The sequence below is a fragment of the Lissotriton helveticus genome, chromosome 4_1, assembly GCF_964261635.1.
Source record: "Lissotriton helveticus chromosome 4_1, aLisHel1.1, whole genome shotgun sequence".
Lineage (NCBI taxonomy): Eukaryota > Metazoa > Chordata > Amphibia > Caudata > Salamandridae > Lissotriton > Lissotriton helveticus.
The window spans coordinates 1,235,616,671-1,236,193,386 of record NC_136063.1 but is presented as its reverse complement, the minus strand read 5'-3'; positions in this window follow the sequence as shown (position 1 = coordinate 1,236,193,386).

Here is a 576,716-nt window from a genome sequence, read left to right as displayed (position 1 = left end):
TGCATATTGTGTGGTGTTATAGTGTAGGAAGAAAATAAACAAAATGCATGTAATAATTATTGTTATTGTTCATAAATAATTTCTAAATAAAAATGTTATTTTTTTGAAAATATTTTTTTATTTTATTCAATGTCATATTTCTGTGTATTTTTGATATGTATTCAACATTTGAATATGTTTTTTAAAAAATGTGTGTGTGTAACATACAACTTAGAAAAATGCACTAAAGTGCATTTTTCTAAGTTTTCGCTTTTCACCACGAAGTCAGACTTCGCGGTAAATAGCGGCCAAAAATTGTGATTTCGCAATTCTAAAATGGTTCACGAATTGCATTTAAGGAATCTCAAATAGAGATTCCTTAAATGCAATTCCTCGCAATTTAGCGATTTCGCAATTTGCGATTTTTGCATTTGGGATGATGAATCCCAAATGCAAAAATTGCGCTCGCAAAGCGCCAAATTCTCAGAATCTGGCCCTTTGCGAGACGATTTTCCCTTGATGAATCTGGCTATATGACATTATCTGATTCAGGTATAAATCTATCAAACCATCCTAAACCTCTTTACAGACTGGCAGCAGCATGGACGAAGTAGTTCAAGATGTTCAGATGGGATTCAGGGAAGTCAAGTTACCTTTTTCGAGGTATAATGGTTCAATCACCCTCTCTTGCATTTGCTGGTGACTACTCAAATTAAGTAAATTTGGAGTTGATTTATTGATTGTTCTGTAGCCCAACAACCTATGTATTTGGTGGAAGACCAGTGGAGATAATACATGCCTGGCGGGGACCTCTATGATTAAAGTGAATCTACACATATAATGTATGCACTTTTGGCACTGCTCCGTGCATGGTGGGTGGCCATATTTGTGCCACCTGCTCAGCTTCAATTTTTTATTTTTGGAAATAAAACTCCAAAGCTGTGGTCCAGTTTTGAAAGGCACACAGCCAATGTGTATAACATGCAGAAAGTTTTCTTCTTGCATGTGATGGACATTTTTAATTTTCCCTACCTATGCCCACATGCCTCCCTAAGCATGTACGATGGTAAGCCAGTGGCAAATGGGCCATTGCCGCTGACTGATAGCTAAAAGACTCATGACTTTCAAGGAAGCAAATTCGGGGGAGGGGAGAAGTTGTATTTTCATCATGAATCGAGTTCTGTCAAACACTAGGTGACCCCTTGACACTGTTCCAAAATCAGTGCTATTAACATATTTGCCCTGCTGTGTAATTGAGGATACTTTGTCCAGCTTTGATGGTCCAATGGAAATATTTACACTTTCAGGGACAATATACATATTTTCACTTAATAAAATGGACAGGTTTGAATATTTTTTTCTCCTTTCATTTCATAAACATTTGAGTTTCCAGGTCTATTTAATTGAATTATGCCATCCAGTAAATTATGTTACAACAACACATCTCAAAATCCCAACTGAGTTCCTTAAACAAAGTAATATTCTAGTATGCTTTTTGTTGATGATTGTCAATGATTCAACTAGTGTACAAAAACGTAAGTGTCAGGACCCTCGACTAGACAGTGTGGATCAGCAGGTCTGCGCAGTCAACACAAACAGTATCAAGACACATGGATGATCAACAAAACACAACACTGACTTGCCAGTCACACACTCTGCATACTCACAATTGACAAAAACAACAAGTAGGAGTCAGCCAGAACTGCAAGGACACACCAACACACTGCACAGTGCACAACATACAACTCACACATGTGCATACAACCACATGCACAGGGCTAAACAATACAAACAACAGACACTCAACTCCTGGGTAAAACATGTGTGTAGTTGACAATGCAGGGGTGCACACACACATCACCACGCCCGAGAGAGTCACCCCTTCACACTGCACACTTCTTGACCACCCAAGTATACACATTGTAAGTACCCCATGTGACTAGAATGACTGGCCATCACAAGATGACCATACACCTACACTGCTGGGCACTCATAAAGTAAGAATACACATCAGAGTCAGGGAAGAACTGAAGTCACCCCTGTAAAAAATAGAATAAGTGAGACAAGACATAGGCAATATTGAAGTGGCACACAGAGCATGTGGCACACTAAACCATATACAAACAGTAAAAAATGTAATCAGTAAGGACACTGACAAACAGACAACAGAAGCAACTGTCTTTTTTCATATATTGCACAGATAAGCACCAAGAGTAGAGAAGAGCAAGGTACAAAGGGCAGAGCATGTCCATGAGAAGCTGCACAGACAAGGGGAAAACAGCATTGCCAGTGGCCAGTCCAAGGTGCAGGGTATGTACATGAGAAGCTGCACAGGGAATAGTTGAACACAGCAAGCACTCCCTGGAGGCATCAGCAGATGAATGGTATCTGGCAGCAGTCCCTGGAGGCATCAGCAGATGAGGGGTCTCTGGAAGCAGTCCCTGGAGGCAGCAGCACATGCGGGGTCTCTGGCAGCAGTCCCAGGATGCAGCAGCAGTTGGGGAGTCTCAGGCAGCAGGCTTTGAGAAGCTGCACAGGGAATAGTTGAACACAGCAAAGAGCAACAAAGCCAGTCGCCAAACCGAAGTATCCAGGAGAAGCTGCACAGGCAAGAGGAAAACAGCAAGGCCAGTGGCCAGTCCAAGGTGCAGAGCATGTCCATGAGAAGCTGAACAGGCAAGGGGAAAACAGCAAGGCCAGTGGCCAGTCCAAGGTGCAGAGTATGTCCATGAGAAGCTGCACAGGCAAGGGGCAAACAGCCATGCCAGTGCCCAGTCCAAGGTGCAGAGTATGTACATGAGAAGCTGCACAGGGAATAGTTAAACACAGCAAAGAGCAACAATGCCAGTGGCCAAAATGAAGTGCAAAGCATGTCCATGAGATGCTGCACAGCCAAGGGGCAAACTTCAAGGCCAGTGGCCAGTCCAAGGTGCAGAGCATGTCCATGAAAAACTGCACAGGCAAGGGGAAAACATCAAGGCCAGTCCAAGGTGCAGAGTATGTACATGAGAAGCTGCACAGGGAATAGTTGAACACAGCAAGCAGTCCCTGGAGGCATCAGCAGATGAGGGGTCTCTGGAAGCAGTCCCCGGAGACAGCAGCAGATGACGGGTCTCTGGCAGCAGTCCCTGGAGGCAGCAGCAGATGAGGGGTCTCTGGCAGCAGTCCCTGGAGGCAGCAGCAGATGAGGGGTCTCAGGTAGCAGGCTCTGGGAGCTGTGGAAATGTGAGGCTCCCTCCCACACATATATAGCCCCCTGGGGTGGTTTCTGTGGTGCTAAGCTGCTGCAATTGGTGTTCCAGGTCAGCCTTTTTCAAATACATCCAATGACCGGCTCCGCGGTGGTGGAGAACGCCTACCGCGTTTTTCAAATTTGCATCATGCTACCGCGATTAAGGTTCCCATTGGCTGTAAGGGCATGGTCCATGGTGGTGACACACCGCAGGGGCCAGGCGGGCGCTACCGTTGTGGTGCATCTTTCAATTGCATCCAATGACCGGATCTGCGGTGGCGGAGCACGCCCACCGCGATTTTCAAAATTGCATCATGCTACCGCGATTAAGGTTTCCATTGGCTGTAAGGGCATGGTCCATGGTGGTGACATACTGCAGGGGACAGGCGGGCGCTACCACGGTGGTGCATCTTTCAATTGCATTCAATGACCGGCTCTGCAGTGGCGGAGCACGCCTACCGCTATTATTTTCAAAATTGCATCATGCTACCGCGATTAAGGTTTCCATTGGCTGTAAGGGCATGGTCCATGGTGGTGACATACTGCAGGGGACAGGCGGGCGCTACCACGGTGGTGCATCTTTCAATTGCATTCAATGACCGGCTCTGCAGTGGCGGAGCACGCCTACCGCTATTATTTTCAAAATTGCATCATGCTTCATACCTGTAGCCAATAGCTATAGTGTCTTGAACAACGTAGATTGACTACCCCTTTCTCTGGTGCCCGACGAAGTGGTCTCCAATCCAGCCAGGAGCGCTATGGAGGAGGGTGTGAGTGATGAGGTGGGGCCTCTCAAGCTGGCTACTAGGAATAAGGTGGATGCTATGATAACATTCCCACCAACCCTAAACACCTGCTACATAGGAGTGGGTAGGGTGGTGGACACTCATACTTGTACTGGATCCGCCTCTAATGTCCTTCTGCCTACTACAATCAGCACCGCTAGAGCTGAGACTTATAGATCCTCAATTGGGTCCTGGAATGTAGCGGGGTTGGGGTCTAAGTTAGATATCTCAGACTGGGGAGAGTTGATGGATAGCTTTGACTTGTGTTTATTCCAAGAAACCTGGCTGCTGGCTGCCCCTGCTAGGGTGGGCTTCTCAACATTCTATTCTCTGGCTGTGCAGGGCCCCAAGGGAAGACCTTCGGGGGGGTTGTGCACCTGGGTTGCCTCACATTTGGGGTGCTCAGCTAAGATAGTAGATTCACACTCTTCGGACATTCTTTGTATTACACTCAAATTTCTTGATGGTTCAATGGTGGTAGTGATCAACATATATTTATGCCCCATACCACACCAGTTGCGTCTATCTACGCTAGAGGCCCTCGAGGAACTCCTTCTTTTATTTCCCCCACCGACTCCAAAAATTATTGAGGGTGATTTTAATTGTCATTTTGAACTGCTTGCCGGGATCCCGTCTGTAACTTCTGATGAGGATTCCACCTGGCATATTCAGGAGTGCACCATATACCCGGGAAAGTGCCTTTCGTCTTTGGCTCTACAGATTAATAAGCTGGCAGTAACTCACTCCCTTAGGGCCTGCAATGGTAGACTCCCTCCCGATGTACCTGGTACATGCACCTATAATAGACCGAGGAAAAGCACAACCATTGATTACATCTTGGTTAATGTGGAATCCTGGGCCCAAATGAGAGCCTTTACTATTATCCCAAGGGTAGATAGTGACCAAAATCTTTTGTCACTTGAATTAATCTGTACACTGGGACACCAAAATGAACCGGGGGTATTAGAGACTCCTACTAATTCGAATCTAGTTACAGCGGCGGGAGGCAGAAGCATAAGGAGGCCGAAGGTCGCGCTAGCCCCAGATAAACTAGCCGAGTTATACCAACACGTTGCATGTTCTTTAGTGGAGGCTCGTGACCTATTGGTCCAGATTCTGACCTGGCCTATTTCCAGGACTTACAGCATATTCATAAGAAGCTCCTCACCACCCTGGCCGATTACTTCTATACCACCGATAATATGCAGCCACGGGTAAAAAACCAGGCCCATTGGTACAACAAAAATTGTAGGGCGGCTAAAACTGCCCTTGTAAAGGAGGTAAAATCCGGATCCATGTTGAGAATTAGAATGGCTAGACAAATCTATAAAAGAATGATTACGGAGGCTAGGTCGGAGTGGGAAGCTCTAAGGTGGGAAAGTATAAAAGTTGCTCTGGACGGTCACGACTTCAGGGCCTTTTGGAATTTAGTTAGATCAGGATCAGCAGAGGGGTCGCCTGCCTTAATTCCTAACTTAAGTGAAGAGGTCTGGCTAGCCCACTTTAAGCCCCTCTACTCCCTCACTGACCCAGGATCCTCAGTAGATCTAACTGTCTCAAAGAGTACATCTGAACAAGTCCCTCTGGATGCAATGGGTCTTTATTGCCCACCCTGTACCTTGCTTGAAATTCAGGCGGCCCTTAAAAGTTTGACACCTGGGAAAGCTCCGGGCCTAGATAGGATCCTCGGAGATCGATACCTGAGTGAACAGAAGGTATGGGCTCCCTATATCTGGCTTTATTTTAATGCCATTCTGCAGTGCATGGAGATCCCGCAAACCATGTTGGGTGCAGAAATCACCCCCATCCACAAAAAGGCTCCTCCTCTCGACCCGGCAAACTACCGCCCCATTAGCCTCATCGACGTCCTCCAAAAATAATTTGCCCGCTTTTTACTATCGAGGTTGCAGAGCTGGATGGATGAACATCACATCTTAACCTCCCTCCAAGCGGCCTTTCGAGCGAAAGTCTCCATCCTCGACCAACTGTTGGTCTACTGGAAGACTGTATCCTTGGGGGCTGGTTGCTTGTATTTGATCTTTGTGGATCTTCAATCCGCATTTGACCTGGTCCAGAGGGACAATCTTTGGGCAATATTACTAGAGATGGGTGCCTCGGTTTATTTGTGTCACCTTTTTAAACACATGCACCAAGGTACCTACGCAAGGGTAAGGTACGGGAGGAATGGGGAGCTTTCGGAACCATTTCCAGTGGAAAAGGGAGTGAGGCAGGGGTGCATGCTGGCTCCCACGCTCTTCTTCCTCTTTCTTAACGGGCTGATTGAACATCTAATGGGAGCGAGGGATCTAGACTCACCTAGTTTAGCAGGTAGCAAGATACCAGCCCTGATGTTCGCTGATGATACCCTTCTGTTATCAAAATCTTCCATGGGTATCTAGCGCACACTGGAGGCGTTCTGCTCCTTTTGTAGATCGAGGAACCTGGAGATTAACCTCTCTAAAACTAAGTTTATGGTTTACAACGCCAAATAATCCAACTGTCCTCACCCCCATTTGGATGGCTCGGTGTTGGAACGGGTATCCACCTTCGACTAATTGGGGGTAACATTAAATGATAGAATGGATTGGGGGTCTCACATGGCTAAGGCAAACCTGAAGTTGGCCCGATCCTGCGGTGGTATCCTAAAGGTGTACAATGAGAGCTCTCTCAAATCATTGGGACCGCCTGTGGAAATTTACAAAGCCCAGGCAAGGGGTGGAGCGCTCTATGGTGCAGACCTTTGGGGTCATGCCTCTGCTACTTCTCTATCCTCTACCGAGAATAATTTTATTAGGCACCTTTTGAGACTCCCCCAGAGCATCCCCCTGAACCCATTACAGCTAGATCTAGGCCTGGCTCCTATACAAGAGATCCCCTCAAACCGTCCCCTGCTGTACTGGAGGCGACTCTGGTCCACCCCGGAGCTTTCAAGCTACAGGGAAGACCTAAGGGACCTTTTGTCCAGAAGGGGGGTGGGAAAAATCCCCTGGTTAAAGTATATTAAACAGCTTTGCCACGCACTTGGTAGGGGAGATGTGTGGTCCTCTCCTGAGGAAACATGTGCCTTGACTACCAAGAGGTCGATGAGTCTTGCACTGAAGCGCTATCGAACGGAACTTACATTTGCGAACCCCTCTTTGGGTAGACCGACTAATACCTTTTTGGATATCAAGGTTATTCCACATTTTGAGAAATTCCTGGACGATATCCAGCCCTCTACTGGCCAAGAAACTTTATGTCCAATTCAGACATGGATCACTGCCACTAAGGGCTGTGACAAACAAGTGGACAAATGCTCCTCATACATCGTGTTCCTGCCATGGGTGTGAGGGTAGTGAAGAGACAGACCTGCACGTTCTGCTCTTCTGCCCCTCGTACTCTAAGACAAGAGCAAAATGGATCATCCAACTCTGCAAGTCCAGGGGCCTCAGGGATTATAGGGAGGTATTTAGAATTTTAAAATATGATACTGCCCCTTCGATTGTGTTTGCGACTGCTAGATTTCTACTGTCTATGTGGTGTACCAGAGGCGCGAAAATTAAAAATGCCAAGCTGCCTCTCCCGTGCTAGCACAAATACTGCAACATAGAAAGCACCTTATAAATAATTTGCTCAGGGACTATCCACCAATTGCTCTATCTTGAATTGCACAGGTCTCTGCTATGTTTGTATCACTGTATCTTTTCAACCATTTTTATATCCATAGGCCGTTCTATGAATGTACCTTATTGTTGTTTAATGACTTGTTTTTATCTCTATTGTCTCTTTATGCGCTTTTATGGTTTTTAACCGATAATAAAGCTTTTTGACTGACTGACTGACTGGCATCATGCTACTGCGATTAAGTTTCCCATTGGCTGTAAGGGCATGGTCCATGGCGGTGAGATATTGCTGGTGCCAGGCGGTAGATACTGGGATTTTGGTGCCATAAATTCACATGAGTCACCACGATTTGAGTGGCGGAGCATGCCAACTACCATTTGGGCATGTCTCTATGGCTATCACTACTGCACTTGTGTTTTGGGGATTGGCGGTGACACACTGCTGCTGCCAGGTGGTAGCTACCGGGATTTGGGTGCCTTACAGTGACATGACTCACCACGATTTGGGTGGAGGAGCATGCCAACCGTCATTTGGGCATGTCTCTATGGCTATCTCAACCGCACTAGTGTTATGGGCACTGGCGGTGACACACCGCTGGTGTCAGGCGGTAGCTACTGGGATTTGGGTGCAATGAGTCACCGCGATTTGGGTGGCGGAGCATGCCAACCACAATTTGGGCATGTCTCTATGGCTATCACTACGGCAATTGTGGTTTGGGGATTGGCGGTGACACACCACTGCTGCCAGGCAGTAGCTACCAGGATTTGGGTGCTATACAGTGACATGAGCCACCGCAATTTGCGTGGTGGAGCATGCCAATCTCCATTTGGGCATGTCTCTATGACTATCACTACCACACTTGTGTTTTGGGGATTGGCAGTGACACACCGCTGCTGCCAGGTGGTAGCTACCGGGATTAGGGTCCAATACAGTGACATGAGTCACCGTGATTAAGGAGGCGAAGCATGCTAACTGCCATTTGAGCATGTCTCTATGGCTATCACTAGCCCACATGGGTTTTGGGATTGGCTGTGACACACCCCTGCTGCCAGGTGGTAGATCCTCGGATTTGCGTGCCATACAGTGACATTAGTCACCACGATTTGCATGGTGGAGCATGCCAACCTCCATTTGGGCATGTCTCTATGGCTATCACTACCGCACTTGTGTTTTAGGCATTGACGGGACACACTGCTGCTGCCAGGCGGTAGCGTCAGTGATTTGGGTGCCATACAGTGACATGGGTGGCCGGCATTTGGGTGGCGGATCACTTTGACAGCACCAATGGACACATCATGCTGTGTCAATGGCCATCTGGCAATCATCAACAGTGCACAGTGACCACATGGTTAATCGGACACCATTGGGAACACAGTGCCAATGTTCCATTTACCCCACTGGTGACTACACATGCCATGTTTGTATATGTGATTTCTTAGATTGGTATGTACTCCCTCACATCTCACTTGTGATATTGATGGGCCTGTACACAGGTCAGTGTTGTAATGGACTCTACAATGTGTACACATGCCAATGTGTTAAAGTGCAGTGAAAATCACAGCAATGTTTGTCTCAATAAATGATGTTCTAATGTGCCTGTCCTCTTATATTTGATCATGCACACACTCGTCATTCATGCTCAGCCTGTGGTCATGGTGTTGTTTAGAAGTGCCAGGTTCAAATGACACCTGAAGGTGTGTCAGGTACCGCAGCTAGGTCTGAGACAGTGTGGTTGCATTGTTACGCATATGCTGGATGATATACTCCCAGGCGTGCCCAAAGTAAATGTGGCCATATCCCTATTTGCATTCACACAGACTGAGGTGGTACTTGCTGTGTGTAAGTTGACAAGTGTGCGATTGGTATAGCTGAAGTTGTCCCTACATGTAAGCTGGTCTGTAACTCAATTTTGATGACAGCTATTGTTTGCCTTGTGTCAGCCAAAATGTGAGATACTGTGCCCATCTCATGATGTATTGCATTGATATGTGTCTACTTTCATCTCAACTAGGAGAAGACCAAATCCGCATCGTCCCTTCACAGTGCTGGCAAACATGGAGGATGAGGAGATCATACCGAAATTCCGTCTGGTTAGAGCCACTCTACAGACCCTTTGTGCTATGTTGGAGCCCCACCTGCAGCCTCCCAAAACATATCCAATAGCTTTCACCCCAACGTTATTTATAATTTATTTATTTCACCCCAGCGTCTAAGTTGATGACGGCTCTTCATTTTTTTGTCACTGGATCATTCCAGCACATTCTGCCCAGCGCAGGTGGGATGTCACAACCTATGTTCAGCTTGGTGCTGTGATGTTCTGTCCGCTACGATGATCTACAAGGACAGATATATCCATTTCCCCAGGGGTCCTGAATTGGCAGCTGTGAAGGGAGAGTTTTATCCCCTCAGACACATCCCCCATGTTGTTGGTGCCATTGATTCCACCCATGTTGGGCTTGTACCACCACAGGCATGAGAGCACATCTACAGGAATCATAAACATTACCACTCCATAAATGTAGAAGTGGTGTGCCAGGCAGATATGATCATCTCGCACGTGTGTGCCAAATTTCCAGGCTCGTCCCATGACTCATACATCCTGCGTAACAGCATTGTACCCCAGCTGATGGTTAATTTGCTTCCCGAGCGTGCATGGATTGTGGGTGAGTATGCCTACTCAAATAGAGTGCTGTGTGTGTGACCTGCTGTCATCTGTCACAGCGACATTGCAATGTTTATCAGTGTTTGTCCCACCTAGGTGACTCTGCATATTCCAACCGTCCTTGGTTGCTGAGCCCACTGCGGAATCAAAGGACGTCCGCTAAAATGATGCCTATTGGAGGACATGTCGTGTGGTAGAGCGTACTTTTGGTCTGCTGAAGTCACGTTTCCGCTGCCTGGACACGACTAGAGGTACACTGATGTACTCGCCCAAAGGAAGGTGTATCAGATTGTAGTGGCATGCTGCATGCTACACAACCTAGCCATTCCCCTGATCCAGGATGATGATGAGCAGCCAAAGCCCCCACCTGCAAACCAACAGGTGTCCAGTGATGAGGACAGTGGAGAGGAGGAAGGTGTTGACCTGCATCAACAGCTCATTACCCGCTACTTCACTTGAAGGTGGGTGACAATGTACAACGTACCCATTGTCTGATGATGTTGCTGTTGTTGTGAAGGTGTATGTGAGATTTCTGACTGCAGCCGGTTTTTGAATCAGTGATGGCTGACAATGTTTCTGGGACAGTTTATTTAGGTACATGTCCAGGATGTGTATGTTGGCATTTGTTGCCAATTGTGATGTGTACATGTAGGATTATCTTGATGCTAGGTGTTGTGTGATGTCTGTGATGCCACACGCAGAGTAGTGACTGTTGTTCTATTGTGCTTCCCTAGGTGCCTTTAACCTCTCCTTGCCTACATATATTCCATACTCCTGGTACATTGTAATCATGGTGAAGACTGTACATTGATATTAAAACATCGATATTATGGTAGGTCGATATTACTTTGTCATTGGGGTGTGTTCTGTGTTTTTGGATGGCATGGCTAGTTTGCTGTATGCACTTTGTTGCCTTGTCGTGTTTTTGTTCTGTCAACCGTCATATTTGTCACGGAGTGTCCACAGCGGTGGCTTTGCTTCAGCTCTTCCGATGCCTCTCCCATTCATCAATGTTTGCGACCGCGGCGGTCAGAAACAGCAGGACGTACCGTGGGACCATTGGGGATATCCTAATTTTCCATGCTGTGTCTCCGCTACCATGGCGGCGGTTGGAATCCGACTGCCTTGGACGGGTGTTGGCCATCTCCGTCCACAATCAGTGTTTTTTGAAAGTTGATCCTAATTTAGCTGCCGGTTTTTCGGTGGTACCGGCAGGCGGTTGTTTTCTGCTTCCATGGCAGTCGGGGTGGTTTTCCAACCGCCATGCTAATAGACCCCTTTGTATCTTTTTTAACATTTGCATCTCTTTTCCATTGCATGCTCAGATTTGATACAAATTTAAACCATTCGCCACATCTCTTGTATGGAAATATTTTCTTTTAAAATGCTGTTGCTTGTGGTGGGTGACGATGAACAGTTAAAACTATGTTAATTAATTATTGTTTTCTTTATCAGTGATATTATTTGCAGGTAAACTTTTCCTTTGACTATTTTGCAAACATTTTATGGAATCTAATATACTATTAGATCCTAGCATGAGCTCTTCCACATTCGGCTAAATAATACTGTTTTTGGATGAGTGTATTCTGTGAATTGAAATTAGGCATGACCAACTCCTAAAACATTGTCACATTTGTTGAATGAATACTGATGCTTGCTCAGGGGTTGTGTCGGCAATTTGGGCAAGTTTGCCTCTTATAATAATAATACTGTTTTTGGATGAGGGTATTCCTGTGAATTGAAATTAGGCATGACCAACTCCTAAAACATTGTCACATTTGTTGAATGAATACTGATGTTTGCTCAGGGGTAGTGTCTGCAATTTGGGCAAGTTTGCCTCTTATGTTTATGAACTGTATACAGTCAGTGAGAGAAACATGCCAAAAATCCTTTTATATTCTAATGAAAACATAGTGGGCCATGTGTAGGTAATCTCTATTTACCGATTGTTAAATACCGAATTTTACCGATTCGGTATTTAAGAATTGGCAAATAGTATACATGTAAAAATTTGGTAACTTTTACCAACTCGGTAATATTCGGTATTACCGAATCGGTATTTACCGATTCGGTAATTCCTATTCATTTCTATGGGCCTGGAGGCCCTTAGGAATGAATGGGGAGCCATTCACTATTACCGAATCGGTAAATATCAAATCGGTAATAGAGGGAACATATTCAAGGGTGGCAGGGTGTCACATTACCACCCTGTTGCACCCCTGAATCATGCATGTGTGCACCTGTGGCACACATACATGCCCTAAGGGCATGTATGTCTGCCACATGGTACTTTTAAAAAAGCACAAAATTGCTTTTTTAAAGGTTTTTGATATTTACCACCAACTTGTAGTTGGTGGTAAATAACGAATCCTTAATTAAAAATGCACTCACTTGAGTGCTCCCTACATAGGATTTAAGGATTAGGTAATTTACTGATTCCTTAAATTACCGAATTGGCAAATTACCGAATCCTTAAATCCAGCCACCTACATTGCAAAAAGCTAAATACCAGTCGGTAACGGCAAATTTACCAATTTTCGTCTGTTACCGACCGTTATTAAGCTACCTACATATGGCCTATTATCTTTCTTGTATATATTTGAAGGCTGATAAATTAAAAATCAAAATTTCTTTCCCCATTCAGACAGACTATTGGTTTATTTCTCTTCTGTAAATATTGGTGATTGTAAAGTTCAATTCCTGTCTGAATGTCTTCCTGCATTTTATTTGTATAAGTATTTACAGGATCAGCTTAAATCTCATCCTCTTTGGGTGCAATAGGCTGGCAAGTAACCTTCCTGACTACAACTTGACTCTGACATAAGTGTTTCCAAGGTCTTCCATTATATTTCTTTTCTTTTAACCCCTGAGAAAAGTTCTACCTTTAGCATCCCCATGCATGTAAAACTACTCAACAGGTCAAACTTGCTGTTTCTGTCCAGAACATATGAATGCCTTTATTCAAATCACTACTTTGGCGAAGTGCAAACTGACCGCATTATGTAATGATTCAGATTTACTAAATGTCTACGGGCCAGATGTAGGAAGGCCTTTACCGGTCGGTAACGGCCAAAAATCCGTATTTTTGGCCATTACCGACCGGGATTTAGCATTCGGGATGTAGGAGACCGAAAATCATCCGAATCGGTAAATTTACCGAATCGGTAAAGTTACCGAATCGGTAAAATACCGAATCGGAAATATTACCGAATCGGTAAATTTACCGAATCGCAAAGGTTTGCAAATCGGTAAATTTACCGAATCGGTAATATTTACCGAATCGGTAAATTACCGAATCGGTAAATAAGAAGTGGTAAAAATGGATATTGAGATCTAGGGAAGCTCTGAAATACCGATTTTGCTTGAAATTTGGTATTTAAGAGTCGGTATTTACCATGGATTGGAATCAGGTGGTAAACAGGTGCAACCTATAAAAATGGACCCAAAATGCAATTCTTCTTGCACAATGGCAGCATTTTATGTGATTGCAAGACGGCTAAGGTTACAGGAGGAAGGGGAGAGGGAATGGCAGAGAGAGGAGCAGGTCTACAGACAGAGGATAACCCTGTTCATGCTCACAGAGGCAGAGATACTTCAGAGGTACAGGTTGGCCCCAGACAGCATCACTGACCTCATCAGGGACCTCCAACCCACTGTTGGAGCACACTAACCCAAGGGCACATGCTATTCCTCCCCATGTGCAGGTGCTGTGCAGCCTACACCTGCTTGCCTCTGGGAGCTACCAGAGTGTGGTTGCTGCGGTAGGTGGGGTGACCCAGAGCAGCCTGTCAAGGTTTTTCCACAAATTCCTTGACGCAATGTTACAGAGGATGGAGCCTTACATATCATTTCCTGCAATCCATGCTGAACTGGTCCAAACAAAATCAGACTTCTACCAGATGGCACGTTTCCCCAATATCATTGGCTGCATTGATGGCATGCACATTCCCATTTGTCCCCCTGCTGCCACAGAATATATCTACAGGAATAGGAAGTCCACCCACACCATCAATGTGCAGGTGATCTGCAATGCAAAGTTCGCCATTACTGACCTTGTGGCAAAATTCCCTGGGAGTACCCATGACTCCTATATATTTCAAAACAGTGGCATCTATGCACGGCTGACTGCAGGTGAATTTGGTGAAGGATACCTCCTAGGTAAGACACAGTGTGCGACCCCTATAACACCTATTGCAGTAAGCAGTACATGTATGCATGTGATTAAATCATACCCATTTTCTTTTAGGAGACAGTGCATATTCCCTCCGCTCCTTCATACTCACCCCCTACCTCAACCCCCCAACACCCAGCCAAAGGAGATATAACCGGGCACACAAGAGCACACGCAATGTTGTTGAGAGAACATTTGGCATCTGGAAAAGCAGGTTCAGATGCTTGCACAAGAGCGGAGGTGCAAGGCAGTTTACCCCCATCACCTGCTGTAAGATCATTGCTGCCTGTGCCATGTTGCACAATCTTGCTGTGAAGAGGGGGACTGAGGTGGAGTTGTCAGACTATGAGGATCATGACGACGACATTGCTGTGCCTGAAACACAACCTGCTGGAGTGTCAACACCAAGTGATGGCAGATACAGATGTGAGGAAATAACACGCAACTATTTCTGAGTAAGTGATGACACTGAAACCTATATTGAAAGCACAAGCTTTTGTTTAATTTAGTATATTTCCAGGTATGTTAAAGAACAAAAGTGCAACAGTAAGCATTTCACAGCAATGCTCACAGTGAGCAAACACACACACACAGGTGTTGAATCCACCCACCATAGTTGTATATTGTCACTAGGCAGGTTTAAATGGCACAAATGTGCAACTTAAACTTTTTGATCTATGATTATAATGTCCAATGGCAGTAGGCCATATTATCAACTGTTTATTTTCGGCCATGCTTTGCACTAGCAGGTTTTTGTGGCTCAACCTGTTCACTGGGCGTTTGGCCTGTAGCCTCACCCTGTCGCCTGCTGCTCCTCCTTGTCTCTACGACATGGGGGCTTGCCGTGCTGCTCCTACTGGTGCTACCTTCAGTGTCCGGCACGTCAATGGCAGCAGTTTGTGCACTTTGGGCATTGAGTAGAGCCTCCAGCGCACCGGTCATTCCGGCTATGCCCCTTGTGAGCTGATTGCTGTTATGAGTCAGGACTTCCTGACTATTCATGCTACGTCTGCATAGCAGGGATGTGGCTGTTGCTAGGCGGTGTATAGATTTCTCAGTTCTCTCTGCACGCTGCTTCTCCCTGCGCCTTGAAGTAATTTCAGAGTCCAGTTTTGTGCACAGTTGCTGCATGGATTGTGACATGTCCTGTATGCCTGTTGCCATGCTCTTGTTCACTTCCACCAGCTCCCTGATGCCCTTGCCAATTTCCTGCATGTTGATGTTGAGGTTTCGCATTTGTCTTTGACAGGCCATGATGCCCTTGCCCTGCATCCTCTGAATCCTGACCATGGATCCCTCCAGGCCTTGGAAGACACTGGACCCCTCCCCACGTGCACCTACACTCCTTCCTTGTATTGTGCGCCGTCTAGTGGTACTTGGTACAGGCTCTGTACTGGGCTGCAGTGTGACAGAGATGGCAGCTTCAGCCAAGTTGTGTGACTCTTCACCCACCATTTCACCAGCAGCTGTCTCCATTTCCAGCAGTGGGGAAACAACATGCCTCCTGCTAGGGTGTGCAGCAGGTGTTTCTACCTCCAAGGATGCTGGCATTTCGGGTGATGAAAGCAATAGTGGGGACTGTGTTGGTATTGGGGAGGCCTGCATTTCTTCACTGACGTCAGGTTCTTGGGAAGGTGCCTGCCCACTCGGAACACCTGTGTCCTGTGATGCACTGGGACCTGGCTCATGACTGTCATCCCTCTCGGGTGCTGTGCCTTCTGCCTCCTGAGACTGCCTTCTGGATGTGTGACCTGTGGACATATGAGCACATATCGGCTAGGTGCAAATGTCTCACAGCCACTACAATTAAACATATGTAATAGCACTTAGTACATGCTGCCTGCCCTTCATTATGTCTGCATTCATGTGTATGACTTGGTGGTTACAGTGCTGTGTGACATGTTCTTTCATTAATTGACTATGTGTACCATGATGCATTGTTACAGTTTGGCACAGACACCCTGGGACTGGGGTAACTTAGCTGCAAGGGGTGAGGGATGGATGAGGGTGTGAGGGGGAATGCTGTGCATGCATCTTACCTTTTTTAGTTGCAGCTTTCGCCGAGCTGTCCACTTCTCCCAGTCCATGGACACTTTCAGGCTCCAGGGTTGTGGCTACCATCTTCTCCAGGTCGGTGAGGGGGTGTGCAGTGTTCTTTCCACCACCTGTTTGGGAGGCCTGTTTGTGGTGGTCAGCCAATTTCTTTTTTGTGAGGCTCCTTAGGTCATAGAACCTCTTTTTTAAATCTTCAGTGACTCTGGTGGTCACTCCCACTGCATTTACTTTCTCCAAGATTTCCAGCCAAATCTTCCTTTTTGCTGATTCTGGCACAGTAAGGGACTGCTTACCAAAAAGTCTGTGGTGAACCTTAACCACCTCCTCAACAAGGACCTGTAGCTCCATGCTGCTGAATTTGAGCTTTCTTTTCCTTTCAGCCTGCTCTGTGTCCTTGCTGCTTGCCATGTTTTAATTTGAAAAGAGCACAAACTCTGTCTGCTGCTGCTCCCAGTCTCTCTGCTCCAACTGCCTCTCCAGAACCTTCTAATTACTTGCAGCTGCCTGTGAAGCCACTTCCTGGTAGGAAGGGGGAGGGTGGTTGCACCTGATTGGCTGTTGTGTTAAGTTTCACTTTTGCTTGCTGTCCGATTCGGTATTTACCAAATCGGTATTTACCGAATCGGTATTTACCGATTCGGTATTTCCAATGCATTCCTATGGGCCAAAAGGCCCATAGGAATGCATTGGGAATACCGATTCGGTAAATACCGATTCGGTAATTTCCGATTGTCCGATACCGAATTTTACCGATTCGGCAAAAAATACCGATTTTTTCCCTACATCTCATTTACCGATTTTTGAATACCGAATCGGTAAAATTCGGTACTTAAGAATCGGTAAAATCAGATTACCTACATCTAGCCCTTAGTCAATTAATTATCCAATGTGATGTTGACATTTTTAAAGTTGTTCCTCATTTCAAGTTCTGCATTTGCATGACGTGACAGTATCTTTTTTATGAGGGCCTCATTTATGAGGACCAACTGGTACTTTTGCTTTGCCCGAACATCAGTTTTTTGACATTCTGATGCCTCAATGTGCCACAGGTATAGTTATAAGCCCACATTATGTGGCTTTTCATTGCCTTATGAATATGTGCCCCTTTCAAGCAGAAACCTACGAGAAAGGGGTGTTCCATGGGTGTTGCTGGGGGTGTTCCCAGCAACATCCATGGCCTCTTGACACTGCCCCAGATTTATGAAAAATTGTAAGTCTGAGGTAGCGCTAAAAATGTACGCCTCCCCAGGGGAGGCGTAAGGGAGCACAATGAATATCTTTATTTCTCCTCGTTTTTCCTCTTCTATGTCTGCTGTATTCTGCAGCACACACATAAAAAGGAAACAGTTCTTGTGGTTGTTTTTGTGCAGGAAGGTTTCCATTTTGCACAAAAATAATCCTCTCCGCAACGCAGGCACCCTTGCACAACGGTGCAAAGGTGCCGGCGTTTGTGCAGGTCAGCTCATTGTGAGCCAGTGCAGGGGGAAAGGACAGGAATGCTCCATATCTAATAGATACTGTGCATTCCTGCCCATTTCTTTTGCCGTAGGGCAGCACAGCAGCAAGGCCTGCTGCACTGCCCCACAGCAAATAACCCATAAATGAGGCCCCAAGTGTTTAGCAGATGCTTAACAGTAGTCTATTGATGAATCCCCTGCCCATATCCCAGGATTGGGCATTTGGAGACTTCTGCTTGATGGGAGTCTGTCTGGCTAGCTTTTGTGATGGGGGGGCTCAGTCCAAGACCTAACACCTCCACCTTTGTGATGCAGGAGCAATCCTCAGCTCATTGGAGACACATTGCACTGAGAGGGAAAGTTCTGTCCAAAACCCCTCCCTCCTCCATCTGAGTCTGCACCACCGTTGTGATGTGAAGCATCACCAGCTTCCAGGAGACGCTCTTTCTGGGAGGTCTCCAGGATGCAGGAGCTCCGGCTCTGTCTGCACCCTTTTGTGATGGGCAACAGACTATGGCCCTATGATCTCTGCTCTTATTGAGGGCCTGGGCATAGGCCAAGAGAAAGCCTGCACTAAAGGCCTCATTAGTAAGGTGGGCACAGCTTTGCTCTCTTTATTGCACTCACCACACAAAGGCAGAGCTTCCTGCTCTTTCTGCACTAGTAAAACGTGGCTGCAACATCACCCATTTATAAAGCATGCCCCACAGACTGATTCCTCTCGTGGGCAATCATATTTTTTCTCTTTCTAAACTTTACAAGCAACAAAGCTAACATTGTCAACAACGGTTCTCATGTAGCAAACTTCAGCAGAAAAAAATGTACATATACAGTTGTAATGTAGTGCATAATAATAGTAACAGATTGGAAATAAATCAGGGTACAATGCATCTTCTAGATACTCTACACAGTGTGTACTAGTCCCACTCCAATACAGTAGATTTGTCTTCAGAAATTCCCCCCTTCACCTAGAAATGTGTTGAACAGTTCCCCCAGTACTTCTAGGTCTGTTTGCAGTTTAGCATCTGTTTGTGTACATCGGTGTAGTTACTTAGCCAAGACCACTCCGACACATCCTGAACCCAAAAATCCACAGTAGGTATGAACAGATCTTCAATTTTTATGAATGAAGTAAAACTGCCCACGGTGGAGAACTGATGATACAGGAAAGCAAAATATTCTTGCTCATAGCAATGTTCAGTCCAGTAAAATTGGCAAACACCATCCCTTGGTTGTCTGCCTTACCTAGCTTATGGCATGTATTTATTTAATTTATTTTTATAATTTTATAGAGCGCGAACCAGACACAAGGTAGGGTATCAGAGCGCTTTACATAAGGCATACGGTGAACTCATTCAAAGGGGAACATAACATACAAAGAAACATAGTCTGCAAGTAACAAGGAGTAGCATCATTGAGAAGACTTGTTCTGAGCAATAAAAGACCATTCAAGTTTGTTTGGGTCTTCATTTCTCATGGCAGCATTGAGAAGAAATGTTCTGAGCAGTAAAATACAATTTAAGTTCATGTAGGTTTTAACTATGCGGAACCCGAGAGTAGAGGTAGTTTGGGGTTTGTTGATCTTGTGTCGTGGTTGTACTGATTTAAGGTAGGAATTTGCTCATCAGGAATAATTTTGCTTCCTTTTTGAAGAGAGGCATAGAGGAGATTTTTCTGATGTGTTGTGGTAGGGAGTTCCAAACTCTTGGCGCTGACCCAGAGAATGCTCTGTTGGAAGTTTTAGACTTTTTGAAATGTGAGGGTATCAGAAGTAGATTGTTAGCGCTCCTTGAATGTCTGTTTCCTCCGGATAGGGTACGTTTTTGGGCTAGGTACTGGGGTGTGTTGTGGTGTAGCGCCTTGTGTGTGATGCAGGCCATTTTTAGGTGGATTTGAGCTTCGTAGGGTAGCCAGTTGAGGCCTTTCCGGTGTGGCGATATGTGGAGAAAATTTCCTAGAACCTGTTATGAGTCTTGCTGCTGCATTGAGACAGGCTTTTAGAGGCGCGAAAGCCCCGCGAGGGTGGTACATCCGTATTCAAGCCTAGAAATAACTAAGGACTGGACTGCAGATTTGAGGTCCGAATTTTCGAGAAATGGTTTCATTTTTCTGAGATAGCTAAGATGGAATCGGGCATTTTTAGCCAATAAGTTGACGTGGTTTTGCATGTTAAGGTTCTTATCCAGAGTGATTCCTAGTGATATGGAGGAGTCCACTACAGTTGGCGTGCAACTCAACGCATTGATAATTTTGAACCATTCCTTTGTCTCAGTGGAGTTCTTGGGGGGCGATTAGGAGAAACTCTGTTTTTTGAGAGTTTAGCTTGAGGAAGTTGGTCGATAACCATTGGACTGTCTTTTTGAGAGCTATATTCATTGACCTTATCTCTTCGATAGAGGAGATCTTGATGTACAGTTGGGCATCGTCTGCATACATGTGGAAGGATATGTTCGCCTGTTGTAGTAGCTCGGTGAGTGGTTCGACGTATAGGTTGAATAGCATGGGAGATAGTGTGGAGCCTTGAGGAACTCCCAGTAGGTTAGGTGAAGAAACCTAAAGATTGTTGTTGATCAAGTATGATTGCGTTCTGTTTTCCAGTAAGGATTTGAACCACTGAAGGACTTTCCCAGATAAACCCATCCTGTATTCTAGTCTTCTTAGTAATTTGTCATGGTTGACCGTATCGAAGGCTGAGGAGAGGTCAAGTAAAACCAGCAGGCAGGTTTTGGTGTGGTCAAGGGCTTGCAGGGCGTCATCTACTATGTGCACGATGGCTGTTTCTGTGCTATGCCCAGGTCTGAAACCCGATTGGTGAATGTTCAATAGATTGAAGTGGAGATGTGTTGGTTCAGTTGTTGCTGAACACATTTTTCCAGGACCTTGGCTAGCATGGGAATGTTGGTTATTGGTCGGAAGTTGTTGGGGTCGGAGTTATCTGCTGTAGGTTTTTAAGGATAGGGGTGACTTGGCCTGTTTTTAAGCAATCTGGGATATGACCTTGTGCTAGTGAGGCATTGATGATATTGGTCCAGAGAGGTGCGACGATATGGAAGAGGTGGGGTAAGCAATTTGAGGGGACAGGGTTGTTGAAGTGGTTGTTAATTTTGATCGTCGCAAGAATATTGGTGATTTCATTGAGATCGTAGAGTTTAAAAGTGGCCCAGTGAGAGTTATTTTTGGGCACCGGTAGCTCATGCAGTGCAGGAATTTTGGCTTGACCGCTCTTTGGGGTGGCTGAGTTGAATGCTGGTACACTAAGTTTGAGTTGAAGGGAGTTAGTTTTAGCTCTGAAAATCGAGGAAAATTTTACACTACTTAACTGAGAATTTCGATGTTAGGAGTGAAGATTTGGCTAATTTGTTAGATTGTTGTTTTGGAATTTCAAAGAGTTTCATTGGTCTATTTTTGGCCCTGTCTAGTTCTGATCTGAAAAAATCTTTTTTTGATTGTAGGATACTTTTATTGTAGGAGTTTCTCGATTTCCGGAGAAGTTTAAGATGATTGGGGGAGGGATGTTGCCTCCATTTCCGCTCGGCTGATCTGAGATTGCGTCTCTCTTCATTTAAGGCTTAGCTGAACCATGGGTTTTTGTCTTCATCCCAAATTCTTTTGAGTTTTGGTGGAACTGCTTGCTCGAAGACTTTGGTCATTGAGGAGTTGTAGTGAGTTGTGAGGTCGTTGACGTCTGACACGTTATTGGGGGGAGTGAGAGCCTTCTCACAGTGAGAGGCTAGGCTGTTCCAATCTATGTTTTTTTTGTCTCTTATCCAATGTTTTTGCTTGCTATGTTGCGTGAAGGTTTTCTTGTAGGTAGATGGAATTTGGAAGGTGATAATGTGATGGTCTGACAAGTCACAAGGCATAACCAAGAGTGAGTCAATAGTATTTTGTTTAGATTTGATCAATCAAGAGTGGCACCCTTTGAGTGAGTCAGCATAGAGATCACTTGGGTCAGGGGATGGTCTGCTAGGAAGGTTTTGAGGGCGTTAACCTGCTTGTCCAGGAGTTATCCCAGTGGAGATTGAAATCACCCAGGTATATGTCTTTGGAGTGAGGGGAAAAGTTTGAGGTAGTAATTTCCACAAGCTGTTCAGTGAATTCAGCATTCGAACCTGGAAGATGGTAAAGTATATGTAGTGTGTGAGAGTGGGTACTTGAAGATTTAACAGAAATACCCAAGTATTCACAAGAGAAAAGGGGTTCCGAGTGAAATTTCGAGATGGTGATGTTGGACCGATGTATGCAGGCTAAGCCTCCGCCTGTCTTGTGGGTTCTGTCTAATCTAATGATGTTGTAGTCAGGGGGGGACTAGAAAATGTAGGCAAGGGGAGGATGATTCATTGAGCCAAGTTTCTGTGAGGATGATTATATCAATTTTCCTGTTGAGGGCAAGGTTGGCGATGTCAGAGGAGTATTTTATGGCTGACCGGCAGTTCAGTAGTAGGCAAGAGAGCGCTTTTGAGGAACTCTTTACAGTTGGTTCAGGGTTCTCAATGTATGCGGTTAATGATTGAAGGTAATTCAGGTTAATTCCTCTAGGTCTTGGATGAGAAGTTCTGCTTGGGTCGCTAGGGACTGGGAGTATAGCATATTCATCTTTATTTGTGGTAGGGCCAACCGTAGTTTCATGAATCAACCGCAATGGATCGTACACCGCTAGCCCCTCCTCCGGATCGCCCCTAAGGATTCTGGTACGTATAGTTCATGAGTGGTATACCTCAGTAGGTACAAGTGAGTACTTGTTGTTGTGAAGATCTCTAGACCCGAGACCTGGCCCGGGTTTCGGGATATCTTCCCTCATTAGTAGAGAACGTATTTGGTGTGGAAAAAAAGGCCGCCAAGCAACCGTCACAGGCCTTGATGCCTAAACGGCACGCAGGTGCGTCATCCAGAAGCTCCTCAGCTTAAAGGCTCAAGGGAGCCCATTTGTAGAATCAACCGCAATGGATCGCACACCGCTAGCCCCTCCTCCGGATCGCCCCTAAGGATTCTGGTACGTATAGTTCATGAGTGGTATACCTCAGTAGGCACAAGTGAGTACTTGTTGTTGTGAAGATCTCTAGACCCGAGACATGGCCCGGGTTTCGGGATATCTTCCCTCATTAGTAGAGAACGTATTTGGCGTGGAAAAGAAGGCCGCCAAGCAACCGTCACAGGCCTTGATGCCTAACCGTCACACAGGTGCGTCATCCAGAAGCTCGTCAGCTTGAAGGCTCAAGGGAGCCCATTTGTAGAATCAACCGCAATGGATCGCACACCGCTAGCCCATCCTCCGGATCATCCCTAAGGATTCTGGTATGTATAGTTCATGAGTGGTATACCTCAGTAGGTACAAGGGAGTACTTGTTGTGAAGATCTCTAGACCCGAGATATGGCCCGGGTTTCTGGATATCTTCCCTCATCAGTAGGGGAACGTATTTGGGGTGGAAAAGAAGGCCGCCAAGCAACCGTCACAGGCCTTGATGCCTAACCGGCACGCAGGTGCGTCATCCAGATGCTCGTCAGCTTAAAGGCTCAAGGGAGCCCATTTGTAGAATCAACTGCAATGGATCGCACACCGCTAGCCCCTCCTCTGGATCGCCCCTAAGGATTCTGGTACGTATAGTTCATGAGTGGTATACCTCAGTAGGTACAAGTGAGTACTTGTTGTTGTGAAGATCTCTAGACCCGAGACATGGCCCGGGTTTTGGGATATCTTCCCTCATCAGTAGAGAACGTATTTGGGGTGGAAAAGAAGGCCTCCAAGCAACCGTCACAGGCCTTGATGCCTAACCGGCACGCAGGTGCGTCATCCAGAAACTCGTCAGCTTAAAGGCTCAAGGGAGCCCATTTGGAGAATCAACCGCAATGGATCGCATATCTTGTTGTTGTGAAGATCTCTAAACCCGAGACATACCAGAATCCTTAAGGGCGATCCGGAGGAGGTGCTAGCGATATGCAATCCATTGCGGTTGATTCTACAAATGGGCTCCCTTGAGCCTTTAAGCTGACGAGCTTCTGGATGACGCACCTGCGTGACGGTTAGGCATCAAGGCCTGTGACGGTTGCTTGGCGGCCTTCTTTTCCACCCCAAATACGTTCTCCACTGATGAGGGAAGATATCCAGAAACCCGGCCCATGTCTCTGGTCTAGAGATCTTCAAAACAACAAATACTCACTTGTACCTACTGAGGTATACCACTCATGAATTATATGTACCAGAATCCTTAGGGGCGATCCGGAGGGCGGGCTAGCGGTGTGCGATCCATTGAGGTTGATTCTACAAATGGGCTCCCTTGAGCCTTTAAGCTGACGAGCTTCTGGATGACGCACCTGCATGCCGGTTAGGCATCAAGGGCTGTAGTAGTGATTGGTTTTCACGGTCCGTTATGTTGTTGGGGAGTCTGCATGTGTGCAAGACTCTATCCGATAGGGGGATCGTTTTTATCCCCTTCTCGTCTGTTGCTAGGGAATTTTGTAGAGAGGGAGTTTTCAGCGAGATGAAGTATGTTTCTGATTTCTAGGATAACGCTTTGTAAATTTTGTACGGTGATGAAAGGCTGTGTTTTGGGAGAATCTTGATAAGGTGGTGGGAGCTGAAGTTGGGTGTTGATAGGGGGGCGTTGTTGTGGTTGTTCTTGCTAGTTCTAGATGAGGGAGTTACTTGCTATGGTGTGTGACGGGCAGGGAGTTGTTGACACTTCTTTCAGCATATGTAGGTAGAGGCAAGGGTCGTAGCTCTTCCGAAGGTGCTGATAGGGTGGAGGGCGAAGTTAGGTTCTGAGGCACCATGGGTGGGTTTACGGACTGGCTTTTTAAAGCACAGAGCTGATGGGAATTGTTAATGCTACTTCCAACAGTCCTAGGTGGGGTAGTTGGTCGTTGATCCTCAGGATGAGCTGAAAGGGTGGAGGGAGAGGTTAGGCCCTGAGGAGCAAATGGTGGGTTGATGGACTGGCTTTTTAAAACACAGAGCTGATGATGATTGGTAATGCTACTTTTAGCAGTTCTGGGTGGGTTAGAGGGTCGTTGATCATCAGGAGATGAAGGGGTGGTAAGAGTGGTTAGGTCCTGAGCCACGCTGAATATGGCGATGGTGTGTGCTTTAAGGGTGAGGAAGTATTTTTCAAATAGTTCTAGGTCCTTGTTAGATGCTTGAATGAGCACAGTGCCATTTTTGTAGGATGTTATGTTCAGTGTAACTCTGAGGTTTTGTGAGGGTGTCGTAGTAATACTAGTTCCGTAGGGGATATTTTTATGTTCCTGGATATTTAATAGCTTGGAAAAGATCAATCACCATTTTGCTATTTTTCTGGAGAAAAAATATGAGGTAATTGAGTATAGTGCCTTTTTTTACATTGAGGGGGGGATCTAGGAACAGGGTGTCAATCAATCAATCAATCAAGCATTTGTATAGCGCGCTACTCACCCGGAGGGTCTCAAGGCGCTTGGGGAGGGGGGGGTCCGCTACTGCTCGAACAGCCAGGTCTTGAGCTGCTTCCTGAAGGTGAGGTATTAAATAGAGTATGCGCTGTTGCCATCCTGTATCATGTTAGGTCCTGCCATGGTGTGAAATTTTCCTTTGTATAGTGGGGGAGAGATTGTAAGACAAACAAAACATTTGAGCGCCACTTTCCAGAAGGTTGTTAGTGGGTGTTAATTCTCTCTCTGTGGGAAGCTGTTACAGGACGGCTGTAGTTTTGGTGGACATTATGATGAGTGGGGAGCTAACTTAGTGGGTGCCGAGCATCTGTCATAAGGCTTGGGGTTATAATACTGATAGAAGTAGAAGGAGTACAGAGATAGATTGTACAGAGAGGGCTGCTGTTTCGTAAGGGTCCATAAAAAGGATTGTAAAAGATTTGTGGTTTGGATGCAATAGCAAGATGATCAGCACTGTGCCAGTTCCCTGTATACAATTGGAAATTGGACAGGCAAATTAGTAATTAGCCCTTCTTTTCTTACTTCATTTCTATTTCTAAGACAATATCTTTGTTTGATTTCTTGTTGCATCGTTTTGCCAATAATACACTTCCTCCCCAAAGATTCAGGAGAGAATTACTAACTGCTTCACAGTTTTTTAAAAATCTTTTCATTAAACAGGTGCCCAACCAACAGTACTGAGACAGACAAGACAGTACACAATAGTGTAAATCATCAGGCCAACAGCACAAAATCTGTACACAGTCAACACGTAATATATTCTAACTTGTCCCAGCAATCCATGGCCAATTCCCGCCAAACATAACCAGGTCACAAGGATGGCACAACTTTAACATCCACAACTCCATGGCCAGTTACATACCACAGTAGCTCTGCCATCCCCCACACCATTAACCATTTTTGAGGGCAACCCCTGGGGACATAAACTATATGCTCTGCTTGCTGACACCAATCATGACCTGCTTCCCAGTCCACTACCCAGGGGGGAGGGGGAGATGGCTCCCCATCTCTGTGCAATATTGTGCTTAGCCACTGCTGAAACCAGGGCCAGCCATATATTGGAATAACGAGCCATGTCTTCTGCCCTGGGATACTAAAGAGGTGTTGTTACAGATCACTGAAATATTATCGACGGTCACATTATCGACTTGCTAAAATATCGTTGATTAATTATCGACTACAAAAATATCGACTTTCTATACTTATTACAACAACTACAAAAATATCGAGTCAAAAATATCGAGTATTTAGAATATCGAGTACTTAAATATCGCCTTAATAAATATCGACTACAAATATATCGTTGTTCATGAAATTACCCCTAACACTACAAAAATATCGACTACTAAAATATAGAGTGCTAAAATATCGTTTCAAAACAAATATCGAGTTATTTTTTGTACCCTTTCATGTCTAAAATACCATATTAATAGTCTATAAAAGTCATTGTTCTATACAAAAAACCTTTTACATATAATACTTGTTACTTTTATAACGTTCCTATTTATCTACATTTACTATACATTCTATTAAATGCGTTATATCATTTGAAAAATAATCTTTACATGTAAATAACATGTTAAATATTTTTTTCCACTTACACATCTATTTTATTTAACAACTAACCTGCTTTAATGCGGAAATCACCACATACCACCATTCTCACATCAACAAACACACCAATTAAATTAAAAAAATTCAAACTAGCCTATACAATCATTTCTTTCATCCTGCAACCAATCAAATCAAAGCACACAAAATACACATACTATAAAAGGGATACATGCATTATAGCATTTGCTGCTGCTAACTCTATAGAAAGAAGATGCCAACACTCTGAAGATTTTGTTCCTGAACAAACATCTTTAAAGATCCAGTTTACTACCTAATTATTCAAGTAAGTTACAATGCATTATTTAGAAATCTAAATTAGTAGTGTACTATTTTACTTATATCTCCTAACTCTTGCACTTATGTAATTTTTATCTCCTCCTACTTTTCTGATAGAAACTACTACAAATAAATTCCTAATACATGCTCCTATTTCTTCACCTAGAAAATCAGATAGTAAGTATATATTAATGCTCTGTTATACACCAACTGCTGGTTTTAAGCACTATTTCACAAAATTCATACTTTATTTTAAAAAAAAATTGACAGATAATCAGCGATTTTCCTATTTCAACACTACAAATGTATAAAACTACACTAATTAAACATGTAAGTATATATGTTTTTGTTAGTAAACACCCAATATTAAAAATGCTATTTTCTAAACAACATATCTTGCATATTACATCTTCCCTACAGATCCAATAAAATCATCCAACATCAACTATACCAAAAGACAAGACTACCCTTGTAAAAAATGTAAGTATACTTCTAATTTGTCTTTTTACTTCCGAAAAAAACGAGAACTATATTCTTAACACCATGTTTTGTATTTTATATTTCCTCTACAGATATTGTGAATACATCATACATCTATTCTACCTACAGCAAACAAAACTACTTATTTAGAAGTTAGTATACTTTTAAGGATTTCCACTTTCCCAACGGTTCCAAATAATTTTTATATTATTTAACATTTATTTATTCTATCTTCTCTACAGATCTGAACTTTACTACCTTGATGTACTCCACCAAATACTACAACTCAACTATTTAAACAAGTAAGTATATGTAATGTTCACATCAAATGTACTACTAAGCAAAATTAAAAAGTGCTTTTTCCTTGGAAAAACGTTTGTTATGTGTAAACATTAACTTAGCATTTCTATATTTTCATACCAACAGTCAATAAAGATATACATACAAGACAATCCTTCAAAATACAGTTCTGCATTTGTGATTACTACTTCTAGTAACTGTAAGTATAAATACAACATTAATTATGTTTGCACCACAAAGTGAAATAGATGTTTTTTGATTTTGTTTCTTTCTACTCTTTCCTAGAACAAGTAAAACAAAATGACAGAAGGTGCAGAATTTGTTATGTCACAGAAAAATAAATTACTGTTATGTTATATGGGTTATGTTTATAATCAGGAAAGATAAAGTGGTAAAAAAGTTTTCTGGAAATGTACAAAATATTACTCAAACAAATGTTATGGAAGGGCTACGACTGAGGAAACTAATGTGTTATTTACCAGGAAACACAATCATCCCCCCAATGTCACAGAAATTGAAATAAGAGATGCTTTAGAAAGTATTAAAACTGCTAGCACACAAAGTGATAAAACCAACAACACAAATCCTTAAAGAGGAACTGTTAAAAGTCCCAGCACATGCTTCAGGTCAACTACCCTCTATTGACTCCCTAAAACGCACAATTGCATACACTAAAAGACGCACTTCCACAACCCCACCCAACCCTACTACTTTTGAGGAAATTATTATTTCACCAGAAATGTCCATCACACACAATAAAGACAAATTTATCCTTTTTGACAATGAAAGCAGTACAAACAGAATCATAATGTTTGCAACTGCAAGTAATTTAAGAAAAATCCAACAGTGTCCCCAATGGATGATGGATGGAACATTTAAACCATGCCCAAAACCTTTTTATCAACTATATTCCATCCACGGGTTATACCATAACTATAACATCCCTTTCATTTACTGCTTGCTACCAAACAAACAGCAAAACACTTACACAGAAATATTAAATGTTCTCAAAAATGAAATGAATAATTATTTTCCAGAAAAAATAATTATTGATTTCGAATTAGCTATGATTAATAGCATTTTGAAAACATTTCCACACACAGCAATCCAGGGGTGCTACTATCATTTCAATCAGAGCATATGGAGACATCTCCAGAAATCAACTTTAAGTATTTTGTACTCAACAGATAGCACCTTTGCCTATCAAATTAAAAAATTGATAGCACTGGCCTACGTTCCTGTTACCGATGTAGCAGAACACTATAATTTATTAATTGACAGCACATATTACAAGAGGAATGAAGATAAACTAACACCATTACTGGACTATTTCGAAGATACTTGGGTGGGAAGGTTGCACAGATCTGGACATCGACGCCAACCCAAATTCCAAATACCTTGGTGGAATGTCTATCTTAGTACTTTAAACCAAGAGGCTAAAACAAACAACAGTGTAGAAGGCTGGCATAATGCTTTCCAAGCTACCACAAGCAGAACAAGGCCCACATTCCATAACCTACTAGATGCTTTGATAAAAGAACAAAGCTATCAAGAACTAAGAATGGAACAATCTGTGACCCAAATTGGTCCAAAACTAAGTAAACAAACTAAACAAATGTTCCGACTACTGCAAAGTCAAGTCACACTATATCCTACAACTAGAGGATTAGAATACCTGTCATTAATAGCTAAAACCCTACTATAAAAATGTCTACAAAATATACTAATGTCTGCTTCCAATAATGCTACATATAAAAATCATAAACATTTGTAAACAATTATAAGTAATAGATATTTGTTTAACAAACTTATCATAATTTTGGACATTATTTCTGAACAAATATGCAATATTTATAATTACATCACACATACACATTACATAAAGATCGACATTTCCCACCCAATAAAAAAAGTTTTTTAAATACTTAAAATTTTTGTAGATGAAAAAGACGTAATGAAGCAAAATACAATCCATACAATCCATTACAATGTAGGACAATTCCAATATGGGAAACCATCAAAAACCCGAAAAATATGTAAAAATAAAATAAACGCTCCAGGAAATCCCGAAAACAGTAATGTGGACACTTTAGTATTTAAAGTGATATACACACAACTTTAAAAAAACGGTCACGCATATCAATGTATCAATCCAATACGAAACCCTCCAAAAACCCGAAAAAAGGTAAAATAAATTAAAATCCGCTCCTGGCAAACACGAAAAATAGGAGATACACGTCAAAATATAACCATAATAAGTCATACATTATTATCTCCGAAAAAAAACACGCATCCTTCCATGTAGTTTTCATGCGAGGAACCGGAACCTGTAAAAAAACATAGATAACGAAACCCACCCACAAATAACCCATAACATATGTAATTACACTCACAATTAACATTAACCATGTAAAAAGACATTTCCCAACACTTAAAATAACACTAGAACTAAAACATACACGACGCATCTATAACGACGACATTACACCTAAACTCTACATAAACAATTCATACATACACACAAAAACACTACACAGTTCGAATATACCCTCAAACATTACCATTGACTTATAAATTGTATGTAAAATTAACCTTACCTCTCTCCACACGAAGCAACTCCCAACCGCGAGCTTCTCCAGTCCTGAATGGAGCGCAATAACCTTACGCGGGAAAAAAGTAGTCCCCTTAACCCAATTTTGAAAAGGTATCATAGAAAACACAATGTTATAGTATAAAAATATAATACATACACATTGTTACTGTAACAAATTAATACACTAGACTCATAATAATTTAAACTGTTGAAAAAATATACATTTCTTTAATATTAATTAATATATAGTAATTAATATATATTAATAATATTTTAAAAAAGTATGTAACACTTGAAATAATAAAAGTAAATATTTTCTTATTGTGTACATTTATAGGAATAACTTTGTGTTTGTTTAGAACTAAACATTATTATTTTTTATGTAATTAATTAATAATAATAAATAATAAAACTTATTTATTGTTATTAATAAAAAATTATAACCATTTACTATATAAATAATGCCCTTAAATAATGTATATGTATTTCTCTGATGTATGTATTTCTGAAAAGAAAAGATAAATGTTTACGTTTATTAATTAATAATAATAAATATATGTGTTATTATTTTTATTAATTATTAAAAAATGTTTTTTAATAATTTCTAAGTATTATAAAAGTATATAATTGCATAAATAATCTTTTACCAATACCAGATATTATTATTAAACATATTATTCTCATTTACAGTTATAAAGTTAACAACATAATATATTCATATGTTTAATTTAAAAACAACATTGTCAGAAATATGTGCCAAAAATTGTCTTAATTTGTATTTCCATAGCTTGAGCAAATATAATAATTGTCATGTTACTTTATAAAAATTTAAATTTAAAAAGTAAATAGTTAATAATATTAATATATAATATTAACATTATTAAATATAAATGAAAGAAACAGAAAAGTAACTGTTATTTTATGTATTTCAATATAAATACTTGTTACTCAAAGTTGATGATAATAAATATTGTTATTGATAGAAAAATGTTGTGAAATAATTTTGTGTGACAAATTACAACATGTACATAAATGATAATGTGTTATTCTGCAAATACTACATTTCCAAAAATGTTCATGTATTTTTTGATTGTGATTGTATTGTAGTACACATTAAAAAAATAAAAAATTGTAATAAAGTTTTGTGAAAACATCCATTTTGCATTATTGTTTAATATAATAACACGCTAATGTACAATTATATGCAAATGTTTTGGACACTGACCAATTAATAATTGCTATTCCTACTCCTGTCAAGCTATTATCAGAGAAGTTGCAGGACACTGACCAATTATTATTTACTATTCCTACTCAAGTGAAACTAATATCTGGAAAGGTGCTGGACACTGACCATGTATAAATTAGAATAGCTACTTTAGTATAATATTATTGTATAAAATATTGTCAAATAATCATATATATTATAATAATATTATGTACATATATTTAGAGTATATTTTTTGCTGAGTAGTACCAAAACTTTGTATTAGCCTAAAAATTAGCAACTTTTAGTCACTAAAATGTTTTCAATATATTTAAATATTTTTATATTTTTGTAGCACACTTTATATACACAAAACTGACCCTGAACACTAAAAATACCCCTTTACCCAAAAACTGAAAACTGTCCCTGAACTCAAACATATACCCCTTTAGCCAAGAACTGAAAACTGACCCTGAGCCCTAAAAATACCCCTTTATCCAATAACTTAAAACTGACCCTGAACTATAAAAAATACCCCTTTATCCAAAAACCCAAAACTGACCCTGAACCCTAAAAATACCCCTTTACCCAAAAACTTAAAACTGACCCTGAACCCGAAAAATAACCCTTTACCCAAGAACAGAAAACTGACCCTGAACCCAAAAAAATACCCCTTTATCCAAAAACCCAAAACTGACCCTGAACCCTAAAAATACCCCTTTATCCAAAAACTGAAAACTGACCCTGAATCCAAATAATACCCCTTTACCCAAGAACTGAAAACTGACCCTGAACCCAAATAATACACCTTTGCCCAAGAACTGAAAACTGACCCTGAACCCAAAAAAACTCCTTAACCCAAGAACTGAAAACTGACCCTGAACCCAAATAATACACCTTTGGCCAAGAACTGAAAACTGACCCTGAACCCAAAAAAACTCCTTAACCCAAGAACTGAAAACTGACCCTGAACCTTAAAAAAAAACCTTTTCCAAAAACTGAAAACTGACCCTGAACCCAAAAAAATACCCCTTTATCCAAAAACCCCAAACTGACCCTGAACCCTAAAAATACCCCTTTATCCAAAAACTGAAAACTGACCCTGAATCCAAATAATACCCCTTTACCCAAGAACTGAAAACTGACCCTGAACCCAAATAATACACCTTTGCCCAAGAACTGAAAACTGACCCTGAACCCAAAAAAACTCCTTAACCCAAGAACTGAAAACTGACCCTGAACCCAAATAATACACCTTTGGCCAAGAACTGAAAACTGACCCTGAACCCAAAAAAACTCCTTAACCCAAGAACTGAAAACTGACCCTGAACCTTAAAAAAAACCCTTTACCCAAAAACTGAAAACTGACCCTGAACCCTATAAATACCCCTTTACCCAAAAACACAAAACTGACCCTGAACCCTACAAATACTCCTTGACCCAAAAATATATATTATTGTTTAATTACCAATTAATTAATAATTAACAATAACAATGAAGTTAATATATGAACACATTAGCTGTAATTAATTTAATGTAATAATTAATAATATATTTTCAAAAATAAATAATTGACAATAAAAAATAAATAAAGAAAAATGTCTCTAAATAATATAATAAACAAAATTATATAAAATAATTAACAAATATTTATTAATAAAAAATATATAAAAAATATATTAAATAATTAATTTAATGATATTAATTATAGATTTAATGAACTAATTAATAATAATTATTTACCAATTAATTAATAATTATAAATCTTTATATACATATATTATTTAATTAATTATTTTAAATTACTCCCCACCCTTATCCCCTATTAACCCAACATCCCGCTCCTAAACATTAATTACAATTTATAACAATACCTAAAATATTTATATAGTAGCACAATACCTGTAAATAATTAAAATAAAAAATTATTATGATTTGTTCCAAATTAATTACGTAACAATAACAAAATATACTATATATAAAAATTAACTCTAAATATTTTAATTAACTTATTAATATTAAATAATTGTCAATTAAATGAAATTTTTTTTTTAAATTATATAAATTAATTAACTAAATTATATTAATTAGTTAATTAATTAACTAATTAATATCAATTAGTTAGCAAATAATTAATAATTTAAAATATGTACAATAATTATAATAATTAATTAACTAATTAATATAAATTAGTACATTTATTAATTAATTAATAATAATTATTTACCAAATAATTAATATTTTAAAATATGTACAATAATTATAATAATTAATTAAATAATTAATATTAATTAGTAAATTTATTAAGTAAGTAATATTAATTATTTACCAATTAATTAATGTTAAAAAAATTTACAAACATATAGTAATTAATTATTTATTTTAAATTACTCCCCACCCTTATCCCCTATTAACCCAACATCCCGCTCTAAACATTAACTACTATTTATATTACTATTACTAAAAAATAACATTTATTACCTTTTTTCTACATATTATCGATATTTTATACTTTGACTATATATCGATATTTTGTCTTGTCGATGTTTTTGAGTCGATATTTTTGTACTCGATATTTTTTTAACATTATTTCATTCGATATTTTTCCCAACAATATTTTTTTTTGAGATATTTTATTATTATCGATATTTTTTACTCGATATTTTATCCATTCGATATTGTGGATTCGATATTATGTCTAGTTACCGTTGTTACACCTCCACCCATCATTCATTCTTATGAAGTTTATAAAGACACTATCAAATGATTAAGCACTGCGTACATTCGAATTACAGGTGCTCAATTCTTTGGGATGTACGGCATTTAAGTATATGTATGTATCTAGATGTGTGTATTTACTTGTGTAAATGTGTATAATGGCTATGGTGTTTGAAATATATATAGCTGTTCTTTGGGTCTACTTAACAATTGATAACTCTATGCAGGAAGTGTTTGTGGGCTACTGCAGAGTTTTCAAAGGGGTTGTGTAATTGGCTTCTAATGGGTCTCAGTTCTGTTTGTCTGTCACAGTATGTACATGTTGTCATGGCTATTTTGTCTACAGGTGCCTCACTGTTGAGGAAAAGATAAGATTAATATAAACAAATAGGTATGAAATGCACAGATGAATTGGCTTCAAATGCAGCACTTAGGGAGCTGGGTTTATGTAAAACAACTTTGAATCTCTCTGTGTGGTCTTCTTTATACATGTAGTCCCTTTCTGTGTGGTTATGTAACTGTGTGTTTGTTGTTTTTACTCCTACTGTAGAACAAAAAATAAGAATTAAAAAACGTTAAATCTTTCAAATGCACTACTCTGCCTCAGACTATACCTCTCTCGGTATATCCTCTACCTCCACTCTCTAACTAATACCTGACCTCATTCTACTGGTATGAACTCCAAAACAACTGCTTCTGTACTCTTTCCTCCTCTATCCCTCCTTGTCTCACCACAAGCCTCATTTTACTATTGTGATCTCCCAAAACAAATCTCTTTAAATTTTGCATTCATAAATCCCTCCTTTGACTCATCCCAAACCTCATTTTACTACTATGATCTCCCAAATAAACACTTTCTACACTCTTACATCTTCTACCCCCCATTATCTTACTCAATCCATCTAACTGACTTGCATGCCCACCACTCAAATTAACTCATATTTCTCAATGCTAATCCACCAATAATCCTTTTGGGTTCCAGAGTAGCGTGCTACGCGCCGAAATGCCCTTTAGCACCTTGTCGGGGAGTATGCACCTGGGGAACACAATTACAATTACAATATTAGTCTATCATTGATGGCAATTTGATACGCCAAACATAAAAAGGAAGAATCAGTACCCCGCCTATTAACGAAGTATGAATAGAGAGCCCAGCTCATTTTCACAAACATCTTAGTGGAGCATGGATGAGGATAAGGCGCAATCACGTGATTCTTTAGCAATTATAGACTTGAGGATGTAGAATAGTAACTTTCTACCAACATTGCAAGTAAATCGTAGGCATGACTAATCCACAACTGATCAATAAATTATTGGACCATTTCTACATGAAGCTGGCCGTATAGTTAGCTGGGTAATTGGGCTTTGCCGTGCCTTTTTAAAGCAGATTTGTTATGTGACTGAAACTCTTTTGCTGGACAGAAACTTATGGTCCAATGGATTTTTGAGTCCCAGTTACACATCAGAATAGACTTGCATTCCAATGTTTAGGTGTCTGTAAGAAGCATGCAGCTGGCTCAATGTCGGAAAATATTACCAGACATTTTTCCCATGGAAGTATGCTCCCACTAATTTTGTGAGTTGCTGTGTGAGTGACGGTTAGGGGTGTAAGTCGGTGTGTTATTGCTTGTTTGTGATGTTAAGTGGGTGTTTGAATAGCTATGTGGGTGTGTGAGCAGCTAAACTAGTGAGTGAGTGGCTGTATGGGTGAGTGACTGGATGTGTAAGTGGTTGTATGGGTTAGTGAGTAACTGTTTGAATGTGTGTTTGGTTAACTGAGTGGGTATAGGAGTGGCTGTATCGCAGAGTGACTATATGAGTGGCTGTATGGGTGAGTGAGTATATATGTGAGTACCTGTATGGATATGTGAATGGGTAAGTAAGTGGTTGTGTGAGCGATTCTGTTGATATGCTGTATGGGTATGTGAGTAGCTATATTGGCGAGTGATTGGGTGCATGAGTGGCTGTATGGAAGAGTGTGTGGCTATGTAAGTGACTTTATGGGTGAGTGAGTGGCAGTGTGAGCAGTGTTATGGGTAAGTAGCTGTGTTTGTGAATGAGTGGGTCGGTGAGTGGTTCTGTGAATGAGTAAGTGGATGTGTGAGTATTTGTCTGGGTGTGGGAGTGTGTGCATGACAAGTTGTGTGGGGGTGTGTGTGGGTGTTTAAGTGGTTCTGTGGATGTCATCAGTGAGGTAATTTGACGTGTCATGAGTGCTGTAATAATCGGGTTGTGGCCGACTGCTGATGGAGTAGGAAGCAGGGACGTGGAGCTCCTGACCAAGCACCACCATTGAGGCCCATCATAGACTGTGCAAATGTGGTTGCAGCTGTGTGGGCTCTTTGAGCCAATGTAGCTTTTTAGAGCACTCTCCCTTTATCTGTAGTGGACTGCATAGCGATCACAAAAATGGTGGCTCTCCCCCATTTACTATATTTTTTTTCACCCTTCCAATTTTTATCCCTTGCATGTTTGTAAAGGAAGAGGACTCCATATTGATTGAGCTCAACTGGAGCACTGGTATATGAAGAGTGGCTATGGCAATATTGCATAGACCCACCAAAGAAGGGGGGTTGGCCATGCCTGATGGGAAGCACACTACTTATAAGCTCAACTCCAATGGTTTACTAGGTGGTTACAAGCTCACTTACTGGTGAAGGGGGGCTCCTGCTGGGACTCCGTCTTTGCATAGTCTGATCTGTATCATTCTGACCCCCAAGCACCCAGTGGTGGGTGGAGCACCGGACTTGCATGTTGTCCGACACTGCTGGCAGCACTGCATACAGCGCACATGCAACTCACACCTGTATGCACCAGACATGCCCTTGCGATGCCTCACAGTACTCAACATGATGGAGCGCTGAGGGGCATAATGGAGTGTCACTGGTATGGCATTGATTGTTTGGGGACCTGTACAGGGATGGAGAACTGTTGTCATTTGTGGATGTCTCATAGTCCTTTGAGATACCTCCAAGTCAGTTCCTGTTGCGTCGTGAAAAAGTTTTGACAATACATGATCACTGGGGTGGTGGTGAGGTGGAACCGTTGCTTCGCCGTAGTAGCCAGGTTGTGTGTACGACGGCAGGTTGAGTACGGGTGGTCACCCTCATGTATCAGGCACTCAGAGTAGGTATTATGTTGCACATAGAAGGTCTACGTTTGAAGTGGGAGGAGGAACTGGCAGTTCTGCTTCTGTAGGAACCGTGGGTGTCTATATTGGCATACACTTATACGGTCTCCCATAAAGCTAGATTTAAGCTCCTAAAGTTTTATTTTCTCCACAGAGCAGATATCACCCCCTGTACAATCATGCTGATATTTGAAACTCAACAGGTGAGATCTCCTAGGTGTCAGTTAAAGGGGTTGAGGTGCTATACATGGTCTGAAACTGCTTGCTGGGTGGCTTACCCTGTCCCAATAAACTTAGAATAATGACTAAATTCATTGATTTAACTATGATCTTTGCCAAAAGGGAGATCACCCTGAAGTGGAAAGCAATAGCAGGTCCTCAGGTAGATAGGTGGAGGAAGGTTTTGATTCAATGGGCGTTGTACGGAAGTGCAGTATTATTCCAGGTGGTCCGGTTGGGGCACAATGTGATTGATAACGCTAGGGATGTGTTTTTTGAATGCCTGATACATTCAGACACTGATTCAACTGAGAACTTCATACTTCCAGAGCAAGGGCAAGAGGACCAAGTACGACCATGTTCTTTAGCAGTGCCTGGGCAAATCTGTTGAGCTCAATATTGTATACTGATATAACAAAATGCTGGGTGTAGTTTTGTTTCTCTGTCATTGGGGGCTAGAGGCAGTGAAAGACTGGGCCTAGAGAAACATAGTTTTCTCAATTTCTCAGTATGCTCTTGCTGGCAGAGGGCTGTTGGTTTTAAAGACCATTGTACATATTGGCTAAGGCACGTTTGTACTGAATATTCAAGTATGTCATTGTGGATGGTTTGAATTATCAATGTGTGTATGATATAAACATCCTGTGAATTCTCCTATCATGGCTCATGACTGTAATGAATTATTAAAAATGTTGTTAAAAATAAATGAGTAATGTCACTGACCATGTCATGAGTGATGTAATATGTGAAGTCACAAGCAGTGCATTGTGGGGGCATATATTATAGTTAGCTAAGGTGACTATAAGTGCTGAAATTCACTGGTTATGTACAAGTGATCTGACACCTAGTACGAGCGTCTGCAGCTAACAGGGCGAGCCAGTTCCCAGAGCAAGGGTAGGACACAGGCAAGTTGCCTCCAGTAGCCTATCACCGGAGCAACGACGTGCCCCGGCTCGCCCGTAGGCCACAGACGCTCGTACTAGGAGTCTACTGATCGCCCCAGTACACATCTACTTGGCCTTCTTACCTTCCTTGTAATTTATTTAATATACTGAATACCAGGTGGTAGTGCACTTCTTCACACATTATCGGTCCTGATGAAGTGCCAATTGACCCATTGGGGGCAAACCAGGTATGAAACATGTTGACCTTTCACACATAATTTGACCCTTGAGGAACATTATCTTCCACACAGGGGCACACACACCGTTTTTAATTAGGCGGGAGCTATCTAGCTTATTAAAATGTGATCACAATAGGACTGCTCCTTACCTATTTAAACTATCTCACTACCTATCCCCCACACCCCCATGCACCTTACGGCCTCTTCTTCAAAAGATCCCCGCTAAAGAGCCCCAGTTTCGGGAGCCTGTCAGGCGTTGCAGCGCCAGCCTGAAGAGGGGCAAAAGCCCAATGATGAAGTATGACACCTCTAGGGGTGTGTGAGGGCATCACAAAGAAAGACCTGTCTTCCCCACATCCCCTTACAGTAATAGCACACACCGTGACAGTTCTTAACATTACCTCGGAGCCTATATGCAGGGCCTCCTAACCCGGCTCTCTGTCCCTCCTTCTTGATTCAACATGTGTGAATATATGTGCATTTTTTAACTTGCCAGTGATGTTAGCAAATTTGTTGCACCGTTATATTTAGGCTTGTCCTGAGAGTCACAACACATTTGTGAATACCACATGTGGAAACATAAATCAATTTTATGATGTATTTTACACATAGGGGATATCTCAAACTCCATGGGATCAGTGTACCCCTACCCTGACCCTTTATGCTCAAGACGAATTCACCTGAACTATTGGTGAAAGGAAAAACAAAGTGCTGTAGCAACTAGAGCCTCCTATGTTAGATAAGGGATCCAAAGTACTGGTAAATACCCCATACGTTTTAGTCTAGAATAGGAGGGCAGAACACTATTGGCTGATAAGAGATGAACCTGAGCCATTGTCCTCGACTTTTCCTCTCATCTTTGTTTTTAGACATACCCGGGCCCTAGCTAATAAAGGGTAAATACTGAGGAACTTCAAAATATTTCTTTAATCTGGATTCTGTCTTGTTCAGTAGTTTTTTTTAAGAACTCCCTCATACTTATAAGTCATCGAGTCGGTTTAGTCCACTCTTGTCATATACTGATCAGAAGGTAACTAACCTCATAAATCCGGATACAGCAGGAGCGATGTCTGATGCTTGTTTCCTACCTCCCCTGATGTGAAACACCTCTTGCGAGAAATCTACACGACTCCAACAAGTGTATCACAGCTGGGGGAAGGGGAAAAAGTGGATAAAAAACCATAAAGTAGATGCAGTGTAAATCAGCAGGTCTGGTTGTAGAAGACGTTAAGAATCAATCCTTCCTACCCAGTAACCCTGCAAACACAAGAGAACAGGTCATGCACACATACACCCTCTACCGTTTTTAGCAATCAAACTATGTGTACAGGAACACTTACTTTTGGACACTGCCGCTGTTGCATATAATATAACTCACAAAAAAAAGAAAAATAAATCAAATATAAAAGAAAAAACACAAAAGTAATTCTACTTCTAGAAGTAGTTCGTAATTACTATAAGGAGAGGTAATGGCCACAATGTCATTCGGTAAAGTACTTATCTGGACCCGATACTTTATCAGGGTCTGCGCGTAACCAGCTCACCCATACTTCAAGCGGTTTGACAGCATAAACTAACGTCTTGGATAATAGTGGCCATATTCCCGACTCCCAAGGAATGCAGTGTTCTCCGTGAACACACGTTCAATTGAGGCAAAACAAGCCTAACTAATCCCGCGCTGCATGCGCGTTTCAAACTAAAGTCCCGTCTCCGTTTTAGTCACAAACAAAAGCCTCCATAGCAATCCGGTCTTCGCGTTTTCCAAATACACGCGTAACCGTTGAAAGTCTCCTGCACCCTGAGGGCTTCAGTCTTCCTGCTCGTAAAAGCTCCAAAATCCAGCGCGGGAAGCGCTACAGCATTAGGTGGAGAAACGACTACAAGAATCAGGATAACCACAAATCACGAGTCCCTCCCGGTGTCCACAATAATCAGGTGACAAGCACCCGTATCAAGAAAGACAGCACTTTTGTACCATACAGAGAGAAAACAGCGTGCGGAATACTGGCCCTATGACTTCTGGGACATGTAGTCCAACAGGCATACATCACACATATAGGGAAGATTGTGACAGAACCCCCTCACTATGACCGACGTCCCGGCGGTCCACCAGGCTTTCCTGGAAACAGTGCGTGGAAACGCTGCAGCAATGCCGGGCAGCGCAGATTGGAACGGGGTTCCCAGGAGCGATCCTCAGGGCCAAACCCTTTCCAATCCACCAGGTACAACACCCTCCCTCTCATACTCTTGGAATCAAGTACAGCCCTCACCTCATACTCCAGCTCACCTTCCACTACAAAGGGGCAAGGTTTCGAAGACAACCTAGCACTAGGATTACAAGGTTTCAATAATGAAACGTGGAACACAGGATGAATGTGCCAGGAAGAAGGAAGAGCGAGTCTCATCGCCACAGGGTTAATAATACTTTGGATAGCATAATGCCCTACAAATTTAGGCTGCGATCTAGTACTTCCCTTGAACTTCAGGTGTTTTGTACTAAGCCACACCTTGTCCCCTATTTGATAGGAAGGCTCTTCTTGTCTCTTTCTGTCAGCATAACGTTTGTCTCTATCTCGGGATTCACTCAGATGTTGCTTAGCTTCCTTTAGGATAGTTCTAAGATGTTCATGGTGACCCTGTATTGTAGGATGGGAGGAAGTGATAGGTTGTGTTATGGGCAACATATTAGGGTGATATCCATTTAGGCAAAAGAAGGGGGAACAACCCAAGGAAGAGTGAGTGGCATTATTGTATGCGAATTCGGCAGTCCATAGTAGCGTACTCCATTCTTCACTATGTTGGATGGTAAAACATCTAAGATATTGTTCCAAGGTTTGGTTCAACCTCTCCGTTTTCCCGTCAGTTTGAGGGTGATAACTCGTAGACAGACGAGCATCGATCTTCATGCTGGTGCAAAGAGCCTTCCAAAACCTAGATGTAAATTGCGTACCCCTGTCAGTAATCAGGATCGAAGGCAGTCCATGTAATCTTACCACATATTTCAGGAATATAGTAGCTAATTCTCCTGAGGTTGGTAATTCACTCAGTGCTACAAAATGCCCCATCTTTGTTAAATGATCGATGACAACAAGAATGGTGGTATGACTTCTAGAGATGGGCATTTCAACGATAAAATCCATAGAAACCGTGTGCCATGGTAAAGGGGGCACAGGGATTGGCTGTAATAACCCTACAGGGGATTTATGGCTGGTTTTGGCTTGAGCACAAACAGAGCACTCAGTGACATATTCCATTGTGTCCTTCTTCATCGACCCCCACCAAAAATAGCTAGACAAATTCTGCAACGTCTTTTGTTGCCCCAGATGGCCCCCTAATGGTGAGTCATGAGTCCACTGTAGTACTAACAGCCGTAAAGGACCCGATGGAATGTAGAGCTGCTTATCATAAAATAACAAATCATCTTTCTTACAGCAATGCGCAGGGTCCTCAGCCAACCATGCCTGTACATCAGTGACGTCGCATTGTTCTTTCACCTCATCCAAGAAGCTTTCAGTTGTTATCACAGCTACGGCATCCCCTCTTTTAATCCTTACCAGGTGGTATGCTCCTCTTAGATCTAATTTAGTGAACACCTTGGCTCCTTTTAACTGATCCAACAACACCGGTATCAAGGGGAGAGGATACCTGTTCTTCTTTGTGACTTTGGTAATCGCTCGGAAGTCAATGCACGCCCTCAAGCCGCCTTCACGCTTCGGAATAAAAAAGCGGCGAAGATGCGGGTGAAGTGGAAGGGCGTATGAACCCGGAGGCCAACATCTTCTGTAAATACGTTTGCAAATATACGTTCTCAGCTTCAGTAAGAGCATATATTCTACTACATGGGATGCTTGCTCCTGGTTCCAATTCAATAATGCAGTCATACGCCCTATGAGGAGGCAGTCTGCTCGCTTCTTGTTCGTTGAATACATCCGCGAATGTAGAATAAATGTCAGGTAAGGAAGAGACTAGGCAGACACTCTTCTCTCTACAACCTGATGTCAATAACACCGCTAGATTGTCCTGTTTATTCTTGGATGGTATGTTACTTTCTTTTGTACAATTCTCAGCACAAAATGTAGAATTCATATCAATGGTCCTCGCTGCCCACTGCACATGTGGGTAGTGCATAGTTAGGCATGGCATGCCTAATATTAATTTGAAATTCGGGGCATCGATAAGATCAAATTGAATATGTTCGAAATGTGTTAATCCCATCTGCATAGGAATAGGGTGAGTGTGATAACACACCGGTCCAGAAGTCAGCTCTGTGCCATCTACTGCCTTTACAGGTTCAGGCCTTAACTTCCGGATACAGGAAATTCCCAATTTGTGAGCATACTTCTGGTCAATAAAATTACCAGTGGCCCCACAATCCAAAAGTGCATGAACCATTTCGACCTTTCCTGTAGACACTTCCAAGGTTACACACACACATTCATGTGAGCCACAGAATTTTGAATGGTGTTGACCAATGCGGGAGAGACCTCACTTTTCTCCAACCTCAAACAAGGAGTCTCCATCAAGTTTGAGGACTTTAGTTTTCCGCCGGCTCTTCCATCCATCCCACCGCAGGCAACTTTTTCCCTTCTGGCTTTTCTTTTTAGGGGAACTTAGTTTTGGTGGTGCAGTTCTTAATAAAATGACCAGCTTTACCACAATACATGCACAGCTTCAGCTGCCTCCTTCTTTGCCTTTCTTCTGTGCTAAGGGGACCACGTATACCACCTACTTGCATCGGTTCTGTGCCATCTGATGAGGTGGTATGTTCGTCTGCCATCGGACGTGGTCTAGTAAACAAAAGTCTAGAATCACCGCGCAGTTTGTCTCCTTTCCTCTCTACTAAACGGTGATCCAACTGGACTGTAAGATCTATAAGTTCATCACAATTGTCAGGCATATGAACAACCTGTGCCAAGACATCTTTTAATTCACTGCGCAGTCCTTGATAGAACAATGAAGTACGTTTCTTCAATGGCCACTCAGTCTCTATAACCAATCGATTGAAATTAGTGATATAGGTTAAAAGGTCTTGTGTTCCTTGTCTCAATGTAATGAGTTCCCTATCTAATGACAACGAATGAGCCTTCCGATCAAAAAGTTTCCTCATCTCTTCACAAAAGTTATCAAAATGCAACAGAACGGGGTTGTTCCTTTCTATCAACGGAAAGGACCAAGTAGCAGCGTTGCCCCCCAAATAGGACATGACAAATGCTGTCTTTGACTGGTCATTTGGAAAGACGGCAGGCTTACACATAAAGTGCAAATTACACTGCCCCAAAAAATGCCAAACATTTTAGGATCCCCATAATACCTTTCGGGAGGAGAAAGAGGTAATTGAAGTGGCTGAATGACCTGGATAGTAGAAGGACTAGCTCCCCCACTCTGAACCTGTGTAGAATGCCTTGCTGCAGGAGGAGAGAGTGTCCAGTTTCTAATATAGGAACACCCTTGTGTTCCTGAAGGACTACACCTAGAAAGACCTGCAACCTCCCGCCTCAAGGTGACCAGTTAGTTACACATTTCAGTGTTTTCCCCTCTAAAGGCGTCTACTTCCATTTGTAGGAATGTTAATGATTCCAACACAGTTTGCAAAACGGTGTTAGTATCCATCGCTCAGGCTGTAATATACCGTGGGCTTGTCACTCTGTCATATACTGATCAGAAGGTAACTAACCTCATAAATCCGGATACAGCAGGAGCGATGTCTGATGCTTGTTTCCTACCTCCCCTGATGTGAAACACCTCTTGCGAGAAATGTACACGACTCCAACAAGTGTATCACAGCCGGGGGAAGGTGAAAAAGTGGATACAAAAACCATAAAGCAGATGCAGTGTAAATCAGCAGGTCTGGTTGTAGAAGACGTTAAGAATCACTCCTTCCTACCCAGGAACCCTGCAAGGACAAGAGAACAGGTCATGCACACACACCCTCTATTGTTTTTAGCAATCAAACTATGTGTACAGGAACACTTACTTTTGGACACTGCCGCTGTTGCATATAATATAAATCACAAAAAATAGAAAAATAAATCAAATATAAAAGAAAAAACACAAAAGTAATTCTACTTCTAGAAGTAGTTCGTAATTACTATAAGCCACAATGTCATTCGGTAAAGTACTTATCTGAACCCGATACTTTATCAGGGTATGCGCATAACCAGCTCACCCATACTTCAAGCAGTTTGGCAGCATAAACTAACGTCTTGGATAATAGTGGCCATATTCCCGACTCCCAAGGAATGCAGTGTTCTCCGTGAACACACGTTCAATTGAGGCAAAACAAGCCTAACAAATCCCGCGCGGCATGCGCGTTTCAAACTAAAGTCCCGTCTCCGTTTTAGGCACAAACAAAAGCCTCCATAGCAATCCGGTCTTCGCGTTTTCCAAATACACGCGCAACCGTCGAAAGTCTCCTGCACCCTGAGGGCTTCAGTCTTCCTGCTCGTAAGAGCTCCAAAATCCAGCACGGCAAGCGCTACAGCATTAGGTGGAGAAACGACTCCAAGAATCAGGATAACCACAAAACACGAGTCCCTCCCGGTGTCCACAATAATCAGGTGACAAGCACCCGTATCAAGGAAGACAGCGCTTTTGTACCATAGAGAGAGAAAACAGCGTGGGGAATACTGGCCCTATGACTTCTGGGACATGTAGTCCAACAGGCATACATCACACATACAGGGCAGATTGTGACAACTCTGGTGGCACTGCCCTACCAGGGTGGGAAGACAATGCCGATGAAGAAGCATGACACTATTAAGTGTGTGAGAATTTCTCTTCCATTAAGGATGGCTTTCCCTTTAAGCTTGGCAGGAGTCCTTTAAATGCTAGATTTTGGACCTGTGACCTGTTCTCTCACCTTGGTAAACAGTTGTTCTGGTCTTTCTCTATTTCTCTTTGCAAGAGACTCTTTTGGTAATCACATTGATACTTCAGGGGAATGTATGGTGGCCTACCTATTTATTTATTTATTTTTAAAGCGCAGTATTCATCCCTAAGGATATCAAGTCGCTAATGACTAAAAGGGCCTGACTGCTGATGAGGTAGGAACGAATGGATGTTAGTCTTTGGGGAACAGATGGGTTTTAGTTTTTTTAGAATAATAGGTAGTTTGTTGTTAGGCGTAGATCCAGGGGGAGTTTGTTCCATTTCCTAGCTGCCAGATATGAGAAGGAGCGCCCTCCTGTCCTCACTTTCTTGATGCATTTGGTACTGGCTAATGCTTGATGGAGAGACCTAAGGCTCCTTGTGGGAACATAGAACTCGATTTTCCCCTGCAGTATTCTAGGGCCGTTTTGATGTAGTACTTTATGTGCATGACTGAGCAGCTTGAATACTGCTCTCTGTCGCATAGGTAGCCAATGCAAGTTTTTCATTCACTTTCATGCTGAGCTTAATCTGCTTTTGTTGCACACCAGCCTGGCTGCAGCGTTTTGCAGCACCTGTAGCTGTGTGAAGAGGAGCTCGTTCATGCCCACGAATGGGGCATTTCCGTAGTCAAGCTGGCTAATGAGCAGGGCCTGCGTGACTGTTCTTCTGCAATCCAGCAGGATCCAAAGGAAGAGTCTAGTCAGCAGTTTCAGGGTTGCAAAGCCCTTTTCACAGAGGGCCCGCATATGGTCCTTCATGGTGTGGTAAATAAATAAATAATACCCTATTTTTGACTAGGCTTATAGCATAACAGATAGCTCAATAAAATAAGAGTCAAGATTCGAGGTAGTAGGAGTTTCTGCAGGTTTATTACAGCATAAGGACAGGATCAGGACAACCTGCATGGGAATAGGACAATAAGGCCCGGCAGCTGCCGGGGCTGGGTCTGGGATGAGCGCGCTAACATTCAATAACAAAACACAGGCATATATACATAGCGCGAACACATAGCATTACATTGCAGTAGGCGTAGCAGTGGGTGGAGCAGAAGGCGTGACGCGTAGCAGTCGCGAAAGATAACAGTAAAAAGAGGTGTAACTGGGCGTATACATAGACATGTGGTGTAAACGTAACAGAATATGTCATGAATGGGCGGAAACATAGGAGGGGGCTACCTAAGGAGCCGGGACCTCTAACCTAATGGTGCGCGAAAACTGGCAATGACGTGTTACTAGGAGAAGCTGGGGGCTACGAACTCTGTGTTAGGAGCAGAGACTAAAGTCTGGAGGGTCGGAGCGACATGTACCTAAACCCTATCTGGTATCTAATGTTTAGGGAACATGTTGATATAAACTAGAAGTCATGAGGGGAGAGGCTAACTTGACTCTAAGACTGGACCATGCATTATTCTACATGTAGTGCGTGATGAAGAATATTAAATGACCATTAAATACAGTATTTCTCTAACATGGAGACGAGAAGGCTAGACAATGACGGAAACTATTGATGCAGTTCAGTAGCTTTAGGAATGCAGAAGAGGAGGACTGAACTGATAACTGGAACTATAACATACTTTTGGCAGACTCAGAGGCAGAGCCAAGCTGCACCGGGCACTGCAAGGCAGGAAGTAAGTGAAGGGTCGAGGATACAGGTGGGGGCTGTATCGCTCCTCAGCGAGGCTTTCAGGAAACAGAAGCTGAATCTGTGGTCCGGGCCCTTTTGAGGCCTGGAAACGAGGACTTTATTATGGAATAACGTGCACACTAAGAAACGTGGCAACATAACTTTACCTAGGCCTGATATTCGTAGTATTCACGAGGACTGGAAACTAACATACTAGAGGTGGACACAACTGGAATTGCGTCTTTAATCGGACATGGGGAATAACATATGCATATTGGTCATGCACACATAACATATGATGGATGAGGCGTAGGGACACAGAACATGGCAAAATTTACTTTTCCACATTCCCTCCTTGTCACTACGTTTCCATCAGGAAACATCAATATTCATGATACCGTCTATCATTTCATACAGTACCATTTGCTCGTCTCGAATTGTCTTGGAACGGGATTTAGAACGGGGCTTGGGACTAGGAATACAAGAGGTAGCACACATGCTGCAAATCGCAGGGCCACATTGTATACAGAGGCAGCAGCTAAATATGATCGCTACTGCTATACCTAGAAAGGACAGGACTTTCCATCCCCAGGCGGAAATTATATTCCAGAACCAACCGGACCATGTCCAGGTGCCTGGATCTTGATGTAACAGATGGGCAATTTTATGGAGTCTGGTTATAGCTGAATAAACAGACGGCGCGTTATTTGGAATGAAAATGCAGCAACTAGATCCGATGACTCTACAGGCCCCGCCCCTATCGGCCAGTATGACGTCAAGGACGAGACGATTTTGCAAAACGACAAATCTCATAGCAGATTGTTCTTCGGTTAAGTTACCTAGAGCAGAGGCAGTCTCATTTACTACGGCTTCAAGGGTTCTTGTTAACCTACGGATCAGTTTACTATTCTGGACAGGTCCTACAAAGAAGAAGAAACCTTTATTGAAATCTGTATACTGTTCTAGAGTAGTTTCAGTATAATCGACAATTGGGGACTCCCTTCTATGTCTAATATGTACTAGATGTGTGTTTCTGTGATAATCAGATGGGGCTAGGAAAACAGGTGGCAGTAGGAAAGCAATGTAACAGGTTCCCTCCCAATCGAGGGGCAAACGAACATATGCAGTTTGACCACAAATAAAATAAGAATGACGTGAAGCTTTGAAAATAGATTTCCCACTGTCACTATACTTGATAACAGTAGTACAATCACTATGTCCTACGTGTACGGAACCATAACTACGGACACATAATTCGCCTTTGACTGGTAGTACTGAAATAGCAGGTAAGTCTGGAGTAGTATCAGACTGAACATTCAGGACCATGAAATTCGACGAATAATTACCTAAATTATATACTTCGTTTTCTAGATCTAAACCTGTTCTGTGGGGGAAACCTTTCTTGTCTGGGAAACATGTACTGTTAAGGAAAGACATATCTGTTAAGGATAACGTTAACGTGGACCATGCTCCACACGAACCATTATGTGAGAATGGATAAGGAAAAAGTGGCAGAACTCCCTTCGGTGTCTGGAAAGGGGGGAGTCGACCACACACCCAACAATTTGTGGCATTGCTGGTCTGGTGTGAGTAATGTAACATACGGATAAATGTGTTGTTGCGCATAGCGAGGCGGTAAGAATATTCGTGAGGAGGCAGATCACTAAACGTGTGCTCTACTGTAGCATTAGTAGACATATTTACATGAGGAACTGGTAAATACAGATAGAACGCATAGCTGGTGCAGGAAATCAAAATGCTGAGAAATAATATGAAACTTAGAAAAACGATACATTGCAGTGAACTTCGACTGACTCTCTCACTATGGGGGTCTATTTTATACATGTCAGAAACAATCTAACCGTTTCACCTAGGGGAGGACTTATACAATCAAACTGACTGACTTATTTTACTAGACCTGAGCTTTAACTTATACTCCTGTTGCGGAGTTTTCTCTAACAAGGGAGGGGTTGTAATAATGTCTTGTGCGGGACAGTCCTTTAAAACAATGTTCTGGCAATCTTTCGAATCCTGGAAATCCTTGGAAATGTTCTTGGAGACTGATTTCAATCCATTGAAAAGTTTTACATGAGAAAGATGGACCCACCCTTTTCTGCCCTCCAACTTGACGGCAGTACGGGTGGTCAAGAGGACCTGACGTGGCTCCTTCCAACGTGGTTCCAGCGGACTTGATCTGTCGAAATTCCGGACCATCACAAGGGAGCCTGGAACGATCTCGTGCGGTGCCACCTCGGTATTGTCTGGAAATGCGGCGGCAACCTGTGAACGACATGAGTTGAGGGCAGACATCAAGGAAGCTAGGTAATCTGTCAGCATATTACATGAAACATCGGTAATACTTCGGGGTCTAGGAGTACCCCACATGTTAGGGGGGCGGCCGAATACGACCTCATACGGGGACAAACCTGATCTGGAATGTGCGACCATGCGCATATAAAACAAAGCGACTGGCAGTGCTACTAGCCAGTCCACACCTTTTTCTTTGCAGACTTTGGCAATACGGATTTTCAGGGTCTGATTATGTCTCTCTACGAGACCGGCTGCTTCAGGATGGCGTACACAATGGAACTTCCACTGGTACCCTAACAAAAGGGAAACGTGCTTCATTAACTCTGAGGAGAATGGCTGACCGTTATCAGAATATACGACTCTAGGGAGTCCATATCTAGGGAAAAATTCACGAACCAACTGCTTGGCAGTGGTCGCGGCTGTGTAATCTGGGACTGGATATGCTTCTGTCCACCTGGACAAAGCGCATACTACTACAAGGACATACTTGAAACCTCGACATCGCTCCATCTGAATGTAATCCATCTGGAGGACCTCAAAAGGGTGGTCAGGGGGCTGGAAACCACCTTGTTCCACCGGGACACTTTTACCTGGATTAAACTGACAACATATCATACAGGTACGGACTTTCTGCTTGGCTGCAGCTCGTAAATGCTTGTTGAACCAAATGTTCTGGATACTGTCTAACATAGCTTTTTCTCCTAAATGTGCTGGACTATGTGCGGTATTGATAATGACTTGAACCATAGAATCGGGGAGAAACCATGTGGCTCTACCCTTCGTTAACCATCCTTGATCTGTCTGGACCCCTCCTTGTTCAGACCATTTCTTGATTTCATCGGGGGTAGCATGTAACTGGATATCTATGACATCTTGTGTAGGGTCCTTAACTGTCATGCATTTAGTCGGATCTGGAGTATGTGTCATGTTAACTGGAATGTCTGGAGTCTGTGCTGTAAGCTTGGCTGTGCGGTCTGCTAGATCATTACCTTGGGAAATAATGTCAGTAATTTTCGTATGTGCTTTGCATTTCATGATAGCAATAGATGTCGGTAAATGTATGGCATCTAACAGGGCTTGAATAAGGAGACCATGCTGAATCTTGGTTCCATGAGAAGTCATGAAACCTCTCTCCTGCCAGAGCACTCCGAAGTCGTGTACAACTCCGAATGCGTAACGTGAATCTGTGTAAACATTAACTTTCAGGTTCTTGGCGTGTATACAGGCTTGTGTCAGAGCGACTAGCTCTGCTGCTTGAGCGGACAGGGTATCAATACGGTGTGTTTCAATAACGTCGGTGTCAGTAGTCACTGCATACGCGGCGACTAGTTCTCCTGTACTAGTTCTCATACATGAACCATCCACATAAAGTGTCAGGTCAGGATCTTGTAACGGAATGTCTGTCAGGTCTTGTCTTGGCTTTGTCGTAATGTTAATTACTTCCACACAGTCATGTGGGTCAGGATTTGAACTAACTGATGGTAACAGTGTAGCAGGATTCAGAACGTTGCAGCGTCTGATTTCTATGTGTGGCTGGAACAGTGTCAATTCATAACCTGTTAAACGTGCAATTGTCAAGTGCTGAGTTTGTGTTCGGTTTAAAAGAACTTCTACTGAATGTGGGACTTGTACTGTCAGGGAATGTCCTAAAACTATGGAATCACTTTGTCTGATAGCTAGTGCTGTGGCTGCAACTGACTTGAGGCACGCAGGCAACGCCTGGGCGACTGGATCTAATGTGCTCGAAAAATAAGCACAGGGCTTGTATTGTCCTGCTTGATCTTGTGTGAGAACAGATAATGCTGTACCTTCGCGTTCAGTAACGAAAAGTGTAAAAGGCTTACTGTAGTTCGGTGTAGCTAGAACTGGAGCTTGACATAGGGCTTTCTTTAACTCATTGAAACTAAGTGTATGGTCAGATGTCCAAGGGAGGACAGTCGCTACGGCTGCCTCCTGTGTCGTTAACTGTATCAGTGGCTTGGCTAGAAATGCATACTGGGGAATCCATTGTCTACAATAAGAAGTAAGGCCGATAAAAGCACGTACCTCCTTCTGGGTTCTGGGCTGGGGAAGACTCGCTATTAACTGGATACGGTCGGGTGTCAACTGCCTACCCCTCTTGGACAGCAAGTGTCCTAAGTATACCACTTGCTGGACACAGAATTGAAGCTTCGAAGGTGACACCTTGTGCCCCATCTCGGCTAGAAAATACAGGACTGTAAGGGATGCTCGCTCGCAGTCACGTTCAGAACGGGCTGTGATCAGGAGATCATCGACATACTGGAGCAGGGCAGTGTCAGTTGGCATGTGAATATTGTCTAGTTGTCTCTTGAGTGCTTGACTGTAAATACTAGGGCTTTCTGTGAAACCTTGAGGAGCGCGTGTAAACATATAGCTCCTTCCATTTAAACAAAATCCGAAAAGAAACTGGCTGTCTGGATGAATAGGGACACTGAAAAATGCATTCTTGAGGTCTATGACAGTGAAAAACATGGCTTCGGAATCAATGGCTGTTAACAGGGAAGAAATATCTGGGACAACTGGGTACTGAGGAATAATACATTTATTAAGCTCTCGTAAATCAATCACTAATCGATATACTGGGGGTGCATTTGGATCAGTACGTTTCATGACTGGAATGATCGGAGAATTACATACATTGGAGTCAGTTTCTACAACTACTCCTTGAGCCATGAGCTCGTCAATAATTTTGGATAAGGCTGCTACAGCCTCAGGTGGCAATCTGTACTGTCTGATTCGGGGTAACACTACACCTGGCTTGAGAGTCACACGATGGGGTGTGATTTGCATGTAACCTACATCAGTTGGACCTTGCGCCCATAAATGCTGCGGAACATTAGACAATCTTGAATCAAAATCTCGTAATACATAGTGACCCTTAAAGTCACGAAGGAACAGACGTATTCCCTCTGGGGAACAGCAAATAACTGCACCTAATTCTTTCAGTGTCTTAATGCCTAATAGATTTTCTGGACATGACTTAGTAAGTAACAGATCAGTAGTGCGGGACAATGGACCTACTTCTAGGGTAACTGGCTTTGATATCTCATTAACTATTGGCTTTCCTGAAAATCCAAGGGAAACATTTCTTGAGCCTGAGAGCGGAGCCCCTGGAACTTCGGCGTGACTAATTGTGGTCCTACTTGCCCCTGTATCAATCAAAAACTTTCTGTCTTTCCCTAATACTTGACTGTGAACATAGGGGCCTTCTTGATCTACAGGTATCTCGATGAGAGGCAAGCCTACCTCCCTCTCTAGGCTGTTTCATGAATATGACTGGTACTCTGGATACTCGGACTGTGCATACTGGTACATCTGTGACGTAACATGCTGTGTTGCAGCTATAGGCTGCGGTGCGGAAACTGTCTGTTGTGCATTCTGTGACTGAGGAATCTGTGAAACTTGTTCTTGTCTAGGCGGACGTGGTCTTTCTTTAGTCTTACCAGTAGCTATGTTGTGTTTCAGAACTGCACACTCGTTTATAAAATGACCTGGCTGTTTACAATAATTGCAGTTCCCTCTAACGGGAGCTGCAGGATGACTGGCTTGATTGGCTTGATTTGGACCCCTCTTCTGACTGTCTTGAGGAACAGATTGTGCAACTAGCACTTTCATTTTCGTGTCTTTCATACGTTTTCTCTCGTGTTCTTGCTCTTCCCTGATTCTATTCTGGTGATACTGGAGCATCTGGAGCATCTGGGACGGGGTATTTGCTTGCCAGGTGCTTTCGACTTTCAAAACTCGGTTTTTAATTTGTGGACTTGAATTCTCGACTAATTTGGTAACGAAAAGGTGAGGGTATGACTCACTACTTGTCTTGAGACCACTGTTGATACTAAAACATTTTTCAAACCTAGAATAAAAATCACTAATATCTTCATCTTGTTTCTGTTTACAGGCTGAGATTGCATCCCAGTCTTCTTTTCTCGTTGTCAATAATCTGGGTAAAACTTGAATCAGTAATTCTGGTAATTCTTTACATTTATCTCCAAGACCGGTACCTGGTACTCGTGCCTTGTCTTCAGCTTCTAGAGCTGCCCAATCGATCTTTTTCTCTCCCACCTCCCATTCCTTTTCTTTTAACTTTTCATACACCCCTGCGGGTAACAGGACCTTTAACATTTTAATGATATCTGGGTAAGTGTATTCTCCCATACGGAGCATGTCTTTTAATTCTCTATGGAACCCTGCTGGATCTTTGTCATGACAGGGAATTAATTTCTTCATTTCAAGAAGTTCCATCTTTGAAATCGGAGTGTATACAAACACTCGTTGCATTACGCCCCCCGCCCCTTGGACTGGGTGGACTTCTCGTAACGGATTCTGTCTGTCTATGTAGAATGGTTTACTTTCTGGGGGTGAAACATGAACAAAATGTGGGTTCAGAAACGTTCTGTATTTGTGACGCTGTTCTAGAATGACACTAATTAAATCGGTACCTAGACCTCTCCATCTATACTGGAGTAACTCGTTCAGGACATCGTGTAACGGACCTGGATCAGAATGTTGACCCTCATACAGAGTAATGAGGTGCTGGATCATATACATACCCACCAGTCGTTGCTCGGCTGGGGGCAGTTTCAGAAACATTTGTGCCACTATTTCGTCTGGAAAAGTGGTAGAATCAGTAATCCATCGGACTGCTGATCGGGCTAGTTCTTGTTCATGCATGGTACTTAATTCACTGTAACCGACTCGTGATTTCAGAATGTGATCGGTAGCTTGAAATACTTGTTCTAGAGAACCTTGTTCTGGTGCTGGATGATGAAAAATAGACTTGTGTTCTAGACGTAAATGGCGATCTGGAAATCTGGATTTTCCTACATACGCTATTCTGGCGGGATTCTCGTTCTCTTCCTCTTCAGGATCAGAGATACTTTCTTTCTCGCTTACTTGTGCTGCTTTACGCTGGTCGTGTAACCTTATTATTTCTTTACGAATTTTCTTGTACATACTCTCCATGGCACTGACGGTCTTGTGCTTACCCTCGGCTATATTATCACTCCACCTTGTCAGGATTCTCATTTCGGCGGGATCTTTAGACGGGTAATCTTGTTCTCTTATTAGACAATTGATCAGGAATTTTAATATCATGAGCTGAATCTCGGCTTTCCTTTGAGACATAATCTCGCCAATACTTTCTGGATCATCCCCTGTACGGATGAAACGATATATTCTGTCTAGATCTTCTTTCATATTCGGTAAGGTGACTAGATACTCGGTCACTCTCCTTACACGTAAGGAATATAAAACCATAGTATATTCGCCTGGAACTGGATCATAGACACATTCGTTAAGGGCTTGCCTGATTTCTGTGACAGACTTATTATTTTTAGGAGTACGCTGTGATGCTTGAGCATGTAATTCGAGTGCTGATAAACGCTTGTGTGGCGGCGGGGTTTGAGGAGTAGCTCCTCCTGCGGCCCCTAAACTGGAGTCATCGACGGACATTCTTCGTGGCGGAGCGGGAAGTTGAAATGGTGGCTGGACCGGGGGTACCGTAACAGGTACTCCGGTGTCTGGAGGAGCGGGAAGTGCCTGATTTACAGGGACTGGCGGAGCAGGAACAGGATTTGCATATTCGGGGACTGTGTCGTCCAAATAGGACGAAATAAAAATATCAGCTGCGGTCCGTTTGTGACGTAGCTTGGTCGGAACTAATGGTGGCGGGAAATTACTGGATGCCTCTGGGGTCGCTTTTGGCAAACCTTCGGCAAGGAGAGGATACATACCCTTAATAAGGGCATGCCTCTGTCTGTCTGACTGTTCGGCTTTGACTTGTTCACCTATCTCGATCAATTCTCTTTCTTGGGCTCGTTCTTGGGATTCTCTACTTAATTCTGACTTTCTGACTTCCTTTTCCGTTCTTCTATGAGCTTCCTTACGCCATAACTCGATGGCATCTTTCTGTGACTGTCTGGCTTTCTTTTTCCATAATGCTTCTTCTACTCGCATGATACATTCGGCATCCCATGTACCCGATACGGGCCATCTATACTTTTCTTCTAACTGTTTGGTATACTCTACCCATAAATCTAGATACAATATGGCGCTTATGCCATGTTTCTGATACATAAAATAACCTGGACTGTCCCTGGGCGGGACAGGAACCGCTTCCTCTAACAGACCCTTTCTAGTTTTTAACTGACGTAACTTGGAAAAGAGCGGCATGACTGAACTGTAATCTGGACACAATACAATACACAATAAAAACACGAAATCACATCGCACTCATACCACAACAGGAAAATACATGAAAAACATTTATAAATAACAGTTCGAACAGAATATTACCTGAAATACTGAGAACAGAAATAGAACAGATTTTCTCGAGAACGGAACAGACTAGAGTTACTGGATGCACTGCTGTAACAGTACGGAACATACCGGTCCCATAAAGGGACACATCAAGACCCGTATCCACCTAGGTGAACACTTCGTTTGTGAGTCTGGGCACCACCAACCCACGGACCAGGAGTCAATTTAGATTGGTCCTGTCTAGATACTACCCCAGCAATGGTACTCACCGGGCAGCACGGAACGGAAGGCCTCGGACTGGACTGGACGACGGACGACGAACTTCGGACTTCAGTTACAGGTGGGCCTCCGGATACCTCGGACCTTGGACTCTCGGCTTGGGCTCTGGTCGGGACTCGCCGCGTTCCTCCACCGTCTCGTTTGGATGCTGGACCGCCTCCTCCGTCTCCTCCGTGGGCCTGAGGGATACTTGGAGCAGAAATATCTGCCAGTGCACGGTATGGTTCCGTCACGACTGCAGAGGGTCAGGGGGTCGGCGTGGCTTCACCGACGCGTGGGGAAAGGGCAAGTCCCTGTTCGGGCGCCATTATGTGGTAAATAAATAAATAATACCCTATTTTTGACTAGGCTTATAGCATAACAGATAGCTCAATAAAATAAGAGTCAAGATTCGAGGTAGTAGGAGTTTCTGCAGGTTTATTACAGCATAAGGACAGGATCAGGACAACCTGCATGGGAATAGGACAATAAGGCCCGGCAGCTGCCGGGGCTGGGTCTGGGATGAGCGCGCTAACATTCAATAACAAAACACAGGCATATATACATAGCGCGAACACATAGCATTACATTGCAGTAGGCGTAGCAGTGGGTGGAGCAGAAGGCGTGACGCGTAGCAGTCGCGAAAGATAACAGTAAAAAGAGGTGTAACTGGGCGTATACATAGACATGTGGTGTAAACGTAACAGAATATGTCATGAATGGGCGGAAACATAGGAGGGGGCTACCTAAGGAGCCGGGACCTCTAACCTAATGGTGCGCGAAAACTGGCAATGACGTGTTACTAGGAGAAGCTGGGGGCTACGAACTCTGTGTTAGGAGCAGAGACTAAAGTCTGGAGGGTCGGAGCGACATGTACCTAAACCCTATCTGGTATCTAATGTTTAGGGAACATGTTGATATAAACTAGAAGTCATGAGGGGAGAGGCTAACTTGACTCTAAGACTGGACCATGCATTATTCTACATGTAGTGCGTGATGAAGAATATTAAATGACCATTAAATACAGTATTTCTCTAACATGGAGACGAGAAGGCTAGACAATGACGGAAACTATTGATGCAGTTCAGTAGCTTTAGGAATGCAGAAGAGGAGGACTGAACTGATAACTGGAACTATAACATACTTTTGGCAGACTCAGAGGCAGAGCCAAGCTGCACCGGGCACTGCAAGGCAGGAAGTAAGTGAAGGGTCGAGGATACAGGTGGGGGCTGTATCGCTCCTCAGCGAGGCTTTCAGGAAACAGAAGCTGAATCTGTGGTCCGGGCCCTTTTGAGGCCTGGAAACGAGGACTTTATTATGGAATAACGTGCACACTAAGAAACGTGGCAACATAACTTTACCTAGGCCTGATATTCGTAGTATTCACGAGGACTGGAAACTAACATACTAGAGGTGGACACAACTGGAATTGCGTCTTTAATCGGACATGGGGAATAACATATGCATATTGGTCATGCACACATAACATATGATGGATGAGGCGTAGGGACACAGAACATGGCAAAATTTACTTTTCCACAATGGAGAGGGCATTATCGATGGTGATGCCCGGGTCTCTTGCGCATTGCTTGGGGGTTGGGGCAGGACCAAGGGTTTGCGGCCACCATGTGGCATCCCAAATTAAATTTGCACCTCCAAAAAGCAGGATTTCTGATTTCCCGGCATTTAATTTCAGAGAGTGCTCGGACATCCATTGTGCCATCTCTGAGAGGCAACTATGCAGTTTCATTTTAGTGACTTCAGGTCTTTCCTCGAGAGCTACCATCAGCTGTGTGCCATCTGCATAGGAGCAGATGCCAATTCAACATTTTTGACTGATTTTCGCCAATGATGATACATAGGCATTGAATCGAGTGGGGCTTAGCAAGGCCCCCTGCGGGACACCACAGCTGATGGTGCTAGGTTTAGATTGGTAGTGACCAAGTTGAACTGTTTGCATTCGATTACTTAAGAACGAACTGAGCCATTCCAAAGCTTTAGGGTGAATTCCCTTTTCGTAGAGGGTATCCAGCAGTTTGATGTGTGAGACCGTGTCGAACGCTGCCGACAGGTCTAGCAGTATCAGGGCTACCGCTCCTCCCTGGTCAGTTCGCGCTCTGATGTTGCCCAGAACCGCCAGCAGGGTGGCGTCTGTGCTGTTTGTGGCCCGTAAACCTGTCTGAGAGGGGTCGAATAAATCGTTGCAAGGTAATTTGATAGTTGTCTATTTACCAACCTCTCCAGCACTTTGGAGAGGTATGGTAATTGAGAGATTGGCCGATAATTTTCAGGGTTGAGCACATGTGTTCCTGCTTTTTTCAATAAAGGGATTACTACAGCCTGTTTCCAGCTGTCTGGAAAGGCGGCCGCCTGAAGTGAGTTATTGAGGAGCTGCGTGACATAGGGGCAAAGGATTGGGGCAATCTGAGTGAAAATGAAATGAGGGAAAGGATCTAAGTGGGAATCAGATTTTACTTCACCCATTGCTTTCAAGACCTCGATCTCAGAGAGGGGAGAAAAATTGCTCATCTCTGATGGTGCTTCTGGATGAAGGGTCCAAAAATTTCGATTAGCTGTATCCGATTTTTCGATCGGGCTGAAGGTGGATTACATTTTACTTATTTTCTCTGATAATAAGTTGCTGATTTTTTCGCAAGCTTCTGTTGAAGGGGGTAATGTTTGGGACATACTGGCTGGTTTGCTAAGTTCTTTGACTATTTTGTAGAGTTCCTTAGCTGAATTGCAGTTTTTGTTAATTCGTTGTGCAAAGTAATTATTTTTAGCATTTCTACCCTCTACCTCTCTGCTATTGCGTTAAAGGTTAAAACAAGTAAAACTGGATAGATGGATAGATAGATAGATAGATAGATAGATAGATAGATAGATAGATAGATAGATAGATAGATAGATAGATAGATAGATAGATAGATAGATAGATAGATAGATAGATAGATAGATAGATAGATAGATAGATAGATAGATAGATAGATAGATAGATAGATAGAGCCATAGATAGATAGATAGATGATACATAGATAGATAGACATGTTCACACAGGAGTTAAAGTTTAGTTATGGTTTTGAGAGCTCAAACCCTGAAGCACCCTGAACTCCGACAGTTATGGAATGGAACACACAATGCAGAACTTAATTCACAACCAGTCATGTTTTTCATTATAAACTGCCTTGACATCAGCAGAGCCCTTTTTTGCATTGGGTTTAAACAGAATCTGGTCTTCCATTTTAGCCAAGAGGACATAGAAATGATGTTCTGGTCTCCTTCTTGAATTACACTTACTGACAGTGTCTTACCAGATATACTGTTATGCAGCAGGTGTGCTTTCAGTCAGGCTCCATCTTTTAGCCAGGCTTTTGAGAACCCTCTCTTTGAGGACATCCATTTTTTTTTCAAAGATTAAAAAAGAAGGGTGACTTTGGAGGCCATCTTAGTTCACCAGTCACATTTGGATGAATTCAGGAGACCTCTAAATGGCAGGATGGATGTGGTTGATGTCTTTACTCTTCTGGATGGCTTTTGGGAGGCTAGCTTTGCATTTCCGCATTTTTTACTTCTGTTCGACACATGCCTGGCTTAATAATATAATATTACTCCGTGCACTGTGGGATTCTATGCAGCTCAGAATGAGTGGAGAAAAGGTTATATTGGTACATGAGAATGATTCGTCATTCAGCAGATCTGTTCTGGGTAAGCCATCACTTTCAAAACAGTGACATTCAGAATTTTATAACTAATACACAAAACTTTACACACAACGGATGGTATATTAAAGATCGGATGCATGCATGGGAATGTCTATATCATGCCTAAAACTGCACTGAGGCGCATGATATTATGGACGCGTATTGGCATGTGCATGTATGTTTTGTGTGAACATGGGGACAATTTTAATTGGTATGTCATTCACATGCATCATTGAAGGGGAAAATGGTGTCTCAGGATGCTATGTCTTGTCTGAGGTATGTTGTGCTTAGCATCATTGACTCTACTCTGCAAGTTCAGGGTGGTTTAATAACCAAACATGTGACTCAGGTTGGAGGCCACAAGGTGATTGCAAACAGGGAGACCTTAGCCTATGTGCACTGGAGAAAGTCGGAGAGGTCAATTGGTCTAGAGTGCAGGATCATCGTGCATGGATATGGCTGCTGCAAGGTACTCTTGTGCAAGGCGCAACAGGCAATCATGATCTTGCGCTGCAATTTTAGGAAAAACATTAGCACCCCCGTGTAATCTAGATAAATGAGACACGACTTAAAGGGACCAAATTTGCACTTTGAAGCATTCGGCCTTTTTGCGTACATTGTTATAAATTCAGGCGCGGTGCGTCCATTGGGGCGTGGGGGCGTAGCCCCCCCACCCGCAGCCGCCCGCAGGAGAAGCCGAGGGAGAACTGACAATGCATGCCAGTCAGCATGACGTCAGACCGCCCACCCCCTTCAGAGTCTGAAGGGGTGGGCGGTCTGGCGTCATGTTGACTGACATGACATGGGGCAGCAGGCAGCAGCACAACACAAGTGCGCATGAGTGGGGACGGATGGCGAATTTTCGCACCGTGCCCACTCATGCGCAGTTGTGTTTTTACTTGTTAGCGCATGCCCATTAGGAGTCCCTTGGTTTCCTAATGGGCAGGCAGCGGGCGAGGAGTAACCGTGCCCTAAGCCACTCCTGGCGCTGCAGCAGCGCCACAGTGACAGGATTGGCTTAGGGGTTGCCACTCCAGTGCTGCTGTTCCTATTCCTGGACGAGGTGCCAACGCGGACCAGGAGCAGAGGCGGTCAGGTAAGTTTTCTGTCAACAGTTTTCTAAATTTTATTCTCCCTCGGCACCTCCCCCCGCGACGGAAATACCCCACCCCCCCACAACCCCCTCCGCGACCTCCCCCCTCCCCGCGCGAGTACTGCGAGCCGTGACTGCCTGTCACAACACGCTCACCTGTATTGTTAATGTTTTCCTATACCGACTCTCAGCCCTCTCTTTTATGGAGGGAGCGTGAGCGGGACCCGTGATCCCTGCTATCTGGAGCACTCTCTGAGAGTGCTCCAATAAAGATAAACGCTTTTAGAGGCCAGGAAGAAAGAAACGTTCTCACAGATCAGAACAGGCAGTCTCCGTGCAGGGTGAGCAGTGTGCCTGTGTGAGTGCAGGGTGAGTGATGTTTGTGTGCGTCCAGGGTGAGTGATGTCTGTGTGAGTGCAGGGTGAGCAGTGTGCCTGTGTGAGTCCAGAGTGAGTGATGTGGATGGGTGAATGCAGGCTTAGTGATGTGTCGGGGAAGGGTGAGTAATGGGTCTATGAGTGCAGGTTGACTGTGCCTATGTGAATGCAGGGAGAGAGATGTATCTGTGCAAGTGCAAAGAGACTTGTCTGGCTACTCCCAGAGATGTATTGGCCAAGCCACCTCTTTCTCAAATGTGCTTGAGAATGCACCATTTGCCCACTCTTTTTTCAAAACCTTCTCGTGGGAGAACCCCCCGAACCCCCCATAGGTGGTTGGGCCTTGCTCGTTTGCCGCAGTGCAGTATTTACGGCTCACCACTTTCAAATGTCACCAGCCGACCCAATATAAATTGCCCACAGTGGTGGTACTACAGATGGAACTCAGGAGATTGACAGAGAGGGTTTATGCAAAAGCACATTTTCAGAGGAATGAAGTATGGATATGTATGTGTTACATAGAGATAAAGCATGCACACACTGCAAAGAGGCATGATGGGTTTTGTGAGATGTATGTTGACACGTGTACGTTCTCTGTGATGTTATTCTCCAAGTGAACGCGTAGGTGTAATGAAGACTCCCATGACAATGTGATGTTTCTTTATTTTCGTGCTCTCATCTCAATTGTCACCTCTCCATCTTACCTTATCGATTATGTTCTCTAACCTGATACAGAACAATGGGATTCTACGAGCAGCAGGTCTGTGACAAAAGTTCACACTGGTAAAAAATAAAAGTAGAAGTAGTTTGATTTTCACTGCTGTAAACAGAAACGGAGTTTTCTTAGATTTAGTGTTAGTCACACAATCGTTTTGTATCATGTTTATGAAGACGTCTTGGTGGTATTAAATTGTAAAAAAAAAAGAAAACAAGCACAACACAGAGGAAAATCGTATTCTTTCTGGTGTCACAGTTATAAGCGTCACCTCTGAATTTTTAAATCAATTTATTAGCATCTTGCTCTGCATTGTGGAAAGCTCTGCATGCTGCTTTCCAATTAGTCCTCTCAGCAGATTTTATCAAAAGAATGACTCCCTGGTATGAAATTACATATAGAAATCTGCAGTGTGGCATCTCCAAAATTAACCTGTAAATCACTAGACTAGGATTTCAAATCTGGTATTAATGTAGGCAACAAAATCACACGTAATGTGTTAGAACTGTTAGATGTATTTTTCAGAAATATCCCTAACTTTTTGCAGAACTCGGGGAAATTAACCAAATTACTCGCAAATAATACATCGATAAAATCATAGATGAATGACATCACTTAGAATTAATGGACTGTCAAACAAAAGATTCATTGAGTAGCTATTTCTTATTTGTATTCTGAGGTTACCATTCACAAAGCCATTTGCAGATGTAAATCTGATTTACACGTGCAAATGGCTCTAGCTACAACTACAAAACTTCAAAAAGCTGTCTCAGCAGTCAAAAATCTGTTTGCCAAGGCACAATTTTACTTTATGATTACATAATACGTATGGAAGTCTCACTCAAGGGGTATGGATGGACATTCTATGAAGTGATTTGCCTGAACGGCTTGTTGACACTTAAAAATATGCGAGTTTTGATTATTCATAAAGTCCTCTCTGACTCCTTTCCATTCCGCAAACGACCGGAAATGTACTTCTTCCAAAAGTTGAAGGGCCTCATTTATGAGGCTGTGCGTCACTTTTACGCCACCGGTGCGTCACTTTTTGTGATGCACCAGCAGCGTAAAAAATATGCCTTGTTGCACCATATTTACAAAGTGACGCATCTAGGTAGATGCGTCACTTTGTAAACCCCTGCGCTACATTATACCTATGCCAGGTATAATGTATGCAAGGGGGGGCGTTCTGACGCAAGAAAGGGTCATAGAAGTGACGCAGCGAAATCTATAAGATTTCACTGCGCCACTTCTAGGACATAAATGCGCCAATTTATTACGGCTGCCTCACAGCAGGCGTAAGACTGACACAGGCACTTTCACATGGGGCTTGCCCCATGTGAAAGGACACATTGCTGGAGTTGCGTCACTTTTGTGACACACTCGAGCAATGCGTCACTTTTGTGCCATACAGATATGTCAGAAATACTGACGTATCTGTAACTCTTTGCTCCATGATGCGTCATACTGTAAATATTGCACATCATTGGTGTCGCAAGGAGGGTGCAGTGAAAAGTGACGCATCGCTGTTTTCACGCAGCGATGCGTCACTTTTCATAAATGAGGCCCCCAGATGTACTTATGTCAGAGGTAAGAGTAAACCCATTTAACATGATGGAAAAAGGAAGGGAACATACTCCAAACTACTTTGGATCTAGCAGAATGGGGAAGTTACTTGAATAATGAAGAAAAAATATAACAAATAGGACTACCATTGCATAAAAGTAATGACATTTCAGCAGGCGTCATTGTATAGCAGCTACCAGTTACAAGGTGGACGGATTGCCCTTCGTAACGAGAGGACTTATTAGGGTCCATTACTTGTGGAAGAGACAAGATTCCTCTGCATTGCATGACGAATATAACGTGGCTTACCGAAGGTATTTACATGACTGACTATTGGGTTTATATTCAACTGCTTTTACTGGAACATTATTTATCGAAACTTTTGCGATTTGAGATAGGAAATTTAACTCAATCACTTGATTCCAAGCCTTGAGATAGCCCAGGAGGGCAAAACGTACATCGGTTGCTGCGGATTTCTATCTATATTGAAATGGAATAAATTAATTAAAGGGACCTGATTCGACAATCATTGTGGAGTTCTTCTAAAGGACACTCATTTGGACTGGTTGAACTACAGATTTTTGATTGTGAATGAAAGAGGCAATCATTAGGTGTGCTTCAGTATTTGTGTAGAGCATGCATAATTATGCCAGCCAACACACATGAGTAGCCAGGAATTCATAAAATCTTTCTCCAAGTACAGTTTTACAGTTTTGTGTAGTTCAGCAAGTCATGAATAGGAAGATAAACATTTTCACCCATAAATCTGCTAGAGAAAATGTATGACTTTCTTTTAAGAACCAGGCCCTGCCAGAATGGGAGGTCACTGTGTCTCCCCATTATACAACTAAAATGTCAAAGAGCATTTATAGGGAACTGTTAGAAATTGGGTTACTGGTTGACTGGCATGTGAGCCCTGGTCAAGCAGCATTCATAATCCTAGTCAGGGTAAGGCACAAGCAAACCGCAAATGAATCTGTGCTCAACCCACTGGTAGCTTGGCATCGAACAATCGGGCTTAACTTAGAGGCAATGTGTAATGTATTTGTTGAATACTTCATACAGTGAAAACACCACACAAAATGATCCCACACCAGGTTAGAAAAACAGAGCATCATTTGATATATAATTGATCAAAACAACAAAACTCCAATCAGTAGAAATGGAGTTATCAATGTTTAAGGAATAAACTGCAATTTAGTGCCTAAAAGCATAAAACGCCAACTGTGGCTATCTGGATGTGCTGGTCAAAGTCAAAAGATCAGGTGGACCATAGTGGAATTCATGTCCGATACAGAGCCAGATTAGTTTCTCTGAAGACTTACCTACTCAAGTTGTGTGTCAAGCGTCCCATTCCCTTTGGAGAGGGTCATGAGAGTAAGGAGAACATCACCGGTGGCAGTCAATGTGGCATGAAGAGCAGGCTCGCCTTCGCTGCCAGGTGGGCTGGAACTTCCTCCTGGCAGTCCTCCAAGGGCTGACGATGCTGCTGTGCAAAGAGACTGGCTTGCAGTGGCTCTCACTGATTTTATGTGTGATCAGAGCTGTTCCGGTGCGAAAGGACTCTTTTGCTATTGCAAAGAACCAAAAAGCCTGACTTTAAGCACTCAAGAGCCACACCAAGGGTCCAGGACCTGAGAGTCACCTCTTGGGGTCAGAAACCCACTAAAGAAAGGTACAGTAGCTAATGGGTAGTCTGTTATGCCCCTGAGGTTAAGATCAGAATGTCAGCAGACAAGCCCTTTGAGTCACTCTGGTGACCTAGGCTCAAAATGGAGTTGCAGGTCCAGTTCCTCCCCAGGCAAGAGGTCAGCAGTCAACAGGTCAGCTGAGCAGGGCAGCAGTTCATTGTAGAGGAGAAATACAACAGAGTGGCAGTCCTTGCAGCAGCACAACAGTCCTTCCTGTTAGAATATCCTCAGGTCCAGAAGTTTACTAAAGTGGTGGTGTCAGAGGTTCTTCCTTTATATACATTTGTGGCTTTGAAGTAGGAAGAAGCTTCTAGAGGCATGCCTTTAAAGTGCATAGATGCCCTGCATTCCCTGCCCTGGCTCCGAACTGACTACAATTGGTTTGCATTCCTTTGTGTGGAGGTAGGACATCGCCTATTCAAGTGTAAGTAGGGTTGTGCCCAGGTCCTCCTTCACATCCTGCTGGTGATATCCCAGCCAGTCACACCTAAACTCCTATTGTATGTGGCTGTCTAAGAGGAATTCACAAAGCCCAACTGCCAACTACAACCAGTCATGTGACCAGAAACAGGCTGCAGGAACTAAATGGCTAAGGCAAGAAAATGCCAACTTTCGAAACGTTCAAGAAACAAACAAGTCTCAGTACTGACTCTGTGTTAACAACAACATTCTTTCAATTTGTGATCACACAACGTAATTACTGTGATCATCCTACAATTTTCACATTGTACATCAGAAATTATCCATTCAAGATATAACTGTCAGTAACAGAGGAGCAACATCTTCGTGTGACAAAGTACAACATCAAACATTATATCTCCCACATAAAAGAGACATCAAAGCATTGAAACTACTATGAATTGATAAACACAACATGAAAACACATGACAGAAAACATTAAATATACCAGTACTGAAATTGAAAGAAACCAAAAAGGGTGCAAAGTGGAATGTCCTTACTGAGCCCCTGCTGAATTGGCTTATAACCTAGGAGTGTTAACTTAACCTTTCATTTAGTTTGAGGCTTAGCACAGGGTAAGTGGCTCAAAGCTAAAGTTGTAATTTACCAAACTGTAATGTATTGGGATGGAAATGTCCTCTTCATAGTAATGGGCGTACATCCCTGGCCTGATTAACCCACAGCACTGATGTCTGGATCTGTAAGGCAGATTTTTGTTGCTATGGGCAAACACAGGATCATGAATGTATGCCATGACATATTCCTGTCTCACAGATTGCAGTCTTGTTGGAGTGGGAGGGGCATCTAAAGTGCTACCCTCATAGTGTTAGAAGGCTACCATCTTCACCAGGAGTTACGCAGCACAAGTGCAGTGGGGACAGCATACTGTGTAATGGTCAGTAGGAGTTTAACAGGTCCTTTCTAACCTGTGTCACGAGAGTGCGGTACGGTAGTGAGTGCAAGCTAGGTGTTTTTATTTATCTTTTGTTTTAATGTTACATATCCCATCATCTATTGACTTTCCCATCCCCCACCCTGCCCCACCCTGACCCCACTGCCGCACTGCTCTTATCTGTGTTGGCGGCTACTGCAGAAACATCTTGCAAACCAGTGCAAAATTTTTATTGGAATTTACTTTCCAGCACAAAAACGAAGTTTGCATTGAAAATCTGCCTGAAAGTAATGCAAAAAACTGCACTTTGTGCTGCTTTGGATTACTTTGTGTCAGGGGGGGCCATTCCATGGGTGATACATGGGCATTCCCATGCAACTACCGATAGTTTTAATGCAAAGCTCTATCCACTAACAATAGTATACAGGGTTTTGTGCATTAACATGGACAAATTATTTTATTTCTCCAAACTTTTCTGACCATGCATGCATGGTGCACTTTACAGCACACACACTTTGGGGCCGATTCCGATTTGGTAAAATCCAGTCGTAATCGCCGTACGGAGCATTTTTCCCATACGATTCGTACAAAGAACCGTACCCGTACGTACGATGTAGTACGATGTGTACTCAATGCAGTTCTCCGTATGAGTCATACAAAAGACCGTACAATTCAAGAAACCGTACGGATCGCACTCGGAACACACAGTACGCGATGTGCGTACGGATCGCAGCAGCCTTTTACGACCCAGCAAGTACGATTGTTGTGGACACCACTCCGTACGACTCTTTTCTTACGGGAGCTGAAAACATCCTGAAAAGCTGATTTTACCTCGTAATGCGTACGGAACGGACCCCCCAGGTACGGTGCATACACCCCATGATTGCAGGGGTACGGTTCGTAGGGTTACAGTTCGTACACCCCATCATTGCAGGGGTACGGTGTCAGGTCCATGTCACGTTCTGTCACCAGGCTCCCTTCAGTTCCGATTTTCAAGGGTCTTGGTAACCCCTTCCATCAGTTTCCAATTTGGGGGTTTATCCAGAGACAGGTTCAAGCTCGCAGTCAGATGGAGGGTTGATTCACACTTCCTGATTGTTCCACTAGGGTGCTAGGTTAGCGTTCTAGTGTTTTCTTTTGGTCCGCCATTTCCCGCTCCTGCACATTCTATGTGGCGCACTTCAACGGTCATTTTTCGGCAGTCAGACATTCCGTATCTGGCTCCTGTCAAGAACTTCGAGTTCAGTCAAGTTACATTCCCTTCTCAGTCTAATTTTATCCCAATTCCTGGTTGGGGCTCATGTGGGGAATAGTTTGGTCACAATTCCGACATTTGTTCAGTTCAGTTTTCCGCCGCAGCTCCGCATTCCTGAGAGTTCCTTGGAGTGCGGTTGGAATTTCAGCAGCTGTTAATCTTCAGCAAACCTTTCCTGTGGGCAAGTAATTTGTCCGCTCCGAGTTCTGTACAAGAGCGGTAAGAAGTTTCTATTATACAATTTGAACAACTCAGAGGCGCAGTCTTGTTCTGTCCAGCGCTATCCATAAGCCCATATTCACAGTTCTGCAGAGACAATTATTCCTAGTTAAAGTCTGCATTCTCCAGTATAATCTCATTCAGTACTTAAGATTCTGCCAAGCCTGCATATGACGAGTTGATTCCCTCGCAAAGGTGTCCAGAGTCTCTTCAGTGATGTAACTGAAGCTCCTAGTTTACAGAGTGCAGCGGGAATCCTTTCTTGTATAATTCAGCAATGCAAGTGTTCAACGCATAGCTACAAGTATATGAGAGTATCAATTATATGCATATGGTTATACTTTTATTTACCACCTCTACGAAAAATCTACCTAAAGACTTGACACTATCTACTTTTTGAGCCCAACAAATCTGCAAGAAAAGACTTTATTTGTAGCAGATTCTTCCACAAGAGAGGGGCAAAATTCCACACAGTAACAGGTATTAAGAGAGGTAGAGCTGAGAGTAGAATTTCCAAGTGTTGCTTGAACTGCAGTAATGTTCTGTTAACTGTTTCAGGTGTCCACCAGCTTCTCAATTCAAGAGGTAGTGAAGAAGACACCAGTGTGACAGTCTCTCTTTGTTTGTTATCCACTTCCCCTTTCCCTTCCATTTCTGGGCTTGGAGAAATCCGGGTGCAGGGGTGTTTGGGAATTTGGAAAATATTCAACATTGAAGTTTTGGTCATTCGCTCCTACGGAATCAAGATAATTCAGGTACTGCTTCTGACAGATTGAAGGGCCTTAACTTACCTTCCGTCTGGGCGAGATGGCTGAAGGCTTTGATGTCAAGGCCTTGGCTTCAGTGTTAGAGGGGTTACAGAAACAGTTGAGTGAAACTAGGGAGGAGGTTAGGAAATCTAATCAGGAAGCTAGTTATTTGCATCAGAGAATAGAAGAGCTTTCTGAGAGTCCACGTCCTAATTTTGGGAGTATTAAGTCACCTGTGTTTGCGCCCTCTTCCTCTTCTTCTTCAGAGTTAACTACACAGGTTGTGCATGCAATGTCCCCAACTATTCCATTGGCCCCCCCGAGAGATTTCAGGGAGATCCCTATAAGGCACAGATTTTTCTTACACAGTGCTCTTTGCATTTCCTTTGCAAGCCCATTTTGTTTAAGGAGGATCTGTCTAAAGTGGCGTTTGTGCTGTCCTAGCTGAGTGGCGATGCAGCAGCGTGGTCGTTACCACTGGTGGCTTGTAATGATCCGGTGTTGTACAAATTTGAAGAGTTCAAGGCAGAATTTTTGCTTATCTTCGACCGAAGAACAGTTTCACAAACTACAGACAATGAGTTATTGGAGTTAAAGCAGGGGAATCGGGATCTGGTGGCGTATTTGGCACAATTTAACAAATTGATCGTAGAAACCAGTTGGCCGGAGTCTAAGAGGGCGGCAATTTTTTACAGAGGCCTAAAGGATGAGTTGAAGGATGGACTGGCTCAGATTCCAAAAAGACCAACTGATGAATCTGAACTTATAGATTTAGTTTTGCAGATAGATCAACGGCAAGTCGAAAGACGTAATGAACGTCGGAAGGATGTTCGAACTCTCCCACCGCGATTTGATCGAGCCAGGCCAGAGTCGGTCAAGAACCAAGAGGGTCAAGGTCATTCCAATGAAGAACCCATGCAGGTGGGAACTATCAGAGGACCTCTTACTAAGGAGGAAAGAAAAAAAAGGCGTCAGGGTAAGCTATGCATGTATTGTGGTCAGTCGGGCCATTTTGTCAAGGAATGTCCGAAGAAACCTAAGACCAGTTCGTGGGTAAAAGACCGGCTCCACCAGTAGACGGAGTTGCACTGGTGGGAGCAAGTGAAGAGACAACTCCAAAACCACAGTTTTTGGCAAATACTTTACAGTCTGCAGCCCCGCATTTGATTTTGTCTAGTAAAAATTTATTCGGAAAAACTCATGTGGAAGAAGTTTCAGTGATGGTTGATTCCGGGGCAACGGGGAATTTTTGTGACATCCAGTTTGCCAAATCTTTAGGAATTCAGTTTGAAAAGAAACTAAGACCAGAACCAGTTCGGGCAGTTGACGGCACCAATTTGTTTTCTGGGCCTATAGCCTTTGATACAGAATTGATAACCATGTGGGGGCCGGGAGAACATCGGAGTTACATTCGATTTAATCTCATAGATGCACCTCAGTTCCAGCTCATTCTTGGATTGCCTTGGCTCACTGAGCATAATCCACAGATCGATTGGTCTAAACGCACTGTGGAAATGAATTCTGATTATTGTCATGAGCATTGCTTTCAGTCTTTTTCGGAGGCCACCAGTTCCACCATGTCATTAAACTTGGCCAATCAAACTCAGATGATTTGTGCTCTGGAAGTTCCTGTAATTCCAGCGGAATATCAAGATCTGAAGGAAGTTTTCAATGAGAAGGAAGCTCAGAAATTGCCACCTCATCGTGAGTATGATTGTCGGATTGAATTAGAGCCGGGAGCTTCTTTGCCGTGCAGTCGAATTTATGCCTTATCGGAACCAGAGAACATCCACTTGAAGGACTACATCGAACAAAATTTAGCCAATGGATTCATTCGACCGCCACAGTCCCCTGTATCATCCCCCCTGTTCTTCATTCCTAAGAAGGATGGAACTTTGAGGGCCTGCATTGATTACCGGGATTTGAACCTAGTCACAAAGAAAAATCATTATCCGCTACCCCTCATTTCTGAACTCCTCAATCAGGTCAAGGATGCGTGTGTGTATACCAAGTTGGATTTACGTGGGGCCTATCATTTGGTCCGCATGGCTGAGGGTGAGGAGTGGAAGACCGCATTCTGAACTAGACTTGGGTTGTTCGAATACCAAGTGATGCCCTTTGGGCTATGCAACGCCCCAGCAGCTTTTCAGCATTTTGTGAACGACGTGCTTCGTGAGTACCTGGACCGATTTGCTGTGGTATACAACGATGATATCCTCATTTTTTCCAACAGTTTGGAGGAGCATGTTTGCCATGTTCGTGCAATTTTGGAGCGGTTGTTGGAGAATCATCTGTTTGTAAAGCTGGAAAAGTGTGTTTTTCATTCCTCAAGTGTGGAGTTTTTGGGTTTCATTCTATCTCCAGAGGGTGTATCCATGGATAATTCTAAGCTTCAGGCTATCAAGGCTTGGCCTGCGCCGAGGTCAGTGAAGGAGATACAGAGCTTTTTGGGATTTGCAAATTTTTATTGGCGCTTTATTCAGAATTTTTCAGAAAAAGTGAGTCCGATTACTCGTCTACTCAAGAAAAATGTGCGATTCATTTGGGAACGTGAATCGGAGGAGGCTTTCCAGCTTTTAAAAGAAGCTTTTGTCACCGCTCCTGTTCTGCAACACCCCGATTTGAAAGAACCATTCTTCATTGAAGCTGATGCCTCCAATTTGGCAACCGGAGGAATTTTGTCTCAACGTAAGAAAGACACGGGTCAACTCCATCCAGTGGCCTATCATTCCCGAAAACTGTCTCCTACAGAGGTTAATTATTCAATTGCAGATAAGGAACTCTTGGCAGTAAAAGAGGCTTTCAAGGTTTGGAGACATTACTTGTTTGGAGCGAGACATGTGATCACAGTCTTCACAGATCATCGGAATTTGCAATTCTTAAAATCAGCCCAAACTCTAACTCCTAGACAATTGTGGTGGTCTCTCTTTTTTGCAGAATATGATTTTGTTTTGACCTATAAGCCTGGATCTGCTAATGGTAAGGCAGATGCTCTTTCTTGTTTGAGTATGGAAGAAGAAATTGATGCCAAGGTGGAGGGTTTTATCATTCCAGAAGAAAAAATTGTGGCCATCACGGTCGAGGATAAGTTTGAGAATCGGATTCGAGAGGAATTCATTAAAACTGAGTTTTCAAATTGGGAAATGGAAGATCCTGATCGACATGTTAAGGATGGTAAACCATTCCTACAAGGAAAGATGTTCGTCCCCAGTGAGAATCTTCAAAAAGAAGTTATTCAGCAGTTTCATGATCATCAGTTGGCTGGTCACAAAGGTGCCAAGAAGACTTTGGAATTAATCAAGAGAACCTTCCTTTGGCCAGGCATGGACACTCAGGTGAGGCAGTACATCGCCACTTGTGAACCTTGTGTTAAGGGCAAGAGTTTGAGACAATCCCCGCAGGGTCTTCTAATGCCCTTACCTGTTGCTCCCTCTCCCTGGCACACTATATTTATGGATTTCATAGTAGATCTGCCCACCAGTCAGGGGTATTCTGTGATTTGGGTGGTGGTGGATCCGTTTTCTAAAATGAGTCATTTCATTCCTTTAAAGACCTTACCTACAGCATCTCAGTTGGCCACTCTGTTTGTGTAACACATTGTCAAATTGCATGGGATTCCTAAGGTAGTTGTTTCAGACCGTGGTCCCCAATTTATTTCCCGATTTTGGAAGTCCTTCCTAACTGGTTTGGGGGTTGACTCTCGCCTGTCCACTAGTTACCATCCTGAGACGGATGGACAGACGGAAAGAGTAAATCAGGATTTAGAACAATATCTCCGGATGTATTTGATGGATCAGGAAGGGGAATGGCCTTCTTTGTTGAGCACAGCTGAGTTTGCTTACAACAATTCAGTCCATTCAGCCACTGTTTTTTCCCCATTCTTTTTGAATTCTGGTCGTCATCCCAATATGTTGGTTGGGAGGGTGGATGTGGAGGTTCCTGCGGCTGAGGAGGTGATTCAAAACTTACAAAGATCCTATCAAATAGCTTCCTCTAATCTCAGTAAGGCTAAGGGGGCTTATAAGTTTCAGGCTGACAAGAAGTGAAGAGTAAGTCCCATTTATGAGCCTGGTGAAAAGGTTTGGATTTCCACTCGACACATGCGGTTGAGGGGAAATCGAAAGTTCCAACCGAGATTTGTGGGACCTTATGCAGTGGTTCGGATGGTGAATCCAGTGAGTGTAAGAGTAGCGCTGCCTAAGTCATTGAAGATCCACCCAACTTTTCATGTCTCTTTGATTAAAAGAAACCCTCCAAATTTCAGACGAGTCCTACCCTCAGTCCCAAATCAAATGCAGAGCTCTGAAGAATTTGAGGTCAAGAGGATTTTGGACTCTAAATGGAGAAGAGGGAAGGTCTTTTATTTAGTGGACTGGAAAGGTTATGGCCCTGAGGAAAGGTCTTGGGAACCCAGTAGCAATGTTCATGCTCCAAGATTGGTCACCGAATTTCATAAGATTCATCCACAGAAGCCTAGGGAGGGGGCTTTGGTGGGGGGTACTGTCAGGTCCATGTCAGGTTCTGTCACCAGGCTCCCTTCAGTTCCGATTTTCAAGGGTCTTGGTAACCCCTTCCATCAGTTTCCAATTTGGGGGTTTATCCAGAGACAGGTTCAAGCTCGCCATCAGATGGAGGGTTGATTCACACTTCCTGATTGGTCCACTAGGGTGCTAGGTTAGCGTTCTAGTGTTTTCTTTTGGTCCGCCATTTCCCGCTCCTGCACATTCTATGTGGCGCACTTCAACGGACATTTTTCGGCAGTCAGACGTTCCGTATCTGGCTCCTGTCAAGAACTTGGAGTTCAGTCAAGTTACATTCCCTTCTCAGTCTAATTTTTCCCAATTCCTGGTTGGGGCTCATGTGGGGAATAGTTTGGTCACAATTCCGACATTTGTTCAGTTCAGTTTTCCGCCGCAGCTCCGCATTTCCGAGAGTTCCGTGGAGTGCGGTTAGAATTTCAGCGGCTGTTAATCTTCAGCAAACCTTTCCTGTGGGCAAGTAATTCGTCCGCTCCGAGTTCTGTACAAGAGCGGTAAGAAGTTTCTATTATACAATTTGAACAACTCAGAGGCGCAGTCTTGTTCTGTCCAGCGCTATCCATAAGCCCATATTCACAGTTCTGCAGAGACAATTATTCCTAGTTAAAGTCTGCATTCTCCAGTATAATCTCATTCAGTACTTAAGATTCTGCCAAGCCTGCATATGACGAGTTGATTCCCTCGCAAAGGTGTCCAGAGTCTCTTCAGTGATGTAACTATAGCTCCTAGTTTACAGAGTGCAGCGGGAATCCTTTCTTGTATATTTCAGCAATGCAAGGAGAGGTGTGGCGCCGCGGCCAGGGCGACTGACCCTGGAATCTGGGGACCACGGTTCGATCCCCGGCTCCGGCAGCAGGTTAGCCCAGCACCATGTGACTCTGGGCAATAGCTCGCTTAATCTTCCCGACGGCCCCCAGCGCCTAGAGACCCTTACGGTTGATTGTGCGCTTTACAAATGTGGACTTTACTTTACTTTACGCATAGCTACAAGTATATGAGAGTATCAATTATATGCATATGGTTATACTTTTATTTACCACCTCTACGAAAAATCTACCTAAAGACTTGACACTATCTACTTTTTGAGCCCAACAAATCTGCAGGAAAAGACTTTATTTGTAGCAGATTCTTCCACAAGAGAGGGGCAAAATTCCACACAGTAACAGGTATTAGGAGAGGTAGAGCTGAGAGTTGAATTTCCAAGTGTTGCTTGAACTGTAGTAATGTTCTGTTAACTGTTTCAGGTGTCCACCAGCTTCTCAATTCAAGAGGTAGTGAAGAAGACACCAGTGTGGCAGTCTCTCTTCGTTTGTTATCCACTTCCCCTTTCCCTTCCATTTCTGGGCTTGGAGAAATCCGGGTGCAGGGGTGTTTGGGAATTTGGAAAATATTCAACATTGAAGTTTTGGTCATTCGCTCCTACGGAATCAAGATCATTCAGGTACTGCTTCTGACATACGGTTCGTACACCCCATGGAATCATACCCCTGCAATGATGGGGTGTATGAACCGTACCCCATGGAACGGTACCCCTGCAATCATGGGGTATACAAATTGTACCCCTATGAACCGTACCTCTGCAATGATGGGGTGTACGAACCGTACCCCTGAAAAGATGGGGTGTACAAACCGTACCCCTATGAACCATACCAAGTGCACGGTGCGTAGGTGATTGTGTGGCTCTCCTTACGAATCGCTCATACCCGACGTTTCCGTACAAATCGCGCTCTCATCCCCGGTCCGGATCGTACTTGTCGGGTCGTACAGCATGTTTACCATTCGTACGGTTCACTGTGAGGGGACTGTGTTGAATGAATTTTCCCTTGCTTTTCATACGGTTCGCAACGATTCTGTTGTATATTTTTCGTACGAATTGTACTATGCGATTCGGACGGAATTATACAATTCATACGGAAAGGGCTACGGATTCGAATCGTCGTACGGATTAGTTTACCGAATCAGAATCGGCCCCAAAGTCGGGGAAAAAAATTACGTTTATCTGAGCACAGCAATTTACCATGAAACCCTATGCTAGACCTGACCAGTTACTTTTGCATCATTGTGAAAAAAGTGTGTGTGTGGTGCTAGGCAGCATAATTGTGTGTAAGCGCTACGGAAGGCATATTACAGCCATTTTTATTTTAGTTAATATAGTGTCATACTGCCCTATGTCTTACACACACAGTGCAGTGCAGCAACTTTGGCTGCTGAACTGCGTTTGGGAGGTTTTATTAAATCTACTCATGAGTTCATCCGTTTCAAGCAAAAACTTGGAATTACCCATGGGTACATTTTTTTTCCACAGAGCATAATAGTAATCTGTCTTGCTTTTTTCTTTATTTTATAAAATTTGCTCCTAATGTGCATGCTGCTCTTTTGCATTTATGTCAGTATGGGCTTATAAACATTTATTGTTAGCCAAATTGGCAAGCTATTTTTTTACTTTACTGCTGTGCTCTACCCTGAGATATTTATAGCACCTGAAACTCTGCTGCCCTGTAAAAGCAAAGGAAGGAGGAACAGGTGTTAATTGAGTTAGTGTTGGGCAAATATATCAGGACCTGCAGCAGGGAAAGAGCAGTCCATTAGCCATGGTAGGAGAGAAAGGAGCCTCGAGGAGTTACGTCTCAGCTGGTACAGTGAATGTTATTGCAATGGTGCTCAAGACTCAGAGTGATTATCTGTTCGACCGTAGAGATTACTGGGCAACACGGCAAATTAAGGCCTATTTGTCAGTGATGGACATGTGGATGCCAGACACAAATGTGTTTTTTGTGATGTGTAACATGAAAATTTGATTAGACCCTGTAATTGTATTCAAGGCCTGTGCTACCAAAATTGAATTGTTCCTCCATAACAGTCTTACATAATGCTTTTCAGAATCAGGATGTGGGTCTATATGACAACCTTTAACTGCCTACTTGTCTATTTATTTAATATGAATGAAATACTGAAAATAGTATATAGATGAATCCCAGAAGGACGCAGGAACATAAACAGCAGAGTGCCATATAGATATATCATGAAGATGATAGTGGTGGAATAGTGCAATAAAGTGACATCACACATCAGAATGTATTCAGAGACTTTTTTCTATGGCGAATATGTGGTTTGCAGGATCAGGAGTTGGGACAAGTTGAGGTTAGTCTCTGTAGACTATCAACTCCACAGGTTGTCCACTGCTATGTTGGGTATTGATGGGTGACAGGAATGAGTAGTGAAAGAAGAGTCTGACCCAAATTCTATTGTGATCCTTATTCCACTGTAGGGATGCCAGTAGTTCAATGGAATTTAGGGTACCAAGGAATCTTGGGTTAGGCAAGCTTGACAGAACAATGGCTCTTGAATTGATGTTTAAGCTAACTCATTGAGAAACAATCCTATTCATGAACATCATGAGCAAGAAAGATATTATTATATAGTCTGACTGAAGCACTATATGGAAAAAAGAGCAATCTGTGAAATAGACGGCAATGGGTGGTTAGTGAAATAATATTCTTGGTGCTCAAGTGGTCCAACTGTAACAGCCACATTACCAATTAAATAGATCTCTTGCGTTGCACAGCAATATTTTTCATTTTTTCACACAGACATAAATAAATAAAAACAATTACTTTGGTATAGTTGACACTGTTTTGACACCCAAATAAAGGAGGGAGTCTTCAGGACCGGGACACTTGAAAAGGCCTCACAATACTTTGAAAAAAGATGTTGCAAGGGACAATGCTCACAAACAACTGCATTTAGATTTAGCCCTCTTTCAATGCGAGCTTCTGATGTTGACATAAAGAATTCTGTGTATTCAGTGATTGAAGTTCCAATACTGCATATGGCCAATCATAGAGACAGTACAATCTGCTTGTTTTCGCGACGTTAGGGAGAAACAGAAGCCCTATTATTTCTCTACTAAAATACGCTGCCAGAAACTACAGCCACATCCAAATGACCAAAAAAACGTTCTCAAAGACAATACTTCTACCAGGATTAAATGGCACCTCTGACTATTTTTCAGTTAATTTGGGTTTTCTATAGTGACATTCATCAGACTGCTCAAAAAATCGCCACATCAAATGTACTCATCAATGATGCAATGTATCACATTTCAATGGACCCTACTGAAGATCACTATGCAGAAATGTTGCCAACCTGAAACTATAGAAAATTGGGCCTTTTAGAAATAGGGAAAAGAACTCCCCTTTAAATTAATTTTGCAGCATTTACATTATTTAAAGTATGTGCAATGGTCTTTATTTGTGCTCCATACAAATGATTTCTTTCAGGCATGGCAAATGATGCCAAACTCATACAGCAATTGATAAACAACATATGAAGTTATATATGGGTATCTGTCAATAATGGGCTGGGGTTCCAGGGACATCAATTAGAAAATAAGGGCCCCATTAGGGTGGCGGGATTGCCCCCGCCAGGCCGGCAGTTGTCACTGCCGGCCCTGCGGGGGCAATCCGCCCGCCATCCCTGTACAAAAGACCCCCGCCATAATATTATGGCTGGTGGGTCCGCGGTGGACGGTATTTCCGTCCGCCTTTTTTCCACCCGGTTGACATGTCGACCGGGCGGAAAGGGTTCTATATGGTGGCGGTGTCTAATAGACACCGCCAGCCATATTAGAATGTGTCTTTACAGATGCCTTTCCATGGAGGCATTGCCGCCATGTTAAGGCTTGCGGAGTCTGCTTGGGGGGCCCGCTGCGGGCCCCCTGGGACTATGGTAACCCCCTGCAGGTCCATGCACAACATGGCAGGCAACGCATGGTGCCTGCCATGTTGTGCATGGAAGTGCATAACATGCCTACCTGGCATTGTGGTGGGCGGTGCTGAGTGCACCGCCCGCCACAATGTTAGGGATGCAGGATGCGCCCGCCGCTGTGGAGGGTGCATCCTAATGGCACATATGGGACCCCCACCCTTATGGCTGGCGGTCCCTTGTTACGACAGGATGGCGGGCGGACAAAGTATGCCTGCCATCCTAATGTGCCCCTAATTGCAGTGAATGAGTTGTCTATAAGGTTGGTTGAAGCCTAAGGTGGGAAACTCCATGCAATTGACAATTTAACATATTAAATTGAATTTTATGTATGTCCCCAAATCCTCTTTCCATTCTCAGATCATCAGCTTATGTAGCTTATGAATAGAGGTGTCACGAAGGAAACACTGCCCAAAAAGGCATCCCCTCTAGTAGGGGTCGATTACGATGGTGGGTGGTCCGCCACCGCCGGGCCGGTGTGGCCTTCCGCTGGCCTGGCGGGTGTAGTTTTGCCAACCAGGGGCGCGAATCTCCGACCGCCATATTAAGATGGGCAGACATAGTCCAATTTCCGTCCGCCGTGGAAAATCCAGTTCCGACAGTAGTTTAGAACCACGACAAAGGCAGACGTAGCCAATAGCGAGAGACCACCAGGCGGAATGACGTGGTGCCAATTACAATGCCTCAAATAGGTCATCGGACTGCAACGGAGAAACCACTGATCAAAACACGGCGGAAGCAACATAGCAGAGCAAAACAGGAATCTCAGAGTGCTCCACGCAGTCGCTACCGCTATGGATCCTGCCCTACTGGCCCTACCGCTGCTGTTCCTGATCCGCCATCAACAAAGACGACGCCGCCGTACACAACGGCGCAGGTAAATTAATGACACACATCCGCAGACAACATCAACACAGAACACCTGACCTGCAAATGTCTTCCTATCCACTCCAGACATCCTGGTGAGCACAGGACCATATTCACCAGTGTCATTGGAAGGCTCCGCTAGTCGTGAACACACTGCTTTGCACCGGTACCATCCATCAACAAAGTAAGCACCGCCATCTTCCCGTCACATCACCGCTGCGGTGAGGACGCGGGAAAACATCCACACAACCAAGTCGGCATGGCCAGTGCCACAAATGCGCAGTGTCAGTGAGGGTGAAAGGATTGAATGGGACCTGGGCTCAAAGTAAATAGCGTGCCCCCATTGGTAGCAGCGGTCATTTCCAGATACAATCACAGGAACTACCATCACAACCCTGCACCACATACAAATGTGTGCCCATCTGACAATCAGGGAAAGTGATGTCTGACAACCAGGTCATAGGTGTAATGTGGCAAACCAACACCTGTATTGACTTGCCACACTGGTGTCCCTGGTGTCAGCCCCCCTTCCTGATAGTGGCAAGGTGAGTGTCAGAGCCCAAAGCCCACCAGCATAGAGGTACCCCTGGTGTCAGCCCCCTTCCCTGATCGTGGCAAGACAAGTGTCAGGGCCCAAAGCCCACCAGCATACAGGTGCCCCTGGTGTCAGCACCCTTCCTGATAGTGGCAAGGTGAGTGTCAAGGCCCAACGCTCACCAGCATACAGGTACCACACATGTGCCCCTGGTGTCAGCCCCCCTCCCTGATAGTGGCAAGGTGAGTGTCAGGGCCCAAAGCCCTCCAGCATACAGGTACAACACATGTGCCCCTGGTGTCAGCCCCCTCCCTGATAGTGGCAAGATGAGTGTCAGGGCCCAAAGCCCACCAGCATACAGGTGGCACTGGTGTCAGCCCCTCTCCCTGATAGTGGCAAGGTGAGTGTCAGGGCCCAAAGCCCACCAGCATACAGTTGCCCCTGGTGTCAGCCCCCTCCCTGATAGTGGCAAGATGAGTGTCAGGGCCCAAAGCCCACCAGCATACAGGTGCCACTGGTGTCAGCCCCTCTCCCTGATAGTGGCAAGGTGAGTGTCAGGGCCCAAATCCCACCAGCATACAGGTACCAAACATGTGCCCTTGGTGTCAGCCCCCCCTCCCTGATAGTGGCAAGGTGAGTGTCAGGGCCCAAAGCCCACCAGCACACAGGTACCCCTAGTGTCAGCCTCCCTCCCTGTTAGTGGCAAGGTGAGTATCAGGGCCCAAAGCCCACCAGCATACAGCCACCAGCATACAGGTACCACACAGGTAATAGTTCTTGAACCACATGACAGGCAGAGTCAACAGTAGTTGTCAATACACCACACAATGCATGTGCAAATTGAGTCAAAATTGTGTGGATCAGACACACAGCAGTAAGCAAAAGCACATACTGACATGTGACCATCACAAGTACATGAATACCAATTGATGTGCCTGATGTGGCAGCAAACTTAGTGGATACAAAACACTGCATTCCCAGTAAGCAGTCTGGCAACAAAAACACAAAACACAATCACACATCTCTGATTGCCCCAGCTTGTGGACACACAATACAAGTCATCACACTACACACATCACAACACACACGGCCAGTCCATTTGTACCTCTTCAAACACACATACAGCAGTGACCACAACCACAGCAGAACAACAAAGCAAATCACAGATGCATACAACTTCACCATAGCAATGTGCTGTAGAAAGACATGCACTGCACATGTGCAACCATGCCTTTAAGCAGGTACCTTACAATGACACCCATATGCATGTTAAAGTGTTGTGAGTGGCACATAGGACCAGTACACCCAGCAGCTACTCACAGCAACACACCACACCATGAAGTGCTGGTGAGGGCCATACATTGTGAAGGCATGGGGTGGACACATGCGACTGAAGTGGTGTACAAATTAGGATTGCACAGATGACGATTGTACATCCAAAAACATACCAACCAGTCATGCACAAAGTGTACACATCAAAACCAGACATAGGGGATGCCATGAATACACACAGCAAACACTGTATCAGCAAATGAAACCAGACAAGTCACAGCAAGGAAGGTGAAAAATCCACCAACATGTCAGTCTGGATGAGTAGGACAGCACAAGTAGCTCACGATTACATCTGACAAAAGAGATTTTCTTTCTGTGTTCTTCCGTTTAAACTAAACCATTTGGCAAATAAAAAAACTCAGTTGTTCTAAACACGACATGGTAAGAGAGTATAAAGTACTGAGATTTCTACAAATTCCTCATTTCTCACAATTTTATTTTTTTGAAAATCAGAATCAGATTTCAATACACAAGTTTAAAAACAAAATAAAAACAGGAAGTATACAATTACACAATTGATCAAATAAATTCTTGGGTAACACAAAAAGAAAGTAACTGATTTTATTTTTAATTTTATTCTTGATTTTACTTTATGAAATTGAACTGATTGTAACGTGATTGATGTATACAATATCTGTCAACTCATAGATTAGCCTATAATTTGTATAGAATAGGAATTCACGTCTAACCTGAGTAATTGTATACTTCCTGTTTTTAATTTGTTTTTAAACTTGTGTATTGAAATCTAATTCTGATTTTCAAAAAAATAAAATTGTGAGAAATGAGGAATTTGTAGAAATCTCAGTACTTTATACTCTCTTACCATGTCATGTTTAGAACAACTGAGTTTTTTTGTTATTTGCCAAATGGTTTAGTTTAAACGGAAGAACACAGAAAGGAAATCTCTTTTGTCAGACTACATATACCCAGTCCTTTCTGGTTTACCTGGGAAACTCTCTTCTTTTTGAAGCTCACGATTACATGACACACATGCCTCAACAACAATACACAACTCACACTTTGCAGTCACACACTCTGCACACTCTCAACTGCCAGGTAAATCATGAATGTGTCCACAAGGAGTGCAAGGAGACACTGCACAACATCAAAATCATACATCTGCAAACAATTAGAGGTCTTTGTCAGGCCAAATAAACAAACGGGCAATGCATACCAGGATCATACATGTATCTATTTTGCACGTTAAGTGCCACATACACATCAACAACACTGACAAGGACAGGCCAAGCACACAGTCTGACTACTCAAGTGCGCACATACAAATATACCCAATGTGAGTATGCAGGCAAACCTACACAAGATAACAAGACACCCACTACTGTTCACACATCCAAACCCATCACATAGATAACACCAACCATGGTCACCATCAATATTACACTGTGTGTACAATACACCTTGGTCGTGGCATAGCCTCCTAACATCACTTGTGTTCAATAGAAGGAATCTCAGGGTGATATGATGAGTGTAAGAGTACATCAACACAAACAAGCATAATTGCACTCCCAAGCCACATAGTTGTTCCTAACTAAAGTGAGTGTTACGTCAGTCAAACCATTACAAACTTAACCTATGAAATATCAATGTGGAAGTGCCATGCAGAGCATGTTGCACATTGAGCCATACACAGCCATAAACTGTTTAGTCCAGCAAGTGCACCAATGAAGTGTACAACAGGATTAACACTTTTTATTGCAAAATAACATGATAGCCATCGTATTGCCAACAAAGGAAATTACATTGTCCAGTCCATAGATCAAACAATGCACATATGTGCATGAGAATGTGCACAGTGAATCTGCCACACAGTGCACTGACATGTGGATTCAAATGCTATGGTGATACCAGAGCTCAGTCCAGGCAAAGCTATGGGAGATATGGGAATGTGGGGAGCATTTGGCATCAGACCTGCCTGTCTTCTGGACTTTGAAGTTTGCAGCATGTCCGGCCCAGTGGTAGGACCTGACCTAGGTGACTGAGGACCAGCAGAGGCAGAGGCAGTAGTGGCTGTGCCATGCAGAGGGCTGAATGGGCCGGGTGGCATGGTGGCACGTGGAGGCGTTCATAAGCTGCCGTGAGACAGGGTGGGTGAGGGAGAATGTGCAGGGCTGACTCTACACTTCTTAGTGATGCGATATTTCAGAAATGTCTTGGGCTGACTGGGAAGTGATGTGGGCACAACAGATACACCCTCTGACAAAGGTGTCATAGGTGCAGGCGTTTGTCCCTGTGGGGAATTGACAGATTTGTTTTTAGCCTTGGTGTTGGCCTGACTTTTGCTCCCCATCCCCTGTAGTCCTGTTGCTCCACGCACATTGCTCTCCTGACTACGCTTCACAGGGGTGTTGGTGGGAGTGGAGGTTTGTGGTGAGGGTGTCTTAGGGACCTGTTGTTGCTTTGCCTTCCCTGGCACCTGCACCACTGCAGGAATGGCGGGGAACAACCTTTACAACGCAACTTTTACAACGCACTACCATTACAACGAAAAATTTACAATGCAAAATCCATTACAACGCATGTATTTACAACGCAGTCATTACAACGCATGACACTACCACGCACACCACTACAACGCATGTCATTACAACTCAGTCATTACAACGCATACCATTACAACACATAACATTACCATCCAACACTTACCCTACTGTTGCACCCCCTGGAGTTAGAATAGTAATTTTTACCCCTACACTATCCAAAATTAACCCTACTGTTGCACCCCCTGGAGTTAGAATAGTAATTTTTACCCCTACACTATCCAACACTTACCTTACATGCAATGTAATGTAATGCGTTGTAATGGTATGCGTTGTAAATGTAGTATGCGTTGTAGTGGAATGCGTTGTAATGGTAGTTTCAAAGAATTCGTTGTAATGGCATGCGTTGCAATGGTGTGCGTTGTAATGGATGTTGCGGTGTAAAAAATGCGTTGCAAAGGTAGGCGTTGTAAAAGTATGCGCTGTAATGTCATACATCCAGGAATGGCAACTGACTTTGTGTCTTTAGCAGGAGTTTTCTGGATGGGAGGGTCCTGTGCTGGTTGTGATGTCTTGGAACTTGAACTAGAGGCCTGCTTCTTTGACTGATGCCCCAGAGTTTCATCTGAAGGGCTTGTTACTTTGTCTCCCTCTCTGCCTGTGTCCAGTTTAGGGGATGGTGTTTGTGATCTGCCACGCTTGGGGTGGTGCTGTTGTGGGCTGCGTCCCACCAACTTGGGGCCTGAGGGGTCTGTTGTGTCTCCAGTCTCCACAGGTACTGCCACTGGCAGGGTGTTTGTTGAAGGTACAGGAGCCGAACTTTGACGCCGGGACAGCTGAATGGCAGCAGTCACGGTTGAGGACAAACCCTGGAGAGTCCTGTGTAGGCCACCCACGTCCGAATGAATATCCTCGATGAATGCCAGAACTTGTCCCAACTTCTTGTCCTTATCCTGGAATGCATTTAGTAGAGCTGTCTGGCCCACACACAACTGCTGCAGGAGGTCTACCGCCTCTACATTGAGGGTAGCAGGGGACACTGGGGCAGAGGCAGCAGTACCTGGGGTGAATTCGACTCTACCTTTGACAGCCCTGCGTGCACAGAATGCACTAGTGTTAGTAGGCGGTATGGTGGGCACTGGCCAATGTGTTGTGGATGTAGATTCTGCATTGTCACTCCCTGTGTCCACCATTGCTCTGGATTCTCCACTGGAGTCATCGGATGTAGATGCTGGGCTTTCTGGGCGCGATTCCTCATGGACACTCTTGTTCCCCTCCGAGGCGCTGGACACCTCCGTGTCTGTGTCCTCATGTGATTCATGCGTGCCAGACACTTCAGCACTGGTGTCCGTCTCATTGCCTCCTGTGCACTCAGTAGATTCTGCAATGGAGAGAGACATAGGTTTAGTACGGTGTAGAGACACAAAGAACGTATGCATGCACAACACCAAAGTACATAATGAAAACACCTTGTTGCACAACACCCTGTGCAGTGTGCGTTTGGAACAACAATGGTAGGTAAAAAGCCTGATGCAAAAATGCATTGTTCGCAGCAAGGTCCCATGTGACGTACAAACAGGCAAATATCCGGGCCGTGCTCCCTATGAACCCAGCATAGACATCCCTGTAGGCAAACCCACGTGCCTGTATGTGATGGAGCGGTACAAAAGGGGGTGGTGATGGACGGAGCATCTGAATCAATCAAACACTCACACCCAGTCAAAAGATCTGGGTTTAATCCATCACCATTCTTTAGCCCACTCTGCCACCCGAGTTCAGACATGGCTATATGCTAATCAGTCTGACCCTGTGCCTCATGGGAACAGTCCAGCCCGAACTGCCAAGCCATGTCTTCCCTGGACCGGAAACAAGCTTCCGAGGACCGGTTTCTGGCATTCCAGCCGTCTTCAGCCCGGCTTGCTTGAATCCAGTGGCAAAGTGAGCAAGGGACTCACGTCTGAGCATACCCTGCCACACTTATGGCGGCCAAAAGCGGTACAAAAGGGGGTGGTGATGGACGGAGCATCTGAATCAATCAAACACTCACACCCAGTCAAAATCTCTGGGTTTAATCCATCACCGTTCTTTAGCCCACTCTGCCATCCAAGTTCAGACATGGCTATATGCAAATCAGTCTGACCCTGTGCTTCATGGGAACAGTCCAGCCCGAACTGCCAAGCCATGTCTTCCCTGGACCGGAAACAAGCTTCCGAGGACCGGTTTCTGGCATTCCAGCGTCTTCAGCAAGGCTTGCTTGAATCCAGTGGCAAAGTGAGCAAGGGACTCACGTCTGAGCATACCCTGCCACACTTATGGCAGCCAAAAGCGTTACAAAAGGGGGTGGTGATGAATGGAGCATCTGAATCAATCAAACACTCACACCCAGTCAAAAGATCTGGGTTTAATCCATCACCGTTGTTTAGCCCACTATGCCTCCCCAGTTCAGACATGGCTATATGCAAATCAGTCTGACCCTGTGCCTCATGGGAACAGTCCAGCCCGAACTGCCAAGCCATGTCTTCCCTGGACCGGAAACAAGCTTCCGAGGACCGGTTTCTGGCATTCCAGACGTCTTCAGCCGGCTTGCTTGAATCCAGTGGCAAAGTGAGCAAGGGACTCACGTCTGAGCATACCCTGCCACACTTATGGCGGCCAAAAGCGGTACAAAAGGGGGTGGTGATGGACGGAGCATCTGATTCAATCACACCCAGTCAGAAGATCTGGGTTTAATCCATCACCGTTCTTTAGCCCACTCTGCCACCCCAGTTCAGACATGGCTATATGCAAATCAGTCTGACCCTGTGCCTTATGGGAACAGTCCAGCCCGAACTGCCAAGCCATGTCTTCCCTGGACCGGAAACAAGCTTCCGAGGACCGGTTTCTGGCATTCCAGCTGTCTTCAGCCCGGCTTGCTTGAATCCAGTGGCAAAGTGAGCAAGGGACTCACGTCTGAGCATACCCTGCCAACTTATGGCAAACAAAGCAAAACCAAAGGAAATGATGGACGGAGCATTGATAATACAAGCACTCACCCCCAGTCAACTGATCTGGGTTTAATCCATCACCAATCTTTAGCCCACTCTGCCACCCCCAGTTCAGACATGGCCATATGCAAATCAGTCTGACCCTGTGCCTCATGGGAACAGTCCAGCCCGAACTGCCAAGCCATGCCTTCCCTGGACCGGAAACAACCTTCCCAGGACCGGTTTCTGGCATTGCAGCCGTCTTCAGCCCGGCTTGCTTGAATCCAGTGGCAAAGTGAGCAAGGGACTCACGTCTGAGCATACCCTGCCACACTTATGGCGGCCAAAAGCGGTACAAAAGGGGGTGGTGATGGACGGAGCATCTGAATCAATCAAACACTCACACCCAGTCAAAAGATCTGGGTTTAATCCATCACCATTCTTTAGCCCACTCTGCCACCCGAGTTCAGACATGGCTATATGCAAATCAGTCTGACCCTGTGCCTCATGGGAACAGTCCAGCCCGAACTGCCAAGCCATGTCTTCCCTGGACCGGAAACAAGCTTCCGAGGACCGGTTTCTGGCATTCCAGCCGTCTTCAGCCCGGCTTGCTTGAATCCAGTGGCAAAGTGAGCAAGGGACTCACGTCTGAGCATACCCTGCCACACTTATGGCGGCCAAAAGCGGTACAAAAGGGGGTGGTGATGGACGGAGCATCTGAATCAATCAAACACTCACACCCAGTCAAAATCTCTGGGTTTAATCCATCACCGTTCTTTAGCCCACTCTGCCATCCAAGTTCAGACATGGCTATATGCAAATCAGTCTGACCCTGTGCTTCATGGGAACAGTCCAGCCCGAACTGCCAAGCCATGTCTTCCCTGGACCGGAAACAAGCTTCCGAGGACCGGTTTCTGGCATTCCAGCGTCTTCAGCAAGGCTTGCTTGAATCCAGTGGCAAAGTGAGCAAGGGACTCACGTCTGAGCATACCCTGCCACACTTATGGCAGCCAAAAGCGTTACAAAAGGGGGTGGTGATGAATGGAGCATCTGAATCAATCAAACACTCACACCCAGTCAAAAGATCTGGGTTTAATCCATCACCGTTGTTTAGCCCACTATGCCTCCCCAGTTCAGACATGGCTATATGCAAATCAGTCTGACCCTGTGCCTCATGGGAACAGTCCAGCCCGAACTGCCAAGCCATGTCTTCCCTGGACCGGAAACAAGCTTCCGAGGACCGGTTTCTGGCATTCCAGACGTCTTCAGCCGGCTTGCTTGAATCCAGTGGCAAAGTGAGCAAGGGACTCACGTCTGAGCATACCCTGCCACACTTATGGCGGCCAAAAGCGGTACAAAAGGGGGTGGTGATGGACGGAGCATCTGATTCAATCACACCCAGTCAGAAGATCTGGGTTTAATCCATCACCGTTCTTTAGCCCACTCTGCCACCCCAGTTCAGACATGGCTATATGCAAATCAGTCTGACCCTGTGCCTTATGGGAACAGTCCAGCCCGAACTGCCAAGCCATGTCTTCCCTGGACCGGAAACAAGCTTCCGAGGACCGGTTTCTGGCATTCCAGCTGTCTTCAGCCCGGCTTGCTTGAATCCAGTGGCAAAGTGAGCAAGGGACTCACGTCTGAGCATACCCTGCCAACTTATGGCAAACAAAGCAAAACCAAAGGAAATGATGGACGGAGCATTGATAATACAAGCACTCACCCCCAGTCAACTGATCTGGGTTTAATCCATCACCAATCTTTAGCCCACTCTGCCACCCCCAGTTCAGACATGGCCATATGCAAATCAGTCTGACCCTGTGCCTCATGGGAACAGTCCAGCCCGAACTGCCATGCCATGCCTTCCCTGGACCGGAAACAATCTTCCCAGGACCGGTTTCTGGCATTGCAGCCGTCTTCAGCCGGTCTTGCTTCAATCCAGTGGCAAAGTGAGCAAGGGACTCACGTCTGAGCATACCCTGCCAACTTATGGCAAACAAAGCAAAACCAAAGGAAATGATGGACGGAGCTTTGACAATACAAGCACTCACCCCCAGTCAACTGATCTGGGTTTAATCCATCACCAATCTTTAGCCCACTCTGCCACCCCAGTTCAGACATGGCCTTATGCAAATCAGTCTGACCCTGTGCCTCATGGGAACAGTCCAGCCCGAACTGCCAAGCCATGCCTTCCCTGGACCGGAAACAACCTTACCAGGACCGGTTTCTGGCATTGCAGCCGTCTTCAGCCGGGCTTGCTTGAATCCAGTGGCAAAGTGAGCAAGGGACTCACGTCTGAGCATACCCTGCCAACTTATGGTGAACAAAGCAAAACCAAAGGAAATGATGGACGGAGCGTTGACAATACAAGCACTCACCCCCAGTCAACTGATCTGGGTTTAATCCATCACCAATCTTTAGCCCACTCTGCCACCCCCAGTTCAGACATGGCCATATGCAAATCAGTCTGACCCTGTGCCTCATGGGAACAGTCCAGCCCGAACTGCCAAGCCATGCCTTCCCTGGTCCGGAAACAACCTTCCCAGGACCGGTTTCTGGCATTGCAGCCGTCTTCAGCCGGGCTTGCTTGAATCCAGTGGCAAAGTGAGCAAGGGACTCACGTCTGAGCATACCCTGCCAACTTATGGTGAACAAAGCAAAACCAAAGGAAATGATGTACGGAGCGTTGACAATACAAGCACTCACCCCCAGTCAATTGATCTGGGTTTAATCCATCACCAATCTTTAGCTCTCTCTGCCACCCCAGTTCAGACATGGCCATATGAAAATCAGTCTGACCCTGTGCCTCATGGGAACAGTCCAGCCCGAACTGCCAAGCCATGCCTTACCTGGACCGGAAACAAGCTTCCCAGGACCGGTTTCTGGCATTGCAGCTCCCCCTCATCACCATGAAGCAAATATACACCTCTGCCAATCTAAAAAAGTAACTGGAGTATTGTCATCCTATCTCATCACCTCTAAGAGACCCAGCCCCTTTCCTACCCAATATATAAAAAACCAGGGGATCGGACACCCTTCTAAACCTCCATTAGTATGTACCTCTTTCTCCCAATATGTAAAAACCCATACCTGGCACCCTGCCACCCTTCCCCACTGCCCTCTGCCGTTGCCTTCCACCCTTCTAGCTATTACCATGTTTGCAAGTGTCCTTTAGAAATCAGAGCTTTGTTACCGAGCAACGTTAAGTGCAACCACAAATCTGCTGCCAGTGCTGGCAGGGAAGGTTTCATGTAGTAATTGGGTTCCATCCATTTAGCTTATCAGGATTTTTTGCAATTGATTACATATTTTTTACTTTTTACCGTGAGTGTCACTAATGGTAAATTCACAGTAATTGGATTAATAACAGCATGTTCTTCTTCTTTTTTAAGCCTATCATTAAATCGTTGTTAGATCTTGTTAGTAAAGTCACACGGTGACCTCTGAACTTACCCCGTATTTTTGTTCACAGAATTTCCCCAGATGAAGGCTATCTTGCCGAAATGCATTGGGATTTCTAAACACGGTTAAATATCATAATGATAATGATGAATGTCATGAATTCAAAGAACCGAGTAAAGTTAACTCGTTCGATTCAACAATAAAATTGAAAACTGAAAGTTGAAACTCTCAAAGACTACATATTCTCATTTTATTGTATATGAAACAAGGAAACCTTAACACAAGGACTTCACACCCAGTGCCGAGGGGACATTCCCCACGGTTTTAGGGGATGCTTCCAATATGACTTTCAGAAAGACTGCATTTCTCTGCATTTACTGCCCTGTGTGCCTGACATCCTGTCTCTAATACACATCTGGGATAGGTGATAGGACTGCTGTGCTGCTTAAATGACTCATCTGCAGGGGCGGCTCCTCCACATGGATACTGGAGCATCACCCCACTGCTTTGTCACAGTGCGAGAAGCAGAAACGTAAAATGGTATTACGTTTCTGCGTCTCACACTGCGAGAAAGTTGGGGCAGGTGGGTGGGCAGGTCAGGGAGGAGTGGCTAGCCCAATGTCTTAGCACTCTTCATTTTCTCCATGTAGGCTGCTGCGCAATCTGCATGGAAAAAAATAGCCTCCCCATTGACGCCTATAAGGACGGCGTCCTAGCCAATCTCAACACTGCCATCCCAGCGTTGTGGTTGGCTTAGGGGAGGAAAGGGAGGCTGCCTGCTTCTGCTTCGTGTGAACACTGAGCAGGAGACGTAAGGCGGAGGCTGGGACAGGAGGTGACAGTACGTTTTTAAAAATGTATTTTCTTTAAATTAAATTACCCCCCCACCCGCACGACCACCCACTCCCCACTCGCAAGCCATGCCGGCAGTGACTGCTCATCTTTGAACTGCAGACTTTGAAGGCCTGCTTTTCTCTTATGTTGTCCTGCTACCTGCTGCTCATTGTTTCTGCTGAAGGAAAGCTGTAATCCAAGTGATGTCCAAGGGCTTGTTGGTTAGCCTCCTGTTGTTTCAGGCTCAGGGAAATCAAAGTCTCTATCTATGCTCGTGTGCCTGGTTCACTGGAAGTGGCCTAGATACTCGCAACATGGATCTGAATAGAGCCCCTCTCTGTGGGGCCGATTCCGATTCGGGTCGGAAGCCCTTCCGACCGAATTGGTACGTGTCGGTTTGATTCCTTTCTGAACGAGCCATTCTGATGGGCTCGGTCTGAAAGGAATCCGACTCGGATTTCCGGATGGCCTACGATGGGCTCATAGAGCCCGTCTGCCATCTGGAAATCCTCCAGTACTCCCCGGTCACCTCTTTATGACCGAGGGAGTACTATGGCAGTTTTTCACTGCGTTTTCGTGCCGGTGTGTCGGCACAAAAAGGCAGTCGGAAACTTTCTCTGGGGGCCCCCAGCAGGGCCCCCATGGGTGTGAGGCTGCCGAATGGCGGCCTGGTTCACCTATGATGCCCCTCCCTTGATCCCGGCACATGGTGGCAGGCACCTTGGGGTGCCGGCCACAGGGTGCAGGGATCAACTGGATGAACCCCTGCATTTCACATTGCAAGCATGCTTTCCGGTCGGCATGCGTGCTTGCATTGTGAACCATACGAATGCGACCGAACAGGGTTTGTCACATTGTACTAGCAGGGCCGTAACCGACCACAGCAGGTCGGCCGGTTACGGCTACTGACCGATGTCGGACGGACTTGAGTTCATCTGACATCAGAATCGGCCCCTGTATGTAAGAGAACCAGCACATTGACCTCATGCAGGAGTAAAATGGTGCATCGCATCTGAACCAACGCTTTGCCTACAGAGATTGATGCATCTGACAGCTTATCACCACTGCTACAGCTTGGTGAGATCGGTGCATTCTCTTGACTGTGTGGCAGAATACAGCACATCACGAGATGCCTTTCGTGTCCAGCACCCATCTTTGGAATTGACACTTCGCCTTCACTGAGTGGAGAAGATTGACGCATCTTGTTGATTACGAACTATAAAAGGTACTATGTTCACCAGGGCCTGCACCGCTCCTGTAGCTATCCTATGCTTTCATGAATTTGGCCCCAATTTTGACTTTGCCCTGGTGAAGCATGACCTAAAATAGCCTTTTAGCAATACTTGCTTCTAAGTGCTTTATTGCAGTTATCCTTTTAAAATTCTATGTTTCAACTTCTATACATTGGATGTTTGTCATTTTGGGCTTGTTTTGTTTATAATATAATAAACTATTTTTATAAACTTGTGTGGAGTCCTTCTGTTGTGTATTCATTGTGTTATTGTGTGTGACTGTGTGCTAGTGCCTCTTTAGATAAGCCTCACTGCTCTGTGCCCAGCTACTAGAGGGTAAGCACAGGCTATCTTTTAGTGTGCATCTAGCTTGGGAAACATAATTTGCAACGCATACCATTACAATGCATACCATTAAAATGTATAGTACCCCTACACTATCCAACACGTACCCTACTGTTGCATCCCCTAGAGTTAGAATAGTCATTTTATCCCTTTAGTATCCAATACTGACGTGAAATGCTATGTAACGGTATGCGTTGTAATGGTGGTATGCGTTGTAAAGGTATAATGCGATGTATTGGAATGCGTTGGAAAGGAAGTTTCTAAAAATGAGATGTAGTGTCATGCGATGTAATGGAGTGCATTGTAAAGGATGTTACGATGTAAAAACTGTGTGGTAAAGGCTTGCATTGTAAATGTATGCGTTGTAACATCATACATCCATCTAGCTTATCCTGACTAGGATTGTGGCTTCTGCTTGGGCAGGGTACATACCTTAGCCAACCGGAAACCCAATTTCTAACACCCCCTGAGGACCAGTTGAGGGAAGAAACAGCTGGGAGAACTTGGATAGCTCCTCTGGGACCTTTATGGAAAGGACCTGGACACAACTGACCTCCCCGGGTAACCATTCAAGAGGCTCTGCTGCCTGGGCAGTATGGCAAGGAGGTTGGTCTGCTGGCTAGTTACAAAGTTGCTGCACAAGATGCCCCCTATTGGCAGGATAGGAGAAATCTGACACAGATAGCCTGAAATGTGCTCCTTTAGCTACCAGAACTACTGGTGATGCTCACAGTGGCTAGGCCTGGTCACCAGGAGCAGAACAAGGCACAAATAAAAAAAATTGGCCCAATGGAACCCAAGATACGACTGATGGACGTTTTGGCCTTTTGACTGTTTGAAGCTTTACACTTTTAAGAAATATACCCGGTTGGCCCATGGCCCGGAGTCAGAGTAGAAAAAACTATTTTTTTTGGAGAAGCTAGCGTGCATGGGACCCCTCCTTTGATTTCAAATTTCCCCTGCGTTTCATGATTTCCCTAAGGGCCAGTACAAATAAAGACTGATTGCCATCTCAGTAGTTACTAGGTTTGAGTGCTCCATCCCCAGGCCCCAATGTGAGGAAAGATAGGGTGAGTGCTGCTGCACTTTTTCCTCATGGCTGTGTGGCATTCCCACTCCACATGGTCATGTGTGCTAGGAGAGGGGAGAGTAATGTAGAATCTGCACCTTGCCCGCATGGAGAAGGCAGGGAGAATGAATTGCTCCTGCACCTGCAACCAATAAATATATATATTTATATACATTAGGTAATAGAACATTAATTTTGACATTTTTTTAAGCCTTTTGTTGTTTTATTTTAAGTACAGTGGTTTGGTTAATGCAAAGTTATATTTATTTGCTTCTCAAATTATAATTGTCAAGGTTGGATTTTTTTTAAAACGATGTTTCTTTTTTTGCAGTTTACTGATTTGCACTGTTGCTGTTTCCTATAATGGGGAACTATATCATTAGAGAGATTTTAAATACAATGTTTGGATTAAGTTTAAAATGTGACTGTTGGTCATATTTAGTTATTAATTTAATGTATGTTTTTTTGTAGTTGGATTTTTTTTTGGAGTGTTATTTTTCTTTTCTACCAGCAGAACCTGGTGGGTTTTCTACAGTCCGAACCTGGTTTTCTTAAAGTGTTGGCAGTTTGGTGAAAATTAGTGGTCATTATGGTGTCCCTTTTATAGTAGGTATTTAACTAGTAAAGTGTTGTTTTATTATTGGTTACTTTGTTTTAAGTTTAATATCATGAGTTGTATATATATAGTTTTTTTCAGAAAACACAGCTTAAAGTATGGATAGCAGAAAAAAATGTCAGTTAAAATGTTATATTTTAAACTCTAAAAACCACCAGCTATAGTTCACCCAAGGAAAGGTAACTCACATCCCACCATGTACAGCGTTATCATCAATGATGTAGATTGAGATGTTATCAGTGTTGGCAACAATTATGTGATAGAACATGTCATGAGTGATGTAATATGTGAAGTTATAATCAGTGAATAGGGAGGGAGCTACTCATAGTTCCTTGAGGTAAAAATAACTGATGCATTTCAGTGGTTTTAGAGATTAAAATGTAACTTTTAACCTGATATTTTCACCTAACTATAACATAATTTTAACCACATTGCACACCTAATTTCCTATGGGTGGCCAACTCCTCATTGCTGGTGAAACCCCAATGGTCCCACTACAAACCATGGACACCCACCCAAAGTTTTGTGTCCAACAGTAAATTTGTGATAATTTCAAAGTCTTTTTGCAGTCCTCCTGTGAATTTCTTCACAGAGTGCCACACGAGTACCATGTGTCATTGGGTCCTAAAAAGGCAACTGCAACATTCCTCATCATGTTGTGGCCAGCCAATCACAGCCCCTGGTTTCACAGGACAGGTCTCGTTCCTGCTGATCTAGCCAATCAGTATGCCTCATTTGCCGTTAAGTACTCAATGTTCCCTCAGTACTCCCTTGGTATTCCCTCTGTAGTACAGCAAGTCTACAGCAACACAAAAGTTTTTTTCCCTACTTTGACTGATTTTCTATGTTTTTTAAAATGTTTCTTTTGGAACAATGGAACTGAGTCCATATGTTTGAAAATGCCGGCCATTAGTTGTAGCCAGCCAATCATAGCCCTCAGAGTGAATCAATGGATCCAGCCTATCAGTATGCTTCATGTACCATTTATTACCTCAGTACTCCCTCTGGAGTACCGCTTCACTAGATATCTATACATTTAACAGCTTAGTTTCTCTAAAATTACTGAAATGATTTACGCCAAATCTCAATAAGCATTGTTTCTTGGTAAATATCTAACTTTCAGCCAAATTTGGTGTGATTCTATTTAGCTGTTTAGGTTGTGATGTTGTCTAAATTTCCTAAAAGAAATTGCATGGGGAAAATGTGTTTAGGGACCAATCACTCATTTTTAGCCACTGCTTGATGAATCACTTGAAAACTTTCCAGGTAGGAGATGAGGTGGCGAAAGCAAATTAGAAAATCAAATACACAAACACACATACAGATATATATAAGGGAATTGAAACATGGTGCTGAAAGACTTCCATACTTTGCATTTAATCTCCGTTGCCCATGAAGAAGTGATTGACACGAAACACGTCGTCAATGCAGACATTTTCTGTGATGCAAAGTTTTTCTCCTCATTGTGCGCTCCATTAAATGAATGTTGGCACTTACCTGACGAGGGGTCTCTCTACAGCAGGCACTTTTCTTTGTGGTTGATTTAAGCAGCATGCCTGAGCCACAGAGAGAACCCCAGTGCTGGATTATGACGCTCTTGGAGCGGCGCCATACGCCACTGTTTGTGAAAGGTCAGGAGCCTGTTTCTTAAAGAAAATCAGAGCCAGTGGGGACTTGAGCTTTTGCACCACCACCCACTGGGGTTTTATTTTTGAGCATATCAGCAAGAAAACGGCAACTCACTGTAGTTGGATAGCGGCACTACCACTACCATCATGCCACAGGGTGGCCACACCCATTGAGGCGGAGTGTGTGAATTGAAAAATGGTGCAGAAAGACTGCCGTACTTTGCATTCAATCTCCATTGCCCATGAAGAAGTGATTGACATGAAACGCGTCAGCAGTGCGGACAACATTTTCTGTGATGCAAGGCTTTTCTCCTCATTGTGCGCTCCATTAAATGAATGTTGGCAATAGACTTACCTGGCGTGGGGTCTCTCTAAAGCAGGCACTTCTCTTTGTGACTGATTTAAGCGGCTTGCCTGAGCCACGGAGAGAATCCCAGCACTGGTTTCCGGCACTCCTGGAGCGCGGCCATACGACGCTGTTCGTGAAGGGTCAGGAGACTGTTTCTTGGAGAAAATCAGAGCCAGTGGGGACTTGAGCTTTTGCACCACCAACCACTGGGGTTTTATTTTTGAGCATACCAGCAAGGAAACAGCAACTCACTGTAGTTAGATTGCGGCACTACCATCATGCCACAGGGTGGCCATGCCCACGGAGGCAGAGTGTCTAAATTGAAAATGGTACCTAAAGACTGCCGTACTTTGCATTCAATCTCCATTGTCATGAAGAAGTGATTGACACGAAAAACGTCGGCAGTGCGGACAACAATTTCTGTGATGCAAAGCTATTCTCCTCATTGTGCGCTCCATTAAATGAATGTTGGCAATAGACTTACTTAGCGTGGGGTCTCTCTACAGCAGGCACTTTTCTTTGTGGTTGATATAGTCCCCTTGAATTCTGAGGGTCCATGTGGGTCAACCAGACCACCAGGTACCTCCAGTAAGCGCCAAGGAGCTGTGTTGCAGAGAGGTGGTCCAAGGCCACGCCCCCTTTTTACACCACTTTGCAACGCAGCTCTGTGCCGATAACTGGAGATAGCTGGTGGGCAAGTTGGCCCCCAGGGACCCTCAGGACTGAAGGGGACTTAATTCCCCAATTTACAATGCACCAGGGGGTGCGTTTGCACAGTGGTGCAGAGAGATGGTGTGGCCTAATGTGCCAAGTGTGCAAGCGCGCCCTGTGGCGCGTTTTAAGTTGGGGGATTAAGTCCTCTTGAATCCGCAGGGTCCCTGGGGGCCAACTAGCTAACCAGGTACCTCCAGTATGCACCAGGGATCTGCGTTGCAGAGAGGTTTTCAGAGGCCAAGCCCCTTTTTACACCTCTCTGCAATGCAGCTCTATGGAGCTTACTGGGGGTACTTGGTGGACTAGTTGGCTCCCAGGGACCATCAGGACTCATGGGGAATTAATCCCCCAACTTAAAACGTGCCAGGTCGCGCATTTGCACAGTGGTGAAGGGAGGGGGCGGGACCTGACATAGCAAGTTTGCCAACACACCCCCTGGCACATTGTAAGTTGGGGGATTAAGTCCCCTTCAATCCTTAGGGTCCCTGGGGGTGAACTAGCCGACGAGGTACCTCCAGTCTGCGCCAGGAAGCTGCTGCAGAGAGGTGTTGAGAGGCCAAGCCCTTTTTTATTCCTCTCTGCAATGCAGCTCTGTGGCACTTACTGGAGGAAGCTGGTGGGCTGGTTGGCCCACAGGAACCCTCAGGACTCAAGGGTACTTAACTCCCAATTTACAATGCGCTAGTGGGTGCGTTTGCAAAGTGGTGCAGGGAGAGTGCGTGGCCTGATGTGACAAGTGTGCAAACGCACCCTGTGGCGCGCTTTAAGTTGGGGGATTAAGTCCCCTTGAATCCTGAGGGTCCCTGGGGGCCAACTAGACCACCAGGTACCTCCAGTAAGTGCCAGGGAGCTACGTTGCAGAGAGGTGGTCCTTTTTACACAACTCTGCAACCCAGCTCTGTGGTGCTTACTGGAGGTAGCTGGTGGGCTAGTTGGCCCCCAGGGACCCTCAGGACTCAAGGGGATTTAATCTCCCAATTTACAACACACCAGGGGGTGCATTTGCGCAGTGGTGAAGGGAAGGGGCATGGCCTGATGTGACAAGTGTGTAAACGCGCCCTATGGAGCGTTTTAAATTGGGGGATTAAGTCCCCTTGAATCCTGAGGGTCCCCGGGGGCCAACTAGCCCACCAGGTACCTACAGTATGCGGCAGTGAGCTGCGTTGCTGTGAGGTGTTCAGAGGCCACGCCCAAAAAGGAGAGAGAAGAGTCTCCTCCCTGCCAATACTGTGCATGTTTCTAAGCCAATCCAGACTGCTGCTCTCCTGTTATAGCAGCGCCTGTATAGTCTGGAGCAGACAGCCTCTATGCTCATTCCTGAGCCCAGGGGCTGCAGCTAGGAGTCACCGCCAGCTCCAGTTAGTGGAGGTGGAGAGACTCAGAGCTGTATCCTATGCGCATGTTGGGCTGGCAGGAGAGAGGCAGCCATCCAATCCGACATGCGCACTTTGTCCCAACTCTGACGGAGTCAGTCTAAGTGTCAGTTATACTGTAAGCCTCAATCCCTTAGGCTCACACTGGCTTCTGCAGGAGTCAGGACCCGCCCTCAGGGATACTGGAAGGGGCCCGGGCCACGGTGGCAGAATTACACTGTCAACTTGACTCACATTTAATTTGAAGGCCGGGGAGCAAAATATAAGTGGGGCGTTAGACCTGGCACCATTGGCGTGGGTCTCCCCTGCATTTTTTGCCTTTGCCTCCACTGTTTTTCCTGTGTGTTGGGCTTCATTTTGCTGGACTAGATGCTTTGGGCACTTTACCACTGCTGTTCAGTGCCAAAGCTCCCTTTGTAAATTACGGTCATGAATTGGTGTTTCCATGATTGGCTATTTGATTTACTTGTCAGTCCCTGGTACAGGGCACTGTGCGTTCCCAGGGCCTGTAAATTAATTGCTGCTAGTGGGCTTGCAGCAGTGATTGCGCCACCCACGGAAGCAGCCTGTAAAATATAAATCTGGCCTACCATTGCAGAGCCTGTGTGCAGTCCGGGACAGCCATGTCGACTTGGCAAGTGCACACACTTGCTAGTGCCTAAACTTTTCCTTTTCTACCTGTTAGTCACCCGTAAGGTAGGCCCAATGTACTCCTGTGGGCAGGGTGCATTGAATGTAAAAAGTAGGACATGCCCTGATGTGTGTGCATGCCCTGAGATTGAAATACTGCCAATTTATTTTTCTCTATTGCAAGGATACCTGTTCCCATAGGACAGCATGGGGAGTTTGTTTATAACATCTTATAAGCATAACTACCCCTGGCAACACGGTATTACAAAAAAGTAATTAGTATGCCTGAACTCAGAATGTTAAAATGCATCTATTGGTGAGGGTGATTTTCACATTGACTAACTATCCAGTGTGCCTCTGCTAGTTTTGTGTATTGCATGTCTGGGTTTTGAATGACAGGGGCTGTAGAGGGGCAGTGGCTTCCGAGGGCTTGATGAATCAGGGCTGAGCTGAATGGACCTGGGCTGCATTTACAGTAGGAGGAGGAGATTTCCTTTCACTTGAATGGGCTTTGTCTACCTTCAACAATGCTGTCTCCACCTCCTGCCAGGTAGCTGCACCAGTGAAGACAGAGCTGGTTTTGGCTGGGTACAGACACTCTCTGACTTCATCGAACAAAGTATTTGTGTGTATAAAAAGAGGGGCCCAGACCCCAGACTTTTAGATCACTTCTGGGAAATCAAGTGGAACCTTTGCCAAGGAGAAGAGTCGGAGAAGCTGACGAGGAATGCTGCCCCTGTGCTGCTTGATGTCTGGGGTTGGCCTGCGGTGGCTACTTGCTGCCAAGGAAAGGAGAAACGGACTTTGCTGCTTGCTTTGTCCCCCTGCTTGAAAAAAAGATCTCCAACGGCTTGAACCAAGCTTGCGCCCTGTTCTAGAGGTCTCAGGAACAGCAAAGACCTCACTGGTCTGACTGTCTCCATCAATGCGCTGCTGCTTGCACCGAATCGTGATGACATCATCCACCGCAATGCTTTGTTTCACAACGCGACCGCGATGTTTGCCCTGCCCGACTTGCACAGACGTGTTGGTCGCAATCAGAAACGTACTGTGTCGGAGTCCATTTCCATCAATGAGCTGCTGCTTGCACCGAGTCCTGTGGATACCACAGTCCATAACTCTTCGCTACATGCTGCAAGGACATCACCGACTCCATCGCTTCTCGACCCGAACCTCAACCGGCTCAGTCAACGCACCCTGATCTGCCAGCACTGAGGCAAGCCTCGTCTCACCCTTCAATGCAAGCCATGGTCTCACCGACTCCTTCAATGAGCCTCTGGCTGCACCGAATCGCGAGGACATCGTCCGCCAAAATACTCTGTTTCACAATACGACCGCGACATTTGCCCTGACCGACTTGCACCGACATGTTGGTCGCAATCAGTATCAAATCGTATTTAGTATTTTATGTGGGATTTTCTTTTCGTATTTGGTTTTGTTGATTTAGATAAAGATGTCTTGTGCCATTTGTAGTGTTTTCACTGTACTACCGTATGTGTTCACAAATGCTTTACACACTGCCTCTAAGATATGCCTGACTGCTCGTGCCAAACTACCAAGTGGGTGAGCAGGGGTTATTTTAGGAATCCATCCACCTTACCCTGACTAGAAGCACAGGTCCCTATTTGGACAAAGGTGCCTACCACTGCCAACTAGAGACCCCCCTTTCTAACATTGGTGGTCAGCAGGGGGTGGATCCTGGGATTGCATCCGTGATTGGTGTACACTACTAGCATAGTGCAGACAATTACTTGACCACATACTTTTGCCGAACTTTTTCCTTAGATAGTTTTTTCTGCAAAGTAAAGAACTGCCAATTTTGTTATCATAACCAAGCCAGCACCCATTGCATCCATTGATATCGAATTTGGGGAAGATAGGGTGGAAACCTACACTGTGTCTCAACTGAGAGCCATCTGCAAGAAATGTAAAGTCTCTATGAAAAGCCTCACCAGGAAATATGAATATCAAAAGACGCTGAGGGCCTAGTTGAAATCCAGAAATGCCAGTAGTCAGTATGTGGACCCTCTTGTGGAGGCAGAGAATGTGGATAAGCAACAAAAGGGGCAATTGAATCTTCCAGGAGTGAGGGTACCTTCCGTGGATGGCAGCAGTGTTTCTCAAAGAGGTCTGGCTGCAGAGGAGTTGGAGGCCAGAGAGAGAGAGAGAAAGGGTGCATGAGAGGGAGCTTGCTAAGCTCAGGCTGGGGAAGAGGGTGACATAGAAAATAAGAAGTTGGAGTTGGAAAAGCAGAAATCGGCCATGGAGAAAAAGAGGATGCTTTTGGAGCATGAGAGAGGTTTGATGGAGTTGGATCTGAAAGCAAGAGCCTAGATATCACTCCACATGGTGGCAGTGCACCATCAGTGACTGGAGAAGGAAAAGTATACATCCCCAAGGAGGTTTTCAAGGATTTCACTAAGCATGAGGACATTGGTCATGGTTCAAGGCCTATAAGGTAGCAATGAGATCCCACAGAGTCCTTGAGAGGGATTAGGGAGCAGGGTTGTGGAGCTGCTTTGTCAGTGAAGGAAGGGAAACCTTGCTAAACGTGCCCACTGAGGATCAGATGTCCTGTGCCTCAATGAAGGATGCTTTGATAGCCAGGTATGGGTTGACCCCAGAGCTGTACAGACATAAGCTTAGGAACTGTAAGAAGCTGGATTCAAGTGCATGGGTGGAGTATATATCCTACTTTTGAGAGCATTGGTTGGTTGCAGGGGTGCACTCTTCAGATAATTGTTTTCCAGAGCTACACCTGCACTTGATTGACAGTAATCTGACTGAACCCAGAAATAGTGCTATGGAGGCAGACTACTCGGTCAGCAACATGGTCCACAAGGGTCATGTGGGAGACTCCACCAAAGGTGGGCTGGGTCACCAGCAGATGAGCGGGGGACAAGGGTAAACAGAAGGAGTTCCAAAAAGGGTCCCAAAGTAATCCCCAAGGGAACCAAGGTAAGAGTGAGAAAAAGCCATGAATCCAGACAGGTAAGCCTGTTCATAGGGGTTCCAACGCATGTTTTAGTTGTGGTTAGGTGGGCCACTTCCAGGGGGGTCCTAGGTGTCCCAACAAGGTCACCACCACACCCACTGGTGCACCGCCCCAGCAAATGGCTAGTGTAGCCTTGGGGGAAGAGTTGTGTGCCCCAGAGGGGTGGGGTCCCAAAGAGATGTCTCTGGTCTCCTTAGGAGACAGTGAGATGGTCCCAAGACCTTATCTACCTGATAACACTGAAAAGGACAGGCAGTGGGTGACCATCAATGGCCATAGTGTGGAGGCGCTGATAGACACTGGAGCCAGTGTGACACCTGTCAGTTGTCGGCTGGTGTCTGAAGATAAGGTGGTCCCCAACGCATTCTTCCCAGTAGTTGCTGCTGACAATTCAGAGTAACTCTGCAAAGTGGCACAGGTTCCCTTTGAGTGTGGGGTTCTCAGGTACCTTGAAAGTAGCTGTGAGGCCAGTCATGCCTGTTGACTGTCTGCTAAGCAATGATTTGGAGAGCTCCCCTTGGGCAAAGGTCGAGCGGAGGTCTCATTTAGAGATGTTGGGTCTGCCTGAGTCGGCGTGTGTAACCAATCATTCAATGGCAGCCGGCAAGGGCATTCAAGAGGACCTGGAGCCTGAAAGAGTGGACCAGGGGCTTGCCAGAAAGAGAAGAGGCAGGGGGCATGGGTAACCAACCCCCAAAGTTCCCATGGTCCTGGAGGAGGCGTACCTGAGGGGGATGACCTGGAGCCTACAGGGGAACAAGTGGTTGAATTGGGGGACCTGCCTGAGCTGACCCATTGGCAGACAGAAGGAGGCCCCTCCATGGAGGAATTCTACCAGGAACAGCAGAACTGCCCTTCTCTTGTTGGTTTGCTGCAACAGGCTGTGAACCAGGCAGCAGGTGATCAGTCTGGATCACATTGCATATACTGGGAGAATGATCTCCTGTATAGCGAGCCTACGGTTGCTGAGCCTGGGTCAGCGGATGTGCTGGTGGTACCCCAGCGCCTCAGAGCCTTCCTACTGGGTCTGGCTTATGATTAGGGCTCCCGGTTTTCCGTTTTTATGGATTTTTACATATAAATACAGACGGAAATCTATATTTCCTTTGTCTGTATTTATATTTTAAAACGGCAAAACACTAGCAAATGTTGCCGCGTTGCATGCAGTTTCCTTCCCACGCCACTGGAAATTCATTTAAATTCCTTCCAATCAGGGTCTTTTACCACCCTCATGTGGACCTATTGACTCAGGGTCTTTCAGTGTCGTTCCCCTGTATGCCTCGGCAGCACCAGGGGATCGTATCCTCCGTCCTTGTGGGTGGGTAATGAACTGGGGGGGGGGGCGGGAATGGGGTCGGACCGACTCGAGAACCATTATTCTGTCCCTGTGGAATGCAGTGCATTTCCCTTAGGTGTTCGACCTTCAGTGATCTCTCTACACTCATGCAAAGCCTCCCTGCTGCTTTAAACGTGCTGGGCTGGCTGCCCCCCTGCTGCGTCGTGAGGGATGAGGGGATTTGTTTTGAGGCTCTCACCAGGAGCGGGGAGTTTCAAAGCACTGGCTGGCTTGCCCTGACGCCTCCAGACAGCCTCGAATCAGATCACAGCATGGGTCCCTAACAGGCTGTAAAGGGCCCATGGGCTGCGGGCCTGTCTGAGGCTGCCCAGCAACTCCCACTGGCAGCAGTACACACTCTGGTGCTGCCCAGTTCCAAGGACCAACCGACTATTCTTCATGCCTCGGGCAAAGTCGAATGCCAGCAGGTCCTGCTGCTCTCCGCGGTTCCAATCTGATACAGACGCCAAGCCTTTGGGAGGGCACCTGGGGCAAGACAAGAACTTTGAAAGGCTTGTCACTCATTTTACTGGACCCTAATTTGCAAGCACTTGGACACTCATTGTAGGTCATGCAAACTTGCCAGGCAAGTGGCAAGAGTGGGAGGAAGTGTAAAGCTCCTCTCCAACCTTTCCCTGTGTAAGTCACCCCCTTTTAGAGGGTGGGTATTGACATTGTGGGGCCTTCGGATCCCAAGACAACTATTGGCAACAAGTTCATCCTGGTCTTAGTGGACCATGCCACCTGTTACCCGGAAGTCATCCCTCTCCGTACTGTGACGGCCCGTGGTGGGTCGTGCATTGATGGGGATTTTCTACTGTGTGGGGTTCCCCAGAGAGATGGTGTCTGACAGTAGTACCAACTTCATATTGAAGTATATGAAGTCCCTTTGGCAGGAGTGTGGTGTAACCTACAAGTTTATCACTACTTACTACCCCCAAGATAATGGGCTGGTTGAGAGATTCAAACGGACCCTGAAGGGCATGATTATGCGTCTTGGTTAGACCATGAGGTGTAAGTGGGATGTCCTCTTGCCATGTACTTTATTTGCTTACAGGGAGGTGCTGCAAAAGTCGTTAGGGTTTAGTCCCCTTGAACTCTTGTATGAGCACCCTGTGAGAGGACCTCTGAGTCTGGTGAAAGAAGGCTAGGATAAAGCTCGCTCCCAGTAAACCTCCCCAGGGTGTATACAGCTACATGCTGGCCTTCAAAAACCAGACTACGTGCTTAAGGGAACTCACTCAGGCGAACTTAGAAGCCAGCCAGGAGGAGATGAAACGTTGTTATGACCAGAATGCCACTCTGATCGAGTTTAAGCCTGGATAGAAAGTTTGGGTCATGGCCCCAGTGGAGCCTTGTGCACCGCACCCCATCCCCAGAGCTGATGAGCTCATAGATGGGTTAGGAGCTGCCCGGTACCTCAGCACATTTGACTTAATGTCTGGGTACTGGCAGATTGCCTTAATAGATTGGGCAAAGGAGAGGTCAGCGTTCTCCACACGGGAGGGGCACTACCAATTCCGGGTGATGCCCTTTGGGTTGAAAAATGCCCCTGCCACCTTACAAAGGTTGGTGAACCAGGTGTTGGCTGGGCTGGAGGATTTCAGTGCCACCTACCTGGATGACATTGCAGTGTTCAGCGCCACTTGGGAGAAACACCTTCACCACCGCTGGGAAGTGTTGAAGGCTCTGCAGAGGTCAGGCCTCATGATCAAGGTGAGTAAGTGCAGATCTGGCAGGGTGTCTGTGGTGTACTTGGGACACCAGATGTGGAGCGGCCAGGTGGCGCCCCTACAGCTCAAGATTGATACCATTCAAGAGTACTGTATGTTGGATTTTTTTTTCTTCGTATTTGGTCTTGTTGGTTTTGGTAAAGATTTACTATTTTTCTAAACTGGTGAGGTGTCCATTTGTAATGTTTTTACTGTATTACTGTATATGGTCACAAATGCTTTATGCACTGCCTCTAAGATAAGCCTGACTGCTCATGCCAAGCTACCAAGGGGGTAATCAGGGGTTATTTTGGGAGTTCAACACCCTTACCCTGACTAGAAGCAAGGGTCCCTATTTGGACAAAGGTACCTAACTCTGCCAACTAGAGACCCCCATTTCTAACATGGGGCAATGACCCAATACCCTAATGGAGGCACTGCCACTGTCTTTATACTCTGTTATTAGTTCAGTGAGCTGGGCTTTAATCTCATTAGTCTGTGGGAGCCTTGTACATTTTGCCAACTTAACCAACCTTTTTTTTGTAGGCACCTGCATTCATCATCAAACCACAAATCTTTATTCTGCTTTTCAAGCATTGCTCTGTTTTCCTTATTATTATTTACATTTATATTAACCTTTACGTATGCTACTACCTGTTTAATTATGTCTATATACCAGCAGACACATTTTACAGGTAACTCCTCTTCACAAAGTTGTATTATACTGTTGTTGAAAATGTTTTAGCAGAGTTAAATGTTTCTCTTTTATCCTTGCTATATGATGCATTGGGTAATCCATTTCAACAGGGAGTGCTTGCTCTCTTTTTTGCTGTGTTCCCATACTTATCAGTAAACGTAAAGAACCATAGTTAATTTCTTCAATTTGTAATAGTTTGAATTGCTCCTCGTATTTAAAAGTCCTGGCATGCAGAAAGGCATATTCAATAGGACAATCCATTTGACACAAGGAAGTTTACCGATCATGTATCCCTTGATATAACAGAGCTTTTTGGGTATTTTGTGGGCCTGATGTTATATGCAGTCAACATTTCTTCCACCAATAAGTCAATCTGACATGGGCCTGATCTATGCTTAATATCCCCAAACAGTACAATCAGATGCTGTGAATACATCAAGCAAAGTCTAAGCAGGCCAGCCTTGAAATCTTTCATTTCAGCATCATAATCAAAGGAACCCCGAATGTAAATAGCTATTTATGACAATAATCGGGGACATTATTCACATTATACAAGTGGATGCCCCAGTCTGAAATCCAATCAACCCTGTACTAATTTCCCAAACCTTTGAGGCCACTTTAGTTGATATAAAAGTTTGAATGCTACCTGAGGAGCGTCCTGAGTAACTTTTAGTGCTCACTGCGGTACTTGCAGGAAACAGTCTGTCTGAGGAGGTTCTACACACTGCCACGTCTCCTGATAACACAATATCATAGAAGAATGAGTTATATGTGTGAAAGTATCTTGTTTCATAAAATTTTGAATATCATGGATTTTCCAGGCAATCATAGTAATTCTATGCATTATCAGCTAGATTCATCAAGCCGAAAACGGCTCGCAAAGGGCCAGATTCTGAGAATCTGGCCCTTTGCGAGTGCAAATTTTGCATTTGGGATTCATCTTCCCAAATGCAAAAATCGCTAATTGCGAAATCGCATATTTTGCGAGGAATTGCATTTAAGGAATCTCTATTTGAGATTCCTTAAATGCAATTCATTAAGCATTTTTAATTTGTGAATTCGCAATTTTTGGCCGCTATTTACCACGAATTGTAACTTCGTGGTAAATAGCGAAAACTTAGAAAAATGCACTTCAGTGCATTTTTCTAAGTTGCATGTTACACACACACATGTCCTTTGGACATGTGTGTGCGCAACACATGTGTACATTTGCTTTTCAGGGGTGCTACAGGGTGTCCTTTGGACACCCCTGCACCCTTGAAATCGCATCCTTGTTTGCGATTAGCAAATTGCTAATCGCAAATAAGGAATAACTCCCCCTTCATTCCTATGGGCCTTTAGGCCCATAGGAATGAATGGGGCCTTTAGGCCCATAGGATTGAATGGGGAGTTATTCCTTATTTGCGATTAGCAATTTGCTAATCGCAAATAAGGAAGCTGTAGGAATCGCAATATTTTTTGCAATTCCTACATGAATCCCGTTTTGCAAGTCCTTAATAGCGATTCCTTATGAATCGCTATCACAGACTCGCAAAACGGGACTTTGATGCATCTAGCTGCTAATCCCTTTCCAAGTCTACATCAATTAAGTCAGCCAAACCCTTCTCAGGTCCAAGATCAAGCAAGTTATAAACAAAAATATTTTGCCCCTCACTTCTGCTACTTTCTTAAGGTAATGTAATCCCCATTATACCTTCCCTTCCATTTGCTATATGTCTAGTACCATGTTATTGATCTTGGTATTGTAGCTCAATTTGATTCTACCATAGACCGGCATGACATTGTAGGAAGGTCTTTCGGGGGCATTCATTACTTTGAAGTTCTACTTGTGATGTACATTTTGTCCTTGATTTAACTATTCTCTTTCTGCTTTTAGTAGGGCATCAAGTAACAGCACAGAGAACAGTAAGATCTGTGTCACCTCTGTCCCTGATTTATTTTGCACAAAGCCCACTTGTTTTATATTATTAGAAGAAATTAAGCAGGGGCTTGGATACTTCGAGAATATCTGAAAGAGCATAGAGCTAGCAAAAGTCATTCAATTTCTTTGCTTTTTATTACTCTTACCTTTTGTGGTCGGGCTCTACAAACACACATAAGTTATTTGCATCCTTGCACCCTCATTTGTGCTTATCTCCTGTGTCATGATTCCCCTAGTGCTTGCTGGAGATTCCATATGTTTTAGCTGATTTTTTGTCACAACCGACAATCTTGCTTTCCCTTGCAAGTTGCTCTCAAAGGGATCTTGGGAGTCACCCCTTTTTTCAGTTTCGTTTCCTCGTATCCCTTCCCTCGAGGGGTTACGAGTTTCTTTACTGATGGTTGACCTACTCCCACGATGCTCTAAATCAACACCTCTTGTCCTTTACCTCACAGGGTCACACTGTTCTTTAATTTTTTTTGCTTTTTTTGTGCTGTTTCCCGAGCAAGGGGTATACTAGATGCCTCATTGCAGTGTGACCCTCTCTGCTTGCATTTTCCTTAAAGTTAACCTTTCTTTATGTTTTGTGGTTTTATACTTTTCCTTACACTTCCTTACCGGTCATTTCTTATTCACTCTTTTCCTCTCAACTCTTTATGCTCTCTTTCCGTGCCTCAACCTCCCTAGGATATTATTCCATATAATGAGTAACTTCCCTGCCTTTTGAATAGCATCGGGAATTTTGATATATAACAGATGGATGTGGTAGGACACAGGGGTTATACAAATGTTTGGGCGCAGGAGTCGTAAGTAGAGGTATAAGGCCTATGCAGGGTAAAACAATCTAGCAAGCCCATTGAGGGCGATATGATTTTCGAATAGATTTTTAGGAGAAAGTTGATGCCAACGAGAAAGATTTTAATTATATAATTGAAAGTATGCAGATACGATATGAAATTTGCAATATGTTGAAATCTTTTTTTATGTTATTGAATGATAAAATTTATTTTTGTATGAAGGTTAATACACGTTCCAAGAAGGTGCCAAAAAAAAACATTTCATTACAAGCAATGTAAACCCATAGTCAATCAACTATGTCAATGAATGCTGCTGCGATGACGTTCTGATTGAGATATAAAATTAAAGCATAACGTAATGCCAGCCGAAATTGTCAAAGGCAGCTAGTGCATAAACGCGACTGAGCATCTTGCAGGGGCAATAAAGATTTGACCTGTCCCTCTCGTGAGTGCTGGAATTTTTGGAAGCTGAGATATTAATATATGGCGACATCAAAATAAATATGTGATTTATAGCACTTACTCTGCGGTCCGTGACCTTGTGTGGCGGGGAGGAATCCTAAAGGCCAACAGAGAACATGATATATATATATATATATTCACTGAAAAAACCATAGGTTATAGACCATATATAGATAGGAATTAGCATTTACAAAACCTTGAAAATTCACTGAAAAAACCATAGGTTATAGACCATATATAGTTAGGAATTAGCATTTACAAAACCTTGAAAATTCACTGAAAAAACCATAGGTTATAGACCATATATCGTTAGGAATTAGCATTTAAAACCCCTTATTTTACTCACACAAAACCATTGAAATTCCATATATAGTTAGTTGCACTAACTATATATCGCGCACCCGCAATCCACTGCTGATCATGTCACATATTACATCATTCATGACATGGTCAGTGACATCACTGATGACATCACTGATGACATCTCAAATGACATCACGGATGACATCACTGATGACAACATCCAGTGGCTGTATGTTTCTGTAAAGTTAAAATGTGTCTTACATATTGAAGAATGAGTGGAAGTATAAGTGTCTGGACAAAGGATTTAGTAGGTGCATGACTGAATGTATGAGTGAGTGATTAAATGTGTCTCACTGAGTGCATGGGTTAGTGACTAAACTGTCTTAATTTGTGCATCATTATGTCTGTTGTTCTGTAAACTGCTGCATGTGTTGATCAGTAGCTATATGATTAACTATATGGGTTACTGATTGATTGTCCAAGTATTTGTATGGGAGACTGAGTGTGTGTGTGGCTGGCTGGGAGGTGTGTGACTCTGTGCAGATCAATGTGTACTTGTATCAATGATTGTATAAGAAGGTAAGTATGTGTTAGTATATGTTTGAAAATGTAAGGTGCTCTATGTTTAACTGTATAGACAAGAAAATGGAAGTGTCATTGATTCTTTACAGGACTGACTAGGTGTGTGAGTAACTCCATGGATGAGTGGCAGAGTGTGAGTGTCTGTATAGGTGTATGAGTGCATATGATAGTGTTGTAAAGATGAGTGATTGTATGTATGAATGATTGTATGGGTGAATGAGTGAATGTGTGTGTAGACGTAGGAATCAGTGAGTGCGTGTGTAGTAACTAGTATTGGTGTGTCAATGGTTTCAAAAATTATACTCTGTATTTAACACTGGGTGAAACAGAGGTTATATTAAAATGTGAGGAGATGCATTGTATTGTCACATGAATAATATCATCAGTGATGTGGTCATTGATGTCAAATGAGATGTCATCAGTGATGTCATCAGTGATGTCATTTGAGATGTCATCAGTGATGTCATCAGTGATGTCACTGACCATGTCATGAATGATGTAATATGTGACATCATCAGCAGTGGATTGCGGGTGCGCGATATATAGTTAGTGCAACTAACTATATATGGAATTTCAATGGTTTTGTGTGAGTAAAATAAGGTTTTTTAAATGCTAATTCTTAACGATATATGGTCTATAACCTATGGTTTTTTCAGTGAATTTTCAAGGTTTTGTAAATGCTAATTCCTAACTATATATGGTCTATAACCTATGGTTTTTTCAGTGAATTTTCAAGGTTTTGTAAATGCTAATTCCTAACTATATATGGTCTATAACCTATGGTTTTTTCAGTGAATTTCAATGGTTTTTTAATAGCAAATATCATAAGCTGTCGAATGTCAAGTACGTGGTAAGTAAAAACATTTTCGTGTTTATGCACACTGATCTGCTTTGAATGCTGCCCCCCCCTCATTTCTATTAGTAGTACTCTCTCTTTGCAGATAGTGAAGGGTAGTTAACGCAGGCCTTTGCCCCCGTTGTAATCCGTCGTGCCTGCTTCTCTCTCCATTTGATTGATTGTTCTCTTTGGTTCATTCTCTATTTACAAACAAGCACAGAGTCGCAATACTCTGTTTAGTCTTTGCAGATAGCGAAAAATCGTGTAAAAAAACAAAAGGAATCGAGCAAAATCAGTAGGCCACTAATTGGATCTCTTTTTGACCTCGCTAAAATAGAAACATTAGGAACAACCTGTTGAAAATAGCAATGTGTATGTACATAAGCGGCGTTCATTTGTGTTCACAGTACCCCTTGTTGATTGTTTGAATCGAGCATTGAATTGTTCGAAGTTGGTTCTCTTAAGGATCTTCTCTGCCTGCAAACGAGGAAGAATAGGAATATTCTCTCTCCCTTTGCAGATAGTGAAGGGTAGGTAACGCAAACCTTTAACACGTCGTGCCTATTTCGTTCCTCATTGATTGATTGTTTGCCCGAACATTGACTGTTTGGGAATTGGTTCTTTTTGGAGGTATTCCCTGTTTGCAAATAAACGTAGGAAAATCTTTGCAAGTAGTGAAAGGGTAGGTAATGCGGACCTTTCTCCCCCGTTGTAATCTGTCATGCCTATCTACTCCCCACTAATTGATGCACCTGTTTCACCCGGACCATTTACTAGAGATAGGTCATCTGGCCCGACCAGAGAGCACCCCTAGTGAAAAGGACATATGCAATAATAACGAAGTGATCACTGTATCCTGTTAACAGAAACTTTAGCATGAAACAACCTGGAAAGAAAGGAATAGGAAAACGAAAATCAGTAGGCCACTAATGAACTTTTTATTAAATAACAAACAAAGAAACGATAACAATACGTAATGATAAAACCTATTATTGTCCTAGAAACAAGAAACGTTAGAAGTAAGCCCGTAATAAGAAACCTGAAAACAGTAAGAGAAACCAAGTGTGACATTGCAACGGCCACAAGGCAACGAGGCTTCATCGCCCCTCACTGCCCCAAAACGTGTCTGTCCCACCGCCTACCACGCCCAAATAACGGCAAACTGGGAAAGATACAAGTCAGCAGACATCCGCCCCATTCTGGAAACTTCCAAAGTGCAACAGGTTTCCGGCTGCGCCCAGCCGGAACCAACACATATAAGGCGGGTCCTGCTGCCAACCGTCGGCCAGGAGATCATCACGTAGGGGGTAGCCGGGGAGAGGCCGAGGCCAGCGGGACCCGGCCAGGGTGATTGACAACACTGGAGAGTTGCAGGGGGGGGAATGTCTATGTCCTCGACCCTCCCCTCTCTCTCCCAGTCCGGCCGCGGTGGCACTTGAGAGTTGCAGGTTGTCCCCCCACTCTCTCTCCCGGTCCGGCCACCAACGGCCGGGGGCTGGGGCCGACAGGATCCGGCTGCAGCCGATGAGCCAAGGAACCCGTTCATGGGGCCAGAGCAAAGGGTGTCCGGCCGCCATCCACCGGAGGTCCGGCCCAAAGACGGACGGGACATTTCTTCTTTCTTTTATAATGGCTGCGACAACACTGGGGGGGGATGTCTTGCACATGCCTCCGACCCCCCCCCTTCTCCTCATCGCCAGGTCCGGCCATAACAAATGTCAAGCGAGACGCCGTGGGGTGCACTGGGTGGGAGAGACGGTGCGAACAGGCCTCTCCCGCCTCCCCAGGTGGAGGCTTCCCAGCTGCACCCTCAGCGCTCCAGGCGCCCGGAAAAGGGTTCTTCCACTGTGGCGATGCTGCAACGTCTCGCCCGGCAGGGTGGAGCCCGTCCGCTCATTTGACCCCGCGATCGCCAGTAGCTACCGAACTCTCAAAATGGCGGTCGACCTGGCAAGAGCGGGCCCAGCATAAAGAAATGGCCCGGTCACTGGTTGACTCCACCACCGTAGTCCTCCACGACCTTGAAGATTCTAGAGGAGCCGCAGGAGTCCCCGACCCCAGCAGACACCCCCGATGGGGAATGACTGTCATGATCGCCCGTGGAGTGACGAAACTGTAGCCGCGGGACGTCGGCGCTCCCATGCTGGCGCCAGCCTCAGTTTGAATGACTAGAATCCTGCAGACCTCAGTTCCGGTGAAAGCACAGTGTGACCCGGTAGGAAAAATTGTTGCACCCCCTCCTCTTTTTGACTGATGGTTCAAACCACCGATCCTTTCCTTTGCCCTTTTAACGGAACTTTGGACTGCCTCCCCCCCCCCCCCGCGGCGCCCCACGCCGTTATTTGCTGGGCGGCAACTTACTAGACATCACCTTCGTGCCATCCAGATTTCAGCGCGTTCTGCTGCCTTGGAACTATTCGCACAACAGACCGCTACTGACAACCCACCCCCCGGGACGCCCCACGCCGGATACCCAAATCAGTGCGGCACCCAGGCAACATCTTCTGAATTTTCATAATTTGAAAGAACTAGTAACATGTCCTCATCAGGAATTTCCTCTTCAATCATCTCATCAGGAATCTCCTCATGAAAAGTCTGCAATGATGATTCTTGTAACTCTATGGTCTCCAAACATTCGATAAATTCGCCATCAAGAGATTGATCAAAAAAATCATTCAAGTCATCTCCTCCTTGTGAGAATATTTCATTATTGGTGCTGTCAATTTCATTAAATGTAGTGGATAATTCAAAAGAAATTGCCACGGTCTCTTCATTGTTTAAATGTTTTTACTGTTTTTGTTTTGTTGTATATATTTATAAGTTATTAAAGTTTTATATTCCTACTACTTTGTTGGAGTGCTATATATTTTTAATGTGACACATAATTGTAAAAACTTTGATGTACAAAGAGTCATCCCTGCAATCTTCCGCTTCAGGCTCGGTCCCCTCCCCAATCACAATACAGGATGGTTTTCAGATAGTAGGAACGCGTGTGGTTTGACGGATCTCATCGGGTGTGGGCCTTGATCTACTATAACTCCTTTGAAGAGGGGTGATTCTTTACAGCTGGGGCCATAAACTACATCTGCAGGGCTAGCTGATAGCCTGGACAATCGGACACAGAGGAAGAGGAGTGTCAGAGGGTGCGGTAGTGAATAGGGCGAAAGGGAGGTGTCGGGCGGGCACAGAGTGTGATTCTCAGGGAAGAGCAGCGCAGATGGGGGGAGGTTTATTGCCGATGCATAAGACAGAGAGCGGGGGTGACCAGTGCCTGGGGAAGATTCTTGCGAGGGTGGGGAGCCATGCTACGGATCAACAGCGTGCAGAGAGTGGGTCTGGTCAAGGCATCTAAAATGGCTGCCGTGCACGACAAAAGTGTGGCATTTCAAAAAAGGCAAGATGGCGCAGACAATGTTTTTCAACACTTCCTCATTTCCTTCGAATCGAACGTTAACAGACGTTGGTGCATATTACCAAAGTTAAGCGATATTTATCGCTAACGATGCTTAGCAACGAATTTTTTACCGCTAAGCATCGTCAGAAATTATCGCAGATAAACCTTGCTATTATCAAGGTTTATCGCAAATGCGATAAAAAACGGCCGCAATGCATGAATATCGCTAAAAAGTCCGCGATATTCATGCATTACCGAGCTAATGCTCTTAGCCATGTTATCCACCTCCCATTGGATAACATGGCTAAGAACTGCTCAGGGCAGGTGTTAGTTTTTGGAGATATTCGCGCTTGGCGCGAATATCTCCAAAAGTTGGTAATAGGAGATAGATATCTTGCATGTTGTAATGCAAGTTATTGTGGTATATGGAACTCATACCATAATCTCTCAGGAAAACAGAAACTGATCCTTTTGGGACCGCCTGAGAAGGCCTAGGGGGTGAGGGGTACTCTACTTTGCCCCCTTTTCACGTTCCAAACTATTTTATTTTACTCTCTTCTGTAATTACACAAAATGGCAGCGATAAGATGCATCAGAGACAGACAGTGAGAGAAAGGAGGCCGGAGATGAAGAAGAGATGTCAAATACACATTGGAGATAATATAGTGGGAGAAGGGAAGTAAATATGAGTAAACTTACCATGTAACATAAAAATGTTGCACTCTATACTATAAGTCTCATTTTATACTACAATCACTTCGCTACAACCTCATAAATTAAAAATAAAAATGAATAATGTCTCAAACAATTTTTGATTTCTAAATATAAATGTATTCTTCTGAATTTTCAAAATTTGAAAGAACTAGTAACATGTCCTCATGAGGAATTTCCTCTTCAATCATCTCATCAGGAATCTCCTCATGAAAAGTCTGCAATGATGATTCTTGTAACTCTATGGTCTCCAAACATTCGATAAATTCGCCATCAAGAGATTGATCAAAAAAATCATTCAAGTCATCTCCTCCTTGTGAGAATACTTCATTATTGGTGCTGTCAATTTCAATAAATGTAGTGGATAATTCAAAAGAAATTGCCACGGTCTCTTCATTGTGAGCCATTTTATTTTGAAATTGCTTGCTGTAAATTGCAGAAAAAAATAATCACTTTCATTTATCATTTTTAGTAATACATAATATAAAACTAACTTTATCAAGTATTTAGTATAACAGAAGGACTGTAAATAAATAACAGAAAACATTTTTCAAATTATCTTAAAGTGTACAACATAGTTCCCCTTACAAATTAACAACTCACCTTTTTAAAAGTAGGAGAAGTGTTAGTACTGTGTAAATCAAACACCAGAAATTGAGCACCAAAAATTCCTCACAAATGTACCTCAGACACTAGTATCACAAAATGGCTGTGGTTTCCTCTCATTTTAGATATATACATAACCAATTAACTTTCATCACACACAAATACAAAACCAAAGTAACATTTTAATTGGTTCTAAATGTCAACACTTTCAAATGTGTTTTCCCCATGCAATTTTCCGTAGGACATTTAGATACGTCTACAGCCTGAATGGCTGAACGGAATTACACCAAACTTGGCAAAATGGTACATCAAACCTAAGAGGTCAGGGAGGATCTACTATGCCCCCTTATGGTCATTTGCCCCTTCGCTTTGGCCTCCTCTTGTCTCTCGATCCTACCGAGAGACAAGATGGCGGCCGCTACGGACTGTTTGGAATGTTTACAGATGCCGGAGAACCAATCAGCTTCGCAAACCTCCGTTACGCGAAGCGGAGCGCTGTTACAGATATATATCTTTTTTTGAACGTTAATTTCTCAAAATCCACTGGAGCACATATATTGAGACCTAGCAAAGGCACATCGGGCTACCAGTCCCTAATATTTTACCAAGTTTCGTGCAAATCCATTCAGCCGTTCGGGCTAAAAGTGAGGCCAACCGCCCTATGGAAAACTCAATGTTAAAAACACGTTTTGGGACCCCCCTTTTTTCTCGGCCCCCCCTTGACGAACCCCCCCCAAATTTTCAAGGGCTGCTCAGAAACAAAATGTGCCATTTTCCTGAAAATTTCAGCCAATTCCGTCCACAAACGCCAAAGTTATTAGACATAGAATTTTCAAAAATCCCATAGAGAAAAAATCCTAACTATATATACCTACTGGCGACCGCCAGTAGGTAATGTGACGATATGGCAAGCACGAAAATAAATATCTAAAACTTGCACTAAATCAGGGTCTTCCTCGTCTTTTTCGTCACGTTGAAGGTGAGCCTCGTAGTATATATATATATATAAATATATATATATTCATAGTTAGGACCTAGTTTCCATAGGAAATCCGCAACATTCTTTTGAGAATAACTTTTCGTGTAATTTTCCCATATTTAGGCCAGCTCCGCACCGCTCCTTCCCTGGAAGTTTCGGGGGGATTCGTCATGCAGGGGCCGAGAAAAAAGGACAGACACGGCTACAGCCCGAACTTCTGATTGGAATTACACCAAACTTTGCAAAATTGTAGGGACTGGTATGCAGAAGTGCCTTTTCTATATTTGGTGAAAATTGCTCCAGAGGTTTTTACAAAAATTAACTTCAAACACACATATATATCTATATGCGCGCTTCGAGCCCTTACCGGTACGCGTAACGGTAAGCGCACCTGGCGCGCCACGGAAGTGCACGAGCGGAAAGCTGATTGGCTCTCGGGTGTCTGTCAACATTCCAAACAGTCCGGAGAGTCCGCCATCTTGTGTCTCGGTAAAATCGAGACACAAGAGGTGACAAAAAAGGGGGTAATGATTAAAAGGGGGCAGGGTAGACACCCCCTGACCCCCTAGGTTTTCTGAGGGGGGCCTAGAAGGACCCTGAAGGGCAAAAAAACTATTTTTTTGTTGACATTTTCACGGGGTAAGCGCTGGGTGCGTTCCCATGTACGCTTCCAGGTACGCGTACCCTGAGCGCACCACAGGGAAAAACTGTGTAAAAAATTAGAGTAAAAAAATAATTTAGAGTGCTTAGAGGTAGGGTAGCTCTGAAAAGAGCTGTTGTGTTATGTGGGTGTTTTTTGTACCTACAAGTAGGTACCGATGCAGAGTCTAAAATTCAAGAGGAAGACTCTATTCCCCTCATCTGTAAAATGTACACGATCTCTCCTATAGATGCCTTGCATGATGTAACGCACGTTGTTGTGGTATATGGAACCCATACCATAGTCTCTGAGGAAAGTAGATCAGATGTATTCACATGTTTCCTTGCTTTCTCAATCTGTGGACAAAATTGGTTGGACCAGTTCCATTTTTGCCTTTGGCATATATTAGAATATACCAAGGCAGTTTTTCGGAAAAAGTGACATCAATTGCCCAAAGGTGTCCTTTAAAAGCATTTCCAGACCTACCCCAGTCAAAGTGCCCAGGTCATTGCCACCACAGTGCACAATTATGAGGTAAGGGAGTGGTAGATGCATAAAGGATTTTACCAATGGTATCAATTGGTGACATCTCAATCCTCTCTGGCCAATCCACATAATATCCACATTTAGTAAATCAAGGTTGTGAATTCCTCTGTTTGCTGCATATCTTTCAGTCCAGTGAACAAAGCTATGACCCACAATCCAGACTTTAGGCATCTTGAAGGTAGATGTGGTTGTATTCAGATGAGTTGTGGAAATGAAATGGCAGTTTGAAAGTAGGAGTTATGAAAAAAAAGTGGTTGAGATTCAGTGCACTTGAAAAAGAAGAAATGATTGGTGGTTTGTTAAAAATCTCCACTGAAAATTAGGGTGCATGCTTCTGTTTTTTGAAAGAAGTAATTCTAATGGTTGAGAAAAAGTCATTGAAAGAAACATTGCATATGATTAGCTAGTATATTGAGAGGTCAAACATCCTTGCTGAGTTCATTTGCAACATAGTATGATGAACTTTTCACCTGTGTGCTGAGATAGGTGGGAGTTACCATGGTAACAGGCTGAATGAGCACTGCGGGGATGGGTGAATATTATGTGAGTTTGAAAGTGTTGAAATGTACAACCAATTAAAATGTTAGTTTGGTTTTGAAATAGTGTGGGAAGAATTTTAATTGGTTAAGTCCAGGGATATGTGTGAAGAATTACAGGGAATCAGGGCCATTTGTGGTTGCAGTGTCTGAGGTGCATTTCAGAGATTCTGCTTAAGAAAATCTGGTGTGTGTGACTGACACTGTTCTAAATCTTCAAAAGCATTTTTAAAGGTGAGTAATGATTCATTTAATATAGATAGAGTGCTGTATGCACTATGGGGAAGATTAAGAAGCATATTGGGCTTCTTTATTCTTGCATTGTGTGTCATGTTTTTTGTAATGCTGGTAAAAAATGTAATGGTGCACATTGGAAATGTATTTTGGAAATGAGTCAGGTGTCTGCCTTGTAATGTAGTGGTAATTTAAATGGGCTATGCTCTGTGTCTAAAACGATTTACTATGCTAAATGTTTTTGGGTAAAATGTATGGCTTTAACTTTTTTGACAAGGATCACACTGAGTGTCTGTGTGAAATAAGAAATGATATTTTCACATTTTTCAATAATGTCACCTGTGTCTGCTCACAGTTTGCATCTCTTAGCTTAAAGGGTACTCTGTGCCTGTGTCTCATCTCACTCTGTGCCTGTGTCTCATCTCACTCTGTACCTGTGTCTCAACTCACTCTGTGCCTGTGTCTCATCTCAGTCTGTGCCTGCCCCAGCTCTCTCTTTGTGTGTGTCATTTCTCTCTTTGGGTGTCTCATCTCACTCTGTGCCTGTGTCTCATGTCACTCTGTGCCAGTGTCTCATCTCACTCTGTGTCTGTGTCTCATGTCACTCTGTACCTGCCCCATCTCTCTCTTTGTGTGTGTCATTTCTCTCTTTGCGTGTGTCTCATCTCACTCTGGTAAATGTTTTCTGGTAAAATGTATGGCTTTAACATTTTTGACGAGGATCACACTGAGTGTCTGTGTGAAATAAGGAATCATATTTTCACATTTTTCAATAATGTCAATAATGTCACCTGTGTCTGCTCACAGTTTTCATCTCTTAGCTTTAAGGGTACTCTGTGCCTGTGTCTCATCTCACTCTGTGCCTGTGTCTCATCTCACTCTGTGCCTGTGTCTCATCTCACTCTGTGCCTGTGTCTCATCTCACTCTGTACCTGCCCCATCTCTCTCTTTGTGTGTGTCATTTCTCACTTTGCCTGTGTCTCATCTCAATCTGGTAAATGCTTTCTGGTAAAATGTATGGCTTTAACATGTTTGACAAGGATCACACTGAGTGTCTGTTTGAAATAAAGAATTATATTTTCATATTTTTCAATAATGTCACCTGTGTTTGCTCACAGTTTGCATCTCTTAGCTTAAAGGGTACTCTGCGCCTGTGTCTCATCTGACTCTGTGCCTGTGTCTCATCTCACTCTGTGCCTGTGTCTCAACTCACTCTGTGCCTGTGTCTCATCTCACTCTGTGCCTGCCCCATCTCTCTCTTTGTGTGTGTCATTTCTCTCTTTGCGTGTCTCATCTCACTCTGTGCCTGTGTCTCATCTCACTCTGTGCCTGTGTCTCATCTCACTCTGCTTGGGAAGACTTACTTCAATTTCTACGAGAGGCAAATGCAAACATTGAAAATATTGAATACAAGACACCGGGAGAACTATGCTCTTTGGATCCAGTTAATGAGTATCAAGCAAGAGGGGCTCCTCACATACATATGCTGCTATGGATCAAAGATGCACCCAAATTTGGAACAGATTCGAATGACTCAGTGATGAGTTTCATTGAACAGTATTCTACATGTGGTGTTCGGAAAAGTACAGAAGAAAACAATTTAAGACATCAAGTTTTACGCTTTCAAACCCATCGTTGTGGAAAATACTGTAGTCGAAAATTCTAATCCAAGGACAAGTTCTACACAAAATGTCGTATTGCATTTCCATGACCAGTAATATCTAAAGGAAGAGTGAACAATTTCATGTCTTCTCTGCGACATACTGTGACAAGAAAATCACCGAAAAATACATACAACTTAAGAAGAAATGAAGAGTCCAAATACATAAATGACTACAACCCAGTCATTTTGTCCATGTGGAATGCTAACATGGATATTCAATATGTTGCTGACAACTCTATTGCTGTGGCTCGATATGTAACGTCTTACATCACAAAATCAGAAAAGACGGAACTGAAGGAAATGTGGTAGGAAATTTCACATGAAAAGAGTATAAGTAAGAAATTGTACAGTTACAGTCTGAAGATGTTGTCGCATCGAGAAATTGGAGCATATGCATGTTCTGATCGGTTATCATCAGCAAGTCTATATGCAAAATCTAGAACAATCATTTGGGCGAGTCTAGATCTTGCTGCAACACGAAACCGAGTTTTGAAATCTGTACAAGAAATTGAGTATTTGACGGAGAAAGAACCAAACAGTACAGATATTTTGAAGACAAACATGTTGGATACATACTATCCAAATAGAAGGAGTCATCTTGAGAACGTTTGTCTCTATGAAGTTCTGCAAACCTATACTTTTAAGAGGAACATCACAGAAGATATCAATAGAGGAGTATATGCTGTAATTGAATGTGAAGGATGTCTGGTGAACCAAAGAAAAGGCCATTTGATTAATCATCGAAAATTGAGTTGCGAATCTCCTGACAAAAGGGAATTTTACTATTTAGCTCTTTTGCAACTCTTTAAGCCATGGCGTACAGAAGAGGAACTTCTTGGAGATTTTCTCAGTTATGAAGATTCCTTCAATGCAACGAAGGATACCCTAGAATGTCCTGTTTTTTCAAATTATCTGCAAATGTTGAACGAGGAAATACAGCAAGAAGCTGCAATTGCAGCAGAGATTGCTAGAGACAGTTCTCAAGACAGTCAGAGTTCTGCTTCATTGAGTCAGGATCCACTAGGAGGACCAATTATCCAAAATGAAGATAGGAGGACCAATTATCCGAAATGAAGCTGCACTGCCATGGATGAAGTGGAAAGAGCCATGGAACAAGCTCAGGAGGATATAGTTAACTTATAAGATTTGGAAAAAGAACTAAACTTTGAGCAGAAACAAATATATGATGAAGTCACAGAACATATTGAGCATGGTTTATGTGATGAGAAAAAAGAGTGCTCATGTACGTCATTGATGCCTGTCTGACTGTACGGAGGTGGAGAAGCAGGAACTGGAAAAAGTTTTCTGATTAAAGCAATTGCAACTTATCTGCAGAAAAGAACGGAGTCATCACTGTCTTGTGTTGTTACCCCTCCAACTGGGTTGGCAGCACATAACATTAAAGGGATTACTTTACATCGTTTATTGATGCTGCCAGTAGAGCATGATAATAAATTACAATACCACAAGCTATCTGGAGAAGCTTGTTGTGAAGTTTCCAGAGTCCTGAAGAAAATGAAACTTCTTATCATTGATGAGGTAAGCATGGTATCAAATGTAATGCTTGCTATTGTGCATTTAAGAATGCAAGATATTCTTAAAACAGAGTATGATGTGTTATTTGGAGGCAAACACATCATTGTTTTTGGAGATCCACTGCAGCTAACTCCAGTGACAGGACAACCAGTGTTTAAAATGCTCACGCATGAAGATACAAGGAAGTGCCTAGGAAGCATTGGAAATGTTAACATATGGTTAAATTTCAAATATGCAGAACTGCTTCAAAATATGCGACAGGCAAAGGATGAAGATTATAAAAATATTCTACAAGATGTAAGAATTGGAAAAGTAAGTGAGCATGGCAAAGAAGCTTTACATGCACGATTAATTTCAAATTTGTTTCCAAACGAAAATATTCTCCCAGAGAATATTTTTAAGAAAATTCCTGAAAACAAATCTGTCATATGCTTGATGCCAACTCTGCAAGAATGTTCAATCTTAAACAACAAAATGTTAAAGTTAGAAAATCAAGAGATGGTGAAACTGGAAGCTATTGATAAAATAGAGTATTAAGGAGCAACTATTATTTTGTCAGAAAAGTTGAAATCAAAATTGGATTCTTTAGAGAAGACAATATCTAAAACTGCTGGTTTGGAAAAGACTCTGTATGCATGTTTAAATTGTCGTATAATTTTACGACGGAATTTACATGTGGAAAGAGGTTTAGTGAATGGAGCAATGGGTCATGTTGTTGATTTTGTGAATTACCGAAATAGAGATGGAATTGAATTTTTAAAAATTAAATTTGATGGAATTGAAGAAGTACAACAAATCAGTCGTTGTTCTGCTCGTTTTTTCCTTGTGAAAGATTTATATGTCCGCCGAAAACAGTTTCCTGTTTCTTTGGCATATGCGGTAACTATTCATAAATCTCAAGGTTTAAGTGTAGATAGTGCTTTGGTGAATATTGGAAGTTCTGTGTTCAAGGAGGGTATGGCATATGTTGCTTTATCTCGAGTCAGAACTTTATCTGGATTGTACTTGATTGATTTTGGTGAGACAAAGATTAATGCAGATCTAAATTGTGTAAAAGAATATAATAGGTTAAGAAGAGAGTATGCTCCAAAATTACCTCAATATCCTCTATTTGAAAAGCGTGTGGTAGGCCGAAAAAGAAGAAATGAGAAAAATTGTAGTGAAGTTGTAGCAAAAAGAAAAAAAGTAGATGAACCAGTAATTGTAAGCAGAAAGGAAAAGGATTCAGTTAAAGATGTTGTTGGATTTCAGTTTGAAAACAGTTCTGGTGTCAACTGCTAGGCTAATGTAGTGGTTAATGTTGGTTTTTTTCTCCAAACTTTACAAGAATAGATTGTTGAAAATCGGGATCAAAGATTTTGTTGTTTGTTGAATTCTGTGTTTGAGAAATGTAGCAGTGATAGAACAAAAATAGAAAGTGTTTCTGAAATTCTAAATGTTTTAGACATATGTTCTGGTCTAAATCAATTTTCACAGAATATTCAGCAAGATTGTCAGGAATTTCTAATGTATATGCTTGTTGTATTGCAAGATGAAGGTATAGATGTAGAAAATCTTTTTGGCCCTCCTTATAAATGGCAGCATAACTGCGACAATTGTTCCTTTTCAAGTACTACTACAATAGACACTGAAAGATTTATATATTTGACTTTACCAGACTGCAAATCAGTTTCTTTTAATAATTTAGTTAGAGAAGCAAATCAAAACATGGTATGTACTCAATGTAAATCTGCAATGCTATCAACATTATTTATACAAAGATATGGACAGTATGTCCTTTTAATGTTCCAATGATGTAGACCTGATGGAACTAAATTGACAACTTTAATTAAAATGTTGTGGCTTCTCAATTATCAATTTCAGGAAGAACCTTTGCAACTGCAGCAATTATTTACCATGATGGTCCTTCGACAACATCAGGACATTACACACAGCCTATTTAAAATGTCGAAAAGGCTGGACTAATTGTAATGATACTCAATTGACTTTTAAACAATGTTTGCCTTCTGACTTACAAAATTCTTACCTAGTGTTCTTCCAACCAAAATTTTAGAAAAGGTAATTGGCCTATGAAGATTGGAGCAGTTAATAAAAGTTAGTTTGCTGTTCAAAATTACTTTGCGAGTGAGAGTGATCAAGATAATAAAAAACTTGTAGTTGCCATAAAGGTAGTGTAAGTGTATCACATAGCGAGTGATATCAGTATTATAGGAAATGTTGATCACAAGTGAGCCACAGATGGAAATATAACTATTATTACATGATGTAAAAGATGTTGGAGCTTTTCTTTCAGAAACTCGGGTAAATGGAAGTTTAACAGTACTATTGAGTAATTTCCAAAGAAAAGGACTTATCATATACTATTTGGCCTTGTGGAAAAGTAAGTGGATCAAAAATTAGTTAAGATATGTTTTTTTCTAAGTTTTACATTATTTATTGAAACGTTGTATGGGTTTTTTAAACACAATCTTTTTGATTGTGTTTTTTTTGCCAGCTGTCATATGATGAGTAGTATTGAACTCACTGTTTTAAGTTAAATTCAATATATTCTGAGAACAGCAAAAGTAAACCATATAACATGTTGTACAAGTTATTTTGTATTTTGTATTATGAAATATATATTATACTCCCCTTGTCTCACGCTCACTCACCTTTTTCCACCCTCTATCACCCCTCTTTACTCACCCTCACTGCCCTTCTCTCACTCTCCTTCACCCCCGTTCCCTTACTTAACTTACCTCACTACCCCTCATTCCCCATTACTTCACTCCCCTTTCCCTCTCTCCCCTCCACCACTTTCCAGCTCTCACTCACTCTACTTCACTCCCCTTCCCCTTCTTTCCTTACTTTGCTCCCTCAGAAATTCCCCTTCCCTCACTCACCTTACTCCACTTCACTCACTCCTTCACTCACCCCCTCTGTCCTCTCACATCCTCACTCCCCTTCCCCCACTCTCTCTCTCTTACCCTCACTACCTCCATCCCCACACTTTGTCACTCCCCCTTCCCTCACACTCACTCCCTTTAACTCACTCACACTCTCTCACTTACATTTCCATGCACCCTCACTCAGTCCCCTTCTCTCACTCTTTCCTTCACTCCCTCTGTCTCCTCACTCCCTCACTCCCCTTGTCTCACGCTCACTTGCCTTTATCCACCCTCTATCACCACTCTTTCCTCAACCTCAGTGCTCCTCTCTTACCCTTCCTCACCCCCGTTCCCTTACTCCACTTTCCTCACTTATCCTCATTCCCCATGATCACTCCCCTTCCCCTCACTCACCTCCCACACTCACCTTCTTTCAGTCCCCCTGCTTCACTTCACTTCCCCTCTCTTCCCTTTCTTCGCTGCCTCACTCATTTTCCTTTCCTCTCTCACCATACTCCACTTCACTCACTCCTTGATAATACGTAAGGAATATAGCTCTTTTTGGAGAATTGGAGGTAGATCTAAAAAGAACTGTTTTTTTCTTCTTTTTTAGTTTTTTTTTTTTACTTTTTTCAGAACAAAAACAAAACTAGGGAATGCCAATCTGCTCAACAGGAGCAAAAAAAAAAGGGGAAAAATTAGTGCCGGGTGGAGCAGCGCTGTTTTCTGCGAACAACAAGTTTGACGCTCTGCTCCCCGTAGCAAATCAGTTCATCGCTGGCCTTGCAGAGAAATTTCAGACCTGCAAAGACCGGCTGCACGTTTGAAACTAGTCTTTCAGGTCTTCCGGAAGGTGCTGCTCCTCCGGTAGAGGTGCTGCCGCCATCTCTTCGGGGATTGCGTACCAGGTCCCTGACACTCTCTCTCGCAAAGTTATTGGGGTGCCTCCTCTCCACATGCCTGATTAAAGTGGCGTTGCCAAAGCTATACTTCTTTGTTGGGTCACCACATGACAAGGTGGTGCTGCAGATTTTGCAGCACACCTTCGCCGCATTCACCTTCTTTTCACCTTCAGGGAAGGTAAAAAATGTCCAAATGAAATGTTCTTTTACTTTGCGCCTCAGGCAAAAACTCTTCTTCTGAGTCACTGGAGGTTGGTTGTCTTCCAGCCATTGTTCTGAAAAAGAAAAGATGCTGCAGATGATCCAAGGAACACCTCTTGCTCTCTCCAAGTTCAAAGTGGTAGTGAGGGAAATGGGTGGGGGCTTTCCATAATTGGAAAAAAAACTGTTATGAACCAATGAAAAGTGTTGTTTTAAGGTCACATGGCTTGACGCGCTTTCGGTACGCGCTCCGGAGCGCTTCCGGGTCGCTTACGCGGCATGTACGGAGGCACTTACGGAGGCGCTTCCGGGGGCGCTTACGCGGCACGTCACAATGATGTTTTACTTGATTTTCGGAAATGTGTTTAGAGTCAAAATACGTTTAAAAAAATTAAAAATACTACTTTTATGAGTATGCAACTGAATGTCTTGCATTATTATTTACTTTAAATACATAATTATATATTTTTTCGCACTCGGGAATAGCGCTCTCACTACGTGTACGGGTGCGTTTATGGGTGCCCGTACCCTGAGCGCTCCAGGGTAAAAAAGATTTTTTTAAAAAGACAAGAAAAATACATTGAAAACTTAATGTTAGAAAAATATACATTATTTAAATAATTTTATAAAAATTATAAAAATTAAAAGCTATAAAAAATAGCTATTAAAAAAACTTAATTCACTTTAAAAACTGTAGGTTACAAACTCGTTATAGTTAGGAATTAGTTTTTAAAAAACATTTGAAATTCGCAGAAAAAAACATAGGTTTAACACTCATAGGTTTAACACTCATTATAGTTAGGAATTAGCATTTAAAAAACCTTTGAAATTCACTGAAAAAACCATAGGGTTCACACCAGTTATAGTTAGCTGAACATTTTACTCATACAAAACCATTAAAATTCCCACGGTATAGTTAGTTGGACTCACTATAACTCGCGCGCCCGCAATCCACTGCTGATGATGTCGCAATGCGACCGGGGCGGAAAAGTGGCGGGCGGTGTTTTGCTTCGCCGTGGTCCCCTCCGCCATTCTAATATGGCGGGGGGGGAATACAGGTAAGGATGGCGGGCGGATTGCCCCGGCCAGGCTGGGGGTGGCTACCGCCAGCCTGGCGGGGGCAATCCGCCCGCCATCCTAATGGACCCCACACTCTCTTATACAATCACTGATACAAGTACACATTGATCCATACAGCCACTCACACAATCACTGGCTCTCATGTATAGTCATTTATATATGCCAACTCTCACATGCACTGTGTTTTAAAATGTATTAATTATTATATTTCTTTCTTTTTATAGTAATTTCCTACATTTGTATTATAAATACTTATATTTATTTTATTTTTAAAGTTACATTTCATATTTTTAATGTAAAAAAAATAACAAAAGTAAATTCAAAAAGAATGCACTGCTAGTGAAACTGCCTGGGTGAATTTGTAAGTGTTTGTTAGGGGAAGATTTAAAACACCCTTGTGCCTCTCTTACACCACCGTTGCATTACTTTTCTGATGAAGCGGTGGTGCAAAAGATGCGCCATGGTATGTGGTATTTAGAATGTGATGTCTCTAGGAGGTGCGTAACATTGTAAATCCCTGTACCAGAAAAAGACATTCCTACATAGGGGGAAGGGGGCATTCCGGCGCAGGAACACCTCCTAAAAGTGGCTAACTGAAATCTACAAGATTTCACTTTGTCACTTTAGTGCTCATGCAGTGTCAAAACCCAGCACTAGCTTGAAGCAGGTGTAACGATTGACACAGCATTCTTAGCATAGGGCCTCCAGACCATTGCTGGAAATGTGTTCCACTTGCAACATAACTCAAACAATGCACCACCTTTACAGCACAGATACATCATATATATGTGTCATTTTTGTCCCATGGTACACCGCATTGTAAATACAGCACATCCATGGTGGTGGTATCACGGAGCACAATAACTAACATATTCCTGGGGATATGCCGATTTTAATATATGTGCCCATTAGTGTTTTAATGTAGTGAATGGATTACTACATACCGATAAATGATTCACTACAAAACTAAAACAACAGTGACAGAGTGGAGCAACTCTATGGATACAGACTGGGAAATTGAAGGCATAAAACACAAGTTTGCAGGAGCATAAAAGACTGCATGTATACTCCATACGAATTTTAAGGAAACAATACCCTCGGACCCACTTTGCATATTGCACATCAATACAAATATTTAAAGAATATATAACTGAATCGATAAGTGCTTCACTTTTAGTACAATGAATACATTAGTAGATAGTTCTCAAACCTTTATTATTTTTAAACAATACATTTATTTTTGTAACATCTCATAATTGAACAGACATTCCAACACAAGTTCATAAGATATGTCATTCAGATCAATTGCCTCGTTAGTAGTTTCTGAATTAATTTGTTCTAAAATTTCAACATAATTTAATACTTCTAGAAATTCTCCATCAAAGATTTCATCTTCGAAATCACACCTCATTTCTGCAGCACTAATTTCCTCTTTTTCACTCTCATTGCCTGTGACAGATACGATTAATTTTTCAATTATACTCAAGATAATATCCGAAATCTCCTCAGTATGAGCCAGTTCTCTTTTCATAATTTTTCCTTTATGTTCTTGCTCCTTCTATAAAAATATAAACAATTAATTTTATCACTTATCATAAGATATAATACAAAACTACAGTTAACACCTATTTTGGCCTAAAAAAATACTATATAAATACTATTATCTAATAACATTCCATTACCACGGTTTTACTCCTTTGCAAAGCTATATAAATATAGTTACTTATAACAATATCCTGTTCTTAGCTTTTCTTAAATTTCGAAATCAGTCACTCCTTATGACTATAGGAAAAGACTCAGGCTATTACACTACAATACACTACTAAAAAATGTAGAATATATTTATTCACCTTACCCATTCCAAAATAATAAATGTGTTTTAGTAAAACGCAAAATATACTATTCATGGTCCAGAATAACACTGTGTACCTGTGTATATTTAGACATCATTATCACACTACTTTTTGAATACTTCATGTCTTTACTCTATCTCTATTCCTCATCTATAACTTAGTCTAACCCTACTAATTACCTACCTCTTCAACTTTCGAACCAGCCTATCCTCTAGTATATATCTGCAACCTTGTAGCATGCGGTTCTTTATTTTTCTCACTGCTTATAACCTATAATTACGTAACATTCATTAACCTAGGCCTCTCAGTTTATTGTCTAATTTTTATATTATTAATTTCCTTGTGTTCCTCTACTAACCTTTCTTTATGCAGTTGCTTGTTACCTATTCTGTCAATCCTTGAATATCTTATGTTTTTCACTAATGTTCCTTCTTAATTCAAGTCTTTCTAGTAGTATTCCTTACTCAATGTGTTCTTTTCCCTTAAAACCTTGCTTAACACGATTTTTATCGTTTCTTGTTTTAAGTTAGAGAAAATATATTGACTGAGTCCATTCAATATTGTCTATAATGTCAGGTAAGTTTACTTAGTCACTAACTTGTCATACAACGTTCTTTAACTCTCACAGAAATATTTCTATTTTCTCTTCAGCAATGTCGAAGGAGCAATTGAAAACGGGTCTGAACTCCGGAAAGTCTTCGGTGAAGTGCGCACTCGTTAGTGAGCGTGCGCCTCACCAAGGATTCCCCACAACTCTGTGGTAAATGACTAGATCGCTACCGCGTCTTTCAGCCACGGCCCGTGGAGGGACTTGCGGTGGGAGAGGCAGGCGAGGCAGGGGAGAGGCAGAGTGAGGGGTGATAAACAATGGAATCTGGATGATTGCAGGTAAGTAACCAATTAAATAATAAAACGAATTTCGGGCCATATTATCAACAAAAGGGGATAGATCGGCAGGAAACTGCCGATAAAGCGGCGATAATGGGCTTGATAATCGGCCCTTGTGAATTCCCATAGCAACCCAGGTTAACACCAGAACCTGAGCTGCTATGGGAATTTACTAGGGCCTATTATCAAGCCCATTATCGCCGCTTTATCAGCAGTTTGCTGCCCATAAAAGCGGCGATAATGTATCGCCTTTTGTTGATAATATGCCCCTTCGTTCCGTGCCCTGCATCGCATTTTGCGATGCAGGGCGCGGTACGAAATTCATTTTATTAATTTAATTGTTTACTTACCTGCAATCATCCAGATTCCGCTGCTTATCACCCCCCACTCTGCCCCTCCCCCGCCACACCTGCCTGCCCCACCGCAACTCCCTCCACTGGCCGCAGCTGACAGTTACTTGTACTTACCTTAAGCATATTAAATAATATAAAAATCATATATTATAAAATTATCACCTGTGGAAGACAGAAAAAAATACAGTTACAATATATATTTTACAACACAAAATCATTTGTAAACCATTTCATTTGCCTTTTTACAAATATATGCTGACAAAATACACAACAAAAAGTCCTTAATGGTTTCACACACTATTCCACACGGCCAAATAGTATGCATCAAATCCTTTGATTGGAAGTTGTTCAATAGTAATCCTGCACGTCCGCCTCCCAGCCTTCTAATCCAAAACCACCGACATCATCTACGGGTCCTCCAGGACTCATCCATCAGTCCGACGCTGTTCAACATCTACATGGCCACCCTCACACAAGTAGCCCACCATCACAACCTCAACATCATCTCCTACATCAACAACACCGAGCTCATCCTCTTCCTCACCAAGAAGCCACATACCACCAAAAGCAACCTCCACGACACAATGATAGACGTCAGCAACTACATAAAGAGCAGCACTGTAAACATAAACTCACACAAGATCAAGGTACTCATCCTCAGACCCACCCCTTCAGCCTCGGACAACTCCTACTACCTGACTACACTGTGAAAAGTACCAACACCTACCAACCATATCCACAATCTAGGATTCAACCTCAACTCCTCCCTCTCCATGTGTAACTAAGTCTACACCGTCTCCTCGTACTGCTATTATACCCTCCACATGCTCCACAACATTTACAAGTGGATCCTACCCAAAAGAAGAAAAACAGTGACACATGCCCTCATCAGCAGCAGACTACACTGACTACACTGTGGCAAAACACTCTACACAGGAATTCCAGCCAAACACCTACAACAACTACAACAAATCCAAAGACCTCCACCTGAGTGATTATGAATGTTCCCTGCTGCAGCCACATCACTCACCACCTGATACACCTACACTGCCTCATTATCAACAAGAGGATCACCTTCAAGCTCCTCACCCTCACTTACAGTACTCTACAACACCAGACTCCAGACTCCAGACTAATCTACCTTAACAGCAGTAATCCTAAAGGGCAAATTTTGATCTTAGAATTTTGCCTTTAAAAATATTAGGTAAGAATTTCGTAACTCTTTGGGCAAACGTTGCTTAAAAACTAATTGACTATCATTACAATGTATCCAAGCTTTCACACATTTTAAATAAGTAATGTAATGTCGAGATGTGGTAGAAGGTCCATCATGAAAAATAATTGCAACAGCTACACAAGTTCTTCCTGATATTGAACATTGACCAGCTACAACATTTTTAATTAAAGTATCCAATTTTCTTCCATCAGCTCTACAACATTACAGCATTAAAATAACATACTGTCCATATCTTTGTATAAGTAATGTTGATGACATTTCTGATTAACATTGGCTACACTCCATGTTTTGACTTGCTCCTCTAATTAGATTGTTAAAAGACACTGATTCACAGTCAGGTAAAGTCAAATATATGAATCTTTCAGTGTCTATGTTAGTGCTACATATAAACAAACAATTTTGACAGTCATGTTGCCATTTATCAGAAAGGCCAAAAAGGTTTTCAACATATATACCTTCATCTTCCAGTACACCAAGCATGAACATTAAAAATTCCTGACAATCTTGCTGAATATTCTGCGTAAATTGAGTAGAACCAGAACATATGTCCAAAACATTTTGAATATCAGAAACACTTTGTATTTTACTTTTATCACTACTACATTTTTCATAAACAGAATTCAACAATGAACGGAATCTTTTGTCCTGATGTTCTACAATTTGCTGTTGCAAGCTTGCAAAGAAAAAAACAACATTGACAACTACATTAGCATAGCATTTGACACCACAACTATTTTCAAACCGATAACCAACATTCTCTTCAACACTTTCCTTTCTCTTTTTGCTTGGAGGCGCAACTTCATCTTGTTTTTTTTCTTTCTCTACAGTTTCACTGCAGATATTCTCAAATCTTCTTCTTCTACATACCAAACGCTTTTCAAATACTGGATATTAACCTAAATTAGGTGCATATTCTCTTCTTAACCTATTATGCTCTTCCACACAATTTGCATCTGCACAAACCTTTGTCTCATCAAAATCAATCAAGTACAATCCAGATAAAGTTCTGACTCGAGACAAAGCAACATATGCCATCCCCTCTTTGAACATGGTACTTCCAATATTCACTAAAGCACTATCTACACTTAAACCTTGAGATTTATGAATGGTCACCGCATATGCCAAAGAAACCGGAAATTGTTTTCTGCAGACATAAAAATCTTTTACAAGCAAAAATTGAGCTGCAGAAAGACTAAGTTGTTCTACCTCAGGAATTTCATCAAATTTGATTTTCAAAATTCAATCCCACCTCTATTTACATAATTAACAAAATCAACAATTTTACCTATTGCTCCATTTACTAAACCTTTTTCCACATTCAAATTACGTCGTAAAATTACCCAACAGTTTACACATGCATATAAATTCTGTGCTAAACCAGCAGTTTTACTTATCAATTTCTCTAAAAAATCCAATTTCCTCTTCAACTTTTCACTCAAAATAATAGTGATTCCTTCATGTTCTATTTTATCAATTGCTTCCAATTTTATAATTTCTTAATTTTCCAACTTTAACATATTCATTGAATATACCACATTCACGCAGTGTTGGCATTAAGCAGATTACAGATTTGTTTTCTGCAATTCTCATGCATATTTTCTCTGGGACAATATTTTAATTTGGAAACAAATTGGAAAGTAATCGTCTCTGTAAAGCTTGTTTGCCATGTTTGCTCATTTTTCCAATTCTTATATCTTGAAGAATAGTTCCATAATCAGCATCATTTGCCTGTCTCATATTTTTAATAACTGAAAATATGACCAAATGTTTACATTTCCAATGCTCCCCAAAGACTTTCTAGTATCTTCATGCACCAGTGTTTTAAACACTGGTTGTCCTTTAACAGGAGTAAGTTGTAGAAGATCTCCAAAAACTATGACGTGTTTTCCTCCGAATAATACGTCATACTCTGTTTTAAGAATTTGCTGCATTATTAAATGCACAAAGGCAAGCATTAAGTTTGATACAATGCTTACCTCATCAATAATGAGAAGTTTCATTTTCCTCAACACTCTTGAAACTTCACAAGAAGCTTCTCCAGATAGCTTGTGGTATTCTAATTTGTTTTCATGCTCTACTGGTAGCATTATTAAACGATGTAAAGTAATTCCTTTAATATTGTGTGCTGCTAATCCAATTGGAGCAGAGACAACACAAGACAAATGCGACTCAGTTGTTTTCTGTATAAAAGTTGTGATTACTTAGCTTTTGCCTGTTCCAGCTTGTCCACTCACGTACATTCAGATAGGTTCAAGTTAAGCGTGGGCGTAAAATCCGTTCCGCTCGCGGATTTTGCGGTTTTTCGGCAAATTCGCAATCCGCGAACTCTTGCGAATTTGCCGAAAATTCGCAAATTTGCGCGAAGCAGATTTTTTTGCTTGGTCGCACTTGCCAAATAGAATACTATACAATTTTGCGGCGCGCAGCGTTCACTTACCATCATTCAGCGTTTGAAGAGTTGTTTTTCTCCATGTTTGCGTGTTCTGCGCCATTTTGGATCTTGCTGCGGGATGCCGCGGGAGTTTGTCGGCCGCGATTACGTCATCGTGGCTTGCCACCTTGCACAGCGAGAGTTTGGCAACGTGAGTACGTCATAAAGGCCCGTGATCACGTATCGCGGGAGTAAACACTTGCGAACACGGAGATGCGGCGGGCAGCGACAATCTCGCAATTGCGAGCTTGCAAAATTTGCAATTTCGCACAAGAAATCCACCAGCAGTCAGCACCTTCTGAAAATGATGATTTTTATCAGAATAACTCCTCAGGTTGACATTTGCCTGCACTTTTTTTTTTTACAAGGAGTCCATTTTGGGGGGGGTGGGTGGAAGGAAGTGCCCCACAGTCTCCAACGTCCTGTTCCTGTCCAGCAGGCTCCTCCCAGTGCTTTCTTCATGTGCTGGTCACTTTGATTTGGATCTTGACCCGGAAGGATTACTTTTTGTGGATGCTGCTGGATATTTGGATTTGAGGCCTTTTTGACTTTCTTTGGATCACTTTTGGATTATAAATTTCACAAGTAAGTTTGTTTGGGGCATTACAGTTGCTGCAACTACAATTTTGGAACTTTTTCAGAACATTAAATAAAATATATTGTGGGTAGCCACAGTATCCAGTAGGACCAGGGTTAGTTATGGGTGCATGATGCACCTGTTTTGTTTAATTTCAACATCATTTAGGGCATGGATGGCATTGGATTGTTGTGATTTTTGTGTGTTTTTTTATTTTTTTGGCTGTTGTTGGGGCCTTTTGCCCAGGGGTACTCACTCAGTGGTGCATGGGCCTAGTCTTTCTGTGGGGTGTCTTGAATGTAAACATCATGGAGGGCATGGATGGCATTGGATTGTGGTGATTTTTGTGTGTTTTTCGATTTTTGGGGGTGTTGATGGGGCATGGCCATGTGGGTGGGGGCCATATTGAGGCCTGGTCCAGGGCCATGTGGTAGGGGTGAAGGGGCCATTTTGAATCCAGGCAGTGTGCTTTGTGCCATAGGCCTGCATCCAATGTGCCTTGCTTTCATCCATTATGCCCAGGGGTACCCAGTGGAGCATGGGCCTAGTCTTTCTGTGTGGTCTCTTTAATGTAAACATCATGGAGGGCATGGATGGCATTGAATTGTGGTTATTTTTGTGTGTTTTTCGATTTTTTGGCTGTTGTTGGGGTTTTTGCCCAGGGCTACTCAGTGGTGCATGGGCCTAGACTTTCTGTGGGGTCTCTTGAATGTAAAGATCATGGAGGGCATGGATGGCATTGGATTGTGGTGACTTTTGTGTGTTTTTCGATTTTTGGGGGTGTTGATGGGGCATGGCCATGTGGGTGGGGGCCATTTTGAGGCCTGGTCCAGGGCCATGTGGTGGGGGTGAAGGGGCTATTTTGAATCCAGGTAGTGTGCTTTGTGCCATAGGCCTGCATCCAATGTGCCTTGCTTTCATCCATTATGCCCAGGGGTACCCAGTGGTGCATGGGCCTAGTCTTTCTGTGTGGTTTCTTTAATGTAAACATCATGGAGGGCATGGATGGCATTGGATTGTGGTGGTTTTTGTGTGTTTTTCGATTTTTTTTGGCTGTTGTTGGGGCCTTTTGCCCAGGGGTACTCACTCAGTGGTGCATGGGCCTAGTCTTTCTGTGGGGTGTCTTGAATGTAAACATCATGGAGGGCATGGATGGCATTGGATTGTGGTGATTTTTGTGTGTTTTTTCGATTTTTGGGGGTGTTGATGGGGCATGGCCATGTGGGTGGGGGCCATTTTGAGGCCTGGTCCAGGGCCATGTGGTGGGAGTGAAGGGGCCATTTTGAATCCAGGCAGTGTGCTTTGTGCCATAGGCCTGCATCCAATGTGCCTTGTTTTCATCCATTATGCCCAGGGGTACCCAGTGGTGCATGGGCATAGTCTTTCCGTGTGGTCTCTTGAATGTAAACATCATGGAGGGCATGGATGGCATTGGATTGTGGTGATTATTGTGTGTTTTTCGATTTTTTCTGCTGTTGTTGGGGCCTTTTGCCCAGGGGTACTCACTCAGTGGTGCATGGGCCTAGTCTTTCTGTGGGGTGTCTTGAATGTAAACATCATGGAGGGCATGGATGGCATTGGATTGTGGTGATTTTTGTGTGTTTTTCGATTTTTGGGGGTGTTGATGGGGCATGGCCATGTGGGTGGGGGCCGTTTTGAGGCCTGGTCCAGGGCCATGTGGTGGGGGTGAAGGGGCCGTTTTGAATACAGGCAGTGTGCTTTGTGCCATAGGCCTGCATCCAATGTGCCTTGCTTTCATCCATTATGCCCAGGGGTACCCAGTGGTGCATGGGCCTAGACTTTCTGTGTGGTCTCTTTAATGTAAACATAATGGAGGGCATGGATGGCATTGGATTGTGGTGATTTTTGTGTGTTTTTCGATTTTTTTGGGCTGTTGTTGGGGCCTTTTGCCCAGGGGTACTCACTCAGTGGTGCATGGGCCTAGTCTTTCTGTGGGGTGTCTTGAATGTAAACATCATGGAGGGCATGGATGGCATTGGATTGTGGTGATTTTTGTGTGTTTTTTGATTTTTTGGCTGTTGTTGGGGTCTTTTGCCCACGGATACTCAGTGGTGCATGGGCCTAGTCTTTTTGTGGGGTCTCTTGAATATAAAGATCCTGGAGGGCATGGATGGCATTGGATTGTGGTGATTTTTGTGTGTTTTTCGATTTTTGGGGGTGTTGATGGGGCATGGACATGTGGGTGGGGGCCATTTTGAGGCCTGGTCCAGGGATCTGTGGTGGGGGTGAAGGGGCCATTTTTAATCCAGGCAGTGTGCTTTGTGCCATAGGCCTGCATCCAATGTGCCTTGTTTTCATCCATTATGCCCAGGGGTACCCAGTGGTGCATGGGCATAGTCTTTCCGTGTGGTCTCTTGAATGTAAACATCATGGAGGGCATGGATGGCATTGGATTGTGGTGATTATTGTGTGTTTTTCGATTTTTTTGGCTGTTGTTGGGGCCTTTTGCCCAGGGGTACTCACTCAGTGGTGCATGGGCCTAGTCTTTCTGTGGGGTGTCTTGAATGTAAACATCATGGAGGGCATGGATGGCATTGGATTGTGGTGATTTTTGTGTGTTTTTCGATTTTTGGGGGTGTTGATGGGGCATGGCCGTGTGGGTGGGGGCCATTTTGAGGCCTGGTCCAGGGCCATGTGGTGGGGGTGAAGGGGCCGTTTTGAATACAGGCAGTGTGCTTTGTGCCATAGGCCTGCATCCAATGTGCCTTGCTTTCATCCATTATGCCCAGGGGTACCCAGTGGTGCATGGGCCTAGACTTTCTGTGTGGTCTCTTTAATGTAAACATAATGGAGGGCATGGATGGCATTGGATTGTGGTGATTTTTGTGTGTTTTTCGATTTTTTTGGGCTGTTGTTGGGGCCTTTTGCCCAGGGGTACTCACTCAGTGGTGCATGGGCCTAGTCTTTCTGTGGGGTGTCTTGAATGTAAACATCATGGAGGGCATGGATGGCATTGGATTGTGGTGATTTTTGTGTGTTTTTCGATTTTTGGGGGTGTTGATGGGGCATGGCCATGTGGGTGGGGGCCATTTTGAGGCCTGGTCCAGGGCCATGCGGTAATGGGGTGAAGGGGCCATTTTGAATCCAGGCAGTGTGCTTTGTGCCATAGGCCTGCATCCAATGTGCCTTGCTTTCATCCATTATGCCCAGGGGTACCCAGTGGAGCATGGGCCTAGCCTTTCTGTGTGGTCTCTTTAATGTAAACATCATGGAGGGCATGGATGGCATTGGATTGTGGTGATTTTTGTGTGTTTTTCGATTTTTGGGGGTGTTGATGGGGCATGGCCATGTGGGTGGGGGCCATTTTGAGGCCTGGTCCAGGGCCATGTGGTAGGGGTGAAGGGGCCATTTTGAATCCAGGCAGTGTGCTTTGTGCCATAGGCCTGCATCCAATGTGCCTTGCTTTCATCTATTATGCCCAGGGGTACTCACTCAGTGGTGCATGGGCCTAGTCTTTCTGTGTGGTCTCTTTAATGTAAACATCATGGAGGGCATGGATGGCAATGGATTGTGATGATTTTTGTGTGTTTTTCGATGTTTTGGGGTGTTGATGGAGCATGGCCATGTGGGTGGGAGCCATTTTGAGGCCTGGTCCAGGCAGGGCCTAGCCACGTGGGTGGGGGTCTAGGGGCAATTTTGAATCCAGGCAGTGTGCTTTGTTGTGTCATAGGCCTGCACCCAGTCTGCCATGCTTTAATCCATTATGCCCAGGGGTACTCTGTCAGTGGTGCATTTTATTGGCCTTTCCATTTTGGGGGGTGGGTATAATAAAAATGCTTACTTGCAAACTATTAATTGAAGCGCTACATATGCAACATTTATAACTGATGTTCCTCTGGCTTCGTTTGCTTTTAGGTGCAGAAAGACGAATCATCAGCCTCATTGTTCCTCATCAGTGCCAGGAAGAAGTCCTGCTGCGGTGTGTGCAGCACAACGTCACGTGTGGCCACAGACAACTCTGCAACTTGTGCAACTGCGGCCTGCTGTTCTGACATCTGAAGAAGATGGCCCCAAAAAAAGTTGCCCGTAGTTCCTCTAGCAAGAAAGTTGCCAGTAAGGAGCAGAAGAAGCAACTGGCGCCACTTACCAAGGAGACTGGTGTGTCGACCGCCACATTTTTTTGCAGAAAAAAAAGTACGCCTGCAGCAGCAGCGGGGTCTGCTGGGGACCAAGCTGGGAGCAGCACCTCTGCTCCATTGGGCTCAGTGCCACCACCACCACGTCAACCTAGGTTCAAGCACTTGAGTGCTGCAGAGGCAGCCAGTATAGTTGTTCAATCACCATCGACCAGTGATGTTGGCTCATCGCAAGAAAGTAGCAGCATCCCTCAATCAACACAGGTTGTTGTAACTCATCTGATGAGTGTTCAACAACCACAGCCGCAACAACAACCACATGTGCAAGTACAAGCTCAAGTACATGTGGAAGGAGAGGCGGCGCAAGGAGAGGAGCAAGCAGAGGTGCATGGAGCGGCACAAGTGCCCACAATAGTAGTAGGGGCACATCAGGAAATCGACATTCAAGCCGAGGTATCACATGAGGAAGCCACTCCTCCTGATGATTCATTGTCTTCCAGATCCCCAGCAAGGAAAAGATCAAGGATGGTGTCTACTTCTTCTTCAAGCCCCCTTCCTTCTGATGATATGGATGAAACTTGGGAACCACCACGGCCGTCTGAGAGTAAGGCACACCATGATCTGACAAAGGTAGCTAAGCGTAAAAGGAAGGTCCCCGAAAGTCTCGGAGTTATGGAGAGTGATGATGACGCTGAACAAGAAGTGGCGTATACTCCTGCTGATGAAGACTCTCACGACGACGACACAGTCATCATAGGCGTCACTCCAGCCTCAGCGGGCATGCAACAAACAGACATTTTTACCCCATCCCGAAATGCTGCTGAGCGTGATGATGGTGACGTGTCTTAGAGCCGCTTTTTGCTTTTAAACAGCAACCAGAACACCTTTAAATAAAAACCGTTTATAGGTAGTTTCTGGTTACCTCTTAAACCTTGCACCTTATCACTTGCACTTATTTACACCACATCACCTGCTCCGCTGCAATTGCGTCGTAGCACACCGGAACGGCATTCGGCTGTTCCGGTGGGGACCCTATGATGAAGCATGGCACCCCAGGTGGTGAGTGAGGGTCCTTCAAAGATATTCTGTATTTTTCTTTCTCTTCTTTTCCTTCCATTTCTGTAGTCTCTACGAATTCAGCCACTCTTTTGTTGTTACGAATTGACGTGTCAATGGGACCACCACCAATGAAGTTAACTAGTACACCACCACCTACAGCTTCCATATTTTCTCGCCAGAAGGGACCTCCATCCACCTCGACCTCCATTTCCTCAATTAGTGGTGCTGTAAGTGCACGACGTACTAAATTTCGGCAACACACATCCTCCAGTTCATCTGGCATTAGCAGCATTCCCAGTATCGCCTCCTCCTCTCCCCACAGACATTTGAAGTCCGCAGTTTGGGACTTCTTTAGTGTTAGCCCAACAAGGGAAAACATAGCCATTTGCACCATTTGTAAGGTTCGAGTTAGTCGTGGTAAGCTTGGTACCAACTATGGTACCGGAGGCCAGACAGGTCATCTTGAGAGACAGCACACTGTCAAATGGCATGCGCACCTAAGGGAGATCAAGGATGCCCAAATTGCAAGTCAACAAATTGTATCCGTTGATGTTTCATCTGCTGATGACGAGGAGAAAGAAGAAGCGTCAAACATTTCTTCAGTTACACCCAGTACCCCTGTCAGCAGCACACCCCCTGCAAGATCTATGAGCCACACTAAGAGTGTGGGAGAGAGTGAGACACCAATGCGAAAAAGTTCATCATCACTGAGCGTAACTGAGTCGCAGAAGTCATCATCATCCAGTAAAATGGTCCAGCCCACCATTAGAAGCATGTTGTTTTCAGAAGCGCCATATGAACGCAACCACCCAATGGCGCGTCTATATAACACTGAGCTGGCTAGAATGCTAGCGCTGGACCTTCTCCCTTTTTCTTTTGTGGAAGGGGTGGGTTTTCTTGAAATGGTGGTACCGCTCTGCCCTAAATGGAAGGTTCCTAGCCGGTTCTATTTTGCCAGAGTTGCGGTTCCGGCACTACATGAAGATGTGCTGGAGGTGATTTGGGCAGCTTTGCAGAAGAGTGCTGTTCACACTATACATCTGACAACAGACATGTGGACCAGTTGCGCAGCCACTGATTACATGTGCATCACTGCACACTGGGTCTCTTTTTCAGGGGTTAAAGCAAAGATAAACGCAGGTGTTGACGAGGAGAAAGTTTATAAAGCTGCTCGGAAACATGCAACAATAGCCATGTTTGCCATGAAGAAAAGTCATACAGGAGAAAACATTTTGCATGAGTTTAACACAAAGGTCTTTGAATGGCTGTCCCCAAGAGAACGCATGATTGGTTATGTTTCCACGGATAATGCCGCCGATGTAGTTAAGGCCATGGATATGGGTAACTATTTTAAAGTGCCGTGTCTGGCGCACTGTATAAACCTGGTTGTTAAAAAATTATTGAGTGAAGAAAGTCCAGTCTCCGAGTTACTGACCACCTGCCGAAGAATGTGCACACATTTCAACCATTCTTTTAAGGCCCGGAAGCAGCTGAGGTGCCTGCAACATGAACGTAAATTGCCAGTGAAAGCACTCATCCAGGAGGTGGCAACACGTTGGAACTCAACCTTCTACATGCTTGAGTGTCTGTATGAGCAGTATGCGGTAGTCGATCAGTATTTCTTTAAACTGGGTACACCTATGATAGACATGAGGATACAGGTGGAGCAATGGGACCTAGTTAAAAGCCTGACAGACATGCTTCGTCCTTTTGAGGTCTTCACGCGTGCAGTCAGCAGGGAGGACTGTAATTTGGGAAAAGCTATCCCATTGTTGAGCATGCTAGAGCACCGACTGAAGGCGGTGTGTTCTAAGTTTGAAAAAGATGGAAAGGAAGAAGCATTTGAGTTGGCGGAGAAGTTATTACACCGCCTACTTGGCGATGATCGTCTTGAAATGATCAACACAGAACAGCATTACATTTGTGCTACTATTCTGGATCCACGGTACAAAAAGGCAGTGGCAGGCAGAGTATTCTTTCCTTTTGATGACGCAGATGTTACAAAGTACAAACATTGGCTAGCTGTGTCAGCCACTCGGTTTGAAAGAGAACGGCAGGAAATTGAAGGAAAAGGCAGTACATCAGCATCAGCAGGCCAACCTCAGTCAAAAAAATCCACTTCTGCATGTGTGGCTGTGGAAGAAGTGAGTGATTTTCCCTCTCAGCCGTTAACGACAACAGTAACCGTATCATCTGCACCAGACACAACAGTAATATTGTGTGAATGAAGAGGATTGGCTAACTCAGCTTGGGTTTGATTCTGAAATGGTCCCAGAAAAAAGTAAGCAAAGTGGAGGAACCCTGGAGAACCTTGAGTCGATGGTGCAGGCCTATCTGAATGACTCAACAGAGGTCCATCTTTCTCATGACCCATTGGCGTATTGGCATGGGAAAACAGTTGTGTTGCCAGAGATCACCAACCTGGCTATAAATTACTTGTCTTGCCCACTCGCAAGCGTGTCTTTTGAACGTGTTTTCAGTGCTGCTGGTGGCATTGTAACTTCCAAAAGGACCCACCTCTCGCCCAAAAATGTGGATAGGTTAACAATGATCAAGATGAATCAGCACCTCATACCACCAGATTACAAAATACGAGAATGCACGCAGGAAGAAGACGAGGAGGACACCAACTTAGATGAGGGAAGTTCTTCTCTGTTAAGTGACCTACTCCCGTCTGAATTCGCAGAGTTTGAGGACGAGCTCTTCTTCCCTGACACCGAGCCCTGAAAATGAGTCAATGAATCACTAACTTTCTTTTTCGTCCTTATTCACTTTTATTCCTGTGTGTCTGTCTTTCTTTGTTTTGCAAAATCTATATAAAAAAAAACTTTAATCACCTAATCACAAAAACAAGCCCATCAGCAGAACTGTCTTCACTTATTTGCTCATTGATTTGAAGGTGCCGCAGTCTGCATTCCTCATGTTCACCAGTTCACAAGAACATGCTCCACTATCCTCCTCCTCCTCCAGACTCCTATTTCCCTCAAAGCAGATGGCTGGATTACGCCCAATTAAGAAAGACTCTGCACTTGTGGGGGTGTTCTACTTCTTTGCGGGTGAGTTGATGGGTCTGGGGCCATTGCTGGGAAGGTCTAATACCGGATAAAAGTGGTTTGGATAAAATACATGGTGAAAAAGTTTTTCACTTTTTATAGTTTTCACTCTCTTTCGTGTTTTTGGGGGCCTGTTTGGGGGAGTTCCTGGTGTTTTTGGGTGGGTTTTGGGGTCTGGGAGCACTGCTGGGTATGGATAGTTTTGATTTCAAGAGGTTTGAAGCAAATCCATGGTGGCACAGGGGAGTTAGGGCCTAGCTGCAGAGCGCGCTTGGAGTGATTTTGGAAATTTGCCTGAAAATTTCTAAGTCCCCATTTTTGTAGTTTTGCTTTTTGGCTGTTTGGGGGTCTTCTACTTCTTTCCGCCTGGGTTGACGGGTCTGGGGCCATGGCTGGGAAGGTCTAATACCGGATAAAAGTGGTTTGGAGAAAATCGGAGCAGAAAAAGATTTTGCGCTTTAGATTACTTGCCTGTCTTTGGGGTGCTGTTTGGCGGGCTTTTAGGTTGTTGTGGGTGGGTTTTGGGGTCTGGGAGCACTGCTGGCACAGTCTAATGTTGATTGCATTTGTTTTTCAGGAAATCCATGGTGGAAAAGGGGAGTTAGGGCCTAGCTGCAGAGCGCATTTTGGACAGAATTGAAGGTAGTAGGCCCATTTTTGCTTTTTGCCTGTTTGGGGGTGTTCTGCTTTTTTGCGGGTGGCTGCAGGGGTCTAGGGACATTGCTGGGAAGGTCTAATACCGGATAAAAGTGGTTTGGAGAAAATCGGAGCAGAAAAAGATTTTGCGCTTTTGATCACTTGCCTGTCTTTAGGGTGCTGTTTGGCGGGCTTTTAGGTTGTTGTGGGTGGGTTTTGGGGTCTGGGAGCACTGCTGGCACAGTGTAATGTTGATTGCATTTGTTTTTCAGGAAATCCATGGTGGAAAAGGGGAGTTAGGGCCTAGCTGCAGAGCGCATTTGGACTGAATTCCAGGTAGGCCCAAAGTTTTTTAAGTGTGGCTTTTTCCTTTTGGCTTGTTGGGGGGTTAAACTTGTTTTCGCCCAGGTTGACAGTTCTGGGGCCATTGCTGGAAAGGTCTAATACCCGAAAGAAAGTGTTTTGGAGACAGTCCCCGGGGAAAAAGTTTTAGCATTTTCTGAGATTTCGCTCACTTTACCGTTTTCGGGGGGCTGTTTGTGGGGGTTCCTGGTGTTTGTGGGGGGGTTTGCGAGTCTTGGAGCAATGCTGGGTATGGATACTTTTGCTTGCTTGCAAGTGGTTTGAATACAATCCATGGTGGGTAAGGGGGGATTTGGGCCTACTTTACTTTGAAAGTATGTTTTGTCACCATTTTCTACTAGGCCTCGTTTTTGGGGATCTGATTGGATAGGTCTTCTACATTTTTGCGACTGGGTCTGGGAGCACTGCTGGGAAGGTCTAATTTTGTTCTAAAACACAGTTTACAGTACACCTAGCTTGAGGGGAAAGATCCGCTAAATTAATTCGCCCATACTTATTTATCCTTCAAAAGGAGACTCAGACAGAGTAAGCACTTTCAAAAATATTTTACTGTCTATTAGGAAACTCAAAGTGTGACTTTTTGCACTACACAGCGTACATACCTTATATTTATTTGTCAGTGGTGTCCTAATATCACTTCCTGTTTTTCCATCAAAAATTACAGGCCGAGTTTCAGCCTGTGCAATGGGAAAAAAAGGATGAAGTCAGGCTTCACATTAGCGAGCCGCAATTCAGCATCCGCCAGGCAGGCAGTGGACAGGGTGTCTTCTGGTCACCAACATTGATGGACGGAGCGTCAGATGGAATGGAGGAGTCCCGCTAATAAGAGGAATGGTTGGATGCATGAAACTTACCAAATTCAACAGGACAACTACAAAAACATATAGATACAGTATCCGTTCTTTTCTAATTATCTTTTAAGTAATGTTATTGCTGTGAACTTCTATGAGTGTGACTCTGCATTTCTTTGATCTCTGCTTCTAAATTCATCCCTACAGCCATTCTATAGGTTTTACTTCTGCTATTTTTTAAACCTAATTTAATGTAAGAAGTGTTTCTCTGAGTGCAGAGATAGGCAAGTGAAAACGCATAATTATTACTGCAGCCCTGTACTGTCGCATTCTTTCATTCACGGTTGTCGAAAGTACTACTTACTTTTCAGTAACCATGCATGCAGTAGTGCATACACTTCCTTTATGTCACTTAAAAGATTTATGGATAGCTTTGTACCCAAAGATTTGTTTATCTTCAATTATTGTTTGCCCATGCTGTGTTTTTTTTTCTTCTCTCAACAAAACTTTCCCAAAAACCCCCATTCCCATCCATTTTCCAAACCCTAACCCTCTTCCCCCGGGCTGTGTGGTTTTGATTGATGTGTGACTAAATGACAGCAATAATTCCAAACACTTGCTGGGGAGGATAAGGTCATAGCAACAGGCTGGTGAAGGAATCCGAGGATATATTCTTACTCAGCTTGACACTGAGTCACTATTGGCAAATGAAAGCAGATTTTCATGTGCGCCATAAACTTGATTGGTCATCAAGAACATCCTCCTCCTAGACGTGGCAAAGCTGCTGTGTCCTTCACCTTCAGTACTATTTCTTGTAGTAGTAGCCAATGTCAAAGAAATTCAATGCAAGTACTTTCAATACTTTACCATTTGTTCGGCTACATTGTGGCACTGTTCTAGTGTACTGTCACCTGCTATATTCTCTATCATACCGTTCTAATGCTTCTGTAAGGACAAACAAGGTTTCATTTTCTTTTTTTTCAGATGCTGCAACTGCCACTGTGCAACACCACAAGTACCACCGCAATGATGACATTTCATCCGCCCAGGATTGCCAACCTTAATCACCATTCTCCATGCAGCCAGCCCTGTGCCTAGCCCTATTTCCAAACACAAATTACAGGTAAGATAAACGTTTGGGGGGAGGTAGTATAATGGAGTATTAGGAGAGACGAGAGACTGATGTCCTAGGACTATTGAATTCACTTACTCTGTGACAGGCACTTAGTTTTGAAAACATTTGGGCAATTACTAGTACTTACACAACTTGAATCAAGATACCACTTAAGTTTCAGGAAAACAAACTTACTGTTAAACCCTCACCCACCAGCCTCAAAAGCAGTAAAAAACACGTATGCTAAGATAAAGTTTAAAGTATATTTATATATCCCTAACATAAATAATCTCCCGCAAGACTCAACCCACACCCCCTCCCAAACCCCAACGAATGTCCGTGAAAACTGAGTCCAAAAAAGTAGAAAACCCAACTCCCAATTCCCACCCCCCAGAAGTCTTTAAAAAAGGGGCAAGGGACAGTCTCCTCCTACTGCTGGCTGCTGTTGACTTTTCGGGCCAGGTCGGCATGCTCCTTGCGGAGGGTCTCGAGCAGGGTTTTGGTGTTGAGGAGCTCCTGCTCGAGGTAGGACACCCTCAGTGAAAGGCGGTGCACGCGTGCCTTGCACCTGCTGTGGGGGGCAGCTGATTTCTTTGCTGCTCGGCGGTGGCGGGTGGCTGCGGTACCCCGGCTCCGTACCGCTGGAGACCTGCTGCGCTGACTTGCTGACCCAGGGAGCGCGGAGGAGGATGCAGGTGTAGCCGTGGATGTTGTTGACGTACTCTGCGTGTCCTCCTCCTCCTGGGCCACCAGCCGCCGATATTCGGCAACAGTGGCCTCCAGCCTCCGTTGCCGGGCCTTTTTACCCAGCTCCTTCCGTGTTGGTTTGGAAGGAGCATCTATATGAAGAAAGAAAGACTTAGTCGGTAACCAATGCTCTTTAAGATTAACACAAAATGATTAAGCAGAAAGTTGTGTCACAGTAGAACTAGCAACTTGCAAGCGCAGTACATAACTATTGTGGCCAGTGTCTATCTAACCTCCCACTTCTTCATCCTTGCTCTAACATTAGTGGGAGTTTAAGGAATCAATTCTACGAGCACTATGGACTCACTCCATTAGAGTCGACTATGACAGTACACCAGTCTTATTCTTCTTCTCTCTTGTTTAGCAAAATTGGTACGTTAACTTCTGCAGCTGGCATAATGCCAGCGCAGTCAACTTGCACCCGAGAAAAACAGATGCCCGCCATGATGAGTGAGACAGACTTGCGTTACTGTACCAGTCCAGTACATGCAGGTGGTGATGCTCTTACTTTTCTATTACGAGTGGCACTGAGAATACTCTGTTACAAGGGCTACTGCTTAAATAATGTAACTTTCACCCTACAGTGCCAATGAATACTAGAAAAGGAAAATGAAGAAGATAAATAATCTGATTATCTATCACTGTACATGGTATGTATTTGCTTACATATGAGATGACTTTAGGTGCTTTCCTTTTTATTGAGTGAACAGTGATACATCCACACATGAATGACCGAGTTCTACTAAACGTATTAACAGAGGTAGGGAGTGGCCAACGTAATAGCCGGATATATGCTGTGCTTGCAATACAAACTACTGCTACTATTCATGGTAGTATTCAGACAAAATTACAACTTCTTTTCCTTGCCTTTTCTACACTGGGATGGACGTGCGGGTGCGGTGTTACATGCTCTTCAAAGTAACACTTAGTTCATCCAGTGACCGTCTACTCTCTCTAGATACACATATGCTATCTAAGAGTCAGATAGTACCATGATCCAGGCATCCATCCATTCAAACTATATGGTAATCATTCTTTTTCATGTCTCTCATCTGGACAAACCTTACGTTTTCTCACGGGAAAACAACCTTTTCATTTTATTTGGGAAACCGCAAGCCATACATCTGTGCTTGAATTGCATTTGAATTTCAACCAAAGCATATATTGCGCACACATACAGTTTCTGTTTCACCCACCCAGGCTGTTCTCCTTCCACCCATCCTTGCTTCATCCTTCACCCAGCCATGCATCATATTCCTTCCCAGTCACCTCGGGCACCAATCAAACACGTATCATTCTTCTTTGTCAGTCATCATTACTTTAACTTGCTCATCCTTCCACACGTACTTACACCCTTCTTTCGCTTTTCGTTCATCCCATCCATCAAGTTATTCTCAGATCTGATTTGGATTCTCGAAAAAAAATTCACCGCTGAGTTGAAGTAAATTTAGAGGAGGCTACTACCTGGTTGATTAAAAACTTTGTTCTAAATGTGAAAGTCTGCTTAACAGTATAGTAACTTAACTGTAGAACATATATAATACACCCGTGCAGAGAGCACACTATGCAGTCTGCAATCTCAATAAGTAAGGAATATAAGAGCTTACCACTGCCCACCACTACCGTGGCAACCCGCACACCAGTTTCGTCCGGCACTTGGACCGCCTCCTCACCTGAACTGTCCTCCTCCACCTCCGTGCTGGGCCCAGCACCAGATGTTCCACCTACAAAGTACATTTAAGAATGTTAGATGTCATAGACATACACCACTCACTAGTATTTTGTCTAGGAATGAAGAAATGTGAATACAAAAACCAATCTAATAATTTGTGACTGTCTACTCTAAATAAAATGTCCCTTTTTCCAGGGAAGGGTGTTGTCTTGCTGCACTTTTTGGCACAACTGATGAATGCTTGCTTTTTAACACGCACCATTTTTCTCATAACAGACAGAAGCTTCACTTCTAAGAACAAATCATCATCACTAGGACGGAGTGACCAACGATTCAGCGCAAAAAAGAAAAATTAAAGTTCAAACCAGGTGAGGGTTTGGCTCGCCCACAATAAATGTGTGAAATCACTAAACACTTTCCCATTTTTAATCAACTGTTTGTTTTATGACAAGCTTGATTTTAATAAATATTTTTACTTTTAATAAAGCTTTAAAACTTAAATAGACTCTGTGGTTTTTGGTCAAGATTGAATGAGCAAAAGGTTTTGCAATTTCCAAGCATGAGTCCGTGCCTCTGACACTTCTGGACTCTGACTCCGTACTCTTGTCCTGCGTTGGATAATCATCATTGGGGATCAATCATCGATGAATTCGGGAGCTAAATGACTCTGCCACACTATCTAGTCAGTAAGGAGATTGGGGGTTCTTCAAAGTCTGATATCACTGAGGTATGTGGAAAGTCTACCTGCGCCTATTATAGTTGATAAACAATGCACTATTTAGTGTCCATAGTTCTGTTTGTGCAGATTTGTCCCTGCAATAGTAGTAGTATGGATTGTCCTATCCAAACCAAAAGTAAATTAGTATCTTATTCTTTCTTGGTGGTCATTCACCTTTTTATTGTTGGTAATTGTCAAAGCATAAACATTTAGAAGACTTGAAAAGACATTATGGACAATCCCAGAGGACTGCACTCAGTGCATAGAGCTATTGCTGACTAGAATGGGAGTTTTGTTTAACACCTTTTGCCAAATGTGCAATCTTAGTTAGCTACACAGACAGACTAATAAGAATAATCTAGTAATACCACAGGGAGTCATAGTAGAGGCAGGATAAGAATTTAGATACAGTCTACAAGAAGATCAAAGACGATTTAGAAAAAATCGAATGAGGAACGCTAGGTAAAAATAGGTATATTAAAATTAAAACTTACCGGGGCCAGCAAAGGAGCCCTCGCCTGACCGATCCTGGCCTTGAACAGCAGCAGCAGCCGATAATCCCTCCTCCTCTGTCCTCTTGCCCCTGGGGGAGCTGATGTACAACATGAAAGAAAGAAAGACCCGAAAACATGGATGATTGTTGTCAACCAAATCAAACATTTCAAAAGAACAATAACAAAATATTTTGGCAAAATAGCAAATAGACAACTATTCCACGGGATATATTGACCTATCTCATGTGGTCTACTACGATATTAGTATTGCTTGATTTGCGGACCGTCGACTTGGAAAGTTATGTAACTCACTAAACAAACTACTAAAAAGATTTGCCTAGGACTGGCAGGCAGCAGTCCGCAGCACGCGAAGTGACAGACAAACTCCATCGTGATTGCAGATCAGCGACAACACTAAAAAGTTTCCTACTACATTAACCAGTCATTAAAATACTCAAACTATCAATCCACCACCACTATTTCTTCTTATTGCCAGGTGTACAAAGGAAGGACTGGACTTGAGTCTGTAGGGGCAGATTTACAAGCCCCTTGCGGCTCTTTTGCTCCATTGTTGCGTGACTTTTGTGACGCAGCGGCAGAACAAAAGAGGCGCCATGGTGCGGCGTATATTAACAACGTGATGCATATGGGAGATGCATCACGTTGTAAAGCCCTGCGCCATCAGGGGGCGTTACGGCGCAAGGGAGGGCTTCCTGCACAGGAACGCATCCTAAAAGTGGCTGAGGGAAATCTATAGGATTTCAATCAGTCACTTTTAGGACAATGATGCGTGACTCAAACCCTGCGCCTGCTTAAAGCAGACGTACGGCTTCACGCAGCATTGGGGAGATAGGGCACCCCAGAGCATTGCTGGAGCTGCGCCATCGTTGCGACGCAACTCCAGCAATGCGCCGCCTTTGCGGCACAGATGCGTATTGCTTCGGTGACGTTTTGGGCCCATGGTGCGCCGCATTGTAAATACGGCGCACCATGGGTGGTGGTGGCGAGGCGCACAATTACTGGCACATCCCTGCTACTTTGCAGGGATGGGCCGGTAATTGAAGATCTGACCCTTAGTGTCTAGCATTACGCAGTTCTTTACACTACACTCATACATAATTTCTCAGGCCAATGAAATGAAGACAAAATTGAAAACAAATAAGCATAGTAGCAACGCTACTGAGAAGGAGAGCAGTGCACCTGAAATGCACAGAAGATTTTGAAATATAATTTACCTACAATGTAATCGGCAGCATTATTGCTCTTGGTAAAAAACAAACATTTGCAATATAATAACACACAGAGCAGGAGAAAACAGAGTAGTGGTGAAATAGCTAGAAGTAGCTACTACTACTCACCAAGCCCTGGGATCTCGATGCCTAGCACGTCGAGCAAGTCACGTTCCCTGTCCAGGAGATCCGTCCAACGGTGGGTGGCCTGGTTGTAGGTGCACCGGACCCGAGAGTGTTGAAACATAGCCCGGCACACCTTCTCCCACCGCTTCCGGCGCTCCCGGATCCCATAGCCGCCAGCGATCTTGCCGCCTGCCATGATGGTCCTGGGGAGGAGGCGCTGGATATAAAACACTAGGCAGCAACCCTACATTCATGCCTATTCCCTGCTGATGAGAGGTAACAACCTCGAAACACGTGTCCAGGGATGGTCAACGCGACAGTGATTTTTGCTCAAGACCCTGGCAGAGGCCCACCCGCTGATGCTTACTTCATGGACCATAATGCTTTGGGGTAACACGTTGGTAGGACAAGCAGTGTGTGACCAATTGGACTTTCTTATAAAACACTAGTGCGGCCACCTCCTCCGCGCTAAAAATCTCCCGGGCTATGACTTGCTCCCCCCTCAAACGCCTTAAACGACCACACGGGTGCCGGGCACGGGGTGCGGGACCCTTCCCCTTCTCAGGCAGCTTGCCGGCTCCCTTTACCATGGTCTGGGCAGAAAGGAAGGTAAATAATAAATAAGAAATAGAATAGGGAAGAAGAAAAGAAAAGAGTTTAAAAAAGTAGTTTAAAATTAACCAAAAGTAGCAGAAAACACAAAAATATAGAGCTAGAAAAATAGAGGGATATATAATAAGTAAAATAGATCAAAAAAAACTTCAAACAAGCAAAGGATGGCAGAGATTGACAGAGCATACAGAAAGCATGCCCAGAACCATAGCAATGAATGCAAAACAAGATGGCCGCGCCCGTTCACGACCGCGTGGGTAAGTTTGCGCGAGATTTTCCCCGCGATCACATGCGAACTTGTACTAGCGAGCCGCACACTTTGCGAGATTACACATAGCGCCCGGAAACGGAAATACTTCACGCAAGCAAGATGGCCGCGCCCATGTACGACCGCTAGGGTAACTTCGCAAACGTTGCGCTACAAGCGGCTTGCGAAAACTCAAAAAATCACGCGAGCTAACACGCCGCAAAAAAAACAAATCGGATATTCGCACGAATTTGCGGCTTCCGAATTCGATCTCGCGCGAATTTGCGCCCCGCGAATCGCGCGAAATTGCAGAAAAACGATTTTTGCAAAACTGAAAGCACTCAGCAGGTGCAAAAGTTAAATCTTATCATTAGTAACCATTCCCTGTAGTGCTTCCTGAGGTGCCCCTTCAGAGTTCAGTTGCTTACTTGCAACTATTCTATTACCCTGCTCTGACCCTCACAGCAGGCTCAGAGAATAGCTACAAGTATGCCACAAAGGTCCTGTTAAAAAAATTACACTGCAACAGAAAGCAATTACAGATAAGGAAGCAGGTGCCAGACTGGAGGTTCAAATTCAGTGACACATTAATCAGCCCCTAATTCATTCATGTCAGTTGAGGCAGGGCAGGTGTGCTAACGAATTTTACAAAACTGAAAGCACTTGGCAGGTGCAAAAGTTCAAGCTCATCATTAATGAGGAAGCACTTACAGCTAAGGAAGCAGGTGCCAGCTCAAATTCAGTGACACATTCATCAGCCCCAAATTAATTCATGTCAGTTGAGGTAGGGCAGGTGGCTTTTCCCCCCATAATCTACAGTGATGAACCAGAGGGTGGCATGGGTGAGCCAGAGGGTGGCAGTGGTGAAACAGAGGGTGACAGTGGTGAAACAGAGGGTGCTGTGATGAACCAGACGTAGAAACAACATGGTCGCGACCGTTGCTACCCGACAAGTAAGTTCGCGTTTGAGAACTGGTAAAAAACCCTTGCGAAATGGCAGAAACACTTGCGAACACATAAAATAGGAATCCGTAAAATTCGCGAGAGTTCGCAGATTTTGCGGATTGCGAATCCGTAAATACGCAATTTCGCGGATTGCGAATTCGCAAAATTCGCCCATGCTTAGTTCAAATGATGAGCGAGAGCACTCTTTCTTCTCATGAAGTAATCCATGATGAATCTGTTCTCTCACTTGCTCATATATTTCTTTCTGCTCAAGATTTAGTTGTTCTTCAGAGTTTCCTAAGTTTGTTACATCGTCTTGAGCTTGATACGTTGCTGTTTCTACCTCTTCCATAGCAGTTGCTGCTTCATTTTGAACAATTGGTTCTCCTAGTGGGTCCTGACTCAACGGAGCAGAACTTTGACTGTCTTGATAACTATCTCTAGCAATCTCAGCTGCAATTGTAGCTTCTTGCTCAATTTCGTCGTTCAACATTTTCACATAATTAGCAAATACAGGACATTCTATAGTATCTTTAGTTGCATTGAAGGAATCTTCATAGATCTCGAAATCTCCAAGTAATTCCAATTCTGAATGCCGTGGCTTGAAAAGTTGCAAAAGAGCTAAATAGTAAAATTCCCTTTTGTCAGGTGTTTCGCAACTCAGTTTACGGCGATTAATCAAATGTCCTTTTCTTTCTTTCACCAGACATCCTTCAGAACCAATCACAGCATATATACCATTATTGATGTTTTCTCTAATATTCCATTTAAAAATATAGTTTTGCAGCACTTCATAGAGCACTTCATAGAGACAAATGTTCTCAAGATGATGAATTCTATTTGGATAATATGTATACAACATATTTGTTTTCACAATATCTGTACTTTCTGGCTCTTTTTCAGCTAAATATTCAATTTCTTGTACAGATTTAAGTACTCGGTTTAGTGTTGCAGCAAGACCTAGACCCACCCAAATGATTCTTCTAGATTTGGAGTAAAGACTTGCAGATGATAAGCGATCCGAGCATTCATACACTCCAATTTCTTGATGAGATAACATCTTCAAACTGTAACTGTATCATGTCTTACTTAGACTCTTCTCATGGGAAATCTCTTCCCACATTTCCTTCAGTTCCGTCTTTTCTGACTTTGTTATGTACTATGTCACATATCGAGCAACCGCAATGGAATTGTCTGCAACATATTGAATATCCATATTAACATTCCACATGGACAAAATAACTGAGTTATAGTCATTTATGAATTTTGATTCTTCATTTCTTCTTAAGTTGTAGGTATTTTTTAGAGACTTTCTTGTGATAGTATGTCGCAAAGATGACATAAAACTGTTCACTCTTCCTTTCGATATTACAGGTCGTGGAAATGCAAAACGGCATTTGGGGGCCGATTCCGATTCGGGAAAAACCATTCCAAATAGCCGTTTGGAGCATTTTTCCCGTACGAATCGTACCCTGCAATGTCCCCCGTACGTACGACGAAGTACGATTCGTACCAGGAGCCGTACTCCGTACGAGTCGTAAAGAGACGTACGACTCTAATCTCTGTACGATTCGCCCTCGGACCCGCTGTACGCGACATCAGAACGGTTTGCGGCAGGTTTTCATGACCCAGCAAGTACGATACGTGTCAGGGACGCACCGTACGACCCTTTTTCTACGGGAGCTGAAAACAGTCGTAAAAGCAGAGTTCACGCCGAAACAGGTACGGAACGCCCCCCCCGGGTATGGTGCGTACCCCCCATGATCGCAGTGGCACAGTGCGTACCCCTGCAATCATGGGGTGTACGTACCATACCCCATGTACGATGGGTGTACGCACCGTACCCCATGTACGCTGTGTGTACGCACCGTACCCCATGTACGATGGGTACACCCATCCTACATGGAGTACGGTGCATACACCCATCGTACATGGGGTACAGTGCGTAAACCCATCGTACATGGGGTACGGTGCGTACACCCATCGTACATGGGGTACGGTGCGTACACCCCATGATCGCAGGGTTATGCACCGCACCCCTGCGATCATGGGGGGTATGGACCATATGGTGTGTATGTGTTTGTGTGTTTGTCCTTACGACTCGCCCTTACCTGATGTGCACCGTACGAATCGCGTCCTCATACCCCGGTCCGGATCGTACTCGCCGGGTCGTACGGCATGTGTACGAGTCGTACGGTTCACAGTTTTAGCCTTGCAATACGTACGGATCGCGACGATTCGGACAGATTCACAGAATACGGATCGTATTACGAGGGCTCCGGATACAAATAGTACAGACGTTTTTTTTCCCGAATCGGAATCGACCCCTTGGTGTAGAATTTGTCCTTAGATTTGTACTTTCGACAACAGTATTTCCCACAACGATGGCTTTGGAATCGTAAGACTTGTTGTCTTAAGTCCTTATCTTGTGTACTGTTGGGTACATCACATGTAGCATATTCTTCGATAAAAGACAACACAGTATCATCTGAGTCTGTTCCAAATTTGGGAGAATCTTTGATCCATAATAGCATATGTATGTGAGGAGCACCTCTCGCTTGATACTCCTTTCTCCAAAAGAAATCCAGAACCTCTCCAAGAGGAGGATTTTTTTTATTGGTGATAAAAGACATCATGGCTTCGAATCTATGATTGAAATCTGCATCCATTAACAGGATCGAAAGAGCACAATTCTCCAGGTGTCTTCTATTCGATATTTAGTATATTTGGATTTGCCTCTCGAAGAAATTGAAGTAAATCATCCCAAGCATATTCAGCGCAGCTTGGAGTAAGGAACTATGTAGGAATTCCTAAGTTCCTTAGCATACATTTGAATTCTCCGTGACGACGGTACCAGTACTCATTAGTACCACCCTGACATGCCATCAGATTAATCAGCTGAGATTACAAAACATTATTTTTCTGCTGTACTTTATCCATAAATTCCTTTGCCGAAATATTTTGCAGATGTACACATGTTTTCAATATATGGTTTACTGCATAAGAAAGTCCAGACAAATCACTCTCAAACAAAAGATGAAACAAATATGGAATACATTGTCGAAATCTTGGATCTTCTGCATATAATCTTGATGTCCGGTATTCAGATGCAGGAATCTGCACAGGTCGTTCATCATATCGTCCTCCTTTTCCTGTAGGAAACAACTGAGGGAAACAACGAGCTTCCAAGCTTTTTTCCCATAGACTAATGGGACTTCCTTTTGCTTTTTCATTTGGAATAACTCTATAGCATTCCCCATCATTTCTTTGGAATGCAATGAATAAACACTGTAATGGTCATAGATTTCTTCAGTTCTGGACACATCCACTTTTTCAATTTGTCCAGATGGCAAGTCACTATCTTCTTGTACAGTTATTTCTTCTTCTCCCACAGACACATTTTTGAAATATTGATTATTATTTACCAGATACAACGTTGCCTTTTTCACTTTCCTAACATCCACTTATTCTTGCTAGATTTTCTTACTCTTAGTAGGAACGCCATTAACAAGAATAACTAGAGGTTCATCCTCTACATTTTCTACACCAATAGTTTCAACATTTTTCTTTAAATCTAGAGGCAAATATACAACTCTTCCCTTTAATCCTCTCTGTAAATCTGAAGTAGGCAATTTTCCTGTCTTAGGCTCCATACGAACAATAGCCTGAAATGGATGCACACCTTGAATAAGAATAGACTCATAGGTATTTAAATCCATTAGTTCAGAAGGAATATTTACCAACTCAAGATTATTATGCACAGCTCTAGCAGGCATTTTGTTCTCATCTAATGTGTTATAACAATATTTTCAAATACGCTGATCAGAACCCAAATCAAAACAATTCTCAACCAACAAATAAGTTGCAAAATCCTTCCACTCATTATCATTTTCCTTTTCACTTTTTAAATACAAATCAACACTCCTGGTCTTATTTTTATAATGAATTAGTCAACAAAAGATACAAGAATAATTTGGCCTTTCACCTGAAATTACCTTAAACTTTATAATTTCATGCTCTAAACTTTCTACACTGCAATGTTCTACATTCTCTTCCACATTTTCTTCTATTAATGTCTCAGTTTCTGCACTGTCTTCCTGAGGACCAAAGTAACTAATCTGAATTTCATCATAAACATTTGTTACATCTGATACAGATCCACGCAAAAGAGCAATGTTCAATTTTTTTAACATTAGTGCTGGACTTTGTGCATAATACAATATTCTCACTCATTTCAGAATGATGTACTGCTAACATCCTGAAATGGTGAAAAACACTTCGACATACTTTTTTAGAAACACAAGCCAGAGAATGACCTTGCAAACCAGTATTTTCTCTCACTCTGCAAGGGTCTAGTCCTTGCAACATCTTAATCTTTTGTTTAACACTTTTCTTAGTATAGGTACTTAAGAAATTGCGTAACAAATGAATAAATTCTTGCCGAACACTGCAAATACTACTACAATTCCAAGTGTACACTGGAGCTTTAGAACATCTCCCTAAAACTTCACCAGCTAACACCTCTTCTACATTTCTAGGAGCAATTTTCTCTTTCTTAATAGGACAAACGTTTCTAACCTCATAAGCACGACCACTAGTGTCAACTGCATGCAACAAATCATTACTCTGAAGATAACTTTCTTCATTAAAAAAGGTTCAGAACTTGAACTATGTTTCCATTCACCCAAAAAAAACTAACAAAAATTACTTCTGTTAAATACTCTTCTCCACTTACTTTTGGCCTTCATTAAATGGATTGGCTTAACTAGTGATCTAATTCTATTGATTACTAAAATAAATAATTTTCTTTTTAATTCCAAAGCTTTCTGAAGTACATTTTCAATTCCTTTCTACTTCTTATAAAATACTGTTTTTGTCTTACATACCTTAATTTATTTAAAGAAATGTGATAGAAATCTATCATAGAACATTTTTTTCCTAATTTTCATAAATTGATTTTTCCTCCTTTTACTATACACAGTTTTCTCTGCACTTGATTTTCCATGATTGTTCTCTTTATTTGTATTTTTCTTTTTAGTTGCTGATATACTAGGAACATTTTTCTGTTTGTGCACAGTACTCTTATTCTTTAATATTTTCCTCAAAAAAGTATTCCTTGTCTTACCAGGACTTTCTTTCTCTTTGTTAACATATTCCTGTTTATGCAAATCTTGTTGATGACTTCTCTTCAAAAACACACGTTTCTTTCGTTGTTTCTGTTTTTCAACCTTAGTAGGCATCATATAATTTTTTCAGTATCGATAAACAGAATCTATAACAAAAAATATATATAACATTACAAAAATAAATATATCAAATACTCTATTATATTACTTACAAGAACAGTGGGAGGATTATGAGGACAAACCTTGGACTATAAAAATAAAAGGACTTACAACAAAAGAAGAAGAAGTATGAAACAAGGGAAAATATAATAAAAAAGAGAGTATACATACAAACTGCAATATAACAGAATAAAGGAAGTATGGATAAACCGTAAAGTATGAAAAGGTAAGGGAGAGTATGAAGAGAAAGATGGAAATATAAGAAAAAAGAGTATAGGAGGAAAAAAAGAGAGTAAGAGGACAGAGGGGACACTATAAGAAGAGAGATTAAGACTCTAAAGAAAAAAAGAAGGAACATGTGAATAAAAACGCAACTATAAGAACAAAAAAGTAATACTAGCAAAGGACACTATGTATAAGGACAGAGAGAACAGTACCAGAAGAAAGCATGAACAAAGTCAGGAAAAGTGGAGCAAAAGGAAAAAAGGGGTAAAGAAGAACAGAGGATACAGTCTGAAGTGAAAAGAAGGAGTATAAACAGATGGAGGATTATAAAGACTGAAAAAATGTATGACGAAAGAGGCAAAAGTATAACAAAACAAACAAATATAAAGAGAGAGGTCAGTATGAAAAGACAGAGAATATGAGGAAAGTGCTGCAGAGTGTATACAGTGAATCAAGGAGCAGTAACAGATGTGAGTAAACAATATGAACAGATTTAATAAGTATAAACAGAGAGGAAAGAAAATGAAAATAGAAAAGAAATATGAAGAAACAGTGGAAAATATGAACACAGACAGAAGGAATATAGGACAAAAGCCAATATAAGAAAAACTCACTAGTAAGAAGACACATTAAGAAGTAAGAGAAGAGAGAGAAGAATATGAAAACGGGGAGCAGTATAACATCAGGGGGTAAAATAAGGAGAGATTGTCACAATAAGAAAAGATGACAATATTAGTAGAGACTGCAAAGTATAAGAAAAGACAGAAGAAATGTGAGAACAGACACACTTCAAGTATTAGAAGAAAAAGAAAAGTATGAGAAAACAATAGGGAATACCTGCAAAGAACAGCAAGAATAAGAAGAAACATAGAATATAACAACAGAAGAGTATATATGAAGAAAGACGAAGGAATGTAAAAAGACACAGAGACAAAAATATAGAGAAAAGACAAATATAAAGGAAGACTGACCGTATAAGCAGAGAGGGAGTACTACAAGAAGACATTAACAACTATGACGACAGTGGTGAATATAAAGACAAAAGACAATATAAACAATAGGACAAACATGCAAAAAACAGGAGCAAGTATGAAAAAATATATATAAAAAGAGAACAGAATATAAGAAAAAGAAGATAGTATAATGAGAGAGGAAAGAGTAAGACAAGAGAGGAGGGAGTATGACAACAGATGTCCATATAATCAAGGCCTGGTGTTAAAAAGATCGCTGTTTCATGGAAAGAAACTTCTGATAAAACGGCGATAATGGTCTTGATAATATGCCCTTGTTAATTCCCATAGAAGCCCATGTTATGGTGTTAACATGGGCTTCTATGGGAATTAACAAGGGCATATTATCAAGACCATTATCGCCGTTTTATCAGAAGTTTCTTTCCATGAAACAGCGATCTTTTTAACACCAGGCCTTGATTATATGATCCAGAGCGTACAAAATATGCAATAAGGAGCGAATATGGAAGCATATTATCAAGCCTGGGTGATACAATTATCGCAACTTTATCGACAGGAAAGAACATCTAACATGAGCTTCCATTGGAATTCCATAGAGCATATTATAAAGCCCATTATCGCAACTTCATCTAGTTTCCTGTCGATAAACTGGCGATAATTTTAATGCCCAGGCTTGATGATATGCCCCATAGGGGCATATTATCAAGAACCGGTGTTAAAATTATCGCCGTTTTATCGGAAGGAAACTACCAATAAAACAGCGATAATGGGCTTGATAATACGCCCTTGGTAATTCCCATAGTAGCCCATGTTCTGGTTTTAACATGCGCTTCTATGGGAATTAACAAGCCCGTATTATCAAACCCATTGTCGCTGTCTTATCAGCAGTCTCCTGCCGATAAAACGACGATAATTTTATCACTGGGCCTTGATAATATGGCCCATAAATCCTTAATGTACACACATGCACAGTGTGATATTACACACAAAAAATCAGACCATGTATGTTACCATTTACTACTAAAAAGCGTTTAACGGACTATACATATTCCATATATATAATTACTACATATCAGTGAACAACACTGACTCATTTTCTAAATGCATATGCATTTTACTACATTATTTCTGCCACTATTACATCAAAAAAACTAACACAATAAAACAAAAAAGACACACAAGGAGCTTCTAAATATGCCCAGACTATATACAGAAGGAGAGAAACGAGAAATAAGACAGAACAGGGAGTATCCAAAAAGAAATGAAATAAGAAGAGAGAGAAGAAAATGAAGAGACAGAAAGAATAAGAGGAGAGCCAAGAAAATATATACACAAAGAACGACAATATAAGTACAGAGTACAATATAAGAAAAAGACAGTAGTACCGAGACAGAGAAAGGAGTAAGAGGAGAGAGAGGGAACTATAAAACAGAGGCTACAAATGATTGAAAAAAGGGACAAATATAGGGGCATATTATCAAGGACCGGTGTTAAAATTATCGCCATTTTATCGGCAGGAAAATGCTGATAAAACGGCAATAATGGGCTTCATCAGCTGCGGCCTGTGGAGGGACTTGCGATGAGGCAGGCAGGCGAGACAGGGAGGGGCAGGGTGGGGCTGATAAACAACAGAATGTGTATGATTGCAGGTAAGTAAACAATTAAATTAATAAAACGAAAGGGCATATTATTAAGGACCGCTGTTAAAATTATCGCTGTTTCATCGGCAGGAAACTGCCAATAAAATGGCGATAATTGGCTTCATAATACACCCTTTTTAATTCCCATAGAAGCCCGTATTCTGGTGAGAACATGCGCTTCTATGGGAATTAACAAGGGCGTATTATCAAGCCCACTATATCACTATAATTTCAACACCGGTCCTTGATAATATGCCCAGAATTTCGGAGCGCGCCCTGCATCGCAAAATGCGATGCAGGGCATGGAATGAAGGGGCATATTATCTACAAAAGACGATACATTATCGCCGCTTTTATCGGCAGGAAACTGACGATAAAGCGGCGATAATGGACTTGATAATAGGCCCTTGTAAATTCCTATAGCAGCCCAAGTTCTGGTGTTAACCTGGGCTGCTATGGGAATTCACAAGGGCATATTATCAAGCCCATTATTGCCGCTTTATCGGCAGTTTCCTGCCGATAAAAGCGGCGATAATATATCGCCTTTTGTTGAAAATATGGCCCTTCATTTTATTAATGTAATTGTTTACTTACCTGCAATCATCCAGATTCCGTTGTTTATCACCCCCACCCTGCCCTTCCCCTGCCCCGCCTTTCCCACCGCAACTCCCTCCACGGGCTGCATCTGGGCTTGATAATGCGCCTGTATTAATTCCCATAGAAGCCCATATTAACCCCAGAAGATGGGTTTCTATGGGAATTAACAAGGGCGTATTATCAAGCCCATTTTCGCCGTTTTATCGGCAGTGTCCTGCCCATAAAAAGTCGATAATTTTAACACCGGTCCTTGATAATACGCCCGTCAGTGCCATATTATTAGTAAAGCGCGATACATTACCGCCGCTTTTATCGGCAGGAAACTACAGCTAAAGCGGCGATAATGGTCTTGATAATATATCCTTGCGAATTCCCATAGAAGCCCAGGTTAACACCATAACCTGAGCTTCTATGGGAATTCACAAGGATATATTATCAAAACCATTATCACCGCTTTATCGCCAGTTTCCTGCCGATAAAACCGGCGATAATGTATCACCCTTTATTGATAATATGGCCCATAATCCGTTAATGTACAGAGATGCACAAACTGATATTAAACAAAAAACATAACAGCATGCATTATAGGGAAACACATTTACTACTATAAAATGTTTAAAAACGGACGACTATAGGGGCATATTATCAAGACAGGTGATAACATTATTGCCACTTTATCGGCAGTTTTCTACCCATAAAGCGGCAATAATATTATCGCCTGTCTTGATATACCCCATAATTCCTTAATGTACAAAGATGCACCGCACACACTCCCATACAACTTATCAACTCACCTTTCAAATTGATTTGTAGATTAAGAAGCATACACTCACACAGTGGCTATTCTTATACAGAATCTCTCTAGTTCCGTGTTTGCAGCAGAACCGTCAAATGGAAAATCTTCCCTCTTATTTTACACATACATACATATAAATAACCAATTAAAATCCTGTACACATTAATTGAAAACAAAACACACATTTCTATTGGTTTAACATTCCAAACCTTTCCAACTGACATAACTTTCCACCCTACCCCCCAACAGATCATGCAAAAGTCAACTGTCAACAGAGGTCAAAAGTTCAGCACTGTATAAAACACTGCTCCTCAACAAATTTAGACTATGCATAAGCACTTACCTATAAGTACCAATAAAGCAAAAAGGTTTCTTTACAAGCAACAAAGATATAAACACATAAACTCCATAAATATCTTTAAAAGATTTATTTTTAATTCATTTTTCTTGCTTACGTACGCTTATGGAACAACTTTCAAAATTCGAACTGTACACGCACAATAAATATACCATAAAAAAAAAAGCATACATCACTAATTTTTTACAATCACCGGACACCCCATCCACCAAGCCTCAAATATAACGTTCAAGACCGTAGGTAGAGCCCCAAATCCACCATGGTACCAGCCGACTCCCTGCATCATTCGGGAGCCGGAATTGCTTTTGGTCAGAGGAACTACCTTACATACTGCTCTCTCAGACGAAAAACAATCTGCTTTCCTACTTCAGAGAACTCTCGCCCAACCATAGCAAACAACAGACTCCCACGAATAGGCACTCTATAAACCTACAAGAGCAGACCCTCGGAGACGGTGCTCCCCAGGGCCATCAAAGGCTCAACAAAGGCCGTCAAAGATTTTGAACTTGGACATCATTGTAAATCCCCCTAAGCAGTCCTACGGGATCACGAAGTCCTATAGAAAATAGCAAACTTTTCCGATCAATCTACACAGTCAATCTACACACACATATACAAATAAATAAAAAATCACATTTATTCCCACATTAAATTGAAAACGAAACACACATTTATATTGCTTGAACTTTTACACCCTTTCCAACTGACAAAACTTTCAACCCTTCCTCCATTCCACAATCTGCCAGTTACCACAGAAACACTTCAGGGAACACCTAACAGCACACAGGTGAAAAGTTCATCATACATTGTTGCAAATGAAAACAGCAAGTATGGTTCACTTGAGAATATACCAGCTTATCTTATGTAACGTTCTTTGCTAACACTTATTCTTAACCAATAAAAATCAGCCTTTTAATACACAGAAACATTCATCTTAGCTTAGAGCAGAATGTTCTCGAACAACTAATGAATCCTTTTCTTTTTTCAAAACTGCATGTTGTCCACCATTTCAGAAAAAATCTCACTTTTCAAACTGCCACTTCCTTTACAGAGACCTTCAGAGTGCATCCAGACCTCTCTTCAAGATGCTTACAGTGTGGATTGTGGTACACAGCTATATTTTCTGGAGTCAAAGGTACGCAGAACGGAAAGGAATTCAGTAAGACCTACGTTAACCAAATGTAGACATTAAATGGATTGGACAGAGAGGGTTAAAGTGGCACCAATCGATTCCATTGATGAAATCCTTTTTGCATCTCCAACACCCTGACCTCATAATTGTGCACTGTGGTGGCAATGACCTAGGCACTTTAACAGGGGTAGGTCTGGAAATGCTTATGAAGGACACCTTTGCACAATTGATGACACTGTTCCCCAAAACTGCCTTTGTATATTCTAATATATGCCAAAGGCAGAAATGGAACTGGTCCAACCACTATTGTGAACGGATTAAAAAATATAGGAAACATGTGAATAAATCTGTTTCTGCCTTTCTCCGAGACTATCGAATGGGGTCCATTTACAACAACAATCTGCGTTATAATATGAATGACATCTATAGTAAGTGTGGGCGAAATTTGCGAATTCGCGGTCCGCGAATTTGCACGAAATCGAATTTGCGATCTGCAAAATTCGTGAATTCGCTGATGTTTTTTTTGGCGTGTTCGTGGGATTTTTTGCGTATTCGCGGGCCGCTTGCAGCGCACCGACCACGATGTTACCCGTGCGGTCGCACATGGGCGTGGCCATCTTGTGTGCATTGCGTATTTCCGTTCCCGGGCGCTTTTGGCAATCTCGCGTTGTGTGCGGCGCACTATTACGAGTTTGCGTTTGTTTATGCGTGCTCGCGGGGGAAATATCGCGCAAACTTACCCACGCGGTCCTCAATGGGCGCTGCCATCTTGTTTTTCATTCATTGCTATGGTTCTGGGCATGCTTTTTCTATCCAGCTTCAATCTTTGCCATCCTTTGTTTGTTTGAAGTTTTTTAAAATCTTTTTTACTTATTATCTATCCCTCTATTTTTCTAGATCTTTATTTTATGTTTTCTTCTACTTTTTGTTACTTTAAAACTACTTTTTTTTACCTCTTCTTTTATTTACTCTTTTCCTATTCTCTTTCCTATTTATTATTTCCTTTCCTGTCCAGGACCATGGCAAAGGGAGCCGGGAAGACAAGGGGAAGGGTCCCGCACCCCGTACCCGCCTCCCATGCGGGCGATTGAGGGGGGAGCAAGTCATAGCCCGGGAGATCTTTAGCGCAGAGGAGGTGGCCGCATTGATTTTTTATGTCCAGCGCCGCCTCCCCAAAACCATCACGGCAGGCGGCAGGATTGCTGGCGGGTACGGGCTCCGGGAGCGTCGGCAGCTGTGGGGGAAGGTGTGCCAGGCCATGTATCGGCAGTCTCGGGACCGGCGCACCTACAGCCAGGCCACGCACCGGTGGTCCAATATCCTGGACCGTGAACACGGCCCACTCGACCTGCTAGGTGTCGAGATCCCTGGGCGTGGTGAGTAGTAGTAGCTATTTAATCACTACTCTGTTTTCTCCTGCTCTATGTTATCAAATTGCAAATGTTTGATTTTTCCGAAGAGCAATAATGCTGACGATTACATTGTAGGTAAATTATGTTTCAAAATCTTCTGCGATTGCATTGCAGGTGCACTGCTCGCCTGCTCAGTGGCGGTGCTACTATGCTTACTTGTTTTCGATTTTGTGCTCATTTCATTGGCCTGAGTGATTATGTATGAGTATACTTTACAGAACTGCGTAATGCTAGACACTGAGGGGCAGATTTACAATTACTGGCGCATCCCTGCAAATTAGCAGGGATGCGCCAGTAATTGTGCGCCACGCCTCCACCACCCATGGTGCGCTGCATTTACAATGTGGCTCACCATGGGGCAAAAACAACACAGATGCATCACGCATCAGTGCTGTAAAGGCGGCGCATTGCTGGAGTTGCGTCGCAAGCATGACGTAGCTCCAGCAAAGCTCTGGGGTGCCCTATCTCCCCAATGCAGCGTCAAGCCATACGTCTGCTTCGAGCAGGCGCAGGGCTTTGACGCAGCATTGGCCTAAAAGTGACTAAGTGAAATCTTGTAGATTTCACTCAGCCACTTTTAGGCGGCGTTCATGCGCAGGAACGCCCTCACTTGCGCCGGAACGCCCCCTGATGGCGCAGGGCTTTACAACGTGATGCATCTCCCAGATGCGTCACGTTGTTAATATACCCTGCACCATGGCGCCTCTTTTGCGCTGCCGCTGCGTCACAAAAGTCACGCAACGACGGAGCAAAAGAGCCGCAAGGGGCTTGTAAATCTGCCCCTAGAGACTCAAGTCCAGTCCTTCCTTTGTACTCCTGCCACTAAGAAGAGATAGTGGTGGTGGATTGATAGTTTGAGTATATTATGACTGGTTAGTTAGTAGGAAACTTTTTAGTGTTCTCACTGGTCTGCAATCACGATGGACTGTGTCTGTCACTTCGCGTGCTGCGGAGTGGTGCCTGCCAGTCCTAGTCGAACCTTTTTGTAGTTGCTTTAAGAGTTACATAACTTTCCAAGTAGACGGTCCGCAAATCCAGCAATACTAATATCCTAGTAGACCACATCAGATAGGTCAATAAATATAGTGCAATTGTTGTCTATTTCCCCGAAATAATTTGTTATTGTTTTTTGAAATGTTTGATTTGGTTGACAACAATCATTCATGTTTGTGTCTTTTTTTCATGTTGTACATCAGCAACAGGGCAAGGGGACACAGGATGAGGTAGCGGCGCCGGCGGAGAAGGGACAAGATAAGGAAAGCCAGGATCGGTCCGGCGAGGGCTCCTCTGCTGGCCTCAGTAAGTTTTCCTGTTAATATTAATAATTATACTTCCCTATCTTTTACAGCACCTATTTTTTCCTAACGTTCCTCATTCGATTTTTTCTAAATTGTCTTTGATCTTCTTATAGACTGTTTCTAAATTATAATCCTGCCTCTACTATGACACCTGTGGTACTACTACATTATTATTAGTCTGTCTGTGTAGCTAACTACGCTTGCACAGTTGGCCAAAGGTGTTAAACAATACTCCCATTCTATTCAGCAATAGCTCTATGCACTGAGTGCAGTCCTCTGGGTTGTCCATAATGACTTTGGAAGTCTTCTAAATGTTTATGCTTTGACACTTCCCAACAATTAAATGTCAATGGCCACCAAGAAAGAATAAGATACAAGTTTACTTTTTGATTGGATAGGAGGACAATCCATACTACTACTGTTGCAGGGACTATTCTGCACAAACAGAACTATGGACACAAAATAGTGCATTGTTTATCAATTATAATAGGCGCAGTTAGACTTTCCACATACCTCAGTCATAACAGAATTTAAACCCTCAATCTCCTTACTGACTAGCTAGTGTGTCAGAGTCATTTAGCTCCCGAATTCATCGATGATTGATCCCCTATGATTATAAAAACCCAGGACATAAGACTACGGAGTCAGAGTACCAACCTCTCAGAGCCACGGACTCATGCTTGCAAATTGCAAACCCTTTCGATCACTCACTCATGACCAAAAACCACAGAGTCTATGTAAGTTTTAAAGCTTTATTAAAAGTAAAAACATTTATTAAAATCAAGTTCATCATACAACATAAACGGTGGATTGAAAATTGAAAAGTGCCTAGTGATTTCACACATTAATTGTGGGCGAGCCCTCACCAGGTTGGAACTTCAAGTCTTCTTTGTGGTGCTGAATCGTTGCTGACTCCGTCCAAGTGATGATGATCTGATCTTGCTCTTGTTCTTAGAAGGCAAGCTTCTCTCTGTTATGAGAAAAATGGTGCATGTTAAAAAGCAAGCATTCATCAGTTGTGCCAAAAAGTGTAGCAAGACATGTTACGGCTAAGCATAACTAAAAAACACCCTTCCCTGAAAAAAGGGCAATTTGTAGTTTAGACTAGAGAGTCAAAAATTATTAAATTTATTTGTGTAGTCGTAGTAACATTTTTTCATTCCTAGACAAAATACTAGAGTACCGACCTCTCAGAGCCACGGACTCATGCTTGCAAATTGCAAACCCTTTCGATCACTCACTCATGACCAAAAACCACAGAGTCTATGTAAGTTTTAAAGCTTTATTAAAAGTAAAAACATTTATTAAAATCAAGTTCATCATACAACATAAACGGTGGATTGAAAATTGAAAAGTGCTTAGTGATTTCACACATTAATTGTGGGCGAGCCCTCACCAGGTTGGAACTTCAAGTCTTCTTTGTGGTGCTGAATCGTTGCTGACTCCGTCCAAGTGATGATGATCTGATCTTGCTCTTGTTCTTAGAAGGCAAGCTTCTCTCTGTTATGAGAAAAATGGTGCATGTTAAAAAGCAAGCATTCATCAGTTGTGCCAAAAAGTGTAGCAAGACATGTTACGGCTAAGCATAACTAAAAAACACCCTTCCCTGAAAAAAGGGCAATTTGTAGTTTAGACTAGAGAGTCACAAATTATTAAATTTGTTTGTGTAGTCGTAGTAAAAATGTTTCATTCCTAGACAAAATACTAGGGAGTGGTGTATATGGCATCTAAGAATCTGAAATGTATTTTCTAGGCGGAACATCGGCGCAGCCATCCACCGGTGCCAGGGCCAGCGCGGAGGTGGGCACTCCTGGGGTGGAGGCGGTGCAACAGCCAGCGGGAACTGCTGTGGGGGATGCCACAGGAGTGGCGGGCAGTGGTAAGGTATTATATTCCTTACTTATTGAGATTGCAGACTGGAGAGTGTGCTCTCTGCATGGGTGTATATGTTGTACAGTACAAGTATACTTTACTGTTAGGAAGACTTACAAATTTAGAAATAAGTTTTTATCAACCAGGTAGTAGCCTCCTCTAAATTGACTTCAACTCAGCTGTGAAAGTTTTATCGAGAAGCCAAGTCAGATCAGAGATGAACTTGATGGATGGGATGAACGAAAAGGGAAAGAAGGGTGTAAGTAAGTGTGGAAGGACGAGCGAGTTAAAAGTAATGGTGATTGGCAAAGAATGATACATGTTTTTGAATGCTGCCCGAGGTGGCTGGGAATATGATGCATGGCCGGTTGAAGGATGAAGCAAGGATGGGTGGAAGGAGAAAGAGAAGAGGACTGCCTGGGTGGGAGAAACAGAAACTGTATGTGTGCGCAATATATCCTTTGGTTCAAATTCAAATGCAAGTCAAGCACGGATACATGGCTTGCGGTTTCCAAAATAAAATGAAAATGTTGTTTCTCCGTGAGAAAAACTAATGTTTGTCCAGTTGAGACATTAAGAAGAATGATTGACATTTACTTTGAAAGGATGGATGCCTGGATCATGGTACTATCTGATTCATAGATAGCATATGTGTATGTAGACAGAGTAGACGGTCACTGGATGAAGTAAGTTTGCTTTGAAGAGCATGAAACACCGTACCCCCACGTCTGTTCCAGTGTAGCAAAGGCAAGGAAAAGAAGTTGTAATTTTTCTGAATACTACCATGAATAGTAGCAGTAGTTTGTATTGCAAGCACAGCATATATCCGGTGATTACGGGGGCCAATCACTACCTCTGTTAATAATTATAGTACAACTCTGTCATTCATGTGTGGCCTATCAGTGTTCACTCAACAAAAAACAAACCACCTAAAGTCATCCCATATGTAAGCAAATATCATGTGAACGGATAGATAATCATATTATTTATCTTCTTCATTTTCCTTTTCTAGTAGTCATTAGCACTGTAGGGTGAAAGTTAAATTAATTAAGCAGTAGCCCTCGTAACAGAGTATTCTCAGTGCCACCCATAATAGAAAAGTAAGAGCTTCACCACCTGCATGTACTGGACTGGTACAGTAACGCAAGTCTGTGTCATCAATGCTTGCGTCTGTTTTTCTCGGGTGCAAGTTGACTGCGCTGGCATTATGCCGGCTTCCAGAAGTTTACGTACCAATTTCGCTAAACAAGAGAGAAGAAGATTAAGACTGGTGTACTGTCATAGTCAACTCTAATGTAGTTAGTCCATATAGTGCTCGTAGAATTGATTCTTGAAACTCCCACTAATGTTAGAGCAGAGGCTGACGAAGTGGGAGGTTAGATAGATACAGGCCACAAATGTTATGTACTGTGCTTGCAAGTTGCTAGTTCTACTGTGACACGACTTTCTGCTGAATTATTTTGTGTTAATCTTGAAGAGCATTGGTTACAGTATGTCTTTCTTTCTTCATATAGATGCTCCTTCCAAACTGACACGGAAGGAGCTGGCTAGACTGGCCCGGCAAAGGGAGCTGGAGGCGATTGTCCCCGAATATCGGCGGCTGGTGGCCCAGGAGGAGGAGGACACGCAGTCCGAGTCCACCACAACTAAGTATGGGGGAAATGTGCGAATTCGCTTTCCGTGAATACGCGCGAAATCGAATTTGCAATCCGCAAAATCCGCAAATTCGTGTGAATTTGCGGATTTTTGGTTTTTTGCATGTTCGCGGGGCTTTTTATGTGTTCGCGGGGCTTTTTGCGTGTTCGCGGGCCACTTGCACGGCGAAGGTACCCATGCGGTCGTGTATGGGCACAGCACCCTCTGGTTCACCACTGCCACCCTCTGGTTCAGCACTGTCACCCTCTGGTTCACCACTGCCACTCTCTGGTTCACCACTGCCACTCTCTGGTTCACCACTGCCACCCTCTGGTTCACCACTGCCACCCTCTGGTTCATCACTGCCACCCTCTGGTTCATCACAACACCCTCTGGTTCACCACTGCCACCCTCTGGTTCACCCCTGCCACCCTCTGGTTCAGCACTGTCACCCTCTGGTTCACCCCTGTCACCCTCTGGTTCAGCACTGTCACCCTCTGGTTCACCACTGCCACCCTCTGGTTCACCACTGCCACTCTCTGGTTCACCACTGCCACCCCCTGGTTCATCACTGCCACCCTCTGGTTCATCACAATACCATCTGGTTCACCCCTGCCACCCTCTGGTCCAGCACTGTCACCCTCTGGTTTACCACTGCCACCCTCTGGTTCACCACTGCCACCCTCTGGTTCATCACTGCCACCCTCTGGTTCATCACAGCACCCTCTGGTTCACCACTGCCACCCTCTGGTTCACCCCTGCCACCCTCTGGTTCAGCACTGTCACCCTCTGGTTCACCACTGCCACCCTCTGGTTCACCACTGCCACTCTCTGGTTCACCACTGCCACCCCCTGGTTCATCACTTCCACCCTCTGGTTCATCACAACACCCTCTGGTTCACCCCTGCCACCCTCTGGTCCAGCACTGTCACCCTCTGGTTTACCACTGCCACCCTCTGGTTCACCACTGCCACTCTTTGGTTCACCACTGCCACCCTCTGGTTAATCACAGCACCCTCTGGTTCAGCAGTGCCACCCTCTGGTTTTGGTTTTTTGCGTGTTCGCGGGGCTTTTTATGTGTTTGCGGGGCTTTTTGCGTGTTCCTCGGCCGCTTACACAGCGAAGTTACCCATGCGGTCGTGTATGGGCACAGCACCCTCTGGTTCACCACTGCCACTCTCTGGTTCACCACTGCCACCCTCTGGTTCATCACTGCCACCCTCTGGTTCATCACAGCACCCTCTGGTTCACAACCGCCACCCTCTGGTTCACCCCTGCCACCTTCTGGTTCACCCCTGCTACCCTCTGGTTCACCACTGCCACTCTATGGTTCACCACTGTCACCCTCTGGTTCATCACAGCACCCTCTGGTTCAGCACTGCCACCCTATGGTTCACCCCTGCCACCCTCTGGTTCACCACTGCCACCCTCTGGTTCACCACTGCCACCCTCTGGTTCACCCCTGCCACCCTCTGGTTCAGCACTCTCACCCTCTGGTTCACCCCTGCCTCCCTCTGGTTCAGCACTGTCACCCTCTGGTTCATCACAGCACCCTCTGGTTCAGCACTGCCACCCGCTGGTTCACCCCTCCCACCCTCTGGTTCATCACTGCCACTTTCTGGTTCAGCACTGCCACCCTCTGGTTCACCACTGCCACCCTCTGGTTCACCACTGCCACTCTCTGTAGATTATGAGGGGAAAGCACACCTGCCCAGCCTCAACTGAGATTGATTAATTTGGGGCTGGTTAATGTGTCACTGAATTTGAGCTTTAAGTCTGGCAACTGCTGGCTGCTTCCTTATCTGTAAGTGCTTCCTGTTACAGTTTAATTTTTTTTACAGGAGCATTGTGCCATACTTGTAACTATTCTCTGACCCTGCTTTGAGGGTCAGGGCAGGGTCAGAGAATAGTTGCAAATAGGCAACTGAACTCTGGAGGGGCCCCTCAGGAAGCACTACAGGGAATGGTTACAAAGAAATAGCTTGAACTTTTTCACCTGCTAAGTGCTTTCAGTTTTGCAAAATTCGTTCCATGTGATTTCGCGGGCATTTTCTGCAATTTCGCGAGATTCGCGGATCGCGGAATTGCTGAAAATCAGCAAATTCCGCGAGCGGAACGAATTTTACGCCCATGCTTAACCACAACATCCACCGTGACTGCTGCATCCTCCTCTGTGCTCCCTGGGTCAGCCAGTCAGTGCAAGCCTCCAGCGGTATGGAGCCGTGGTACCGCAGCCACCCGCCACCGCCAAGCAGCCAAAAAATCAGCTGCCCCCCACAGCAGGTGCAAGGCCCGCATCCACCGCCTAACCCTCAGGGTGTCCAACCTTGAGCAGGAGATGGGGAGAATGAAGAGCCTGCTCAAGAAGATCCTCCGCGGGGAGCAACGGGCCCACCTGACCAAAGAAGGACACCGCCGGTGGCAGTAGAGGAGGAGAGACTGTCCCTTGCCCCTTTTTTAAAGACTTTTGGGGCGGTGGGAATTGGGAGTTGGGGTTTTTCTTGGACTTTGGGGACTTTTTCACAGACATTCTTTGTGGGTAGAGAGGGGAGCGGGTCGGGTCTTGCGGGATAGTTTATTTTTGTTATGGATTTAAATAATTATTTACTTTCAACTTAAACATTGCATACACGTTTTTACTGTTTTGCGGGGGAGGCCAGGGGGGGGGGGTTACTGTTTGTTTGTTTTCCTGAAACTTAACTGGCTGCTTGATTCAAATTGTCAAAGAAATCGCCCAAATATTTACAAAAAGTAAGTGCCACTCACAGAGTTAGGGAATTCAATTGTCCTACTACTTTAGTAGTACTACTGTCAGTCTCTCCTCTCTCCTCCTACTCCATTATTCTTCACCGCAAACACTTATCTTACCTGTGATTCGTGTTTGAGAATAGGCCTAGGGCTAGGCACAGGGCTGGCTGCATGGCAACTGGCGATGAAGGTTGGCAATCCTGGGCGGATGAAATGGTATCGTTGTGGTGGTAGTGGTGGTACACAGTGGCAGTAGCAGCATATGAAAAAAAAAGAAAATAAACCTTGAGTGGCCTGAGCGGATCATTACAACAGTACGATAGATAGCATAGTACACAAGAACAGTGCCATAATTTAGCCTAAAAATTGCTAAAGTTTCAAAAGTATACTAGTTGCGTGGAGTTTGGCTTTGGCTACTATAAGAAATAGTACTGAAGGTGAAGGGCACAGCAGCGTAATAATTCGCCACGTGTAGGAGAAGGATGTTTTCTGTTGCTTTGACCATATCCTCCCCAGCAAGTGTGTGGAATTATCGTTGTAATTCACTCACACCTCAATGAAAACGACACAGCCCGGGGGAAGAGGGTTAGGGTTTGAAACTTGGATGGGAATGGGGTTTGTGGGGAAAGTTTTGTGGAGAGAGGAAAAAAAAACACAGCATGGACAAACAACAAATGAAGATAAACAAATCTTTGGATACAAAGCTATCCATAAATCTTTTAAGGGACATAAAGGAAGTGCATGCACTACTGCATGCATGAAGTTGTTTGCTAAATGGATAGGTTACTGTAAAGTAAGTAGTACTTTCTACAAAGTACTGACTATGAAGAAACAATGTGACAGTACAGGGCTGCAGTAATTACGCAATTTCACTTGCCTATCTGCCCTCAGAGAGAAGAACCACTTAGTACATTAAATTAGTTTAAAAATAGCAAAGAAAAAAGTATACAATGGCTGGAGGGATGAATTGAAGCAGAGAGCAAACAAAAGCACAGAGTCACACTCACAGAAGTTCAGCAATAACATTACTTAAAAGATAAGTAGAAATGAAGATGGATACTGTAACTGTATGTTGTTGTAGTTGTCCTGTTGAATTTGCGAAGTTGCACGCATGCAGCCATTCCTCTTTTTCGCGGTACACCTCCATTCCATCTGATGCTCCGCCGATCAATGTTTGGGACCAGAAGACACCTTGTCCACTGCCTGCCTGGGTGATGCTGAATTGCGGGTCGCTAAGCCTGAGGTCATCCTTTTTGCCATTGCACAGGGTAAAAGCCGGCCTGTAATTGTTGATAGAAAAACAGGAAGTGATATTAAAACACCACAGAGAAAAGAAATATAAGGTACGCTGTGTAGGGCAAAAATAACACTTTCAGTTTCAGAGTCGACAGTATTACAAAACATACAAGCATCATTTCGAAAGTGCGTACTCTGAGTCTCCTTTTCAAGGATAAATAAGTGTGGGCGAAATTTGCGGATCTTTCCCCTCAAGCTAGGTGTAAAGTGTAAACTGCGATTTTAGAACCTTAACACTAACCCTAACCCTAGGCCCTAACCCCTCTTTTTCACCATGGATTTTCTTCAAACCACTTGCGCCCGATATCAGACCTTCCGAGCAATGCCCCCAGACCCGTCAACCCACCCGCAAAAAAGTAGAACACCTCCAAACAGGCCAAAAGCAAAAATGGAAAAACTCACACTTAGAAAATTTAGGGCCTACCTTCAATTCAGTCCAAACGCGCTCTGCAGCTAGGTCCCAACTCCCCTTTCCCACCATGGATTTTCTTCAAACTACTCGCAATCAAAATTAGACTATTCCAGAAGTGCTCCCAGACCACAAAACCCACCCCCAAAAACCTAGAAGCCCCCCAAACAGCTCTCCAAAAACAGGCAAGTGAGCAAAACCGGAAAAACTTTTTCACCATGGATTTCCTCCAAACCACTTGCGCCCGATATTAGACCTTCCCAGCAATGCCCCCAGCCCCGTCAACCCACCAGCAAAAAAGTAGAACACCCCCAAACAGGCCAAAAGCAAAAATGGAAAATGTGACACAGAAAATTTTCGGCCTACCTTCAATTCAGTCGAAAAGCGCTCTGCAGCTAGGCCCTAACGCCCCTTTTCCACCATGGATTTTCTTAAAAACAAATGCAATCAAAATTAGAGTGTGCCAGCAGTGCTCCCAGACCCCAAAACCCACCCCCAAAAACCTAGAAGCCCCCAAAACAGCCCCCTAAAAACAGGCAAGTGAGCAAAAACGGAAAAACGTTTTCACCATGGATTTTCTCCAAACGACTTGCGCCCGATATTAGACCTTCCCAGCAATGCCCCAGACCCGTCAACCCACCCGCAAAAAAGTAGAACACCCCCAATCAGGCAAAAAGCAAAAATGGAAAATGTGACACTTAGAAAATTTTCGGCCTACCTTCAATTCAGTGCAAACGCGCTCTGCAGCTAGGCCCTAACTCCCCTTTCCCAGCATGGATTTTCTTCAAACCACTTGGAATCAAAATTAGACTGTGCCAGCAGTGCTCCCAGACCCCAAAACAGGCAATACATATTCAAAACATGGCAAATTGCCACTATGGATTAGGTAAACTGTAGCCTAATAAAGTGGAAAAGAACTCAAATGTAGTACCTCACCCAACATTAAAAACAGTGCATGGATGACAGCCCAGAAGGATGCCCGGAGTACCGACGGACAGAGCGGTACTCCGTTTCTACCTGCGCTGTAGCCAGGTGAGGTGGGGCGTATATTCCCCACAAATTGGGCGAATTCAGGGGATACCTTTTTTCACTTTTTATTAGTAGTTCACAATACGCAGTAGCATTACTAGAAGGTCCTGATGAAGCAGGAGGAGATCTCGAGACTCCATGTCCACCGCAGAAACATGTCGACCTTTAATCCATCTGAGTAGTTATTTGTATAACACTACCTTGCACTGTTTTTAATGTTGGGTGAGGATAGGATACTATTAAAACATTTTTCCACTTCCACATCCCAATCTTAAACCATTCACTTTTAAGATCAAGCACTGTTACTTTATCGCACTTTTTTGCACTGCTAGTCAGTTTTACCCTCCTTATGCCACACAAATTAAGCTACTACATTTGAGTTCTTTTCCACTTGATTAGGCTACAGTTTACCTAATCCATAGTGGTTGTACATCACTTCCTTCGGGTGAAGGATCCCAAATGATGTAGGGCGGCACAGGTTGGGTATCTGATGGGAATCATTGATTGTCACCACGTATCATTTTCATATGGACTTTGTGACTGTACCCTAGAATTAACACATAATTCCAGATAGTTTACCGTTTTCCTTGACCTACTGATGTCTTTGTTAGTACTATGTAATAGGGGACGATATCACTGTATGGTGAATAAATATTCCCCTCTGACCCTTTTCATTGTTATTTGTGTGTGTCAAGCCTACAAGAAAAAACCTTGTAGACTTAGGTTTTAGGTGCAGGCTATTGTATGCTACACCTAAGCATTAATACATACAGGGGCATATTACCAACGTTAAGCGATATTTATCGCTAACGATGCTTAGCAACAAACTTTTTAACGCTAAGCATCGCCAGAAATTATCGCAGACAAACCTTGCTATTATCAAGGTTTATTGCAAAAGCGATAAAAATTGGCCGCAATGCATGAATATCGCTGAAAAATCAGCGATATTCATGCATTACCGAGCTAATGCTCTTAGCCATGTTATCCACCTTCCATTGGATAACATGGCTAAGAACTGCTCAGGGCAGGTGTTAGCTTTTGGAGATATTCGCGCTTAGCGCGAATATCTCCAAAAGTTGGTAATAGGAGATATCGATGTTAGCGACTGTTTTCAGTCGCTAACATCTTGGCACGCCCACTTTGCATGTCATTAGTGATAAATTTCACTGACATGCAAAGCGGGGCCCAAGATGGTCACTATTTCCTACTAGCTGTCGCTAACTGGTGTTAGCGACAGCTAGGTAATAGGGAGATAATTTTATCTCCGCTTTCTTGGCTTTTAAAGCCAAAAAAGCGGAGATAAACCCCCTTGATAATATGCCCCACAGTTCCTTCAGGAAATAGAGTATGGTAAAAACAGACGGAAACAGAATTTACTAACCTGCCAAGGCTGATCAATTAAAAGATGGCATCATATGAGTCTATATGGTAGAGTGATAAAGACGTTCTTGTGGAATTCCTCTGGGTTTTCATTTTTCAGGTGTCAAGCTGAGCAACTGTGCTACATCGAATCAGAAAAAAGTTTATTTATAAACACAAATCCTTATATGTAATGACACTGAATTAACTCACTCTCTTTCTAATACTCTTTTTTTCCACCTTTCCCCTCTATCCCTCTCTCTGTCACTCTGTCACTCTCTCCCTCTTCCCCCTCACCCACCCACTTGTGTTTAAGGAGTAAATGAAATCTAGTTTTTCGTTATGTGCCACCTTCAATATCTAACTTTAATCTGATCAATTTAGAAAGTTTGGGCTTTTTCAATAACTTATATGCATGAAATTCATATATTATTTTCACGAATGCCCTGTAAACTGTTTTCTCATTATGCATGAATTCTGTTTTGCATATACAGTGCTCTAGTGCCCATGGGGCATGGTTCTCAGTTGATAACATCTGAAAGTAAATAAATATAAGAAGCTGCAGCAATACTGCCTGCAACCTGATTTTAGCTAATACATGTCTGAGTTTCTGTCTGAATTGTCAAGGGCAGAACAGAAAGGCATAAAAACAAGAACACATTCTTTTGTTTTAGCTGATACCGTATTTCTCCATTGTGCAAACATTAACTTCATCCGTGGGCTCGTTGATAAAATCGGTGTTATTAAAACAACTCCTAAGAGAGTTACTCTGTTTTTGAATGCGTCCTTAAGTAAGCATGTTATTCAGGGCCTCATTTACAAGTTCAATGTGCCGCCGGTGTGTCACTTTTTTGGATGCACCAGCGACACATTGTGCCTTCCTATATTTACAAGGCCAAGTAAAGTCACCCTGTATGACTTTTCATGGCTTTGTATTTATGTACCCATTTCAAGCAATACTCTGCGTGAAAGCGGTGTTCCATGGATATTGCTGTGGGTGTTACCATGCAAAATCCCTGGAATCTGACACGTTGTTCCCAGATTTACAAAATGCCACAAACCTGGGAATGCGTCAGAATCGTACGCCTTCACAGGGCAGGTGCAGAAGTAGTAAAACAAGAAGAAATACTTTTGTTTCTCCCTATTGTTTGCTCCTTCTATATGTGCTACATTCTGCAGCACACATAGAAGGATTAAGTTGCCTTTAATGAAGGGACACCTTCCTGCACATTTTATTTATTCATTTATTTTTGTGTTTTATAGAGCGCGAACTTGACCCGTGAGGGTATCATAGCGCTTTGCACGGTATACAGTGGTGAACAAACAACACATTTAAAGTGCAGAAATATACATAGTCAACGAAGGAAGGCAAGGGCCGGGGTGCTGAGAACCTGGGGGAAAAGGGGGATACAGGTGTATGTTTACAATCATAATTAGAGTCAGTGAAAACAAAGATGCCACTATGTTTACAATCATAGTTAGAGTCAGTGAAAACAAAGGTCCTGTATATTTTCGTCGGGGAGAATTGGTAGTCTGTGGAAGAAGCAATAGTTTTAGATTCAGCTGGCAACATGTGGTGGTTGAGGGCCGGCCTTAGACGAGGAATTTACCCATGAGGAAAGATTTGGCCTCCTTTTTGAAACGTATTAGAGAAGGGAATCTTCTGATGGCTGGTGGGAAGGAGTTCCAAATTCTTGGCGCTGCTCCAGTGAACGCCCTATTGTAGTTTTTTTTTTAAAGGAAGGCATGTTGGAGTAAGAGGTTTCCAGCAGACTGGGAGTTCCTGCTTACTCCTGATACCACAAGTTTTTGTTCCAGATAAGCGGGGGAGTATGTGTATAGAGCCTTGTGAGTAATGCAGGCCAGTTTCAACTGGATTCTGGCCTCAAGAGGGAACCAATTCAGCGCTTTCATGTGTGGGGAGATGTGGTCGAATTTCCTGGTGCCTGTGAGTAGTCTGGCGGCCGCGATGAGGCAGGCTTTTAAAGGTGCTAAGAAGATCTTTGGTAATCCTGTGAGGGTGGAACAGCCATATTCCAGTCTAGAGATGACTAGTGCTTGAACTGCCATTTTTAAGTCAGGGGCATCTAAGAAAGTTAAAGCTTCCATAGGTAGCTCAGGTGGAATCTGGCTGCTTTAGCCATCGAGTTAATGTGGTCTCGCATGTACAGGTTACAGTCGAGGATTATGTCCAGGGATTTGCCAGAGTCCACGATGGTTGGCGGGCAGTTCAAGGATGTAATGGCTTTGATCCACATCTGAATCTCAGGATTGGCTTTTGAAGGGGAGATTAGGAGAAATTCAGTTTTCTTAGCGTTAGCGGTAAGTTTGAGTTGGTTATTAGCTAGCCATTGGACAGTCAGTTTTAGGGTCTCATTCAGTGAGAGGATCTCCTCGAGTGATGAGATATTGATATATATGTGGGTATCGTCCGCATACATATGGTAGGAGATGTTGGCGGTACGAAGAACTTCAGTGAGTGGTTCTCAGTAAAGATTAAAGAGGGCGGGGGACAGGGTTGAGCCTTGGGGGACTCCGACAGTGACCGGGGTGGGTGCTGATAGGTTTCCGTTGATGAGGAATCTCTGGGAGCGGTTGTGGAGGAAGGACTTGAACCATTCTAGGACCATGCCATCCAGACCCATCATGACTGGCGCTAGTGAATAGGAATATACATGGACAAAAGCCATAGGTTATTTTCAAATAGGTGAGTGTTTAACATCAGGAGGGTAGAAATAGAGCTCCTCTTGATTCCAAATTGGCATAAAATTTGACAACTATGTTTGGTCACAGATATTCATCCAATTGAAAAGAAGACCCCTGACCGAATAGAACATCAGGATGTCTGATTCTTGAAGATCTGGTAAAAAATTTGTTTATCCCCCCTACCAGTTTTCTGATAAATGTAAATTTAGTGCAAAAATCCAAACCTGATGTTTTTTAATTAAATTTGTAATTGAACCAACAGGCGCAATTATCCTCACCTGCCCCCGTCCTGAAGAAGACCCGCTAGAGACCCACAAATAAGGTGTCCAAGGGTCGAAACTTCGACAGACTCTCACAAAGGACCAGCTAACCATGTCCAACATACCACATCTATTCAATATAGTTTGTTGGTTTTGAGTGTCAGCAAAATAAGAATCGCCCTTTCTAATTCTTTCTCTTCCCTCTAATATTTCCTCACGCACGTGTATATAGATCACTTGTTACCATGTCACTGTGTCACATTTATTTCACACTATGTCACTTCGTTCACTAAATTGAATTGTTGCGCCGTTTTTTGTAAATTTTAATGCATATTCAAAGGTGTCAGTTTATAAGAACAAACAAAACAATGAATGAAAAATAATTCAATAATTAAAATATCGTACTGACCCTTTACAGTGTTTGGTTTTTGCACTTCTATGGTCTAACAGATGCAGCATAATAAGTAGGAATGTTATGCTTACATTTCAGTTAAAGATAAATACATGATTTAAAGTAATTGTGTTCATACCCGACGGAGCCATTGTTGAAACTATTGTTGTATTGCCCAGGTTCTGAGGGATACCGGGTTACCCCATAAGAATTTTTCCTCTCTTGGAGGATTAACAGGCAGGTTTTGCCTTGGTCTAAGACTTGGAGGGCATCATCCACGATGTGGAGCATAGTGGTTTCAGTGCTGTGCCCTGGTCTGAATCTAGATACGAAGGTATCTACAGGTGAAAGTTGTTGATGTGCTGACTTAGTTGCTGTTGTACACACTTCTCCAATACTTTGGCTGATAGCGGGATATTGGAGATAGGTCTCAAATTGTCAGGGGGGGCTGGATCCAGTGATGTTTTTTTTTAAATAGGGAGGATTTTCTGCCTTTCATAGGGTCTGGAATCAAACCCTGCTGGAGAGAGGCATTGATTATTGTAGTCCAGCAAGGTACGATGGAATGGGAAGCGGCAGCAAGGCAGTTGGAAGGTAGTGTGTCGTTAACGTGGTTATTAGGGTTTAAGGTAGAGAGGATTTTGGAGATGGAGTCTTCGTTATAGTATTCAAAGTCAGTCCAGCGGGTTTGGTTTTTAGGTGAGGCTGGAGGGGGTCATGCAGAAAAAGGGGGCAGGACAGGAAGGGATTGAGAGTAGGTGGCGGTACTGAGTTAAATTCCTAATGCTGTGATTTTGTCAGCGAACAAGGGGGAGAATATTAGAGATTTAGGAGATAGTTTTGGTGTATTAGCCAGTTTATTAGATTGGTATTTTACCAGTTCGAAGAGCTTGTGGGGTCTATTCTTGGCATTTGAGGTTACGTAGTTTTCAGCTCCGCTTCGCATACAGCTGCCATTTTGTGCTTAGCCGCCATTTTGTGTTGCCTCACTCAGGCAGCACGGCTAACGCGGTAAAAATGGTCTTTTTGCCTTTTCAGCTGCTCCGTGTTTTGTTCTGTTAAAGAACAACCCTTGTCCTTGTTTACGAAACTGGTGTCAGGGTCTGGCCGAGTCCGCAAAGCCATGTCTAGACTGATTAATCCATGTCTTACTCCACTGTTTGGGTCCCACCATTCTTCTCATCTCTATCTTGAATTTGAATTTGAATTTGAATTTGAATTTCAATTTGAATTTAAAATTATTTATAAAGCGCACTTTCACCAGCGGTTTCATGGCGCTACAGCAGACAAACCTCAAAGGGTGGGAAATGAGAGAGTTAAATTAAATGAGAACAGAAGTAACGAGTGGTCTAGTTAAAAGCTTTGGCAAATAGGTAGGTCTTGAGCTTTGTTTAACTGGCCTTCATCATTCTCTTCGTGTGTTCTCTTGTTACATAGCCCTTCTTTTGAAGCATTCTACACATGTTTTGCCACCTGCAAATTGAATTACGGGCACTAGTGTTGATTAAGCTGAGGAGAGGAGAGCACACGGGGTCTGAAAGGAAGGTGTGTTTTAGACATCCGATAGCTTGTTTTCAAACTATTCCTATTTGTCAGTTTTGTGTGTATTGGGAGTTGTCATTGTAAACTTGTTCTGTATAATAGACTGTGCGCCACGGATTGAAGTGGCAGTCTCTTGAGAACCTACCTGTGTGGTACTTCTTAGATAACTGTACTAGCTGCAGCTAATAAAACTGCTTTTCTACGCCTAACAGAGTGTCTCGTGTCTCTGTCGGTCGAGGCAGGTGAACTCGGAGATCTTAGGCATGCCCTGTGCCGCCTGACCCATAAGGTCAGGTTCTCCAATTGGCACACAACGTGGGGCGACTTCAGCGGTAGTAGTTTTGCCCCAGAGTCGTGAGGAGCTTCGCAAGAAAATTCCGGAGGATTTCTCGAACCACGTGAGCGACCCCTGCATGTCGAAGTGGACCGAAGGTCTTTTGAAGCGCGGCTACTCCTTCCCGACGACTGCTGACGACTGCTGCCCTGACTGTCGCCCTGCCTTGGCCCTTTGGTGATGATTGGTATCCCGAGACGTTACACGGACATCTGTTGTCGTGAGAAAACACTTAGTTAAGTATTTGTGGGTAGCGCCCACTCTTTGTTTTTGTTTTTGTTATTCGATTAGCACGCTAACCGAAGCCAAGGGGTAAGTACGTTTGTGCTGTGACTGTATTGTCTAAAAATCCCTTGACGTTTGTAAGGCAGTCCAGTTCGTTATGAAAATGCCTGGATTTAGTAAATTTAGGAAGTTCTGTTGCTTTGGATGTTCTAGGGATTCCTGGCTAGAAGATTCTTGTCCGATTCCTCCAGTTGGAACTCCCACGTACGAGCTCTACTCTAAACATGGTTTGGGGCCTATTGTTTTTAACGAAACATGGATCCGATATACTAAGAAGGATGGTGTTCTACAGTGGCCACAAAATGGTTCTTTTGAGCCCGATATACTAGACAATTTGGAAACAATTCTATTTAAGAGAAAAGCCCGGCCGGCAATGTTTGACTCTTTCCGCCTTTGGCGTAAGGAAGCCAAACCAAAAGAAATTAAGCAGATGAAGAAAGATAAGAAAGAGCAGAGTATGACGATTTTACAGGCTGCCCAACAGTTTAAAAATTATGAAGCCGATCAGGTGATTGAGGTGTCGGAAAGACAACATCGTATGGCAATAGATAGATGTTATCCTGTGCTACCTACTGCATCAAAGAGTAAGAATCCCGACGAAGATTCTTTTGTGTCCCATCTGCTGACGTTACCTCCACCTTATGTGTTAGGTGCTAACGCACCGCCATTACAACCTGCTGTTAATCCAGCGGTTTTGGTTCCTGCACAATTGCCTATTCCTGTGATTCCAGCTCCACCCCCTTTTCCAGCGAATTTTGTACCCCAATCTTCTATGCCCCAGCCTTCTCCATCTGCCGTTTCTTTTGCTACAGATTCTTCTTCTGTTTTACAGAATACGTTGTCTCCTGTTTTGGTGTCGAATTCTCCTACAGCCCGACAACGTTTAGTCGATACCGTTTCGGGTCTTTTGTCACCTTTTCTTGGACCTCTTTACTTTTCTCCTGCGTCATCTAGGAGACAATCCCGTAGTCAGTTCCCAGATTTAGAAGATCGGACTAAGTTAGATTCCCTTGCTCGTAATTGGATTGTGAGTAGCGTGCAGTATAGTGTACGAGATATTTTAGACACTTTCCTTCAATGGAACGCGCCTACACAGAGATACGTGTTAAATGCTATGTGCAATACTCTGATTAAAGAATGGGGAGATGCGGACTTGGATTCACCTCCTCAGGGATTATTCGAAATACAGGATCAATTTGAATTTGAATAAAGGACTTATCGTGGGTCCTGCTATAGAGTGTGCTATTCAAAAACGTGTTACTTTCCGATTCGCCTTTTTCTCTCTGAATTCTCATTGAGCCTGATCCCTCGGTTCGTCGTATGGAGGGATGCGATCCCACAGGCAGGTAACGTTCCTGGTGTTCCTGCTCATTTCCAGCGTATATGGGTACATGATCCTTGGAAAATATCAGAAGTACTGGCACTTAAACAGTCTTTACCGGACCCTCGTAAGAATCCTGCGGGGTATTACAAAGAATTGTCCCAGACTGTTGACGCTTGTATTATGAATTTGGCAGATATTGATTTACTTATGGGAAATGTAGTCCCACAAGCGACCTGGACCAAGATTCGTAGACAGGATCATGATCAAGCTTTAGGGGGTAATTGGGCTGCTATTACAGCTGCAGATGCAGGACAAATAGGTGGTGCCAAACCTGATGATTTGATTACGGAATTACCTGGAAAAATAATAGATTTGATGAAAACTATGATGCCTGCGGTGCGCGTTAACTGGGATAAGTTAGCCGCGTGTAAGCAAAAGACGGATGAAAGCGTCTCAGATTTCTTTACTCGTTTCGAAGAGACTTTCATCGACCATGGTGGTCAAGACATGAGTACTGAAGGTGGACAACGATTGTTCGTAGATAAATTTGTCTTTAATTTACTTCCAGAATTATTGCATAAATTAAAACAATCAGAGAGTTCGTGGGCCGTTTCTTCCACTGCCCAGATATTGGCTACTGCTCAATATTATGAGAATAGGGATAAGGAAGATAAGGAAAAAGTGGAGAAAAAGACTAAAGAATTAAAAACGAAGGTTCTTCTGCAACAGGCTTATCCCCCTCGTTCTGCTAAACCCCAATTCCAACAGCCCCCACAGTTTCAGAGGTTGTTGCAGAAACCGGTATATTCAACTCCGCGAGTTCCATTGGGTCCTAATCAGTGTGCCTATTGTAAGGAAGAAGGTCATTTTAAGAATGCTTGTCCGGTTTTATTGCAGCGTTATGGTGGACAAATAGCACCACGGGGTCGTGGTGATTCTCGGTCCACATCCAGAGGTAGGGGACGTGGTACGTTGACTCAGGAGCGACGACCCTCTCCCCCTTAAGATTCTACGAATTACTTTGATCAACGGAATTCTCTGTCCACACAATATTACAATGATGATTATTGTCTTGTCAATGAGGATGTTGATTTTCAGACTAGCTAGTACAGCCATAGGCAAATTAAGGGAGTCGTATCAGTTCCAGTGGATCAGGAAGGACCTTATGTTAATGTTATGGCATTAGGTGGTACAGAACCATTCCTTTTGGATACTGGTGCAATGAGAAGTTCCATTATGCATTCCAAACTCCCTGGGGCACCTTTGTCTGGCTTAACAAATGTTTCTGTTGGATTCTCTGGCGCCCCAGTTACTAATCCGGTTTCTTGTCCTTTGCCCATTTCTATTGGTCCGTACGATTTGGAAGCTCCACTTCTTTTAACAAGGGGGTGTGGAGAGAATTTATTGGGTTTGGACTTGTTGAAACGTTTACATGCTACACTGTATTGTTCACCCTCTGGAGTACACCTCCCTTTGGGTGATAAATTGACTACTCCAATGTATGTATCTAAAGATCAGCTACCACTTGAATTGCGTTCACTTCCTGCTACGCTTTGGGCTACGGGTCCGAATGATGTTGGTTTATTGCAAATTCCACCATATGTGATTACCGTTAAGCCCGATGTTAAGATGCCACCTATTCCTCAATATAAAATATCTAATGATGGTGAGAGAGCTTTGTTGGCTATTGTTCATGATTTGGTTCAGAAGGGTGTGGTCGAAGAGACTAGAGGGAATGTTTGCAATAGTCCTGTTTTACCTATTCTTAAACGTACTGATCCCTCTCAGCCTCCTGTGTACCGTTTTGTAATTGATCTCCGAGAGGTCAACAAAATTGCTGTCCCTCAGTTTCCTGTTGTACCAGATATCACTGCTTTGCTCACTATGATTCCTGCTTCAGCGGTCTGGTTCTCGGTTATTGATCTTAAAAATGCTTTCTTTAGTATTCCGATTGTTGAAGAAAGTAGCGATCTCCTTGGCTTCTCTCTCGGAGGCCGAAGCTTCCGGTTCAAGCGCGCACCTCAAGCCTATTGTGAAAGTCCTTCAATATATAGCCAGGCTTTGAAGTCTCAGCTTGACACCTTTTCTCTACCTTCAGGTGCTACTCTTATCCAATATGTGGATGATTTGCTAGTGGCTGCTGATTCGGAAAATGTCAGTAAAACTGCAACTGTGTCACTTTTACAACATTTGTCTGATTTACATCACAAAGTATCATCTTCTAAGTTGCAATATTGTCGACAAGAGGTTACCTATTTAGGTAATCTCTTATCGAAGGAGGGAAGGTGATTGACCCCAGAACGTATTCATGCAATTGCACGAATGCCTGTACCGTCCACACAAAGAGAGGTGCGTGCTTTCTTAGGCATTACCTCTTACTGTAGACAGTGGATTCCAAATTTTTCCCTACTTGCCAAACCCCTGATAGCACTCACACTTAAAGATACGCCCCAGCCTCTTCCTTGGACCGATGAATGTCAAAAGAGTTTTTCTGATTTACGTACTGCTTTGTGTTCTGCTCCAGTGTTGGGTACTCCAAATTACAGTAAACCTTTTACGCTTTAAGTCCATGAAAAGGAAGGTTGCGCATTATTAGTTCTGACACAGAAATTTGGCGACAAACAAAGGCCATGTGCCTATTTTTCGGCTACATTAGATCCAGTAGCTAAGGCATTACCTAGTTGTCTCAGAGCAACAGCAGCAGCGGCGATTTCTATTCGTCAGTCTGCTGGACTAGTGTTAGATCATACTCTTAATGTTATGGTGCCGCATGCAGTAGATACTCTTCTTAACAGGACGAAAACCCAGCACTTAACGAGCGCCCGTTTGTCTGGATATGAGTTGACACTTTTAGCTAGTCATATACATGTAAAAAGATGTAACGTTCTGAATCCAGCAACATTGTTGCCTACTTTTGATGAGGAAAATGTACAAGATCAGCATGATTGTTTTCTTCGCACTAAAGAAGAAACGAAGAGTCGAATAGACCTGAAGGATACACAACTTGTGGATTCGGATGGGATCCTATGGGTAGATGGGTCTTGTTTCAAGCTTCCTAATGGTGACACGACAGCTGCTTATGAAGTAACAACTTTGTACACAGTGTTAGAAGCTGCACGCATTCCGCAGAATTCAGCGCAAGCTGCAGAGTTGATTGCGTTAACAAGAGCATGTGTGTTAGCGAAAGGGAAAAGAGTGACTGTCTATACTGACAGTCAATATGCATTCGGCGTTGCCCATAGTTTTGGTCATTTGTGGAGGGAAAGAGGATTCTTTACTCCCACTGCACTAAAATTCAGCATGGTCAGTTGGTAACTGACCTCCTCGAATCACTTGCTTTGCCCACTCAAATAGCGATTGTGCAGTGCAGTGCACATAGAAAGATTACTGATGATGTAGGGCAATGAAATGCATTTGCCTTTCGAGGGAAACAGCGAGGAATGTTGAATGTTGAAAGTCGCATGTATGTTGCGGGTCCTGCAAGATGGGTCGCAGAAGGTGGTATGTGTGAAGACACAGTAGAAAGCGTGAAAGCGAATCAGAAGGAGGCCACTGAGAAAGAATTGAGTACGTGGAGAGAGAGTACGGGAATGTTGTATACAATGGGATGTTGGACGGAATTGTCCGAGCAGCAACGATGGTTGTTACCAGATGCGTATGTACTGCCTGTAGTTACTATGGCTCATGGACCAGCCCATATTAATGCAAGGGGTATATGCAATTTTAGCTCCAGTATGGCAAAATGAAGGTATTCCAAAATGTGCAGAAAACGAGGTGAAACATTGCATTGTTTGTTTGATGCACAATCCAGGGAAGGGAACTCCTACTCCAGCAGGTCACTTTGCACCCCCTAAGTACCCATTTGAGGTACTACAAATAGATTATATTCATATGGAACGCTTTAACAATCTTAAGTATGTCCAAGTGGTGGTTTGTGCCTTTTCCAGATGGATAGAGGCCTACCCCCTAAAGGACAACACTGCTTTGTCCACTGCGAAAATACTTTTGAAGGAATTTTTCCCGAGGTTTGGTTTGCCACGCTTTGTCTGGAGTGACAATAGAAGTGAATTTGTAGGCCAAATTATGCAGAAGGTGTGTGTGGGTTTAGGAATTAGACAGAAATTCCATGCGGCAAACCATCCTCAGTCAGCGGGTCTGGTTGAGTGCTATAATGGCACTCTCAAACTTAAGTTAGCAAAGATTCAGGCCAGCACAGGCCTTTCGTGGCCTGATGCCTTGCCTTTGGCACTTCTTTCAACTAGAATGACTGTGCATTCTCGTTTGGGGCTTAGCCCATAAGAGATTGTATTTGGACGCCCAGTCAATGTTTGGGGAGTCCCCAGACCCAAAAAGTACTCAGACATTCCGTATCCACTGTTGGTTGACTACTTGCATGATCTCACCACTAAATTACATGTTATTCGTCAACAGGTCCAAAACGCTCTGCCGGAGGCCTCCTCAGATCCTGGACACTCCATCCAACCTGGGGATTGGGTGTGTCTGAAAAACTTCCAGAGGAAAAAGAACTTGGAACCTCGTTGGGGGCCACCGAGACAAGTGTTACTTACAACTCGTACAGCTGTGAAGGTCCTGGGAAAGAAGAACTGGATCCACGGCGTGCATTGCAAACGGGTACCATTGCCTTTACCTTTTGATCAATGGGTCCGAGAAGGTGTTGGTGATAGTGAAAATGAAAAGGTACCCAGATTCGTGCCGTTCAGCAGTGCACGCCTGGAATGGACTAGCTCGGAGAAGGAGGACGATGACGTCTTACAGGAAGCAGTACCTGTCCATCTGAGACTTAATACCACAGATCCTGAACTCTTATTTAAGGACCAAACGACACCTGGAAAGAGACGATATAATTTGAGAAGGAGGTTGCCCAAAGACAATTAACTTTTGGCTTTCCTGATTTGGCTTGAAAAAATAACGTCCTTTTTCTTCTATCCATCAAGTTGCAGGGTCACGGTAGGAGTCTTGAGCTGTGACCTGAATAGTGACTAGGTCAACAGGACTTGCACTGTCATAGGACGGCTAACAATCACAGCCAAGTGATTAAGGAAGATTATCGTGAGCAACGCCTTTAGAGTAATGGATAGTACAGGGAAAGGGAGTAATATTAAAATGATGAAAAGAGCTCATTATAAAAAATTATTATTCAGTCGTTGTGGCGTAGCATTGTGTATTTTAATGTGTTTATGTAGTTTATTAGCCTGCATAGGATGGCTCATACATGTCCTACAGTTGGTACCTGTTCCTACTTCTGCCCCTCTACCTCCCTCTACTACTGTTTCCCCGCATAAATTTTACTCGCTCCCAGACCACGAGCAAATGAGAAGAATGGACTATCTTAACAATTCGTTCATTCAATTGTTACACCAGCATCAATTGATAGTAAATGTTACTGATTGTTGGGTTTGTGGTCTCATACCACATAACACACAGAGAGGAATGCCATATCTAGTTCTCCCATTTTCCTATGAAGGTTCTGCTTGGGCCTACCTGGCTATGTTCTCTAATACATACCAGAATCAACTTCGATATCCTCCTGATGGGTCCTATAATGGTGGAGTAGATTTTAGTCATGGTCCTTTGATAAAGGGTATTGTAACTATGGCAAAGATTGCTGACATTGGCAAGATTCCCAAAGATGAGAAGAGAGCATACGATGGATGGAATATAACTCGTTCTACTCTCAGCCTCATTGACAAGGTTAAGCAAAAGAGTTTTACACCAATTTGGGTCTTACCCCAAAGAGGTCATTTGTGCTTACAAATAAATGGCCAGAATACCAAAACTAAGCAAGAGAAGAGTAATTGCTCCCATACGTATATTTATACTCCCTCTACTCCCGCACCGTTAGTGCCATCTCAGGGTACATATTTTATCTGTCATGACAGAGCTTATACATGGCTTCCCACATATTTCTCGGGAACGTGTTATATAGCTTTTCTCCTTCCCCCTACATATACTGCTCCTGCTGACTATCACAGAAAGAGATTTGTTAGAGGAATTGTGCATTCGGAAGATACAGCAGGACAAGAAGGAGGGGATTTTCTAAAAGGGTTTCTTCCCTTTTGGGGTCCGATGGTTAATAGCAGAAACATCCAACATTTAGTCCGCGTGGTTGATGCCACAATCAATGCAACTTCCGGAGCATTGAAGAATTTCCTGAGTATGGCAAAAGGAGGGTCTGAGGTTACGTAGTTTTCAGCTCTGCTTCGCATACAGCTGCCATTTTGTGCTTAGCCGCCATTTTGTGTTGCCTCACTCAGGCAGCACGGCTAACGCGGTAAAAATTGTATCTTTGCCTTTTCAGCTGCTCCGTGTTTTGTTCTGTTAAAGAACAACCCTTGTCCTTGTTTACGAAACTGGTGTCAGGGTCCGGCCGAGTCCGCAAAGCCATGTCTAGACTGATTAATCCATGTCTTACTCCACTGTTTGGGTCCCACCATTCTTCTCATCTCTATCTTGTTTAACTGGCCTTCAACATTCTCTTTGTGTATTCTCTTGTTACATAGCCCTTCTTTTGAAGCATTCTACACATATTTTGCCACCTGCAAATTGAATTACGGGCACTAGTGTTGATTAACCTGAGGGGAGGAGAGCACACGGGGTCTGAAAGGAAGGTGTGTATTAGACATTCGATAGCTTGTTTTCAAACTATTCCTATTTGTCAGTTTTGTGTGTACGGGGAGTTGTCATTGTAAACTTGTTTTGTATAATAGACTGTGCGCCACGGATAGAAGTGGCAGTCCCTTGAGAACCTACCTGTGTGGTACTTCTTAGATAACTGTACTAGCTGCAGCTAATAAAACTGCTTTTCTACGCCTAACAGAGTGTCTCGTGTCTCTGTCGGTCGAGGCAGGTGAACTCGGAGATCTTAGGCGTGCCCTGCGCCGCCTGACCCGTAAGGTCAGGTTCTCCACATTCCCCAATCCCCGGTCTGATATAGTCTTTTTTGGAATTGAGGATGTGCTTGTTGTAGGCGTTTCTCGCCTGGCGGAGAAGTTTTAGATGCCTAGCAGAGGGGTTTTGTCTCATATTCTTTCCGATTGCCGTAGGGATCTCCACTCCATGTTGAGGGAACCAGTGAACCAAGGGTTTCTGTCTTTGATTTGTGTTCTTTTTAGTTTTAGAGGGGCAAGGTCATCCAGAATGTTTGAAATGGACTAAGAGTAATGATCATTTAGGTCGCTTTCCGTGGTTATGTGTAAAGGAGGGGGAAGGTCAGATTTGCAGCGAGCCTCTAGTTTCATAAGGCCAAGGTTCTTAGTGTCTCTGGTCCAGCGTTTGGGAATCACCGGTTGCGGAGTCTTTGTCTTGCAGGTCCCAGGCAGAATGAAGGAGATGGAGTGGTAGTCAGACTAGTTACTTGGGTCTATGGAGATAAGCCTGACTGAGGATTCCCCTAGATATGTTCCAGTCAAGTATGGTCTCTTTTGAGTGGGTTGGCAGAGAGCAGGCTTGATTCAGGGCTTGGTCAGTTAGGAGGTCTTAGATGGCGTTGACTTAGGGATCTTTAGTGTCATTCCAGTGCAGGTTGAAATCACCCAGGAAAATATCTGTGGCATTGGAAGGAAATCTTGGTTGTTATGATTTCCAAGAGGTGATTAGTGAAAGAATCGTTCAAACCTGGAAGTGGAAAAATTGTGCAAGTTGCAAAGGTGCAATGAGTCGCTGCCGATGGAGAGTACGAGGTATTTGCATGAGTCAGTGGAGTCCGCCGAGAGTCCTGTGACAAGAAAGGAGGATCGGTAGATGCAGGCAATGCTTCTTCCTTTCCTGTTGGAATATCTGTCAAGTCTGGCGATGTTGTAGTTGGGAGGTACTAGTAAGTCCAGGCAAGGGTAAGAGTATTCATTGAGCCATGATTCCGTAAGTATGGCTAGGTCAAGATTTTTATTCAAGATGAGGTCAGCAATATGAGCGGCATGCTTGACTGCTGAACGGCAGTTGATTAAAAGACCAGATAGAGGGGGGTCTGGTGGAGTGTCATGAGTCAGAACGGACAGAGATATATGTGCTAGGTTGCTTTTTACCACACTTCTGTCATATTAACAATCATCCCTGAAAATTGGCACACTTGCTCCACGGGGCAAGGCTGTTTGCTTTGGCACACGGCTGCTGTTTGTGCTCTGTCATGGGGAGATGGACAGGAATGTGCTGTATCATGTAGATACTGGGCATTCCTGTCCTTTTATTTTTTCACACAGCAGTGCAGCAGGAAGACTTTCAACACTGCCATGCGTCAAATGAGTGCCTGAGAGTTGCTGTGTTTTATTTCTGCAAACATAGTGAAAAACAATTGGACTTAAGGATCGGGAAACATGCATTACCCCTACCCCTGTCAAGATGATTTGGGTGATGTGATGCAAGGACACTACATCTTTCATTATCCCAATTTCATTGGTGTGCCTCTGTTCATGAAATTCTCTTTATTTCCCCCAAAAATAAAATATATATATTTGTGGAATTACATAAAAGGATAATGAATTTTCCTGGCCATCAATTCACTGATTTCACTACAAAACACAATGGCACATCTATTTTATGAGTTTGCAACATGGGTGAATATTCAAATTCACTCCTTGTCTAACAGCATCTACATTTGTATGGATGTGACACACCTGGAGGCAGATTTACTAAAAATTATTTAGTGATTCATTGCGTTGTGTTGCATAGTGCGGCTTCAGAAATGAATGCACTGTGTTACACTGTGGGCATATTTACAAGAACTGACACATCTGCATTTATGCTTTAGATTTCTAGCACCTGCTGTTAATGCCCTAACGATGCCCTTGATACTAAGGGGTCCATTAGGATGTCGGGCGGTGGAACCACCGAGCTGCTGGTGGGGCGGAAAAATGCCTTTTTTATGCCCGCGAACAGCAGAACTCAAGTCCGCAATATTAGTATAGTAAAACATAGCTCATTTCCCGTCCGCCACGGAGCGAGGCGCACCACCATCAAAGTGCGCCCGCCACCGCGGCGGTGTGGGCCAATCGAGACTCACCGCCGCCCGGAATGACATCCGCACCGCTCCACAAATTAGGATGGTCCAAACAGGCAGACGCACGGCAGCGGAGACACCGCATAACCAGAGCCGGGGTCAGTCGATAGCGGAGCACTATAGCGGAGACACGGCCATGAACACCATAGACCCAGCCCTCCACATGCATCCGGTCATGTACCTGCTACTGCACTACCATCAACAGGGCCGCCGCGGACAACGCCGCAGGTACGCATATACACCAATACAACACACGGCCCGACACAGGGTCCAAGTCCACCACAGACACCCGGCTGGGGGTCACAACACATCAACGAGGGCACCCCTATATTACCCACCTGCCAAACAAGTCACCCATCTGCATCCGGGTCACACATTGACCGCGAACTAGCAGCAACGTCCCGCTCCCAGTCACGTCACCGCCGCGGTCAACACATGCGCACAATGCAGAAGGCAGGGCCAGTCCAAGGCATGGGCAAGGCTCTGACACCACAGGGACACATCACCCCCAACCACACATCAACACACACCATCAGGTCACAGGCCAGGTGCCCATCCTGAACACCCCCATGCACAGCAACAAGCACAGGTACAAGCAAGCACAATACAAACCATGCACCACACAACAGACAACCACGCAGACAGACACTGCAGGAGTAAAGGACGAGGAACACACTACACCAGTGCCACACACACTCAAGGCTGACAATACTTCCCAGCACATACACACAACCTGGGTGTAACCACAAACAGAACACACACACAGGGTAGCCAGAACAGATACCTGCACAAAACTATACACAAACACCACAGGACATCAGGGAATGCACATCAGGCAATGCCAAGCACACAGACACACAACACTGTATGCACAGCAGGCAGTGTGTGCACAATAAGCACAACAGATACACACAGACATGACTGGCACAACCACAACACACACCACAAAGCAGCACAGCACAAAAACAACAGCACACCCAGGAAGAGAAGCTACACCACAGCCAACACACAGACAACCAAAGCAACAACAACAGTATGCACCACTCTGGGATACAACAGCAAACCCAGCAATACCAGAGCACGGGGCAGCACACACATCTCAAGTGCACAAGGGCAAGCAACACTGATGAATAGCACAAGCACATCACACATAAAACAATGGAGCCATGTCCAGAGTGGAACAGCACACTTGGCCCAAAAACTCCATCACAAGGCACAGTCTCACAAATGAAGAGATGGGGAGGCACATACACATGGAAACAAAGGGGACAGCTGACATCAAAATCAACGGATTTGCATGTCAGTATCAGACATGTGAGGTGTGTCCAATACACAAATAGAGTGAATGCAGACCCACAATGTCTACGCACAAGTGGCACACATAGGGTATGGCATCACACCACACACCATGCCTTACAGGAGGAGAAAATGCACCATGTGCCTGCAGTGCTAGAGAATGTCACACACAATGCCAGTGATGACCAGCAGGGTCACACAGTCCACACAAACACACACAACACACATTGATGATCAAACAAACACAACACTGATGTGCAAGTTACACTCTTTGCACACACATAAGTGACAAATACAACAAGGAGGAGTCACACAGAACTGCATGGACACACCAACACACTGCACAGTGCACAACGGACAACTCACACACAAAAGCATCAAATCATTTACACAGGGCAGGGCAATCAAACCCCAGGCACACAACTCCTGGCTGACCCATGTGTGTCTATCACAATCCAGGCGCACACACACATACACAACAACGACAAAATCATACCCTTCACACTGCACACCTCCTCACTACCCAAGAGCACACATCACATGTATGCCAGGGGACCAGGACTATGGGCCAACACAGGATGTCCATACACATACACAGCTGGGCATGTATACAGGAATAAAACATATCCATCATGACAGTGCGCAGCCAGCATGCTAACCTGTGCACAGCATCACACCCTGTGCTGGCAGTGTACCCCCAACTGACATGGCAACCACGTAGCCAACAACAGAAAACCACTAAAAAAAACAGCATGACAGCTAAAAGAGCCAACACAGGTAACACAAGTATCAGTGTCAGAATGGACTGAAGCCCGTGTCACCCCTGTCTATAAATGTGATGGGGACAAAGAGCTTTGCAATGTCGAAATGATACACAGAGCATGGGGCCCAGTCAACTAAATGCACACACAAAAAGAACTTTAACCAACAAGGACACCGACAAAAGACGCAACAGGAGTAACTGTCTTTATTCACATATTGCACAGATGTGAAAGTATAACAACTGTACACAACATCAAGGTACAAAAAGCAGATCAAAAGTAAGATATCCTGCACAGGCAAAGTACAAACAGGAAGGCCAGTGTCCTTGGCACAGGTGAGAGTACAACACAGCAGAGCAACAGGGTCAGTGTCCAAGGCAGGTGGCCCAGCATGTAAATGAGAGGCTGCACAGGGGAGACTCCAAAACAGCAGAGCAACAGGGTCAGTGTCCATGGCACAGGGGAGACTCCAACACAGCAGAGCAACAGGGTCAGTGTCCATGGCACAGGTGAGAGTACAACACAGCAGAGCAACAGGGTCAGTGTCCATGGAAGGTGGCCCAGCAAGTACATGAGAGGCTGCACAGGGGAGACTCCAACACAGCCGAGCAACAGGGTCAGTGTTCAGGGCAGGGGGCCCAGCAAGTACATGAGAGGCTGCACAGGGGAGACTCCAACACAGCAGAGCAACAGGGTCAGTGTTCATGGCACAGGGGAGACTTCAACACAGCAGAGCAACAGGGCCAGTGGCATGGCACATGTGAGAGTACAACACAGCAGAGCAACAGGGTCAGTGTCCATGGCAGGTGGCCCAGCAAGTACATGAGAGGCTGCACAGTGGAGACTCCAACACAGCAGAGCAACAGGGTCAGTGTCCATGGCAGGTGGCCCAGCAAGTACATGAGAGGCTGCACAGTGGAGACTCCAACACAGCAGAGCAACAGGGTCAGTGTCCATGGCAGGTGGCCCAGCAAGTGAGAGGCTGCACAGGGGAGACTCCAACACAGCAGAGCAACAGGGTCAGTGTCCAGGGCAGGTGGCCCAGCAAGTACATGAGAGGTTGCACATAGGAGACTCCAACACAGCAGAGCAACAGGGTCAGTGTCCATGGCAGGTGGCCCAGCAAGTACATGAGAGGCTGCAATGGGGAGACTCCAAAACAGCAGAGCAACAGGGTCAGTGTCCATGACACAGGGGAGACTCCAACACAGCAGAGCAACAGGGTCAGTGGGCATGGCACAGGTGAGAGCACAACACAGCACAGCAACAGGGTCAGTGTCCATGGCACAGGTGAGAGTACAACACAGCAGAGCAACAGGGTCAGTGGGCATGGCACAGGAGAGAGTACAACACAGCAGAGCAACAGGGTCAGTGTCCTTGGCAGGTGGCCCAGCAAGTACATGAGAGGCTGCACAGGGGAGACTCCAACACAGCAGAGCAACAGGGCCAGTGGGCATGGCAAAGTACAGAGTCGGGACATGAGAAGCTGAACAGGCAAGGCCAGAACAGCAGTGAATGACAAAGCCAGTGGCCAGGGACAAGTGTAGAGTCAAGACATGAGAAGCTGCACAGTGAGTGTGTATGACTGTACCCTTTCATGGTATGAGGGGGACTAACACTCATTTCTGGCTGTCAGGTTGACTTGGAGCGGGCTGTGTTTCGGGCTCAGCAGGAACACCTGACTGGGGAGACAGAGGAACAGGTGATGTAGGGCTATCAGTCGTCTGGCAAGCTGGAGGGCTGTTTGGACCAGGTGGTATAGTAGCACGTGGAGGTGGAGTCATGCAGACCTGGAACACAGTGTGGGTGGGAGAGTTTGGAGGGGTGCCCATCCACTTTTTGGGAATACGGAATGGCTTCCCTGTCTTGCGGTTAATGAGAACAGGTGATGACACAACAGGTACATACACCAACTGGCCCGCATCTGGTTCAGACACTGGCACTCCCTCTGGTGATGTGCTGGATCCTGCAGGGTGCTTTGTCTGGCTACACCTCTGGACCACCTTACCCTGCTTGCCAGGTGTCCCACTTACAGTGCCACCCTTTGCTTGTCTGCTAGGTGTCCCACTTACAGTGCCCTCCTTTGCTTGTCTGCTAGGTGTCCCACTTAGTGTGCCCTCCTTTGCCTCTTTGCCTGGGGTGGCACCTACAGTGCCCTCCTCCACCTGCTTCACTGGGCTTTGAATTGGAGTTGATGTGGTAGGGGTAACTGGGCATGTACCCTTCCTAGGTGTACCCTTGCTATGCAACACCTCCTCAGTGGACACAGACACTGCATGCCTAGCTCTACGTGAAGTTTTAGGGACAGGAGAGTCCTTTGCTGGAGAGGCTTCAGAGGTTTGTGAGGCTGTTGTCTGCCTCACTGCTTTTTCGGCCTTGCTCTTCCCTGAAGGACTCTTGTCTATGCATTCTGGGCTGGCTCTGCTCTTCTAGAGGGATGGTGTCTGTGGGCGGGACCGCTTGGCTTGCGTCTGCTTTGTGCTCCTTGTGCTGTATCGTCTCTGTGATGCATGCGAACCGTGGTCACTGTCCTCTGATGTGACCACTGACTAGGGGGTGGACGAAGACACCTGAACAGAAATGTGAGGTTGTGCCTGTTGAAGTGTGTATGCCCTCCATGTAGGCAACCACCTGGTCCAATTTTTTTGTCATGGTCGCTTAAGGCATTGAGCAGGGCGGTCTGGCCCACACAAAGCTGGCGCAGGAGCTCTACACACTCAGCATTGAGGGCAGCAGGGGGCACAGGTACAGGCTCAGCGGTGCCAGGTGTGAATGTAACACGTCCCCTCTTATGGACATAGGCAGCACCAAAGGAAGTGGATGGGAGGCTGGGCACTGGCCATTGAGTGGAAGATGATGAGGCAGACTCCCGATCCCCTGTGCCTGAAAACATGGATGCATCACCACTCGCATCAGATGATGAAGTACTCTGTGTCTCTGCCACGGATTCCTCCGACATACTCCTGTCCCCTTCAGATGCGCTGGTGAGCTCTGTGTCACTGGCCTCCGGTGCAGCTGTAGTGCAACTCTAACCCTCCACTGGTTTCCGGGTCTGCATCCTCCTTGCACACTGGCGAATCTGCATGTGAGACAGATGCAGGGTTGTATAAATGACATCATCAGGACCAAGCTAATTAAACTATGCATACAGGGGGTGCAAAAATCAACATACTGACCACCACACCCTGCATAAACATTGCAGCAACACACTACATACACTACAACAGTGCCTACAACACTGTCTACCTGCCATGTCTGAGCCAGTTTCAGGCCACACAGCACAACACCTTGCCGGTGGATGAAGTGTACCACACACAACTTCACATGCCAAGAACTATCATGCACCAAAACGCTGTGACATTGAGATGCCTCCAGGGAACCGGATGGGAGAACACACTCACCTATTAGGACATGACAGTCCACAATGCCAAGTAGGCTATACTAATCAACATGTGCTACTCAGGGGCACCTTGTAGTCAGATGTGTGACTCTCAACAATCATGGTGCATGTAAAGTAGGAATACATTGGCTCACCCTCAGATAGTGGACCCTTCTGTTCACCCCCTAATACATTTCCCACACCATCACAATGCAGAATGACCATGTGTATCCCAACACACCTGGCTATGATAAAGCACAGCATAGATGATCAACGTTATCATGAGCTGTTAGGCACAATGCCTGACACTAGCACACATCCCTGCAGCCACTCACATGACACATCACTGCACCACACCGCAAACATTAAATGACTCACCGATGCAACTGGCTCTGTACACATGCATTGGCTCCCAGGCAAAGTCTTCCTCACAAAATACTCACCCATGCCTTGCTGCCTATGCTCCTTCAGACGTGCATCCAACTCCGGATTAGTCACTGCCAAAATGCGGTACTTCATCAAGGTCATCTCGGCCACGTTTCTTGCCAGCCCACCTCGTGTGGCAGTGGATGCGACGTCAGTTAGATACCCCCAGGGCCCGTACCTTGGCAGCAATGGCCCTCCACACGGCCTTACGCTGGTGTACCTTGAGCTGCAGGTATGGGAGAAAAGTAAGGTAAGTTATCAGTTGCACAGTGCCATGTTCCCACATCTATTACTACAGTAGCATTATGCAGAGTCTCGACCTATTGGAATCCCACAAATACCCAAACTGAGGGACACCGCACAAGGGCACTCTGCATGGGCCAAATAGTCATCATAGCATGCAAACATGAGGGCGTACAGGCTACATGCCAAACTCACACACATGCAGGATGACTGCAATGAAAGCCCTCTGTGTGTCACACACATCACCAGTACCATGCATGTATGACCCCCCCCTGCCCAACAGCACACTCAATGATAACTTACCACTACATTGGGGCCACCAAACAGCCTCGGGTACTGTGCCAGCACCTCGTCCACTAGCACCCCCAGCTCCTTGCTTGTAAATGGGATGGCATGGATCTTCTCTGTTCTTGCCATCCCTGTGGACATGTGAGACCTGTGGTTGAAGTGAGTGTTGATGAGTCCCAGGCGGCAGGCACTTCAGGCAGCAGCAGGAGAGGGTCGCAGGCAGCAGGCACTTCAGGCAGCAGCAGGAGAGGATCCCAGGCAGCAGGCACTTCAGGCAGCAGCAGGAGAGGAACCCAGGCAGCAGCAGGAGAGGGTCCCAGGCAGCAGGCTCTGTGAGCAATGGAAATGTTAGGGTCACTCCCACATATTTTTAGCCCGATGGTGCATCTTTGTAACCAATCCAATGACTGGCTCCGCGGTGGTGGAGCACGCCTTCCGCGATTTTCAAACCTGCATCATGCCACCGCAATCATCGCTCCCATTGGCTGTAGGCTATGCCCCATGGCGGTGATGCACCGCCGTGGACAGACGGTAGCAACCGCCATATGTGTGGCGCCGCCTGCCCACCACCAACAACCAAGGCCAATAGCTACCGCACTTGTGGACGGGGTGGTGCTGGCCTCACACCGCCGTGGACAGGCGGTAGTTTCCGCAAATTTGGTCACATGCAATGGGAATTTGAACCTTGAACTCTGCATCAGTACACAGCAGCAACAGGTTTAATGGCACATCATTGTACACACAATTGCATCTCTTGGTATCAGGCATAGGTGGTTGCATGCACTGCTCTGTGTTCCTGCATTGTCACTGATGCATTTGATGGTTGATGATGGCTGACAGTGTTAAGCTGGTCTCAATTATGTGTTACCAAGCACTGTGCTGTGGGACTGTGCTGACCTTGGCAAGGCATGTCTCACTGTATGGAATTGTTCCATACTTGTGCTACCATATAAGCCCATGCACACAAGTTTAACATCTACTGTGAACATTTTGCTCTTGATGTGCGCCAGCTTCACATGATGCATTGTGGTGTGACAGGTGAAGCAGATGTGTGTGAGGCATTCATGGTCATCTCACACACTTTTGTTGATGTTACTGGATGAGGCGTGCACATGTTGAATGTCCAGTTCAGGAACTGTGCTTTTTACATTGATATTCTGTTATGTCTGTGGGACATGTTTTAGGTAAATGGATTGGTGTGTCCACAATTTATACACATGTAACCTTGTGTGTCACGCATCTCACATGGAATTTATAATGTTTTGCGTAACATGATCCACGGTATGTGCTGGGTCAACTTCTTGATGGTTGTCATTGACATGTGTCCATGTACATCACACCTAGGAGGAGGCCAAATCTCATACGCCACGTAACAGTGCTGGGGGACATGGAAGATGTTGCGATAAACTAAAAATTCCACCTCGACAGGGTGAGCCTCAAGACCCTTTGTGACCAGTTGGGGCCCCACCTGCAGCCTCGTCGCCATTACCCAACTGCCTTCATATCCACATACAAGGTGATGACAGCCCTCCACTTTTTTGCTACTGGTTCCTTCCAGGAGACCGTGTCCACCGCTGCAGGGATGTCACAGCCCATGTTCAGCATGGTGCTGAGGGGTGTTCTTGCAGCCATGATGTTATATAAAAATCAATACATACATTTTCCCAGGGAGCTGAATTGCCAGGAGTGAAGGGTAACTTCTATGCCCTTGGGCACATACCACATGTAGTAGGTGCCATCGATTGCACCCATGTAGGTCTGGTGGTGCCACAGGCCACTGAGCATATTTTTAAGAATTGGAAATATTATCATTCTATAAATGTGCAGGTGGTGTGCCTTGCGGACATGACGATTTTGCAGGTGTGTGCAAAATTCTCCGGCTCTGCCCATGATTCCTACGTCATGAGGAACAGCATGGTGCCCCGTATGATGGCTAACCTGCATCCCGATCGTGCTTGCATTGTGGGTAAGTATGACCCCTGATATGGCGTGAGGTGTGTTTGTGACCTGCTGCACTCAGCCTGTGCGACAGTGCAATGTGTGCTTTTATTTCCTAGGTGACTCAGCATATCCCAGTTGACCCTGGCTGCTGAGTCCAGTGCGAAATCTCAGGACCCCGGCTGACGTCAGGGAACAATGAGGCACATGGCAGGACCCGAGGTGTCATTGAGCGGATTTTTGGGCTACTGAAGTCAAGATTCCGCTGCCTTGACCAGACTGGAGGAGCACTGGAATATTCGCCTGGGAAGGTCTGCAAGATCGTAGTGGCATGCTGTATGCTGCACAATTTGGCCATTCACAAGAGGATTCCCTGCTCCTAGATGATGGAGAGGAACCAAGGCCCGCACCTGCCGAAGGACCTGAGTCCAGTGATGAGGACAGTGGAGAGGAGGAAGGAGTTGACATTCGTCAACAGCTCATCAACCGCTACTTCACTTGAAAGTGTGTACAGATGTTCCTCTTGTACATTATCTGTTGGGGTGGTTGTTGTTGTGCAGGGCTATCTGCGGATGGTAGAGACAGGTACACATTCAGTCACCTGTGTGTGGTACATGTGACATTGAGGTTCCATATGGGGGCGTATGCTGGACTCTATTTGTTCACACCTGCAGCCTATTGTCTTGTATGCCAGTAGTCTCTTGTGTATGTTTGTGTAGTGTTCTGTCTGTGATGCCACAATGACACCAGTGACTGTTTTTCTGTTGTGTCTCCCTAGGTGCTTCAGAATAATCCTGCCCTACATACTGGCTATCTTTTGGACACATCATGGACATTGTCAACACTGTAAATATTACACTAAAAACAATACTGCACAAAATCTGGTACGTCAGTATTTTTTGGGGGAAAGTGGACATGTGATTTTTGCGGGAATATTTACATGACATAAACAGCTGGAACTGTGAGGATGGCTACCTACCTGTTAGAAGAGGGTGGACAGCGCAATGGCTGACACATGCTCCAGGGTGGGGGAGGCCTCCATGCTGCTGGAGTGTGAATAAGGGACATGCTGGGAGTTGTAGGGCAGTCCTCCCTCCCCCAAACACGTCTCACAGTGAAGCTGGCTACCTACCTGTTAGGTGAGGGTGGACAGTGCAATGGCCGACATACTCCAGGGTGGGGGAGGCCTCCATGCTGCTGGAGTGTGGGACAGGGGGCATGCTGGGACTAGTGATACTGTCTTCTCACCCCCAAACAATCCTCCAATACAAGATGGCTACCTAACAGTGAGTCTGTTTAATGAACAGTGCAATGGCTGACACATGCTCCAGGGTGGGGGAGGCATCCATGCTGCTGGAGTGTGGGACAGGGGGCATGCTGGGAGTAGTGATACTGTCTTCCCACCCCCAAGCAGTCCTCCAATACAAGATGGCTACCTACCTCTTAGGTGAGGGTGGACAGTGCATGGGCTGACCCATGCTCCAGGGTGGGGGGAGGCCTCCATGCTGCTGGAGTGTGAATAAGGGGCATGCTGGGAGTGGTAGTGCAGGCCTCCCTCCCCCAAACAGGCCTCACAGTGAAGATTGCTGGCTACCTGTTAGGTGAGGGTAAACAGTGCAATGGTGTTTGGTTTGTTGAAGCAAGTACTTATCAGTGTGTTGGTTGGCATTTGTTTGTACTTACCAGCCTCCGTTCCCCCAGATACTCCTGTGAGACTCTCAGGATGCAGTATGGCAAGCACCTTCTCCTCCCATGGTGTGAATGTTTTCTGTGGGATGGGAGGGCCACTGCCAGTCACGTTCGCCAGCTCCCAGTTCTTGCTCCTCTTCTCCTTGACAACCCTCTTGAGATCATGCCACGCTTCATGATCTCCATCTTGGATCGCGGGGTGGTCCCTACTGCATTGACCCTTTGGACTATCCTTTCCCACATTTGTGTCCTTGTGGCTAATGGTGTCTGTTAGACCAAGCTACCAAACAGTTGTGGTTCCACTCTCACTATCTCATTGACCATGACTGTCAACTCACCCTCTGTGAATTTTGGCATTTTCGGTGCTGCCATGGTGGTTGGCGTTTGCAGTGTTTGTGGGTGCAGGTGTGGGTGTTGTGGGTGTGGTGTTGAGGTGTGAGATGTGTTGTGTGCTGGGGAGTTTTTGGTGCTATTGTGATGGTGGTGGTGGTGGTGGTGGTGATGTGTGTGTGTTGTGTTATTTTGCCTCTCCTCTCAGATCTGGTGTATGCCCTTCTCTTCTGTTGCAAGGAATTGTGGTCAGTGAAGTACCTGTATTTATACTCAGCTGTGTGGGTGTGTCCACTTGGGCCTTTGCTGTGAGGTGTATTGTGGGTGTTGTCCTGGGAGTTTTTATTTTTTTTACATTGGTATGTGTTTTATGTATTTGTGGGGCATGGCTTTGATTTGTGCTCAGTTAGGCATCGTTGCAGTGTTTTGGCTTCGTCCACCATGTTTTTCATGTACCATCCGCGGCTGTGGCTATGCTGCAGCTCTTCCGCTGTCTCTCCCATTCACTGCAGTGTGCGACCGCGGCGGTCAGAAACTGCGGTTCGTACAGCGGGACCATCGGGGAAATCCTAATTAGATATGTGGTAAGTTCCCAAAATTGTGTCTTACAATAATAAATCCCATATGCTCACCTAACTTCTTCCAAAATTATCTGGTCTTTGCTTTGCAGGTTATGAAAACACTCACTATCTTCTCCTTTTCGTAAACAAACTGTGTTCAAATAAAAGAGCAATAATTAAAGCTCCATACATGGTATTGTGATGAAAAGAGTATCTATATCGCCATTACCAATGACTTATTATTGTAAGTCACAATTTTGGGAACTTACCAGACATATCTAATGAACCTACTCTATTGAGATCACTTATATTATTCCAACATCGTTTCCCTTCGCTGAACCCAGCATATCTAAGGTTGATAGTTCAAGTGACACATGTATTCATGTTAATTGGGAACTTAAACATAGTGTGATTTGACTATGTTTCTTAAGAGGTATAGCCGTGTGGTGAATAAACACAGAACAAAGTGGATAGTGGACACTAGTTACTTGGGTACCAGTATTGTTGTTGTCTGAGGACAAAATTGTCATTTGATATTGAATTGTAAGTTGTGGATAAGATTATATGTAAAGAATATATACATTGTTTTGTTTGTTTTCAAAATTTACAGCCCTGATGAAGTCCTTCCTATAGGACGAAACACGTCGGCAACTGGCTGTTACAGAAGAGAAAAGGACAAAGAGAAAATTAATCTTGAATATTGTTGTAAAGTTCATTTGTTTGGAAGCAAATTTGGGTCTTTGTATGTTAATTTGTAAGATTAAGTGAAATTAAATAAGAGCTATAAGAAGACTTTAGCACTCCCAGTGTTTCTTTTTGACAAGACTGCAATGTGTTGGCGCTCCCCTTCAAAAAGAATGCAATCCCAATCAACAGTTTCCTACACCAGAAACCTTGAAAATATAGACAACAATTCCTGTAAGGAGGATACAGGTAGCTAAAGATGAGCTGCCAGTAAGGTACTCGAAAAAGGAAGGGAAACTTCACAGAAGACGAGAACCTAATTATAAATTCTGAGGTTACTAAAAATGAGAAATTACTGTTTGTCACTTTAAAAATACCATCATCCAAAAATAAAGTTTTATGTCATGAAATACTGGACAAAGTCAACCCTGCGGCACCCCCAAAATGGACTGTAGTGAAAACTAGGAAAAGATTGCATGGTTTGAAGCAATGCACAAAAGAAATACTGGTCAGGAAGTAAGTTAAGCACATAACCATAATACTAATCTTACTATATATATAATGTTAGGTAATTATTTGCCAGTAAGCAGTCTAGATTTTGCTTTTGTCGCCTATATATCATGTAGTTTCAAGAAATTACAAAGGTCTATGTACATGTCAATATCTTTACCGTACAAAGTAATAAATTAAATTTCAGCCACAGCACGTGCAGGTAAGAGCAGTGGGGCGTTCGTGGCCAGGTGGGTGGTATTTCCACGGACAACAAAGAGGGAAAATTAAATAACTATTCAATTGTCATTCATCGTCAGCTGTCAAAATCCCCCCAACACCCGCCCCACCTCTCCCACACTCTTGCCTGCACGTTCAGTCTAACGCCTTGGATATCAATGTAGGGGTTATCTTAAGACATTGAGCACACTAAACTATTGGTATCACATGTACAAGTATTCCATGTAATGCAGGGCAGTATGGCATGTAGCTGCCTTGTCTACTGTGAAAGGTGGAGAGTAGGATATACAAATATTTACCATAGTAATGTGTAGCCTTTAATATCTGCTACCTCAACGTTACTGTGTACTGGCTACCACTGACACATGCATCATTTCACCATAGTGGAAGTGTGCAAGTGTGATATGCATGATGGTGTGTTAGTCCTGGAAAGGACACCTCTTAGGAAAAAAAGGGAAGATTGCATACATGTACATCCTTTTATGTGTGGAGCTCATTACCCCACCACACATGGGCATAAGTCTGTATGGGTGATAATTTGGATGCTTATCTGGAGCATTGTCATGTTTATAACATTAAACATATATATTAATTCAACATGGGAATGGTATGGTTCACCCGTGCAACTGCTACAAAATTTACATTTGAATTCACAAAGGCAGTAGGTTTGTGTGACATGCTAGTAACAAGCCAAGCAAGGCTAACATGATTTGGCAGTCCTTACTACATCCAAATATGAAAGTTGGAAGGCCTCCATTGGCTTTTCAGATGTTAAGGTGAGACAACCATCTAAATGTAAGTGTGGATATATCAATTAAGCACCATCTACCTTGCAAATAATATGCTGATAAACTTAGGAATTCAATTAGGTACAACTGTAAAAACAGCATGTGTATATTGGGTGGTATAGCAGGCACTCTATAGCTATATAAATGGTGTGAAAAATAAGTAATGTTACTGTACGTGGATAATATATCAGGTGATAATGTAATATCTGAAATAAATGTAAATGTCAGAAACATCAAGTTTACAAATGGTGTAATGCTGACATGTGCATGTCTATTGGTCAAACTCAATGTCGCCATCACTTATAATGGAAGTATTATAGCATCCTAATTATTGAATATATCATACATCTTTTCCAGATTAACTAAATTTTCTTTTACCTTAGGCCTGCCACTAATGTGTCTCCAGACAGGGATGCCTAATTGCCCTCCCCAGATGAAGAAACCTATGATCAAATCCTCTTAACTTTGAACAATTTGCTTCCTGACTTGACAATGGCTCTAGACATACCATTGGCCTGATAGGAACGGGCCCAGGCTTCACCCCATCCAGTGCAGAATCCATCTGCTGGGGAGAAACAGGAAGATCCTCAAGTCCTCATTTACTGAAATGTTTATGGCCTTCAACCGCAGATGATGGATGACATTAGTAGGCTCTCTAAAAGCAGTCAAAAGGTATTCAGCCCTACCAAGGGCATGCCAAGTGCCATTAGAGACACCTACTCTTGGCACCACGAAATTGATGACTCCCTAGCTGATATATCTGATGTGATGAAGGGCAAAAGTCAACAAGATCAGCCCACACACAATTTTAACAAGGTCTCATCGCTTAGCTAGGGTACATCATTCCTCAATCCAGGCCTTCGATCAAGGGATGGAGTCCAAGGTGGAATCCTTTAGTACAACAATGAGTGTCATCTTACAGAGTCAGCAGACCAGGGATTCTCACAAAGCCCTCACTACCCTCACTAATGTCACCTCACACATGTGTCTAACATCTTCACCTGTTTCAGCATTGCCTATATTGGTTACTACATCTTCTCAACACTCATCAACCTCTATACAAGATGAGGAGCATACTAAATCATCTGAGGTAGCAAACATCATATACATTATCAGTGTTCAATCAATTAGACCCATAGGGGTACAGTATGAACAAAGGGTATGGTAAATGTAATGTTACATGTTCACACATGTCCTACAATTTCACATCTGTCTAGAAAATGTAAAAATGTAAAAAAACATTCTGTATAATGAAAATAGCCAAAATACCTGTCACATACAAATGGATTACATTGCAGTCAAACATTGTGTAGTGTGTAAATGTGTGTTGACATAAAATACAAACTTGGTGAAAGACTGCACAGTACAGCATCTCAATATTTAGTATACAAATCGATTACACCTAGGGCTAAATGTATGCCCAAGTCATGCAGTGCAGTGCAGCAGGTCACATTGCTGCACTGCGTGACGTGACAAGGAAACTGCATCAATGCGCTGCATTTAAGTCAATACAGGGCAAGTCAATACAGTGCATTTCTGCCTTTTCCCCTGTGCTGGCACCCTTTTGGCTGCCTAGGGCAAATCAGGCACCCTTGCACTATGGTGCAAGGGTGTATTCATTACAGGCAGGTTTGTGTTTGTGCAGAAAGGGACACTTTCTTCAACAAAAACAATCCCCTGAGGCTTTTACCTCTTTCTATGTGTGCTGCAAAATGCAGCACACATAGAAAGAGTAGAGAATAGAGAATGAGGTCATATAAACATATTTCTCCTTGTTACTCCTTGCATTTATCATATGCCATTTTGTATGACGTAGAGAATTATTCCCAGCTATTCTGCACTGGGCTAATGTGTTTCTTTAGTGATCTGAATAATAATGTGAGTATATCGACTCTGCTTTTGAGCTTCATTGAGATGATATAGGTACCGGTGCTTATGCTGCAATGGTGGTTGGACTATATCCATGCTCTTCACTTCTATATTATGTTTTCGGAGTGTTTGTGACATAGAGGTTGCAGTTAGTAGTGGGATAATTATCAATAATATGTGAAAGAAAAATTAGGACGAAACAAGTGCGATAGATATGACTACTGAGACATAGGATACATTTTTATCCTTATGAAAATATGAAACATGTTAATTTTGTGCACGATTAGTTACTGATTGATCTAGGTAACACAAATATGCAGCACTCCACATTGAATTTTAAATGACTTTACATTTGTCTAACTCCTTCGGATACACCTTTAGAAATGGCTGCCTTGAACCCATGTAGTGGCTTAGATGTGATAGGACAGGCAGAGTCACATGATTGATTCTCTTATGGAAATTGTCTTTTAACCAAGATGCAATTAAATAGATACATGACTTGTTAGTCTGGAATATTGGTTAGGGTCTGTGTTACCCAAGGTATGAAGATAACTTGGGATATAAAACAAGGGAATATAGATACTTTCTCTGCATTAATCTTCTGAACGTAATGAAGCCAATATAGTTACAATTACTATGGTAACTATTGAACCATCAACACACTGCACTTCTATGAGTAACTTAATGTCAGTTTAAGAACTAGGTTCACGTTTCCTCTGTCGTTACAAATAAGTATGATGTGATGGCCGCTATTGATATATGTTTGGGCTGAATCCCTTCAGGATGATAGGGGTCACGTGATTTTTACTGGCTTTCGGAAGTCACTCTGGGATCGATGGGCTATATTTAGACATGACGGAGACAATGTGGATCTGCACGCATACACTGCTGAGAGCGTTTTGGGTGTTGAAGGTATGGGTATACTCTCCCTTTTGACTGAAGGTGACCTATACGGTAAGGAAACTGCTTACGATAATTGTGGCAATATATGGGCATGCTAGTGATTTATTAACTGTGCACAATGGCCGTCTTGGGTGTGTAATGGTAACATTGGTTCCACATGGGGACCAGAAGTGCTGAGGTTAAGGATTTACACTTAGGGTCTCATTACAATGTCAGTAGGTAAGCCTCCGACAGCTCGTCGGAGGCTTACCAACCAACATCGGAGGTTTACATTCCAAGTGCCGAATTTCAATGTACGCAATCGGAAAGTAAACTGGCCCATCAAAGCGACTGGGTACCATGGGTTCAAAGAGCCTGTTGGCCAGTCGGAAACTGTCAATAATCCCTTCAGGATGGCGTTTTTGCCATCTGGATTATGATGTCAGCTTCCGACAGCCTTTCCATGTTGGGCTTTCCGACATGTAAATGCTGTCAGAAAGTGACTTTGGGGGCCCACAGCAGGGCCTCCGGTTGTGGCAATGGGGGGCACCTATGGTGCCCCCTGAAAATCCCTGCACTCTGTGGCAAGCTCCGTGAGGTGCCTGCCCCACCGTGCATAGTTTTCCACAAACTCCCATTTCCCAATAGGAGCTTGTGCTGAGGGTAGTTGCCACCCGCCGCACTAACTCCCATAGAGAAATGGACGTTTGAGACTGCACCATGGGCCCTTATTACGATGTCGGTCAGAAACCTATATGACAGAGTCCATGCTGTGCAGGTACTGGGGTGCATGCACACAGGTGGGTACATCATGTGCCCCCCTGCAAGAAACCCATGGCCCTGAGGCTACAGGGCCATGGTGTAGGAAGTAACATGAAAACTGTAGCTGAGAGGAAACTCATAATGTGTTTGGCTGGACCTCGGCGGTCCCGCCAAACATATTCCAACCTCAAGACCACTGGGCCACCACCAGGGATCTCTGATCCTTGGCAGCTGTGGTGGTGCAATGCCAGTCCGACCAGCCTATTTGTAATACGGTGGTCAGACAGGTATGGGGGTTTCTGGAATGCCACCACCTCACCGCCACAAGTCTGTCGGTCCTCGGGTCGCTAGACTCGTATTCAGGCCCTTAGAGTGGTGTTGTTAGGTGTGCTATATGATATGAACATGGCATTTCTTGATATTGCAAAATCTATTGACTTTTCAATTTGGTAGAGAAACTAGAATTAAAATACGTTGAGGGATGGTAAGACAGGTGAATTGATTTATTTGTGAGGTGACACGGGTGAACACATTTTATTATGATGATTGAAATTTTTAATAACATGATTTATGTGGCTCGAAAAACACATGTTTCAAAAATCGAGAGAGACCCCTTAGTGGCCAGGGGAATAAGGTATTTTTGACAGTAAGGAGAAATCTTCCCGTGGCAAACTAATTCACAGGACACAACCAATAGGGTTGTCGGAGCCACCCAAACTATAACCACTAGATCCTTTTGCTATCTAGTACACTCACACAACATTAATATAGCTCATTGTTTATTTTCATAAAAAAATATTGTCTACAAATACAGTTTTTGTTAAAAACAACTCATTGCGCACCTCCATTAAAATCACATGAACAGTTTCATAAAATACAACTTTAATGCACATATAAATAAAAATAAAAAAAATTCCCATCAATTTATTTTGACATTCATTGGCTGTAACTAGAAGAATTACACAAAAGAAAGAGAAGGAGAGACATACAGAGACATACGTTGTTTGTCATTGAATTATGCACATTTTGAGACCTAACATAAACATAACCAGAACCTGGACTTGTTAAAAAAAAAATTGTCTACAGGCTATGTTTGGTCCCTTGATCGTGCGAAGAAGGCGTTGACGCGTTTCGATGGTCTCTATTGATACTCTACCATCTTTGTCAAGACTAAGTAATGAGCCTCTCCTGTTGTTAGGCACTGGTTGGTTGCCACTGACACAAGACTCCTGCATATAAATATATTTCCATCAGTGTTTTACATAGATTTCATCTTAATGTTATCTACACATCCTACATATAGTAAATGCATTCACACTATTCCTAATATACATGGTAACATTTTCATAATAGTTTTAGCAATATGTAGTCCTTGCGTGGTTATATTGTGTTCATGTTAACATAATATAATTTGGTGGGATTGTAATCTGGTTTTCGTATTTACCTGCACATATTTGGCCTGTCTGTTTAGACCCACACTTAGTAGGTAATTGCATAAGTGTCTTATTTCTCTAGACCTATACCCATACTGTGCATGGTAGAGCAGTTGCACATTAATTCAGTTGGACTAAACACTAGTATCATTTACCTGATCACATAGCACAAGATCCTATTTTCGTAGATTTTCTAAGTACAGAGTGTTCAGACCTTCATATTATTCTGTTCATTCTGAAATATGGATACATATTTTTATTATACTGTATGGTTGTGGGTTAAACAATGTTACTTGTTGCTACCACTATCTATTATATTTACCATCTTGTCGCTGTTCTTTGTCTCCTAGAAGCCACCTTTTTATAATTCTTTCTATCGTGCTTTGTTTCCTAAGGAAAAAACGAATAGGCTCACCCAACATTGTCACCGATATGCTCTACTTGTCTTCTATCATTTTCATACATTATTTGTTATTACCTTCTGTTTTTATATTCTGTGTTTATATATGGTCCTCTTGCAATTCTTCTATTAAGTTTTTGTTAAAAAAAATCCTTTACTAGTTCGAGAGTTGTCTCAGTTGATCTAAAGTCAAAAAAAGAAGAAAGGGGGGAAAACGATCTAAGCATTAGTTTTACACCGGTTAGTCCCTACTCTCTCAGTTTACTGAAGTGCAGTCAAACACGTCTTACCGGGGATCTGCTGTTCTGGACGCCTTTTTTAACGGGTGTGGGTCCTGTTTGTTTGCTAGATCCTTGTCTAAAAAGAGAGAGTACAAAGGATGAATCTAAACTCTTCATGTAAGTTAGTTTGCCTAACTCTATTTTAAGGTATAGTATTTTGGGGAAAGGGGTCCTTACCTATTATCAGCAAAACTCTCGTCTTCCACACCCCTTGCTAAAATCAGCAGTCCTTTGTGTTGTCAGCCGCGTCACGATCGAACAAAAAAGACCGTTCGTGACTGATGTGGCTCTCTTTAAACCTAAGACCATGGTCTATCATTGGCCCTAGTAAATAGTTATCAGGTGGGTTTAGTTAATTCATTTTTGTACCGCATTCGTAATGCATTGGTTTTTATGGCTAATTGGGAGCTCAGATTTCCACCGCAACGCGAGCGTGTTCCAAGCTCTCTTTTGCTCGCGGCCATCTTGCCTCACCAAGCCTCGTTTTGAGAATCAAAAGACGCTACGTTCCGCGCCTATCATAAATGTTGATTAACCCATATTTGCGCAATTTCTATAGTAATGACTATTGGTTAAAGTCCATTTCCCATTGAGAAATCCACATTTTGCTCAGTCAAAATGTTACCTCTAGCTTAGTTTTACTCCGCAGCGCGAGCGAGTTCCAAGCCTCGCTTTCGCTAGCGGCCATCTTGGCTTGCCAAGCCTCGTTTTGGGAATCTGAGGCGCTGTGTTATGCACCTCTCTTTAATGTTAGTTAACCCATTTTTGCGCAGTTTCTTTTATAACGACTATTGGTGAAAGTTCATTGCCCATTTGAAATCCACATCTTACTAAGTACAAGTGTTGCCCAAAACTTGCATTATAAATAGATAATTTTTATGTGGTTATTTCTTGGCATATCTTATGGGAGGTAATCACACTCTTTTTTTGTTTTGATTTCGGTTTGGATCCTATGTCTCAATGTAGTCACATATTAGTTCCTTTTTACTATGGGTTGTTATACTAGCTGATACTATATTGTCTTGTGATCCTTAAATTGCATATGGGATTAAAGACCACTGGATTTTTTGCCTCAATGATTAGATAGGAATTTTAAATATAATTGAGCAAGGACACTTTCTGAGTGTATTATGCACTTCTTAGTGTTTTCCTGTATTACGTTCATTTATCGTTGTTATGCCCATTTCCTACTCATGAAACCATACAGTAATTACACTAGTTCATTTTTATTTTACTGTCTTGCCACTATTTTCATCCAGTCCTCCCTGGAATTAAGCCCCTTATTAATTGTATCAAGGTGAATCATAAACCATTGTTCCCGTGACTTTCTTATTGTTTATAAATGGCCTCCTCTCCTGCTCATGTTCACTTTTTCCAGAATGAACCATGTAAAATCATGGCAGCCATGATTCTTTGTTTTAAAGTGATCTGGTAAGGGGCATTCTCTTTCTGGTTTTTGATCGCTGATCTGTGATCTAACAGTCTGATGCGAAGCTCTCTCCCCGTCTCGCCCACATAGCCGTAGCCACATGGGCAGATCAAAAGGTAGATTACGCTCTTACTCCTGTAGTTATTCAAGCTTTTAGGAGTCAATATTTTTCCATTGAATTGCAGTGTTTTCCCTTCGGCACAGTTAGGGCAGATTGAGCATGACCCACATCTATAGTTCTCTACTGCTTTTCCATTGCCAGTCAGAGTGGTTTGGGATAAACCAGAAGGATTCTTGTATGTATGGACCAGCGTATTTCTAATTGTTTTGTTTCTCCTAAAAGAGAACAGTGGTTTAGGGAGTGGTACTTCTAACTCACTATTTAAGATTTTTCAGTTACGGTTGACAATGTTTTTTATTGTATTACTTGGGCCTGAATACTGACTAACGGACACTAATCTATTCTCAGTTTTATTAGTTTTTTCTTTGTTCATGTCTAAAAGGGCATCTCTGTCATAAAATCTTGCCCGTTTCAAGGATTGTTTTATTAATTTTCTCGGATACCCTCGTTCTTGTAATTTTTTGTCCATGATCTTTGCATGGTGATAAAAGTCATCTAAATTGGTACAGTTGCGCCTTAACCGCAAGAATTCCCCAAAAGGAATGTTATCTTTTTGTGATCGAGGGTGATTACTTTGATATTTTAACAGAGTATTCTTGTCAGTTGGCTTTGTAAAAAGCTCAACCTCCAATATCCCTCTTGATACCTTGAGTTTAATGTCTAAAAATTCAACACTGCTGTTGCTATAATGGGCTGTAAATCTTAAGTTTTTGTCACCTAGATTGAGCCATTCCAGGAAGGAAACTAACTCCTCACTGGCACCGTTCCAGATGAAAATGATATCATCTATGAAACGGTGCCAGTGGATGATGTTTTCAAAATATGGTGCTACTTCATTATAGATATGTTTCTGCTCGAAGTTAGCAACATAGAGGCATGCCAGACTGGGGGCGCAAGTGGCCCCCATGCTGGTCCCCTTAACCTGTTTGTAAAGTTCTTCTTTGAAAAGGAATATGTTGTTTTTTAGGACAAATTCTATACACCCCAGAATGAATTCTTTGTTGCCTCCATTACGATTAACATCCTCCAAAATGGAGGATATCACCCCAATAGTATCATCCTGGGGGATATTCGTATATAAGGCCTCGATATCCAAGGTGACCAAGTTCTGGGTCTCCTTGTCGAAGCTCAACCCCTCAAAAATAGAAATAGTATGGGCCGTATCCTTTAAATATGACCTCTGGGCCTGGACTAATGGACGCAAGAAAAAATCAGCATATTTGCTGAGTGGTTCCAGTAATGACCCAAGGCTGCTTACAATCCGCCGCATTGGCGGATTAACCATGCTTTTGTGAATTTTTGGTAATGCGTAAATTGCTGGGATTATTGGATTTCTATTAAACAAAAATCTATATTCATCTTCGCATATCCAGTCATTTTCCCGGCCACAGTTTAAAAAGGTTGGTACATCTTTCTTCAACTTGTCAATCATATTGAAGGAAACAGGGATATAGTGATCTCTCACATATAGTAAAGACCTCATTCTGTTTTCATAATCTATACTATTGAGGATAACTACCCTGCCCCCCTTGTCGGTGGGTTTGATGGTTATCTGCTCACAATCGTGTAAACCCTTGAGTGCTGTTCTCTGGCTCTGGGGTAAATTATTAGTATTTCCTTTATAGGAGACTAAACTATTCCTAACTTCTATCTCAATAATCCTTTCAAAAAGTTCTACATTTTTTTCAACCTGGTTCAAACTGGGAGTAAAGATTGACTTAGGTTTAAAACCGGTTGTATTGGGAGCAGGTTCATAGTCTCTCTCGGTAAAAAACCTATTCAATCTGACCTTCCTAAAAAAGCTTTTCAAGTCCTTTTCTAGTTCAAATTTGTTTGGTGGAGCACTTGGAGAAAAACTAAATCCGTACTTTAGAACCTCTACTTCCTCTACAGTAAGTATTCTGTCTGAGAGGTTGACAATGGGAAAATCGTTTACCTCCAATACCTCGCATTCCTGTTTTTTAGATAATTCGGTGTCCCCGAATTTGGAGGTGGATGGTTCCTCAGTGGCTCTTCCCGGGAATAGTTCCGGTAGCCCTTCTGCCCCCCTGTAGGGACGACCTCCTAAAAAAGGTTGAGGTTCTTTCTGATACTTTGAGGTGGATCTTCCCATATGCTCATTATTTTGTTCTTCGTCCTCACTTGAACCAGAGGTTTCTGAAAATGTAATTCTCCTGTTACCTCCCCTAGAGTATACTTGTCTTGTCTGTTGGGGCTTTTCCCATCTCTGATCTTTCCTAGTAGTGTAATAATCTTTCTGTAAGAAGGGATACACCAACTCAGCACTAAAATTCCCAATGTCTTTTCTAAGTTTAGTGGATTTTCTATTCGTTAAATAGTCTTGATATCCTTTGATATCTTGTGCTAGCTCCTCCAATTTCTTTTTGGCATCGTCCACTGCCGTATTCTGTCTTAGAGCTGCTTCTGGTTCTTCAATTTGTTGGCGTTCCAGAATTATTACTCCTTGTGCTGTTTCTATAATACGGATTAACCAATCCCTACTGCATCTATTGGCGATATGTGACCATATCTCAAGGAATTTTTTGTTCTCTGTAAACAGCCCTTGCTCATTCCTGATTCGCAGATCTAGCGGTATTACCCCTGCTCTTAAATACCCCATAAGGAATTCTGCATGGAGTTCCGTTCTTATTAACTTCGTCCTTAAGTTTAGGATTTTGGTCAGTTCCTCATGTCCACTTTTATTTACTGCGGAGGTCCCCCCTGATCTTGGGTGTTGGTTTAGTAATTTATTAAATTGATCCTCCGTAAACCCAAAGGTCTTAAAACTATCCATGATAAGTTGCCTTCAATAACCAGTATAAAGATTTTTTTTTAGATGAGACCAGAGAATATAAATATTTCAGAGGTCCTCTATTGAGTAGCTCTCCAGTTCAAAAGAACTGTACTTCAAATGTTTCAAACATCGAGAGAGACCTCTTAGTGGCTAGGGGAATAGGGTACTTTTGACAGTAAGGAGAAATCTTCCCTTGGCAAACTAATTCACAGGACACAACCAATAGGGTTGTCGGAGCCACCCAAACTATAACCACTAGATCCTTTTGCTATCTAGTACACTCACACAACAGTAATATAGCTCATTGTTTATTTTCATAAAAAAATATTGTCTACAAATACAGTTTTTATTAAAAACAACTCATTGCGCGCCCCCATTAAAATCACATGAACAGTTTCATAAAATACAATTTTGATACACATGTAAATTAAAAAAAAATTAAAAAAATGTTCCCATCAATTTATATTGACATTCATTGGCTGTAACTAGAAGAATTACACAAAAGAAAGAGAAGGAGAGACATACAGAGACATACGTTGTTTGTCATTGAATTATGCACGTTTTGAGACCTAACATAAACATAACCAGAACCTGGACTTGTTACATTTTTTTTGTCTACAGGCTAGGTTTGGTCCCTTGATCGTGTGAAGAAGGCATCAACGCGTTTCGATGGTCTCTATTGATACTCTACCATCTTTGTCAAGACTAAGTAATGAGTCTCTCCTGTTGTTAGGCACTGGTTGGTTGCCACTGACACAAGACTCCTGCAGATAAACATATTTCCATCAGTGTTTTACATAGATTTCATCTTAATGTTATCTACACATCCTACATATAGTAAATGCATTCACACTATTCCTAATATACATGGTAACATTTTCATAATAGCTTCAACAATATGTAGTGCTTGCGTGGTTATATTGTGATTAAGTTAACATAATATAATTTGGTGGGATTGTAATCTGGTTTTCGTTATTACCTGCACATATTTGGCCTGTCTGTTTAGACCCACTCTTGTCCCATATTAGTCATTTATCCCTACTTTAGAGGCATATTAAATCACCTCTGGAATTGGTATCTTAGCTTAGTAGATAATTGCATAAGTGTCTTATTTCTCTAGACCTATACCCATACTGTGCATGGTAGAGCAGTTGCACATTAATTCAGTTGGACTAAACACTAGTATCATTTACCTGATCACATAGCACAAGATCTTATTTTTGTAGATTTTCTAAGTACAGAGTGTTCAGACCTTCATATTATTCTGTTCATTCTGAAATATGGATACATATTTTCATTATACTGTACGGTTGTGGGTTAAACGATGTTACTTGTTGCTACCACTATCTATTATATTTACCATCTTGTTGCTGTTCTTTGTCTCCTAGAAGCCACCTTTTTATAATTCTTTCTATCGTGCTTTGTTTCCTAAGGAAAAAACTAATAGGCTTACCCAACATTGTCACCTATATGCTCTACTTGTCTTCTATCATTTTCATACATTATTTGTTATTACCTTCTGTTTTTATATTCTGTGTTAATATATGGTCCACTTGCAATTCTTCTATTAAGTTTTTGTTGAAAAAAAACCTTTACTAGTTTGAGAGTTGTCTCAGTTGATCTAAAGTCAAAAAAAGAAGAAAGGGGGGAAAACGATCTAAGCATTAGTTTTACACCGGTTAGTCCCTACTCTCTCAGTTTACTGAAGTGCAGTCACACACGTCTTACCGGGGATCTGCAGTTCTGGACGCCTTTTTTAACGGGGGTGGGTCCTGTTTGTTTGCTAGATCCTTGTCTAAAAAGAGAGAGTACAAAGGATAGATCTAAACTCTTCATGTAAGTTAGTTTGCCTAACTCTATTTTAAGCTATAGTATTTTGGGGAAAGGGGTCGTTACCTATTATCAGCAAAACTCTCGTCTTTCACACCCCGTGCTAAAATCAGCAGTCCTTCGTGTTGTCAGCCGCGTCACGATCGAACGAAAAAGTCCGTTCGTGACTGATGTGGCTCTATTTAAAACACCTGCATGTATTTGTGGATTTGGAGATTTCCTTTGGATTTGGTTGGTTGATGAGCATATATACACTTTCTGGTGCAGCATGAGACACCAGTTTATACTGTCAGCGTGATATTATGAAGGTACAGTCTCTTGTGTGTATTGCTTTTATTTGGCATACGTGGTCAGTCCTGGAAATGGGTATGTGGTATGAAAAGGACTCACCTGTAGATCATCCCAAACAGGGTCATAATCCTCAGAGTAAAGACCCTGCTGTGAATGCGGGACCTGAAGAAAGGGATCCTCTTCGGACTCTGCCTGGAAGAACAAGAAAGGGGTGAGTATACACACGCAAATCCTTCATTTTTATCACCTCGAAGCAGGAAGTCGTACTTCAGGGGTCAGCTCATGAAAAAGGCTGAGTATGGGCGAAATTTGCAAATTCGCGTTTCGCGAATTCATGTGAAAGCAAATTCGCAGTCCGCGAAATTGCGAATTTGTGCGAACTTGCACATTTTTTTATTTTGCCGTGATCGCAGGGTTTTTTTTCAGTGCGGCTACCGCGAACTTAACCATGCGGTCGTTTTTTTGGGCGCGACCATCTTGTTTGCGGGAGGAAAACAACTCAGCAAACTCAGAATCAAGGTAAGTCAACGCAGCGCGCGCGAGATTGTATTTTTGAAGCGCGAACAAGCAAAAATAATTTCGCAAACTTCCGAATTGCGGATTGTTTGGCAATTTCGCGCGATTCGCGGAACGCGAAATTGCAATAAATCCACAAATTTCACGAGGGGAATGAATTTTAAGCCCATGCTTAGAAAAGGCAACTTGTAATACAGACCGTGGTGTAGCTCCACTGAACCACACTATGGCAGGTGCTACTCCCCATCCATGATCCCAGTGGTCGGTGATCTGCTGGTTGACTTGGCGGTTCAGCCTCGGTCTTCGCAAAGGCAATCTGCCCAACTCCCAAAACTGCAGTGGGACTGCCGAGTTCTGCACAGTCAGAATGCCACTGATGGTGCAGCGGTCTACAGACCACCAAACTTATAATAAGGCCCTAGAGCCATTATCATCAGATTATGCATACTATTCATAGTAGGACAAGTATAAAAGAATCTTACCTTCGATCCCGGCGACGATAGAGTTGATTAGTGTCATGGTCATGTAGTATCAGCAAAAGAAGGACCTGGACAATGGGGTTCAAGATTTCACCAACCCAAAGTAGGAGGTATCCATGCCACAGTTTCGTCAATGGAAAGGCACATTGTGATACGCCCAGCTGTAATCTTGTCTGGACTCCTGCTGACAGCTGCTTCTTCCTATGATGCCATTAAGGCGTGTGGAAATTCCTGGCTGAGTCGTCGGAACTCGGGTAGTATTTTGTCCATGGACCTAGTAACATCCAAATTGAGTATTCCTACAGCCGTGTACTGGGACGGTCAAATTGTCGAAAAAGTTAACAGACCTGCCAAGATCTAAATCAGGCCCTTAATGTTCAACATCTTATCCCAGTATGGCAGACTGGAGAGGGAATAGTAAATGTTACCCCTTTAGTGTCCAACACCTTCCTTAAATTTGTTTAGATTGGAAATAGTAAGTGTCAAGTGATTAGTGTCCGACACCTTCACCAACATGGTTTAGATTGAAGTAGGGACAATACATTGCACCCCTTCAGTGTTCAACATCTTCCTCAAATTGCTTTAGATTGATGTGGGAATAGTAAATGTCATTCCTTTAGTGTTCAATACCCTCACAAAATTGATTTAGATTGGAGGGGGAGTAGTAAATATCCCCCCTTTAGTGTCCATCGCCTTCCCCAATTTGTCTTTGACTGGAATGGGAATAGTAGATGTTAACCCTTTAGTGTCTAACAACTTTTCTAAATTGTTTTACATTGAAGTAGGAATAGTAAATGTTACCTCTTCAGCGTCGAACACATTTCTACATTTTTGTATAATGAAATCATGTCACACATTTCTCAGTTGTTATTAGTTTCCTATTTTTAATTAGTCTATGGTTTTACAAACTGCATCATATGTGCTTCAAGTAAAAAAATAAAAAAATTACATTTTGGAAATTTCAAATGTGTTCAGTAAACATGATTTCATTCTGTGGGTCCTTCTGTTTAGGTATTGCGGTAGCTGAGCCACGGATAACATCAAGATTGTAACCTCTCTCCCTTAAGGCCTGCCAATAACCAGCAAATGCTAAGCAGTGTTTGTGGACTCGAGCCATAATATGACAATTGATAATGTCTGACCTAGAGTGTATGAAAACTGGCATATGAAATTTAAGCTAGGTGGTCAACATATAAAATGTGCACTAGCTGAGTTAATGTTATTCTTGAGAATCTGTAATGCAATGTTTCTTTCTTTCTACAAATCTTTATTTAAGCAATTTTGCTGCAGACTGATATACGAGATGTCCTGATACTGTTGCATTTTTTGATGGGCAGAAAACCAGACCATTCAGGATTGTGTGAGCCCACTTTATCCCTTAAGTAATAAAAAGCATGAACTCATTGACAAAAAAAACCGAATGTGATCATATTTTATACTATTCTGTTTTATTTGTTTTCTTTTTAAGTTCTTGTTTAACCATCCTGTATTATAAACGCTCCCTAAAGAAATTAGGGATCTCGCCTACAGTGGATAAAAAGGCTAAATCTTTGGGTTTCAAATTAGGCTGGTACATGTCTAAAATAACAGCTACTTAAGGGATGTTAAGGGAGCCCATGATCAAATGAAGATGCTAAGGATATTAAAAATGTTTATCCAAAAACAAGATCTCAAAATATTTATATAATCATACGTACTAAATACATTATATTATCGAAATGACCTGGTAACAGTGGGGCATATTACCAACGATTAGCGATATTTATCGCTAACGAGGCTTAGCAACACATTTTTTCACGCTAAGCATCGCCGGAAATTATCGCAGAGATAACTTGCTATTAGCAAGGTTTATCTCAGAAGTGATAAAAATCCTCGCGCAAACTGCCAAATGAGAGATTATTGCTGGAAAACCAACGATAATCTCTCGAAGTTTGGCGTTAGCTTGATGATAGGGGCTCACAAACTTAGCCATGATATCCACCTTCCATAATATATCATGGTTAAGTCAGGAAAATACCAGGTGTAAAAAAAGCAGCGCTAACCGCGGTTAGCACTGCTTTTTAATCACTAACAGGGTTAGCGAAATCCTTGATAACAGGAGAAATGTTGCTTAACAACATTGATCCTATTATTTTTCTCTGGAACACCCCTTTGCATCTCATTAGAGATGCAAGGGGAAGCGTAGAGAAAAAGGGTGCTAACATGCGAATTTGCGTGTAAGCACCCTGTTGCTGATAGGGAGATAATTTTATCTCCGCTCTCTTGGCTTTTAAAGCCAAAAAAGCGGCGATAAATCCCTTGATATTAGGCCCCAGTATTCCTTAATTCAAAATTAGACCCTCTAAAAGCTATTTTCAAGGAATGCCATTAGCCACATAGATACAATCTCCCATGTACTAAAAGATATAAAACAGCTTGAAATGCAATACGCATTTAAACTTGTGTGCATCACTTCCAAAGCAATTCAATTAAACACCCTGAAATCTCTGAGGCCTTGTGTGTGTCTGACTCAAGACAAGAAAGATGTAGTGCATGTCCAAGAATTAAGAAACACAGGAGCCGAAGCAGATTTTCTCTGGAGTGACATCAATCGATTCAAAGGGCACCGTCTTTCAACAGCTTTAAGAGGAAATAAAAACATTGTTATGTAACAAACTGTCTCTGAAGAAGTGGTAGATTTCCGAGTTTACCCTCTTCTAGTTCTGCTTGGAAGGCCACCGCAAACCCCACCTATGCTCTCCTAGGGCCTCTTTAGGAGTTTGGCTGTGGAGGAGCAAGGCAGTTTACCACAGCCCGATCCCGCACCACTAACCAGGGATGCTGCCTGACCACAAGATTATGATACCATTAACAGTCTGGCGGGCGGGCGGTGTGGCAGGCTCTCTGCAGTGCAGTAAAAAGGCTCAATAAGCCTTTAAACCTTCCCCACCATGGGACCACCACAGCGCATTCCAGCTCCGCATCGACAGCAAAGTCCATGCTTTGCTGGACCTGGGGGTGTGCCTGCACACAGGGGCAGCACAATGTGTGCCCCCCTGCATGCACCTGTATGCTTATAGGCCACCCTTTGTTTTCCCACCGCCGGCTTTTACATGGCGGTGCTGACCGCCATGTATGACTGGCTGTCAGGAAAGTCAGAATATGCATGGCGGGGCCTCAGAAGCATATTCTGAGCTCCTGACCACCATGCCTCCACCTGGGTATGCGGTTCCCTGGCTGTTACGGCTGTCAAATGATGATCTGACTGCCAAACGTAGAATACAGCTGTTGGACCACTGGTGCAGCGCTGGCTGGACTGCCACCGCCGCGCCGCACCCCTGTGAGTCTGGTGGTCCATGGACCGCCAAACTCATAGAATGGCCCATAGCCTTAATAAATGATCCCTTGAGTTCCCTTTTTGAAGATGTTATCTATGTTTTATAAAATATAATAATAACAGTTTTCCTCACAAGGGTGATCTCTAATGTGCGCCTTATACCTAGTGCCCCGAGTAGCAATGCAAACACTTGGATTGTATGCTCTAATTGCCCTTTCCTATGTGCACTACCGATGATTGAGATGCTATATGACAGTCATTGCAATCTGTCACAGCTTGTCTGTTCCCACACTGAGGATGCTTCTTTGCCACAAAATATTCCTTATGTCAGTGTCTTGTTGTTAGATGCTGTTAGGAATTGGGTTTCTGGATGGCAGTGGTATGCATCCTGTCCAAGCAGAAACCACAATCCTAGTCAGGGAAAGTGTCAACACACCTGAAATTATCCTGTGCTAACCCTCTGGTAGCTTGGCACAGAGCAGTCAGGCTTAGGCTAAGCGGAATGTGTAAAGGATTTGTGCAACACTTTAAACTGTAACACAGTAAAAACACTACAAAAAAGACTCCACAAAAAGTTAGAAAAAATAGAACTCAATTTCATACATAAAATGATGTCAAAATGACAAATAATTAGAAATCGAGATATGAATTTTTAAAGACCAAAGGTGAAAATAGCCCTTGGAAGCAATAAGCACCTGTTAGAACTGGGGTTCTCTAGTTGGCTGAGGTAGGTACCATAGTCCAAATAGGAACCCTTGCTTCTAGTCAGGTAAAGGAGGGTCACACTCTTAGATAACCCCTGCTCAGCCCCTAGTAGCTTGGCACGAGCAGCCAGGCTTATCTCCAAGGCAATGTGTAAAGTATTTTCAACCACACTCCCAGTAACCCAGTGATAACACCACAAATGGACACCACACTGGTTTTATAAAAATAGAAGTATCGTTATCAAAAGGAATACGATGAGACCAAACAATAGATATCCTACACTATTTCACTTTGCCGGTTATTAGGCCAGCGATCACTTGCAGGTTCTTGCAGTATTAATGATCAGTTCCCGATGATCTAATGCAGTCCTAATGCAATGCTTTGCAATTCGTAATGCAGTAATAAGACAGTCCTCAATGCACATACTAATGCAGTTCGTAACGCAGGAATAATGCAGTTCATAATGCAAGAATAAGATAGTCCTTAATGCAAGAATCAGGCAGTTCATAATGCAAGAATAATGCGATTCGTAATGCAAGAATCAAGCAGTTCGTAATGCAAGAATATTGCGGTTCGTAATGCAAGAATAAGGAAGTTCGTAATGCAAGAATGAGGCAGTTTGTAATGCAAGAATAATGCGGTCCGTAAAGCAATTATCAAGCAGTTTGTAATGCAAAGAATAACGCTATAAGCCAATCTGCACTGTCAACTCGGGCACCACTAGGCCCCAACTGCAGAGACAATGGTCGTAAGCTTAAAGGGGTAGCCCCGGTACTGTTGGGCAGGTATGGGCCGCTCAGGGACTCATCGCAACTAAGGTGGTGCAGCGGGAGAGAGATCGGAACACTCCTGTACTCCTCCTGCACGCCACCGAGGCCACACACACTTGCGGCTCCCGACCGGAGTCCAAGCCATACCTGGGGGGTGCGCTGCCTCTCTCTCTCTCTCCGCTCATCGGACATACTGCTGGGCAGCCCGAAGACGTTGCAGCTCTATTGTTAAGCAACGCTGTAGCCGGAAAGGGTTACGGCACTGCCTTCTCCTTCATTGACGATCTTGGGCAGATTCCTATTGGTGAACAACGATCACGATCCCTTTCACCTTGCAGCTTCCTTAGTTTCAAGAAATCCCTTAGCACGTTGCAGCTAGGTCCGGCGGTGCCAATCCTCACTCACATTCTCGGTTACAATGATAGGGCCACATACAGCAATGCAGCAGGGTGGACTATATTTCATGCTGCAGGGGCAATGCAGTCACGGGGCACCTTGTAAACAGCACCACAAACCACATGGCACGTCAAGAAATCCTTTAGCATATTGAGGTTCGGGATTGCGGCGGTGATCCTTACTCACAGCCTCAGTTACGATGACGGCTTGGGCCACAAACAATAATGCAGCAGCGTGAATGATATTTCATGCTGCGGGGGCACGGCCGTCATGGGGCACCTCATAAACAGTTCAGGCACACTAAACTCCATCTCTCCATCTTATGCCTATGGGAAGATATGCTGGAAACATGGGAAACATGGGACAGAGCATTCCCTATTCTGTCCTATGGGCAAGATGACCTTGCAACAGTGAAAAACAAATTTGGCAGTATTTCACTGTCATGACATAGTACACACCTCAGTACATGTCCTACCTTTCACATACACTGCACCCTGCCCAGGGGGGTATCTTGGGCCTACTATAGTGGTGTCTGAAATGCATAAAAGGGAAGGTACGGCCTAGTATGTCGGTGCACTTCTGTCCTTGGCACACTTTAAAAAGGAAACCAAAATCTTCTTAATGGGCAAATACCTCGTCTGATGACTACATCGCAATCACCGGAGCGACTTGTTTCCACTCTCCACCTTGACATCATTCACTGCTCTGCAAAGGACTCCTAATACGGCACCCCTGGATATCCCACCTAAGAGTTGAGACTGCAGGTCTTCTGTCTTAAGTGTCTTCATATTGCTATCTTTTTATCCTGGTTGTAGCCTGAAATTTAAACTGCTTGCTTTTTGCACAGTGTGTAATGTATCCCCCATCTTACCTTAAACAGTGTGCTTTTCTTGTATAATGTATAATGTATCCCCCAACTTACCCTACTGTTTCCCCTCCCTCCCTAACGCTTTGTGTGCCACCCTCAAACCTGTAAAGCGCTCTGATACCCTCACGGGTCTGGTTTGGGCTCTATAAACCCTTAAAATAAATAAATAAATAAATAAATATGACAACATGGCAGTTAACAAACTGCAAGCAGGCACTGCAGTGGCAGGCCTGAGTTCTTTCTTCAGGGCTACTTGTGTGGGTGGCACAATTAGTGCTGCTGTCCCACTAGTAGCATTTGCATTACCAGCCCTGGCACACATAGTGCACTTTACTAGTAAAGCAAACATACCAATTATGGACAGTCAATTACCATTACACTTTACACAGGGATCACTTGCACTTTGACACTGATCAGCAGTGGCAAAGTGCCCAAAGCATCTAAGCCAGCAAAACAAAATCCATCACAGTATCAAAAATAGAGGAGGTAGAGGCAAAAAGTCAGGGGTAAGCACACCAAGAAATGCCAGGTCTAACAGCACCTATTTGTAATATCTGGTTATGCTGGTCCGGGCAAAATTCAAAAGTTCAGGACAACTGCAATGGAGCATGGCCCGTATACAGGTACCCTGCAAGGCCTGCTGAACAAAAGTACCTTGATCCTGTTCGTAACCTCGAAGATGCAGGGTCAGCTGAGTGATTCTGCAATTGAGGTGATTCATCGATTGAATCCATGCAACAATGGTGGCGCGCAAGTGCTGAAGATGATGTGCCTGTCCCGAGATGCAATGGTTCCAAAGCCCATGCATCAGGTTTATTCACAGAGTCAAGGGAATTTGTCGATCATCTCTCTGAAGTGGGGGTGATACACTGGCTCCAAGTGTGATGCCCCAGTCCTACTCATGCAATGACAGTGATCTATGGATTCAGCTCTCACAACAACAGATGTGTCGGTGCTGTAGCAGAACACCTCAGGCCCATTTCCAAGGACCCTAGGTGTAAGACCAGGGTGAGTGTAAGTCTGTTTTGCCCCAGAGACTTTAGATCAGGAGACTAGCTGGCTAGCCCTTGGAGTCACTCTGGGTTCTGGGAACGAGAGAGAGGCAGGCCCAGTCTTTGTCACCTAGAGAAAGAGGGCAGCAGGTCAGCACAGCAGAAAGCAGTTTTTCCAGCGCAGCAGTCCAGCTGATTGACTGTCCTTCAGCACAGCAGTCCTCCATCTTACAGGGTATTCTGAGGTCCAGAAGTGTAATGAGTTGGTAACGTTAGGGGTCCAGTACTTATACCCAGTATTGCCTTTGAAGTGGAGGTGACTTCAAAGATGTGTTTTTGAAGTGTACAGAGGTCCTTTGTTCCTGCCCTGGCCCCAGACGCCCTGCAGGGGGGGGTGCATACCTTTGTGTGTGAACAGGACATAGCCTTTTTAGGCATAAGTGAGAGACTGTGCCCAGCTCCTCCCTCCCATCCTCACAGGAAGATCCAAAAAGTCACACCTAAGTTCCCTTTGTGTGTGGCTGTCTAGAGGGAATACAGAAAGTCCAGCTATCACCCACCGAAAAGCCGATGAGAGACAGGCTCCATTCACAAAAAGGGCTAAGAGCAGGGAAATGTCAATTTTCTAAAAGTGGTATTTTAAAAGATGCAATGATGAATTCAACTTTACCATTAAGGACCATTTATCATTGCAAATCCATTTTTATAAAACATAAAAGATATACTTCCTCTCAATTAAGAATTACAGCTTATTAAGTGTAATTAGGATTCCCCTATGTTATCCTATGAGAGGGGTAGGCCTCAAAATAGGGAAAAATTAATTTGTAGAACTGGAAACCCACATCAGGAAGAGGTTATTTGCTGTTCTAGAACTCCTGGAATGTGACTTTTTACAGCTGCCTATACCTGCCACCCAGTGGTGTAACACTGGCCCCTAAGCTTCAGGAGGACCCCTCAGCACAGTACTCTGGCCGGAGAGCTACCGATTTAGTCCAGAATCGGCCCCTCTACGTACCCTTGTAGGGTGGCGCACTCAAGTTTCCTCACACCAGTGCCCCCAACTGTGCAGAATTGTACATAGGGCATACAGTTTTATGAGTGGGAGGAACAGCCAAGTGTGCTAAAGCTGTTTTTTTTCTCTGTATTTTCCCTATGAAGAAAGCCATCCTCCTCCTCCACAAAATCAGTGGGTAATCCTTTTTTTTCATCCTGGAAGACGAGTTACTCCAGCCCTTATCCAGAGTAATGCAAAATAAACATTTGATGGACGGAAAGCTGGACAATGCAAGCATTCACCCCCAGTCACAAGGATCTGGGTAAATCCATCATTCTTTTGCACACCACCCCACCCCATGTTTAGACCCAGCCATATGCAAATTAGTCTTGACCCTGTTCCTTGTAGGAACAGTCCAGCCCAAACTGCCAAGCCAGGTGCCCTCTGGACTGGAACAAGCATCTTGGGACTAGTCTCAGAGCATCACCCTTTATCAGCCAGGATAGCTTGAATCCAGTGGTGTAGTGAGCATGGGACCCACTTCTGGGCATACCCTTCCCACTTAGGGCGACATATGCAAAAGAAACAATTGATGGACAGAATGCTGGACAATGCAAGCATTCACCCCCAGTCACAAGGAGCTGGGTTAAATCCATCATTCTTTTGCTCACCACACTGCCCCTATTTAGACCCAGCCATATGTAAATTAGTCTTGACCCTGTTCCTTGTGGGAACAGTCCAGCCCGAACTGCCAAGCCAGGTCCTCCCTGGACCAGAAACAAGCATTCTGGGACTGGTTTTAGGGCTTCACCCTTCATCAGCCAAGTTAGCTTGAATCCAGTGGTGTAGTGAGCACGGGACCCACATCTGGGCATACCCTTCCCACTTAGGGCAACATATGCAAACGAAAAAAAATTGATGGACGGAATCCTGTACAATGCAAGCATTCACACCAAGTAACAAGGTTAAATCCATCATTCTTTTGCTCAGTACAAAGCCACAGTTTAATCCCAGACATATGCAAATCAGTCTTGAACCTCCTCATTGTGGGAACAGTCCAGCCTGAACTGCCAAGCCAGGTCTTCCCTGGACCGGAAACAAAGCATCCAGGGACCAGTTTCATGGCATCACCCTTCATCAGCCAGGCTAGCTTGAATCCAGTGGTGTAGTGAGCACGGGACCCACGTCTGGGCATACCCTTCCCACTTAGGGCAACATATGCAAAAGAAACAATTGATGGACAATGCAAGCATTCACCCCCCAGTCACAAGGATCTGGGTTAAATCCATCATTCTTTTGCTCACCACACCAGCGCTCCGTCCATCATCTCCTTGTGTTTGCTTTGCTCGCCCTAAGTTGGTGGGGTATGCCCAGACGTGGGTGCGTTGCTAGCTTTGCCACTGGATTCAAGCTAGCCTGGCTGATGAGGGATGTTATCCCAGAACCTATCCCAATACGCATGTTTCCGATCCAGGGAAGACATTGCTTGGCAAGTCGGGCTGGACTGTTCCCATGAAGCTTAGGGTCAAGACCAATCTGCATATAACTGTGTCTCAACTGGGGTGGCGAAGTGAGCTATAGTGAGCTAAAGAATGATGATGATTCAACCCAGAACTGTGACTGGGGGTGAGTGTCTGAAAGGTTTCAGCGCTCTGTCCATCATCTCCTTGTGTTTGCTTTGTTCGCCCTAAGTTGGTAGGGTATGCCCAGTTGTGGGTCCCTTGCTCACTTTGCCACTGGATTCAAGCTAGCCGGGATGATGACGGCTGTTAGCCCGAAACTGGTCAAGAAGACATGGATCAGCAGTTTGGGCAGGCCTGTTCCCATGAGGCACATGGTCAAGACTGATTTGCATATAGCTGTGTCTGAACTGGGGTGGTGAAGTGAGCTAATGAATGATGATGGATTCAACTCAGATCTGTGACTGGGGGTGAGTGTCTGAAAAGTTTCAGTGCTCTGTCCATCATCTCCTTGTGTTTGCTTTATTTGCCCTAAATTGGCAGGTAAGACCCAGGCGTGGGTCCCTTGCTCACTTTGCCACTGGATTCAAGCTATCCGGGATGATGAGGACTGTTAGCCCGAAACCGGTTCCAGGATGCTTGTTTCCGGTCCAGGGAAGCCATGGCTTGGAAGTTCGGGCTGAACTGTTCCCATGAGGCACAGGGCCAAGACTGATTTGCATATAGCTGTGTCTGAACTGGGGTGGCGAAGTGAGCATGATGATGCATTCAACCCAAATCTGTGACTGGGGGTGAATGTCTGAAAAGTTTCAGCGATCGACCATCATCTCCTTGTGTTTGTCTTATCGAGAGTAAAGCAGGGGTCATTTCTAGGCTTGAGCAACATATACATTACATTGGCTTTATTAGCCTAATTTTAGCAATTTTGCATTCCACTTGCTTTACTAAATTCCAGAAATTATGCCATGATGCCAGTTCGCGTAATTACATGCCATTCAAAGTAAAAATGTACAGTGAACATGAAATCCCGCAAACGTGAACAACAGAATGCGAGGGCTAGTGTATCGTATAAATGCGTCCTCACATCACGAAATTATTATAATATTTATATGTGTAATTCCATATAAGTATGTTTAATAACCAGAATGCGAATTGTGCACATTTCACAAAGTCGCGGTCGTTTAAATTGTGGTGTTGTGTGTTTAAGACGCAAAATACCTTTACGAATCGGCCCTCTTTCAAGATATAAATAAATCCCATTTGTGTTAGAAGGCATATATATTTGAAAATATTTTGAATGAATTATGCGCTTTTGAGTGTAATGTACTTCTAGGTTCAGAAGGCTATGCCAATCATCTTTTTATTATTATCAAAGGCGAAAAATAGGTGCTAGATAATATTGTGTTGTTGTTTGCGTTGGAGTTCAAGCAGTAGGAGTTTATAGGTATTATTAATTGAGAGAGAGATGTCTTTGAAAATATGTTAGCTTTTGGCTTTATGCATAACTAAGTCTGCCGCCCTTGCCCGGGGCCTCCATCTCCCACATCAGCTTTCTGTTGCGCATTCACAATGCAGCTTGGTGCCTGAGGCCTTCTCCCATAGCTGTCCGCGCTCAACAAGCAGAGAATACTTATTTGGAGGTGCGAAGAGAAGGTACAAAAATAAAACATGCGATGAAACGCACCACAACTCTAGCGCGGTAGACTTTCAGAGCCCTGGCAGGTCGCTGCATTGATGATATAGCCGCGCGACTTTTTTTTTTAATAGATGCCAATTCTCATATGCAAATATGATTGGTGTCCAAAATCAGCAGGTGTACTTGAAAATGCCATATGTTGCTATATAAGTGCTGGCTTGGGCGGCGCCATTAGCATGCTCTGTTTGTACTGGCAAGGTGGAGCAGCCAACGGCAGAGATGCATATGTTGCTCTGTTGAATGGTCCTTTATTTATGCAAAAACCTGGATAGTAATCGCATAGCCCTCCCATGCGTCATGCACATTTAGGTAAACACATTTGCATTTACAAACTGCTGTTTCTTTTGCATGCGGTGCTCATGCAGTTTATGAGTTATGCGGTATATCATTAAACACAATTCTCAACAGGAGACATCATTTTGCCATATTTTACTCAATGTTGATTGTGCATTATTGGGCTGCTGACATGTTCACTAGGTTTTGCTCATTACCTAAAACAAACGATAGCCAGTAGAGCAAGTTATTAAACGGCTTTCTAGTAAATAAAAGTTTTTGCTACGTAACATTTCTCTCGGTGGTGTGTATATGTTTATCTGTATGTAATATGGTTGCTTTATTCAAAAAGAGTAATATGCTGCTTGCTACAAATGTTGGGGCTTTTTGCACCTCTTAAAGTGGTACAGGCGTGACGCAGGGTTCTCCATCTGATTTATGAAGCCAGGCAAAGTTATCCTGCGTGGCTTTGAGGGGCCTCATAAATCTTGAGTAATACAACGCAGCGCGAATCGCTGTGTCATGTTACTCTGCACCCAGGAGCCATTGCAGTGGGATTTCCCACACAACACCCATGGATTTTGATGATGACCCAGGTTTAAAAAATCGTGAAAACCTGTAGAAGCGCCAAATCCATACACCTTCCAAGGTGAAGGGTAAGGAGGAGAAATAAGTTTATTTATCCTTGTTTTTCGTCTTTCTATGTGTGCTGTAATCTGGAGCACACATAGAAAGAGGAAAACACCTCTTAGGATTGTTTTTGTGCAGGAAGGTGCCCCTTCTTGCACAAAAGCAATCCTGCATGCAACGGAGGCACGCTTGTACCATGCCTATATTGGCTCTTGGGTGCCGAAACGTAACCGGTGCAAGGAAAAAGGACAGGAATGCACAATTTTGCTTAAATATGTCCATTCCTGCCCTACACCAAAATCTCTGTAAATTAGGGCCGGTGTGTGTGGTTAAGGGCGGTGACTCAAGAGAGGTAAAGCCTCTCTTTAGCCGTGGGGCCACTCCCCGACCTCAACAATGGTAATAAATAACATATGACTCTCATTTGTATATTAGGGCCCTCATTTAAGGGGATTTGGCGTAGGGCAGCACAGCAAGTCACCTTGATGCATTGCTCTACACCACAGCAAAATGGCAGGAATGTACCATATTTATCAAATACTGTGCAGTCCTATCCTTTCCCCTGCACTGGCGCGGTTTCTGCAGCCTAGTGTCAACACAGGCATGCTTGAACTATGGTATAAGGGTTTCTGTATTGTTGGCAAGATTGAGCAGGAAGGGACACTTACCTGCACAAAAATAATGCTGAGAGGCATCTTCCTCTTTTTATGTGCACCACAGAATGCAGCACAAATAGAAGGAAGAAACAAGAAGAAAGAGAGATATTTCTCCTCTTTACTCCTCACCTCAGGAGGCATAAGATTTTGATGCATTTTTAGGTTCCCAAGTCCTTGAAGATCTGGGAATGCATCAAAACCATGAGCATTGCAGGGGTGTTCCCAATGCCTCCCTCGCACAGAGTAAGGCGATGCAGCGATTTGCGCTGCGTTGCCTTACTCAAAATTTATGAGGCCTCTCAAAGCCACACAAGGTGGCTTTGTATGGCTTCATAATTCTGACTTAGAAGCATGTACTACTTTGTGTGTGCAAACATGATGCAAGGTTCTCATTAATATGCCCCTAAGTTTATAAATAAATATAAATAAAGTTAGTAAACCCAGATTCAAATTTATATTAATAATTGAGATACAATGACACTAAATAGGCTTACATAATATTAGTTGAAGTACTGTCCTCTGTAAAGTCATTGTTCTATGTATTCTGAGAGAGTATCACTGTGTTTATATTTGTGTATTATGGGTTTCGGTTTCATAATAACAGCCCACAAACCACTCTTGGTAGCATAACCATTTTTAGGACTACTAGAACTATACAGTGATGGAAGACCAAATAGTGCAATAAGGTTATCCAAAGTATGTGGCAAGAAAATGCAAATTATATTGCACAATCTCTAGTAATAATAATTTGATACTTTTGAGATAGAAATAACCTTTTTTTAAAAGCTTTTTATTGAGAGAAAATCAGGCCATTGTAAAATCACATGGCGTCTACATTGATCACTGCGTATCGAAACAAATGTCGGCAACACTATGCACATTTCTAATACGTGTTTCATTATAGTTGTTACTGTTGGCATATTGCTTACCCCCTCCTCCCTACCCTCCTCCTCACACGGACATGTCGTCCATTTCCTGCATGGGCGGGTCACAGATATGGCCCCTGAATTTGTTCCATGCTCCCCACACCTTCTCCCATTTCCGGGGGCATCCTCGGTGAGTGTATACCACCCTTTCCGCCATCACAGCCTCGACCATATATTTGCACCAGTCTCTGAGCGTCAGCGACTCCTCGGACCCCCATTTCCTGGCAGCATTACGTTTGGCAAACATCATCCCCAACGTTATCCAATCTTGAGCTGGGCGGGAAAGATCATTCGGCTCCCACAGATTTAGTAGACATCGCCTCGGTTCCGGTACAAGTGACACCTCCACAACCTGTGACATTGTTCTCATTACTTAGACCCAGTAAGCTGCAATTTGGGGGCACTGCCATATGGTGCGAAAAAATGTCCCCTCCTCCCCGCATTCTCTTAAGCAAAACTGATGTGTGGCCCTCCCTATTGTATACAGGGTCACTCTTGTGTAGTATGTACGGTGAAGTATCTTTAACTGCACTAAATGAAGTCTTGATGGTATGGCTACTTCTCGTGGGGACGACGCTGCTGTTTTCCGATCTGCATCGTCGATATCTCCCAAGTCAGTGGACCATTTGTGTCTAAGTGTCAGCATCGGGTCAGGCGGGTTGTTGATTAGCTTGCGATAGGTGAAGGAGGTAGCCTTTTTGGGCATGTGTTGAGTCAGCAGTCTAAGGGGGTGGCCTCTGGTATGTCGGTATCAGGCGTGAGAACCGAATGTAGTGCGTGCCTAATTTGCATGTATCTAAACTTCTCAGTGGGTGCTAGCTCATATTGGATCCTAAGCTTTTCGAACGAAACCATTTCACCCCTCTTCCATAGATCCCCCACCGTGGAAATACCAATCAAATCCCATGCTTGAATCCCTTACTGTTTTAAAGCCGTCCAAGCTGCTGTGCGGACCAGAGTGGTGCCCTCTGGGTGATAACACCCTTGCATTTTAGTCTTCCCTGCGCCGCATACCATATATGGACTGTGTGCACCGTCGGTCCAATGAGAGAGGATGATCTACTTTCATCGTATAGTACGGACATGATTCCTGCTTCTCCCAGCCCCTGTCTGTCCGCCTGGAATGCTGGCTCTGTCTGAGGTGCATGTACCCATTGATTGATTATTTTTAACTGGGCTTCCCAATAGTACAACTGTATATCTGGAAGAGCTATTCCGCCTTCGTACCAGCCCCTTACCAATTTTCCCTGTGCTATGCGCGCTGGTTTGTGTCCCCAGAGCAGACTGGAAACAGCCGCTGCTATCATTTTGAAATATTTTAGTGGCACAACAAAAGGAGTGTTCTCCAAAACATATAAAAATCGGGGGAGCATCATCATTTTAAAAAGGGCTGCCTTGCCCAGCAAGATCAGCGGCAGGCTATGCCAGTGCATCACGTTTTGCCTAAACCGTTCCAGGGGGGGGGCATCAGATTTTTCTGGACAAACTCCTCTGACTTGGGTGTTACATAAATGCCCAATTATTTAAAGGTCTCTTCCATGAATTTTAGTGGGCAATCCACTGGGAGCAGTGGGGATGTGCCCCGCAAGATGAACAAAACCGATTTAGACCAGTTGATAGTAAAGCCTGACACTTGGCCGAAGATTTCATAGATGTTTAAAAGCACCAAAATAGAGCACCTAGGGGAGGTCAGGTATAGTAACACATCATCCGCATATGAGGAGATGCAGACTTCCCAGGTCATTCTCCATTTAAGTCCCCGAATCATTGGGTCCCATCGAATCCATGCCGCCAAGGGCTCCAGCACCAAGGCAAATAATAACGGGGACAGTGGACAGCCTTGGCGTGTGCCACTTGAGAGTGGAAAGTCCCTTGAGATATGTCCGTTAGCCACCACATGTGCCAGGGGAAGCGAGTACAACAATTGCACCAATGCACCGAATTTTGGGCCGAAGACCAGATGTCTGAGGACCGCAAATAAATAAGGCCATTCCACCATGTCGAATGCCATTCGTGCATCGAGGGAAAGGATAACTGTAGGTTCCTGGATGTACGGCATGCATGTCATTACCACATGTATTCTTCTGAGGTTAAGTGCGGTATTCCTGTTAGGCATAAACCCGGACTGATCCAGGTGAATTAAGGTCACGAGGTAGGGGGTTAGGCGTGTTGCAAGAAGCTTGGCTAGCATCTTATTCTCAGCATTAAGTAAGGATATGGGCCGGTATGAGAGCAGTCTTCGGGGGGTTTACCAGGCTGAATCGTTACTATGGTGGCCATTTGTGATCCCGTGGTAGCTCCCCTGCCCTCAAACTTTCAAAAAACATTTTCAGAAGATGCGGGCAGTTATATCAGATGTCCTTTTATAAAGCTCGCTGGGTATACCATTGGGGCCCACCACCTTTCCTGAATGCAGGGAATTGATGGCCGCCTGCAGATCATCAACCGTGGGGTCAGCCTCCAGTAAGAGGGTGCCTCCGCCGATAATGTAGGCATTTTTAAATCCTTGATGTAGGTCTGAGCCTCATCTGTCATCATGTGTGATCATGAGGTATACACTTGCTCAAAATACCCGGCCAGTGTATTTACTATATCCTGCCGAGCGGTCACTGTAGAATCCGACGGAGTACGCAGCTGTGCTATCGCCCTCAGTGCTCTTTCTTTCCTATCCAGCCACTCTAAAAGTTTACCTGCTTTATCCCCTACTTCATATATCTTGTGATGGGTAGCCTGCAGCCGTGCTCTAACCGCTTCACGTTGATGTTCCCTAAATTCGCACTGTTTAAGGCATAAGGCCTGTGATGTCGCTGGGGAGGAATTTTCAGCATGGTGATCAGTAGCCTTGGTGAGGTCGGATTCCATGGTATCCAACTCTTCCTACGCTGCACGCCTATGACCTGTTATTGATGCAATAGCCTGCCCTCGCACTACCGTTTTGTACTCTTAACACAGAATACTGGGGGATTGCACCGATGACACATTCTCTTGGATGTAATGTCTTGTGACTGCAGTGATGTCTTTCCGTATCTTGGGGACATGTAAATATCCAGGGTAGATGGGGCTGATGCGCCATCTTACCTTAGTATGTGTTGTATAGGTCACGCAGATGGGCGAATGGTCATAAATGCCTCAAGGAGGAATCTCAATGTCTGTCAAATTGGTAAGGCTTTCATCGGAGATTAGGAAGTAGTCTATGCAGGAGAGGCTAATATGTACCCCTGACTTGAAAGTGTGGTGCTGTGAGGTGGGGTGTCTATACCTCCATGCGTCTGTGAGGCCCAGGGCGTCTATAAATCCCCCCATGCAGGAACTGCTCGTTAGGTCTACCCTGGGGGGGTATTGGTCCATGGTTCCATCCACCACTATTCACCCCCCATGAGCAGCTCCCCTTCCGGGAGACCCAGTATAAATGCGCTAAGCGCCGGGAAGGCCACAGCCTGGAGGGCTGGGAGAATGTACACCGATATTATGTTAAAGCACCTCCCCTCCCACTGACATACAATGGATTCAAATCGACCCTGGTCATCTGTCCGAGTTTGGTGTATGATCAACGAGAATTGTTTACGCACCAAAATACCCACACCCCTGGAGCCAGACGAGAACTCAGAGTGCACTACCATTTTAAATCCCCAACAATCCATGGCCCTACTTGCTGAGCCCACCAAGTGCGTCTCCTGTAACAGGGCCACTGCTGGCGCTCATCGCCTTAAATATTGCAACACCAGGCCCCTTTTTATCTTATCTCCCAGCCCATGCACATTCCATGTGATCAATGATAATGAAGTTATCGGGGACTTCAGGGGGTCACGGGAACCAAACTCTGAGTGTGTAGCCATTGTTCCCTATGCCATAGGTAGTGTAGTACTTCAAACAATCATCAATGCATTATGCCCAAAAAGCTGTAGCAATTATACATTCTGTTGCTCTCGCCCTTTTGAAAGAAACATCAAACCACAAATCAACTCTCAGCAACTGCGCTTCCATCCCTCCCCCTCCCTGCCTCCCTTCTCAACGGATTCATAACTACCCGCCACCCCAACAAATCACGACCTCTGCCCCCAAGAGCCCCCTCCCCTGAATCCTTATAAACCCATTGCCCCTTCTCAGTTTTTTGTCCGAAAACCAAAAGAACTAGCAGTTGAAAGGGCACAATAGTATCATCATGGTGGGCCACACCACTCTTTTACATTAAAAAATACCTGTTAAGGGGCAGAGTAAAGTATAAATGCTATAGTTGTCTCTGCTGGGAACACCTCAAAAGGCACCATGGATGCAAGTACACTAATGAACTAGTGCAGTGGCAATACCGTGGCACTTCATGCCTGTTTGCCACTCAAAAGTATGCACTATGTCCAAGCTTTGTGTTTATTCTTGCTCCATTGCCATCTGGTGGTCGCCGCGCCGTGCTTCATGATCCCCTGTGCGTCCTGTCCTCCGTGTGGCCTTGTGCCAGCTGTCCAGCTAGTCCTGCACCTCTTTAGGTGTCGAAAAGAACCACGCCTTACCTTCGGCTTGAAATCGCAATTTGGCGAGGAACAGCATAGAGTGCTTAATTTCCCGTTCGTGGAGAGCCTTTTTGACTTCGAGAAATCCTCTGCGTTGTTTCTGGACTGTTGCAGTGTAGTCCGAAAAAATTGTAATAGTGGCATTGTCTATTCGGATCTGAGGAGCTTTACGGGCGGCCTGCAGGATCGCATCCCTGTCTCTGAAATTAAAGATACGGGCTAGAATGGGCCGCAGTGGGGCCCCCGGCTTCAGTCTCCCTCCAGGGACTCGGTGCGCCCTCTCAACGAAGAAGAAATTGGACAATCCCCGTGGATGAAGGTGAGTCCTGATCAAATCCTCCACAAAGAGATCAAGGGCCGGGCCGCCTGTTTTCTCCGGCACGCCAATAAGGCGGATGTTGTTTCGACTCGATCGCCCCTCCTGATCCTCAAGTTTTGCAGCCAGAAGTTTATTATCTGCCTCCAGCTGTTGCACCTGCTTTTTAAGGGTGGATGTGTCAGATGACAGGGCCGCCGTCGTGGTCTCAACCTCCGACACCTTGGTGGACATCTTATTGAAGTCAGCACGGATCAAGGCAAGATCTACTGCAAGAGTCCCAATGCGCAACTCCACCTTATTCAGGGTGGTCATGATATCCTGTGAGGTCACCTCCTGGGTTGCACCCTCACTTGCACCATTTGGAGATGAAGCATCTCTGACTTGCGCGTCTGCCTGCGATTTTGTGTATGCAAATGTATCCAGCTTTGACTGGTTGGCACTCTTTGTGTTCCTGTTGCTCATGGCTGCAAGTCAGGCGTTCCTCCTTTGTGAGCTGGGCTTGCTAGTCACCGCTGCCTGCCTGAGAGCACTTGCTGCTCACGCGGCCTGTCGGGTTTCGCAATGCCCCTCCTCCTCAGTTCTTCCTTCAGCTATCCGGAATGGACCTGCCGCCAAAATTGTGCCACTGCGTTGAGGCAATGAGGCAAAATGGTGCGCCCCCCCACGCCTTCCACCACAGAGGATGCACCACCACTCCGCCATGTGCAGTATCTGTAGAGCGCTAACTCAGTCTGAGTTGCACATGTCCTGGGCCCGGGGCATGAACTTGCAGTGTGAGGGAGAAAGCTGCAAGCTGCACTGCCTCCCAACACCCACCTCCTCCGCAGGATGTGTCTAAAATGGTCGCTTAAAACCAGCCGGTATGTCAACCGGGCGCGCGTTATTCCTGGATTTCAGATGTATAACAGTGTATTGATTTTCACCGGTCTGGTCTTTAATAAAGTCTTTCTTCCTTAACTGCCTTAAATAGTTGAGGTAATTTGCATTTTGTTAAAGAATATCCTCTTGAACATGTGGAGGCTTTTTATGCAGCTTAGGATGAAGTGAAACAAATTCCTTGGCAATGGCAGAGGCAGCCAAGAGTAATACGCTATCTCATCTTCTGATTGCATGCACCAGATCCTTGTCTCCTCCAGTCGCTCTAGGAACTCTTGCCCCGATATTGAATGTACCTTCTTGATGAGGCCACCAGCGCGCCCGCGCGCAGCAGGAAAATGGCGGCCGGAGATACGATCACCGGTGTCCCTGTCCCAGCCACCACAGGGAGTATAAAGCGCCCACGGGTCAGTGCTCAGAGAGTACCCCAGAACCCACCTCATGGTTTCTGGGCAACAGGGACAAGCGCCTCTTCACGTTATGCCTCGGAGGGGGAAGCGCACTGCCAACCGCTCCTTCCGCACCCTCCCGATCCGGGCTGCAGTTCAACGCCGCTGGGCAGCCCCAAACTCGAGGTCCCAGCCGCTGTCACTGCACCAGGCCTCAAAGTGTCCCACGCCGCCTTCGCATGGGGAGAATCATACTTTGGCCAGAGCATGATTGCTAGATACTAGGCACCTTCCACTGCTCTCTCCTTTGTTTGGGGGCAAAAAAGGGTACAGAGAAATGTGCGTATTGACCGGGCTCAATTTAGGGAGCACAGAGCCTCTCTAGGTTGCGTCCATGTTCTTCGGCTGCTAGCCACGCCCCCCAGAAATAACCTTTTTGGTGAAATCTAAAATGTATGTAGTTTTTTTGTGTAAATTTAAAAGCAAGTGCAGTCAAACCAAAATTATGTGGTAAAGACTGCAGCCACAGAATCATATGAATCCACTGGCCCTCGCGGTTGTTCATTATTCTATTAAAAATGTAAGAACGAAAGGTAAACAAAACCTAAATATTCAAATTGTAACCGATGTCAATTGTGAGCTGCACAGGCAAATGAACTAGCTGACTACCTACAAATAGGCATGTAATATAAAAAAATGCATAGCGAGTAGCATGTCTTATGGTCAACAGAATGTTTGGCCATTGTTTTGTTTGTGCATCATTTGTGAGCCAAAATGTTTAAAAATACTCTAATCTGTTTTGCAATAGAGTTTTTTTTCTGTTCGTCCACTGAGGCTTTATGGCCCCTCCTCATTAAAAACTAGAAACAAATATCAAATAAGTAGGGGTTTGCATCCCATAGTGCATGCTCGAGATCAATATTTCCGGGTCAGAAGTCCACAAAACCAATGTGAGGTTCCAAAAGCCTGTGGAAGGTCCAAAACGTTGTAACAAGTTTGCAAGATTTTATTAACCTGAAAAAATCGTTCACAAATCCCTTTGAAAATGAAAAAACAAGGCCATGTGCAACATGTGCTGGCTGACTGCTGCAGCCATACAGATTCAAAAAGAAAACCCAGCGTGTAGGGTTTAGAGACCTAGCCCACAATCTAATGGCTACTGACTCATGTGGTCAGAGAAAGCCTTGTAGAAAGAAAGAAGTTTTTCTTTCTTGAGTCCCCTCACTCACCAGGGTTTCCCCACGGTGACATGCTTCATCATTGGGGCCATCCCAGTCTTCTACGAACTGGGGCGTGCTGCGACTTGCGGAGTTACGCAGGAGCACTTATAGGGAGACTATGTGTATTGCAATTTGTGGGGAAGTGGATGGAAAGTGATTAAAAATACCTTGCTAGTGGGCTCTAACACATTTTATTCTCGCTCCTAGGTTGGTATGTCTAAAAAGGGGGCTGCACTGGAGAACCTAACTATAATGAGTAGGACCACAGTGTGAGATCAACATATTTCGAGCTACCCTAGCTCTTCTTCAGGACCACTTAGGGACCAGCCCTGTGTTTGCCACAGGGATGGTCCCTGTGTGGTCCTGAAGAAGAGCTAGGGGTAGCTCGAAACATGTTGATCTCACACTGTGGTCATACTCATTATAGTTAGGTTCTCCAGTGCAACCCCCTTTTTGGACATACCAACCTAGGAGCGAGAATAACATTTGTTATAGCCCACTAGCAAGGTATTTTTAATCACTTTCCATGCACTCTCCCACAAATTGCACTATTCATAGTCCATCTATAAGTGCTCCTACGTAACTCCGCAAGTCTCAGTACGCCCCAGTTTGTAGAGGACTGGGATGGCCCCGATGATGAAGCATGTCACTGTGGGGAAACCCTGGTGAGTGAGGGGACTCAAGAAAGAAAAACGGCTTTCTTTCTACAAGACTTTCTTTGACCACATGAGTTAGTAGCCATTAGATTTTGGACTAGGTCTCTAAACCCTACACGCTGGGTTTTCTTTTTGAATCTGTATACCAGGTGGATGACCTAGTCTTTATTCCTCCACCTCCCCCCACCTTATGTCTTGCTGCAGCCATACCACAGGGACTGCCTGAATGAAGGCAAACCCAGCAGAAAAGGTTGAAAGGTTGTGCAAAACAGGAGTTGTTGCCCATGATGGGTTAATATTAAATTGAAGATATGCTTAGCTTTGGTTATATTACCCTAATATAGGTTTAAAATACCTAATTCCCTTTGAAGGCAGAACCTGGTTGCAAACAAGGAGGCCTCATCTAGCTAAATCTCCATGCATCCAGAGTCAGGCTAAACCTATGTGCATCCATAGTATCATGGATGCCATCACTATGCTCCATAGAATCCTGTCAATCACCCTTGTGAATATGATCCAACAGTGTTGAGCAGTCCACCAACACTAAAGTTTCCAAGCCATGTCTCAACCCGCACCTGCTCACAACTATCTCCACACCAGATTCAGCCAAGTTGGAGAACCAGAGTCTTTGAAGGACGCAGCTGATTCACAAATGTACCAGCCCACTCCAAAGACCAGAAGTTACTGATCTTCAGACTGGAACTGGTGAAGTTGAGAATAAGAGGAGAGATGGTTGTTTTTCCTGGAAAGACTGTGACTCTGAGCTTGGGACCCTTGAGAATGTGTGATGGACATCGAACAGCACTGATACACCTGAGACTGATACTGTGAACCTGGGCCTGGAACAGCAGCGAACAGTTGGACGATTGCACTGTGGAAAACGGGACATAGCATTTGATGCATGCTCTGCATGTGTGTAATTCAGCCCATGTAGCTTGCAATGTTCAGGTCATATATACCACAATGCAATCCGTGTCCCAATACACCAATAATATCATTGTGTCAAAGCTGTGGTGGATCTTTGTTGGCACAGCTCCTCGTTGACACCATCAGAGGTCCATTTGTGCATGCATCAGCTGAGACTGTCTACCTACAGTGAAGTGGTGATGGTGACTTTCCACAATGAGACGCCATAGAATGAAGTGTTAGAAAATGGATAAACTACAATAGGGTGAAACTCTGAATGTGCCAAAATCAATCTATTTTGTTTTTGCACCTCTGGAATCAAGTGGCTTGGACAGTTAATCTCTGATGATAAGATGCTGTAACTACAGAGGTGATATACTTATTGCTGAATCCTTAACCTGCTAAGGGTATTTCTTCATCTATTTCCTCATCACAAACTTCAAGGAATCCATCATTCTCCGAAGCTGTAGGGAGCACCAAAGTATTACAGAGCACTGCAACTCCAGAAATACATGGCGTCACACTGAAGATGATATATGAAGGAACACACTGTGATTTTCACATGTCAGGACCACTATGCATTTGCTGATTAGCCAGATGTGAAATCACCTCAACACCCAATCACTGTTTTCTGCTCTCTCATAATGACATACAAGCAAAATGATGCAACCTGTGGGATGATGGAATTAGGAGGATAAATCAAGAATTCTTTTCAGCAGGCTGTGTGATGGCACTCAAGATACTGCCTAGGAAAGAATAGGTTTAGATACAGCTGTGTCAAAAGGAATTATTATCTTACCAAGCAAAGTGATATTTCTATATTGTACCTTCATTAACATGAGTTAAAAAGAGTCTTTGTGACTTCATCAAGGCAGATGGTGCTGAACAAATGGATAAATCCTTGAAGGTAAAAAATTAAAACTTCAGAGAGAGTGAAAAGGCTTTGGAGCGCCACACATTGCCAAAAGGCAAAAGGAAAAATACAGCATGCATACAGGAATTCCAATTGCACAGCTAGTCTGTATAGTTGGCAGAAGCAACCTCCAAATGTCCCTGAAATGTGAGAGGGACAGAAGGCAATCCCCAAAAAAGAGGTGGAAATTAGAGCCAGTGTACACCTCTAATCCACAGTGGTATACCACACAACACCCAATGTTGCTAGGTGCAAGTGAGAGTACTGTTGCAGCACAAGAATATGCGCTACTGTAATACCATGGAAATTTGACCTCTTGGACTCTGAAGGACATTCTTTAGAGCCAGCTGCCACAGAACTGTCCTGCATAGATGGAAGGTCAGGAGTAGAATATGGAATGTGGGAGAGCCTTTTCAAACCCAGTAGCTTCCTTAATCCTGACAGTACAAAGATGATATCATACTGGAACTGACATTAGAAGTTAAAGCAGGGAGGGCAGACATTGTAGCCTTTCAAAATGGACTCTCATTGTCCGAGAAATGTCTGGAAGATATAGAGAAACACCTGAACTCTGTTCATGACTGGAGCCAAGACTGGTGTTACTTTCATAAACAATGTATGGGCCTGTACAACAGTTCAAGACCTAACTGCATAACATTCTACTGGATTTCAGAGAAGCTTGAAAAGGATGAAGTAAAGGACTACTCAACGATGTTCATGTCTTAACTTATTAGATTCACTTTTACCATGCCAGTGGAATTTTAAAAAGCACACAGAATTCAGCCAGGGAATGCTCTGACAAATTCATGTTCTTGACCAGCACTCACCTGATTTCTGGGCCATGAGAAGTCAATTTAACTATTCCAAGCCACTCACAAGAACTGACCGTAGACCTTGGAAGGACAAACTGCAAACATATCCTCAGACTTTTCCTCAAAACTAATATTAAGAGGAATGCCTTCTTGGATCTTTGTCCATAACTCCATAAACGTGATATGGTTCCTCAAATGAACAACAATTTGGATTACTATTGACAGAAAATTCAAGCAAATCAATCCAAATTACCTTGACATTTTTTTGAATAGCCTTGAAAACATGGACATGGAAGTTTTCATAGCCACTCAGCAGACAGAGCGAACATCACCTCTTGAGGAATGCAGACAAAGACACAAGACCCCAGAAGACAACAGGTCCTGCAACAGATATTCAGAAATGGAAGGTGAGTAGAGTGTTCTAGAAATCCTAGTAAAAAACTGTGGTAACTCTCATTCTTTCTTGAAACTAAAGGAGCACAAATATTTGACATTCAATCAAATGTTGTGCGATCATGAAAAATGATCACTCCATTCTGGACTCTCTCTTATCCATTGGTATGAACCCTTCACCTTTCTCCCAAACATCTCTCATTACCACCGAGAGTTATTATGAATGATGTAGACACTGCATCTGAACGTGAAACAGTGACAGTGTCAGAGAATAGTCTACCCTTTAATGCATGAAAGCCCCCCAAACCCTTTGAGCTCCTTTTCTCATTGACCAGCAAGACGCCTCTCTACAATTACTCCTTGACCATCGTTCATCCACGCAGGGCAGTTCTTTCGCATCTATTCCCCAGTGACCTTAAAAATACTATAGGGAGATTTTGTTTCCTGCTTCCCTCCATCATGAACTCCCTACACCCTTCCCTCCTCTCCCCCATGCCCACTCCAATGGCATAGTTATCAGAGGTTCTACTTAACATAGACCCTCCCATCTCACACCCCACAGGTACTTTCCACCTCTCACTCATACTTCTAGATGCAGACATAACATATAGTCCATTAGCTTTGCATCATTTGGGTGTTTAGGGTCAACTGGGCAGTCTTTGATCTTGGAGAAGTGATCCATCATTCAATGTTTGAAAGCTAAAACCCCCTGGTATTCTGATGTACGTCAATAATACAAATATTTTATTCACATCCTCAAGTTTGTCTGTTAAACACAATCTGACTTCTCCCTAGCTGAACCTGACATTTTTATCAGTCCATCAATTTCGGTGCTGTATTTTCTCCTCTGAAACCCCCTATCTGAACCTATAATGAATCCAGAGCTTTGAGAATGGGATTTATATCCATGCGCATTATTCTATTTCAGCACTTTATCACATTCGTTACACTATACCTCGTGGCTTCGACTCCACCACTAAACCCTAGGTGCATGCACAGCATTGTGCGGCTCATCACAGAAGCCTCTTGCTCTCAAATTCTTAAAGTTAATTTGAGTGGTCCATTGCTTAAACAAATGCCTTTCTTATCTGTTACCAAAACAAAACAGACATAGTGCTCCTCTTAGAAGAGACACACCTCTCCCTGCAGAAAGCAGAGAAACTGAGATGAGCTTGGGTTGATACAGTCATACGCAGTAGTTTAACAAGATGGGATCCTGAATAGGGCAAGAATAAGTCAAACAACTCCAAAATGTAGAGTAGTTGCATCATTGAAGAAAACACCACTGTTCAGGATACTAATGCCTTGAACTGACCTGGAAGAAAGATATATTTTCATTAAATTGACCATTCTAGCAATTATTCTTTTTAGGAGAGGACTATTCAACCCCTAAAATGCACATCACAGGGCATTCCTATTGGACATGATTAGAGACCCTGCCCTGACCAAGGTTAGTGAGCCCTACAGAAAAAAACAATGCTTCCTCTCATATGCCCCCAGCTCCCGCTCAAGACTACTCTATTTCATGACCTTGCAGCACATGCTCTCCACTGTATCAGAAATAGTCCCTAGCAGAATTATTAATTTCTGTCATGAAATTGGAGACATTTGATGACTCAGTGTTACTTTTGTAATGGAAAGTTATGGGAAAATATCAGCATTTTTCCCATTTGAGCAATACGATGACAACAGGTACAACTTGGGGCCGCAGCATGTGAACGCGAGCAAGATTTGGCATCCCCTGGTGATATTGCTGGTTGCTAGTAAGCCTTTCATGATTCAGGTAGTTATTTTAACATGAAGCACTTTTTTACAATTTTACTTCACATTTTTAACAGGAAATAAGTGCCAAGGAGACTCCAGCATCCTCTTCCTGTCTAGAAGGCTCCTCCCACTGCTTTGACATCCCTTGGTTACTTTGTATTTGGATGGAAAAGATCACTCTATTTGGCTGTAATACCTGCAGCAAATACCATTGTATTTTATGTTTTTCTTCTTAGAAATCAAGTAAGTTAAAAACATTTTGGATATGTTTGTTGTTTGATGGGGGTATCCACCAGCATTTCTTTATCTTAATATTTTTTTTATTTGATTGTGCTGGACTGGAGTTGAGGTAGGGGCATATTTTGATAAACCTTTATTACTTTTTTCTTAGGGAAAAAGTTGCATATATTTGAGAGGGCACGAGGCCTGGGTTTACAGCACTTGCTCTCTATTTTTTTGTGTGTTGTGAATTTTGCCCGCGGTTCACAGCCTGCCAGCACTAGGAATTGGTTGTATTTACAAAAAATACTTTCTGTGCTATATATATTTAAATACATCTATTGATTTATAGATTGCCTTGCAATTAATGCAAAATGTATTTTTTTTGTATTTCACGTTTTTCTGCATAGTGTTTAATTTGGCGTCATTGGGGGAATTTTTCAATTGCCTTGGGATGTTTGTGGGTGCTGAATTTTTAAAGTTGACTTGATTTTTATTTTTGGAATTGGTAGGGTTTTCTACCTTGTTTACCATGCTTCCTTACTTTGCAGGGCAAGTCGCTATTTTTGTGGGGCCAGTGTGCATCTGTATGTGTGTTTGCCATAGGCATCAATGTTGCCTTTGCCTAGTCCTACTTTGTTGTCCATGCATGTGTCGGGGTGGTCATTTAGTGTAACCACTGTGCTTTTGTCATATGCCTCCACGTGTTATTGGTTGTCCAAGCCTTCTTGCTTGGTATTCAGAACAGCCAGGTACATTCAGCTAATTGTCTGAGATTTGTAGAAAGAGATTGTTCTCACTCCTCAATTAATTGCCCACAACTGCACCAGCCTATGTTCTGCCCTCTTGATCCTGAATCACCATAAATCTACAAAATAGACACTAACGTCTTTTGTATTCCAAAGGCCTTGTCTTCTTCTGCATGAAAGCTCCATACCACTCCTGCTTAACGGACTAGTTCAACCCTACACCAAAGATGGACATTTAGAGAAGAAGATTGTTGATGCACTATCTATCTGTTTGGCATTTATATAAAGTACCAATATTATTTTCTAAATAATACAAATATTTAGCACTGTGTGTGTCCTCGCTTAGCTTGTATTTTTTAATCCTTGGTAAGATAACAACTAGATAATTTAGGACTCTGTTGATCAACTATCATCTTCCTTCTGCAACGAATGTGAGGATTTGCTGTTCAATGAATTGATGAATGTTGTATTTGTCTCACCCCTCTCCAACTCCCCCTTCCTATCCTTTCATAAAATCCCTAAACCTCTCTCCCTGGTTGTATGATCTATTGAGATGTGACTTAGGGCCATATGTATCAAGCCGTTTTTGAATCGCAAAGGCCGAAATTCGCAGAATTTCAGCCTTTGCGACTCGCAAACGGCCGTTTTGCATGTTTTGGAATGTATGAAACATTCCCAAAATAAGGAATTGCAAACTTGTGCGATTCCTTATTTTTCCATAGCATTTAGCGAATCGCAAATTTGAGATTCCTTAAATGCTATGTATGTAGCATTTTTGGCTTGCGAATTTTGTTTAAGAATTCGCAAATTACCACCAACTTTTAGTTAATGGTAACTTGCGAATTCTTCCAGAAATGCACAATTTGGCATTTTTAAAGGTGGCATGTGATGCACACACATACCAATAGGGCATGTATGTGCGCCATATGCACACACATGTTATTTTCAGGGGTGCAGCAGGGTGTCTTTGAGACGCCCCTGCACCCTTGCAATAATTCTCAAATTGCGATTAACAAATTGCGAATTCGCAATTTGAGAATTATTTTGCATTCATTCCTATGGGCCTCCTGGCCCATAGGAATGCATTGGAAATTATTCCTTAATTGCGAATTCGCAAAATGCGAATTCGCAAATAAGGAAGCTTAAGGGATCGCAAATAAAAAGCTATTTTTTTCATACATACCATTTTGCAATTCCTAAATAGTGATTCCTTAAAATTCGCTATTTAGGAAATGCTAAATAGTTTGATGATTCATATGGCCCTTAGGACCTGATTTAGATCTTGGCAGATCAGTTCCTGCTACTGCTTTTTCAACTGTCTTCCCGTCTGCCGGCTTAGCTGTCCATCCACCATATTAAGACGTTGGCTGGTCCCTAGACGAAAGACCACCAGTCTCCCGATGACTTCGCCAGAAATACTCCACCGCATCGACAGCGATACAGCGGAAGCGGCTGCCAGCAGAACTCCAGCCCAGATTCCTGTTGTTCCAATTAAGATGTGCCTTTCTGCCATGGCAACTGTGGTGGAAATCCCTCCTACAAGTTGGAAGAATGAAAGGAAATGAGGAAAAACATACAATTTTTCCTGCTTCCATGTCCTTCTTATACCCCATCATCCAGGTCCCTCCTTTGCTGCACCGACTCCACCGCAAAGCCAAATTACTTTGTTGTCTTAGAGATCTATGGTAAGCTAATGGTACAATAGTCCTATGTATTGCGTATTGCCAGTTGGTGTAGACTTGTGTACTTCTGCATTGCTCTTACATGCCACATTTTCATCACATGTTATGCTGTCGCGTAGTTCCTTCTAATCCGTAGGATCTGCACATTTGTTGGAGAACATAAACTTGGTTTTTGGTGTCTAGACTGATTCCAGACACCACCGCAGGATTTTTTGGCCTAAAGACCAGCTCGCTCACAGTGCTACCGTAAGCCCCCCTAACCTTATCAGGGAGTGAAGGCTTTCTGGCAACCACTGAACATGACAACCCTGTCCACTCAGGGATTGTAGAAACAGTACAGAACCTTTCGTTCAATCACTTGTGCTTACTTATTCTCACAGCGGTATACAGAGAATACACAGTGGGTCGTTTTTAATATATTTATTGAACCAAGGTTACTCTTGTATAAAATACATTTTCTGGAATGATTAATAGACAGAAATAGATAAAAGTGATTATGAGCACCAAAAACGTAAATAGTAGATATAATTCTACCATGGTCCTAAAACATTGTATATACACATGCATATCAAACAAGGCTGTAATCAAGAGTACTCCTACCATGCGAACCCTAGCATTGTGTGGGGACAAGAATCGCCACAGAGACGATCCAACCCCATCACCTTATGGGAGAGAATTAAGGACACCGTCTTAGCCATGAACTGACACCCCTCACGAGATGCCAGACCACTGTGTGGTGAAGTATTAGCATGCGGAGCCCTCTGTATCAGCTAAAGTGCTTCCTCTAACAATCTATTGGGATGCTCATCTTTTATGATAGAAAGCAGCCTTGTGATGTGCATATAGATTAGTGATGGTATGGATATGTGGATAGCCCTGTTGCCCCATGGATGAAAATAGAGATAACGTTTGTACATAGTGCGAAAAGAAACCCTGTACATGATGTTCAGGCCATTGTGATAATGTTGTGCAAAGCTAGTGTGTAAACAAGTTAAGTTTCAAAGAAACGAATCCAACATTGTCGTGCACAAAATATGTACAAATGTTTACGACTGAAATGTTATTGTAAGGACACTGTAAGAAATAAGCTGCTTTGCTACATGGGCGTAGCCCAGGAATGTAACACCCACTTCTCATACTAATGGTCGATATATGAAAGCTAGCTAAAAAGACAGCAGAACATTTAAAAATATTAAAAAACATCTAAAAGTGAGCTTCCCTTCAAAATATTCCTTTAAAAGCCTTTAAGTCATTATACTACTTGAAATTCCAAGCACTCAAAAAGCCATGCTGCTGAGAAAAAAAATGAAAAAGCTTTATTTTAGTTCCTTTCATTTTAAAAAACATGCCAACTTGTTCCTACACACTTAAAGCCAATTGTTTATGTGTTCCGAGTAGTAGACGCAACATCACTGTTGCCCACAACTGTAGATGACTTTCCCAGAGGTGCACCTTGTAGCAGGTTTATGAAGCAAAAGTGGTTCCATCCAATTCCCACAGCAGTTGCTGAGGGAGGCATTGTAGGCCATAAGTGTTCCGCAGAGCCACTGTTCACATCACTAAAAGCTGAAGCAACTTAGGGTGGCTCTAAGAATGCATGAAATAGGCTGAGAACAACAATACTCATGAACCTTTATAGGCTCCATCAGTATTTCAATGTCCGGTGGCGCAACCAATTGTGATCCGAGTCATATATCCAGGAAGCATTTGTGGCTGTAAAGCAGACAGCAGAAGACAGGTTGTATGCAGTCAAGTCAGACAGGCCTAAAGGTATAAAAAACAGTGCTCATTCAGTTCTTGAAGCTGAGGTGTGCCAAAGCAGTGTACCATGCACTCAGGGCACACTTGGGTCTAAAATCCTCTTGACAACACCAAACATCTGTTCTCTTAACAGTAATACACAAGAGGTGTAAAACATGGGGAGAGAAAGCTTACTAAAACAGGGAGCTGTAGAAAGATAGAGAAAGAAGAAAATCTGCTGTGGAAACTGGAAATATAGAAAGCATAGGGAAATGCAGGGATAACTAACACTAGGTAGGGAAGGTGGAAAGAAAAATACAGACTCTATAATACATTATAAATGGGAATAGCTAAAAGTAAGAAATAATAATAATCATGACTTATTGGGGCCAGCAGAACCATCTCCTGCAGTGCTGATGGTGGTTGTGGAAGCTGCGGTGTTCGGGACAGTATCAGCCGCTGTTCCCTCTTCCTCTTGGATCCTTAAGAAACAAATAAAGATTAAAAGAACAATGATTAGTGGGTCTTTCTACCAAAAACATTTTAGCATGTAGAGCATTTACTTTCTAAATCAGATAACCTATTCCTAATTTCCTTCTCTGAACTACATTTTGAACTATTCATTCATTCCATCAAATGAACTGTGCTTGTTTGCCTCATATAATCATTGATGAGCCAAGTCAGTCTCCCTTTGCAAAATGCACCTCAGTGAGATTGGGACTGTGTGGGCTACATAAAGCCACAGAGAATGATAACACCCCTGACATACCACTATAGTAACAGTGTCATCCCATAAGTCACCTAAAGTGAGCCCCTGGGCTCACAAGCTCAGAGTGGAACAGAATCCTGGCAATATCATTCACTTGATGTCCACTCCACGCCTACGGTCCTACACCCTCCTTGTTAAGCTGGCACCATGCACCAGTAGTCTGGATACCAGGGCCCAGATTTTAAAGGTTTTGTTTTTCCCCTGTGCCATGCAAAGTGGCACAGGAGCAATACAAACCATTAAGTGATATTTACCAAGCTTGGCAAAGCCACCTGTATGGCCTTTGAGTGGCTTGATAAATCTGGAGTGATGTAACAACAGGCAGAGCAAGTTTCTGCCTTCTGTTACTTTGAGCCAGGAAGGCATTACACATCTGGAGCATGGGTGTTCCCAAGCATCCACCCACGTATTTTGGCACATTCCTAGATTTTCCATCCCTGGGAACATCTGGAAATGCATCAAAATGCTACGTCTTGTCAGTAGAGGTGCAACAAGGAGAAATAATGTATTTCTCCCCATTTTTTCCTCTTTCTGAGCATGCTGCATTCTAATGCAGCACACTTTGAAAGAGGAAATATCCTCTAAGGTTTGTCTTTGTCCAGGAAGGTCTGGAAGGCAGTCCATAAGTAATATAAGGGCACACTCCTATATAATTTATAAATCAATGTGGCTAACCCACCTCGGGCTCTTTGGCCTGGGGAGGAAGGAGCTGGAAAAATGAAACATTCACAGCCATTTTGTGCACATCATTTCCATTCAAAGAATACTGATCTGTGGGCACAGTGCTAGAAGATTGATCAAGTCAGCAGGAGCAGAACGAGGGTAAGAGCCAGGTTGAGATTGGGGCCGGAGACTAATCCCCTCTCCTGCATCCAAGGTTTATTGCTTCTCCGCCAGGTTGTTTTCCTTAGAGATCACCCACACTGTACAAGCTAAGAAAGAGTCTAGGGTGGTGCCTTGGGTTGGCTTGTTAGCAGGGACTTTGTCCCCATAATTTTTAAACTTACCTATAGGTTTCATTTTGGCAACTTCTTACTCAGACAGGCAGTCTCAATCAAGGCTCGACCTACTTTTCCTATTCGTCTGGATTCCTTTTCGGTGTTTGTTAGATCGGACTTCTGTAAAACCACAATGGATAGGAGATGGAAGCTGCTCCAGTGTACTGGCCCTTTAAAAGCTGAAGGTGGACAGGTTTTTCTGCAGGAACCAGGACGCAATTAGTTTACATGGAACAGGAGCCTCAAGAATTTCTGAGCAGATGGCGGCAGGGGACTTCTAAATAACTGGAGCTTACACCTTCCCTTTTTTTTCCCTCTGTGTACATTCTGGTTTTATGAAATGGTGGTCTCCATGTTTCCTGTTTTCAGTCAACAGTGATCTTCTAACTGTTGTATACTTTCTCTTTCCCTTTTTTTTCTTATTCAGTTTAGATGAACGGCTATGTTGCACCCTGTGTGTGATCTTCCTCCAGGGCTGTCTGTTTTCGACAGCAATGAGGGGAGCGATTTCTTTCTGTAGATACGGGGTAGGTGATGGGAGGGTGGGTGGAAGGGTGGGGTGGTGGTAGGGGTGATGGTGCAGGGTAAAAGCAGAGGGGGTATGGAATTGTTATTTCTCGAGTTTGAGGGAGGGATGCTAATCGGTGCTGTTGTTGGAAAATGTATGGGTTATGATGGATTCTTAGCCATAACATGAGGATACTTAAATGTCTATCCTGCAATGTTTCTAGGCTAAATGCTGAACATAAACGCGAAGTGGTACGTGAGGAGCTAAAAATTTATCAACCTCATCTCATATTTTTAACCGAAACTCATCTTGCATATACAGATCGGGCACTGCTTAAACAGTTTGCATATACTATAGTTGTGTGTCATCTCAGGGAGTATCCATTAGGGGTGTTGCTATTTTAGCCAGTAAGACACTTGCATACAAAACTTGTAAAATTTTAGCAGACCCCAGGGGGGATGAGCTATTGCCCAACTTGAGATTTCTGGAATTAAATATGTTTTAGCCACTGTCTATGGACCTATAATACTAATATTAATAATAATAATAATAATAATAATAATAATACTAATACTAATAATAATACTAATAATAATAATAATAATAATAATAATAATAATAATAATAATAATAATAATAATAATCTTTATTTGGCATATAGGAAAATATGATCATAAAAGATGCAATTTCATCAGCATATCAGTGTAAACAGTATTCCTAAAAAGAAAACAATAAGAGAGACATTAAAACAATAAAAGTAATACTCAAGAACCACTAAAAACACATTAAAAGGCTCTCCGAGCCATCATACTTAATACACAGATTAGCAGGAAGTCTTTGGCCTTTATGTTCCCCTAGTGATTCTTAACTTTAGAGCAGATCTTAAAAATTTTTAGACGCAGAATAGTGTAAAAACATCTAAGGACAATTTAAAAAACAGCAGAGCCACACGGGCTTGCTTAAATCCAAGTTTCCTTAAAAGCCCCTTAAGAAACACTCTTCTTGGAATGAATAGTACGGACATAAAAGAACAAAGTATAAGGTATCCTGTGGAGACCTATTGTTGCAGCCAAAGGCCCCTCCTTGTTCTGCATGTACCATAAACCCGGCAGGTACAGCCTATAAATGATGGAACAGATTCAGCCTAAACCGTGTAATTAAAAATCTATCATGTGCACTTGTTATAAGGGTTAAGTACGGTTTCATACCTTGTGTTGACATGGCTAGGAAATGATCTCTACCCATGTTTTTTTTTAATTCCCTTTACTCCCTTTGTGCTGAGACTGAATTAAAAAACAGATCTTTAATAGGTGCATTATCCCATGAGCCCACCTTGTCTGGGTGGAAGAACAAATCTGTTCTGCCTAATATAGTAAAGGTATCCTTTACATATTTCAGCCACTGAATTTTTAACGCATGGTCAAAAGAGAGACAGTCCTGAATTACTTGCCTGTTAAAACCTGTCTCCTCATTGGACCATAAGTTGACCCAGCACAAAAGAGGTTTCACCGCCACCATGTCAGAGATATACTTAGACCCCAACTCCTCATGGTCAATAAATGCAGGGGTACTCTGGAGGACTTTCAACAATTGCCTGAAATTCATAAGCATATAAAACTTGGGAGCTACAGAAGGAATTGTACAATTTTAAAACTGTCACAGGTGACCAGTTGTCTAATCTGTGGGCAAAACTTTCAATTGCTCCTGTGGACCTTGTCAAACCGAGACACTTTCCCTCTAATAGATGTTTAAAGCTCAGTTCTTCATCGAACAAAATACCCAGATATGAGAAGACCGGTACTTTCCCAAGAATGTGTGTGCCTACTGTATACGTTTTTTACTTCTTGCCATTCTTCCCATTTCCATTATATAGAATTTTGATAAGTTGGGGGATAGATCCATCGTATTCATGAACCCTACAAACCAATCTAATACAAGCTGCAGGCCCTTTGGTGTACGAGCAGGGAGAACCACATCATCTGCATAAAGCAGAACGGGGACCGGTCATGAGCCTATCTTCGGGGTATCTGCTTGTAATGCAGTCAGGGTGGAATCAAGGGCATTATTATATAAAGTATAAAAGAATGGAGCTAAAATACAGCCCTGTCTAACTCCATTCAAGCACTTAAAATGATCTGTGGTCTTCCTCTTGGCATGTATCTTACTGCAGCAGACGTATTTGAGTGTACGGCCGTTAGGATGTTAATTAAAGCCGGATCCATCCCAAGTGCTCCCATACGATTCCAAAGTTTGCAATGATTTATTCGATCGAAAACTGCAGTAAGGTCCAGAAAGTCTAGATAGAGTGACCCAGATTTAGCAATTGTATACGCAGTGACAAGTTAAAGATTTAGGCATTGATCTGCCATAGATTTACCCGCACGGAACCCATATTGCACATCGTCATTATTCTGTTGGTCTCTGCCCACTCAGTCAACCTATTGAATACCACCCGGCCCAAGACCTTTGGTGTCACATCAATAAGGGATATTGGGCAATAGCAATGCAGAATATCCCTGTCCCCTTTCATAAATATCGGGACAATGGTGGCCGTGGACCATGAAGATGGCATTTCTGTTGCAACTGCTGCATTTAGCACATGCACTAATATCAGCGCCCATACCACTGGGTTACAACGGAAGAGGTCAGGTGGGATCCCATCAGGTCCCGGGGCTTTATTCCACGCGAGACAATCTATTCCTGATCTCACCTCCTCTAAAGTAAAAGAAATAAAGTCTGTTCTCTGGGCAATAGTCAATATATGGGGTTCATCTTCTCTCAGGGGCTGATTATACTGTCCCTCAAAATGAGCCTGCCATTGCTCTAGTAAAATGTTATGGGTTAGGCTTGGGTTGTTTAAATCTTTAAAACATGGGTTGTTAATAACCCTCCAGAAATGAGTGGAGTCCTTAAGCTTGTAGTATGGCCTAAGGCCTGCTTCAGGACTCACTGTTCACACTAGGGGCACGATATAAGTCTAGAGATGTCGAAAACAAACCTTTTGTCATGTGTAGACCTTCGTGAAGGCTAACTTACAAAAACAGCTATGCAGTGTCGTGTGCAAAAGCAGCAAAAGGTAATATGGCATTTAAACTTCTAATAAGCCATGCTAACATAACATGCGCGCAAAGCAGGCCTTAGGCCATACTACAAGCTCATAGGCCTCTTCTAGCCTTCAATTGCAGTTGGCGCTCCTGCATCCTAACTGCTTGTTTATACAATTTACAGCAGATCCCGACCCGTCCCCCTTCTCGGGGTAATTGTTTGAGGGCCATATTTCCGTCTCTAAGGGCTTGCAAACATTGCCCATCAAACCATCTTGGCGGATATATGACGTTACCACGCGTTCTTTTACCACGCAGACCATTACCACGCATTTTTTACAACGCAGGACCCTTTACCACGAATACCTTTACAACGCAATACACTACAACGCAGGTACTATTACAACGCATACCATTACAACGTAAGTATAGGTAAGTAAATAATATGGTAAAATAATGTAATTATTAATAATATTTTTTTAAATTAATAAATTATTATTTTAATATTTAATATTTTAATTATTTATATTAATATTTATTTATTAATTTTTAAATATATATGTTAAAAATACCCCTGTACCCCAAAACCCAAACCCAGCCCTAAAACCTAAAAATACCCCTGAACCCCAAAACCCAAACCCAGCCCTGAACCCTAAAAATACCCCTGTACCCCAAAACCCAAACCCAACCCTGAAACCTAAAAATACCCCTGTACCCCAAAACCCAAACCCAGCCCTGAACCCTAAAAATACCCCTGTACCCCAAAAACTGAAAACTGACCCTGAACCCTAAAAATACCCCTGTACCCCAAAAACTGAAAACTGACCCTGAACCCTAAAAATACCCCTCTACCTAAAAACTGAAAACTGACCCTGAACCCTAAAAATACCCCGTTACCCAAAAACTGAAAACTGACCCTGAACCCTAAAAATACCCCTGTACCCAAAAACTGAAAAATGACCCTGAACCCTAAAAATACCCATTTACCCAAAACCAAAACCTAAAATATTTTAAATAAAATTATATACTTACCAATACTTACGGTGTAATGGTATGCGTTGTAAAGGTATCTCCGTTGTAAATACCTGCGTTGTAATGGTATGCGTGGTAAAGGGTCCTGCGTTGTAAAAGTTGCGTGGTAAAGGTAGGTCGTGGTTAAAGTTGCGTGGTAAAGGTTGTATACCCATCTTGGCACATCAATACAATGTGAGTGTACAGGTGCTTTTCGTAAGCCATCCACTATGTGCGCAATAGCTGTAAATGTCTGAACTCATTCACGCCCCTGTATTTCTAGATCGAAGTATTTCTGTATCTCCTGCTTGCCTCTTTTAAAAAGGGAGTTATTAAAGGCAACAGTGTCAACCTGCCCCCAGCTCAGCTGCCTGCCTTGGTCAGTTGCAGGAATCGTTCCCCCCGTCAGGCTGCGCGCTACTGGATGGTATTGAGGGGGAAACACGTCACAGGATTGTCATCACTGTATTTAATGTGACAAAAATTAAAAAAGGTTATAAACCTCCTCACAATATGAGAGACAAAGATAACTCGATAAATGAGGCACAGCCTCTACCCTTGTACGTGGGACGATTCAGAAAAGGGGGTGGTGATGAACAGAGTGTCTGAATTAAGCAGACCACTCTTACCCAGTCCAAAGATCAGGGCTTGATCCATCACCGTTATTTATCTCACTGCCCCATCCCAGCTCAGAACCAGGCTATATGCAAATTAGTCTGTCCCTGGCCCAGTGCATCATGGGAACAGGGCAGACCAAAATACCAAGCCAATTCTTCACCAGAAAGGAGACAAGTTACCGGGGACCGGTTTCTGGCATTTCAGCCTCTTCGGCCCGGCTTGCTTGAATCCTGATGGAGCAGTGAGAAAGGGACTCATGTCTGAGTATACCCTGCCACACCTATAGTGGCCAAAAACGATTCAGAAAAGGGGGTGGTGATGAACAGAGTGTCTGAATTAAGCAGACCACTCTTACCCAGTCCAAAGATCAGGGCTTGATCCATCACCGTTATTTATCTCACTGCCCCATCCCAGCTCAGAACCTGGCTATATGCAAATTAGTCTGTCCCTGGCCCAGTGCATCATGGGAACAGGGCAGACCAAACTACCAAGCCAATTCTTCACCAGAGGCACAATTATTTCTGGATGAGGGCCAATCAGGTCCATTGTATGGGTTAGACCGAAGGTATTTAAAAAAACACTCAACTCCCTACCTAACTGAGTGTGTTCCATGTGTGTCCCCTTTTTTAAGGTGCAGGTCAACCAATCACAATTGGTCACCCTCAAATTGGGACACAGGTGGCAATTAAAATCTCCAACTAATATTAAATGTGACTGGACGGGGGGAGGAGCCAAGATGGCGACCGAGATGGCTGCGTAAACGCACGGCTCCGTGAGCCTTCTCACCCCGCGCATATATCCTGGCAACCATCCTAAGCCGCAACGGCATATTTAAGTAGGCGAAGGACAACTTTCACTTACCGTTTGCTCCCGAGGCTTCTACGTGCGGCAGACCCGTTGAAATGTCCCCGACTGTTTTGCGGCCTTCACGGAGCTGGGACCGGGGTCTCGAGTGAGGAGAGCAGCCGGCCGTGACTGCGACAACAGTGGCCACTGGTGATGGTGAGGAGTCGGCCGGTGGAAACCGAAGACCTGATGGCTGATGGTGACGGTGCCAACCCAGCCTAACTAGCAGAGAGCCTTGTGGGTAGTGCGATACAGCAGGGTCGAGGGGAGTGCACGAGACTTGGCCCCCCATTCCAGTGTTGTGTCCGGGCATACTAACGTCTTTTCCCGGAGTTGGCGGGCGGCTCCCAGGGAGCGGCGGAGATTTTGTTTAGCCCTTTGGTGACCCTCCGCTGGGAAACCTGCCTTGACTTTCGGGATCCCCGTGGTGAATCCTGTTCCTCCCTGGTGTGGGGCCCGGTCCCGAGGTGAGGTGGAGAAGGACGAGGCCGGATCAGCTAAGATGGCGGATAGCACCCTCTTACGCACACCTCATCCGGGCAGAGAAGCCGCTGTGCGGGAGAGTCCTGGGGTCTGGCGACACGAGAAAGAGCCCACGTCCAGAGATATACTGGCTGCGTTAACAACCCTGCAAATGACCCTGATCCGGGACGCCCGGGATCTAGGGAGAAGGATGGCCGTCATTGTTGTCCCACCGCTCCACATGGGCATGGTTCGATCTCAAGGAAGTGCCGATGTGCCTGCTTCTGCGTCAGTGATGAATGCTCCAGCTACGCCTACGTTTGTGGAGAAGCCGATAGACCCGGTTCATGATACCGCTTTGGATAGATCTGTTGTATATGTGAGTGACTCGTCGGGGCCCTTATCTGTTCGACGGCTGAAGAAACAACATCGATCTATGGTTTGGGCTGCCCCGGCGGCGTTTCAACGCTTACCGGGTTGTGTGACTCTCTTTTCCTGGCTGGTGAGATTGTGCGCGGACTGGAGGATGTTTCCGGTGTTGATACTGACACAGACGGATTTCCGCCATACATATTCGGCTGGGTTTTGGGGGCTACAGTCCCATGGAGCAACGGCGCTGCCCGGTCCGCCCGGATCGGTTGGACCCTCCACACTGCTCTGTATGCCGATTGATAAATGGACGTATGTTGGTACTATTGATAGAAAAGGCCAGGGGTGAGACCGTCTAGAACATAGTGGAACTCATTGTTGGCTGACGGTGCATAGGGGGACACTCAGCGGGGATGTTATTGTTTGTGCTATTGATGATTATTGTTTACTGTGGCTATTCTGATCCTGCTTTTAGGATGTTTACTGTGCGCGGTGGGTGAGGGGGGGGTCGGGTAGCTAGATCGATGGCCCTTCTCCACATTTTTTCTTCTTTTTCTTTTTTCTCTTTTTCTATATTTCGGGTCTCTCATTTAGGGCAATAGGCACGCTGCTGGGGGGGGTAGGCCGTAGCCTTCTGTAGGGGTGCAGGGTGGGGGGTAGGGGGATGGGGTTTGTTAATCTGTTCCTTCTTTGTCTCTATGGCCCTTTTGTCCTTCTTCTTTTTTGGTGTCGTTGTTTTTCATGTTTCCTACAGTCTGTCTCGTTTTGAGGGGTGGGGTGCAGTTCGCCACGAAGTGTATGTGTTTTTTACATTTATCCTGATTCGTATGCCTTACCCCCATTTCTTCAAATGTATTCGCACTCTTTGCGGATTACCGCTTCATGCTTGCTATTGTAGGACCATGTATGACCGTATGGCATTGATTCAAATTTTTTTTTTCTTTTTTCTTTATTGTAAAATGAACCTTCTCGAATCCTGAATCTCACGCAGTACGCTTGAATACCTGTTATATCCTGGACACTTATTAGACCCCGATTTTCGGGCTGCTGTATCTTTCTATATTGCTTGGCTGTACTTACGACTTGACTAGCGGCCGGCCGGGATGGTTGTAGGCCCATGCTTGTATGCTTGTATTTACTTGAAGTAACAATAAAGGTTCTCAAAAAAAAAAAAATGTGACTGGACACGGCCTACAGATTGCAATTTCTCCAGACGGCTCCTTAATTCATCAAGGCATTTTGATCCCTGCAAGTTTAACTGTGCATTACACAAATTAATAATATACAATTAAAAAATGCCAAATGGTAAACATTGCTTACAAATGTTAGACCTTGTACTACATGCGACTCCTATAACAAGGCTTCTACCTCCCATGATTCCTTAGGTCTACTAACATAATTAGCCCCCCCCTTGCTCTCCATGCACTAGACCTCAATGCTGAACAAAAAAAGGTTTCGCAACCTTCTAAAAAGAAGGTATTTACTGGCTCCCATGTTTCCTTAATAAATATTATATGGAAACTTCTAATGTAATGAAGTCACTGCTCGTCCCGAAATTTGCTTGCTAGACCTGCTATGTTCCATGAGATTAGTTTTAAGTCATCCACAATTTGCCCCTCCTGAGAACTGGAGGGGTCGATAATAGCCCTATCCACACTGAGCAAACTCCTTTAACTTTGATCCTTATGCTCATAAGGAATTTCTGGGGTTACCCCGACATTGATCTCCGCCCTCCTTCCTAGTTCCTCAATGGGTTCAACCCAGTTGCAAACCACTCTGCTTATATTTGCCCCTTCTGATAGTCGATCTATATCATTCAAATCCCTCAATGGTGCAAAAGCATTTCTTGAATTCAAGGGACCCCCACCCCAAATAGTGCCCACTTCCTGCATAGCCAAATATTGAAAAGATGAGAGTCTGGAAAGGGGTCTGTAAAAAAAATCAATGGTAATGGTTTAATTTCAGAATCTACTACGAATGATTGTGAGGACGGAAAAGGCGTTTTAAAGTTTCACTTCCAATGTACAGCACACCCAACCACAGTCTTTTGCCACACAAACAACAAGGTGTCCAGCACTTACGTTGGAAGTCGTGTAGAGCCACAGGCAGCTATGAATGCCAGACAGCAGTTGTTAGAGGGGATGCCCGGTCCGTCCACCTCCAGTCCAGGGCCCTGGAAGGAATTTAAAAGCACCTCCTGGCGCAGCCGACAATGCGGGTGTGAAGTTGGCGGCAAAGGATGGCCACAATAATCCTGGGGCTTTAAGTGCTGACCCCCATTCAGTAAGTGTTTCAGCAGAAAGGGTATCCATGGACATAATGTGGATGACCCTGAGATGTTTAATTCACCTATGTTAACTTTACTTGAACTGCAGGGGGCTTTGATAATCGTGGGTGATTTTAACTGTATTATGAATCAAACTATTGACTCTACTATCCGGAGGTCTACTTTAAGAATGCTAAAAGTACGGGCATCAATTTAGGAGCTAGCACATTTACATAATGTCTGGGTGCATGGAGAGTTTTACATCCAAATCTTCCAGGGTTTACATATTATTCACATCCACACCGACAATTCTCAATGATAGATAAGTCATGTATTAATTATTATGTATGGCGTACTCCTAAGATGGAGATATGTCCTAAAATTACGTCAGATCATAACCCCATCTTGCAAGCTATTCAATTGTTACCAGTTATTAATTCAAGGCGCTCTTTTTTGTTTTCGTGGCACTTGTTAGCAGATAATGAGTACATTTTGTATATGGGAAATTGTTGGCGGAATTTATACATTTTAATATCAATACTACCCCATTTTGTATGGTTTGGGATCCATGAAGGCATTCATAAGGGGCATTACACAGCAATTTATATTAGTAAAAAGTAAAGCCAGAGATGCTTCTATTAAAGTGGCATGCATTGCGTTAACTAACTTTTAGCAATCTCATGGAATGACTATTAGGCAACAGAACAGAGGTCAGTCTCAAGTTTATATTAAGCTGATGGAAGCAAGAGAGTTAGTGACAGGGATATTCAAGGAAAGAGTGGCTGTTGCTTATAATAAATATTGATCTACTCAATATGAGTACAGCGAAAAACTGGGCAATATTAGCTTATAAATCAGCTGACAATAAGGCAAAAAGCTTAATTACTGCAATTAAAGGAGCAGACAATGTCCTTCATACTGAAACTTATATAATACTCTGACAATTTGTATCTTTTGATGAAGATCTTCATGCTCCATCAGATCCTATAATAATAGTGAAGGTTTCCTCTTATTTAGCTAGAGCAGAACTTCCTTCATTATTAGAAGAAGATGTTGCCCATCTCTGCTCAGAGATCTCTCCAGAAGACTTTTTGATGGCCTGGGCTTCACTTACCCCTGGCAAAGCCTTGGGCAAAGATCAGATACCTGTTGAGTTTTATAAAATATTTAGGAATATAATAACTCCACTGTTCCCTAAGGTTGTTTCAGAGATATGTGAGTCGGGCATTGTACCACCAACTTGGGATACTACCAATATTAGTGGTTTTTTTGAAGAAGGGAAAACCACCTGAAGAATGTGGGTCTTATTGCTCGATATCACTTATCAATGCTGATGCTAAAATATACGCTAACATTTTCGCTAATCGTCTTGCTCCCTTGATGTCAAACTGGCTTCTAGTCAACAGCATGGATTCATAGCAAGTCGAGACACTTCGGCTCATACTAATACTGCTATGTGGACATTCGTTCTAGCCCAACAATCTGGCATTAATCTGGGTATGATACTGCTGGATGCAGAGAAAGCCTTTGATCGTGTGGAATGGGGCTCTCTCTGGCGTACTTTCACTGCATTTGGTATGACTGGCCGATTTTTAGCATGGGTAAAATCGCTTTGTATAAATAGGGGTACACGCCAGGGATGTCCTATGTTCCATGTTTCTTTGATTTATATCTAGAACCTTTCATTCGGGTTCTACTTGGAAATAAGAGTATTTTACCACTATCTCCAGGACACAATGAATTAAAAGTTAATGCTTACGCAGACGATATTGCTGTTTTCATTACGGACCCGGGCCAATCTTTCAAACTAATTATTCAAGAAGCAAAAAATGTTGGGGCTTTTTCTGGATATAAATTGAATACCAATAAAACTCAGGTGTTATTGAGTTATATACCAGATATTCCTTTCATGCGAACATGCTCTAAAGCTACTTATTTAGGCATTTGCATTACGTCCCAGATTGACGCTATAGTAAAATTAAATTACAAAGCCTTACTCTATTGTGTCATTAAATAACTGGCATAGACTACCCATAAGTATAACAGGTAGATGTAATATTATAAAGATGAAGATTCTCCCGAAATTCTTATACTTATTTCGTTCAATCCCTTCAAGAGTACCTAATCTATTTTTTAAGAAATTAGATGGGGCAGTGAGTAGTTTTGTATGGGAATATAAACCTGCTTGGTGAGCAATTAAATTTTTTAAGTTTCCGTTTAGCCAAGTGGGCTTTTTGCTCCCTGATTTCAAATTATATTACTGTGCTTCTTTTACTAACCGGCAATGCAGCCTACTTTCCAATAGTAGACAGGATTTCAATCATAAACTTTTGTTAGGTCAGGACAGCTGTAGATTTCTTTACCGGATCCACGACCCGAACTACATTAAGAGAGTTAGTTTTAAGACCTTGTAATTGGTGAGAAATGGTTGCTAGGAATCTCTACTGGTATATTTTAATTAATTCCCTCTAAGGGATAATCCACTCCTCCCAGGTATATTTCAGGATGGGGTAGCGAAACAAGTAGGATAGACATGGTGTAGATAAATTGGAATGTGATGGCTTTTGTACTTTTCAAAAACTTTAAGATATCTTCCTGATTCTACGACATTATTACTATAAATACCTACAATTCAGACATTTGTGTTTAAGATCACAGTGTTTTAATTTGGTACAGAGCCAGAACCTATTGATTTACCTACATGAACCTCCTCAGAAGAACATTGTATGTGTGGCCTGCAAACTACTCTGCCAGGACAGATCTGACCCTTGTTTACAGTTAGCCTTAAAATGGAGTTTAATCCTTGCGACTGAAACAATTCCACAATGTTGGGTGAGGCACTCACAATGCTAAAAATTACTGCTTGGTCTACTAATTTGAGAATAGATCAATTTAAGGCAAAATGTATGCTCTATTATACTCCTGAATAGATAGATAGGTGGGGGCAATCAAGAATATTCAAGGGATAAGACAAACTGTCCTCATTGTGGAGAATATGGGGCTAATATTGTTCATATGTTTGCCACATGCCCACAGTTAGGGGTCTTTTGGCAGGGAGTAATACTGGCTTGTAAAAGTCGCCTTCGATTAAATCTGACTTTTTCTAATGAAGAGATTATGCTGGGCTTCAAGGCACATTACTATCTATTAATTTAGTTACTGCTTCACTAGCTATTTCTAGAGCTTGGATTTCCCCTTGACCTTGTAATGCAACAGAGTGGTGGGCCCTTGATATCGAGGTTTTTGAGAGGGAGAAGGCCTTAGCTACAGTTAGAGGCTTAAATTATATGCAGAGATTTAATGTTGTGTGGCATGGAATGAGGCAAGATTGATTGTAAAAAACATTGGTTTGTGATATCCTATAATGTACTATTTTTGTTTTATTTCCTCTGCGATATGATTTGTATTTGTACTGAAAGTTGAATATGATTATGTATATATGTTTACTTTAACTTCCTTGCGAAAAAAACCTAATAATAATTTTTAAAAAAACATAAGTATACCGGCCTTCTCCTTGTTGACTGACATGTAATTATTGGCTTGCTTTGAAAAATAAGTATCTGTAGTAAAAACCCAGTTTGATCCATATGGACCACCTGTTGAGCACTAGGGGCCAGATGTTTAATGCTTTTTAGCGTTCGCATACAGGTCTTAGACCTGTTTTCCCAAGCTAAAAAGCATGGGCCCAAGTACAAACAGTATTTTGCGACTCGCAAATAAATCGCGACTCATAAACCCCTGTTTTGTGACTCACCATTAGTAAGGGGTGTTCACTTCCTAATAGCGACCACAAAGCTATGTACGAATGTTTTGCGACAGCAATTGCGGTCACAAAACACTTGGAAATTACCACCTACTTCAAGTAGGTGGAAATGCATTCGCAATTGGGAAGGGGTCCTCAGGGGACCACTACTCCTTTGCAAATGCATGCAATATTATATTTTAGGGCGGGCTGTGGTCCCAGGGAACACTGCCTGCCCTTAAAAAAGGAAACAAAAACGTTTCATTTTGTTTTTTTCAATGCATTCCATTTTCCTTTAAGGAAAAGGGCTGCATTTTTTTTAAAAAAAAGCTGTTTTATTTAAAGCAGTCCCAGACATGGTGGTCTGCTGAGCCCAGCAGATCACCATCCCTGGGAGGGCATGTCATTCCCAATGGGCTCGCAAATTGAAAGAGGCTCATTATCATTCATGAGTCTCGCAATTTGCGACTCCTTTGGGAATCACAAACAGTGTTAAACACACTGTTGTACATGCCAAATTGCGCCTCGCAAATTGCAAGTCGCAAATGCGATGCAATTTGCGAGGCGCTATTTGGCAGGTTGTACATCTGTCCCATGGAGTCCTCGTGGATGCACACATTTTTAGGAATTATTTATAATCCGTGTTTAATAGGCTAATAGGGCGATACGCATTTAGATCTCTTGGGTCATTAACTTTGATTAGAAAACTTACTGCTATTCATTCCATAACGTTTTTAGATATAGGAATCTCTCCCTTAATCTAATTGAAAACCTTTGTTAAAAATGGAAGGAGCTAAGCTTAAAGGTCTTGTAAACCTCTGTGGGGATACCATCACTTCCTGACACCTTTATAGTATTCATATTTCTAAGGGCATTGATCACTTCGAAAAGCTCAATTTGTTTAATAAGTAATGTGTGGTAACTGGAAGGCCCCAAAATACTACACCAGCACTTGTGGATCTATACTGTGTACTAATGATTCAGGAATACCTTAGCAATGTTCTCCTAATTTTCCTCTATAGTTCCTGTATTTGGTCTTTCACCTGTATAATTGCTTGCTTACTATTTTGGGCGTTAGTGGTCCAAGTCAAATATCTACCTATATGTTGCCTTTCTTCATAAATGTTTTTGTGGAGATGCTTTATTCCCTCAATATCTTCCAATATGAAAATGTCCTTTAATTGCTCTTTGGCCCTAAATATTTTCTGATGTAGCATAGTTGTTTGAGATCCTGTCGACTTGGAGTTTAGCTTGAACCTAATTCTTTCTAAAACTGATTGCAAGACCTCTATTTTTTGTATATGCTATTTATTTATCCTTGACTTATGGGAGATAACCAGGCTCGGAAAGCAGCTTTAAAAGCTTCCAAACCCGAAAATATTGGGGCAGAGCTTTCATTTATTTAAAAGAAAATCTGGCTAAACAACTTAATTTCTTTGGTCAATTCTAAGTCTTCCAGTAAGGCTTTATCAAACTGCCATCAACACCTATTGTTTCGACCAAGTACTTCTATCTTAACTACCAGTGAGACTTAGAAATGACCGGAGAAAGAATTGGTTATTGTCTCAGGCCCCCCTCTTTCCAACCACTTATCAACCAGGAAGACGTCTAGCCAAGAGGCAGTGGTAAACTTGGAAGAGTAGCAGGCAAATTGAGAGAAACTGCGAGGTCTGACCACCATGGATATATTAAGACTAGGTCTTGTTTCATAATAATTATCAGTTTCATCATTTTGGGTTTTAACTGTTGCTTAGATTTGTTCAATGTATTCATTCTGATTTCTTGAATACAATTAAAGTAATCTCCTATGACTCAGGATCCTTCGGATAGAACCAAAAACTCATAAATTAGTTGCTATGACTCAGTGTCATCAAAAACAGGGCCATAGTAATTCAACAAGTTAAGGACAACATCTGCTGTCTTGACCTTGACCCAAATCCATCTACCTTGTTGATTCCGGGTGACTTGCTCAACTTCCCAAGCCCCAGTTTTTGACAATAATATCCCAACCCCACAAACAGCGATGCTTGCCGAAGCAAAGTAAGCTTGTGTATATTTTTGGGTAAGGACAATTTAGGAGTTTTGGTCTTAAAATGGTTCTCCTGCATGAGTATTATCTCAGGGGACAAGGATGACACCAAATTCAACAGATGTCCCACTTTACGATTATTCTGAAATCCATTCGCATTACACATAATTCTTCTAATATTCTGGACCATCAGCTGCATAAAATAAATAGCGCTCACACTAAAATGTTCTCTATAATTTTCCAACTCCTCTCTTTTACTCTGGGCTTTTCTAATTGAAGGTGATGCTAACCCCCCTGACTCCTTTCCACGAGACAAAGAAACCCCCTACCTTCCCGCTTCGCTCTTCCCCTCCACCAAGGGGTGCAATTGAATAGCACCTACTGCCCATCCTTCCATAATCACACCTGTGCATGCAAGTCATATCTTTAATTGAGTTACTTAAAATCTTGATTGAATTTAAGAAGACATGCACTTCTTCCACTGACACAAGCAAATTGAATGGTCCTTTCCAAAGAACATTTACCTTAACAGATTGAACCACAGAATCCTGACCTCCAAGAAGTGTAAATTTAGGAATCAGCCCTTTAAAGGCCTTTTGGTGCTGAGGCATCTTCACTGATAAATCATAAAAAAACTTTTACATTAGCCTTATCAAAGTCAGTAAAATACTTTTTCAGAATTGCTCTGTTCAATATTTGTTCTTTGATAAGCAAGTCTGAGAAATTTACTAAAATTGTTAATCGATATTCGGCACCTGCAGCTCGCTGAGCAGGAACTCCATGCACCATCATAATAGTTAAGTCATCTTCGGCTGATGGCAAAGTATACTTATTAACTAACTAATTCTGGATATCCCTCTGAGTCTTGCTTCATTCCAGTATTCTGATAAATATCAGATTTGAGAGCTGCAAATGATTTTCCATAGCCTCCAGTTTGGTCTCTTACTGGCACACTTTACTTATATCTGGAGAAATGTTTTTCTGATTATGTGATAATTTATCATCTATATCTGATATTCTTTGTTTGGATTTGTGTGGATGTTTTGGTTATAGAATTAGGTTTTCCTCAATTTTAGTCAATCTTTGATTCACCATTTCAGTATCTAACCCCTGCTGGATCCTTAAGCCTCATATCTCAGATAATATTGTTTGTAATAACATCTTTAAGGGCCGAGGTAGTGGCATCTGATTTCCTTTGCTAGCATAAGGGAGGATATTTGGCCTAGAGCCTCCGTCCCAGCCATCTCTTTTTGCTGACTCCCCTGCTCTATAATGTTCATCCCTGATTTGGGGGTATGAGGATGAGATGTTGACATAGGCGTCGACCTGGCATTTACAATTCAATTCACAAGTCCATGGGTTTCCTTGACTGCTGGCCAGGCTTGATCTCCATTTACCATGAATAGCTGAGTTAAGCCTATGCTTGGCGGGTCCGCTACATGCTGCATTGCAAGGTAATTTTCTGGCATACTCTTAAAGGGCATTTTTTAAATAGAGGCAAGTCTTTTAATTTTCTTGCAAGCTCCCATAAGGCTCCCATTGATAATCCTCCTTGCACAATTGGAGATAAATCAATAACCCCAATTGAGGTGGTGAGCAGGATGACTGTTCAGACCCACTCGATGTTGCTGCAGACGTCAAATGTCAAACAATCCTCCCTCATTGAGAGATGAGGCGAGATCACCCCAGTTGGCCCTGTTGCCTCAACTGTCAGTCCAGGCCTTAATGAAAATGCTGGTAAAACCAGGCTGCTATCTATCAGCTTATCTCTCCATCTGGCTACCAGGCTCTGTGAGGCCTTTTTTCGCTGCCTTGCAGGTACTAAAGTGGTCGGTTTTGGGAGTTCCTGTTGCATGAAATTAGGCTGTATGGACCAGTCTTTCGGCAGGCAAGCCCTCCCAGCGACTCCTCGAGACTAGCACCCCACCTACATCTAATCTCAGTCCATCCTCATGCTCGATCGAATCTTTCATCCATCAAGATGCAAAGCCAGTTGAAGCGCATCCTTCGAGTACTCTACAGAGTCTATGCCTTCGGGTGTACAGAGCTGCCGTGTCTGGATCCTGGTCTTTAGGTCTCTACTGTTTTATTCCCAATTTCTAATTTTTTGATTCTAGAGCAGGGCAGTGGTAATGGACTACCAGAGCTCGCCGCCATCGCCATCTACGACCGGTATACCGTGTGACGTCAGATGGTATGGGGGAGCTACAAGCAGTGAGTGTCAGCAACAGACCATGAGGGCTCCGTATGCTGCTATGCTGTCTCTCAAAATGGTCATATGTACTGAGTGGTTGTGCTTCTCCACATAGAGGCATTCGTATGACAGAAAATGTAAAGATTCCTTTATATATTGAATTTGTAATTTATAAAGCGTTACTGTCACTCACATGGGAGCCTCCTGGTGCTAGGCAGTATAGAAAGTCAGAGGAATTACTAGTGGGTAAAACTGAGTTTAAGTCTCTAGGTCAGTGAGGTGGCCTTTCTGGGTTCTTTAGATGAGAGAGTGACAGATAGGTCTGAGGCGGTAAAAAATCATGCCTTCAGCTGTTACCGGAAAAGGGGTTCTGAGACAGTATGTCTCAAATCCATGGGGAGCTGGTTCAAGGCCTTGGTCCCTAAACATGTAAAAGGTCTGCCTCCTTTAATGTTAAGCCTGAACTCAGGAGTTTTGAGGAGATTCGCCGCTGAAGATCTCAAAGGCTGAGAGGACGTGTAATGGGTAAATCTGCCAGTAAGATACGTAGGACCCACAGCTCTGTAGGCTCTAAAAGAAAGCACTCTCTTGTGAATTGGCAGCAAATGTAGGGCTTTTTTATCAATCTTCCCGGGCATTGACATAGAGAAAAAACATCACAAGCTCCTGTTGGAATAGGATGTAAATTGTTTGTGGTCTGCATTTATGTGGGATAAAGTGTGGTGCACAAGGAAATAACATCATTCTACTAGTACCACTCAAAAAAAAAATTCTTTTAACATAGCTACTTTTGCACTCATTTTAGTTGTATAAAATCAAAGTTATTCAATTGTATCTGTGCTGGTCTTGCGGTCTCCACAAATAAGCTATTTTGAGTCACATGGAAACGGTTTGTCGGACAATCTTTGAAATTTCCCGTGTTTTATATGTGCTGTTAACATCTTCTTTTTTGGTAGGAACATTGACAATGGTCCCATCATTGTTTAATAGGTAAATTGGTGGATATTTTTAATATTTTCCTAGCTCTGGCATGGTTAAAGAATATCTTTAAATTGGACGATATCTGATCAAATTTCATATATGACCCTGTGGAATGCAGTGAGTCAAAATCTTGGATTACATCGGTATAATGTGGCTTCTTTGCCTCTACTAATTAAACATCATAGTCATTGGTAAACCTACACTAATTTTATAACTAAATCTTTATGCTTCTCTTTCAACACTGCAGGGATTCAGAAGACTCCATTGAAAAGTGACTCTGTTAATGAAAAGGTTATCATGCATCTTTCACAAAATATAATATTGTTTACAATAAGTGAATTTACATGTGTATGTTATTGTTTAGTGATGATTTCTCAGCATCCCATTTTTAAACTTTTTTTAATTCTTGTTTTGGTTAACCTATTCACCCTTTCTCATATTAGCTATTTCTCTATTATTTTTTCTCTTGTGTTTTTGCTCCTTTTGTTTTCTCTATCTTTGACTCTCACGTCAGTTGTTTTCATAATGATGCCTTTTTTTCCACTTATTACACTGGTCACTCTATTATGTATTCACTCAAAGAAGTTTTTGTTTATTATCACATCAATGTTATGGAGTTGTATTTTGACTTTTTCTTTGCATAAGAATGGAATGTTCTATGTACTGTAACAAAGTTTATTGTTTACACATATATCATTATTGTAACATATTACATTTGAACCCTATGTGCACAGATAAGTAGGCAAAACCAATAAAAAATACAATTCTCAAGGATGATTGCAAAGTGCAACCAGCATTAAAGTAAGCTTCCCTAAAAAAGAGGGGAGAATATGACGACCATTAAGGTCAGATTATAAATCTTAATCCTTGTAAAAAATACATACCTACTCCTAAGGAGAGGTGACTTGTTTTTGGGAGGCTAGCAGATGTTGTTCTCTTTGCCCATGCATCTTCAATGAAAGCTGCCAGTAACTGTGTGCCATAGGACTCAAAATATGGTAGAAGCAAAATCATTGTGTTTTTTTAATCACAGGTGCCAGATGACTCTACGATTTTTACAGTTTCCTTTTTTAGACAGCTTATTAGTCCAGGAATAGGAGTAAAGGGGCTTCAATCTTGAGGTCCTCCTGCAAGCAGCATGAACAGCAATTTGTGCTGCCTTTCTTGTGGTACATTTAACTCTAATGTAAAAGCTTTCCAGCCTTTACAATGGCAAACCGTCTCCATTCCCGAGGATTAATATAGATACTTAATTATCTTTTCGATTTCTTGACTCAACACGATAAATGTCTCAAAATGGATTGTTGACCATGTTGTCCAGTTCTCTGCTGTCTGAAACCATTTCTGTTGTTTATGCTGCACTATTAGTGTGGGCAATTTCTCAGATAATGGGCAGTTTCTGAGATAATGAGACAAAGGACTATTTATCTCCTGGAGGTCAAAGTAGTCTAAATCTTCCATCCATTTAGGAAAATCATGTAAGAACGTAAATTATGAAATGCAGTAAGTGTTATTCCACCACCACTAATAAAGTTACTAACCTTTTTGGATCCAGTCAAATTCTTTTAGTTATTTAAACCAGTTCAATGCCTCATAGCGATGGCACAGAACGGAAAGACTTAACTTAGAAAGAAATGTGTAAAGCTTTCACTTAGAAGTAACAAAGCAGTTAAATGTCAGAGACAAAAGACAATAACATGTGTCTCTAATTCCTGCATTTTCGTAAAAAAACGTCTTCATTACCCACTTATGACAAGTCTCCATTCAATATGTATTAGTGATCTTTGTGTAAGTAGAAACATTTGCAGTGTTAGCAGAAAAAAAACATGCTCATGGAAAGGTCAGAAAATAAACATTTTGGCAGAATTCTTTAGTCTTGTCAGTTTGGGGTCAAGCAATGTTTTTCGGCTATTCAGGCCTAATATAAATTGCCCACTAAAATTTTCAAATTTAAACACATTTATTTTCTTAATAACCTTAATACTGCACGTTCTTGCATTCTTTTTCTCAGTATTAAAACATGTGCACTGAAACACAGAGAAGATTAGTCCAAATGAAAGTTTAGAATTATTCAAGTTTGAAAAGGTTTCTAAGTTTCCCTTCTGAAAGGGACTTTTTCACATTTTGAAGAAAAGCATTGACATTTCCTCTGTGTCCAATGCAAAATGGGGCTTTGTCACATTGTGCAAAGAAAAACCCTCCCTGCACTGGTAATCACTGAAACTGTAGCCGCCATTGTGGAACTTAAGGCTGAATGCTGAAGCAGGTTAGTCTTGGCTGCCAGTCTGCTGGAGAATTCTTACAAAAACATTTCCAAGTCCTAGTGTAGAATGGGACTTAGTCATTTCTTTCAGAGATGTGGGGATATATGAGCTGGATGAAGCTGAAATGTAATCCAACAATGTGCCAGAGGAAAACGTTTCAAAAGTTTCTAGTCTTTTTTCTGGTGCCCAAATAAACACAGGAGTACCCCTCAAAAGGTCACTAGAACCTTATAAAAGACATTTAGAGACACTCAAGGGAGGACTTTAGAGACTCTCAGCGTGTCAGGCAGAGGCCTAAAGCAGGTTCGAGTCCAGGCCCAGTTCCTATTGGTCTTCTGCGCACTTCAGAGAAGAAGCCTCGTACAACTTGTTGTGTTTCTGTATCCAACTGACCCTTGGAGTCTGATTCTTTGTCCTGAGTACAAGAAGGAGCAGCACCAGCCCTTCAGATCTACTCACAGGTCTCAAACAGCAGGTGCAGTCCTTCTTCTGTTCCACAAGTCCATAAAATGTTCTGAGGAGGGTCCCGTGGGGAATCCATAAGGCCTCATTATGGAGTCGATTAGGATGGCGGACGGAAACGGGTTCCGTCCGCCAAGGATGCGGCCAAGATACTCCCGACCGCTCGGCGGATAAACCGCCAATGCGATTAGGATAATAATGTCATGAAACTCCGTCCGCGGCGGACGGAGTACATCAAACCCCGTCCGCGACGGACGGAGTACACCTGAGACCTCTGCAAGCGGACGGAACCTAAGAAACACCATCCGCCGTGGACGAACATGACCGCGGGAACAGGCACAGCCACCGCAATACCTGCGGAGGCTCCGTGCCCACGATTAGGATAACGCCGCCAGTCCCACGGAACTCACCTCCATCTACGACCACTGCGGAAACAATGCAACGATAAACCCAGCATCCCAGCGGAAGGACAATACGAACACCATCCCTACCGTCAAACCAATTTCAAAATGGCTGACGGAAGTAAATACAAAACACACTACACAGGACACCCACCCACCTGAAACACCCACACCAATCACAAGCCACAATGACACCCCCCCTAAGCACCTATAAAACCACTGAAGTCAACACACTCACCTAGCACCTGGCTGGCAACAACCATTGGGACACTACCACGACACTGAGTATAAAAAGAGTCCCACCCACTACCACAATCCTTTGCACCACAGCATAGCTGCAAGCAAGAGGCTCAATACAACTAAAAGCAGACACTAAAGTCCACACATACAACCTGCACACAAACACATCCACCACACAAACACCCACCACACCATTCCTACACACCACACACCTGCACATCCCAACCCACTCCACCCACACCTTGCACATCACACACCATGGCACCCAAGAAAAATCCTAAATTCACTGACACAGAGTTGAAGGTCCTGGTGGATGAAATAATCCGTGGTGAACCCCACCTATTAGGCACACTAGTCCAGCAGACCACTGTGGCAACCAAAAATCACATGTGGGACAGGATAGTCAGTCGGGTGAATTTTATTTATTTATTATTATTTTTATTTAGAAGTTTTCTATAGCGCTAACAAGACCCGAAGGTAGCAGAGCGCTTTACAGTAAAAGGCATGACAGGGTGAACAAAAAGACTTGTAACAAGTAGAGGCAGTCCTCGAAAGACAATATTGGGGGAGGGGAAGTTCGTAACAGTGGGACTTTTGGTAAAAGGATACATAGATAACACATAGTTCAGTGGGAGACCCTAGTTATCTGGGACCTAGGGAGCGGATGAGGAACAAGGATTTGAGTTGGATCTTGAATTCCGCATAGGACGGTAGAGTTCTGATATGCGGGGGGATAGAGTTCCATATTTTGGGGGCATTTCCAGTGAAGGAGCAGTCCATTCAGGTTCTTTAAGTGCTGGGGAGATGTGGTCGAATTTTTTGCATCCTGTGATCATTCTTGCTGCCGCATGTAGTGTTGTTTTTAGTGGAGCCAAGTGTGATTTGGGGATACCTGTAAGGATTGAATTCCCATAGTCCAGTCTGGATAGAACTAGAGATTGTGTGGCTAGTTTAAGATCCTTGTTTGGAATGAAAGGTTTGATTTTGTTCAGCAGTCTGAGGTTGAAGAGAGCACTTTTTGCCGAGTTCTTATTGTGGTTTGTCAAGGTTAGTTTGGGGTCTAGGTTGAAACCCAGAGATTTGACGGAGTCAGTTGGCGTGAGAGAACCTTTAAGAGCATCGATTGACTTCAGCCACTCAGTGACTTGAGGGTTGTCTTCTTTGTTTGAGATGAGAAGGGTTTCGGTCTTGTCGGGATTGAGTTTCAGGTGGTTTTTTGTCAGCCAATCTTGAACATCTTTTAGGACAGCATTTAGTCTATGGATGTCGTTAGGTGAAGAGGTTTCCAGGTAGATCTGCGTGTCATCCGCGTAGAGGTGGAAGAGGATGTTGGCATTCCTGAGTAGTTTGGCGAGCGGTTCCATATAGATGTTGAAGAGCTGAGGAGAAAGTACTGATCCTTGGGGGACACCCTTGTTGACTTGCTGTGTTTCGGAGGTGAAGTTCTTCAGTTTTATTATTTGCGAGCGGTTGTGGAGAAAGGAAGAAAACCAGTCAAGAACTACCTCGCCGAGGCCAGCTCTTACTTGCAGAGTTTTGATGAGGAGCTTGTGGTCTACCGTGTCGAAAGCTGCGGATAGATCAAGGAGTATGAGAAAGCAGCACTTCTCAGCGTCAAGAGAACCGTGAATGTCGTCTATGATGTTCAGCATTGCGGTTTCTGTGCTACGACCTTGTCTGAAGCCAGATTGGAGGGGGTCCAGGAGATTGATGTTATCCAGGTGATGAGTTAGTTGCAGGAGAACGCAGCGTTCCAGTGTTTTAGCGAGTAGAGGGAGGTTAGACAGTGCTTAATTTGTAAAAAATTAAGTGCAGGTGCTCAAATATTTTTTTAGGAGGCCACACCCACTTCCCTGGCTCCACCCACTTCCTTTATTGGCTCCACCCACTTTCTTCATAGGCTCCACTCACATCCACAAGTCTAACACATCAGAGCCACAACATCACTTCTTGAGTTCCACAAGAAGCTGAAGACCTGGCTCTTCACATAAGCACCTCAGGGACGAAGTGAAGAAACAAAGCAAGACAGAAAGGTCAGATCAGGATAGGGTGCAACAAGCAACAGTACTGAGATATGCAAGTATGTACTTTTATGCATACACAGGATATCCTTGCTCTCAATGCAGCCCCTTAGTGAAGCATTAGAGCAATAATTATCCTTCAACCACATTTCGTTAGTAGTGGCATGGAGCATAGCCATCTACTACCAAGTTTATTGTAACACAATGTGAAGCGCGCCTCTAATCCAGTAGTTCTTAACCTGTAAATCAGGGACCACTGAGGGTCCAGAAAGCAAATTTTAGGGGGTCCACGACGGTTTAGAAAAATGATTAATATTTACAGATCAGTAAAGAGAACATAAATAAAGAAGCAAAATGATGTAAAATTGAAATTTTTAAAATGTTCTGTATATGTTATGGAATTTGAAATTGGAGGGTAAAATATATATTGGTATCCTCATATTCATTAATGGGAGCAGTCTGTACAAGTACATCAACAGTATATAATATGGATGAAGGGAGTCTTCAGTTGAATTTAGAAAGTTCCAAAACACCCATTAAAATTTTATTTATAAATTTGTTTGTGAATTAAACAAAATATGTTATCATGTGTACTTGTTTGATGAATGCTTTTGTCTGTTTTGTGTATTGTTTTGCGGTTCATCATCAAAATTGCCTACGACGGGGTGCCTGATTCCAGTCCTGATTCAGTGGCAGTCCCCAAACTCTGATTTAGTGGGAGTTTACGGAAGTCAACAGGTTAAGAACCACTTCTATTGTTTCTGATCAACAAATAAGCAAATTGAGAGGGTGAGAGAATAAGGGTCAAGTCAAATGACTTCCAGTTCATTTAATTCTGTACCCATAACAAAAATGGTACTCTTTCTTCTATTTGGGTTTCTTTTAGTATAGGTACCTTAGCTGCTTTCTTCTCAACCATAAGATAACAGACTTGAGCAATTGGTTCAGATTGGCTAAATTGCACAATGGCAGACGACAAACCATAGGAGCTCTGATCTAATTCACTTCCATTTCATTCAGTGTCGTTTGTTTTTACTCTAAAAACTAACAAGTTTAAAAACTTGGCTTGAACATTATACCTCTCACAGTTGCAACAGGTGAATGCATCACAGTGACCTTAGTTGAGGCAGTTGCAAGCAATTGATTGGTTTAACTCATAGGCCCCAGGTGTATCCAAAATAAATTTCTTTAAACTGATAAAAGGCCATCAAGGGCCTGTCATCAGTAATATTTCACAATTCAGAAATTGTTTTAAAACGTCCATTACATACCCATTTACCCTCTGTTTACAGCAATTTGCATTCTCACTTACATTTAGATCATTTAATTTCAATAGAAATGCCAAATAACTTCTTACCAACTCATTTAATGCCTAAGGGCTTGTTTAGAGCTTGTCGAATGGCCGCCTGGTCTACGGAGGCAGGTCCTTCGTTTCATAGGAGGATGTCCACCCACCATGTTTATAGATTTATTTCTCTGACAGGCAGTAAGGGATCTCTGTGAAGCTATCATTGTGGTGACTGTGCAGAAAGCACTAGTGCTTTACTTAGTAGGCCTCATGCTGAATGCACCAGCTCAAAGTTTTGTTTTAACATACTGCAAAAGCTCAAGTTAGTTACTGAAAAAATGGCCTTAGCATGCAGGGAGTTATCTACCATTGCAAGTGGGTCATTTCTTTGGCTTTCTGTTGGGAATGGACAGGCTTGCCCTGGTTGTCTAGAACAGGAAATATCTACAGCAGGACCTTTGTCCTAAATAGGATGGATAGTTTGACGTAGATTGAGTGATGGACTAATGGGAGATCAGCGACCCATCAAAAGAGTTCTTAAGTCAGAGCGAGCATAGGCTCTTCCATTAGAAACATGGTACTCCTTCAGGCTCTAAATAGAGAAGGGAAGGCAAGCATTTAGTTAAAAGGACATCTAAATTAGGCACAAGGTTTTGTACATAGAGCAGGGAAGATAGAATTGCTATAGTTAAAAAAAAAAAAATCCAGCAAACTTGTTTTTTGGTGGCATCCCTGACTTACACATTTCAACCTGGCTAACATTTCACAGGAAACTATTCAGTTTGCTGAGCATTTGCATTTTTCTCGCTGACTGATAGAGCACATTGAAACAAATGACACTGAGATGGGTCAGTGACCCTTATTGTTGGTGGCGTGCAGTGTAAGTGGGGCCACTAGAATTCTGCGTTTCTACATCTGTAGTCGTTTCCACATAATTATGGCTTTACTGCATCTGTCAGATGATCCACCGTCTACTACATCATCTACATATCAACAAAAATGTGTTTCTAACTTAACCAACTCAGGTGTTACTTTAAAAAAAAAATATCAAACATGAAGCCAAATGGTGGCAGACCCTCAAATCATTTACAAATGTGAACTGGTCAACCTTACATTTGCCAACTGTTATCCAGGTATTAAACTGGTACTAAGAGCTGAATCCTTTTCTGAGATAATATTTATGTGCTAAACTGTGAAAATAGGGACTGCAAAATGTGCCTTATTTGCTCTTTATTACTGCATAATTTAGCCAGCTCTGCCCATAACTTGGGGCTACATTGCTCCATCATTCCAGTAGCCCCGAGTTATGCCACAGCAATCAACGATGCTAGATCATAAGCAAACAAGTCTTATTACATCTTCCTGATCTGTCTGGTGGATCACGCAATTATATGAAAATTAAACCTTTTTCATTTTCTTCTTTACTGGAAAAAGAATCTTTTGAAGATCAATGTTAAAATGTAGTAGTCAGTAAACAGCTCCTTGAACAATTTTAATATTAAACTAACTGGTTTGTTGTTATTTTATGTCACAACTCTATACTATGTGGCTATAAAATATTGTTAATGTGAAGTTTGGTTTTCTAACTAGAGAAAAACAGCACGCCTTTGGTCAGCAAGATTCGTGCCAACAAGAAATACTTTGTTTTAATTAAGTGCATTTGGCACCAGCCTGCCTTTTGAGAGTTCAATGCGTTTTGCTTTTGCTCCACTCCACAAACAAAATAAATAACTCTTAGCACCCCATGTCACCCCTTTCCAGTGCTCTCAAAATCAGTGTATACACACGCAGGCTGCACAAACGTCTATTAATTGTTTAGAAACATTTTCAGTAAAAGCGACCGGACAGCTTTCTACTAGTTTTCAAAAAAGGTTACGAACTACTGGCATGAAAGGCTTTATAAATAACTACTGTACAAGAAGCAAACGTGCTACACGTAATCTGATCTATGGTAAGCATAAAATGACATATACCACGGCTTACTAGACTATTTAAACGCAGCATGCAGCGCACTTTGAATTCTGCTCACACTCTGACGCTCACCAACCTGAAAAAGGACACTTCTTCCACTAAATTGCATGGAGTGCTTGGAGCGCTCGTGAAGAGAAAAACAAGTCTACAGGCCACTGTTTGCAGTGAGAGCCACTGATTGATGAATAGCGTCTCACCCGTCCAGAGCGCACCACTTCCGCTTCAGGGTCAAAGTGGCTTCTTTGTGCGTGTACGTATGTACGTGTGCCTCATGATAGGTCAGGAGGCCGGGACGTCCAAATTTAAATATTTTACGGACAAAGCAAGCTGGCAATGAATCGAGACAGGCATGTATTTTATTTACTGCGCCAAATTAGCTATTCATTGGGGAGACAGAGGGAAGCTGCTTAACCTCTTCAGCGCGACCGCGTTTCCCCCTCCGGTGCTGGGCGGTAATAGAAACGGGCGTGGTCATGACGGAACGGTTCCGTCATGAGCACAGCTCAACCGTAGCTCATGACGGAACCGTTCTGTCATGAGCATGGAAGGGGTTAATGAATGGAGATTGCCTGAAGACCCGGCCGTAGGAAAAAAGTGTCGTGCATGGATTTTATTTACCGCCCACATCAGTGCTTCATTGAGGAGACAGAGGGAAGCTTAGTGAGTGGATATTGCCTGAAGACCCGGCCCTAGGAAATAAGTGCCGGTGCTAAGCACCGGAAAGCACCGGCACAAATTAAGCACTGAGGTTAGATATCGGGCTGAAATTGTTCAAGTCAGTAGAGTCGAGGCCGGGTTTTTTCAGCAAAGGGGTGACTTGTCCCATTTTTAGACAGTCGGGGACCACTCCGCTTTGTAGGGAGCTGTTTATGATTTTGCCCCAGATAGGTGCTTAGGTGAGCTTCATTTTTTTGACAAGTGAGGGAGGAATGGGGTCTGAGATGTGAGCTGATGGTTTGGAGGTCGCGAATAGCGAGATTATCTCAGTTTCCTGCACGTGGCGAAAGCTTAGCCAAGGGAGGGGAGAGGGGCCGGAAGGGAGGGCCTGAGGGATGGCCGTGTTGCTGATGTCTAGAGATAGTTCGATTTTTAGGACCTTGTCGTTGAAGAAGCTGGCGAAGTTGTCGCATAGTTCTTTGGACGCCTGCAGGGGTGAGGGCAGAGGCTTGGATGTTTGATGTCTGATTATGTTGTAGAGTTCCTTAGGTCTGTTTTTGGAGTTGGCAAGTGCCTCTCGGAAGAAGTTGGACTTCTTGTTTTTGATATGGTTGTTATACTTCTTTCGGGCTGTTTTTAGTTGTAGGCGAAGGATGGTTGTTGGGTTGTTTCTCCACTTTCTTTCTTTGGCTCTCAATGTTCTTCTTTCTGCATTGAGGTCCGAATTGAACCAGGTTCTAGACGGGGTGGCACGGCTTCTTTTGAGCTTTGGAGGAGCTAGATTATCGAGAATGGAAACTAGCTCAGAGTTGTACAGGTCAATGAGATCGTTGGTCGAAAGGTGTGGAGAGTTGTCTGGGAGAAGTGTGCTTAGCTGCCCTTCTAGAATGTCTAGGGGGACTTGGGAGAGGTTTCTTGACCATTTGGGTGGGTCTTGGGGAGGTTTAAGCGGGATGATGGGGTGATTAATGTGAAATAGGATCATATGATGATCTGACCAGTCAACGGGGAGTATGTGGTTGATCGTGATTGAATTCTTTTGTGCAATGATGGCATCCAGTGTGGCTCCTTTGTAGTGTGTCTCCTCGGTGCAATGTTGAGTGAGGTTGTTATCTGCGAGGAGGTTGGATAGCGATCTAATTAGAGGGTTGTGGGTTTCATTCCATCGGAGATTCAGGTCACCAAGAATTAGGTTTTTGGAATCGCCGAGAGCGTCTTGAACGATCAGGTTGGATAGTTGGTCTCCAAACTCATTGTTTCTGCCCGGGGGGTGATAGAGTAGAGGGCAAAATAGAGAATCATTGTCTTTGGTTTTGATGGAAACGGATAGACATTCAAATGAGTTGTATTCAAAGGGGGAGGTTTCTGTGATGTTCCAGCTGTCCTTGTGGATGATAGCAACTCCACCTCCTCGTTGTTCTATCCTGTCTTTGGAGATGAGGGAGAATCCCGGTGGAACCAGCATGTCTAGGCAGGGGGGAGATGACTTATTTAGCCAGGTCTCAGTGAGGAACGCAACATCTATGTCGTGTGTAAGGATGGCTTCAGCTATGTCCGTTGCATGTAATGAGGCCGATCTGCAGTTGATTAGGAGGCAGTTGGTGATTCTCTCCTGAATGCTGGTTGTTTTGTCTTTGGCTTCTCTGGGTATGGCGGTGAGGACTGGTAATCTTTGTCGTTTGAGGGTGAGTTGATCTTTCCGGTAACCAGTGATTACTTGGATTTTAGATTTAGGTGAGACTGAGATGGGAGAGTCGTAGGTCGTGGCTAGTAATGTTGCTTCTCTGTCTGACATAGGCGCTTCTGATCTGAGTGGTCTGGTGGTCAGGTGTTTTGAGCACGCTGGGGTGTGAGATGAGGTAGTGGTCGGGGGCCTCGTCCATGGGGCTCTGGAGAGTTCAGATTTTGTGGGACTGGAAGCCAAGCTCTTGGGATAGGGATCGATCGGGTGAGCGTTGAGGGCTACTGTGGGCCCCTGGGAAAAGGAGTGATTGCGTCAGGGATCGTGCCACGAACAAAGCACGACATCCAGAGGCGGTGGCACGACCTCAAAACAAGGGTCAAAGGCATCCGTGCAAAAAATCACCTGCGGGCACACCACACTGGCGGCGGCACACCCCCGGAGCCCATACCCTATGCAGATTGGGAGGAAAAGGTGCTGGGCATACTGCACCCAGAGAGCCTTGAAGGAATCGACGAGGGAGAAGAGGCTGGTAAGTACAAACCAAGCACCACTATCACACCGACATGGTCTGCCTCACACAACTGAGAGGACACATCCCCCAGGCCCCAACCCATGCATGTGGGCCACATACTCAGCAAAATGTGAACGACTCCCAACAGGCCCCCATGTCCACAGGGAGGGTGGTGGTGTGTGTTGGGAGGTGGGTGGTGTGTGTTGGGAGGGTGGTGGTGTGTGTTGGGAGGTGGGTGGGGTGTGTGAGAGACCAGCACTACAACTCCCAACAGGCCCCCATGTCCACAGGGAGGGTGGTGGTGAGTGTTGGAAGGTGGGTGGGGTGTGTTGGGAGGTGGGTGGGCTGTGTTGGGAGGTGGGTGGTGTGTGTTGGGAGGTGGGTGGGGTGTGTTGGGAGGTGGGTGGGCTGTGTTGGGAGGTGGGTGGTGTGTGTTGGGAGGTGGGTGGGGTGTGTTGGGAGGTGGGTGGGGTGTGTTGGGAGGGTGGTGGTGTGTGTTGGGAGGTGGGTGGTGTGTGTTGGGAGGTGGGTGGTGTGTGTTGGGAGGTGGGTGGGGTGTGTTGGGAGGTGGGTGGTGTGTGTTGGGAGGTGGGTGGTGTGTGTTGGGAGGTGGGTGGGGTGTGTTGGGAGGTGGGTGGGGTGTGTTGGGAGGTGGGAGGGGTGTGTGAGTGACCAGCACTACAACTCCCAACAGGCCCCCATGTCCACAGGGAGGGTGCTGGTGTGTGTTGGGAGGTGGGTGGTGTGTGTTGGGAGGTGGGTGGGGTGTGTTGGGAGGTGGGTGGGGTGTGTGAGAGACCAGCACTACAACTCCCAACAGGCCCCCATGTCCACTGGGAGGGTGCTGGTGTGTGTTGGGAGGTGGGTGGTGTGTGTTGGGAGGTGGGTGGGGTGTGTTGGGAGGTGGGTGGGTTGTGTGAGAGACCAGCACTACAACTCCCAACAGGCCCCCATGTCCACAGGGAGGGTGCTGGTGTGTGTTGGGAGGTGGGTGCTGTGAGTTGGGAGGTGGGTGGTGTGTGTTGGGAGGTGGGTGGTGTGTGTTGGGAGGTGGGTGGGGTGTGTTGGGAGGGTGGTGGTGTGTGTTGGGAGGTGGGTGGGGTGTGTAGAGAGGTCAGTGATATGTAATGTTGGAAAGATGAAAACATGTCATATCCACTGCATTGATCATTAAAATCTTGTCCCTCAGGTGATCGCAACCTGACTGGCGAAACCAGCAACCGCCTGCAACAGTTGCCCCACTCACAGCACAGACTCTCTGGGGATGATCCCACTGTCAGCTCCGGTGCGGAGGATGAAGCGGGCCCAAGCCGACTCCCAGGGACATCAGGCTCACAGGACATCCCTGCCTCCACAACCTTGGCCTGTGTCACCCCAACAACACCTGCCATAGTGACCTGTGCAGCCACCACCACCACCACCTCCACTACCACCAGTACCACCACTCCTGCCTGTGCCACCCTGCCTGACCCATCACACAACGCAGGACCATCTACATCCCAGCCAAGCAGGGAGAGTGGACGGGAAAGGACAGACCAGAGGGCACATCTCACCAACAGGAGTGCTTCTCACCGGCGAGGTGTGGAAGGACACCCACCCCATCCTGCTGCAGAAACACTGGAAGCCCTAGCCAGAGTCCAGGCCTCCTATGACCGGGGGCAGGCACAGGCACAGGCTGATCGTGCACACCAGGACTCAGTGGAGAACACAAATCAGTTGCGGTCAATTGACAGGCGCATAGGGCAACTAGTGGACATCATGGGCCAGGTAACAGCACTGTGGAGGGACTGGTTATCCCGCACCCCCCCCACCCCCTTAGCCAAGTGCCCAGCCGCCACGGTTGCCAACACCACCGCCACCGCCACCTGAGCCCATGGACACGGATGTGGCCCCTGACCAACCTGCCCCCCCAGCTGTCTCCGCTCCGGCTACAAGACGGAGGGGCCGTCTGAGGCTGGAAGTAGGTGAGAGCAGCGGGGATGAACCATCCACCCGCTCAAAGAGGGGCCGGAAATGACATTAACCTTGCCTGGCCCTGCCATTCACCCGCCAACTATCCTGTCCCACAACGCCAAGTATTGGCACCGGTCTGCTGGACTAGCTGGACATCACCCAATGTGGTGTCACCACGGTCTTTTCATCTACCATGACCTTCAACTCACACTCCCCCACCCAACACTTGAATATATCCACCTGCATCAATTCACAACCTGTAAATAAATTTCACTTACACACTCAATGATGTGTTGCCTACATGTTTTAATCACACGATTGTCTCAGAATCTGGCGTCACAAGGTGCAGGGAAGTATGTCGGTGAGAATTATGCCTCAGTGGGAGTGACCTAGGGAAAATGAGAGACAACAAACACACGTCAGGAAACTGATTCACACCCATCACAACACACTGTACTGCAACATACCACAAACCACACTCACCACCAAATCTGTGGATGAGAGGACACACATCATGGAGCCTTGCATTTCAAACACCACATCCACACACCACCAGCAAACATACAACACGTATTGTCAACCTGCACAAGAGGTAGTCACTCACCTTCAAGGAAAATAGCGATCAATGAGCTGACGCCTCTGGTCCACACCTTCTTCCTCACCACTATCCTCATCAGTCGACATGGGTGGGATGGGAGGCCGAGGGATTTGTTGGTCTTCAGGGTCCAAGATCAGTTCAATGTCATTGCGCAAGGCCAGGTTGTGGAGCATGCAGCAGGAAATCACGATCCTGCATACTTTGCCTGGTGAGTAAGGCAGTGCTCCTCCGGTTTTATCCAGGCATCGAAACCTAGACTTTAGCAGTCCAAAAGTAAGTTCCACCACTCTACGTGTCCTTCCATGGGCATCATTGTATCGCATTTCACCAGCTGTAGTTGGATTACGTATGGGACTCAGCAGCCAGGGCCGGTTTGGGTACTCAGAATCCCCTATGTGGGGGGATGACAGACACAGATATAACTACCAGGATTCGTGGTTACTCCATGCCACACAGATTACACAACTGTCCCCACAGCATATTCACCAACAAGCCACGCACGTTCTGGACGCAGATTTGCCATCAGTTGGGGGACAATGCTGCTCCGCATGATGTGGGAGTCATGTGCGGAGCCTGGAAATCTGGCACACACATGGGATATGATGTTGTCGGCCAGGCACACCACTTGCACGTTGAGCGAATGAAAGTGTTTCCGATTGCGATATACAGGCTCACGTGCCCGGCGTGGAATGAGACCGATATGGGTGCCATCAATGGAACCCACTACGTGTGGTATCTGGCCCAGTGCATAGAAGTCTGCTTTGACTGCTGCCAACTCTGCCGCCCGTGGAAAATGGATGTAATCATCCTTGTAAATCATCATGGCTTTGAGAACATCCCGCAGTACCATGCTGAACATGGACTGTGAAATCCCCCCGGCATGTCCAACTGTGTACTGGAAGGTGCCAGTTGCAAAGAAGTGAAGTGCCGCCATCACCTTTGCTGTGGGTGTAATGGAACCAGGATATGTTCTCCGTGGCTGCAGATGAGGAGGCAATTGGTCTACAAGCTCCAGCAATCTACGTCGATCAAGCCGGAATTTCCTGATCACCTCCTCGTCAACCATGTCCTCCAGCACAGTGTATGGGCGATGCACATTTGGAGCCCTCCTTTGTGGGAGTAGATGTAGTAGATGTCAATTTACCAACAATGCATAGCTGTGCAACTCTATCACATGTAGGCCAACACAATCAAAATGAGAAATGTCGTCGACAATTATCATATGTGTGACATGTCTGAAATTACCTACAATACAGAGTAGCATGCAAACAATGTGCAGCCACTAACAACATGATGTGTGCCAACATGTACAATGTAACGTACTCACACGTCAGAAGAACTGCCAACAAGACATGCATAATGACCCTAATGTGGACAAGCGTCATCACAGACACACATGCACGTGCACACACAATACAAAAATGCTACACACACTCCATGTCTTCATGCACCAATCACCACTCCTACAATGGTGAGCATCCTCACATTACATGCATGGTCACACAAGAGGCAACACACATACGCATACACTGAATGCATGTGTACCCCCACCATTGTTACTTGCACGCACAAACCACACACTCACGACAGATCCTGAATGTGGCCAGACAGCCTTGATGTAGTGTGTAGATGAATATGAGTTGAAACGTGTATACGGAAAAACAAGAGGTCGACACGTAGACATGCACATGTTTAGCAAATTGGGTGCACATCAATGTCAATAGTGTGAACACACATGATATAGTGCATGACATATGCTGTTTAGCCATCACGGTCACACCCCTCATTACGCATGTGCGGACTACCACGACGGTGCTGCATTTGGAAAAATACAATCAGTGGCGTCATCATGGCGGTGCACGGCTTCCGCCATTGTCAATGGCGCATACGCGCCCCGCGGTACCTCTTCCCATGGGCTGTCTGTGCACGTGCCGTCACGGACACACATCGGCAACCGCCAGTCCGCACTTCCACGACGGTTGCATCTTTTGCAACAATGTTCAATCAGTGGCGCCACCATGGCGGTGCACGCCTTCCACGGGGGAGGTGCAGGCCAACACATACTTGTGATCATGGAAATCAAAATGGCAGTTCATGACCCCCCTTACAGTCAGATTGCATCATCCACCGTAGACCGACCGTGCCAGCCCGGTCACCCACTGCTGGGCCAGGCCAGTCACCCACTGCCGTGCCAGCCTGGTCACTCACCGCCGGGCCAGCCTGGTCACCCACCGCCGGGCCAACCCGGTCACCCACCACCGTGCCAGCCCGGTCACCCACCGCCAGGCCAGCCCAGTCACCCACCGCCGTGCCAGGCCGGTCACCCACCGCCGTGCCAGCCCAGTCACCCACCACCGGGCCAGCCCAGTCACCCACCGCCGTGCCAGGCCGGTCACCCACCGCCGGGCCAGGCTGGTCACCCACCACCGTGCCAGCCCGGTCACCCACCGCCGGGCCAGGCCGGTCGCCCACCGCCGTGCCAGCCCGGTCACTCACCGCCGGGCCAGCCCAGTCACCCACCGCCGTGCCAGGCCGGTCACCCACCGTCGTGCCAGCCCGGTCACCCACCGCCGGGCCAGCCCGGTCACCCACCGCCGGGTGTTGACTGGCCTGGCCCGGCGGTGGGTGACCGGCCTGGCCTGGCGGTGGGTGACCGGGCTGGCACGGCAGTGGGTGACCGGGCTGGCACGGCGGTGGGTGACTGGGCTGGCCCGGCGGTGGGTGACCGGGCTGGCATGGCGGTGGGTGACCGGCCTGGCACGGCGGTGGGTGACTGGGCTGGCCCGGCGGTGGGTGACCGGCCTGGCCCGGCGGTTGGTGACCGGGCTGGCCCGGCGGTGGGTGACTGGGCTGGCACGGTCGGTCTACGGTGGATGATGCAATATGACTGTAAGTGGGGTCATGAACTGCCATTTTGATTTCCATGATCACAAGTATGTGTTGGCCTGCACCTCCCCCGCGGAAGGCATGCACCGCCATGGTGGCGCCACTGATTGAACATTGTTGCAAAAGATGCAACCGTCGCGGAAGTGCGCACTTGTGGTTGCCGATGTGTGTCCGTGACGGCACGTGCACAGGCAGCCAATGGGAAGAGGTACCGCGGGGCGCGTATGTGCCATCGACAATGGCAGAAGCCATGCACCGCCATACCAGGGCCTGTCATTGGCCCTTTTCGAATGAGGCATCCAGGGGGAACCAATAGCTGGCTACGTGTGCCACTGACATGGGCTCAGGGCCCTATATATGTGGGACTTTCACAAGCACACATTCACTGCTTTGATCCAGTGCTGCCTGTGACCATCACCTCAACCTGCTGCTGCTGAGCTGACCAACGGCTGCTGCCTGTGACCATCACCTCGACCTGCTGCTGCTGAGCTGACCAACGGCTGCTGCCTGTGACCATCACCTCGACCTGCTGCTGCTGAGCTGACCAACGGCTGCTGCCTGTGACCATCACCTCGACCTGCTGCTGCTGAGCTGACCAACGGCTGCTGCTGCTCTGCCACAGTCCAGGACCTTGCCATGCAGGGAGTGCGAGAGACCCGGTCTCGTCCCTTCACCGCAGCGGAGCTGGATGTCCTTGTGGACGTTGTGCTCAGCCACTACCAACGGCTCTACGGTGCACCCGAAAAGGTGGTAAGTTCAGTGGTGTACATGTTGTTGGACATGAGGTGTTCAGTGGCTCCTGTCTTTTGCATGCCCGGCGGTGTGCTGTGGGACCTTCACATGTGTAGTGCCGAGCATGGCTGCATGTAGAAACCTGTTACTACGATGTTTGTGCATGTCATACTGTCCACTTACGTGACCCTCTTGTCTCCCATCATGGTAGGTCAAGCTGCACCTTCGCAAGGCCGTGTGGAGGACCATAGAACGTGATGTACGGGCAGTGGGGGGGTGCAATAGACGACACACACACTGCCACAAGCGCTGGGACGACATATCCAGGCTTAGCAAGAATGTGGCGGAGATGACACTGGGGATTATTCCAAGATCTACACGTCTGGCCCGCCGCACCATGACCCCTCTTATGCACCGTATCATTGCTGTGACGCATCCTGAGCTGTCCGCCCGGCTGAGTGGGGATACACAGCAAACTAGCGGTAAGCAGAATGTATGTGTATGTTACTTGGGCCTGCAATGCATGTATTGGTGCTCAGACACCGGAGTGACTTCCGTGGTGCGTATGTTTAGCTGTAATACCATGCTGGTGCCATTAGCAGAGTGAGCGTTGGCATCCATGTCCGCCAGGTGGACAGCCCACTTGCTTAGTAGTTGAGGGTTCCAGGACATGCCGTTGAGGTCTGTGGTCCCATGGCATGACATGTGTGCAGATCTACAGGCACTTGCCATGTTCGTATGATGTACATGTTTGACAGCCAACGCCGGTTCCTTGATGTGAGGATGACTGCTAGGAATGGGACGTGTGCAGGATGTGTGCTACATGTACTATGTATGTAATGGAATTCTAGATCTGTTGTACTTCAGTACGTGAGGTGGCACTTACTCACACCTCGTTTTTCTCTATTTCAGCTGTGGCAGAGGGCACTGACCCACAGACGACGGAGATGAGTGGTGGCAATGCTTCCGGATCAGAGGTCACACACACGCAGACTGACACTGAAGAGGGCAGCCTCGGAAAAGGGGGACAGGACCGTCCCTGAGGACTCACATGTGGAAACACCTTCGCCCTCATCCTCAGAAAGTGTTGGTGAGTCCTCACTGTTGGCACAGACAGGGAGTGGGCAATTGACACCTTCAGTCGGGACACAGCACACAGGGCCCACACTGCCACCCACTGCAACATGTACTGCTCGTGCTCGCCAGAGGAGGGGGAGCAGAGTTGCCTTTGGTGCAGAAACCGCCGCCCCTGCCCCGGTGACACAAAGTGCACTTTGTGCAGAGGCTGTAGATCTGCTGCGACAGCTGTGTGTAGGGCAGACCAACATGATCAATGCATTCCAAGACCACGATAGGAAGTTGGGGCAGGTGGTGGCATTCATGGAGGGTATGCATGGCGATGTTGCTGGTCTACACAGAACAGTTCAGTCATTGGCAAACACTGTGTCTCCTGCCATTGTACAGTCGCAAAGACAGGGTGCTACTTCTGTTCCCCCATCCACACCACTTGATGTCTCAGGGGGGAGTGACTTCTCAGAGCAGGACTCTTTTACAGGTTATTGCACTAGGAGCAGCCACAGGCAGCAGGGCAGGGCACGGAGAGCACAGACCCCATCCCCTAGGACTGGTAAATCTGGCACCAAAGACGACATAAGCTACACTGGAGTTGACACACAGGATCCTCAAGGGGTGTTGGGGGAAATGGCTTCACATGCTACACAGGCATCACCCACAAAAGGTAGTCCCAAGGGAAGGGCAACTCCCAAGTCCAGGGACACTACCAAGGACACCACGAAGGAAGGTTCAACTCCTAAGAGCAGGGACACTCCCAGGGACAAGAACACTACAAAGGCAAGGCCACCTTAAAAGAGCAGGGACACTCCCAAGGACAAGGACACTACAAAGGTAGGGGCAACTCCCAAGAGAAGAGACACTCCCAGGAACAAGGACACTACAAAGGAAGGGGCAACTCCCAAGAGCAGGGACACTCCCAAGGACAGGACACTACAAAGGAAGGGGCAACTCCCAAGAGCAGGGACACTCCCAAGGACAAGGACACTACAAAGGAAGGGGCAAATCCCAAGAGCAGGGACACTCCCAAGGACAAGGACACTACAAAGGAAGGGGCAACTCCCAAGAGAAGAGACACTCCCAGGGACAAGGACACTACAAAGGAAGGGGCAACTCCCAAGAGCAGGGACACTCCCAGGGACAAGGCTGCTTCTAGAGACAGGTACACTACAAGGGAAAAGTCTGCACCCAGGGACAGGGCACCGCCCAGGGATCAGGGAGCTTCTAGGGACAGGACAACTCCTACGGCCAAGGCACATCCAAGGGACAGGGCTTCTCCCATAGACACTAGCTCCATCAAGGACAGGCATACATCACCCCTGGCTGCACTGAAGGCTGATGTTGTTGAAGGAACGTAGTAAAGATGTGTCCGCGGTGGAGTCCCCCCATACCTCTACTCCCATCCACGCCCCTCAGAAGCAGAGCAAGGAGTACCCTGTAGTCGCATCCCCCATTACACATGATTTAGAGGGCAGAAGGCAGGCCCACAGCACACGACAAGCAGGGTCCAGCACGTCCCCAGAGAGCAGACCCCCACCAGCAGATGATCCACCTGCGCTGGGTGATGTTTCAGATGAGGCCACACCACTTACCAGTCCAGTCATGTCCAGGGTGCACTCACATATCCCTAAGAAACATAGACACACACCATTGACACCTGAACACCCGATGTCGCTCAAGTACAGCTATCCCCAACTCCCAGGGCCACCCTGCCTCCTGGCCCATACAGCCCTGTGGCTCATCATTTCACTGGTCCCAGTGGCGCAGCTGCAGTTGACTCTCATGTGTCAGATGGTGGCACTGTGTCTGTTGTTTGCTGTCATGCTTCATGTAGTAGCACTGTCTCTGTTGTGCCCTCTCCTATTTCTGGTACAGGCAGTGTGTCAGGGTCTGTGGCTCATGTGTCAGTCACTCGAGCTGTGGCTGTGTCTCACATTCCTGTTTCTGGTGCTGGCAGTGTGTCAGGGTCTGTGGCTCACGTGTCAGTCACTCGAGCTGTGGCTGTGTCTCACATTCCTGTTTCTGGTGCTGGCAGTGTGTCAGGGTCTGTGGCTCATGTGTCAGTCAGTAGATCTGTGGCTGTGTCTCACATTCCTGTTTCTGGTGCTGGCAGTGTGTTGGGGTCTGTGGCTCATGTGTCAGTCAGTAGATCTGTGGCTGTGTCTCACATTCCTGTGTCTGGTGCTGGCAGTGTGTCCGAGGCAGGTAGTTCAAGCAGTACACCTGATTCTGTGATGTGAGGTGCTGTTTACTTCACTCCCATGTAATTTGACTTGGTGTGTACATTGTCCATTGTAACCAGCCTTGCACTGTTGTTGTCGTTGGGACGGGTAGCTTGACCCACGTACTGGTGTTGCTAGTCATGTACCTGCTGTGTTGTCCACAATGCCCTCTTGCTGTTCTGATACTGCATTCTTCCCTCTCACGTGCTGCCAATGATGTACCTGCTGTGTTGTCCACAATGCCCTGTTGCTGTTCTGATACTGCAATGTGCCCTCTCACGTGCTGCCAATGATGTACCTGCTGTGTTGTCCACAATGTCCTGTTGCTGTTCTGATACTGCATTCTGCCCTCTCCCGTGCTGCCAATGATGTATCTGCTGTGTTGTCCACAATGCCCTGTTGCTGATCTGATACTGCATTCTGCCCTCTCACGTGCTGCCAATGATGTACCTGCTGTGTTATCCACAATGCCCTGTTGCTGTTCTGATACTGCATTCTGCCCTCTCATGTGCTGCCTCTAATGGACCTGTTCTGTGCAATGGACTGTTGATGCACTTATCCCCTCTCATGTGCTGCCTCTGATGGACCTGTGCCTTGCCATGGACTGTTGATGCACTTAGCCCCTCTCATGTGCTGCCTCTGATGGACCTGTTCTGTGCAATGGACTGTTGATGCACTTATCCCCTCTCATGTGCAGCCTCTGATGGACCTGTGCCTTGCCATGGACTGTTGATGCACTTAGCCCCTCTCATGTGCTGCCTCTGATGGACCTGTTCTGTGCAATGGACTGTTGATGCACTTATCCCCTCTCATGTGCTGCCTCTGATGGACCTGTCCCTTGCCATGGACTGTAGATGCACTTAGCCCCTCTCATGTGCTGCCTCTGATGGACCTGTTCTGTGCAATGGACTGTTGATGCACTTATCCCCTCTAATGTGCTGCCTCTGATGGACCTTTGCCTTGCCATGGACTGTCGATGCACTTATCCCCTCTCATGTGATGCCAATGATGTACATGATCTGTTGTACCCAATTCCCATGCTCTTGGATATACTGATATTATGCACCTAATATGTTGAATGAAGCTAATAAATCATGTTTTGTGGTATGTCGTTGTCATTCCTGGTTGTGTACTTCAATTGTGTATATTGTTGTGAGATCATCAATGTATTTCCTATCACATGCCACTCCCCCTTCCAACGTCACAGCCCAGGCAAGTACTCCCCTTCCGGCAGCAATAAGTGAGTTGGCGTACCTGCGCCGTCGTCGATGATGGTCCATGACTTGCTGGTGGAGGATCGCGAAGAGTATCGGAAAAGCTTGTAGCGCTGGGTCCATGTGGGCGAGCTGCTTGTGGTGGGTATCTTAGCAATGTGTGGTTTGTTCGCTGTGGGGATTCCGCCGTGTTCAGGCAGGTTGTTTTTCCGCAGCGGTTTTATGTGTGTTTGCCGCCATCGTGATTTGGGACACGGTCGGAGACGTCATTCCGTACGGCGGTGTCTCTGGATTGGTTACGTCCGCCGCGGGGTCGGGTGTACTTCCGCGGCGGTGCGTTCTCTTCCGCCGCGTACGGAGTTTTGACAGTGTTTCCCATCCTAATATGGCGGTCGGACTGTTCGCGGCAGGCGGACACGGAAAAGGCATTTTCCGCATACTCCAGGACGGCGGTCGCACTTCCGTCCGACATCCTAATGAGCCCCTATATGTGGCCATATTTACCCCACCCTCTTAGTTACCATTTACTGGGTTATTGGTAAATCTGGTAGTTGGGGATGACCTAGGCCATTACAAGCTGGGCGCTGAAATTCTCTTTAAAAATGAGGAATTATGGGGTGAATTACTAATTTATTTCCGGTTACCCCTATAATCCTCGAATGTCACCCAGATTGTCACTTAAGGATTTACAGCCTGATTCATGAAGCTAAATTGCACTCGCAAAGGGCAAGATTCTCAGAATCTTGCCTTTTGCGAGTGCAATTTTGGCATTTGGGATTCACAATCCCAAATGCAAAAATCGCTAATGAAGAATTAGCTAATATGCGAGGATTAGCATTTAAGGAATCTCTATTAGAGATTCCGTAAATGCTATTCATGACACTTTCAAAAATTGCGATTTTGCAAATTTGGGCCGCTATTTACCGAGAGGTCAGACCTCTCGGTAAATAGCAAAAACTTAGAAAAATGCTTTTAAAAGCATTTTTCTAAGTTGCATGTTGCACGCACACATGACCTTTGGACATGTGTGTGCGCAACACCTGTTCAAATGTGCATTTTAGGGGTGCTACAGGGTGTCCTTTGGACACCCCTGGCACCCTTAAAATCGCTATCTTATTTGCGAGTAGTAAATTGCTACTCGCAAATGAGGGATACTCCCCATTCATTCCTATGGGCCTTTTGGCCCATAGGAATGAATGGGGAGTTATTCCTCTTTTTGCGAGTAGGAAATTTCTACACGCAAATAGAGAACATGTAGGAATCGCTATTTATTTAGCAATTCCTACATGAATACCGTTTTGCGTGTCCTCAATAGCGAGTCGCTATGATTCGCTATTAGGGCCACGCAAAACGGCCCGTACATGAATCAGGCTGTTAATCTCTTTATAATTAAGAGGCCAATTGTAATGAAGGGCTTGCTAGCAAAAATGCATATTTCAGAATTTTCTTCCCTGAACAGCAAGTTGGTTAGCTGGTCTGTCTAGGCCTTACTTGTTGCCTCACATATGTATAAATAGCGGTTAAAGCATGTGTTTCCTTTATGATGGCAACATGGATGCGAGCACCCTATTATACATTTCAAGAACTCATTATACCAATATACAAATATGAAGTGACTTCTTCAATGAACACTTTGCTCAGGCTGACTTTCAACTGAATACCTGCAGAGTGATCTAGCGTTTAGCAGAGGCTTTACTGGGACTATCTCTGTTGACACAGCTACAGCCATTCTACAAAATTAGAGATGATCTCACATGCAACAGGGCCATTACAATGAAAGGACATCTGCCACCATTACATGAAAATGTTCAGCAAAAATGAACAATGCTCTCTAGCATAGCAGATGGTCTTTAATTTTAAAAAATTTCAAATTCGCACATCCAAAGTGGGAAATAGTTCTTGAAAAATGAAAAATCAATGTTATTTTATGTTATGTCAAAGGGATTTGTAAAGCTCAAATCTGTCCCAAAAATGGGGCTTCCATGAGCTAGACTTAGCAGATGGATAAACTGTAACCAGCAGCCTAACAGAAAAGGGCAGGTAATAGATGGAAAAGAAACATGGCTTCAGGGATTTCCTGAATTGCAGATGGTTCTCAATGTTTCTAATAGGGAGAGGGAGTGAATTGCACTGATCAGGGGCTTTGGCACAAAAGGAGAGGCCTCCAGCTCTCCTAAAATGTGGGATAGTGGCCAGAATAGGATTGGCTGAGTAAAGGAAGCAGGAGGGATATTACAGTGATAAAAGATTGGACAAGGTGAGAGCCCTCTGGAAGTACAGAATCTTATGAGCAACACACAAGATTTTGAAGTGGATGCGCTTTTCCACTGGGGGCAAATGCAGTTTGAGGAGGAGACCAGCGACAGGACATAACTTTGGGAGGGAAAAGAGCAACCTGGCTGTCGCATTTGGGCATGCTGGAGTCTTCTGATCACAGACTTGTTCGTTTCTAGGTACAAGATGTTGTAATAATCCAGCCATTGCCGAATTACTGCCTGGATGATAGTTTATTAGGTGCTAGAGTGAAAGAGGCCAAGAATGGGGTTGAGACTTATCAAACATCCTAAGCCGGTGCCTGATACCGCTTTAGCCTAATCCTCGAAAGGCAAGGTGCTGTCCATGATGACTCCGGGATTTCTTTTATGGAGGGCTTGAGAGTGGAAGAATACCCAAGCAAAAGTCATCACCAGTAGGAGGTCTCCGGTTTTATTTGCATTCTGGTGGAGGCAATTGGCATTTATCCATTCAGTGACTGCTAACAGGCCTCTCTGAAAGTTGCCCCTGATGCGAGGAGAGCTTGCTCCTAGCACCTGATGGACATTGATATTTTTCTGCTTTTTACAGATGTGCTGTGGAAGGGTGTCTATCCCAGAGAAAGGTTGAACATAGTGTTAGAAGGTTCAGCCTATGTGAAGAGGCCATTAGAATACCATGCGCACCAGCAGTTCTGCAATGCAGAATATCTTTATATCAGCAGAGTTTCCTGTAGCTAAGCCCCCACAACTGTTATTTGGATATCCAATGGGCCCCCATTTTGTACAACAACCACCATGGAATCTGATGTTCCAGGTACCACCACTGATGTACCAATGCAACCCTAAGCAATACCCTTTTTTAGGAAGAGGTCGGGGCAGAGGCAGACGAATAGGAGGAATGAAACATGTCCAGTGGCAAGACCAGAATCCACTAGGAGGGTGGCAGTGGTCCCTAATAGGATGGGGAGCACACAGTGTTGTTTAAATGCCCCTCACACACCAACAGGCCCCTTGGTGTCATGCTTCATCATCGGGGCCTTCGCACCCCTCTACGGGATGCGGCGTGCTGCGACAAACGACTACGTAGGAGCACTTGGTAGTGAACTATGTGAGGGTGTATAGTGAAAGATGTGAGTGAGGTGAGGTGAAAAAAGTGAGTAAAAAATACCTGGCACTAAGGAAACAAATATTTATTCTGTCCTTGGCTGGTATTAATAAAAAGTGCAGAATCTGGTTGAAAAAATAGTACTAGGGTATATCAACCATTAACAGTGTCAACATGTTTCGGAGCACAAGGCTCCTTCTTCAGGACGAGGATATGCTTTATTATCCTCACCTTACTCACATGGAATGTGAAAGTGTTCAAAAAACTTATTTATAAAAATACAATGTGTAATATACCTATCAATGTTTTAAGAAAAGGTATGTTCGTTGCGCCCAGTAGGCGTTTGAAAAAAACCTGTAAAAGAAAGACATAATAAATATACTAGTCGGACGTCCAGGAACATAGTAAACATACTAGTCGGATGTCCAGGAACATGAGGAAAAAGTATTTCTTTCCTAATAAAGGTGAGTATACAGAACTCAACTGTGGCTCTGGTACCTTGTAAAAGAAAGACACTTAGAAGGGACACACAACCCTAAACGCACACACATACAAACATGCAATCTCCCAGATATAAATGGGGAAAGAATGAGGGTTAACAATGTTGCAGGCTTACTTAGGTTCAAAAACTCGGAAGGCCTCATGAGCCTATGCGTGGTATTGGGGGTATCTCCCTTCGTTGCCCAGTAAACAACCTAGAAGATAGTAATGGCTGTATTATAGGTAGTGAAGTAGAGATTAATCAATAAGACAAGGTTACTGATACGTGAGACGCATCCTTGGTCTTAACTCGCCCTACTCACGGTGACTGCAAGGAACGATCGCCTGCCTTCCCCTCAACGCTGCTCCGGTGAAGTGAGCCGTTAAGGGAGAGGCTCGCTTTTTATACTCTGTCGTTTGGTTAATTGGTTGAAGTAAATTGGATAATCAATAGCGGAAGGGAGCCCATATAAGGCCAAAAATACCCGTTTCCTTTCCGGTATGCATATGGTACCCGGAACTGCGCTGGACATCGTCGCGCTGGCTCGGCGGTAGTGAATCTCGGGACGCGCATGCGTAGACCCAGGTGCGTGCCTAGCGAGGTGCGCATGCGTCAAGCCGGAACGGCCAGCGCATGCGCGAATGAGTGGCACTACATTCACGAGTACTGCTTACCGTGGTGATTCAGCCAGTAGTGTTTATATTACCCAGCTCTCCCAATCGGTTGATTATATATTGTGAGGTTCCAAATGGAAGGACAAAGTAGTGGTGAATTAGATCCAAAAGGATTCTATTCAGGAGTGTGGCGTTCGTGGTGGCCCAAAGGAGGTAGTAATGTGGCCCATAAATTTTACAATTAATGAGGGGAGATATCCATATAGGAAGATTACACTAGACCCCAATAGGAGTCATCAATGCACACAAACGTTCATCACACCACTACAACTATGAGTAAACTGATAGATCTCAACCAGATGCTTTTTTGGAAGTTCTTTCGTCACTCATCATACCATGCATACAGTATGCCAAAGTTAGCGTAATTGGCTCCAAGGAATTGAATCATTAAGCCCTGTGATGTCGGTGCCCAGACGGAACACCCAACGTTGCTCCTTTTCCAACAGACCTGTGTCTGAGGGTAGTTGTTCGATCACTGTCCATTGTAATTCATTGACACAGTGTTGAAGTTCCAGGAAATGAGCTGACATTTTTGTAGTTGCCTTCTTGCATCTAATGTTGCTCTTATGCTCATTAATCCTGACTTTGACTTGTCTCGTGGTCATTCCCACATACTCCTTTCCGCAGGGACATGTGATCAGGTAGACCACATTTTTACTGTTACAGTTTGTGAACGTCCGTTGTTCCCAACTGGTCCCATTGGTGAAGGAAAGGGTCTGACTCTTTTTTGTAAGATGACAACAGTTGCAATTGCCACAAGGATGGTGGCCCTTTATCCCCTGTAGTCTTGTTTGCTCCACTTTTGGTGGCTGTGGTCTTGTATGGACAAGAATGTCTTTCAGATTCCTGCCACGTCTGTGGGCGAACATTGGTTTCTCAAGGGATAGTGTGCCACATGTAAGTGTGCGCCAATGTCTGTTTACCAGTTTCGTCAATTGGTTGATAACCGGGCTGTAGGTAGTGACACAGACCGTTCTACTCATCTGGTTATCCTTTGTGGGTTTGTCTTCGAGGAGAGCCTCACTATTGTTATTCCTAGCTCTTTTCATAGCCTTCTGGATAACAGGGTTGGGGTATTTTCTTTCTCTCAACTTAGTACAAAGGTCTTTGGCTTGACTTTTATACTTCGCCAGGTCGCTGCAGTTCCGACGTAGGCGGAGGAACTGTCCATATGGGAGGTTCTCCCTCAGGTGACGCGGATGGAAGCTGTCGAACCTGAGGAGGCAGAACCACCTCTAGAGACCTCAGATACAGGGTTAAGACCTAAGTCTAACTTCACACCACTGGACAGCCAACTTCCAGTTGAAGTATTGGCTTTCGAAAAGGCTATCATGCAGGAACTAAAGAAGTTGGACACTAAACAAAGGGTGTTCCAAAACATCAGCAAACTGGAAAATGAAGCTATCAGGGAACTCGGACACAACAAGGATCTAGTCATTAAGCCAGCTGACAAAGGGGGAGCTGTGGTTGTTCAAACCACCGCCGCCTATGACAAGGAATGCAGAAGGCTCTTATCTGACAACAGAAACTATCAAGTCCTGGTTGTAGATCCTACTGAGTCCCTAAGAGTAAAAATAGAAGGAATGATTGAGGAGGCCCTTGCATATGACTGGCTCTCTAAAAAAGAATCAGAGTTTCTGGTTCAAAAAAACCCTCGCACGCCATATTTCTACACCATACCCAAAGTGCATAAGAACCTTGAGAACCCGCCAGGACGCCCAATTGTATCCGGCATCTCATCCATTCTGGAACCACTATCCAAGTTTGCCGATGCATTCTTGAGACCCCTTGTGCAGGCCACAGACACATATCTAAGGGACACCAAAGCGGTGCTCCAATTATTGCAGAATCACCCATTTGACCCTGAGTCACAAATGCTTCTGAGCCTGGATGTGAAGAGTCTTTATACGAGCCTCCCACATGATGAGACACTTTTGATCATTGAAGAAGTACTCCACTCCACGCATTGGAAATACCAAACTCCAAGAGGTGTTGTTATGGAGTGCATCTCCTTAGCTCTCACAAAGAACTTTTTTGAATACGAGGGAACTCTATATTGGCAAAGCCATGGGACCAGCATGGGGAGCACCTTTGCTCCGAGCCTGGCAGGACTCTATGTCCATCACCTGGAGTCCTCCAAAATCCTCCATCCCAGTAATCCCTATAGAACGAGGATAAACACATGGCGACGCTATATTGACGACGTCCTGGTGATTTGGGAGGGGGACGAGAATTCAATCACAGAGTTTATGCAATGGCTGAACAATCAGAACACTTTCCTCAAGTTCACCCACCAGATGTCAAACAATTCTATGGTTTTCTTGGACCTCAACATCTATCATGAGGCAGGGTTTCTCAAAACAGAGACTCATTTTAAACCGACTGCCAGAAACTGCCTCCTCAGGTTCGACAGCTTCCATCCGTGTCACCTGAGGGAGAACCTCCCATATGGACAGTTCCTCCGCCTACGTCGGAACTGCAGCGACCTGGTGAAGTATAAAAGTCAAGCCAAAGACCTTTGTACTAAGTTGAGAGAAAGAAAATACCCCAACCCTGTTATCCAGAAGGCTATGAAAAGAGCTAGGAATAACAATCGTGAGGCTCTCCTCGAAGACAAACCCACAAAGGATAACCAGATGAGTAGAACGGTCTGTGTCACTACCTACAGCCCGGTTACCAACCAATTGACGAAACTGGTAAACAGACATTGGCGCACACTTACATTTGGCACACTATCCCTTGAGAAACCAATGTTCGCCCACAGACGTGGCAGGAATCTGAAAGACATTCTTGTCCATACAAGACCACAGCCACCAAAAGTGGAGCAAACAAGACTACAGGGGATAAAGGGCCACCATCCTTGTGGCAATTGCAACTGTTGTCATCTTACAAAAAAGAGTCAGACCCTTTCCTTCACCAATGGGACCAGTTGGGAACAACGGACGTTCACAAACTGTAACAGTAAAAATGTGGTCTACCTGATCACATGTCCCTGCGGAAAGGAGTATGTGGGAATGACCACGAGACAAGTCAAAGTCAGGATTAATGAGCATAAGAGCAACATTAGATGCAAGAAGGCAACTACAAAAATGTCAGCTCATTTCCTGGAACTTCAACACTGTGTCAATGAATTACAATGGACAGTGATCGAACAACTACCCTCAGACACAGGTCTGTTGGAAAAGGAGCAACGTTGGGTGTTCCGTCTGGGCACCGACATCACAGGGCTTAATGATTCAATTCCTTGGAGCCAATTACGCTAACTTTGGCATACTGTATGCATGGTATGATGAGTGACGAAAGAACATCCAAAAAAGCATCTGGTTGAGATCTATCAGTTTACTCATATTTGTAGTGGTGTGATGAACGTTTGTGTGCATTGATGACACCTATTGGGGTCTAGTGTAATCTTCCTTTATGGATATCGCCCCTCATTAATTGTAAAATTTATGGGCCACATTACTACCTCCTTTGGGCCACCACGAACGCCACACTCCTGAATAGAATCCTTTTGGATCTAATTCACCACTACTTTGTCCTTCCATTTGGAATCTCACAATATATAATCAACCGATTGGGAGAGCTGGGTAATATAAACACTACTGGCTGAATCACCACGGTAAGCAGTACTCGTGAATGTATTGCCACTCATTCGCGCATGCGCTGGCCGTTCCGGCTTGACGCATGCGCACCTCGCTAAGCACGCACCTGGGTCTACGCATGCGCGTCCCGAGATTCACTACCGCCGAGCCAGCGCGACGATGTCCAGCGCAGTTCCGGGTACCATATGCATACCGGAAAGGAAACAGGTATTTTTGGCCTTATATGGGCTCCCTTCCGCTATTGATTATCCAATTTACTTCAACCAATTAACCAAACGACAGAGTATAAAAAGCGAGCCTCTCCCTTAACGGCTCACTTCACCGGAGCAGCGTTGAGGGGAAGGCAGGCGATCGTTCCTTGCAGTCACCGTGAGTAGGGCGAGTTAAGACCAAGGATGCGTCTCACGTATCAGTAACCTTGTCTAATTGATTAATCTCTACTTCACTACCTATAATACAGCCATTACTATCTTCTAGGTTGTTTACTGGGCAACGAAGGGAGATACCCCCAATACCACCCATAGGCTCATGAGGCCTTCCGAGTTTTTGAACCTAAGTAAGCCTGCAACATTGTTAACCCTCATTCTTTCCCCATTTATATCTGGGAGATTGCATGTATGTATGTGTGTGCGTTTAAGGTTGTGTGTCCCTTCTAAGTGTCTTTCTTTTACAAGGTACCAGAGCCACAGTTGAGTTCTGTATACTCACCTTTATTAGGAAAGAAATACTTTTTCCTCATGTTCCTGGACATCCGACTAGTATGTTTACTATGTTCCTGGACGTCCGACTAGTATATTTATTATGTCTTTCTTTTACAGGTTTTTTTCAAACGCCAACTGGGCGCAACGAACATACCTTTTCTTAAAACATTGATAGGTATATTACACATTGTATTTTTATAAATAAGTTTTTTGAACACTTTCACATTCCATGTGAGTAAGGTGAGGATAATAGTGCATATCCTCGTCCTGAAGAAGGAGCCTTGTGCTCCGAAACATGTTGACACTGTTAATGGTTGATATACCCTAGTATGTATTTTTTCAACCAGATTCTGCACTTTTTATTAATACCAGCCAAGGACAGAATAAATATTTGTTTCCTTAGTGCCAGGTATTTTTTACTCACTTTTTTTCACCTCACCTCACTCACATCTTTCACTATACACCCTCACATAGTTCACTACCAAGTGCTCCTACGTAGTCGTTTGTCGCAGCACGCCGCATCCCGTAGAGGGGTGCGAAGGCCCCGATGATGAAGCATGACACTAAGGGGCCTGTTGGTGTGTGAGGGGCATTTAAACAACACTGTGTGCTCCCCATCCTATTAGGGACCACTGCCACCCTCCTAGTGGATTCTACTTTGTTTATTCATGATGCCTAGGGAGACTGTATCCACTTCTCTCTCTCTCCCCCCTTTTGTTATATTTCAGTGGCAAGACCATCCAGAGCCACAATCACTCAAGCGCATGGAACTGAGGAACAAGAACAACAAACAAAGCTAGTGGTCAATCTTTCACCCAAGGTATTTACCCCTACAGAATAAAAAGTACTAGAGAGAGGCCTAGAATTTGTGTCCACTCTCCATGAAGACTGCTTCCGACTTCATGAAGAACTTAACAGGTTCTTCAGGAAATTGAGGCTGAGGGCAATTTTCCAAGACAAAGAACAATATAAGGAGACCGATACAGGTGTTAGATTACCACCCAGATTCCCCCCACAAGAAGGCCTGAGCCCCACACAAAATTCCTTCGAGCAAGCGGTTATCAAAGATATTGGCCAAATAGATACAAAGAAACAATTCAACAACATCACCTCCCAAGGAAGGAAGGCCATCGAACAAATGCCGGAGGATGCATCAATCACCTTTAAGCCAGCGGAAAAAGGAGGAGCAGAGGTTATAATTCTGAATGCTGACTACAAGGAATGTTTGTGACAACTTTCTGAGCAATCTGATTACCAATGACCCTTCTACCCACCTGACCATGAATATCAAATCCATTGTGACCTCAGCGGAAGCTCAAGAATGCACCTCCGAAAAAGTATCTCAATTCTTTGTCAACACGGAACCGAGGACCCCGTATTTCTACACTCTCCCTAAAATTCACAAGTGTATCCTCCCACCTCCGGGACATCCCATAATTTCGGGGATAGGCTTCCTCCTGGAACCACTCAGTAAATTCTTTCATATCTTTCTGCAACCTACAGTGAAGAGAATCCTGTCATACCGTCAAGACACCAGAGATGTCCTGAACCTGATGGCAAACACAGAGAATAGTAACTAGATTGACCTTCTGATGATCTTAAACTTGGGAACATTATACACGAATATCCCCCAATACGCAACTCATAACGTTGTAAAGACATGTTTGCTAGCTGAGGACTGGACCTCACAAACCCCGATCAGCTTCATCATGGATCGTGCCACCATAGCAATGCGAGAAATCTTCTTCCAGTTTCAAAACACTCGGTAATACCAAATCCAGGGCACTTCGATGAGGAGCACCTGTGCCCCCAGCCTGGCAAGCCTTAATGTGGCAGACTTGAATGCACAAATATCCACAACAACACGTTTTCCACCAATACTATTGTGATTCTATCTCTAGTTTTAATAATGAGGCTTCCTCACTGAGCTTGAACCTGGAAGCTTGCAACTACCCTACATCCGTCATCAAAAAATCATTCAAGAGAGCACGTAAAAAAACCAGAGTCACTGCCGGAATCCAAACAAAAAGAAGAAGTAGATACCATTACTTGTGTGATGACATACACATCCAACTCAAACAGGATCCAGAGGGTGATTAGGAAACACTGGAGGATTATAGAGTCTGGCAACCTTACAATGCCGATGCCCCGCTTCCCTTTCAAGTTTTTTAGGTCAATACAGAAAGAAAAGCAGCTGTTTTTCTTTCTGTATAGATCTAAAAAACTTGATATAAAAAAATCTTCATTAAGATCCTCCTGATGTCGACCTTCATAATTTCTGAACAGAAAGTACTTTGAAAAGTTGTTTTTACACTAAAACCAATACCATAAAATGTGTGCACAAGACTTGGTTCTAATTTACAGTGTGTGTCCTGACCTACACACTCCCATGGGTTGTTTTTGCTTGGGTTTGTTTCCCCTGACCTAGTGGCACCGTATTCATTCATCACATCTTTAACTCCATTGCGTACTTGCTTGAGCGCCATTTCTTCCTGTCCCAATTCTAAACCGTCCACCGAACGAGTAAACACAAAGTACACTGTGGAAACTGAACCCTTTAAGAGGACACAACCCTTGTGAAAGTGTGGGATGTGTCACCTGATGAAACATACTAAAGAAGTCACTATCCGTAACAACCAGATCTAGGCACAACGAGCACACACAAATTGTAACACCAAGAACTATATCTACTTGATAGACTGCCCATGCCCATTGAGAAACATCGGGATGACCACTCGAGCAGTGAAAACACGCATTATTGAACATCGGAGAAACATCAGTTTTCAGGAAATCGCCACTAAAATGAGTGCACAGTTCATCAACCACTCACTCATGACAGAAGAAATTAGCTGGATGGTGCTTGAAACAAGCACATCGTGGAATAAGCATAAACTCTTTGATATGCAGCAACGTTAGATTTTCCACCATTCAACCCAGATCACAGGTCTTAACAATGAAATTCCCTTGCATGAACTTAATATTTAGCCTGCTTCCACTTGGCTGCATACAATGGATGCCCATCTAATTATTTACCTACCTGTCCTTTTACCTCTTCTATAGGACCAGCTCTTCCTGGTTCACTTACGGACTTCTCCAGAGAGCACCTTTTTGTACCTATTGATGCATCATTATTATATTATATATTTCATCCCCCTACCCATAACCCGCCGGTATGATTATGGCACCATCTTTGGCTGAACAAAAGTCTAGTCCCATCCCTTGGTTGGCACACACATTCACGTTGTTTCTTTCGTGAAAGAAAACTACTTCCATTCAGTGTTCATTTCATTTTTTTCAACGTTTGTTTAATGTTCATTTTATAAAGTAAATTCCATGTTTTTCTTCAAACTCAGAAAAATCAATTTATAAATCGGGCATGGTTATTTTCCACATATCCAATGCATTTCGAGCATTGATGGCATGCTCTTCATCAGGGAAATAGACACTAGGAACAATGATATATGTACATGATTATTAATGGTAATCGAATTAACTGTTAACAAACATCCAGTTATTATGTAGTCTACATTTCAAAATACTAGGTCACGGTTCCAAATGCATGGTCACAATTCAAAAACATGTCTAACTGTTATCCTGTAATTGATACAGTAGTACATTGCATGCGTTATTTTAAATGTGCAGCTGTAAACGTGGGTTCAAATAAAACGTAATGGTTTGCTTACATGCCCTTCAATGAATGTTGTCTTTGGAATCTGTAAACAAATGGGTAGACGAAAAGGATTTGTCAATGCCTGTGGGCAGAGCAATAATCCGTGGGGCTTCTAATGGCGCATAGGTGGTGGTAGACACTGACCTGTTTGGTAACGGGTAGAGAAAACTGCCCGGCACTGATCTCCAAAGAACGCCGGCGAAGCAATGGCTTCCCGCGTTTCTGCATTCAAAACATCCGGAGTCACGTGGGTTGATCGGAGGGTAAAGGTAAAAAACGGACTGTGCGGATCGGGGTTGGAATCTGAATCGAAAAAGGACGTGCTATGTGTGTTTAAAGTGACTTCAAGGTTGGTGTTCAAGATTAAAAAATAAAACTGGAATACTGCCATTTAAATTACAAAAGTGAAATCTAGGGAAAATAAGAAATTAAAAAAATAAAATGAAAAAATCGTGAAGGTGATCTTGGTATCGAACTGAGTATCTGTGGCTTGGAGTGATGCCTGTGCTGTGATGTTCGCCATGGTGGATCTAAGGTTAAAACGACTACCTGAAGGTACATAGTGTCAGAATGAGGGTTTGCACAATTAACACACGAACAAATCAAAGAGCAAATTGATCACAGGTAACATGAAAATTCGATTCTTTCATTAATCCCCATGGGATTCTGAGTGGATAATTTATGAATCCAGTAATTTTCGCGTTTTAGGAGGAATTTGTTGTTGTCTATCCCTTCTTGTTTTTGTATTGTCTCAAGTACAATAAATTTCATTTGGGAGACATTGTGTTGTTTTTCTGTAAAGTGGGCAGACAGTGCTGACTTCGTGTTTTTGAGTCTAATGTTCGACTTGTGTTCTGTGAGGCGTATCTTAATGCGGCGCTCAGTTTTGCCCACATACATTTTCCCACATGGGCATTTGATGCCATATATCAGGTTGTAGGTGTCACATGTTGCATTCACTTTGAGCTTGATTGAGTAGCCTTGACTAGGATGATTCACGGTGCTGCCCTTGATGACGTTGTTACAATGTCCACAGTTTAAGCAGGGCTTAGTTCCTGCGTAAGTTGTACTGTCTTTTGGTTTGTTTTGTAAGATTTCCCCCAAGTTTTTCGCTCTAGTGTATGCGAATAGAGGTGGTTGGCTGAAAGCATTTCCAAAGTCAGGTTCAAGATTGAGGATCGACCAATGTTTCATTATGGTTCGTTTGAATTGTTTGCTGCTCGTAGAATATTTTGAAACCACTACTATCCGTGGTTGCTCAGGTTTGACTGTTGGTGTTAACAGTTTTGATCTATCTGTATCCTCTATTCTTCTTCTAGTTTCTTGTACCAACGCTGTTGGGTAACCCCTCTTACAAAATTTGTCAGACATTTCGTTAAGTCTTGCTTTGAGGATGGTTTCATCTGATGCAATTCTCTTGACTCTTGCCATCTGGGAGTATGGTAAATTACGTATCAGGCTGGGTTCATGGAAGCTGGAATGTAATAACATGTTATTCCTGTCTGTGGGTTTGACATATAGGTCAGTGATGAATCCTTTAGGGGTTACGGTTATTTTCACATCTTTTGCTCATAGTTTCGACGTCGCAGGACACTCGACGCCTCCTTGTTGTGCACCACCAAACTGTATATCAAGATTAACCCGCTGATTAACTCATAAGCAGTGCATCTATCCAAAACAACTAATGACAACCATCTTTGGCTGCCCACTCCAGTTTTCTCATACTTCTTAACATTTTTAAAGATGGCTGCCACACTTGCCGCAGATCAACTGCTCCATATTCAATGGTCCCATACATTATACCCCTCACTACACATCCAGGGTATAAGGATATCAGTAGACTTATCTGTTGCATCCGAAACCCCAATTGGTGCCCCTATTCCTTATCTGGAAACCTGACTCCCTACCCAATTTTGACCACTTAGCACCATGAGACCAACCTGGTCTCCCCTCTCCAAGATGGCCACCTTGCTTACCACTCATGCACTGCAGAAACCATCCGCCTGGGACGCAACACACATGACCGTTGTCACTTAGATGCAGGCACCGCACCGCGGTCCTCGTGTTCCAGGCTGAATTGAGGTAGGTAGGTGCCACAGCAGTGTCCGGATCATCCACAAAGTAAGTGTACCGTTTTTGGGGCTACCACCGCACTTATTGGCACGTATTCTGGGCCACAAATAACAGGGCATTATCGACTTACGCAAGACTCTTGCGGTTCACGGCATTACAATTACTGTTTTCAACACGATTGGTAAATCCATTAAGTTTGTTGATCCTCAAAGTATAGGGAAGATGCCTGCAGCATTACCATTAGTCTACCTCCCTTGTTCCTTCCACAAGATGGATAACATGCAGGAGTCTCCCTCGTGCATGCTCATCCTGTCTAGTGACTGTGTTTATACATCTATAAGCGCCCAGATGAGCGCCCAGATGACTAAGATATGTGTGAACCCTACAATCTCAATTCCTAAAGAGTGATCTTGCTGATTTAGCACACTTAATACACCCTCTTATTCACAGCAGAGCTACCTCACTCCCTGCATGTCCGCCCTCACTAAGCAGACTGCCACGCACCTGAGCTCTACCATTAATGATGTAACCCATTATGATCAAACATTGATACTCAATACATATGACCACTACTGCTTTTTTCTTTCTCATGAAGGTGTCCCTTACATTGATCGGGACCCTTCATTTTACCTAAGGAGTCCAACTTTGCCTCTATCGAGGTAAGTCATGACTATGTGTTAACTAGGCTCCGTCAACATGGCAAGTCTAGTATTAGTTAGTACAACATTTTTAACCCCTTCGACGCTGATGACGAGCTCAGCTCGTCATGAGGTACACCTCTCGTACGCTGATGACGAGCTGAGCTCGTCATGAACCGCGGGTTTTTCAAAAAGTCAGCGCACAGCGGGAAAATGCGCCGCACCGATGCGGTTAAGTATCCTCTTCCTATGTTTTGGTACTGGGATTTTTAATCAAATGTATGCAGATCTTGGTACAGCAATGAGATATTACCCAACTAAATAAGCTAGCAGACTCACGTCATATTTACACTAGTATGTGCACGACTGGTCATAAATTATTCACTGCACATGTATGATGCATTTTTTTCTTTTCCCTAAAGTTTGTTGTTTGTGCTTTTCCACCTTGTGTCTCCCTCTTTTAGGTGGATTCACTGACCGGCACTAACTCCGGGGTATCCGGTCCATCCTCTAATAGTGAGGAGAGCCCCAGTCTCCCGGGGCTGATACAATACTTTTTTCTAGGTCCTGCTGAAGTATCTCATGACCTTGGGGCTTTTGTGGCATGAAGCATTTTGACCGGCCACCTATAACTAGTCAATACCTGAGACTAGTAGCTATCCTGGTACCTCAGACAACACAATAGCACCACTGTTTTTACTTAGCCTTCGTATACTTCCTCATTAAAAGTGTTTTTGTCCTAGGCTACCAGTATCTATTTTAGCTACCCACACAGCCCTTTCACTCCCACATCTATACGGCACCCCAGATCAAAAGATCTCTGACAAAGAAGTCCCCAGCACCATCAGGCATTGCAGCGCCGGCCTGACGAGGAACACCCAATGATGAAGCATGACACCCTAACAGGTGTGTGAGGGCACCGCCTAATCCTTTTCCAACTCTCTCACCCAGCCACTATTCAACTCCCCAGCCAAGAACAACCGAAATGGACCAGAAATCTCACTCGGATCAACATGACAGACTTGTAAGAAAAAGTCACCTCTCTACTCACTCACTCCTCGGCTGAACTTTCCACTACAGAACTCACTGACCACTACAACACTTCCATGTCAACTATTCCCAATCAGATTGCCCCTCTGAAACTAAAAAAAACCAGGAACATTCCATCCAGATCTTGGTTCAACACGGACATCAATAACAAAAGGAGACAATTTAGAGCCACAGAAAGACTTCGGAGAAACAAGCCCTCCACTAGCACTCTCGAACAACTCAAAGCAGCTCAGAGAAATTACAAAAAACACATCCACAATGAAAAAAACAACTTCTTCAATGAACTATTTAAAATCATCAAGCTACAAACAACTAAGCCCACAACAACGTTCACCCAGGCCTCCACGGAACTCTGCGAAAATTTCGCCATCTTCTTTGAAGAAAAATCACCAAGATTGAACACTCGCTAGACACCAGAAACGATCCCGCGAGCGAAAGCCTGCCCCCAGATAATATAGAAAACGCGTCTTCAAAACACAACTACACGGAAGGCCTTCGTTCCCATCACGGAATCCAAGATCATCAAGCTAATCTCAACCTCCAAACCCGCCTCTCACCTCCTAGACCCTATACCAATTCAACTGACCAAAAATCTCAAACTCTCCATAGCTCCATTCTGGTGCAGAATCATCAACAGCTCCCTACACTCTGGCATTATACCTGTTTGCTTCAAAGTTGGCCAAGTCACACCACTACTAAAAAACCAGGCCTTGAATGCACGGACCTGAACAACTTCAGACCTGTCTCCAATCTCCCCCTCCTATCCAAAATCCTGGAGAAATGCATCCTCTCACAGCTAACTCAACACATGGACAACATCAACCGTCTTGATCCCCACCAATCGGGGTTCAGAAAAGGTTTCAGCACTGAGACGGCGATCCTCAACATCACAGACGACATCCACCAGTCACTAGACTCCAGCCAATGCTGCCTGGTCATTCTCCTCGACTTATCGGCAGACTTTGACACAGTAGACCACCAACTTCTCATCAAGGCCATACAAGAAAAGGTTGGTGCCGATGAAAAGGTCCTCCGATGGTTCACCTCTTTCTTCCAGAACCGCTCACAAAAGATAAAAATCAAGAACTTCACCTCCGACCTCCACCCTGTCAGCAGAGGTGTACCCCTGGGCTTAGTGCTCTCACCACAACTTTACAACATATACATGGAACCCCTCACCACCTTTCTTAAAAAGACTAAGATCCCCTTCCACCTATACGCCGATAACACCCAGATCTATGTAGAAACCTAGGATGCTTGTTTCCGGTCCAGGGAAGACATGGCTTGGCGGTTCGGGCTGGACTGTTCCCAGGAGGCACAGGGTCAGACTGATTTGCATATAGCCATGTCTGAACTGGGGTGGCTGAGTGAACTAAAGAATGGTGATGGATTAAACCCAGATGAGTTGACTGGGGGTGAGTGTTTGATTTGTTCAAACGCTCCGTCCATCATCCCCTTTTGTACCACTTTGTTCGCCCTAAGTGTGACAGGGTATGCTCAGACGTGAGTCCCTTGTTCACTTGGCCACTGGATTCAAGATAGCCTGGCTGATGAGGATTATGAATCCAAAACCGGTCCCAGGATGCTTGTTTCCGGTCCAGGGAAGACATGGCTTGGCGGTTCGGAATGGACTGTTCCCAGGAGGCACAGGGTCTGACTGATTTGCATATAGCCATGTCTGAACTGGGGTGGCTGAGTGAACTAAAGAATGGTGATGGATTAAAACCAGATCAGTTGACTGGGGGTGAGTGTTTGATTTGATCAAACGCTCCGTCCATCATCCCCTTTTGTATCGCTTTGTTCGCCCTAAGTGTGGCAGGGTATGCTCAGACGTGAGTCCCTTGTTCACTTGGCCACTGGATTCAAGATAGCCTGGCTGATGAGGATTATGAATCCGAAACCGGTCCCAGGATGCTTGTTTCCGGTCCAGGGAAGACATGGCTTGGCGGTTCGGGCTGGACTGTTCCCAGGAGGCACAGGGTCAGACTGATTTGCATATAGCCATGTCTGAACTCGGGTGGCTGAGTGAACTAAAGAATGGTGATGGATTAAACCCAGATCAGTTGACTGGGGGTGAGTGTTTGATTTGTTCAAACGCTCCGTCCATCATCCCCTTTTGTATCGCTTTGTTCGCCCTAAGTGTGGCAGGGTATGCTCAGATGTGAGTCCCTTGTTCACTTGGCCACTGGATTCAAGATAGCCTGGCTGATGAGGATTATGAATCCAAAACCGGTCCCAGGATGCTTGTTTCCGGTCCAGGGAAGACATGGCTTGGCGGTTCGGGCTGGACTGTTCCCAGGAGGCACAGGGTCAGACTGATTTGCATATAGCCATGTCTGAACTGGGGTGGCTGAAAGAACTAAAGAATTGTGATGGATTAAACCTAGATCAGTTGACTGGGGGTGAGTGTTTGATTTGTTTAAATGCTCCGTCCATCATCCCCTGTGGTATCCCTATGTAGAAACCTCCTCCATAAACGACATCCTCGGACTCAACAACACTCTAAAAGAAATTCAACGTTGGCTATCCCAAAATCACATTAAACTCAATCAAGATAAAACGGAGATCCTCCTCATCTCCAACAAAGAAGAGAACCCACAAATTACAGAGTGGCTTGAAGCTTTGAACGCTCTAAATGGTAATCTCACTCTGGCCAAATCCGTAAAATCCTTAGGAATCACCCTAGACCCCAAACTGGACATGACCAACCACATCAAAAACTCTGCAAAGACTGACTTCCTCAACCTAAGGCTTCTATACAAAATCAAACCATTCATTCCTGCTAAAGACCTCAAACAAGCCACACAATCGCTGGTGCTATCCAGGCTCGACTATGGCAACGCAACCCTCACTGGCGCCTCAAAATTCAACTTGGCTCCCCTCAGAAGAATCCACAACGCAGCAGCCAGAATGGTCACTAGAATCAGGAAATATGACCACATTTCACCAGCACTAAGTGAACTAAAATGGCTCCCAGCTGAACAGCCAGCCAATTTCAGAATGGCATGCCTCACGCACAAAGCCCTTCACACTGGAAAACCGGACTATATAGCCAACAAACTTAAGAGGGCCGGGCAGACGAGAAACCTCAGAAGCTCAAACTCCCTCTTTCTCATCCCCTTGAGAACACGCAAACACAAAACAGCTGCGAGATCATTTGCTGGAACCGCACCCAAAGTTTGGATCTCCATCCCAGCAGACATCAGTACTATCCCTTCCTTCACAAAATTCAAAAAACACCTTAAAACCCTCCTGCTGAACCGCGCCCTCCCAAATGGATAGCCACGCTATCCCTGAGGCCGGTGCTCTCCGACTATACTCTGCTCACATCCTCGTCAGACCGCCTCAAGACTAACTGTGCACATGATTAAGCGGCCTCACGATCCTCGGTCTACCTCAATTCAGCATTCAACAAGGCTACCTCAAAACTCTACCAATACCCCATGAAGAGTCGGCACTCTTGGACTGCCAAACTTCTTCAGCCTACCGAAATTTAGCATTCAACAAGGCTACCTCTGAACTCGACCACTACCTCCAGAAGCCTCAGCACTCTTGGACTGCCAAATGTTTCTTCTTTTTTGCTGATGGTTATTCTAATATTCTTAACTATCTTGAAACAATGTTGTAAAGCACTCCGATACCCACGGGTCTGGTCAGCGCTATATAAAACTCAAAAAATAAAAAATAAATAAAAATAAATTATACAACTCCATGTACCCACCTGGCTCTTCTGATAACAATTATGCCATTAGAAGCACCGTGACTCAACCATATCTAGATGCTTTGCAGGGAAATGAAGAGATTGCTGTTGAGACAAATAGACAAGAGTTTTAAGTTTAGAAAGACATTTGCTTCTCAGAGGAAGGCATCTGCATATATTAATTGAACTCTTTTTCTAAACACTGGCAAGAAATGTTATGATTCAACCTCTCTTAACTTGACTTTATATTAATATATTCCAACTATGATTTCAAATTTTGAAGTGTTACAATTCTACAAAACTTCAATCAATAGCATTGGTAGATGCTGTGCATAAGTGACAGAATGGTAGCATGATAAAGCAATATGTTTCAAAAATTATCTCCCAAGTCAAATCATATAGACATAGAAAAATCCCCTATAACTCATATTCGAATTAATCAATGAATGAATGAGTTTATTGATCAGTTCATTGAAACTTTTACAATTAAAATCAAATACAACAACCGTATCAGCAAAAACCACAGTACTACTCATAAATCCTCAAAAAAATCTATTGTTTTATCATTGATAACTTTATTTCGGCCAATAGACCATAAAAGTGCACATAAAATACATTAGCACAATCAATAAAACAATAAATAATCATATAATGTTAAAACAGCATTAAACTGTAAGTTATCAGGGTACAAGGATAAAAGCAGTAAATATAACAATTGATTTAGTTTAAAAAAGTTTGTCTCCTACGCCACATGCCTAAAAGATAGCGTGAGACCGCAAACACAATCGGGGGATGGGTGTCATAGGTTCATATCCTGCAAGCCCGTGAAAAGTGCAAAAATCCCAAATTCTTACAGATAGGGGCCAGCCAGCATTTCCTAATGGCAGAATAGGCAGGGCAAAACAGCAGTACATGGGTTACATTCTCTTTTTTGTAATTGCATGCAGGGCAAACTTCGATGTTAGTTTTTGCCCACTTAGATGTAAAAGATCCAATAGGTAGAGTACCATGCCTTAGCTGAAGATATAATTTTCGAGCAAACGGGGGTTCAATTGTATTCAAGAATTCCTCACGTTTGGATTCAAGTTTCACTTGGAGGTATTCAGAAGTTAACCTACCCAATGATGTAGACTCCCTAGCATCTGAGCACTCTGCTTGCCTATATGGAATAAAAGTTCCTTCTTGGATATTCCTGGGCAATAAGTCTCTGGGTTTTCCCACAGATCCGATAGACCTAGCCCGGTACTAACCGCACGGATGTGCTGAAGCCAAGGGATCTTTTTATGTATAAGAAGGGACAAAATCTCAAAGAACTCAGCTCTATATGCGGCCAGTTCTGGAACTGACCACAGCCTCTTCCAATACATGATTGGTCTTGCACTAATAATCTCTTCTAATGGGACCATGCCCAGATCGAGCCTAAGAGGAATCAAAGGCGTACTGGGCGGTAACCCAACTAAGTTTCTCAAAAAAAAACTGTTCTGCCTTTTTGAGGTTCAATACCTGCTGTGCCCCCAAAGTTTAGCCCCGTAAATTGTAGCCATTCTCGCCTGGCGGCAATATATTTCCAGAGCTGGGGACACTGGCCTAAATGTTGACTCCCTAAAAACTTTACTTATACCCCCAGCAAGCTGGGATAGCTTCAGTGTGGATTTGGCAATCTGGGTGTTCCAGTCAAAGTTCTTAGTTAGAGTAACACCCAAGTAAATAAATGTTTTTACTCTTTCAAAGGGAATACCATGTAGGACTGGGTTTGGACGTACCCGCTTAGGGGGATTAAAAATCATAAACTTAGTTTTTCCCAGATTGATTTCCAATCCCCGAAGCTCACAGAACTCAACAAATCCATCAAGACTTTTTTGAATGCCCGATGATGTTCTAGACAACAACAATGTGTCGTCTGCGAACATCAGAGCGGGCACTCTACCTGTGACCAGTTTGGGGGCATCGTTGTTGCGAACATCAGAGCGGGCACTCTACCTTTATCAAAATTAAGTGGTAGCAATAGAATATTCTGCACAAAATAGTGCAAACAGCACAAGAGTGAGGGGCATTTTTACTAGCCCTGTGTGCTGCTGGAACGTCACTTTTTGTGATATTCCAGTGGCGCACAGGGCTTAGCCATATCTACAAGGCCACATTTGCTTCTTAATAAAGAACTTTTTTGCAGCCTCTTTAGACCAACTCAGGTTTAACCTTGCCTTAAGCCGTGCCACTGCCATAATCTGATCCGCTGGATCTATCCCAGTTTGAATACAGTGGATAAGAGCTTCCTCGGCTGTTATCAGCTCCTGATATAATTCTTTTGTTTTGGCTGCCTGCTTTTTTTGGTCATATAAACCGAAACTCAGCGCCTCTCCACGAAAAGCAGCCTTAAAGCAGTCCCACACACATCCCACACTACTACTCCCTCGGTTAGTATTAAAAAAGAATATTATCCATTGTTTCATGTGGTTGATAAATTGCTGTTCCAACAGTAGTTTACGATCGAAAGAGAAGCCCCTTGGCCGCATAGTTGATGCAATACCTGCTATGGACAGCACTACTGGCCCGTGATCCGAGGTGATTCTCAGATATACCTGAATCGTTGCCTGGTTTAACAATGATTGAGAAGTAAAAAAATAATGTAAGCGAACTAGCGTCCGATGAGGAAAAGAAAAAAAAGTGTATCCAGGTGCCGCTCCCCTTAAATAGGGCCACACATCCACTAACCCAAGATCGCCCGTTAATGCCTGCAATGCTTTAAACACACGCGGTTTCCTGCCAGTATACCTCAGCTGCTCGTTGTTTAGGATATTAGGTGCTAAGTTTATATTAAAATTCCCACATAGAATCAGTGGTGTGGGCCAATTTGCTAATTTAACATTTAAAAACTCAAGAGTGGTTGCTTCATCTAAGTTTGCCCCATACACTACACAAATCGTAAATTTAGTATGGCCCACAACACATTCTGCAATTGCCCATAGACCTAACCCATCAGATAATATCCTACCAGTATTGGCTATATTTTTTTTGCCAAGGATTGCCACTCCTCTCGCGGCGCCCGAGTATTTGGTACAGGTAATTAAGTTAAAACCCAATTCTTCTAACATTTGTCTCTTTGACCATATTATATGAGTCTCTTGCAAACATACTATATCACATTGTAGAGCTCGTAGTTCCTGTGCGACCCGTCGTTGTTTCTCAACCCCCTCACATTCAACATGCCTACCCTAATACCCCTACCTGCCATCTAGCCATGTCTGATTTTCTTCCATTTGTCCACAATTTAATCAGAAAAACATCGCTGACTGCCCTATCAAAAAGACTCTTTCCCAACCTAGATTCATGTATTATTTTCTTTTTCCTGCCCAATTCCCTCCCACATCCCCCCATTCTTTTACCCCCCCACCCTTCCCCATCCCCCCACCCCTCCACCAGCCACATCGAGGCTTAAGGACCATGTCCTCTGCGATGTGGACGTGCCTTCACCTACGCCCCACTGTTTGACTCCCCATCCCCCCACCCTCTGGCTCTCTCCCTTCTCACCCCAATCATAAGCCTTACATCAGGCATTCTATAAATTACAAACTCTGTTCCCCGTCATTCTTTTCATATAAAACCATCAGAAATCCTATATTGAGTAACTACTCATATCTTTGCATATCTTTGCATGTGTCATTGAGTACTCCCCCTGGAATAAAAAAAAGGAAGCACATCAAGAAACAAAAAAATAGTAAATGAAAGAAGCAACAATTTAGAAAACAGAAAGTTAAGTCCTATGGGAGAGAGAGAGAGCCCCTACAATATAACTTTATCACCACATTACGTTCCCAGTGCATGTAAAACCCAACAATCCATTTCAAATACTAATGCAAACACTTCTAATTTACAGCCAGTTCCATTATCTATTCAATGTAGTACTCGAATTTGGGCTTTTTGATTGTTTATCCATTTCTTTTAAGTACGCCTGTGCCTCTGAACCAGAAGTGAAATATCGGGTTTGGCCTCTACAAATCGTCTTCAGTTTAGCCGGATTGAGCAGGAAGCATTGGGCCCCCTTTGCTTGAAAAGGTGCAATTAGTTTCCTCAGTTGCCATCGCTCATGCACCGTCGTAGGGCAAAAGTCAGGGCGCACAAAGAACTCACATCCAGTGCCTTTCCGTTTTCGCTCAGGCCGGGCCAAATCATATAATGCCTCTCTCAATAGGTAGGTATTTAGGCAAATTAAAATTGCCCTGGGAAATCCATTCTGATCATTGCCGCGTTGCGTATCACAAATGGGAACCTATGTGCCCTAATGACTTCGATATCGCAGTTCCAAGCATTAAATTCAGGAAAGGCTTCCTTAAATAGCTGGATGATAAATTTGCATGGGTCTGAGCCTTCTTTTCCTTCAGCAATACCTAGAACGTGCAAGTTATTGCGCCTTGCCCGGTTCTCTAAGTCTGTGAGCTTCCAGTCCACTTCTGACTTGGATTTTTGCAAGGTCTCAATAGCTGTCTGTTGTTTAGCCAAGGTGTCTTCTGCTGAGGAAACTCGCTATTCAACTTCTACAACCCGTGTAGTAACCTCCGCACAGGTTTTCACCAGACGTCTAACTGTATTCAGGAGCTTTCTCACCGCTCCTTGTGTGCGCAGGCCCTCAGCTCTGGTCTCATTCCGATGCGCCATTATACTTTTATAAATCATTCCTAAAGTTATTGAGTCCTCCTCGAAATCCTGCTCCAAGTTAAACTGAGCCACTAGTGAACATTGACCATGTCCTGAATTTTCTCCCATATCTCCCGTCTCTGCAGCTCTCCTTACTGTTCCATGGGACAATGAATATTCAAGCCCCTCCTGGTCCTCCCTGTCTTCATCACCAGGCGTATCCCACCAATCACCTGGGTTACTTAGACTGTCTTCATCATTTTCTTTATCACATGCCGTTGTTAAATCTGACATAGAATAAAACTTACCATCTGAGCCAGGTCACTCAGACTCACTACCTTTCTCGGTTGCTGGACAGTTACTGGGATCTATATTACCAGCTTCTCCTGTTATAGCTCCACCATTTTCCACTGCGGGCTCGCTTAAAAAGTCCTCTCCCCTTGCTTCCCCTGCTTGATCCCTTGAAACGGCCCGCATTGAGTGCTCGGTAGGGGGGGTGGAGGGGTTCGCACTCTCCACTATTGACGGCCCATGCTGAACGACCGCCTTAACTTGAACATTTTGGGACTCCACAATAGCCCTGGGTTTAGCTTTGATTCCCTTTTTATTGAATATTGCTGGGACGACCCGTTGTTTCAGTGGAACATCTTGAGGAGGTTGAATTCGACACCCCTTCTGAGCTTGATAATCAGTCGGCCCTATTAAATTCAGCATATCAGCTGATTGCATTACGTTGCAGCTCGTATCGGCACTAGCAGTACTGTCCGGGGGAACATTCACAAAAGTATTAGCTTCACCGCCCCCCAGCACTGTCTTGCAGTATAGCAACAGTCACTGCCGCCCCTTCAGCGGGAGTACTCATGGAGGCGGTCGCAGCTGTTCCTCCGCGGTTCCTCGCAGCTCCTCTTCCCTTCGGTGCCATTGCCAACACGTCAAAAATCCGAAGGCTATAAATATTCAAAATCAAACCGGACCACGGAACAGTCGTGCTGTCAAGTTAGCTCTCGGGCTCTTCTCCGGACACTCCACAGACCTCCACAGCTAAGCCCACACACTACCTAGCGTGCCGAACCAAGCTCTCTCCAAGCAAAACAGGTCCGCGCCTCACAGAGATTGAGCTGCCGCAGCTGCAGCTTGTTGCAGAATTCCACCGAGCCGGTCAATGTGAGGAGCCAGCCAGCCGGCCGTCCAACCGCCATAGAACGCCACTGCTGAAGGTTGCCAGGAACTGAAATACACGGTAAGGACCCGTGCTATCCCTCCGCTTTAACCACTGCTTTCCATGGGTTACTGCCTCTTCGGGGACGGGAAAACCAGAGGGTTTAATGAGGGTTTATTGAGGAGTCAAACGGATCATAGTTTTGAGCACCTCACACGGCCACTGCTGCGGCCGCCATCTTGCCTCCACCATCTACAAGGCCACATAAAGCCACTCTCTGTGGCTTTTTATGGCTTTGCAGATATGGAGTAACTCGAATCTTGCCTTACTCTGCGTGAAAGAGGTGTTCCATTGGTGTTGCTGTGGGTGTTTCCACTCAACATCCATGGAATTTGACACTGCCCCAAATGTACAACATCAGGTAAACCTAAGGCAGCACCAAAACCTTGCACCTCTGTAGAGCAAGTGTAAAGTGGAGAAATGTTTGTAGTTGTCCACTTTTTTTCCCCTTTCCATGTGTGCTGCATGCCTCTCATGACTGTTTTGTGCAAGAAGGTGCTCCTTCCTAACAAAACAATCATCCCAACAACACCAACACCCTTGCACCATGGTGCGATGGTTGCCTGTGTTGGTGCACGTCTGCTAAATGTGCGCTGGCGCTGGCTAAAAGGATATGAATGTACTGTATCTTGTAAACACGGCGCTGCCCTATACCAATTCCTCGTAAATGTGCCACTAATTTTGTAAACCAGTTCTGTACAAATGCACCTTAAAACAATGTTTGTATGCCATTATTCTGCACATCAAATACTAACAACTGTGGTCACACAACATAGTAAACATGTGTGTTGTATTGTAAACATGTTCTGTGCAAGTGTGTTATGAATCTTCATTTGTATACCAGTTATCGAGGATTGTAAAGGAGCTCACAGTTTTAAAGTGTTTTTATGAGAAAAAGTGAAATTGTACAAGAATAAGAACAAATTATGAGCATTTAGAAATCAATTGAACCTATTTTTCAGATATTGAAAGATACAAAGTATTAGTTCAGCACCAAAAGCACCATCTCACAAGTATTAATGAGTTGTGGGCTTAATAGAGTTTAAGATATTCCCCATTCACCTAATTAAGTTCGCCTATTCAACCTTGTTATTTTAAGCAGTATGCAAGAACTTTAAAGTGTCTCCAAATTGCAGGCTGTTAGGCTGTTCTTATGCAATGATACTTTAATAGCCTTTCTCGCTCCTTCTTCAGCAGCTTCAACATTGTTAAGAGCACAAAATGTCCTCCTAGGAACTCTGTTGGTTTGAGGAATCTGTAAGATCCGATCGTCATCCATGCATGTGATCTTTTCGTCAGCAGCGCCTTATCCATCAGTAATGTTTTTGGACCACCAAGTTCACTGCCTTGTTGAAATCGGTCTGGCTAAGAGATAGCAACCTTAGTGGTTCAATCTGCAACTTTTGCATTGCCATGTATTTATTTGCTTGTGTATTGCCTGCATAGGATACGGCTTTCCACGGGGCATTATTTATCGATTCTTCCTGTGCTCTTTACATTTTGTACCACAATTTCAGATTTGCGCTGAGACTGGCCAGGTCTTGTCTATGTATTCCAAATTCTAGCCTCATTTGAGCTGGTGATGTGTGGCGCGCAGTCAGAACACTCGCCGGTATGTGCCAGTGATATACATTCCAATTGCTCCAGCTGTTCTCCCAGTAAGTGCTTCAGAGCCATATGCTAGATAGGGGCAAGCTTTGCGGGGATTACGTGTGCCACGATTGTAAAGACAAGACTTTTAAAGTATTCCTAACTAGCTGTGAAGGTGTTAATGTTTTTGATATCAAGTTTTTGTGCACTCTAAATGTGCCTCTTGCATCAAAGATTACTTCCAAATATTTGCCCTCCAGAACTGATTCCAATGCGGCGTTCCTTAAACAATATGTGGGCGCCAAAGTTCTTCCTGTGCTGATTGTGATTATTTTTGTTTTTTGAGGTTGACTTCTAACGCATGGGCGTCCGAGTACATCACAGTAGAGTTTATTAGTTTCTGAAGGCCAACTGTTGTATGGCTTAGTAAAACAACGTTGGTGTACACCATGTTCGAAGCAGTACAACCTGCCTCTTTAGGGGCATGAGAGTTTACTTTGTTGAGAGTTGTTGTTAGTGCTGTCAGATATAAATTGTGGGCAATGGCGCTAGTACACAGCCTTGTTTCAGACCATTGCTTGTGTGCATTTTCCTCGAGAGGGTTGTTCTACATCCGACCCTGATTCTTAACCATGTTTTGAAATCTAGGAGTTGTATAGTGTTTAGAAGCACAGCTGCTATTCCCCAATTCTGGAGTTTGCCCCAGAGTATGTTGCGCTAAACAGCATTGAAAGTGGACCCACAGCCCACAAAGCATAGATGTAAATTCTTGCGCTGAGCTCTTGTCTTGTCGATTATTAGGGAAGGCACTAAAATGTTGGTGATCGATCCTGTGTCTTTAAAAGTACCAGTTTGATTTGGTGGCAATGATGATTTCTTCACTGCACATCAGTAAGCTCAGTCAGCAGCACTGTCTCGGTAAATACCAAATCGGAAAGCAAACAAAACTGAAACTCAAGTAGGCAGCCTATCAGGTGCTACCACCCTCCCCCTCCCTACCAGGAAGTGGCTACACAGGCAGCTGCAACTAATTAGAAGCTTCTGGAAAGGCAGTTGGAACTGAGCAGAGTGCAGGAGCATCAGAAAGGGTTTGGAGCACTTTTAAAAGTGAAAAATGACAAGCAGCCAAGGAAAAGAGCAGCCTGAGAGGAGGAAGAAGCTGAAATTCAGCAGCATGGAACTGCAGGTCCTTGTGGAGGAGGTGGTGAAGGTACACCACAAATTGTTTGGCAGGCAGTCCCTCACTGTGGCTGAATCAGCCAAAAGAAAAATCTGGCTGGACATTATGGAGAAAGTAAATGCCGTTGGGGTGACCACCAGGGACACAGAGGACCTTAAAAAACGTTTTTATGACCTGAGGAGCCAAACCAAGAAGAAAATGGCATCAAAAACAGGCCGAGGCAAGAACCCAGCACCCCCCCTGACTGACCTGGAGGAGCTGGTGGCCTCAACCCTAGAACCAGATAGCGTCTGCGGACTGGGAGAAGTAGACAGCTCGGCCAGAGCTGCAAGCAAAAAAGGTAAGACAAATGCACTGCATTCCCCCCAATAGCAACACCCTTACCTGTACCCTTAGTGGGCAAGTGAACCCAAGTCCAGTACTGCTAGCAATATACAGGGCCAATGCATGATGGGATATGTAGACAGGAAATGTAAGGACATGTCATACAGCACACCAACCAACTAGTTCATGTAATGACTGCATACAGAACATGGCCAATGTGATAATTATTTAATTGTAGTGACTGTGAGACAGTAGCGCTTAGCTAATGTACGCTCATATGTCCACAGGTGAAACGTCTCACAGGCGTTTGCAGGAGGCTGAAGGGACGCCACTTGAGAGGGAGGAGAGTCAGGATGCAGGACAAAGTACCCCCAACGTACCACAGGACAAAGCTGCATCAAGTAGCCATCCACCTGCCCAAGACACAGAAATGGCCCAAGAGTTGCTGGCGTCCCCTAGCAGATCTCAGTCCCCTCTCCTGCTGTCATCACCAGAAATGCCAGCATCACAGCATGATGTGATACCCCCATCACAACCAGGCAGGAGGCATGTCGTGGCTCCACTCCCCGATTATGAGTCAGTAGCAGCTGACATGGAGGGTGATGGACAACAGAACTTGCCTGTAGCAGTGAGCCCTGGCACAACACACTCCAGTGCAGGGATGGGCCATAGTACTGCAAGACGCCGCAGAGTGCAAGAAAGGCCAGCAGATCCAACAGTTGAGGGTCCAAGTGTGTTCCTTGGTCTGGAGGGGAGCATGGTGCGGATACAAAGGATGCAGGGAAGAGCCATCCAGGCATGCCAACGACAGCTGAGGTCCCTGAATAGTAACATTGGAGAGATAGGAAAGAGCATCAGTGAGCTGGTACAGGTCAACAAGGAGATGGCATCAGGGATGCGGGGAATCAACAACTCGGTGCAGCTACTATTCACCAAACTGGACAATGATTTTGCTGCAAGGCACAGGGATAGGCATCGTGCACATGTCCAAAGTACAGCCATCAACCGCCTGGCCACTGCCACATCCCTGTTATGCAGGAGAAGCTCCAACATGCAGGAGGCCAAGACACAAAAAACAAATGAGGGCACCAGGGGCATGGGCAGGATGACCAGTGCTCTTGAGGCGCTGTTGAATGCCCAAACTGCACACACAGCTGCTCTGGATGTGCCTATAAGTGAGGAGAGCACGAGCAGGAGCAGCATTGGAAGCACCATTGTAACTGAAACTAGGAGGAGCAGGCGCCATGCTGAGGCCACAGGCCAGCAAGACAGTGAGCAGGTTGAACAACCTACTAGTGTTACTGGGAAGCGAGCAAGGAAATAACTTTCACAGTTCATGGTGAAGTTAACCAGAACTGAGAGCATTGCAGTTAAATGCTTTTTGTTGCACTTTTGTGTTTTAAAAAAACAAACAAATTACAAAATTAAACTAGTGTTGTAGCATATTACGCCTGTCTATGTCTCCTTGCTTACTTAAAAAAAGTTGCGTGGGACCTCTTCCCGTCTGTGTCTGCCATCAGTTGATGTTGCTCCTCCAGATGTGTGTGGTTCAGGCACTGCTTCCTCGTCGTCATGGTCCTCATAATCTGAGATTTCCACTTCTGTGCCCTTCTTGACCGCCAGGTTGTGCAGCATTGCACAGGCAGCAATCATTTTGCAGCAGGTGATTGGTGTGTACTGGCGGGCCCCTCCACTTTTATGGAGGCAGCGAAACCTGCTCTTCCACATGCCAAAAGTGCGCTCCACATTGTTTCTAGTTGTCTTGTGTGCCATGTTGTATCTCCTCTGACTTGGTGTTGTTGGGTTGAGGTAGGGTGTGAAGATGAAGGACCGGAGGGCATATGCACTGTCCCCTATTAGTTAAAAGAAATTAACATTAATCACATGCTCACACACATCCACCTGTAATACGATTCAAGTGATTTTCACACAGTGTCTCACCTAGCAAGTATCCTTCGCCGAATTCCCCCGCAGTCAGGCGTGCGTAGATCCCACTGTTTTAAAAGATGTAGGAGTCGTGGGTACTCCCTGGGAATTTGGCTACTATGCCAGTAATCACGTATTTTGCATCACAGATCACCTGTACATTTATGGTGTGGGTGGATTTACGGTTCCGATAAATGTACTCTGTGGCAGCAGGTGGGCATATTGGTATGTGGGTACCATCAATGCAGCCAATGATGTTAGGGAACTGCGACATCTAGTAGAAGTCTGTCTTTGTCTTTAGCAGTTCTGAAAGCGTAGCAGGGAAGCTAATGTAGTGCTGCATTCTCTGCAACATGGCATCAAGGAATTTTTTAAAGAAACGGGACAGACAGCTCTAAGACACCCCACCTACCGCAGCAACCACACTCTGGTAGCTTCCAGATGCAAGCAGGTGTATGCTGCACAGCACCTGCACATGGGGTGAGATGGCGTGCGCCCTTGGGGTAGGATGGTCCAAAAGTGGGTGTAGGTCCCTGATGAGGTCCAGGATTGTTTGTGGGGCCAGCCTGTACCTCTGTAGGATCTCAGGCTCAGTGAGCTGGAATAGTGTGATCCTCTGCCTATACACCTGCTCCTCCCTCCTCCAGACCCTCTCTCCTTCTGCCTGGAGCCATAGCCGCCTCGCAATGACATAGAATGCCGCCTTTCTGGTGTAAGTGGTGCATTTTGGGCCCTTTTCTATAGCCTGCACCTGGTTACCACCTGCTTTCAATTCATGGTAAATACCGACTCTTAAATACCGAATTTCATGCAAATTCGGTATTTAAAAGGGGACCTACATCTCGAAATTCATTTTTACCATTTCTTATTTACCGAATTGGTAAAGTTACCGATTCGGTAACTTTACCGATTCGGAAACTTTACCAATTCTATAAATATACCGAATCGGTAAAGTTTCCGATTCGGTAACTTTACCGATTCTGTAAATTTACCGATTCGGTAAATGTATCGATTCGGTAACGTTACTGATTCAGCTAGTTTTTGGTCCCCTACATCCCGAATGCCCAATACCAGTCGGTAATGGCCGAAATTACCGAATTTCGGCCGTTACCGACCGGTATTGGGCCACCTACATCTGGCCCTTGTTCTCTGCTTTATCAATTGGAGTTATGATCCAGCTGTAGGGGATGACTTGATGGGAGGGAGCATGATTATAGAGCTTGCACAGGTGTTTTGCCCAGGACTGTGGGTTTTCTTTCTTTCTTTGCCTGTGGTAGGCCGTTAGGGCCGGGGACCCGTTTTGGCATCCAGAAATAATTGCGTTTGTTAATGCTTCTGGAGGGTGGATTTCTGAACTTGGTCAGGTTCAAATGATGGAAAGCTAATAGGTGGATTTGTATCCTATCTGTCTGGTTTGAGCAACAGCGCCTTGACAACCCCGACCAGTTCATGTAAATAGACCGCCTATACTTCTTCTGATATGTTGGATGATCCACAGTGTTATTTGTGAGTCTCCAGAACTCTTGTGCATGTTTCTGCCAATTCAGGCCTGTCTCCTTTTTAACATACACCCATATTACTTTTTTGTATGAGCTTCTCAGCTTAGTCAAGGTGGTCATCTGAGCAAGTGTAGTGGACTTTTTACGGAGTACCCTTAAAGCATGGTTTAGCTTCTTTTTTGAAGCTGCCATCTCTATTGATGATTTCTAGGGGTGGACGATTATTTGAGGATTTGTTACATCATGGTTCTATGCTTTTTGGGCAAAAGTGCTACAGGGAACTTGCTCATTGCACTTTCGGGTCTGTGGGGACCTTAATTAAGTGCTCACATAAAGATCTAGTGGAGCCTTCAATGTGAGCAATTGAGCCTGCTGTCCATTTCAGCCTCCATGCCAATTACTTGTTCTGCTTGGGCATGATGCCGGCAGGATAAGTTTAGATGGATCCTTTGTGGTGGATGATCACTTGTGAGGCGGGTTCTTAGCCTAAAAAAGGTTACCGTTTAGAACAGTGGAAGTGGTACAAGGATGCAATCTAGCGTCAAATTAGCCTTTCCAAGAGTAAGGGGTATTCTGCGAGTACATCACTATTTAATCACCTGTTTAAAGATCTCAGGTCCAAATGCTGCAAGTTTTCCATGAAGACCAAGCCCCTCTTCTCCTTTCTTTGGAGCTGGGTGTTTAGGTGGTTGCCAAATTGAGTTTTGTATTTCAAGGGCTTGGTCAGTTACCACTTACTGCAGCATGTTCATTTTAAAATCACCTGTTAAGAGAATAAATGGAGTAGGCTTGTTTGACATTTGGGTGATGAATGACATCAAGTTACTAGACACTTTATGGCAACAGATGGATACAAGCATTTATTTATAGCTCCGGCAGGTGCACAGCATGGTCTACTTGTATCTCTGCTATTTTACCCATTTAATCAGCCACCAGGCACATAGCTAGACCGCTAGCTGGGTGTCCCAGTATGAGTGTTTTTACTGCCAGCTTGTTAAATCCAAAGTTTACCAAAATATCCAGCACGGCTAATTCCCGTGTTGCCTACACTGCTACTAGGTGGAAGGTGCTTATGTAAGATAGAAAGTACTGCTCCTCTCTTTTGCTTTATAATCCCTCCCTATTCCATAGGCAGATATTCACTTTCTTCTGTGGCTGGGGTCCGAGCTTTACATTTTCTGGTCAATGAATGATAATGCAATCTGTGGTTCGCTTCAGCACCCCAGGGGTCCATGCCAGGTCCATTGCGTCTGCACACAGTATGTACTTTCCCTCACCTTTATTGTTATTAATGGAAATCGCTCAATTTAATGATGTCACTGAATGGCTTCTAGACCCTTTGATCACCAATGGTGTTGGGGTCTCTTCATCTTTGGACTTTAAGCTGGGTTCTCATGATTTTCATCTGCTACCGGATAGGGTATAGCCAAATGTCTTTGTTGCAGATGTTTTGTGTAATTCGTAGGAATCCCCAGGACCTGCGCCTTTTGGATGACCTACACTGAAGGCTTGGTGTCCAATCTGACTCTTGACACCCCTACAGGATATGTCAGCCGTTAGACCAGCTTGCTCTACAGTGCCACTACCATCGCACTGTATCCTACAGTGGTGTAGGTTGTTTCTGGCAACCACTGAACATGACAACCCTAATCCCGCAGGGATTGTGGACAACACTACAGTACTTTTCAGTCAGTCACCCCTGCTTGTTTCCTCTCAGAAAATACAAAAGATGCTGATTAGGACATTTTCAATAAGTATTTAATGGTCCAGTGACAGCTTGGTGTAAAACATATTTTCTGCGACAATTAGGAGACAGAAGCGTACGAAAGAAATCGCAAGTGTTAATATTGTAAATAGTAGATACAGTTCTACCATAGCACTAAAAAGATTAACATATATAGCTCAGATAAAACAGTAGCATTTGCATCCTCCTATAATGCACGCCCTAAGTATTTTGCCTAAATGTACCTAGACTGGATATGTAGATGTAGCATGTATACGCGCATATGTATATGTAGCCGAGAATCCCCTAGGGAAGCACCAACCCCCTCACCTGATGGTAGAGAACGAAGAACCTCTTCTCTGCTCCAAGGATGGCACCCCGCAAGGGATGTCAAACTACTGCACGTCGAAGATTCAGCATGCAGGACCCTGTGTCAGCTTGGACGGAATTCTCCTCTAATTTGCAAGGGGAACTAAGGGTCTTATAAACTAGAGTGGTCAGTCCAGGGTTTCTTCTAGAATCGATATGTTTTTAAAACAGTCATAAATGTTTTGAAAACAATCATAAATGTTTTTCCAAGCAATATGATTGTGCTGTTGGCTTTTGGCCAAGTATGAAAAAAGTGGTGACCTTTATACAGAATAGTTATGCTGTGGATGGGGACTTGTTTATGTATGTCAGGTTCAGAAATATTTTGATAATATACTAAGAGCCTGTTCGTAAAGAGACAGGGCTAATTGTTAGGTAAAAGGTCACCCCCTCAGAACCGTTATTGTTGTTTGGATGGAACAATGTATGTAAAAAGATCATACATGACAGGACAAGGCTAACAAACATGAAGTTGGCTTGGCACCAGAAATAATGGATATGCCATTTCCTCATGTGGTGCAATTTCTATGCCTCATTTCTTAAATGTTTATTTCTCATTCCAGACCTGCAGGTTGATTTGATTGCCCAGATGATGAGGGTGGATTCCTTTGTGTTGTTTCTTCTGCACTATACACTGGAATGCAACTGAAAGGATATTAATGTTAGTGATGTGCCGCAGGGAGGGATTTTCCTGCACCGTGCACAACATTAGACCTCTATTAATTGCATCATTCCGCCTTGAGATTTATGTTTTGGCCTCAAGATGAATTTGTTTGACAAAGTTCAAATGTTGTATGCAGTGGCTCCCTTCTGACCCTTGTTCTAGTCTACTGAGGGGCTGTGATTGATTGGCGGAGAGAGCATTATAATCACCTGTGAACTGGCTCTCTTGCTAGTGCCTATTGATTCTAAAGAGGCTCTTAAATCCAGTGGAGAGTGAGTTATAGGGCTGTTAGGAGAAAGCCTTGCTGCGCTTATAGTTGTTTGTCCTGTCATGTTCACTGTTTCTCTCTTAGTAACCTAGGTGGTACCTGTTGTAAGAACTGGGATGAGTCTTTTTTTTACATTGACTAGTTGCTGATGTTGTTCGTGGGTGGCTATTTCCACCTGAAGAGCCTGCAAAATGGTTTGTATCACTTGAGCGCTTGATGAATTCTATGGACAGAGGAAGTTTGGACAACCCCCTCTTTTACAATGCGGCTGTTTAGTGGGTGAAACATTTCAGTTCCAACTGATGTGCCAGTGATTCAGTTTGTGTCTATTGTGCACTTGTTATGTTCTTTTGCACAGAGTAAGCGTGCACCACACCCTCTTTTACATGTCCGGTGATTAATGGGGTGGACCTTGTCAATGAAGTGGAACTTCCTCTTATTCTAGTTTTTACTGCCTCCATTGTTGGCTTCTGAGGTAAAGCTATGCACTAAAGATAGAAAAATCCTGGTCCTGTCATTTGTATGTGCCCCCTTGTGAGATTTGTCTGTTATAAGCCTGTCTTTACTGCAATTTTCTTGATGGTGGCTGGTAAGCCCTGGCACAAATGTCAGTAATACCAGCTGCATGAGGGGGATTCCTCGAGAATTACTGAGTACTTGGGTTGCTCTGAAAGTGGGTACAGTTACATTTTTCTTTTAACTGGTTGTCTTTGCAGACATTGTAAAGGTACTTTGCTGTTAGTGTTTGCATGGTTCTAGACTTAAGTTGGGATTTTATTTTAGTTATTACTGCTTCAAGTGTTGCAGGGAAACTTGCCAGTTTGTTGATCAGTAGGCCACAGGTGCAGACCACTGCAGATCGTGCCCATCCACTTGTGCTCACTGAATCAGATTGTTTAAGACCACTATTTTGGTGTCAAATCTTGTGACTAAGATTGCAAAGCTATTGAGTAAGTCTACCTGCAAATCAAGTTTATTTAATTGATTTGTTAACACATCCACTGCCACTGCCAATTGATATGAGTTCTGCAGAACTTCCCAGGTAGCCTTTGTTCCATAATTTTGCTGTGTTGGCGGGGAGAGAGTTCCAGGGGTCACCTGTAAACACATTTACACCTGGTACTACCAGACTCCTTTCTTGTAGTTAAAGGTAGCTTTCAAAGACAAAATAGATGATGAAGTTGCAGAAGAGGCCAGTCTACACCACAATTGACTTGAAACAATTGTTGATTGATTGAGTAACTACTCAGGGGGCCAAAGAGCATTAGCTTTGGGATTCTGTTTGCTTGTTGCATCTCCAGGAGAAACAATAGAGTGCGCCATCATTGCTGCTAGTTGTATTGGTGTGTGATGTATCTCACCAGTTACTAAGTGATGCCTTTTACTTGACTGCTGCTTGGCAGTGGATTAATTAATGTTATGCTGCATAGAACTGGGGAATTTAATGGCCCTTCCAAGTTATTTGTCAGTAGTTCTTGGGCAATCATTTATGGCAACTTCAAACTTTCCATCTTTCGTTCTTGTTTAATGAAAACATTATTAACAAATGTTTTCACTTTGGTTAGTCTTGTGCCAGTCCACAAATGTCACCTCTAGTGGCACAATACGAATGCCCAAAGCTGTCCCTTTTAATCATGGCCCCAGTTCTGAAAACCAACAAAATAGAATCAGACTCCTATTCCATTATTCCTAGCTAAAGAATGTAGATGACAGGCCAGCTTTGAACATTCAAATTGTTTCAAAGTAAAACTTTGGACCCCCAGGACACTCAGTCCAGATCATCAAGGGGGCAGCTCGAGGCAGGGGCCTGGGACAGGCAGTAGCCTGCCTCGCGGCAGACTGGCAGCTTGATCCCCAGATTCACCTTCAACAACTTTAATATATGCTTTTGGAGCTTGAATTACTGTGGCTGCTTGCACCAGACTTGCCCTGCAACAGATCCTCATTATCCGATTTAAAGTGTTCTAATTCCAATTATGGGGCCTCAAAAAAGCCCTGTTTTGTTATTTTTCTTCACTACCTCACCAGAGTCAAGAGTGGGTAATTTGCATAAATGCTGCCATCCTTGGATGTGATAGCAATTTCTCAGGCTCCCTCTCCAGAATAGAACCCAGATAACCCATTACCCATGGCCACCATGGTAGGCACAGAAAGTCCTATTCAAAAGTTGATAGGACAGACATCCGAATCTATCATCACCATCTGGGAGATGTGTGCTCCGACCAATATTATCTAGAGTCACTAAAGCAGCTGGGCGAGCACACAATGGTCTTGGTCTGATGAATGTACATATCCTGGGAGGCCAGCGCTCATCGGCATGTGCAAGATCTAGAATTACAAGAGTTACACAAATAACTGATGGAGTGATCAAAGAAACCATAAAGGATTTAATGAGCCATTCACACTTTTAATGTACCAGCTTTGTGTACTTACACATGCATGGCATAATCTTTGTGAAAAGCATATGCAACTGGCAGTATCAACCTGGTCTATAATTCATATTCCTTATTGAAAGGTTTTGGGTGTTTTAATGTTAGCTAACTTACTTATGCTCAGAAAGATGACCTGCAGAATTGATGATGTTATGTTATGAAAATGTATACAGCACACAGCTGGAGTGTCCCGGTGCTAGAGACAGATGGCAACAACTTATGAGACTTATACAGATTGTGTAAAAAAGACAGGTTTTCAGTTTAAAAACCTGGGAAGTTCCAGTTCCCTTGGGTGCTTGTCCCAGTTGAGCGGCCCTAAATAAGAGAAAGAGTTGCGCCTATTCTAAGCCAGCAGATACAAGGGACCAGGTATACCGAATGGGAGCACAAGGCACAGGCAGGGATGTACTCATGGACTCTCTCTCGCAGATAGCCAGCTCCTGAACATTAAAGGGATTTATGCTTTAAAACCTTGGCCTTAAATCGTAGCCAGTGAGGAGCCTCCAAATGAGCTGTCATGTGAGAACTAGGGGGGAGATTGAATAGAACCAAGCTGTCAAATTTGGTATCACCTGAATTCTGAGCAGAAGGTACTCCGGGAAACTAAAATAAAGGGCTTACCATAGTCCAGTCTTGTGGTTATTAGTCCTTGGGTTACCTTTTTTCTAGCAGACTCTGCCAGGAGCAGCATGAATTTTTTAGCATATGATGTATTCAAAAGCAGTAGCTTGTCAGAACCTGAACCTGAGGTTGACAGGAAGGGGCACTATCAAATGTTATGCCTATATTACTTACAGAACTCTGTAGAGGGCCCGCCTGCGGGGTCTCCCTCAGTCAGCAAGACCTCCAAAGGTTAGGGGAAGATGCACCAAATATCATAATCTCAGTCTTATTCAGGTTGCATTTCAGTTGGTGCAAGACCAACCACTGAAACAGCTTGGGAAGGCAGTTTGTGTTGGTCTTCCTGTCTATCTCCTTTACATTTCCACAGGAGAAGAGAAGCCGGGTGTCATCTGCAGATGAAATTACTTTTGCACCCATTGGCTCAACCAGTTCTACTAGTGTAGCAAGGTAGGAATTAAACAGAGTAGGGCTCAGATCATGCTCAAGTTTATATATATATTTTGTCAATGTTTTCTTTTCATACAGTGTCACAATGTTTGGTATGCTCTGGTTCAAACGTTATTTGACATAAAATTATATGGATGTAATGCTTGAGTAAATCTCAACAACAGCTACAACTCAAAGCCACATGTGAGCTCATTTTATTTCTATGCCACTACAGATTGAACCAAACATATACAAGTTAGCCATAAATCTGATGCAGTGAAGCTTAAATGGCAAAGGGACATAGAGTAATACAATTTGAATGTTATTGATTTCACCATGTCACCCATTAATTTTAGTACTGTGTGGGTGAGTCTTCCTAAGTATGCTTCAGATGTCTAGATATGAGTCCCGAACTTGCAGAGCCATTTAGCTCACTCATACCAAAGTTGGTCTTGGGATTTTTAGTGATTACATGAAGTGAGGTTTAGGCCTGGCAATGTCGACTGGACCGTGCCTTTAGGGCTGGCAAAAAGGTTGCATGACTGTTAGGTTAAGGTTAGTGACTGTTTGCAATAGCAGCTCAGAACAATTACCAATGGGTGAGAATATATCAAGCATTTTATCCCTCACATGTTGTGTTGTCTAAGTGTTTCTCCCTAAATTGGAGGAATATGGTCAGATGTGGACACCAAGCTTATTTTAGCTTACAACACAAGTTGCAGGTGATTCCCTAAACACTCAAGCTTTGTGTCACTGAAACCAGTCCGGGGTATCTTGTGTTCTTGATTAGAGGTGACATGGCCTGGCAGTGCTTTTTGGACCATATCTTTTTCTTGGGAGGGCACAATGTTTTGCATATGTAAATGACTGCCTGTGGTTGCAAGGTCTACTGAATTTATGCAATAATCAGTGGCATACAGCATAGGTAAGAGCGGTGGGGCGGGGTGGGGGTGGAGTCGGGTAGGGGTAGGGGAAGTCAACATACAACAGGATAAGTTAAATTAAATGCTCAAAATTTAAACCACTTACCTTGCGCTCGCCCATTGCTGAATCGGCAATGCAGCAAGCTTTCCTGACCACCAGCCTTCCCTACCGCTCTTACTTGTGCCGGCGACCACTGGTAATAATATACAGACATTACCAGTGACTGAGATTAATTCAAGCACTCCTTTCATTATTTTTGTACTGACCAAAGTTATTTGGTCATTGTTTATGTTTAAAACACAGTGTTTGTTATAGTATTTAGTACATAGTGTACAAATAACCTACTGCTAAACCCAATATGCATTGCAAATTTCTTTAAGTTAAGCCCCAGTGTTTTTGCAGAATGCAGTATTTCCTTGATAAGTGAGGTAAAGATATTGTATAGATTGCTTTTTGGAATGAGTTTATTGCATTGTCCTCTGTTTTTAAACATGACATGCATTTTAATTTATGTTCTATAATGCGACTCAATCGACACAATCATTGCCATTTACATCTCATGAGATCTCTAAGGAAGTCTTTAGAGGCGAATGCTACCTATTATACTTCTCACCTCATTAGGCTATAGCTCCATTCATTAAGGGCCGTCCCAGAATAGAGCATGGCTTGGAAGCAATTATTCAAAAGCCTTTTTCTGATCAAAAATACCTAGTACTTTTGAAACCAGAATGACAAATTAGCACATTTAACCCACACAGAAATTAATTCATGCTTGAGGTGACTACACAAGGGCACGTATATAGTAGGGTTCATGTGATCTTCACATTTGCTTGAATTAGTTTTAATGGTCAATTCTCTTTTTCTCTAATGGTTACAATTGTATTGACAAATTGCTACGAACTGAATACTTATATATCATCTTAATAGGTTAATAAAATGAAATAGCTATTTTAGCATCCCTATATGAGGTGCTGAACTAATTATTGATTTTTAACTGTTTTACGAATCATTGCGAACATTTATTGTTAATTTGAGCCGCAAATTAAAAATGCTTTCTTTCAATGTTCACAATGCAAATTTGACTATTGTAGGTAATAAGTGTGAACCTTTGCTTTGTTTTAACAGAGCTGTTTTTGATGACTGCTTCTTGGTTTCGTCACAGGGTACCAATTCAAGGACCCTTACTCTTAATTTTATTTTAGTCTGGATTTGTTTCGATTGTTCGGTTGACCAGGTTTATATTCACAATTTCTCGCTTTCTAGGCCACATTATTGGGGTTTGTTTTGGTCAAATGCAATATTTTTAATACCAATGCAGATCCGTTCTTGCTTATTAGGACGAAATAAACTTATTCATCAGAGCTATAATTCTCTTACAAATTTAGTGTAGCTTATCCTTAATATATTTTGTATAATGCTAGTCATAATTCTGGGCAACTACAAGACTGTAAAATATTTGATTATTACTTTTAATTTGCTTCAATGCTGCAGGTATCTAGAGGTACAATGAAGGTAATTAGAAAAGATTCTCTGTACCTTTCCCATGAGAATAAAATTAAGTTGCTTCCAAATATGTTCAAATATCTGTGGATTGATTGTGGCTATTTTGAGCAGTGAAGTAGATGGAGATGCATGTTTTTAATAAAAACATGATATCTGATGGCAGCAATAATCATATCCTCTGAGACAACCTGGCAAACCTATCACCAAAAAAAAAGAAAACAAAGGTTACAGGGACTTTATAGTTAGGATCAGATTTTACTCATACAAGATCAAGGAAATTCAGTAGTTATAGTTATCTGAGTTACCCACAATGCACTGCTTCTGACCTCACATATTACATCACTCTGACCTTAACTATAACGTCCCTGTAACCTTTGTTTTTTGTGAATTGCCAAGGTTTTTTCTAAATTGTATTTGCTAACTATAACATCCTTGTAACCTTTGTTTTTATTTGTGAATTTCGAAGGTATTTTCAGAGTGGTGGAGAAAGGGGGGTGGCCTGCAACCACTTCTTAGCAATCCCACTGTGTGGGGCTTACTGGGGATAGCAGGTGGGCTAGTTATCCCCTCGAGGCTCTCAGCAGCAAAGGGGGCTGCAACCCCAAACAAAAATGCACCAGGAGGTGTAATTGCAGAGTAGTAGAGAAAGGGGGCAGACTACAGACGAGCTGCTTGCTTGGCCCCCCTTCCATTGACCCTTTTGGACCCAGGGACCCCATCCCCAGGGCCTGACCCAATTTGTTGTACATTTTAATAAAATAAAATGGGAAGCGGACAGCGCAGCCCCCTTCCCAGGCCGATTTTGGCCCCGTGGACCCCATCATCTGGGGCCTGGTCATTTCTCTTTTTTTTTAAGGGAGATGGCTGCACAGCCTCCCTCTCCTGGCTGATTTGGCCTTGGGGATGCCATCTCCCGGGGCCCGGTCAATTCTGTTATTTTGTTTTAAAGGGCGGGGGCTGCACGGCCATACACCCGGGCCAATTTTGGCCCCAGGGATCCCATCCTACGGGGCCCAGCCATTTCTTATTTTCTTTTTTTTAAAGGAGCAGGAAAGCGGCCCGCCTACCGGGCATTTTTCGACCCCAGGGACACCTTCCCCAGGGCAAAGTTATTTCATTGAGGATTGCGGGGGTACCTGAACCCTGCAGTCCCAGCCACCTCCTGCCTTCTGCTGGAGTCAACATTGCTTTTTACACCCGGGAAGCTGCTGGCATGCAGCTCCCTGGGTGTAAAAAGCAAAGTGTACTTCGCTTTGAACAAGCAAGAGCAAAATGTTCTCGCTTGTTCAAAGCAGAGCACACTTGTATGCTATGGGATGGTGGGAGCACTGCTCCCTCCATCCCATCGTACACTGCAATGTCCAAGGGGCAGGCACCATGGGACATTGCTGGTCCCAACCCTGGGGGTGGCAGTCCCCAGGGTCATCTAGGAATTCTGGAGGGAAGTAGCACCTCCGATCTCCGAAATAGCCCGGGGTAAGTGGCGGTACATGGGGCTGCAGAGGGGCTGCTTGACCCCCTGCCTCTCAGTGATTCAGGCCCAGGGAGGTGACTGTCCACCAGACTGCAGGGGGCCTACATGGGGCCCCTCAGCATTATTATGTATTGCCCCCTGAGCCACAGTTGTATATAGGAGAAATCTTTACAAGTCTCAGGAACCACAAAAAGTGTGCTTTTTGGGCCAAGAGATACCTATTTGCCAAATTTGGTGTATTACGTTAAGCAGTTAGGGCTGTAGCTGTCTCTAAAGTTTCCAATGAAAATTAACATAAAGAAAAGCTTTATGGGACCCCATTTTTCACAGCCCCTCCTTGATGGATCACCCCAAAATTTTCAAGATGGGAGTTGAAGTGAGTGTCAAATTACTTTTGAAAATTTCAAACAACGCTAAAGTTATTGGCAAATCATAAACAGCTTTTTGATAGTAATCAGGCCATTACTATAACAACCTACTGCGACCATCAGTATGTAATATATAATATAACACCAGCTTCCGACACCCACTGTTTTCTGCTCTAACTGCAAAGCAGTTAACTGTGAAACAAGTCATTTTCACTGTCCTGATACAACAGCAGTGCTTAACTGGGTAAATTGCACAACACAATTGCATCCAGTATCAAAGTATAAGTACATTTAGAATAGCATGTTTTGAGATTGAACAATAACAGATGAATATCTCACATATCTGACAGGCATTTATAATAGAAGCGCCTATGCTCCATGGGAGTTGCCAAACATGGATTGCTGTGATATCAAATGGAGCACATTTGCAATAAACAGTTCTGTCAGTGTCATTTAAAAATATCCACCCTCTTGCCATAAACCTGACTTTATGAAATGCAATCCCCCTTCCCGCCCTCTTATTCCACCCTACTTCCCATTGGCATAACATAGAATAAGAATGTAATTCTCTGCTGTCAGAGGCAGTTTCCATGTGAAAAACTAGTGTTTTCGACCCCCTAGAGAGGCATAGCCCCTCAAGGCGGTGCAATTAGTTCTGACGCACCCGATCCCTCATCAGAGTGCATATCTGGAATTTTTAATACCAAATCCAGTGCCTCCCAGGCTCTCGCCATCTCTAACACCTTGTCGCTATCAGCACGGGCCGGCAATTGAAATCTAGTGGATTGCTCGCATTCGCCCATTTAGGAAGCTCGGTTTGCCACCTCGGAAAACTAGGACCCTTTCTTGGCCTTCCAGTGAGCTGTAATCTCCCTCTTCGCTAGCAAAAGCCCCAAATCTATAAACTTACCAACTAATCTGCATGAGAGTGAAAATGTGAGTGAAATTCACAATCCACTTTTGCTCTCCTAAATTCAATTTAGGGTTCACATTGCAGTAGAAAATTACTAATCGAGATTATAGGAATTTTTGGTGTAATCTTGTGTTTGGACAGCACAGCATATTTGAACATGATAACATTGGATACAGTGGAAAAATATATGCCTGTGGCCATTTTAGGATAGGAAATCTCAGGGGAACCCCTAAAAGGTTTTATGTTTGTCAGCATTCAGATACCTCTTTCGGGTATTTTGGACTTTACATTATATGTATGCAAAGTTAATATTTTGGTTCTTGCTATCATTACTCTGATATTATTGTACACCAGACTTCTTTGGGTTCATAATATGCCACACGACCATAATATGCTATATATTACAACTACTAAGTGTGAGAAGGGGCACAAATTCAATAGAAGTGAAGATTTAAGTGGGCAATAGAGTCCCTGTTCTCCCACAACAACAGTAATAAAAATTGTGGCTTTAGAAGTTAAGTGGCTATAGAAGTTTCTAAGTGGCTATAGAAGTTTCTTCACTCCGGCAGTGGGGGGCCAACATGGGAGAGCAAAGGGTGGGTTAATTACGTACCTCTCAAATCAGCTCAAGTATGAGCAGGTCCATTTCTCGCCAAAGTGCAGCTATTATCAAGTAGCAAAGATAGATAACAAGAAGGGAATTAATTTTGTTGTCATAAACTTTTATAATAATATCCCGAAAAATGAAACTGTGAGTGAGGATATACAACATGAAATAGATAATAATGAAAGGGAAGTAATCATTTTTTTGGGGGGTGATTTTAATTGTCCACTCTGTAAAATGGGCAAACAAGGCATCTGTGGTTTAATGTTAGAGCAGGAGATTAACCTAACACACTTTGACCACTCCTTGATCGGGGATTTATTCAATGAAATACTGTTTACGTATGACTTGGGATATGTAAATGAAATTGCCCAAAAACCAACTCCCTTTGTCCCCACATTCATTGGCAGAGGAGCATTGACCACTATTGACTTCACTATTTCTTCAAATAGTTACGGCCACAAGATTAAGAGGCTTAAGACCATAGAGTTACCACTAAGTGACCATCGGCCTCAAATAATGGAGATTGAAAACCCATTTTTTGAGCAGTATAATGATGGGTCCCTTTTGCGTACAGTCCCTGATGTGGTTCTTGGGAGGCAGAATGGGTATACTCTCAAATGGGGTTGAATAACTGTTCTGACAGTTTCGCGATTTGCCTGGGTGAGCACTCTGACAGTGAGCAGATAATAGAACATTTTAATATCATAGCTTCTTCAATTAGAAATAGTCTGCGGTGGAGGTAAATAAACGGGCAAAGGGTAATAAGAGTTGGTTTGATAAAGTATGTACAAGGGCATTGACCGACTTGAAACATGCTATTCATAGGACACCCCGAGATCCTTTACAAATAAGAGGTTTAAGAAAAATATACAATGAGGCTTTAAAAAATAGGAAAAATGCCATAAAAAAGGAGTCCCTAGAAGTCCTATGTGCAGCGTCATGGTATAAGGATGCATCTACATTTTGGAGGGCCGTAAATGCCCCTTTTCTTTACGATAACACCAAGGCGCGCATGGAGATTGCAATTGCTGAGGACGACTGGGTCGAACATTTTTCCAATCTTTATAGGTCCCAAGATGAAAGACCTATTATAGGTCCTAGTACATTGGGTGATATAGGGGTAGGGGCCCAGAAGCTTGTGGTAACTTTGGAGGAAGTTATGATGGGTTTGAAAGCAACAAAGGGCGGCAAGGCCGCAGGTCCTGATGGGATCCCAGCAGATGTGTATAAAGCAAATAGTGAGATCTGGGGCCCCATGCTGGTACAACTTTTTAATGCAGCACTAGCAAGGGGATGAAATCCGTCTTGGTTTACCTCGGTTATTGTACCAATATATAAGAAGGGAGACAGACAAAACTGTGCATGCTATAGACCAATCTCCCTTCTAGACTCATCCATAAAAATCCTTGGCAGAGTCATCCTGGCAAGACTTCAAAATTGGGCTGAGGACAATGGGATAATAAGTGACCTGCAGTTTGGATTTCAGAAGGGCATAGGAACAATCGAACAAGGTTTAAATTTATTGATTGTTCATCAAAAATATACCAGGGTAAAGGGTGAACGCCTGTACCTCACGTTTGTCGACCTCACATCGGCATTCGATTGTGTGTCACATGTTAAATTGTGGGCAATCTTAAAAGGGCTGGGCGTGGAAGATTCTATCATTTGCTTTTTAAGAGAATTATATTCAGGGGCCACAGCATTGGTTCGTTATGGAAAGGGGGGCGACTGTACCAGAAAATTTGGTGTTGGACATGGAGTACGCCAGGGGTGCGTCCTGGCTCCATTTTTATTTCTGGTTTATATAAATGGACTTGAGCTTCATCTGTTGCAGGAGTGCAGGGATATGCCCAGGGTTGGCAAAAGACCTATCCTTGCACTCTTGTACGCTGATGATGCAGTCCTAATGGCCCGGACTCACTTGGCCCTACAGAATCTGATAACATCCTTTGAGAAGTTCATGTTGAGTTTAGATCTAAAAATTAACTGTAGTAAAACCTTCTCCATGAACTGTGGTACAAGAATTGGAAAGCAAATGAGAAGAATGTTCATAAATTAAGTCCCCTTGGAAAACACCTCTACTTTCCCCTACCTTGGTATTTTGTTCCATGAATCTGGGTTTTGGACAAGTGCTGTAAAGGCCAGAACTCTTTTGTTCTCAAAAACAATAATGGCCTTAAAGAATTTTATAAAAAAGTTGGGCAAGAAACCAATAGGAGAAATCCTAACTATATATAATGCCACGTGTACATCAGTAGCTTTGTATGGCTCGGGTCTTTGGGGGTATTCCAACATAAATTCAATTCAAATAGCCGAAAATAAGTTCATGAGGGATATTCTGACATTACCACAAAGTGTTGCGACTTATATCTGTCACACTGAACTTGGACAACCCCATATATCAGATATAATCAGAACACAACCCATCCTCTTGTGGCATAGGGTATGGACAACAAATGAGTGTGACGTGAACCGGGCTATGTTGCAATTTTAAAATTGGAAAATGTGAGTAGATTTTAATGGCTAGACTATGTTAAATGTTTTCTTATAGAAATCAATTGGCAACATTATTATGATGATCCACTCACAATGGTTAACATATCCAGAAAATTGTTGAAAAAATTGTGTATGGAATACCTCGAGGAGAAAAGAAGGCGAGATGAAATGAAGAAAAAGACAGTTACCTCGCATCTTTTGTTATTAACTGGTGATAAATTACAGCCGTATTTAACCCTGCCGATGTCCAATTATGATCGATTTCCATTGACCCGTTTTAGATTGAATATCGTTTTTAGACTTTTGTCCTTCCTAGAAATGAATTCATGGTTGTGTGCTTTGCCTATGGGCCCGTGTGATGAATCTTCGTCCCAATCTGACATCCATGTTTTATTCTTTTGTAAATTTTATATTTTACCACATAGGAAATTTATTATCCCAATCCTCAAAGAAATGAACTTAAATAGATGTCGCCCAGCATTTTTAGAATTTCAGAGAATGGACACTGTTTTAACTGTTGCAGTAGTTTTAGGATTTTTTAAACATGTTTTTAAATTGCGGAAAACAATCTGTCTTGATGAATTATAATAGTTTTCTTTTTAAATATCCCTGTGTAAATTGTAATTTCATGTTGTTGCTTTTATGGTTATTGTCTTTTAACCGAATAAAGTACTTTTTGAACTTTGAACTTTGAATAAAAATTGTATTGCCATTACTGAAAAAACATTTAATCTAAACTGTTTAATTAAAATTTCTGAATGAATGACATTTACCTTTGTGTTGGAACCAATTCGAAGAAAGTTTTTTTTTGTCAAAATTGGCTTTTGAATGCTTGTTTTTAAGTGTAAATGTAATAGTTTCAGGTCTTACTTTCAGAAACAGTTTTGTCAGAGATAATTATTTCAGTGCTTTACTCCAGGGAACATTATTTCAGTTTTATATCATTTACATTCTCAGAAAATTACTTTGAATGCTTTTAATTATCTGACCCATCACCACCAGTACACACCATCCATCACTGACCCCTGATAGCCCCTAAACACATCAATCCCGCCCCCAAAACCCCTCACCACACCTAAACTACACTCATTCCTTAAGCCTAAAAGCGCTTTCTACCCCAAGAGTCCGCCATCCTATACCCCTAAAACACATTAGCACTCCCAAACTCCACCCGTCAATGAACTCTAAAAAACCTCACCACCCTTAAACACCAGCCATCAACAACCCATAAGAACTCATCACCCTAAACAACTCCCTGAATCCTTTTTATATCTAATGTCCACCAACCCTGAATACTTAAAACCCCTTATCAGGGTAACCTCCACGCCATTTCCATCCTGAACCCTAAATTCTCTTCACCACCACAGTAGCAACCCATAATTAAACCTTAAAAACCCTCACCAGCCCATATCTCTGCCCATCCCTGAACCCTAAAACCCCTCGACAACCTTACACTCCACCCATCCCTGAAACCTAAAACCACCTCACACACCTAAACAATACTCAACCCTGAACCCTAAAAACCCCTCACCCACCCTGCACTCCACCCATCTCTGAACTCTAAAAAACACTTTCTTTGCCTGAACAACAATAACTCCTGATCCCTAACAGCCCCTCATCAGCATAAACATTGCAGAACCCTGAGCCCAAAAACCCCACAGTAGTCTTAGACTCTGCCCAAATTAAATGTAATTTTGGATTTTCCTTAAAATTATCTTTCCATTCAAATATTTCCTTTAAGTTTTGATTTTTTCGTATTTCCTTAAAACAGTCTTTCCTTAAAGTTGGTTTTCCATGATTTGGTTTCCACTAATGTGGTTTCAGTTTTCATTATCCATTAATTCGCACATATCTTCTTTTCCTTTTGCAGTAGGTATAAAGAAAAATATATACATTTTTATACAAGGGATAAGAGACGTGGGCTGGTTGTTATCTTTCATTAATTGATTTATATTTGTATGGAACGAAGAGACACATATGAAAAAGGTACTCATTATGATTTTCCTTTGTTTGATATCTAAAATTGATCTGACAGCAATTTTATGATTTTTTTATATCAATTCATAAATCTCTGTAGGTATTTTTCACATTTACATACCTATCTATTTATGCACTTTAACTTGGATGAAATTTGAATATGAAATCACAATAGTTCTTTGGTTTTATTGTTTTTTTTTACCGTTTTTGGTAACATGAATCCCTGAGATACTAGTTCCTGAGAGAGATATAGAAATCTAAAATGCCTGCTTTTGTTGGCTTGGTGTAAAAACTTAAGTAGTTTTTAGTATATTAGCATTTAAAGGAGCAAAGTCACACATTGTTAACCTGTTTGAGACATAAAAGTTATTCGTGAGACTGGAAATGAATAATAAACTATGATTAGATAAGGAGTCTTTTATCCCATTGTTACTTTCAAAACACCAAGTCCAGAGTGGTAACCTCTCTAATGAGAGAGTTGAGTGGTTGCTGCAAGAATGAAATTTCACTTGTGGCAGCCATTACAGGACATGGGACACATTTGTCATGTTCTGATGGACATTCAAAAAGGGCCTATAGGAATGCTGAGAAGCTATAGTAGCCTACCGCTAAATGATTTTATCAATCCATAATGTTTTTGCTGAAACAGATGAACGGAGTTACACAAAATTTAACAGTCAGCTAAATCTTGATTCAGAAAGTGTGCTTTTTAATATGTAAATCTGTTCAATAGTGGGTGAGAAATTAAGGTTAAAAATTTATGTATATATAGCAATGCAGTACCTTTGTGATTATGTTGTCTAGTGTCTTGGTACCACAAGCTCAAAGAACGCAATCTCGTTGGTTGGCAGCAGCCTTAACTACAACTGTTGAATTTTAGTGTGAGTTGGTGTTTGAGATGTTGTGTGGGGATGTGAGTGGGTTTGTCAGTGTTTCTGTGGATAATGTTATCAGTGATGTAATTTGCAATGTCATCAGTGATGTCAATGACCATGTCATAAATTATGTAGTATGGAAAGTCATAAGCAGTGCATTGCAGGGGCATACGTTATAGCTAGCTCGGGTAACTGTAACTACTGACTTTCCATGATTTTGAATGAGTGAAAATGAGTATAACTATAACCCTTTCCCCTTTGCATTTTACAATGAATTTCTAAGGTTTCCTTTAAATTTTATTTCCTAACTATAACATCCCTGTAACCTTAAGATTTTTAGGTGAATTTCTAAGGTTTTTCAAATTTTATTTTCTAACTATAACATCCCTGTAATCTTTGTTTTTTGCAGAGAATTTCTATGTTCTAGTTGCCACATTTTCAGAGTGGTTGAAAAAAGGTGCATGGCCTCCAGACTTCTCAGAAGTCCCACTGTGTGGAACTTACTGGAGGTAACAGCAGGTCTTGTTGGCCCACAAGAACACTCAGGAATCAATGCGACTTCATCCCCAAATAGTAGTGTGCAAGGAGGTGAGTTTGCAGAGTGGTGGAGAAAGACAGAGACCTCCACAGACTTCTCAATGATCCCGCTGTGTGGGACTTGCTGGAGGTAACAGGAAGGATTATTGCTCCAAGGACCCTCAGCATCCAAGGGGACTTCACCCCACAACTAGTTGTGTATCAGGAGGCACGTTTGCAGACTGGTGGTGAAAGGGGCAGGGCCTCCTGTGACTTGCTGGTCTGTCTATTTGTTTCCATCTTACTAGGGAATGGGGGGCGTGTGTTTTGTGCAAATCCATTCAGTAGTTTTTGTGAAAATAAATCAGAACAATATAGTGAAATCTCTGGCCACAGAAATCTCATGGCTAGTTCATGGTGATTATGGTGAAATCGTGACAGAATCGTGGTAGATCTTGAATGTGCGCAGCAGCGGGAATGCTCTTATTGGCTAGATGCAACCTGAACAGAAAGTTGTGCCTGCCATTTTATCATTAGGGAACGTTTCCTGGGGCTGAACATGTCTGTGAAAGCTAAGATAATGCATCAGTGTGCAGGTACTCTCACCCCTTGTTTGAGAAATGGAGGTGTTAGTGACCAAGTCATGTGTCCAAAATTGATTTTTCAATAACACATGATATACGCACAGATGCTGTGACTGCCGGCGTGTACTGTCGCAGATACAGCGCAACTATCATGACATCCTCGCTCATTTTGGTAGAAATATAGAACAAAAAGTGCCTATATCTATCGACACACCCTTGTTGATCATAGTCACAGACTCATATACCTACTCACAAATCCACTCTGACACTCATACAGCCATTCACATTCCCACTCAGACCCTAATGCACCCACTCACACCCCCTGAGAGACCCATGTGGATACACATATAAGCATTCTGAGGCTCATGCACCCACTCACAGATGCGGTCAGAGACTCATGCATCCACTCATATACATAGTCAGACTTATTTACCCAGTGATAGACCCACTCAGAGACTCATACACCCACTCACAGACCCACTCAGAAACGTATGCACCCACTCACAGATGCACTCGGAGACTCATGCACCCACTCATATTCATAGTCAGAGAAGTATACACCTAGTTATACACACAGGTACAGTCCCAGTCATACACTGAAACACCCACTCACAGACCCACTCTGGCACGTATGCAACCACTCATAGAACCAGTAAAAGACTCATGTATCCATTCACATACCCACTAAGGCACTCATACACCCATTCACATACCCACTTAGACACCACCCACCCACTCACATACCCAGTGAGACTTATAAACCCACCCACAAACTCACTCAAAGACTCATGCGCCCACTCATATAGCCTCTCAGAGACTTCTGCACCCACGTATAGACCCACTGAGGGACTCATGCAGCCAGCCACAGACCCACTTGGAGACTTATGCAACCGTTCACATAAACCAGTTAATCAGTATTACACACTGTAATAGAGATATTAAGAGACTGATCAATGTTGTTATAGAGTTTTTTAGATAGTGATTTATCTAGTGGGATGTTAGAATGAGTTATATAGTTATACATTTTGAATGTGTTGGGGGCAATTGCATTCCTGCTTTCGTGTTTTCACGACATATACATGGTGATTGCGGGTACCGATTTCATCGCGACCCTAGGCGTCACTGTGAATGCAGAAAATAGGTCTGAGAAAGTTTTTTTTTAGAAACTCACCTAAAATACGGGAATTTAAACATTACAGTAATAAACCACTAGTCCCAAAAATACTATAATGTTTGTGCATATATGTGTTTTTTAGTTTGTAAAAAAGGAGCGATCGTCAGGGGTACTGACGTCATTGCAATTCCCCGCATCCCCACGAACACAATAAATAGGTTTTAAAGATGTTTTTTATAGAAACTCATTAGAAAGACATGACTTTAGATAATAAAATAATAAACTCCTAGTCTGTAAAATAATGTAATTTGTGAGCATGTGTTAGTTTTACACTTAATGGGAAAGGCAAAGTCGTAGCGGTTAACAACATCATTACGGTGCCTTGAATAACAACACAAATGGAAAATAGGTTTTAGAGATGTTTTCTAAAGAAATAGTACAAAAACATGAGTTTAAACATGTTTTTCAAAGAAGCATGTACATAGAAATATGTGTAGGGCAATGTTTAGAATGTTTTTTTTGTTATTATTTTTGCATGCACTAGTGGCCGTTAAATGTCTGCTTCTGCTTTGCGATGTTGTGACTTATTCGCGACCATCGCAACATCATCTCAAAGATTCCCAACAACTAAAAAACATGGTTCTTTATTCAAAAAACATTTTGGGTACTAGGGTTGCTCTGACAAGAGCCTTTGTGTTGATTGTGTGCAAATGAGAGCTACACATAAGATCGGTTGCAGAGTTTCAGGTCACTTAGAAACACCCTGTTGCTTTTGTATGTAAAGTGTACTCCATCATTTCTAAAAATGCCATGTATATCAAAAAACAGGTTGTTGTTATAGATTGAGGCCATGTATGGTCTCTGAGGAATGTTTTATTAACATGTTTCCTGGATTTTTCAATCCGTGGACAGAATTGATTTGACCAATTCCATTTCCGTCTTTGGTATTTCTAAGAATACAGCAAGACTGTGTGAGGGAAAAGTGACATCACTTCTGCAAAGGTATCCTTCATTAGGATTTCCAGCTCTATTCCAGTGAATGTGCCTAGGCCATTGCCACCACACTGCATAATAATGAGGTGAAGAGCTTGGCAATCCACAATAATTTTAACCAAAGCCAACTACTGAGGAAACGTTAACCATCTCCAGCCAAACTAATTACATGAACTAATAAATGGCCATTAGTTTTGTCTAATCAAAAATTATATCCTCAGTTGTATTGCGTGTTTGTTATATTTCTAGGGTAGTTTGAAGGGACAAATGCATTGGCTATTCCTATTTTAATGGTGCACACCGATTTGTTTAGTGAGTTGCAAAAGGTTTTCCATAAGGAGGTGACTATTTAAAATTTTAAATTGTTTAACGATAATGTATGTATTACTCCGTTATGTAAACTAGCCAAAGAGCTTGCTAAAGTTGGCTATTCATGAAGGAGATAGACCTAAAATCAGTACAGCCATATCAACTTCCAAATCATGTCTGAGGGGGGCAAAAAGGGAATGGGGGAGAAACGATGGCAAGATCTGCTCATTGCAAACAAAATTAAAGACCCTAGATTCTTTTTGAAATTGATTGCATTAAACTAGCCAGGAAGTGCAAAAACCCATTATTATAATATATACCCTGAAAAATAGGTGTCACACTTCTCTGCACTGTCTGCGGCTAGTGATACGAATACCTGTTCACTAAATCATAGCCAGGCTTCTCAACCAACTAACATCATCATAGAGTGTGAAACAGATGCTGCTCTAGTATCTTTTAGTTCAGATGAAACAGTTAGTGCAATCAACTTGCTAAAATCGGGAAAGGCACCAGGCCCAGACAAAATCCCCGGTGAATTTTACAAAAATTAACCTCAAATTTAGCCGATCTATCTGAACTTATTCCCAAATGCAGGTCCAGCAGGGGGGACATTCCTGAATCATGGAGGGGAACAGAAATTATAACTATCTTTAAATAGGGTCAACTATAGACCAATAAGTCTGATCGACAAAGCGTAAAAATGTTTGGAAGACAAGTCTTGAATAACCTGCATGAGTGGGCAGAAGTTAATACAATAATGTCAACATTTCAAGCTGGCTTCAGGCCAAAGGTTAGTGCGTTGGATCAGATTTTTCGATTGTAGATTTTATACTGGAAAACGTGTCAATTACAACAACACAATCTTTACATGGCTTTTTCAGATCTTAGAACTGCATTTGATCTTATTCCTGCAAAAATTCCTCGTAACCTAGTACAACTTTTAAGTAAATTGCATGAGAATAATTTTGCGCAGGTACGCTGGAGACCAAATGGAGAGTTAACTGAACATATCCTGATTGAACGCGGGTGCGTCAAGGTTGTATTCTTGTACCCACTTTGTTTTCTCTATATATGAATGACTGTTGATATCCTGGAGAATTTTAGAAATGACTCCCCCAGTCTGAACAACAGGAAGGTACCCATTTTACTCTTTGCAGATGATTTTCTTCTCATCACAAAGACTCCCATGGGTCTGCACATTCTAGTCGATAAATTCTTAGATTTCTGCATGTCAAGAGGCCATGAATTAAATGTAAATAAGGCCAAATTCATGGCACTGGGTAAGGGTGCAAGGAAAAAAATGGTCATTCATGTAGATAACGAGGCTTTTGAACGGGTGGATAATTTTGACTATCTAGGGGTGCGACTTATGGAGAATTGTAAATGGATGGGACATCTAAATAAGAGTAGGCTTTTAATTACACATTGGGCAAAAGTAATCATTTGGATGCAAAAAGAAACAGTCTCCCATGTAGTGTCACCTGTCCTGGAAAGTATACAGAGCAAAGGCCCAAGGCGCTGCACTATATGGTGCCAAGAAATGGGTCTATGTGGATGTTTGGTTATTGGATATTGCTGAAAACAACTTTATAAGAATATTGGTCTTCATTCCACTCAGCTCTCCCCTCACCCCAATATATTTTGAGCTGGGCCTAAAGAGAAAAAAAGATGTGACTGCACTAAAAGTTTTAACTTATTGGGTCTGTCTATGGAATATGCCTGAGCTAGTGGAATATAAGGATTCACTTGTAGAACTGTTAAGATTGCAAGGTGCTAGGACGCTCCCCTGGGTAAAATGTGTAAACATGTGGCTGGGAAAGTTGGGCTTAGATAATTACAGGAATTAACAAGTCTTGCTATGAAAGTACTGATGGATAGCTATTGGGCATATTTTACCAAAGAGTATTTAAATATTATCTCAACAGGTTCATTATCCAATGCGTTTAAATAAACTCATTCCAACCTTTGAGCACTATTTAAATCAAATACCATCTTCCTTAACCGAGAGTTTGTATCTGCGATTCCGTCTCAGCACTCTGCCCATGAGATCATTTACTCATAAACCCGAGCAAATACCAAGGGACCATGGTTTTCCCTTTGTGTGGCCATGGTGACAAAAACGAGTCACACTCACTGTCTTTTGTCTCTGAGTATGTAACTTCCTGCCATAGTTGATTTGACCATTATGCAAAGAAATGGGAATAACACAATACCAGGCAACTATTAGGATTTTTTTTTTAAACAATACTTCTTTTAAAACTGTTTTGGTTGTAAGCAAGTTTTTGGAAGCTGCTTGGTTTCAATGAAATAGAGTTTTAAAAATTACTACCTAATGCACTCGTGTAGCCCTTACAATCCACAGAGCTGATATTTTTTTCGCCTTTGTTCTGGCTCCTAGCAGATTTTTTAGTAGTTGCCCTGTGTAAATGAAAAAGATTTTTTAGCATAGACAGCTATTACCCCCAGCTTCCCTGAACTCTGCTTGGGCCAGTTGTGGTGCCTCTGGAAGTTGTACCTGTGTTGGGAAACTGGAAACCAAGCTTTTAAAGACTTTCTGCAAGTTTTGTTGCATCACTCGCTTGCGGAGCGCATCCGCGACAGTGCGAGGAAATTCCCGCCGCTACGAAGGCCGAGATCGTCATCGCATCCTTCGTTTGCGGATGCACCAGACTGGTGCGGGAAGATTACCATCGCTGCGAGTGTTGTCGCAGAGACTGTTGTCACTGGATGAGATTGTCGCACCGCTTGCTTGCGGATAGCATCACGTCGCTGCTAGTGTCGTCGCAGAGCCATCATATCGAGGAACTGCGAGAGGAAGGTCACCGCTGGTCCGCGCATCATCGCCCCGGAGATCGTCGCAACTCCAAAGATCATTGCATCGTGCCTTTGCAAGCTTCTTTCACTACGGAACCTCCGCACCGGAATCCATACAAGGTATCGCATCCCTCCCCATACAGACCGGAGTCACCGCATCACGCCCGCTACATCAAGTGGGGCTGTCGCATCGCCTCCCCAGGGTCTAGGGAGTGACGCATCGATTGTTTTACACCGCAGCAGTTTCTGTTTTGGAACTTTCTTGCATTTAATGGTACTGTAGGCTAAACGTGACGCAACTGTGAACTTTTCACGCAACTGTGGAATATTTTATCGCAACTTTAAGAATTCTTGAACTGTGTATGTTGGATTTTCGTCGTTTTAATGTTGTGTAGTTTAGATTAAATACCTTTATTTTTCTAAACTGTTGTGGAGTCAGTTTGTGGTGTTCTAACTGTGATACTGTGAGTGTTGGTACAAATACTTTACACATTGCCTTTGATAAGCCTTGACTGCTCGTGCCAAGCTACCAAGGGGGTGAGCAGGGGTTATCTCCGAGGGTTTCCTCCTTACCCTGACTAGAAGCAAGGGTCCCTATATGGATAGTGGTACCTACCTCTGCCAACTAGAGACCCCCAGTTCCAACAATAAGGATATGGGACATTTTGTGTATCGGTTTGTGTATGGTTTGAAACCGGAGATTAGTCAGATGATTCAGCAGCACATGTTGTGCTGGCAGAGTAAAACGATTGACGACATTTTGAAGCATGCCAACAGCAGGAAAATAAATTTAACACACAGACTTATATTCAGGTGAAAGAACAGAATCAGAATGATCAAGCGGTGAATGGTATTAAATTAGGAGGATGAATGAATAGAGAGGAAGCAAAGAAGAAGTTTCCTTGTCATGGGTGCTGAAAGTTTGGACATTGGAAGAACAAGTGTAAGAATATTCAGAATAATAATGGGCCAAACCAAAATTTAAATCCATAGATGAAGAATGAAGTGATTATGAATCAGCCACAGCAGGTAGTTTTTCCCCAGTATCAGGTGCCATCAGCTCCTTGCCAAACTTTTTAAACACTCAAAAATACAGTGCAAACACCGGATTTCATGGAGACAGTGGTAAGAAAAATTATGTGGTTACAAGATATCCTTTACAGTATGATGATGAAAGGATGGACTTTGCGCAATGATGGTGCCTGAGGTGGGGAGGAAGAGGAGTGCATGCTTGGCGCATCCTTGCTGGTAGATCAGTCAGGTCCATTTATTGACGGGAAAGTAGGAGGTAGTGATATCACTTTTCTATTGGATACTGGTGCTACCCGGTCTACTGTGAGAACAGCAGACATCCCAAACCTAACCCTCTTGGGAGAATCTATCCAAGTTTTAGGAGTGTAGAATCAACAGAGTAGAGCCCCGATTACAAAACCAATGGAGGTGCATCCGCAAACGAAGAATGTGATGACTCTGGCAGCGGCAACAGGCACTGCGACGATCTCGGCCTTCGTAGCGGTGGGAATTTCCTCGCACTATCAGGGATGCGCTCCGCAAGCGAGTGATGCGACAAAACTTGCAGAAAGTCTTTAAAAGCTTGGTTTCCAGTTTTCCCAACACAGGTACGACTTCCAGAGGTACCACAACTGGCCCAAGCACTCTACGAAGGACAGAACTTTCTCAGCAGAGTTCAGGGAAGCAGGGGGTGGAGTCCTTTTGTTACTGGGACTTCTTAACATGGAGCCAGCTCTTCTCAGGCCCTTGCAGATTCCTACAAGCAGTGGGACACAGCACCAAAAACAAAGTCCTTCCCCTCTCCCTGGCAGCAAAGCAATTGCAGGTCAGTCCAGCAGAGCAACAGCAGGACAGTCTTGATTCCAGGATGATCTAATTTTCTGTAGTCAGGGGTCCTGTACTTATACCCCTAAAAGTCTTTGATCCCTTTGTGCCAGGTCTGAACCTGTTCTGGGTGTTCCTTGAGCACTTTGTTTTCCTGGCCTCTCCTTTCTTTTCAGAGAGAGAGGCAGGGTCGCCAGTCGCCCAGCAGGAGGTGGAGCCAGCATTGTGGAAGGCAGTCACAGCTCTATTCAGGCCCAGGTGCTACCCCCTCCCACCACTCTAGATGCAGATGGAACTATTCAGCCCAAGGATGGCCCACCCAGACTCTGGGAGCCACCCAACCCCTGTCATTCACAAACCAGACAGTCAATTCACAAACAGGCCAAGGCACACAGAAAGGCCGGACAAGAGAACAGCAACATTCTAAAAGTGCTGTTCTCAAACACAGGATTTAAAAACAACCTTTCGTAAAAGATGTGTTATTAAATTCTGAGTTCAGGGATACCAAACTTTTATGTCCTATCTTGCTCCTATGGGAAGATATGCTGGTAGCCACTGTAGCCAACATTCCCCATGATAGCCTATGGGGCAAGATAACCTTACAATAGTGAAAAACGATAATGGCTGTAATTCACTACCAGAGCATGTCACCTGCACCAGTACATGCTCTACCTTTCACATACACTGCACCCTGCCCAAGCGGGTACCTTGGGCCTTCCATAGGGGTAACCAATGTGTACAGAAGGGGAAGGGTTAGGCCTGGCCAGTGGGACACTGCCCAGGAGGACATGGCAGTTCACAGACTGCATACAGGCACTGCGGTGGCAGGCCTGAGACACCACTTTAGGGCTAAACATGTGGTTGGCACAATCAGTGCTGCAGGCCCACTAGTAGCATTTATCACCAGCCCTGGCACACTCAGTTCACTTTACTAGGGACGTCTTGGGGACACAAATATGCCAATCATGGATAACCAATCATAATAACAATTTACACAGGGAGCACTTGCACTTTGACACTGAACAGCAGTAGCAAAGTGCCCAAAGCATGCTGGCCCTGATCTTGTCAGCTACTCTGTAAAATTTTAGTTTCACAGGCAGGCTATCTCCAGAGTCCACATCATGGACGCACCAATTGGTGACACCTGGGGTCAGGGAGAACAGGGAGGAAAACGGACACAACATCTGGCGACACTCCCTCTGTTGTTCTGGGGTCAGGGTGGGTGAGAGGACCACACCATCCACTGACCCGTCTTGCTCTTTGGCTGCCAGGAGGTCAGGGAGAGGGTCACTATTCTCTTCCCTTCCAGCATCTGTAGCCATGAGCATTGTCACTTTAGACCTCTCAAAGTGGGGTTTGAGGCGGCTCACATGCAAGACTCTCAGGGGCAGCTTGGGAGTCTTCAAGTTAACTAGGTAGGTTACTTCGCTCTTGCTCTCCACCAACTCATTTGGCCCAGTCCACTTGTCTTGGAGCGCACAAGGCTCCACTGGCGCCATCGCCCACACTTTCTGCCCAGGTTGAAATTCGACCAGAGTGGTATTCTGGTCGTACCATCTTTTCATTTCTTCCTGTCTAGCTTCTAGGTTCTCCTCTGCCATCTTCCTGAAGCGTTGTGTCTGGTTGCGGAAGGCAGGCACGTAGCTGAGCACATCCTGGGGTGTCTTCCCACGGGATTTCTCCCATCCCTCCTTCACCAGTGTGAGAGGTCCTCTAACAGGGTGGCCATACAGGAGTTCAAAGGGACTGAACCCTAAGGACTTCTGAGGCACCTCCCTGTAGGCAAACAACTGGCATGGTAGAGAGACGTCTCATTTCCGTCTCATGGGCTCCGCTAGGCCCATAATCAGACCTTTGAGGGTGAGGTTGAACCTTTCAACCAACCCATTTCCTTGAGGGTGGTAAGGAGTGGTGAACTTATAAGTTACCCACACTCCTCCCACAAAGACTTCATGTACCTAGAGATGAAGTTGGTACCCCGGTCAGAGACCACGTCTCGGGGGAACCCCACTCGGGAAAAGATCCCCGTCAATGCACGGCCCACCACGGGTGCTGTGATTGCCCTGAGAGGGACTGCTTCCGGGTACCGGGTGGCATGGTCCACCAAGACCAGGATGAACCTGTTGCCTAAGGCTGTCTTGTGGTCCAGGGGCCCCACGATGTCAATGCCCACCCGCTCAAAAGGGATGCTCACCACAGGAAAGGGTTGGAGGGGGGCCTTGCACTTTCCTCCGCTCTTGCCACTGGCCTCACAGGTTTGGCAAGTTCTACAAAAGGTACCGACGTGCTTTTTCATCTGGAGCCAGTAGAAGTGGGTGACAAGCCTTTGGAAGGTCTTGTCTTGCCCCAGATGTCCTGCGAGAGGCACGTCATGAGCCAGACCCATTAGGAAGTTCCTGAAGCGCGCGGGTATCACCAGCACACGGGCCGCACCGGGCTCAGCAAACTTAGGCTCACTATACAACAACTCATCTTCCCAGTAAAAGAAATGATTTTTGGACGCTCCACCTGCTGCCTGGTCTGCAACCTGTTGCCGCACACCAATGAGGGAAGGGCACTCTTTCTGCGTCTTGCAGAATTCCTTGCTGCCAATGGGTCAGATCAGGCAGGTCGCCCAGTTCGGCCACCTGTTCTCCTGTAGATTCCAGGGCATCTCCCTCAGGTTCTGCTTCTTCCTGGACCGTTGGAACGACAGGGGCTGGTTTCCCGCGCCCCCTACCTCTTCCTCTCCTGGCAGGTCTCTGGGCCACTGTTTCAGGCTCCAGTTCTGCTGAATAACCCTTACTGGCTGCCATAGCACGCGTGGTCACACAGATCCACGCAGGCAAACCCAACATCTCCAAATTAGTTTGGTGTTCCACATCCTTCCATGGAGAACTCTCCAGGTCATTACCTAGCAGACAGTCTACAGTCAAGGCATCACTGACAACAACTTCCAAGACACCAACGACCCCTCCCCATTCAAAGGGAACACGCGCCACTTTGCAGAGACGCACTGAGCTGTCAGCTGCTACTACAGGGTGGACTACACCGGGAATGACCTGCTCTTCAGACAACCACTGACACCTCACAGATGTCACGCTGGCTTGTGTGTCTCTCAGAGCCTCTATCTCTCTCCCATTGATGATCACCTTCTGCCCGTATTTCTTCGTGTTAGGGGGCAGTAAGGTTTCCTGGACCATCTCTTGGTCTCATAAAGAGACAAGGGTCAAAACTGCTGGTCCCTCCTCCCCACTAGAAATCAAATCCCCTCCCAAAGCTACACTTGCTAACCCCGGGGCTGGAGCACCAGTGGGTGCTGGAGGTTTCTTGGGACATCTAGGAGCAAAGTGGCCAACCTCATTGCAGTGATAGCAGGTAGGGGGACCCCTGTTGTCCCTGTTGTCTCTATTTTCCCGCCTGTCCCTAGGGGGCCATGGCTGTCTAGGTCTGGGGGGTTGGGATTCCTTTCCCTGGGAACTATTTTGGGGCCCTTGTGAGAACTCCTTTTGGTTACCCTTGTCCCCCCACAATTCTGCTGGGGACCCTGCCCACCTTTGGCTGTGGTACCCACAATTCTTCTATGGACCCTGGTACTGGTTCAGCGGTCCGCCTCCTTAGCAAGCTCGATGGGGTCTGTCAGCTTGCTGTCTTAAAGATGCTGGTGCAGCTCTGGAACACAAAGACTACTCAAATGCTCCCAACTAATTAAATGCAACAACCCCTATAATCAGTTACTTTGCTGCCCTTCAGCTAACCTTCAAGTACACGTGAGTACAAATTCACACACTTCATCCAAGTCTCAGATAGTCTATGGGGCAAGATAGCCTTACAATAGTGAAAAACGAAAACGGCTGTAATTCACTAACAGAGCATGTCACCTGCACCAGTACATGCTCTACCTTTCACATACACTGCACCCTGCCCAAGGGGGTACTTTGGGCCTTCCATAGGGCTTACCAATGTGTACAGAAGGGGAAGGGTTAGGCCTGGCCAGCGGGGACCCTGTCCAGGAGGACATGGCAGTTCACAGACTGCACACAGGCACTTCGGCGGCAGGCCTGAGACACCATTTTCGGGCTACTCATGTGGGTGGCACAATCAGTGCTGCATGCCCACTAGTAGCATGTGTTATCACCAGCCTTGGCACACTCAATGCACTTTACTAGGGACTTCTTGGTGACACAAATATGCCAATCATGGATAACCAATCATAATAACAATTTACACAGGGAGCACTTGCACTTTGACACTGAACAGCAGTGGCAAAGTGCCCAAAGCATCTAAACCAGCAAAACGAAATCCAGCACAGCATTAAAAATACAGGAGGTGGAGGCAAAAAGATAGGGGGAAACTACGCCAAAGATGCCAGGTCTAACACTTATCACCAATGTTCTCAAATCCACTATACTGCTTAAACAATTGCAGTAACCGCTCATAATATGCATGTACAGACTCATTTGGCTCTTGAGTCGTTCTATCTATCTTTACCCAATCTGTTTCTTTTACCAATCATTCTCAGGCTCACACTGTTGGTCTGACCAATGCCAGTGCGGCCTAATGTGACGTCAGTATTGCTCCTTACTACTGGCACCTCCTTTACAATCTGCCTCTGTATCACGCCCACTGTTTCAACTAATCCCAGCGTGGCTCTCTATGACATCAGTACAACTCTGGCGACTGACCCTCCCTACACAAGGTAATACGAAAACGTATTTTTTTATTTTTCTTAAAATAAAATCCGTTAGTAACAACATGAAAACATTTGCTACTCTGTCTGTTCCACTAGACAAAGGATAGAATTCAATCTCGCTCCTTTTCACTACGACTAAAACCCCTGTTTACTCTTAATTCAAGCTCGGAAGAACCTGTTACTTCTTCAGTGTTACCCCTACTGTTAAATAAGACCAAAGTTTCACCAGCAAACCCTCTGCTATCACTCACACTTTACTTTTATATGAAACAGTCCCTAGTTTAATACTGCCAGCCCAACATAGCTTCTCAGTATTATTCCAACAGATGAGTAACTTCACTGCAGTGTGGCTTCTGTCACCACCCGCTATTCATTTTCCCGGGATTTCCAGACAACATAAAACAAGACGCTAACACTTTTGTTAAACATGAAACAATAGTCAATACTCAATATTTATCAGCAAACTAGTCAATAATACCCATAGCTCTGCTACCAGAAACTGATCCAGTGGCGTACCAACAACAGATACTCCACTACCATATACTCACCTGGGCCCATAAACACACACGGTTGAGTAAACCGCTGGAGTCAAAGTTTTTATATATCTGTTTTCTATAATTTTCATAATAAATAAGAATTAGTTATTTGGTACCTCTGTTCATCTTAAACTAACCCTTTCACTGATCAAGTAATTCTTTCCTCTGGCTGATGGACCATTAGTTGAACTAGTTGATGGTGCAAATGTACATAACTCTAATTTTTCTAATTTGAAGTACAATAATCACAAAGTCAGGAAGGTTTAAAATCTTTATCTGAATATCAAACGCATGTGAACCATCTCAAATACACAGTGCAATCACCATCATTCTTAGGAGAGAAAACTCAAATAAATCATCAAACAAATATTACATGGACTTAATAAATGTTCAATGCCCAAGGAAAGGAGAGGATAGAGAGCAAAGAATCATCTGCAAATAATGTGAAAATATAATTACCAAGAATGGTGTGAAGACCAACCCCCTGGCCGAAGGGCTGGTAAGGGTCCCCCGCGATAGGCAAGGAGACAAAGACTTCAGCACAGGAATCAGGACAGGTTAGATGACCTCTCTAAAATTCCCAGGATTGCGTCGCCCCCATCTCTGACACTCTCTTCCTCCTCGAGATTCTACTGCGATCTTCTTATCTAACCCAATTAAATTAGGATAGAAGGTTCTGCATTCGGCTCTTCATCAGCATCTCACAGCATCTCACCCAGCATCAGCATCTCCCGCTCCAAGCTCTCAGTAGCCTCTGCTATTCTCCTTCTTACTAACTAACTAAAACTATCTCAATTATACCTTTCGTTCTTCATGTTCCACCCACTTAAGTTTCAATATCGTAAAAATACGAAATCTAATTGGTCAGGCAAGGGGGAAAGATCATCACCCCGTGCTTACATGTATTCTAAATAAGTTCAACTGTTGTTCACAAACCCATCCCCTGATTTTTTTATTCAAAATTGTTGTTCACACACTCATTCGCATTTTATTTGCAACAAAATTGTATACAGTCTGAATGCCAGTCCACTTCATTGAACTCTTCCCCAGCCGTTCGCAGGGTATAACGCTTACGAATTTGGCTCCCATTCAACATCATAAGTCATCATTCCAGGTTAACTTTCAGTGGACATGCGCAGTCTTTCCTTAATTCATCCTACTTCAGTTATACATGAGAGGCCCAAATGAGCACTAGTAATAAAGTCAGAAAGACAAATATTAATTTCACAGATAAAATGGTTTCACTGTTTACCACCCATCTCTATTCCCCTTTACTTAATAATACTTTCCCCACATTAACGTTGATAAAATTGCGCATTTCGTTTCAGCTAAGCAGATGCCATGCAAGCGAGTCTTCAAGACTCCATTTTAGTGTCTTCTGCTCACGCGCTAGAATTTCCCTCCTATCAATAGCTCGTCATACTGCGTCGATGCAGTTAACACATGTGCAGTAAGGATTTCCTGTTTAAAGTGGTTTTAGTCCTTAGTTCATGTTATTCACGTTAGAAAACTCATAAGCAAGCTTCACTAATGTGCGTATTTATGTTGTTCGCATTATTTTTTTCACAAACCATTTTTAATAACTTGTTAGTGAGTTATAGGAGCAGATTGCTTCCAAGCAAATCTCTTTTCTGAATCCTTGCTCCATCACAATCGTTGCTGACCCTTGCACTGGAGGAGAAAGAACATAAGATACAGTCAAAACAGTAGGTGCACTGAGAGTCAGAGGTGCCAAAGATGGTGAGGAGAAAGGAGGAGCGGGGGTGCCATAGCCGTCAAAACAACCGCTGTAGGGACAGAAACAGTCTGAAGATATGGAACAGGCTGCTGGGGCTCCAATGGAAAGACTAAATATATACTCAGTGGGGTGCAGGGAGGCGAAGTTTGAGTATCTACCATCTCCGTTACAAAAGTATAATTTTCCTCCATGGCTACATAAGACTTATCTGTATGCAATCGGAATCTCCTATCTTCACATTCAATTCCAGACTCTTGTTTTTCTCTCTAATAAGACAAAGCTTTTTGCGCTTTTTGCATTCTTCCCTTCCATGCATCTCTTTCCATTTTCAACCATCTCTGTTTAGCCTCTTTCTGCCATGTTCTGAGGCAATCAAACGTAGATTGTCTACTTCTATTCTTAAATAATTGCTCCTGTAGAAACCCAATCTTTTGCTCATCAAAAGTGCCCGTCAGGTTACTCCAGTCGGGATTGTCACCAGATGAGTGGGAGAGGGCCTCTATCTAGTGAGAAAGTTATGTGCTAATAGGAACAGTGTACTCATTAGAGGAACAGATCTTAATGGCAAAAACTAACCTCAAACCAAGGCATTTCTCGTAATTTAAACTAGATGAGTTTCGAACAGCCTAAAATGGCTGCTGCAAAGAAAATTGTGCTGCGAATGCTAACTTATACAGAACAATATGTAAATGTGAACATTTCTAATTTACAATAGGAGTCCGGCCAAACGTTGTTCGAAACCATTACAATCGGTTCAATGAACTCACTGAATCCGAGTCAGTCAAAATGCTTTCCGACTGACATCATAATGAGGTCCTAAGTGTAAGTCCGTAGGAAAGTAGTTGGCTTGCTGGCTAGAGTAAAAATTAAAATGCACTTATTTTTTTTACAGAACAATATCCACACAACTGCAGACAGTTAGAATCCCTCAAAAGGTTCAGAGAAAAAAGTAACAGAAGCAACTTAAGTATATCAGCAGAACTGAGACACAAAAAGGAGAAAGATGCAGGAAAAGTGGTAAAAGAAAAAATAGCTACTGGTAAGAGGACAGAATCATTTCTTAAAAATATATGTGGACACCTGCAAAGATTACAAAATAATGAAATTAAACCAAGCAATGAGAAAAAATAAGAATGGGTAATATCTATATATTATAAGAAGAGGAAACAATGTAACAAAGATGGACACACCTTAACCAGAAGACAGAAACAGTTTGAGGAAATTAGAACCAGGATGTTTCGTAGGAGAGAGGGAGTAAATCTACTGAGAAATATAAAGGAGAGGAGCACTGAAAAAGAAAGAATAAGTTAAGGGAGTATTTCATAAGGCCTTTGCTTTGAAGAGGAAGCTTTTCATTTAGATTATAAATAGAATGCAGACTCTTGACAAAATAGTGTTGTACATGAGGAGATTAATCCAGAAGTAAAGATTAATCAATACAACTAACTTTTGAACTGTTTTTAGTAAAGAATGGATGCATACTTCTACTATAGAGCCTTTTCTGTTATTAGGAAAACCATCTTCAGGATGACACATTAGTTGACACTATTACTGAAAGAGGACGATGTTATGAAATGAGAAATGGCACTCCCAGAGCGAAAGAGGTGGTGGTATCGAGAAATGTAGAACAAGGTATTGTATAAGAGGTACAGAGAAGGCATTATCAGGCTCTATATACAAATGGAATTGTAGTAGTGTCTGTAGTATTCAACAGCGATCCATTGATATAGTAAGAACATTTCTACACAGTTTTCCATGGCAAAGTTTAAAAGCACAAAATTAGTACTTTAAAAAGACTGGATCTTTGTTAGGTTAGAAAGCATAACAATTTGGAGGGACACTCAGAACCTTGTCCATCAAAGATAGTGTGACAAAGCACCTTTCATCATTTCTCTCAACAATGCCAACTTTAGTTGGAATGTTATACTATGTGAAAATGCCTGCATTGTGTTTAGGAGAAGTTATTAGAGGATTTTTGTATTGTACTGTTGCAGGACACAGGTATTAGATTTGATAGTTTTGAAGAAGAAATTACAGAATTTAGCATGGTTTGCTCTATAAAAACAGAGTATGTTTGTATGTGTTGTTGACAAACTCACCACATGATTCAATCAGGGACTGTTGACTTGTATTTAAATAGTGAAAAAGAAAATAATGATAACTGAGAAACATTTGCTGTGTACTTATATGTAGAGAAACGCTTTGTCTTATTTACACAGCAAATTATATGTACGTACTGTTACAATAAATTAGTTTATAATAAAATGTGTTATAGAGCTGTGCATTACAAGTTAGTGCTGGTTGCCATTCCAGAACCACTTCAAGTTTGAAATGTTAATTAGTGAATTCTTATTGAAAGTATACTTCCATTTCAGGGTACAGTCTGTATGGTGCCAAACAGAGGCAAGATACCACCAAAAGAGCTGCAGAAATGTCTAAAATTTAGAGTAGTGTACTGCATGGTAAACAGTCAAAATATCGACTACAAAATATCAAATGGACATAATATCGAGGTTTAAATATAGAATGGACAAAATATCGTATGGACAGAATATAGACATCAAAAATATCGTTTTTAAGGTAAGTAATGTAATATCGAATGTTATAAAATATAGACAGTTAAAATATCGAAGTATATAATATAGGTTATTAAAGTATCGTTTTTTTAATAATATCGAATTTTTATAGTGTTTTTTATGTTATTATATGTGTGAAAAGTGTGTATTTATGTTATAATTTATTTTAATTAATGAATTTTGTTTTTTAAATTTTTGCGTAGTTTAATTCTGTAGCGGGTTGTGGGTTTATAGGGGAATAGGGTGGGAAGTAATTTAATTAAAATTAATTAAATATGTAAATTTATTTATTGGTATTCATTTTTAATTAATTGTTAATTAATTTATATTTGGAAATAATTACATTTTAATTGGCAATTAATTTTAATTAATTGATTAATTGTTAATTTTGTTAATTTTACTAATTTATTTTCTGTAGTGGGTTGTGGGTGTATAGGGGAATAGGGTGGGAAGTAATTTAATTATAATTAGGGCTCCCAGTTTTATGGTATTTATTTTTTGGCCATTTACGTCTGTATTTATCCATATTTATTTTTTGGGCAATTTTTCTGTATTTATCCACATTTATTTTTGCCACGCGCAAAAGACGCCGCTACAGCTAGTATTTTTCCGCATGTATTTAAATTGACAAAGCACACCTGCGCCTGGTTGTTATTGGTCAACACAATACATTCATCTGAAAACGTTGCCATTGTAGTACAAGCACATGTGCATTTCAAGAGACTTTGCAGACACTGAGGCTCTTTCTGGTTTGTTAATAAAATGAAGACTGCTGAAAACCCGTTCAATATTTGCTGATGACACTGGAATGGCCAAGAGATTCAAAGATAGATTACACAGTGTTGCCCATTCTTGCTTCTGAGAACGCCAGTATGTCATTGCACTGATGTCTTTTTGTGGGATAGGGTGCGTTACATATTTCTTGAATTGAAACAAAAATTAAAATACAACTTTCTAGTTCCAAGATGTAATTGGCTTCTAATAGAATTTACGCCATAGTAGTTCTCGAGAGGTACACATAGGGGTCGATTCCGATCCGGTAAAAAGCGCTCCGAATCGTCGTACGGAGTGTTTTTTCCCCGTACGAATCGTACCTGTAAACGTCCCGTACGTACGACGAAGTACTATTCGTACCAGGAGCCGTACTCCGTACGAGTCGTACAAGACACCGTACGACTCTAATCTCCGTACGATTCTCCCTCGGAACCCGCTGTACGCGACATCTGTACGGTTCGCGGCTGGTTTTTACGACCCAGCAAGTACGATACGTGTCGGGTTCGCACCGTTTCTACGGGAGCTGAAAACAGCCGTAAAAGCAGAGTTCGCGCCTCGGTGTACGAGCCGTACCCCCATTGTACGATCGGTGTACGAGCCGTACCCCCATTGTACGATCGGTGTACGAGTCGTACCCCCATTGTACGATCGGTGTACGAGCCGTACCCCCATTGTACGATCGGTGTACGAGCCGTACCCCATGTACGATCGGTGTACGAGCCGTACCCCATGTACGATCGGTGTACGAGCCGTACCCCATGTACGATCGGTGTACGAGCCGTACTCCCATTGTACAATCGGTGTACGAGCCGTACCCCCATTGTACGATCGGTGTATGATGGGGGTACGACTCGTCCCCCAATCGACGACACGCGATTAAGGGGGGTACGGTGTGTATGTGTTTGTGTGCTTTTCCGTACGACTCGCCCTTACCTGACGTGGACCGTACGAATCGCGTCCTCATACCCCGGTCCGGATCGTACTCGTCGGGTCGTACGGCATGTGTACGAGTCGTACGTATGTGTACGAGTCGTACGGTTCACGGTTTCAGCCTTGCAATACGTACGGATCGCGACGATTTGGACGGATTCACGTAATACGGATCGTACTTCGCGACTCGGACGGACGGGTATGATTCGTACGGAGAGGGCTCCGGATACAAATCGTACGGACGGTTTTTTTCCCGAATCGGAATCGACCCCATAATGTAAATAGGTCAGTGGGTTATTGCTTTTGTCAGAGAGACCCTATTGTTACTCGCAGTTAATAAGTAAAAATATTAACATAGAACAGTGAGCTATTAACTGTCATGTAAGAGCTGCATGCAAATTGCAAGGTATAAGTTAGAGCGTTATGGTTTTTCTCCCAGTCTTTGATTATCCTAATGTGGTAAAAAAAGGGTTAATTTGGGTGGAAATCAATTCTGATTATTAAAGAGACTCCCCAACCATGGTAGTACGTTTTAAATTCTGAGTTTGTTTCTCCAGACCAATCCCTATTAAACTATGCTGCCTACTAATATGGTTGTCATGTGACTCCTACACCTTGTAGTCCTATGTTGCAAACTAGGATATTTTGCCTTTCATGTTTGAACAACTCTTGTGGAAAAAGTGAGGAGAATTGCTGATGACAGAAACTCCATGGCTGGGAGACAAATGTCAATAACTCATATTAGCCTGGAAAATATTTCATTCTGGGTGCTTTGTCTTTTTTTACTCTGTGGTGCAGGTAATACTGGCTTCCCCAACTCACTGTTTGTCTCCCCCAATCTAAGCATAAAGCATTTTGTGGGTTATTCTGTTCGTTTTCGCTCAAAAGACAGGGGAGACACAGAGTGATTGTCAGATTATGAGAACTCGCTGATTAATGCACATTTTGAGGAACTCAATATCTCATAGGGGAACCTCAACAGGAACTGAAATATTTTGCAAGCAGGCAGCCTAAGTAAATAACGTCTATTTGTGAAGTGGGCCAACCCAGATTTAAACCTGTAACCACGAGAACAACATGCCCCTACAGTGGACACATTAGTCCACCAAGCCACCAGACCTAACAAGTACGATTGAAAAAGCACCCGTCCTACTCAAGTTTAGATGCACATTCCAAGCACTGTTAAAGTGTGTGAAAAATAGGGCAGCACGAGGGCCCAGAATGAGTTAATGATGGTAGGAAGTTAGAGAGACAGTAGCTGTAAGGTTTCAGTGTGGTGCTCTGATAGGATTTCGCCTCTCTCCGTACACTCAGATTTAGTTCTTCTTTTTCTCAGCTCCAGCCTCCCGCCCCCTGTTCTCTTTTCTAGTGCTCTTCTTGTCCACTATGCTCCATTCTTGTGCAGACCTCCTTGCTGTGGTCCTCCTGCTCTCTCTCTATTTTGCAGTCTCTCTTGTTATCTCTGTTAACTTCCTCCCTGTAATCTCTACTGATTTACAATTTAGTACTCGCACTACAGTCAAGTATAAAATACAGCTTTAGCATAGGCTTGGAGAACAATCGAGGGAAGGAACGTCACGTAATGCTTAATTTTGTTTAATATCAGTTTGACTAGAAATGTATAAATGTAGTTGTGCATTTATCTGAACTACCGAATCGAAGAACACAAATCATTCTCATCCCTGGCTGCAGCAGGATGACGTTTAAACCTTCAAAAGCAGGTCTCTCTGAGGGGGAAACAAAACATAAAGGTGAATATTATAGGCTGCAATTCTCAGGCACATTTACTTAAATACTGGCTTTATTCTCTTACCAAACCAACTTTATGCCCAATGGTCACCTAGCCACTCCTAGTGGATTTTGGTGAAGCTCGCAGAGTGCAAGGAATGGATGCCCTTCACAGTGTGCACAATAAAACTAAAGAAAAGCATGCACACGAAAATATGCGTCAGCTCTATAAATGTAATCGGATTAAAGGCAATGGTTTTGGAAGTGATGTTAAACTATCCATTGCACGCTGCTCCCCGCTAACTCCCAGGTGTCGTGTTGTGCAAACTGATGCACCCCAGCTGGGCCGGCCTTCAGCATGGATGAGCTGGGCCCAGGCCCCGGGCGCCAATATTCTGATTGGCGCATGGTGCTGTGTGGATTAAGGTCATACTAACAGCGGCACTTCCGTCGTCTTGCTCCAGCCTTGTCAGTGTCACTAAGAGCTCGTTTCTGTCTCCTTTGCCAGTAAGTGGTTTTAATCCTACACTATCATAATGTGGACAATGTTTTCAACACTGCATTAACCCCTTCCGGATGGACCGTCCTGATCCATCCAGAAGCGGTCGCTCCCCCACGCAGCTCCCCACCCCGACTGCAGTGGTATCGTAGCGCCTCGCATTTGCTAGCTGCCTCCTCGCATTGCTCCTCATATTTATCTGTGCTGCCAATTCGATTGTTATTAAATTAATTCAGACTCCCACACGCGCATTTGTGACTGTCTGCTGTCGGGTGTTACAACGCTACAATTTAGAAGCGCGCAGTCAGTGAGATCGCATTGTGCCTTAAATTAATTTACTTGTCTGTATTGTATGATTGCATAGCACAGCGTGTTTTGATTAGTATTGCCCCAATCCAGTTTCGTTTGTTGCCTGCAGCCATCTTTAAGTTTGTTGTTTGTGCCTCCCTGCCTGGACCTACACCCCGCCCTCGGCCTCCCAGCTGACCCTCCCTCGCCCCTCCCCCCATACATCATCCATTTATGACAGATGCTTTTGCGCGCAGCGTTCACGCGCAGCGGTCGCGCCCCATGCGCGCCGAAGGTGCGCCAAAGGTAAGCCCGTCTACGCCCGTCCGCGCCTGGACCGCACCCAGCGCCAGACCTCCTGGTTCCCGCCGTACCCAGCCCACTCATTTCACGTATGCTGCCGCAACTCTCCTCGCCCTTAACCCCGGACACACACCACAATGCTACAAAGCCGCCCCGGGACGCACCCACGGTCCCTTCGCCTGCCGCTCCTGCAAATTTAACAGCGATAGGACCCATACCACATCCACTAACCCCAAACTCAGATCCGACTCCAACCACCTGAAGTGCATCCTGCTGAACACTCGCTCGCTCCACAGACACGCCACTGAACTCTGGGATCTACTCGACACTACATCTCCGGACGTCGCCTTCCTTACTGAAACATGGATGAACGCATCTTCAACACCCGACATCGCCATTGCCATCCCGGACAATTACAAGATCATCCGGAAAGACCGCACCGTCCAAACAGGAGGAGGCATCGCCATCGTCCACAAGAACACCATCAAAATCACGACCAGCTCCGACGACAACCTTACAACCGCCGAACACCTCCACTTCCAGATCCACACTGACCCTAGGACCACACTCAGAGGCACCCTCCTCTACAGGCCTCCAGGAACCCGTAAACAATTCAGCGAAGACATCAATGACTTCATCAGTCCACATGCCCTCGCCTCCGAGAACTACATTCTACTAGGAGACCTCAACTTCCACCTGGAAAAGAAAAACGACAGCAACACCACCACCCTTCTTGACAACCTGGCCAATATCGGCCTCAAACAACTTGTTGACACCCCCACTCATGTAGCCGGACACACGCTCGACCCAATCTTCACCTCCAGCAAACATATCTCCTTCGAACACACCACAGCTCTCCATTGGACGGACCACCGTTGTGTTCACTTCAGCTACAAAACATCCTCGACCCTCAACCCCCCACAACCTATCCCCCGGAGAAAATGGAACAAAATCACCACCGACCAACTCCTCACATCGCTCAACCAGAACACACCCACCCTCTCATCGGACCCAAACCAAGCTGCCATCAATTTCAAACAATGGATCACTCACAGCGCTGACGAATTAGCACCCTTGGATAGCAAAAAGGCCCCCTGGTTCAACGATGACCTTAAGAAATCCAAGAAGCTATGCCGTACTCTCGAGAAAACATGGAGAAAAAACCCTACCACTGACAACATGACCACCTTCAAGGCAGCCACCCGCAAACACCACCAGCTGATACGATCCACCAAGAAATCAGCTTTCAAGAATCGACTCGACAACAACGCACATAACAGCAAGGAACTATTCAACATCGTCAAAGAATTCACCAACCCCACCGCAGCCTCAAACGACATCACTCCCTCCCAAGACCTCTGCGATTCGTTATCCTCCTTCTTCTACAACAAAATTGCCGACATTCACAACAGCTTCGAAAACAGCTTCAACGAACAATCCTCTCCACCCCCCCCAGAACCTAAACCGCCCTCTAACAACCTCAGCGCCTGGAACCCAATCACCACTGAAGACACCATCCGCCTAATGAATTCCATTCACTCTGGCTCGCCAACCGACCCATGTCCCCACCACATCTACAACAAAGCCAACTCCATCGTCGCACCCCATCTCCGTGATGTCATCAACTGCTCTTTCAACTCTGCTACCTTCCCAGAAAGCTGGAAACATGCCGAAGTCAGCGCCCTCCTGAAGAAACCCACAGCAGACCCCTCTGAACTTAAAAACTACCGCCCCATATCCCTCCTCCCATTCCCGGCCAAAGTCATTGAGAAAGCCGTCAATAGCCAACTCGCCGCCTTCCTAGAATCCAACAACTCCCTCGATCCCTCACAATCCGGCTTTCGAGCCAAACACAGCACCGAAACCGCCCTCATCGCAGCAACAGACGACATCCGAACACTACTGGACAACGGAGAAACAGTGGCCCTCATTCTACTCGACCTCTCCGCTGCCTTCGACACTGTCTGCCACAGCACCCTCATACAACACCTCAGCAACATCGGCATAAAAGGCAAAGCCCTGGACTGGATCATCTCGTTCCTCGTCGGAAGAACCCAGAGAGTCTGCCTCCCCCCATTCAAATCAGAGGCCACCAAAGTCATCTGCGGTGTTCCACAAGGATCTTCACTTAGTCCCACCCTCTTCAACGTTTACATGAGTCCACTCGCTTCCATCGCGCGCCATCACAACCTCAACATCATCTCCTACGCTGACGACACCCAGCTGATCCTCTCCCTCACCAAAGACCCCAACACCGCCAAAACCAATCTTCATGAAGGCATGAAAGAAGTAGCCATATGGATGAAAAACAGCCGCCTAAAACTGAACTCAGACAAAACGGAAGTGCTCATCCTAGGATCATCCCCCTCTGCCTGGGATGACTCATGGTGGCCTTCGGATCTGGGCTGCGCACCCATACCCACAGACCACGCACGTAATCTAGGCTTCATCCTAGACTCCTCCCTCTCGATGACCAGACAAGTCAACGCCGTCTCATCCTCCTGCTTCAACATAATTCGCATGCTCAAAAAAATCTTTCATTGGATCCCCACCGAGACAAGAAAGACTGTCACCCATGCACTGGTTACAAGTCGACTAGACTACGGAAACACCCTCTACGCCGGAACTACAGCCAAATTACAGAAAAAACTCCAACGCATCCAAAACGCATCGGCGAGACTCATTTTGCACATTCCTCGCCAAGAGCACATTACCGGCCACCTGAAAAACCTCCACTGGCTTCCCGTCAACAAGAGAATAACATTCCGCCTCCTCACCCACGCACACAAGGCCCTCTACAAACTAGGACCTGATTGCCTCAACACTCGACTATCCTTCTACACACCCACCCGCCAACTTAGATCCTCCAATCAAGGCCTCGCCGCGGTCCCACGTATCCAAAGATCCACCATGGGAGGTAGATCCTTCTCCTACTTGGCGGCCAAGACATGGAACTCACTCCCCACTCACCTCCGCCTTACACAGAACCATGTCTCCTTCAGAAAAGAACTTAAAACCTGGCTATTCGATAAATAATGAACCCCCTCCCCAAGCGCCTTGAGACCCTCTGGGTGAGTAGTGCGCTATACAAATTCCTGAACTTGAACTTGAACTTGAACTTGCCCTCCCTCGCCGTCTCAGCCCTGCTGACACACATTAGCAAAACCATCCTCAGCATAAGGCAGCTAATGAGCTAAGCAATTGGTGCTCTGGGTGCGCTAAGGGAGGCCTGGGGATGTTTGTATTCAGGGTGCAGTCCCTGCTCAGCCAAGGAGTGACCTGTGACCGCCAAAGGGACCCCCTGCTGCCTCTAATGTTGGTGCTATCTTAAAGGCCGGCACTGAGCCCCTAAGCAGAAGCTGATGGTGGCAACAGGAAGGCGTCTTAAAGGCTGGTGGTCCGTAGTGCAGGGAAGGAAGAAATACAGTCAGGTGAGCCCCCTAAATAAAGGCCAAAAGTTATGAGGGAGAGGCCTGAGATGTTGGCACGCCCACACACTGAGGCTTGGATCAGACGAGGATTGCCTCAGGGGATCGGCCGTCCTTGAAAGACCCTCAGCCAATATGTCCAAATGAGGGCGCTAAAAGACCCTGATTGGAAGGGATTTAAATGAATTTCAGCGTGCAAAGGAAACTGCATGCAGCAGCAGCGCGGCAACATTTGCTAGTGTTTTGCTGTTTCTATATATAAATACAGACTAAGGAAATATAGATTTCCGTCTGTATTTATATGTAAATATCCGTAAAAATGGAAAACCGGGAGCCCTAATTATAATTAATTAAATATGTAAATTTATGTATTGGTATTCATTTTTAATTCATTGTGAATTAATTTATATTTGTTAATTATTTGAATTTTAATTGGCAATTAATTTTAATTAATTGATTAATTGCTAATTATGTTAATTTTACTCATTTATTTTCTGTAGCGGGTTGTGGGTTTATAGGGGAATTGGGTGGGAAGTAATTTATTTATAATTAATTAAATATGTAAAATTATGTATTGGTATTTATTCAGAATTAATTGTTAATTAATTCTTTATGGGTAATTAATTAAATTTGAATTGCCAATTAATTTTATTTAATTGATTAATTGCTAATTATGTTCATTTTACTAATTTATTTTCTGTAGTGGGTTGTGGGTTTATAGGGGAATAGGGTGGGAAGTAATTTATTTATAATCAATTAAATAAATCAATGTATTTAATTGTATTTATTTGAATTAATTGTTAATTAATTTTTAAATGTTAAATTATTATTTGTTATTTTGTAATTATTTTGTATTAATAGGTAAATAATTGTGATAATTAATTTTAATTTGTAATTTTAATTGATTAATTATTATATTATATTAAATTGGTAATTACTTTAATTAATTTTTTATAGATATTAATTTATATTTATTGAAATAATATATGAAGGATTTAATTTCCCTACTGTTGCACTCTCTGGAGTGGGAATAGTAATTTTTACCTCTACGCTATCCAACGTTTTCCCTACTGTTGCACTAACTGGAGTGGGAATAGTAATTTTTACCCCTACGCTATCCAACGCTTTCCCCACTGTTGCACCCACTGGAGCGGGAATAGTAATTTTTACCTCTACGCTATCCAACGCTTTCCCTACTGTTGCACTCAGTGGAGTGGGAATAGTAATTTTTACCCCTACTCTATCCAATGCTTTCCTCACTGTTGCACCCACTGGAGTGGGAATAGTAATTTGTAACCCTACGCTATCCAACGCTTGCCCTACTGTTGCACTCTTTGGAGTTGGAATAGTAATTTTTACCCCTACGCTATCCAACGCTTTCCCTACTGTTGCACCCACTGGAGTGGGAATAGTAATTTTTACCCCTACGCTATCCAACACTTTCCCTACTGTTGCACTCACTGGAGTGGGAATAGTAATTTTTACCCCTACGCTATCCAACGCTTTCCCTACTGTTGCACTCTTTGGAGTGGGAATAGTAACTTTTACCCCTACGCTATCCAACGCTTTCCCTACTGTTGCACTATTTGGAGTGGGAATAGTAATTTTTACCCCTACGCTATCCAACACTTTTCCTACTGTTGCACCCACTGGAGTGGGAATAGTAATTTTTACCTCTACGCTATCCAATGCTTTCCCTACTGTTGCACTCACTGGAGTGGGAATAGTAATTTTTACCCCTATGCTATCCAACGCTTTCCTCACTGTTGCACCCACTGGAGTGGGAATAGTAATTTTTACCCGTATGCTATCCAACGCTATCCCTACTGTTGCACACTTTGGAGTTGGAATAGTAATTTTTACCCCTACGCTATCCAACGCTTTCTCTACTGTTGCACCCACTGGAGTGGGAATAGTAATTTTTGCCCCTACTCTATCCAACGCTTTCCCTACTGTTGCACTCACTGGAGTGGGAATAGTAATTTTTACCCCTACGCTATCCAACACTTTCCCTACTGTTGCACTCTTTGGAGTTGGAATAGGAATTTTTACCCCTACGCTATCCAACGCTTTCCCTACTGTTGCACTCACTGGAGTGGGAATAGTAATTTTTACCCCTACGCTATCCAACGCTTTCCCTACTGTTGCACTCTCTGGAGTGGGAATAGTATTTTGTACACTTCTGCTATTGTACGGTAATAATATTGGATATTATTTAATTATATTATGTTACTATATATATATGTTTTAACAAATATGATTGTAAATTTCTTTTTATAACTTTCATTAATTATTTAATTATTATAAGTTAATTTAAGTATTTTTAAGTATATTTCAGTAATTAATTTTTACTATTAATTTAATTTAACACTGTTTTTAATAAAGTCGATACTTTTTATAAACTATATTTTTGTAAACAATATTTTGTACTCGATATTTTTGTACACACCTGTTTGTAGATACAAACTTGATATTCTGTCTATCGATATTTTGTCATCGATATTTTTGCTGGTCGATATTCTGTCCGTCGATATTATGTCAGTGATCCGTACTGGATTACTAGCGTTTTCCAAAAATGTTCAGCAGGATGCTCAAAAATGTTTGATGGTAATGCTAGGACTATTAGAGGACGAGGATGTGACTATCAACCAATTATTGGGTTTAAGTTATAAATGTGAACATTGTGAAGTCATCTCTAGCACTGAAAACGTTGTAGCTGGGAAAACTTTCCATTTCAAAAAGAAGTTTCACAACTATAGCAAACATATTTCATGAAGCCGTTAATATAACCTCTACACACTACACAATATTTTGAAGATGTCAAAGAGGATGGACAGAGTGCAATGACATTTAAATGACATTTAAATGACATTTAAATTAAGACTACGTAAAATAGTTATCAAACTTATGTCTGCTATTTCTCGAGGATAGCAAAATTTGGTATTGTGTTGAATTGTATATGAATTATGAGTTTCCGATACATTATTTTGCCTATTAGAGGTATTGTCTACAGCACGTTGTTAGAAATACAAGAGTCTTTCTAACCAAAGGAAAGAAATTTCGAAAGCATTACAGGACTACATTCTGTTACTACAGACAAAACTGAAACAGGGGTCCTATATTACCAGCAGCTGCTTCTAAGAAGTCTCTTCTCCACTTCATCGTTGTATATTGTTTTGGTTGCCTAATGTTCAAAATGAAATCCTAATACATTTTTTTACAGTGCTTAAACTGTTGCAATAAAAAAAATACAATTTACAAGTATGTTTTTTTACATTCTTCAAAACTGCATCACAGACTGCTCTCCTGCTGTCATGATGAGGGTGTTATTGTTCATGCAGAAGGTAGCAAAATGATTTAGTTCTTGTGCCATTTGGCGCTTCTCTGCACTTTACCTGGATCTTTGTTTTCAGGAGCAGGGGTGGAAATTTGGAGAATGATGAGCCCTCTCCTTTTTTTCTGTGTGTAATTTTCAGTTGCTCCTTCTGGTATGTTTTCAAGTGGTACAAAATGCTTGTTTTCCCACATAAATAGTTTTTTGATGTGACCTGAGATAATGTTTTCTCACGTATGCTGCACAGCACCAATTTAGTTACGGTTTTCTATTTACCAGATATATTAGAGAAAATACCAAGATATGCTTTTTTGTTCATTGCCGGTTCTTCATTAGAAGATTGTTCATGTGCAACTGAGTCATGCTGCTGTTCAACAACTTCAATCAGTTATAGGTCTTCGTTAGGTTCTTCTGATGCCATTTTATTTTTGTAGGAATAGTGAAAAAAGTAAAAAACCAGCACTATTTTCAAAATGAGTTTGGGTGACAATGGGTAGTTTGTTGGGTGTTTGGTAGTTATGTTCTATTCACGAGTTCTGATGTTGAAAGTTATTTTTATAAACTGTTGTTTTTTTACAAATGTGTTATTAAAATAAAGTTAGAAAAGTAAACAGCTAGACTCAAACTTTGTGTGAAATTTTTATATATATCAATTTTACTCTTTGTCATTTGTGTTTGTGATTACTGATATCATCGCACCATCCCATGTTGTTGTGAAAAATGAAAAAGTACATTTTGATCTTGTCTTTTGACACATGACTACAAAGAGCCAGTGAACCAGTGAGTCAGTTACGAGGTGGAGGAGGAAGCGGTTTTGCACGGTAACGGCAGACCCATAGAGTCACGAGAGCCGTAGAGCAATTGGCAGTGAGGTGAAGAAGACTCCGCGGTCTGCAGAAGGACCGGGAGCCTGGAGCCTGGAGCCTGGAGCTGGAGCCGGACTCCCGGGCGAGAAACGAGAAAGCGGCTTTGCGCGACTTTGCACGGCTTTGTGCACTGCGGCTCTGAGCGCCGGTGGGGAAAGCCCTGGAGCCGGAGACGAGCAGTAGCTCTGTGTGGCTTTGCGCACCGAGCTCTGAGAAGCGCGGGAGGAAAGCGTTCATCCCGGAGGCCCTGGACACTTCGACACCATGACAGGCTGTGTGGGATTGCCACGAGACCCTGCAAAAGAAGCGTGAGTGCAGCGGGGGGAGCAGGGAAGAACAGGGAAGAGAGGGGGAGTCTCGTTTGTCAAGTGTGCAGTCTAGTGCTGCAGGAGTTTTAAGTGTAAGTCAGCTATATTTCTGTATATATTTTTGTATGGGAGTTATGAGGCTCTCTTGAATTCTCGACCACAAAAGCTAAAAAATAATGAAGAGCATCTAAAAAACAATTCAACTCAACTTTAAATAAATAATTAATTAATAAACAATAATCCCCCATAAGAAGCGCCATTGCAACCCTCTTACTGACGCCGAAAAGACGCGCTGAAAGACACCGCATCACCATTACTGTGTCCTTGGAACGCGGAAAAGCGAGAGAGCACTGTCCACGGAACTGAGGCGGGGTGTAGACCTTGGTACTCCTCCTAGGTCCTCTTAAGCCGTGACACTGGGAGTGCGGCCGGCAGGAGACACTGGACTACTGCCACTGCCATTCAGGCTGCCGTGTTGGGGGCCAGTTACAGAAAAAGCCCCGTTAGGCTTCCTCCCCGTAGCTGCTGGTAGAGGGACTGCGGGGACAGCTAATGAACGGCCAGAGAATGGTCAGTGAAGAATAAACTCACTTATCAATAACTCAAATGACTATACGATTACATAGAGTCAGAGCAAGTAGCGTTGAGGATAGTATGAGGTCTGCCCGTGTCCGGGGGAACACAACTTTTAAAAAAGAAACAAAGAAACGAAAAAGAACATCTAAGATGCTGGAGGATGGAATGGATGGGAGGGCCATAACACCACCAGAAACTAGTTTGGCACCCAAGAAAAATGACTCCCTCATAGAAATACCAATAGATGGAAATCCTTCTGTGTTAAATCTGGAATCTAGTAAGAAATTAACAAAAAGACAAATTTCCCACCAACCAAAAATCTTTACAAAATTTTACTTTAAAAAAAAGTCCGGGGGACACTTTACTTTCAAACACAAGAGAGGTGTCAGACCTTCAATCACCCCTTTAGCCCTTACAACTCAATCAATCTTCACAAACTACTGACTACTCAAAATCAGTTATCGGAAATAGTCCTGACAGTAATAGATCTACTAACACAGCAGCTACAAGCCCTGTACAAATAACATCAACTCCTCAACATAGCAATATGCGGATAAGCCGCGAATCTACAGGTGGAAAACAAGCTGGTAATGCAGAGACAGTCAAAGTCCTTATCCACAGGCAAAACGGGGAAAACATGTGGCATATTGATGCCCAAGGGAATAAACAAGACAAACAAGAAATTAGCTGTGGACCAACATATAGCAAAAACCAATTTACTAACTGTACCATAGTCAAAACACCAATGACCAATAGCCAATCAAGCACGGAGGAAAAACCATTGCTCATGAACACTGACCCCAGTCAAATAACGAAGGGTGAGGTGCAGGTAGACGCGGACTCAAAACTGGTACTGCCGATCCCAACGGTAAATAAAGAAACATCAAATTATCAACTAGAGCTAAACAGGGGGAGAGAGGAAATCAAAGAGTTGATCGGAGCAAAAAACTCAGTCGAAGATATGGAAGACATAGAGATCTCCTCATTCCTGGGAACAGAAGAATGGAAAGGCCTTATGTCCACATACAACCATAAAACAATCAGGAGTGGGCCCAACATCATAATTTTCCAGTGGGAGGTAACATAAATGAACATCGGACAGAGAAAATAATTCCAGTTGGGGTGGAGGACACACCAAAAAACGCTAGCCAGGGAACAGCATGGCCTAGACTGTTAAAAACAATGCAATTATTGGTAGAAGCTCTCCACTACCAGTCAGATAAAATGGATGTTCAGCTGAGCCTTTTAGATACCCTGGCTGTCTTTGTGGTCGCTATCGATGGGAAGCTGGGCACCTTAAATACATTTCTACAAAACAAGCATGATCAAGGTCCCAACAAGAGTACGGGATGTGGATGCGGCCCTATTGTTGACAAACTGGCTACACTTGCGCTAATGCTGAGTGACCTATGTACACAAATAAAAAATCCCCTGCGACGAATAGGAAGCCACCTGTGCGACGATCATCTAGACACTGATGTGGATAAGCAATCCTCTGATAGCTGTAATACGAATTCAACTGATAAAACAAGGAACCCAGGAATGTTAATTATCGGGGAAAAAAAAGACCCGGGGGCTAATGAGATACAGACCATCAAGAACCGAAAAACAGAAGCGAAGGATATAACAACAGCAGACGATCAATCGCCCGTAGCTTCAACGGAAGACACGGCCGACAAACAATTGAAACAATTGAACGCAAAACAAAGGCGCGCTAAAAAACGCAAGGGTAGAAATCAAAAAATAAACCTTGCTCAAGAAGGATTCTATCGCCTCTTCGGGGCCACGTCACAATTGGTTGGATGTGAACCCGAATCCTTGGACAACACTAACACAAAAGAAGATGGAGAGCCCAAAAAGGAAATGGATATAACCGAAACAGTGGATGTCCTGCATCAAAGAGGATCTAATAGATCGTCTCAGCAAACAACTAAAGAAAAATACATCAAAGATTTAACTCAAAATCAGCTAGTAAAACAGAGTAATAACAATGGTCTGAACAACGCTACTACAATGGAAACTCCTGAAACAAATGCAATAAAGCACAGAAGTGAAAGCATCCAATATGTACAACCAAAAACAAAAAAAAACTGAATCAAAGGTATTAGACGACAAAAGACCGGTATCTAGCCGACAATCATCTAAATCTGCTGATCTAAGAGGTAATCAGAGAGTTGATACCACGATACAGGTAAGGGATCTAGGAAATGGAATTGCGGTCCTCGAACAGGGTATTGTAAACCCAAAGTCAATTATAGGAGGGCAACAAACCTTCAATATGGATAGGAGCGAAGAAGCTACACCATTCTCACATCATGAATTTGAATTTAAAATATTTATATAGCGCTACATACACCATACGGTTTCTTGGCGCTGTGGAGACTAAATTAGCAGTAGGAACGCAAATACTGGTAAAGAAAACAGGAAATGAGATCAGTTTACATTAGAAAAGGCTTGGGTAAACAAAAAAGTCTTAAGATCTTTACGGAAAAGGTAGTAATGTCTGGCCAGACGTAGATGATCGGGAAGGGAGTTCCAAAAGGATGGTGCCAAGAATGAAAAATTGGCTCCACCCCATTTCTTACGTCTGTAACGGGGTACCTGAAGAAGCGATTGAGTAGATGAGCGAAGCTCACGGGCAGGGGTGTACTCTTTTAACAGGGAGGAAATGAAGGCAGGGGCTGTGCCCTGGCGCGCCTGAAAGACCATACAACCTGTTTTGAAAAGGGATCGCTCCCTAACAGGTAACCAGTGCAATGCCTTCAGTAAGGGGGTAGAATGATGAGAGCGGGGGAGACCATGGACGAGTCTGGCCGCCTGGTTTTGAACCAGCTGGAGCTTCCGCAAACTATACGCTGGAATGCCGTTGTATAGAGCGTTAGCGTAGTCCAGCCGATAAATCACCAGAGCGGACAAGATAAGTTTAAGTGCAAGAGGGGAGAAAAAGCGAGAAACAGAGCGAATAGTTCGAAGAACCAGAAAGCAAGAAGAGACAACAGAAGTTATATGTGAGTGAAGAGTGAGATGATTATTGATTTTAATGCCCAGGGTTTTAACTGAGGGAGAAGACGTGGGAGGGGGTCCTAAAGAAGAAGGCCAGAATGAAGAGTTCCAAGGACTGGAAGAACCACCCGTGAGAACCAATTCCGTTTTATCGGGGTTCAGCTTCAGATGATTGTGGTTCATCCAGTCCCTGATGAAAATCATAATAGTCTGAAAATTAGAAATAGAATGAGAGGAGGAAGAAAGATTAAAGATAAGCTGGAGGTCATCCGCATAATTATAAACGGTGACCTCCAGTTGCTGAAGTGCAAAGATCAAAGGATAGATGTAAAGGTTAAACAAAAGAGGGGAAAGAGAAGAACCCTGAGGAACACCACATGTGACCTTGAGTTGGGTCGCCGAGAAATCCCCCAGCCGGACTGCCTGGGTGCAGTCCCTCAGAAAGGACAATAGCCAAACCAGGGCTGAGCCCTCGATCCCCGCCGCTCCGACACGGGAAAGTAAGATGGAATGATCCACCGTGTCGAAGGCGGCGGAAAGATCGAGGAGCACCAGGGCCTGGTAATTGTTCTGGTCCATGCCCTCCCTGAGGTTGTTCAGGACCGACACCACGACGGACTCTGTGGAGTGCCTAGGCCGGAAGCCTGCCTGCCGGGACGCTAGGCCCCCATTCGCTTCTACATGGGCACTGAGGACCGATGTTACATATCGCTCCAGCACCTTGCCCAAATAAGGTAGAAGCGAAATGGGGCGATAGTTAGCTGGAGCAGAGGGATCCACGCCAGGCTTCTTCAGGATGGGCACTATAGTGGCAGATTTAAGTGCTGGGATTACCACCCCCTGAGCCAGAGAGCTGTTGAGAAAGGAGATTGGCGGTTTAGGGCAAGCAGAATAGATCTGTTGCAGGATGTGGGCTGGACAGATGTCCGCCGGGGAACCAGACTTTACTTTGGGAAGTATTGCAAGAAATACTTCTTCGGTAAGAGGAGGGATAGACGAGAGACAACAGTGAACAGTCGGGGGAGGGGCTCAACAAATGAAGGGGAAGGAAGTGGAATATTAGTTTTGATATTGCTGATTTTATCCCAAAAATAAAAATTCAAGGAATCACAGAGGAACTGGGTAGGGGGAGGCTTAAGTGAAGCCCTGTCAGAATAGGCCAGGTCATGTATTTGTTCTCAGCCACCAAAATTTTGGCTGAGAAGGACGCAGTCTTAGCACCTAATATAGCCCTTTTGTAGTCGCCCAGCGGAGTCACATAATGGGTTTTTAATAGAGGACAGTAATCCTTTCTCCATTGCCTCTCGGCCCGCCGGAGGGTCAGCTTTTTTATCTTCAGGTCATCGCCGAACCACCGATTTGACTCCTTAGGTCGTCGGGTTGATATCCGGCGTAAAGGGGCTAATGTATCGCAGCCTCCAGCAAGCCAGGTATCGATGGCAGCGGCTTGAGAAAGAGAAGATAGACCCTCTAGGTTAGGTGCAAGATTCAAAAGGGAGGATGATAATGCAGAAAGGTCTACCCTATTCCAGTTCCGCGCCCAGGTGTTTTTGGCGAGCGGAATCTTTACTGCCGGTTTAAGGCGGAGGAGGAAGGAGATCAGGGCATGATCTGACCAGGGGCATGGGGTCACGGACATGGAGGAGACCGAGATAATAAGAGACCAAACCTGGTCTAGTACATGACCGTGAATGTGCGTAGGAATTTGCAGGTGGGAAACAAAATTTAGGGATGCAAGTGATTCAGAGAACTGCTTAGAAGCAGTACATTCATAGGGATCGGTGGGCCAATAATTAAAGTCCCCTAATACTAGTACTGAAGCGTGGTTAATCGCTAAAGTGGCTAGTACGTCCTGAAATGCTGGCAAAAACAGGTGAGAGGACTGGGGAGGACGATACATTAGTAAACAGGTGAGCGGGGGAGAAAAGGCAAGAGAACGAGCCACAAGATGCTCGGTAGAACAAATAGAAGGAGAGGGAAGGAGTTGAAAGTTAAGCTCAGATCGGGCAATAAGAGCCACGCCACCCCCTGCCTTGCCCGCCGATCGATCAGTGCGGAGGGCCACATAAGAGGGAGGAAGGGCAGCCAAGAGAGAGGGCAGGGAGGACTCACAGAACCAGGTTTCAGTTAAAAGTAACATATCAGGCTGATGGGTGACAGGCTGATGGGTGTCATGCTTCATTGAGATCGCCACAAGGACATGAATCTGTACAAAGACGAAATAAAGACAACAAAAATTACTGCAGTCTGGAAAACATAAATAGTGCAACAAATATTGTATGGTTTAAACCGGAGTACACCTCAAAAGGACAGCATGATGTTTTGAATAGAGGCAACATCCTAAGGCTATTAGCTCACATCTCTTCGCTGGCCGGCGTGACAACTCAGGACTTGGCTTCCATTGAATTTATACCAGAAGATGGAATGAACGTGGAAAAAACGAAAGCAACATGGATAACATCTTTAGTTGCACAAAACATACTGGCAGAAACCACTTCCTTTAAAAATTGGGGAATAACAATTGCACCCTACATGAAACCAAAATATCCTGATTTATTGATTCCAACAGTAACAGACGGAAAACAAAACTCCTTCAATAGGTCTGATCTAACAGTACTCAGAGGGACAATAGGGGTAGATGGGGCAAGTAGCATGGAAGATCCAAACGTTAGGGGCCGCACCTTAGATTACGTAACACAAGATTTAAGATGGTTTGCGAGAACAATTAATAATCAGTCAAACTGACCAACAAACAAACCCCTAATATAAGCTATCAAACCCATTTCAGAATATGTTCATGGAATATCAACGGTTTGGCCTCCAAAATATCTGATATAGAATTCATCAACAATCTAAGATCTTTTGATATTGTGTCCCTGCAAGGAACATGGCAACTAGAACCCCCTCACCTGCACAGATTTTTCGTTTCTTTACTAGTGCTGTAAGAACAGCAAAATATGGCCATCTCCAAGGGGGCTTAGTAACATATGTTTCAGCTGCAAGTGCCTATGAGATCAGGGAATCAGGACCAACCTCGCCCGATTTAAAGATAATAAATGTATCCATCTTGAAACCGGGCAAAAAGGGCATAAATCTTATATTGATCAATGTTTATATACACCCAAAAAGGAAAGGAAAGGTAACTAAAGAACTATATAAATGCCTGGAGGAAATCACTAACGATACACCGACAACGGACCTTATGATCACTGGGGATTTCCATCTCAATCTGATGGGAAACACGACAACTGATGAGAATCATTATCAAAACACAGCCTGGAAAATACCGCAACAAGAGCCTCCACTGTCATCCAAACACTCCAAATTAGGAGAGGAGGTGCTAGAGAATCTTGAGTGCTATAACATGAGAGCATGAAATAGGAGATTGACTGAAGACATCCCACCAGCATGTACATTTTTTACAACAAGACTCAGTAAAATATTGGACTACACTTTCATGTGACTATCCTTATTCCCCCACATTGTTTCATTCCACATAGGGGAAAAAGCTGACAGCGACCATTGTCCTCAGGAAATAATACTTAACATCGATAAACCCAAATTTGAGCAATCGCTGGTATCGAAAGATCTAATTCACACCATTAACTACAAAAGGATTAAGTATTCTGTAGTAAAAGATGGAGACCTCCAAAAAATGGCAAATCTACATTTTGATGGGAGAATTGGAGAGAGCGAGGTTGATAAATGGGAGAACTTCACAACAACCATGGCAAATTACACTACAACTCCAAAGCTCCAATATGCACAGAAGGACAGTAACATGACTTCTTTTTCAAAAAGTCACAAAGAAAAGATTAAATGCATAAAAAAATGTATCTCTCAAACAATGAGCCAACTTAGGTATTCCCCAAAAGAAACGGCGAAGCACAACCAGTTGCGAGAACTAAAGGCATCCTTGAAAAAAACAAAATGGGCAGCAAACAGGGCAATGGAGGACAGTTTGTGGGCCAAGTTAAATGCAGACATCAAGCAGAACGATGCAGCGAGATTCTGGAAAACCATCAACTCATTTTTAAACCCTAGGCACGATGGAGTCTCGTCTCACATCTCCGAAGAAACATGGGTAAACCATCTTAAAGATCATTTCACACAACATACAACCTATGGTTCAGCAACGGAAAATGATGAAAAGAATTTAAAACCATTGGGCGTCACTCTAAACAAACAAATAGCTCTATCTACAACCACAGGAGAGACAAATCTACAAAAGACTATGAGGCGTTACATCAAAAAAGGTAGAAGAGAGGGGGTTCCAGGTCCGAATGGAATCCCTCCTATCCTTTATAAATTGAAGGAAAAGGATCGGGCCGAAGCTCTTGAGCCTTTGTTTTTGGAAATCATTCACTTCAACAAACTACCTGTCTCCTGGAAGGGCTCAATTATCTCCCCAATTTTCAAGTCAGGGGATAAATCTCTACCCTGCAATTACAGATTGATTGCCCTTATGGATAATGAGGCAAAGTACTTTGCTGGGATTCTAATGGAGGAACTACAGGCCTGGGCCTCGGAAAACTCCGTAATCCCTGTCAATCAGACCGGCTTTTCTAAATCGGTAGGGACCACAATGAACATTTTGACTATGAGTCTGCTAATCGATAAAGCAAAATCGACTAAAATGCCAATCCACTTGTGCTTCATAGATTACAAGGCGGCTTTCGACCATGTCAACCGGAACCTTTTATGGTCCAAATTGGAAAGGTGGGGAATACCAAAGCCGTTATTAGACCTGCTGATCAATTTGCACAGCGAAACATGGGTACAGGTGAAGTTGGGTGATGGCTCCTATCTATCAAGACGCATCCCAACAAACAAAGGTCTCAAACAAGGATGCGTCCTGGCCCCAACTCTCTTTAACCTGTTTTTAGGAGATCTCATCCCGGTTCTTAATAACGGCAATTCTCATGCACCTAAATTAGGAAGTCAAATACTTCCAACACTATTATATGCAGATGACCTGATCCTAATTAGTCATACTAAAATAGGGATGCAAAATCTTGTGGATGCAACAAAAAAATACTCTGATGAGAATCAACTGACGATAAATTTGGAGAAGTCCAAAACAATGTCAATTACCAAGAAAGGAAAAACCCCTCTTAGCTGGTTTTGGAATAACATCCGCATACAAGAGACGTCAGTCTACAAGTACTTAGGGGTCCAAATTGACAGCAGCGGTCAGTTCATCATCCAAAAAGAAAGCATCAGAGGAAAAGGTATTACAATAGCAATCTCCTCAAAAAAACTAAATGGAAGACTCACTAGTCCATCTCTCCTTCTGATGACGCAAGTTATACGGGCTAAACTCTTGCCTACAATTACCTATGGCAGCGAAGCACAAACACAGAACATTAGCAGTTGCCAATCCCGAAGCAAGGTCACGACAGTCTTGCCAATTCCCACCTTCATAAACATAGAGCACCACCAGGGACAACATCTTGAGGCACATGCAGAGCATAACCACATCAGCATGGAAGAACACCAGAGAGAGTCAACGAGCGAACTGCCGGAAGCCGGAACTTACAATCAAATGATGGGAGCAGCCGGGACTCATAGAAAAACAGGAGTACACCAGATAAATGCTGCCGCACAATCAAATATGCAAGAATCAGAACCCAACGGTATAAATTGGCAGGATACAACAGCATTGCTGTTTACACCGGAATACGTTTCTAAGGGCAGATTTAACATTATGAATCGCGGCAACATTCTCTGCTTAATATCTCACATACCAACCCTGTCTGAAATCATGTCAACTGACCTAGTCTGGATAGAGTTTATTAAAGCCAAGGATGCTGACTCTGGGTAAAAAACGCATGCTTTATGGAGCTCACCTACTATCGCACAAAGAATATATCAGGAAAGGGATACTTTTAAGAACTGGGGGATAACCATCATGCCACACATCAAGCCAGGATATCCCGACTTGTTGAGGCCAAAGCATAAAGCTGGGAACTCGGCACCCGATGGTAGGCCCATTACCTCGGTACTGAAGGGAGCCAGGGGGCAAAGTAAAACAAATGGAGAAGTCTTCCTGGCAGAACGTGAAAGTAATCAAGTCCCGACAACAATACCAAAATGGGACACCGACATAAGATGGATCTCAAGAACCATAAACAACAGGGGAACAGATTGACGACTTAGAGGGAAAAGAGAAAGATCAGTCATAAGGGGGTCTCTACGGATATGTTCCTGGAATGTGAATGGCTTGGCAAGCAAACTGTTGGATGCGGATTTCATTGAATATATCAGGGATTTCGACATCGTGGCTCTTCAAGAGACCTGGCTAAGAGAACCCCCACACTTGCAAGGATTTCTGCACTTCTATACAAATGCACTGGCTGAGGCAAAATACGGCCATCTACAGGGGGGCTTGGCCACATATGTTGCAATGTCCAGGATCTAGGCTTTTCTTCATCTGCAGGTCTTGCTTTAAACTTAAACTGCTCGGGTTCAATACTAGCAACGGACCTTAACATCACAATAATCAATGTCTATATCCAACCAAAGCGAAAAGGTAAATTAATAAAAGAAATGTGCAAGTTAGTAGAAAAATATATTATTGAAGGGCCATCAGCGGAGCTCATTCTTACTGGTGATCTAAACCTAAATCTAATGGGGTCCCCCACGGACGCCAAAATGTCGATACAAATACAATCTGGAACATCCCAACGTAAGGGGACCCACCTTCTAGCAAGCAAACAAAAGCAGGACTGTCGGCCTTGGAAGAACTGGAACACTTACATTTAAGAGCACTAAATGGTAGATCAAGAGGAGATAATCCCCCTTTAGCAACATACTGCTCATCCAGGAACAATACTATTCTGGATTACACTTTTGTCTCCCTGGTTCTGTTCCAATACATTACTCTATTTCGTTTAGGGGACAAAGGGGATAGTGATCACTGGCCACAGGAAATTGAGCTTAGAACAACAGTCCATGTGTTCGAGCACTGCCGGACCACCGAAGGTGCAGACTATACTATTAATCTTAAAAGAATCAAATTCGGGCCAGAGACACGTTGCAGAATGGTTGGAGTAGCTAAGGAGCATTTTGAACTGAGAGCCGGATCAGATGAAGTCAAAAAGTGGGAATGCTTCTCCAACACCATGGCAGCTTACACTACGATCATCAAGCCAAAAACACAACAAAGAACTGGCGGAGTGAAATCGATATCTCAACTTGCGCTGAAAGAAATAAAGCACATCAAGAGAGTTATCTACCGCATATTGAGACAGCTACGGTGGAACCCCCAAGATTTAACACTACTAAATTAATTGCGAAAGCAAAAGGCCCAGTTAAATTTTTTTTAAAAGGATGCAAAAAGAGACCAAGAGAATGCAATGTGGGCGAAACTACATGCTAATATAAAGCAAAACAACAGCGCACATTTTTGGAGATCCATAAACAGCTTTGTTCATCCAAATAACCAGGGAAATACCTCTAACATTTCTGAGGCAGTCTGGTCAAAATATCTCGAGTCTCACTTCCATTAAGCTATGGAGTCAGTAATAAAAGGGGAACACTCCTCGGGTACTTCCCATGATGCTTTTATCAGCGCTGCACATGCAGGAATTAACCAGATCATACAAAGCAAAACTGATAATAATAGCTTAACTGCCAATACTTCAACTAATTGAACTATGACCATAAAAAGGCAAATAGGCAAGGGAAGGAGGGAAGGGGTCCCTGGCCCAAATGGCAAACCGCCTGTACTCTATAAGCAAGAGCCAACATTCTGGGCAGAAGCATTAGAACCACTGTTTTGGGAAATCAGGATGACAAATATTCTGCCAGAGTCATGGAGGGGATCCATCATCGCACCAATCCACAAGGCAGGGGATAGGTCAGAGCCTCAGAACTATCGGTTAGTGGCATTACAGGATAATGAGGCAAAAAATGTTGCGGGCATGCTCCTGGAAGAACTACAGGCCTGGGCAGAAGCAAAATCCATCATCCCCCTGAATCAGACTGGTTTTGCAAAGAATGTTGGGACGACCACAAATATAATAACAATGGCAATGCTCTTCGACTGAGGCGAAACAACTGGGAGCTCCCTGCATTTGTGCTTTATTGATTATAAAGCAGCCTTCGACGATGTAAAACGCAACAGATTGTGGTCCAAACTTTATAACTGGGGCTCCCCCAACCCCTTCTAAACCTCCTGATAAGCCTGCATACTAACACCTGGGTCCAGATTAAGCTGGGCGACGGAACACACTTGTCGAGACGCATTCCAACGGACAAAGGGCTTAAGCAAGGTTGCGTTCTGGCACCCACACTTTTCAACCTGTTTGTAGCTCACCTTGTACCGAGATTAAACGCCTGCAACTCGCACGCTCCAAAACTGGGAGATATCTTAGTACCATGTCTCCTATATGCAGACGATATAGTCTTGATTAGTAAAACGAGAGTAGGCCTTCAACATCTTATAAATGCAACTCATGATTACTGAAAGGAAAATGGCCTAACAATAAACTTCGACAAAACTAAAACCATCACCGTGAGTAAAAAAAGGGAAAAGTCCTCAACTTGGTACTGGGGTAATACCCGTATAGAGAGCACCACGGAATACAAATACCTGGGTGTAAAGATCGACAAAGGAGGTCAATTCCTTGCACAAAGAAACAGCATTAGGTGCAAAGGTATCGCTTTGGCAATCTCTCTAAAAACTTTGAACTCCAAATTAACATATAGTCGAGGTGATTCGTGCAAAGTTATTGCCAGCAATAACTTATGGAAGTGAAGCCCAGAAAGGAACAGACGCCAAATTACTGGACTCCACAGTTACAAACACGATTGGGATTATATTCGGACTGCCCAAATACACGTCCCCCTCGCAAATAAGGCTTGAGTTTGGTATCCAGAAGCATTCACTTGCAAGACATGGGGCATATATCATAACTTGGGGCAAAATACGTAGAGCCGCTCCAGGGTCATTAAATGCACAGCTGTGGAAAGAGATAAGCAGATATATTACCTCACCTGCAGCGCAATATCTCAAAGAAGTACTAAACAAACTGGGTCTGAACCAGCTGTGGGAAACTCCCACTAGCTCCGGTGTACTTAAGAAATTAACCTGGAAATCGGTCAAATACCTATCGTGGTTGGAGGATAAAGCTTCACTTGCTGAAAGGTCTCACGGCTGGATGACTCTGAATACGTACTGTGAGCCAGCAGCCCAGGAGTACTTTAACACAGGTTACGCCAAGCATACAAAAATTAGGTTTATGAAGTTTAGACTTGGCTTGTTGCCTGGCACTCAACATTCTCCACCCTGGCTGAAGGAGAAGGCGGACCCTAGATGCCGCCTATGCGGGTTAGCATCGGAAGACCTGTTGCAATTATTATGCTCCTGTAAACAACTCTCGCAAGAACGGCAACAAATATTAAAAGCAAAATTCAACCAGCGGGGAATTCGAACAAGGAGGCAAGCAGTTCTGGCATGCCTTGCTCCAAGTGATCCCCAACTAAACTGTGCCTTGGTAACATTTTTGACAGCATGCACTAAGAAATTGCCGGAAATTAAAAATACTGACTGAAAACTAACTTTTAAAAATGTACTTATGCATTTATAAACAAATTATTATATCCAAGAATCACCATGGTGTAAATAATTGAGATATGTATTTCTGGATATAACCTGCCTGATCAAGTGTCTGCATATATCCGAACTTTTAATGTACAGTCTTTTTAATAGAATGTTTTACCTTTTTATAATTATGGAGATTTTATTGGTTTGTAATGAAATATTTTTGTGTTGCAATGGTTTTAACAAACTATGCAAATAAAATAAACTTAACAGGTGTGTAGCATACTCCATCTTTAAGAAAAAAGAAAGAAGAGCCCAGCTACTTACTTCGTCAAAGCCACCTCTGGTACAATAACCTACTTCTCTCCCTGGAGATCGTATAGTAACTGTTACATGAGCTGTTTCTTTTTATAAAGCCCTTTCCTAACAATGCAGCAGGGAAAGAACTCGCTATCTTTCTGCTCCGTAGTACTAGACCACTCGGTTATTTCAAAATGCCCGCCTTCACCGGAGTAGTGGAAGCGCCATGTTGGGAGAGCTCCCATCCTGAAAAACATGAAGTTACTGGAAATGTAGGAGGTACAGACGTACCATTGTTTTACAGATGTATATTAGAATGTCTCAATGATATATTCCCGGTGTTATCCTGTATTACTAATCATGTGTAAGCAGGGGGTCACTGTTTTAAAGTATATAGCCTTTTTAACACAAAATAGTTATTGTTAGATGGGTCTCAAACTATTAGGTCCTTGTGTGATCGTGTAAATGTGAGTTTGATTACAAGAAAAGTAAGCGCCAGAGTGAGTAATGTCCGATGTCAGTGCATCACCACAAAAATGGCCTCACATTACAAGGAACAGCAACACATACCCAATGATTTGAAAGTGGGTTGTCCTTGAACACCTGTTTAATAGTGACAATCTGGAACACAGCACTCTGAAAAACAGAACAGCAGTAGGTGTAAAAACTCCACACTGGCACCGTGGGGCTTAATGACAATATCCTGTGGGGCCTCTTACTTTGAAAATGCACATAAATGTGAGTAGGTGTGTCAGTAGTGATGATGTCATGAGCGATTTCATTTGAGATTTCATGAGTGATGGCATAAGTAATGTCACTGACTGTGTCATGAGTGAAGTAATTTGTGAGGTCATTAGCTCTGGATTTCGGAGGCATAAGTCATAGTTAACTCAGGTAACCATAACTGCTGCATTTCAATGGTTTCATACAAGCTGAGCCTAACTATAACATCCCTGTAACCTTTGTTTTTTTCTGCAAATTTTGAAGGCTTTTTAATCCTATTTCCTAAGTGTAACATCCCTGTACCCTATGTTATTTTCAGTGAATTTCTAAGGTTTTTTAAATTGTATTTCCTAACTATGAAGTCCCTGTAACTATTGTTTTTAGTGAATTTCAAAGGTTTAAAAAAAAATGTTATTTCCTGCAAGTAACTTGTAAAATTTCTGGGTGGTTGTGTGAGTGGCTGTAAAGGTTGATGAGAGGGTATGTGAGTGGCTGCATGGATCTGTGACTGGGTAAGTGAGTGGTTATGTGGGTATGTGAGTAGCTGTATGGGTTTGTGAAATAGCTGTGTGGGTGTGAGAGTGGGTTTGTGAGTGGCTCTATGGGTCCGTAAGTGAGTGTGTGAGTGGTTGTATGGGTCTATAGAGTGGTTTGAGAAAGGGGGTGGGCCTCCAACAAGGTTTCAGCAATACCACGTTGTATTACTTACTGGAGGTAACAGGAGGGGTTCATGGCTTCCAGTGACCCTCAGCAGCCAAGAAGACTTCATAGCCCAACCAGTAGTGTGTGAGGAAGCACATTTGCACAGTGGTGGAAAAAGGGGGCAGGTTCTCTATCAAGCTCTTAGCAATCCCACTGTTTGGGAATTATAGGTCATAACCGGAGGGATTATTAGCCCCCTAACCTTCAACAATGAAGGGGATTTCATCCCCCAACCACTAATGTACCAGAAGGCACGTTTGCAAAGTTGTGGAGGAAGGGAGCAGGGCCTCTGCTTAGTTCTCAGCAATCCCACTGTGGAACTTACTGGTGGTAGAAAGAGGGGCTCATGGCCCTCAACGACACCCAGAAGCACAGGAGGCTTCCTCTCCCACTAGTGGTGCCCAGAGTGCATTTGCAGAGTTGTGCAGATAGGGAGCGGGCCACGAGCGAGCTCTCAGCAATCCCACTGTGTGGGACTTACAGGTGGTAACAGGAGAGGTTCTTGTCCCCAAACGACGATCAGCAGGCAAGGGGACGTCATCACCTTACCAGCAGTGCATTAAAAAGTGCATTTGCAGAGTTGTGGAAAAAGGGACCAGGGCCTCCGGTGAGCTCTCAGCAATTCCCCTGTGTGGGGTGACTTACTAGTGGCAACAGGAAGGGTTCTTAGACCCCAACGACAATAAGCCGCCAAGGGGACTTCATCTGCCAACCAGTAGTGTGCTAGGAGGTGCATTTCCAGAGGGTTGGAGAAAGGGGGTAGGGCCTCTGATGATCACTCAGCAATCCCCCTGTATTGGACTTACTGGTGGTAACAGGAGTGGTTCTTGCCCCAACAACACATGGCAATAAAGGGGACTTCATCTCACAACCAGTAGTGCACCAGGCGTGTTGGTTACGTGATGCAGAAAAGGGGTAAGGCCACTGATGAGCTCTCACCAGTACTGCTGTGTGGGACTTACTGGTTGTAACAGGAGGGGATCTTGGGCCCTAACAGCTCTCAGCAGCCAAGGGGACTTCATCCCCCAAACAGTGGAGCACCAGAAGCTACATTTGCAGAGTGGTAGAGAAAGGGGGCAGGGCCTCAAATGAGCTTGCAGCAATCCAGCATGCTGGGACTTACTGGTGGTCACAGAAGGGGTTCTTAGTCTCCAATAACCCTCAGGATCCAAGGGGAATTCATGCCTCAATGATCAGTGCACCAGGAAGTGCATTTGCGGAGTGGCTATAAAAGGGGGTGAATCTTCAGATGATCTGTGGCAGAATTCACATTTTCACAGGGGACCCACTTGGGTTGTGGTGAGCACCATGGTTGATCAGCAGATTCCCACGCATTTAGAAAAAAACATTATAAGACAATGAATTGGTCTTTATGGGTCTCTCTGGAGCCCCAGGGACCTTTTCATGATACATAAAACGACTGCAAAAACTTCCCAGTCATATTGCGGCAAGCCAATCACGGCATTGCTTTTGATTCGTGGAATCGCAAATCTGCCTTGTGGTTCCATGGAGGATCTGAGTCCCTGAATATATAACTTTGTTTTTTGATTAATATCTCTAAAACATCTGAATGGAGTTACATCAAATCACAAAAAGCACACTTTCTGGACAAAGAGATACCTTTTTGCCAAATTTGGTGTAATTTCAGCTAGCGGTTTGAGCTGTAGTCTTGTCTAAAATCTCAATGGAAATTAACATGGGGAAATAAGCGTTATTGGACCCCCCTTTTTCTTGGTACCCGCTTGACTAATCACCCCGAAACTTTCAACTCGAATAGGACCCGTTACAATGCAAACGTTTACAACGCATGCCGTTACAACGCAGTAATTACATTGCAACATCCATTACAACGCATGATTTTACAACGCATGCCATCACAAGGCATTTTTAGAAACTACACTTACAACTCATACTATTACAATGCATAATACTTTTAGGGCAACAGTAGTGTAAGTGTTGGATAGTGTGAGGTTAAAAATACTATTCCCACTCCAGTGAGTGCAACGGTAAGTGTTTGATAGTGTAGGGGTAAAAATTACTATTCCCACTCCAGTGTGTGCAACAGTAGGGCAAGTGTTGGATAGTGTATGGGTAAAAATGATTATTCTCCATTACTTACCTTATAATGCATTGTATTGGCATGCATGTAGTGACATGCATTGTAATGGCTTGCTTTGTATTGACATGTGTTGGAATGGTATGTGATGTAAAGGCAGTTGCATTGTAAAGACTGCGTTGAAAAGGTAGTGCATTGTCAAAAATGCGTTGTAATGTGTAGTGATTAACTCCAAGTTGACGTGATGAGTTTCAAGAAGATTTATTCAGGAAAGTTACAGGATACAAAGATGAGTAGTACAAACCCCACCAGGAGCAGCCAGCATGCAGCTCAGCCCACTCAACTGTGATTTCTCTGACAGACTCCCAACATTCTGAACAGCATCATCACAGCACCATTCTACTAGTGGTAAAATAGCATTGCATTTACAACATATCCCCCTTTCTTACAAGGAAAAACAAAATAGATAGAAATCGAAAGAGGGGAACCTAAGATATATAAGGGAAAAATATACAGAAGCAACAAGAAACGAAGAGACGACAAGAAAGAACATGAAGAATGCAAAAAAAAGACAACAAGAAGGATGAAGAAACAGATAATAACGATCCATCCTCCCTTCTACAAATAAAACAGAAAGAAAAAAATATAAGACCCCGGGAAAGAAAACAGCGAGAAAGAGACACCAATGACAAACTCCCAAACACACCAGCTGGCCAAGCAAGCACGCAAGGAGGCAAGACGTAGAATAGAAACAACACTGAGGTGAACCCAGAGAAAGACAAGAACAGGCAAACAAAACACAAAAAACAAGTGCGTATGACAATTAATGAAAGAAAACAGGAAACTAAAAACTGAAAAGAAAACAAAGAAATTGCTAAAAGACCAGAGACTGAAAACGTGAGAATCAGAAGAGAAAACAAATGAGATAATCAGAAAATGAAATTACTTTGCAAAATATGACAGTGTAATATTGAGAAAGAATGACGTCAGGAAAACAATAGAAATGGGAGTGAAAATAAGAAAACACATCCAATGTAAAAGTAGAGAAGTACACAACGCATGTGAACATGGGACTAAAACCAAACCATGCAACGATGACCTATGTACAGGCAACAATCTGGATTTGACATAGGGAAAAGTGCAGTGATGGGACTAGAAACCAAACAACACGCATGTAGGGGGAACATATGACTGAAAAGTCAGAGGAGGTTAGCAAATGTCAACACCCATGATCTCTCCAAATACGGGAGATTACTTAAAGTTTACAGGTGTACATGGGTCTGAACCCATGACTCAATCCTAGGAAAAACAATGGTTAACAAATGCAAAAAGGAAATAAATCCATGCATAAATGAGCAGATGGGACTACAACCCATTGTCCATTAACGTACAATATACATCTAACTAAACTTATTGTACAATCCTATGAAGGATAAAAATGGAGAGAAAACTGTATTCTGAAATAATGGACTCTTAGCAGTGAGTACCTACGGTACAAGAACGCACAATGTAAATCCAACTGAAATCATTGTACAATCCTATGAAAGAAAAAACACAAGGAAAACTGTAATTCCATGAAATGTAATATAGTTAAAAAAAACCACAGATGCACGTAGTAAATACCTACCACTAATAAACCAACTATATGTGAATGTGCCACCGTATGTGTGTGACATACACCAGTGTCCGAATAGAGACACTGGAAGATATAGTTCGCACACCCACAAATAAACAAAGTTGGCAACATGAAAATTGCATGCATACAAATGTAAATATACTGCCAAAGAACATTTGACTCTGTAAAAAAAATCTAGCGCCAGCGAGAAAAACTTTTGAGAAAAGACACATGATATGATACCAATGAACATGTACATGCAAATACATTTAATAGCCAACAAACTGATAGGAAAGAAATGAAACATGCACTGTAAACTTAGCATATCAAAATAGTCACTGGTGTGCCTGTCACCGGAATAGAAACAGGCAGGCTTGACTGGCCTAGTTCCCAAAAAAACTGGCAGAATAACATGAGCAATGTAGTAAATAGATAAACACCCAAAATATCAAATATTAAAAATCGACTGTCCAGAATTTCGAATCAAAAACATAGAGAGGCCAGAATATCGAATTCCCAAAATATAGTTTTATAGAATATCGAATTTGAGGTAAGGAATACCTATTTCCATAATATCGAATTTAGAAATATACTTTTCCATAATATCGAATTTAGAAATATAATTTTCCATAATATCATTTTTTTTTAGTGTTATGTATGCTAGTATAGGTGTTCAAATTATATATTATTTTTGTAATGTATGTTTAACTTTTTTTAAAGTCATGAATTTTATGTTATTTAATTTTTGTGTAATTTAATTCAGTAGCGAGTTGTGGGTTTATAGGGGAATAGGGTGGGAAGTAATTTAATTATAGTAAATTCAATATTAATTTTTTGAATTATTAATTATTTTTAATTTAATTTCGCGTTTTAGTTCTGTAGCGGGTTGTGGGTTTATAGGGGAATAGGGTGGGAGGTAATTTAACTGTATTGGTAATTAATTGATTGTTAATTATTTATTAATTGTTCATTATTTAATTTTTTTGTTAATTGGTAATTAATTGTAATTAATTGTTTAATTGATAATTATGTTACTTGTATTATTTATTATTTGGAGTGGGTTGTGGGTTATAGGGGAATAGGGTGGGAAGTAATGTAATTGTAATTAAGTAATCATTTAAAATATTTTTGTGTATTGATAAATAATTTATTGTTAATTAATTATTCATTGGTAATTTTCTTATTACTTAGTACATTTTTGGTATTGAAATTTAATTGGTTGTTAATTAGTTATTAATAGGTAACTAATTTTTAATAAATAATATGTATTAGTTTGGTATTTATAATAATTAATTCATTATTGAATACTTTGTGATTGGTAATTAATTGTAATTCATTATTAATTGGTATTGGTAATTAATGTATTCTTATTTAAATAGTATATCATTTCTTTTCCCTACTGTTGCACTCTCTGGAGTGGGAATAGTAAATTTTACCGCTATGCTATCCAACGCTTTTCCTACTGTTGCACTCACTGGAGTGGGAATAGTCGTTTTTACCCTCCCGCTATCCAACGCTTTCCCTACTGTTGGACTCACTGGTGTGGGAATAGTCATTTTTACCCTCCCGCTATCCAACGTTTTCCCTACTGTTGCACTCACTGGAGTGGGAATAGTCATTTTTACCCCTGCACTATCCCAACAAATCTCTACTTTTGCACTTGTTGGACTGTGAATACTCATTTTATTCCCTTAACTATGTAATGTTTTTAGTTTTTTTATGATTAATATAGTGTACATTATTAATTAACATAAAAAGTATTCATTTAATTATTTAAATTATTATATATTCTTTATTTTTATATTTAGATCATAGGTTTATTTCCATATATATATCTAAATATATTTTCAATAATTTTTTTAATATTTTATAATTAAGATTAAGAACTATTTTATAATATTAAGTAAATATATGTAGTTTTCTTAATTATGGTTTTTACATTACATTTATTATTGTTACATTTTAAGCTTGTTTACATTGTATTAACTATGTTTTATTTAATTGTGTTTATTATTTCATTACTTTTATATAATTTTTAATATATTTAAAAAATGTGATATTTTAGTTAACTATATTTTAACTATCGATATTTTGTACTCGATATTTTAGGACTTACCTGTTGTTAGATAGGGATTGTATATTCTGTCCCTCTATATTTTTGAGTCGATATTCTGGGCAGTCGATATTTAGTCACTGAACCCAGTAAATATTGTCAACAAGCATTATACATTGACTTGAAAAATCACCAGTGAGCAAAATCTCCCTCAAACTGAAAAATGGATGATAACAAACTGGCTTAATTGTCCCAAGAGACTTGAACAAAAATGTACTTCGCCAGGGGGCACACTCACAAGTGTGTGCAAGTTACTGATGCTTCCAAGAGCTGTAACCACCCACCGGCTGAGCAAAAGCGCTCTTACGTAGAAAAACATAGAGTACCTGCATAGAATTGCACTGTGACGACAAACCAGGAGAGCAAGTGAGCAGCGGATCTCACCGATTTCTACACTGCGATGCTGCCGCAGTTTTTTTAAAACTTCATAGAGAGTGAGCAGCGTGATTGGCAAAACAGACAGTGACCTTGGAGAAAACGCCAATCCCAAGATGGCGGCACGCACCACTGATGCCGTGCCAGGTAGCTTGCAGTAACAGTGTGCTGACAAGCACTGCAGAAGAGCTGTCTATGCAGCGACGTCACGGAGAATCACAGAGCTGACATTGCAGGAGTCAAAAAGATCCCACGAAGCAGGATATCCCACGTAGCTGCCAGTGTCAGCAGAAGGTGAGCGCACGCATTAGAAAACGCAATGGGTCTCTTTTTTAATCTCCCATGCAGTGGTTAAACTGCCAAGAAATGATGGGCCACCCCAAAACAAATATATAAAACTGAGTATGCTTACCAAACTCCCACTGTTGCCTGGGTCAATGGGCTGATCACAGAAATACTTGAATAACGATTTTTGTAAAATCCTTGTGTTAAAACACTAATAGAGAGCCAAAGACAGACCCAGTTCCAAATTCTGCAACAATGTCTATGTGCAATACACACAAACTGGAACTGCCACAACGCAAAATGTAAAGACCAGGACAATCCAAGAGTCAGTAGCACACAATGCTTTTTACCATTATTACCATTTTAAGTGATGTTGAAGTATGGAACGCATGGGCTGTGTATCCAAGTGAGAAAATGTAGTTGAAAAACAGCAACTCATGTACAGCTGAAAAAGGAAAAGCAGGAACTGACACAATTGAATTGTGGGCGACCAGTGGCAAAGTCACTTGTGGGATGAGGGGTGCCAGTTTTCAGTAAACACGCAACTGTAGTTTCAAATAAAGCCGTTTACCTTTACTGAGGGCTGGAGGTTCATCAGGTCCTTACAACATAGTGGTGGTTTCTCTTTCAAATCAGAGGCTGAACTGAGCATTTCCTATGGAAAGATAAACATGTACTGTATAAAGGTACTACTAATATTTGGGGGATTCTCCTTTAGGACTTAAGGTGCACGGAAGCCAAGGTCCAAAGAACCACCAGCCGTTTGGGTTTACCTCCCCTGGAGAGTCTGTGTGAAGTGGTGCTTGACTGGATGGTAGCCTTGAGCGCCACACCTTAGGCAAAGAGCATGGGCCATCTAAAAACAGTCTGCAGAGGGGGACGTGGGGAGAAGTCAAGGAGCTCCCAGTGATGGTCTCAGTTTGTGAGGCCCCTGAAAGTAGGGGGGGCACCGTCGGTTATTATGGATCCGGGGAGCTTGGGTGCCGAGGGTTTTGGACGGCTGGGCCTTTGCATCAAAGTCATTCATGGTTCTAGGTCAGACGTGCAAAGGGGGGCAAAACAGGACTGATGGCTATTCTAAGTGCTGGCCTCTGTGGTGTTGACATCTCTCGTCATCTGGTTGATTTTTGCAGTGTTGGGGTCCAGATTGGATTTCAAACCAGCTTCGGTTGCTGCAAGCAGTCCGGTACACTGGGTATTGATGCAGGGTGGATCCTGAGAGACCTGGCATCTTTACACTCACTAGAGCGATGTATATGACCTCTGGGAGCATGATGCCCTCCTCCTGGGTGTCTAATGTGTTGGTGTGCCCTGTGGTCAGCAGAACGGTGAACCAGACTATGAGGTAAATGCCTGTAGATTACAGGGAGGTGGCTCCTCCACTTCAAGGAAGAAGCTGATGGCTTGCCAAAGTGCTGGTAGGCCTCAAAGGCTTTTGGAGGATGAACAACTGCAGGACAAATTGTGTCGTCAGCGATCCTCGGGACAGGAGCAGGCAGAGAACATTTTGTGCCAAAGTCCGACGGTAGTCCACAGTTCCCACTTTGTCTTTTGCTCTTCTTTGTCCATCTTCGTCTTTTGTCAGGTGAATCTGAGTTCCTGGTGTCAGAGGGCCATTTAGATACTGAATTTAGGGGTGTAAAAGGGAGTAGAGGGTTAATGTCACTGGGCCACTACACTTCCTGTTGGCATATCCCTGTCCCAGAGTGCCTAATTCTACCAAAAGCAAAATGGTAGCACCCTTTGTTTGTGGAGCACATCAGGCAGCCCATCTTGAGGGTGTGACCGGTCTGGTGGTGTAACAAGCCTTCTTACATAGCTAATTTCCCGCCTGTACTGGTGTCAGATGGGCCTCAGGGCCGATGGTGACATCTCTCAAGTCTGGGGGAAGCTGGTGTGGAATATCAAAGGTGGCAGAGGGTTTGAAGCCTCTGGCCTCGCTTTGCAGATCAACTAGCCATCCTGCTAGAGGTGGAAACACCTCCCGTCACAGCAGACACTGTTTCTGACCTCTGAGATTAAGGGATCTCACCTCCAGAGAGTCAGAAATGCGCTTGTGGTGCCAGGCTGGAAGATACCAGTTAGCTAACACACTAACAGGCTGGTACATTTTCAGGGGGTACCTCTAAGGTACTTTATGAGTACATGTTTTAATAAATCTACTATTGGCATCAGCATGGATTTATTAAGACAAGGTGTTTGATAGCAAACACCATAGGTTTCAGTAAAGCCATCATGTATATGGGGAACATGCTATGACCAGTGCCCAGTAGAAGTACTTAAAAGGTCTTTCCCGTTCATGCAGATATATCCGCACTTGTAATATAATGTGCCCTGCCTAAGGGCTATAAGGCCTGCTGTAGTGGTGAGTGACACATATTGCATGCAGTGTCTGTGGACATGGTGCCATGTCATGTTTTCACATTTGTCTGCACTATTTCATGCAGACTGCAATGGCAGTCTGCATGGGTTTGGTGGTGTATCCATTAGTTTAGCAAAATACATGCTGCAGCTCTCAGGAAACCTCTTTAATACCCATGCCGTGGGTATCAGGAGTACCATTTACTCGGGAATTATAGAGGTGCTCAAGGTCTTGCCGTTTGGGGGACACTCAAACTGTTACCTTGTTTTAGGGAAAGAGCACTGGCACTGGAGAACTGGTTAGCAGGAACATATTGCACTTTAGTCGAAAATGCATCAAATACCAGGCAAAAAGTGGGGGTAAACATGTAAAAAGGGGCAATTTCCTACAACATAACATACACTAGGTGCGTTTCAAAACCTAAGACTAAGAACATTACAGTAAATTCAGAAGTGTATCAGACACCCGCAGCACTTTTAGTTTTGTGATAAAAGATTCAAAAGGTAAAATTTGCAATGGTGCTCTGCTAGTTTCCACCGAAGTGTTAAGTTTACCAGACTAAGCCAAGTGGGAAACACGGTGATCCAATGTTCAAATAGTATCGCATATTCTCAATTGGACATTTGTGAACAGATTTATAGGGGATTTTTTGCGCATGTTAAATTAAATACACTATGAAAATTAACTATATTTTCCACATTGTAGACTGTGCCCTAATAAAAAGGCTTCTACAACAATTTTCCTAACCAATTGAGATGAAGCATAGTGATGTGTATAAAGTAAGATATATTTTCTTTCATAAGTGTGGCTGAAGAAACCTTTATGCAAATCTCATGTAGCATTTTAAAAGATTCATTTTTCTGCCACTTTTTGATATACAGCAGGGATTAAAACAACTTTCATCTTATGGAGTCTTGAGAATTATCTAGGGCAATAAGAACTCATCTCTCTCTTTAGAAAACCTTTTACTTAATGAGAGATATAATTCTACATCCACTTTTCCTTTACTCTCCAGTTTGGTGGCACAATGTACAGGTGGATAATCAGAAATGTACTCCAAACTCATTCAATTCTTGCTCCTTTTTTATCAGCCAATAATTATTAAACTAATGATATGCTGTTTTAAGTTCTTTTACCGAGTATAGCAAGACTGCTAATGCATCTGATTAAAACTGGAGTTAACATTTGCAGAGGAAACCCCAGTTTAATTTATCTTGAAGAAGCCAACTGAAATGTCTGGTGTGACATTGGAATAAAGTGAGCCAAAGCTCGTAATATATTATTTTACTGATTATGGAGTTAAGCAGTGTTTTACTTTTTTAATCAGATGTGCCATTTTCTACTGCATTTTTTTCTTTTCCCGCTTCTAACATGAAGATCCAATAAACAACAGAATGGTAATCAATGTATTCACCTTACAGGATTGAAGGACTGGGCCTACTGCCAATAGTCAAATCTTGTCTGCAAGTTCTAGGCAAACCTCTGAAGAAAGCATTTAAGTCACTGAGCTATCCAGTGCTTAATTTGTGAAAGATTAAGTGCAGTTGCCCAAAGCTCTGCTCAGAAGGCAGCTAGCAGGTGCTATTAAATGCTGGTGAGCCAAATGTGTAGTATTAAATCCACCTCACGCCTCGTTAATCCACTACAAGACTTTCCCAGCGCCTTTTCTCTAGCTCTCTTGCAGGTCCCTTCTTTCCCTGGTTGTATTTTTCTGTCTTTCTCTTCCTCCTTCTCTCCTCAGTGTTTGTTTTTAGCTCTCTAGCTCTGAGGCAATGGCTGATGAGGAAATATAAGTGCCAGTCCCCAAAAAGGAGTTCTGGTGGCCCCCACTAGCTCACATTAATCGCTGGAGCTATCTCACAGAAATGTAGGACCAGCATAGTTCCCTACAGCATTCTCCAACTAGGGTCTACTATATTTGGCTGTATTGTTGAGTATCCAAGCAATTTACAACTGCAGAATGCCAATATTTTGGCGCTTGCTGCTGAAATGCACCCAGGTTTTTGCGTCTGTCCAAGGAGGTCATATCGTTTTGATCTGAGGCACACAATGCCTACCCCATATACATCATTACTGCCATGGATACAGTTTCAATCAATTACGCAACAGAAATAAACAATTAAAAAGCTGCTGTATGTATGTATGTATGCAAGAATAAGGGGCATATTAACCAACAATTCATGCAACGCAGCAAGCCACCTTGCTTCGCTATGCTGCGTGGAAGGGTGATAGCAGGAATGCTCCGCATTTAACATTAAGCAGTACATTCCTGCCTCTGCCAGCGCTGGTGCACAAACTCCTACCTGTGCCAATGCAGGTAACCTTGCATTATTCTGCAAGAGTGCCTGCAATGTAGGCAGGATTGTTTTTGCACAGAAAGGGACACCTTCATGCATTAACCCCTTCACTGCATGGCTGATTCCCCTGCTGTGCTGGGGGGCGGGGGGCGCGCACAGTGCCCCGGTGCTCATGACGAGCTCAGCTTGTCATGAGCCACGGTGCTCATGTGCTCATGATGAGCTGAGCTCGTCACGGCCACACACGTTTCCTTAGAACGCTCAGCACAGCAGGGGAATTAACCCCATGTGTGAGCGTTCAAACGGTCAGGACGAGCAGAGCTCGTCATGAGCATGGGAGGGTTTAAAACTGGAATTGTGAGCATATCAAGTGGTTACTTTGACATTTTCTGACTTCAACTTTTACTTCCAAATGCTCAAGGCTGCACAAGCAGTTTGTATTCCATGTTTTGTAGTTGCATGTATGGTAGTGCAAGTGCACACTACAGCACACATGTGACATCTTACCTTTGTGTCAATGATGAACCTATTTGCCATATTAATTTAGAGTGACCATGTTTAGGGGATATATATGTAGGACGCTGGCTTTTTATGTAGTGTACAAAAATGAGGTACACTATGTAGAAGGTCCAGGCAAGCCTTATCCGCTTACAGGGCTTGAATTATTATTCCCTAATGCTATCTTTTGTGGTTGTGTGGGCAAGCAGTTTGGGCTTATAAGGGGGTAGTGTTAAGCATTTGTTGAACACAAAGAGTCAATAAAAGAGACAGAAACTTGGGACCAATTTAGAAAAATAACAGGTACATTTATATATATTTTAACACCAAGAACTACGTAATTGGTTAAGTGCTTTTCGAGTTATCACTTTTTTACTGGTAAGCAAAAAGATCACTCAAATTCGTTTTTACGCAGTAATGCTTCCCTATGGAGAAAGAAACATATATTGTATAAAGATACATGCACTACTACTTAGGAGGTTACCCTTTAGGACTTAAGGAGCTAGGAAGCCGAGGTCCACAGAACCTCCAGCTATTTGGGTTTGGGTTTACCTCCTGTGTAGTGCCTGGGTGCAGAGGTGCTGTACGGGCCGGTAGCCTTCCACGCAACACCGAAGGCAAAGAGGGTGGGGCCACCTAGAAACAGGCTGCAGAGAGGGACCTCAGTTTGTGAGGGCCCTGGAAGGAGGGGTGCACAATTGGTTGTTACGGACCCGGGGAGCTAGGGAGCAGAGGGTTTTGGTCGACTGGGTCTGTGCAAGAAAGTCAATCATGGTTCTAGTTCATACCTGCAAAAGCGAACAAAACAGGACAGCTGGGCTATTCTCAGTGCTGACCTCTATGGTGCTGACTTATCTTGTCAAATTGTCAGTTTTTGTGATGTTGGGGTCCAGATAGGACTTCAAACAATCTTTGTCTTCTGCAAGGGGTCTGGTACCCCGGGTATTGATGCAGGGTGGATCCTGGGAGTGCTGGTATTGTCACACTTAGTGGAGAGATGGATCTGACCCGTGGAAGCATGATGATCTCCTCCTGGGTGGCTGCTGTGTCAGTGGATCCAATGGTCCGCAGAACAGAGAACCAGACGTTGCAGTTGGTACCTGTAGGTTACAGGGAAGTGGCTCCTCCTCTTTAAAGAAGAAACTGATGGATTAGCAAAGTGCTGGTGGCCTCTAAGGCTTTTGGGGGATGCACAGCTGTAGGACAAGTTGGGTTGTCAGTTATTGTCGGGATAGGAGCAGGCAGGAAGGGTTTGGTGTTAAAGTCCACTGTTAGTCCACTGTTCTTGCTTCTTTGTCCTTCTTCTTCTTTTGTCAGGTGAATCTGAGTACCTGGTGTCAGGGGGTCATAATAATACTGAGTTTCGGGGGTTAGGGAGAGTGAAGGGTGGTAGTCACTGGGCCACTATGACCACTTCCTGTGGGAATAACCCAGTCCCAAAGTTCCTTATTACACCAAAAACAAAATGATGGAACCCTTCCTTTGTGGAGCAACATCCGGCAGCCCATCTTAAGGGTGTGACTAGTCTGGCGGTGCAACAAGCCTCCTTGCTTATCTAATTTCCCACCTGCTGACCTGGTAGCAGATGGACCTCAGGGCAGGGGCTGGCATCTCCCAAGTCTGGGGGAAGCTGGTGTGGCATATCAAAAGTGGCAGAGGCTTTGAAACCTCTGGCCTTGCTATACAGATTCACTAGCCATCCAGCTAGAGGAGGTGTAAACACATCCTGCCAGAGCAGCCATTGTTTCTGACTTCTGAGATTGCAGGCGTTCACCTCCAGAGAGTCAGGAAACTCGTCTGTGGTGGCAGGCTGGAATATACTACTCAGCCAGCACACTAAGAGGGTGGTAGGTATTCAGGGGGCACCTCAAAGGTGCACTCTGGGTACATGACTCATTAAATCCACTACTGGTATCAGTATGGATTTACTAAGATCAGGTGTTTGATACCAAACACCATAAGTTTCACTAAAGCCATCATGTAGATGGGGAACTCGTAATGACCTGTGCCCAGCACTTATACTTCGAAGGTCTATCCAGTTCTCTTGTACTATCTAGCAATTGAACTAGACAGCATGGGGTCATATCTTTTCATGCAGATATGTCCCCACTTGTAATATAATGCACTCTGCCTGATGGCTAAAAGGTCTGCTGTAGCGGTTACTTACACATATTGCATGCAGTGTCTGTGGGCATGGCATACAGGGTGTGTGCCATGTCATGTTTCACATTTGCAATGCCAGTCTTTTGGTTTGGTGGTGGGTCCATTAGGATGGCCCAATACATGCTGCAGCACTTATGGACCCTCTTTAATACCCATGCTGTAGGTATCAGGGGTACCATTTACTAGGAAATTATAGAGGTGATAAATGTCTTTCCTATTGGGGAACTTTGTTTTAGGGAAGAGCACTGGCACTGCGGACCTTGTTAGCAGGAACCCATTGTACTTCAGACAAAATTGCATCAAATGCCAGGCAAAAAGTAGGGGTAACCATGTCAAAAAGGGGCACTTTCCTACAACATAACATGCACTGGGGGTGTTTCAAAACCTTCCGGTGCAGAGGTTAAGAACATTACAGTTAATCCAGAAGAGTGTGAGACACCCGCAGCACTATTATTTTGGGGTAAAAGATTCAAAAGGTAAAATGTGCATTGGTGCTCTGCTAGGTTCCATAGAATTGTTACATTTACCAGACTGAGCCAAGTGGGAAATATAGTGATGCAATGTTCAAATAGTATTGCATATTCTTAATTGGACATTTGTGAACAGATATATAGATTTTTAGCGCATGTTAAATTAAGTACACTATGAAAATGAACTATATTTTCCCACATTGTAAACTGTGCACTAATAAATAGGCTTCTACAATAATTTTCTTAACCAATTAAGATGAAGCATAGTGATGTGTATAATGTAAAATATATTTTCTTGATAAGTGTGGCTGAAGAAACCTTAATGCAAGTCTCATGTAGCATTTTAATAGTTTTATTTTTCTGTCACTTCTTCCTACACAGCAGGGATTAAAACTACTTTCATCTAGTGGAGTCTTGAGAATTATCTAGGACACCAAGAACTCTTCACTCTCTGTAGGAAAAACTTTTACTTAATGAGAAAGATAACTCTAGATCCACTTTTCATTTACTCTCCACAGTTTGGTGGAACAATGTACAGGCGGATAATCAGAAAAGTACTCTTACCTCTTTGAATCACTGATCCTTTTTCATCAGCCAATAATTATCAAACTAATTATATGCTGCTTCAAGTTCTTTCACCGAGAATAGCCAGACGGCTATCTCCTCTCGGTAAAACTGGAGTTAACATTTGCAGAGGAAACCCAAGATTAATCTCCCTTAAGCAGTGTTTTACTTTTTTACCCAGATTTGCCACTTTCTACTTCACTTTTTCTATTTCTGCTTATAACATGCAGATCAATTAAACAATAGAATGGTAATCAATGTATTCTTATAGGAATGAAGGACTGAGCCTAATTTGCCAATAGTCAAACCTTGTCTGCAAGTTCCAAGCAAACGACTGAAATAAGCATTTAACTCACTGTGCTATCCAGTGCTTAGTGTGCAAAAGATTAAGTGCAGGGTGCCCAAAGCTCTGCTCAGAAGGCAGCCAGCCGGTGCTATTAAATGGTGGTGAGCCAAATGCATAGTTTTAAATCCACCTCACGCCTCTTTAATACACTACAAAACCCTACGTGCGCCTTTTCTCTCTCTCTCTCTTGCAGGTCCCTACATTCCTGTGTTGTGTTTGTCCGTATTTCTCTTCTACCTCCTTTCCCCAGTGTTTATTTTTCGCTCTCTTGCTCTCAGTCATTGTCTGAGCAAACATATGTGCCAGCAGCTGCGGCCGGCAGTGGGAGTACCTGCAGGGCAGTGACGTGGAGAGGGGAGGGGCAGGGTGGGGGGTAGTAATGTATGGATTACAGAGTTTTACAGGTAAGTAAACATTTAAAGAAATACATAAAACGAATTTCGTTACGCGCACTGCATCGCATTTAGGGATGCAGTGCACTCAACGAAATTCGTTTTATTTATTTAAATGTTTACTTACCCGGGAAGCTCCATTCCATACATTACTGCCCCCCACTCTGCCACTCCCCCTCTCCACGTCACCACCCTGCAGGTACTCCCACTGTCGGCCGCGGCTGAGTGCCAGTCCCCGAAAACGAGTGCTGGTGTGCCCCACTGGCTCACATTAAATGCTGGAGCAATCTCACAGAAATGCAGTATCAAAATCGTTCCCTACAGCATTCTCCGTTTAAGATCTACTACATTTTGGCGGTATTGTTGATTATCCAAGCAACTTACAACTGCAGAATGCCAATAGTTTGGCGATTGCTTTTGAAATTCACCCAAGTTTTTTTGTGTGTCTGCTTCTGTCCAAGCAGGTTAGATTGTTTTGAACTGAGGCATACAAGGCCTACTTCATTAACATAATTCATGCCAAGAACAGGGTTGCAATCAATTACATGGCAGACATAAACAATTCTTAGCATATTAAAAAGCTGCTGCATGCATGTCACAATAAGGGACATATTAACCAAATATTCATGCAGTGCAGCAAGCCACCTTGCTTCGCTATGTTGCGTGGAAGAGAGAGGGCAGGAATGCTCTGTATTTAACAGTTTACGACTCATTCCTGCTTCTGCCAGCGCTGGTGCACAAACTGCTATACTCAGTGCCAATGCAGGTAACCTTGCATCATTGTGCAAGAGGGCCTGCGTTGTAGGCAGGATTGTTTTTATGCAGAAAGGGACACCTTCCTGCACAAAAACAATCCTCTGAGTGTTTTTCCTCTTTCTATGTGTGCAGCACACAGAGAAAGAGGTACAACAAGGAGAAATACGCATATTTTTTCTCGATACACCTCCCCTGGGGAGGCCCATCGTTTTGACGCATTCTCAAGTCTACCGCTAATGGTAAATCTCAAAATATGCCAAAATACATGGGTGTATTTGAAGGAATAACCAACCTCCACCCATGGAAAGCCTCCATGGGGTAAAGTACCGCAAGGCAGGGACTTACAGAGCTTGGAGCACTTAGACAGAATAATGAAGCCCATCCTGTGGACTCACACATTTTTGAATTCCACTGGCGGACACATACAGAGCAGTCCATAAAATGACAAATTCGGAATGGACCACAACGTTTACCTTGACATGTACGAATATTTGGCCTTTAAATGCCACTTCATTTAAGATTCTCCAACCAGACATTGCAAGTTTGCCCTACCGTTCTAATCTCGATTTAACATATTTAGACTGCTCATTTCAGGGACATCCTAAGGGTTTTGGGGGGCCCTAGGCCAAACGTATTTTGGGACTCCTTGCTCAGACCAGTTTTTAATTTATTATCCAGTTCCAGCTCTTTCATGCCCTCTTTGGCCAGGTCACTTACTGACAGTGCACAGGCACACTCATCCAGATTCTAAATGTATTTACATATAATATTCAGGGATAATGATGTGTATTTTCAATATTGTAACACAGCAGCAGCTTATTGATATTACTGCAAATAATCTCTGTGACCCCCTCCCATTTCTCATATCTGAGTTCCTGTTTTGGTCTAAAATAAACTTTTTTATAACAACATTTCTCTGCAAATTGCCTGCAGCAGCCTCTCACACGTCACCCACATTAAAAATAAATTAAAGAAAACAGTATTTAACCCCTTGGACGTGGGATTATTTTCCCACCTGTGCGAGAGAAATAAACGGTGGTCGGGATTCGGACGGCTCCCGGCCGTCTTGCGCACACGCCCACCGTGACGCATGACGGCCGGGAGCCGTCGTGAGCATAAAAGGGGTTAAAACAATCTGTATAAGAGTTAGTCAAGTGCAACAGGGCAAGGCATTGCTCTCACATGGGGTCCACTGAAAGGCTGGGGCCCTGGGCCCGAGACCACTTTGCCTATGCCTATGCCTTAAAACATCTCTGGCTCATTCCCAAATTAACCCCAGAGCAGGGGCGTAGCCAAGGGGGGGCGCTGTTGGCCCGTTGCGGTGGCTTTTATAATTTATTTGGAGACACTAGTGTCAGTGTCCCCAAATAAATTATAAAGGCAGCCGCAAAGGGCCACCAGTGCCGCGAGCGGCCCTGTTTGAAGTGAAAGCTCACCACCACCTGCTGCTTGCAACTGCTGCCTGCAGCATGCAGCGCACGCACGCCACCACCACCTAGCGTAGGCCAGTGAAGTCGCACAAGCTTCTGCAAGGTTGACTGCGCGCCAGGCGGAGGCGTCCTGGTTCATTGTGCGCGCCGCTTGTGGAATGGGGAGCAGGTGACCGTAGAAAGCATGTGTGGGAGATGCAGGTAAGGAGTGGGGGAGACTGCAACTAGCGGGAGGGGGAGGCAGAAACAAGCAAGAAGAAACACAAAGAGAACAGGCATGAAGGAAAACAGCTACAAAGAAAACGGGCAAAAAGAGGAACAGAGAGAGAGTGGAAAAAGGGCAAAAAGGGCCACGAAGAGAGACTAGAGAGTGGAAAATAGGCACAAAAAGAAAGGGAGTGGAGAATGGGCACAAGGATGAAGGCAAAAGAGTTAGTTATAGTGAAAAGAATAAAAAAAAAAGGGCACAGGAGTGAAGGACGAGAGGAAGGAACAGAGTCGTGGCTTGGCTCCAAAGGGCCTTAGTCCAGTCAGATTACCAGTCCAGGTAAGTGGGAGCTAGGGCTATTAGTCTTTTAGCCAATAAAGGCGCAAGTTGTACAAACCTCTTCATTTTTTTCTATTTATTTGTACCCATTATGATTTGCGCATGTGCAGCACACCTATACAGAAAAGTTTTCCAATACATCCCTATTTACGGGCTGTCCCATGATAAACAGCAAAATGGTACTTGAGGCGTTCTACATATCGGGCAGCGAGCCTCTTTCATATATTACCCAAGCAACATTGCTTGCATAATATATGTTCTATGTACAAAACTGAAATTTCAGAGTCTTAGGGCCAGATGTAGGTAAATACTATTTACCTATTCTTAAATACCGAATTATACTGATTCTGTATTTAAGAATAAGTAAATAGTATGTAGGTAATTTTTTGGTAAATTTTACCGACTCTGTAAGATTCGGTATTTACCAAATCGGCATTTACCGATTCAGTAATTGCCATTCATTCCTCTGGGCCTGGAGGCCCATAGGAATGAATGACAATTACCGAATCAGTAAATACCGATTCGGTAAAAGGGGGAAAACATTGAAGGGTGGCAGGTTGTCACTTTGAAACCCTGTTGCACCCCTCAATTGTGTATGGGTGCACATGTTGCAGACAAACATGCCCTAAGGGAATGTATGTCTGCAACATGGCACTGAAGCAATTTGCATAAAATTGCTTTTTGTTCTTTTTTCGTTACTTACCATCAACTTGTAGTTTGTGGTAAATAGCGAATCCTAACATGGGATAAGCACTCATTTAAGTGCTCCCTACATTAGGAATTCGGTAATTTACCGAATCGGTATTTAAGAAATCGGTAATTTACCGATTCCTTATATTACAGATTAGGTAAATTGCTGAATCCTTATTTTCGGCCCCTACATCAGAAAAGCCTATTACCAGTCGGTAACGGCCGAAATTCGTTAATTTCGGCCGTTACCGACCGGTAATAGCCTTCCTACATCTGGCCCCAAATCGGGTGTTACTAGACAACGTGTGTACATGTATGAGTCTCCTGCTACTGCCCAAATGTCAAATATATTTTGAAATAGGTTTCTCCTCTTTGTTCATGTTAATAACTTCTGTTTAGTTGAGTCTGTTCTATGGCCATGTATAGCCTTATGATGACTTTCTGTTCTGATCTGCTATGGCTAATAGTTCGAGCACTGCTGACATTTGTGGCAACTCCAGAGTACGGCCTTTTTTGTTATTCTGTAAATAGCATGATACTAAATTAACCACCCCATATCCTACTGGAAAGTCTAATTCAGGAGAACACATGGTTACAACATTTTGATTATGACTGAGGCCATACTTTGAGATGTCACTGGCACTGTTGTACTGTTTCCCTACACACCACTGAATGCTGTGATTAGAGATATTCTGGATGGTGAATTTGGTGGTGATTTGGAGTATAATGGATTGTTGGTGTCCACTCATGTGGGTACTGGATTTGGTATTAGTTTTCTTCTCAATTTGAGAGAGAAGCCGATTGATAGGTTACAGATTGCCGAGCACATGATTCACCCTAACTGGAGCTGAACAAAGAGGTTCCGATTGCAGTTCTGGATAAGCAAGTGCAGCCGCCAAAGATTGACAAAGCCAAATCTATTATGGTAAAATTCTCCTGTTGACTAGAGATGTAGAAGTCCGACTTGCCACAACTGAGAAACTCTTTGGATGGTCTATTAGGCTTCCTCCTGTGAGAGAAATGGGGACAGACTCTCTCCAGGTAGAAATGGGGACTTGACTCTCTCCAGGTAGTGCTAAAAAGGAGAACATTGTCATCTAGTAGCAGTGCACTAGTACCGTGGTGAAAGAACACTAGTGGTGAACAACGTTAATTTTTACAACTATTTCCTGAAACCTCTGACTTTGTTAGAGCTCTAAAACATAGACTCACAATATCAATCTACCTTTGGGGAATTACAAGTAGTGGAAAGGTTGCAACTAATTTGGCTTTGCCTGTATCTAATGCAGTGATGCGGATGAAACCATTTGAAGCCATTGTAAATGTTGAAACATATTGAGCCTTTTGCTGAGGATGATGTTTCTTTATGCAAGTTTTTTAAATGAAGTTGTGAACAATTATGCACCTCACACAATTTAATGTGTGGAGTTTGGAGTGCAGTTACATTAACATTACCCAGAAGAACTTCTCAGTTCAGAGAATGTATATAAGTTGGCAAAGCCAGTGCTGTCGACATTTTAGAGACAGAGTTATCAGGAGTTTATTTGAGGGTCTGTACAACAAGGTATGGCAGCTCCCATTGTTGTATGGTACAGCTGCTTCACTGTGCAGATAGAGACAGGGAACATTTATCCTTGCACACAAAGGCTATATTCATTACTTTGATGTGAAATGGTGACAGGCTGTGCCCTTACTGCCCTAGTTGATACGGACTTAATACATACAACAGTGTATTCCTGGTGTACCTACATAGAAGGTTGATTCAAACATCAATATTCAAGCTTGATTTGGGAAATATGATAACAAATAATGGAAACAATTGTAAGCAGCTAAATATAAAAAAGACAAGGACAGCCATTTTGATTTCACTTTTTTTAAAGTGGAATGGTCTCATAACGCTTTGCTAATTCACACACAGCATAGGGACAGTATGGACGGCTGGTATGCAACGTTCCAAACAAAATTATTCAGCAAAAATTACAAATATGTGGGATGTTGCCTAACAGTATTATTTTCATACATTTGAACTAGAAACAATACATTTTGAGCAATCTAGAAATTATGCAAATTGTGTTGTAAATGATGTGGCAAATGCAGTTAATCTATAATTTAGTGGTAGCAGTCACAACATTACAAACATCCACTGGCCATCACTTTAGTTCCTTATTTTATCTACAGTATATTCAAGAAAGTTAAATAAACCTAAAGAATGTAATTTCAGTAAATGCCCGTTGTTAGCTGTCTTTTGAAAAGCACACGTTTTTTCAAACTAACTACGTGAAAAGAAGCATGCATCCTAACAAATATTCAACGGGCAACATGTGTAATATGGTTCTGCAGTTGAATCTGAGTGTTACAATTCAATCATAGATGACATATGGCACTGAATGAAGATTAACAATTGGAAAACACGCTGCAGTACAAAACAGGTTGAAGCTTTAGAGTTGTGTACTTTATAGGGGCTTTCATTCACAGTAGCACTTCAGTTGACATAAGTGGAATTCTGCGAGAGAAAATTAATTTTCCAACTTGATGCTTTTTAAATTCAATCAGCTATGCCAGCAATTGCAACTCATAGAAGTCATTGAGAGAGATATTTTCACTCTCTGGGGCAGTGGCGTAGCTAGAGCTTGTGGCGCCCAGGGCTTTTTCTCAGATTGCCGCATCTAGGGGGTGTGGTGTTGGGGAAAAAGGACGGTGAGCACTTGAAAGAGGTCCGAGAGACACGTAGTATCGCCGCTAATAGTTTCCTCGATCATGGAAGTTACATGCACATACATGACATGGTCCAAGGCTACACAGTTGAATACACCGGTCACAGTTGAATACACACGTCACTGTAACACACGTCTTCAGCTGCCTCCCAGACCCGAATGCAGGCATGGCAGAACCAAGGTCTGGATAAAAATAGCCACCTATAAGAAGTCTGACTATGAAGTAAGTTATGTGTGCGTTTATGCATGTGTGTTTCAGTATGTCCAAGGCTCAATCATTGAAGAGTAGTAGCTAGCTACTACTGGTATCGCTCTACTCACAGACATCGGGAATAAAACCCTTCATCAGATCCCTTACATATTTCAAAAGGTTCATAACCTTAGAGATACACAGACCTGGATCCACATAGACAACTGATGACTGACTGGAGCAATCACACTGGCAACCTGCGACCACAACTGGAGCTCTCACAATCTAGGCCCTGGTGCCCTGGTATCAGAGAACACAGGTTCTTCTCTTGTATCTTGTATATCAATCTTTTGTGTTCCTTTCCTCTCACAAGCCAAAACGCTTAAGGTAAATAGCTCACACGCCATTCAACTCTCTCTAGAATTCTAAGCTCTGCAGAATGCATTATTTAGGAAGTGCAAATAGAAAGGTTTGCCTGTGCTTGCAGGAGAATGTTGTATCAATGAGAGAATGGAAGCAGAGAGGTCAATTTATCCCTGCAGTTTCCTGAGCAGAATTACTAGAACACATCAACATAAGGGACATTTACCCAGAGACAGGTGCAATAGCCCACATGTCTAACTGGCGCTAACAGCACAGCCACCACTTGCTCAGATGAAGACTTATTCCACACTCTGCGCTTATAGTACAAGTAGCACTCATGTCACAGATAGCAAAATTACTACTTACGTGCCACAGTGACCACAGCTATCAATCACATGTCAAAGGCAGCTGATTAGCACCATTCATCTGATCACTCCCTTGCTCTTCTGGTTAATTTCTTACTCTGTACAAACAGCAAATCTATCCTTTAAGGTCTTTGTCAGCAGAGCTACTCTCACCAGACAACAGAGCATTCCCAAACAAGTTACAGGGAGCAAAGCTATGCCCTAATAGCAGCTGAACTATCCCTGGATAGGTGATTGTCCTTCTGACAATCTGTCTGCACTGTTCTAAGCAACTAGGGAACAGGGAACCAGTGAACAAGAGGGGTTCAGGAACTAATGCTTGCAGGATGATGTTTGGAGAAAGAGAGCCTCTCATACTTTAGCGGGACAGGTAAAACAAACAAACCGAGACAGAGAGACCTCAATATTGAGCGGAGTTAGGCTGGGAAACATCAGGCAGAGTAGTAAATGAAGGCTAGAACAAGACAACAGAGACAATGCAAGCTAGAGATAGGCCAGTTCCAACTACAAGGATACAGCCAAACAAGAATCTAGGGTGGAATGTTTGTATTAGAACCTAGATGAGGAACAATGCATACCAAAGGAGAAACAATAAATCCACAAATAATACACTAGAATAACTCTTACTTCAAATACCTGTGTCATTTAGAAGGGCACATGGCATTACTTTCAAACAACAACACTACCATAGCTGACACTAATTAGGGGGAAAGATTCAAGACCCTAACCTCTAATGTGAACCACCATGCAGAACCCCCAAACACGCTCAACATTAACACAGGTTAGGCTGGAAAGTGTCAATAGTCGCTCCCTCTCCAACTCTCTTTATAGAACAGCTCTATGAGGATAACCAATGTCTTCCAAGCCAGCCAACCACCCACATTATTTTGATTCAGTTCCCCTACTGGAAAACCTCTGATGGATGAATCACAAACGCAGACTGATGTCTGCTTAAAGTGCCGAGGTCAAGGAATTGGCTTGCTCTGAACCATATCTGGCAGGTGAACATAACAGAACTGTTGCTACACATGTTAAACCTTTTCTCTGTGCGTTTAGTGAGTCCTAGAGTATGTTATTTGTGCTACAACTAGTGGTTTATCTTTTTGACAAATTGGGAACTTTTGTATTTCATGACATTTGAATCCCCTTGTCCCGTATTGGATAAGTAAGGGGCCTCCCTAATTTGTTTTAACTCAGTCTGTGCCATGAACAGCAGGGGTTAGCTCAGGTCCTGCCCTAGCCAGGTACTATGAACAACTCTCCTCAGGCACCCAACCTCAGTTGGGCATGGCCTTTCACCTTGCAGAGCAGGGTTGGTACAGATTATGGTATTTGGTCAGGCCCTGTGCAAATCCGACTGCAGGAGGCCAATCCCTGTTCAACACATAATTTGGCTGTGTGCATCAGAGGTTAGATTACAATAAAAGGTCTATTAAAATCCGGTGAGATGTTGTTTTTTAAATTCCGATTGCCTGTGGCATGAAAGCAAATCATAAATCTGCAGGAACAGTCTTCCTCATCAAACATTTTGCATAGTACTTCTCTAGGAAAAGAAGAGAGGATGCCTGCAAAGGAAGTGCCCCAATTTTGTGTAAGAGTGCTCGTGAACACTATCACCAATCTACTGCGTCTGAGCACAGTATTGATCGTAGCCACAGTTTTACATAATTCGGGTGCCTGTCATCTCTGGGATTATTCCAATATGCAGGACAGACGTCGTTGTCTGTCGACCCCACCCACAGACTGACCACTCTTACCTACACGGGCTGCTCCTGCCAACATGCATATGCCACTCCAATTAACAATATTCCTAATGATCATAATGCAACTAATCAAAAATTGTGATTGTGTATTGCTGATGGAAGAGTCTTTGAATCAACATTGACCCATCCTACATTCTAATTTGCATTTAAGCTTTCACATCTCACACACACCTCCCAGATAGGTGAATTTTCATTTGCTAGGGCTTGCCTAGGAAAGGGACTCAAGTAAATATCTACATGAAACCAGTATAAAGAGAAGCAAATGTGCTGGGGCTCATTGCCCGTGGCACAACACTCTTATGCTTGCAGAAAACCATATAAAAGAAAAGACAAATCATACTTAGGCACACTTCTGTGAGTTGTTCTTTCAAATATGTAGTGCAAGTGGTGCCAGTCAATTGAATCAGATATCTGTAGATAAAGATCCCTGGCCAGATTCACTCACCTTTTGTTGTATTTACTCATGTCGTAAACCTGCCTTACACTTGAGTTCCTGGAGAAAGCCAAGAGTAAGTCAGACTTAATCCTAACATACTACCACTAAACTATAGGAACAAGTAAAGAGTGAGCCATGAGAATTTCTCATGCATCCCTGTGACATCCGGACTTAAAAGGAAGAGGAGAAAGCATGTTACTCATGCATATAGTTGCTTCATTCCACCTCAGCCATCTGCTTCCTCTAACTGACGTCTCTCATGATCTCAATCTATTTGACCTCATTTGGCATTCCACAATGGAATCTGGATGATGTCAACAATAATACTGTGGGGATATAGGGCCCATTCATCAAAATTGATAGTTTGGGTCTCTTCAGAACTGCACAATAAGAGATTTGATTGGTTGTATGTAATGGAACAGATACTGGGGTATGGAGGACAGAAGACAGTGTGGTACATATGAAGTGTATTGACTGACACTCTGTGTGGAGAACCAACTCACTGTGGCAAAAAATGTTATACAAACAACCAAGCAATAACTTCATTCATGGGCGGGGTATAGCCTGTGAACCGAACGTAGAGTTGGGAGATCCTGTCCACTATTTCTCCAGGCCACAATTTGTCATATTCTGCGCTAGTGACTGATATGGTATGATACATTATTCCTGTATGCTACATTACCTAAAGGACCGACCTGAAATTGTACCATTTCTATTTGGTTGCTCTACACAGTTATTACTTTTCTGATAACTGTGTACAGCAGTGTTGCCATCTGACCTTTATATACAGTAATGCATTTTACAGTGAACTTGAATAACTTTTTTCGTTTAAATAAAAAACTGACTGGACAATTAGTTACAAACTGTTGTTATATGCTTTCCTGCGTTCTGGGTTTCTGGCCCACACCACCCTCATGAGTTATCACTGGACTGCTTAACTTAGCTACCTCGAGGGCAGTGGTTAATGTGTAAAAGAATAAGTGTTAGGGCTGAAGGTTTTTCTCAGAAGCCCTCTGCCAATGCTTTGCAACGCCAGGGTCCCGAATATCAAGACTACTGTTTTTATTCCATCACACGGCTCTTTCATCAACCAGCATTCTCTTTCTGAGCCTTCTTCTCATTACTGCAAGTTCTTTTTCATCCCTGCTTTCTCCCTTTATCGCTAATTTCCCATCTTTCTTTACCTACTTCTTTCTCCATTCTTTATGCTGTACTGGGTCAAAGTTGATGACGGTAAATACGTCCTGGTCCCCGTGAATGCATGCTGGAAGGCCACACCTGCAACTGCCAAGATATATTTGATACTGCCTGCGGGTCAAGTGCTAAAGGGCTGTCCTTGGCGCCCAGTCAGGGCTCAATGCTAAGGTCAGTTTGAATACAGTAACCCCGGATTGTCCTGGGGCTTCTGAAAACGCTTCCACATACAGCAGTAAAATAACCTTGACTGCCATGAAAATGAAATGGTACAAAAGGGGGTGGTGATGGACGGAGCATTTGAACCAATCAAACACTCACACCCAGTCACAGATCTGGGTTTGATCCATCACCGTTCTTTAGCCCACTCTGCCACCCCAGTTCAGACATGGCAATATGCAAATCAGTCTGACCCTGTGCCTCATGGGAACAGTCCAGCCCGAACTGCCAAGCCATGCCTTCCCTAGACCGGAAACAAGCTTCCGAGGACCGGTTTCTGGCATTTCAGCCGTCTTTTCATGCCGGCTTGCTTGAATCCAGTGGCAAAGTGAGCAAGGGACTCACGTCTGAGCATACCCTGCCAACTTATGGCGAACAAAGTGGTACAAAAGGGGGTGGTGATGGACGGAGCATCTGAACCAATCAAACACTCACACCAAGTCAACAGAAAATGAAAAACATTTTAAAATAAGCATTAGAAAATCTGCAAAAAAAACTGGTATGTTTATAATAATCTATGTATTACTAACACCACTGAGGATAAACAGGACTTGCCTGATGTTTCCTGTCCCTTATTAATTGCGCACCATTGCACTACGGAGATTTGTAAAAGAGCATCCCTAGAGTAGAAAGATGTGCAAGCAACGCCATGTTTCTGGATATCTGTCAAGGTCATGTCTGTTGTTGTTAAGTGCCTCAGTTATTGTAGAGAGGCTCTAAGGAACGAGTCACTCCACTGTGGCCTGTGTGTATTAGTTAGAATAAATGGTATTTGAAAAACAAGTTTGTGAGCGGTACTGCCTTTTGCACAGCAAACTTCTGTGTGGCTTGCACCGAATATTTGATCAGGCCCCGACATTTGGATTCAGCTTATGCAGCTTTCAAAGGGAATTCTTTAGGAATTAATGTAGTTGTCATATCAACGGAAGGCCCATGAAAGCTCTGTCCAACCTGATGCAAAACGTGTTCTTGCTTTTTTTCTTGAGCAAAGCATGAAACGTTCTTGGTTACACGTGTATGCTGGAGCATGCTTCACAAACCCCTCTGACAGGATTTCATGCAATTTGCATGTAGGACAGAGGAGCTGAGCGGCCATTTTGTAGCGAATAGGCAGTGACTTTAAGCATACAGCGAATGCAATACTGCCAACACATGATAAATACTATGAGGCAGCATTTTAGAATAGGAAATGAATCTGCCGTTGGTTTCCCAGTGAGCGGTAAATTGCTCGAACATCAATAGAGTGATTCTACTATTCTTTAGGAAGAGGGAGTTACGGTTATCTGATTGTGACAGTGGAGTTCAGGTTATGCGCTGCTTTAAAGGCTCGTAAGACGGATCTAAAAACTCCACAATTCCTTGATGCGCTCTTACTGTTTTTTTCGATAAAGTCTTCTCTGAATGAAGTTCGCCCCTAAAGCCTCCCAGCAAGAAATGTGCGAAAAAAGACTTCAAAAGGAAAACAGGGCCTCATAAAATTTCAATGGATTTTGATTGGTGCTTTGTTGGAGAGATGCAACATCCTGTTAGTGTTGTGAGATGACATACAACAAGAACCTATCAAAGCTAGGCACTCTCAGCTCGTCATTATCTGCAGTTTCGCAGAAGTGCTTCTGCTGTGTCTTCAAAAGAGCGTTGCCCGGGGCAGAGCACATTTGAGCCACACGTCAAGGTGGCGTCCCTGAAGGAAATAAAGCTATATGCAACAGTATGTGTGCTTTTTGAAGTTATTTTTATTCCGAATCAAATGCAATGGAAGTCATAGGTCAGCGTGGGATGATTGTCGGTCAAAAAACTCTACCTTTTAATGTATAAAGTACTTTTAATTTAAAATAGCAGAAGAATTATCACCCACAAATATAGTCTTTCGTGTTTTTTTATAGGTTGAATGGAAATTGCTTGCTTATAAATTTTGCAATGAATCAGTGCATCCAAAAATCCCCAATGACCTTGAAGAGAAAGAAAACGTTAAGCATTATCCACCATGTTATATTACAGTATGTGGCATTTTAGCACACGGTTAAATTATAAGTATAAAGTAGGTGCCAGGTATAAAGGTGTGGGCAAAACGTCGCAATTATTTACATTTTTATGTTTTACCTATACATTTCAGTAAGGGCTTAATCTTCAAAATTATTTTGCGGTTGCAATGCCAGTGAATTGCAAAAAATGCTTTGAGCCTGCAAAAATTGGTTGTTCCATATGGTCACCACACTTTTTTGTCATTTCCTGAATCAAATGTTTTCTGGTTTTTGAACTCTGCACTCAGGGGCACTGCTGTCTAAGCCACCGTGTATGTACTATGACTCTTTAAACATGGTTAAATTGCAGTGGCTGCCGGTAATTTTACCAGGAATGAGGGCACACACACAACTCACACACACCTATTCACAACACTCACTAACAAATACATATATACATTCATACATACACGCACACACCAAACATTAAAAACATAAAACTTACCTTAACTTCAGCTCAGCAGGAAGCCTCGGAGGTCCCTGGAGGGTTGGGACTGGTGCCTTCCCTCGTTGCCTGACCTTAGGTTAGCCAATGAGGAAAGCAGCACTCCCAACCTCGTCAAAGAGTTGGGTGGGGTCAGTGAGACTGCTAACCAGACCCCACTCTGTGACGAGGTGTCACTGATAGACACTTAGTCCCAGGCACTTCAGGGCTTCAAACAGAAGTGCCCAGGTCCCAGGCAATTGGTGCTCCCCCTCGAGGGGAAGGGCCTCGAAGTGATTTTGCCAGACTGAGGAGGTCACGTCCATTTGGCTGTGAAATCCTCAGGATGGCAAAGTTAAACCCCTGCTCAAGAAGACCTCGGCAGACTCTTCAGACCTCAATAACTACCTACCAATGTCCCTCCTCCCCTTCATGGCCAAAGTCACTGAGAAGACTGTCAATGCCCAACTAACAAAATGCATCGAAGAGATCTCCATCCTTGACCGCGCTCAATCCGGATTCCACAGCAACCACAGCACCGAGACTGCCCTATTCGCTGCCACAGATGACATCCACACCCTCCTCAACCATGGACGCACAGCAGCCCTGATCCTACTCTCCGCAGCCTTCAACTCTGTCTCCCCCCGCACACTTGCCACCAGACTCCACGACGCAGGCATATGGGGAACCGCCCTCGAATGGCTCCACTCCTTCCTCACTGGCAGGACCCAAAGAATCAGACTGCCACCCTTCCTCTCCGAACCCACAGAGATCAACTGCGGAGTACCTCAAGGATCATCACGTCGCCCTACACTCTTCAACATCTACATGGCTTCCCCCGCCGCCATTGTCAGACAACATGGACTCAACATAGTTTCCTTCACCGATGACACCCAGCTCATCCTCTCCCTCACCAAGGATCCTGTCACCACCAGACTCAGCTTCCAGGAAGGAATGAAGGACGTCGCATCCTGGATGATCAGCAGCTGCCTGAGGCTCAACTCGAAGAAGACAGAGGTCCTTATCCTCGGACCGCCCCCCACCGCTTGGGACAACACCTGGTGGCCCACCGCTCTCAGCAGCACGCCCACCTCCACGGACCACACCCAGAACCTCAGCATTGTACTCAACACTTCCGTCTCTATGTCCCAACAGTTCAACGCTGTCGCCTCCACCTGCTTCAACACCCTCCGCATCCTTCACAAGACCTTCAAATGGATCCCCCCCGAATCAAGAAATACCGTCACCCACACACTCATAACCAGCAGACTGGACTACGGAAACACCATCTATGTCGGAATCAACAAGTCTCTGCTCGGCAAACTCCAGATCATACCTGTTAGACCTGGCATCTTTGGCGTGGTTTCCCCTATCTTTATGCCTCTACCTCCTGTATTTTTGATGCTGTGCTGGATTTCGTTTTTGCTGGTTTAGATGCTTTGGACACTCTGCCACTGCTGATCAGTGCCAGAGTGTAAGTGCTCCCTGTGTAAATTGTAATTCTGATTGAATATGCACGTTTGGCATGTTTGTATCACCATGAAGTCCCTAGTAAAGTGCACTGGGTGTGCCAGGGCTGGTGATGACAAATGCTACTAGTGGGCCTGCAGCACTGATTGTGCCACCCACAGGAGTATCTCTAAAATGGTGTCTCAGGCCTGCCACTGCAGTGCCTATGGGCAGTTTAGAACTGCCATGTCCTCCTGGCCAGTGTCCCCACTGACCAGGCCTAACCCTTCCCTTTTTGTGCACCACTGCCACCCCTATGGAAGGCCCAAGGTACCCCCCTGGGCAGGGTGCAGTGTATGTGAAAGGTAAAGCATGTACTGGTGCAGGTAACATGTTCTGGTCGTGAATTACAGCCATTTTCGTTTTTCACTATTGTAAGGCTATCTTGCTCCATAGATAAACATGGGGGATGCTGGCTACAGTGGTTAACAGCATTTCTTCCCATAGGAACAAGATAGGACATAAGTATCTAGTATCCCTGAACTCAGAATTTAATAACACATCTTTTAGGAAAGGTTGTTTTTAAATCCTGGGTTTGAGAACAGCACTTTTAGAAAGTTGCTGTTCTCTTGTCTAACCCTTCTGTGTGCCTGGGCCTGTTTGTGTATTGACTGTCTGGTTTGTGAGTGACAGGGGCTGGGGAATTCCCCAGCAGGATGGATGAGTCAGCACTAGGCTGAATGACTGCAGTTGCAACTGGAGTGGTAGGAGGAGTTAGCACCTGGGCTGAATAGGGCTGTGCCTGCCTTCCACAATACTGGCTCCACCCCCTGCTGGGCGGCCGAGGACCCTGCCCCTCACTCTGAAAGGAAAGATGCAGCCAGCAAAACAAAGTGCTCAGGATCCACCCAGAACTGGTTCAGACCGGGCTCAGGGCCCACATGCACCAAGAGAACAAAGACTTTAGGGGTATAAGTACAGGACCCCTGACAACAGAAAATTAGATCATCCTGGAAATCAAGAAGGAACCTCTGCCAAGGAGAAAGCTGAAACTGAAGAAGGAAGATTTTCTGCTGTTGCTCTGCTGGACTGACCTGTTGCTTTGCTGCCAAGGAGAGGGGAAGGACTTTGCTGCTGAGCTGTGTCCCCAGTCTTGAAGGAATCTCCAAGGGCCTGAGAAGAGCTGGTTCCCTGTTTTGAAGTCTCAGGAACAAAAGGACTTCACCCCCAGCTTCCCTGAACTCTGCTGAGAGAGTTCTGTCCTTCCTAGAGGGCTTGATCCAGTTGTGGGGCCTCTGGAAGTTGTACCTGTGCTGGGAAGCTTGAAACTAAGCTTGAGTGACTTTTGAACTTGAAAAGTGTCGCATCGCTCGCTTGCGGAGCGCATCCCCGACAGTGCGAGAAGTTTCCCGCCGTTACGGAGGTCGAGATCGTCGCAGCGCCTGACGCCGCTGCCAGAGACGTCGCATCCTTCGTTTGCGGGACGCACCAGACCGGTGCGGGAGAATCGAACATCGTTGCGAGTATCGTCGCAGAGCCTGTCGTCGCTGGGTGAGATCGCCGCACCGCTTGCTTGCGGACCGCATCACGTCGCTGCGAGCATTGTCGCAGAATCAACGCATCGAGGAGCTGCGAGAGAGAGGATCCCCGCTGGACCGCGCATCGTCGCCCCGGAGATCGTCGCAGCCCCTACGAGATTGTCGCATCGTGCCTTTGCGAGAACAGACTTCCTACGGAACCTACGCACCGGAATCCATACAAGTGGCCTTCCTCCCCATACAGACCGGATTCGTCGCAACACGCCCGCTGCTGCAGCGGGGCTGTCACATCGCCTCCCCAGGGTCTCAGGAGCAACGCATCGCTTGTTTCCCACCGCACCAGCTTCTGCTTTTGGAACTTTGTTGCAACAAAAAGGTACTGTGAGTAAACGTGACGCAACTGTGAACTTTTCACGCAGCAGTAGAGAATTCTATCGCAACGTAGAGAATTATATCACAACCTAAAGAATTTTAACGCAACCTTAAGAACTCTTTTTGAAACCATATTCTTGAACTGTGTATGTTGGATTTTTGTCGTTTTGGTCTTGTGTAGTTTAGATTAAAAATACCTTTATTTTTCTAAACTGTTGTGGAGTCAGTTTGTGGTGTTTTCACTGTGTTACTGTGAGTGTTGGTACAAATACTTTACGCATTGCCTCTGGTTAGCCTAGACTGCTCGTGCCAAGCTATCTAGAGGGTGAGCAGGGGTTATCTCAGAGGGTTATCTCCTTGCCCTGACTAGAAGCAAGGGTCCCTATTTGGACAGTGGTACCTACCTCTGCCAACTAGAGACCCCCAGTTCTAACATTGGTGGTCAGGCGGTGGTATTTGAACTTGTATTTGTACTTGACCCACAGTAATTGGTGTACATCACTAGTGAGTGCAGACCACTATGCCACCGCATACTACTGTTTTTTGGTTTTGATTTTTCTATTTTTGAGTAACTCTTCAAAGCATCATGTCTCCTGCCCCCTCACTGAGTGCGAAAGGAAAGGCACTCAGTGAGGGGGCAGGAGCAGAATTAGAGTTTTGCATTGAGGATTTGTGTTCATACAAAGTTGAGCAACTGAGGAAATTCTGCCTTGAGTTTGAGTGCCCCATAAAAAGCGCCTACAGAAAGTAGGAGCTGCAGAGAATCTTGAAAGCCCATTGGGAGGCACAAGAGGGAGATGATGTGGATGTAGAAAATGCTTTTCAAAGCACAGATTTGCCAGTGGGCAAAGTAGGTGCAGGAGCTGGCAGCAACCACTCTGGTAGGGGCCTCACCCCAGAAGAGTTGCAAGAAAATCAGAGAATGAGAGAATATGACTTGGAAGTCATGAAAATGAAACTGAGGCAATTGGAATTGGAGAAAGAAAGGGCAGCGGAAGACAAGAGAGAGGCTCGTGCCCTAGAAGAAAAGAAATTGCTTTTGGCTCATGAGTTGAGCATGAAAGAACTGGATCTTAAAGCCAAGGAGGTGGATGCCAGTTCAAATGGTGGCAGCGTGCAGCCAGTGCATGGAGGTAAAGTATATATTCCCAAGGACCTGGTACAGAATTACCATAGGGGTGAGGATATTTATGCCTGGTTCACTTTGTATGAAATTGCATTGAAGATGAATGGTGTGCCTGATGAGCATTGGGGGGCGGGCCTGTGGAAACATTTTGAGGCTTCTGGGAGGAGTGCTCTAGAGCCCTTAGAATTAGCAGGTGCCATGACCTACCCCAACATGAAGGAGGCCTTATGTCTCAGGTATGGCCTTACTCCAGAGCAGTACAGACTGCAGTTTAGGAACTCCAAGAAGAGAGAGTCTGAGACTTGGATGGAGTGTGTGAATTTGTACTCGCGTGCACCGGAAGGTTGGATGAAGGGCAGTAAAGTGACTGATTTTAAGGGGTTGTTGCATTTAATCAGTTGGGAGCACTTGAGTAGTCTTTGTGTTCCAGAGCTGCGCCAGCATCTTTTAGACAGCAAGCTGACAGACCCCATTGAGCTTGCTAAGGAGGCGGACCGCTGGACCAGTACCAGGGTCCACAGAGGAATTGTGGGTACCACAGCCAAAGGTGGGCAGGGTCCCCAGCAGAAGAGTGGGGGGGGACAAGGGTAACCAAAAGGAGTTCTCAGAAGGGCCCAAAAATAGTTCCCAGGGAAAGGAATCCCAACCCCCAAACCTAAACAGCCATGGCCCTCTAAGGGCAGGCGGGACAATAACGACAACAGGGGTCCACCTACCTGCTATCACTGCAATGAGGTGGGCCACATTGCTCCAAAATGTCCCAAGAAGAAGCAAGCACCCACTGGTGCCCCCGCCCCAGCGTTAGCTAGTGTAGCTTTGGGAGGGGATTTGGTTTCTAGTGATTGGGGGGAGCTAGCAGTTATGACCCTTGTCTCTCTAGGAGACCAAGAGGTGGTCCAGGAAACCTTACTGCCCTCTAACACTAAGAAATATGGGCAGAAGGTGACCATCAATGGGAGGGAGATTGAGGCTCTGAGAGACACAGGAGCCAGCGTGACATCCGTGAGGTGTCAGTGGGTGTCTGAAGAGCAAATCATCCCTGGTGTACTCCGCCCTGTAGTGGCAGCTGACAGTTCAGTGCGCTTCAGCAAGCTGGCGCGTGTTCCCTTTGAATGGGGGGGGAGTCTCTGGTCTTTTGGAGGTAGTTGTCAGTGATGCCTTGCCTGTAGACTGTCTGTTAGGTAACGACCTGGAGAGTTCTCCATGGAAGGATGTAGAACACAGAACTCACTTGGAGATGTTGGGTTTGCCTGCGTGGATCTGTGTGTCCACACGTGCTATGACAGCCAGTAGGGGGGAGTCAGCAGAACTGGAGCCTGAAACAGTGGCCCCGAGACCTGCCAGGAGAGGAAGAGGCAGGGGGCGCGGGAAACCAGCCCCAGCCGTTCCCACGGTCCAGGAGGAAGCAGAACCTGAGGGGGATGCCCTGGAACCTACAGGGGAACAGGTAGCCGAACTGGGAGACTTGCCTGAGCTGACCCATTGGCAGCAGGAAGGTGGTCCCTCCAGGGAGGAATTCTGCAAGGCGCAGAAGGAGTGCCCTTCCCTCATTGGTCTGCGGCAACAGGCTGTAGATCAGGCAGCAGGTGGAGCAGCCAGAGATCACTTCATCTACTGGGAAGATGACTTGTTATATAGCGAGCCTAAGTTTGCTGAGCCCGGTGCAGCCCGTGTGCTGGTGGTACCCGAGCGCTTCAGAAACTTCCTAATGGGTCTGGCTCATGACGTGCCTCTTGCAGGACATCTGGGGCAAGACAAGACCCTAAACAGGCTTGTCACCCACTTCCACTGGCCCCAGATGAGAAAGCACGTTGGTTCCTTTTGCAGATCTTGCCAAACCTGTCAAGCCAGTGGCAAGACTGGAACAAAGTTGAAGGCACCCCTTCAACCCTTCCCAGTAGTGAGCACCCCTTTCGAGCGGGTGGGCATAGACATTGTAGGGCCCCTGGATCCCAAGACAGCCTTAGGAAACAGGTTCATCCTGGTCTTGGTGGACCATGCCACCCAGTACCCGGAAGCAGTCCCTCTCAGGACAATCACAGCACCCGTGGTGGGCCGTGCATTGATGGGGATCTTTTCCCGTGTGGGGTTCCCCAGAGAGGTGGTCTCCGACCGAGGTACCAACTTCATCTCTAAGTACATGAAGTCTCTGTGGGAGGAGTGTGGGGTAACTTATAAGTTCACCACTCCTTACCACCCTCATGGAAATGGGTTGGTTGAAAGGTTCAACCGGACCCTGAAAGGTATGATTATGGGCCTAGCGGAGCCCATGAGACGCAAGTGGGACGTCTTGTTACCATGCCTGTTGTTTGCCTACCAGGAGGTGCCTCAGAAGTCCTTAGGGTTCAGTCCCTTTGAACTCCTGTATGGCCACCCGGTTAGAGGACCTCTCTCACTGGTGAAGGAGGGTTGGGAAAAGTCCAGTGGGAAAACCCCCCAGGATGTGTTCAGCTATGTGCTGGCCATCCGCAACCAGACACAACGCTTCAGGAAGCTCGCTCAGGCGAACCTGGAAGCAAGCCAGGAAGAAATGAAAAGATGGTACGACCAGAATACCACTCTGGTTGAATTTCAACCTGGGCAGGAAGTGTGGGTGATGGCGCCAGTGGAGCCCTGTGCGCTCCAAGACAAGTGGACTGGGCCATATGAGGTGGTGGAAAGGAAGAGTGAGGTAACCTACCTGGTTAACCTGAAGACTCCCAGACAGCCCCTGAGAGTCTTGCATGTGAACCGCCTCAAACCACACTTTAAGAGGTCTGAAGTAACCATGCTCCTGGCTACAGATGCAGGAATGGAAGAGGATAGTGATCCTCTCCCTGACCTCCTGGCAATTAAGGAGCAAGATGGGTCAGTGGATGGTGTGGTCCTCTCGCCCACCCTGACCCCAGAACAGCAGAGTGACTGTCGCCAAGTGTTGGGTCAGTTCTCCTCCCTGTTCTCCCTGAACCCAGAAGTCACCAACTGGTGCGTCCATGATGTGGACACTGGAGACAGTCTGCCTGTGAAACAGAAATTTTACAGGGTAGCTGACAAGGTCAGGGCCGCCAGCATCAAGGAAGAGGTTTCCAAGATGTTGGCACTAGGGGTGATTGAGCCCTCCAGCAGCCCCTGGGCTAGCCCAGTGGTCTTGGTACCCAAGAAAGCTGCTACCCCCGGTGGCCCTCCAGAACTCCGGTTTTGCGTGGACTACCGTGGGCTCAATGCGGTCACGAAGACTGACGCACACCCCATCCCCAGAGCTGATGAGCTCGTGGATCGGTTGGGAGCTGCCCAGTACCTCAGTACATTTGATTTGACTTCGGGGTACTGGCAGATTGCCTTAACTGATGGGGCCAAAGAGAGGTCTGCATTTTCAACGCCAGAGGGACACTTCCAGTTCCGTGTCATGCCCTTTGGGTTGAATGAATGCCCCTGCCACATTCCAGAGACTGGTTAACCAGGTACTGACCGGGCTGGAGGAATTCAGCGCCGCATACCTGGATGACATTGCTGTGTTCAGCTCCACGTGGGAGGAACACCTGCAACACCTCTGCGAAGTGTTGAAGGCTCTGCAAAGGGCAGGCCTCACTATCAAGGCCAGCAAGTGCCAGATAGGGCAGGGATCTGTGGTGTATTTGGGACACCGGGTGGGGAGCGGCCTGGTGGCGCCCCTACAGGCCAAGATTGATACCATTCTGGCTTGGGAGCCCCCCAAGACCCAGACAGAGGTGAGGGCCTTTCTAGGACTCACCGGGTATTACCGACGGTTTGTCAAGGGATATGGCACCATTGTCGCCCCCTTGACAGAACTCACTTCCAAGAAGTTGCCCAAAAGAGTTGACTGGACTGACGCCTGCCAAACTGCTTTTGAAACCCTGAAAACTGCTATGTGCACAGTGCCGGTGCTCAAGGCACCTGAAGTTTCCAGTGAGTTCATAGTTCAGACAGACGCTTCAGAGCATGGTGTGGGAGCAGTACTCCCACAAATCACCCAGGAGGGAGGAGACCAGCCGGTAGCCTTCATTAGCAGGAGACTACTCCCCAGGGAACAGAGGTGGAGTGCGATTGAGAGAGAAGCATTTGCTGTGGTCTGGGCTCTGAAAAAGTTGAGGCCCTACCTGTTTGGGACTCACTTCCGTGTTCAGACCGACCACAGGCCCCTCAGATGGTTAATGGAGATGAGGGGTGAGAATCCAAAGCTGTTGAGGTGGTCCATCTCCCTACAGGGAATGGACTTTACGGTGGAACACCGCCCTGGTACAGAACACGCCAACGCTGATGGTCTGTCCAGGTTTTTCCGCCTTAGTGAAGAGAACTCCCAAGAGGGTGGGTAGTTCTCCCCACTTTCAGCTGGAGGGGACACGTGTTAGACCTGGCATCTTTGGCGTGGTTTCCCCTATCTTTTTGCCTCTACCTCCTGTATTTTTGATGCTGTGCTGGATTTCATTTTGGCTGGTTTAGATGCTTTGGACACTCTGCCACTGCTGATCAGTGCCAGAGTGTAAGTGCTCCCTGTGTAAATTGTAATTCTGAAGGAATATACATGTTTGGCATGTTTGTATCACCATGAAGTCCCTAGTAAAGTGCACTGGGTGTGCCAGGGCTGGTGATGACAAATGCTACTAGTGGGCCTGCAGCACTGATTGTGCCACCCACAGGAGTATCTCTAAAATGGTGTCTCAGGCCTGCCACTGCAGTGCCTATGGGCAGTTTAGAACTGCCATGTCCTCCTGGCCAGTGTCCCCACTGACCAGGCCTAACCCTTCCCTTTTTGTGCACCTCAGCCACCCCTATGGAAGGCCCAAGGTACCCCCCTGGGCAGGGTGCAGTGTATGTGAAAGGTAGAGCATGTACTTGTGCAGGTAACATGTTCTGGTCGTGAATTACAGCCGTTTTTCACTATTGTAAGGCTATCTTGCTCCATAGATTAACATGGGGGATGCTGGCTACAGTGGTTAACAGCATTTCTTCCCATAGGAACAAGATAGGACTTAATTATCTAGTATCCCTGAACTCAGAATTTAATAACACATCTTTTAGGAAAGGTTGTTTTTAAATCCTGGGTTTGAGAACAGCACTTTTAGAAAGTTGCTGTTTCTTGTCTAACCCTTCTGTGTGCCTGGGCCTGTTTGTGTATTGGCTGTCTGGTTTGTGAGTGACAGGGGCTGGGGAATTCCCCAGCAGGATGGATGAGTCAGCACTAGGCTGAATGACTGCAGTTGCAACTGGAGTGGTGGGAGGAGTTAGCACCTGGGCTGAATAGGGCTGTGCCTGCCTTCCACAATGCTGGCTCCACCCCCCTGCTGGGCGGCCGAGGACCCTGCCCCTCACTCTGAAAGGAAAGATGCAGCCAGCAAAACAAAGTGTTCAGGATCCACCCAGAACTGGTTCAGACCGGGCTCAGGGCCCACATGCACCAAGAGAACAAAGACTTTAGGGGTATAAGTACAGGACCCCTGACAACAGAAAATTAGATCATCCTGGAAATCAAGAAGGAACCTCTGCCAAGGAGAAAGCTGAAACTGAAGAAGGAAGATTTTCTGCTGTTGCTCTGCTGGACTGACCTGTTGCTTTGCTGCCAAGGAGAGGGGAAGGACTTTGCTGCTGAGCTGTGTCCCCAGTCTTGAAGGAATCTCCAAGGGCCTGAGAAGAGCTGGCTCCCTGTTTTGAAGTCCCAGGAACAAAAGGACTTCACCCCCAGCTTCCCTGAACTCTGCTGAGAGAGTTCTGTCCTTCCTAGAGTGCTTGATCCAGTTGTGGGGCCTCTGGAAGTTGTACCTGTGCTGGGAAGCTTGAAACTAAGCTTGAGTGACTTTTGAACTTGAAAAGTGTCGCATCGCTTGCTTGCGGAGCGCATCCCCGACAGTGCGAGAAGTTTCCCGCCGCTACGGAGGTCGAGATCGTCGCAGTGCCTGACGCCGCTGCCAGAGACGTCGCATCCTTCGTTTGCGGGACGCACCAGACCGGTGCGGGAGAATCGAACATCGTTGCGAGTATCGTCGCAGAGCCTGTTGTCGCTGGGTGAGATCGCCGCACCGCTTGCTTGCGGACTGCAGCACGTCGCTGCGAGCATTGTCGCAGAATCAACGCATCGAGGAGCTGCGAGAGAGAGGATCCCCGCTGGACCGCGCATCGTCGCCCCTGAGATCGTCGCAGCCCCTAAGAGATCGTCGCATCGTGCCTTTGCGAGAACAGACTTCCTACGGAACCTACACACCGGAATCCATACAAGTGGCCTTCCTCCCCATACAGACCGGATTCGTCGCAACACGCCCGCTGCTGCAGCGGGGCTGTCGCATCGCCTCCCCAGGGTCTCAGGAGCAACGCATCGCTTGTTTTCCACCGCACCAGCGTCTGCTTTTGGAACTTTGTTGCAACAAAAAGGTACTGTGAGTAAACGTGACGCAACTGTGAACTTTTCACGCAGCAGTAGAGAATTCTATCGCAACGTAGAGAATTCTATCGCAACCTAAAGAATTTTAACGCAACCTTAAGAACTCTTTTTGAAACCATATTCTTGAACTGTGTATGTTGGATTTTTGTCGTTTTGGTCTTGTGTAGTTTAGATTAAAAATACCTTTATTTTTCTTAACTGTTGTGGAGTCAGTTTGTGGTGTTTTCACTGTGTTACTGTGAGTGTTGGTACAAATACTTTACGCATTGCCTCTGGTTAGCCTAGACTGCTCGTGCCAAGCTATCTAGAGGGTGAGCAGGGGTTATCTCAGAGGGTTATCTCCTTGCCCTGACTAGAAGCAAGGGTCCCTATTTGGACAGTGGTACCTACCTCTGCCAACTAGAGACCCCCAGTTCTAACAATACCGAACACCACAGCTAGACTCATCCTCAGCATCCCTCGACAAGAACACATCACCCAACACCTACGAGAGCCCCTCGTGCTCCCCGTCGAGGAGAGAATAACATTCAAGATACTCACCCCACCTTCAAATGCCTCCACAACACTGGCCCAAATACCTCAATGAGAAAATCTCTTTCCACGTACCCAAGAGAAACCTCCAATCCGCCGACCTCGCTGAAACCCTGAGAATCAGCAGAGCCACAATGGGTGGTAGAGCCTTCTCCTACATTGCGGCCCAAACCTGAAACGAGCTCCCAATCGACATCAGGCGCGCCCTCTTTCTGAACATGTTCAGGAAGACCCCAAAGATCTGGGTCTGATCTGAGCTGCTTACTCCCCCCTCAGCGACTAGAGACCCCTCACAGGTGAGCAGTGCGCTTTACAATTCCCTGATTGATTGATTGAAGGTCAGATCAGGCAGACAGAAGCCTGTATATTTAATGCATATCAAGCTCCTGGCCACCTTACTGAACCATAAGGGTGTCTGTCAGGCTGACCTTTGATCAGCCTGACAGACACCCTTCTTGTTCAGAAAAAGGTGAGAGCGTATGGATGGGCCACTGCTGCTAAAGTGGCTTACCCATGAGTGACAATAAGTCCTTTGTATATGGTGTAGAAAAAGCATTTTGGGCCTAGAAATTAAATGTCATTTGTATTTTGAATCATATGGATGAACTGTAAAATGTGGCTTAAGGCCTACCATGTGTAGCCTGACTGCAAATATGATATTTCTTGCAAGCTTGCCAAACGAAACCTTTTTGACAAGCAGAAAACCATGCTTTTAAATATTAAAAAGTCACCACTAAGTGCACCTTGTTGCCTATTCGCTAAAGTGCCTGATATTTAAAAGTGGAACATGTATGAAATTAAAGCTGTTCTGCTCCTCCAGTGACTAGCCCACAAAAGCTATTTTCACTGACAAACCTTCAGCTACATCACAGGAAATTATAAATTATACATGTAATCTGTACTTTTGAAAGGAACTAGCTGGAATAGTGAAAGTCTCGTTTGTTCAATGTATCAAAAATCTAATTGTTTGGCCTAACATCCTTGGAGTGCTTTTCCCCCAATTGTTTGCCTTCCAACCTCCTGTTTTGCTAACTTCGTTTTTGCTGACTTCATTTTTGCTGCACACTTTCCCACTGCTCAAGAATGTGCTTGTGCTCTCTCCTTTAAACACAGTGAAATTGGCTTACAACCAATTTGGCACATTTCATTTACTTGTATGACCTAGTAAAGGGGCACTATATGCACTCAGGGATTGTAAATTAAATCCTACTAGCGGTGCCGTAGAAGCAGAGCAGACTGAGTGGGGCGAAATGGCAAGAGCGTGAGCAGGGAGGTGGGGCCTACCCAGAGTTGTACAAGCTTCATAACCAGAGCCCACAATGGAAGGAATGCAATTGCATTAACTGTGCTGAAGAAAAGCGATATTGTACACCAATGCATCTGATTGTTATGCAGTCTGGCAATATTATAGTAAGTGGTTGTAAATGACACTATGCTTTATAAAATGTAGAAATATGATAGTTGCCTTACTAATGTCATGATGTAACATTATTTGCTCCTGATAAAAGTGTTTGGTAAAAAAAAAAAATAAGGCTGTTGTTTTACCAGGGTGTATATTGTGTCCAATTCTGCAGTGATGGAATTAAACTGAAATGTTCCCACTTCTATTTCAGATGAGATGATCTGTACCTGCCTCTTCACCACTTTTTTCCATGCTGATATCGGGATTGAGGATAAGTGCAGGTTTTCAGCTAGAATCCTCAGGCTGCCAATTGTTTTCCCCAGTTTGGAGTACCAGGGGGAGTCCTCTTCCTTGAAGGTCATTCCCAGATGGTGTATAAGCGTGTTTTCTGGAGCTCTCAAGACTCTGATGTAAAACTTAATGAGATCCCCTGTATCTCCAACTCAGGCCCCTGGAGACCAAGCTCCAGTCTTGGCCTTCCTTTTCTGGCTTGCTGAGGGGCTAGCATCATTGATTTATAAGCTTTGTCCTATATTGCACTTATAAAATTATCCAACACTCCTGGAAAGGCCAGGTGGTCATAACTAATAGCCAGGATAAGTTTCACTTACAAAACTGTCAGCATTGGATCAGCTGTTGGGCTTAGCAGTCATTTCCTCAATCGCCTGAGTGAGCGGGTGGCATGATCTGCCTTTACCTCAAGGTATTTTAGATGATTGGCTGACCCCAAGGTAATTGTAGGCTGTGGTTGTCCCGATTTGATAGTCGCCCAGCTGCCAGCAGTCTTGCTTTTTTTAAAGTTTTTTTTTAACACGATTATCTTGGTTTTGCCCTGGTTGACATGCAGGTGTTTTTCCTAGCTGTAGCAGTGGGGTGCATTGAGAAATCTCTGAAGGCCCATTCTAGTGTGGTTCATTGTTACTGTGCCATCCATGTATTGTAAGATTGGGAGCCTTACTTTCCCCAACTTTGCAGCAACTTGACTAGCCTTTGGTTCCTGATAGCGACATTGCGAAGCCCCGTCACATGAGAAAGAGGTCCCAGTGTATACCCTCTCTCCTCTATTCGTGGAAATCTTGATGTAGAACGTTATTTGAAGTCTTTCCACGCTAAATAGCAACAGAAGAAACCTCAGATTGAAACTCTTTGAGTGAAGCATATTTTGAAAAGTCAAACGGGTAAAGCACAGGATATCTGTGGGAGTCACACTACACAGATACTCCCACCCTTGGTGGAGAAGAGTGGAGCCTAATAGCTGGACAAAAAGAAATGGGGTCCAACATCAGTTTAGGCATAGAATAGCCAGCCCTATACACTGGATTGTAAATGAACGGCAGACAGAACAACATACAAGTCAGCTCCAGTGACTGCATGCGAGGGAAGCATTTCCACATGCTGGTATAAAGATAACGTTCAGATTCCCCAATATTCACTTGTGACATATCGACACGTTAAGGTTTATATCACTATATATGATTGAGGCCCTGAAGAAGATGGATATTAATTTCTAGATCCATCGAAACGTGCGTCGGCCAAGAGTGTTTGACATCCCAGAACTCACACAAAACTAGAGGAAAGCAATTATCTCCTCTTTACTTGCTTTTTTGTGCTTGATTAGTGGTTTAAGGGGGTGTGTCTGATTGATGATGTGAGAATGTGGTATGATTGTGGAACGTTTTTGTGGATGGAATATGTCTGAAGGGGAAGAGATGTGTTGTATTAATTGCAAATATCAATTAATAGAAGCTGCACAGAACAATGTCTATCATGTTGAGATGACAAGATGCTAAAGTGTTTGATGATATCTATTGAGAAATGTACAAGCAAGCAACTATGTTATTGAAAATATTTTTGTAAATCATGTCATGTTGAAAGAGGTATAAATATATATTTTTGTAATTAATACTTCAAAAAAACAAAAAAACAGAACTTTTATTATTTAAAAAAAATAAAACAAAATAAACAAATGAACTAAAAATTTGTCATATGTGTTCAGAGATACATTTCTTGGTTAGCTGCCCTATATTCTCCAAGTAGAAGCGAGAATACACTAGTAAATGGAAAATAGGTCAGGTGGGAGATTGTCCTAATGACTATATTTAGCAACTTGACTAGCTACTTGCAGGGCGGTCCCCAATTCTGTGGTGTATAGATTGAAGAGAATGGAGGCCAAGACGCAGCCTTGTTTGAGGCCATTGTTTGTGGATACTCTTGATGTTACTGAGGTAGTACTTGTTTTGACCTGAATGCATGTTCCCTGGAATAGGGATATGATAGCCTTCAGGAGCTTGGGCAAGATCCCCTAGTAGGATAATTTCCCCAAAAGTCTTCCATGGGCCACCCTATCTAATGCCGTGCTGTAGTCTATGGAACAGCAGTACAAGTGTGTTTGTTTTTCTTGACTGCTTGTTTGGAAAACATGACAGTGCCATGATATTTTCCATTGTTGAACTGTGTGGCCTGAATCCTGGCTGATAGAGTGGGAGGATTCCTTTTTATTTTGCCCCTGACTCCAGCTCCTTTAGTAAAATGCAGATAAAAGTATTGGCTTCTAGGTTGGGCAGAGCTGACGACACATGACCTCACATTACACCTTTGTAGCTTCTTGAAATCACTGCTGCACAATGCGTCCTCAACACGGGACTCCACAATTCTCCACATCCAGGATTTAAGGTACTTTTGCTCATCGAGCCTAACTTGCTCCCTGTAGCCAGCCAGCACTACATCGCGGTCAGCCTTAACTTATGACTCTCTCTCATTCTGGCGTGAACCAATAGCCGAAGTTGGTACTTTGTTGTATTTGATGCTAAATTCAATAAAAAAAATGCATATCTCTGGTTCTACTGACTGGATTATCGCTGTTTTGGTCCTGAATTATTTATTCATTTTTACTCTATGTTTCTAAATTTGAGTAAGATTTTTCTTGAGTTGAATTTCACTTTATTACTGTTTGAAGTACTGCATAAATACTTTAAACATTGCCTCTGAGTTAAGATTGACTGCTTTTCTGCCAATCTACCAGAAGGTGAAGTAGAAGTTAATTCGGGGTTGCTTGTGACTTAGCCCTAACAGAGAATTGGTGTTACTACTTGGGAAGGGTTTCATCACTCCTAACTAGTAACCCAATTTCTTACACCAATTAATATAAATATTTATGTAAAGTAAAGTTCCGAAAGGTACCTTTTCCCTGCCTGAAACTCCTGGAGGCTAATTTGCACTAGCCTGCCATCAACTTCCCAAATGCTTAACCTTAGTTAGGTGTGAAAACTGCTCCCAGAGCAGAGCAATGGCTTGGAATTGGTTATAGGATGGGTTGGTTGTAGGAAATATGTCCCCAGCAGCTCAAAGAGGGCAGCTAGGGAGGTTCCAGGAACTTCATTGACTTGAAATTGGAAGGGATGGGGCCTGCCCATTCATAGTTTAGTGTGAAAAGATACCTGGGAAGTGGAAACTCTTTGATCCCTGAACACACTGTACTCAGCCTGGCTCTATCCCAATGGGCCCAAGAACCAGTTTAGTGTAGCTAAGAAAGAGAAAACTGCTAATTTACCTAAATTGGCTGACTGGCACACAAGCTCCCTCCAAAGACAGAAGATCCCTGCCATTTTCGATTTTCTTAATGTTGGAACGTGGTTTGCAGTAATGCACATACGATGTGCTACAAAAATTGAGAGGGTTGCTCCAAGAACATTTTCTCCATCAGTTAGGGAGTGTCCAGGAAGCCGTTCTTTCCACACACTCTTTAGTGAAACCTATCAATCTGGCACGGCACAGAACAGCTCCTCTGAATCTTCAGATCAGAAAAGTACTGGACCTGCTGTCTTTGACCTGTGTGGGGAACAGAAGGGCTTAGCCTGCTTTCAATTGAACCCAGGGCTGATATGTGTACTCTAAGGGTCAGGTGGCTGACCCTCTTGTGTGGCTTCCAGTACACAACCTGCTGCAAGAGGCATTTTTGTTGAAGAGACCAGTTGCTCAGTAACAACTTGACATGCACTGGACCCATCTGGATATTCTGCTGGAGTAAGCCCTATCTGGATCACTGACAAAATATCAGAAACAGAAATATTGTGTCAAAAATATCGAGGACCAAAATGTCGAGATGGTAGGTGCAAATACGTAAGTATAGATTTACTATTCTTAACTCCACATCTGTGGATCTTAGAGATACATATATTTGTAAGGTAGATATAAGTGGGATTATATATAGTAACATTTTACTCACATACAGAAACTTACCATCACAATATTTTTGTCCTCATTATTTTTTAAACAATATTTAGTTTCAGGATAGTTCTGTTTCTGATATTCTGTCTAAACACACCCTAGCCCCTAAGTGGTGTATGTGACCCCTTGAGAGTCATAAAAATAACCCACCAGATTGTCTCCAAACACCCTAATAAGTTGTGACTTAGAAAATGTTTGGACTTCGAAGACTTATCGAGCATCAGTAGGACCTCATGGCAAAAGTGTACTATTTCAGTACAACTTCGTCCGATACAGCTTCTGGGTTGCCCTGCTGGAGGATTTTCAGATCCAAAAAAAAGACTTAGTCAGAAGGTAAATTGTTTGACAGCAAAAAACACACCTGCAATATCCAACCCATGCTGAATCATGGTCACCTTGAAAATAGTGCCGGCATCCTGTTCTATTATTTGCACTTAACTATTTTGGTGCTATTTTCACATATAAATACTTAAGAGTTCATATCACTCATTCCCCTTATTGGATTTCAGTAATTTGTGAGTATTAGCTTTGTTTTTCTAATTTGACTTCAGTTTTCTATTGTTTGGTATTTTGACTTTGTTACTGTTTTGGCACTGCATAATTACTTTACACATTGCCGTATGTTAAACCTGTCTACTCTGCTCTGTGCCATAGCTACCAGGGGCTTCAGCTCAGGTTAACTCAGTGACTTTCGGGATGCACTCTGATGAGTTAGTGGTCAACCAGCCACCCGAAATAAAAATCCACTTTCTTATAGACTGCTTTCATACAATGTTTCCTATATGGGAAACCAAATGCAAAGGTGGTGTTTCTTTTTGCTTTCACTTGCAAGCCCCCGTCCTTTCATTTTTAATTGTTCACAGGTGATTGCAAATTGAAGCCCGCCTAAAATTAATGAGGCAGGTTATTCTGAAACCCCTTTTGAATGTGCATTTTGCAATGCGATCTACTAGTAGGTAGATTACATTCAAATTCCAAACTCTATTTCTAGCCAGTCTTAGCACTTATTGCACATTATCAGAGAGATTTAGTGGCTAACCCAGTGGCTTTTGATGCATGTACTCTACAACTGATCGATACAAAACATATGTTTCAAATATAGGCCCCCAAACCCAAACTGGAGCAAACACTTCACTGCCCCAAAGCTTAGAGTCTCCAATCTGAGACATAGACTGACAACTACCGTCACCTTCTTTTGAGAGCCTTTCAGCTCAAAACCCTAATGTAGCTGGTATGGACAGTATACCACCAGCAGTAGTTTGTGACACTGTTGTGCTCTATTTCACTGATAACAACAGAGGAGATACTGAATTTGACAACCACAATCTACCTCAAACCCAGGTCAAATCTAAGATGACTTTGTTGTCGAAGAACATTGCTGACCTTACATCAAAGGTTGACTCATCTCATGGAACACTTTCATTGACTCTTTTGACATTTGTATATTTCAGGAAACCTGGCCTATTGATTCTGTACTTAATCCGGGCAATTTGCATTTCTTTATGCCTGTGAAATGTGGCCCTGTGGGCCGGCCCTCGGGTGGGTTGACTATATGGGTTAGGCAAAGCATTGGCCATGTATTACAGGTCCTTGGAACAAACTGTCCCAACATTCTGCTGATTCACCTGATGGTTAGTCCCCTCATCAATATTGTCATCCTCAACGTCTATGCTAGAGGGCTGAGAGGCAGGCAGAAGTCCGAGACTGTTATGATCTTGGATGACCTCCTAGACAACCCCTAGATAATTCCCACCTAATAATAGCAGGGTATATGAATTCTACTTTTGAGCCCTTGGACATGGATGACATAAGCTTAGCCTCAGAGCAGGATGTGACATGGGGTATCCTACATCTCAAACTACCACCCACAGCCAAAATGGACAGAAGCAGCTTTGCAACTTAAAGCCTATCGCTCGAGTAGGGCATTGGCGATGTCAATGGAAGATCAAACTCAGATGCTAAGCCAATACTTATAACAATGGCTATCATTCTAGTCGTATTGACTACATTTTATTGTACCTAAAGTTGTAGTCAATTCTTATCGAGATGACTCTTACTAAAAGAGTGGAGAGTGACCGCAACACTTTGTGTATCACTAATCGCAGATACCCATCTGCTCAACAGAAGTCCCAGCCAGCTTCCATCAAGCCAGGAAATTATACAGATATTCCCAGACCAGAGCGAAAAAGCAATGGGACGACAACACATGGCAGGACCTCAAGAAGGCAAGCTCTGCCAAAGACTCTATCATTTTTGGGCATTTAGTAAAATGTGGCAGACGGGGGCATCCCCCGGCTTCCCAAAATTACATCACCCAGACTAATGGATCGATCATTTTGTCTATTAATATTCTGAAAAGGATAACAAATATGATCAGATGGCTTTCATCCCCCTTACTTTGACTGAATTGACCTTTGGGTTAGCTGATGTCAAAGTCACCTTAGATGCAGTCACAGGGGGGCAGAGTGCCTGGCCCAGACAATATACCAGCTGATCTGTTCTTGTATGATAGGGCTATCTGGTCATACAATATATTACTTCTAGCCGAATGCCATAGTAGTGGAGCTCTGGTACCTGACTCCTGGAGGGGCACCGAGTTAATTCCTCTATTAAAAAAAGGTGACAAAACCCTGCCTGGAAGCTATTGGCCAATCAGCCTAATGGACTCAATACAAACAATTGTGGTTCGCCTAGTATTAGCTAAGATACAGGAATGGATATTCGAAAAGAAAATTCTCTCTCCCCTCCAAGCAGGGTTTCGTGAACGAGTTAGCAATATCGACCAAGTCTTTTGATTAAAATTTATTTTTTGGTAGATGGTAGTCATCAGCAAGGGCAGTATGTATGCTGCTTTTGTCCACCACCTGAAGTCTGCCTTCGACGTGGTTTCATGCAAGAAATTGTGGTTGGTTGTGTGTGACCTGGGTTTGCCTTTGGACCTGCTCTCCCTGATGATCCGCCTCCATGACAACAGTTTTGCCCAAGTACAATAGGGCGCCCAGGGCGACCTCACATATTGGTCCCCCATAAAAAAGGGGTACTCCAAGGGTGTGTTCTTGACCCCAGACTTTTCTCTTTATTTCTTAATGATACCTCCAATTTCTTGCCAGAATTCTGTCGGAGGCTGGATCAAAAATCCCTATTTTAATGTTTGAGGATGACACACTTAATTTTTACAAAAAACCTAGTGGGCTAAACCGTGTGCTTTTCCACTTTGAGGAATCTTGTTGGACTCAGGGTCTTGTCATCAATACTGCCAAACTAAATTTATGACTTTAACCAGCATAAGTCTTTTAGGGGCAGTGTGAAGTTGGGTAATGAAGTGTTTGAGCAAACTGGGTTCTTCAGTTATCTCAGAATTGGTAGAGAGACAAAACATCGAAATTAAAATATCGATATACAATAATATCGATGTTTTAATTTCGTTGGTATAGAATATCGATGTGCAATAATATCGATAGACAGAATATCGATATTAAGGTACGTATGTTACTAATATCGAAATCTTGTTTAGTGTTATGTATTTTATTATGTTGTTTATATGTTTGTTAAACATGTTTTTTAATGTATGTTTAGAAATTAGTAATTTTGTTTACATTTTGCGTTTTAGTATCAGAGTGGTTGTGGCTTTATAGGGGAATAGGGTGGGAAGTAATTTAATTATAATTAGTTAATTAATATTTTTTAATATATATTTTGATTAATAAAAAAATATGTATTAATTATTAATTGGTAATTAATTATTAATAATTAGTTAATTAAATTAATTAGAGTTAATGTAGTAATGTTTATTATTTTTTGTTATTGTTAATTAATAATTAATTGGTAATTAATTAGTATTCATTAGTTAATTACATTAATTAGAGTTATTGTAGTAATATTTTTAATTTTTTGTTATTGTTAATTAATAATTAATTGGTAATTAATTATTTTTAAGTGATTAAATGACAATTACATTTTGTATGTGATTTATTTATGTGTAGTGGGTTGTGTGTTTATAGGGGAATAGGGTGTGACATAATTAAATTAAATTAATTAAAGAGATTGTATTTTATTTATTGGTATTTATTGTTAATTAATTGTTAATTAAATAATTGGTAATTAGTTTTTTTAATTGTTTCATAATATTAATTATAAATAATGTATTAATAAATATTGTTTATTCTTGTAAATGTCTTGTTAATTAATTATTAATTGGTAATTAATTATTAATTGATAATTAATATGTTAACTAGTTAATTTATAATTACATCAATTTAATATTATTAATTGTTATTAATTGATTAATTGATATTTATATTAATTGTGTTTTTTTGTATGTGTAGTGTGTTGTGTGTTAAAGGGGGAGTAGTGTGGGAAGTAATTTTTACCCCCATGCTAGCCAACGCTTTCCCTACTGTTGCACCCTCTGGAGTGGGAATAGTAATTTTTACCCCTACGCTATCCAACGCTTTCCCTACTGTTGCACCCTCTGGAGTGGGAATAGTAATTTTTACCCCTACGGTATCCAACGCTTTCCCTAATGTTGCACCCTTTGGAGTGGGAATAGTAAATTTTACCCCTACGCTATCCAACGCTTTCCCTACTGTTGCACCCTTTGGAGTGGGAATAGTAATTTTTACCCCTACGCTATCCAATGCTTTCCCTACTGTTGCACCCTCTGGAGTGGGGATAGTAATTGTTACCCCTACGCTATCCAACGCTTTCCCTACTGTTGCACCCTTTGGAGTGGGAATAGTCATTTTTACCCCTACGCTATCCAACGCTTTCCCTACTGTTGCACCCTTTGGAGTGGTAATAGTAATTTTTACCCCAACGCTATTCAACGCTTTCCCTACTGTTGCACCCTCTGGAGTGGGAATAGTAATTTTTACCCCTACGCTATCCAACGCTTTCCCTACTGTTGCACCCGTTGGAGTGGGAATAGTAATTTATACGCCTACGCTATCCAACGCTTTCCCTACTGTTGCACCCTCTGGAGTGGGAATAGTAATTTTTACCCCTACGCTATCCAACGCTTTCCCTACTGTTGCACCCTTTGGAGTGGGAATAGGAATTTTTACCCCTACACTATCCAACGCTTTCCCTACTCTTGCACTCTCTGGAGTGGGAATAGTAATTTTTACCCCTACGCTATCCAACGCTTTTCCTACTGTTGCAATATGTGGAGTAAGTATATATATTAATTTATATGTAGATTTTTAAATTTATTTTAAATGTATATGTATTAGTTATTATTTTGCAAATATGTTTTAATGTTTATATATATAATTTGTTAAATTATATGTATTTTTGAATTATTTTAACATTATTATTAATACATTTAAAAAACGATATTTTTAACTTCGATATTTTTGTACTACGAATTTTTTTTCCAATATTTTTGTACTTACCTTTATGTAGATAGAACTCCGATATTTTTGATGTTGATATTTTTGTGTTGATATTTTTGTATGTCTATATTCTGTCTGTCGATATTATGTCATAGATTCCTCCGAATTACCCTTGCCTCAAACATGTCATGGAAATCTCAAGTGAATTTAATGTCTCTTAAACATCATCATATTGCAGGCTCATTAGTCAAGGAACACAACTGCTCATTCTTGAAGCTGAGTCCTTCAGATTAATGACACCATTGAGGTCCTGGGCTCAATCCTCTAAGGCTCGGGATTATAAGGCTTCTCGAACATAAGCACCCTCACCAGCATGGAGAATATGTTTTTGAGAAGTTCGTTTTATAGAAATCCTGCAGACTTGTAAAATATCTTAAAGGAACTTTAAACTATCGCAGACATTTGACTGCATGTTTCCCCGAAAAAAAAATGAAATCGAAATTAATAAATCAAATAACAAATGACAAGGATGTATCTTTGACATCGAAGAGCAGTAGGCAGAGAGTTCTCTACTGGAAATAAACAATGTAAATTTAAGTGTAAAGTGACTTACACATTTGCCAATGCATAATTATTACCTGTAACTATAATTTGCACCTTTTAAAGAATCGTCTTATTGAAGTAAAGGTTAAGAATGATCCTAAATTCACCGTTTTATATGTAAAAACACAATACAGATTTATCTATAAAAATATTATTTTCAGCAGCATTTGCACGTAGGATACAATGGAAAAGTCTATCAGATGTGATTTTTTTAAAAAAAAGCTGTAGCCACGTTTGCGGACTGCGGCTCAGCAACCCTGTAAATAAGCGTACAACTCGAACAACTAACAAAACTTGTAAAAAGTTAGAGCATGAGCTATGCTAACAGAATGGCCTGCAGTGGGTGTCCATCAAAATTCATTTTTGATGCTGTTTTTCAAAGGAAACAAAGCAAAGTGAGTTCCATGTTCTCGCTTTGATGGTTCCCATAGCTTCCCTGAACCAAAGGGCTAGGATGCTCATGGTTGTAGTGTTTCTCTGCTTGCCTTTTCAGTCCCAGACTAAGACATATACAACACAGACGCAAACTCATGTATAGCACATCATGCCCTGTGGTGTTGATTGTTTGATGCAGACGTCTGGTATCTGCAGTAATTCAATCATTGATGGCAGGCTCCTGTCTGACAAGACCCTAATAGAGACAAAATACAGCTTCTCACGGCTGTTGATAGGGTTCAGCACTCTATTATATAAAAGACCACTGTATTATTCGATTGTATTCATACTACACAGAACTCATGTGTTCAAAGAACAATTTCAGTGATACAAATTCTTCAATGGGTGTAGTTTGAAAATGTACTCTTTATTCTTGTTCCCAATATTCTTCCATTAAAATTAAGAGCAACAGTAGCTTCTCATGGCTGATCAAGCATTGCAACAACATACTGAAAGGGCAACGAGCTGCAGTTACCACAGATGGAATAGATGAAGAGAAAGAACATCATATAAAGTAATCTGCACAAAACTGGTGTTGTTTCAAGGTGGCAACCTGTCTTTTAGGACACCTTCAGCCTTTCCTTACTTTATAGCCAACAGTACTTAGCATATGGAGGGTGGGGGTTGTGGTGTGGGTGCGTGAGGGGGTAGTGCAAGCCTATGCTTACAATGTTAAAAGAGAAATCTAGGGTGGCATTCATCTAATAAGCACCGTCCCAGTGTTCCCAATGAAACAACTCATTGTAGCTCCTTAAGGCTCATTTGCCAGTCGGTGTCCTAAGTATGTCAGTCAGTCAAGAAGCTTTTATTCGATATGCAAGATATCTTATAAGCGTACACAAAATACAGTAAATACAAGAATAAAAAGACATTATTTTTAAAAAAACAGTATTTAGATGTACCTTTAAAATGGATAAAAGGACGTGTAATGTCAAGATAAATTAGCTAAAAATGAATTAAACCGCAATTGACAATCTCTTGCATCGGATCAGCCAAGACTGCTTTAAAAATGTAGCTACACCACAAACAATGGGGGGGGGATGTGTCCGTCATTAGGATGCGCATGGCTACCAGATAACTACTCGTGCCCATATTGCGACAAAGGGGTTTAAGCCAAAAACTCCTAGACTTAGCATAGTCGGGACACTCGAACAGGATATGCGTAATGGATTCTATCCTGGTGGGACAGCATGAACAAAAAGGAGACGTGTGAGCACATGATTTCCACTTAGACACCAGAGCACCGACTGGGAGGGAGCCCACTCTAAATTTAAAATACAATGCTCGATCAAATGGTAGAGTAATAAGGTCCAGGTACGGCTCGTAAACCACAGTATCTTTTACTATTAAAAAGGCAGCTGTGGATTTACAATGTCCAGAGTTTGTAACTAGCTGGTCCTTAACCCAATTCCAGTACAGTCTTTTCAGGACCTCTTTTGGTGGAGACGATCTAGACAACCAACAATTCCCCAGTCCCAGATCCTCCAAAAGTTTTTTGATGTCTCTCAGCCACTTGATTTTTGCCCAACCACCCAAGCTCATTATCTCAGCCAACCCTTCAGCATACGATTTTAACTCTTCGCCCCTCCAGATGCGTGCCCATAAGAGCAGTGGGCGAAGGCGGGCTTGGTCTTTTATGTTCTTACATCTTGTGTCCAGCAGCACAGGCACTGTTGGCGTGCTTGATGGGATGGCGATTAGGGATTTCAGGAGCTTACTCTCTGCTGATGCCAAGGAGTCCAGACAGCAATTCCCCCACAGTTCGGCCCCATACAACGCTGTTGTTACTACCTTAGCCTTGTAGATGTCGATTACTGGGGCAAGCGACCTCCTGGGTGATGCCCGGAATTCCCTCAGGAGGGCACCTCCCACTCTCTTATGGTTCAATACCATCTTAGCAATGTGGGGCGTCCAGTTCATGCTGTCCGTGATCCGAATTCCAAGGTAGTCAAATTTGGATACTTTTTCCAAGGCGACAGAGTTGAGAGTGGGGGGGCGGCCCAGTTTCCTTGGAGGATTTAGAACTAGAAACTTAGTTTTGTCCACGTTGATTACTAAGCCTTTTGCACCGCAGAAGTCCTGGAAACGAGTTAACAGTTTCTTCAAGCCTTGCGGAGTCTTTGATATCAAGAGCGTGTCATCCCCAAAGAGCAGGGTGGGGATCCTCACTCCTCCGAGACAGGGGGCGTCGGCTGGTTCTTGCTGGAGATATTCCACCACCCCATTCACATATAGAGAGAAAAGGGTGGGGGCCAAAACACATCCCTGTCTCACACCCCTAGACACTGGGATTTTCTCTGTTAGTTCTCCATTTCTTCCCCAGCGGACCTGAGCAAAGGTATGAGCATGAAGGCTTATGAGGAGGGACAGGATGTAAGGAGGCAATCCCAGCCCATGTAGCACCCTCCATAGCTCCTCCCGGGGAACTAGGTCAAAGGAAGTCCTCAGGTCTATAAAGGCCAAATATAGGCTGCCCTTGCCTAGTTCCACCACCTTCCACCCAAGGAGTGCCAACCTAAACGCCTGCTCAATCGTCCCCATTCCTGCCCTGAAGCCTGCCTGAAAGTCTGATAATATTTTATTTTCCTCCACTCAATGAAGGATCCTCCCAAGTATGGCTTTTCCTGCTATCTTTTGGGTGGAGTCTATAAGGCTAATGGGGCGGTAGTTTCCCGGGATTTCTCTGCATCCTTTTTTATAAATCGGGACCACCACAGCTCCCTTCCAGGAATCGGGCACTGGCCCTCCCATCATAATGTCATTGAGGAGTGCTGCAATAACCCTTCCCCATACCACTGGATTTGCCCGCATAAGATCCCCCGGTAGACCATCTGGGCCTGCTGCCTTGAGGGGGGCTACCGACCCTATTACCTTTTCAATCTCTAAAGGTGTAAAGAGTTTATAGGTATGGGGACCAGATACCACTGGGAAGGTTGCCCTTTCACTTAATTCCCCATCCGCCGGGAGGTATAAAGCCCCAAAATGGTTTACCCAGCTTTGAGGGGGAATACTACATGGTCTCATAGATTCCTCTGGCCTGTTCCGGGAGCCTACTAGGTTCCAGAACTCCCTAGAGTCTTTACTTTTGCTAGCACGGAGTAGGTCCTCCCAAAATTTCTCTTCCCACTCCATCCTAGCACTTTTAAGGGAACTATTGTAAGCCTTCCTTGCTTCCAGTATAGCACTGTGGGATTTATGTTTCAGTGCCTCTACAAGTAATGTTTTGTGTACCCTACATGTTTGCGTGTACCATCCATTACCCTGCTTTTTTCCTCGTTTATTTCCTAACTTAACAGAGGGGATAGTAAACACATTGGTCAAGGCCTCTACTAATGAGACAAAGACCCCACTAGCCATACCCACCCCTGTCGGGAAGGACCCCAGATTTGACTCAGCTTGATTTAAGAGGGTTGAGATTTCTCCAACTTTTTCCTCGGAGAGGACCAGTTTAGCCCATTTTAGGCGCCTACCACAGATAGAGACCACAGACTCGTCAGGGGGAGCTACTGCGGCATTAAGGGGACCCTTTTTAAGAGAGCACCACCACTGGGTCAAGGTCAAGGAAAGTGGGTTGTGGTCACTATCAATCGTTGGGACCACCACCATGTCCCTCGCTTGGCTCCAGAGATACACCTCTAGTAAGATATAATCTATTCTAGAGGTGTGACCTGGTCTATTGTATGTATGAGCCCCCACCCTGTCTGAAGCTGTCCTTCCGTTCACTGCTCTTAGATTTGATTCTAGGGTCAGGGAGTATAATTGTAGCGCCACTTCTGTCCATCTCCTGATTGGTGGAATCTCTAAAACAGGGATCCCTAGTCTAGCATCCTCCTCGTCCTGGTCTAGGGCGACATCCGAGCCCAGGGGCTCGAACGTGCAGTTCATGTCTCCCGCTACTAGGATACATGACTTGTGTGGAGTTATGTTCAATAGTGACTCCAGGAGAGATAATACAGAGGACTTCCTCCAGCCCTTAGTTCCTCTAGCATACACATTGTAGACATTCAGTATAATTCGTCCCCTACGGTCTCTTAAACTAATATTTTGAATGTCCGGGGAACCTGTCTGTGATTCCTCTATTTTGCAGTCTAGGGAAGCTGCTACCCATATGAGCAGACCACCCGAAGGACGTCCTCTCCCTGATTCAGAGGATAGGGCAGGCACATAATGGGAAGAGAATCCCACCCTATGTACCGACTCCAAACTCCAGGTCTCTTGAAAAATGCATAAGGAATGCTCATCCACCAGGGCATTCCAATCTGGAAGGGCCAACTTTTTTGCGATCCCTGCGATATTCCAGCTGAGAACCTTAAAGACCTGGTCCGTCACAGTTGGTATATCGCCGGTCGCAAGAACACTACTGGCCGGGGACCTCACAGAAGGAACATGCAAATTACACTCAAGAGGGGTTGGCAGAGAGACTACCGACCCACTGTCGCTTACTAATGAGGGAAAGGCTGTTCGTGGTGGTGACCCTACCCTAGGGCCTATTCTGTTAACTGATACCACATCTGTATCTGCAATTACCCTCATGTCGCCCTCCTGCAGTCAACAGCTTCCTGGGCCCTGCGGGTTCAACCCGTTGGCACCAGGACCCCCAGCCCTTTGTGGGTCCAAAATTTGGCAAGAGCCAAAAGGACCCTCCCAAGGCGGAGTGGCAATTTGCCTGGGGTAGAAAAAAGTTAAGTCCACTACTTTGACCCCTTGAGAATCCATGCTTTTTATAGGGCCACAGATTGAGCTCACTACTCTGGGGTCTTGGAAGTTTATTATTACACAGTCCCCCTCCTGTGTTTTTTTCCCTTGCCCTATCCACCCCACTCTGCGGACACTTAAAATAAGCCCATCCACACCAGTCGAAATAGGCTTGTTTAACTTTAGCCAGTGGATACACTTGTTTTTAAGTGACTGGTGGTTTTCCAGTTGACCTTCCTTCAGTGGGGGGGAACATTTACCAGTACTGCAACAAAAGGTTGGCAATCTGGGGGGAGGTTTATGGGGGGGATCTGTCGTCGTGAGTTAGGGCGGACCGCTGTGGTAACAGCTGGGGTTGTAATTAAGGGGGCAGTTTTGGCAACCATTCCTGACACTGATCCCTTAATTTTGTCTTGTTTACCAGGTATTTGACTTTCTTTAGGGTTGCCCTTACTTGCCAAGGGCTGCCTTTGTGGAGTTTGCTTAGGTGTAGATTTTGCAACCACTATGGGCGTTGTCTTTCCCTTAGGGTGAGGCCCTGCTACAGGTGGGGTAGAAATTTTAGGGACTTGGGCTCGCACTCTGCTAGGTTCAGACTTATTTGACCTGGTAAGGGAATTAGAGTCTACCTGTGGTGACGAGGAAGCTAGAGGAACTACCTGGGGCGCACTCCCCTCTAGGCCAATATCCTGGCTGTTACTTACTCTATTTAGGTGTTTGAAAGTGGTTTTAAGTGAGTAAAAACCATCTAGGGTTGATTGCTCCAGTTTGTCTATTGTAGCCCCCAAGCCCTTAACCTGTGTCAGCAAGGGCATCAAGAGACTATTTACCCTCTCCAGAATGGAATCAATAGTCATGGAGACAATAACTGCAGGGGCATTATCAGTACTATTGCAAGGGAGCGTGCAGTTATTTGAACCCATTTGAGAGGCTACAGTGTCCCCATCCACCTCTGCCTTATCCTCTTGCACCAGCCCCATTGCATTATTCCCGCCCTGAGCAGAAGGCTTTTTTGTTTGTTTAAAGAACACGGCCTGTCTCACCTGCCTCTTCTTATTAGAATTGGCTGCCTTTTTAGTTTTGTCCCTTTTCTTTTGCTTACTTGCCTTGTGCGTCGATGGCACCACTTCTAAATTTACTGTGGTAGGGACTGGGGCTATGGATAACGGTGACTGGGTTGCACCATTATTTGGAGGCATAGGTGATGCAGGTAACGGTGGTACAAATAAGCTACCCTCCTCCTCAATGCCACTAGGAGGAAGCGTGGCCGAATACTCCAACCTGTCTGTGTTTTGCCCTAATTTGTGCAGCGAAGGGGGGTCAATGGGGCAACTCTGGACAGCAACATGGAGGGCACGTTGGTCACGTTGGCCACAACACTGTAATGTGGAAAAGTAAATTTTGCCATGTTCTGTGTCCCTACGTGTCATCCATCATATGTTATGTGTGCATGATTAAATATGCATATGTATTCCCCATGTTTGATTAAAGACGCAATTATAGTTGTGTCCACCTCTAATATGCCAGTTTCCAGTCCTCGTGAATACTACGAATATCAGGTCTATGTAAAGCTACGTTGCCACGTTTCTCAGTGTGCACGTTATTCCATTATAAAGTCCCCGTTTCTAGGCCTCAAAAGGGCCTGGACACCAGATTCAGCTCCTGTCTCCTGAAACCTCGCTGAGGAGCGATACAGCCCCCACCTGTATCCTCGACCCTTCACTTACTTCCTGCCACGCCGTGCCCGGTTCAGCCTGGCTCAGCCTCTGAGTCTGCCAAGAGTATGTTATAGTTCCAGTTATCAGTTCAGTCCTCCTTCTCTGCATTCCTAAAGCTACTGAATCGCATCGATAGTTTCCGTCATTGTCTAGCCTTCACGTCTCCACGTTAGAGAAATACTGCATTTAATGGTCATTTAATATTCTTCATCACGCACTACATGTAGAATAATGCATGGTCCAGTCTTAGAATCAAGTTAGCCTTTCCCCTCCTGACTTATAATTTATATCAACATGTTCTCTAAACATCAGATACTAGATACTGCTTAGGTACATGTCGCCCTGACTCTCCAGACTTCAGTCTCTGCTCCTAGCACAGAGTTCGAAGCCCCCAGCTTCTCCTAGTAACACGTCATTGCTAGTTTGCGCGCACCATCAGGTTAGAGGTCCCGGCTCCTCAGGTAGCCCCCTCCATGGTTTCCGCCCCATTCATGACATATTCTGTTACGTTTGCATCACATGTCTATGTATACGCCCTGTTACACCTCTTTTCACCCTTATCTTTCGCGACTGCTACGCGTCACACCCTTTGCTCCACCCACTGCTCCGCCTATCATATGTACTGTAATGCAACTGTTTTACTATATATGCTTGTGTATTGTTATTAAATGCTAGCGCGCTCATCCCAGATCCAGCCCCGGCAGCTGCTGGGCCCTGCCATCCTATTCCTATGCAGGTTGTCCTGTTCCTGTCCTTTATGCTGTAATAAACCTGCAAAACTCCTACTACCTCGAATCTTGACTCTTATTTATTGAGCTATCTGTTATTCATTTATACATTCAAAAATAGGGTATTTATTTATTTATTTACCACATAATGGCGCCCGAATAGGGACTTGCCCTTTCCCCACGCGTCGGTGAAGCCACGCCGACCCCCTGACCCTCTGCAGTCGTGACGGAACTCTTCTGCGCACCGGCAGATATTTCTGCTTCAAGTATCCCTCAGGCCCACGGAGGAGACGGAGGAGGCGGTCCAGCATCCAAACGAGACGGTGGAGGAACGCGGCGAGTCCCGACCAGAGCCCAAGCCGAGAGTCCAAGGTCCGAGGTATCCGGAGGTCCGCCCGTAACTGAAGTCCGAAGTTCGCCCGTCCTGCGTCCAAGCAGTCCCGTCCAGTCTGAGGCCTTCCGTTCTTGCTGCCCGGTGAGTACCGTTACTGGGGTAGTATCTAGACAGGGTCAATTTAATTGACTCTGGTCCGTGGGTTGGTGGTACACAGACCCACAAACGAAGTGTCCACTTCGGTGGATGCGGGTCCTGACGTGTCTCTTTATGAGACCGGTAAGTTTCGTACTGTTTCAGCAGTGCATCTAGTTCCTGTTCTAGTCAGTTCTGTTCTCGAGAAAATTCATGTATTCTGTGTTCCGTATTCCAGGTAGTATTCTGTTCGAACTGTTATTTTTAAATGTTCTTCATGTATTTTAATGTCGTGGTATGAATGGGGAATAAGTATCGTGTTTATTGTGTATTGTATTGTGTCTAGATTATAGTTCAGTCATGCCGCTCTTTTCGAAATTACGTCAGTTAAAAACCAGAAAGGGTCTGCTGGAAGCAGCAGTTCCAGTTCCGCCTAGGGACAGTCCAGGTCATTTTATGTATCAGAAGCATGGCATAAGCGCCATACTGTATCTAGATTTATGGGTAGAGTATACCAAACAGTTAGAAGAAAAGTATAGATGGCCCGTATCGGGTACCTGGGATGCCGAGTGCATCATGCGAGTAGAAGAGGCATTATGGAAAAAGAAAGCCAGACAGTCACAGAAAGATGCCATCGAGTTATGGCGCAAAGAAGCTCATAAAAGAACTGAAAAGGAAATCAGAAAGTCAGAATTAAGTAGAGAATCCTTAGAACGAGCACAAGAAAAAGAACTAATCGAGATAGGTGAACAAGTCATAGCCGAACAGTCAGACAGACAGAGGCATGCCCTTATTAGGGGTATGTATCCTCTCCTTGCCGAGGGCTTGCCAAAAGCGACCCCAGAGGCATCCAGTAATTTCCCGCCACCATTAGTTCCGACCAAACTATGTCACAAACAGACCGCAGCTGATATTTTTATTTCGTCCTATTTGGACGACACAGTCCCAGAATATGCAAATCCTGTTCGCGCTCCGCCAGTCCCTGTAAATCAGGCACTTCCCGCTCCTCCAGACACCGGAGTACCTGTTACGGTACCCCCGGTCCAGCCCGCCATACAAGTCCAGCCTACATTTCCATTTCCCACTCTGCCAGGACGAAGAGCCTCAGTAGACGACTCTAGTTTAGGGGCCGCAGGGGGAGGTACTCCTCAAACCCCGCCGCCACACAAGCGTTTAACGACAGCCGAATTACATGCACAAGCGTCACAGCGTACGCCCAGACATCAGACTGTAGCAGAAATAAGAAAATCCCTTGCCGAATGCGGCTATGATCCAGTCCCAGGCGAGGATAATATGGTTTTATATTCATTCCGCGTAAGAAAGGTGGCCGAGTATCTAGTCACCTTACCGAATATGAAAGAAGATCTAGACAGAATATATCGTTTCATCCGTACAGGGGATGATCCAGAAAGCATTAGCGAGGCCATGTCTCAAAGGAAAGCCGAGATCCAGCTCATGATATTAAAGTTTCTGATCAATTGTCTAATAAGAGAACAAGATTACCCGTCTAAAGATCCGGCTGAAATGAAAACCCTGACAAGGTGGAGTGATAATATAGCCGAGGGTAAGCACAAGACCGTCGGTGCTATGGAGAGTATGTACAAGAAAATCCGTAAAGAAATAATAAAATTACACGAACAGCGTAAAGCAGTACAAGTAAGCGAGAAAGAAAGTAACTCTGATACTGAAGAGGTAGAGGACGAGAATCCCGCCAGAATAGCGTATGTAGGAAAATCTAGATTTCCAGATCGCCATTTACGCCTAGAACACAAGTCTACTTTCCATCATCCAGCACCGGAACAAGGTTCTCTAGAACAAGTATTCCAAGCTACCGATCACATTCTGAAATCACGAATCGGTTACAGTGAGTTGAGTACCATGCATGAACAAGAACTAGTCCGATCAGCAGTCCGATGGATTACTGATTCTACCACTTTTCCAGACGACATAGTGGCACAAATGTTTCTGAAACTGCCCCCAGCCGAGCAGCGACTGGTGGGTATGTATATGATTCAGCACCTCATTACATTGTATGAGGGTCAGCACTCTGATCCAGGCCCGTTACATGATGTCCTGAACGAGTTACTCCAGTATAGATGGAAAGGTTTAGGTACCGATTTAATTAGTGTCATTCTAGAACAGCGTCACAAATATAGAACGTTTCTGAACCCGCATTTTGTTCATGTCTCACCCCCAGAAGGTAAACCATTTTACATGGAGAGACAGAATCCGTTACGAGAAGTCCACCCAGTTAGAGGAACGGGTGGCGAACTAGAACGAGTGTTTGTTTACACTCCGATTACAAAGATGGAACTCCTCGAGATGAAGAAATTAATTCCCTGTCATGATAAAGATCCAGCAGGGTTCCATAGAGAATTAAAAGACATGCTCCGTATGGGAGAATACACGTATCCAGATATAATTAAAATGTAACAGGTTAGACAACTAGACAACATTCACATGCCAACTGACACTGCCCTGCTCCAGTATGTCGATGATCTACTGATCACAGCCCGTTCTGAACGTGCTTGCGAGCAAGCATCCCTTACAGTCTTGTATTTCCTAGCCGAGATGGGGCACAAGGTGTCCCCTTCTAAGCTTCAATTCTGTGTCCAGCAAGTGGTCTACTTAGGACACTTACTGTCCAAGAGGGGTAGGCAGTTGACACCAGACCGTATCCAGTTAATAGCGAGTCTTCCTCAGCCCAAGACCCAGAAGGAGGTACGTGCTTTTATCGGCCTTACTTCTTACTGCAGACAATGGATTCCTCAGTATGCATTTCTAGCCAAGCCACTGATACAGTTAACGACACAGGAGGCAGCCGTATCGACTGTCCTCCCTTGGACATCTGAACATACACTTAGTTTCAATGAGTTAAAGAAAGCCCTATGCCAAGCTCCAGTTCTAGCGACACCGAACTACAGTAAGCCTTTTACACTTTTCGTCACTGAACGCGAAGGTACAGCATTATCTGTTCTCACACAAGATCAAGCAGGACAATACAAGCCCTGTGCTTATTTTTCGAGCACATTAGATCCTGTAGCCCAGGCTCTGCCTGCGTGCCTCAAGTCAGTTGCAGCCGCAGCCCTAGCTATCAGACAAAGTGATTCCATAGTCTTAGGACATACCTTGACAGTACAAGTTCCACACTCTGTGGAAGTTCTTTTAAACCGAACACAAACTCAGCACTTGACAATTGCACGTTTAACAGGTTATGAATTGACACTGTTCCAGCCACACATAGAAATCAGACGCTGCAACATTTTAAATCCTGCTACACTGTTACCATCAGTTACTCCGAATTCTGCCACACATGACTGTGTGGAAGTAGTTAACATTACGACAAAGCCAAGACAAGATCTGACAGATACTCCGTTACCAGATCCCGACCTGACACTTTATGTGGATGGTTCATGTATGAGAACAAGTACAGGAGAACTAGTCGCCGCGTATGCAGTGACTACTGACACCGAAGTTATTGAAACACACCGTATTGACACCCTGTCCGCTCAAGCAGCAGAGCTAGTTGCTCTGACACAAGCCTGCATACACGCCAAGAACTTGAAAGTTAATGTTTACACAGATTCACGCTACGCATTTGGAGTTGTACACGACTTCGGAGTGCTCTGGCAGGAGAGAGGTTTCATGACTTCTCATGGAACCAAGATTCAGCATGGTCTCCTTATTCAAGCTCTGTTAGATGCCATACATTTACCGACATCTATCGCTATCATGAAGTGCAAAGCACATACGAAAGTTACTGACACCATTTCTCAAGGTAACGATCTAGCAGATCGCACAGCCAAGCTCACAGCACAGACTCTAGACATTCCAGTTAACATGACACACACTCCAGATCCGATTACATGCATGACAGTTAAGGACCCTACACAAGATGTCATAGATATCCAGTTACATGCTACTCCCGAAGAAATCAAGAAATGGTCCGAACAAGGAGGGGTCCAGACAGATCAAGGATGGTTAACGAAGGGTAGAGCCACATGGTTTCTCCCCGACTCTATGGTTCAAGTCATTATTAATACCGCACATAGTCCAGCACATTTAGGAGAAAAAGCTATGTTAGACAGTATCCAGAACATTTGGTTCAACAAGCATTTACGAGCTGCAGCCAAGCAGAAAGTCCGTACCTGTATGATATGTTGTCAGTTTAATCCAGGTAAAAGTGTCCCGGTGGAACAAGGTGGATTCCAGCCCCCTGACCACCCTTTTGAAGTCCTCCAGATGGATTATATTCAGATGGAGCGATGTCGAGGTTTCAAGTATGTCCTTGTAGTTGTATGCGCTTTGTCCAGGTGGACAGAAGCATATCCAGTCCCAGATTACACAGCCGCGACCACTGCCAAGCAGTTGGTTCGTGAGTTTTTCCCTCGTTATGGACTCCCTAGAGTCGTATATTCTGACAACGGTCAGCCATTCTCATCTGAACTCATGAAGCATGTTTCCCTGTTGTTAGGGTACCAGTGGAAGTTCCATTGTGTACGCCATCCTGAAGCAGCCGGTCTCGTAGAGAGACATAATCAGACTCTGAAAATCCGTATTGCAAAAGTGTGTAAAGAGAAAGGTGTGGACTGGCTAGTAGCTCTACCAGTCGCTTTATTTTATATGCGCATGGTCGCACATTCCAGATCAGGTCTGTCCCCGTATGAGGTCGTTTTCGGCCGCCCCCCTAACATGTGGGGTACTCCTAGACCCCGAAGTATTACCGATGTTTCAAGTAATATGCTGACAGATTACCTAGCTTCCTTGATGTCTGCCCTCAACTCATGTCGTTCACAGGTTGCCGCCGCATTTCCAGACAATACCGAGGTGGCACCGCATGAAATCGTTCCAGGATCCATGGTGATGGTGAGGAATTTTGACAGATCAAGTCTGCTGGAGCCTCGCTGGAAAGAGCCCCGACAGGTCCTCCTCACCACCCGTACAGCCGTGAAGTTGGAAGGTCGCAAAGGCTGGGTGCACCTTTCTCATGTAAAACAGTTTAATGGACTGAAACCCGTCTTAAAGAACATTTCCCAGGATTTGAAGGATTGCCAAAATATTGTTCTCAAGGACTGTCCCGCAAAAGACATTGCTACAAACCCTCCCCTGTTAGAGAAAACTCCGCAACAGGAGTATAAACTCAAACTCTGGTCTAGTAAAATAAGTCAGTCAGTTTGATTGTCTAAGTCCTCCCCTAGGTGAAACGGTTAGACTGTTTCTGACATGTATAAAATAGACCCCCATAGTGAGAGAGTTAGTCAAAACTCAATCCGATGTATCATTTTTCTATGTTTCATATTATTTCTCAGCATTATGATTTCCTGCACCAGTTATGCATTTTTCTTGTATTTCCCAGTTCTTCATGTAAATAAGTCTGCTAATGCTACAGTAGAGCACACGTTTAGTGATCTGCCTCCTCATGAACTCTCTTACCGCCTCGCTATGCGAAATAATTCCTTTATCCGCATGTTACATTACTCACATCAGACCAGCAATGCCACTAATTGTTGGGTGTGTGGTCGACTCCCCCCTTTTCAGACACCGAAGGGAGTTCTGCCACTTTTTCCTTATCCGTTTTCACATAATGGTTCGTGTGGAGCATGGTCCACGTTAACGTCATCCTCAACAGATATGTCTTTTCTTAACAGTACATGTTTCCCAGACAAGCAAGGTCTCCCCCACAGAACAGGTTTAGATCTAGAAAATGAAGTGTATAATTTAGGTAATTATTCTTCGAATTTCATGGTCTTGAATGTTCAGTCTGATACTACTCCAGACTTACCTGCTATTTCAGTACTACCAGTCAAAGGCGAATTATGTGTCCGAAATAATGGTTCCGTACATGTAGGACATAGTGATTGTACTACTATTGTCAAGTATAGTGACAGTGGGAAATCCATTTTCAAAGCTTCACGTCATTCTTATTTTATTTGTGGTCAAACTGCATATGTTCGTCTGCCCCTCGATTGGGAGGGAACCTGTTACATTGCCTTCCTACTCAATGTGAAAAATAACCATCAAATATGATATCACCAGGGAGGTAGCGACAACACAAGGCGCAACATACAATTTAAAGGTACAAATTTGTGCTTTATTATTAAATATATATACTCAGAATAAAAACATTTGGGTCCAAATATATAACCAAATTATACACTTGACCTATTCTAATTAAAAAACAACACTACTTGACATACAAAATAAAAGTAACAATGACACAATTAATAAATTCATAAAACAGTGGCAAATAATAATCTTCTGAAGATTATTATTTGCCACTGTTTTATGAATTTATTAATTGTGTCATTGTTACTTTTATTTTGTATGTCAAGTAGTGTTGTTTTTTAATTAGAATAGGTCAAGTGTATAATTTGGTTATATATTTGGACCCAAATGTTTTTATTCTGAGTATATATATTTAATAATAAAGCACAAATTTGTACCTTTAAATTGTATGTTGCGCCTTGTGTTGTCGCTACCTCCCTGGTGATATCATATTTGATGGTTATTTTTCACATTGTCTAATTTCCCTGTAGAACATATTCAGTTGTATTAACAGGGGGTCCTTGTTACTTTTCGTCTACATTGCCTTCCTACTGCCACCTGTTTTCCTAGCCCCATCTGATTATCACAGGAATACACATCTAGTACACATTAGACATAGAAGGGAGTCCCCCATTGTCGATTATACTGAAACTGCTCTAGAACAGTATACAGATTTCAACAGAGGTTTCTTTTTCTTTATAGGACCTATCCAGAATAGTAAGCTAATCCGCAGGTTAACCAGAACCCTCGAAGCTGTGGTAAATGAGACTGCCTCTGCTCTAGGTAACTTAACCGAAGAGCAATCTGCTATGAGATTTGTCGTTTTACAGAATCGTCTCGTCCTTGACGTCATACTGGCCGATAGGGGCGGGGCCTGTAGAGTCATCGGATCTAGTTGCTGCATTTTCATTCCAAATAACGCGCCGTCTGTTTATTCAGCTATAACCAGACTCCATAAAATTGCCCATCTGATACACCAAGATCCAGGCACCTGGACATGGTCCGGTTGGTTCTGGAATATAATTTCCGCCTGGGGATGGAAAGTCTTGTCCTTTCTAGGTATTGCAGTAGCGATCATATTCAGCTGCTGTCTCTGTATACAATGTGGCCCTGCGATTTGCGGCATTTGTGCTACCTCTTGTATTCCTAGTCCCAAGCCCCGTTCTAAATCCCGTTCCAGGATAATTCGAGACGAGCAAATGATACTGTATGAAATGATAGATGGTATCATGAATATTGATGTTTCCTGATGGAAACTTAGTGACAAGGAGGGAATGTGGAAAAGTAAATTTTGCCATGTTCTGTGTCCCTACGTGTCATCCATCATATGTTATGTGTGCATGATTAAATATGCATATGTATTCCCCATGTTTGATTAAAGACGCAATTATAGTTGTGTCCACCTCTAATATGCCAGTTTCCAGTCCTCGTGAATACTACGAATATCAGGTCTATGTAAAGCTACGTTGCCACGTTTCTCAGTGTGCACGTTATTCCATTATAAAGTCCCCGTTTCTAGGCCTCAAAAGGGCCTGGACACCAGATTCAGCTCCTGTCTCCTGAAACCTCGCTGAGGAGCGATACAGCCCCCACCTGTATCCTCGACCCTTCACTTACTTCCTGCCACGCCGTGCCCGGTTCAGCCTGGCTCAGCCTCTGAGTCTGCCAAGAGTATGTTATAGTTCCAGTTATCAGTTCAGTCCTCCTTCTCTGCATTCCTAAAGCTACTGAATCGCATCGATAGTTTCCGTCATTGTCTAGCCTTCACGTCTCCACGTTAGAGAAATACTGCATTTAATGGTCATTTAATATTCTTCATCACGCACTACATGTAGAATAATGCATGGTCCAGTCTTAGAATCAAGTTAGCCTTTCCCCTCCTGACTTATAATTTATATCAACATGTTCTCTAAACATCAGATACTAGATACTGCTTAGGTACATGTCGCCCTGACTCTCCAGACTTCAGTCTCTGCTCCTAGCACAGAGTTCGAAGCCCCCAGCTTCTCCTAGTAACACGTCATTGCTAGTTTGCGCGCACCATCAGGTTAGAGGTCCCGGCTCCTCAGGTAGCCCCCTCCATGGTTTCCGCCCCATTCATGACATATTCTGTTACGTTTGCATCACATGTCTATGTATACGCCCTGTTACACCTCTTTTCACCCTTATCTTTCGCGACTGCTACGCGTCACACCCTTTGCTCCACCCACTGCTCCGCCTATCATATGTACTGTAATGCAACTGTTTTACTATATATGCTTGTGTATTGTTATTAAATGCTAGCGCGCTCATCCCAGATCCAGCCCCGGCAGCTGCTGGGCCCTGCCATCCTATTCCTATGCAGGTTGTCCTGTTCCTGTCCTTTATGCTGTAATAAACCTGCGAAACTCCTACTACCTCGAATCTTGACTCTTATTTATTGAGCTATCTGTTATTCATTTATACATTCAAAAATAGGGTATTTATTTATTTATTTACCACATCGCTCACAAGCCGGTGTCAATGCCTGTGCTAAGTCCCCCAAGGATGAGCGTCTAGAAGGAAGATAGACCTCAGAGAGACGACATTCGGAGATAGCAATTTCCTTGTCTATGACTGCCGCCACTCTAGTTATGAAGCGGTCCATGGTTCCAATTACTGGGCTCCCACCGGCAACTCCCCTTTCGCACTCACTCCTGAGTAATTTACCTGAGCGGGTAGACATGATGAAGGGCAGAAAACCCTAGTGAGCCACGCAACCCGCCTGAACTCGGGGATGGATGACAGAGATGTGGCCCAGCCCTGCCTCCTCCTGCCCCGGACGGCCACAGACGGCCCGCCCTTTGCCCGGGCTTCGCCCGGCGTCCCGCTCGCGTCCCGCTGAGCGTTGAGCAGAACGTAAAATAGGCACGTTGCAGGCGGGGGGCGTGTCTGTTGGTGGGCGCGTCCGCGCGCACCTGGGGAAGCAGGGACTCCTGGACTTCCGAGTCCCTGCTAAAGCGCTGACGTGATGTTTTCCTCAAGCGCCTCCAAGTGCCCAGCGCTTTAGCCTCAGCTCTCCCACCTCTTCAAGGCGCTAAGCGGCACCCGCGAAGCGGGTGCGGCGAGAGGCACAGCCCAGCACAGCCCAGCACGCCTGAAATACGAGGCGCCTGCAGTTGCGTTTGTCTTTCGCTTTTAAAAATTTTGAATCTGTGTTATTGTCCCTCGCCGTCGCCGCCGTCCCCCGCATCCGAAGAGCGACAACAGGAGGAAGGTCCTTCTCCTACCTGGCCGCCAAGACCTGGAACTCCCTCCCGACCGACCTGCGCCTGACCCAAGACCACCTCTCCTTCAGGAAGAAGCTCAAGACCTGGCTGTTCGAGCAGTAACGGCACCCCCCCCCCAACCCAGCGCCTTGAGACCCTACGGGTGAGTAGTGCGCTCTATAAATGGCCTGATTGATTGATTGATTGATTGTGCACCTATTTTATAAAACTTGTTTCTGGAGCGCCTACCTGCACGTAAAATCTGCTTGTGCTTCTCTGGTCACCGCCTCGGTCCACCACGGCTTGTGCCGCTTGAGTGGAGGGCGTTTTCGACCTCTGGCCCGGCCCCCAAGGGCGTCACTCTTCCGCCATAGGCGGGACCGGTGCCTATTTAGGCTGAATCACTGGCACTCGCGCAGCGGACACGCCTGAAATACGAGGCGCCTGCAGTTGCGTTTGTCTTTCGCTTTAAAAAATTTTTAATCTGTGTTATTGTGCACCTATTTTATAAAACTTGTTTCTGGAGCGCCTACCTGCACGTAAAATCTGCTTGTGCTTCTCTGGTCACTGCCTCGGTCCACCACGGCTTGTGCCGCTTGAGTGGAGGGCGTTTTCGACCTCTGGCTCGGCCCCCAAGGGCGTCACTCTTCCGCCATAGGAGGGACCGGTGCCTATTTAGGCTGAATCACTGGCACTCGCGCAGCGGAAACGCCTGAAATACGAGGCGCCTGCAGTTGCGTTTGTCTTTCGCTTTTAAAAATTTTGAATCTGTGTTATTGTGCACCTATTTTATAAAACTTGTTTCTGGAGCGCCTACCTGCACGTAAAATCTGCTTGTGCTTCTCTGGTCACCGCCTCGGTCCACCACGGCTTGTGCAGCTTGAGTGGAGGGCGTTTTCGACCTCTGGCCCGGCCCCCAAGGGCGTCACTCTTACGCCATAGGCGGGACCGGTGCCTATTTAGGCTGAATCACTGGCACTCGCGCAGCGGACACGCCTGAAATACGAGGCGCCTGCAGTTGCGTTTGTCTTTCGCTTTTAAAAATTTTGAATCTGTGTTATTGTGCACCTATTTTATAAAACTTGTTTCTGGAGCGCCTACCTGCACGTAAAATCTGCTTGTGCTTCTCTGGTCACCGCCTCGGTCCACCACGGCTTGTGCCGCTTGAGTGGAGGGCGTTTTCGACCTCTGGCCCGGCCCCCAAGGGCGTCACTCTTCCGCCATAGGCGGGACCGGTGCAGCGGACACGCGCGGCGGGTTGTTGGCCATCATCCTGTCGCGCGGCGGGTTGCCGACCGTCACCTGTCGCCCCAACCCCTGGCAGTCAGGCTATCAAATGGCCCCCTATACCCGAGAGGAATTGATCGCTATAGGTACACAGGCTAGATGCACGGCCCACCTATGGCATCCAGGCTCTCTCTGCCTGTCATGCAATCAATGTGGCTTTAAGGCCACGGAGACCAACCAGCCACTAGCATCAGCTCAGCCGACAGCGAAGTCTACCACAAAATTACGCCTGGTGAGCCTTAACTGTAGATCACTAGTACAACACCATGAGGATGTTCATGAGTTTCTCGAAGACCACTCCCCTGACCTCCTTTTCCTAACGGAAACATGGTTAACTAATGATACCACTGCCATTTCCAACCTGGCGCTTCCCCCGGGGTACCTTATATGTTTCCAGAATAGACCCAAAGGTAGGGGAGGTGGCATAGCAGTGATCTTTAGAGAAAACTATTCCTGTACCCGTAACCCTACAAACATAACAAATTGTGAGAGTGCGGAATTTAAGGTACGGGTTTCTGATACTTTTACCCTTACGGGGATATTGATCTACCGCCCCCCCGGACCAGCCAGCGCTTTTCAAGAGTCGCTGGTGGCAAATATTACTGCGCTGGCCTTACAACCAGCAAACTTCAGTGTTTTAGGGGACCTTAACCTTCATCTTGAATGTCGAGAATCATCCGCCATACTGAGGTTCCTGGGAGACATGGAGGCGTGCCAGCTCAACCAGTTGGTCGAGGGGCCTTCGCACATGGCAGGCCACTTATTGGACCCGGTGTTCACGAACATCCAGGAAGCCTCTGTCTCCACTCCCAGCCCCCTGAGTTGGACGGATCATTTCCCGGTTTTTATCTCAATTCAGATACCAGTTAGAAGCAGGGAAAAGCCCCCACCTCTGCTGCGGAGACGCCCCTGGAACAAACTCGACAACATAGAGTTTGCAGCCAGACTCCAGACTTCGTGCCCTATTTGGCCGAGCAATCCAGATAAGGCTGACACAGCCTATAGAGAGTGGATAGAGGAATCTCTGAATCATTTCATTCCTATGAAATGCATCAGGCCTAGACGGGGCCAAACTCATCCATGGTATTCCGAGGCTCTTACAACAAAGAAAAAACAATGTAAACAACTGGAGCGTTTATGGAGGAGGTCTTACGACCACCTTGCCAAAACCAATTTTAGAGTAGCTACTAAAGCATACCATAAACTTATAAAACGATCAAAAGCTGAATATTACACAAATTTGATCAACTCCAGTACTAACCGCTCCAAAACCATTTTTTCCCTAGTAAAGGAGTTGACCAAAACTCCGGAGGGTCCTGGTAATCCCATTGTATCTGATACACAATGTGAAGAGCTGGCCTGTTTCTTTGTAGACAAAGTCAAAGGGATCTATAATTCCCTAATGTCAGAAGGACCCATTGTACATCCCAATCTGGAGGGTCTTGCTGACATGCCTTGTGCACTACAATACCTACCACCTATTGAGCAAACGGAGATGGACTCCCTGATAAAAAAAATAAAGTCAGGCTCCCCGGAAGATCCTGTTAAGCCAGAACTGTTCAGAATATTCCAGGATCCTATTCTGCGGGAAGGACTGAAGTTAATTAACAACTCACTTCAGTCGGCCATCATTCCTTCATCCTGGAAACATGCTAAAGTGGTCCCCCTGTTAAAAAAACCTTCATTAGACTCCACCAGACCGGACAGCTATAGACCCATCTCCTTGCTTCCCTATCTTTCCAAGGTGATGGAGGCCCATGTAAACTCCATTCTGACTACATATTTGGAGTCGAATGGAGTTCTGGATGAATCCCAGAATGGATTTCGTGCTAGGCATAGCATGGAGTCTGCTCTGCTAGCCGTCACGGAACATCTGAGGGAGGGGCAGGACCAGGGCATGACATCGGCCCTGGTTCTACTGGATTTGAGTGCGGCCTTTGATACGGTCTCTCACAAGATCTTGCTTGCAAGACTGTGGGAGATCGGAGTTAGGGAGAGCGCCTTGGAATGGTTTGCGTCGTTTCTATCCGACCGCTCCTTCCAAGTGCATGCCCCGCCGTACTCATCCAGCATACATCCCCTGGAGTGTGGAGTCCCGCAGGGTTCCGCGCTCAGCCCCACACTGTTTAATGTGTACGTCCGCCCCTTGGCCATGTTGGCTCGAGATCGCAACATCAAATTACAATCTTATGCGGATGATACACAACTCATTTTCACCTTTTCCAAAGACACAGGGGCTGACCAAGCGAAGTTCCAGGAAGACATCTTAGCCATATCAAACTGGCTAGCACAGAATTATCTCCAGCTTAACTCTGCTAAAACGGAGATACTCCTGGTAGGGAAAGACACTCAGAAATGGGATGAACACTGGTGGCCGCCAACTTTGGGCCTTCCTCCTGCTCCCAAAGAGGTTGTCAAAAATTTGGGCGTGACGTTAGACAACTCACTCTCCATGGAAATCCACGCTAAGAAAGTGGCAGGCAACTGCTATGGTCGCCTACTCTCTCTGAGACCTATTCTTGGCTTCTTTGAGCCTTGTGTCCGTCAGATTATAATCCAGGCTTTAGTCTTATCCCATCTAGACTACTGCAATGTTTTGATGCTGGGTTCTAATCAGGCAGTGATACATAGGTTGCAGAGAGCTCAGAATGCTGCAGCTCGTATTCTGTTTGGGCTGCCAAAAAGATGCCATATTTCGCCTATTCTTCACCGGCTACATTGGTTACCAATTAAACAACTTATCCAGTTTAAGAGCCTATGTCTCACCCATAAAATCCTGTATGGCACTGGTCCAAAAACCCTGCAGGGACTCTGCTCCTTCTATGTCCCTACGCGTGCCCGCAGATCGGCTGATCTATCTTTGGCACGCACGATCCATAGATGCAGAGCAGGCGGTCGCGCTTTTAGGTACCTGGCGCCGAAACTGTGGAACTCGATCCCACTTACGGTTCGGGCCACCTCTAACCACTTTCTGTTTCGTAAACAAATTAAAACTTGGCTGTTTTCCTCCATTTAATCTCCCTGTTGTGTTGTCTGGTTTCTAGGTCTGTCCGCAGCGCTGGGACGCCCCATTGCTGGGGTAGCCATGCGCTATACAAACAGATTTAACATAACATAACAGAACAGCCCAGCACAGCAGTCGGTCCCGAGATCGAAGGGACAAGCAGCAACAGGCAACAACCTTCACAAACTCCCAGGTGGGTCCCTAAGTATGTACACATGTAGTCTAATAACTCACCAACCTTTAAGGTGGAGCAATTCTTCTTTCTAAGCCAATACATTGTCTCAGTTTTCATGCCAAATGTATTGTCTTGTTTCGTAATTGCATTTATATAACGCTTACTACCCCTGACTATGCGTCAAATTGCTTTTTCTGCATGTAGCACGCTACTCCAGAACCCATAAAGAATTAGTGTTGAGTTAGTATAGAGAAATATAAAAGTAATTTGAGTGGTGGATTCCTAAAACCCGGGGGTCAAATGTATGTCCCACACACCTAGAAAGAATAGTGCTCCGACTGGGAGTTTGGTCCATGGTCAGAATGACTCAGACATGATCACTCTCCACAGAGATTGAATCCAGATGCTGAGAGATATGCAAGGAAATATTTCCTCATAAGTACCCATGCAATTATTCTCATCAGTTTTGACAAAAAGTCCATCAATTAGAAGAAATTACATTGATCTATTTTTCTCGAGAGTTATATATAGGCAAACTTGACCCAAAGGTATCGGAGAGCTTTACATGAGCACCCGTTGCTTACACAAGGACACCATTTTTTGTTAGGCACAGGGAGATTACATGATTTGCCCAGAATCACAGTATGTTGGGCGTCGTTGCCGAGACTCGAACCCGGTTCCCCAGATTTGAGGTCGACCACCCTAACCTTTAGGCTACATCATCTCCCCTATAATGATTCTTACTGCTGCCCCAGACCAAATGGGTGACAGCAGCATGTGTAATGAACACAGATTTGGAGTCCCTTTTTGTGGGCAAATGTACCCATGCTTTCTTTCAATCCGTGCAAATGCACTTGTGTCAATAATGTTGTGCTAATATATCCAGATGCCTCCTCTGAATCAAGACTCAGGAAGGACACAGTGTCACCCTCATGAATCACTGTAATAACGTCATCATTGCACCACCCTAACTGCTGGAGGTTTACATTTTACTAGATGAGCAAAAGCCTTCTAGTCCCACTTTAGCCGCAAATTATCATTAACCTTGACCATTTAAAAGAGAAATACTGACATAAAGGCAATGCGCATGTCACAAGAGCAATATTTACAGAACAAAGATTAACTGGAGTTTGCTTATCCTTGACCGGCTCATGCACAGAAACAAAGTGAATGGCAGCCTGATACAAAAAAGGAAATTGAAAAGAAATGGAGGGGAGGGTTCCAGCTGAGATGGGCTGGACCGGCACACATGAACGAAATTAACCACACAAAAACACATTGGCACAATTAATTTACTCATGAAGTACCCAGCAATATCTGCAACGATGGCACACGATATACCACAAAAAAAGGCCGAAAATCAGTTGGCCAATGGCAGGCACTCTTGACGCAGTCATGTGTCCCCTGCTGAATCCTAACTCCTTTTGCCCCTCTGGGAATAGCGGAGTGCAAATGAAAGTACAAACTGCTTGATGTTTCTGTAACAGAAGAAAGGACATGTATGTGAAAACTGGTTAATTAAAGTTGAGTAGCGATTAATCTGTGCTAATGCTTTGGTGCTTCGGACACTTCTGGGGTGCACATTTAGAAATAAGTGGCGGAGCATGGGCTATCTCCAAAATTGCTAATGCTGCACTCTGTCACTTTAGAAACACAGGGATGAACCATATTTACATTAATTCAACACTACCCTGTGTTTCTCCCTGTGCTTGTGCTAAATCCAGAAATGCGATTTGCGACTCCTATGACTGCGCCATTTTGCAGCACATATAGAAGTTGCAAGTCGTCATTTTATTTAAGGGCTCAGGGCGGGGGGGGGGGTGTTGGGTCGTTTTGAGGGCTAGGTTTGGGGATTCGTTTTTAGGGATGGAGGTCGGTTTAATTAATAGATTAGGAAAATTGCTTGGTTCTGGAGAACACCACGTGGGCATAATGCATAGGCATCAAGAGAGCTCATCAATTACAATGACTAATTACCAGCTTCCACTGAGAAACAGGTTCAGGTGCTTTGCAGCGTGTGTGCAGAGAAAACAGAGTTGGGCGGTGGATGTCAGAGGATAACTTTGAGCTGCTGCTGAACGCCAAAACACCGAACGCGGTGCACCAGAGCACTGGGCTTCAAGAGCCGAAATGGAGGAGCATTGGGGGGACAGGAATTTTGGCCGGTTCAAGTGAGCCCGGGCACCAGTGGAGGCAGGCCAGTTAGGCCTGGGTGTGGCTTGTGGCGGCCTAGTATGCTCCCGCTTGGCCTTCCTCCCAGTCCCAGCCACAGCCATGCTACTGTCGCACCCAGTGTTCTCTTATTGCTTCTCTTGCTGATGCTCAGGATGCTTGGGCCTTAGTTTCCCCATAGCCCTGCCTTGGGCCTTGGGCCTCAGCTATTGACATCATGTTGTCATCACCTGCTACAGTCTGTCAACTACTGCTATCTTGCAAACTAGAGAAGGACAATGATGCTTAGTTGCTCAGACACACAGAGGCGCAGACGCATAGACCAGCAGATAGAGGGGCAACACTATACTGCATTATACTATTCTAGAAACGAAGTGGCTCTCTTGAATCAAAGTGAGTAGCAGCGTTGTGGTCCCAATTATCGTAACATCAGTAAGAATGTATGAGGCAAGACTCAAATCACTAATAACAGAAAGTGAGAGCTTACATCAGGAGAAGCAGCAGCAAAAAGGAGGCCGAAAAACAAAACAAGTGGACAGAGTAGGCTCCCCCTTTCACTTTGATGAATAGTAGCCCCAAATCAGTCTTGGACATAGATTTTAGTCATAATATAGCAACCAGCCCCCCATATAACAGCAGCCTGGGAAGGTATCTGCCCATTGAGTAGGGAAATAAGTCTTCGGATCAGTCTTAAACCTAAAAAATAACAGACTTTTTTCAGATGATAAGTAAACAAGGGGGCATTCCCCAATCAAGTTTGAGTAGTTGGAAGCAGCCCAAGAAATTACCCAACTGCACTAGCCTGAAGAATGGTGGGTTACTCCTATATCCCTCTGTCACCAACAATTCTGATTGCACAAAACCCACAACCATACAGATGGTCAGTTTGGGGCAACATTGATACAGTGGGGCTTTCTAACAGAATGCCAGAGGGCCATGGAGGCCAGACAGATGCTGGAAGTCAACACACACTGACAAAAGGTGGGCCTAGTCATCAAATGACTGACTCAGATATGCTGGTAAACTCTCAATCCAAGCTTTACACTCATTTCTTGAATTTATGGCCCTCAACGCTGAATGTCATAAGCAGCAGGAATCGTCAGAGGGGTTAAACAAGGGAATACAGGGAGACGGCCCAGAGAGGGAGCTTAAACAAGAATCACAGTCGGACGAATACAAGAGGACCCCACAATCTAGTGATAATTCCTCTACCTTGTGGCCAGTCATATTAAATTCAAAGCAAGCACTAGTCCTGGAGCTGAGACATCATTTGAAGAAAATGGATATTCATGTTGACCTGCTCAATACTATGGCAATTTTTATGTCCGGAATTGAAGAGAAACTTGAGAAACTCGATCCATTGATTTTGAGGGTTTAAACAAGCCACCTTAATGAATGTACGGTATGTTCATGTAAGGAGGTAGTAGATCGATTAGTGCAACTGCTGATACTCATGGAAGAATTCCTGGGAGTAGTCAAAAATAGTCTTGTGACAGGCCAGTCACAGGATACCTCTCCCTTTGGCATTATATGGGGAATCAAATGTCACTGTTACCGCACCCCTCGGGGGACAGGAAGAACTCCCACTAAGGAGGGCGGAACAAGAGCACATGGAAGTAAGGGAGCAAAATAAAGAAATCCCAGCTAGGCATCAACAGAGCCCACTGAAGATAGAACGATAAGGATAAATCTCACATACCATTTCAACTTACTAAAAGGGAAAGGAAACGTGCAAGGAAGAGAAGGAATAAAACCTGTTCTGGGCACGCTAGTAACCTATCCACTTCATCAACATTACAACATGAAGATTCAGATCACGCATAGAAGGCTGCTGTGGAGTTGCATTCATCAAGGACTAAGCCAGGTCCAGTATGTAAAAATGAATTCAATAAAACTGCATCTTCTGTGAATTTCTTGAGGGCATTCGCTACTACTATCAGTGTGCAGCCGGCAGATTGGTATCCCCTTAGATGGGGGAAGAGTAGGAATACGAGGTGGACCCTGATAAGACCATATCATCGGGTTTGGTGAGTGACAAGCAAAAGAACTTAAGGAGGAAGCAACGAAGGAAGTCCATTCATTGCTAGGAGCAAACACATCCAACGACCAGAACCGAATGACACGAAGAGATAATTTTGGATCTGTGAGCTCACCAGATGCCAATGCCATTCTGGCCAAAGGCTTCTATGGATCCCTGAGTTTAAGTTGAGGGGTCTGCAGGATGTCTTAAACCATTCAAGTGTCTTCAAGTTGATAAAGGCCCTACCGAGTGCAGATCATGTCAAGTCAGAGGACATTTTAGCAATTAAGTTTTGCCTACAAGAGAGCCACAGCATACAGATCCCACCTTGGTTACCTTTTCTAAGCCAGACCTTCCGGCAAAGGTCCTTGAGAAGAGAAAGTATTTAAAAGCCTGGGGTATTGAAGTAAAATCATATCAGGGGGATAGATTCCTCCTCAACTAACAGCAGGGTCACTCCCAGATGAGTACACAGTGACCACTGCATCACTATTAAGAGGAACAAATGGAAGGTACTTATTTGTGGGCTTTAACAAAGGTGCCCCAGATTACACAAACGTCATAGTCAAGCTAACCAAAGAAGGTGAAACTGGCATGTAGAGAACTGTAACAAACAATGAGCACCAAAATAACTGTCGTTGGTTACTTACAATTCTTTCATGAGCTAGGGGAATAGCAATGTCTGAATGTTTGGGCGGCCACCTGTAAGCGAACAGGGTAGCCAGACAATCTGCTCTTGGAATGTCAGTGGCTTGCAGACAAAAATCATTGACCCATCGGTTGTACAATACATGGGATCATTTGACATATTAATGTTTCAGGAAACCCTGGCTTAATATAGCATTTCCCTAATCATCGATAAAGAATATACCAAACTGCCCCAAAGAAGTAGCACATATGGAAGGGTGAAAGGTGGCCTGGCAATATACATCAATACTAATCCATCAGTCAAAGCCGCAGAGCTGCACATGGATGATTCAGGCAAGTTGGTACTGAAAATGGATGCCTGGGCTAACTATTCTGAAGAATGAATCTCTCTCGTAAATCTATACAGTAATCTGAAGAAAATAACAGCAACAGCAAGAAGAATGGCAGCAATCTTATTCCACCTAAAAGATACATATGACAATTCGCACTGGCTAGTCATAGGTGACTTCAATCTTAACCTGTTTTATCAGCCAACTGAGGAACACACTGATGCTGTTGGAATCCTTCATGTGCAAATATTGTCACCCAATGATCGAAAGGATAAAATAGAAGAGGACTTAATAAAGGCCTGTGAATTAACTGGCTTCCTTGTCCTGAATTGCCAGTAGCCAGGCGATACCCCACTGCCTGGACAAGAGTTTGGGGCAATTCTGTCTCCATTCTAGATTATACTCTTGTGTCACTGCCTCTACATAACCTTGTATGCAATTTTAGCATAGCGCACCGTGCGGAGAGTGACCAAAATCCACAGGTGATCACGGTAAATACCCATATATGTAAACATGAAGTGGCATCTACACTACGGGAAGAGCCTGGAGCAGAAAACATGAAACGTCTTAAGTGGTCCTCAAGCAACGGCAAGAGTCTACCAGAGGAAGCCGTGGCAAATCTTGAGGTCCTTGACCCAACAGGCCCTAACCCGATAGTGGTATGGGAGATATTCACCGACAACCTGATCAAAACCAACAAAGATAATAGACAGAATAGGAGAGTTCAGCTGGGTCACGTCAACTCTTAGTAATGCCACTACATATTTGAAGAATAAAACATAAAGTAGGCAAGCTCTACCGGCAGTTGCACAAAAATCTAGGAGATATGGAATTATTTAAACACTTCCACAATGAGAGACGTTGATTAAAAAGGGAGATCTGGATGTACAAAAAAGCCAAACAAGAAACATTATGGGCTCTATTGCCACAAGTCACAAAAACAAATATTTCAAAAATAAGTTGGAAACTTATTAATAACACTGGGAATTGTAATAGAGCAGCAAATAAAGCAAATGTCCGGGAGTTTGAGTGGGTTCAACATTTGAAATTACATTTTAAGAGAAGTTCTTTGGACATAATGAACTTGCACCAGCCCCATAAAGATATCATGGCTCCCTTTGCATATACCTCAGGGGAGGTAGAAAAAGTCGTCAAAAACCGTGGGCAGATTGTGCCTCGTGCCCAAACAGACTACCACAGGCTCTTTTTACGCATTCTACATGTAGGTGGGCAGCAATTTTGACATCATTGTACAAAAACGTACTAGCAAACGAGGTTACCCCCTGAAAGCTGGAAGGGCTCAGGAATTCATCCTGTTTTTAAATGAGGAAGGGCATCTGCTCCCACCATTTACCATCTAATTGCACTTGTGGATATGGATCTTAAATTCTTCTCTACTCGACTGCTACAATGATCTGTAATCTTGGGTGCACGAAAATGGGAGACTCCCACCAAATCATACTGGTTTTTATAAGGGGTCAAGGTTCTATTACCAACCTCATGTCTTTAGGCCTGATACTGAATAGAGCAAAGGTAACAGATACATTGCTCTGTTTGTCCTTTGTTGATTTCAAGGGAGCCTTTGGACATGGTACTCATGTATCAGAGAAAGTTCAAACAACAAGGGGCGTAAACCAAGGCTGCGTGTTAACACCTCTCTTGTTTAATTTATATATTGCAGATCTCTCAACGGAACTGGATGAGCTGACAGCACGTGCCCCGAGCTTGGTTGGACAAATGTCAAATATTCTCTATGCTGGTGACGCACTACTACTTAGTAACACATTAATATGCCTTTAAAGTCTTCTCAATTGTCTTGGTGTATACACAGATAAGAATAGCCTGGGAAAAAACTGCAAAAAAACAAATGTGATTGCTTTTAATCTGCGTACTAAAAAGAAAAACCGCAAATTGCACCTTAGGGAAAACATTATCGACGAGGCACCTATCTACGTATATTTAGGGGTAAAAACAGATGTAAGAGGCATGTTTGTACCTGAAAGAAGGCAGTCAAGGGGGAAGTCTAAGCAATCAATTATGCCTTTTAGCTTTGGCAAGATCCATTTGAGGCCACAACCTGAAACGTTTGGGAGCAGTAATTATGGCCAAACGTATACCATCCCTTCTGTATGGATCAGAGATAATTCTAGGCACTGAGGCCAGCCTCCTTGACAAATGTATGATACAATTGTATAAACAAACCTTCTGCCTCGCCTGGTCAGGTTCAGCTGGAGTTTTCAATAACAAAACAGTCACTTGCCAGACTTGCAGCACTTGGAAAGCTCTGACACAAACTGTGTGCAGCTGCTGACAAGACGCTGGCTTAACGAGTTTGGACTGAAATGAATCCCCAACGGGGGAATGGAGCCTAAAAGATATATTTGGAGAATAGCATTGTGAAGTTAGAACTAGGAGATCTATGGAACGCCATCATATCTGGGCAAGTATTTAAGAAAATGGTAAATAAGTCGATTAAACTCCAAAGCTTGATCACAGACCAAGAAAAGTTGTCCAGGCGCCTTCGCGGGTGGCTTGTACTGAAATCTAGTTCAAGCCTAAGAGAATCTTTACTTTTGGAAGCGCCCCACCATTGGAAGGTAAAACAGACACTCCCTGCACTAAGACCTGGTGAAATACCTACACTAGATGTCCTACCATAATGGAGGAAAGGCGGCGCAGGTGAAAATAAGAATTGCTGCCTGTGTCATCAGGGGGTTGAAACTCTACACCACATTATATGTATCTGTCCCATTCTGGTAAATCAGTGAATAAGCTTATTAAGATTAGAGGTCCTGCAGTTTCTGGCTATTTTTGAAGCCATGACAGGAGCATAGGTTTGGTTATGGGAGGAGCTGGGGGAATGGTAAAGTGATCTGATAAGCTATTATCCTGGACATCGACATGTTTGGGAAAGGGCTGCTAGGGGAAAAAGTCATAAGCTTCCCCTATCCCATCAAGCAACATAAATATTTCCCTACCACACAGTTACTCTTGATCCGCCGCTCCAATCTGCATACTGGTACTCTAACCGCATCATATCTTACACATTGGCACTTTGTTGGTAAAGTGACAACCTGTCCTAATATTTGCACAAATGGGTAAATTGACAAGTAGGGACGGGCTGCTGGGGAAATTGTCATGAGCTGCTCCCATTCTCTTCATGCAACATAAATATCGGTTTATTACTTAGTTATTCTATGTGATCCCTCCCAAATAACCCATTGGCACTTCAACCGCATTTTATTTTACTCATTGGTATATTGTCTGTATATACATGCTCCTTCAGCAAGACACCAAAATGTTGGTTTACTATCAACAAATATTTGAGTTTGTAGATAGGCATTGTGGCTCATTCCAAACTGTGCATATATTGGTATTCTAATTAGAATTATGTTGGGCCGCAATAATGAAATTGTTGGTCAATCAAGAAACAAAATGGTTTGCCGCTGATGGTTGATACGTTTTTAAACCTTGTAGGTAAATATTTTTATACTGTATGGTTTTTGTAATGTTTATGGTTTTAATTGACTAATAAACTACCTTATTTATTCATTCATTCAGTTAGTAACGATCATCGAAACCCCCAACAAGACAGTAATATTCATCACCATGAACAGATTTAAATTGCCGTCAATGTCTGATGTGTTTAAGTAGCTTCCCAGGAAATGCCTGACCAGCATTAGCTCAAGTAAGCAATCGTCTCCAAAGACAGAATCCAGGTGTGCTGAAAAAATAACAGCATGAAATCGTTTTTTATACTCCATCCACCAAGTGAGATGACATCTAGAGGAAACACTAGAGGAAACACTGTCCAAAAGTGCAGACTACAGTGGTACAAGAAGAAGAATTGTGGTTCCTGAATCACAGTACAAGTTGGGCCTCAAATCTGTCAGTTATGTTATATTTTATTGACATTGATCCTGGCACGTATTGAGTAAAGTGCCCATGCCTGTATCTGTATACTTTCTATGCCCTCGGTGAAGTCTGGTATCATAAAAAGGGCCACAGTTATTGGGCATTCCCTTCCATAACACAGACTGTGCAGGTGCACATGTAGGACTTGTATAATTCTAAGGTGCTTTCCCTCATTAGCATAGAGTAGTGGCCCAATGCTAGTGAAGGACACAATTTACCATTGCACCTGTGACACGAAAACAAAGATGTAAGGGGGTGCACTGACTGTGTACCACAAAGACCAGTGTGTAGTAAGTGTGATCTCCAACGGTGACCCCAGCGAGGGGGCAACAGGTGGCCCATGCACCCCCAGACACACCCCTGCAGGAGGGTGCAGCCCTTGTGGAGAAGCGTAGCTCAATGGTTAGAGCGGCAGACCCTGATGCAGAGGTCTGGCCCGGGACCAGGGTTCAATTCCCGCCTCGGCGGATCTTGGACTCAATTTCCCTGGACCTGATAATTCTCGCCTCGGTGCCTAGTCTAATCATGGGTCTCACTCTGCGACTCTGGGCAATAGCTTGCTTAATCTCCACAACGGCCCCAGCAGCGCTGTGGATGCCTGGCTTCACCTTGGGGGTGCCCAGGAGTGGACATTTCACAGGAAAGCCAGGATGGGTTCCACAGTGGTATGAATACAGCGCTACGAGGCCTCCGGGTAGAAGTGCGCTATATAAATACTCTACATTTACATTTACTCACTGTACTCATCTCCAGGGAGATCTCTGTCTCTCTTTCAAAAGTAGGCCATGTGCTGCCTGCACTGTGAGAGACAGATCAGCTGCTTCAAAGAGGCTGTCCACCTTTCGATTAGGTGCTGTCCCCAGGACAGGCACACATTTGTGGCTGACCTAGAGGCAGCACATTATCTGTAATATAGTGCACTTGCAGGGTCAGTGCTTGGTGCATCCAGTTGAATGTGTGCTGCAGGACGGACCTGGGCGTTGAGCCATATATATAACATGGCCCATAGTGATTCTGAACACCAAGCAAGATCAAATCAAATTAAAAAAAACACACACTTTGTTTCGCAAAATTCTACTGGAGATCCCATGCCAACTCAGGCTCAATGGAACTTGATGATCTTGGATGCTTTTTGGTATTTTGGACCCTACCTTTGAGGCCTTTATCAAGTGCTGGATGTGATCAGGCAGTACCTTACACACCTGTGTGCAGGGCATCTACACAGCTGTTACCTGGTCCGCCGTCTCCTGAATGTTTTTCTTGACGACTGAGGGTCAGTACAACAGAGAAGGGTCCCATTTTCTGTCCACAATTGAAAACAGGACAGAATGATCATTCTGCGTTGCCCAAGTACTCGATCTGCCCTATTTTTGAGGAGGGAACTGTCCTGGCCTGTCCAGCAAATGTCTTAGCTGCCCTGGTGGCCTGTTGTCCATTTGAAACATGCCATCAGGTTAACTGCCAGTTGTCCCACTACAACTTATTCTGCAAACCTATGCATGACAACGAGACCTGGGGAAAGAGACAGCTTCTCCAATGACACCATTGCAATTGTGACAATGGAACCTTAAGAGCAATCAGAGGGCCTGAAGGTTGAGTTACTGTAATCAGTGGCCATGTCAGCTGGTGTAGTAGAAAGGGGCACAGGTCGGTGGAATACTCCATCCAACCTAAAGTACATTTTCTGCCAATAGACAAGGTGTTGGGCGTGTGCTGGAGCAACAAAATACCATCTCACCCCCTTCTGATGCCTGGGTGAGTGTACAAACTGAATAGGCATACATACAAACATACACTGCTTTTGCTTGAGGCAGAGAGAGGGAGACAAAGGGAAGGGGCGACACAACATTTACCTCGCGATGAGGGTGTGAGAGTAGGAAAGTCTAAGTACGTCTTATTTACAGGCTTCTAAAATTGACCACCTTGTTTTATACTGTTTATTGCTTCACTTTGTTGCAGATTGATAAAGTAACAAACGTATGAGCGATGCAAACACAACCTTTGTTCTATTGAGTGTTGTGTCAACCTTAGCTACAGAGGCGTAAAATTCAGCCACAGCAATATGTAGGGTTATACCAGCTCTAACGGAGCATCTCAGGTGCAACTTACAAAAAATAGTCAAAGATTGGATTGAGGGAGTTTTAGGAAAACAGCTTTAAATAACACACTTATTCATCAAAAGTTATTGGGACAGGCATAATGCAGGTAGAAGAAGCAAGGCAATGGAGAATGACAATCCAAATGTTAAATTCTTTGGAAGCTGAGGGCAAGTGGGGGTACGTGATCAGAGCTGAGGGAGGAAACATGGGATAACAGGTAATTCTATGATTTTAAGGATTTTGACTGATGGAAGGGTAGCAATCATGCTTTTGTGAGGTAATTGTGTTCATTAGGAAGGTGTATGAAATTGCATTATGTTGCATCTATATCAGATTTCCTTAACTCCCTTGCATAGAAGCAAAGACATCACAATGAGGTACACTGTGTGCCACAATGTGTGGCACACAGTAAGTCTGGTCTGTTTTTGAAACTCTCTCTTGCTGCTATATTGTGTTTCATTATGAACTTTGTCATAAAAAGCAACTGTTTTTATTCTATTTTGTTTTTAATTTGTTGAACTGTAGATAAAGTGTCTTCAGACAGAACATTTCTAACTGTTTTTTATAATGAAATAAATGTGATATTATACTGAATCTATACAGTTGATTTTGAATTATATGTAGTGTTATCTGTCCCCTGATTATATGTGGCACAAGTACCTACCAGAGAATGAAGTGTGAGAGAAGAAAGTGAGCGAGATAAATAGTAAGGTGCGAATGAGAGAATTTTTCTCTTACCTTAACATATAGAATTGGTTACCCCAGGGGATCTTTCTTTTATTCTACTGACACAGTAAGTGTGGTCCACAAGGGTGACCACAGCAAGAGGGTAATGTGACCCCAGATACCTCCTATATATCCCCCTTCAGTAGAGTGCAACCACATATTGTGCTCACCTCCTAGGATATCTCTGCCCCTCTTTTAAAAGTAGGCCGGATTTCACCTGCATTGTGAAAGACAGATTGGCTGCTTCAAGCAGCCTATCCACACTTCACTTACGCCTGCCCCCAGGGCAGGGACAAGAATCTGAATGACCTATAGGTGCATTTGTAATATGATGCACTGAACATGTCAGTGTCTGATGCTTCCAGGTCAAGGTGTGCTGCAGCACACTCCAAGACATTGAGGCATATGAATGACTTGGCCCCTAATAATTGCAAAGACATGCAAAGCCTACCAGCCCGGAGGGAAGAATCCTGTTGTGTGCCTCTCGCAAGCTTAGGCAATTTGGGATTATATGTTTTCACGGCAGCCTAGCCGTGGAGAGAGCACCAGCGCTGGCTGCTTGAGAAACGACCATAGCGGCAAGGCAAGGCCTGGAATCCTGAACTATTGGGACCTAAAAGCACAGGAATCTGCTTATGACACAGCGTGACAGGTTTGCAACGCAGCCTACTCAAGGCAGTATAAAGACATGCACTATTTTACAAATGGACACATGAACTTACTTAAAGACTTGAAAATTGTATTGCATCAACGGACTACAAGTCCCATAATACGCTGTAAGCAAAATGCACTTAGCATACGCCCACAGAGGGGCTTGTCATGAATAAAATCAAGTCCAGATGAAATTGATGCAAATCTCGTGTGCTTTTTGTTGCAGCCCATGAGGAAGGGGGTGGTTCCCCGAAACGCGTTAGGCACACTAATGAAAAGTGAAGCAACGAGTCACGCAAAGCCTACCAGCCCGGAGGGAAGAATCCTGTTGTGTGCCTCTCGCAAGCTTAGGCAATTTGGGATTATAATTCCAAAGACCATGCAAGATAAATCTTTGATAGAAAGAATAACTCTCTTTGTAATGTTCTGTGAAAAAACAATAGCCCCTTGCATTCTTTTTTTATTCGACAAAATTCTACACAGGATCACCTGCCCAGTTAGGGTCAATGAAATCCGAGAATCCGTGATATTTTTGAGTGGTTTGGTCTATACCTTTGAGGCCGTTCTCGAGGGGATTACGTCTACTTATAGCATTTTTGCACCTTCCTTGAATTTAGGAGCACAAAAATGTGATGAACCGGAAGTGATTCACATGTGGTCAAATATGTCTCAATATATTAAAACGTGTTTTCACTGCCTACATGCACTGTTGACTGTAGAGCTATAAATTCTTAAAAGACGATAAATATTTTCATATGAACAAATCTAACAAGGAATTCCTAAACTGTATTTCAGCCACCTCTGGGACGGATTCGCTGAATGCCTTACACATAAATGCACTGCATAATACCTGCGTTGAGAAAAGCAAGTTCATACCCCATTCTCCCGTGACTTCACCTTTTCTTTCGCAGTAATTCTGTGGCAGCCCCATGGAGAACGCATAAGATGCACTGCTATACACTTACTTTAATGATTTTAAGTGGTGTCTTTTCAGAGAAAGAGTTGGCCTATGACCCTTGTCTCTGGGGCATTTTAAGTTAATCCTCTATGAAATGCTGTTGTGGTTCCCTTACTCTTTCAGAGAATAAGTTGCTGGCAGAATATTTTTTTTTTTAGCCTAACAAGCCATCAAAGTATAATAAACTTACACAGTTTCAACAATTAAAAGTATATTACATCTTAAAAAACATTTCATAAAAACCAGATTAAAAAAGACACACATTTTGTTTTAAAAAACAATAAGACTCAATTAATATTACAATTCCAGAAATTGTGAGTAAAGTGTATTGTATTATTGGTACTGGGCCCAATATAATATAAACAAATTATTTGTAAGGATTGCTCTATTTCTAATGTTCCCTGCTCAATACTGGTACCGAGGGACCACAAACACGATTTGTTCTGTCATTTCACACCTTATATTTCTTAGCGCCTCCCAATAATGATTCACACCCAAATACCTACAAAGAGCTAGAATCCATTTCTTACAAGGCAGTACATATTTTGGAGGGAAAAAAATGTGACTGTGTCCAGCTGGCTTGACCCACTTCACGATAAAAGATCATAGCTGGAGTGTCCCACATCTACAGCTTAGCCACACGTGGGTAGATCCTGCCCATATAGGATTCAAATCTAGGGATGCATTTATGAAGTAAAAGTTGACCTGATGTACTCCCTTCCAGATGTTAATTCCATATCTCAATCAACCTAGTCTCCCAATAATTGTTCTTTACATCTAAAATGATTCTTTTTCTTATTTGACGGTGAATCCCTAAGTCTTCCAATTTGGATTTTTCCACAAAGGTTTTTAACATACTTCAGTCACAGATTGCGAACTTCTTTATAACATGAGATTAATTTCACTAAAGATTCTTTATAGTTGGACATTTCCATCATTGACCAGAGCCATACCCAATATGGCAGTTTTTTTAAGGTAACCACCTGGTGTATGCTATAAATTGCCAAATCAAATATCAATGGTAATAAAGGGGTAGTTGTTGGTACATTACAAAAATTCTTTATACATTTGTTTTCTATCATTGTTAATGCAATTGCATCAACCTTACCCTCATATCTCAGCCCCATAAGAGACTTCTGGCAAAGACATTGCCCTGAAAACCTTGGGACCAGATGACACAGATATTCCAGACCGGCTTTTAACTTTCTCCCAATTGCCAAAGCTCTTTCATTAAGAATGGTTGTCTTTTTGTCCAGTTGGGACCCTCAGTCACATTACCAGTCCGCCTGAGTCCTAGATAGTCAAAGGTTTTACCCTGCTCTATCTTGGAGCCCTCAAACTTTGTCCTGCCTTTAAAAGATCGATGTGGATGTATTGCCATGTACTTAGATTTGCTTGGGTTTAGCTCTAATCCGCTGGATTCACAAAAAGCTGCAAAAGAGTCAAGTAAAAGATTAAAGACCCATGGGAGTTCTGGATATGAGAAGAGAGTGATCTGCAAGCATAAGAAGCAGACGGGAATTCCTGTGGATTTAGGCACATTGTGCTTATACTTGGATAACCACTCTACTATTATTTTAAAGGCTAAACAATATTGGTTGTAAAGGTGTGTGAATGTATGTCTTAGTGATTTTGTGGATGGTGTCATCAGTGATGTCATCAGTAATGTCACTGATCATGTCGTGAGTGATGTAACATGTGAGGTTATAAGCAGTTCATTGTTGGGGGCAATTTAGAGTTAGCTCAGATTACTATAACTGCTAAATGTCACTGGTTTTGCAGGAGTGGAACCTTAGGCTAACTATACCATTCCTGTAACTTTTTCTTTTTGCAGTGAATTTCTAAGTGTTTTAAAATTCTATTTCCTAAGTATTACGACCCTGTAATCTTTGTTTTTTTCAGTAATTTCTATTAATGTAAAGTAAGATGCCCAAAGCAATACACAGTGGGGTTAAACACAGGGGCTGGCCTGCCATTGTGCTGCCCCCATCCAAGCTTGCTGCTCCTGCTTCCCTTCTCCTTGCCATCCATTCTCCAGGTGCATGACACTGCTCCTTCATTACAGCCATTTGTGGCTTATGTTCTGCCACTGCCCTTCCTGCTTGCCCTAAACAGTTAGATTGCTGCCCCACCCACCTACTTTCTACTCTCTGTTGGCTAAGTCCATGCTTGAGTCCCCTCCCTCCTGCCCAGCATATTCTGATGTGCTGCCACTGCTCTCCAATTAGCTTGAAGATCCCGTCCCATCCTTACGGCCCTCCGTTGCCCAATTATATGCCTCCCCATTGCCCTCCTGCTTAGTCTTTGTGCTTAGATTGCTGCCCCTACTCTCCTTCCACTAGCCCTCCGATGTCCGTGTGCATGTCCCTGCTCCCTTCTTTCTGTTCAATATATTCCATGGACCTGCCACACTCCTATCTACTCTCATTGTTCTGTTAAGCTGCCACTGAAGACTTCCTAGCATGGTCAGATTTCTGACACCTGTCAATTCCACCTCCACACTGCCTATCCAAGATCCATGCCCCATTCCTTCTCTCCTGTCCTCAATGGTCCATTTTGGTGCCCCTCTCTTCTGTCCTCCATGCTCTGCTTTGCTGCAGCTGCTTCTCTTGTCTTCCCTGTGGGGTCTGTTGTGAAGCCCCTTCCCCTGACCTCTTTTCTGAGTGTTCATGCCCTATCCCTCTCTTTTGTCCTCCATGGTCCTTTGTGCATGACCCTGTCCCCTCTCTCTTACTCACCATGGCCATTGTGCTATCACTACCCTTCTTGCTTGCTATTCTTGGTCTTCCGTGCTGTCAAATTCCCTTCCCCCTATCCTGTGTACTCAATTTGCTGGCCCTGACCCCTCCAACCACCTTTACTCCAATGTCTGTGTGTATGCCATTATAGCCTCAATGCTGCCCTCCATGGTATGTTGTGCTTCCAGTGCCCATCTCTCTTGCCCTCCAAGGTCAGCGTTCTACTCCTGCCCTGCCCTCTTACCCCTGAAAGGTCCAAGCTCATTAGTACTGGACCTATTCAAGAGTCACAATCCGATGGTTCTTTTTAGCAGCATGTATGCTTTGAAGGGGAAAAATTGTATTATTGCCACTTAATTAAACAAGAATTCGCTTAGACACATAGTAACCACAGACAACTATGTGAGGTTAGTTAATTTATTACAAAGCCAAACATAAAGTTACCTCAATACAAGAGTATACAAGTTCATCGGAATTAGCATGAAGGCAAGTTTTTGTATCCAATGAAGATGATGTAGCATAAGTAAAACATTTAATTCAAGAAGCAAATTGCAGAGGATCAAAAAGCATGAGTCCAAGTTACCCTGCATCAAGAGTTGGTAAAAATAAAGCATTAATCTATCCATACACCAACACTAAGATGACATCCCTACTTAAGCATCTTCAGGAAAAAGGAGTGAAAAAGATGTCAGCTTGTGGAGACTTCCTAATAAGTCTCTCTACCATCGATGGATCAGATAGCATAAAGAGAGAGCTTGATCTAATGTGCTCTCTCTCCAAAGGAAAAAGAAATGTGCACTTTCCCTACTCCCAGCATCACAACATTGTAGGTAACTTTCCCTAGATCCTTTACAGGTCACACCATCTGCTCTTGGTATCCTCCTCAACATAATTTTCCATGAGACAATGGTGTTCTTCTCTAGCAACAATGTGTCCTTGGTTCCCAGGCCTTCTCTTGTGTGAAGCACAACAACCTTATGTAATCGACAAGGGCTATACAATGTAACTTCTTCTCTCCTTGCCTGACTAATAAAACAGTTGCATTATTCTAGCTAACAGAAGTGCTTCTTTCACCTGCAGTACAAAATGTGAGAAAGAGCAGATTCCACAGCAAACATGAAATTCAGCTATTAATTCTAAAGCGAGAGTTTCCAGGGAACTGCATTTCAGACCTACAAGATTCAGCTAACATAAGAAAACTGCATATCGTTTTGACGAATTTGCATAGGAAAATAAGGCACATTTAATTAATGCATTTACCTACATGTAAAATGACATCATTAATAAACACATTTAGTACATGAATGGTTGCCAGTTTCACAGCACAAGTTCTTCACGTTAACCCATTCCGTGCTCAAGACGGCCGGGAGTCATCCTGAGCCACAGTGGGTGTGTGCTCAGGACGGCCCTGCCCATGGGCGCTCGTGCTGGTGCTCCCCTGGGTGCTGCCTTTTTATGCTGCCCCCACAGGGAAGGGCAGCGGAAGCCATTCTGCTGCCCCCCTCCCCTCCCCTCCTCCATGTCATTTAATGATATCAGCGTGCATCATGAACTGACATCATTAAATGAAACTGGACGCGCTAGAAGCTATTTGCTTCTAGCATATCCAAGCGGAGAAGGTGAGTTTCTCCTCGGGGAGGGGGGATTTTGACATAAAAGCGGCATGGGGGAAAGTAAAGGGTTTTTTGGGGCAAGGAAATGGTTTTCCTTTCCTCCGATGCCTCTTTGAGCATTCCTGCTGCACGATCACACGAGGGTGCAGCAGGAATGCCAACTAGACAACAGAGATTATTTTTATTTCTTTTTTTGTTTTGTTTTCTAATGCATCTTGGCAGCGGTCCCTTGGGCAAGGGTCGCTCTTGTTTGTTGGGTATTTTGTGAGGCTGTTTCTGCCACCCTGGGGGGAAGATCAGCCTTATGTTTTAGGCCCATTTGTCCCTAAGGGAGGCAAAAGCCACTAGACACCAGGGCTTTTTTTAAATGTTGTTGGGGAGCTGCCCTTTTGGCAAGGGTCGCTCCCCTATTACATGGGTCAACATTTTTGCTGTTTCTGCCCCCAATGAGGGCAGATTGGCCTTATGATTTTAGACCCACCTACCCCCCAGGCTTGGCTGGTGTATTGTGTGTGGACTGGTGTATTATTTGCATTTGCAATTGTAATGTTTTATTTCTTGTTTTTATTCTAGTGCAAAGCTTTTGGTTCTTGTTTGCAGTTTCAGCAGGTGTTGATATGCAGTTTTATGTAGTTGCATTTATTTGGTAAGAAAAACATTGTTTGTTGTGTTTATTCTAAATGATATTATTGTCATGAATGAGTGAATTTTTTGTAAGTGGTGTCATAACAGCAGCGTATTTAGTTTGTGTTTTGAGCATGACATTGTTTGCGACTTGTTTTGCTTTGTCTTATGTGCAATTTTCTTTTTAGTGGGATATTGTTGTGGCTGTGCAGAGTAGGTGGTGGTGAGTCTAGCTGCTTCTGACAAGTGAGTGGTATAGTTTTGGAGTATATAGGTCTTTGTGATAAAGCCACATTTTTTTATTACTCATTTCACAAAGTGTTTGTAATTGTTAACTTGTTTGACAAGTTATCTTTGTTAGTAAGGATATGGATAGCCGCAGAATTACTGCTCAGCAGGTGGTTGGTATGCTTTTTGAATCTTCCTCTGACCATGATTATGAGACTGACAGCGCATCTGAGGTAGAGGAGGAAGTGCAAGACTCTGGCAGTGAGTTTCTATCCATGAAGAATCATCTGATGATGAAGCTACTCTCAGCGCTGATGGAACTATTCTCAGTGCAGATGAAGTGCCTGTTTTAGAGGAGGGCATTAATGTGTCCATGGTGCAACAAGGCCACTATAGGTGTGGCAGGTTATACTCAGACATGAGTCCCTTGCTCACTGCTCCATCAGGATTCAAGCAAGCCGGGCCGATGAGGTTGAAATGCCAGAAACCGATCCCCGGTAGCTTGTCTCCTTTCTGGTGAAGAATTGGCTTGGTAGTTTGGTCTGCCCTGTTCCCATGATGCACTGGGCCAGGGACAGGCTAATTTGCATATAGCCAGGTTCTGAGCTGGGATGGGGCAGTGAGCTAAATAACGGTGATGGATCAAGCCCTGATCTTTGGACTGGGTAAGAGTGGTCTGCTTAATTCAGACACTCTGTTCATCACCACCCCCTTTTCTGAATCGTTTTTGGCCACTATAGGTGTGGCAGGGTATACTCAGACATGAGTCCCTTGCTCACTGCTCCATCAGGATTCAAGCAAGCCGGGCCGACGAGGCTGAAATGCCAGAAACCGGTCCCCGGTAGCTTGTCTCCTTTCTGGTGAAGAATTGGCTTGGTAGTTTGGTCTGCCCTGTTCCCATGATGCACTGGGCCAGGGACAGGCTAATTTGCATATAGCCAGGTTCTGAGCTGGGATGGGGCAGTGAGCTAAATAACGGTGATGGATCAAGCCCTGATCTTTGGACTGGGTAAGAGTGGTCTGCTTAATTCAGACACTCTGTTCATCACCACCCCCTTTTCTGAATCGTTTTTGGCCACTATAGGTGTGGCAGGGTATACTCAGACATGAGTCCCTTGCTCACTGCTCCATCAGGATTCAAGCAAGCCGGGCCGACGAGGCTGAAATGCCAGAAACCGGTCCCCGGTAGCTTGTCTCCTTTCTGGTGAAGAATTGGCTTGGTAGTTTGGTCTGCCCTGTTCCCATGATGCACCTGGCCAGGGACAGGCTAATTTGCATATAGCCAGGTTCTGAGCTGGGATGGGGCAGTGAGCTAAATAACGGTGATGGATCAAGCCCTGATCTTTGGACTGGGTAAGAGTGGTCTGCTTAATTCAGACACTCTGTTCATCACCACCCCCTTTTCTGAATCGTTTTTGGCCACTATAGGTGTGGCAGGGTATACTCAGACATGAGTCCCTTGCTCACTGCTCCATCAGGATTCAAGCAAGCCGGGCCGACGAGGCTGAAATGCCAGAAACCGGTCCCCGGTAGCTTGTCTCCTTTCTGGTGAAGAATTGGCTTGGTAGTTTGGTCTGCCCTGTTCCCATGATGCACTGGGCCAGGGACAGGCTAATTTGCATATAGCCAGGTTCTGAGCTGGGATGGGGCAGTGAGCTAAATAACGGTGATGGATCAAACCCTGATCTTTGGACTGGGTAAGAGTGGTCTGCTTAATTCAGACACTCTGTTCATCACCACCCCCTTTTCTGAATCGTTTTTGGCCACTATAGGTGTGGCAGGGTATACTCAGACATGAGTCCCTTGCTCACTGCTCCATCAGGATTCAAGCAAGCCGGGCCGACGAGGCTGAAATGCCAGAAACCGGTCCCCGGTAGCTTGTCTCCTTTCTGGTGAAGAATTGGCTTGGTAGTTTGGTCTGCCCTGTTACCATGATGCACTGGGCCAGGGACAGGCTAATTTGCATATAGCCAGGTTCTGAGCTGGGATGGGGCAGTGAGCTAAATAACGGTGATGGATCAAGCCCTGATCTTTGGACTGGGTAAGAGTGGTCTGCTTAATTCAGACACTCTGTTCATCACCACCCCCTTTTCTGAATCGTTTTTGGCCACTATAGGTGTGGCAGGGTATACTCAGACATGAGTCCCTTGCTCACTGCTCCATCAGGATTCAAGCAAGCCGGGCCGACGAGGCTGAAATGCCAGAAACCGGTCCCCGGTAGCTTGTCTCCTTTCTGGTGAAGAATTGGCTTGGTAGTTTGGTCTGCCCTGTTCCCATGATGCACTGGGCCAGGGACAGGCTAATTTGCATATAGCCAGGTTCTGAGCTGGGATGGGGCAGTGAGCTAAATAACGGTGATGGATCAAGCCCTGATCTTTGGACTGGGTAAGAGTGGTCTGCTTAATTCAGACACTCTGTTCATTACCACCCCCTTTTCTGAATCGTTTTTGGCCACTATAGGTGTGGCAGGGTATACTCAGACATGAGTCCCTTGCTCACTGCTCCATCAGGATTCAAGCAAGCCGGGCCGACGAGGCTGAAATGCCAGAAACCGGTCCCTGGTAGCTTGTCTCCTTTCTGGTGAAGAATTGGCTTGGTAGTTTGGTCTGCCCTGTTCCCATGATGCACTGGGCCAGGGACAGGCTAATTTGCATATAGCCAGGTTCTGAGCTGGGATGGGGCAGTGAGCTAAATAACGGTGATGGATCAAGCCCTGATCTTTGGACTGGGTAAGAGTGGTCTGCTTAATTCAGACACTCTGTTCATCACCACCCCCTTTTCTGAATCGTTTTTGGCCACTATAGGTGTGGCAGGGTATACTCAGACATGAGTCCCTTGCTCACTGCTCCATCAGGATTCAAGCAAGCCGGGCCGACAAGGCTGAAATGCCAGAAACCGGTCCCCGGTAGCTTGTCTCCTTTCTGGTGAAGAATTGGCTTGGTAGTTTGGTCTGCCCTGTTCCCATGATGCACCTGGCCAGGGACAGGCTAATTTGCATATAGCCAGGTTCTGAGCTGGGATGGGGCAGTGAGCTAAATAACGGTGATGGATCAAGCCCTGATCTTTGGACTGGGTAAGAGTGGTCTGCTTAATTCAGACACTCTGTTCATCACCACCCCCTTTTCTGAATCGTTTTTGGCCACTATAGGTGTGGCAGGGTATACTCAGCCATGAGTCCCTTGCTCACTGCTCCATCAGGATTCAAGCAAGCCGGGCCGACGAGGCTGAAATGCCAGAAACCGGTCCCCGGTAGCTTGTCTCCTTTCTGGTGAAGAATTGGCTTGGTAGTTTGGTCTGCCCTGTTCCCATGATGCACTGGGCCAGGGACAGGCTAATTTGCATATAGCCAGGTTCTGAGCTGGGATGGGGCAGTGAGCTAAATAACGGTGATGGATCAAGCCCTGATCTTTGGACTGGGTAAGAGTGGTCTGCTTAATTCAGACACTCTGTTCATCACCACCCCCTTTTCTGAATCGTTTTTGGCCACTATAGGTGTGGCAGGGTATACTCAGACATGAGTCCCTTGCTCACTGCTCCATCAGGATTCAAGCAAGCCGGGCCGACGAGGCTGAAATGCCAGAAACCGGTCCCCGGTAGCTTGTCTCCTTTCTGGTGAAGAATTGGCTTGGTAGTTTGGTCTGCCCTGTTCCCATGATGCACTGGGCCAGGGACAGGCTAATTTGCATATAGCCAGGTTCTGAGCTGGGATGGGGCAGTGAGCTAAATAACGGTGATGGATCAAGCCCTGATCTTTGGACTGGGTAAGAGTGGTCTGCTTAATTCAGACACTCTGTTCATCACCACCCCCTTTTCTGAATCGTTTTTGGCCACTATAGGTGTGGCAGGGTATACTCAGACATGAGTCCCTTGCTCACTGCTCCATCAGGATTCAAGCAAGCCGGGCCGACGAGGCTGAAATGCCAGAAACCGGTCCCCGGTAGCTTGTCTCCTTTCTGGTGAAGAATTGGCTTGGTAGTTTGGTCTGCCCTGTTCCCATGATGCACCTGGCCAGGGACAGGCTAATTTGCATATAGCCAGGTTCTGAGCTGGGATGGGGCAGTGAGCTAAATAACGGTGATGGATCAAGCCCTGATCTTTGGACTGGGTAAGAGTGGTCTGCTTAATTCAGACACTCTGTTCATCACCACCCCCTTTTCTGAATCGTTTTTGGCCACTATAGGTGTGGCAGGGTATACTCAGACATGAGTCCCTTGCTCACTGCTCCATCAGGATTCAAGCAAGCCTGGCCGACGAGGCTGAAATGCCAGAAACCGGTCCCCGGTAGTTTGTCTCCTTTCTGGTGAAGAATTGGCTTGGTAGTTTGGTCTGCCCTGTTCCCATGATGCACTGGGCCAGGGACAGGCTAATTTGCATATAGCCAGGTTCTGAGCTGGGATGGGGCAGTGAGCTAAATAACAGTGATGGATCAAGCCCTGATCTTTGGACTGGGTAAGAGTGGTCTGCTTAATTCAGACACTCTGTTCATCACCACCCCCTTTTCTGAATCGTTTTTGGCCACTATAGGTGTGGCAGGGTATACTCAGACATGAGTCCCTTGCTCACTGCTCCATCAGGATTCAAGCAAGCCGGGCCGACGAGGCTGAAATGCCAGAAACCGGTCCCCGGTAGCTTGTCTCTTTTCTGGTGAAGAATTGGCTTGGTAGTTTGGTCTGCCCTGTTCCCATGATGCACTGGGCCAGGGACAGGCTAATTTGCATATAGCCAGGTTCTGAGCTGGGATGGGGCAGTGAGCTAAATAACGGTGATGGATCAAGCCCTGATCTTTGGACTGGGTAAGAGTGGTCTGCTTAATTCAGACACTCTGTTCATCACCACCCCCTTTTCTGAATCGTTTTTGGCCACTATAGGTGTGGCAGGGTATACTCAGACATGAGTCCCTTGCTCACTGCTCCATCAGGATTCAAGCAAGCCGGGCCGACGAGGCTGAAATGCCAGAAACCGGTCCCCGGTAGCTTGTCTCCTTTCTGGTGAAGAATTGGCTTGGTAGTTTGGTCTGCCCTGTTCCCATGATGCACTGGGCCAGGGACAGGCTAATTTGCATATAGCCAGGTTCTGAGCTGGGATGGGGCAGTGAGCTAAATAACGGTGATGGATCAAGCCCTGATCTTTGGACTGGGTAAGAGTGGTCTGCTTAATTCAGACACTCTGTTCATCACCACCCCCTTTTCTGAATCGTTTTTGGCCACTACAGGTGTGGCAGGGTATACTCAGACATGAGTCCCTTGCTCACTGCTCCATCAGGATTCAAGCAAGCCGGGCCGACGAGGCTGAAATGCCAGAAACCGGTCCCCGGTAGCTTGCCTCCTTTCTGGTGAAGAATTGGCTTGGTAGTTTGGTCTGCCCTGTTCCCATGATGCACTGGGCCAGGGACAGGCTAATTTGCATATAGCCAGGTTCTGAGCTGGGATGGGGCAGTGAGCTAAATAACGGTGATGGATCAAGCCCTGATCTTTGGACTGGGTAAGAGTGGTCTGCTTAATTCAGACACTCTGTTCATCACCACCCCCTTTTCTGAATCGTTTTTGGCCACTATAGGTGTGGCAGGGTATACTCAGACATGAGTCCCTTGCTCACTGCTCCATCAGGATTCAAGCAAGCCGGGCCGACGAGGCTGAAATGCCAGAAACCGGTCCCCGGTAGCTTGTCTCCTTTCTGATGAAGAATTGGCTTGGTAGTTTGGTCTGCCCTGTTCCCATGATGCACTGGGCCAGGGACAGGCTAATTTGCATATAGCCAGGTTCTGAGCTGGGATGGGGCAGTGAGCTAAATAACGGTGATGGATCAAGCCCTGATCTTTGGACTGGGTAAGAGTGGTCTGCTTAATTCAGACACTCTGTTCATCACCACCCCCTTTTCTGAATCGTTTTTGGCCACTATAGGTGTGGCAGGGTATACTCAGCCATGAGTCCCTTGCTCACTGCTCCATCAGGATTCAAGCAAGCCGGGCCGACGAGGCTGAAATGCCAGAAACCGGTCCCCGGTAGCTTGTCTCCTTTCTGGTGAAGAATTGGCTTGGTAGTTTGGTCTGCCCTGTTCCCATGATGCACTGGGCCAGGGACAGGCTAATTTGCATATAGCCAGGTTCTGAGCTGGGATGGGGCAGTGAGCTAAATAACGGTGATGGATCAAGCCCTGATCTTTGGACTGGGTAAGAGTGGTCTGCTTAATTCAGAAACTCTGTTCATCACCACCCCCTTTTCTGAATCGTTTTTGGCCACTATAGGTGTGGCAGGGTATACTCAGACATGAGTCCCTTGCTCACTGCTCCATCAGGATTCAAGCAAGCCGGGCCGACGAGGCTGAAATGCCAGAAACCGGTCCCCGGTAGCTTGTCTCCTTTCTGGTGAAGAATTGGCTTGGTAGTTTGGTCTGCCCTGTTCCCATGATGCACTGGGCCAGGGACAGGCTAATTTGCATATAGCCAGGTTCTGAGCTGGGATGGGGCAGTGAGCTAAATAACGGTGATGGATCAAGCCCTTATCTTTGGACTGGGTAAGAGTGGTCTGCTTAATTCAGACACTCTGTTCATCACCACCCCCTTTTCTGAATCGTTTTTGGCCACTATAGGTGTGGCAGGGTATACTCAGACATGAGTCCCTTGCTCACTGCTCCATCAGGATTCAAACAAGCCGGGCCGACGAGGCTGAAATGCCAGAAACCGGTCCCCGGTAGCTTGTCTCCTTTCTGGTGAAGAATTGGCTTGGTAGTTTGGTCTGCCCTGTTCCCATGATGCACTGGGCCAGGGACAGGCTAATTTGCATATAGCCAGGTTCTGAGCTGGGATGGGGCAGTGAGCTAAATAACGGTGATGGATCAAGCCCTGATCTTTGGACTGGGTAAGAGTGGTCTGCTTAATTCAGACACTCTGTTCATCACCACCCCCTTTTCTGAATCATGGTGCAACAAGAGGCATCTGGATTGCAGCCTGGAGCTGCAAGTCTTTCCATTGGAAGTGCTGGACTCTGGGTTGATCCAAACATTGCGCAGCCGGTGTTGCCTGCCTTTAGTGGTGATGCAGGGTGTAGAGGTAATTGTGATTTATTTTGCCTATACAGTTTATTCAGTTGTTTATGGATGATGTATTTTTGGCTGAGATTGTTGAGCAGACTAATTTGTATGCTAAACAGTATTTGAGGGACAACAGTGACAGTCTTAGGCCCCACTCTGGAGCTACTCAGTGGACTCCCACAAATCTGGAAGAGATGAAGATGTTTTTGGGTTTGACTTTCTTGATGGGCTTAATAAGGAAGCCATCCATGGTTTCATATTGGTCTACCAATCCATTGATGGCAATGGCCATATTTCCTGCAATTAAAAATTGTGATCGGTATTTACTTGTACTTTGGATGCTGCATTTTGTTGATCACTTTGTAGATTTGGCCTGTTCTTGATCACTTTGTAGATCGATTTTCAGAGATCTATACTCCAGGAAAAAAAGTACTGTAGTAAGTAGTGTTGATGAGTCTTTGGTCCTGTTCAAGGGTCGTTTGGTTTTTAGACAGTACATTCCTAGCAAGATGGCATGCTATAGAATTAAGATGTATATGTTGTCTGAGAGTAGGACAGGATATGTCTATAATTTCTGGGTGTACACTGGTAGGGATGCCACTATTGTCCTCCCTGGTTGTCCGTCCACTTTAGGAGTTTCAGAGAAAATTGTGTGGGAACTTGATTGAAGACTTTTTCACGGATGTCACTATTTGTACCTAGATAACTTCTACACTGCTGTGCCATTGTTTAAGGAATTGTTCAAAGTGGACACTCTAACCTTAAAGGTTACCCGAAAGAGCTTGTTTGCAAAAAGCTTCAGAGGGGACAGTGCAGTGCTAGCTGTGAAATTTGTAGACAGGTGGGATGTGTACATGCTGACTACCATCCATTATGAAAGTACTTCAAATGTGGCTGTTTGGGATCAGGTTGCTGAAGTGTGCAAACTTGAGTGTATTGTAAACTACAATAAGCACATGGGTGGCGTCAACAGAGTAGATAAGAGGTTGGAACCTTACACTGCTGTTTGTAAGGCTTACATTTGGTATAAGAAGTTGGCCATCCATCTTTTTAATTTAGCAACTTTTAATGCTTTTGTTGTGTTCAAGGAGTGTTCTCCAGCGTCAAAGATGACTTTTCTTCAGTTTCAGGAGTCTGTGATAGGCAGCCTTGTTGTAGCGAAACAGGCAAGTGTTCTTAGAGTTGGAGTGGTGGAGGATGTGGCTAGATTGAAAGATCACCACTTTCCTGATGTAATTCCTCCACGCCCAAAAGAAACAATCCATGTAAGAGATGTAGAGTCTGTTTGTGAAGAGGTATGCGGAAGGAGATTTGCATGCACTGTGCGATTGTCCTATTAATCCTGGGCTGTGTGTGCCCACATGTTTCAGATTGTATCACATGCAAAAGAGATTTTAGGAGCAATCGTGAGTCTACTAGTGTAGTGCCTAGTCTGTATGGTTTTATATTTGTTGTTCAGTTTCATGGTTGGCATTAGAATGATGTCTTTAATTACTGCTGTTGTGTTTGTAGTTATATTTTTTATCCAGTTCAAATTGGTTTGTGTTTTCTTTCTTGTTAAAAAAGAAAATGATGACTGTGTCTATGGACTGGCGCTTGGCTTGTGGTGTGCATGGACTGGGGCTTGGCTGGTGGTGTGCGTGGGCTGGTGCTTGGCTGGCGGTGTGCGTTGGCTGGCACTTGTCTGGCGGTATGGGTGGGTTGATACTTGGTTGGCAGTATGCGTGGACTGGCGGTGTGCCTGGGCTGGCATTTGGATGATGGTGTGTGAGTTGTGACTTCCTGCTGGTCATTGCACACTCTGCTAGCCAAACGCCACTGCACACCCTATGTCAACCACCAGCCGGTGTGATTGCTGTGTCAATCATGTGGGCATATGAAAGTGATGGGCTCTTGAAGGGTGCTGTCTGTTGATGTGAATGTTGTAATGTGCTGAGTCCGTGGATGGCGGTGTGAATGGTCTTGTGTGTCACGTATGATAGGTGGGTAAATGATCTGTAAAGATGTTGGTGCCTTGCCGTGGCTTTACAGCTCATGAGCTGTGAGTCATTGGTTCAGGTTTGTAACCTTTAAATTATTAACAGTGCATTTCCTTTTTGTGAAATCTCTTGTTGATAGAATTTTACGTACTGGACTTTTACTCACTCTTGTGCCAAATCCAACCAGTGTGTGTGTACTTTAGGAATTGTTTGTTTTGAAGTAATATTTGTCTTTTCTGTCTCTCTCTGCCAGGGTGTTCATTGTCTCCACATTGTCTGTTGATGTAATGTGCTTGGGCAGCAGCTGCTGGTGTGAACGTGTGTGTCAAGTATGAAAGGTGTGTAAATGGCCCATAAAGAGGATGGTGTCTTGTCTTGACTTTACAGCACACGAGCTATGAGTCATTGGATCAGGTTTTTTTAAGCTTTTAATTATTAAAAGTGCATTTCCTTTTTGTAAAATCTCTTTTTAATAACATATACATTTTAAACCTTTCACTCACCCTTGTGCCAAATCCAACCGGTATGTATGTGTACTTGAGGAAAAGATGGATACGCAGCCATTTTTGTCTCATCTGTCTAACTGTGTTAAGATGTAGTCTGTCTCTAGGGAACATTTTTTAACTCTAAATATGTTTGCAAACTCCATAAAATGGGGGGTGCTGGGTGGTGTGCCTCTCATGGATCCCAACAAGTTTTTTCTACTCACAATGCCATGCAAACCTCAAAACGTGACTATAGTCACACATCTTCCTTGCATTACTGTGTCATAATATTCTGGTAACAGAAAAACCACAATGTTTCTACCATCCAGCATTCCCCCCAGGTCTCCAAATAAAATGGTACTTCACTTGTGTGGGTGGGGGTGTACCCGCGACAGGTAAGGGCCCAAAATGTATTATAGGGGTTCCTTTGCTTTTTTTGGTGACACTTTGCTAAAATTGCCCAGTCTGACTCACCTGGCATTTGAGTTGGGAAGGTGCTATAGTACCATCGGAGCTTCGTCTGGGGCCGTTCCACTGGTGGCAACGCGGACGGTCTCGCCTACAATTCCCAGCATTCCCCGCGCTCTCTCGGCCCACAGCTGTCCCGCATCATCTGTAAGCGCCAGGAGGCACTTATAAGCACGCCGAGTCTCCCGCAGCGTGGTTTCCTTTTCTTTTTTTGGTGACACTTTGCTAATATCACCCAGACTGCCTCACCTGGCATTCAAGTTGGGAAGGTGCCGTAGTACCGTCGGAGCTTTGCCTGGGGAGACCGTTCCGCTGGTGGCAACGCGGACAATCTCGCCTACAACCCCCAGCATTCCCAGAGCTCTCTCGGCCCACAGCTGTCCCGTATCATCTGTAAGTGCCAGGAGGCACTTATAAGCATGCCGAGTCTCCCGCAGCGCAGGTTCCTTTGCTTTTGTGGTGACACTTTGCTAAAATCATCCAGACTGACTCACCTGGCATTCGAGTTGGGAAGGTGCTGTAGTACCGTTGGAGGTTCGCCTGGGGAGACCGTTCCGCTGATGGCAATGCGGACGGTCTCGCCTACAACTCCCAGCATTCCCGGCGCTCGCTCGGCCCACAGCTGTCCTGCATCATCTGTAAGCACCAGATGGCGCTTATAAGCATGCCGAGTCTCCCGCAGCACGGGTTAATTTGCTTTTTTTGGTGACACTTTGCTAAAATCGCCCATACTGACTCACCTGGCATTTGAGTTGGGAAGGTGCCGTAGTACCACCAGAGCTTCGCCTGGGGAGACTGTTCCACTGGTGGCAATGCAGACGGTCTCGCCTACAACTCCCAGCATTCCTGGCACTCTCTCACACCACAGCTTTCCCGCATCATCTGTAAGCACCAGGAGGCGCTTATAAGCAAGCCAAGTCTCCTGCAGAGCGGGACGTGCGCAGCTGTGACCGGGCAAAGCCCGGGCCAAGGGCGGGTCTGTCCGCGCCCGTCATAGCCTGACAGAGACTGGACTGGGCCACCCCTCTGATATTTGGACATTGGTAGCCCTGTAGCTGTGTGGTAAGCTTCAACTATTAGTGTGGTTGGACTTCCTGTGTTTTTTAAAGTGTTTTGTATATTCTTGCTTATTTTTCGTTCACAAAGGGGAGTATCATGAGTAAACGCAAGGGGCCTGCAGCTACTCTAGATGCTTTTATCATTAGGGCAGAATCTCTATTAAATCATGAGATTCCAATCGCCGAAAGGAGATTATCTCTTGAACCAATACACACACAAATGTGCTCACCCAGGCTTTCAGGTGCCCCGCATCTATCCCCACTGGTATCCATAGAAACAGGTAAAGAGGATGGACTAGTAACTAATTGCTCTGATATATCTGTTTCTACAGGGACAAATGATACAATGAACTCGACAGTAGGAACTAGATTAAGAAAGCAAAACCAGACATTGGGGAAAAAAGAAGATGACAAGTGTGAAAAAGAAGGCTCGAGCTCCAAGGAAATCTAGGGCCGGGGTTGTAGGGGGTTTGGTACAAGGAGGGAAAACAAAATCCAGCGTTTATTCATCAGGAGTACCTGTCAAAAATGCATGCACCCAGACAGAGCCCAATGATGATCTAAACTACCCTGCCCTAGCTAATTATTATGGGGATCTTGAGTCCACTATAAAGAGATCCCTCGATTCCACCAAGGAAGCAATGCTATCTGATTTAGTGGGCCATATTAGTGCGGCTTTAAGACCCTTGGAAGAAAAGTTGGGCCTATTGCACAATTCTATAGGACTACTGAGTAAAGGTAGTCATCCCCTTAGTGATTGTGCCCAGAAGAGAGTGATGGGAAAAAATCATGGAGATCCGCTAAAACCAAGTGTACCAGGAGATAATAGGCCGATACCACTTGAACCAGATATAAGCATATGTCATGGCATGGCCAGGAATAGCTCCAGATTATATAATAAGCCCAAGGGAGACGATAGAGTGATAAAAACGGTGTCTGAGATAGGAGCTAGGATAGAACCTCAACGTAACGCAGGAGGTTCTTTACCTTGTGATCCTGCTTGTGGTAGTCCAGGAACCTATACTGATAAACCAATAGTATATAGTCCCAAAGGCACAGATCTAATTCACAACAATGACGTCCTAAATTTACCACCCGCCTCATGCCCGTACGTGTTAGTTTTAGCAGGGGTACCGGCACTCAGGAGGGATCAGAATGAGAATTGGACGAACCTGAAAAACAAGGTGATAGATTGGCTAGTAAAATTCAGTCAATTCAACCCAATGAGAGAAGCTGATATCCTAATGGTACGTAGGATAGGCTGGGTGGGAGAATCCAGGAAGAATATTGAGGGGGATTGTGTGGTGGTAAACTTTAGACGGCCACAGATGATTAGGGCCATTTCAGCCACCAAAGAGTTAACTGCTTTGCGGAACACTAGTATCTGTGTGTTACCGTTGGGTTATTTTTATAGACCGACGGAGAGAGGTAATACAAATGGCGTTAATCCAATGGTCCCACTGAACAATGGCTTCGAGGTTTTATCAACCCTTGAGGATCTGGATTGGCATTTAAAGTTCTCATTTTGTAGGTTGGAACCACCAACAGTGCCTCTGGAAGATGGTCGTCCGGATAGGGGTTCCGTCCTCGAGACCCTGATGGTGGAGGTTCAACATCCTCATCTCCCAAAGGACCCAATGGATGAAATAATAATCCCAGAGACAATAGAAGGTCCTTGGGTACCGCAAGTGGGAGACATGGAGGTGCTCTCAACCAATATGATAGATATTAATGATGCACCTATAATATCTAGGCCTACTGGAGATGACTCAATCCGGTTTAGGGTCCCTAGCGATATACCAAATTTGTGTGTTACAGCGTGGAACATCGCAGGTTTAAGGAGGAATATGGTTGACCAATCTTGGAATGAATACATAGAGGCTAGTGATGTGATAATTTAACAGGAGACTTGGCTCTTGGAAATACCTCACAGGGTTGGTTTTAAAACATTTAGGGGGACATTATGATGACGGGAGGACTTTGTCCGCCCGTCACCATAGTGGGGAATGGGATCACCCGCCATAAGGGCGGGGGTCCCGGGGGTGAGATTAGGATGTGCCCGCTCTCTGCACCGCCCACCACAGTGCTGAAAATGCTTTTCACCGTTTGAATAATGAAAGCGGCAGGCACCGCACGGTGCCTGCCGCTTTCATTATGCAAATGCAGGGGGGTATGTGACATCACATTTAGGAAACACAGCACAGGTCCTATGTACAAGCATTCCATGTCATTACTGAAACCTCACTATTTTTCAAAATACAATTCCTCTATGCAAACAAACTCAATATGCTTCCTACACTGAGTTAACACAGGTAACATCATAGTAAAGAGTCAAATTTACACCTGTGTCTAAGAGTGTAGTCGGGGATAGGCTTCATGAAGCCTAGTCCACTGCACTCTTAGACACAAGCCTCACCACCTACGCTCCCCAGGAAAGCCCAAACATGTACCTTTTTCCGCCATATTTAAAGTGACGCATGTAGGTAGATGCGTCACTTTTTAAACCTCTGCGCCACATTATACTCAGAAATGTAAAAGCCATTCATTTTCCTCAAAATCGTTTTTGATATCACATTTAGGAAACACAGCAAAGGTCCTATGTACAAGCATTCTATGTCATTACTGAAACCTCACTATTTTACAAAATACAATTCCTCTATGCAAACAAACTCAATATGCTTCCTACACTGAGTTAACACAGGTAACATCATTGTAAAGTACATTACACTTGACAGAGGTATAATGTGGTGCAGAGATTTAAAAAATGACGCATCTACCTACATGCGTCACTTTTTAAATATGGTGCAACAAGGCATATGTTTTATGCCGCCAATGCGTCACAAAAAATGACGCATCAGTAGCGCAAAACTGACGCATGGTTTTATAAATGAGGGTCATCTTTTTCTTGGACACTACTCCAGTTTAGTCCTGTCCACTGCATTCTTGGACTGAAGCCTCACGTTTTGTGCATCCCTGGACAGGATTCATCACATGAGCAGTCCTGCTTAGGCCTCATAATCTTTTTTTAGAATGAAATTTGAAAAACAGAGATAAGGTGATATGTATAAGCTTTTCATTACACTACTGAAACATTTACAGGGCAAAGTAATGTGTTTTACATTTTTGAGACAGAATAAATTGTGTGTGCATGATTACATAAAAAAAATTGATCTTTTCACAATCATGTCACCTGTTTCACCTGAGATTAGGAAGTAGATTGTGGAGATGAGGTGAGGCATATCCAGAGGGACAGAGGAGGTGAGATCTATGTTCAAGACTGTAGTGGGAGAGAGGCCTTTCCTGGGAAGCATAGGTGGTGAAGCCTGTGTATAAGAGTGCAGTGGACTAGACTTCATGAAGTCTATCCCCTACTGGACTCTTAGACACAGGTCTCACCTACTTTGTACCTGTGGACAGAGCTGTGTTCCACTACACTCTTCAATACAGGCCTCACCTCTTTTGCACCCCTGGAGAATCCTGACTTGATCTGTAACCCTGAATAGACTGTTTGGTTTTTGTCATTGCTTTGTTGTTTGGTAATAGTGATCTATAATGTGCTATTTTTTCTTTAACACAGATTGAAATCAAGATTTCAAGAGTGAGACAAAATGCCTTCAAGGGAAAGGCGAAGAAAAGAAGATAACCGCAAAAAAACAAAAAGAGTAACGGAATTACAGCACTCTTCCACAACAAATACTTAAAAAAACAGGAACAAAGCTCCTGGTAAGAGAACTATCAGCCTGATTCATGTAGGTAAATTGCACTCGCAGAGGGCCAGATTCTGAGAATCTGGCCCTTTGCGAGTGCGATTTTTGCATTTGGTATTCATGATACCAAATGCAAAAATCGCTATGTAAGAATTCGCATATTTGCGTGGAATGGCATTTAAGGAATCTCTAATAGAGATTCCTCAAATGCTATTCATGACACAAAACAAAATAGCGATTTTGGACTTTTGGGGCCGCTATTTACCGACAGGTCAGACCTGTCGGTAAATAGCAAAAACTCAGAAAAATGCTTTTAAAAGCATTTTTCAAAGTTGCATGTAGCACACACACATGTCCTTTGGACATGTGTGTGCGCAACACCTGTCCAAAAGTGCATTTTAGGGGTGCTACAGGGCGTCCTTTGGACACCCCTGGCACCCTTAAAATCGCTATCTTAGTTGCGAGTAGCAAATTGCTACTCGCAAATCCCCATTCATTCCTATGGGCCTCTTGGCCCATAGGAATGAATGGGGAGTATTTGCGAGTAGCAAATTGCTACTCGCAAATAAAGAACATGTAGGAATCGCTATTTAAGTAGCAATTCCTACATGAATGCCGTTTTGCGTGTCCTCAATAGCGAATCGCTATGATTCGCTATTAGGGACACGCAAAACGGCATGTACATGAATCAGGCTGTAAGTCTTTCATACGTAACATATGTACATCGGAAAAAAATGATGGACAGCATGTAGAAAAAGAGAATGAGAGAGTAAATTTGAAAAGGAAGGAGAGACCCTCAAAGAATTCTACAACTGGAGCAGGAGAGAATAATATGTATAGGAATAGAAGGCAGAATCAGTTTAGAGACATTCGTAAACGAATGTTTCGCAATAGGGTGGTTTTAAATTTGTTAAAAAACATTAGGAAAGGTAAACAGAGAGCTGCTTTTTATAACAAAAAGAAAAGTGTAGAGAAGATTGTTGATCAGGCTTTTGAAGTTAAGAAAAAATTATTTATTTTAATAATCAATAGAATTAGGACACTTAACAAGACAATGGATGTTTTCAAATCAAACAGTAGATGGAAAAGAGTAATTAATCGGACTAATTTTTGTAAAGTTTTTTTGGGAGAATGGATGCACAGTTCAAGTTGTGAGCCATTTTTTAATGAGCAGAGTTACATCCAGGATAATGATTTAGTGCATGCAGTTGACACATGTGGTCGAGCGTATGAAGTGAAAGACGGATGTCCGATTGAAAAAGAGAAACTTGTGCCTAGAGAACCAGAAGAGGTGTTAACTGATGAAGTTTTAGGGAGACGTACTAAGGGTCCAGTGTACACTTGGAAGTGTAGTAGTATTTGTAGTGTGCGACAGGAATCAATTGATTTGTTTTGTAATTTCTTACGTACATATAGTAAGAGAAGTCTAAAGCAGAAAGTGAAGTTGTTGCAAGACTTAGATCCTTGCAGAGTGAGAGAAAACACAGGTTTGCAAGGGCATTCACTGGCTTGTCTTTCTAGAAAAGTCTGTCATAGTGTTTTTCATCATTTTAGGATGTTAGCAGTGCATCATACCAAAATGAGGAAATTAGTGAGAAGGATGTATTATGCAAAAAGTCCAGCACTTAAGCTTAAACAATTAAACAGTGTTCTTTTGCATGGAACTGAATTAGATGTGAAGAAGATTTGTGAAGAAATTGAGATTTGTTATTTTCGTGAAAAAGAGGACAGTGTAGAAATTGACACAGCAATTCAAGGTAATGTGGAAGACAATGTACAGATTTCAAATACAGAAAAGTTTGAGAAGGAAATTACCAGGTTTAAGGTGAAATCAAGTGAAAGGCCGAATTTTACTTGTGTGTGTTGTCGACGAAGTCATTATAAGCATCAAACTAGATTAGTTGATTTATATGTAAAAAGTGAAAAGATGAATAATTATGAGTGGAAAGATTTTGCAACTTATTTGTGGGTGGAGAATTGTTTTGATTTGAGTTCTGATCAGCGTATTTGTAAATATTGTTATGATAAATTAAATCAAAACAGAATGCCTGCTAGAGCTGTTCATAATAATCTGGAGTTGGTAGACATTCCCCGTGAATTGATGGATTTAAATACATATGAGTCTATTTTGATTCAATGTGTCCATCCTTTTCAGGCAATTGTTCGCATGGAGCCTAAGATAGGGAAATTGCCTCCTACAGATTTGCAGAGAGGATTAAAGGGAAGAGTTGTTTATTTGCCCCTAGATTTAAAAACAAATATTGATACAATTGGTATAAAAAAGTAGAAGAGGAACCTTTAGTTATTCTAGTTAATGGGGTTCCGACAAAGAGTAAAAAAATCTGGCAAGATTTAGTGGATGTTAGGAAAGTCAAAAAGGCAACGTTGTATTTAGTCAAAAACAATGAGTATTACAAAGATGTATGTGTTGCAGCAGAGGAAACAGCTGCAGATGAAGACAGTGATTGTTCAGGCGGCCAAATTGAAAAAGTTGATGTGTCTAGAAGTGAAGAAATATATGAACATTATACTGTTCATCCTTTGCATTCTAAAGAAGTAATGGGGAATGCAATTGAATTGTTTCAAATGAAAGCAGCAAAAGGAAGTCCCAGTAGTGTATGGGAACAAAGTTTGGAAGCTCGTTGTTTTCCACAGCTATTTCCAACAGGTCGAGGTGGACGATATGACGATCGACCACTTCAAATTCCTGCATCTGAATATCGAACTGTAAGATTATATGCTGAAGATCCAAGGTTTCGTCAATGCATTCCCTATTTGTTTCATCTACTGTATGAAAGTGACTTGTCTGGGCTTTCTTATACAGTAAACCATATACTGAAAAGTGGAGCACATCTGCAAAATGTTTCGGCGAGGGACTTTATGGAGAAAGTGAATCTGCAAGATAATATTTTAGAATCTCATCTAATCAATCTCATGGCATGTCAGCGTGGTACAAACGAGTATTGGTACCGTCGTCATGGGGAATTGAAATGTATGCTAAAAAACTTAGGAACTCCTACATGGTTCCTCACTCTTAGCTGTGCCGAGTATGCATGGGACGACTTACTTCAATTTCTACGAGAGGCAAATGCAAATATACAAAATATAGAATTCAAAACACCTGGAGAACTGTGTTCTTTGGATCCAGTGAATGTATGCAGATATTTCAATCATAGATTTTAAGCTATGATGTCTTTTATTACCAACAAAAAAAAAACTCCCCTTGGAGAGGTTTTGGATTTCTTTTGGAGAAAGGAGTATCAAGCGAGAGGTGCTCCTCACATACATATGTTGTTATGGATTAAAGATGCACCCAAATTTGGAACAGATTCCGATGAGACAGTGATGAGCTTCATTGAAGAGTATTCAACATGTGCTGTTCCGAAAACTACAGAGGAAAACAGTTTAAGGCAACAAGTTTTACACTTTCAATCCCATCGTTGTGGAAAGTACTGTGGTCGAAAATTCAGAAACAAGGACAAGTTCTACACAAAATGTCGTTTCGGCTTTCCACGACAAGTGATTTCTAAAGGAAGAGTAAATAATTTGATGTCTTCTCTGCGACATACTGTGACGAGGAAATCACCCAAAAATACATACAATTTAAAAAGAAACGAAGAGTCCAAGTACATTAACGACTACAACCCAGTGATTTTGTCCATGTGGAATGCTAACATGGATATTCAGTTCGTTGCTGACAACTCTATTGCTGTGGCTCGATATGTGACGTCTTACATCACAAAAAAAGAAAAGACAGAACTGAAGGAAATGTGGGAAGACATTTCACATGAAAAGAGTCTAAGCAAGAAATTATACAGTTACAGTCTGAAGATGTTGTCGCATCGAGAAATTGGAGCATATGATTGTTCTGATCGATTGTCGTCAGCAAGTCTCTATGCCAAATCTAGAACCATCATTTGGGTGAGTCTAGGTCTTGCTGCAACACGAAATCGAGTTTTGAAATCTGTACAAGAGATAGAGTATTTGGCGGAGAAAGAACCAGAAAGTACAGATATTTTGAAGACAAACATGTTGGATACATACTATCCATATAGAAGTCCTCATCTTGAGAACGTTTGTCTCTATGAAGTTCTTCAAAGCTATATTTATAAGAGGAACATCAGAGAAGATATCAATAATGGAATATATGCTGTCATTGGATGTGAAGGATGTCTAGTGAAACAGAGAAAAGGTCATTTGATTAATCATCGAAAATTGAGTTGTGAAAATCCAGACAAAAGAGAATTTTACTATTTGGCTCTTTTGCAACTCTTTAAACCATGGCGAGAAGAAGAGGAACTACTTGGAGATTTTCTCTGTTATGATGACTCTTTTAATGCTACGAAGGATACCATAGAATGTCCTGTTTTTCCAAATTATCTGCAAATGTTGAATGAAGAAATAGAGCAAGAAGCAAAAATTGCTGCAGAGATTGCGAGAGACAGTTCTCAAGGCAGTCAGAGTTCTGCTTCATTGAGTCAGGATCCACTAGGAGGACCAATTATCCAAAATGAAGCTGCCACTGCCATGGCTGAGGTGGAAAGAGCTATGGAGCAAGCTCAAGAGGATGTAATTAATTTAGAAGATTTGGTGAAACAATTAAACGTTGAGCAGAAACTGATATATGATGAAGTCACAGAACAGGTTGAACATGGATTGAGTCATGAGAAGAAAGAGTGCTCATGTACATCATTTAAGCCTGTCCGACTGTACGTGAGTGGAGAAGCGGGAACTGGAAAAAGTTTTCTGATTAAAGCAATTGCATCTTATCTGCAGAAAAGGACTGAATCACCGCTGTCTTGTGTGGTTACCGCTCCAACTGGGCTGGCAGCACATAATATTAAAGGGATTACTTTACATCGTTTACTGATGCTGCCAGTGGAGCATGATAACAAATTGCAATATCACAAGCTATATGGAGATGCGTGTTCCGAAGTTTCGAGATTCCTGAAGAAAATGAAACTTCTTATCATTGATGAAGTAAGCATGGTGTCAAATATAATGCTTGCTTTTGTGCATTTGAGAATGCAAGAAATTCTTAGAACAGACTATGATGTTTTATTTGGAGGAAAACATATTATTGTTTTTGGAGATGTTCTGCAGTTGACTCCAGTGAAAGGACAACCTGTGTTCAAAATGCTCATGCATGAAGATACCAGGAAGTGCCTAGGAAGCATTGAAAACGTTAATATATGGTTAAACTTCAAATATGCAGAATTGCTTCAAAATATGCGGCAGGCAAAGGATGAAGATTATAAAAATATTTTACAAGACGTAAGAGTAGGAAAAATAAGTCAGCAAGGGAAAGAAGCTTTACATGGACGGTTAATTTCAAATTTGAACCCAAATGAAAACATTCTTCCAGAGAATTTTTTTAAGAAAATTAACGAGAGGAAATCTGCCATATGTTTGATGCCAACTCTGAAAGAATGTTCCATGTTCAACAACAAAATGTTAAATTTAGAAAATGAAGAGATAATGAAACTGGAAGCTACAGATAAAATAGAGCATATGGGAGCAACAATTGTTTTGTCTGAAAATTTGAAATCAAAATTGGATTCATTAGAGAAGAGTATATCTAAAACTGCTGGTTTTGAAAAGACTCTGAATGTGTGTTTGAATTGTCGTGTCATTTTGCGAAGGAATTTAAATGTTGAAAGAGGTCTGGTAAATGGAGCAATGGGTCATGTTGTTGGTTTTGTGAATTACAAAAATAGAGATGGAATTGAAATTAAAAAAATGAAATTTGATGGCATTGATGAAATAGAACAAATTTGTTGTTGTTCAGCTAGATTTTTGCTCGTGAAAGACTTATATGTTCGCCGAAAACAGTTTCCTATTTGTTTGGCATATGCAGTGACAATTCATAAATCTCAAGGTTTAAGTGTAGATAGTGCTTTGGTGAACATTGGAAGTTCTGTGTTTAAAGAGGGTGTGGCATATGTGGCTTTATCACGAGTCAGAACTTTATCAGGATTGTACTTGATTGAGTGTGATGAAACAAAGATTTGTGCTGATCTAGATTGTGTTAAAGAATACAATAGGTTAAGAAGAGAGTATGCTCCACATTTGCCTCAATATCCTCTGATAGAAAAATGTGTGGTAGGCCGAAAAAGAAGAAATGAGAGCAATTGCAGTGAGGTAGTAGCAAAAAGACAAAAAGTAGATGAAACTGTAATTGTAAGCAGAAGGAAAAAGGATTCTGTTGAGGATGTTGTTGGATTTCAGTTTGAAAACAGTTCTGGTGTCAACTGCTATGCTAATGTAGTAGTTAATGTTGTTTTTTTCTTCAAAATTTACAAAAACAGATTGTCGAAAATCGGGAACAAACATTGTGCTGTTTATTGAATTCTGTGTTAGAGAAATGTAGTAGTGATAGAGGAAAAATAGAAAGTGTTTCAGAAATTAGGAATCTTGTAGACATATGTTCAGGTCAAAATCAATTTTCACAGATAATTCAGCAGGATTGTCAGGAATTTTTAATGTATATGTTTGATGTATTGGAAGATGAAGGAGTAGATATAAAAAATCTTTTTAACCTTTCTTATCAATGGCAACATGACTGTGATAACTGTGCTTCACCAAGTAGTACTAGAATAGACTCTGAAAGATTTATATATTTGACTTTATCAGACTGCAAATCAGTGTATTTTAATAATCTAGTTAAAGCAGCGGATCACAATATGGTGTGTACCCAATGTAAGTCTACAATGCTGTCCACATTATTTCCACAAAATTATGGTCACTATGTCATTTTAATGTTTCAACGATGTAGACCTGATGAAACTAAATTGACAACTTCTATTAAAATTTTTGTGGCTTCTCAGTTATCGATATCAGGAAGAACCTTTGCAACTGCAGCTATTATTTTTCATGATGGTCCTTCTACAACATCAGGGCATTACACATGCTATTTAAAAACTTCTAAAGGTTGGACCCAGTGTAACAACACTCATTTGACTTTCAAACAACGTTTGCCTTTTGGCTTTATAAATTCATACCTAGTGTTTTTACAGCCAAAATGTAGGTAAAAGTAATTGGCTAATGAAGACGGGAGCAGTTAATAAAGGTTATTTTGCTGTTTAAAAATATATTCTGAGTAAAAGTGATCCAGGCAATATAAAAAATTGACTTGTTATATAGGTACTGTAAGTGGATGTCATAGTAAGTGATGTTAGTATTATACAAAATGATGAACATGAGTGAGTCAGAGATGGTTTTACAAATACTTAAATATTGTGAAAATGTTGTAGAGCCTTTCTTTCAGAACGTCGGGAAAAAGGTCATTTCAGAGTGCCTTAGAATTAATTTGAACATATACTCATACATCTGACACTATTTGGCCAATTGGAAAGGTGCAGGAATGAGTAAAGAGTCATGACTGAAAAAAAGGAGTATATGAAAATATTGAAAATATTTCAGATGTTCTTGGAGCTTTTCTTATAGAAAGTCGATGAAATGGATTTTTAAGTGAACAGCAAAGTACTTTCCAACGAGAAAAGGACCACCATGATACAGTATTTGGCCTCAAGGAAAAGTAAGTCAATCTAACTTTAGCGTACATTTGTCATTTGTCAGTATTTAAGGTTTTTTTAAAAACACAATCTTTTAGATTGTGTTTTTTTCCCCGCTGACATATGATGAGTAATTTGAACTCACTGTTTTAAGTGAAATTCAATATATTCTGAGAACAGCAAAAATAAACTATGTAACATGTTGTACAAGTTATTTTATACTTTGGATTGTGTAAATTAAATTGTATTCCCATTCTGTGACACTTACTTTCCTTTTTCCATCCTCTTTCAGCTCTTTTTACTCATTTATAATGTCTTTCTCTCACTCTCTGTAACCCCCATTCCCTTACTCCACTTCTTTGACAACCCCTCATTCTCATTTCAACTGTGTGTATCCCGTCTCTCCCTTGCATAACTTTTCAGCTTTCAGTCTCTCTGCTTTACTTCTCTTTTCCGTATTTTCCTCCTTTGCTCTTTTAGTAATTCCTGTTTACTCACTCAGCAGTATTATTGCACTCTATCACTATAAATCACCCACTCTCCCTAGCTTATCTTTGTTTGCTCCTTAATTTTGACCTCTTCTCTCTATTTTTCGTTCACTACTTCTATGTCCTCAGTGCCTCACTCTACTTGTGTTATTTTCACTTGTGTTTATCTACCTTCTATCACTTCTTTTACAACAACTTCACTGCTCCTCTGTCGTCGTTCTTCATCCCATTTCTTTTACTCTGGTTCCATTACTATCCCTCATTTCCTATCTTTCAGTGTACTTCTCTTTACTTTTATCACCGAATCATTTTCTCTCAGTACCACTGTTTTAGTCCTCTTCTCCTCTCTTTCCTATTTTTGCTCCCTTACTCATTTCCTTTCCTCGCTCATTGTACTCCACTTCACTCAGTTTTTCTCTTAGTCTGTCTGTCTAGTAACTTCCTCACTCCTTTTCACTCAATCCTTCTATATTATCCTCTCTCCCTTCATCCCTTCACTCTATGACTATTCTTCACTTACTCTCAGTTATCTTCCATTCCTCATTCTTCTAAATGCATCCTTAATTAGACTCATTTCCCTCTCAGTCATTATCTTTTTACTTACTCCTGTTTCCTGATTTAGTTTTGCTAACTCACATTCTTTTAGTATCTTTCTTACCTTCAGTTCATTTCTCTCTTCTTCTCTTCCTCTCTGTCAGTGAATCTATATGCCTTACTCTTAGTAATTTGCTCTCCTTCTATTTCTTTTTCTCTCTTTTTGTCCTTCTACCTTACTTTATTTCTCTTTCTGTGTCCTTCACTCTTACTTTATTTCTAAATACACTGTTATGATTTGTAACCTCTTCATTTGTATCTTTTATTTTAAAATAGATATTTTACTAATTAAAACTTATTTTTTTCTTCTCTCTTTCACAGATACAAAGTGTAGTAAAAAAATGTAATAAAAGTTACATTTATTATATGGTAAGTGTGACTAAAAAAATGTAGTTTGTCATCACCCTTTGCTTTAACCTCACTAATAATTTCTCAAGCAATCTCACTCCTGTTTCCTTACTCTACTTCGTTCACTTATTCTTATTCTCCATGTTTACTTCCCTTTCCCTATTTCCCCTCTCACATTCAACTTCTTTCAGTCCCCATTCTTTAGTTCACTTACCCTCTGTTTCCTTCCTTTGCTCCCTCACTCATTCTCTTTTTCTTAATTATTTAATTCACTCCTACACACACACCCTCACCTCCACCCACACCGAAAAACCCCACACACCCACACCCACAGACACACCTTACACACCCACACCCCGACCTACTCCCAGTGACTCCCTATAAGTCACACACACTGCATTACTTACCTTTCTTTGCTGTTTTACTCAGACCCATACAGGCACTGTTTCCTTTACTCTCTCTGTCCTTTCTCTTTGTCACTCCCCATGTCTTATCCTAATTCAATTTTTCACCCTCTTTCACCCCTCTTTACTTACACTCACTGTTCTTTTCTCACCCTCCCTCACCGTTGTTCATTTATCCCGGTTCCGTCACTACCCTTCATTCCTCATTTTTTAGTGTCCTTTTTTTTTCTTTCAACAGCCACTCACATTCTCCCACTATTTCTACTTTAGTCTTCTTCCTCTCTCTTCCCTTCTTTCGCTCCCTTATTCATTTTACTTTTCTCACTTTCACCCTATTACACCTTCTCTGTTTTTTACTATGTAATAAACAATCCCTCTGTGTTTCTCCCTCTAGCTCTCTTTCTCTTAACATTACTCTCTTTGTGTTCTTCCCTCATGCTAACTCCTTCATTATTTTTTTTTTATTTTTTTTGGGTGCGCGCCCCGGTGCGCGTACCCTGAGGAAAAAAAATTGACAGAGATTCTTTAAAAATATATGTTTATTTTTATAAATTAGAGGTAGTTCTAAAAAGAACTGTTTTTTTTCTTCTTTTTGTTGTTTTATATTTTTTTTAATGTTTTTTTGAACATTTTGTACTTTTTTTGGCTTTTCTGAACAGTTTTATATTTTTTTTGTATTTATTTATGGGGAGAAACAAAAAAAAAGGGAATTGAAAATGGCTCAACTGGAGCAAAAAACAAAAAACGTAAAGTTAGGGTTTTTTGGGGCAATTGTGGTTGTCACCAGCAAGGACGACGAGCTTTACGCTCTTTTCACCATAGGAGATGAGCTTACCACAATATATACATGTAATTCGGAAATCCTCAAATCGTTGTTGAATGCAAAGCATCGTCTCCGTTGTCTCTGGTCCCGATGGAGTGGGTTGCTTTCTTTTGCGGGTGGTCCTTGAAGATTGGGGGAGGTTACTGGCCAGTTCCCTCATCTCTGCAGCAGAATAGTTGTTCGGATGCTTGCGGATCATGTGTCTAATCATGGTATAATTATCAAAAGAATATTTCTTGTTAGGGTTCCCCCTTGAAATTTCTGAGCCACAGATTCGGCAAGTCACCTTGGCTGCATTGACTTTTTTCTTGCCCTCTGGGATAGAAAAAAACTCCCATACAATGTGTGGCTTTGGCTGGTATGGGGTATTGTCTTCATGCAGCCATCTTCTCCCCTGCTCCTCTTCCTCTTCCTCCTCCTCCTCTTCTTCACCACCAATGTAATGTTGTGGTGGGCCTCTTGGTGGTGGTGGTGGTGGTGGTGCAGATGCTCCAGCTGCTGCTGCTACTGTAGCCATTTTAAAGTACAAAATATTTCTCTAAGTTGTTCAAACAGGTCTTCCTCAGTCAAAGGACAAAGTCATAATAAGGAAAAAAGGTGGGGTCTTTCATCATTTGGAAAACAAAACTGTTCTGGACCAAGGAAAAGTGTTATTTTCAAGTCACATGATCCGGGCTTTAATCATTTGGAAACCAAAACTGATCTGCACCAATGAAAAGTGTTATTTTCAGATCACATGACCCGACGCGCTTACCCGTCGCGCCCCGGGGCGTGCCCGGGGGCGCATAGCGTAAGCGCGTCAAGACGTTCCGCGATCGTATCACGCGGCTACGCGATACATCACGATGTTGTTTTCGTTCACGGGAATAGCGCTAACGGGGCGCTCACCGGTACGTGCCCCGGGGCGCCCGCAACATTGCGCTTACCCGTGCGTTCACCGGTACGCGCCCCGGGAGCGCTCCGGGGCAAAAAAAAAAAAAAGAAAAAACTATTACATAATTATACAATATAAAATTCGTTATAACTTTTTTTACTTTTTATACCTATAGAGATTTGCTATTCAAAAAACATTGAAATTAACTGAAAAAACCATAGGTTTCACACCAGTTATAGTTAGGAATTAGCATTTAAAAAACCTATTAAATTCACTGAAAAAACCATAGGTTTCACACCTGTTATAGTTAGCTGGAAGTTTTACTCGCATAAAACCATTGTAATTCCCACGTTATAGTTGGTTGGACTCACTATAACTTGCGCGTGCAATGCACTGCTGACGACATCACATATTACATCACTCATGAGTAAAAATCAGGTTTCCACATCTTTGGGTCTGAATGTTATCTCCTTCCCTGGTAAATATTCATTTTGTGGCGCTGTCTCTCTCGCCGCTGTGGGTTAAAAGGACGCATGGTGCCCACCTGTCTGTTCCTATCACGGAGACCGTATCTCCAGGGCCCATATCGCGGCCCCCCTGGCGATGAAGCAACCGAAGCAGTGTATGGTGCGGTTCAGACTCGGAAAATTTAGAATAAATTAAACGAACCTCTGCCCGCAAGCAGCCAATGGCCTTCAGCCAGGTGAATACATGCGGCAGCCAGCTGCAGCGGTACCTCCGGCACATCTGGTAATTACATGGTGCTGCTGTGAGGCTGGTGGTGATGGGGGCGGGTAGTGAGATATTTATTCATACTCCTTCAGTCAGTAGAAATAGCAGCTTCCAAGACCCCGGTTGGGTATTAAAGATGATAGTTTTCATGCAGGTATCATTCCGTTTCCACAGAGTGTCATCTTTTCGGAGGCTCAGGGGGAAGTGGGTTGGGGGGACAAAACATCTCTAAGTTGAAACAACAAATATTTAAACATTGGGTCATATGTTGTCAAGAGTAATACATCAACTGTAGATTTTTTTTATTGAGGAAACACATCTTGAGTAGGGGTGAGTGGAATTTGCATAGTCGCGCTACACAGAGCTCCGTGAAATGGTAAAAAATCTCTTCAAGCACGCAAAAGTTCCGCGACCATGCAAAATTGCTTGTTCTGCCCGTTCGCGATGATTTTTCCCTGTTCGTGAACGCTGTTTGTGTGCTCAGGGACAAATATCTTGTAAACACGCATTTTGAAAGCGCAAACAAGCAAAAAATTCTGCGAAGCAGCGGATCGAGGAATTTTTATTTGTCCTCATTTTCTACCATGGTCATTCCGTTAAAGTCTGAAGAGAGTGACACACTGCCTCAGTAAACTGGATAGCAAGGCTATTAATCAGGTAGCCTCCACAAATCAGTGATGTCAAAGCCTCCAAGACCTTCATACAGAGACCATAGGGGAGCCACTTTGCTGAGCATGTATCCCAGCAATCAGGGCGCAACCTGATATGTCTGGATATGCATGAAGAGGAAGAGAAAGCAAGGGCAGCATAATCATTGGGCAGGGGAAAAAAACAAATCCGAAATCTCACTGTTGACCCCACTTCAAAAGGTACCAAAAGGCTCTTTTATTTTGGTTGCCCGATCTCATTAGGTCTAGCCTAGACACCTGCAATACTGATGCGCGCCAATCAGGAAAGGAGGGTGGAATAGAGTCCTTCCACTTTTTGCAGATTTCTCTCCTGGCCAGGAGGATGGTATAGAAAAGAAGATGTTTGGCAGGACCTACGACACCGTCCATCACACCAAATATTGCAAGTACGGGATTTATTGTGATTTGGCGGCCGAGAGAAGTTGACAGTAGACTACTAATAGAGTCCCAAAAGGGAGACAAAGATGGGCAATCAAAAAACATATGTAAATCCGAGAGCTATTGCCCCACACCTCATACAAGATACTGGTGAGTCTTTTAAGAATTTTGAGAGCCTCTGTGGTGAGTAATAGGTCCTATGCACGGTGAAGAGGTGATTCCTACGGAGCCATGCTGGTTTGACAATATCCAATAGTAGCTTAAAGGAATTAAGCCAGAGGCTTCCCTCATCCTGGTCCAGGAAGGAGCTCCCCCAAAGCTTATCCGCCAGTTGAAATTCACAGTCAAACACCTTTAGTATTGCATGGTACCAAAAAGAGATTTCCTTTTGAGCTGGGATTTTATTAAGTAGTTGGAACTCAAGATGGTTACCTTCCCCTACTGGGAATCTACTCCTAGTGGAAGACTGTGACTGAGCCCAGCTAGCTATCTGTAGGTATTTAAACCTAGAAAGGTTTGAACCAACTCTATCTCTGAAGGATTCCCATGATACAAGAACCCCTTCTATAAACAAGTCGCACCAAACTTCTACCCCTGCCTCTCTCAAGGGCAAAGCAAGACTGTCCTTAAGCCAACCCGGGCCCCCAGGTGAATCCGAAAGAGGTGCCTTACTAGAGAAATACCCTAGCATTACAGAGCTATGCAATTTGGCCCACGTTCTAGCCATGCCCTGTAAAACCTTGTTTTTTGTTTTTTTTAAACTTGGGGTCCCCAAATTTAAACAGAAACCCCTCCTGTGAAAGACTTGCCCCACTGAGCATACCCCTGAACATACAGCCAATCCCGATGTTAGTGGGCATCTTCAATAGCATGGGGGAGTGGGTAAGTTGGAATGCCCATGCATACAACTGAAGATCCGAGGCTGCTAGTCCTCCTTTTTCTCTTCGGCACGTAAGTTTTTTCCAGGCAATCCTGGGTGTATGCTGAGCCCAAATAAATGAATTAATATCACTCTGCAACTTAGATAAAGATGAAGGTTCAAAATAAAGAGGAATAGTATTAAACAGAAAAGTGATTTGGGGTAAAATGGACATTTTTGCAAGATTTACCCTTCCCAAAATGGACAAAGGTAGTGAAGACCATGATCTCATGAGTTTTCGACAGTCTTTCGCTACTACAGAAAGGTTAGTTTCAGTATTTTTATTGACATCCTGGAAAATAATAATACCACGGTACCTCATTTTTAAACTGGGCTGCACCCCTACCACTAACTCCTCATTGTTCCAGACCATGATCTCTGTTTTAGAGGCATTAATCTCATATCCAGAGATTTCATCAAAATCCTGAGCTAATTTCATCACTGATGGAAGGGCTGTACACAGTTCCGAAGAAAAGATGAAGATGTCATTCGCATACAAGGCCACCTTCTTCTCCCATTTCCTGTACCTAAAAAGCTTGATGTTAAGGTCATCCCTCAGCCGTTGGGCGAAGGGTTCGATATATAGGTCAAACAGGAGAGGGGAGAGTGAGCAGCCCTCCTGTGTTCCCCTTGTGATGTTAAAAGGGTCAGACAATGCTCCATTCACCAAAAGGCAGGCTGAAGGATTCTGGTATAGCAATCCCACCGCTCGCCGAAATTTGTCTCCAATGTTAAATTTACCTAAGACCCCCGACAGGTATGACCAATTCACCCTGTCGAAGGCCTTAGTAGTATCGAGCGTAAGAACAGCCAAAGGAAGAGAATCAGTGGATGCAATATCAATAGCCCCTATCAGGTCATAGGTCAGTTCAAAAAGTTGTCGACCCTTGATGAAACCCCTCTGTTCTTGGTGCAAGATGTCACCTGCAACCGACCCCAATCTTTTGGCCATAATAGAGGCAAAGATTGAGAATGGAAATCGGTCTATAAGGCCCACAATTTGATGCCGGTTTACTAGGTTTTAAAATCAGGGTTATGGATGCATTATCCCATGAGGTTGGGGGTGACACCCCTTCCTGGAGGATCCGGTTGAACAAGGTAGTTAAGAAAGGAACAATTGCCTGCTTCAAAACCCTATAAATCTCAGCGGGGAAGCCGTCCGTGCCTGCCGCCTTTCCCTTCTTACTACTCACAATAGCTGCTTTGACATCGTCCCGCGTGATCACCCGATCTAAAGAGGCACGTTGTTCCAAGGTCAATGAAGGCAATGGTATCTCCTTCAACCAATCTTCAATACTATCCACCTCGATACATTTATCCTCCTTATAGATGTCTTGAAAGGACAGCCTAAAAATCCTCTGAATATCTTCATCCGATGTATAAACCAAATTATCCTGGGAAATTGAACCAATATTATTTCGTACCTGGTCAGTCTTGGATTTCCAAGATAAGAGTCTACCTGCTCCCTCTCCATATTGAAAATGAGCGATTTTACTCACTTCCCACCTTTGTAAAACACGTGTATTCAACACTGAATCCAAGTGCCCCTTTACTCGCATTAACTTGTTCTGTAGCTCCTGTAAGGTGTGAACCGAGGCGTCTGAATGTGAGTCTATTTCCCCTTGTGCCTTAACAATTTCAGCCTCACCGTAAGATACCTCCTCTCGATATAATTTACTCCTATAGGTAGCCCTACTAGTTATTTGGCCCCTTAAAAAGTCCTTGTAGGAGTCCAAAACACAACCTAAAGGGGCTGAACCAATGTTCACATTCATAAAGCACTCAGTTTCATTTACCAGAAAGGAAGTCTCCTCGCGCTCCAAGAAACACGACCAAGTTCTGGGGGAAACTTTGGTGAAGCCTTCCATTACCATCCATACAGCTGAATGGTCTGATAGGTGTGAGGGAAGGTAAGAGACGCTTTTTACTACACTCTTCAGAGTCTGGCTGATCCGAAAAAAATCAATCCTCGATTGATGATGATATTTATACTTATGAAATGAGACTCCCAATTGTTGTCCAGACCTTATTCTCCATATATCTAAATAGCCGTACTGTTTCATATTATCCAATAGGAAGGCCCTAGTTTTAGAAGGAATTGAGGCCCGTCTATTTGGCAATTTATCGGAGGGGATCTAAAACTATATTGAAATCTCCGGCCAGGATAATAGGTTCTGAATACAATAATAAATGAGAAAAGATGGATTTAAGAACAGAAGGGTCATCATGATTCGGACCATAATATCCTACAATTGTAATTGGTGTGCCTCCAATGTTTACTGTTACAATGACCCATCTGCCACCTGGGTCTGCTAACTTAGATATAAGACGAGCTTTTACTGATTTCTTGAAAAGTATCGTGACTCCCCTAATGTTCATAGTCTGTGCTGTAGAAATACATAAATCAATACATCTATTTTCTTTAGCCAAGGAAAGCATCTCTGGTTCTGTCAAATGTGTCTCCTGGAGAACAATGACCTGCGCACCAGAATCACAAAGATATTGCAGGATCTTGTCCCTTCTGGGTCTGGTGCGAAGGACATTATTATTCCAGGAGAGAATTCGCAGACTATTCATAGAAAAGTTGCCTCCCCCTTTCATATGTCCAATTTCCAACAAAAGCCCCCGAGACCCATCCAAAAATGCCATATTCACACCAAAAATCGCTCTATGAAAAAAAAAAGAATAAAAGAACGTTACAATGAAGAAAATGAGGAATTTTTTTGATTTTTTAGCTTGCAACACCCACCCACCTACCCCGTGCCCTAATCTACCCACCCCCCCTTCGTGGGAAACCCTTGCCCTATCTATCCGGACCAAGTCCAGAGATAGCACCCCTCCTGACTTCCGCAACGCTTTACTCCTTACGAACAAAACAAACAAAAAAAGCAAATAAGATGCCAAGAATGCCGAAAGGTTAGTACCTTGCCAACATAAGAGTAATAAGGACTCAATATATAATATATATTATTATTTTTTAACTTTTAAGATATCATCCTCATACTCAATTATAAAAGGAATGTAAATTCAAACCTACCCCAGACCTACCCTACAAAAACTAACTTTTCCCAATATTGAGTGAGTGAGTGAATTATTTTTAAAGCGCTCTTATGCCGAGGCGTCTTGGCGCTGTGGGACAAAAAAGAGGTATCAGGCTGTTACGGCATCATGAAGAGCCAAGTCTTCAATGCCCTTCTGAAACTGGCTCTGTTGTTTTCCGATCGCAGTGTGATAGGCATGCTGTTCCACAGCTTGGGGGCCTGGTGGGTAAAGGATTTACCGCCCCACCGGACTCTCCTTGTTTTGGGGATTTGAATTAGGTTTTAGCTGCAAGATCTTAGAGTGCGTGCTGGCACATAGCGGGGGAGGAGGTTGGAGAGGTCCATGGCGGTGTTCCCATAAAGTGATTTGTGAACCAGGCACAAGGCCTTGAATTGAATTCTGTGCCTGACTGGGGGCCAATGTAGTCCTCTTATGGCTTTAGAAGTAGGATGTCTTTTTGGGAGGTTAAGTAAGACACTGGCTGCTGTATTCTGGATGGACTGGAGCCTGGTCAGCTGGTTCTCACCTGCTCCTAAGTAAAGACCATTACAATAGTCCACCCTGGACACGATCAAAGCTCCCACTACTGTTTTCCTAAGTGAAAACGGTATGAGGGTAGGATTTTCCTAAGTATGTTCAATGTAAAGAAGCATGCCGAGGTAACCTGACTTATCCGTGCAGTAGAGGTAAGGTCCTTGTCAATTATGAAGCCTTGGTTCCTGACCTTCTTGGCTGGCACAGGGCAGCTGCCCGCTTCTGGAGGCTACCATAGGTGTCTCCAGATGGAAGGTTTTTGGCCGAACTCGATCACTTCAATTTTTTCGGTGTTAAGCTTCAGGAAGTGGACGTTCATCCAGTTCTTTACATCAGACAGGCATCTTCTGAAACTGGCTGCTGTAGCTTCCACCGATTGAGAGAGTGACACTACTAATTTGGTGTCATCGGCGTATGACACTAAATACAGGCCATGAGATTTTATTAGTGAGGCAAGTGGGGTGACATACAGATTGAATAGGGTGGGTGATAGGGCCGACCACTGGGGTACCCCACAGGAAAGATGGAACTCTGCTGATTGAATCCCACCCCAGTGGATTTGGTGTGTACGGGCATTTAGAAAGGACTCAAAAAGTACTAAGGCGGTGTCTATGATGCCTAACGCCCTTAATCTATTCACTAGGACCTCATGGTTAACGGTGTCGAACGCCGCTGTCAGATCCAGCTTGATCAAGGCGGCTCTTCCCCCATCGTCCATGATCCTGCGGATGTCTTCTGTTGCTACTATCAACGCGGATTCGGTGGAGTGACAGGCCCTGAAACCGTGTTGCGTGGGGTCTAAGAGATGGTTGTGGTCTAGGTGTTTTGTAAGCTCCTGGTTCATGGCTCTCTCCAAGATCTTGGCTGGAAGAGGGAGGCAGGATATTGGTCAATAATGCTTGGATTCAGTTGGAGCCAATATCTCCTTCTTGAGAATGGGCCTGATGCATGCTTTCTTCCACCTACCGGGGAAGAGACCGGAGCTAAGCACAGTGTTCAGGAGTGGGGTGAGGACCGGGCAGATTATTTCTGGGACTTGATGTAGGATATAAGGGGGACAAGGGTCCACCGGTGATCCAGATTTGGTCTGTAAGAGCAGTCTGGCTACCTGAGTATTGCTCAGTGGCGAGAATTGCGAGAGACTAGAGGTGTTAAGTGCTAGGTCTGTTGTGGGAGGTGCTGACGTACTGACAATCATAATGTGCAGGTCGTCATAAACCGCCTGGACCTTTTGCTGGAAAAATTGTGCTATATTTTCCACAAAAGCCTGGTCGGTGTGAAGATTGTATCCCTAGGGCTTTTGGCTAGATGTGCAACTGCCTTAAACAATTCTTTGGAGGAATTAGAAGATTCTAAAATTTTATTTGAGTAAAAAGCCGCCTTAACTTGCTCTATGATTGTCTTATATTCCTGTAGGGCTGCTGTGTATTTTTCCTGGAATGAGAACTGTAGTCGGCACGCCACATCCTTTCGTGGCGTCGACATTTTATCTTTATTAATTTCACCTCCGGGGTATACCACTGCGAGGTGGCTGAGCGTTTCCTGGGCTTCTTGATTTCCTCCAGGATTAGCTCATCCACAGCATGGCTAAGCCACGTGTCAAAATTGTGAGCTCCGATGTTACTATCACTATATACTATCAATATTGAATTTAGTAATCAGAGAAGGAGACTCAACTAGAGGACCAGGACTGGCTCAAAGCTAACCTGATGGACCTTCCTCTTTACCCAAGTCCAGGAACAATTTGTCTGTAGCCTGTACAGATATAAGGTTGTACATTTTATTGTTATACATTATCTTAAGTGCAGCTGGAAAATTGAGTTGTGCAACCGCCCCTAGCTTCCTAAAGGCGTCTAACCTCCTACCCAACTCCCATTGTTTATCCAGGGTTGCTCTAGATAGATCTGACCTTATCTGAAAAGTGAACCCCTTGCTGCTCAAGGATTTCTATTTTAGGGCTTGATTAAGGATAAACTCTTTAAGAGAATAGGTGAGGAAGGTGACTAGGATTTTCCTAGGCTTAGATCTTTGTGGGTTCTTCCTAAAGGAGTCCCCATGAATTCGTTGTATGTCAGTACCTAGATCTTCTACCGACTGTTCAAGCCCTAAAGAGTCCCTTAAAAGTGTGATAACCTATTGCTTAATATCGGTACCCTTACTCCCCTCAGGAATATTAAGGATTCTGAGGTTGTTGCGTCGAGCATTGTTCTCCAAAACCTCCATTCTTTCACACAAGGCGAGATCCTCTTTTTTGAGATTAATAATTTCAGCCTTGGCCTTGTCAAGATGAAGAGAGAGGCCAGCCACAGTGTCTTCTAGCGCCACCGTCCTAGCATTGAGTCCATCGTTTTTATTCTCCAAGGATTCACAGAAATTTCTCATTTCTGTCTGGTTAGCAGTTGAAACTTCGAATCCCTTTTTCATGTCCAGTGACAGAGATGAAAACATAGTTTCCAAAGAGGCTGCTACTGATCCGCCACCACCCTCAACCTGAGAGCTGCTTGTCATTAAGGCCATACCCTTCTGCTGGACCACTCCCTGCTTCAATGCCTCTGTTGTCTGCTGCGGTTCAAAAGCAGATTCAACCGATATTCCCATATCTTTCATCTCTATCATTGCAGCCTCTAAGGCTGCTACAATGCCCGGGACCCCACAACTGGTATCGCACTTATCACCCCCTGATGAGGCTCCCGCCAGATCCATGGTACAGGGAGGGGAGGAAGAAGGGAGGAAGATTTGCCCAGAGGATGCCCTACACGATGCTCTCTCTTTCACTAAGTCTAGAACTTGTGGCACGACTTTGAAATAGGATCTTAAAGAGGGTGTTACTTTTGAGCCAAAGGCGGCAGCAGGTTTAATTGCTTTTACTGATCTATGCCCTTTTGCGTGTTTGGCTTTCACTTCCCCACACAAAAAAGTAGTGATGTTACCTTTCTTACAAGCGCTGATGGAACTCCGACTCTGACTTTGAGTCTGAGCCCTTGTACTTCTATTTATGTCTAGCAAGAGGTCCTCTTCTCCTCTCACCTCTCTCCTGTTGCTTTGTGTCTTGGTCTCCCGCCTTCCTCTTTTCCTCGCTGCGCCTAACTCTAACACAGCTACCGTCCCTTCCCCTGACGGGGAGCCGACTGTGGCGTCTTTCGACAGCTCGCCGCTCACCTGGGTCTGACTCTGCTCCTTCAACTATCGGGCGCTCGCAGCTTCAACCTCCGTCTTGCCTGCAATGCCTCCGCCTTCGGAGGACCCGGAAGCACCGGTGCTGCCGCTGCCCCGAGTGTCCCGGAGGAGGCACCGAAACCTACGCCCTCTGCGGAGCTCCAGGGCGGCCAACCCCCAGCGCAACAGACCTAGCGGGAGGAGAACTGCCACAGCCAAACACACAGGAGGTGAAGTAACAAACCTACAGGACGGGCCGGGAACCCTTGACACGCCGATATGCAACACGCCAACACGCCGACTCGCCGAGACGCCAAAGTAGGATCTCAATTTTTTTTCTGAATTTCCAATGTAGACTAGCTCAACACAGATAAATTCAGCATATATTCAGCATATTTGCGCTAAAGTTCAAATCCTCTGGCATCGATTAAGGGAGGGAAAGGCATTACGGGAGCCCAGGTCCGGAGCGCTGCGGCAGCTCAACTTGCTGCCGCCATCTTTCCCCCATCAAAAGACAAGTATAAACTCTTAGGCTCTTGAAGTCGGACAGAGGAATTTTTAACAATTCCACGTTCTCCGCGGAATACGATATTACTCAAATTTCGCAAATTCTGCGAGAGGAACGGAATTTATTACCCAGGCCTAATCTTGAGACAAATGCTATTTAAAGTGCAAAATAATATTATATTTTAGGTATTCCAATTCAACAGAGAGAAAACATTAGGACGTTTGTCGAACAGTGCAGTGTAATATTTTCACAACAGTGAATGGGCTTTTGAGGTAATGACGTCCTTCTGTCATGTTGTGGGTGACAGCTATGTGAGCCAGACATTTAATTAGGTAGTTCATAACAGAAAGACTTACAGGGCAAACAAGCTAAAGTGAGAATGCGAGTCCAGCGAATCCAGACCTGTCCTACTGGGATCATTCTGAACAGGGGTGGAGGAGAGAGTACAGGAACTTTGTTTTCATGTAAATATTGAATATAGTGCTTGCCAACTTAGAATGAAATAACAAGCCATTATGCTAACCCGAGTAATGCTGATGTGATTCATTCTCGACAACTTCTACAGCTCACAGCGCTACAGTTTCTGCTACTCCTGCAACATCTACTGCTACTACTGCTATTCTACTTATAACATTAACACTAACGCTGCGACTGTTACTAATGCTATTACTGCATCTAACCCTCTTTCTACTACTCCTGCTACGTCTACTGCTACTACTGCTGTTACTACGAATACTACTTACAACATTAACACAAATGCTGCGACTAATTTTATTACTGCATCTTCTAGACCTCTTTTTACTGCTTCTGCTGTGTCTACTGCTGCTGTTACTATACATACTACAAGGAGTAACACTTATACTACGACTGTTAATAATGTTATTACTGCAGTTAGTCCTCTTTCTACTACTCCTCCTGTGTCTACTGCTACTGACACTACTAATGTTACTACAACTACTAATAGTAATACCACTACTACTGTGACTGTTAATAATGTTAATACTGCATCTAGCCCTCTTTCTACACCTCCTTCTTTGTCTACTGCTACTGACACTACTTCTTTTACTATGACTACTAATAGTAATAACACTACTACTGTGGCTCTTACTAATGTTATTAGTGCATCTAGCCTCTTTCTACTACTTCTACTATGTCAACTGATACTACTGCTGTTACTACGAATACTACTTATAACATTAACTACTGCTGCTGTTACTACAAATACTACCAATAATAACACTAGTACTGCGACTCATACTAATTTTATTACTTAATCTAGCCCTCTTTCTACTACTGCTCCTGTGTTTACTGCTACTGATACTACTACTGTTACTACAACTACTACACTACCACTGTGACTGGTACTGATGTTTCAGGGATGTTATAGTTAGAAATTAGCATTTAAAAAACCTTTGAAATTCACTGAAACTTTGTCTCTTCTTCCAATCTTCTGGATAAACGAAAACGGACTCAAGTGAGTAATTTGCAGTCTTTTTTTTTTCAGTATACCGTGTATCGCCATGACGCGTTTCTGGCCCGATGAGCCCTTGATCACATGACGCTGTACAAACAAGCAACACCATTTAAAGTGCTACAGTGCATATCGCATGACCACCCGGCCTATGGATATAAAAACAGATTGCCGCATAGTATTTACAAAGTTGTAAAAAACACTGTGTTGATGACTCCACCAAAGACTAGTTATAAAATCAGGAAGCAGCGCCAGGTGATGGTATAGTTTAAAATGTAAAAATGTGCAAATTTCATCGAAATGTGCAAAATACGCTATAACTGTGCAAAGAATTGCAATGTAATTGAACATAATATCCAATTGGTACACACTGTACACATCCCGCAAAAAAGCCACAACAAATCAACTTCTGGTGTGATATTGGTGATAATAGAAGCATAATGCATAACATTTTGTAAATAGTTGCTAGCAGTGCTGTCAGAAAAAAGAAAGGGTAATTCCATTCACTCAAGTTGCTGTTCAATATCACTGCAATGTTCTGATCTTGCATGTTCACACCAGATTATTATGCACTATGGAAACATAATAATGTCCATCGTTACAGCTAAATCTGCTTAGGGATCGGGATATTGATAGATCTTCCCCTAGTGAGGTTTCCCACCCTAACGCTCATAGAATATGCTGCGGAATTATATGCCAAGAAGTGCCAGACAACAATTAGATTGCACGCATTCCTGTTTGAATAGCCAACTAAGCAAGATGACTGTCAACTAATAATGGCTGACAATTTATACTACAGTGGATGTCACTTGCTACAATGCTTCCACCTAATGGGTTAGGTATTAGTCTAATTTATATGAAGCCAAACAACATGATATAGCCCCTGTGGGCAACATAAAATGCTTTTGCTGTCTTATGTCCAAACTGCCCTTATAAAATGGTCAAAGAAGGTGTATATAAATATCTATGGGAGGAAAAGAGAAAACCTACTGTGCAGGTGGGTCATAAGGGCCATCCCTCGTGTAAAACGTGAAAAGTGTCTAAAAAAATCTTTCTCACGTACAGCCGTACAGAGATTAAATCTTAATAGAAAGGGCAACTCAGACCTTAATGAATAATTTATAGATGGATCACTGACATAATATCGACGTCACAAATATCGAGATACACAAATATCGAGTGAAAAATATCGAGTGACAAAATATCGACTCCATATCTACAAACAGGTAAGTACCAAAATATCGACTCCAAAATATCGACTTACAAAAATATAGACTGTCAAAATATCGATTTTTTTAAATGTCTTAAAATTAAGTTAAAACTAATATAGTAATAAATATATTTAATATAAACTTAGAAATAATTATTTTAAAAATGTAATTTTAATTAATAATTTCTATAATTAAAAAAATTATATCACCAAAAATAATACATATATATATATATATATATATATATATATATATATATATATATATATATATATATATATATATATATATATTCACTGAAAAAACCATAGGTTATAGACCATATATAGTTAGGAATTAGCATTTACAAAACCTTGAAAATTCACTGAAAAAACCATAGGTTATAGACCATATATAGTTAGGAATTAGCATTTAAAAAACCTTATTTTACTCACACAAAACCATTGAAATTCCATATATAGTTAGTTGCACTAACTATATATCGCGCACCCGCAATCCACTGCTGATCATGTCACATATTACATCATTCATGACATGGTCAGTGACATCACTGATGACATCACTGATGACATCTCAAATGACATCACTGATGACATCACTGATGACAACATCCAGTGACTGTATTTTTCTGTAAAGTTAAAATATGTCTTGAGTGGATGTATAAGTGTCTGGATGAAGGATTTAGTAGGTGCATGACTGACTGTATGAGTGAGTGATTAAATGTGTCTCACTGAATGCATGGGTTAGTGACTAAACTGTCTTAATTTGTGCATCATTATGTCTGTTGTTCTGTAAACTGCTGCATGTGTTGATCATTAGCTATACGAGAGGCTATATGTGTTATTAATTGGTTGCCCAAGTATTTCTATGGGAGATTGAGTTTGTGTGGGGGTGGCTGGAAGGTGTGTGACTCTATGCATAGATGTGTGAGCAGTTTATTCACTAGGTGTATGAGTTCAAGAGTGCATGTGGAAACAGCTACATGGGCAGTTGACTGTGTGCATGAGTGTATTGATGAGTGAATGGATATCTCAATGCTACATGTCATAGTAAGTACATATGTAAAACACAGTACATGTGAGAGTTGGCATATATAAATAACTGTGCATGAGAGCCACTGAATGAGTGAGTGGTTGTATCGATCATTGTGAACTTGTATCAGGGATTGTATAAGAGAGTAAATATGTGTTAGTATATGTTTCAATAAGTAAGGTGTGTTTAACTGTATAGTTGAAGAAATGGAGGTGAGATTGTTTCTTTGCATGACTGACTGGGTGTGTGAGTAACTCCATGGATGAGTAGCAGTGTGTGAGTGTCTGTTTACACTGAGTGTATCTAAGGTTATATTAGAGTCTGAAGAGGTTTATCGTATTAGCACAAGAATGATGTCAAATGAGATGTCATCAGTGATGTCATCAGTGATGTCATTTGAGATGTCATCAGTGATGTCATCAGTGATGTCACTGACCATGTCATGAATGATGTAATATGTGACATGATCAGCAGTGGATTGCGGGTGCGCGATATATAGTTAGTGCAACTAACTATATATGGAATTTCAATGGTTTTGTGTGAGTAAAATAAGGTTTTTTAAATGCTAATTCCTAACTATATATGGTCTATAACCTATGGTTTTTTCAGTGAATTTTCAAGGTTTTGTAAATGCTAATTCCTAACTATATATGGTCTATAACCTATGGTTTTTTCAGTGAATTTCAATGGTTTTTTAATAGCAAATATCATAAGCTGTCGAATGTCAAGTACGTGATAAGTAAAAACATTTTTGTGTTTATGCACACTGATCTGCTTTGAATGCTGCCCCCCACCCCTCATTTCTATTAGGAGTACTCTCTCTTTGCAGATAGTGAAGGGTAGTTAACGCAGCCCTTTGCCCCCTTTGTAATACGTCGTGCCTGCTTCTCTCTCCATTTGATTGATTGTTCTCTTTGGTTCATTCTCTATTTACAAACAAGCACAGAGTCGCAATACTCTGTTTAGTCTTTGCAGATAGCGAAAAATCGTGTAAAAAAACAAAAGGAATCGAGCAAAATCAGTAGGCCACTAATGGGATCTCTTTTTGACCTCGCTAAAATAGAAACATTAGGAACAACCTGTTGAAAATAGCAATGCGTATGTACATAAGCGGCGTTCATTTGTGTTCACAGTACCCCTTGTTGATTGTTTCAATCGAGCATTGAATTGTTCGAAGTTAATTCTCTTAAGGATCTTCTCTACCTGCAAACGAGGAAGAATAGAAATATTCTCTCTCCCTTTGCAGATAGTGAAGGGTAGGTAACGCAAGCCTTTAACACGTCGTACCTATTTCATTCCTCATTGATTGATTGATTGTCCGAAAATTGACTGTTTGGGAATTAGTTCTTTTTGGAGGTATTCCCTGTTTGCAAATAAACGTAGGAAAATCTTTGCAAGTAGTGAAAGGGTACGTAATGCGGACCTTTCTCCCCCGTTGTAATCTGTCATGCCTATCTACTCCCCACTGATTGATGCACCTTTTTCACCCGGACCATTTACTAGAGATACGTCATCTGGCCCGACCAGAGAGCACCCCTAGTGAAAAGGACATATGCAATAATAACGAAGTGATCACTGTATCCTGTTAACAGAAACTTTACCATGAAACAACCTGGAAAGAAAAAAATAGGAAAACGAAAATCAGTAGGCCACTGATGAACATGAACTTTTATTAAACAACAAACAAAGAAACGATAACATAACGTAATGATAAAACCTATTAATGTCCTAGAAACAAGAAAACGTTAAAGTATGCCAGTGGTGAGAGACCAGAAAAACAGTCCGAGAAACCAAATCACCCCTCGCTGTCCCAACTCATGCACTCTGAAAGTTCAAAGTTTTGAGGAGTGCTTGTAACATTGTCTGAAGCCTATTTGCAATTGCTTCATCTTCACTATTCTTAAAGTAAGTGGGGGCTGTTGTGATGCGGTGCCACCCTGAACCGCTTGACGGAGGCCCCCGAGGGACGGTGTCATGTCGCGGACTCGGAGGGGGCGCTTGGCTCCGGCCCCCTCCCCAAGTCGTGTTGCCCTGGTGTGGCCTGAGATCGCCCCCGACATAGGTGGCCGGCTCCCGGGGTCAAGCGGAACTTTTTTCCTTTTGGTGACTCTTCCATTCTTCACCTTGTCCCACAATCCGTTTCACCTAAAGACACGCTGTAGTGGGGCACCCCTTTTCCGTTTCATTTGCCATTCAGCCCGCTTTTGCTACACTGTGCCTCTTCCGCTATTCAGCTGTTTACCGCCCGCTCTTTCGACTACAGCGTCTCGCTCACCATGTACTTGAGTTGCTCCCGCTCTTGCGGTGCAGCGATAGGCGGCTGCCACAGGACTCTCAAAATGGCGGCCATCTCTTCAGATTTGGGCGTGGTCCACTAAAATGGGCTTGCGACACCTTGGAACTCGGACGCTTGTCTGCTAGAGCTTGGGCTCCATTCTCGAAAGCGTCCCCTCATCCTTGAAGATTCTACAAAAGTCTTGGGGGCCCCCGACTCCCGCAGGCTTCTGGTGGGGAGCGCCTAGCATGATTGCTCGTGGAATGGCCACGACGGAGCTACGAAATGGTGGTGCTCTCATGCTAACGCCAGCTTCAGTCTGAAACATCCAGAAACACTGTAGACTACCAATTCGATCAGTTCCGGTAGCGCTCCAACGTGACCCGGTAGAGAAGAACTTGCCCTCCCCTCTTTGACTGATGGTTCTTGTTGCCTGTCCCTTCTGTTGTCATTTAACAGAACTATTTAGCCTGCTGAAAGGGGTTGTGTGCCGTCCGCTGGTTGGTGGAGACATTTTGACTATATTCTGGACCTGCGTTGTCGCGTAATGCGTCATATGACGCGCCGCGTTAGAAAGTTTAATAAATTATGAAACACAATAAACAATCCTTAAAAAATAAAAAAAAATAAAAAATAATCAACAAAACCAACAATCAATTAACATACAGTATTTGAAAAGTCTATCATTCATTTTTCATTGCAGTACGCTGCCCAGAAAGCTTCCCGGTTCCCGGACCGTGCGCTACCCACGCAAAAAAACAAAAAAAAATTATTTTTTTTTGCCCCGCGTGGCCCTTTTAAAGCCTCCACATTAAACCTAGGGGGTCAGGGAGGATCTACTATGCCCCCTTATGGTTATTTGCCCCTTTGTTTTGGCCTCCTCTTGTCTCTCGATCCTACCGAGAGACAAGATGGCGGCCGCTACGGACTTTTTGGAATGTTGACAGACGCCAGAGAACCAATCAGCTTCGCTTCACAAAGCTCCGTTGCGCGAAAAGTACGCGTCCTGCGCCGCTGCCCGGTCCGCTGTTACAGATATATATCTTTTTTTAAACGTTAATTTCTCAAAATCCACTGGAGCACATATATTGAGACCTACAAAAGGCACATCGGGCTACCAGTCCCTACAATTTTGCCAAGTTTCGTGCAAATCTATTCAGCCGTTCGGGCTAAAAGTGAGGCTAACCGCCCTATGGAAAAATCAATGTTAAAAACACGTTTTTGGACCCCCCTTTTTTCTCGGCCCCCCCTTGACGAACCCCCCCCCCAAATTTTCAGGGGCTGCTCAGAAACAAAATGTGCCATTTTCCTCAAAATTTCAGCCAATTCCATCCACAAACGCCAAAGTTATTAGACATAGAATTTTCAAAAAACCCATAGGGAAAAAATCCTAACTATATATACCTACTGGCGACCGCCAGTAGGTAATATATATATATATATATATATATTAACATATCCTTTCCCCAGAGACGAGGCCGCACTCCTCCGTAGGTAGGTGTCACCACTTTTATTTTGGAACAGATTGCTTCACACCCTCATTGATGCCCCCTGGCCTGACGCGTTTCAGGAATTCCATTCCTTTCTTCAGAGGCCGGCACGAGCAGCTTGTTGTGTGCCTGCTACACTGTCCCCTGCATGCTTGTTGAGTGGCCTCAGGTGTGCCGCTTTAATAGTCCGTTTACATCCGTTTTAATGTTGCCTACTGGGACCTGTAGTTAAATATTGCACCAATTATCTCCCTCCAGTGGGTTAGATGCCCGTGTCACCTTTCAGGGGCCAATTTCTTGCTCTTGCAAGCATGCAGGGGACAGTGTAGCAGGCACACAACAAGCTGCTCGTGCCGGCCTCTGAAGAAAGGAATGGAATTCCTGAAACGCGTCAGGCCAGGGGGCATCAATGAGGGTGTGAAGCATTCTGTTCCAAAATAAAAGTGGTGACACCTACCTGCGGAGGAGTGCGGCCTCGTCTCTGGGGAAAGGATATGTTAATGCAATCACGGCGCTTCCAGGCCGTGGAGGCTACGCACCGCCCACGTACTGTTTCTGGGTCTGCGTGAAGAAACTGTGTCTTCATGCTTGGCGCAGCAGGTATTGAAAATTTAAACAGACTGAATCTCACCCGGGCTGACTGAAAAGCAAGAAATTGGCCCCTGAAAGGTGACACGGGCATCTAACCCACTGGAGGGAGATAATTGGTGCAAATATTTAACTACAGGTCCCAGCAGGCAACATTAAAACGGATGTAAACGGACTATTAAAGCGGCACACCTGAGGCCACTCAACAAGCATGCAGGGGACAGTGTAGCAGGCACACAACAAGCTGCTCGTGCCGGCCTCTGAAGAAAGGAATGGAATTCCTAAAACGCGTCAGGCCAGGGGGCATCAATGAGGGTGTGAAGCATTCTGTTCCAAAATAAAAGTGGTGACACCTACCTGCGGAGGAGTGCGGCCTCGTCTCTGGGGAAAGGATATATATATATCATTACACAAAGTGATCCTCAAGCCACATGAGAGCGCACAGCAGTGTGTGCTCCACCCAGGGGTCGGATCCAGACCCAGGAAAATTTCGGCAAACAAAAGAGGCGGCACAATCAGGAAATGTTTTAAGCCTTTTTAATCAAGACTTCACCCCACCAACGCGTTTCAGCCAACACTGGCCTTGCTCACGGTTGGTTAGTCCCTCCTCAGTGTTGTTATTTGTACTATCCCATATCTAGCCATTTATGAAGCATTGTGGGAATTGTAGTTACATTACTTTTTGTGAAAAAATGAAAAAAGAAGAAAGACAATGTGTGCTTTTAGATTACTGCATATATGTGACTGATAGTTCACTGTGGCTTCATAATAAAGTATAAACAATTTCTGGGTATAGTACCCAAGTCTTTCATTAATGTTCCTCATTACGCAAGGACATGGAAACAAGATTGGATTCCTATGAAAGTGAGATTGAGGAGCGAAAAGAGCGTAAATTCCAACGAGATGAGCAGGACTATATTCATGGCAGAATTCTCACATTTGCCAGAAAATATGACAATTTGAAAAAGAATTATCCTATGCAAAAATTAACATCAAGCGCAAGTGAATCAAGCATCAGTGATGATGGCTCAACACGCAGCACTTACCAGACAAAAAACTGGTCTGTTTTAGAGGAGGTCGAACTGGTCAACTTGGAAAAGAGCATTTCGAGAGGCGGAGGAAGGGGAAGGGGAAGGGGAAGGCGACCATACCCCAACCAAAGATACAGAGGAAGAGGCAGGGGGTCGCAAAACCAGACAACCCCCGTACCAGCTACAGAAAAACCCGTAGGGCAAAACGAAGAAAAACGTCAGTACCCCCTCCGCAATCGCAATCCGAAACAAACTTAATAGTGAATCTTTCGGATCATCAACTAACAGAAATTGAATTCTGTCCTGAAGCTCACTTTGACTACACAGAAACAAGAATAGACTTGTATAAGTATATCAGAAAGCTGAAACTAGCGAAAGTACATGCTGGAAAACAAATTGAGCCTGCCAACACTGTGGAGGAGAACACAGACGATGTTCTGTTCAATACCATTGTAGATATACCAGACTTGAGAAATAGTTTTGAATCACTATTTGACCTGAATGGCACATCAATGTCAGATGCGGAACTGTTGGAAGAGCTAAACATTCCAACAGATGAGAGACCAGCTTCCGGATTAAAAAGAAAATCAAGATATTATCCAATACTATCACCAGGCAATAAAATTGATCTCTTCTCAGAACCCATAACAAAGGAACTTGACAATTTATCTAAAGTGAGAAACAAGACACGTGAAAATCTTTCAAAAGCTGAGCGTGAAGCCATTAAAACACTGATGAACAATGATAAAGTTACTATAAAGCCAGCGGACAAGGGAGGCAACATCGTGCTAATGAGGACATCTGACTACATATGTGAGGCGATGAGACAATTAAATCAAGAAAACAATTATCAGAGAATGGAAAATAATCCATATGTGAACATGAAGAGAGAACTGCAGGAGTACCTAGAAATCTGGTATACAAAAGGTTTAATAGATGAAGATGAAAAGAAATATCTAACCATTGACCATCCAATAATACCTTGTATATATTTTCTCCCAAAGATCCACAAGACTTTAAATTACCCTCCAGGAAGACCAATTGTCTCCTCGTGTGGCTCACTATATGAAAATATCTCCAACTATGTTGACAAATTTTTAGCCCCCATTGCCCAGAGTCTTCCCTCATATATCAAAGACACCGGTGACTTTTTAAGAATACTGATGAATGTGAATTGGAACTCAGAATATCTGTTAGTTACCATTGATGTAGTCTCACTCTACACTTCAATCCGTCATGAGATCGGGATGCAAGCAGTTGAGTATTATTTGAAGCAGCGTAACATCATTTATCTGGAACATTCTGAAATGCTAATCAAAATGATTGACCTATGCCTGAGGAATAACGTATTTCTTTTTGACAAACAACTATTTAAACAAATCTGTGGCACCGCCATGGGCATTTCTCTATCTCCCAACTATGCAAACATCACAATGGGGTGGTGGGAGAAGACAGTAGCGTGGAATGAGGACAACCAACAAGATCTGGAACGAATAATATTGTGGGTACGTTACATCGACGACCTGTTTATTATTTGGCATGGTACAAATGATCAATTTCAAACCTATTTCAACAAACTGAATAACAATGAATTAGGCCTACAGTTTACATGTAACACGAGTACAAAAGAAATAAACTTTTTGGACACTAAATATATGTGTCTGATGATAAGCTTGAATCTACTCTATTTCGTAAAAAAACAGCAACAAACAGTGTGCTCCACGGAACGAGTTTTCATCCCACACCCCTTTTACGAAGTATACCGTATGGAGAATTTACACGACTCAAAAGAAATTGTTCGGTACCTGAGGATGCGGAGAGAGTAATACAGGAGAGTAAATGCAGATTCAGAGCAAGAGGCTATGAAGAAAGAGCACTGACGAAATGCAAAAGAAAAATTGATTTGAAAACGAGGACTCAAATACTAATGGAACAGCCTAAAAAAACAGAAACTCACACACCTCCTAGATTTATAACGACTTTCAGCAAAGAAAGTGGAAATATCGCACGCATAATGAAAAAATATTGGCATCTACTGTCAGGGGATCCTGACATTGGAACAACCCTCGGTGAAACACCATTAATAACATACAAAAAGAACACATCTCTTAAAGATGTGTTGGTCAAAAGTCACTTTCAAGCAAAACAGAAACCAAACTGGCTGCAAAACCAACGAAAAGGGTTTCAACCATGCAATTCTTGCAAAGCTTGTAAGATCGGCAAAAGTATGAAAGTGATCGAAGAACTTGATGGGAAATCAATGAGAATTGAGCAACAAATCTCATGCACTTCAAAAAACGTTGTATATATCATAGAATGCAAATGTGGAATGAAGTACGTGGGATGTACAACTTGTATGTTAAAAAAACGGATTTTGGAACACATCCGGGCGGTGAAAAACTCTAATATGCAATATGCCACAGCAAAACACATGATTCAGAAAAGGGGGTGGTGATGAACAGAGTGTCTGAATTAAGCAGACCACTCTTACCCAGTCCAAAGATCAGGGCTTGATCCATCACCGTTATTTAGCTCACTGCCCCATCCCAGCTCAGAACCTGGCTATATGCAAATTAGTCAGTCCCTGGCCCAGTGCATCATGGGAACAGGGCAGACCAAACTACCAAGCCAATTCTTCACCAGAAAGGAGACAAGCTTCCGGGGACCGGTTTCTGGCATTTCAGCCGTCGTCGGCCCGGCTTGCTTGAATCCTGATGGAGCAGTGAGCAAGGGACTCATGTCTGAGTATACCCTGCCACACCTATAGTGGCCAAAAATGATTCAGAAAAGGGGGTGGTGATGAACAGAGTGTCTGAATTAAGCAGACCACTCTTACCCAGTCCAAAGATCAGGGCTTGATCCATCACCGTTATTTAGCTCACTGCCCCATCCCAGCTCAGAACCTGGCTATATGCAAATTAGTCAGTCCCTGGCCCAGTGCATCATGGGAACAGGGCAGACCAAACTACCAAGCCAATTCTTCACCAGAAAGGAGACAAGCTTCCGGGGACCGGTTTCTGGCATTTCAGCCGTCGTCGGCCCGGCTTGCTTGAATCCTGATGGAGCAGTGAGCAAGGGACTCATGTCTGAGTATACCCTGCCACACCTATAGTGGCCAAAAATGATTCAGAAAAGGGGGTGGTGATGAACAGAGTGTCTGAATTAAGCAGACCACTCTTACCCAGTCCAAAGATCAGGGCTTGATCCATCACCGTTATTTAGCTCACTGCCCCATCCCAGCTCAGAACCTGGCTATATGCAAATTAGTCAGTCCCTGGCCCAGTGCATCATGGGAACAGGGCAGACCAAACTACCAAGCCAATTCTTCACCAGAAAGGAGACAAGCTTCCGGGGACCGGTTTCTGGCATTTCAGCCGTCGTCGGCCCGGCTTGCTTGAATCCTGATGGAGCAGTGAGCAAGGGACTCATGTCTGAGTATACCCTGCCACACCTATAGTGGCCAAAAATGATTCAGAAAAGGGGGTGGTGGTGATGAACAGAGTGTCTGAATTAAGCAGACCACTCTTACCCAGTCCAAAGATCAGGGCTTGATCCATCACCATTATTTAGCTCACTGCCCCATCCCAGCTCAGAACCTGGCTATATGCAAATTAGTCAGTCCCTGGCCCAGTGCATCATGGGAACAGGGCAGACCAAACTACCAAGCCAATTCTTCACCAGGAAGGAGACAAGCTTCCGGGGACCGGTTTCTGGCATTTCAGCCGTCGTCGGCCCGGCTTGCTTGAATCCTGATGGAGCAGTGAGCAAGGGACTCATGTCTGAGTATACCCTGCCACACCTATAGTGGCCAAAAATGATTCAGAAAAGGGGGGTGGTGATGAACAGAGTGTCTGAATTAAGCAGACCACTCTTACCCAGTCCAAAGATCAGGGCTTGATCCATCACCGTTATTTAGCTCACTGCCCCATCCCAGCTCAGAACCTGGCTATATGCAAATTAGTCAGTCCCTGGCCCAGTGCATCATGGGAACAGGGCAGACCAAACTACCAAGCCAATTCTTCACCAGAAAGGAGACAAGCTTCCGGGGACCGGTTTCTGGCATTTCAGCCGTCGTCGGCCCGGCTTGCTTGAATCCTGATGGAGCAGTGAGCAAGGGACTCATGTCTGAGTATACCCTGCCACACCTATAGTGGCCAAAAATGATTCAGAAAAGGGGGTGGTGATGAACAGAGTGTCTGAATTAAGCAGACCACTCTTACCCAGTCCAAAGATCAGGGCTTGATCCATCACCGTTATTTAGCTCACTGCCCCATCCCAGCTCAGAACCTGGCTATATGCAAATTAGTCAGTCCCTGGCCCAGTGCATCATGGGAACAGGGAAGACCAAACTACCAAGCCAATTCTTCACCAGAAAGGAGACAAGCTTCCGGGGACCGGTTTCTGGCATTTCAGCCGTCGTCGGCCCGGCTTGCTTGAATCCTGATGGAGCAGTGAGCAAGGGACTCATGTCTGAGTATACCCTGCCACACCTATAGTGGCCAAAAATGATTCAGAAAAGGGGGTGGTGATGAACAGAGTGTCTGAATTAAGCAGACCACTCTTACCCAGTCCAAAGATCAGGGCTTGATCCATCACCGTTATTTAGCTCACTGCCCCATCCCAGCTCAGAACCTGGCTATATGCAAATTAGTCAGTCCCTGGCCCAGTGCATCATGGGAACAGGGCAGACCAAACTACCAAGCCAATTCTTCACCAGAAAGGAGACAAGCTTCCGGGGACCGGTTTCTGGCATTTCAGCCGTCGTCCGCCCGGCTTGCTTGAATCCTGATGGAGCAGTGAGCAAGGGACTCATGTCTGAGTATACCCTGCCACACCTATAGTGGCCAAAAATGATTCAGAAAAGGGGGTGGTGATGAACAGAGTGTCTGAATTAAGCAGACCACTCTTACCCAGTCCAAAGATCAGGGCTTGATCCATCACCGTTATTTAGCTCACTGCCCCATCCCAGCTCAGAACCTGGCTATATGCAAATTAGTCAGTCCCTGGCCCAGTGCATCATGGGAACAGGGAAGACCAAACTACCAAGCCAATTCTTCACCAGAAAGGAGACAAGCTTCCGGGGACCGGTTTCTGGCATTTCAGCCGTCGTCGGCCCGGCTTGCTTGAATCCTGATGGAGCAGTGAGCAAGGGACTCATGTCTGAGTATACCCTGCCACACCTATAGTGGCCAAAAATGATTCAGAAAAGGGGGTGGTGATGAACAGAGTGTCTGAATTAAGCAGACCACTCTTACCCAGTCCAAAGATCAGGGCTTGATCCATCACCGTTATTTAGCTCACTGCCCCATCCCAGCTCAGAACCTGGCTATATGCAAATTAGTCAGTCCCTGGCCAAGTGCATCATGGGAACAGGGCAGACCAAACTACCAAGCCAATTCTTCACCAGAAAGGAGACAAGCTTCCGGGGACCGGTTTCTGGCATTTCAGCCGTCGTCGGCCCGGCTTGCTTGAATCCTGATGGAGCAGTGAGCAAGGGACTCATGTCTGAGTATACCCTGCCACACCTATAGTGGCCAAAAATGATTCAGAAAAGGGGGTGGTGATGAACAGAGTGTCTGAATTAAGCAGACCACTCTTACCCAGTCCAAAGATCAGGGCTTGATCCATCACCGTTATTTAGCTCACTGCCCCATCCCAGCTCAGAACCTGGCTATATGCAAATTAGTCAGTCCCTGGCCCAGTGCATCATGGGAACAGGGCAGACCAAACTACCAAGCCAATTCTTCACCAGAAAGGAGACAAGCTTCCGGGGACCGGTTTCTGGCATTTCAGCCGTCGTCGGCCCGGCTTGCTTGAATCCTGATGGAGCAGTGAGCAAGGGACTCATGTCTGAGTATACCCTGCCACACCTATAGTGGCCAAAAATGATTCAGAAAAGGGGGTGGTGATGAACAGAGTGTCTGAATTAAGCAGACCACTCTTACCCAGTCCAAAGATCAGGGCTTGATCCATCACCGTTATTTAGCTCACTGCCCCATCCCAGCTCAGAACCTGGCTATATGCAAATTAGTCAGTCCCTGGCCCAGTGCATCATGGGAACAGGGCAGACCAAACTACCAAGCCAATTCTTCACCAGAAAGGAGACAAGCTTCCGGGGACCGGTTTCTGGCATTTCAGCCGTCGTCGGCCCGGCTTGCTTGAATCCTGATGGAGCAGTGAGCAAGGGACTCATGTCTGAGTATACCCTGCCACACCTATAGTGGCCAAAAATGATTCAGAAAAGGGGGTGGTGATGAACAGAGTGTCTGAATTAAGCAGACCACTCTTACCCAGTCCAAAGATCAGGGCTTGATCCATCACCGTTATTTAGCTCACTGCCCCATCCCAGCTCAGAACCTGGCTATATGCAAATTAGTCAGTCCCTGGCCCAGTGCATCATGGGAACAGGGCAGACCAAACTACCAAGCCAATTCTTCACCAGAAAGGAGACAAGCTTCCGGGGACCGGTTTCTGGCATTTCAGCCGTCGTCGGCCCGGCTTGCTTGAATCCTGATGGAGCAGTGAGCAAGGGACTCATGTCTGAGTATACCCTGCCACACCTATAGTGGCCAAAAATGATTCAGAAAAGGGGGTGGTGGTGATGAACAGAGTGTCTGTATTAAGCAGACCACTCTTACCCAGTCCAAAGATCAGGGCTTGATCCATCACCATTATTTAGCTCACTGCCCCATCCCAGCTCAGAACCTGGCTATATGCAAATTAGTCAGTCCCTGGCCCAGTGCATCATGGGAACAGGGCAGACCAAACTACCAAGCCAATTCTTCACCAGGAAGGAGACAAGCTTCCGGGGACCGGTTTCTGGCATTTCAGCCGTCGTCGGCCCGGCTTGCTTGAATCCTGATGGAGCAGTGAGCAAGGGACTCATGTCTGAGTATACCCTGCCACACCTATAGTGGCCAAAAATGATTCAGAAAAGAGGGGTGGTGATGAACAGAGTGTCTGAATTAAGCAGACCACTCTTACCCAGTCCAAAGATCAGGGCTTGATCCATCACCGTTATTTAGCTCACTGCCCCATCCCAGCTCAGAACCTGGCTATATGCAAATTAGTCAGTCCCTGGCCCAGTGCATCATGGGAACAGGGCAGACCAAACTACCAAGCCAATTCTTCACCAGAAAGGAGACAAGCTTCCGGGGACCGGTTTCTGGCATTTCAGCCGTCGTCGGCCCGGCTTGCTTGAATCCTGATGGAGCAGTGAGCAAGGGACTCATGTCTGAGTATACCCTGCCACACCTATAGTGGCCAAAAATGATTCAGAAAAGGGGGTGGTGATGAACAGAGTGTCTGAATTAAGCAGACCACTCTTACCCAGTCCAAAGATCAGGGCTTGATCCATCACCGTTATTTAGCTCACTGCCCCATCCCAGCTCAGAACCTGGCTATATGCAAATTAGTCAGTCCCTGGCCCAGTGCATCATGGGAACAGGGCAGACCAAACTACCAAGCCAATTCTTCACCAGAAAGGAGACAAGCTTCCGGGGACCGGTTTCTGGCATTTCAGCCGTCGTCGGCCCGGCTTGCTTGAATCCTGATGGAGCAGTGAGCAAGGGACTCATGTCTGAGTATACCCTGCCACACCTATAGTGGCCAAAAATGATTCAGAAAAGGGGGTGGTGATGAACAGAGTGTCTGAATTAAGCAGACCACTCTTACCCAGTCCAAAGATCAGGGCTTGATCCATCACCGTTATTTAGCTCACTGCCCCATCCCAGCTCAGAACCTGGCTATATGCAAATTAGTCAGTCCCTGGCCCAGTGCATCATGGGAACAGGGCAGACCAAACTACCAAGCCAATTCTTCACCAGAAAGGAGACAAGCTTCCGGGGACCGGTTTCTGGCATTTCAGCCGTCGTCGGCCCGGCTTGCTTGAATCCTGATGGAGCAGTGAGCAAGGGACTCATGTCTGAGTATACCCTGCCACACCTATAGTGGCCAAAAATTATTCAGAAAAGGGGGTGGTGATGAACAGAGTGTCTGAATTAAGCAGACCACTCTTACCCAGTCCAAAGATCAGGGCTTGATCCATCACCGTTATTTAGCTCACTGCCCCATCCCAGCTCAGAACCTGGCTATATGCAAATTAGTCAGTCCCTGGCCCAGTGCATCATGGGAACAGGGCAGACCAAACTACCAAGCCAATTCTTCACCAGAAAGGAGACAAGCTTCCGGGGACCGGTTTCTGGCATTTCAGCCGTCGTCGGCCCGGCTTGCTTTAATCCTGATGGAGCAGTGAGCAAGGGACTCATGTCTGAGTATACCCTGCCACACCTATAGTGGCCAAAAATGATTCAGAAAAGGGGGTGGTGATGAACAGAGTGTCTGAATTAAGCAGACCACTCTTACCCAGTCCAAAGATCAGGGCTTGATCCATCACCGTTATTTAGCTCACTGCCCCATCCCAGCTCAGAACCTGGCTATATGCAAATTAGTCAGTCCCTGGCCCAGTGCATCATGGGAACAGGGCAGACCAAACTACCAAGCCAATTCTTCACCAGAAAGGAGACAAGCTTCCGGGGACCGGTTTCTGGCATTTCAGCCGTCGTCGGCCCGGCTTGCTTGAATCCTGATGGAGCAGTGAGCAAGGGACTCATGTCTGAGTATACCCTGCCACACCTATAGTGGCCAAAAATGATTCAGAAAAGGGGGTGGTGATGAACAGAGTATCTGAATTAAGCAGACCACTCTTACCCAGTCCAAAGATCAGGGCTTGATCCATCACCGTTATTTAGCTCACTGCCCCATCCCAGCTCAGAACCTGGCTATATGCAAATTAGTCAGTCCCTGGCCCAGTGCATCATGGGAACAGGGCAGACCAAACTACCAAGCCAATTCTTCACCAGAAAGGAGACAAGCTTCCGGGGACCGGTTTCTGGCATTTCAGCCGTCGTCGGCCCGGCTTGCTTGAATCCTGATGGAGCAGTGAGCAAGGGACTCATGTCTGAGTATACCCTGCCACACCTATAGTGGCCAAAAATGATTCAGAAAAGGGGGTGGTGATGAACAGAGTGTCTGAATTAAGCAGACCACTCTTACCCAGTCCAAAGATCAGGGCTTGATCCATCACCGTTATTTAGCTCACTGCCCCATCCCAGCTCAGAACCTGGCTATATGCAAATTAGTCAGTCCCTGGCCCAGTGCATCATGGGAACAGGGCAGACCAAACTACCAAGCCAATTCTTCACCAGAAAGGAGACAAGCTTCCGGGGACCGGTTTCTGGCATTTCAAGCAAGCCGGGCCGAAGACGCCTGAAATGGCAGAAACCGGTCCCCGGAAGCTTGTTTCCTTCCCAGTGTAAGAATTGGCTTTTGTAGTCTGGTCTGCCCTGTTCCCATGATGCACTGGGCCAGGGACAGACTAATTTGCATACAGCCAGGTTCTGAAACTGGGATGGTGCAATGAGCTAAAAAACGGTGTTGGATCTAGCCCTGATCTCTTGACTGGGTGAGAGTACTCTGCTTAATTCAGAGACTCTGTCCATCACCACCCCTTTTTGTAAATTATTTTGTCCACCCTAAGCGTGGAAGGGTATACTCAGATGTGAGTCCCTTGCTCATTGCACCATCAGGATTCAAGCAAGCCGGGCCGAAGACGCCTGAAATGGCAGAAACCGGTCCCCGGAAGCTTGTTTCCTTCCCAGTGTAAGAATTGGCTTTTGTAGTCTGGTCTGCCCTGTTCCCATGATGCACTGGGCCAGGGACAGACTAATTTGCATACAGCCAGGTTCTGAAACTGGGATGGTGCAATGAGCTAAAAAACGGTGTTGGATCTAGCCCTGATCTCTTGACTGGGTGAGAGTACTCTGCTTAATTCAGAGACTCTGTCCATCACCACCCCTTTTTGTAAATTACAGCAAAACACATGAGCATTTGCCAAAATGGAGATTGGAGACAAATGCAATTTTATGGGGCAAAAATGCTGGACAGAATGGAGAGAGGTGGAGATGTGGTTCGAAGACTCCGGCAAATGGAGTCACGCATGATAGTCAGACTCAGAACAAAACACCCGAAAGGGATGAATTTTGGAGAGGATCTACATATTCATCTGGAATGAAATGTTCTCAATATGACATTGGGTACTACACCCTTAATTTAGAACATGACTGAAATAATGAGGAACATTAATGAAAGACTTGGGTACTATACCCAGAAATTGTTTATACTTTATTATGAAGCCACAGTGAACTATCAGTCACATATATGCAGTAATCTAAAAGCACACATTGTCTTTCTTCTTTTTTCATTTTTTCACAAAAAGTAATGTAACTACAATTCCCACAATGCTTCATAAATGGCTAGATATGGGATAGTACAAATAACAACACTGAGGAGGGACTAACCAACCGTGAGCAAGGCCAGTGTTGGCTGAAACGCGTTGGTGGGGTGAAGTCTTGATTAAAAAGGCTTAAAACATTTCCTGATTGTGCCGCCTCTTTTGTTTGCCGATATATATATATATATATAAACATATTATTAAATAAACATATATAACATTTTTAGCGTAGCATAGAAAATGGTTAAAATTTATTGTAACAACTATAGTGAGTTCAACATTAGCAAAAGTGTTGGATAGCGTAGAGGTAAAATGTACTATTCCCACTCCAGTGGGTGCAACAGTAGGGAAAGCGCTGGATAGCGAAGGGGTTAAAATTACTATTCCCACTCCAGGGATGTATGACGTTACAACGCATACTTTTACAACACCTACCATTACATCAAAACTTTTACAACACAAAAACTTTTACAACTCATAAATTTACAACGCAAGATTTTACAACGCATATACCTTTACAACGCATACCATTACAACGTAAGTATTGGTAAGTATATAATATTTTTTTTAATATAAATTAATTTAAAATATTATAATATAATTTAATTTTATTTAATTGTATTTAATTAATGTAATTTAAATGTAATTTTACTTTATTTTTACAAAGTACCCCTGTACCCCAAAAACCCTAAACTGACCCTGAACCCTAAAAATACCCATTTACCCAAAAACTGAAAACTGACCCTGAACCCTAAAAATACCCCTTTACCCCAGAAACTGAAAACTGACCCTGAACCCTAAAAATACCCCTTTACCCAAAAACTGAAAACTGACCCTGAACCCTACAAATACCCCTTCACCCAAAAACTGAAAACTGACCCTGAACCCTAAAAATACCCCTTTACCCCAGAAACTGAAAACTGACCCTGAACCCTAAAAATACCCCTTAACCCAAAAACTGAAAACTGACCCTGAACCCTAAAAATACCCCTTTACCCAAAAACTGAAAACTGACCCTGAACCCTAAAAATACCCCTTTACCCCAGAAACTGAAAACTGACCCTGAACCCTAAAAATACCCCTTTACCCAAAAACTGAAAACTGACCATGAACTCTAAAAATACCCCTTTACCCAAAAACTGAAAACTGACCCTGAACCCTAAAAATACCCCTTTACCCAAAAACTGAAAACTGACCCTGAACCCTAAAAATACCCCTTTACCCAAAAACCCAAACATATAACATTTTAAAAATAATTATATACTTAGTAATACTTACGTTGTAATGGTATGCGTTGTGAAGGTATCTGCGTTGTAAAAACATGCTTTGTAAATGTATGCGTTGTAAAAGTTTTTGCGTTGTAAAAGTTTTGTTGTAATGGTAGTGCATAGTAAAAGTTGCGTTGTAAACGTTGCATACCCACTCCAGTGGGTGCAACAGTAAGGAAAGTGTTGTATAGCGTAGGGGTTAAAATTACTATTCCAACTTCAGAGAGTGCAATAATAGGGAAAGTAAATACTTCACAAATAGATATAAATAACATAAATAGTAATACCAATTACAAATAAATAAAATATTTTACTTGTGTATAAAAAATATTAAATATTTATTTATAAATACAAAATAAAATTATTTAATTATAAAAATTGCCTACTCATACTAGTTAATTACCTATTAACAATAAATTAATTTACAATTTCAAAATTAATAAATTTATTTTAATTACCAATTATATTTTAATTAATTACCTATTAAAAATTAATTAACAATTAATTCAAAATAAATACCAATAATTTAAATGACATATTTAATTAATGAGAATTAAATTATTTCCCACCCTATTCCCCTATAAACCCACAACCCGCTACAGAAAATAAATGAATGAAATTAACATATTTATCAATTAATCAATTACAATTATTTACCAATCATATTTTTATTAATTACCAATTATTTTTTAATTAACAATGTATTCCAAATAATTAAGAATAAATAAATTAACATATTTAATTAATTATAATTAAATTACTTCCCACCCTATTCCCCTATAAACCCACAACCCGCTACAGAAAATAAATTACTAAAATTAAAATATTTATCATTTAATCAATTATAATTAATTACCAATTATATTTTAATTAATTACCAATTAATAAATCATTCACAATTAATTATAAATAAATATCAATAAATAATTTAAAAAATGTAATTAATTATAATTAAATTACTTCCCACCCTATTCCCCTATAAACCCACAACCCGCTACAGAAAATAAATTACTAAAATTAAAATATTTATCAATTAATCAATTATAATTAATTACCAATTATATTTTAATTAATTACCAATTAATAATTAATTAACAATTAATTCTAAATAAATATCAATAAATAAATTAACATATTTAATTAATTATAATTAAATTACTTCCCACCCTATTCCCCTATAAACCCACAACCCGCTACAGAAAATAAATTACTAAAATTAAAATATTTATCAATTAATCAATTATAATTAATTACCAATTATATTTTAATTAATTACCAATTAATAAGTAATTAACAATTAATTCTAAATAAATATCAATAAATAAATTAACATATTTAATTAATTAGAATTAAATTACTTCCCACCCTATTCCCCTATAAACCCACAACCCGCTACAGACTTATATTACACAAAAAATAAAAATTATTATTAAATTACCTTAAATTCGATATTTTTGTTGGCTATATTATGTCTAGTCGATATTATGTCCATTCTATATTTTTGATTCGATATTTTGTCCATTCTATTCGATATTAATTTTCTCTAGTCGATATTTTTGTTGTCTATATTATGTCTAGTCGATATTATGTCCATTCTATATTTTTTACTCGATATTCTGTCCAGTTGAAATAAAAGACTCGATATTATGACTGCACACCTTTATAGATACATGAATCATGGACCCTGAGCTCCAACACAAAACTATCATAGGCAGGTGTACATATCCTCACTTGAGTTTAATCCATTGGGTGTCTGGAATCAAACTCAAGGATGTACCTTGTTTCGAGTTTTCTTAGCTGAGCCTCACGGTCACCCCCTCGCCGTAGTTGTGGGACAATGTCTGCTACAAAGAAACTCAAGAATTCCAGACTGCTCCCATGTGTCATCTTAAAGTGCTTAGTGACCGGATAGGACTCGTCCTGGTTGCTGATTGCCCACATGTGATGGAGTCTACATTTGTGAACCTGCAATTTGATACTGCCAACGTATTGCAGGCCACACGTACACTCCAGCACATTCACCGCATATTCAGATTTGCATGTCAATTTCTTAGTTATGGGCACTGGTACGTCACTTAAAGTAGTGATGTAAGACGTTTTATTCCTGCCCAGTTTACATGTTTTATAGGAAGCACACTTGATGAAACCATTAATGATTTGCAACCATGAGCTATAGGTGCAGACCTATATATATATATATATATATATATATATATATATATATATATATATATATATATATTTAACCTACTGGCGGTCGTGAGTAGATAGTTATAGTTCGGACGGAGTATTTGTTTAACTTGCCTATAACTTTGCTGTTGTTTGACCAAACTGCATGAAATTTTCCCCAAAAAAGTGTCAAGGTAGGTTCTGTGTGTCATGGAATGTTTAGGGGTGATGTGTGCAATTGTAATGTTGATTCCCATAGGAACCTTTAGCCACAACTACAACCCAAATCGATGTACAGAATTACACCAAATTTGGCAGAAAGTTAGATATTGTTATGCAGCTTCTGCTTTTTGTTATGTGGTATAAATCTGTTCAGTAGTTTTTGGGAAATAAAATCCAAACAATATAGTGATGTTTTTGTCTGTGGATATTTCGCCACGGGTTTTTGATGATTTTGCAAGTAATCACGACATTGCGCACCAACAGGAATGCTATGATGGGCTGTACGCAACCTAAATAGAAAGTTGCTGCTGCCATTTTATCTATTGGGAACGGCTCCCTGGGGCTACAATTTTCTGTGAAAGCAAACATAAGGGTTTAGCGTGGAGGTACTCTGACCCCATGTTTCACAAAGGGGGGTGTTAATGGACAAGTTATGTGTTCAAAATTGATTGTTTTTCACATGTGCGCCATATTCACGACGACAAAGCGATTACCAGTGCAGCTCTGTGTACCATTGGTGGAAATATAAAACAAAAATATATCAGTGAATCATTAATGAACACTGTTATAGAGATATTGAGATTCTGTTAAATGTTTGTAGTGATTTCTCTATTGTGATGGTTAGAAATAATTATGTACTAATCATTTTTTAATGCGGTTGTGGCTATTGAATTCCTGCTTTTGTTTGGCATTTTCACGATGTATTCACAGTGGTTGTGGGTACCCACGTCATCGCGACCCCCGGTGTCACTGTGATAGCAGAAAAAAGGATTTAGAGATAGTCTTTATAGAAACTCACTAGAAAAACATAACTTTAGAGAATACCATACTAAATCCCTATTGAGTGAAAAACTGTAATAAGTGTGCATATGTATGTTTTTCACTGTATGGAAAAAGCATGATTATCACAGTTAACAGCATCGTCACGACTCCACAAAACATTAAAATAGTTCTTAACAATGGATTTTAAAGAAACTTAGTACAAAAACATGAGTTTAAACATGATTTTAAAGAAGCATGCATATAGTAATATGAATTGTGCAATGTTTGGAACTGATTTTTTTAGTTAATATTTTAGAATGTCTGATTTTGTTTTGTGATTTTGTGAAGAATTAGTGACCATTGTGACATTGTTGCAAAAATTCCCAAAAATTGAAAAAAATGAATTTTTATAAAGGAAAGTAACAATATTTTGGGTACTAGGGTGGCTCTGACAGGAGCCTTTGTGTTTACTGTGTGTATACAAGAGCCATGCATAAGACCGGCAGCAGAGTATCAGGTAACTTAGAAACACCCTGTTGCCTCATTTCTAAAGTGCACTCCATCATTTCTATAAATTCCATGCATGTCCAAACGCAGATTGTTGTTATAGATACAGCCCATGCGATGGTCTCTGAGTAATGCAGAAACAGTTTCATTAATATGTTTCCTGGCTTTGTCAATCTGTGTACAGAATTATTTTGACCTCTCCCATTTCTGGCATATGTGAGGGAAAAGCGACATCAGTTCTGCAGAGGCCTCTTTGATTAGTATTTCCAGCACTATCCCAAAAAATGTACCTAGGTCATTGCCACCACAGTGCACAAACATGCGGTGAGGTGCATGGCAATCCACAATGGTTTTAACCCAGGCCAGCAGCTGATAAAACTGCAACCCTCTCTGGCTAAACCAAGTAATCTCCACATTTGGCAAACCCAAGTCCCTGTCCATACCTCTCTTTTTTGCTGTCTCTTTAGCCCAATAGACATAGCTGTGGCCACAAATACACACTCTAAGCATTTTCCAGATACTGAGGCTCAACCCATGCTCTCATCCAATTACGTAGGGCCCGATTCACAGAACTAACTTAAGACAAAATCCTAAACTTACTACATTTTGGTATTCACAGAAGGCACTTACTCATTTCGGTATGCACAGAAGTTAGGAGTCCTAACTTTAGGACTCCTAAATGCCTTCTGTGAATACCGAGAGTCTTAAAATTAGGATTTTTCTCAGTTTAGTAATAGTAAAGTTAGGACTTCTAACTTTAGGACTCCTAAATGCCTTCTGTGAATACCCAAAGTCTTAAAATTGGGATTTTTCTCAGTTTGGTAGTACTGATGAGGGACAGAAGGAGGAGCGTGAGACACTCCCTGACCTGCTCTCACAGAACCCTGATGATGGTTCAGTTGATGGTGTAGCCTTGGCAGGCAGCCTCACTGTTCAACAGCAAACTGATTGTAGGCAAGTCCTGAATCAGTTCAGACACATGTTCTCACTGACTCCAAGTCAGACTACCTGGTGCACCCAGGAAGTAGACACAGGTGACAGTCTGCTTCTTAAAAATGGGATTTAGAGGCAAATTGACAATGCCAGGGACTGCATCAGGACTGAAGTAAAAAAAAATTGGATTTTGGAGTAATTGTGCCCTCAGATAGCCCTTGGGCTAGTTCAGTAGTCTTGATACCAAAACCACACACCCAGAATGGCAAGAGAGAGAGATGAGGTTCTATGTTGACTACAGGGGTCGCAATGTAGTTACTAGGACTGATGCCCATCCAATACCCAGGGCAGATGAGCTTATAGATACTTTGGCCTTAGCCAAGTTTCTGAGCACATTTGACCTGACAGCTGGCTACTGACAAATCAGATTAGCTGAGGAGGCAAAGCCAAAAACAGCATCCCCAACTCCTAGTGGGCAGTACCAATTTGTGATGATACCCTTTGGCTTGAGGAATGCACCTGCCACTTTTCAAAGGCTGGTGATCAAAGTCCTTCCAGGTCTGGAAGCCTATAGTGCAGCTTATCTAGATGATATTGGTGTCTTTAGCTCCACCTGGGAGGATCACCTGGTCCACCTAACAAATGTTTTGGAGGCCCTGCAGAAAGCAGACCTCGCTATCAAGGCCACCAAGTGCCAGATAGAACAGAGTTAGGCTGTATACCTAGGCCACCTTGTGGGTGGAGGTCAGGTTCAACCATTGCAGAGCAAATTCCAGACCATCATAGACTGGGTTGCTCCATCCACCCAGGCTCAGGTTAGAGCTTTCATTGGTCTGACTGGGTACTACAGGAGGTTTGTCAAAGGTTATGGATCTGTAGTGACCCCTTCGAATGATCTAACTTCCAAAAGAATGCCTAAGCAAGCTCATTGGACATTTAGTTGTCAAAAGGCTGTTAATGACCTGAAGCAGGCCATGTGCACTGCTCCCATTCTGCAAAGTCCTGACTATTCCAAACAATTCATTGTTCAAACTGATGCATCTGAGTTGGGGTAGGGGCTGTGTTATCACAACTGATTGAAGAGGGTCAGGATAAGCCAGTATCTTTTATTAGCAGAAGGCTGACCCCCAGAGAGAAACGTTGGTTAGCTATTGAGAGGGGAGCTTTTGCTGTGGTTTGGGCTCTGAAGAAGCTGAGACCATACTTGTTTGGCACTCACTTCATTGTTCAGACAGACCATAAGCCCCCCTTATGGCTAAAACAGATGAAGGGTGAAAATCCCAAACGTTTGAGGTGTTCCATTTCCCTACAGGGGATGGATTGTACAGTGGAACATAGACCTGGGAGTAACCCTGCCAATGCAGATGGACTCTCAATATATTTCCACTTCGAACATGAATACTCATGTTCAAGGTTACTTTAATGTCCCTACATTGGGTGAGCAAAGGGGGTCGGTGGCAGCTTCCTCCTGAGCTGGCTTGGTGGCAGAGGTGATTGCTACACTCGCTCACTAATTTAATGCGTTTTTAAAAAACATATTTGTTTCCAAAAAATTAACTGTATTAGATTGTGAGCTGTATTGGGTAGGGTTTCTTTGCCACTGATTAGCGCGGGACACACTGGCTAGTGTAACCAGGCGCTGTATAAACTCAGTAATAATAATAATACATTTGGGGGGTTGTGTAGGAGAGTAGGATCTGCTTCTTATGTATGCTCCCACTTTTTGCTGATGTCTCACTGTTATCAACTTAGTCTGGCTGGGATCCTGCTATCCAGGACCAAAGCCTAGCTGCTTTCTCCTCTAAATTGATTGCATGTACTTTAGGTACACCCCAGATTGGATACTGGGGTACCCTTATCAGTCCCTAGTATATGGTACACCATGTACCCAGGATACAGGTACCCTAGAGGCCTCTCAGGGGCTCTGCATGTATTATGCCACCCCTGAGAGACCATTCCAACTGACAACACAGGTCTGCTTCTGCAGCCTGTGTGAGGTGGTATATGCACCCCTTACTTAGATATAGGTTCCCTATATTTATTCTAATCACTGCACATGTAAACCTATCAGTCACCCCCTATGGCAAGCCTTATCAATCCTGAAGCGATACCAAAGGGGATGATGGACGGAGCATTTGAGCAAATCAAACACTCACCCCCAGTCAACTTATCTGGGTTTAATCCATCATCATTCTTTAGCTCACTCCACCACAACAGTTCAGACATGGCCATATGCAAATCAGTCTGACCCTGTGCCTCATGGGAACAGTCCAGCCTGAACTGCCAAGCCATGTCTTCCCTGGACCGGAAACAAGCATCCTGGGACCGGTTTCGGGTTCATATCAATCCTGTAGGCAGGGTGTTGGGTTTGTGTGGGACTGTGCTCATGCATGAGCAGAGCCCCTCTGCAGCCTTCCGAATCTGTTCTCCTGGGTAGTCTGTGATGCAGCCAAACCATATATACTTAAGTGCATTTTAACCTCGCAGTAAATGCTAACTCTAAAAAGGCTGCTCAGAAGCATGTCGTGTTTGGTGTCAAACACCTTGGAATCATACCTCCACACCAGTAACTGGTGTGGGGGGTATGATTCCTCCCTAGTGGAACCACTAATGTGGGGCACTGGTCTACCTGGTACCAGCTTTCTTGACCTGGGCATCACAAAATGAATGCTGCTAGCCGCAGACACAAGTCTGCCCTCCTGCTGAAGAGCCAAGCTTGAGCAAGGGAAGGCTTGACAATAGGTTTCCTGTCACAGGGAGGTGTGACCACCTACCAGACAAGAATCAGTGTATTGGGGCTCGGTGGGTGCACTCTCAGAGTGTTTGAAGATAACTTTGACTTCTGGTGGGCTTTTCTGGTTGCTCCAGATTCGCCTGGACTCTCTATAGCTTGGAGAGTCTCCAGGTCCTTGCTGGTTCACACAGGGCCTGCTTTCCTCTCCCTGCATGGGTTGCATTTCCCAAGGCTTGTTGGTATTCAATCCGGACACTGACCCCTCAGCACTGGACATCCTTTTTGGTACAGCTCACCTCCAGACTTTGGTCATTGTTGACATCTCCTGGCCCCTGTGGTTGCAGAGTCAAGTATCTTGTCAACGCACCTGAAGCACCCGACATCGGTGGGCACTCATCTACGGAGCCCCTGGTCACCCTGCAGTAACCCAGACTCTGTCCTCTCTGCTTTTAGGTTCTTCTCACCTTGAATCCTGGCTTGGATTTCACCGGACACTTTTCATCTAACCGGCGGCAGCACTTCTTTGAGGCATTTCATTGAAAACGACAATTGTTTCCGACATCACTTGATCCCTTTGCACCCAGATCCTCTTGGATAGGTAACACAGGTATTGCAGTACTCACAAGTGTGCTGGCCTTAGAACCTTCTATGTTCCAAAGGATTTGCTTGAAGTCCTCTCCGAAGTGTCCTAAAACTCTAAAATTCCAACCGCAACTTTCCCATAGAGTTGTAAGGAACTCGCGTCTGATTTCACACACAGCACCCGTCTTCCGTGGGTACCCAGTGTCACTACTTTGGGTGGTTTCTTGGGATCCCAGCAATTCTACGTTCTATAGGCACTGTGTCTAGTTAAGTCATGGTTGTTATACCATTTTTTTTGTATATGGTCCGGTCTCCCCCTGGAGCTCGCTGTGTATTGTGCTATTTACTGTTGTTCTATTGATTAATAATTGTGTGCTTTGTGCTCTAATCTCTTATAGAGATTAGTAGAGAGTGTTTAGTAATAAATACATATATTTTATATATATTTTGTGTGGTTATCCTTTCATTTGGTTATTTAGGAGGTTATAGACTGGTAAAACAAGCTGCTTTACATTCCTTCAAGACTTAGCCTGAAGGCTGCTCTCCATGACTACCACTAGGATAGCTGTCATAAAGGTTATCTTTGACCTAATTATCAATAGGGGTCGTTTGGACTCGTACAGGGTGCCCACTTTAATTAGTGGACAGCATATACCAGGCCAACTTCTCACATTGCACTACTTTTCCTGGCAGTTCTTCCAGCTCTTTTTCTTGGCAGGTTCCTTGATTCCCACAAATTCTCTGAAGTATGTTATCTCCCTGAGACTTCCAACAGGAGGCAAGCTCTACATCAAGCCCTTGGAGAAAACTCTAACAGCAGGATGAAGAAAGTGCAATCCAGTCCTTTCGCTGCCCAAGACAGAAGCAGCATGCAGCAGGCAAACACAGCAAAGCACACTGCAAAGTGGCAGTTCCTCCTGACAGCTTTTCCAGCTCTTCTTCCTGGCAGGTTCCTTAGTTCAGCAGTAGTCTGATGTTCTGGGGTCTGGGCCCCACTTTTATAGCACAAATTCCTTTGTTCTCTGGTGGCAGAGATGCTGTTTGAACAGACATAACCAGTTCTGTCCCTCGCAGCAGTTAGGGGTTGCGTTACGAACTATAATGACACTGCAGTGTAAGAAATACACTAACTCTTGTGGCAACATGTGACATGGGCATATGGGGAGGAACGAGACCTGGCCATAATTTAGCCAATAAATTGAAGACACAATGGCCACACACTTACTTTGTAAAAATTATAGGCTCTGGAGGCTCAAACTGTTACCACACATCGGCCATCTTATCCACTTTTTCCCACTTCTACACATGGCTATCTGCCTCTCAAGGCACAGCTTCAGAGGTAGAGACTAATGAATCCCTAGCAGATGTGGCTCTGGCTTGGTTTTCCATGAGGCAGAGGAAGTATTTGGTACATCCCCTTATGGTAGAGGAGGTGAAGGCCCCTAGAAAATCACTCCATAATGGCAAAGCTCCTGGCAGTGATGGCCTAACAGGCAAATTGTATAAGGAATTTGCAGACCTGCTGGTGCCGCACCTACAAACAATGTATGAAGAGGCATACACTAGGCAGGCACTGCCTCCATCTCTCCACAAATCAGTAATGTTTAAATTACTAAGACCAGAAAAAACCGTTAGAACTTTGCAAGTTGTATAGGCGGCTATTGCTGATTAATATTAATGCAAAGATTATAGTGAAGACACAACTGGTTCTACCAGATCAATCAGGATTGATACCCACACGTTCCATAGCAAACAACAAACGGACCCTTTGTGCACACCTTGATCAGCTAGACCCAGCCAAGGAAGCAGTTGTGGCTCTATTGGATGCCACTAAAGCTTTTTATTCTATCGAAAGGCCATTTACGTTCACCATAATGCACCACATGGGGATGCCCAAATCATTCTTAAGATGGATACACTTGTTGTATACTAACATAGTAGCCTGGGTGCTTATCAATGGCAACACTTCGGAAATCTTACAAATACACAAGGGCACGTGACAGGGGTGCCCACAGTCCCTGATATTGTTTGCGCTCACTCTCGAGTGCTGTGGATTAACCAGCTGCCTATTAGCATCTCACTATATGTGGACGACATGGTGGTATATGTCCCTAGCCCCGCAGCCCAATTAGTCCCCATAATTAGGGAGTACATTTGCTTAGAAACGTATTCTTGCTTAAATATAAATTGATCAAAGTCAGTTGTGACCCTGCTGACCTTGAGTACAAAGCCATACCCTCTGGAATTCCCTCTGGAGTGATGCCAGGGCCTGTTTCAATATTTGGGGATATGGATACATAGGAATCTGGAGCTGGTTATTCGAGAAAATTATAGCAGGGCAGTATCAAAATTGGAGGAACAAGCAGCTAAATGGATCAGACTGCCATTGTCTCTGGTGAATAGAGTGGGGATTATGAAAACAATTGCACTCCTCAAATTTCTTTCTCATTTTATCAATATCCCTATAGTGCTCCCTCAACAATTTTTCAAAACAGTTTGAGCCCACATGAATACCTTGGCAGAGAAACAGCCTGGGATTCACTGGAATGTTCTGATACTCCCATAGGAACAGGGAGGGTTTGGTGCACCAGATTTCCACTTATAATATCTGTGTGCTTCGGCACAATTTGCACATTATTGGTATAATCCACACACTTACACACCCCATTCGGCGCTAGAGGCGTATGACGCCCATCCCATTCTATTCAGTGCTGTCCTACACCACAGATGCTCCGAAGTTTAAAGAGAAGAGATTAGCACAATTCAATGCACTACAAGAGCTTAGAAGGCACTTGGGACTCGAGCGGGAAAACCCCCTTTGTTTGCCGTCACGCTTTCCCTGCAGTTCCATACAGATATTTCAGTCACGCATGAGGCTGATGGGCTTGCAATGCTGGCCAGAGTGGGGTCGAAGACTATGGTAGATGTGTACCTGGGACTTTATCTCCTTGGTGGACTTGCCACCTGGACCGCACCGAACTCAACTTCTGACTTCATTTCCTTTTGGCTTTGTGCTGAAATGAGGGTACTGTACCCCTCGTTCCCCACAGAGCTGCCTGTGCTAGTAAGACTTCAAACTATGCTCACTAGCCCTACATGCAAACACCTCATCCGCAGATTATATAACACACATCAGACAGACAAACTGTTAGGCACAAATCTGGCTCTTGAAAAATTGAATACTGTACTAGATACTGCACTAGACCCCGGACACTGGGGATCCTGCTGCACACTAACTAGCAATCTCACACCAAACTGTAATCTGCGCATAATCCATATTAAGTATTTGAAGCAAATGTGCAACACTCCTGTCTGACTGTGCAAATATGGGTTGAGGAATGACATGAGCTGCCTGCAATGTTGGGAATTGGAGGAGGAATTCCTTCATCTAGCCTGGACCTGCGCTGCGGCTGGATCCAGTTGACTAATGTACTAACTAATATGGTGATGGAACAGGTAACCTGCATCCCCTGGGTATGCCTGCTTGGTCGAGTTAAACATTTGCACCTGAATTACTGTAAATTTGTGGCTGTGGCCTAGTTGGCAAAGGGGTTGGTGGCCATGCAGTGGGGAAAAAGATTAGCACCCATGTTTATGGAATGGTTTACTGGCATGGCATATTATAAAAAGAAGCTGGAAATATTTGCTGAGGAACTACCACTACCTTCACGTCCAATGGATATTTGGGGCCTGCTGACGGCTTACCTGCTGTTGGCTGCAGAGATGGACTAATGCATTGGCGGGTGAAGGAGGTGTCTGTCTGGTAAAGGTGAGACTGTGGCTATGGAGCTAACATCAATGATAGGATAATGTGTGTATGCTATGTCTTGCTGCAACTGGCACCTGATGGCATTGGGTTTATACCATGCTATTTTATGCTGAACATCTCAACAAAAAGAAATATAATACAATGCACACCCTAAGAGTGACTGTTTCACGTGAGCTTCAGATAAGGTTATGAGGAACTCACAAGGCAGTACAGGGTAAGAACAGTAGAATGAATGTTGTTATTGGTTTTGAAAGACCATCATTGTGGTATCGTAATACTACTGGTTTGTAGATTTTCACAGACTAGTCTTTTGAGACCTTGTTGGATGTACATTAAGGGGCACATTCACAAGTCCCTATCGCCACCACCACAACGCCACTTCCAGTGACATTGTGATGGCGATACAGGCCTCGCCTTATTCACAAGGCATTGTTAAGACGCTTAACATGGCTTAATGCTGCCTTGTGAAAATCCTGGTCTTAAACAGACAAAACGAGGAAAAATGCTTTATTTCTCCTCGTTTTTGCTTTTTCCATCTGTGCTGCCTTGTGCACCACAGATGGAAAAAGCAAATTGCCATGGTTTGTGTATGTACAGGAAGGTGTCCCTTCCTCTATATAAACAAACCTTTTTTTAAATGCCATTCTGTCACTTTCATGTGTGCTACATGAAGCAGCACAAATGAAAGTGAGAGAATTGCATTTAGGATTGTTTGCGTGCAGGAAGGGACAACTACCTGTACATACACAACCCTCCCCTGCACACAGACACCCTTGCAGAGTGCAAAGATGCCTGCATTGGCCAAATGTGAAGCAGCATGTTCAATGAAATTTGTTTTATTTATTTGTTTGTATACTTACCACTGTGTGGCTGTATTTTACTACCCCACACCCTGCCCCTCACCCGCCCTACGTCAGCGCCAGGCAGCACTCCCACCACGGGCCACTACTTGAGGCATTAGGCCAAGAAAGCTAACTCCTCTCTACGCCACTTCCTTGCAAATATCCCATTATGTATATGGTTCCATAAGAGTGGCTTAGACATCCATTATTGTAAAAATGCTTTTACAAATCGTATTATGCACTGCAATTGCACCTCAGCAGTTCAAAACACACTTGGTCTCCACTACTGTGACTTCCCCTTCCTTGCTTCGTTAAGCAGACTGCAAACAGAAAGCAAAACAAAACATCCTTCTTTATTTAAGGTGACAAACGACTAAACAACACGCTACGAACTCTGCTGTTTTATGTGTATCTTTAAAACTATTAGACAGCGAACACGCAACACATTTCCAAAATGCTTAAAGTTTGTTGTTGAACATAAAAGTACAGATGTGAAACTGTGAATGATGGGGATTTTTTCAAGCCTGGAGGTTCTGATTAGTTTTATAGACTAGATCTTCACTTTTTGATGTAAGTCAGAACCCCTTGGTGTGGAATGTACCAGTTTGTCCTTGAGGTTACTTGACTGTTTAAAAGCAAATCTCGGGGTGGCATTTTAAAATCAGTCTTATACAATAAGGCCCAATGTTTCCGTATCAACTGGCGGAGCTGAGTCACCAGTGGATCAAAAGTCATCCCGACTGGCAGGCAGTCATCCTTAGCCCTTACATTTTTTTCAATAATGCACTGCGTGGGGTGTTAAGAGCTCTTTTCCTAGCCTGATTAACAATCTTTCTAGAATAACTCCTCTGCCTGAATTTCTCACATAACCCTTCCGATTGTTCAAGGTATGATGTAGTTGTGGAACAGTTCCTGCGATAACGCAGGAACTGACCTACCGGAAGGTTATCTCATACTGCCCTCGGGTGGTATGATTGTTAGTGTAAAAGAGAGTTCTTATCAGTCAGTTTATGATGCACATCAATACATAGTGTGTTATTTTCCACAGTGATGTCCAAGTCGAAATACACCGCTTTCTGACTACTGTAAGTCCATGTAAATCGTAAACTGGCATCTTGATCATTTAACCAGTCAAGAAACTCAAGTAGAGCCTCCTCTCCACCAGACCAGATGCACAACACATTGTCTATATACCGCTTCCAGAGGCGGAGGTTCCTCTGGAAGTGATTCAACTGATGGTATATTCAGTGCTCCTCAAACTGACCTCCATAAATGCAGGCCAGACTGGGTGCAAAAGTTGCGCCCATAGATGTCCCCGTGGTTTGTAGGTGCAAGTTATCTTTATAACCAAAATAATTTCGAGTTAATGCCACTCCTATACATTGCAGTACGAAGGACTGTGATGTATCATAGAACCATTCCTGCTCCGCCAAGGCACGCAATGCTGCCACCAGCGCGGCATCTTGGGTATACAGGTGTAGAGTGACTCAATGTCAATCTTTATCAAAAATTCACATGAAGAATCTAAGTGGGTATTCTCCAAAACATTCAAAACATCTGTAGTGTCCTGGATGAATGATCGATGGTTCAACATTGATTCTCTAAGGAAAAAGTCAGCAAACTGAGATAACGGTTCTGCTGAGGTTTATGTATTTTAGGCAGGATATAGAATGCCATAGTCCTTAGTGTTAATCAGATACTCTGCTTTGTTCACAGTGATCCAGTTCTTCTCCTTGGCTATTCCTACCATCTCTTTAATGATATCTTGAACTACATTTACTGGGTCACAAATAGGAGGTCGATAATTATTGCGTACCCCCAATAATCTCAACACCTCTACATCGTAGTCTGTAGAGTTCATAACAACCACTGCCCTCCTTTTTCGGCTGATTTAACTGTCAGCAACTGGTTATTCTATAGACTACTGACTGCCTGCCAGTCGTCCCGACTCATGTTGTTAAATTTCTGATGTCTGTTAATGTGTTCAAGTGCTGTGATGTCCTCCAAAACCTTACTCTCAAACACTGCAATTTTAGGGCCCATCATAGTATTGGTATGGCAGAACGAGATGGTTTTCTCAATGTGCTACTAAAGAGGGATGGGGGTGCTGTAGTTTGTTCACAAAAAACTTTTTACATTTTATCTTTCTCATGGTCTCCTGGAATTCAACCCTGCACTTAAACATCAAGGTTGGGTGTCGGAACAAACCCCAACCCTTTATTTAAAACTCTCACCTCACTACTTGTGATAGTGTGGTCAGATAGATTTACCACTATGTTGTTCATAATTAATTCCTCCCCCGACTGGGTGTTATCCGGGGGGGAGTATATTTGCCATGTTTGGTTCTGGATGCCTCGTACACGGCCTCTGCCTATCTGGCCCCCACCTCTGCTGCCCCTTTGGTTCTGCCCTAAAAAAGAACGGAGTAAAGCTCCCAAGTCTTTGTTAGTTTTATCCTGATGGTTAAACCTCACTCTATTTGGGTTAGATGTTTGTTGTCCCCCTTCTTCTTCTTCGCTTGAAGTGTTGTCAAAGGTCCAATTGTGGGGTGTACGTCTAGTCTTTTGTTGTCTCCCACCCCTTGCCTGCCCTGTACACTGGTGTTGTTCTAAACCGGATTAATAATACTTGACATGCACGTATGGGAAAGCCCATTCGTGTGTATACCGATCTAGATTACGTTTCATGCCTTTTATTTATTGATTAACCATATAATCACTAAGGTCCTCTTGGATCCTCAACAACTGTTCTTTGGTGTCCGTAATGGTGGTATCTCTTTTAATACTCTCCTAAAACTGCAAAATTTCCTTCAACAACTCCTCGCTCAACCATTTAGCGGTATTAATAATTAGGATTAACCAGTTGCGGGTACATTATTAGCTATGTAACTCCACTCCAATCGCCCCTTACTGTTTTACAAATTAAGCACTGATGAAACGTGACGCACTAACGCCGCCGTACGTCACTTTTTCCCATATAAAATGTGACCCACTGGTGGCGCAAGAGGATTGTAAATAAGACCCAGAGTATGAGGTATTAAAGCATAGCATATGTCCCAGCGTTTACACGGAAGTCCATCTTCCATAGGACTTTGCAAATACTTATAATTGTTTGCTAGAAATACAGACACAATTCGAAAATACAATTCTGAAACTATACACTCGTCGTAACTGTCAAAGGTCTTATAATTGACGTTTTAGATTAACAAATTACTATTGCATCACAAATTACATTTTGAATTTTATTTGCCGTATTCCATTTCAGACATGCTACAGCACATATGACTATAACTTCAATATATATTTTTATTCCACAGCGCGTGACATTCTGTGGAAAGCAAACTTGAACTCAAGATGCTTTTGGGCCTCCATTAAAACCATATTTTGGGTTTACTGATGTGTGAATATTTACTTTCAATCTACTTGAAAACTAATTTCCCTGGTCACGCAGGAAAAGAGCGCGCCTCTCTCCCGAGCGCACAGCTGTGCTTTTTACTTCCAACCTCACCTTTATTCTCCCTGCAGCCCGCGAGCCTTCGTAGACAAGGCCCGGCTCCCTGTCGGCTCAGCCTTTGAGGTATCCCAGAATCCCCGATGTGACTTCCATTTGATTGTCCAGATCTCTATTGCAGCCACTGTGTACATTAAAGATCTTGAAAGGGACGGCGCAGATTGATTCACGCTCGCAGTTTGAAAAATATGAGGCTGTAGATTGGAAAGTGAACCAGGAGGCTAACCTATGAGCTGCTGAGGATATTACTTACACCAAAGGTTGATGAAAGCGGGAACAAATCTGTTTCTGGCAGCCATAGAAGCAAGTGCCGCCGCATAAATCTTCTGCAAAGGTGAAGTGAAATATGCTGGATGCTGCCCAAGGGTCCGTGCAATGCAACATTACGCCGCTTCCAGATGGGGCTGCAATATAGTGGTTTGTTCATTTTAATGCCAGGTGGAAAAGACAATCCGAGATAGAAAAATGATAAAATACAGGAAAACTTGCATACATATTGAGGTCTTGTGCTTTTCTTTAAAGTCGTGCGTGCTGGCAGTGGCGAATGCGGGAGACCTCACGAACTTTGGAAAAGAGCAACTCGTGGACACTTCGAAAAGTTGCACTCTTATGAAGGTGTTCTGTTTTTAACAGCATTATCGTCCACCATTGCCTTGTTGTGCAGAGTATCCTATGGTTATTTGAGGCTATTTTCTCGTGTTAGTCGCTTTCCGACATTTCTAATGATTTTTAAAGCACGGGTAAAATTCGAGGGAATTTAGGCAAAAAAGTGCAGTACTGTAGCCTGTGCGTGTATGCGTGTATAGCACACGGCTTTCTATCTGATAACCATGGGGGCTTATTTACAAGCCCCCTGCGCCGCCGGTACAGCACTTTTTCACTTTTTCCCTATGGTAAAAGTGACGCACGTGCGGTGCAAGTGGTTGTAAATAACCCCCTTGTATTTACAATGGCATAGTTAGAAAGTGAGGGCGTGTTTGTAGGAAACATGTCGAGTGGGAGTTGATGTATCTGTGCCGTGCATGTGAGGCGTTTGTGTGCATGTGTGGGCCATGTGTGTGTATGTGCATGTCTGGATTGTGTCTGTCTTTGTATTGTGGGCCATGCGAGTGTTTGTGTTTATGGAACATGCGTTTGTCTCTAAGACCGTTATCTGTGTATTTGTGTATGGTTATGTTTATGGGTGTGCATAGTTGTGTCGCATGAATGCTTGAGATTGCGTTTGTGTGTCAATACACTACCATATTTTATAGCGATGGTAATGTGCACACGGCACACCACTTCATGTTAATGCCGAGTTTCAGCTAGTGAGCCAATCAAAACGATTTTGATTACAGCCAATTAACTAATCGTGGTATATGTTGTTAGAACATTAGAGAAAAACCCAGAGTTAATTTGAACTGCTGCAATTCATACAGATGCGAAGGTTGAGAAGGTTGAGAATTATTATTTTACTTCCATTCTTCTGATTTATTTGTTTGCTCGCCTTTCCTTTGTTTAGAATTTGCATTTTTGTGATAACAGATAAGTATATTAGATTTTAGACCAGTCATGGATATACATCTTAAAGTATACTTGCACATACATGTATCATGTGTTGACTGAACATTCTATTGTAGCATCAAGTATTTCAGCCTTTTTATTTTCCAATATGATAATGAAATACGATGAAATGCACAGAACAGCAAAATACCTTTTTTTGGAATAGGATGTCTTTTAAAGTTTTGTCTGGGTTCAAGAAAAAGCTTTTTACATCCCTAGTATGTCAAGAGTAAAGAACAAATCCGGTTTGCTATGCATATAGGATTTGCAGGTAATTATATTTTCCTTCCTATGTCCACTAGGATAGACATATATTTGGATCCGTTGACACTTTCACATAATCAGCAATATCTATCTTTATCCCTCAAAAGAAAAGCCTTTTCTCCACATCCAAAATGACTATTTATTTTCCTGTTACTGTAAAGTCATTCGATTTACAATCCTCTTGTATTTTTTTATATGCACATTGAACATTACAGTTCATACTGTCCAAATGTCATTTCATCACCATCTTATCTATTATAGCACGTTGAATAGAAAAACTGTGACAGCATTACGCAAGTGTTAGAAACCACTGCTTTAACTAGACAGATGTATTCTCCTGTTCGTTTTAACTAATTCTCCCACGTTTATAGGAGTCTTTTATGTGCATTTCCAAGGTTAAGATAGCCATTCAAAATCTTTGTGAAGTTCTGAGTTTTTGAGTGTCATGCATTTTGCCTGGCAAACCCTAATCTCCCTCGATTTATCCACTATAATCATACATTTACTGAAGTGGAAAATGTGCCATGCTGTCAGTTTTTCTGCCATAGTAAGAGTATGTTAAATATAGAAGAATCGACGTATGTTGATCGTATGAAACAAGATGTTTAATTAGGTATCACGAATTCCTTCTGCATGTTCTTGTTGTGGCACATTAGGGTTTTTGAAATATGTTATATCCATTTGCTGCAGCTGCAGGGTCGTCTTTGCCGGTTTTGTATAAGGAAAAATTACCCCACATCTGTTCTAAAATCAGCTTTATGAACTTGAGTTGCAAAAATAACACCTACTGCCAATATTATCACCCGGTTTACATCGCTCCTGCACCACCAACGTGGTGGAAGAGAGACGCAAACCTTAAGCCCGATTTTGAAGCCACGCAAAGGCACTTTACTTGGCTCCATAAATCTGAAGTACTGCTATGCAGTGCAAATGGCTGTGTTGCGTTCCTCTGCCCTGGGTAGGCATTCCATGGGCATTGCATGGGTGTTCCCACACAACTCCCATATTCTTTGACACATTCTCAGATTTACAAAACCTTGTAAATCTGAGGATGCCCCAAAAAGATAACGTCTTCCCAGGAGAGGCGAACAAGGATAAATGTCTTGATTTCCACTCCCCAATTCCTCTTTCTATGTGTCCTGTATTCTGCAACGCACATAGAAAGAGGGTAATGCCTCTTAGCATAGTTTTGTGGAGGACGGTGTCCCTTCCTGCACAAAAACTATCCTGCATGCAAAGCAGGCTGTGAGTGGGGGCCGGCACAAGCAAGCACGTTGGGGTGGGCAAGGGTGGGGGGAAGTCAACAGACGAAGTGATAGATAAAAATAAATAAGTAAGTAAAACCTCTTACCTTGCGCCCGCTGCATCGCCGAGTCAGCGATGCGGCGAGTGCAAGGTAAGTGGTTCTATATATTTTTTTATTCAATTTTACCTATCCCATCATCTGTCGACTTCCCTCACCCCTCCCCGCCCACCGCTCTTACTTGTCATGGCTGCCACTGAATACAGGCACCCTTGCACCATGGTGCAGGGTGCCTGAATTGGCGCTAGTCTGCCCAAAGGGCGCCAGCACTAGGGGAAAAGTCGGGAATGTATCATATGCCTTAAATACAGCTTATTCCCGCCCTTCCCCAGCAGCGACTCCTCCGCAATGGTGAAGGAGCGTCGCCCACTGGCTCAGCCAGAAGCTGAAAAAGAAAACAATATTGTTTTATTTTTCAGCTGCTGGCTGAGCCAGCATGTGTGGGGATAGGTGGGGAGCGAGCCATGGGAGGGGGGCATGTGATGTGCACTGCTAACTGTACATGTCTGTTTGGCTGGCTGTCTTAGGCTGGCCAAACAGACATGCGCAGTTAGTATTCTCCAACCCAGCTGTATTGCACAGCCGGGTTGGAGAATCAGCAATGCCTCCCTGTGCCTGAGAGAGCGTTGAACAAGCCTGCTCAGGCATATCCACGCGCTGCTCTAAAGCAGCATGAGAGCATCGTGGCTATTGCACAGGGAGTCATGGATGCTGTCCCAGGGCTGTTGTGACCGGGAAGCAGAGTAGCTCTGAGGCAGTAGAAGCAGCATCAGGTAAGTTTTATTTGTTTATTATTACTTCCCCACACTTTCATCCCTGTGCTAACCCTGTACTCCCTCCACCCGCCCCATCACTGTTTATAAGCATCAGCCACCATTACCTTTCCCAGTGATGCAGTGCAGAGCTGCACGGTGACTTGCTGTGCTGCAATGTGCAAATATTCCATAAATTTGCCGCCTGGTCTGATTTCACAATATTGACCAAGAGTCTATGGTCTGGAGAGTTAGTGTGCAAAAGAGTCCGTCCTCCTGATATAGAAGTATTTGTATCGTAGACAATGCAGCATACATTTCAGATGTACCACCGCCTTCACAACAGCTGAGTAGAGGATGTCAGATAGAAGGATAAGGCTATGAACTCTTGGGGCATATGTACCAGGACTTACCACCACCAGAACATTACTTTTTAGGATGTTCTGGTGGCATTAAGACTATTGCCTTATTCACAAGGCAGCGTTAAGCCACTCAACGTGACTTAAAGCCGCCTTGTAAATAAGGCCCCCTTTCATGCTACACTTAGTGTGAAAGTGGCGGGCAATGGGAGTTGCCATGGGCGTTCCGCCGCAACACCCATTAATTTTGATGCTTCCCGTTATTTACAAGGGTGACGTTAATATGGAGCAGCGCCAAAATTAAGACAAAAAAAAACATGGTCTTAACATGACGAAACAAGGAGAAATTATTATTTTCTCCTTGTTTTTGCAGTTTCTATGTGTGCTGCACTGTGCAGTACACATTGAAAAAACACATCACCATGAATGATTGTTTATGTGCAGGAAGGTGTCCCTTCCTGCACATAATCAATCACTCTCCCAACACAGGCACCTTTGAACTATTGTGCAAAGGTGTCTGCGCTGGGCAGCTTAATTTAGTGGTAGGGGAAACCCAAGGGTGCACCCTATCATTGTAAATATGGTGCATCTCTGCTTTTTTGAACTAACGGAGTGCAGCACTAGCTCCGCCAGTTTATTGTACACATGCAGGGGTGTAGGAGACACAATATTTCAGGGAGGAACAGGGCCAGACTCAGAAACCCTACATAAAACACCAGTGGTCTTCATGTCACTGGTTCCAATAAACCTATCCGATACAAGCACAGAGTTTGGAAGTGAAATAGTGATATTAAAATAAGCTACATTTTATAGAAAGTTCAGGTGCGGATTTATCAAATACAGCCTAATGTACAGTGGCACAGGGAGTCAAGTCATCTGGTGCCAAAGGTCAAAAGCAACCTGGAGGTCACGGTTTGAATCCCTGCAGGATCTGCTTTTCGTCCTTGGAAGGTTCATAACAAGTGTGCTACTGATTTTTCTGTTCTACTAGACCATGAGAACATGGCTGAAAACAATTTATAAGCAGGGACATGACTCATTTCTTGGTGGGCCGACTTGTTTTTCAGATATATGTAGCGGGAACCGGACCCAAAGAAATTCGACTCCAATACATCAGCAGCAGTTACATTACACATGATCGCATTTATTATTTATTAATTTTTTGGGCACAAGGAGATTACATGATTTGCCCAGAATTTCAGGATGTTGAGCCGATACCATGATTCCCCCATTCCAAAGTTAACATCTCTGGCCATAATGCCACATCCTCTCCCTTAGATAATATACAACAAAATACATTTTGAGAAGCAGGTAGCACATCTAACTGGATTTGTGTTCAGAAGAAGAGATCTTACTCACTTTAGTGCACACTGGTAATCCAAATTTATCGTATCAAAGTGCTCTGAAGTGGTTGAAAAGACTTGTTGGATACTCAACGAAACAGGTACTAAACTTTGCTTAAATCAGAGAGGCAGCAGAGGTAGAGAGAGATCCCTCAAAAATGTGTCAGAGTTTTACCTGGAGCTGGGAGCCTTGAAAAAGATATATCTTCTCCTTTCTATGGTCTTTTTTCTCACAGATTGGGGTAATCAGCGAAGCGGCACTGCAAGTTTCCCACAATTGGAGTGAGGGAGTCAGGCCTGTGCATCATGAAGTGGAGCAGTCGAGAAAGGAGGGGCAGTGTTTAATGCCACTGTGGGGTGTGTTGGGAAAGAGTGAGGTTGTTTCGGCCCATCTACTTGTTCCTTTCAAAGGCTGCTGAAGAGCAGTGGGGCTAGCCCTGGGCAAGTGCAGATAGAAAATGTACGTACCTTTCTAGGGCTGCTGAAGTGCAAGAGAAGGTCCATGGAAGGTGTAAGATAGAAAGTGTCTGGTTTTCTGTGGTTCTGCTAGAATAAGGGGGCAATACCTTTGTAGTCATATCTCTGACCCTGCCTCCATATTGAGCTCACGATCACAGTTCCTATCGTTTTCGCATGCACAAAATTGCACCTCTGTCTCTTTAGGAGGGACCTACGTGGCAGCAGCCTCCTTGTGTGACCTGAGAGGTACTGGAGGCAGGGTCAGACTGAGACAGAACACATATCAGGGCACCAAAATAACGTTTTCCCCAGTAGCAAATCGGGTAGCTAAAAAAATGGCCAACATTTGTAAATCGGTCAGGACTGCACATGTAAGGACACACTGCAAAGGTGTTTAGCAAGTTATGGCCAGAGTCACTGGAATCATTTGGCAGGGAAGGGCCAAATTATGTAGCAGAGTTCAGAGAATTATGTGTCAAGAAAAAGCATTTTACGCAGCATAATGCGGAACATTTTGTAATAGTATAATTTCATTATTTTGACAAATTTACACTTTTTAACACTGTGTGGGCATTGATTACACCTCATTAGTACAAGATTAATATACAAATACAGCAATATGCAACCTAAAGGTGACTAGTCAACTTTTGCAGAAGGGCGTTCCACTGCGGCAACATGTGCTGCTGCGTGTTTAGTAACTTGTGAGCCGTTTGAACTACAAGCAATTTTTGGGGGGATTAAAATCTGCAGATTGTGCAACAGATTATGTATTATGTGGCAAATGTACAAATATTTAAAAAATGCTACATAATTACAGTGGCCCTGGGTATGGCAGACGTCCTGTATGTGCGCTTGCTATAAGCAATGTTTGTGGTAATGTCAGGGAAATCAACATTAAAAAAACAAAATGCAGCCAAACACTGACCTGTTGGACCATCCGTTCTGGCACTGCCAGATTGCTCTACTGGCCAGTCCAACCCTTGCAACACACCAGAGCAGAAACCCCTTAAATCAGAGTGATTTCTTAACTATTAATCTGCAGGCTATGAACACTTTCAGTTTTACTTGTTTGATCTGAAAGCACTTTTCCCCCAAAAAAGGGTCATCATTGGTGCCCCGCTCTGTTGCTGACAGTCTGCTAGGGCCAGGACTCCGAGGCATATAGTTCTTTGCGACTGCCGCCACCCATGTTAACACCGGCGCGAGGAGGCGCTTTAAAAAGCATTGCGGGCTACCGCAGTGTGGGAAGCCCATCTTTATTGCTGCTCCACTCTGTTGCTGAAAGTCTGCCAGGGCCAGGACTCTGAGGGCTACAGTTCTTTGTGGTCTGTTGTTTCTCAGTTAACAAAAGCAACAGGAGGAACTTTAAAAACCAGCACAGGCTCCTGCAGCAAGAGAAGCTCGTCTTCATTGCCACTCCACTCCATTGCATCGAGGCGATTTCCTCCTGAGGCGAAAAGCCGGGAGTAGGCCTGTCTGTTCTGTTGTTTTTAACTTCTGAGAGTCACTCATTCATATTGTTGTTTTTAAAGGAACGCCCACTCCCTACTTCACCAGGGCGCATTCACGACATTGATTTGCCGCGCAGCGGATTCTATCACTGCCGCGGGACCTGGGAACCGCCGCCATCAGCGACGCCCACTTAGGCCACGCCCCTCGCTCGAGAGGCCACGCCCCCTGACACCGCTATATCTGCCGCTGAGCACAAGCGGACAGACGATAGCGATTTCCTCCTGAGGCGAAAAGCCGGGAGTAGGCCTGTCTGTTCTGTTGTTTTTAACTTTTGAGAGTCACTCATTCATATTGTTGTTTTTAAAGGAACGCCCACTCCCTACTTCACCAGGGCGCATTCACGACATTGATTTGCCGCGCAGCGGATTCTATCGCTGCCGCGGGACCTGGGAACCGCCGCCATCAGCGACGCCCACTTAGGCCACGCCCCTCGCTCGAGAGGCCACGCCCCCTGACACCGCTATATCTGCCGCTGAGCACAAGCGGACAGACGATAGCGATTTCCTCCTGAGGCGAAAAGCCGGGAGTAGGCCTGTCTGTTCTGTTGTTTTTAACTTTTGAGAGTCACTCATTCATATTGTTGTTTTTAAAGGAACGCCCACTCCCTACTTCACCAGGGCGCATTCACGACATTGATTTGCCGCGCAGCGGATTCTATCGCTGCCGCGGGACCTGGGAACCGCCGCCATCAGCGACGCCCACTTAGGCCACGCCCCTCGCTCGAGAGGCCACGCCCCCTGACACCGCTATATCTGCCGCTGAGCACAAGCGGACAGACGATAGCGATTTCCTCCTGAGGCGAAAAGCCGGGAGTAGGCCTGTCTGTTCTGTTGTTTTTAACTTCTGAGAGTCACTCATTCATATTGTTGTTTTTAAAGGAACGCCCACTCCCTACTTCACCAGGGCGCATTCACGACATTGATTTGCCGCGCAGCGGATTCTATCGCTGCCGCGGGACCTGGGAACCGCCGCCATCAGCGACGCCCACTTAGGCCACGCCCCTCGCTCGAGAGGCCACGCCCCCTGACACCGCTATATCTGCCGCTGAGCACAAGCGGACAGACGATAGCGATTTCCTCCTGAGGCGAAAAGCCGGGAGTAGGCCTGTCTGTTCTGTTGTTTTTAACTTCTGAGAGTCACTCATTCATATTGTTGTTTTTAAAGGAACGCCCACTCCCTACTTCACCAGGGCGCATTCACGACATTGATTTGCCGCGCAGCGGATTCTATCGCTGCCGCGGGACCTGGGAACCGCCGCCATCAGCGACGCCCACTTAGGCCACGCCCCTCGCTCGAGAGGCCACGCCCCCTGACACCGCTATATCTGCCGCTGAGCACAAGCGGACAGACGATAGCGATTTCCTCCTGAGGCGAAAAGCCGGGAGTAGGCCTGTCTGTTCTGTTGTTTTTAACTTCTGAGAGTCACTCATTCATATTGTTGTTTTTAAAGGAACGCCCACTCCCTACTTCACCAGGGCGCATTCACGACATTGATTTGCCGCGCAGCGGATTCTATCGCTGCCGCGGGACCTGGGAACCGCCGCCATCAGCGACGCCCACTTAGGCCACGCCCCTCGCTCGAGAGGCCACGCCCCCTGACACCGCTATATCTGCCGCTGAGCACAAGCGGACAGACGATAGCGATTTCCTCCTGAGGCGAAAAGCCGGGAGTAGGCCTGTCTGTTCTGTTGTTTTTAACTTTTGAGAGTCACTCATTCATATTGTTGTTTTTAAAGGAACGCCCACTCCCTACTTCACCAGGGCGCATTCACGACATTGATTTGCCGCGCAGCGGATTCTATCGCTGCCGCGGGACCTGGGAACCGCCGCCATCAGCGACGCCCACTTAGGCCACGCCCCTCGCTCGAGAGGCCACGCCCCCTGACACCGCTATATCTGCCGCTGAGCACAAGCGGACAGACGATAGCGATTTCCTCCTGAGGCGAAAAGCCGGGAGTAGGCCTGTCTGTTCTGTTGTTTTTAACTTTTGAGAGTCACTCATTCATATTGTTGTTTTTAAAGGAACGCCCACTCCCTACTTCACCAGGGCGCATTCACGACATTGATTTGCCGCGCAGCGGATTCTATCGCTGCCGCGGGACCTGGGAACCGCCGCCATCAGCGACGCCCACTTAGGCCACGCCCCTCGCTCGAGAGGCCACGCCCCCTGACACCGCTATATCTGCCGCTGAGCACAAGCGGACAGACGATAGCGATTTCCTCCTGAGGCGAAAAGCCGGGAGTAGGCCTGTCTGTTCTGTTGTTTTTAACTTTTGAGAGTCACTCATTCATATTGTTGTTTTTAAAGGAACGCCCACTCCCTACTTCACCAGGGCGCATTCACGACATTGATTTGCCGCGCAGCGGATTCTATCGCTGCCGCGGGACCTGTGAACTGCCGCCATCAGCGACGCCCACTTAGGCCACGCCCCTCGCTCGAGAGGCCACGCCCCCTGACACCGCTATATCTGCCGCTGAGCACAAGCGGACAGACGATAGCGATTTCCTCCTGAGGCGAAAAGCCGGGAGTAGGCCTGTCTGTTCTGTTGTTTTTAACTTTTGAGAGTCACTCATTCATATTGTTGTTTTTAAAGGAACGCCCACTCCCTACTTCACCAGGGCGCATTCACGACATTGATTTGCCGCGCAGCGGATTCTATCGCTGCCGCGGGACCTGGGAACCGCCGCCATCAGCGACGCCCACTTAGGCCACGCCCCTCGCTCGAGAGGCCACGCCCCCTGACATCGTTTCGTGCCCCCCATAAATGTGTAATCCACGTCCGCGCAGCGGACGGGCGCAGCGGGCGCGCCGTTTGCGCGCCGAAGGCGCGCCTAAGGCAAGCCCGTCTGCGCCCGTCCGCGCCAGGACGGGCCACGGGGCACGACACTCTGGGCCACCCCTTTCATATACTCCATGCCAGCTGCGCTCGCTGAATGCTAACTGGCCACTGAATCAAGCTACAAGGTCCTACATCCTCAAACTGGGCATCGCAGGATCGGACACCATCATACAACCCTCATCCCCCTCTATCATTACCACCTCAGCCTTTCTCCTTAACACGAGATCAGCCGTTAGGCATCAGCTTGAAATCTACGACCTTCTGGATTCAAAATCACCAGATCTTCTGTTCCTTACAGAAACCTGGTATAAACCTGACTCCTTGCCTAGCATCCTTGCCGCCCTTCCACCTGAGTACTCACTGCTTCGCGCTGATCGACCTGGAAGCAGAGCAGGCGGCGGCGTAGCTTTAATCGCTCGCAAGGAGTTTCATTTCCAAATTCTGGACTCGCCCATGATATCAGCCGCGGACTGTCTTGTAATACGCTCCACTTACCTCAAGACCCCTCTCACATGTTTATTGACGTACCGACCCCCTCAGTCGTCCCCTGATTTTCTCCCTGCCTTTCAGAACCTCCTGGCCACTTTGGTAATCAATAACGCCTCCGTCTTGGTTTTGGGCGACTTTAATTATTGGCCCACCGACCCCGCCGAAGACTCTACGTCCAAAGATTTCACTCAATCTCTTCTTAGTTTTAATTTTATCCAGCACGTCCAGAGCCCCACTCACATTGGGGGCCATATCTTGGACCAGATCTGGACACTTAACATACCCACCTCTCTTCCCACTGTTTCGCCCTGCTCCTGGTCAGATCATTCCTTACTTACCTTCACCATGGACCTGAATCCAAGCACACCCCCTCCCATTCCCCAAAACGTTTGGGCTAGGAACTGGAATAAAGTAGACATCACCTCCCTCTGTAGTTCGCTAGCAGCCACTTGTCCTGGCACTGTGGGCTCAGATCCCCATTCCGGGATAGTCACACTTGATCGTTGGCTCACCGCCACCTGTGACCCTGTAGCTCCTTTAAAGCGAATAATTATTAATCGCTCACATAAGGCCAATAAGTGGTTCAGCCCCGATCTCAAAGCAAAAAAACTGGAGCTTAGACAGGCTGAACGAGCCTGGCGCCGGGCTTATTCACCCATTGGCCGGCAACACTTTTTATCTGTACTTAATGATTACAAAATGTCTATACTCAGAGCTAAGACCGAGTATTTCTCCGGGCGCATTCTAGCGGCCGAATGCAAATCGCGTGAGATCTTTTCTACGGTACATGAATTAGCTTCATCGGATAGAGCCTCACCTAGAATTCCCCCTTCCCAGGCCTTATGCGAATCACTCAATGATTTCTTCATTGATAAAATTGCTCTGATCAAAGCGAACATCCCTCTCCCTTCCCCCACTTTTTTTCCCCCTCAACCCCCTGAAAATCACTACTCCTTGACCTCTATTCCTCCACTTGCCAGAGAATCGCTGCTCCCCCTACTCAATCGAGTTAAGTCGGGCTCTCCGACCGACATTGCCCCGGCACGTATCCTCAGCCAGCTTTTTGCGGCTTGCCCTTCACCAGTCCTGGCCTTCTTGAATAGCTGTTTTATGTCCGGACAGGTTCCGGCCCCCCTCAAGACTGCCATAATCCTCCCAATATTAAAAAAACCCGGAGTGGACCCCTCTTCCCCTGCAAATTACCGTCCCATATCCCTTCTCCCTTATTTGGGAAAAATAGCAGAATCCCATGTTTCCCAGGTGCTTAGCTCCTTCATCGAAAGTAGCAACTATCTTGCACCTTGCCAGGCGGGCTTTCGCCCCCGGCACTCTACTGAGAAGGTGGTCATCTCAGTTATGGACCAACTCAGGGAGGGCCTAGACATCAACATTCCCCAAGCCTTGGTCCTTCTGGACCTCTCCGCCGCCTTTGACACGGTAGATCACTCCATCCTCCTGTCCCGTGTCAAGGCGGCGGGCATAGGGGACCAGGCCCTCTCCTGGGTGGGCTCTTTCCTGAAGGGACGAACCCAGGCGGTTCATCTGTCCGAATTCTCAGCTTCACCCAGCAAGGTGAATTGTGGTGTCCCCCAGGGCTCCTCCCTTTCCCCTCTTTTGTTTAATCTTTATATTTTCCCCCTCATTTTTGCACTTCAACAAATGGAGGTCACAGTCTATAATTACGCTGATGACCTCCAGCTTATATTTAATTTCTCCTCTGCTTCATTTGCTGCCACTAACTTCCAGTCGGTCCTTCTGTTTATCCGAGGTTGGATGAATGCTAACCATCTAAAGCTCAACCCGGATAAGACAGAACTGATCTTGACTGGGGGGAGTGGCAATCCTTGGTCACCATCCTTTTGGCCTGCCTCTTTTGGTCCCTCTCCCACCCCCTCTCATTCTGTCAAAACTCTGGGCATTATGCTCAATAATCAGCTGACACTTCACACCCACATTAGTTCTGTTGTTTCCTCTTCCTTCTTTGCCTTACGTACTATTAGGAAAGTATCCCGTTTTTTTTCTCCCTCTGCACTAAAAATGATTGTTATGGCCATGATTCTATCAAAACTCGATTATGGCAACATCATTTATAATGGAGCCCCGGCCTATGCACTCCAACGCCTCCAACTGGTGCAGAACCAGGCAGCTCGCCTGGTATATGGCCTTTCAAAATTTCACCACGCCTCCCCTCTTCTTTTTGCCCTCCACTGGCTCCCAATTAAGCAAAGAGCCCTCTTTAAGCTTGGATGTCTTACCTTTCAGGCTCGAGCCGGCACGGCCCCTACTTTCATCAATGCGGCTATAACCAACTACATTCCCGTAAGAGAGTTGCGTTCTTCCTCCGAATCTCTGCTAGTCACCCCTCGGTTTAAGAAGAGCCGCTCAGGCGGCCAGAAATTCTCGGTGCAGGCCCCCACTTTTTGGAACTCTCTTCCCTTTTCCCTAAGATCCCTGTCATCCTATACTGAATTCCGGAAAAACCTTAAGACTCTGCTGTTCCAGCAAGCGTTCAGCCCATAATTCTCCCCTCTCCCTCCCTCAGGTTGAAATCCTATAGCGCCATGAAACTGCTAGTGTACGTGCGCTTTAAAAATAACTCAAAATTCAAATTCAAAATTCAAATTGCTGACAGTCTGCCACAGCCGGGACTCTGAGGCCCACAGTTATTTGCGGCGTGCCGCCACCCACGTTAACTCCAGTGCCAGGAGGCGTTTCAAAAAGCAGCGCGGGCTCCCGTAGCATGGGAAGCATGTCTTCATTGCCGCTCATCTCCATTGCTGACAGTCTGCCAGGGCTGGGACTCCGAGGCCCACAGTCCTCTGTGGCCTGATGCTGCCCCTGTTAACACCAGCGCAAGGAGGGGCTTTACAAAGCCAATGCAAGGGCTTCAGATGTGGTGAAATGTGGTAAAAAAAATTGAGCTAGATAAGAGTCTAGCTGCTGCATTGAGGCAAGCTTTAAGCGGGGCCGTCAATGTCTTTGGTAGGCCAGATAGGGTAGAGCAGCCATATTCAATTCTGGAGATAACTAAGCCTGAACTGCGTTTTTTAGGTCAGCAGTATCAAGGAATGGTTTTAGTTTTCCCAAGTAGCTCAGATGGAACATGGCAGTTTTGGCCATCGAATTGATGTGTTCACACATATTCAGGTTGCTGTCCAAGATTATCCCGAGTGATTTGGCAGAATCAACTATGGTAGGCGTGTAATTGAGTGCTGTGATCGAGTTAATCCATACAGGGATGTCATTGGATTTTTTTGGGGGAGAGATGAGAAGGAACTTCGTTTTTTGGGCACTCAATTTGAGCTGGTTGTTGGCGAGCCATTAAACAGTCAGATTCAGGGCTTCATTCAGATAGGTAATCTCCTCAAGAGAAGAGATTTTGATGTATATCTGATTGTCATCAGTGTACACGTGGAAAGAGATGTTGGCCGCGCGAAGACTTTCAGCCAGTGGTTCAAGGTAGATATTAAAGAGGGTAGGAAACAGAGTGGAGCCTCTTTGGACATCGATATAGACCGGGGAAGAAACATATAGGTTGTTGTTGACTAAGAATCTCTGGGTGCGGTTCTGGAGGAGGGAACAAAACCATTTGATGACGGTACCTCCTAGGCCCATCCTGTATTTGAGGCGTTCAAGAAGATTCTCATGGTTGGCTGTATCAAAAGCTGAGGAGAGACCCAGGAGGATCAAGAGACAGGTTTTGCCTTGGTCAAGGGATAGGAGAGCATCATCTACGATGTGAAGAATAGTGGTTTCAGTGCTATGCCCAGGCATGAACCGAGATTGGAAATCGTCAAGTAGATTGAAATCAGCAATGTGTTGGCTTAGTTGTAGCTGCATACATTTCTCCAGCACTTTCGCAAAAAGAAGAGGAATATTTGAAATATTTGAAATAGGTCTGAAGCTGTCTGGAATTTCCGGGTTTAGACAGGGCTTTTTAGGATGGGGATGACTTGCCTGGTTTTCAGGGAGTTGGGTATGGACCCTTGAAGAAGGGAAGTGTTAATAATTGTAGTCCAGATGGGAACGATGAGTGGGGAGGTCGCTGCCAAGCAGTTGGTGGAGAGATGGTCGTTGAAGTGAGTGTTCGATTTAAGGAGGCTAGAATTTTAGCGATGGACTGGTCATCGTAAAGTTCGCAGTTGGACCAGCGAGCCTTGTTTTTGGGTGTTGTTTGGAGGGGACGAGAGGGGAGAATGGCTCCTATAGGAGGAGAAGGGCAGGTTGATGTGGCATTGAGTTCGTTACCTAGCGAGTTGGTTTTGGTTGTAAAGAAGGAGGAGAATTTATTGCAGGTTACTAGGGATTTCGTTGTTTCTTTTGATGACTTTGCTAGTTTGTCTGATTGAAGTTTAACTATTTCGAAGACTTTGAGCGGTCTGTTCTTGGCATTTTCCAGTTCTGCTTCGAAGAACTCCTTTTTGGAAAAAAGGATATTCTTGTTGTAGGTATTTCTGGCCTGGCGGAGAAGTTTGAGATTGGGGGCTGAGGGGTGCTGTCTCCAGTTTCTTTCTTTAAGTCAGAGAGCTCTCCTTTCGCAAAGATTTTTGTCTTTGATTTGGGACTTTCTGAACTTTAACGGGGCGAGATCATCCAAGATGTTAGTCATAGTCGAATTGTAGTGCTCTTAGATTACAGGGGGTGAAGGTCGCTCTCGCAGAGAGCTGCCAGCTTCTCTAGGTCAAGGTTCTTACTGTCTCTGAGTCAGCGTTTTGCTTTTACCGGTTGCCCAAGACATTTCAGGCTGTACTCAGGTAATGTGAAGATGATGGCATGGTGGTCTGACCAGTCGCATGGCTCAATTGAATTCAGCCTAACCACTGAGGCCTTAGCGATTATCCAATCCAAAGTAATGCCTTTTGTGTGGGTAGGTAAGGTGCATGCCTGGGTGAGAGATTGGTCAGCGAGGAAGACTTTGACAGCATTGACTTGGGAAGCATTAGGGTCATTCAAATGCAGATTAAAGTCACCAAGGAAAATGTCATTGACGTGGGGGGAGACCTAGGCAGTGATGATTTCCAAAAGGAGATCTGTGAAAGTATCATTCTCGTTTGGGGGGTGGTAGAAGATGTGCAATTTGCATAACTAAGTAGCGTTGTTACTAATAGAGAGAGCAAGATATTCACAGGAGTCCTTGAATTCTGCATGGAGTTCTGTGACAAGGAGGTCTGAGCAGTAGATGCATGCACTGCCTCCCCTTTTTTTATTTGTTTATCAAGTCTAATGATGTTATAGCTAGGTGGCACCAATAAATCAAGGTAAGTAAATGAGGAATCATTGAGCCACGACTCGGTAAGGATAGCTACATCCGTTTTATGGCTTAGGATGAGGTCGGCGATGTCCAAGGCGTGTCTCGCAGCTGAACGACAGTTGATAAGGAGGCCAGAGAGTGGAGCATCATTATGAGTGTTGTAAGAAGGGGAGGTTAAAAGTACTTGTATTAAGTTGTTGCTGTTAACCCCTCTATTACGGGATGATGATCTATTGGAGTTGATTGCGATAGTGGGAATCAGGTAATCGACTTTTTTGCTGGGATGACAGGGGTGTCGGGAGAGGTCATATAGGATGTAAAGAGGGCTAGAGTTTCCGCCTACAAGAGGTAGCTTGGAAGTTTGCGAGGGCAAAGGTATCTACTGGCCAGCGGCATGGGCTGGAGGGTGGGAATTGTGAGCAGGGGAAGGGCTGAGGTAAAGGAAGGCTTAAGGGTGTGATAGAGTGTTCAGTGAGGAGAATGTTTTATTCAAATCAAATAGGGAGTCTGGATTTTCTGAACTATGATGGATGCTCTGGTTTCAGGGTTTAAAAGTCCAGAGCTGTAGGTTGTGCTTGCGGGCAAGGGACCAGGGAGACAGGACAGGGTCTGGATGTATGAGCGGTCGGGCAGGTGGGGAGCTCGACCCCCCTATGGCAAGTTTACTGGGAGGAGGCGGGAGAGGAATGCTAGGCAGGCTCAGAGAGGAGGAGGTTCCGGGACTGTTGCAGGGAAAGATAGGTGAGCTGGAGGTGAGGTGATTGTTAGTTGCTAGTCGAGGGGACGAGGAGCGAAGATAGGAGGCGGGGCAGTGGCAGAGACATATTGGCAAATGCTAGGGGTTGGGGGGAGTGGAGGGGAGCTCTCTGAACGCAATAGGGGGGATTCTATCTCTGGATTTGGACTGATTGGAGGACATGTTGGGAGGGTTCATGCCAATCCAACCTGTGGGAGTGAGAGAGGGAGTGGAAGGGGGAGTAGCAGCAGCATTAGTAGGTCTAGATGGGGGCCCTTACTTGTGAAGTTAGAGTTGAGTGAGCCGGTGCTGCGAAGAGAGTCAAGGGGGAACGGCAAGCCCAGGGGGTGCATGGAGGAATGAAGTACTTGTTTCTTAAGGATGGGGATGACGTCAAAAAATTTGTTGAGATCCATGTCAGATGCTTGGATCATGACGATGCTGTTTTTGTAAGAAGTAATGGTAAGGTTGGCTTTAAGTGTTTGAGAAGGCAAGATCGTGAGTTTGCACCCATGGGGGATATTCCTGGCATTGTGTACTCTAAGTACTTTAAATATGGTGGTGCACCATAGTGCTGTTTTCCTCGTATAGAAAATTAAGTCATTGGTAATGATACCCCTGTCTGCGTTGATGTACAGTTCAGAGATCAGAGTCTCAGGGCGGCTTCTCAGGAGGGAATGTTCAAAGGATTTAGCAGCGGACTTGGAGAGGTTAGGAGCGTAAGCGATGGTGAAGGAGTTGCATCCAGTAGCAATCAGGTCAGATCCAGCCATCATGGGAAGATGGGCTCAAAAGGCCAGAGAGGGTGCAGCCATGCCGATGTGGTGGGCAGTATCTACTCAGGGAGCGCACAGTATAGGGAGAGAATCTGATGGCAGTGATGCCCAGAGACTGCAACCCAGAAGCTACGTGGAGGCCAGTAGTATGGAGTGGGTCCCAAACAGGTAGTGGCATCAGGAAGATGTAGGGTACCAAGACGCACCATAGGAATAGAGGCAGAGTCACTCAGGCAAGGAATAGGAATAGGTGGCCAGCAGGGGGCAGTGGGAGATGGCGAGTAAGTGGTCCAAGCAGACGGTTGAGTTCTGGAAAATGTAGAAGGAGATAGAGTAACAGAATAGGAAAGGTCTAGTATGGGTTCAAAGTTTTGCCTGGGCCTCCGGATCGACTAAGTTTGTGGTGTGACCATCTGGGCTCGTGTCATTTAATAGTAGTAATAGTCACCTCCCAATCTGGTCTTTGACTCCTGTCTCTGTTGGGGGTGACTTTATGTCATGCTGTTAACCTCTCTGTTACTAGTCTCTGATTTCCTTGTATAGGTTTCTAGTTTTGCTTGAGGAGGTAAGATTCTGCCCGGGACTATCTGGACCTGGCACTATATTAATGATCCCAACCCCCTCTGTACCTGTTGGGACTATACCTGCCTCTGACATTGCCATAGAAATCCAATCTCAACCTCAAGGCAACCCTTTTTCTGAACCCGTGGACAAAAAGAGGAACGGGAGGGTAAAGAAGACCACTGCACCTAAGACTGCAAGACCTTTTAAACGAAACACCGAGTACCCTTTTCAGCCCAGCCTGAGAGTTGCACCACAATAACAGACAATCTATGTGGGAAGTTGGAACGTTCCTTCTCTCTCCTTTTGCAAACCCTTTTAATAAGACTAGAAAAAATAGAGGAATCTGTGACTCCGTTGTGTAACAGTCTTTCAGTCTCTGTTGTGGGCGGGGGGAAGGTGGGACAGGCACATACAACTAGCTCTGATCACTGTAATCCCTCATTGCTTAGCGCAACTCACTTGTCCCCTCCAAATGTTTTGGCTACCAATCTTGTACCAATACTAGCTATACCAAAGCCATCCACTGATAGTAATTACTCTACTAAGAAAACTGACGTTTCTTCGAGGGGATTGGAGCAGAGGTGTTTTTCCCAGCCTTCACATCCTTTAAATACGTGCCCTCCCCATCGTCCTACCTTAGCTTTAGGTAACTTTGACTTATTGGGGGCTGCTGCTGTTAATGCTCAATCCTTTGCAAATAATGTTTGCCCAGGCAGCGCTGGTACAGGCACTCACCATAGGGGTTATACTATGAATCAACCGGTTGCTACATCCAAGGCAGGTGTAGTCTTAGATCTCCCTTCAGCAGCCTGTCCTTTTGGTATAGTATTTGCAAATGTCCCAGAACTATAACCGGACCAGCAAGAAACCACGGAGCAGCTAATCCATAAAGCCCTGCTCTGGCTTTTTAAGCACAGAGCGGACAGATGTAATCTGTATCAACATCTTATCTTGGCAAGGAGAGTAAACTGGTTAGGAAGAGGCCCGAAAACTATAGGAGGGGACTGCATCATTATTAATTTCAACAATCAGTATATGGTACGTGAACTTTTAAGAATGCTGGCAAGCTCGCCCTCTCTCAACTCTGAAATTACTCCTGCTGGTTTATTTTGACAAACCTGGTAGATCATTTCAAACTGCACATTATAGCGTTAACAATTCCCATCCACTTTATCGTCAATCTAGTTTGTATCTCCCACAATCTACTCATCTTCACCCCTTAGTATCAGATTGACCCTACTGGAGGATGCGATTGAATGTAATTGATTTGCTGAGCGTTGTTTAACATCTAACAATCATTATATAGTCTCACCTAATGGGATAGCTCTGATTCCCTGCTCCCCTGCAAATTCTCAATTAAATCCAAGCCTACAGGTAGACACCCCAACTATGTCCCAGCGTTCAATTCTTACAGAGAACCCTTCGGAGTTCTTTGCAGCTATTTCCTGGAACATTGCAGGTTATAATAAAAAAAGTCTAATTTGGATTGATTATCCTTGCTGATGGGTTATGATATTCTGTGTCTTCAGGAGACTTGGGAAATTGATCAGATGTATCTTAATGGGTTTTGCTCATTTCATGCACCTGCTATACCTTCAGCTGCTGGTTTTTCAAAAGGAGGCATAATAACATTACTGTCTAACATTCATCCCTTAACGGTTAAAACATTTCTGAAAACTTCACCATATTATCACATTATCCTGTTTGAGCTCTGTAAAGATAGATCTTGGATTCTCATACATTTTTATAACAATAATTTTGGGGCCAATCAAGTAGTGATCCTGAACCCTTTGAGAAAAGATATCGCCAATCTGGAGAAAGCATTTCATAAACCTTGTGATATAATCTGGCTTGGCAATTTTAAGGCGCATCCTTGCAATAATGTTAACTCACCAGCATGCGGGTTAGTTGAAGAAGATGGGGATCCCTCATTTCAGCCTTAGTGACTATGGTGAAGCCCTTAATAGTCTGTTAATAGTAAATAACCTTGTAATGTTAAATACTGTTGATACCATAGCTGGACAGTTAAACTTCACTTTTTCTTCTCGTTCCCACTTCTCAACTCTTGACTATGTTTTAGTCTCAGATCCCATAAGAAAGTTCTTTACTTAATTTATGCTCCATTTTTATACTTTCAGTGATCATGCTGCAATCATGTTCCTCATTCCATCCTTACAAAAAAAGGAATCCTGTGTTACCCTCCCTATTAAAATAGTGATTGCAAGTGAAAATGGGATTGTTTTGAAGAGGGAACGAGTCGACACTGTGAAGTTTGTTGGGAATGTAATCCAAATGGACATCAGAGATAATGACCTTTCTAGATCCAATGACTGATAATGCCACAATACCTGCCTTTGATTGAATTTTATTAGAAATTAAAAGTAATTTACTACTCTCCATATCTAATGGGCATCATAAGGGCCCTGCCTGGTTTGATGATAAATGTTCGAAGCCACTTAAAAATCTTCATTTGGCTTTAAAGACAAAAACTCAGGGGCATATTACCAAGGGCCTTATCGCCGCTTTAGCGGGAATTTTTCCTGCTAAAGCGGCGATAATTTTATCGCCCTATTACCTAGCTGTCGCTAACGCCAGTTAGCGACAGCTAGTAGGAGATAGCGATCATCTTGGGGCCCACTTTGCATGTCAGCGATATTTATCGCTAATGACATGCAAAGTGGGCGTGCCAAGATGTAAGCGACTGGAAACAGTCGCTAACATCGCTATCTCCTATTACCTACTTTTGGAAATAATCGCGCTAAGCGTGATTATCTCCAAAAGCTAACGCCTGCCCAGAGCAGTTCTTAGCCATGTTATCCAATGGTAGGTGGATAACATGGCTAAGAGCATTAGCTCGGTAATGCATGAATATCGCTGACTTTACAGCGATATTCATGCATTTTGGCCGATTTTTATCGCTTAGGAGATAAACCTTGATAATTGCAAGGTTTCTAAGCGATAAAAATAGGCGAAGCACGGCGATAAAATTATTGCCTCTAACTAAGCTTAGCGATAATTTTCGCTTATTCTTGGTAATATGCCCCTCAGAGACCAGAATTTGGTGAAGTCTCCACACCAGTCATATAAAAAAGCAAGGCTAACAAGGCTAAACTTTTAAAAGAGGAATGGTGGGAAAAACTACAAAGGGCGTCTGTATTAAATAGCTCACAAGATTTTTGGTCACAGATCAATGCTCCTTTTCTTAAAGATGAAAGGATGCTGACGACAAATACACATGTGGACCAGGAGGCGTGGCTTTCACATTTTGAAGGACTGTTTGGTAGTGGTGCAGGAGGTTACTGTTCAGTCTCCCTCTCTAGTACCATTTAGATCAGGAGATAGTATCCTCTTTACTCTGGAAGAAACAAGACACACTCCTAACCAATGTAAAAGAGCGAAGGCACCTGGACCCGATGGTGTCCCAATTTACTTCTTTGTAGATAATAAAGACCTCTGGGCCCGGCTTCTTATGAATGTTTTCAATACAATTGCCCGAATAGGTGCGCCGCCTTCATGGAAGACTACTGTAATTATACCCATTTACAAAAATGGGGACAAAGCAATACCAAACAATTATAGACCCATATCCCTATTAGATTCAACTGCTAAATGAATGGGCTTGCTACTATTAAACAGGTTTGAGGTACGGGCTTAGAAAAAGAACACAATAATCCTTCCCAATACGGCTTCCGAAAAGGAAAGGGTACTATGGACCAGTGTTTAAATTTAAACCTAATAATAGCTAAATACACGGCGGCTAAGAACGGTCATTTATATCTTGCCTTCATGAGTCTGTCGGCAGATATTGACTGCGTGGCACAGCCTAGGCTCTGGCAGATCATGGAGGCCATGGGAATTGAGACTCAGATCATCAATGTAATTCGTGACCTGTATGCCAGAGCCACAGCCTGTGTTCGTTTTGGCAAGGGAGGAGAATGCACCAGACACTTTAAAATTGCCAGAAGTGTGAGGCAGGGGTGCATCTTTGCCAGCTTTTTATTTGCCATATACACTAACGCCGTAGAATCTGCCTTGCTATGGTCGACCACTGATGTTCCTTTTATTAATTCTCTTCCAGTCCCGATACTCCTCTATGCCGACGACGCGGTGATCCTTGCAAGCACAGGCAATGCGCTGCGTTGACTCATGGAGGAGTACGCAAAATTCATGAACAACCTGAACCTGAAAATTAACTATTCTAAGTCATATATCCTTGTGGCAGGCCCAAAGCAGCAGAAACAACCACACATGTATGTCGAAGGGGTGGAATTAGGGATAGTGTTCGATTGAGATACTAATTGGAGAAATATGATCTTTAACAGGGGAGGATTGATGGAAAAAACATATTGGGACCCTTTTTAGATATGTGAAAAAACTTGGGACCAAACTAAGGGGCCGATTAGGAAAGTCCGTCCGCCATCCTGTCGTGGCAAGGGACCGTCTGCCATAATGGCTGAGGTCCCGTGGGCTGAATTAGGATGCACCCGCCACAGTGGCGGGTGCATCCCGCATTTTTACCATTGCGGCGGGTGGTGCTGAAAGCACCGCCCGCCGCAATGCTAAAAATGCATGTTGTGCGTTTCAAAGCACAACATGACAGGCACCGCGCGGTTGTACTTTGAAATGCAGGAGGGTACCATAGGTACCCCCCATGTGCACCCCCCACCCCATCTTCACCCTGGGGGCCCGCAACGGGCCCCCAAAGCAAAGAACGTATGCCTTTCTGTGGCCGCATTGCCTCCACGGAAAGGCATTCCCCAAAGCCCATCCTAATATGTCGTCCCGTCCGCCGCGGACCCCCAGCCATCCTAATGTGGAGGGGGTCATTTCAGGGAGGATGGCGGATGGATTGCCCCCACCGGGCCGGCGGTGGCTACCGCCAGCCCGGCGGGGGCAATCCATCCGCCATCCTAATCGCCCCCTTATTTAGGTGATAAAAAATGGTCTATGAGGCGAAAACCTTATCTGTCACCTCTTATGGTGCAGCTGTTTGGAGCATCTCTGATGCCTCTAAACTGCAGCACATAGAAGAAGCCTTTCTGAAACATCTGGTCCTCTCCCCCAATCGTGATCTAATTATAACTGCCACTTGGAGTTGAGAGTTCCTTACATCATTGACAAGATTTGCATTGCACCAGTTATGATGTGGCACTCAGTCTGGCTTAAAGAAACCCTCTCACCTACTAGAGATATTGTAAGTGACCTCCTCAAACTGGATGTGCAAGTAAAATAAGATGGCTAAGTTATGTTGAATCAGATCTTTGGGAGGTTGGTCTGTATAATCTCTATGAGGATCCAAAGATGTGCTGGTCAATGTCCAAGAAGGAATTGAAAACTCATCTACTGGTCCACCTACGGGCGAAGAGACACAATATTAATTTTCAACTTTCTACAGGTAGATTATACTGTGCTGTCCCAAGCATATGTCTAACTAATATAAACTCCACTTATCTATTATTTGTCATCAAACTTCAAAATAGATACATTTTATTGAGATTTCGTCTAAATTATATCCCGCTCATGTTAGGCCATCTGCCCAAAACGTATGCAATTACAGCACTCCCTTCTTGCTCTTGCGACAAGCGATCTCCCAAAAATGATCTCCATTTTTTTTATAGTGACAAAAGGAAAAAATTCCTTGTTCCCCTTATTCGTAAAATGAATTTTAAATAATGTTGTGTGGCCTTATATTATCTACAGTTATTGTCTGAACCTATTACCTTTTTCTCTTTGGCCTCCCTTCTCTTATCTGCTCTGAGCAAAAGAAGATCAAACTGTCATTTTGATACCTAATATGCAATTTAAGGCATTGGGTTGTGCAATATTTTTGTATACTTACGAGCACATGTTCTCCTTTTAGCTTGTGATTACTAATTATGTTTGGATACTTGCCATTTAGATTTTTTTTTAATAAAAGCTCTTTTTAATTCTGTATATATATCTGTAGAATACTTTTTATGCCGATGTTGTGTCGGCGAAATAAAGTGTATTCTGACTGACTGATCAAACACTTTCTCCGTTTGATACATTAAAAATACTTTCTTGGAGCCTCTTGCTGCACTATGGTAACTGAAAGGCTAAACTTCAGTAGCCCTAAGGCACAGCAAATACATTGTTTAGGGCATCTGTATGCAATGTGCCTCCATTAAGTGGCAATTCTGCAATAAACATGTAAGGAACAGGTTTGCTTTCCAGTGTATTACTGTATTTGAGGCAAGTTGAATAAAAAAGATGCAGCACCAGATCAAGGACCTCCTTCTACAGCCCCCAGGACTTTTCATTGCCAGACGGTGTGAACTTTCCTACTCAGAAGCAGCGAAAGAGGAATCCCTGCTGTGCCCTTGGCCCCGGATAGGTGGAGACGCACCACACTCTGTGCTGCTCGGCTGATCATTGTAATTCCATGGAGAATGAAAATGACTTGCGGACAGTCCATGCGAAGTGGGGAGCCTGCCCCAAACCTTAAATAAAACGGCCGCCTTCTGGCCTCAGGAATTTGTCCTCGGGCACCAGCGAATAACCCACTTCTAAATCCAACCCTGACTGGAGGCAGGTAGCAGGTCAAAAGCAGGGCCGTCATAGGTTGTGTTATAATACTCCAATAGTCCTGCAAACAGTGGAAGTGTGCATTAGTTCATTTTGTCCCCAGCGTCCCCCAAAACTTGTTCCCATGTACCCTCCACTCCAAAATCTGGGGGGGATAAATACCCCACACATCCTACACCCATGTACATATGCTCATTAGTGAGCAAATGAAAAAGGCACACCTAAAGTATTTCTGAACCTGTTTATAGACTTGAAAGTTGAGGTAAAAATCTGTGAGGACAAAGGAGAGCACGAAGATGTTTAACTTGTTTTAAGTTCATGACTATATTCTCTGATGGCCCTCTATATCAAAACTGGAATGTAGTAACATTCAGCAATATCGACACTGCCTTCACAGACAGAAGTTTCCATATGCCCCAATGTATATCTGTTCCAATAATCAAATAATTCAAAACGATCAGTTATAGGAGTAAAAACTGACTTTCAACTTGGAGACATGAGTAGAAAATCCTGTAACATGCCAATATGTATGACTTTGAGCATTAACTTTGCATTCATTGCAGGGGTGTGCAGAATTTGTATAGTTTGATTTTGAGTAATTATGTGAAATTCCAGAAAAATTACATTAAATTATGCATAATTAAGTGAAATTAAATATGGCGCTATTTTAGGTGAAATGCATTCTTATGCATTTCATGCTAAAAAAATAGTGCAAAAAACACAAGTGATGTAATCAGCAGCCACGTGTGTTTTGTTCATTTGCATAGTTCCCATGCACTCCTTATAAAGTTCTGCAGCAGGAGGCGAAGCTTGTAAAATGTAAATGTAAATGTAAATGTACAGGAATTTAGCGCAAATCACCGAGCGGTTTCTAAGCGCTTGCTTAGGGAACCCGTCCTGGTATTCCCCTGTGAGATAACCCCGGCAGGGTATCCGCAAGGTGAAAGCCAGGCATCCCGCCGCGAGGGGCCGTTGTGCGCTTGCCATGACCGCAGTTGCCCACCTGGTTTGGTGGCTGTATAGGTCATTTGAGAATGTAAACAACCTCAAATTGGGCAGAGCCAGCCCATCAGAAACAGAAGGTGGAGGGGGTCAGGAGCCAGAACTGTTGATTGTCAGGGAACCAGAGATCAGGATTGAGATGATCCTGATATGAGCACAAAGTGTAGTACGTGGATAAAATTACACCTCAGCGCACCAGAAGACAGGTGCCTGCATAAAGAGTGTGAGGACCCGGGGAGTAAGTAATCAGGCACACAAGAAACAGATGGAGCTATGGTTGGTGATTTGACTGCAGAAGATTGGTACGGTGCACAGCCGATGCCTGATGGAGACGGGAGAAACAGAGGGGGAGAGTAAGAGCTGGAGACTGAGGGGCCAAGGATGGCATGGCCGAGCGCACCTTATGCATTCAGGAAACAAGAGCAGAGTGTGTTCACTATGCCGCAAATATAAAAATACAGGGATACAAAAGAACGCAATACAAAAGTGGAGAATGAGCAGATGCTACACGAATATTGTCTACAGGTTCCCCACATAAGCGAACATAAGATGTAATAAAAGATTTCATTTAGACTCACTCAACTATGCTTCATACTTAATATGCTGGTGAATATAGTGTTTATATATACATGCTATTGAAAACGCACTGTTTACATTCAGGGGATGCTTGCTGCATACAAACTGACAAATACGTTTTGTGGAATCCTGCCCCCCAACTACGAATTACGGACCCCAGTATTGAACAGCGCACGAGTGCCAGCTTGGCAAAGTAATTGTGGAGTCTTGGGAAAATAACAATTATTTTGGTGAGCTCTTAAATACAATCTTCAACGAATGCTCGCCCGGCATTTCTAGGGTGCTCTCTAAATTGCATAAGCAGAAGCACCAGGAGTAGGAAAAACAAGTTAATGGTTTGAAATCTCAGAACGAGGCATGGGTTAAAAGGAATATAACAGAGGGGAAGCAGTAGCAATACACAACATGTGACAAATCAGCAAT